Source organism: Podarcis cretensis (genome assembly GCF_951804945.1).
Source record: "Podarcis cretensis genome assembly, chromosome: 12".
NCBI classification, from domain to species: domain Eukaryota; kingdom Metazoa; phylum Chordata; class Lepidosauria; order Squamata; family Lacertidae; genus Podarcis; species Podarcis cretensis.
The window spans coordinates 42,246,284-42,822,999 of NC_137181.1; the positions used below are offsets into that span (position 1 = coordinate 42,246,284).

At 42.3% G+C, this 576,716-nt stretch overlaps 4 protein-coding genes and 2 long non-coding RNA genes across 21 annotated transcripts; 3 read left to right on the forward strand and 3 right to left on the reverse strand.

Moving 5' to 3' along the window:
- Window positions 1–41,799: 41,799 nt before the first annotated feature.
- Window positions 41,800–42,867, reverse strand: LOC307199568. The gene is made up of 2 exons (XR_013832068.1): window positions 42,777–42,867; window positions 41,800–42,227 (listed from the first exon to the last, which is right to left on the reverse strand). It is a non-coding gene; the product is annotated as an uncharacterized lncRNA (long non-coding RNA).
- Window positions 42,868–43,702: 835 nt separating this feature from the next.
- Window positions 43,703–401,101, forward strand: RARB (retinoic acid receptor beta). 9 transcript variants are annotated; one of them, XM_079947362.1, is made up of 13 exons: window positions 43,703–43,808; window positions 55,742–55,862; window positions 70,512–70,584; window positions 180,552–180,638; window positions 185,732–186,229; window positions 258,232–258,354; window positions 326,820–326,968; window positions 354,677–354,818; window positions 383,223–383,383; window positions 387,624–387,800; window positions 394,458–394,662; window positions 396,305–396,463; window positions 399,652–401,101. In XM_079947362.1, the coding sequence occupies exons 5-13, from the start codon at window positions 186,052–186,054 to the stop codon at window positions 399,846–399,848; spliced, it is 1,491 nt and encodes a 496-aa protein (XP_079803488.1). In that variant the 5' UTR covers window positions 43,703–43,808; window positions 55,742–55,862; window positions 70,512–70,584; window positions 180,552–180,638; window positions 185,732–186,051; the 3' UTR covers window positions 399,849–401,101. The 9 variants fall into 9 exon arrangements, with proteins under 9 accessions (XP_079803488.1, XP_079803492.1, XP_079803494.1 ...); XM_079947366.1 differs by having other exon boundaries at window positions 180,557–180,638; XM_079947364.1 differs by lacking the exon at window positions 43,703–43,808 and adding an exon at window positions 51,133–51,153 and having other exon boundaries at window positions 55,744–55,862.
- Window positions 401,102–401,153: 52 nt separating this feature from the next.
- Window positions 401,154–445,257, reverse strand: TOP2B (DNA topoisomerase II beta). 8 transcript variants are annotated; one of them, XM_079947152.1, is made up of 36 exons: window positions 444,957–445,257; window positions 438,421–438,591; window positions 438,097–438,187; window positions 435,493–435,556; window positions 433,616–433,761; window positions 433,228–433,325; window positions 431,166–431,378; window positions 430,912–431,085; window positions 429,929–430,030; window positions 429,671–429,808; window positions 429,145–429,283; window positions 428,501–428,658; window positions 428,244–428,369; window positions 427,635–427,745; window positions 426,780–426,885; window positions 426,250–426,359; window positions 424,339–424,431; window positions 424,139–424,253; window positions 423,825–423,946; window positions 422,594–422,742; window positions 420,179–420,410; window positions 419,426–419,560; window positions 419,135–419,335; window positions 417,652–417,847; window positions 417,445–417,536; window positions 416,443–416,598; window positions 416,058–416,141; window positions 415,174–415,371; window positions 413,953–414,121; window positions 412,993–413,154; window positions 409,889–410,096; window positions 408,780–408,859; window positions 407,838–407,948; window positions 405,556–405,678; window positions 403,713–403,810; window positions 401,154–401,647 (listed from the first exon to the last, which is right to left on the reverse strand). In XM_079947152.1, the coding sequence occupies exons 1-36, from the start codon at window positions 445,074–445,076 to the stop codon at window positions 401,486–401,488; spliced, it is 4,953 nt and encodes a 1,650-aa protein (XP_079803278.1). In that variant the 5' UTR covers window positions 445,077–445,257; the 3' UTR covers window positions 401,154–401,485. The 8 variants fall into 8 exon arrangements, 6 of the variants coding, with proteins under 6 accessions (XP_079803278.1, XP_079803277.1, XP_079803276.1 ...); XM_079947151.1 differs by having other exon boundaries at window positions 405,556–405,681; XM_079947150.1 differs by having other exon boundaries at window positions 403,713–403,813; window positions 413,953–414,117; window positions 415,170–415,371; window positions 444,957–445,256.
- Window positions 445,258–445,541: 284 nt separating this feature from the next.
- On the forward strand, window positions 445,542–450,036 carry LOC307199540. Its single transcript, XR_013832017.1, has 3 exons — window positions 445,542–446,335; window positions 448,134–449,364; window positions 449,565–450,036. It is a non-coding gene; the product is annotated as an uncharacterized lncRNA (long non-coding RNA).
- A 1,644-nt stretch (window positions 450,037–451,680) lies between these two features.
- NGLY1 (N-glycanase 1) lies at window positions 451,681–475,329 on the reverse strand. Its single transcript, XM_079947361.1, has 11 exons — window positions 475,019–475,329; window positions 469,842–470,064; window positions 468,566–468,728; window positions 466,625–466,844; window positions 464,786–464,907; window positions 463,935–464,080; window positions 462,983–463,093; window positions 459,392–459,556; window positions 456,739–456,924; window positions 455,614–455,791; window positions 451,681–452,608 (listed from the first exon to the last, which is right to left on the reverse strand). Exons 2-11 carry the CDS (start codon window positions 469,944–469,946, stop codon window positions 452,436–452,438), a joined length of 1,569 nt encoding a protein of 522 aa, XP_079803487.1. The 5' UTR covers window positions 469,947–470,064; window positions 475,019–475,329; the 3' UTR covers window positions 451,681–452,435.
- OXSM (3-oxoacyl-ACP synthase, mitochondrial) lies at window positions 474,917–482,988 on the forward strand. The gene is made up of 3 exons (XM_079947377.1): window positions 474,917–475,040; window positions 476,676–477,686; window positions 482,425–482,988. The coding sequence occupies exons 2-3, from the start codon at window positions 476,701–476,703 to the stop codon at window positions 482,825–482,827; spliced, it is 1,389 nt and encodes a 462-aa protein (XP_079803503.1). The 5' UTR covers window positions 474,917–475,040; window positions 476,676–476,700; the 3' UTR covers window positions 482,828–482,988.
- The last annotated feature ends 93,728 nt before the right edge of the window (window positions 482,989–576,716 follow it).

The following is a 576,716-nucleotide window of genomic DNA, read 5'->3' on the forward strand; positions in this document are numbered from 1 at the left end:
TACTACTGTCTGCTGGAGGACAACAGAAGACTTGGCACTGTGTAAAGACTTCTGCATAATCAAATAGCTTGAGCTATAGCAAGCTGTTTATAAAGGAATAAAACAAATGCAGACAAGTTTAGCCCACATGCCTCAGTAAGCTCAAAGACATAGGTTTAAAGAAGAGCCTTGCAACCAGACAATTGGGGTTGTGCAAACTGCTACAGCCTCTGAAAATCAACACAATCACAACCCAGTGAGAAATGTAGTGAGCATTCAGTTTCGTTGCACCAGAAGAGGTTTAGTCATGCTGGCCATAGGACCTGGAATGGTGCTGTGGACAAACCCCGGCTCCTTCGGCCTGAAAGTGAAATGAGCGCCGCAATCCCATAGTCAAGTTTGACTGGACTTAAACATCCAGGGATTTATTTTATTTTTTTACCTTTTACCACTAGTTTAGGAAATAGTGCACACAGGACATTAGCCACAATGCATATCTATCCTGTTGTTTCTTATGAAATACAGTGGTACCTCGGTTTACAAACTTAATCTGTTCTAGAAGTCTGTTCTTAAACTGAAACCGTTCTTAAACTGAGGTGCGCTTTTCCTAACGAGGCCTCCTGCCGCCGGTGCCCTTCCACCGTTCGGCTTCTGTTCTTTTTGTTGTTGTTTAGTCGTTTAGTCGTGTCCGACTCTTTGTGACCCCATGGACCTGAGCATGCCAGGCACTTCTGTCTTCCACTGCCTCCCGCAGTTTGGTCAAACTCATGCTGGTAGCTTCGAAGACACTATCCAACCATCTCATCCTCTGTCATCTCCTCCTTGTGCCCTCCATCTTTCCAAAAATCAGGGTCTTTTCCAGGGAATCTTCTCTTCTGATAAGGTGGCCAAAGTATTGGAGCCTCAGCTTCACGATCTGTCCTTCCAGTGAGCACTCAGGGTTGATTTCCTTCAGAATGGATATGTTTGATCTTCTTGCAGTCCGTGGGACTCTCAAGAGTCTCCTCCAGCACCATAATTCAAAAGCATCAATTCTTTGGCGATCAGCCTTCTTTATGGTCCAGCTTTCACTTCCATACATCACTTCTGGGAAAACCATAGCTTTTACTATACGGACCTTTGTTGGCAAGGTGATGTCTCTACTTTTTAAGATGCTGTCTAGGTTTGTCATTGCTTTCCTCCCAAGAAGACTGAGATAAAAATTGCAAACCGGGACACTACTTCTGGTTTTGTGGAGTTCGTAAATGGAATAGTTCATAAACAGGGCTGTTCTTAAACCGAAGTACCACTGTACTGTGTTTTGATGCATTTCCCCCCAAACCAGCCTGAGTGTGAATTGAAAAAAAAAAAGAACCACCTAGCTGTGTGTTAAGCCTGTAATGTGTACACAGCTACACTGAACTTCCTTCCATCACAGAGTAAGTTCATTTGCTGGGAGTAATGTTCTCTGTCCCATCTCATCTTTCCAGCCTTCACGTAAAACTGTGGAGTTGGAAGGGACCCTGAGGGTCATCTAGCCCAATCCCGTGCAGCGTAGAAATATTTAGCCCAATATGGGACTCGAACCCATAACCCTGAGATTAAGGGTCTAATGCTCAGTTCACAACGTTTCCAGCTTTTACATTGTGTTTAAGGTGGTACTGTGCTGAAGCAGTCGACCCAGACCTTTTTATTTTTATTTTTGTTGCTCTGTGGCTGGGGGAAGGAAGACTTACCTCAGAGATGAAATGTCCAAGAGTTTTTGATGTTCCAAAAGAAGAAGAAGCTTTGCTCTTACTTCAACCAGCTCGGCTTCCCTCAGTAACCTGCCAGTATTCCCTCTGCAGTTTGGAATCGAGTGCCCCATGGGAAAAACATGAAGTCACGGGGCTGTGTTTTCCTCCAATAATGCCCCTGAGAACTGTGTTATGTCCCCATGGGGCATTCTGTCCCCAAGTGCCAAGCAGCCAGTCTCTGCATGAAGTGAGGGCAAAGCTTTTTGTTTCTTAACAAAAGGCAAACCCACAACTACTTCACCTTATGGTGAATTTACATCCAACCTGAAAACTTTTCATACTTGCCTAGAAGTCACCAATACCTGGCCTTCCCCATTGCTGGGGAAACATATACAGTGGTACCTCGGGTTACATACGCTTCAGGTTACAGACTCCGCTAACCCAGAAATAGTGCTTCAGGTTAAGAACTTTGCTTCAGGATGAGAACAGAAATCGTGCTCTCCAGCGGCGTGGCGGCAGCAGGAGGCCCCATTAGCTAAAGTGGTGCTTCAGGTTAAGAACGGACCTCCAGAACGAATTAAGTACTTAACCCGAGGTACCACTGTATTTAGCTCAGCATTAGCTTTAAGAAGCTTAACCCTTCCAGTGTGGCCTGTGAAAGCTCACTTTCTTCCCTGCATTATTTTCACATTACTGGCCCCATTTTGGGGGCATCCCCCCTCTTTATGGTGATAACTACATGAGTGAACTCAACCAGCCAGGAATCACTTGGTGAACATGACAACATCATGTGATACTACAGAGCCAATAAGACAGGGCTAGATGGTAATGCTATGAAGCCAGTTAAGAACGAAGGCAATCTTTTCTGGAGCAGCACTGCCCTCATTCTGAATGTGTGAACACATTTCTCCTTCCCTTTCAGAGCAACCTTTCCTCCCCCCCCCCCCGCAAAAAAAAAAAAGAATTAGGGAGAGTAGGAACATTTTTGCTGTTGCCCCAGTAATTTATCAGACTGATTTGGTAAGCGTTTTATTTGAACATGAATGTGTTATGTATTGTTAGGGCTATGAGAAAAGGACTGTAAAATGTCTCTTAAAATAAAACACACGAATACCTGTTAAAGATTAAATGCTTTGTTTAGCCCTCAAAAGAGAGAGTGTTTTGGCAAAAAAAGGGGGGGGGGACTTTGCTGTTTGATACGTTGAGCAGAAGTATTGTGGAATTATCTGGTGCTGAAACACTTATCACCAGAAGATGGCAGCTGCAATATATGCTATAGAACTGATTAAACATCTCAACTCTACTTCCATACAAGGAATACAGGAAGCTTGAAAAAACAAAAACTTAAACCAATGAGTCTCTCCCCTTAACTTTCTTTACATAGGGTGCAGTTCTAAGGGAGTAAACCATATAGAAGACAGTGGGACTTTTTTCTGAGTAAATACGGACCTTACTGTGCTGCATAACTGCAACACATGTCAGAAACCATGCTACAAGTTTACGAGGCTCCTGCTAATCTCTGAAAAAATAAAATATTCCTGTTTAGCCCCAAAGCAGAGAGCCACATTTCCTTGTTACAATGCACATGCAATAAATGTTTATCTTCTACTCTTCTGTTGAAAAACCCCAAATAATGCTGGAAAAGTCTAATATTTCTAATATGTCTAATTCTCATTATTATTCTTAGTAAAGTCTTCCAACCAGAACTAATCATAGGCACTATGCAATACAGGTGATTGCAAAGTTTTAACTTCCCATTCCCTGCTATTAGTGAACTCCCTGTGAATCAGACAAAACTATTAATTATGTAATTTTAAAAAGGTAAGGGTACCCCTAGCCACTCTGGGTGGCTTCAAACAAATATAAAAAATTATAAACCATCAAACCTTTTTTCTTTAAAAAAGAAGAAGCAAAAAACCTCCCTATGCAGGCCCCCCTTCAGATGTCTTCTAAAGGTTGTATACAGTGGTACCTCGGGTTACAAACACTTCGGGTTACAAACTCCACTAACCCGGAAGTAGTACCTCGAGTTAAGAACTTTAGCTCAGGATGAGAACAGAAATTGTGTGCCAGTGGCATAGCAGCAGCAGGAGACCCCATTAGGTAAAGTGGTACCTCAGGTTAAGAACGGTTTCAGGTTAAGAACGGACCTCCGGAATGAATTAAGTTCGTAACCAGAGGTACCACTGTAGTTACTTATCTCCTTGGCTCAGGGGTTGCATAACTCCATACCCTCCAACATTTCTTTGATGAAAATAGGGACGTCCTAAGGAAAATCAGGACATTCCGGGATCAAATCAGAAACAGGGACGGCCTGGAAAATAGGGACACTTGGAGGGTCTGTAGCTGTGGAGCTAGCCCCAGGAAGAAATGTGGTCCCTATAGCTGGACATCATCCACACCCTTGGCATATGCTACTACAGTCATTCCTTGGTTTTCTAACAGCTTAGTTCTCAAACGTTTTGGCTCCTGAATGCTGCAAACACGGAAGTGATTGTTCCGGTTTGCGAATATTTTTGAAAACCAAATGTCCAATGGGGCGTCCGCGGCTTCCGATTGGCTGCAGGAGCTTCCTGCAGCCAATCAGAAGCCGCACTTTGGTTTCCGAATGTTTTGGAAGTCGAATGGACTTCTGGAACGGATTCTGTTTGACTTCCAAGGTATGACTGTATATACCTAGTATATACCTGCCATATACTAACCCCCCCCCCCGCAAGCCAGCAGATTCTGAGTGAATTTAGTTTCCATGGACTTCAGCAGGGCAGGTCTAGATCAGCTTAAAACTAGGTTGTAGATCAGGCTGGTAAAATAAAACTCTCATGTCCAGGTATTATTTACTTTCTATGGACATGTGACTGAAAGATTAATATGATATAATATATTTACAGCAACTTCTTTATTACTTTCCCTTCGAAAGGCATTGGCTTTCTCACATTCAGCTGTCAATCACAACACTTTATAGTGCATGGCATGGGGAATGCCTTGGGCCTTTTATCTAAGCAGACAAAGCTGTGAGCTCATGGTCAGTCACAATGCTTTTCTTTCTGAATCCATATATTGAAAACCCATTAGGCTAAAAGGTTCAAAATACTGAGCAGAGAGGGCATGACAAGCCTCTAGAAAAGAAAACCAGTGCAGATATTGCATTGATCTAAAAGGCAATTGAACATGAAGAAAAATAATAGGCATTTAAATTTAAACAATATGCTGGACATAAATCAGGTCAAACTTTCAGTTCAGTATAAATACATTAAATCTGAAGGGTTATTTATAGCCTTCTTATGAACCTTCTTTAAAAAGGCGGAGTGTATTCTATACCTACCTTCAAAAAGAATGCATGACGTTATAAGCACACAAATACAGAAATAAATGGCCTTAGTAGAACAGTCAAAATGTTACACACAACTCCAAAAATGCTCTCCAAAAACATTATTATTTAGAGACAAGGTTCCATTTAAAAGCGGACCCATGTTTACCAAAACATATCATTCCCCGTTTAGAAACCGAAATAGAGGATATGCTGAGCTCCCAGCTGTTGCTATTATGTCCTTCCTCTCTACACTTACAGATCAGCTAGTAAAAAAAAGTCCTTGAGAGAAATTAAAGAGAATGCAACAAGCTGTTTCCGTTGCTTGTCAGCAGCCACGGTGAAAACAAAGTCCACTGGGTAGTCTAGGATGGCTGGAAGCAAAGAATAACTGGCTCCTGTACCAATGGACACAATCAATTACACCTACAAAATTTCCATTTCTGCACAATTATTAAGATACGTAAGATCTTTCTTCTTTTGCATCTGTCCCCTCCGGCTAAGGACTGCAATACCTCAAGGACTGCCTCCTTCCATATGAACCTACCTGGACGCTGAGATCATCTTTTGAGGCCCTTCTTCATGTGCCGCCTCCGTGAGAGGTCCAGCGGGTGGCACCACGAGAACGGGGCCTTCTCCGCAGTGGCTCCCTGTCTGTGGAATGCTCTCCCCAGGGAAGTTCTCCTGGCACCTTCATTATACACCTTTAGGCGCCAGGCAAAAAGGTTCCTTTTTAACCAGGCCTTTGGTTGATCTTATTTACATCCTATGCCCTTTTAAAATGTGGCTATTTTTTTGGGGGGGGGGGAGTATTAAAGTGGTACCTCAGGTTAAGAACTTAATTCATTCTGGAGGTCTGTTCTTAACCTGAAACTGTTCTTAACCTGAAGCACCACTTTAGCTAATGGGACCTCCTGCTGCCGCCACACCATTGGAGCACAATTTCTGTTCTCATCCTGAAACAAAGTTCTTAACCTGAGGTACTATTTCTGGGTTAGCGGAGTCTGTAACCTGAAGCGTATGTAACCTGAAGCGTATGTAACCTGAAGCGTATGTAACCCGAGGTACCACTGTATTAGATTATTGTTTTTATTCTTATTATGTAATTTGTAGCTTTATATCTTGATTTTATTCTGTGAACCGCCCTGAAACCCCAGAGTATAGGACAATATATAACAACAAAGAAGAAGAAGAAGAAGAAGAAGAAGAAGAAGAAGAAGAAGAAGAAGAAGAAGAACAATTCTGTAGTCTACTTGGAGGAGGTCTTCTTTGGGAGTTTGCAGCCACATTCACTATTTACCAGGGCTTTTTTCAGCCGGAACTCACCGGAACTCAGTTCCAGCACCTCTCAGGTGGGCACCATTGTCATGATAAGAGAACAAGGAAGGTGTTCATGGTGAGCTCTGGCAACCTTTTTTTCTAGAAAAATAGCACTGCTATTTTTACTCAGTCGTGCTTACGTTTTTTTGAAGGGGCACTGCTGCAGAGATGGCTTTTCCTCAGCACTTGAAGGTGGAAAAGAGCAATGCGATGGTCGCTTGCACCCGAGGGGGTCTACCTGAAGAGCTCACTTCAAGAGATCCATCCTCACTTGATGGATGGAGTCGATTTGCTTAGATCAGGGATGGGGTTGGTTGCTGGCATCCATCTGTCTTGGAGACATGGGAAGAGTGTGCCTTAGGGGTTGAAGTCACACCACTGGAGAGCTCCAGTGCCTGCTGTGGTTGTAGAGACTGATACAGGAGAGAGAGGGTTTGTTACAGGTGTGGCAAATGAAGGCGTTTGGTTTTGCTGCTACAGGTACACCATGACGTTTCTTCTCTCTGAGTTCCTCCCAGCAGTCATTCTTCCTCTGGTCAGTGGTGTGGCTACACAATGGGACTCTCTGTCTGTCTCCAGGTATTGCGATCATCTGCAAGAGATTCCTATATGGCAGCGTTAATGTTGGAATTGTGGGATGTTCAGGGAGGCATGAGAGGATATATTGTTTATTAATATCCTTCCTAACTTGCACTAGTAAGTTCTGTAACTTAGCAGAGTTTTAACATCTGCCTTTAAACGCAGAGCTGGTAGCTGTTTGCAAGCTTGTTTAAGCTTCTCAATATAGATTCCTGGTACGATCCCTTATTTCCCTTTTAAAATAATCAACATGCCACAATCTTATTTAAGATATATTAAAGTAGTTTACTCACATCATCAGTTCACATCCCTGAAATTGGATCCCTGAAGGCAGACTTAGTTACAGATATATATACATGTGAGTCTATCCCATATGGAGATAGTCCCTTTGTCCTTCATTGGCTGAAAGCCAACAGACCATCTCGAGACTTCCGGGTTAGCGCGATCGGATTAATGGCGGATTCCCTCCAAGCTCCGGAGGGAATCGGCTCTGCTGAGGACGGGTCTTACCGCGCCGGCGACGCGGGGACCCTTAGAAACCGCATGCGCGGAAGCCTGCGGACTTGGTGACTCGGCGGGCACCTTTAAGCGCCTTCCCCGACCCACGAAGAGCCTTTTTAAAGGCTACGGAGAGGGTACGGGGAGTGGCGTGGTGCTGTGAGTAGACCGCTACTTCAGTGGAGCGTAGCCGCGAGCCATGGCCGGAGAGCGCTGACTTTTTTCCCAAAATTCGGACTGGAAAATAAACAACCCGTGAGTAGATTGGAATCTGGACTTTAAAATTTATACCTTTGAATTTGGTACAATCGGGGGATGTGCTAAAGGGAAGTCCGCACCCCCCCTACCTACAAACGATCTAAAGCAAGGATTGGAGAACTAAGGTGGAGAGTATTGTATTTGGTGTCAGATAAAAGATACTTCAATGAATTTGACAGAAGAAGTCTTTGTGCTGGAGAGAAAGTGAGGAATTTTGGAAGCTTTTGTGTAAACCCCCCCCCCAAACCCGGGAGTGTCCTGTGCGTAAGCCGGAAGAAAAAGAACAAGGAGTTTGACAGCTGTCAAAGGAGCTGTCAAACGGGCGGTTAAAGTTAAGAACTTTGTTACTTAAAAACTCTCTGAATTAAAAGTGTTGCATTTGAACTGAGGTGGTTGGAAACAACGTAGCTATAAACAATAAGTAACGGACTGTTGGAAAAGGACTATCAAGTAATTGGAATCCCCCTAGGGGGAACTAGAGACATTACAATGGCTGCAGAGGGAAAATTACTGGCAGAGATAGAAAAAATGTTTTTTCTCGTGGGAATTCTGCAAGAGCAGAGTACGGCTATGAACAAAGAACTTATGACCTTGAATTCTAAAACAAACAACTCTGCTGAACGCATAAAGGATTTGACTAATAAGAAATCTGCAGCTGAACCAGAAGAGACATTTTTGGAACAGGTGGAGAGGAAAGAAGGAGTGGAAAAGGAAAATACCAATCAGAAGCCTATATTGTCAGGAAATAAAGAAGAAGATCTTCGGATTACAAATCTGCGAAAGATGAGAAAGATGAAGGAGGAAGTCCCTGGAGTACCTGGAATTCTGGAATTTAAAAGAATAAAGAAATATGATTGGGACTTCCTCTTTGAGTATGGGAGATCAGCTGACCTTTTGCAGCAACTGCTTTTAAGTATTTTGGATGGAAGAAAACTTGGTGTGACTGCGACTGAACTCCTTCGAGACCTGAGGACCAACAAAAAGGGTTACCAACAAAATCGGCGGAGAGAGACTGACAGAGACTTGAAGGCCTCGGATGTGAGGAATCCGGGCTAGGAACTGTTTCTGTGGACATAAGGGATGGAAACCGGGGTAGGGAGGGAGGGGAGAACAGAATTTTAAAATTTTATGATTTTTGTATTTGGCCATTATGACATATAATTAATTAAAATATAAAGGGAGAAATTCGTGGGAGGGAAATTAGGTCGACCTTAGAAAAAAGATTTAATGTTTATAAGAGAATTGGATAAGTTAAATGTGGACAAGTAAAAAGAGTTAAGTTTTAAAAATAATAATAATATGTTAAAGATGAGAGATAAGAACTTGCTGAATTAATTATTGGAATTGGGATGTATGAAGAGGGGGTGGGGGGAAGTCAAGGAAAGAGGGTAAAGAAAGTAAGAGTATGAAATTATATATGTTTTGTTTTTGTTTTTGTTTTTGTTGTGTGTGTGTGTATAAAATGTGAAAACCTAATAAAAAATTTTATAAAAAAAATGAAAGCCAACAGACCATCTCTAGCTAAAAAGCTGCTCCGACGACGAAGTCAAAGAGAGAGAGAGAGATGGCTGCGTGCCTTGTGCTTTTGCTACCTGCACACCCACCTTTAGTCACATGCAAGAGGAAATATGTCCCAGCCCAGGAGGAAACAGGAAGTTTTCGACTGGCTGGTCCAAACATCCCCCTGCATGTCCACTCTAGGAAAACAAGGAATGTTGTACTTGACTGCTACTTATGTATCACATCCCACAGGAATGGGGAAGCTATGATCATCCAAATAATCATTCTTGACTATTAACTATCCTGATTAGGGATATTATTTATTATTATTATTATTATTATTATTATTATTATTATTATTATTATTATATTCATCCAAAAACTCAGGGTGGTTCACAAGATAAAAACACAAGATAAAAGCAGAAATAAATAGTCAAAACTTGGTTTATCCCACCTTTCAACATTTAATGAAATCTTACAAATCAAACTTCACCAAAAACCTTACATCTTTGCTGCTATATGTATTTTTAAGGTTACCAGGTTTCCCCATCCCATTTCTCTTTGGTCTGCTGGAGTCTTGCTGGGGACAGTGATACTGGAGAAAATGGAGAGGCGTCTTGTCACTCACATTTACCCTTTTTAAGGCAGATTAGGCATCCATAGATTGTGATCTGGCTGCATTTGGTGTTGTTGGCAGCAGTCTGAGTTCACATCTTCAATTGGCTTCTAGAGATCCTGATCGTCAATGATATCTAATTTTCTAGTGGATAGTTATCTTCCAGTTATATGCTAATCAAGTTACTTAAATGTTAATTGATAATTAAAAATGTGATTACATCTTTATTGTAGGTGTAGTTTGGTTTCATTCTTTACCAACCCCACTCCCAATCTGCATATTCATAAGCCTCAGTGGGTGCTCTTTGAAAAGTCAAGTGAGTTTAATAAACATGACAAAAACTGGCTTATTAAATCCAAATGAAAGCTTTAGGCACATAATTTAAACTCTTTTAAACTCTTGGGTTATACTCTAGCATAGATTATTTTTAGAACCAAGCTCCACTGAAAATCTCAAACGAAAATCACAGCATGAAACATAGAGTATTGCTAAGAGCAGTAATCCACCATTGTCAATTAATGTTAATGCTTAGTGAAACACTAATTTGCAGATGTAATAGGACAAAAATCTTCTCTCCAATACACTAGTTTTATTATGGTCATATTATAGGACCCCCAAAGTGTTTATTGGTCAAGACAGTGTTTCTATCATTCCATAAGCTTTATTTGCTTGGCTGAAGCAACACTGGAAACAGTTATGGGTAAAAAACTATGAAGACTATCAATATAAACCACTACTTTAGGGTTTGTTTTTTTGTTTTTGTTTTTTTAAAAAACAACCTGATTCTGAAATACTATACAACAGTATGTTTCCCAGCATAATTCAAAGTGTTGGTGCTGACCTTTAAAGCCCTAAACGGCCTTGGTCCAGGATACCTGAAGGAGCATCTCCACCCCCATCGTTCAGCCCGGACATTGAGGTCCAGCTCTGAGGGCCTTCTGGAGGTTCCCTCACTGCAAGAAGTGAGGTGACAGGGAACCAGGTAGAGGGCCTTCTCAGTAGTGGCACCCGCCTCTGTGAAACACCCTCCCATCAGATGTCAAGGAAATAAACTATCTGACTTTTAGAAACATCTGAAAGCAGCCCTGTTTAGGGAAGTTTTTAATGTTTGATCTTTTATTGTGTTTTTAATGTTCTGTTGGAAGCCACCCAGAGTGGCTGAGGAAACCCAGCCGGATGGGTAGGGTATGTATGTATGTATGTATACATACACACATACATACATACATCTTATTCTTCTTCTTTTTCTTCTTCTTCTTCTTCAGCCATGTCCTTATCAGTTCCAGAGTCTATCCTGCAGAATCCATGTGGATTTTTCATCCTAGCATATTCTGGGGCTAGTGAATGTTGCCACTTTGGTGCAAGGACCAGTTTTATGCTGGCTGGGAAATAAGAGGTCTGGAGGGAGAATATGTCAAGCTGAGACTGCACATTTGCCATGAAGAATCTCCATACCGCATAATCATGCCCTGTCCCCAAACCCCTTGGCCTGCCTCAGGCTGTGGTATTTTCCCAGGCTGCCCCGGAACAAAACCCTATATGACAGACCTATATCTCAGGTTCACCAGGATAAACATTTGGCAGACTTCCTGGTGTTGGGATAAAGCTCATAATGTTCCTGGCTGCCTCCATCTCAGCAAAATGTGCCAACTCTTCGTGATCTCATCGCCCCTGCTCCATACACAAATCTCACATCCAAAGTTCTTCATTTCGTTTCTCACCTCTCTTTTCTGAATTCTGATAAACTTTTCTGCCGCAGAAGAATACATCTCAGAGAACTCATGTCAGGATGAAAAATCTATGTTGATTCTACAGAGCACACCAAGGACTTGGCAGTAATGTTGTCTAGGTGTTATATTCTTGCAGAATCCATATGGTGTTTATTGCTCAGTGTACCATTGTCCACATGTATCCCCCATGGGGGGAAAGAACAATTCCTAACTTTTTGTTGCACGTTATTTTTAGTTGTCTAGGAAATGTTCCTTGACAAAGGCTGTGGGCATACTATACATTTAAAGTACATTCAAAGCACCTTTCCCCCCTCAGAGAATTCTGGGCACTGCAGTTTACCCCTCACAGAGTTATAGTTCCCAGCAACCTTTAACAAACTACAGTGCCCAGAATCCTTTGAGGGAAATAATGTGTTTTGAATGTGCTTTAAATGTATAAAAGTAAAGGTAAAGGGACCCCTGACCATTAGGTCCAGTCGTGGCCGACTCTGGGGTTGCGGCACTCATCTCGCTTTATTGGCCAACGGAGCCGGCGTACAGCTTCCGGGTCATGTGGCCAGCATGACTAAGCCACTTCTGGTGAACCAGAGCAGCGCACGGAAATGCCGTTTACCTTCCCGCCGGAGCGGTACCTATTTATCTACTTGCACTTTGATGTGCTTTTGAACTGCTAGGTTGGCAGGAGCAGGGACCGAGCAACGGGAGCTCACCCCGTTGCGGGGATTCGAACCGCCGACCTTCAGATTGGAAAGTCCTAGGCTCTGTGGTTTAACCTACAGTGCCACCTGTATCCCCTGCTTTAAATGTATAGTGTGTATATAAAGATTCTATATGCCAGGAGTGGAGAATCTCTGGTACTCCAGATTGTTTGTTTCTATCTGATTTTTATTTGAGCTTCTTCAAGAACTAATGGTGACATACACCATTCTCCCTCTCCCCATTTTATCCTCACAACAACCTTCTAAGGTAGGTTAGACTGAGAGAGAAAAACAGGCTCAAGGTCACTCATATTAGTCAAGTGGGGATCTGAAACCTGGTTTTCCAGGTCCTAGTTCAAAACTGACCATTACAGACACTGTTCACATGTTCATCTGACGGATGTGTCACTTAGCCATAATATCTGTCTCTCAAATTTCAGAAGTTTGCAGTAATATCAACCTCTCCCCTGCTCTTAGCATTCTAAAATGTGTTTCTGTTCCTTCAATAATGTGACTAGGATTTCACTGAAAGTGTTTATAGTTCTTTTAAACTGAAAACACGTCCATCATCAGACCGTTCCTGCAAGGTGGATAGCATCCCTGAAAATAACAGAAAACCGAGGCCAGCCTTAGGAAACCCAATGAATGTACCTATGAGTTGCTTGATGAACAAACCAAGATTCATATGCCAGACTCCAAATTCCCTATAGGAACATGCTGACTTTATCCTTTGGTTAGGTTTAATCAGATTTTTATAGCTCTCCAAAGGTAAATCAAATCCTATCAAATCTCATCAAATTTTTAAAAGAGTAGACAATCCCAATATCTCCATTCTTAATAGGTTTGTTTGTCTCAAGGCACTTTGAGAGTTGGTGAGCGCATGATGGGTGCTATATTCATCTACACAATCACTGAACAACCCATTACTTTTTAAATAGCTTTGGGATTCCATGAGTGTGAAAGGCGCTACATAAAACCAAGTTCTATTATAGTCAATTTACTTGTTGTCTGTAAGTCACAACCAGTGAAATGGGGAAAATTGTAAGTTAAAGGGACATAAAAACCATGAAGGTCTCTATTCATCAGGATTAGTGCAGCATTTCTCAAGTGTTTGTCAGGGGAATTCATGTCTACGCCTCAGGAGGGCTGGTTTAGCATTCCTCTTCACAGCAATTTTTGGGGGGCAGAATTGCTTTATATTCTACACAAGGAAGGTGCTAATAGAGCATTAAGATTATATGGGGAAAACAGTGAGGAAGTTCTTTAAAACACCAGAAAACCACAGTTAAAGAACAAAGTAGAGAACAGGGGCTCAGAAACTAAAACTCATAACAGCCTCCTGTTCCAAACCACTGAAAATAATTTGAGGGCATTCCATTGTATGGCATGTTGTTAATTATAGTGTTCTTCAGGGTTGAGTGTCCTATCCCAGTGCCTTGAATCCATTTGTTTCCCTGGCTGATAATAAATGTGAACGATTAGCATACTGTCTAGCATTTTGCTTCAAACACTGGCAAATACATGAGGCTGGCCACACTTAGGGACAGCAGTAGATCTGGAAGCTTTATAGCAACCTGTGGTGTGGGATTGGCTCTATGATATCACCTGATTCCCTAGTCCAGGATTATGGGATATTCCAGATTGAACTACCTAGTAGTGGTGCAAAAAGCAGGAGACCAGTGCCTGACCTGTATGATTTCCATTTCAAGTGCTAGTAACAATTCTTCTTTGGCAATTACTCGTAGCCGAGTAAGATTGTCTTCCGTAAACACAGTTTTAACAGTGGGTCCATAAGTGACTGTGGAGACCAATTCTGGATCCACACGTCCTTCCACAGTGGGGACATAGGTTTCTGGGTGGGAGTTGATCACTGTGTGGGTTTGCCAAGCGTGCCTTCCTCTTAGCACATTTCTCCCTTGCATCCTGAGTTTGAGTGTCTTCAAAGCCCATGACACCTTTGGTAAAGGCTGTTCTCCAATTGGAGCGCTCGCAGTCCAGTGTTTCTCAGTTGTCAGTGTTTATACTACATTTTTAAAGATTTGCCTAGAGAGAGTCTTTAAGCCTCTTTTGTTGACCACCAGCATTACGCTTTGCATTTTAAAGTTCAGAATAGAGTACCGTAGTTGCTTTGGGAGATGATAATCAGGCATCCAAAATGACCAGTCCAACAAAGTTGATGTTGAAGAATCATCGCTTTGGCACTGGTGATCTTTGCCTCTTCCAGTACACTGGCATTAGTTCATCTGTCTTCCCAAGTGATGTCTAAAATTTTTTCGCAGACACCATTGATGGAATCAGTAACAATTACACCCAGGCTATGTACACACTATGCCTTCCAAGCACATTCAAAGCACATTCTTCCACGCAAAGAATTCAAGGCACCGTAGTTCATTCCTCACAGAGTTACAATCCCCAGCAACCCCTAACAAACTTCAGCGCCCATAATTCTTTAAGAGAAATAATTTACTTCAAATATGCTTTAAAGGTATGATGTGTACACAGTCCCAGTATGTTACATAGCTGAGTTGAAAAGTGCACTCAGGTATTCTGTTAGATCTATCTTCAGTGGGATGAGGTATGGTTCCTAAAGAGACCATTTGGCTCCTTGAAGCCAAAAAAACCCCTGTACTTCCAGGTGTAAGCAAAAACCATCCTTGCCAAATCCACTTCAGTCTACACTGTAAACGCCTATGGTTTCCTTGGCAAACTGTTTTTGCTCCATCATCTCTGCTAGCCTGGTTCACAGGAAAGAGTTCCACATTTACCCAAAGAGGTAAACCTTATTCCTGCTGTTAGAGCCAGCAACAAGGATTGATATGGTTGGTGTCAGGAGCCTGAGTCAGAAGCAGGTCAGCAATAAAACCCCGTGGTGTTAGTGAAGTTAACTCTTTATTCAAAGAAACCAAAACAGCTCAGTCCTAGTGGTCACAGCAACCCTTCTCAGTAGGTCTTGCCCCAATGAGGCAGTTGCTAGGACTGAAGGTCCCTTTCTTCCCACTGCTCTCTAAGACTCCTCCCCCGGGTCCTTCTCCAGCAACCTGAGTCTCCTTCGTCTTGTCTCTCTTTGCTCCACCCTCTTCATTCTTCTCTGTATTCTAGGAGACTAGGGGGAAGGGGATCTGTTCAGGAGGGGAAGACTCCATGGCTTCTTCAGCAGCCTTCCCCCATTCCTCTCCAGCCTCTGCTTCTGCCACTGTTTCTGGACTGCCTTCTGCCACAGCCTCTTCCTGCTCATTAAACCCTGTTACCTCTTCAGCTTCCTACACCTCCTCCTCCCAATCTGCTCCCTCTTCCCTCTCTGACCAATCATTGGCATCCCATCGCCAATCCCCTGGCTCTGAGCCTTCTTCCCCTGGTGGTTCCCCAGCTGGTGCCACCCACCACTTCTCTGCATCCAGCCAATCCACAAAAGATGGACATTTGCTGAAGTCTCACCCCTCAACAGATGTTCACTGGCAATAGCCTCCTGCACTTGCTGCAGAGAGTAGGTAAACCTACTGCAGGAGGCTCATGGAGGATGTCTTGCCCAAAGGCCCTCCAAAATCTGGGGCCAACACTGACTGTTCTCTTGAGTGTTCTGGCAGGAAGTGAGGACTGGTTGATTGGGGCAAATGGGGTACTGCCCCACTAACCTCAATCTGCCCCCACCTGCCTGTCTTCTTACTTATAACTAATCCTGGCTCTCAGCTTCTTTCTCCATAGTATCGCCTTCAGAGGAGGATGAGCACGAAACTAGAATTAGTCAGTTCTGACAGGTCAAGTCGGTTATGATACACTGGGCAAAGGATTTGGGACATAATATTCTGATGACAGATTGAGAAAGGCTATGGAAATCAGATTTGAAATTTACAGCATGTTGTACATTGAAAGAAAATTATATGAAAACGATGTACTGGTGGTATTTGACTCCTACTAAATTAGCAAAAATGTATAAGACAAGTTCAAATATCTGCTGGAAATGTAAAGAAAAAGAAGGTACCTTTTATTATATGTGGTGGACTTGTTAGGTAATAAAAGCTTTTTGGGAGATGATATATAATGAAATGGGGAAAAAATGCTTAAAGTAACTTTTGTTAAGAAACCAGAAGCTTTTTTATAGGAATTATAGGTGCCAACATACCAAAGGAGCAGAAAATACTTTTTGTGTATGGAACAGTAGCCGCTCAGATGTTATTAGTCCAGAGTTGGAAAGAAGACAAAGTTCCTACCAGAGAAGAATGACAAACCAAGCTGATAGACTATGCTGAGTTGGCAAAGCTGACTGGAAAACTCAGAAACCAAGAGGATAAAAACTTTAACTAAAAGAATGGGGAAAATATGTAACTTACTTAGGAGACCACTGTAAGTGGATGGAAACAAGAGCAGGATTTTGATTCACTTGTAGTGTAAAAAATATTATGATTATTATGAACAATATGGTTTGATATAAAAATAGGAGTACGGATGAATATGCAGTTGCCGATGTTGATAATTAAACTCCAAGGCAGGGCGGGGGGGCGGAGTCCCAAGATTTGGAGAATCTCTCTATATAGATATGTATTATTAGTTTGTGTTTATTTGTACTTTGTATTTGTAAAACAAAACAAAACAAAATTCACAAAAATAAGTAAATAATAGAATTAGTTGGTTCTGCCTGTCGGTGGCTCTAGCGCAGCCTATCATTGGTTTTGGCCCCACCTACTGCTGAGCTTCTTGCTTTCAGTGCCCCCAGTCCCAATGGGCACTACTGGTAACAGAAGGAAATGCCTTACTTTTATGAGTCTTCTGTAAGCTACAGAACACACCACTGAAGAATACTGGTCCTCTCTGACCAACTTATGAGAAGGGTCTAAAGAAGATATATGTGATATATTAAGATTGAATTTCTCTCTCCTCCCACCCTTTTTATTCCTGGACATACTAACACAGAATGCTATTCCCAACTCTGCCACATAGAAAGCTTTCACGTCATGCAGACTTATTCAGCCAGATGGCCTGTGGGGTTCTCTTAATGCAGGAGCCCTGAGTGAGCTTGGAATGTGACACTCACAATAAGAAGGCTATAATTTTCATATTGTATCTCCTTGCCAATTGTAAATCAGTCATTTTAAAGATGCTTTCCATTCTTGTTTCCCTTCAGGCACCTATTTCTCCCTGGGAAAAAGAAAGGAAAATATGTGGTTTATGGCTAACGGCAGGGCTGAAATGACATGTGTAATAGCATCAGCAGGCAACAAATGGGTCCCTAAAGTGGCAATATGGTGCCTTTTGTTTTGTTTTAAGACATCACAATGAAGGGCCATTTGTCTTTTCAACCCTCCATTTGAATAGTTATAGCAAATTCAGGAAATAATATTAGGTGTGTTCAGTAAGCGGGACTGCACATTATATGATCCAGGGAGTATGGCGAGATAGGCAATAGAGTGGGAATGTGCAGAATACTAAAGGACAGATGAATGTTGCCTTGTTATGCAATGTTTGCTGCTGTAAATGTGAACGTCCTATAACAATAATTTAGCGCTGAGAGCTAGGAATGAGATTTGTATTTCCTGCTGGATGTTTCCTTTGAAAGCCTCGCTGGTTCTGGCTATCAGATTTCCTTAGGAGGAGATGGAATATGAAAACTGTTTGGAAATAAAACTGGAATAAGCCAAGATCATACTCTCTGTTTGTTGAAACAGGCAGGGTTTCAACAGCACAGATATGGAAGCGTACAGAACAAGGGCAGTGCTAGCTGATGAGATACGTTCTTCGTTCTTTTGCAAAAAGGTCCTAATGTACTTATCAAATTAGTTCCTCCTGCTTTAAAACCTGTCAACCTGACTTCATCCTGGAACAGGTTCTATGAACTGCCATTTTGTGGAATGCACTCATTCAGCAGAACAGTGTCATGTCTTGTCATATCCAGACCAAATTTGGTTGTTTATGTCTCATTTTCACTTTTGGTGCTGCAAGAAGGAAGAGTTTTAGGTCTTCTAACTGAAGTCCTGTTCAAATTAAAAGTCAAAATGGTAGTAGAAGACTGCCAGTGATGGGCTGGATGAGAGTCAATATACTGAATATGAATCCAATTAAGACAAAGGTGTCATGGAAAGATGGTTGCCAGGTCTAGGACTTACCTATTTTCATGTCCTATAATGGTATTGTTGCAGGAAATGTATAGCTTCTTATTAGCACAATCAGTTATCTGAGAACTATTTTATCATTTACTACAAAAACTGTTTCGGGTTCATAATTTACTTCCATTTCAGCTTGTGGTAAGTAGCTACGCGACTTCACATTTCTCTCTCTCTCTGTCTCTCTTTCCTTTGAGAAACCACAAAGAGTTTAATGAAACCCAAAAGAAGCAATCTTCCTTATCCTGTCATCCTTCAAACTGGCTACGTTTACCTTTTGCAGACAGCCTAGTCTATCTCTGTCTGAAAGTTCTGCAGTGGGAAGTGAAGAACAGAAGAGGACGGAGCTTCCTTGCTGGATAGGGGAAAGAGTCTTCTCTTCTTCCCTCTCAGCGTGGAAATGGGGTCAGCTACAGAAGATGGAAGAGAACTCTATGTTCCTCCTCTAGCAGCTCACTTGCTTTCCCTTACGAATGAGGAGAAAGGGCTCTCTCTTCGCTGAAGAAGGAGGAGGAGGAGGAGTTTGTATTTGATATTCTGCTTTATCACTACCCTAAGGAGTCTCAAAGCGGCTAACATTCTCCTTTCCCTTCCTCTCCCACAACAAACACTCTGTGAGGTGAGTGAGGCTGAGAGACTTCAGAGAAGTGTGACTAGCCCAAACAGCTGCATTTGGAGGAGCAGGGACGCGAACCTGGTTCGCCAGATTACAGGTCTACCGCACTTAACCACTACACCACACTGGCTCTCTTTCAATTTTCCCACAATGCCCTGGAAAACCTGACATGGTGTCCCCTGGAGAGAGAGCCAGTGTGGTGTACTGGTTAAGAGCGGTAGTCTTGTAATCTGGTGAACCAGGTTCGCATCCCTCTCCTCCACGTGCAGCTGCTGGGTGACCTTGGGCTAGTCTCTGATCTCTCTCAGCCTCACTCACCTCACAGAGTGTTTGCTGTGGGGGAGGAAGGGAAAGGAGAATGTTAGCCGCTTTGAAACTCCTTTGGGTAGTGATAAAGCGGGATATCAAATCCAAACTCCTCTTCTTCTTCTTCTGGAAGCATTGTACCCACCATTTTAAATTTCCCTACAATGTTTCAGGGGGGGTACCATGTCACAGGTGCCCCGGGCCTGCTGACATCACTGCGGCATGCGCATGTGTGGTTGGCATGCTCCATGGTGTGCGCATGCCAGCGTGTAGAACTTTGAAGAGCCCGGCCCCTTCATTGAAAATTTCTGGGGGCCTGGGCCCACATGCCCCCCCCCATAGATGGTGCCTATGCCATGCCAGGTTTTCCAGGGCATTGTGGGAAAATTAAAATGCAAGTCAAGTGGGCAAGGATTCTGGGTACTGCCCCTGGCCCTTATCCATTGCTTCATTCCTCCTAAAATCTAATCTGAAGAATTGTATTTCTTATTTTGTTGCCATGGTTTGGTGTCTGAAAAGGAGTAACTGGGAACTTTGTGATTTCCTGTTTTCCTTGGAATCAATATTTATTATTATTATTAATACTTCATGATGTTCACCTGATTCCACATCTTGTGTTTTTATTTTTATTTTTTAATAATTTTTATTGAATGATTTTATGTTACAAAAAACTATACAGCCATGCCACCACCAAACATAATCAAGAAATAAAAATTACATACATCAATATTTAGTTTGTTATTTGTTATTTGCCATCTTATTTCCTCCCAAACATTGCATACAAAAACACTCATATGTGCAGACACCCACATACCCACACCCGCACATTCACATCTTGTGTTTTTAAGGGGTTTCCTATGCAACCTATTCCTGGGCTATATCATTTCACCCACATTGTTCTTGTTTGTGTTGCAGACCAATGAATATTTTAATTGGCTGCTATGGCATTGTTCTGTTTTCATAGATCTAGTTAGTATCCTGGTTGGTTTTCACCAATACCCAAATACTGTCTCTTGTGTAAGAAATCACAGAAACATTCATGTAAAACTAGGTCTGAGTCTATTAGTGTGTTATCAACACATTACCAAGCTTTCAACAGCCAATCTATCCTGTGTTCCTTAGACAACCTTGACCTTTACTTCCTTGCAATGTGAATAATATTACATCACATCTAAAAAGAACAATGTAATCATCTTTTCTATTTGCGGCACTAAGACAGTCAACAGTATTTGATACAATCAGCATGTGTCTTGATACCGAAGGCACATGGTGACATGTCTAACTGAATGTAGTTATTCGGCTGTCATGAAATGCACCTTATAGTGATAAACTTCAGCCATAAAATTGGAAGACTATCACATAAACATGTTTCATGAAGAAATACACTAAGAGAATTCACTGCTAGTTTATTGTTAGAAAACTGCATTCTATTTATTATGGCGCAATTTTTACAGTAAGCCAGTACTCGAAAACTCATTACATTTTACAGTGAAGTAATTACTGGGCTCTGATTCCTTTATTTCAACCAACAATGGTATCTAATTATTGCACAATAAATTGAAATGCTGAGATTGTGGAACTGTGAAAAGGCACAGCACAGCAGGCACAGCCTCATATAGAATGCTTAGCCTATTTAACCATAATCTTACTTGGTTGTTACACATACAGATGCTCACAAAAGGTTTTCTCTCCTTCTGTTTCTAGCTTGCCTGAGGGCTAGGGTAGCAACCCTTTTGCTAATGAGATCCACCTTTCCTTTGGGGGAAAGTGGTCAGGGGCCTCATACCAGCATGGCAAAAACTCAAAGTGGGCTGGACAAAACATACATGCACAGCCCATATGTATGCACACACACCTACATAACATGTTCACACACAGGCACACCCAGAATGTGTTGCCTTTTACCATGTCTAGTTAACTTCTGTTATAGAGGTAATAGTAATAATATATGCCCCACCCATCTGGCTTGGTTTCCCCAGCCCCTCTGAGCGGGTTCTAGAACATATAAAAACATAATAAAACGTCAAACATCAAAACCTTCCCAATACATGACTGCCTTCAGATGTCTTCTAAAAGTTGTGACATTCTTTATCTCCTTGACCTCTGATGGGAGGGCGTTCCACAGGGAGGGTGCCACTGCCAAGAAGTCCCTCTGGCTGGTTCCCTGTAGCTTCACTTCTCGCAGGGAGGGAACCTCCAGAAGGTCCTCAGAGGTAGACCTCAGTGTCCAGGCTGAACAATGGGGGTGGGGGTGATGCTCCTTCAGATATGCAGTGGGACAGATGAGCAGTACATGGAAATGATGAGGGAGAATGGGGTGTGGCCTAGTGTATGACTTACAGAGGACACCAGAGTCCATTTGACCTATGGACCAGAGGTACTCCATTTCTGCCTTAGCTCCTGATTATTCTTGAGTAACTCCAACTCATTTAATTCAAGGGATGAACTAGAATTTGAACAGAATCCTTCTCCTTGGGGTTTTTGTTCTGCTTCTGGATATAATGTGATCACAGGGTTCTTATCTTAGATAGGGGGCAGTAGACGTCATGGCAGCAGGAACATCTACATTGGGGCAGAGACACTCCACAGTGACCTGCAGTAAGTCAAACAGAAAACAGTAACGCTTTTTTTGGGGGGGGGGTCTTACATATGGATGGAGCTGCTCCATGAACCCATATGGCCTCTGACAATTTGGAAGCAGGTTGCAGCCGATCTGGGTGTTGCCAGGAAGTTTAGCTGGTGGGAAGATGTGGAGGAAGCCTTGTGCTACTTCCCAGTGGCCACCCAACTTACAGTGGTTTTCCCAAGCTTTCACATTCCAGAGTGTGGGCGGCAAGAGTTCTGGACCAACACATTGGGACCGGGGTATGAGCGGTGGTGCTGGTAGCAGTCCAACTGGTGGGTTCACTGTCAGGAACAAGTCAAATGGAGGTCAGGGACCAGAGAAGCCCAGGATGCAAGATAACTGGAACTCTGGAACTGGAACTGGCTACAGCATGGCATGAAACCACGTTGCTGTGGCAAGTCAAAGCTGACATGCAGCCTTATATAGTCCTCCTGAGCTTGCCTCTAGGTGCAGCACATCACCTCATCTGACCATGCCTGCCAGCCAACACTTAATTCCCCCAAGGGAAGCCTGGCCAGGGCCTGGTCCCTGCAAATCCTCACAGCGCTCAGGGTCTGGCTCCTGCAAATACTCATGGTGCTCATTACACAAGCCAAGGCATTCTAAGACACGCGACCAGCAGGAAATTGTGGAGCCAGCCTTGGATAACTGCACTTTTTTTAAAAAAAGTGAAAAAAGCAAGAGGAAGAAAAGGAAAACCCTTGGTCACCTCGAAATGTGAATTAAAGTGAACTGTAACCTGCTCCCAAACATTTCAGAGATATCTCTGCCCCTTACCACAAATTTTCAGGAAGGTTTCATTTTGCACCCACTTGCCCAATTAATATGCAAAAGACAATGGCGGTGTGGTGAGTTGGAGGCATGGAGCCACCCATTTGACACTGGCATCATTGCAGCTCCCCTAGATGGGCCTAGGCTGGGGCAGGGGGGTAGCAAGGTAGGGGGCTGTCTGGACACTGGAGGAGCCAATCTAGCAATCCCAAGGTGCAGCCAACCTCAGCACTGTGCTGCCCTGTCCAGGTAAGCTGCAGGATGGTGGCTGTTATGTACTGAGTTGAATAGGATCCAAACTGCAGCAGTCTGATTGCTCCTAGAACAATAGGATCCAAATTGCAGCAGTCTGATTGGTCCTAGAACAATAGGATTCAGAATGCAGCAGTCTGATTGGTCCTAGAACAATGCAGCAGTATGATTGGTTGGCAGGAACCACCCAATCATGCTCCAGATATAAGTGAATCCACAACCTGATTGGCTTACAGTAGAATTCCAGAATTAGCCAATCATGTGCAGCCCATTGTGTAAATAATGTATATAAAGCAGATACTTTGAGGGGACATTCATTCATTCCTCCTCACCACTATGAGCTGAATAAAGAGCATGAAATCACTTTGCGACTCTGAGTATATTTCAGTGGCTCTACGAGTCTGATGCTGTTCCACCTTCTCCCTCCCTCCAGTTGCTCTACCAATCTGTGCACCCGTTATAGCTGCACAGAGTCTAGTTGCACAAGGATTTATTGCCCAGTAATAAGAAGCCAGGCTACTGTCCCTTCCACCGCCTCCTGCTTACAGCATTTTGTAAAAATTTAAGACGTTTCCTCTAAGGTCTTTTCAGCAAATCAGATAGCTTGAAAGGACAAAATTTGAAACAGGTCAAGGTCTTAAGGAGTTGCTTTCAGGTCGCTAATTGCCATATCTGGATTCGACATCTTAATACCATGACCAAATTCTCCAAGAAGTGAGCAAGATTTTATCCGGAAGATTCACTGAACCTTGGCACCGAAGATTAATATTACTGAAGCGGGGTTTCTCCCATCCAAGGCTTGACATTAATAAAATAATTAAACTACAAGCCCCACTGGAAGGGGGGGCGGGTAGGAATCATTTTTTAAATTTATCTGATGGCTGGCGATTTTTGCTCTTTCAGCTACCGAAATTGAAATCTGATGCTGCCGATGAACTGGAAAGTTTCATGAATCCCAATAAAGCCCATGACTAAGCTCAGTCACTCTCGGTTTCTAGAAAGGGTATCTTGCTTCATATGCCTTCATTTCTTTATTGGTGATCCATGCACCCTTATTACCGGGCCAAGGCTGGCTCCTGCATTAAGCTTCTGTGACTATCCAACCCCACTATGTTGGTTTTCTTGAATCTTAGGGACAGAAAATGGGAATGCATGTGCTAAACTGCGCATCCTAGAATTTGCACAGCCCTGAAAATATGGATGTTCCTTCTCCCCTTTCATGAAAATAAAAGGCCAAAGGGGAAAGGATACTGGTCCCTTGTCTTGACTGGATCTCACTTCAATTGGCTCACCTGCAGAGGGTCACCAATTTTCCGACCTTTCCGGCTTCTGTAGTTGTGCCTTCAACAGCAGTGTGATATGCAGAAATTAGTAGGTGACGATTTTCGTAGCATGGGGACACTTTGTTACTTCCTAACAAGCTGCATACAAAGTTCCTGTCAAATACAACACAAGCTGATCAAGCAGTTAGACTACAGCAGGGGTAGGCAACCTAAGGCCTGGGGGCTGGATGCGGCCCAATCGCCTTCTCAATCCAGCCCGCAGATGGTCTGGGAATCAGTATGTTTTTATATGAATAGAATGTGTGCTTTTATTTAAAATGCATCTCTGGGTTATTTGTGGGGCCTGTCTGGTGTTTTTACATGAGTAGAATGTGTGTTTTTATTTAAAATGCATTTCTGGATTATTTGTGGGGCATAGGAATTTGTTCCTTTTTTCCTTCAAAATATAGTCCAGCCCACCACAAGGTCTGAGGGACGGTGGACCGGCCCACGGCTGAAAAAGGTTGCTGACCCCTGGACTACAGTCTAAGATAAGGCATAGGGGGAAAATAGGGTGTCCTCTCCATATTGTTGAAACAGCACACCCAATCTGCTCACGTTTTCACGGAGCAGCTTCACAAACACATTTGACTGAGGTGGCAATAGAAAAGAACATTATAGAAACACAGGGATAGGAAACATTCCCCCCGCCCCCATGATGGCTGTAGTGGGGTGGACCAGAGCCAGCAATACGCAAAAATGTGGCTGGGGCAACCCAGCCAGATGGGAGGGGTATAAATGAAAAAATATATATTATTTAAAATGGTAGGCCAAACCCCTTATGCTACACACACACACACACACACACACACACACCGCTCCCTGACCTCCCTTCTCTCTATTGGGATCTATTGTGACCCATCTGCGAGCATAGGAAGCTGACTTGCACTAAGTCCGACCATTGGTCATAAAATCATAGAGTTGGGACCCCAACGACCGTCATCTAGTCTAGTCCAGCAATACAGGAATCTCAGCTAAAGTATCCATGAAAGATGACCACCCAACCTCTGCTTAAAAGCCTCCGAGGAAGGAGTCCACAACCTCCTGAGGGAGACCGTTCTACTGTCAAACAGCTCTTACTGTCAGAAAGTTTTTTTCCTGATGTTTAGTAGGAATCTCCTTTCTTGTTCCTTGAACTTGGTCCATCTAGTTCAGTATTGTCTACATGGAGTGGCAGCAGCTCCCGTGCTTTCAGGCCACAGTCCCTCTCGGTCCTACCTGCAGGTGCCAGGACTGAACCTGGGATCTTATGCAAATGTTTATCCATGAAACGTATTCTATCCAAGCAGGTTGCCAGGGCCAAGGCAGATCAGTCTTGCTAGAGCGCTTGCTTGCTTACAGAGGGTTTGTTCCCTCTTCTTTCTATTGCTCCATCTGTTTTGGCACACACACCACGTTCCTCCCTCCCACCCTATGAAATTAGGTTAAGGGACATATTAAATTAGGCTGAAAGCTTCTGGTTACCCACCCCTGCTGTAAGGTCCTGAATGGCCATTCGGACTTCTCTAAGAGGTATGGAAATTTACGGCTGATTGGATATCAACCTTTCGTATCTTTGGACAAATAGAAACACTTTTCAGCTGTTGTAAAACCTCTTATATTGCTGGATTCTCTTTCACATCCTTTTCATTTGTTCAGTGCTGCTTAAAAAAATAATGTCTTATTTTTAGAGAACAAAGCAAGAGGAAAATAGACCACGTGCTTGTATGACTCCTAAACAATTAAAGGCTCATAGATGAATGCATTCATTTACAAATCTAGTGAAATTAAATCAGGATCCACACAGTGATGTCTTAGTAAAAAAAGGAAAAAAGGGCCTTAGTTCATTGATAAATCACATGCTTTGAATGTAGGAGGGGAGCAGGTTAAGACTGTAGCATTTCAAATCAAAGGATGTTATGGAAATACCAGTGATAAATACAAAAGAACTTATATCGATTCACAGGAACATTGTCTTGATTAGCAGGAATATTTGCCTTTTAAGAAATAAATAGAGAGAGAGGCACTAAATGAATATTGGAGTAAACTAGGAGAAGGTTTCAGTCTTCTGAGACTGAAAGCAGCTTCGAACGTGCTGGAAACCGATAGTACATTCACCATAGGATTGTGGATTGTTTCGTTTAGACTGCCCTTCACATGCCCTCCTTGTCCCACACACATGTGGAAAACTGGCATACTAGGAATAGCACACCTGGTTTTCGCTTTCTTCCCGACATGCTAGCTTTCCATCTGTAGCAGGATTTTGACACAGGGAACTATTTAAACATGTGATCACCCAGCCCTTTCCATGTGGCACAACCCATGAAGGAAGTGCACCACTTGCATTTTCTGCAAGTCCAAATTGGACCGGAGTCCCGCCGGTGCCAGGTATTAAATTGGGACTGCAATGCCGTCAAGTGTCAGAGAAATGCACCCCAAGAATGTCAGTCGTTTCCTGTATCACCATTTACAGCACAGCGTCTGGAAAACTAAACAACAGCAAAGACCACATTCCATTTGCCAATGTTGAAAATAAATTTCCTGTGAACATCAGATAATGACAAGCGATCAGAGTTAGGATGGGGGAGAGCAATGCTTCCTCAATAGCATCCTTTGATACTTTTGACACAATCACCTCTTTAAGCTGCACCAACATGTCAGGATTCTGGAAATGTCTTTCGTTCACTACCCTATAAAAGACGTATGGCAAAAATCAAGGAATGCCTGCGTAAGTAATTTTATTTTTTATGATTCGCGTCCCAAAAGGTCCTGAACTGTCAGATTTATTGTCTATCCAGTTTTATGACTTCAAGTTGTATTTATTCTTTGATGTTTACCATCAACCCTGTCTACATGAGCTCTTGCTCAGTAGGCTTCCATATTGCTAAATCATTCTTTAAGCTTTAGCAGTGTTGCTTCTGTTCGGCATCAATCCCTCGAGACATGCCATTAACATGAATCATTTTTGAAAGTACATAGTGCAATATGAACTTCTTGTTGAGTCCATCACTCATTGTGATGGAAGGAAGTGATGACCTTCACAGAAGTACCACATTACGACTAAATATCCCAGGACACTACCATCATTGGCCTGAGCTTGTACAGACAACCACATAGTACAAATATTCTCTGGAACATGGGTAGGCAAACTAAGGCCCGGGGGGCCAGATCCGGCCCAATCGCTTTCTAAATCCGGCCTGCGGACGGTCCGTGAATCAGCGTGTTTTTACATGACTAGAATGTGTGCTTTTATTTAAAATGCGTCTGTGGGTTATTTGTGGAGCATAGGAATTCGTTCATTTCCCCCTCTTCAAAATATAGTCCAGCCCCCAACAAGGTCTGAGGGACAGTGGACCAGCCCCCTGCTGAAAAAGATGGCTGACCCCTGCTCTGGAAGATTCCCCTTTCCTCATGAGTCTCTACAGCAAGCATAGCAGAGAAAATGTAATGGTAATAGTAATAGTAATAGTAATCTGAAGCCTCAGAAAGTCCATAGTATTTCATTTTAAAAATATATTTATTGAGTTTTATTAAAAATGCAAGACAAGAATTAGAGTTAACACAAGGTGTGTGGGGATTAATGGACCAACCAATCCCCCAAATAAAAACGGACAACTCAGGTGGATAACCCAGCTTCAATAAAACTAAGTTCAGTAACATTACTTCCCCAGTCATCCAGGTCACACCCACAACATACCTTTAAAGTATGTTGCGGTGTGGATGTGACCCAAGACATGATGTGTAGCATAGCAGTAAAACATTAATTTCACTAAAACAGCAGCACCTACTACCTCTAGCTTCCTCAGCTTATGAATCTTCATCCCTCAAGAAAGTATTGTGTACTTATATTGCCTTGTGGCATTTTCTGTTTCTTCGGGGAACTTCACATGGTGGCAGGGGAAGAGGATCATAGGATGGTTGACGCTTTTTCACCCTGGCCTCCTGAATCTAACACATGAGCTTATGATAAACCATTACTTCCTACATTTAGCAATGGGGAAAGATTTGGGACTCAGCATTCACACAAACCTTTATATGATTGTGCTCAAAATGCAGATAACGAGAAGGTGGTATCTAACACCTACAAGACTACATGGAATGCAACCACGAAGCAGTCTGTCTTGCCAAATGCAAGGTGGTTCTTTTGAAATGAGATTCAAGCAATACAAAACACAAGTGAGTGAGCAGATTAAAGATTTTATTCTAAACAGCAAGCAATATATATATACATACCAAGCACTTCAATCTGCCACTTGGAAGCCCTCAAGGAGCGGCGAAGCGACTCCCCCAGGTAGCCTCAGTTTGCATGGCCCCACGACTGATCAGCCCATGCACAAGCTTCTCAAAAACCATCCAATATAGCTAGCCTGTGTGGGTTGCCCGACTGGCTACATGCAGATCATTCATTACTGGCTATGTGCAGATTATTCATTAGCCACCCCCTCCCAATGCCTCATTTTCTCAAAACAATGTCCAACATCACAGAAGGTACCTAGCAATATCACTTCCTTCCAACTGATTAGGGCATTAAAGGCTGTTCTTCATGCCATCAAAGAACTTAAGGAACAGAGGCAGGAAAGGTAACCATGTCAGATCACTAACTCCTCGAAATACAATTTATCTTCCAGATAGATTGCCCAAAGTTTTGGAGCAGTGTGGGGAGGTGGGTACGTTATTCCTGACGTAGTGGGAGTGCCCAGCACCCAAAACCTCTGAGACCCGATGTTGGCAAAATGTGTGAAAGTTTTGAAGCATACAATCAATAAAGACTGCCCCCTCCCTCAAACCTGTGCTATTGCACAGTATTGACAGTGGCTATCTGCAGTATTTGCATGGAATTCTACTGTATTTGCTTTTCATGGTGGCTAAAATAGCTTGGGCAGGTTAGAGAGGGCAGTGGCATAGCATGGGTTGCCAGTGTCTGGGGCCACATGGAGAGATGGTTGGGGGGAGGAAAACAGACGCATGTGCATTCAACTGCTGCTCCTTTTATACACATCACACATGCAACCTACCGTATTTTTCGCTCTATAAGACGCACCAGACCACAAGACGCACCTAGTTTTTGGAGGAGGAAAACAATAAAAAATTATTCTGAATCTCAGAAGCCAGAACAGCAAGAGGGCCCGATGCTGTGCAGCGAAAGCAGCAATCCCTCTTGCTGTTCTGGCTTCTGGGATAGCTGCGCAGCTTGCATTCGCTCCATAAGACGCACACACATTTCCCCTTACTTTTTAGGAGGGGAAAAGTGAGTCTTATAGAGCAAAAAATACGGTAATTAAATATGATCTTAATTTTGTAGTGAAGCTATTGCTTGTTCTACATCCCTACTCCATCCTCCTGTATGAGACATGCTTCGGTTATTTATTTTGCCTGATCCTGGAGCTAAGGGTGAAAAAAAGTAATGAAACAAGCAATTATAGAATATGGCACTTTATCAGGGATCTTTTCACTTTCAACATCATTCTTTCAATGACAGGCAGATCTGTCTTGCCATCCTATCATAATGAATAAAGGACACAATGACTATATCATATAGGATTGGACAAAGATTTGGATTTGACATGTTGAATGTATTTTACCAGGGTGGGGGGGCTGACTTGTGAACGTTTCAAAATCAACCGGGGCACGGAGGGCATTCTGCAATGTATCCCTAGATAAATTATTCAAATCTGCATCTATGAATAAGCTTGGGAGATATTCTGGCACCCCAGGACTGCCCTGGAATTAACTCTTTCGCTTCTGTTTGTAAATTTCCATGGCAAATTACTGAGTGGTTTCTGACACCACAAAACGGGTTTTTGTTTGTTTATTTGTAATGTGATTACTGTGTTATACAGAGGCTACTGCTTCCAAACAACTTCTTAGTACATTAGCTACTATGGCAACTAATCACCTTATTCTTTAGTTATGCAAAGGCACATTCTGCCAATAAAAGGGAATGTGGCAGCCTATCTCCTAAACCATTTTTGCAATCCTCTTCTAAGGACCTGGATAAGAAATCTAAATCATACTGATGGTGATGATGATAATAATAATGTAACAGATGCATTTTTAAAAAGGCATCCATGAGTCTCAACAGGCTCAGGCTCACTGTGGCTCCTTACCCATAATTACATTCCCCCCCCCCACAGTATCCATAATCATCTGTACATGTACGGTTGCATTGTTTGTAAGGGTTCATGAGTTCTCAACAGGATCATCCTCCTTATACATTATGCTGGCATTACTGCTTCAAATGACATTGACTACAATGGCAACAAAGCACCTATACTTGGTCAACTTTTTAGTTATGAAAAGGCCCATTCTCCTAACAGAATGGAATATTCCAGGCTAGCTACTTAACAGAAGAAACCCAATGCTGATTCCTTGCATAATGAAAGTGTATTTAAGATGTTTAAGTGTAAGTACAAAAACAATGTATAATTCACTCCACAAACAGGAAGGAAAATCCTACATTTGCAAGCAGGATAGGACAAAGGAAGGGAATATTGGCTAAATACAGGGTGTAAAAGTAGAAATTTGCAAATCCCTACCCACAAGCATTTTGATTTATTCAAAATGCTTACCAATATGAGAAATATTTTTTCTACCTGATCACTTGGGAATGTGGCATTTAAAGGTCACAAATAATAATAATAATAAACCTTTCATGACACCTACTGTCAACTGCAGTATTGACTGATAATGATTATATATTGTTAAAAGCATCACATCAAAAGAAAATAAAAAGTGTTTTGTCACCAATGTTTGCTGCACCTTGTATAAAGAACAAAGATAACATTTCCAGTATTTATTCTACTGTCTGCTCAGGTATGTGAACAGCCGTATCGAAGCTTCAATCTTTCCAGCAATGTTTTCTTTATAGATATTACAGCCTTGAGTTGAGATTTTAACTAGAAGGTACAGTAAATTTTAGTGCTTACTTCCGAAGATGGTATTATCCCTAAGGCAATGTGGTGAGAAAGGGAAATGAGAGAGAAATGTGCCAAACGTTATCTTAGGTATCTACTTTTTACAGTTTTGAGCCTCTGTCATCAACTATTTTTAGATTAGCCACAGGCGATGACAATAGAAGACATACATACAAATAGATATACTGAATAAACTTCCTGATAAAAAGAGCATTCTAAAATCCAACAAGACATATCTTGTTTGAACATGTTATCTTAAAATAACATATCTCATTTTTTAGGGATACAGTGTTCCATCAATAGGTTAATTGATTTGGAACCTTTTCGTCACATAACTAGGACCGTCTTAATACCTCCTCCCCTATTTCTTGCAAAGGAAGGCCTTTTTAAAGATGGTGCCTTCTTGCGAGAAAAGTATGCTTTTCTTTCTGAACTACTGCTTCCCTAAGATCCAAATTTAATACACTAATTACTTGATTAAAGCTGCAATCCTAAGGTGGAAGGAAGAACTGACGGAAGCTGCCTTATCCAATGCTCTGCTCACCACCACATGAGGGCATTCCTCTATACTGTACTATTTTTGTGTGTCTTTTAAGAAGCCAATTTTCATTTCACTGGGAACAATTGGAGGGTAATAAACTGGGGTAGTTTTCCAATTATTTTTAGGTATCTTGGGGGGTCTGGGTCTTAGGGAAGATGTTAAACTCTGCATATCAAAGCCCTCCTTCCCACCCCGTGTCTTCCATATTTCCAATTTGCTCCTGCAGGTCCCTTACTTATTTATATATTAAGTATACCTGTCAGTACGACGAAGTCTGCAGGTGTTTCCACAGCTATAGGGAGGAGAGGAGGCATCAGATATGTCTTTCTGAAGCCAGAACTCTGCTTTTAATCCTTGGGGAGGGATATCTGATGCTTCCTATGGCCCTTCAGATGCCCACCCAGGGACGGACTGTAGGATTTCAGGATGCAACTGATAAGAATGTAAGACTGAAGAAGGCAAATGGCAAATCTAGCCCAGCATCCTGTTCTCACAGTGGCTAACCAGGTGCCTGCAGAAAACCTGAAAGCAGGATTCCCCTCCTCCAAAATAAATTTATTCATTTATTCTTTTCAATTTTATACATTTCACTAGTTTTATACATTTCACTAATTTTACATTCATTTTGACATTTCAAAACTTGACTTCCATCCCCCTCTTTCTGCGGTTCCTTAAATTTGTTTTCAATATCTTCTGCCTATCCAAATTAACTTAATTTACTCATTCATAATAATAATAATAATAATAATAATAAAATTTTATTTCTATCCCGCCCTCCCCAGCCGAAGCCGGGCTCAGGGCGGCTAACAACAATAAAATAGTACAACATTCTAAAATCATTTCATTCTAAAAGTAATTCAAATCAAACTGATGGCAACCATTGGACCAAAGTTCTGTGATTGCCAAAGGAGGGAGGCTGTGCCCTGACCAAAGGCCTGGTGGAACAGCTCTGTCTTGCAGGACCTACAGAAAGATGTCAAGTCCTGCAGGGCCCTAGTCTCTTGTGACAGAGCGTTCCACCAGTTTGGAGCCACAGCCGAAAAAGCCCTGGCTCTTCTTTCAATATATAAAACTGCAGGTTGTTACAATAATCCTGACAACGTTTTTACCTGTTTATGATTAATCTGTAAATATTCAAGAAACCATTTCCATTCTTTTATTTTTTTTAAAAAAATGTTATCTTGATTTCTTATTCTTCCGGTAAGTTTCGCCATTTCTGTATATTCCCTAACTTTTTGCACCCATTCTTCCTTTACTGGGACTTCTGCTTCTTTCCATTTTGGGGCAAGTAACATTCTTGCCGCTGTAGTAGCATACATGAATAAGTTTCTATATGTTTTAGGTAGTTCTGTCCCCATAATTCCCAAAATAAAAGCTTCTGGGATTTTGTTTTTACAAAGGTTGTAATAATCTGCAAGCAGGATTTGAGCACAAAAGCAGTCTACTCCTCTTTTAAAACCATCTAGGTTGGTGGCTCCCCAGTGGGAGCGAGTTCCATAGTTTCACAACGCCCTGAGTGAAGTACATCCTTTCACGTCTCCGGAATATTTCAGTGTTCAGCTTCACTGGAAGTCAACAAGTTCCAACGTTCTGAGAAAGGGAGAGAAGTTTTTCTCTATCCATTTTATCCACGCCATGCATAATTTTTTACAAAATTCTCTCATGTCAACCTTTACTTGCTTTTTTCCACTGAACTAAAAAGGTTGATAGAATTACCGTATTTTTTACTCTATAAGACACACTTTTTTCCTCCTAAAAAGTAAAGGGAAATGTCTGTGCGTCTTATGGAGCGAATGCATGGTCCCTGGAGCTGAATTGCCCAGGGGCGAAAAGCAGATTGTGCTTTTTTTTTTTTTAGAAAGAGGGAAGGGGGTGTTGAAACGAAGCTGCTGAGCAGCTGATTGGCAAGCGATATATAAAGAGAGGGAGATAAGGGACGCTAGTGATAAAGGAGGCTGCCTGGGAGCGGGGAGGTAAAAGCACATGGATCCTCAGGATTTTTGCATTGGGTCTCCCCAAATTCACATCAGATCACATAGCATGTCCATGGCTACAGCCTGCACCAAAAAAAACCCACATCCACTGTTTCGTGGGGCCGCAATGGCGCAAAAACATGGTTACAAAGCACGGATCCACATGGATCCTTGGGATTTTTGCATTGGGCTACCCCCAACTCATGGCTATCATGTCTGTGGCCACAGCCTGAACCACAAGAATCATATATTCACTGTTTCGTTCGGAATATTTTTTTCTTGTTTTCCTCCTCTAAAAACTAGGTGTGTCTTATGGTCAGGTGCATCTTATGGAGCAAAAAATACGGTAAACAACCACATGGGCTAACAACCCTGTTTTGCAGGAAGCACCTACTGAAAACCAGTTCTGGACAGTTGCAGAACTTTCAAAGTCATGGCGGAGGGTGATATCAGGGGCAGAGGCTGCAGGAGGACAAATCAGTAAAAAAATAAGAATGCCTGCCCACTTCTTCTACTAGCCCAGGCATCCACTGGCTCGAAAGCCCTTCAGCAAGTGCTAGAGCCCCAGTTGGATTCCACCCAATTACTTTTAGCTGCTGTTTTTAAATCTTCTGGCCTTGCTATTTATATCCCTGTAAATTGCTTAATTGCTGTTTGTGGTTGCTTGAATTTTTGTGACTGTAAGCTGTGTTTGGTTTTTTTGGGGGGTGGGGGTGGGATGGCAGCAGTACAATCCAATAAATAAAATGCATTTAACTGAAACAACATATGGAAATAGGAAAGTTACACAGGTGCAAGGTTCCTTTGGGAGAGGAAACAGCATCTCTGTATATTTCTTCTCTGTGTGCCTCTATATCTTGCCTACGTTAGCCTTGCAAAGGCACAATTCCTATACCACTCACCTGTAGCAGAACTACCATGATAGCCCTCTAGAGCACTCTAAACATGGAATAAGTGCCCAATCAGGTCTCATATGTTCAGCAATATATGTCCCCTTTTCTCCCTCTCTTTATATACTGTATATGAAAGTGTGATCAGAGAAGATGCATTAAACTTAGGAATGCATTAATTTCCTCTTAATTCAGACAATGGTGGACCATTATTATTATTATTTTGTTAAAGTGTAAGAGGAGTCTTTCTTGCTCAAGATTTGTAAGGCGTAATTACATTGATACATGAACCATGTCAGCAAGAGCAGTGGAATTCAGTGTATTTTTATGTGAAATGCACTGTTTTATTGCATTAATTCACATTTAACGTGTACACAGTAATAACCGTAAAATATGATGATCACAATGTTATATATTTTCCTCAGGACCTTCATTTAGAAACCTTTCAAAAGAATCCATGTAAATTAAAATATCAGCCAATTGACCTGGATGTACCTGGAGGATGTACAGTTAAAGGAGAAAGCTGTATAATATCTTTTACAAGCAGCATACTCTTCCTCATACCATGTCCCTGTTTCTGACTGTTAAAATATTATATTTCCCCCTTTTTGAAGCACTGTACAACATACAGTTACGGAGAATTTGGGGATTTTGAGAAAAATGCACCTCTGTGGAACGCAACTGTTTTAATCATGAGCTGTCAGCAGCAGGAAGTGTCAAAATTCCAAACTGGTTTGATTATAATGTAAAAGTTGATTATAGAAATAAAATAGGGAGATGGGGAAAGGATGGATTGGGAATAAAACACACACAAAACAAAGACATTCCTCGTTCCATTCATTTCATTGGAATTTACTTCCAATAAGCCTTGCTTAGGGTTAGGACCTCAGTTACGAGCTGCTTTTGGACATTATGCCAAAAATGCAATTTTGCACAAAACTTGTTTATATTTGCCGTTTCCCCCACTTAGGAGACTCAAGAAGACGTCACCTTGGTGGTGGAGCGTCTGTTTGCATTCAGAATTCCAGGTTCAATCTCTGGTATTGCCAGGTACAGCTGGGAGCAAACCCTGTCTTTAACCCTGGAGAGCTCATGCCATTCAGTGTAGTAAATGCTGAGCTAGTTGGATCAATGGTTTGACTCAGTATAAGGCAACTTTATGTCTTCCTAGGCATCTTCCCTGCAAACATGCGCTGGATTATGGAGAAAGCTAGAGAGTTCCAGAAAGACATCTACTTCTGCTTCATTGACTATGCAAAAGCCTTTGACTGCATCGACCACAGCAAACTATGGCAAGTTCTTAAAGAAATGGAGGTGCCTGATCACCTCATTTGTCTTCTGAGAAATCTCTATGTGGGACAAGAAGTTACAGTTAGAACCGGATATGGAACAACTGATTGGTTCAAAATTGGGAAAGGAGTACAACAAAGCTGTATATTGTCTCCCTGCTTATTTAACTTATATGCAGAATTCATCATGCAAAAGGCTGGGCTGGATGAATCCCTAGCCGGAATTAAGATTGCCGGAAGAAATATCAACAACCTCAGATATGCAGATGACACAACACTGATGGCAGAAAGTGAGGAGGAATTAAAGAACCTTTTAATGAAGGTGAAAGAGGAGAGTGCAAAATATGGTTTGAAGTTCAACATAAAAAAAAAAAAACGAAGATCATGGCCACTGGTCCCATCACCTCCTGGCAAATAGAAGGGGAAGAAATGGAGGCAGTGAGAGATTTTACTTTCTTGGGCTCCATGATCACTGCAGATGGTGACAGCAGTCATGAAATTAAAAGACGCCTGCTTCTTGGGAGAAAAGCAATGACAAACCTGGATAGCATCTTAAAAAGCAGAGACATCACCTTGCCAACAAAGGTCCGTATAGTTAAAGCTATGGTTTTCCCAGTAGTGATGTATGGAAGTGAGAGCTGGACCATAAAGAAGGCTGATCGCCGAAGAATTGATGCTTTTGAATTATGGTGCTGGAGGAGACTCTTGAGAGTCCCACGGACTGCAAGAAGATCAAACCTATCCATTCTTAAGGAAATCAGCCCTGAGTGCTCACTGGAAGGACAGATCGTGAAGCTGAGGCTCCAATACTTTGGCCACCTCATGAGAAGAGAAGACTCCCTGGAAAAGACCCTGATGTTGGGAAAGATGGAGGGCACAAGGAGAAGGGGACGACAGAGGACGAGATAGTTGGACAGTGTTCTCGAAGCTACCAGCATGAGTTTGACCAAACTGCAGGAGGCAGTGGAAGACAGGAGTGCCTGGTGTGCTCTGGTCCATGGGGTCACGAAGAGTCAAACACGACTAAACGACTAAATAACAACAACAACAGGCATCTTCCCTAGAGATGCTGTGAGCTCTCACCTGATGACAGCATGGGAATTCATTTTTCTGGACCCATCCTGTTTCACAATGGCTTTTGAACACTGTTCAAAGGTAGCCAACATGCCCTTCAGATGTTGCTAGACTACAACTCCTATCACCTTTACCATTGGCCATACTGGCTAGGACTGTAGCCCAACAATATTGATTACCCCATATCCAATGAAGACAAAGAGGCGGCAGAAGCTCTCTATGGCTGGACCTAGACACATCAAAGAAGTGTTTTGGTTTAAAGTGTTGCAAATTTTAACAGGGAAAACAGGTAGGGGAAAAATGGGACTCCACATCGTCATCTGGTGGCAAAACGTTATATCGCATATACAATTCATATAAATTGCTTTTTCTTACAAGTCCTAGGTTTCAAAGAAAATGTTGTATCCTTGCATCCTTAATCATGGCATACGGCTGAATCTAAAACCATCTGAAGGAACAGTCATGGTTTGTAAATACTATTAAAGCCATGCTTTTACATGGAGCTACCTGAAGAGACAGTTCTCTTGATGCTCTTTGTTAGTTAAGGTGGCTCAACATAATAGGCTTTATCTAAAGCCTGTTGCAACGGGCTTCCCTCTTGTCCTACACATATTTTGAACTACATTTTGACTGTTGTCCATGCTGGGGGGACTGATGAAAGTTGTACAATGGTACCTTGGTTCTTGAACTTAATCCGTTCTGGAAATCCGTTCAACTCATGAAACTGTTCAAAAACCAAGGCGCGGCTTCCGATTGGCTGCAAGAGCTTCCTGCACTCAAATGGAAGCCACGTTGGATGCTCAGCTTCTGAAAAATGTTTGCAAACCGGAACACTTACTTCTGGGTTTGTAGCGTTCAGGAGCCGATTTGTTCGGCGACTAAGCTGTTCGAGAAACAAGGTACCACTGTAGTCCAAAACAGCTGAAGGGCACTGTGTTGGGGAAGATTCTCCTCTCACCCTTAAATTATACTGCCAAAATGAAGAAAGCTTGGGGAAAGCCTGAAGTCGATTTTTCTGCAGAAAGACTTGGGCTGTGCGTGTGTCAGATAAATTCTCATACAGGATACAAATGTGAAGTGTGAAGTAGGGTAGGCTCTGACTGGTGGATCTGATGGTTTTAGTAAACAACAACAACAACAACAACAACAACAACAACACATACCGGTAAGTAGATCCCACAAGCCTAAAGTCTGCCTACCCTTATGGTAGGTGATATTCTCTGGCAATAAAATAAATTCTGATTTAACTCTTCCAGCACACAGAGCAAATTTTTATGTATCTATCTGATCTAGTCACTTCTCTATGTAATGTTTCCATCATATCAAACACATACAAAAAATATTGATTTAATGGCAATGACCATGATATTCCACAGGGGCCCCCTCACTGCTTCACTCTGTAATCACTCAGTTTTTGTTATTTTGTAGAATTTGATATTCAGATTATCAGGCCTGAAACTTAGATAAAGTAATATTTGTTAATTATGCATAGCTTGAACACCCATTCTGTGCTTCAGTGCACAGCCCTCTGCTTCAATGTATTATTTGGATAGATACCTGGAACAATTGTGAAGCAAAACATTATGCACATGAATAAGACTGCAGGGCAACAACATGGCATTCTCCAAAGCAAAGCAGTATTCATTGTCTCTTCTTCTAAATTCTGTTTCATTGAAGTTTATGACTTGCTCTTGTTTTCAGCTGATTAAATATATTCTTGGAAATCTGAGAGATTATATTGACAAATAGCCCTGTATGCAGGCTAAGTGGCAAGATCGCGAAGAGAATGAGCTGACATGAGATGACAAATAAAAAAATTAAGTGCACCACTGTGTGCAACTCTTAGCCACCACTTGCCACTTGGTGTGTGTCTGTGTGCCTGAAAATAGGGCTACATTTGCTTTGGCTAAGGTGTTCTTTGTGATTTATGGCCACATTCTTCACAAGTACACAAATTAACAGGGAAGATGAAAGTCCGTTGGCAGGAGATTTGTAGAGCTGCTGATTCTCAATGTTAAGTCCATTGGGAAGTACATCATGGAAGCCATAAATTTAAAGTAACCATAAAAGAGGAAAGCAGCTGGAATAATAGACTGTTTCAAAGTGACCACATTACAGATTTGACTGTGCAGGAAATAAAATGCAGTGGCTCTTCAGATCTTTTCTGGGGATTCAACTCAGATATGCCTACTGACATTTGCGGACATTCCTTCAAAGTGATGTGGGAACCGAATCAGAATGTTAAATATTATCACTCCTTAAACAGGAAGTGTAGTTAGCAACCCAAACTCAGATTTTTCAGAGTTTCAGATTTTAATTTATTTGGTATGGTGTGTAATGTACAACGTTCAGTAGTTTAACAAGGTTTCCAGCACTGCTTCACTGAATTCTCAGCAGTCCCCATAGCCTAGCAGCCCACCACTCAATGCATAAAAAAGAACTGTGTGAATTGACTTACAAGTGAGAGCCCTGAGATAAGAACTCCAATATTTCTTGTTCTAGTTAAGGCTGCAATTCTATAGAGTTACTTGGGAGTAAGTCCCAAGTCCCATGTGGCTTACTTCTGTATAGGCTTTCTTATAAAAGAACTACATTATTGTTAATATTCTGACTGCTTCCTAGTCAGGTAAAGATAAAACCCTGGTCGGTTAGGTCCAGTCAAAGGCAGCTATGGAGTTGTGGTGCTCATCTTGCTTTCAGGTCGAGGGAGCTGGCGTTTGTCAACAGACAGCTTTCTGGGTCATGTGGCCAGCATGACCAAACCACTTCTGGTGCAACAGAACACCGTGATGGAAACCAGAGGGCACGGAAATGCCGTTTACCTTCCCGCCACAGCGGTATCTACTTATCTACTTGCACTGGTGTGCTTTCAAACTGCAAGGTTGGCAGGAGCTGGGACAGAGCAACGGGAGTTCACTCTGTCATGGGGATTCAAATTGCTGACCTTATGATCAGCAAGCCCAAGAGGCTCAGTGGTTTAGACCACAGCACCACCTGCGTCCCACTGGGATCCTACTGAACTGGGATGTTATACAGTGTCACACATGCATTACTATACTTTCATGTTGATTATTGTACTGAAGTGCACTGTACAGGGAGCTACTGTTGAAGAGTGTCTAGAGTTACAGTTAGTGCAGCCTATCTGCTGGTTGAGAGCTCACAAAGACCAGTTCATTAGAATTTGCACTGGTTTACTATGCTTTCCTGTGCGTATTTTAAGGTGTTAGTTGTATCAGCTGCAAAACTTTACAACAGGAGCAATAAAGCTGCTAGTACATTTGCAAAGCTAAGCGGAGTCCAGCATGGTTTCAAATTGGATGGGGGACCTTCATGTTGAGATTCCTGCACTGCAGGGGGTTGGAGTTTGGGGTCCCTTTCAATTCTACAAGCCTTTGATTCTGATTGTCTAGTGTTTCTCCAGGAATGCCTTCACCAATATAAGCTCCACCATTTATTAAGACTTATAGAGAGGATGGGCCTGTGAAAATGAAACAAATATTACAAAGACCCCAAAAGTCTGGTAGCATTGCCCTGGGAGCTTATCACCTTGAGTAGTTGCCTGGCAATACAATCAATAAAATTTAAAATGAACATCGCAAACAATGTATGTGGAAGTAGTAAATTTATAATTTTTGCAGTCTGTGGCACTATATGTTATTACATTTTGCTGATATTGTTTAGTTTGTTCAAAACTTAAGAATTCATTTATTGCAGTAGATGGATGTGACTTATTTTACTGTCCTTTACTGATATTATACTAGCTGATATTACACGTGAAAAGGATTCCGAAGTTTTGTTAAGTGCTTATTTTTATTTTGAATTGTTATTGCACAATGACATACTTTTGTTGCATATTTTGTCATTTATGAGGGTCATTTTTGGGGTGTGTGGGGTCTTAGGGGAGGGTAGTACTTCTGTTGGGGGACCTGTCATGCTCCTTCTGGGGTAGTTTGCTCAAAGATGCTCCCCACCCTGTACACAGCTCTCATTTGTGGCTCCTAGAAGCTGTCAGCATGTGAAAGTGGCCACACCCCAGGAATGGCTTCGACTGGCCAGCTAAACCTGGTGAGGGTAGCCAATGGGTCTCAAACTCTCTGTGAATTAGGGACTTCTCCTGCATGCGAAGACAGGCTCTGGCAGATTGGGCGGACGAGACCAACAGTAGGTCTAAAGGTCAAGAAGGCAGTTTCTGCACATGTTGTAGAGAGAAGTGAGGGGCAGGTGGGGCTTGTCAACCCGAGATGGTTGGATGGCTCCTTGTACACCTCCTTTTGGTAACTCCGGCAGCCAGTCTGATGCCAGATGTATTGCTCTGCTTTCCTTTGGACCACATCAGTGAGGCTGAGAGCAGGGTCTTGTTGTTGGGGCAACCCAGGATCTCCATGCACAATGCCCAGGCTTGTGCCCTGAGGTCACTTTGGTGCTGCTAACCAGCAGACTTCACCCCTCGAGGTACACTCCATTGACTCTTGAGACAGACAGATGCCAATAACAACAACAAAATGTGGGTTTTAGGCTACTTTGAGTACAGTAATGTAGAAAGTCAGCATACAAATTAAAATTGGAAAGAAAACAAACAATAACTGTAATGATAGTTCACTAATGTAACAGATAGCAAGTCTGCAAAGATACTATTGTCTTCACCAACCTAGCGCCCTCCAGATTTTCTGGACTACAGCTCCCATCAGCCCTAGTCCACTGTGCACCAGGTTGGCAAAGGTTGCCTTATCCCTTCTGCAACCTTCATAGCCCACAGATAGCCAAGTGAGCTTTTATAACTATTTTGTCCTAACGAAAACACCAGCACATTATTCCTCCTGTATTACTTCATGACAAAAGAATTGACCTGCATTACTCAAAGCACAGGCCATTAAAAGATTACATGCCAGCCACTAGCATCTTACCAGTCAAAAGTGATTTACCATTAATGAATGTGTGCCTTGATGAATACTTCTGTAAGACTCACAGCTGTTGTTTATTAAGTATCATTTATAAAGCATTACATGACAGTAAGCTATAAGGGATCTATATACACATGCTTGTAATACCAAAAGTAATGGTTGATCACTTAAAAACAAGCATTCGTTGTAGCTTTAATTTTCGGTAAGACACACTGTTTTTAAGCAGCACAAGTGAGTACTTCATGCTGTACCATACATTTGGATATTTATACATTTAGAGAATTTCTGCTTGCCCCTCATCACAAGCAACTTCAAGCCAAGCCACAATAAATCAGTTTTAAAATAGGCTGAAGAACGCCCCTTCTGGAACCTTGGAAAAATACAAAATCTTTAGCTGGTTAAAAGAAGGGCTGTCTACTACACGTGACTTCAATCACATATAAGATTTCAATCCGTCAAGTTTCGTTTAAGGATAAACCTTTAAGAAGGGGGAAGGAGAGACATAAAGATGCATCGATGGTTAGCACCTATATAGCAGATTGGACAACAAAACAGGTCACAGTCATGATGAGATGTATCACATTTCCTTTGAAAGTACAGTAATTACTTATAAATGTACATCCGTAAGTACTAATTACCATATGTAGATTATATGCAAATTTGTGCCATCTGCTTTCGTGACGCTTTTCCTCTTTTTAAATTATGTTCCTTAGCCAGCTGTGGGGTATCACTGTGTTACATCACCAGTGCCTTAACCCTCAATCCCATTGCCTTCATTCTTTCTACACTTATATCTGCCTTTTTATAAAGGCTGTGATTATGCAATAAGCTCTTTTGCTCAAAGCTATGCCTACAAGAATAGACACCTCCGCACCTCCGGTCTTTGTTGCTTGAGTTATATGTTGCCTTGAAGCAGGCTAGAGATTTCAGGCTTTTAGGTAGGCTGCGGTTGATAGTTCAGTTGTTGTGCAATGAGCTTTTTGTATTGGACCACTTTCAATGTGCCTTTGGTGGTAGATACACATACCTTTCACACATGAAAAGATGAAACTCTAGCTCCGCCCCTGAAAATTCTCCTCAAAAGGAAACTGAATAGGTAGGACCTCACTGAGTAAGTTCCTCTATGTAGCGGTTCACCATTTTCAATAATGTTTTCGTCTCCACCAGCAACAGATTCTGTCGAAAAAAACCAGTCAAATCCCCAAGGTTAAAATTGCATGCTGAATTGGTTTTGACGTGTGTGCATTAGAAACACATATTTCTCACGAATTGAGGCCATCTGGCAAGTGTCTCTTATTGTACGGCAATTCTGTCAGGGAGCTGGATTGTTGCAAATTTTATGTAACTGTCCAGGAAAATGTCTGGAAAGAACTTCAATTTTGGTTGTCAAATGCAGCAGCTACCCAGAAACCCACAGAAAACTATTAAGGAATTCTATGTAGGATACACAAGAGTAGCCGCCCAGAGTGGCTGGGGAAACCCAGCCAGATGGGAGGGGTATAAATAAATATTTATTTTTATTAATATTATTATTATTGATTATTGTTATCTGCAAAGGTGAAAACAAGATGGTAGATACATTTGCCCTATACAATTCCTTCAGACTATTCTGAAACCTTCATTGTTAAAAAAACCCTACACAAATGACATGCAAATGTTTTATTATGTACTTTCTCTCTTCATTGTTTTTGAAAGCTAAGATAATGACCCGGGCGAATATTTTTACCTTATCAGCCACGTGCCTAAATCTATGAAGCCAGCATGGAGCAGAGCAATATGAAAGAAACATTTAGCAGCTAGTTGCAATATAAACATTTAGCAGTTAGTCTCAAACGGTGTTACCTTAGTGCAGACAGAATAGGGGTGAACTTGGTTACAAACAACCACAAAAGCTCATTAATCAAACCCTCTCCTCCCCAGGTTTTCCCCTCCCTTTTTATCCACATCAGACTGAATGGAAGTCAGAGGCGCATCTCCTCCCTGAATGACAGGCCTCTCTTGTTTCTTTTATTGTTTAATACCAAGGTGCGAGTACAGCACTTTTTGCTCTGGGCCTGAGGTGAATGAAGCCTTTTGTTAGTATTGGAGAGCTTCATCCACATCCCTTCGTCCTCGCTTCTCTTGTTCGTTTCCCCCATGAGACTCTCTCTCTCATTTTATTTTAAGACATCCCTTCCCTCCATGTCCCCTATTCAAATACACACACACACGACAACTCAGCAAAACCTGTTCCGTTTTCAAAATTATGACCAGGCCATCACTTTTTGTGACCAGGCCATTTTGCTGGTATTCTATTTTTTTTTTTTTTTATAAATATTTATTGAGATTTTTTTTAAAATACAAAATGCAAAAAATAATAAACAATATAACATGAGTCATAACACATTTTTCAGAACTTCTTTGGACTCCCTCACGTCTCCCACTCCCACTTACATCGTTATAAATTTTTTCCCAGCAATTTATCATCTTATTTATATTCTTAAATTTTGTTCAGTTAATTTAATCTATTCTCCACAAATTTTATATTTCCCTCAATCTCACTTATCGTCAATTTCAAATCTAGTTCAGTGGTAGGCAATTATTTATGATCTAGCATCCTTCTTAGCCTTCAACCAAATTACAATACTTTTGTAGATAAATCTTGAATTTCTTCCAGTCTTCTTCAACCCTCTCTTCTCCCAGGTCTCGAATTCTGCCAGTCATCTCGGCCAGTTGCATATAGTCCATCAGCTGCATCTGCCACTCTTCCAGTGTGGGTAGATCTTGAGTTTTCCAACTCTTGGCGATGAGTATCCTTGCTGCCGTTGTTGCATACATAAAAAATGTTCGGTCCTTCTTTAACACCTTCTGGCCGACAATGCCCAGAAGGAAGGCCTCTGGTTTCTTAGTAAAGGTATACTTAAATACCTTTTTCAACTCATTATAAATCATTTCCCAGAAGGCCTTCATTCTAGGGCAAGTCCACCAGAGGTGAAAGAATGTTCCTTCATGTTCTTTACATTTCCAACATTTATTATCAGACGAATGGTATATTTTGGCAAGTTTAACTGGGGTCATGTACCATCTATATATCATTTTCATTACATTTTCCTTCAAAGCACTACATGCAGTGAAGTTCAGCCCGGTGGTCCACAACCTTTCCCAGTCCTCAAACATAATATTATGCCCAATATCCTGAGCCCACTTTATCATAACCGATTTAACCATTTCGTCTTGTGTATTCCATTTCAGCAGCAAGTTATACATTCTTGATAATACCTTAGTTTTGGGTTCTAACAATTCTGTTTCCAACTTCGATTTCTCCACCTGGAACCCTACCTTTTTGTCATTTTTAAAAACTTCTTTAATCTGAGCGTAATGTAACCAGTCTCGCACTTTATCCTTCATTTTCTCCAAACTCTGCAATTTCCAATTGTCTCCGTCTTTTTCTAATATTTCCCAATATTTTGGCCAATTGGCCTCCATATTGGGTCTTTTTCGGGCCTTAGCTTCCAGAGGTGAAAGCCACCTCGGAGTTTTATTTTCCAATAAGTCTTTGTATTTTGTCCAGACTTTAAAAACTGCTTTCCTGACAATATGGTTCTTAAAGACCTTATTAATCTTAACCTTATCGTACCATAGATATGCATGCCAACCAAAGGCATTGTTAAACCCTTCCAAATCCAGTACGTCAGTGTCTTCGAGAAGTAGCCAGTCTTTTAGCCAGCAAAAGGCTGCGGCTTCATAATACAACTTTAGGTCTGGCAGGGCAAAGCCCCCTCTTTCTTTCGCATCAGTTAGTATCTTAAACTTAATTCTGGGCTTTTTGCCCTGCCAGACAAATCTAGATATATCTCTCTGCCACTTCCGGAAGCACTCTGTCTTGTCCACAATCTGCAATGTTTGAAACAAAAACAACATCTTTGGCAATACATTCATCTTAACAGCAGCGATTCGGCCTAACAGAGAAAGCTTCAATTTTGTCCAACTATCCAAATCTCTCTTAATTTCAGACCAACATTTTTCGTAATTATCCTTAAATAGACTCAGATTTTTTGCTGTTATGTTTACCCCTAGGTACTTTACTTTTTTAACCACAGTTAGTTCCGTTTCTCTCTGAAACTGTTCCGACTCTGCATCTGTCAGATTTTTCCCCAACACCTTAGTTTTCTGTTTATTTAGTTTAAATCCTGCCACCCGACCAAAATCTTGAATCAGTTGTAATACTCTTTTTGTACTAGATTCTGGCTCCTGCAGGGTCAAAACTAGGTCATCTGCAAAAGCTTTAAGTTTATATTGTTTCGCTCCGACCTGAATCCCTTCCACCAACCGGTCCCCTCTAATCATATTCAAGAGCACCTCCAGAACTGATATAAATAACAAAGGGGAAATCGGGCAGCCTTGTCGTGTTCCTTTTTCAATTTTAAACTCTTCAGTAACCACATTGTTTACTATCAATTTAGCCTTTTGCTCTGAATATATTGCATCAATCCCATTCTCAAAACCCCGACCCACTCCCATTTCTTTTAAATTTCCCTTCATAAATTTCCAAGAGATATTATCAAAGGCCTTCTCCGCATCTATAAAGATTAACACTGCTTTTGTATTTATATCAGTTTGCAAAAGTTCCAAAATGTCAATAATGTTCCTTGTATTAGCAAACATGTGTCTACCTGGGAGAAAGCCTGCCTGGTCTTTATGAATTACTTCATTTAGAACTTTTTTAAATCTACTTGCCAAAACATCTGCAAAAATTTTGTAATCCACATTTAAAAGGGAGATGGGACGGTAGTTCTTAAGTTGCGTCTTTTCAGCTTCCAATTTTGGTATCAATGTGATGAAAGCTTCCTTCCACGATTCCGGCGCCCTCCTCCCCTCCATAATTTCATTGCTAACCTCCATCAGTGGTTGAATCAAATGGTCTTTTAATATCTTATAATATTTGGAGGTTAGCCCGTCTGGCCCTGGAGATTTGCCCGGTTTCATGTTTTGAATGGCTTGTTCAATTTCTTGACATGTTATTTTACTGTTCAGGAGAGATCTATTTTCTTGTGACAACCTTTTAAGTCCATTTTTCTCCAAAAATTGTTTTATCTCGTCCTCATTCTGCGGCCCTTGGGTATATAATTTTTTGAAGTATTTCTGAAAACACTTTCTAATCTCCGTGGGGTTCTGAATGTTTCTTCCTTCAATTTCCAAATTTGTAACTGTATTCAATTTTTGTCTCTTCTTCAACTGCCAAGCTAGCAGTTTCCCACATTTGTTTGCCGATTCAAAAGTTTTTTGTTTCATTAATTTAATCTTCCACTCTATTTCCTGATTTATCAGTTTAGAATACTGTGCTTGATAGAGTTTGATTTCTCTCAAGATCGGCAGGGACTTCGGGTTTGATCTTAACTTCTTCTCTAATTCTTTTATTTTCTCCAAAATCTTATCTTTTCTGTCATTTTGTATCCTCTTCCTTGCCGCATTCTGTTGTATCAAGAACCCCCTCATCACAGCTTTACTTGCATCCCAAATAATTCTTTTTTCCACCGCTGTGTTCATATTTATCTCAAAGTAATCCTTCAATGCTTTCTGGGCCTTCTTAGTAATCTCCTGATCTCTAAACAGATTGTCATTCATCTTCCATCTAAAGGAACCAGTTGGTAATAGTATCATATCCATTTTCAGTGCGTTATGGTTGGAGCAGGTTTTTGGGCAGATTTCCACCTTTCTGACCTTCGGTGCCAGACCTCTAGTTATCCATATTTGGTCGATTCTTGTCCAGGTCAGCTGAGCTTCAGAGAAGAATGTTCCTTCTTTTCCCAAGGGATTCTTCGTTCTCCAAATGTCAATCCAGTCCATATTGTCAGTCAGTTCAAAAAAGGTCTTTGGTAGTCTGCCATCTTTAGTGACATTCTGGCTTTGTGACTTATCCATGTTAGTTGATACGACCCCGTTCATGTCTCCCATCATGATGATGTTGTCATAATCCAGATATTCCAGCATAGTCTCATGCAACTTCTTGAAAAATTCCGACTTCCCTTCATTTGGTGCATAAATTCCTAATATCAGAATCTTTTCTCCTTGATGTTGTATTTCGATTGCCAAAATTCTTCCATATTCATCTTTAAATAAGAATTTAGGTGACAGGCTCTCTTTTGCATATATCACCACGCCTCTCTTCTTTACTTTGTCTGAAGATATAAATTCCTGACCAAGTCTTTTATTTATTAATACTTTCCGGTGGAGCCTAGTCACATGTGTTTCTTGTAAGCAAATAATGTCCAATTGTTCCTTTTTCAATATATGAAAAATTTTCCTTCTTTTTTCCGGAATGTTACAGCCGTTTATATTCCAGCTCAAAAGTTGCAGAGACATCCTGAATAAGTCTGGTTATTTTTCTAGGGGTAGTACCTTGTTCGCTGGGTCTTCAGAATCCGAGGGTGCGGGCACCTCTGGTACTGCAGGCCCCGAGGGTAGTTCCAGTCCTTTTTGAAGGTCCTCTCCGTGCGCAATCAGAAATTTATCTCTATCTTCCAGTGATCTAATTTTAATCTTCTTCCCTCTAAAAGTAAAAGATAATCCTTGAGGAAAATCCCACCTGAAGATAATCGTGTTGCTCCTTAACAATCTTGTTAGTTCCAAATAATCAGATCTAAGGTCCAACAGTTGTTTAGGAATATCCTTAAAAATTTCGATTCTTTTGTCCAGAATGTCCAGTGACTTTCCGTAATGTAAACCCAAAATCTTGTCCCTTTCCTCCTTTGATCTCAGTATTATTAAACAATCTCTGGGCTTCTCTCTCTTTATAAGTCTTCCAAGTCTAAAGGCTGATGTAATTTTAAAGTCTTTTTCCTCTAGGTTCCAAAACTTGGAAAATTCTTTAGTCAGGAACTCAGCTAAGTTGCCTTCTTCCACCTCTGGTATCGACCTTATCCTTAAATTAGTCTGTCTATTCTGTAGTTCTATCATAGAAAGATAGGTCTGATGTTCACCTACTTGTTTGCTGAGTGGTCTTACCTCTTTCTCTAAATTTCCCAATCTTTGGCTGGTATCTTCAGCCAATTTCCGATTTTCACCTGCAGTCTCCTTCAGTTCTCCAATTGCTTGCACATTTTGTGCAACTTGTCCAGTTAGTCTATTTAAACATTCAGTATTTTGTTCAATTTTAGCTGTTTGCTGATCAGCTTTTTTATCCAAAGATTCCACTTTTTTATCCAAAGATTCCAATTTTTCAAGAATTTTCTCTAAAGTAGAACTGATTTCTCCTGAGGCCATCTCTTCCAATTGGAATTCCTCAGTTTCTGCCCGTGGCAGAGAAGCAGCTTCTTTCTCAGAAGTCAGAGTAGGCAAAGTAAGCACAGTAGGCACAGATGATCTGCGTGCCTGGGAGACTGCGGTTAGAGTTGTTTGTCTGGTTCTCGGTCCCTTTTTTCTTGCGCCACTCATTCCAGAGTTATCTAAAATTCAAGGTCAAGCTGAGTTGTTCCCATGAGAAAGCAGCGGCCCAGATGGTAATAGTCAAACAGGAGGCCGGGAAAAGGAAAGTAAAACAATGTCACTGCTATTAATCCCAAATCCTCTAGGGGGGACTTAAAATGTCTTTAGGAAAGAAGACAATTTCAATAAAAATATTATAATCCCATTTAATGTCCGAGAGCCTTCAATAAGGTAATTTTTAGCAGAGTTAGTGTTTAAAAAGTCGCAGTGTTTCAGACAGTGCTTGCTGGTATTCCAAAAGATGCTTCAAAGTAACCAGTTCAAACTCCCTCAGATTGTTTCAAAGTTTAAGTTCAAAAGTATCCAGCCCTGCAAGCTGGCTACTCAGTTACTCAGGCAGTTCCAGCACCTGGGATTCTTGCTTTAATTATAATCCAAATAGAAGAGAGGTATCAAAGTCCACATAAAAGTCATATAATCAATTACTTAAAATCCTTATTCTGCTTAAAAATAATTTCCACGGATGTCCAGATCAGTTAGATTAAAAGTTCACTCTTTGCCTCCACTCCTCCGGCTCTTTGCTTAATGATTCAATGACAGCGGAAGACGGACTTCCTATTTTTCGTCACTCCGCTTTCAGCCAAATTAAGTACTTAAAGTCCCGAAACTTTTAAAGTCCGTTTACTCACGGGTTGTTGTTTTCCGAATCTGTAGTTTAGGAAGAAAGGACAGCGCTCACCGGCAGCAGCAACGCGGCTTCACTCCGCCGATTGCGGAACGATCCACAGCGCCGCAACCCCCTCCGCGATCTGGAGCCCCTTACGGGGTTCCTTCAACGTTTTGGGGGCTGCTCCTGGCGCCCGCCGGACCCCAAGACCACAGGCTTCTGCTGCCTGTGGTTTTCCAGAATGGGTCCCCGCTTCGCCGCAGCGGGAGACCCTTTTTCGGCGGAGCTTCCCTTCCCGACTAGGAAAGGGCAGCCATTGCCGTTCGCGCCGCCTCCGGAAGTCCCATTTTGCTGGTATTCTAGGAAGATATTACAACAGCCCAGCCATGGCTGGAAGGATGGTCCTCAGAGGCAATACAATACAATACAATACAATACAATACAATACAATACAATACAATACAACACAACACAAATCCCTTTATTGGCATTACAAGTTAAGACATTTCAGTATCTGGCATCTGGCCTCCTTATTTACTTCTTATCAGCTGTTTCCTTTAAGATTTTTCTAATTATAACTTAAATACAGGATAAAGGAAGTCTTTTATTTGGTTGTTTGTATTGTTGTATGTTATGCTTATTGTATGTTATGTTCACGTTTAATAAGGGTGGATTTCTTTATTGGGGGGTTTATGTTATGTTGTAAATAAAATTTCCAATAAAAAAATATTTTTTAAAAATAATACAAGATATTTCAAATCCGTGGGATAAATTTAAAAGGGACAGGAGTGAGGCTGTTGAGGGTCACAAGTCACTTGATTTCTCTGCTTCACTCTGTCGGCAATAGAATATAGATCGGCAACAGCTGGTTTTTATTGTATAACATATACATATTTGTCTATTCCGAAGTACATTTATATGTACAGAAGCCTTGTGCATAAAGCAGGCCATACATTTAAATCAACTGGCGCATCCATATCTGGTTGTTCAATATTCATAGAGTTCTGGTCACAATATCTCAGAAACAAGCAAAACCATACAATGCTAGTCATATTCAGAAAACACCCATTTATCCAGCTTACTAAAATATAATCCATTGAAACAGAAAATGATGGGTGGTGGGTGGGGGGGAAGGCAGCACAGTTTATCAAAGTAAATAGTTTGTGGTGTTAGTTCGAATGTTGGACTAAGACCTGAGAGACCAAGGTTCAATTCCATGAAGCTCACTGGATGACCTTAGGCCAGTCACATCCTCTCAGCTGAGTTTACCTCACAGGATTGTTGTGGGGAGGAGACCATGTATGCCACCTTGAGCTCTTTGGAGAAAAAAAAGGTAGGATATTAATGCAATAAATGAATGATTACATCCCCTGAATGTGTCCTGGAAAACTGGGACATCCTGTGTTTTTTAACGTGAGGGAACAGCGGCCATTTTGGTCATCGCGATCTCACACGAATTCGCAGCGTGATTCCACTCACCGCCCCCCCAAAATGCTTTTTTTGAGGCTGCGATCTTGTGCGGTGCCCTGAAATGTGTGTTTTGGGGGGCAGGGTAGGTGTGTGAAATCATGCGAGATTGTGGTAACAAAAATGGCTGCTATGCTCTCACAAGAAATGGTAAGACGGTGACTCAGATTTTGGCTTCAAAGTGTTGGAGGGTATGAGTTTTATATATCTGAAGTTTTACAGAAGAGAGGAATGCAAAGTGGACACCCCTAAAATAAAATAGTATCTGTATCAGTATTTCAGTTCTAAAATGAACTATGGGCAAATACATAGAAGAGTGTTGTTGTGGGTGCTCTCCCACAGAGTCAAGGGAGCTAAATTTATCCAGGATGTTTGGGAGACATTCAAAAACCACAATCACAGAAGCTAAGCTGAAAGGTACACTGCAGATCAGGAAAAGTACCACCAAGGCCAACAGGATACTTGCCTGGTTAGCAAGCAGAGGAAAGATATTAGAGGAAGGAAGCCTTCCTTCAGAAAACTGAAGTCTTATCCAAATGAGAAAATAAGTTTATATTTGAGTTTATTTACAAATATGTAAGCTGAACAACTGAACGCTCAAAAATAACCCTATCATGAGTTGGGGTTCTGGTGTTTAAGAACTAACAGCCCATTCTGTGACCTTATAGTGGACATCTGAAAGCTATAGCTCTGTAAGGGATGTCCTAACAACTCTGGGCACTCTTAACAAACAACAGTTCCCAGAATTATTTGAGGTGGGGGGGATTAAAGCATAAATGTGCTTAAATGTATGCTGTTGATATGATGGCTATAAAGACCACCCTAGTTATCCACACTATGCGTCAGTAATACTCTCTTCCTTGCTTATATGCTATGCTGAGGAATTTCAAGCTGAATATTCTATTCTATTCTATTCTATTCTATTCTATTCTATTCTATTCTATTCTATTCTATTCTATTCTATTCTATTCTTCTATCTGGTCACTACAATAATTCTGTAACTTAAGAAACAGTGCCTGAACTAGCTTTTCAGCTCCTCCCTCCCAGTCCATTTTCCTTTTGTGTTATGCATACACACATTCTCTCTCTCTCTCTCTCTCTCTCACACACACACACACACACACACACACACTGTAAACCTGAGGGTAAGGGATTGCATTATCACTTCCATTCACTTTTTGTGGCTGAAGAGTGGGATAAAATAATCCATCAACATCATCGTCTTGTTAGATCAAACCAATGTTTCCTCTAGTCAGTATTCTATTTTCTGACAGAAGCTAGCCAAATACCAATAAAAACAGTCTGCAAATGTCCCAGAGTTGGGCGGGGGAGAGATTAAAAGTTATTGCTTCTGTCCTGCCTGCCATTCATTCGTTTGTTTGAACCCAGGGCATTTACAGAATATGGGTTGCACCCAAGTGGTTCAGTTCAGATCCCTTTGAGGCATGGCAGCTCTCATCAAACATAAACATTTTCATTTTAATACCAGAAATTAAATGATTAGGACAGCTCAATTAACTTCTATTGTTTGAAACTAGAACGTAGGGATAATAACAATAATTTAGCTTATTTGAGGCATGGGCCAGGGCCCATTGCAGACTAACCTGGGATCACCAAATTAATTTCACTTCAGACATTTGCTCGTAGAGATGAGAAGCGCAAGTACCCGGTAAGTGATTTCACCATTATGAATCCCTGTAGTGCTCTTATCTTTGTTAAGCCCCTTTTATTCGCAGCTAGAACTTGAGTGTGACATCCAAAAGTATAGCAAAAGAAGTTAAACAAGAAATAATTGATCAAAGGAGCTTTTGCCAAGGATGTTAGAAAGTGGCGTAATCACTCGTTTCCACAGAATCAGATATTAGCATATTCATTTGCGGGCTAGTTTTTAAATCACCACAATAGGTATATATTAAAATACAGTAATGGTTAATCTTGCAGGAATACAGTGAAATTGCCCTTAAATACACACTTCGGGAGCAAATTTCCTTTGAGGGCACTACACAGCAATATTTTGACAACTTAATTGATTCGCAGATCCACACTGGCGTCAATTCCATTGGCAATTTTTACTTTAATTATTCACAAGGCACCAATTGCCTTAAGAAGTTGGTAGTTTAATTCCATGTTTCTATACAATCTTAATTACAGTTTTTAAATAATCACAGAACCCAGACTGGGAAAGAAGTGAGATAGGAATCTTCCCCATACCAAACAAATTTTTCTTTAGATCAGCAGCTGGGAGAGAGACCAGGGTTAGGAAATCTGGTTTGGCATGACTGGAAGTGTGATGGAAAATGAAGAAAGAAGAAAATATGTTACATCATATCAAATACTGGCCATTAGTCTCAGCTAGCAAAGGGGTCATAAAATTTGGCACTGTGCACATGTGTCAGGGGGGGAGAGAGCATAGAGAATTTACTTCTGTCCCGATTTATGTGTGTGTGTGTGTGTGTGTGTGTGTGTGTGTGTGTGTGTGTAGAAAGGGTTTGAGGTGGAGTGGGGGCCCTTTCTTAGCCCAGGGGCCACATTCCTTTCTGCAGAACCTTCTGAGGGCCATATATCAATGAAGGGTGAAGCCAGAGGCAAAGTGGGTGGAGAAACAAATGAAAATGGAACCTTGGCACAGTATTTTAGCCCCATCCATTCCTCTGTGTTCACCATGCAGACAAGTAGTAGGCATTGTCAGTACTTAGGTACACAGTCTATCTGGGCAAAAACACTCAGAGAGGGTGCAGAGCAGAGCCGGGGAGAGGTATGACCTGGAGAGAGAGATCCAAGGGCCAGGTGGAGAGGTTTAGAGGGCCGCTATTGGTCTTCGGGCTTGAGATTCCCCACTATGGGGGTTGAGTGTTGATCACAAAGCTCACTCACCTACCAGCTGAACTGCCCTAATTTCTCCACTCTGTCTCCACCCCCTCCTGTCAATCATTATCAAGGGGTGGGGCCAGACTGCTGATTCAAATCTGGCCTTGTCACTAAAACACCTAATCTTGAGAAGGGGGCAATTAAAACACCCCCAACCTGTGTTTGTGATGGAAGTGAGGAAGAAATAGAAAAAGGAACAGGAGTAATAATAAACTACTACTAATAATAAATATTCAATTTATTATTAATTTATTATAAATATTCAATTTATTATACATATTCATTTATATACCACCCTTTATCCAAAGATCCCAGGGTGTTGTACAACATTAAAAACATATTACAGTACATCAAACGTAATAAAAAGCAAACTGACAGACAACATAATAAAACGCTGTCGTCTACTTACATTTTCCTTTTGGAGCATTTGGCGTGGAAGGATTGAAATCTGCAAGATGCAGCACAAGAGTAGACCAGTCCCTAACTTCATCTGGAGGACTAAGTGTTAACTTGTGGAACTTCCTGCTGCTGGAGTAGCGGAAAATGGCTAGTGCAAGAGGGGAAAGTGAAGCGCCTCAAGTAGAAGGCTGTAAACTTTCTTAGGGTGCCTAGGGCAGGGGTGGGGAACCTGTGTGGCACTCCAGATATTGTTGGACTCCCAACTTACATCAGCCTCAGATAGCCTGGTCAGTGACCAGAGATGATGGAAGCTGGTGTACAACAACATCTAGAGCAGGGGTCAGCAAACTTTTTCAGCAGGGGGCCGGTCCACTGTCCCACAGACATTGTGGGGGGCCGGGCTATATTTTGGAGAGAAAAAAATGAACAAATTTCTATGCCCCACAAATAACCCACAGATGCATTTTAAACAAAATCATTTAATAAAATTTACAAAATTTAAATAAAATATATTTTCTTCAAAATATAGTCCGGCCCCCCACAGGGTCTGAGGGACTGTGGACCGGCCCCCTGCTGAAAAAAATTGCTGACCCCTGATTCCAATTCTTGGTTGTCCAGCATGCGAAAGATCGGATTCCCTGAACCTTGACATTTATCCTCCCTCTTCTTACTTGTGTAAGAATGCAAAAATACCTATTTCAGCAGAGTTAAAAATCACCATTCAGGACATAGTCCTACATTTCACGTTAAAACTCACACACCGCACCTGTTTTCCGGATGGGCGGGAGCAAACAGGGCCTCTAAAACACTGCTCTACTAGTAATTACACTGCAAAAAGCTGGTGGCCAGCCTCCCTGTCAGTCCGACAAATGCGCAGCATCTATATGAATGAAAGCGTACAGTCTCCCAGTGGCACTCTTTCAGACCTGGCCTATCTATTACAGGGTAAAGATTTCCCGTCAAGGCTGCAGCACTGCTTGAGCTGCTATTATACTATCTACATAAAGTTAGAAAGACATTATGACTAAGAAGTTCACGGTAACTCTTACTGGCACATCCACATAAGAGTGTCTAATGCTGACATGTGTTTATTGCACTTAATAATGTTTACATAATGCTACCTTGAACCCATTATGGCTGTCAAATATCTGATTCATCTGTTTTTCCTCTGTTGTGTTTATCTGTAGAGACTCTGCAGCCACCAAACCAAGATAAATTGCAGCGAGATGATGAACGAGTCCTGGATAGGGTGGAAGGCTATGAACCTGTTTTATGTACTGGGAGACATGGCAGTACGATCCTATGCATGTAAGTACCACTGAGTTCAATGGGGCTTACTCCTAGGAAAGTAGTTATAGGATTACTGCCTAAATATCAAACTACATTTGCTGGAAGTTGAAAACGTCCCTTAGACCCGTGTAGTAGTGTGAATAGCATGCTTTGGAAGGTAGGAAATACAGTCATACCTTGGTTCTCGAACGTAATCCGTTCCGGATGTCCATTCGACTTCCAAAAATGTTAGAAAAACAAGGCGCAGCTTCTGATTGGCTGCAGGAGCTTCCTGCACTCAATTAGAAGCAGCAGAAGCCGCGTCAGACGTTCAGGTTCCAAAGAACGTTCAGAAACCGGAACACTTCTGGGTTTTCGGTGTTCGGGAGCCAAAACGTACGAGTACCAAGGCGTTCGAGAACCAAGTTACAACCGTATCCAGATATAGTTGTGCACTATGGTGTTCAAATACAGTTGCAAAACTAGGAAACCTGTCAAAACTAGGGCGATGCTTGCACCTACTGTGCTTTTTTTTTTTTGCTTTGCTTTACTATTTAAAAAAAAGGGACGCAGGTGGCGCTGTGGGTTAAAGCCTCAGTGCCTAGGACTTGCCGATCGAAAGGTCGGCGGTTCGAATCCCTGCGGCGGGGTGCGCTCCCGCTGCTCGGTCCCAGCGCCTGCCAACCTAGCAGTTCGAAAGCACTTCCGGGTGCAAGTAGATAAATAGGGACCGCTTACCAGCGGGAAGGTAAACGGCGTTTCCGTGTGCGGCTCTGGCTCGCCAGAGCAGCGATGTCACGCTGGCCACGTGACCCAGAAGTGTCTCCGGACAGCGCTGGCCCCTGGCCTCTTAAGTGAGATGGGCGCACAACCCCAGAGTCTGTCAAGACTGGCCCGTACGGGCAGGGGTACCTTTACCTTTACCTTTACTATTTAAAAATACAAAATACATAGGAATAATGGTCTGGTGCAGCAACCAGCAGGGACTGGCCCAGTCAAACCTAGGGAGATGGCAAAGCCTGTAATGTAAAGGTGGTCAAAGTTGTGCTTTCTGAAATTGTTAGACTCAAACTCTCATCATCCCTGACTACTAGCAATGCTAGCTGGAGATGATGGGAGAAGTAGTCCATGATATTTTAATTGCACCATGTTGGCGACTCCTGCTTTAATGATTCCTGTAAGAGTTCCAGTCAAGAGATTTTGCTGGGCTAGAACAAATTAGTTCAATCCAACGCAAAAGAAGAAATAGCCAAAGTAACACCAATTATTTTTTTTTTAAAAAAGGATGTGGAGGTTCTAGGAAATGATAGAGCTGTTAGCTTATAATTGGTTCTGAGAAAACTGGTGGAACGCACAATTAAAAACTGAATTACCAAGCATATAGAAGAACAATTATTGCTGAAGAATAATCAGCATGGCTTCTGCAGGGATAAGTGCTGTCTACTTAACTGTTTAGCATTATTTGACAGTGTCAGTAAGCATGAGAGATCCAGTAGACATTGTGACTTTCAAGAAGTTTTCAATAGTCTCTCATAAAAGACTCCTGAGTAAGCTTAGCAGTCATGGGATAAGAGGACAGGTCAGTAACTGGTAACTAAAGGAAGCTGAGAGTTCTCCCAACGGATGGATGTGACAAGGGGGTATTGGCCTTGGTACTTTTAAAGTTGTTCATAAATAACCTAGAGTAGGAGTGAGCAGTGAAGTGGTCAAGCTGTTCAGGGTGGGAAGAAAAAAAAAATTGGGTGGAGCTCCCAAAGGACTTCTGCATTCTGCGAATTCAAATAACAAATGCTATTCACTGGTGATTGATCAGAAAAGGGATTTGAGTTTGTGACCAGGCTTCATTTGTCCGATCGGAATGAAGGTAAATGTCAACTCAGTATGCAGCGGCTGTGAAAAAGGAAATTTCCATGTTGAGGATAATTAGGAGAGTGACTGAAAACAAAACTGCAATTATCATGCCACTGTACAAATCCATAGTTTGGCCATGCTAGGAATACTGTGTACAATTCTGTTTGCTGCACCTCAGAAAGAACATTGTAGAGCTGGAAGAGATTCAGAAAAAGGCCAACCAAAATGATCATGGGTCTAGGACTCTAGGATAACATCCCTATGAGGAAAGGTTGAAACATTTTGAGTTTTTTAGTTTAGAAAAAAGGCAAGTGAAGGGGAACATGGAAAAAGGTGAAGAAAACATTCATGGTCTAGAGAGAAAGTGAACAGAAATACATGTTCCTCTCATTTTCATACTGGAACCCAGGTCATTCAATGAAACGGAATGCTGGAAGATTTGGGAAGATTTAGAGCACATTTTTTAAAACTATGGAATTCACTCTCACAAGATGTAGTGATGTAACCTGCATGGCTACAAATGAGGATTTGACAAATTCATGGACAATAAGGCTCTCTATTAGCCATGATGTCTGTGTAATATCTCCAATATCAGAGTTAGTACACAGGGGAGCACAAATGAGGAAAGTACTGTTGAGCTCAGATCATGCCTTTGATGCAATCCAGCAGACCTTTTCTTATGTGCTTAATACTCTCTGCCCGGAAATCACAGAATCAAAGTGTTGAAAGGGACCCTGAGGGTCATCTAGTCCAACCCCCTGTGAGGCAGGAATCTCAGCTAAGTCATACATCACAGGTGCTAGCAGTGTCAATGATGCAGAGCTGCAGCAGCTGGTGATAACAGCAGTGAAGAGACTGTGGTGCCCTCGGGGCAGGGCTTTGGGCATTAAGTGCAGGAGTGCAGCCCCCCAAACTCCAGAGTTGGCTTATTACATTTTGATCAGGGCTGGATTAACCGTTAAGCAAAATGAGCATGTGCTTAGGGCATCAAGGGAAAGGGGGGCACCACATAAATTTTCCTTTTCCAGATTTACCATGGGCCAAAATTGTTGTTACAAATATACAAAAATAAACATTATTTTCCATCCAACTGTAGGTTTCATATCAAAAAATAAAATTTTATTTTGCCGCTTATTCTTGTTTATATTTTGAACTAGATATACACGGGCTGCACCCAAATCTTTTAAGTGCTTAGGGGTTCTAAATGTCTTAATCCGGCCCTGATTTTGAAGCGAAATAAAATGCATCACCATGGTTGGAGTGACTGAAAAGCCATTGGCTCCAGTCTAAGAATAGCTGACCGCACCACTGTGGGGCCGTGGAAAGTGTCTTTTCTAAACCTGGGGCATTTTCGAAATTCCGGCGCAGTAATTAACCAAGCAACCTGCTCTTCGGTTTTCCAGATCTTGTTGCTAAGTGTTTTCTTTTGGAACGATGCATGACTTTTGAAAAGGGGAGTTATAGCATCTGTATTTTTGGGATCCACTGAAATGAAAGGCGGGTTCTGAATAACAAACCTGGAGCGGGCACTGCCTCCTACCTTCCCTTTTCATCGCCCCAGGCCAGCCCATGTTTCCTTCTTCAACGTGGGCAGGGCAGAAGCCGAAAGAGAGAGAGACGCCGCTCTGCGTCGCGCGGGCCAGCCTGCAAATGCGTTGCCCAAGCTTTGCAAGGCAGCAGCTCCGAAAGCACCACGGCGACGGCGGGAGAGGCAAATCGGGAGCTGAGAGAGCGCGCCGGTGGGCGTGGCGGAGCGGCACGTGGATACCGGTCGCTGCTATTCCTCCAGGTCGGGAAGAAGCGCCGAGCGCTGCTTTGACAGGAGGCGATCGCCGAGGCGCCCGGCAGCAGAAGCGCGCGCGCGCACACAGATACAAACACACACCCACCCCTCGCCAAGGTAAAGGCCGTGCTCGTGCCGTCTCCATTGTAGTCGCGTGTGCTCCTACCTCTCCATCCCTCTGCATGGCATACTAGTATGCACGGGTAAGCAAGGCGCTGGGCGAAGCAGCCGAGAAGCCGGCGGAGGGGGCTGCTCCTGCCATCAGGTGCATCATCCTTCGCGCTCAAGCCCAAAATCCCGGCTCCCCAGGACTTTTCTCCTGCAAATCGCACATCCTTCAGGGGAGACGCGCTGTACGGGCAATGCGCGCAGTCGGCGGGGTCCCCATACGGCTGCTTTTGCCGCGGCCGCTGTTTCGGCTTTAAAGCATCCCTCCCCCTTTTCTTGGTTGGTTTGTTTGTTTGTTTGCTTTCCAGTCTCTTCTGCAGTGGAGCGTGCCGCGGGGGGGGGGGCAGCGGAGGGGTGCGATCTTGCAAGCCACCCAACTCATGCGAAAAGTCACTCCGAGGAGTTGGCCGACTTTAGCCACGGGGCTGGAGTTGCGCTTGGGAGAGAGGGGGGGGGGATCTGCTGGCATTGCTTTTGTGAGGAGCTGTGGCTTGCAAAGGCGAGCGGCTTTGCTTTTGCAAGCCTGGCGTGGTAGGGCCGGTTCGTAGCGCTGCTGCTGCTGCTGCTGCTGCTTTTCCCCGGGGCAAAGGAGCCTCGCTCTTTCCCCGCCCCCTTTCTGTGCCAGCAGCGCAAGGGTCTAGCTAGAATAAAGTTTGCATCGGGTTCAGGTGGCAGTGCCCTGCCAGGCTCCGGCGACTTTTGGACAGCAGGGAGGTTGTGCATCTGGTTTCGGAATGAATCTCGATAACCTTTCAAAGTGTTTAAATGATGTTGCATGTTTCGAAAGTGGAGAGGTGCTGCAGGTGCGAGTCCATTCGCGCGTAAAAGTCTTTCCAGGCTTCTAGCCCTCGTGCTTTTTGGTAGCGGTTAGTGCGTTTAAAATTTGTGACGAGTTCAGAAGCGGTGCTGTTTAGAAGTTTGGCTGTTGGCTCAAGAGCAGGTGGCTCCTTTTCACCATGACAGCAGATTGCTGCTGCTGCTGCTGTTATTTTTATTATTATATCTCTCCCTAAATAACGATGACGATGATCCAATTTTGCATCGGTGCATCTCTTTGTGCGCGCCCCAAATGTGGGTTTGCAAATGGCCAGGGGTGCTTAATGGGCAGTGAAGCAGCCGGAATCCATCTAAATGATAAAAGAGTTAACCCGAGAGGGAAGGGTCACGGGCTGAGAAGAACTGTGGCGAGTGGCATTTTTAGCTGCCATCAGCAAAACCAGTTTTGTGTGCATGTGAGCTCACTTTTGGCAGCTTACGGGGGGAAAGTTGCAATTTCTGCTTAAGGGCGAGGGGGAGTAGAAGTAATAATGCAAACGGATGAAGCTGTTGCCCTGCCTTGTGGGCACCAGATCTCAAACTATATGTTGTGCTGGTGGAAGCGGTAGTGTGATCGATTTTTTTATTTTTATTTTTTTTGCAGCAGAGCTACATCCGAGAAAGGGCTAAAAGGAGATTTGGAGACTTTAGCCCTTTTGCTGGGTTTTAGATAATCTTGTGTGACAAATGTCTCTGTTTCCCCCAGTGCCTGTGCTATGCTTCTGAGCATCAGGACAGAAGTGGAAAGCGTGGCCCCTGCAGTTAAGAAGTATCTGAGAGGAAGTTTTTAAATGAAGCTTTAAACAGGATTAAATGGCTTGTGTAAGTGCTGAATGCTGCTAAAGTGCCTGGGAAGCCATAAAATAGCCAGCCAAAAACAAAGTAAAAATAATTGTTAACAAGAAAGCGAAAGCTTTGCAAGGACTTAGGTAATGAACACATAACAATTGATGATACGATGCAGTAATTATTTTCGTATTTACACCATTAACGATTGTAATTTAACGTTAATGCCTTGGTATTTTATTCCTTCTCATTTGCAGACAAAAGCACATCTGAGACATCATCAGGGAGTAATTTGATATTCTAAAGTCATGAATAGAAAACACTAAACTATGCTCAGAAGTCTGACAACATAAAGCGGGAAACAGAATAACCTCATTTGCTCTTTATTATCTGTCTTTTATAATTCTGTTTACTATCGTTTGCATAAATGAATAGCTAAATTGTATGCTAACCCCATTTCTGTGGATAAAAGAATCCTTGATGCACACAGATTTGTTGGAGAACTAATAGGCTCTTCCTTGGAAAGTCAAGCAAAAAGCCCCAGTTTTAGATTAGGTTGAACGTTTTATGGAATGAAATTCAGCCAGAATGCAAATTTGATCTACCCTGCAGCAGCTATGTGTCCAATTTTGATCAGCTTCTGATTGAAATTAAATCAGGAACTTCACATCCTTCTGGCCTTTATCTGTTCACTTTGCAAAAGGAAAATGGAGTTTTATTGCCAAAGCTTGTATTTAACATCATTATCTACCTTTTGGATATTGGTCTTGAATGTGTTGCTTTAGATAATGGTTTTTGTGTGTGTGAGGGTGAGAGGGATGAAATACTACTGTTTTAAACTCCTGGCTGCTATTTAATAAATTAAAAGTAAGGAAAGTGGGTACGATGTTCATTTTATGTGCTGAAGAGTTATGGGGGAAAGAATAAGGGAAACCACTCCACAATCTTTAATGTAATCGGATTGAAACATACCTTTGCGTTTATTGATTATGGTGGATGGCAAATCTACAAAAACTGTATACAAATTTTCGGGTTTATCTCCTCACATATCTTTGACCTTCCCCCATAACATTTAAAGTTGGCAGTAGCACCTTTCCTAAGAACACTATCTGCCGATGCAAAGATGTAAGCTTTTCACTTCCACAGAGCTATGTTTGAAGAAGAATGCATGTGACCATGTTTAGATAAATTCCCAGGGACCAATTTTTGTTGTTTGTGATACAGGCTGCAGTCTGTTAAACAGCTAAAGAGGTCGAACAGAAGTTGGGGAAGGACTGCACCTGTGTTCATGTGCATAACACCTGTGTTCATCTGTAGAGATAAGTGGTCCCGTTGGTGGTGTCAGGACAGGACTTTGAGGCAGAAATCCAGGGCCCCAGTCAGCAGCAGTTCGGTAAGCCCCCCCCCCCCAATGCAGTGTGTTGCCCCCTAAAGAGGAGGACGTCACCAGAAGGTCATAAGTCCAGAGCCTAAAATTGCATTATAGCAGAATTGGTGGTCCCACATTAGAAATTTGCGCTCTTTGCTGCAATTGGAAACTCTTCTGTCACATCCTGGGCTAGTTAGTTGTTTCAGGGCTCCAGCTCATTCCCCACTGTGTCCACTACTATCTCTGTCTGTCTCTCTCTCTGTCTCTCTCTGGACTCAGCTATACAGCTGCAAATAAAACATTTTAAGTGTGCTGTAAAGTGCAATATACAAATATGACACTAGATGGTGATGGTGAGCTATGGCAAATTCAATATATTTTTCAAAACGTTTTTTAAAAAATCATTTTCACAGCGTTTTTATATGTGTGTAGATTCCACCTCTCTCTTTTTCTTTCTCTCTCTCTCTCTCTGTGTGTGTGTGTGTGTGGATGTGTATGTGTACGTGGTACGGCTCAGTGGAACCTGGTTTTCAACACTGCGATATATCACCAGCTAAACATCACAATATATCAGTATATCACAATGTCTGAAATAAGGATGGAACTATGTAGAAGCGAACAGTAGAGCCGGGCTAGAAAATAACTGTATTGCCCTCAGGATCCACAACAGTAATGGGTCTATCCTAAGCAGTACAAGGACTGGCTGAAAAGTTCTCTGCCTAAAAGTTTGGTCATTTTTCTGGGACAGTTTGAGGGTCACATCCGTGATCTGTATTGGTGCCATCAGAGGAGTAGCTGGGGGGACGGGACACTGGGCACCACACTGAGGGGGGTGGCACTTACCATGCCTGAGCCACGTGTCTCTCCTGGAAGTGATGTGGTGACTTGAGCGCCTGCAGTTGCAGGTCCTGTTGTGAATGTGATTGCATTGATAATGGCGAGGAAGGCAACAGTGCTTCTTGATACCAGTTGCTGGAAGTTACAGGAGGGGAGAGTCTTGTGCTTGAATCCTGCTTATGTGTTTTTGACAGCCGTCTGGTTGGCTACTGTGAGAACAGGAGGCTCTCCTTGCATTCTTAAGGGAAGATGATGGCTTTGTTTTCACTGCAAAGGGCTGGTGGAGAAGGAAAGGCACCCCATTTCCCAAAGCAACCAGGCCCACCAACTACATTTCCCACGGTGCTCTTGATTTCAGTTTGGTTCTAATCGTGCTCTTGCCTTTGTTCTTATATCACTTATTACTTGACTCTTAGGCGCTCTGATATAAGTGACAGCATAGACCCTTGATATGTCTTTAAACGTACTAGTCCAAATTTAATAACCCCTCTTTGGCAAATGATTCCAAAAGTCTGTTGTAAGCGCCAAAGTATGGAGTGTACTTTGCTGTAACATTAAAATCCATTAGAGTATGAATGCACTTTATAAAAGAGGCATAAACAAGAATCATTGTTTTTCTTGTTTTCCAGAAAAGATCAATCGAAACTGGGCATTAGCTACAGATCATACATCTTTTATTCTTAATGGGTTAAATACGTGAAGTTGCATTTATTCTGTATTTGGACTTGATGTCCTTTTTCATAGAATCATAGAATTGTAGTTGGAAGGGACCCCAGGGGTCATCTAGTCCAACCCCCTGCAAGGCAGGAATCTCAACTGGATCATACATGACAGACAGCCATCCAGCCTCTGCTTAAAACCCTCCAAGGAAGGAGAGGCCACCACCTCTCATGGGAATCTATCCCACTGTTGAACAGCACTTACTGGCATAAAGTTCTTTCTGATGTTCTGATTAAGGCTGAGATCCTGGACACACAAGAAAATCAGCTCAGAGTAAAAATATTATCCATGCAGCATCCTAAAGAGATGTGTATAGAAAATCATTGCACTGTCTTCAGGATCCATGACAGTGATGGGTCTATGCTAAGCAGTACAAAGGCTGAACCTTATTTACATTAACAACACATCTCTGCTCTAAGCCAAAAATGGAGCAGGTCCCTATATGAGAGATGTTGTCTGCAGACTCAGCCTTGACAGCACACTCCCAGGAAGCGCTACAGAGACTCATGAACCGTTTTGCCCAAGCCTTCAGGGCGTTGAGTCTTACCATTAGCCTGGCAGGGATCAGGACATCGCCAGCATTCCACACATCAGCATTGGTGATCATACACTTGAGGTGGTAAGACAATTTTGTCTACCTGAGTTCCACCATAACCAGCAGCCTCTCCATTGATGCTGAGCTGGACAAGCATATTGGCAAGGCAGCTATGGCAATGACTCGCCTCTCCAAAAGAGTATGGGAGAAAGTGATGCTAATGTCCAATACCAAGATGAAGTTCTACCAGGCTTGAGCATGCTGCTTTATGGTAGTGGGCAACTTAGACCAGCCAGGAGCGACGCCTCAACGCCTTCTGCATGTGCTGTGTCAGAAAGACTTTGGGCATCACATGGCAGGACAGAGTCTGAAACAAAGATGTGCTCTCTCTTGCCCACATTCCCAGCATGTTCACACTCCTGCCTCAGCGACGTCTTGCTTGGTCATGTACACAGAATGGGAGAAGGTGGGATCTCCAAGGACATGCTCTATGGGGAGCTGGCTTCAGGCACCAGGCCCGTTGGCAGGCCAACTCTGTTACAAAGATGTCTGCAAACATGACATGAAGGCTGGCAACATCAACCCCACTGTGTTGAGTCAGGCTGTTCATCCATAGTAGCGACCAGAGGATGAATGACTGGTGGGAGGAGCACAGAGATAAGAAGCACCATGGTGCATCTGCAGCAGCACAACCGGACGCATTCATTTGGCCCAGCTGCAACAAAACGTGTCTCTCCTGTATCAGTCTTTACAGCCATGGAGGAGCTGTAACCTTCCAACAGTTTGACTGCTTCACCCATGAAGGCGCACTATTGTCTCCCAAGACAGACAGATGCCAACAGCAACAACATATCCATCCAACTGTAAAGGAAAGGATGGTTGTATTTGCATTAATTTCAGAAGTTTCAGTGTTACCTTTTCTTGCTGGTAAGCTACTCCTATATTATTATCTAATATAATGGCATTGGAAGCAATAATACAGGGCTGAACCATATTTGCATCAAGGATACAAGTAAGCGCTCTTAAATAATAGGAAAAAGTTTTGTGGCAGTTTTGGATCTTCTGAAGAAGTTTCCATAGAAACGGTAAGGCACGTGAGAAGCTGCCATTGATCCAGCATTGGCTACAGTGAGTGGCAGCAACTCTCCTGGGCTTCGTACACAGTCCTTTTTTTCAAGCTGTGTGGTTGGAAGAGATTGAAGATGCAGGGACTGTACCTGGCACTTGTTGCATGTGGCTCTGTAAAGGAATCACACACTGACATGGAAGTTTACATTTAATATTTTTGGAAATGAAGTGTTTCAAGGCAGTTTGCTTCTGTTCGGCCCTGCCCTCTGTAAGGATACTCCATGCCATTCCCCCCCCCCCGTGGTTTTTCCTCTCTCCCCCACCAAGCAGTCAGTTAGTAGTCTGTGTCTACTGGCATGCTAAGTGTAGATTTGGGTGATATATCAATATATCATCTCAAACCAGCTTAAAGTCCATATCTTCAAAACGGTTTCATAATTTTTGACCTGGCAATATCATGAATTGTGTGTGTGTTATCCAAAAATCATGACATCGGAAAAATTTGAAGCCAGCCAATGCCTCTACATAGCTCCATCCTTATTTCAGATATTGTGATAAATCGGTATACAGTGGTACCTCGCAAGACGAATGCCTCGTAAGACGAAAAACTCGCAAGACGAAAGAGTTTTTCGTTTTTTGAGTTGCTTCGCAAGACGAATTTCCCTATGGGCTTGCTTCGCAAGACGAAAACGTCTTGCAAGTTTGTTTCCTTGGTCTTGCAAGTTTGTTTCCTTTTTCTTAAAACCGTGCATTCAGGGGGTGCAGTTGCAACTTGACTTCGAGGAGCAACTCATAGCATGTGGTGTGGTAGCTTTTTTTGAGGTTTTTGAAGACTTTGGTGATTTTTGAAGCTTTTCCAAAATCCGTGCTTCGCAAGACGAAAAAATCGCAAGACGAAAAAACTCGAATTAATTTCGTCTTGCGAGGCACCACTGTATTGAGATGTTTAGCTGGTGATATATCATGACATTGAAAACCAGATATTGCCCAGTCCTAATGCTGAGTACTCTTTGGACTGTTTTGGAAGGGGTTTCCCTTGTGAGTCCACCTACCTCTGAATATTTCGTTGGCATTTCCACAAAATACCATTTGAGTTCCCCCAAGCCTGCCAGTATTTTCCACTTGCATGTAGATGGGGTGCTGTTTTGGATACAGAAAGACCAGCACTTGAAAACTGAGTTCACATTTGGTATATATGATGATAATGAAATTATACTCGAATATTTTGTCATAATTTTTGCTTTACCTAATGGCCATGTATCCGCAAAAAAATTGCTTCATGAAGAGAGGTAGATTTGGAGCCAGGATTAGTAGGAGTACATTATGTATGTAGTTGGCATTCCTTGCCTATACAGCTTAACGGACGTCTGCAGAGGTGCAGGATCAGTGCTAATATATGCACAAGTGTCTCAATACGTTCGGCTTTCATACTTGTATTTCCCCACAACTTTTGCAGCCCAGGATACTTTTAAATTAAAGAGCATTTTCTAAATCTGAAATTTCAAAAGGCAGTAAATAAGTTTTCACAACACAGAAAGGGCAAGAGACAAAGTGATTTATAGTACTTTGGTGATGACTGTGTAATTTTACTGCCAAGCATCAAGGTCACACAAACAAGAGAGGAACAAGAAATTCACAGTAATTCTATGGTTGCCTTCACTCAGGTTACTGTTGCTGATACTACAGTACTTCCATTTTTGAAAATAAGCACTGGCAGGGGTGGTCAGGGGTCCCAAAGCAGAGGTATTTCATACTATCTCGTACCCGATCCTTTTGACTGGAATGAACTTGGAACCTTTTCCACAGAAAGCATGCATTCCTTCTGATACTGGCTTGCATTTTTTCCCATTGTCAGGAGAATTTCACTGGACTTCTTGCTTGTGATACGTGTCCCATCGACATGATTTGTTCAGAGCTAATTACTTTGAAAACATCGTGTTGCAGTGCATCTCCTATCTCAGGCTTGTTTTGCCTTAAGTGATCTCTCTAGGGATGGTGATCCAGGATAGCGTTGCAAATCAGAGTGCAAGACACTCAGCCACAGCATAGGCTAATAAACAGCTTTCCTTGGATGCAGGGCTTAGGGAAGAAAATTGGGAATAAAAGACTATATGTGTATTCTGTATGTTTTAATCAAGCATAAAGGTAAAGGTAAAGGTACCCCTGCCCGTACGGGCCAGTCTTGACAGACTCTGGGGTTGTGCGCCCATCTCACTTAAGAGGCCAGGGGCCAGCGCTGTCCGGAGACACTTCCGGGTCACGTGGCCAGCGTGACATCGCTGCTCTGGCGAGCCAGAGCCGCACACGGAAACGCCGTTTACCTTCCCGCTGGTAAGCGGTCCCTATTTATCTACTTGCACCCGGAGGTGCTTTCGAACTGCTAGGTTGGCAGGCGCTGGGACCGAGCAGCGGGAGCGCACCCCGCCGCAGGGATTCGAACCGCCGACCTTTCGATCGGCAAGCCCTAGGCGCTGAGGCTTTAACCCACAGCGCCACCTGCGTCCCAAGCATAGTACCAATTAAAAAGAAACCATGGGCATCTTTATTTGTATCCGAAACAAATAATAATAATAATCCAACATTGAATAGTATAAATAAATCTAATACAGTATCAACAAACTGAACAAATGCAGCTCATGAAATATTGCAGAGCACATAAAAACGCTGATAAACTGAACAGTCAAAATAACAAGCTATAACAAAACCCAAACAGGTTTTGACTGTGGTCTTCCTCAGCGGTCTCATGAAAGCTGCTTGGCAAAGCAAGTTATAACTCAACAGATAATAAACCAAATGTTATCATGAGCAAATCGCAAAGTAGCATCACCAGTTAGAGCTATAAATGATAACAGTCAATGGGCCTTTGAGTGCACCATATAAGTGAATAATATAGTGTTCGATCTAATGGGTACACATGGTATAATCCGGCTAGTGAGCCTTCAAATCGTGCGGCCTTGAACTGTCATGAGAGGTAAGAACAGTCCAAGGCCTCATGATCTGAAGGCTCACTTGCCAGATTATTTTTAAAAACCTGCCTTGGTCAGAACACCAACATTTAATGTTTGTTGTTTTTCCAACAATCATAGTCATATCTACCATCAAGAAAGAATGTACATCCTATAGACTATACACATAAATACAAAATTAAAATGCAATATCAATATATCTGTATCTATTTCTCTAGCTATCTAGCTATATTAAAATACAAACATACAAATAGGTTTTTATATTTCATTTCCAGTTAAATCTTTACAGTCCATCCTATTATCCTCAATGAACATTTACAGTTTTTGGACAGAAGCTGCAAATCTTGCAACTTTGTCAAACCCACACAGCAAATATGTGATTTTCACTTGATCATCCACATCGGGTATCTTGCATACAACATTTATACCTTGTGTGCCAGTATGTACTACAGTGGTACCTCTGGTAACGAACGCTTCTAGTTACGAACATTTCAGGTTACGAACTCTGCTAACCCGGAAATAGCTGCTCCTGGTTGCGAACTTTGCCCCAGGATGCGAACAGAAATCGTGCATCGGAGGCGCGCACGCAGCAGGAGACCCCATTAGCGAAAACGCGCCTCAGGATAAGATTGGTTTCAGTTTAAGAACAGATCTCTGGAACGAAATAAGTTCGTAACCAGAGGTACCACTGTACATATGTATATGGATTTTTGTATCTTATATGTATTTCATAAACACACACATTTCATTACATCTTTTCTTTGTCGAAATTTATTTCCTTTTTACGTTACAGTACTTGGATTCAGGATGTGTCATTGGGTCACCTGTAGTGACTAGAAATAGTCAGAGCCACTGGTGGAGGAAGAGGAGCGCGGGGAGAGCGCACTGCCCCTGGCAGCGCAATCCTTGTGGGGTGCCATCACGGCTGCCCCCCGGCCTGCGCTGGGTGCCATGCCCCCTCAGGCGGCGCACCACGCCCCCAGGATGCATCTCACGCACCTGTGGGTGGGGTGGCACACCCCCAGGATAATAGTGCCTTCTACCAGTTTTCCTGTGGGACGCAGGTGGCGCTGTGGGTTAAAGCCTCAGCGCCTAGGACTTGCCGATCGAAAGGTCGGCGGTTCGAATCCCTGCGGCGGGGTGCGCTCCCGCTGCTCGGTCCCAGCGCCTGCCAACCTAGCAGTTCGAAAGCACCTCCGGGTGCAAGTAGATAAATAGGGACCGCTTACCAGCGGGAAGGTAAACGGCGTTTCCATGTGCGGCTCTGGCTCTGGCCAGAGCAGCTTCGTCACGCTGGCCACATGACCCGGAAGTGTCTCCGGACAGCGCTGGCCCCTGGCCTCTTAAGTGAGATGGGCGCACAACCCCAGAGTCTGTCAAGACTGGCCCGTACGGGCAGGGGTACCTTTACCTTTACCTTACCTGTTTTCCTAAAATAGTTTGCTGAGCTCATTGTCCTGCTTTCAATGTATGATACGTTCATAAAATAGATTTTATTATAAAATGAAACACACACTGGTTAATTAGAGTTTTCCCCCTCCCCCCCCCATATACCCAGTTGTTGAATTCATACTGTCCTCTTTATATTTCCAGGATATAATTACTGTACAAAGAAAGGGAACACGTTACAAATTAACTCATTCAAACTCAGTGCCTCCTTTAGCCATTTTCATGGGACAGGAGGTGATTACTAGGAGTTTGTTTTTACTATGATTCTATATGATGATGGAGGCTGGGAATGTCAACCACATTGTTGTTTTGTTCTTTAACTTTCTTCCTCTTTTTCTAGGTGGAAGTCATGTCAAGTGCCATCTTCCCAGCTCCTTTCCCTCTCTTTTTCAGTTGCTATGGTGCAATGAGAGGTAAGCTAAGCTTTAAAATATTTCTAAAAGAAGAATCAAGTTCTGGACCTGGTGGACATGTAACATTCTGGATTATGTTGCCATGGTTAAGCAATCAGGAGCTGGCCTTGCATGCTGACTCCTCTTCTTTTGGAGCCTAAATGGTCCCCACTCTCTCTAAAAAGGGCATTTGGCACTGTCATTAAACATAATTAAGGCCAACCAAGGTTCCTCCTTAAGAAGGTACTAGAATTTGATGCTAATTTGTATCCAGGGCTTTTTTCCAGGGGGTACTCAAGAGTATGAAATACTGGCACCTCTCTTTTTTTGTTAAAAAGTGTGACACTTACTGTAACAACTTCATGGTGAGTACTGGCACCTATTTTTCTAAACAAAAGCACTGTTTGTGTCTATGTAGAATTAACCATGGCTAAAGTTTTATGTTGGTGTAATGGTTAACACAATTAAGGAGCAGGGTGGTGGTGGAATTAATGCTATGGAAGGGAGGTTTGGAAGTATGTAATTTCATGGCTTTCTCCGACTTGCTTAACCATGGTTAGGTTATGTGAACCAGCCCGGTACTCTGCTGTATGCAACACTGCTTGAGATGTTTTAGCTATGTTAAGCAACAGTATAGAGATGTTCTTCAAGTGAGCAATTGTAAGAGTATTCTCAGCAATTGAACCGAGGCGTACAATTGTCAGTGCCACGAAATTCTGCTTTCTGTTGCACGAGGGAAGGAGGATTTGCCTAGGAACAATTCATTGGCTATGACAGTGGTGCGCATTAAGCATTTCTTAATATTGAGCTGTGCCTGGCTTAATGTCAAAGGTGAGAAGAAGCAGGCTCAAATTTCCCTCGAAGTTGCCTTGTCTAAGAATCAAGGTACACACTCAAGTAATTGTGTGAAAATAATGTACATGCTTATTTTTTAAAAAAATCAGAACTAGATTATGCTGGTGGGGGAGGACACATAAGTAGGATCGGGATGAATATCATTGCCCTAATACTACCAGCCGTGGGAGGGAAGGTCCTATATGTGTGTAGTTTGACCTTAAGAAGCCCTTTCCTAACGTGTTGGAGCTTGGTTTGAATATGCAGGAGTGGTGGAAAATATAAACTGATGTACTTGGCCACTATTGCAGGGGTGGGGAATCTGTGGCTTTTTGGCTGTTGTTGAAGTTTGCCCACAACAGTCTCAACAAGCATGGCCAGTAGTTCATGATGACCCTTTGCTACTGTTTTAAAATTCAGTCCTGGTTTTGTCCACAGTTATGCTTGAGAGTGAGTCTTTTGGAGATGGAAGGACCATATAATTTTTATTTGATTGGCTGAATTCTCAGATCCACATTGCAGTGCCCTAATTCTTTTTCTTGTGGCGTACAAAGATACGCAGACCGCCAGATGTATCCCTTTCTCTCTCACCTTGTCTCATCTTGTGTGTTTTCCTTCCACCAGCTTCTTGACAAGCTTACATGGAAAGATCTGTATTTGGTTTCTTGCAATATAGCACAGGGAACCCGAGTTTTCCCTATCGGAGATAGGATTCCTAAGTGTGAATTCATACATTACATTATTCACACGATCACTTTGATAACTCGAATGTGTGGAAATGCTGTCAACAGTGTGTCAGGTGAGAAGTCATTAGTCACAATTACCTCTTATCACTCCCAGGCCTTTATCTGTTCTGCATGTCAGGCATCATGCAACATGTGATGACAGTTGCAAACTGAACTTTTGAACTCGCTTCCAGTTTGCCATTGTGGCATGTCCAGCATCCCCAAATCACTTAGCCTTCTGCATCTGCCGTTGTGTCCTATAAATTACTGTAACAACCAGCTGAAGAAGTATATCTCATGTCTGTTAGGTCCCTCCCTTTTGGAAAACGCAAAAGAGTGCCTTTGGCCACAAACCTTTCAGCTTATTCAATAAGCCTATGATTATTTAGTCAAAACAAAACAGTAGATTTTTGAGGTGGGTAAAATGGCTGAGAAACTGCCCTTGTTGATTTTGTAGATGTAGATTTCTTAGTATAAAAAAGTTGGCTTCAGTTCTAAACTATTTAAATGTTGTGAACCCTTTATTTATTTATTTATTTATATAATCATGGTTGGCAAACCTTATGATATCTTATTTGGAAATGGCAGTCAGGCAACCTTTTGGAATTTCCAGCTCTCCCCAAACTGATAAATTGTGTGACCTGGGGAAATTTCAAGATTAGATTAGAGGTACATTTATTGTAGAAAATGTAACTGATCTCACACACGATCAATTACAATTAAGATAATTCCGCTGGATATATTTATAAATGTATATAAATGTACCATTGTGAGTATATTAGGCTGGATTATATTAACTGTCACTTAGAACCAAATTCTGAGGAATCCTGAGTGGCAGGAATTCTTTGTATAGACTGTGTCCTTTCTCTAGCCAACAGGTGTAGAAATAAGGACACTTTTAAAAAAGCTAAAATTATATACCAACTGAAATCCACAGAAACACATAATCAAGTAGCTGGGAGCATGGTTGGAGAAATGTGCCTTAGCACCGTTGTATGTGCCTTAACACCACATCAGCTACCTGACCAATTCAGAAATAGACATTTTGTCCAGTGAAAAGTTAACATTAAGTGAAGGAACACATAATTCAGTTAATATGCTCTTCAATGTTTATGTGAGGTTGACAGAGGGAGAGTGTGTATTTGTGCAACTAGTATCCCAAATAAACATATTTTAAGCACTGGTGGGAGATGGTGATTAGACTCTCCCATGGTTTTTATTTTGCTCATTAGGAGACCCCTAGGGAAGCTTTGAAGTTTGCGGATCTGATGCTCTAGGAGAGAATGTTTAATCCATTACTCCCATGCTTTCCCCTTGATATAAATCCTGCCTTCTGCAGCTACTATTATCTGGTCAGGGCGAAAAAACAAGGGCAGATTACTCTGTGAAGCTACTAACAACTGCTGGGCAGGGGGAGTGATTTGCATCTGAGAAAGGGTTAAATACTCTTCTGCATAGTAATACATCCTAAAACTACTTGTGGCTGCTAATGAACAAAAATGAAATAAAAAATGTGGGAAATCTTAAATCTGGATCTTTCATATCACATCTGGCTTGGCCTGAAGAATAAAGCAAGCAAATTTTGCTGGGGATTTGCCACTCTTTGAGAATTGGATTTCTGATATTGTCAGAGCTGCCTCCAGGTCCCAGCTCACAGAGGACCAACGCTAGGCTGTAGTTATGTACAAAAGTCTTTATTGAGGTTCAGTTTCCATTTTAAAGCCGCAGCGCGCAGCTCTACGTCTCGACCTTCGACCGGCGAAGTCCCGTCTGAGTCTCCGCCCCTTCCACACCAGTTTAAGACTCTTGCTTTGCTCCACCTCTTCCTAAGTTCCTTTCTCCTCTGGGCCCTCCTGCCTGCTAGGGTTTCATCCTTCCTGGACTCCTCTGACGCTGACCCTGATGATTCTTCCCCCTCCTTCCGGCGGGCTTTAGGACCTGGTTCCCTATCCGGGCTACCTTCTGTGCCGCTCGCCTGTACATTTGAACTTGGCGCGCGCGCCCAGCCTGCAACTTTCCTCTTGACCGTTCCCTCGCTCTCCGATGGAGGCGTGGCCAACCCTGACTCATCTTCTCTCGCTGGTGGTGCATGTGTGGGCTCTGATACCTGGGACTCCTCCCCCCCACTACGCTCTGGTGGGGAAGCTGGTCCTGATTTCCAACTGCTGCTCTGGGAGTCCCCGCTGGCCCCTTGCTTCTGGGGTGTCCCCCTTGGGTCCCCCCTTGCCCTGCCCATCGGCGCCCCCTTCTGTGAATCTTCCGATTCGCTGGAGAGGCTCATGGAATCTATCGGGCTGCTGTCATCTTCTCCTACGCTGCCCTCGGATTGCTCCCCCTCGCTCTCCATCTCCTCTCCTCCCTGCGCTCCCGCTGAGTCCCTGACAGATATATATGAAGTTGGCTGTGGGAATAAAAAAATTGTTGATTTTTATGAATTAATCACATTTTGAATCAAACATTTGATGAGCATATATGTGCTTTAGTTGATCCCTATGTCCAGTAAACACAAAAAATAAGGAAAGCCTGATTAATTTATATGTTTATTGGCAAAGTGTCTGTATCTATTTATTGGTAGAATATTTGGCCAGGAGAAATCTGAATGTCTCCTGTTCTCATCACACAGAATCAATTATAAGGAATCATTTTTTTATTTTTAATAACCTACGACTAGTAGCTCTCTAGTCTTTTTTCTTAAGACCATCAAGGCTGATGCCACTGTCTTTCAACTGGAAATGCGTAGAACTTCAGCTGTTTGAAATTAAGATGAAATTCTCTTGCCTAATTTATGAATCAAAAGAATGTATGTGTTTTATGTAGGATTTTGGGTTAGGCTGGAGAGTTAACATAATGGGAGTGGTCTTGCAGGCTTTCTTTTCTCTGGTAGCAAACTTGAATAGGCACAAAACCGTTGTTTATGTTTCCTGACATCTGGATTTTTATCATTCAGTTAAAAATATTTGGCGATCTTAAATACCGTATGCCCTTTTATAACAAAAGAAGTATATGCTTGAATGCTGAAGTAACTTTGTCTCCACATTTTGAGATGAATTGGTAGGAATCTGTAAAACCAATGAAGGCAAAGAGACATTCAGGTCCAGCTCTCTCTGGTTTTCCTGTTCTCTTCTTCACTTTTGGTTTGGGAAGGGGACCCAGAGGCTAGTTTGGGTTGTGTCGCTTCTGTAATTATAACTATGCTGGCTTCAGTGGGAGTAACATCAAACAATAGTCTTGATGATGGTTCAGTTAATTCACTTTCAGAAGTTCAATAATTCATCTTCGAAGTGTCAGCAGCTGGCTCTTGTTAATGGTAAGCCTTTCATTTCTGTTAAATCAATTGTGAATAATAGAAGCTTTCAGAGAAAAAATGATGAAGTAAGCATTGATTTCCAAATTGGGTGTCTGATCTGGAACATTAATAAAACACAGGGCAGGCAGACAACAAGTACCTAATACATTCTGATCACCTAAGCAGTAATCAAAGAAAAATCAATGATTTTTGTGTATGGTGCTAGGTCTTCTAACACTTCACCTTCTTCCATTCATCATTGTGTCTATAGCATCAATTTTATAATTGTTCTGACTTGTTTTTTATTATATATAAAAAAGTTTTATAGTTTGCATCATAGCGAGTCATTTATCACAATGGATCTGGCAAATCCTGGTCATTCCGCCTCATAACTCTACTGGAAAACTCCATTTTTTGTTTATATGCATTAGGGCTCTCCATAAAGGCCTTAATTGGTATCAAAATGCTTCCAAGTGAAATTAAATGCTCTTTAAAATATCCTTAATGGATTTTATGGCTTTTTGAATTGCCAGCCTCCGGGTACCATTTTGTATGTTCTATATATATGTTTCTATTACCCTCTTCCCCCAGGCTTTAAGGAGTTTCTGAATTGCATAAGGTATCCGTAATGTATGTATGATGCGATTATAAATATCTGTAACCTTCGAAATGCAGGTGTAGTTGAGAATTGTTTCAAAAGGCTGTAGGAAAGCATAGTTGCTATGAAATGTTGAGACTGGGCAATGCAGAAAATTAGCAGGAGTACCCCACATGCACTGGCCTGCAAAACTGATGTGGGCCAAGACTGATCTCAAAAAAGTACACCACACTTTGTTCATATTGCACAAAAGACCCACGAGCACTTTATTACAGGGGCCAGAAAACTGGGGGGGGGGGGGGGGAGAGAAGACCCCCTCTTCCAATCTCCCAGCCATTCCTTGCAGATTTCAATCTGTAGTCAAGGATTTAAAAAATAGCGTGCAAATGTTTTTCATGGGGCAAGCATGTACAAAGTGCTCAGCATAATTTCTGCAGGCCAGAAACTGCCAGTACACCTTTTAACTTTTTGATTCTGGCTAGAGCTATTGCTTTTGCCACACATCCTTTTGTGTTTCTTACACAGTCCTGTTTGCACCCCCCCCCCCATCTCATCTGCCTTCTGAGGGGTAAGATGGAAAACTCCACTTGCTTTAGCCAGCAGAGGAGTGACTTGTGACAATGTGTGAATTTTTTTTCTTTAAAGATAGACGAACATGACTTGACGCTTAAAGCATTGGTCTTTCTAATCAACATTGCATAAAACAGAAACAGAAAACCTGTGGATCTCTGTATGTTATTGGATTCTAGGTCCCCTAAACCCCAGTCAACATGGCCAGTAGTTAGAGGTGAGTCCAACAACCTGGGTATCTGAAGGAACATCTCTCCCTGCATCCAGGGGCATAGGAAGGGGAGTGTGGCCTGGCCCGGGTGTCAACCTTGAGAGGGCTAACAAAATGGCACACTGTGGGGCCTGGCCTGCAGCGTGCCCGAGCCATGCCCCTCTCCTGGGAGTGACGTGGTGGCTTGGGGCCCTGTGATACCCAAAATGGCAGCATGGGGCTTGCGTCTGCCAGGTGGACTCCATGGGCAGCTCACTGCACTGGGCGAATCGCCGTGGCGCCCCTGTGTGCGGTTCGCCGTGGCACCCCTGTGCGTGGATCGCCCCGCCCCGTGGGTGGATCGCCCCACCCCTACCACAGTCGGTACCGGAGCAACTAGCTATGCCCCTGCCTGCACCCCAAGTCCTACCCAGATTCTGAGGTCAACTGCAGAGGCTCTTCAGAGTGCTATCATTGGCAGAGTTCCAGAACTCAAAGACTTCCAGAGATTGCTCCTACTCTGTATGTTTTCTGGCACCAACAGAATGCCTTGCTCTTTCAGCAGGCATTTGGATAACAGTATATTCAGACGGAAGGATTTGAAAGTTTGTGTTTGAAATTGTATTTGTGGTATAAAAGGTGGTGTAAAATTTAAAAGTGAAATGAAATGAAAAGAAACAAAACGAAAAAACGGCTGGTCCCTGGTGGGACCCCCTGACCAGCTTAGCCATCGGAAACCCGGAGCAAGTGTACCAGGTTGCCCCCCTCCCTGCATGGACCAGTTGTGGTGGGATATAAACAGTAGTGGATAGTGGGGTGGGGCAGTGATGCTCACCTGAGCTCATGATGGCCGAGTCACTGCAACTTACAGGCAAGGAGAGGGAGAGTGGCAAGGTGGTGGGGAGGCGGGCACAGAGCAAACATGGTGACAACCCTACCAAGCCACCCACTGTTGGATGTAAATAGAATGAATGAATAAATAAAAATCTGGAAGGTTATAAGTTGTCTGCCCTCATTGCATATAGTATTCAGTTTTGAAGATTCTGAGCTTTAATTGGCAAGTGCATGGTTTCGCCAAACCAAACAATTCTGCTGTTGTTTTAATACAAATCCTCAAGCGGATAATTATAAATGCATTTTACATCCATTTCGAAAGTTAAATGTTAGCACACCGTTACTTTAGGAACTACAAAGGAGACTCTGAAGGGCATAACTGCTTGTTATATATGCAGTGCAATACTATTGGAAACGTAGCACAGTTACTATTAGACTGAAATATGGCTGAGTTTGGGGATTCTGCTGAAGTTTTCGTTTTGGAAAAGGAATAGTTTTCATAGAAATATCAAAGAATAAAGCCATATGCTGGGTAAAAAGTGGAAGCGTTTTATTTATCAGTGTGTGCAGTTTTTGCAGAAGTATTCAAAGTATATTACAGACATCTGCTAGCAACCCGCACTAACAATAAATTCAAGAGTAAGGCAACATTCGTGGAGGATAATAAAAGATGGAAATAAAGTTTTATCTTTGGAATAAGCTGATTTCACCTTCCATCCCAATCTTATCCTTCCAGAGCTTCTCCACATAACCTTAAAGAAGAAATGTGCTGAGAATAACGTGTATTTATGAGCAATCAAGCTGATTTGTTGGAATGTGGTCCTTTTTTTGGCAGGAGGGAAGGAACCTAGGATGTTGGAAGCTTTTGCTGTAGATTCTGGATGTAGTGTTTAATTTCATGCCTTGAGTCCTTTATTTACTCTTGAAGTTTTATTTTTCTGTAGCCTGACTCTTTCTCCTGGAGAAACGTCTCATCTTCATTAGAGCAGAGGGCAAACGGGCATCCTAAACTCTTCAGTTTTTTGTTTGGTATCCATCAACTTGGGTGTCCTGGTGCAGAATTCACTGACAAAGCGGGTGTCCTGTAGGTGTTGTTTTATTTTCATTTTTGCAGCGAATTTCCATGCTCCCTTTCCGCACCAAAGTCTTGACTTAAAAGTGGTTATATGGAAAAACTCTTCACTATTTAGCATAGTTGGCAACGAGTAAGGTTGTTTCTTAATAGTATATATATTTTATATTGGATGAAATTAATCAAAGCATAGGCATTTCTGGACTTGAGAGGCTCCTTGGCATTGTGTGTGCTGACCACTTCTTCCAGCGGGCTTGATTATGCCATGATAAGGGACAGGCTTTGCTGACGTTGGGTATAGGGAGCTTCCCCCCCACAGTTAATCCTAGACAATTTCTTGGGGTGGCTAACATTTTTTTTCTACATTCCATCTTGGCCAACACACCAAGGGCCACATGCAAGTATTTGGTGTAGTCACCACACACTCTTGCTTGTATAGGCATAGAGCACACCAACATTCAAAGACCACACCCCTCTTCCTCAGCTGATCCAATCAAATCAGCTGGACAAGGGTTATCACTCGCTCCATTCATTGTATGATCAATCTGATGCCTTTGGGTGATAAGTCTTGTAAGATAGTATTTCCCAAACATTTAAAAAATGCAGTTATAGTTATACTTGACTTTCCCTATGTAGACTAGATTTCTGTTCATCTTGACCAGGAGTCAGCTACCTTTATCAGCAGGGGGCTGGTCCACTGTCCCTTAAACCTTGTGGGGGGCTGGACTATTTTGAGGGGGGCGGGGGGAAATGAACGAATTCCTATGCCCCATAAATAACCCAGAGATGCATTTTAAATAAAAGCACACATTCTACTCATGTAAAAGGATTTAGTAGGTGATTGGGCCGGATCCGGTCCCCAGGCCTTAGTTTGCCTACCCTTGATCTTGACAATACCCTTTCAGCTAAAAACGGCTGATTCTTAATAAATGTACTGACATCTTTTATTGATAAGCAGATTACGCACAAGACAGATTTTAGCAAAACATTAGGTATCCCCAGCAAAAAAATAAAGAAAGAAAAGAAATTAAATCCAAGTCTTTTACATTTATATCTCATAATTGGCCCAGGTAGCTATGGAATATGAAACATGTAAAGTTGTTGTTTGTTTGGTTTATTTGATAAATTCGTGTCCTGCCTTTTAGAAAATTTCCCAGAAGGTGACAAACAACTATATGAAGTTAAACAAACTTCTAACAATGATTTATAAAACATTCCAGTGAAATGCAAAAATTACGCAAATACTCATTGGTAAAATGTGAAAAAACTGGCAACTGTCAAGATGACCAAAATATAGCCAAGTAGAAAAGAAAGTCACTAAGGTCTGCTTCCGATAACAACACCTAAAACCTCTGAGTAAAGGTATGTCTCCAGGTGTTTCCTGAAAGCTGCAGTGTTGTGACTTGATAGATCTTGGTGGGCTATGAATGCCAGAATCTTGGAGCTTCTGCAGCAAAGATCTTCATTGCTGACCTCAGAGTGTTGGCAGGTTGATAATAGGTGTGAAGAACTGACCTATGACATTTAAAATTATAGTGGTTGCAACCAAAACTGCTTGACCGTGCGGCACACAGAGTATTCGTGCAGCTGCATTCTGGCCCTGCTGGATTTCTTACAGATTTTTTAGAAGCGGTGTGTGAATTTCCCCTATTTCTTAAATACATCAATCCTTGTAGTTGCATCTCTTAATAGCTTTATTAAATCTCGGGGAAAGCAATAGCCAACCCAATATCCTCTTAGTAACAGTGCGGATTTCCTTCTTTAATTGTTTGATGAAATTAGTGTCACTATGGAGCAATAAAGTTGGATAGTCAGTTGAAGTGGAATTTGATTAGCTTGGTTTTTTGCAGCTTGCAAATGCAAGCTCCTGATAAATGTTTAACTAGCGGTCAAAAGTTCTTTCTGGAGGCTGTTCTATTAAGCCCAGATCCATATATATTCCAGCCCCCCCCCCTTCTTCACACACTTACCTGCCTAACCACAAAACCAGTATGGTAGTCTGCGCTTTATTAATTTGGCTGCAGGCAACTATTGCAAACAAGGCGCTATCATTTTCTGTTGCTTAGCATGTGCAAACAAAGCGTTATCTCCTTGTCAGTCAGCAGGGAGCAAATGACTCTGGGGTTGCGGTGCTCATCTTGTTTTACTGGCCGAGGGAACTGGCGTTTGTCAGCAGACAGCTTCCGGGTCATGTGGCCAGCATGACTAAGTTTCTTCTGGTGAAACCAGAGCAGTGCACGGAAACGCTGTTTACCTTCCTGCTGGAGCAGCACCTATTTATCTACATGCACTGGCGTGCTTTTGAACTGCTAGGTTGGCAGGAGCTGGGACTCAACAACAGGAGCTCACCCTGCCGCAGGAATTTGAACCGCCGACCTTTCGATCAGCAAACCCAAGCGGCACAGTGGCTTAACCCACAGCGTCACCCGCATCCCAGCATTAATAGTAGTAGTAGTAGTAGTAATAATAATAATAATAATAATAATAATAATAATAATGATAAATGTTCTAATATAAAACAAAGATAGCTGAAGGCAGGCTGGGAGAAATTAGTATCTCCTTTTGGAAATGAGCACTATCAAATGCACTAGATATATCAATTGCACTTGGTTAGGGATCTGTGTTTTAAAAAGCTCCCTAACAAATAATTTGCTTAGTGACATCTTCTTTTGCACCCATCACTTTAGGTAAAACTGAATTTGAAAGGGCTTTGTCTTCACAACACCTTATTATAAGTGTCTTTGTCTTACAGGGCTAGGTCAAGCCACACATAATAGATAGAGTAAAGAAATCAGCATTGCCCAGTGACTTGGAAGGTGCGAAACCTCCTGTGGGCTAGTATGCAGAGTCTTTACCAAGGAATTTCTGTAAGAAGACAGCTTGATGAGTCTGTTTTCGCCTGGCAATTGCTTAGGTTAGGACACAGGGGACTCTGATTAATGACCATCTCCCCCCCCCTTCCTTTCTTTTTTTTTAAGGAGGCACATGTGTCCTAAATGAAAGAAAGATTAAAGTAATTTATTATGAATTATTCAGATATATATCAGTCCTGCCATTCTGAAAGAGTGAAGTGTAATAAATCTGCCTTATAAGAATAAGAGCTCTCAAATATAAGAACGCTAAATAATACCATAAAAACTGCTTACCACCCTCGTTTTGTTTTGGTTTTTTGGTTTTGATTTCACCCTGACTGTAGCTTTGGCAGTCTTAATTAAATGGCAAACTGGAAATACTTTTTAATCCAAATAAGGATTTTTTCTCCTGAAACCTTGTGCCGTTGGTGCATTTGCAGTGCAGGGCATTTTTTAGCAGTGTAAGCTGTTTCCCCCCTCCCCCCCTCCTAGTCAGACAGCACCCATAATAAATTGAAATAAAATTCACTATTGATTAATGTTCCATATGTCACATACAGGGCAAGTCTCATCTATTAAGTGCAGTTTGCCAAGGCAGCAATATTAGTAGCATTTGAATGTTTTTCTTATTAAGGAGAAAAATGGTCAGCAGCATCACTACAGTGCCTGCACCAAAGGCCATGCTAAATGCAAACTGCCTGCAGCACATTTGAAATCCTCACTCTTCTCAGGAAGGGGGATACAATAAAAGAGGCAAAATTATCCATTTTCTGAATTAGAATAACCCATTGTAGCTTGCAGGATGAAAGGGAGAAACTGATTACAACATAATGGAATGTACCGTATTAATCTCTTTGAAATATGACCTCACTCGGGCCTTTTCCATTTTACAATTGATTCTCTCACTCCCTTAATGAACTTATGTGTTCATGAGTCTTTCTTGGAAGTATGCACATGAAGTATTACGATAGCAAAAAAGAAAAAGAAGAAGAAGAAGAAGAGGAGGAGGAGGAGGAAATCAGCCCAGAAGCTATGAAGAGACTGTATCGTTCATAGTTTTATACAGTAATGTTATAGAGAATGTTAATGTGGCAGCCCTGTTTTTGGGTTTGGCTACAATGCGGTGAAAACTTTTATAGCACGTGATGCAGCTTCTATTCAGATATCTGAAGGTAACAATTATAAATGAGATTTTAAAAAAATGTCATTACTAAACATACCAGGGAAGGGGGAAAATGGATGGGCAATAGCGTTTGCAGACTGGATATATGTGTAACATCTAACCTCTCAGTTTACTTAAAAGTGCTAAAAAATGGAAATTAGAAAAAAAGAATGGTTGCAAAAGATACTTTCAGTACTTAACTCTAAAAGTTGGGCTGAGCATTCCTGGTTTAAATATTTTACTGTAGCCTTTATAGGTAAGGTAAAGGACCCCTGGACGGTTCAGTCCAGTCAAAGGCGACTATGGGGTTGCGGTGCTCATCTCGCTTTCAGGCCAAGGGAGCCAGTGTTTGGCCACAGACAGCTTTCCGGGTCATGTGGCCAGCAGGACTAAACTGCTTCTGGTGCAATGGAACACCGTGACAGAAACCAGAGCGCATTGAAATGCCGTTTACCTTTCCCGCCACAGCGCCACAGTGTGCTTTTAGAACTGCTAGGTTGGCAGGAGCTGTGACATAGCAACGGAAGCTCACCCCGTTGTGCGGATTCGAACCGCCAACCTTCTGATCGGCAAGACCAAGAGGCTCAGTAGTTTAGACCACAGCGCCATTTGCATCCCCACTGTAGCCCTTTATAACCTCGTGTTAAATGGTATAGTCTAGACTAGAGCAGTGCAAGGGAACCTTTTGCTTGTGAGACTGTTTTCTCCAAACCACGCCCTCCCTGTCCCACCTGACATCATACGTGATATCAGTGAGGATGCAGGTAAAGGTGTAGACTTCACATTGAAGTGCATTTCCAAGCAGTTTCAAAATATGGTTATAATAAGTTTCAATAAGGTGGTTACCAAACTTATTAGGAAGCTTTCATCTTTGTGATTTTCATTTATCAGGTGTAAACCAAAGCTAATACTTCAGTCTCATTCCTCGATGAAGCTGTCTAGTCTTGAGCAAATAGATTGCTTTTTAAAAAAAACTAACTGTATTTATTGAGATTTTGGAAGTGATAAGTGTCAATGCAGAAGCTTAAGGGAGAATGTAAGACAAAAAGGCTATGGAACTGCAGGAAATAATGTAAGAACAAACACAAACTTGTCTCTGTAGCTTTTATATTTAAAGTTCAGTCTGCTGGCAAAAGTGCTGGGTGGGGGGTGGGAGAGAAGGAATTAATTTCCTTTCCCTTCATGAACTTTTCTATTTGTTTCTGTCTGTCCTATTCTTTTGTGATATAATTTATTTATTTGTTATGCTTTTAAGTAGTTCAGGACAGAAATGTTAATTTTTTATCCAGGACTTAGAAAAACGTTCCCATAGGAGTTTGTTCCGAAGCCCGAAGCCTGATTATTTTAGAATGGCTAAAGAAAGTAAGGGCAAACCAATGCAGAAGGGAAAAGGGAGGGAGAAGCGAGAGAATTTCTGTGGAAAAACCATCAAGAAAAGAGAATGGAATGTAAATGCAGTGTTCTAATAAAGGATATTTCTGAGCTACTGGAGCGGATTCTCAGTAAGGAATGAATTCAGTTTGGTGCACAAAAGAATGTTCCAAATGGGCGAGAATGAACTTGTGTCGAGTGCATTTGATAGCTGCAATTTGAAAGAAGTCGTGTGTTGTTTGAAGCAGCCTGTTTCTTGCCTCTTGGGTCAACTGGAGGAGATAGAACCAGAGGATCTTATTTTAAGAAGTGATCTTAAATCCAGTGATTTGCCGGGGTTCTCTGGTGCATATTGGCCTCCGCCATCTGCCTGGGCAGTTTTTAGTTAGCATATTTCGGTGTTGGGGACCAGAGAAAGGAGATCAGTCTAAATGAGTGTGGCAGGAGCAAGGACCACCAGGCGAGGGAGAGTGGAGTCCCTTCTTTCCTGGGTGCTGGTGAGTGGAGGCAAAGGCCAGGTTTAGGGTTTCAACTTTGAATGATGTACGCTGAGGAGAGGTCCTTGGTGTCACTTAGCAGTGAGAAGGATGGGTAGGATTCCTTGCTGGCTGGCTGAAGCCATATGTTACAGAGAGAGACAGGTTTGGTGCTTTAGGATGCCTCTATCCAATGCTGTGCTGCTAGGAAGGACAAGCCCTGCTTAGGATATGGGTGCTTTCCAATCCCTCCATCTAGGTTCAGGTTGTATATATGTGTAAATAAACCACATATCATGAAGACACCACATTCTCCATTGTTCCTCATTATCCCAAAAGGGAATACAGACACTAGTAAGCGTGCCCGATACCCCTAGAATCTTGCACCACGTGGCGGAGTTTGGGGTGACATGTAACAATATAATTGAAGATTTGTAGCAGATCTAGCAATGCGCTCTTTCTGTATTTTATCAATCACATTGAAAAGATGTTAAATCGTTCAAGTGTTGGCTGCCCAAACAGTATATGGAAACAGCCACCAAACATTAAAATATATTGCTTTTTTTAAAAAAAAGTAATACATTTTCAGGTTTTTACTGTTAGTGAACTTTGCAGCAATAGACAAGAATCTGTTTTATTGAACAGTATCTTTTTACAGTATTTTATTCTTGTGTACTGCTTGGCGAGCCAAAATTCTGCAGGCTCACTTTTCCCTTAAAAAGAACAGATTTTGAATGGGTGTGTATAAACCACCCTTAGGGGCAAAACACCCCTTTTCTGTGGCAGTTTGTGGCCATAGTTTCTCCCCTCTGCTCCTTTTTGTTTCTGCTTGAATGATCCCAGCCAAGCAGGGGTCATTAATTGGATGTGACGATGTTTCAGTGCTGTGAAGAACATCAGAGTCTGCTGTGTGCTGACTCCTCTAAGGGTAAAGAAACCTCATTTAGAATGAGGGCAGCATTTTTTATTAGGAACATGGGTGATTCTAGCCAATTAGGAGTCGCTAACAATCAGACACTTTCATTGTCCTTTCCAGCAGCTCCTGAAAAAATTACTGACAAAAGTGTTTTGTATCAGGGTTAACCTAATACAGGTACTTCTCTTTCGTATTAAAAGATAAAAATGCTTTGGAATGGGATTTTTATTTTATTCGAGCAAAATATATGTTATTTTGGTAGGCGGAGTATTAAGTGATACCCATTCACTTAAATGGACCAAAGTAAAGGGTTATGGAGGGCAGACAGCTTGGCTGTAGCTGATGTTTGCCGGGACTGACATCAAGCACGTGGGCAATGGCCAGCCGTGAGCAGGGGCTGCACCAGAACCAGAAGTAACAAGGCTGCCTAGGAGACAGAGGGATGGTTTGGGGCTTATTGACTGTGCAGGGTGCCCCTGGCACCATAGAAAGTAAAATCCATTGGGAGGTAAAGAAGAAAGAAGGAGTGGGGAGCCTGTAGCCTTCCAGAGGTTGCTGCGATCCAACTAGACTAGGCTAGCCTGTGTCAGGCGTGATGGGTGTTGTAGTCCAGCCATATCTGGAGTCTCCCAAACACCCTGCCCTTGACTCTGGGGCTGCTGTGGCAGAACAACAGCCAGGAAATAGGGTCCGCCATTGTACCTCCTTTCAACAACAAGAAAACAAAACACTAACTAAACTTGAGTATTTCCAAGATACTAGCATAACTGCATGGATTCTTTTGATGTGGCTCCATGCGGAACCGACATTCTGTTTTCATGTAGCATGGTTTTAGCAAGGGACGCCCATGGCATGAGCATTATAAGGTAGCCCATTTTCCTCCAGAGGTCTGTGTGCAAAACTGATCAGAGCTTCTGAGGATCTCTGTGCTAGACTATATTCTGACCACACTGCCAATTTAGCTCGCATCGTCCTTTCCTCTGTGTCTCCTTTTCCTCCCTTTTTCTGATGCCTGAGGCTGCTCTGTGCTGAAAGGTAATAATAGCGTGTAACAGTTTTCCCTGACACTAACTAACACGTTCTATTTCTTTTCACAACTGTCAGGTTTCCAGATTCATTAAACTCATACAGCAGGCACATGTTGCTCATTTGGGGGTTGCTACAAGACTCCCGTTATGTTGCTTGCTTATTCCAATGCTCACAGATTTTAAACAAGTGTGTGTCCTCTTTGTTTACAAATGGTGAAAGATGCTTAACTGAGAATGATCCAAAAGACTGATTCAAATAACTATGGGGTGACTTTTGGCTTCTTTTTAAAAAATGAATATTAGATGCAGGGACTTCTGATACCTGTACTGATTTTAGAGTTGCTGAAGTTACCAAAAGGAGTTATTCATTTGGATTTATATACCCAGTTGTTTTGTTAATGGTAATGTGATTTCTTGGCGTTATCTTGTGGCAATGGCTCTGTGGCAACTGAGACTGTCTCACTGCATCCCCAGCATGGCTGATCTTTCTGGGCAAGCGATGGCTAGGCAGGCAGCCATGCTATAAACTCAGTCACAGATCTGGCCAGAACCTCACCCTGAAGTTATTTTATAACTTCAGCATCGGGAAAGGCAGCATCGTAGTTTTGGAATTTGCTGTGAACTGAAGATATAGTAGACTGGATCCAGTCTTTTGATGGAAGGTTTTCCTTTATTGGAGGGAGTATTTGGAGCTAAGATTTGGTATGCAATCATAAAACTTTGTGGGAGAAATTAACGTAATGCTATGGCAATAATTCGGTTATCAGAAGCATTTCTTCTTGCTGAATTGAAGGATTCCCCCTCCCCCCGGGTGTGCTTATTTGAGGGTTCTGTTCACCTGACTCCTACTCAGAGTAGATCCATTGAAACCAATGGGCTTAATTTAGTCATGACTGAATCCATTGATTTCATTGCCTCTAATCTGCATATGACTTAATTGGATATAACCCCAATGTATTCATAATCCCCCTGGTGGTGGTGTTTTGCTTGTACTTTCCTGTTTCGTGTAATGACAACTTTGGGGCAAATTTTCATTACTGTGTCCCCGTTTCCTTAGTTAATTCCTTTTTTTGCGGCATTTTGAAACAATATCCCTTTAGGTCTGACATCTTGCCAAAAATTATCCTAGATTTCCCACACTGATGGTGAGCCATATGTTAGTACTAATTATATAAATGAGATATTGTGTAAAATGGAACTCGCTTAAACACTTAGCATTCATTTGTATAATTCCTTAAAGCGCTATCTCAGATAAGAGCTGGAGGTAGAAAAGGAGAAGTACAGATTTTGAGCAGATGCGAATAGCTTTTCACGGCTATCCATTGTCTTTATTTGTCTAAGTATGTGAAGTGCTGATTCTTCAAATGCTTTCTTTCAGACAACAAAACTACCAGCATAAGAATTGCTGTTTGTGCCCAGAGAAATACTGAAGACTCATTAAAGCCTTTCCAATTGATTAAAAAAAAGCATCCCTTAGCATTGTAGCTGGTGTAGATACTATGGCAATCGTGTACTGTCTTGTCTTTTACATAGTGAAAGAAGCAATTGCTTTGCCCTGTGTGTGCATTTGGAGGGGTAGGCATGTGGAATAGCCATATTATTAATAATAGCAACTACTAAATAAGAACCCCTTCATGGATCACTGCCTTGCCGTGGCGAAGGGGCTTGAAGAACTCAGAGAAGCTATGAACTATGCCGAGCAGGGCACCCAAGATGAACAGGTCATAGTGGAGAGTTTTGACCAAACGTGATCCACCTGGAGGAGGAACTGGCAAGCCACTCCAGTATCCCTGCCAAGAAAACTCCATGGACAAAGACAACAGGCATATAAAAGTTATGACGCTGGAAGATGAGCCCCTCAGGTCGGAAGGTGTCCAACATGCTACTGGGGAAGAGCGGAGGGCAAGTACAAGTAGATCCAGAGCTGATGAAGCGGCTGGGCCAAAGCCGAAAGGACGCTGTCAGAGCTGCCTCCAGGTCCCAGCTCACAGAGGACCAACGCTAGGCTGTAGTTATGTACAAAAGTCTTTATTGAGATTCAGTCTCCATTTCAAAGCCGCAGCGTGCAGCTCTACGTCCCGACCTTAGACCGGCGAAGTCCTGTCTGAGTCTCCTCCCCCTCCACACCAGTTTAAGACTCTCGCTTTGCTCCACCTCTTCCTAAATTCCTTTCTCCTCTGGGCCCTCCTGCCCGCTAGGGTCTCATCCTTCCTGGACTCCTCTGACGCTGACCCTGACGATTCTTGCCCCTCCTTCCGGCGGGCTTTAGGACCTGGTTCCCTATCCGGGCTACCTTCTGTGCCGCTCGCCTGTACCTTTGAACTTGGCGCGCGCGCCCAGCCTGCAACTTTCCTCTTAACCGTTAACTCGCTCTCCGATGGAGGCGTGGTCCACCCTGACTCATCTTCTCTCGCTGGTGGTGCATATGTGGGCTCTGACACCTGGGACTCCTCCCCCCCACTACGCTCTGGTGGGGAAGCTGGTCCTGATTTGCAACTGGTGCTCTGGGAGTCCCCGCTGGCCCCTTGCTTCTGGGGTGTCCCCCTTGGGTCGCCCCTTGCCCTGCCCATCGGCGCCCCCTTCTGTGAATCTTCCGATTCGCTGGAGAGGCTCATGGAATCTATCGGGCTGCTGTCATATTCTCCTACGCTGCCCTCGGATTGCTCCCCCTCGCTTTCCATCTCCTCTCCTCCCTGCGCTCCCGCTGAGTCCCTGACAGACGCTCAGTTGCGGATATGCCTGGAAGCGAAAGGAAAGTCCAATGCTGTAAAGAAAAATATTGCATAGGAACCTGGAATGTAAGAACCATGAACCTGGGTAAGTTGGAGGTGGTCAAAAATGAGATGGCAAGAATAAATATTGACATCCTGGGCATCAGTGAACTAAAATGGACGGGAATGGGTGAATTCAGTTCGGATGACCATCATATCTACTACTGTGGGCAAGAAACCCGTAAAAGAAATGGAGTGGCCCTCATAGTCAACAAAAGAGTGGCAAAAGCTGTACTGGGATGCAATCTCAAAAATGATAGAATGATCTCGATACGAATCCAAGGCAGACCTTTTAACATCACAGTAATCCAAGTTTATGCACCAACTACTGGTGCTGAAGAAACTGAAATTGACCAATTCTATGAAGACCAATTCTATGAAGACGCAGGTGGCCCTGTGGGTTAAAGCCTCAGCGCCTAGGGCTTGCCGATCGAAAGGTCGGCGGTTCGAATCCCTGCGGCGGGGTGCGCTCCCGCTGCTCGGTCCCAGCGCCTGCCAACCTAGCAGTTCGAAAGCACCTCCGGGTGCAAGTAGATAAATAGGGACCGCTTACCAGCGGGAAGGTAAATGGCGTTTCCGTGTGCGGCTCTGGCTTGCCAGAGCAGCGATGTCACGCTGGCCACGTGACCCGGAAGTGTCTCCGGACAGCGCTGGCCCCTGGCCTCTTAAGTGAGATGGGCGCACAACCCCAGAGTCTGTCAAGACTGGCCCGTACGGGCAGGGGTACCTTTACCTTTACCTTTATGAAGACTTACAACACCTTATAGAAGTGACACCAAAGAAGGATGTTCTTCTCATTATAGGGGATTGGAATGCTAAAGTAGGGAGTCAAGCGATAAAAGGAACAACTGGCAAGTTTGGCCTTGGAGATCAAAACGAAGCAGGGCAAAGGCTAATAGAGTTCTGTCAAGAGAACAAGCTGGTCATCACAAACACTCTTTTCCAACAACACAAGAGACGACTCTACACATGGACATCACCAGATGGGCAGCATCGAAATCAGATTGATTATATTCTCTGCAGCCAAAGATGGAGAAGCTCTATACAGTCAGCAAAAACAAGACCTGGAGCTGACTGTGGCTCAGATCATCAGCTTCTTATAGCAAAATTCAAGCTTAAACTGAAGAAAGTAGGAAAAACCACTGGGCCGGTAAGATACAATCTAAGTCAAATCCCTTATGAATACACAGTGGAAGTGAGGAACAGGTTTAAGGATTTAGATTTGGTGGACAGAGTGCCTGAAGAACTATGGATGGAGGCTCGTAACATTATACAGGAGGCAGCAACGAAAACCATCCCAATGAAAAGGAAATGCAAGAAAGCAAAGTGGCTGTCCAATGAGGCCTTACAAATAGCGGGGGAGAGAAGGCAAGCAAATTGCAAGGGAGATCGTGAAACATACAGGAAATTGAATGCAGATTTCCAAAGAATAGCAAGGAGAGACAAGAAGACCTTCTTAAACAAGCAATGCAAAGAAATAGAGGAAAGCAATAGAATGGGAAGAACCAGAGATCTGTTCAAGAAAATTGGAGATATGAAAGGAACATTTCGTACAAAGATTTCCATAATAAAGGACAAAAGTGGAAAGGACCTAACAGAAGCAGAAGACATCAAGAAGAGGTGGCAAGAATACACAGAGGAATTATACCAGAAAGAAATGGATGTCTCATATACCCCAGGTAGTGTGGTTGCTGACCTTGAGCCAGACATCCTGGAGAGTGAAGTCAAATGGGCCTTAGAAAGCACTGCAAATAACAAGGCCAGTGGAAGTGATGGTATTCCAGCTGAACTATTTAAAATTTTAAAAGATGATGCTGTTAAGGTGCTACACTCAATATGCCAGCAAGTTTGGAAAACTCAGCAGTGGCCAGAAGATTGGAGAAGATCAGTCTACATCCCAATCCCAAAGAAGGGCAGTGCCAAAGAATGCTCCAACTACCGCACAATTGCACTAATTTCTCACGCTAGCAAGGTTATGCTTAAAATTCTACAAGGAAGGCTCAAGCAGTATGTGGACCGAGAACTCCCAGAAGTGCAAGCTGGATTTAGAAGAGGCAGAGGAACCAGAGACCAAATTGCAAACATGCGCTGGATTATGGAGAAAGCTAGAGAGTTCCAGAAAGACATTTACTTCTGCTTCATTGACTATGCAAAAGCCTTTGACTGTGTCGACCATGGCAAACTATGGCAAGTTCTTAAAGAAATGGGAGTGCCTGATCACCTCATCTGTCTCCTGAGAAATCTCTATGTGGGACAAGAAGCTACAGTTAGAACTGGATATGGAACAACTGACTGGTTCAAAATTGGGAAAGGAGTACGACAAGGCTGCATTTTGTCTCCCTGCTTATTTAACTTATATGCAGAATTCATCATGCGAAAGGCTGGGCTGGATGAATCCCTAGCCGGAATTAAGATTGCCGGAAGAAATATCAACAACCTCAGATATGCAGATGACACAACCTTGATGGCAGAAAGTGAGGAGGAATTAAAGAACCTTTTATTGAGGGTGAAAGAGGAGAGTGCAAAATATGGTCTGAAGCTCAACATCAAAAAAACGAAGATCATGGCTACTGGTCCCATCACCTCCTGGCAAATAGAAGGTGAAGAAATGGAGGCAGTGAGAGATTTTACTTTCTTGGGCTCCATGATCACTGCAGATGGTGACAGCAGCCACGAAATTAAAAGACGCCTGCTTCTTGGGAGAAGGGCAATGACAGGCCTAGACAGCATCTTGAGAAGTAGAGACATCACCTTGCCAACAAAGGTCCGTATAGTTAAAGCTATGGTTTTCCCAGTAGTGATGTATGGAAGTGAGAGCTGGACCATAAAGAAGGCTGATCGCCGAAGAATTGATGCTTTTGAATTATGGTGCTGGAGGAGACTCCTGAGAGTCCCATGGACTGCAAGAAGATCAAACCTCTCCATTCTGAAGGAAATCAGCCCCGAGTGCTCACTGGAAGGACAGATTGTGAAGCTGAGGCTCCAGTACTTTGGCCATCTCATGAGAAGAGAAGACTCCCTGGAGAAGACCCTGATGCTGGGAAAGATGGAGGGCACAAGGAGAAGGGGACGACAGAGGACGAGATGGTTGGACAGTGTTTTCGAGGTTACCAGCATGAGTCTGACCAAGCTGCGGGGGGCAGTGGAGGACAGGAGTGCCTGGCGTTCTCTGGTTCATGGGGTCACGAAGAGTCGGACACGACTAAACGACTAAACAACAACAACAACAACAAATAAGAAAACTAAAATAAAGAGCTATTTTCTCTTTATATTACCTTTCTTATTTAAAACTGGAGCAGAGATGGGGAGCTCACAACCTCCAGAAGAAGTATTTTTCCTTCTATAACACGCAGATTTTTTCTCCTAATAAGGAAGGGGAAATGTCTGTGCGTGTTATTGAGCGAATGTGTGGTCCCTGGAGCCAATTGGTGCTAGGGGAGGCAAAAAAAGCAGGCAAAAATCAAACTGCGGGTCTCCTAGAAGGGAAACCTGAAAGAGGAAGCGGCTGCTTTCTGGCATTCTGCCTCAGGGTCTTACTGCCCACTCACCTCTGTTTCCTTGCTGTGTTTGCTCAAACGGAACAAAGAGCAGGGAAAGCCCCTCCCCTCCAGGCAAGTAGAGGGGAAAGCTGAAAACATGCAGGAGGGAGAGAGAGAGAGAGAGAGCGCGCGAGCTGGCTGGCTTGGGTGGGTAGGTGAGGGAAAACTTTTGCCTTCCTTTCCTCCCTACCCCTCTCCTGCATTCTTAGCCAGCTGCTTCTCTGCACACCCCTCTCCTGCTCCTTGTCCCTTCTGTGTTTTTCCTTCCCTCCCCACTTAAAATGTGGTTAAAAAGCATGGATCCACATGGATCCTAAGGATCTTTGCATTGGGTCAGCCCAAATTCACCATCAGATCACATAGCATGTCCATGGCTACAGCCTGCCTGCCAAAAATCACGCACCCACTGTTGCCTGGGGCTGCAATGGTGCAAAAACGTGGTTAAAAAGCATGGATCTACATGGATCACATAGCATGTCCATGGCTACAGCCTGCCCCCCCAAAATCACGCACCCACTGTTGCCTGGGGCTGCAATGGTGCAAAAACGTGGTTACAAAACATGGATCCACATGGATCCTCAGGATCTTAGCATTGGGTCAGCCCAAATTCACCATCAGAGCACATAGCATGTCCATGGCTACAGCCTGCCCCCCAAAAATCACACACCCGCTGTTGCCTGGGGCTGCAATGGTGCAAACATGGTTACAAAACATGGATCCACATGGATCCTCAGGATCTTTGCATTGGGTCAGCCCAAATTCACCATCAGAGCACATAGCATGTCCATGGCTACAGCCTGCCCCCCCAAAATCACGCACCCACTGTTGCCTGGGGCTGCAATGGTGCAAAAACGTGGTTACAAAGCATGGATCCACAGGGATTCTCAGGATTTTTGCATTGGGTCACCCCAAATTCACCATCGGATCACATGTCTGTGGCCACAGCATGAAGCACAAAAATGATACATCCACTGTTTCATTCAGAATGTTTTTTCCCTTGTTTTCCTCCTCTAAAAACGATGTGCGTGTTATGGTCAGGTGCGTGTTATAGAGCGAAAAATACAGTACATTTAATTTAAGCAAAAGAAAAGAAAATTATGCTCTTAATTACACTTACAGTCATACCTCAGGTTACAGACACTTCAGGTTGTGCGTTTTCGGGTTGCGCACTGTGCCGAACCTGGAAGTACTGGAATGGGTTACTTCTGGGTTTCAGCGCTCGCACATGCGCAGAACCACTAAATTGCGTTTTGCGCATGCGCAGAAGTGCCGAATCGCGACCCGCACGGATCACGTTCGCAACCCGAGCGTCCACTGTATAAGCTCTATGCAGGTAGGATGAAGTGGGGTATAAATAGATTCCCAAAGCAGAAGGACTAACTAGATGGTGGAGTATTGCTTTAGTGGAGTGTGGGTGATAACTTTTCTTAAAAGCTAGATGATTGCTTTTCTGCTAGAGTGGTAGTTGTGTGGGCAGCCCTGTGTTTAAAGATTAAGGACTCTGATTAAAAATAGTCTTTAAAAGTTTACAAAATGATAAAAGCATGTGGGCCTGAAAGTTGTGCTGCTGATTATTGGTTCACATCCCAGGTACTATCCAATACGCACTTGTGAATTATTTTTTTTAGCCATATTCTGCAGCAGCTGGAGAAAGAATTTGCTAGAGAAAGAGTATTATTTTCCAGGAGGTAATCTATTGTGGCTTGAAAATTATCGCCAGGGAAAATGATATTTGCTACTACTCTGCAGTAAAATATTACCACTGGCAACGAGAAATAATGGGGGCTACCAAACACAGCCATAATTGGTGCCCCCTCCCACTGCTGTCCAAAGATGGATTATTTGAACTAGGCGTATTATTTGAACTAGCTAAACATAGTTCACCTGTCATGTACGGTAGCCACAAGCACTCAGTAAATCTCTTTATTTTGCTATCGGCCCAGGACAGCACAGCAAAAACAAGGGCAGCCTGTCATGCTGTATTCACCTTCATGGGTTAATAGGACATGCAGGCCTGGCTAAGTGCCCACCAGTTATTCTAGGCAGTGAAATCCAGGCTTGTAACTTACGTGTTAGGGGTGGGCGTTTATCTTTCTTTATTACTGGAATGCTTATTTATTGCGTGAGTCCCACAATATGGCTCTCCTTTTCTTTTTAATGAAGAGAACTGCTGTGAAGAATCACGTTCCTGTGTGGCTTCTGGTTAAGAACCTGTCTTGTCACATGTGGATTATATTCTTTTTATTACTCTGCCTTTGGTGGGTGTTTTGTTTTTTAGCCTCCCCTCCCTGTGCACTTCAGAAGTAGTTTGTGTAGACAGTGAAATTAGCCATGCCTTCATCAAGATCAATTTATAATATCCCGTTATATAATGGGACATGTTGAGCCATTAGTGCTGTTGAAGGTTGAAGGACATGCTGTAATGAGTCATTGGTTAAAAGCAATGATGTAAATGGAATCTTCAAGGAACTTCAAGAAATTCATATTTAATTACATCTGACAGGATGCTCTATTGCTTTACATTGGTGTAAATCCCATAAATGTCAGTTGAACTTATTTCCAGGACGTGTGTTTACCATCGCAAAGGTAAGGGAGTAGGGATCTGGGGTGATATAATTTAAACTGTGGTCTCAGTATCCTTCAGCAAGCACCTTACCTCTCTGTTTAAAAATGTGCTTTTCTGAAGTCTTCAGGAATCTTCCAACCAACTAAGTACCACTGGGGGTGTAAATGACAGATTAGACAAGCTGAAATTATTTTAAAGTTTTATTAAAATACAACTATAACATACAATGAATAAGCAACATACCCATAGATACTGGTTCTTACATGGTCTAGAATCAGGTCTATGTTCTCCCTGTTGGCTTTTCTCTTTTTGCATTCCTGGATCATTCATACCATAACTTTTTATCACTTTTGATTTTCTCCATTCAGAGTAGAGTAATAATGATATGCCTGTTGTCTTTGTCCATGGAGTTTTCTTGGCAGGGATACTGGAGTGGCTTGCTGGTTCCTGCTCCAGGTGGATCACGTTTTGTCAAAACTCTCCACTATGACCTGTCCATCTTGGGTGCCCTGCTCGGCATAGTTATTCAACTGAGTTATTCAAGCCCCTTCGCCACGGCAAGGCAGTGATCCATGAAGGGGAGTGATCTATGAAGAGGATGATTGTCAATAATGATAATTTATTCTTTATACCCCCACCATCTGGGGTATAAACTTCCCTAAACAGGGCTGCCTTCAGATGTCTTCTAAAAGTCAGATAGTTGTTTATCTCTGTGACATCTGAGGGGAGGGCGTTCCACAGGGTGGGTGCCACTACCGAGAAGGTCCTCCTACTGGCTCCCTGTAACCTCACGTCTCGCAGTGAGGGAACTGCCAGAAGGCCCTCGGAGCTGGACCTCAGTGAACAATGGGGGTGGAGATGCTCCTTCAGGTATACAGGGCTGAGGCCGTTTAGGGCTTTAAAGGTCAGCACCATCACTTTGAATTGTGCTCAGAAACCTACTGGGAGCCAATGTAGGTCTTTCAGGACCAGTATTATGTGGTCTCGGTGTCCACTCCCAGTCACCAGTCTAGCTGCCGCATTCTGGATTAGTTGTAGTTTCCGGGTCACCTTCAACTGTAGCCCCACGTAGAGCGCAGAGAGTAGAGAGTCTCTTTTGTAATTGTCTCCATCTGCACTATATATTTAAAGTAGTATCATGCCACTTTAAACAGTCATGGTTTTCCCCAGAGAATCATGGGAATTGTAGTTTGTTAACTCAGTGTTGTTAGGGGGTCTCTGTTCCCCCCACAGACCTACAGTTCTCAGAGTGGTTTAACAATGAATATACAGAGGCAAGGGGAAACAGTGTAGTTGGACATGCACTCTGGAATTTAAGAAGGCTGATTTCAAAAAGTTTAAGGAACTATTAGGTAAGATCCCATGATCTCAAATACTCAAAGAGAAAGGAGTGCAAGGTGGATGGGGGTTTCTTAAAGGTGAAATATTGAAGATACAAAGGCAGACAATTCCAACAAGAAAGAAAAAATGGGAGGCAGTGACTACACTATTCTAGCTTTTGCTATTTTTATCTTTTTATTTATTTGTGATTTGTATTTTGTTTTATTAATTGTAAGTTTCCTTGATAATATTCTGTGTTGGGAGGTTATTAATTATTAAATTGTTTTTAAAAAATCTAAGCATTTGAGGAGGGAAATGTCATTTAAGGATGATAATATTTATTTGCTTCAACTGAAGTTGCCATGGAGTGATTCTTAGTTGGCTTTGTAAGCATGGCATGGAAAACCTTTGGCCCTCCAGATATTACTGAACCACAACACCCATAATCCCTGACGATTGACCATGCTTGCTGGGGCTGATGGGAGCTGTATTTCAGTCAATGGATCCTCTCACCTGCTGCAAGCAATTAACAGCAGTTTGAATTTGTCCATTATCTTTTATCTTTATTAATTCTGATTCCTTTGTCTGCTGTGGCATTAAATCTATATCAGGGGTAGGAAACTGGAAGCCTGCCAGATGGTGTTAGACTCCAGCTCCTATCAGCTCTAGCTAATGCTCAGTTGACTGAATCATGCCCCAAATATGTTGAAAGCACATACTCGGCTTTCAAATGTTAAAACAAAGAATAGCAGAAGGAGCTCAAAATTACAACATTTACCAGCTTCTCTTTTAGGCAAATCCAGTTGTCTTGCAAAATTCACACTAGGGTGCTGTCATTGGTGATCATGCCCAGCATGGCCTCTTCTGACTTTTAGTGGATATCCAAAGGCTTTTCCTGCCCTGCTTCCAGAAATCCTTTTAACAGCAGGTGCCAGAGACAGAACCCTGGGGCTCTGCACATGCAAAGTAGCATACTTTTCCGTGTATAAGACATAAGTTTTTTTATTCCAAAATCATGTTCAAAATCAGGGGTCGTCTTATACATGGGTGGTGCATTGTGGGGCAGGTTACTGCTGTGAGTTGTAGATTGTTATTGGTGGCAGCTGCAAGGGCTGTTGTTGATTGGCTGTCGTTGCAGCAATAGTGCGGTCGATTTGCTGCTTCTTTGTTTTTTTTAGTGCTGGGATAGAAGGTACGTTGCTCTGGCAACATGTGCGAGTCTTTTTGGCCTTTCCTCCTAAAAAAAAAAAGCTCAACAATTCTTGTCCCCCCCAAAGCTCAACAACTGTGGGCAATCCTCCCCTCAAAAGCTCAACAACTTTGGGGAATCTCTCCCCCCAGTTTCTTAATTTTGAGTCCCCAAAAATAGGAGCGTGTTATACGTGGGGGTGTGTTATACACAGAAAAGTACGATATATGTTTTCTGACTGAGTTTTTCCACCTGTCTCCTGACTGTGGTTGGCACGGTAAAAAGTGAGATTTGAACCCACCACCCAGTCAGTGCCACAACAGCAAAGTCTTGTGACCAAGCTACACCTGCTGAAAAAGCACAGCCTCTCATTCTCTTCTGGCAGAGGAAACACAGCTGGTGCTTGAAGCAGTGGCTGCAAAAGCAGCATACGGTGTTCAGCTGTTGACTATCAGAAAAGATTGTCCGTTGTTTCAACCAAAGCGGAACACAGATTGTAAAGGATCCAGGTAAATCAGCTTCAGCAGCTGAACTTCTAGCACGTTCTCGAGAATCTTGTCCAAGGATGGAGAACCAGAGGCTCCTGGAAAATGCTGTCTCTCTGCGTGTGTCTTACAATTTCCCCTTTTAATGGCATAGGAATTTATACCCGCCATGCAAAGTAGCATCAATCACTTCAGACCAAGTCAGTCTTTCTGAATTAGCCCTGATTGGTTAGGATGGATAACATCAAGCCAGCTTGTCGTTGGTTGAACCTTTCCTGGAAGCCTTAATTTGCCATCCTTCATTGCCTCATGCAAAATGGATTGGGCAAAGTGCAAAGCATAGACTGGTTACAAGGAAACTTGGGAGGGTTGTGAAAGTGAAATCATGGTGAGTTCTTTCTTGAGTTTCTAATCTAGCATTTGAAGGAGGTGTTGTGTGTACATGGTGTATCAACAGCTTGCACACTTCACCACTGATAAGATGCGCAGGTTTCTCCATTGCAAGTTACGTTACGTTGCAGAGAGAGAGAGAAAGGAATTATTTCCCTCTTCCTTTCCCTCTGTTTGCCTCATCCTTACAGAGAAGTCAGAGCATCTAATTCCTACAAAATAATAAATCACATCTGAGTTTGGCTTGAGTTCTTCTAAACTTGCTTTGTAAAAATCCTTGACCAGCAGAGGGCTTCTTTCCCTGGAAATGATCTTTCCTGATGGAGAGTCTGAGGAAAAGGTGTACATGCATGGTAACATTTCTCTCCCTATCTCTTTTTGGTTTTCGTGCCCTTTGATCACTGGTTAACATTTCTCAATATGAAGGGTGGGGAACCTGTGTCCCTTCAGATGTTGGATTCCCATCTCCCACCAACACCCAGTCAGCATGGCCAGTTATCAAGGATTATGAGATTTGTAGTCCTGCAACCTCATGAAGGCTACAGCCTCCCCGTCCCTGCTCAAAGATATGGGATTAGGCCTAATGGAGCACAAAAATCAGAATATTGTGATGCAATGTTCAGTGTTGCTGATGTACCTTCATTTGCCATGACCTTTCTGTATGGCCTATGAACTATGGATAATTCTGTCCCTAACAAGGTGATGTTTGATCTATCATACTTTAGAGCTTTCAAAGTTCAGCACAGAATACATGAAAACTTTTCACAGTTGGCCCTAAGCTTTGGCTAATAGGATAAAAACCCTAGAGTTGTTACCCTGCACATTCAAGTTGTAAGGAGTCAGTGTGTTCTAGCAGGTTTAAGTATGATGTTTGGGAGACTGGGATTCAAATAATGGTTGCCTTCTTTGAGTGACCTGGGAAAAGCCTTCTCTTTTGTCTGCAAAATGGGATTCTGAATTGCCAACTTCACAAGATCATTATGAGGGCAAATGTGCAGCAGTAATATAAAAGTTCTGCACGCTACATAAATGTTCCATCATCATGCAGCAGTAGAATGTGTAAGTTTTTAATTAATACTTTTAATTAGTTTTGGAGAACATTTTTCTTTGCAATTATAGTAACAATGAGCTCCTTCTTTGTGTATTCCTTTATATTGGGTGCCACTTATCCGCAGGGCGAGCTTGTAGTCATGTAAATGCATCAGGGCAGCTACGCTGCAGTGCATATTCATGTCATTTTCAAGAACAAGCAATTTGTACTTCTGCCACTCTGCCAGTGAATAACATCGGACATTCTCACAGTGTGTGACAGAGATGGAGAGCAGTTTCCTAATGGCACATCACAAGACGGCCTGGTTATAGATGTGCTGGCTTTATTGATTTGGCACATGGGTGGACTCCAGCATTGCTATGGACCCCTACTGACTTCTAGAGTACTCCAGTTGGGCACAGCAGTTTGCCAGTATGTTATTAGTTTCCAGCTCAAAGGCTGAGAGCGTACTTCCATCATGTTCATGAAGCTGCAAACATAGGGTTAAGATCGCTCATCTATTTAGTCCATTTGGTGTAGCATTCCATCTCTGGGGTCTACACTGACTCTACATCATTGGTGCTTTGGTTGTAAGAATACCTTTGTAAGGTATAGACAGAGTCCTTGCTTCTGTGCATTTGATGCATACACATGCACATTGCAGTAAGCAAACAGAGGGCAAACTTCAAACCAGAGGTTCAAAAAGCTGTTTGAAAGCCCTTTTGCAGACAGCCCTGAGGTTTATGGAGCAGTGCGAGGCTGTTTGCAAAAGAGCTTTCAAATAGCCCTGCGCTTTGAAGCCCCAACAGTTGGGGTTTCAAAGTGCAACATCGCCTGACATCGTAGCCTTTCCATGTGGCTTTCCAGGGTTGGAAATAAGGATAAGGATCTGGCCACTGGTCAGGAAACTTTCCCCACCCCTGGGTGGTAAAGCATGGCTATAGCCACCCGTTGCATTTGGCTAAACTGTTAGTTTCCTTATAAACATACAGTTTGCAGCTGGAAAAAACCACACAGAATGCTGTTTAATTTTTGCATCTGAGTTAGAGTGTCACATTTGGAAACCAGTTATCTAACCTTTATTGACCTGATCAAAACCAAACAAACTATAACCACAACCAAAGCGGAGGTTTGGGAAGGACTCTTCTGGCACTTTCACTTTTAACCTGTTTACTTGTATCTTGTCCCCCCCTCCCAATGATCTCAAGGTGAGTTTGGTGAAAAAGCCTGTTTATTGTAATTTTCCTTCCAGTTTGAAATTGATTTAATTTTAATGCAGCTCTTCTATCAACTTCCTTGATCTTAAATTCCACATGTGTTTGGTATAATTTATTCCAAAGGCCTTTGGAATATATGCAATAATTTTCAAATTAATCATGCCACTGGCTGAGTAAATAAGGAACAACAATAGCATATGTATTAACGATGGTGTCATCAAAGTTCAGCCAATAGCTAACACCCTAAGGAGTCAGTTTCAAGTTTATAAAACTAACTTACATTTTTAAAAAAGACAAATGAATGTTAGCATGCTGGTGAGCTTTCCCCACTTGAGATGAAAGTGTTAAAAACTCAAGCTACCCCCAAGGAGAGAGCGACAAACAGTAGCAGCTAACATGTCATAGCCCGAGGAAGCCAGAGGAGCAGTCAGAATGTTTTGTAATAAAAGTGTAAAGCCGTTAAAATAGCTTCAGAAAGCTTTCTGTGATGTCCAAGGATGCAAAAGGATTGCCAGTTAGACAGAGCACCATGGATCTTGTGAATTACCATCTTCTTTTAGTGGAGTATGGAGGGCAGGGTGGGGGAAAGATGGATAACAAAGTCGACAAGTAAATACATGCTACATAAATATGCATAAATCCATTACCATCTGCCATGTTGTCCAATTTGAGAAGGTTGTCTTTCAGTGTCTGCCACATAAATCAGTTTAAATCAGGTTTGTCTGGGGTGGTGGCTGAAGTGCTAGTAAATAATACGCAGAGTACTGTTGTTTACTCCCCCCCCCCATGAACATGTATTTAGTCAAGATTTACTTTGTTGTTTACTCGCGAAAATGGAATCTGTGGGTTTCGATCATGAAAGTACGTTACCATGAATTGTTGTTGGCTAGCCATTTTGCTAAACAATCTAATATAATTTATACGGCATGTAGAAAATTATGATTGTAAATAATTGGCTTTTAAAGTGCTGCTTCTATGTTTTGCATACCTGTTCTGTTCGATTCCCCCATTGCCATAATATTTTATAGCAGCCCATTAATACGTTAAGGAGCGTGTCTGGGCAGAATCCAAATAAATGAGTCACCTCCCTTGATACGTTGCTTTATATGTGTCGTAAGGAGAGCGGAAGGAGGACACATTTCTAAGTTCCAGTCCCAAACATTGCGGATACAGTCCAAAAGCCTGAATTTTCAGTTCAGTCCTTCATCAGCTTTCAGGACTGTATATGTCGTGGTTTTCTCAATTGACTTAGACCATGGGTAGGCAAACTTAAGGCCCAGGGGCCGGATCTGGCCCAACCGCCTTCTAAATCAGGCCCGTGGACGGTCCGGGAATCAGCTTTTTTTAACATGAGTAGAATGTGTCCTTTTATTTAAAATGCACCTCTGGGTTATTTGTGGGGCATAGGAATTCGTTCACCCCCCCCCCCCAAAAATATAGTCCATCCTCACCCCCCCCCCAGTTCTGAGGGACAGTGGACTGGCCCCCAGCTGAAAAAATTTGCTGGCCCCTGCCTTAGACTTAGCTGGTCACTTAATAATCACTGCTTCCCAGGCAATCTGAATTGGAAAATAAAAAGAGCCTGTTAGAGCATGTCTGTGGCCCGTCTAGTGCCACATCCTGTTTTCACAGTTGCCATCCAGATGCCTGTGGGATGCCCAAAAGGAGGAGGACCCATCACAAGACCCCTCTCCTCTCCTGAAGTTTCCAGCAACTGTATTCAGAAACATACTGCCTCTAACTGTGGAAGCAAAGCACAGCAAAGCAAAGCACATTGGCTAATAGCCAATGACTCAGCTGTGCAAGCTCTGCTGCCCCTTTGCCTTGTGTGAGCCAGAGTGACAGCGGGGCTTGGTTGACCAGGTGCTCCCCATTTCTGGGTACCCGGCACCATGCACGTGCGTGGTTGCACACAAATAGAACACACATAAGTGGGGAGTTGCCTATACAGTGGTACCTCGGGTTAAGAACTTAATTCGTTCTGGAGGTCCGTTCTTAACCTGAAACTGTTCTTAACCTGAGGTACCACTTTAGCTAATGGGGCGTCGCGCTGCTGCCGCACGATTTCTGTTCTCATCTTGAGGTAGAGTTCTTAACCCGAGGTACTATTTCTGGGTTAGGGGAGTCTGTAACCTGAAGTGTCTGTAACCCGAGGTACCACTGTACTCCAAAACTCCAGATGACACCACTCAGTAGTCATATGTAGATGTTAAACGGCATGGGAGATAGAATTAGACCCACACTGAAGGCTCCATGGGGCCAAAGAGCACTCCTCAATCATCACCCTATGGAAATGACCATCCAAGTTGGACTGGAACCACTGAAAAGCAGTGCCACCAACACCGCTAAGTCCGGACAGCCACTACATAAGGATGCCATGGTTGAAGGTATTGAAAGCTGCTGAGAGGTTGAGGAGAATTAGCAGGGACACAGACATAAGTCATCATAGGGTGACCAAAGCAGTTTATGTGTCAAAACCCTGATCGACATGGATCTACAAAATAGTGTTTCCTCTGGGGAAAGCATTTCACAAGGATCTTCTTGTTGGACCACAAAGTGCCTACTCCTTATTTTAATGAAGCATAACTAGGTAACATGATGCACATTTTAAGGGAAACAGCATGATTTATATTCACTAGGCTATATCTGACTTCTCAGTATGCCATTTCCTGTGTTGGTATGAAAGATGTTCAGTTATATTTGTACAGTTATTGAATACTTTCTGATGTATTTAAAAACCTGGATTTTATTTCTACTACTATTGAAGACTTTTCTCTGTGATTTATTGCCTTATCTAGCATGCATTTGTTCCCTTGCGTAGGATTACCATTTGGAATACAGATGATAAAGTTAAGAGCTTTAATTTTCTGCCCCTCACTTTCTACATATATAAAATAAAGGCTTCTTATATTTAGCATAGCTCATAGTGATGTTGTAGATTATCTTACGTACAGCACATTGAGAAGCCTAAGTAGATGGTGCTAGATGAGTGTGGAAATAATTGTCCATACTATGAATTTAATTTAGCAGAACTCAAGGGCATCTGAAGATGTTTCCTTGAGCTAATATGTGAAAAGAATAAAGCCCCCCTTATAAATTAGGTCATTTGTTATTATTTTATAGCTTGAATGGCAGGGAACAGGAACAAAAAAATTGCCCTTAAACCAATTTGAATGTTACTCAAGATAAATAAAAGGCTGAGGCAGTTGCTGACCGGCTCTTGACAAACAACTGAAGCCAAAAATGGCCATTGAGTTGTCGCTTAAGGACTTAATGGAGGAGATCGTTCAAATCAAAGAAACGGTAAACAAGGTAGATGGAATTTTACCCAGGTTCAAATTAAGATAGCCCAGATGAAAGCCAGTGTAAATGAAATTAAAGGGAAAGGGGAATGAAGTTGAAAGATCAGCTGTTATATGTGAAAGGATGAATTGCTTATTGAATCACGTTTCTAGAACAATCCTTGGAAGGCAAAGGGAACAGGAGTGGTGTAGAATTGAGTGAAAAATGTGGCCATCCGAATTCATTGAAAAGTGGAGTATAAACATAGGGATAAAGTAAAATATGCTACCCCTTAATAAGCTCAAAATGCTAGGGTTGGTTCTGCATGAAAATGAACAGGAAATAGCTGGTTTTGAAAAAGACAGTGCACAGAGCACATGCAGATCTTTATTACCTACGGATGGAAAGCAGCCCTGTGCCTAGTTATGCTTAAGCAGGTTCACTGAAATAAGTGGTAAGAGAATGTTTTCATCTTTATTTATATTGAAGACTGCAGACGAGAACCCCAGACTAAAGTCAGTCAAATGTATAAGGTTGCAGTCCCATAGACTGGAGAATAAATCCCACTAAACTCAATGGGACTTCCTTCCAAGTAGATGTGTGTAGGATTGCACTCTAATTTTGTTGAAATGCCAACAATTGGAATAGAGATCTTGGGTAAACTGGTTTTGCAGGGATTCCTATTCACCATATTTATATGGATCTCTTGAAATTGCCCCTGCATGGACATAGCATAGGCCAACGTGAACTGAAGTTCAGAAGTTAGGCCAGGGACTGGGAATCTTTTTCAGCCTGAGGACCAAATGCCAGTGGTGGATAGGGCCAAAGGCAAAAAGTAAGTGGAGCAACAGAGGTGACATTGTACAGTAATCTTCATTGCAGCCACATGAAAGCTAGAGGTTCAGCTATCTGCATGGATGGACATCTCTCCATCTTCCATTCAGGCAAGCAAGGACACAGTCCAACTCTGCAAAAGCATTTGAGGAATGTGTGGGACATGGCGTGGCCTTCAGAGAGTCCTGAGGGTCAGACAGAGACCGGGAGGGTTGCAGGTGAGTTTCCCCACCCCTGAGTTGCACCATAGCATTCTGTATTTCTTTCAAAATGGTTTTGGATTTATCCCAAATTCTGTTTTAAACCAGACTGATGTTGATCCGACATGATGCTCAACATGACTAGAGGCAAGTAGGGTGGCTGAAAAGGAAATAAGGATTTCTTTTTAACACCTCAGTGTGGCAAACTGTTTTCTGTATGCAAGCTCACCATGCAGATCGACCTTTAGTGCAAAAATTTGTTTCCCTGCTGCTGCCAAGATAAAATGGTTTTTCATTAAATATATATCCTATGTGAACTTTTTGTTGGCCGCGCCACGAGAGCTTCTTGAAAAAGCAGGGTATAAATCCCTCAGATAATTAACTAAATGGATAGCCATAATTAAGCTATTGCGGTTCCTGATATTGTTTCTGGTTGGCTACTTGATTTTGAGTGCATGTTGATGGAGGGTCTGTGTTTATTGAAGAGTGTCAGGCAATAGCTTCCCTTCTTCCTGATATGGTACATTGATTTGTATATGATTGTATACTTATCCGTGGTCCAAAACATACAATGATAGGCTTTTCTGTTTTTAAAGCGAACTTGGCCAGTGTTTTAATCTTAAAAAACAAAACAAAAAAAAACCCTCTCTCTCTGTGTGTTCAGTTTATGACGTGTGGCTGTTCCAGCTCTGCTTCTTTGCTTTGTGCTTTGCACAGTAGCTACAGTGGCTGCGTTAATTAAATAGATATGTCAAAGCAATGAAGCTAGTGCCTGCTGCTATTGGATATAGGCAGTGAGAGTTACAGCAAATGGATCCATACAGATCTATTAGCCATATAACACCAGTGCAATGTAAAGGGAAAGAAGAAAGGGCAGAAACTGGATGGTGGTTCTCGAAGCTAATCAGTTTTAATGCAAAGCAAAAAGAAAAGGGGTGTGGGAATGTTTGTCTGGCTGTGGTCACGTAGAAAGGTGAATGGATAGTAATAGCCTAAGATGAGGAAATGAGTAGAATATAAATGTTAGGGCTGAGCACAATGCCTCATTTGAGTGCCTTGTTCATAAGCAATAAATTCCGGGAGGCTATTTTGAATTATGGGTGGGGTCAAAATTTGAACATGAGGCTCAAAGCTGCCCTCACCTTACAGTGGCTGGTGACAGATGCTATTACCCCCTTAAAGCTTCATGGGGGGCTTTTGAGGAAAATAATTGTGGCCTCCAGCCAGCTGCTACAGGGGGGCAAAGTAAAGAGCCCAAGCTTTGGTCCTCTAACCCTTGGCATTTTCTGGGATGGGTGGTTCTTACCTTTTCATGTGCCTCCCTCCCAAATTTGAACTGATTTTGACTCGGTAGCAATTTCATGGCTCTGAAGAGGGTAATTTGCATTGGAGAATGTTCTGATGCTCTTCAGAGCGATCTAATTTAGCATGTTTATCCTGCTTATATATGATAAAAGGTAAAGGACCCCTAACAGTCAAGTCTAGTCGCGAAAGACTCTGGGGTTGCGGCACTCATCTCGCTTTACTGGCCGAGGGAGCTGACGTTTGTCCGCAGACAGTTTTTCCAGGTCATGTGGCCAACATGACTAAGCCGCTTCTGGCGAGCCAGAGCAGCGCACGGAAACACCATTTACCTTCACACTGGAGCGGTACCTATTTATCTACTTGCACTTTGACATGCTTTCAAACTACTAGGTTAGCAGGAGCTGGGACCCAGCAGTGGGAACTCACTCCGTCGCAGGGATTCGAACCGCTGACCTTCTGATTGGCAAGCCATAGGCCACAGTGCCACCTGCATCCCTTATATATGGTAAAAAACAGCTAAAAACTTTGAAATCCAGTGTACAGCAGCTGTGCAAAAACCATGCTAGGGGATTATTAGGGGTGGAAATTTAAATTGTCAATGTCATAATTCTTTCATACAAATCTCTTGTGTTGGTTGCACTTGAATACTGTGTACAGTTGTCATTGTCACACCTGAAAAATAATAACATGGAGCTAGAAATGCTGCAGAAAAGGGCCATCAAAATAGTTAGAGGGGTGGAGAAAGTGGACAGAGAGATGGTTTCCTCCTTTTCTCCTAAACCCCTCAGTGAGTTAGGGACTTCACCTGCAGGCGAAGACAAGCTCTGGCAGTTTGAGCAGACGAGACCAACGATGGGTGCAGTGGTCAAGAAGGCAGTTTCTGCATGTGCTGTAGAGGGAAGTGAGGGGCAGAAGGGGCTCATCAACTTGGGAAGGTAGCCCATCTAGGAGAAGGAAAACTCTGATCCTAAAGTTCTGCTGCCTTGTGGGATATCTTTGGGAGAAGAAAAGGCTAAGGAGTAATCCAGAGTAGAGTCCCTAAGGCGGTTGGGTGGGCCTCCTCCTGGCAACTCCTGGCAACTCCTGCAGCCCAGCTGGTGCCAAACGTATTGCTCTGCTTTGCTTTGGGCCACATCAGTGATGCTGAGAGAGGCTCTTGTCGTTTGGGCAGCTCAGGACCTCCATATACACTGCCCAGGCTTGCACACCGGGGACGTCACTTGAGTGCTGCAAACACTGTGGCTTGACTTCAGTCCGGAGGTGCATTCCATTCTCTCTCAAGACAGACAGAATTTGATCCTTGCAGAGACAGAAGCTCTCAGAATGCTCATACTTCCAACACTGATGTCCAGTTCTGCATAGATTTCTGTGCATGGTGTGTAACAACTTGAGTTTGTTTAAAGGAGGTGCTGGCCCAAGACGTGTTTCTGTTGGTTGTTTCCATTGTCTGCGACACATTCTTTAAAAATATATACTCTTATAGATACTATTTATTTGAACAGAGTTTGTGTAGGAACATTCCCCATGGGTTGTATCCACTGCTTGCATTCTTGACGCGCTAAAATAAATAATGAAAACTGCCATCGGGCCAGGATTTGTTATTGATTCTTTTTTTTTAAAAAAAAGCTAAAGATATCTGATACTTTTAGAGATCACTGTCTTTACTGTGTCATGCACACTTATGCCTGCTTTTGCAATAAATAAACAACCAAAGCTTTCTTTAAGGCCCAGAGGATGAAAATGACGCAACATTCATTGGCCATTACATTTTGAATACGGAGCTGATGTCCTCACACTTTGCAGACTGATAAAATAGTAAATGAGGAATCAAAATGAGAGAGTGTGGTATGTCAAATATTCTTTAGGAACCTCCATACCACGTGTTAATTCACTTCTGATTTTGAATGGACATTTATTTTTCTTTAATAACAGATAATGAATGAAAAATAGCTCCATTTTTAAAAAAATGATGATTTGTCTTCCTAATGATTTTGTACTGTATTTTGCGAGTTTACGTAAGAGACCCATCATGCTCCTAACCTTTCAATATTGGGACCCACTTCAAAGTCCATAATAGTTTAGCTGCCAGTGAATTCTAAAATAATGCTCCAGTTATAGGATGATTTTTTAAAAATAGCAGCAGGGTGCTATAAGGCAGAGTTTGTGACTGTTTTACTTATGGAGCTGAATCTCTCTTCCAGCCATTGGCAAGTTTACCTGCTGATTCGCAGCCTAAGCCAATTCCGCCAGATGCCGCTGTGCTGCAGTGCTGGTTCAGAGATGTGAACATAAACTGGAAGGGTTGTACCGTCCGAAACCCCGCTGATTAATTCTTATAAAAAGCTGAAGGAAATTGCAGTGTGTGCCCTGTGACCCGACCCAAGTCAGTGTGAGTCACCAAGGGAACCCTGATTAATCAGAGTGATTCGCTCAATATGAGAAGCAATACTCCAGTGCAGAATATTGTACTCGCTGCTATGCACGCTATGTCATTTGTACAGTGTGACAGTATCGCAGCAGTGAGGGGGGAAGGAGAAAGCAATTGAAAAGTGAGGCCATAGGAAGAGATCAGAGACTATGATGATGTTGATGGTGGTGGTGATGGCAATGATGGTGGTGATGCACAAAGGAGCGGGCATTTTAATGCTTCCGTGTGTAAAAAAAAGCGTGAATTTATGCATGAATAACAGCATTCACATTCTCAGTTCTTGGAAAACAAAGACAGGCTAGTCTCCATATTGTCAACTGTATAGCGGTACCTTGGTTTAAGCACAGCTTAGTTTATGAACAACTTGGATTAAGAACTCTGCAAACCCGGAAATAGTTGTTTTGGTTTGTGAACTGTGCCTTGGAAGCAGAACATGTTCTGCTTTGTGTTGAGTGACTGAGTTTTGTGCAGCTATTCAGCTGTCATTTATGCACCATGCAAACAACACTTGGTTATCTTGGGCTTCAGTTTGATTGTGCCTATTGCTTTCTTAAAAAATTATTTGTTTCTTTTAATACTGCTGCTTTTATTATTTGTTGTTGAATCGCTATTTATTGCTTGCCCTTTCTTTTTATGATCATTTGAAAGAATGCCAGTTTAGTCATTATTAATAGAAAAGTGAGGTAGAAATATTTAAAAATAAAGTAAGTACCCTTTGGATGATAAATTTCCTAATAAAACTGGCTAAGAGACTATTAGCAAGTATATAGATCTTGAATTGCCTCAGCATTTAAGTTTGAATACTGCTCTGATGCTTTCACTGTTTGCTGCTTAACCCCCATAGCCAGCAATGACACACTTTCATTTACATATGTGTATGTTTACAATCACAAGTAAAATGGATGAATAGATTCTGTAGATGGAATGAAAGAACCCTGCTAGTTTAGATTGAAATGGCTGTCACTGACATTAATTTAGATGTAGTATTGGGAAGACTCTTAAAGGTCAGGTTTCCCCTGGAGCGTTAGTTTACCCAGGACATTTTTACAGATGATGTGCTAAAGATGTAATGCATCTAATAACTATGTCTTGGGCTTCGTCTGCTTGATTCATCAAATGTTCCTCTTCAAAACTGAACAATGTACGATTGTGCCACATGTGAAATGCTGAACAAAAGCTTTCTACAGCCAACTCAGTACTTCGTTATAGACACACATTTAAATAAAAAGATTTCGAGAAATCATTAAGATAAAAAATGATTTAGTGGCGGACGTGTTCTTTAAAAATAGGGTTAACTTGTTGCTTGAGGAAGCGGAAGTTGTTGATGGCTGGTGTTTGCTCACAGTGGACATAAGTGAAGGGTTTTTTGTTGAACAAACAAGCAAAATGGCTACAGGCACAGGATGTGGCCTGCAGCCAAAGCCTGGTTTGTTTGTTTTCATGTAGAATCATAGCGCCTAAGTGCTCTGTTGTTTCAAGAAAGAAAAAGAGAAGACAGAGATTTGTTTATGACTTCATGCCAAAAAAAATGCCAAACATATTTTTAAAAATCTCAATTCATTAAGTGACTAACGAATACTGTGAAAACTCGATGGCTCTGGTCAGCAGTTAGTTTTATAGGAGGATCACCCATGGGATTAGTCCCACGCTCGAAAGCGGGAGAATAAAATGGTGGGCTAAGATGGGACTTTGGCCTGATTCAACATGACTCTTCTGATATTCTTAGTGCATTGCCAGCAAGTCATATTGCCAGAACTACCAAGCATTCTATGTGCATTACTTGATTTTAGGATGGCAGCTGAGATCAGGGTTAGGAGACAGCATTTTCCAGATAATTGACTTAGTCAAAGAGTGCCAATTCCTTATCCCTTCTATGTGTCCCTTCTATGTGTTCTTAAGAGTATTATTATTATTATTATTATTATTATTATTATTATGAAATTGTATGCACCCTTGTGCTTTCCAGTAGGAAGCTTGGTACATAGTAGGCATATCCTGAGTCCAGCCTGTTGCTCTCTTGTAGTCAATATTTCACCAGTTCTGGCCTCCCAACCAGGTCTATTGAATTCATCTCTGAATGATCTCTGATTTGATGTGCCATTCATTATTTGAATGGTTTCCATTGTATTGCAGATTGTTAGGTCAGATACATACCAAAGCGTGTCAACCCATGTCTTCCAAGCCCTGAAGGATGAAGATGGCAATAATTCTTCTTTTAATAAGACAGTGTGCTAGAAGTTGCTGTCTGGAAGTTTTGAACGGGACCATGCAGTTCACACCAAGCCATGGTTTAGTGTGAAGCAGCAACAGGACTGGGACAGAAGCGAGTGAGCGGTGCTATTTTCCTTCAAGTACCTGCATGCTCTCTCATTCCTGATCAGTCATGGTTTGGCTTAGCATGATGTGTGAACCAGGCCACTGTGCTGAAAGCCAGAGTTGGAGCTGGGCTGAGTTTGCACAGATACTGCTAGCTGCCTCCAGCTATTCATCCTATTCCCATGGAGGAGGTACAAGCTTCAATTACTACAAAAGAATTGCAACCCTTGGGATGATTTCATTCCCTGTGAAGCATTCTTTGTGCACAGCCCATTCTGAGAAATGTGAAGTAAAATACAAACTGGCCTTTGTGTTTGATCCTAGAATTACCTTCTGTGTGTGTTGGCAGTAAAACAACATCCCTTTCAGAAGACCTCAAGGCAGTTGTTCAGCCATGACCCGTGATTCAAAAACTCTTTTAAATATTGAGATTGTTTCAAAATAAAAGGCATTTGAATTTATGATTGATTTCGGAGTAGGCACATTTAAACACCAAGCAAGAGTAAAAGCCTGCCTTGTTCAAATATTGAACTGGTGTTGAAGTTAAATTACTTGAACGCAGAGCTGCCTCATGGGAAATTGTATTCTCATTTTAGCCTCTTGTGTTCTCTTACATATTGAATGATACTTTAGTTGACAAAAGAACCCTGCAGTGTTATCTCTGTATGAGAAGGAGTTTGGCCTGTAATAAAATTAAATAATAAAAGGGACAACTTTAGTGAGTTGAAATGATAAAATCAAATCCAATATTTTGAAAGCCAGAAATCGTTTTACAAGGGTGTAATTTGGGTGCAGAAAACCACAGTAAAAGTTGTCTTATGTTGAAAGAGCTGTGTTTGGGGGAAGCGATTTAAATAAAAATTGTTTTGAATTTGTTGTTTTTTTAAACTGAAATTTCTATCTTAGGTTCCCATTCTGTACGATTATAGAATGCAATACGATAGGGTGAATGAGGAGTGTGTTTCATAATGGGTGTGTTTGTGTTTGGAGGGGTAGAGGAAGTAGCTCACACAGTTTAAGAGGAAAGCTATATATTCATGAGATGGTTGACTTTATTTCAAAGATTTATCAAACTCTAATAAACCAGAAACTGATTGTGGATATTTAGAAGTCTTATCAGTGGATATAAATCATGAATATTTCCCTTTAATCTTTGTTTTATTTGTTTTTCTTTCTTTTTTTTAAAAAATACATATATTGGAGTTTGTGAGTGGTATGGGATAGCAAGAAGCATATATAAATATGGTTTCATTGGGTCTGTATAAGAATGTCTTGTGTTTGGAATCAAGCAAGCAAAATCTGGCTGAAGGCTAAAATCACAGTGTTTATGTTTTATGGACAGGCTTATTTTCCATTTTCCTGTCACTCGAGAACATATTTATTTAATTGTCTATAGTTTAATAGTGATTTCTGTATGAGATCAGCTTACATTTTTGTTATCTCATGAAGGACAGGTGACAAACTCAACACTTCCTGTTATTCGGCCTGATACTGTACCATGTGTGATGATACATTTTAGCCTGAATTTTTGTTAAATGAAAACAAAATATCCCAATAAGGGGAGCTGCTTCAACCTTCATTTTAATTGAAACTACTAATATTCAGCTAAACAAAACAAAGGGCCAGGTGGCTACTTGCTATTGGATCCCTACCTAGGGAAGTCTTGCTGTTTGTATTTTTAAGGATGATGTTCAATGTCGTGGTGCTTGTTTTTTCCTCGCTGAAGATTTGCTAAAATGTGCATGCTTTAAAGTTTATGGGTTGCTTATATACAGCTGATCCTTGGAAGCACTGCTGTTTTTAAAATAAAAGATTAATTAGTTAATAATTAGTCATAATTAGTTAATAAAGTCAATAAAACATTAATTTGCTCGTCAAAAGAGCTTTATTCATAATTATTTTCTTGAACTGGTTGGAACTCACAAATAAACTGCTTGATGGTTATACGTGCTTTCTTGAAAACACTATGACTCTTTTTGATGTGCAGAATCATTTTGAAACTTGTGATATTGTACTGAAACTTTTGTACCGAATTACTGTGAATCTAGCGTCATTTTTCCAAGTAGTAACTATCTCTGCATAGTTGACAAAACTTCTAGGATGGAGTTCCCAGACATCCTTTGTTGGGTATTGTGGGGAAGAAGACTTTCCTTTTGCTCCCTTCCCCCCTGGAAGCTTCTCAAGTAAAGGTACTAATATGGCAAGCATCTGTTGCTTCACTGTACTGATGTTAATTTTCGTCCCAGGTGTGCTATGTGTGTGTTCAGTCTAGGAAGAGGGCATGGGAATCCTGCCAAGCACTTTAGTTTTTCTTGGCCTTTTGCCTAAGTGATGCATTTTTCCAGTTCATGAAATGAATTTCAACTTGTAACCTGTGGCACTTGGGGGTTTGAAGGTGTCAGGTGTGCCTTAAGAATAGCTCAACAAACCTGGGATCTATATGTTAAGAGTATCTCTCCTTTCTTTTCTTTTAATTATTCCCCGGCTAACAAACAGCTTAGAAAGCCAACTAGCGTGAACTCTTCAACACCTCTCCAGATTCAACAAAACTGACATTTATAGCTTTATTGTAGCGGAGACATGGCATTTCGATTGAGATTGTTTGGACTGTAGAGTGTCAGTATAAATAGCTATGATTGACTTTTGTATGGAGCACATCTGGAAGCAATTTCTGGCATTCCAGCTAGATTAAAGCATGTTTAAAAGAATTTCATCAGACCATTTTTTTTTTCTTCCTGGTTGTGGTGAATAAAGTTTCAAAGAAGTTTTAGCTGCTGTTCCTATTAATGCAGACCATAGTGGAGTCAAATTCAGGGCAAATGAAAAAAGCAACTCCCCACCGTAGCAGCAAACTGCATATTAGAGGACCATGTTTAAGGAAAGTAAAATAAAACATCTGGTACAAAGAAACTGTTATTCACTATAAGTACCAATGAAATAGACCCAGATTAAGAAGCTAGAGGGACCTATTTAAAAGAGAGAGAGAGAGAGAGACATATTGATTACAACTTACAAGTGGTTAGTGGCTGAGGATGGGAGTGGAGGAAGGGATAAACATCAATTTAAAAAGGGAAATAGTTTTTTTTACGTGTCAGCGTAACATTAGAGTAAATTGAATAAACTAATCCAAAGTTAGCTGAAAATTAGAGCAGAATTTCACCATTATTGTATTCAGTCTGCTTCCCAGTGAAGTGAATGACAAAATCTGGATTGATCCCATTGTGGGCAGTTTTCCAGAGATTTTCTGTTCCTTCAATTGTACTGAATTTTTCACAAACAGATATTAATACTGTCATTGTTAGGAACCTAAAGAATTAGTTTAAGCACAATAAAGGGCTTTGGGTATGACCATTTCTGTGAACTGTGGTCTCCCATGTCATGTCACCACAATACTTTTGAAAGCTCCCTCATATTTGAAAGCAGTTTGCCATGTGGTTTGTGGGAAGATGTGTAGAGGTTGCAGATACATAAATCCATGGCTTCCTGAAGGTTTGGGAACCGGTCACCTAAGAGGTTTTTTTTAAAGTCACCAGCCAGCATGTGGTTATATGCATCCCATTTCAGATGCTAGAAATTATGCTAGAAAAAAAAGTTCAGTGTTTATAAGATTCTGTGCATATCAGAAAATAATTAGTTTGCAAATTGTACTGGAATGCTAGGATTCCTAGCAGAGCAATCTATATGCTAACCAGAACACTTCTTTCACATACTGAGGCTGCAAACCACAGCATATGTATTATGATGTAAGTTCTGTTGAGCTCAGTGGGTCTTGCAGATTAAACTAGGGATGTGTGAAACTAGAAAAGCCTGCAGAGCCCAAGTGAGTGCTCCGCTTGCACTGTCTGAATAGTTTTCTGTGCCCTTACACACCCACACCCACACCCACACCCACACCCACACCAGCCACCCCTACCACCCCCCAGTGTTAAACATACACTGCCTCTGCATGCCCACCCTCCCATTTCTTAAGAGCAAAGCAGCAACAGTGGCAATGAGAGTCTTTGTTTTCACCCCATCTGCCTCTTTCACCCCCATGACCACACTGAGCGTGGTGGATTCTGGGAGGGTAGCTTGTTTGCATCTCATTGCTGCTGCAATCACCGCCACAGGACAGGGGAACAGGAGGTAGTGTATGTTGCACAATGCAACATACAATCACAGGAATTACTTGCCTGGTGTTGAGAGGGCTCTGGGCTTCTTCTTCTGAATGTTTGGATGTTGACTACTGCGGAGAAGATGTTCAGGGGTATGAAGGCTTGCATCCCATTTAGAATCAGTTTGTCCAAACTCCCCATGGTTTTTTTTATTCTGCCTGGCAGGGGTGGCACATCCCATTTGACTACTTGAGGTGAAACAGGAAATCTTGCCACCTGCCCTCCCTGCCCTGCTGCCTCCGCTTCTGATTTTGGGTGAGATATTGCCCTCTGTCTGTGCAACGTCTCCAACACAAGTGCCGGTGCCAGAGGCAGCAGGGTAGGTGGGGCACCCATTGGGGTCTTGGGGGCTTCCACCACTTTTTTCTTCCAGCCTGCTAAAATATTTCTTGCAAATAATCAATCTATTTTAAATACTGGTAAATCAGTCACCGGTATATATCTATTTACTGTGTTGAGCTTCGGCGTTCTGAAACTGTGCTTCACACTTACCTATGGAAGCTTACTGTTTCCTTTTGTGTTAGAAAAATCATGATGGATTGGAACATGGCAAACAGCCATGATTCACAGCAGAGAACAGGTTCCAGCTAATTCTGAATTATGTTGGCTCTGCAGTGATAACGGGAATTGGAAGAAAAAACAACAACAAAGTCTTGTTTTCTTACTGTAAGCTGGCCTCAATTACTATCTCGAGTCATATTGGTGTTAAAAATGTGTAAGACTTTTGGACAATTGCACTGCAGAGGAATTCACAACTCACAATGTTTTGTATGGTGAGTGTGAATTCAGAAGCCTTGAACAGCTACTTCCTTCCACCTTCTCAGGTTTTCTGCTGCTGCAGGCTTCCCTCTCAAAGGTACAAATCTAAGCCAAAAAAGCTCCCCCACCCCAACCAGAAGCAGCTAATGGACGATCTCCAATTACAGTGGTACCTCGGGTTACATACGCTTCAGGTTACATACGCTTCAGGTTACAGACTCCACTAACCCAGAAATAGTACCTCAGGTTAAGAACTTTGCTTCAGGATAAGAACAGAAATTGGGGGGCGGCAGCGCAGCGGCCCTATTAGCTAAAGTGGTGCTTCAGGTTAAGAACAGTTTCAGGTTAAGAACAGACCTCCGCAATGAATTAAGTACTTAACCCGAGGTACCACTGTATACAAATTGGAGATAGCCCTTTGGGAAATATCCAAATAAACGCACTAAAGTATCAGTAACAACAATGCTTTGCCTGAACCAAAGATTCAAGCTTTCCCTACACAGATAGAAAACACAGCAATAATTTGGTCTTAGTAACGTCACTAACAGAAGGAAAGGATTATCGCTGTGATGAGTCATTAATATTGTCAAATCTCATTCCAGACTGTCCTGTTCTCTACTCAGCCTTCAGCCTACTTGCAGTATCTTCTTGCATAGGTGCCAACTCTATGGGGCTGAGGACGCCTCAGCACACACCCCACATCCACAGTAGCCAGTCAAAGTATCAGCCCCAATCTTGAGTGGCAGGGCCTTGCTGGGCTCCCCTGTGGCAGTGGCGGGCCTCACGGGCTCCTCCCAACATGTGTGTTGTGTGTCGAGTGTGTGTGTGACGTCACGCTCACGTGACAAGGCCCCCTCCCCCAAGTTGGGTGGAACTTTTTACCTCTGCTTTCTTGGCTTCTGATCTGCCTCACTTCTCTTGATCCCTTTGGTGGTCTGCTCTGATATCATGCAGTGATTGCACTGACAGGGATTTTGGACCCCTCACTATGGGCTTCACTGACTTTGAAGTCAGATGAGGCTGAGCAGCCTGAAACCAGGCAGCAAGAGCGTCACATTCCTTAGATCCAGTTACAGATAGGTAGCCGTGTTGGTCTGCCATAGTCAGAACAAAAAAAATAAAAATAAAATCCTTCCAGTAGCACCTTAAAGACCAACTAAGTTAGTTCTTGGTATGAGCTTTCGTGTGCATGCACACTTCTTCAGATACACTGAAACAGAAGGCTCATCACAGCTATCTGCCAATCACCCAATCCCACCACCCTTCTGAGTAATACCCCTCCCCACCTTCTCACTATATAGAAGGGTCTGGTGACTTCTGTTTCAGTGTATCTGAAGAAGTGTGCATGCACACGAAAGCTCATACCAAGAACTAACTTAGTTGGTCTTTAAGGTGCTACTGGAAGGAAGATTCCTTAGAAACGGACATGGAATTGCAGGCTCCATTTCACAGACATTTGAATGCTACCTTGTTAATTTAGGACTAGGACCAAATTGCCCCTTTGGCTAGCTTGGGCAAACGTTCCTTTGATTTTTGAAGTTGAGGGGAACTCCAAAAGTCACAAGCAGTGGCAAACAGACTGAACCCCCCCCCCCCAAGCCACCACTACTTCCTGGTATGAGAACAAAATTTGGCACACTCCCTTTTTAGGGTGGGAAGTGAATTAAGGGGCTTTGTTTGCTCCCTCCGAATTGAAATGACATGCAATTTCATGAAGCGTTCCATATTTTTCAAGAGATGTAAAACAGGGCATGAAGCAAACCCACAGGTGCAAGAAGCCAACCAATTTAACTTCAACAATTCAAATTGTGTATGTTTCCAGCTGATCTCTTCATGGGCCCTTGTATAGCTCTGTATACAAATTTATTACTTGTTTTGCAACTGCTTTGACAAATGCGGCTTTGAATTATTGTTGTCTTAATTCGTTGTTTTAATATGGTATAATGAATTTGTTTCATAAGCTGCTTTGAGTATTCATTTGAATTGAAGGGCTGGATAGATGTATTAATAATAACGATGATAAGAAGGAGTTTAGGAGAATTTCTCTGGAAATTGCTAGACTATGCTTCTAAGGTTATATGCAATACATTATTTTGGAGAGTTTATTGAATGTAGGTTTTCTATCGTTCATTAAGGGCCACTTACCCGAGGGGTTGTGGGGCTCTATATCTGCCTTCCTGTAGCTTAAGGCCTTCAGGGACCCATTTCTGGGTGTTCTTGTAATCTGAGCTAAGGTGGGGGGCAAGAGAATCTTCTCTGAGGAAGTGTTTGGTTATGGAATAGTTTCCTACAGAAGGTTCACATACTGCTCACATTGACTTCTGAGCCCCCAGCAAACCCTTATTTATTTCTGGGGCCCAAGACTGACCTGAAATATATTACTGCCTGAGACAAAAAAACAATATTTCCTTCCCCACCATCATTCCATTTGCAGAAGCCAACCAGCTGAGTTGTTCTTAAAACACTGGTGACAGGCCTGTTAGCATATTTTCTTAAATAACACAGTTGGAGTCCAGAGAGAAAAGAAACCTGATAACATTTTTCTAAGGAAAAGTTAGAAGAAATGGTGTATAATTTGAGAGGCAACTGAGAGGTTTTGTTTTGCTTACTTCAGGCCTTGTACAGAGTAGGAAGACACACAATCATACATACACTGGAAAGCACCCTCAAAATCACATAGCCAATCAGAATAGATATCAGCAAATATCATGTCATGCTGCCTGGTTGCTATAGAACACTTGCACTTGTTCCTGGCCTTGTCTAGTTGACTTTAACACTAACATAATTAACCCTTAAATTGCATATGGAATTAACTATGCTGTTGCACTTGCAACAAGGCACCTGAGGGCAGCAGACTGGTTTGATGATGAGGACAGGCTGTGAACAGCACCCATAGCTCTAGCCTCCAACATCTTGCCACCAATCCCTGCTCCCAGTGCCTGTCCCCGAGGCAGTTGCCTAATGGTAGGGCTTAGTTTTACTATACTTTATATGCTGTTTACATTTTAATTATTTTGATATTGTTGCTCTTTATTGCTCCTGTTTTACATATTCATGATTGTATAGTGGCCCCGGGAAAGAGGCAGTCTTCTCCACTGTGGAGGTCTGTCTCTGTGTTATCGCTAGATGAAGTTCCGCAAGTACAGATGAACAGGCCATTCGCTGAAGATGAGGTGTCATAAATCCCTTTTGGAAACTGCAGGTTTAGGGGCTGGCTTTAATGAATTAAATAAGTAAGTCTGGTCCTTTCACAACGCCAAGCCTGATTTGAATCCTGCCATTTCTGCATCCTCAGCTCCCACTCCCCCATTTTCAGGCAGCTCTGGGATGCTCTGACAACCTTCCAAATTTTTATGATTAAAAATGCAAAGAGTTTTCACAGCATTGGCCTGGTCTGTGGCCATTAGGAGGCTGCAAAGTCTTGAAAGTGTATCTGGCACTCTGCCTGGCATATTTATTGCTACTTATAAATTAGACGCTTGTGTAGGAATGCAATTTTTATGTAGGCTTTGTCTAAATGAGCCTAATAATAGATGACCAAATAGGGTTGTTATGGGCCTGCTAAATAATTATACTGCACCAAGGCTGCTTGTGAAACTAACAACAGGGGGGAGGAGAGCTATTACAAATCATGCTGAAAAGAGCACCTTGTCAAAACTTTCCACAAACAAAAGTGTATAAAAATAACAAATGCGAAATTGTGGAACGCTAATTGATGACACGCCATTGCAAGACTAAAAATATCTTGACTCTTTTTGTTTAGTGTTACGTTAAACAGCAAATGTTGGTGTTGTGTGCACAAGTTAAAAAACTGTTCTAGGAACAACTGTGGCAATCATTAAAGTTTTCCCTGTCTTATTCAGAAATTGCTGATTGTGCCATATATAATGAAAAATGGAGCATGCTTCTTTCATAAAGGGAAGATAGGTACATACTTTCTACTGGCTCACAATATAATCTGAGTGCCTAACTCCACTTTGCAGCTTTTAACATTACTAGTGAAATACAGTCAGATATTAGTTCTTATAGCATTGGACTCTTAAATTGCAGGGTTGTGGGTTTGAGCCCCACGCTGGGCAAAAGATTCCTGCATGGCAGGGGGTTGGACTAGATAACCCACATCCCCTTGAGCTCTAAAATTCTATGATTACCAAGTTATTGTGGCTGATTTAAAACTTCTGTTTCATAGAGTTGTAACAAGGAACTTTGTAACTGTTACACAACAATGAAAATCAATTCTGATCTAGTGAAATCTAGTATTTATCACAAATGGCATTGTATAAATATACATATGTGTCAGTGATAACAAGAGACTGAATATAGCAATGCATGTGCTAGCTCTTGCAGTGTATGTGTGGATGATACAGATCAGAAGTAATTTTCAATTAATTTAATACAAACCATACGTACAAAGTGCAGTTGAAGATTTTTGATGCTCTACAGTCTTTATAGACTTCCTAATTCCTTTTTAAATTAAAGTTTGAGTGCAATGAAATACTTTAAAGCAAATTAATATTAATCGAGAGAAGATGAAGCTTTTTTGTGGAGAGCATCAAATAGGTCAAAACTGCTTTTCATATTGTGCAAAGATTGATCTTTCGGTCAATATTAATTGATTAATTTGTAAATGTCCCAGGTAAACTATTTGTGAAATTTAAAGAATAAGTCAGATGTGAACCTTATTATTAGAGCAACAGTTATTCTATCATGGGGTTGAATCAATAGGAGCTTATGCAATCATAATAATATTTATATCCAGCTATGCTATACAAAATTATTTGCTGCAAAATATACATTTCAGTGCTGTATCTCTCATTGTATTTCTTCCATTATGATATGCAGTGCTTAGCAAACAGATGCTTGCTATGGACATGCTAAATAATTGCTTCAAGATGTACATTTCAGTGTATAGCAACACATGTAGGATCAGGAGAGACGTGAGGAACTTTCTGCAAAGAAATTACTGCAACTTGAAACCCCCCCTTCATAGAAGAAGCCAACAGCTTCATAAAAAGACATTGACCCTTTTACTGGCCAGATGTTATACGTGTGTCATACGTGTGGAGGAAAACATTAAACGTGTTGCAGAGTTAAGCAGAGTTCCCCCCAAAATCGACCAGAGGCAATAGTACTTCATCCAGCAGAGCTTTCACTTGTGCTGAAGACAGACATGGCGTAATGGTTATCAAATCCAATACAATCAGGATTGACTCAATCCATACAGAGCTGCAGCACTTACAAAACTTACAAGAAGCCTAAACCTTAACACTATACAGAAACAGAAACACCACACCAGAAGGGAGATAAATAGAGAAAAGACCCAGGCTCCTTCTGGCCTATATTTATAATCAGACTCTGCAGAATAGAGATAAGAGATCTACTTCAAGGCAGCTTCCCAGAAGGTATAACCCAAACAATCACGATCCCTTCTTTCTCTGCTTCTCTCACACAAAGAAGCCTCTAGTAGCTTCTAGAATCCTCCTGTATTAATCCAAATAGAGAAGAATCTTTACACATAAGATCAATACTTTCTGCACTAAGAAGGTGTCCACCACCAAGGGGAAGTGGTGGCTGTAGCAAGGTAGAGACCAGTAGACTCAGGATTCTGGAACAGCCATCACTTCCCCTTGGTGGTGGACATTCCAATGGTTTAGGACACAGTGCCCCCTTTTAGCAAAATGTTCCTTTTAGCAAGTATGGGCCCATGCTGGGACACTGCTGCATTTTGGGAGGTTGTGTCCTGCACTCCTGACTGTGTACTTAAAGGAGCTGCAAGGTGAATTGGCAGCTTCCCCTTTGCTCGTACTCTTCACTGCTTGAGCGTGTAGGAGAAGATAAAACCTTGGCTATTCATGTGTTTAAGTATGAGTGTAATGCTTCATCTCAACGGTTTATATCCAACTGAATTTGGAGTAGACCCATTCAAATGAATAGACCTAGGTTAGTCATGACCATTAATTTCAGTGGGTCTGCTGATATTGGATGCAATCTCAGGTGTGCAGGAGATCGAAAACGCAGTGTTTACTAATAAAAATAGGATATGATAGAAGACCAGCTAATACCAAGGAGACAAATAACATCCCCCCCCCCTTTAAAGTGGAAGAAGTAGGGCCATGTTGAGCTTGTTGTTTAGTCGTGTCCGACTCTTTATGACCCCATGGACCAGAGCACGCCAGGCACTCCTGTCTTCCACTGCCTCCTGCAGTTTGGTCAAACTCATGTTAGTACCTTCAAGAACACTGTCCAACCAACTCGTCCTCTGTCATCCCCTTCTCCTTGCCAAATAAATAATAATAACAACAATGAAATGGTTGTAATGAGGGTGGGAAGGAAAGAGGTGAAATTATTTAGGTGGGTATTTAGCCTGAAGGCCCTTCTTTAATAAAAAACACACGAAGCACTCTACACTGAAAAGTGACGGATTTTATTGGGTGTAATTGAGTTGGATGCAAACATGTCCTAAACGTTGAGCCCATACTTCAGTACTTCTGTGTGGCTGTAGTCATCTTTTCTTAAAGGAGGTAAATGGCAAGGTGGGACTGCATTCTTCTGAGTAAGCCTCAATTTCCCCTGCTTTGTCTTCAGTGCAACTGCTCCCTGGGAATGTTGTCTTTTTTCTCTGTTCCATGCACCTGGAGGGGTTACGTTCAGGTTGAAGATATTGAGCACTGTAGGGTTTCAGGTTTTGTGCTAATGGGAAATGTATAATCTGCACGTCTTTGAAAACCTGAAGGGCATTCCTAGGGCACGTGAACAAGTGAGTTAGGGCAGAAGTGCTTTTAAATGATGCAAAATTAATAAAATAATCTTGTACTTGGTTCAGGCAACCATTTACTGAGCAGAAAGAACAATTAAATAGGAAATAAAATTGAATGGCCTTTTAAGTAATCAATGTGAACTTCTGCACTAAATTACTGAAGAGTGAAAATATACTGTGTCATCAGTCTTTAAATATTCCGCCCATTAAAAGGTTATGCACTAACCTCTGCTCCATAATCCTTTGGATTATTACTATTAATTTCTTTTTCTGCTAGGATCACTGGACATACGACTCTACCAAACTGATGTGTGATTTTAATAAAATAAGGTTTCGATACCATGCATGCTTGCTTGGTGTTATGTCCCATACCACTGATTAAAAATAATTAGGCTGTAATCCTGCCCTCAATTAATGTGTGCTCAAAACCATTTAATTCACTGGGATTAAGCACATATAAGAGGATATACAATTGCTGTTTTAGGTGCCAGTCCAGAAGAACATGCAGTAAAATCTCTAAAGCTTCTCAGTTTATAATCTCAAACAAGCTCTATGCCATATTATGAGTGGTTATTTATATGCACATTTCTGTGTTTGGGTGTTATATAGGAAACTATAATAAAATTTGGCCCCTGATACATAGATTCCTTAGTAAAAAGAAAGCGCTGCATGCATGTAGTTTGTATGCAGTAGTAAAAGAGTTCTACTGGAGTTTAACCCATTGAAGTGGATTCAGATATAGCCTTTAAAAAAGGTAAAGGTACCCCTGCCCGTACGGGCCAGTCGTGTCCGACTCTAGGGTTGTGCGCCCATCTCACTTAAGAGGCCGGGGGCCAGCGCTGTCTGGAGACACTTCCGGGTCACATGGCCAGTGTGACGAAGCTGCTCTGGCGAGCCAGCACCAGCGCAGCACACGGAAACGCCATTTACCTTCCCGCTATAAAGCGGTACCTATTTATCTACTTGCACTTAAGTGTGCTTTCAAACTGCTAGGTGGGCAGGAGCTGGGACCGAAAGACGGGAGCTCACCCCGCCGCGGGGATTCGAACCGCCGACCATACGATCAGCAAGTCCTAGGCACTGAGGTTTTACCCACAGGGCCACCCGCGTCCCAATATAGCCTTTTACTTCACGATTAAATGAGAAAACCTGTTTGGAGGAACCAAAGGACTATTCACACAGTGCTGCCATTATCACCATCAGCCCAGCTGCAAAATATTGTGCAGCTAGAAGTATATTTGAAGATCTCCTCTATATAGAAAGCAGAAGAGTGGATTTTCCTGATAGGCAACAGGTTTGGGATGTGTATGTGTATGTGTATGTGTACGTAGTTCTTGAAGAATAAGTGTTATTTGAACAGAGAAAGATTCCTGGCTTGGTGCGTTAGGCTGTGATTACAGTTAGCTGAATCAGCTGTCCTTAGAATGCATTTAATTTTGTATTCTTTCATCTTGTTGGTTTCCATTATAGCGACTGGAGAAAAGGACAGGCAGCGAGCCTTTTGTGTGGGGGTTCTGTTGCTGCCCTCCGCATGCATTGGCAGAGCACTCATAAGCCCGTTTCCGCCGCTCCCTTCACCCTGTTTTGGGGCCACTTCCAGGTTGGCAGCAACAAGTGTGTGTGATCGCGTGTCAATCGGATGCGTGTAAAATGGTTGCTGCCTGTATTCACATTTCACCAAATCTTGGTACAGTACCTCAGGTTAAGTACTTAATTTGTTCCGGAGGTCCGTTCTTAACCTGAAACTGTTCTTAACCTGCAGCACCATTTTAGCTAATGGGGCCTCCTGCTGCTGCCGCGCCGCCAGAACACAATTTCTGTTCCTATCCTGAAGCAAAGTTCTTAACCCGAAATACTATTTCTGGGTTAGTGGAGTCTGTAACCTGAAGCGTATATAACCCGAGGTACCACTGTATTAGTTTATTATTTCTTTTCAGTGTTTCCAGGATACATATCAGGCCAAGATGGCTTACCAGTCACATCAAAATTCATTTTTGAAAAACGCAGGAAACAATATCAACATATCAGAAGTCCTTCCCACAGGGCAACTGTCGGTAGATGGCTTCAAGAGAGGAAAGGGAGAGTCCAGGTGGAACAGTAGGAAGTTATTTGCTTCCATTGCTCCCCTGGAATCCTTCTCACAAAGCACTTGGTGGCTGGTTCCCTGTTGTTGCGTAAGGGGTCAGTCCCACTGGAGCAGACTTTTCCTACATTTATGGGTCAGTCCTTGGAGGGAGGGTTGTGTTCCTTTCTTTGAAAACTTGTGAGACGTTCCAGGGATGGAATTTCCATTGGAAAGTGAGCTCACTCGATTATGTTTTACAGTGTTTCAGTTTTTTAAATTTTATTTCAGGTTTATTTACAAATATACAATTTTAGCATAAATGGTGGTCAGAGGTTTAAGCACTTCTGCAAACAATAAATCCACTTGTCATATGTCTGGATCCCCAGAGGGGGAACCCCTCACCCACAAAAGTGCCTTTTCCCCTCCAGCTCTTGATTCAGGCCTCACTTCTTGTCTCTTTTTCATTCTGACCCCCCTCCCCCCAAACAGTTCTGCTTTTTCCTGACATGAACACACTCTGAACTTGACCCATCCGACTTGGGAGTCACTTTGAGCATTATTTAGAGAAGCTGCATTAAAATAAACTTGGTGAAGATGAAACACATTCTTCAAAGTGGTTCTTATATTGCGAAAGAGTTGCCAACAATTTCCTAACAATTCCGGACCATTTACATGTCACCTCCTTGACAAAATATGTGACTGGTATTCTTGACCCCTAAGAATTGAAGTAGTCAGTGGGTTGGTTCACATGGCATGGCGAGTCATGACTTACCACATTCAGATTTAAACATGCAGGCTCCTAAAAAGAAGCTCCTTTCTCCTCCTCCTCCTCCTCCTCCTCCTCCTCCTCCTCTCCCTGTTACTTGATTCCTCCCCAGCCTTCCCCCCCCATTCTGTGCTAAACTAAGGTTTGACTTAGCACGATGTCTAAAACTGGACTCATCATTAACCTTACTCTCTTTACTATTGCTGAGCTGTAGGCAACCTTCCTGAATCTCTGAAGGTCCAAGTCTCAGACTCCTTCAAAAATATGTAATCACATGTTTTTGAGCCCAAGGACTTATAATAAGCCCCCTTTTCTCTGTTTGAACACCATATTTCCTACAATCGCATCATCTTATTCCATATGACTCTCTTTTTCGTACTACAGTGGTACCTCGGGTTACATATGCTTCAGGTTACAGACTCCGCTAACCCAGAAATAGTACCTCGGGTTAAGAACTTTGCTTCAGGATGAGAACAAATCGTGCTCCGGCGGCGCAGCGGCAGCAGGAGGCCCCATTAGCTAAAGTGATGCTTCAGGTTAAGTACAGTTTCAGGTTAAGAACAGACCTCCGGAACGAATTAAGTACTTAACCTGAGGTACCGCTGTACTTGGCTTTTTGCACCATTCACATATTACACTGTAATCCTATACAGTGGTGCCTCGCAAGACGAAAAGAATCCGTTCCGCGAGTCTCTTCGTCTAGCGGTTTTTTCGTCTTGCGAAGCAAGCCCATTGACGGATTAGCGGATTAGCGCTATTAGCGGTTTAGCGGCTTTTAGCGGATAAGCGGATAAGCGGCTTAGCGGCTTAGAAAAAGGGGGGGGGAAACCTGCAGGAACTCGCAAGACATTTTTGTCTTGCGAAGCAAGCCCATAGGAAATTCGTTTTGTGAAGCACCTCCAAAACGGAAAACTCTTTCGTCTAGCGAGTTTTCCGTCTTGCGAGGCATTCGTCTTGCGGGGCACCACTGTAGTACCATACCACTATTCTATTGTTGTGTATGGGCAAAGGATTGCTACTGAAAATGCATAAACATATAACATATTCTAATGAGAAGATGTGAACATCTTGTATCAAGGAGGAGGAATGTATCATATGGAAGGACAAAAGAAACTTGTATGTGGTCTTGGTGGGTGTCACAGTCTATTATAGAAGAGATAACCACTCATTCAGTTTCTTCATTTTTTCTTTGGCAGAGAAATGCACTGAAAACTATTTCTAATGACTGTTAATTATGACAAATCAGTTTTACGTCCACTTACTGTTCAGCTTGATTTAGCATTAAACCCTTCCAGACCTCTGTCGGTCTACCTCACAACGTTTCATGAAGCTCCTGTAGAAATAAGGGGTTTGTGTATTTCCCCTTCTCTCCATACACTGATGTTTTCCCATTTGTATGGCTATAAATCTTCTCTATGAGGGGCTATACAATTGATTACACCCCAGGGGTTAAATTGGGTCTCCTGTGATTGCAAAAAGGCAAGACTAACTGGCTTGTGACCATTGCATTTATCAGCAAGGCTTAAAAATCTGCTCACCCTGTTATTGATGTGTTGCAAGGCATGTCTCCTCATTCCTCTTTTGCTGCGGGCTTCTTTCTCTCCATCCTCCCCATGTTGCATGGAGACTACCTCATCAATCACTATTCTGCTTTTGGGACTTTCGCATCAATCATTGGTCTGCTACAGGGTGCTCCTCAGCTCTGTACTTCCCTGATGGGCAGGTCCTGATTACCAATACTTTTTTTGATGTGCTTCTGAAAGGCCGGGTGGCTTGTAATTTAAAATATCCTTTCTGTGGTTTAGCATAATTGCTATCGACTTCTTTCAGGGTTTTCCCCTCCTTACTTTCCCAAATCAACAAGAAAACTGTTAGGATCCTGAGAAATTGGCTTCTCTGTGTTATTATGAGAAAAAGGCCCTGCCCTGAGGCTCGTGGAAAATATTACCAGCCCTCTCAAAAGTCAAAGTTCAAGACGCTAAAATTATTTATGATGGTTAAAAAAATAAGGTTGATTTTCTATTTTTCTATACGTAACTAACGTAACAGAGAATCATAACATATTTAAAACAATGGAAATACAGAGTATGATGACGTTTGATTATGAATTCCAAAACATCAAGGACAAAGCCCATCTCATCCAATTTATTCCTCATATACTTTTACATAATAGATTAATTTGACCATTACACTAATGTCTCCTACTTTAGGAGATCAATCCATTATTGATGATAGTTTGTTTCTCCATCACCATTTCTAAGAATCATTCCAGCTGCAGTTTAAATCTGGGTTTAAATCTGGCATGCACAGACTTCAGGCTTGTGGGATCTACAAGGAAAGATTCCATTTGTCACTATTGATAACAGTTTAGAATAAAGATGCTTAAATGAGTGGGAACACGATAGGAGTTGAGAAAGTGGATAGAGAGTAGATATTATTCTGTGAACCACCTTGAGACCTCCGGGTATAGGGCGGAATGAATAAATAAATAAATAAATTTTCACTTCTACTAGAAGTCAGAGTCATTCCATGAACCTCAATGGTAGAGGATTCAGGAAAAGGAAGAGGATGTGCCCCTTAACCCAGAAAATCTTTAAACCTCTGCAAGTTGTGGTGATGGCCACTAGCTTTGATGGCTTTAAAGGGGGAATGGACCAATTCATTGAGAACAAGGCTATCAAGGGCTACTAGTCATGATAGCTGTATGTTACCTTCAGAATCAGAAGACACCTCTGAACAGCAGTCCCTGGAACAACAGTGACAGAGGGCTATTCCCCCAGGTCCTGTTTGTGCACACGCTGCCAGTTTAGTTGGCTACTGTGGGAAGCCTCATGCTGAGCTAAGTAGACATTTGGTTTGATCCAGGTGAGCTCATCTTCAGTTTTTCGCTAGGACCCTCTAGGTTCATTAACCAGAGCCAGGTGCAAAATGATGGCTCAAGAAGTGAAGCTAATTGCGTGAGGGCTCTGACAGGGTCCTAGAGTTCTCCCGCCTCCTCCCCAAAGTCCTGTAAGTGCTTACCCGGCTTTGAGGAGGAGCTGAGAGGGCTCTAGGACCCTCCGGAGCCCTCATGGCTCTTTCCCAAAGCCTGGTGCCTCGCTTACCTGGCTTTGGGAAGGCAGTGCAAAGGCTGGGGGTAGGGGAGTCAAATTTTGGCCTCACACAGGGCACTATATTACCAAGGTCCTCCCTGGCCAAGTACACCCATAAGCTTATATATTAAAGTGACATGCATATAAGTACAAATATACACATATATCCTTACAGAACAGGGATTATAATAGCCTGATTTTTTGGGGTGGGGTGGGGAGCCTTTTTATTGTGATTGTAAAATTATTGCGAGTCAGAAGCCCTTGCTGATCTACTGCAGATCATCCAGTCATATAGCTCCAGATCCTGATCTGCCTTCTTCCTGACCCTGAGCTAGATTACTTCTAAATATTTGACTTCTGCTACTTTATTTAAGTATAGCTCATGTAGGAGCTCTGCTGGAAACTTTCCCTTTGTTTTTATTGAATTTCCTTTATGGGTTTTTGCTTATTTAGAATATGGATGTCGCTGCCACTAAAATTCCAGGTGGAAAATGTGCCTCAAATATGTGTTCCATAGCAGTCGCTGGAAAGAGTTTATCGCTTCCATCTTGGGTGCTGCAAGCACTCTGGAAAATAGTTCTACAACTTGTAAAGTATCTAATATTGGGTGAAAAGTTGAAGGTCAAGTGCTACACTCAGAAAAATGGGAGGGTAACGGCAGAACACTTTACGAACCAGCTATAGTAAGCACTCATTGGCCATGAATCCAAAACCTTGTTCATCACTTCAGACAATGAGATGTTGTCAATTCATAAGGGAATCTGCTTATGTGACTAAATAATTAATTAGGATTTACTGCTATTTTTATTCAAGCAATAAGAAGGGCTTTTCGACTACTGTAGCAGCAACATCCTGTGTTGCAAACTTAGGAAATGTCCACGGTCCGCTTGTATAACCTAACGATGATCAATGGCCTCCCACTGATGGAAGCACTGTTTGCACATTTTAACAAGGTATGAGACATGGGAACTCAAGTCTCTCAACGGTATGATACAATATTTGAAAATTTTCCATGCCTGATTATCTAGACTGGAAAAGTGAGGTTTTTTTTTCATCACAGGATGACAGAGATTTATAGCCACCTCTGATATTATTTGAGTTGTCAGGAGACATCAGTTACTCAAATACCAAACATTTGCTGGTCCTTTTTTTTTTCTCCTAAGGAGGGATTGCTAGGGGCTGAGCCATCTATGCAGATCCTTTAGGTTTATTTCCAAGAATGCTTACACAGCCATGATTCATACTCCTAGATTGACTTTTTAATGAGATCAAGTGCAAATGTTATGGGGGTTTTGGGCTTCCCATGTACTTTCTCCAGAGGCAAGATACATTTTAAAGCAGCTATGAGGAACATGTGGCCTTCCAGATATTGTTTTATTCCATCAGGCTCACCCAGCATGGCCAATGGTCAGGGATGATGGCAGTAGAAGTCCTCAGAGACCTTGAGGGTGCCAAGTTCTCCGTTCCTGGTTTGAAGCTTTTTGTGTTTGTTGTCAAGTCTGAATCTGAAATCAAGGTACTGGCTTGCCACGAAGCAGGAAGAAGAATCTATTATCACCGGAACTGGTCTCCTCTTGCATGGTATTAGTCAACATGTATCTTAAGAAATGTGGACGCGTCGCCTTCCCTGTCTCCTCTGGCTATCTGGAATAAGGCCATCATTCAGTTACATGAATTCAGTAAGGAACAAAAAGGCCCATAAACTCTAGGAGGGAAAAACAAAGGCCAGAGATGACATTAAGCATATTGAAGGCACGGTTACTCCTATATCACCTCAGGGCAGGACAACCAAGCATGTTGTGGCAATTTTTTCCACAAAATCCTGACACTTCAATGATGGGTTACGGAGTAAGGCTTGTCATCCATAATGGCGCAGGGAAAATATTCTTGCCTTAGGGTGAAATAAACTTCTTTGCCTGACAGATTCAGTTTATAGCTGCAGATGCGGAGGTTAACAAATTCTGTCCTTCTCGCCCTTGGTATGCGGCTCTGGGCCTCTCTTTGGGTGTGTGATACCTTTTAAACGACGCACCCTTTAATATGAAGAACTTTCATAATACAGAAGGAAAATGTATCAACGGGATGCGAAAGGACAAAAGGTTGCTGGTTCTTTCTGGTATAAAACTTGGATTCTCTCAACAGCGCTCACGTTTCCTCTTGACCCTTTTGCTTGAGGCAAAAGGGTATAATTAATATCTTTCAACTAGAGTTTTATATGAGCTGATAATTTTAAAAACCCAGTATTTGACTTCTTCTCTCCTGTTCTAATCATACCGTTGCCTGTTAATCACATAGGGGAGACTGATCCATTAGGGCAAGTGGGGGCACTGCCCCACTAACATTGACCAACCATCTCCCCTGCATCTCTTCTTTTCAGTTCTTACTTACAAACAGGGACATAGTGTGGAGGGTGCCAGCGGGGCCGGGGCCCTGTGCGCACAATTTCTGAGGGGGTGCAAACCAGGTGCCCCCAGCCCTGCCCAGCCCAGTGCTCCTCTCTGCCCGCCAAGGGCCACTTCTGCCAGCCGGGCTCCCCCCTGGGCTCAATGCTGCTAGTAAACAGTCTAGGTTTATGGCATGGCCCATCCATCAGCTTCCTTCTCAGTGCTGCTGCCTTTGTAGAATTCAGCAGGCCCTACTACCAGTCTCAATGGGCACTAGCCATCTAATAACATTCAGTACAATGATCAAAACAAAGGTCCAGCACAGACAATGCTACACCATGTTTTAGACTCGCGAGAACAAGCTTTGGTGATCCTCAGGTTCTCACTCTGGCCCCTGTTCTGCTCCTTCACGTTAGGAAAGGACATCAAAAGTTTCACATTCAGCTAACGGGCAGCTTCTCAGTTATGTCTGATGTTGGGAAATCATGAGGTGTTGTAAGTATAATTAGTGAACAAATTAGGATCTGAAAGCATGGCTTGATGACTTTTCATTGGATTTTCCTGAGGAGCAATTTAAATGGGAGGTTCTCAGTCTTTCTAGAATCACGTTCCACTGGCAGCCATGTAGCTCCTATAACGTTAGATCACAGATTCCCAAAGTGATCAATATTGCCCCCCTTGGGGTTGATGGGACTGTGTAGGATGAAAGACTTGGAGGCCGATGGGGAATTGAAAAAGACATGGGGTGGAAAAGAAAATAATGAGGAATAGTGCACAAAAAATTAATTAGCCTCAGAAATAAAGGGCTTGAGGGGAGAGACTCCATCATCCACCTGCCTTGCCCCACCCTCTAGTCTCTGCTTCTCAATTTGTATTGTATTATTTTATGTACTGTGGCTTGCCGTTGTTTTACTGATTATAGTTTAGAAATTATTTATTGTAACTGTTGAATGGATTTCTGTTTAACTTTTATATGTTATTATTATTTAATACTATTCTAATGATTGTTGAATGTTACTTTTTGATGTAGGTTGCCTATTTTAAAGTTATGTTTTATTATCACATTTTTGTATTGCATTAGATTGTTGTAAGATGTACATTTTTTGTTTTTTTAGCTTGTGGACCGCCTTGAGTATTATAAGATAGAAAGACGGTATACAAATTAAAAATGATGATGATGATGATATATAGAGTGCACCTCTCTTGCCAGTTAGGAACCTCTGTATTTAGTAAGAAAATACCATTCCAATTAAAGTGCATCATGCCTATCCATTGCATTAGAGAATATTACAAAAGTATGGCGTCATTATTATTTTCGCTTGTTTTACTTCTATATTTTGATGTGGGGATGGTGATGAATGAATGTTGAATATATATATATACTGACTTTATTTCATTTACGTTTCTAAGAATTTGAGTTGGGCCGATGACAACTTTATAAGCTCATCTGAGGGGTCAATGAACTCAGAAGTTTGGGAACCCTGGTTCAGTGGCAGCTGAATGTTCAATCCACCCATATATCGGATTGTCATTCCTTCATGGAGAAACTCCTGTCATATTTCTGTTCCTTGCTTTATTTTACACATCACACAGATGTTATAGCATTGTTTGTAGAAAATCTGCACTAAATTGTGTTCAGTGTCACTGACAGAATCATCTAGGCATGAAAATTGGTATACAGTTTGAGGAAGCTAAACTCAATAGCTCCGTACAACCATAAATCGAAACTATCTGTTCCTTGGTTGTCAAGCAACAAGTGACATGTTTTCTTTTCCCTGAAACTGTACAGCTACATTTTCCTTCTGGAACGCCATGATTAGCTCTGGTTGTCAGTATTATACTTGCCCCTAAAAAAAGAAGAAGTAAGGAGTGGAATAAGATCACTGTCTGTGCATTTAAAATGGAAGCAGTGATTCCATTGATACAGGTTGATAGCTTTTCATCTGTTTTTGCTACCCCTTAGCTGAATATCCCGTAGGATATCTTTGAGAGCATTGTATTGTGTCTGAATATTTTCCTGTTTTATAAAACACATCTCCTTCCTTTAAAACAGCAATGATTTGTTTTTTTAAAGTATGTTTAATGCTTGTGGGATTCTCAATAACTTTTCCATGCAAAATCCCTACTTACACGGTAGTTAGTTAACATTTTGTATCCAATAACACACACACACCCCGCCCCGGTTGTAACTCTTCCGCTTATTACAGAAGCTGGAATTTTGTACCTGTTTCCGAATCATAGTTGTTTATAGTGCCACCAAAAAAGAGCTGACCTTTGACGTCATTGGGAAGTTGACATAGTCACATTCTTAAAATGTGGTCTCCTGTTTACTGCTGTTCATCAGAGAAAACTGGAGCGAAGGATACACTGAAACCGATACGAAAAAGCAGTATTTAAGGGAGATGTGGCTTTATATTTTATCACATCCCTAATAGCATTTCAATAACAGCATTTTGGGCAGTGTGCTGGTGTCAAGCTTCATGCATTTCCCTACTATACCAAAATGCCAGTTATTTTAAGTTACATGAAACATTTTCCTGCACCCTCAGATATTGTATTTATCAACCATTTCAGGCCCTCTGTTTCCTGGTTGATGCTGACCTGATACAGGGTCTACTCAGTGTTTTTCTTTTCTTTTAAAAAGTACTGTTTTTTAATATATACAATTTTTTTTACAAATTAATAATCATAAATAAATAAGAATAAAAATGTGCACCCCACTGCCGAGACCATTCCATTGTAACTATCCAACCTGCCAAAATTTCAACACTTCTTGCGATGGTTTGGCCCCTTTCTGTTTTAACAGTACTAATTCTAAAAACACCCTCAAAATCATTTCTCCTGCATATTCCCCATCTTACCTTAATGATACATGTTAATTTATCATTAATAGTTATATCCCACACCTCTTTATACCATGCTTCCATTTTATATCTTCTTGCCCCTTCTACTTCCTAGCTATAATAATTCGTGCAGCTGTCAATAAATTTGTGAGCAAGTTCTTCATAGCCTGTGAACCTTCCACCCCATCATAAATTGATAATAATGCTACCTCTGTACTTTTTTGGTCCGTTTTAACCCAGCGATTAACACCCTTTTTTTTTTACATAGTGCTGTTTTAACATTTTGATGTTTGAAGCCCTGGGCTTCTCTGGGAGGAAGGGCAAGATAAAAAAATGTTCTGAGTAAATATTACTCAACAGGATTAGCAATCATTGTATATATACATTCTGTTCAGGTGTTACTTTCCCTCACAAGATCAGGGAGAATGGGGAAGGTGTTTGCTGCTGTGTGCTGAAGGACCAGTATCTGCATCAGAGAGTTCCTATTGTGTTGAAATAGGCAGGGTTCAAATGGTATGGAGAACCTTTGTGAGTGCAGCAGAAACTTTGTTTCAAATATTTGCTCTACCACATGGAGGGTGGTAGGGTTGGACAAGGTGATGCACAGTGGCGGGACTTGGAGTCTTAAATTTCAGTGGCACCCTGTGCGACGCCAAAATCCTGCGCCCCCTGCCTCTCACCTTTTAAAATATGATGCACAGATATCCAGACAGTCGTATCTCAGCTCCTGAATGCTTTGGGAATTGAACCTTCAAGCTCCTGAATGGTCAAAAACCGGAAGTGACTGTTCTGGTTTTCAAACGTACTTTTGGAAGCTGAACGTCCGACGAGGCTTCTGCGGCTTCCAATTTCCTTCAGCCAATCAAAAGCCGCACTTTGGAAGTCGAACGGACGTCCGGAACAGATTCTGTTCGACTTATGAGGTACGGCTGTATATTACCTTTGTTTTATTGGTTTTAACTGTGCAAATACTTACAAATTGCCTCAGAGGCCCAAAGGTGCTCTGAATGTGTGTGTTTGTGTGTATACTATTTATAACCAGGGCTTTTTTCAGCCGGAACTCACCAGAATTCAGTCCTGGCACCTGTCAGGTGGCTGCCATTGCCATTATCAGAGAACAGGGGAGGCATTAATAGTGAGTCTGGCACCTCTTTTTCTAGAAAAATAGCACTGCCTAGAACTAAAATATCAAGGTGGGGTAGGTAATAAAGTTCTATGTTATATCTTGACTTCAGTGCCTCATCTTTCATGGTATCCTCATATATAAGTTTTAGAAATGCGAAGGGCTTTCGAATATGGATATACATTTGGAGTAAAGACCACGCTCAAAGATAATAATGACTGGAATATGAATTGCTGAATAGGGTTCCTCGGAGGTCAGCCCTCGGTTCAGCTCATTGTGTATTTTGATTGAAAGAGTTGACAAATACACAATGAGCTGATAGGCTGCAAAATTATCTCAATAAAGTGGAAAGGATGAGGAATCATTTTAATAACCACCGTGGCCTACAGGTCATATACCCTTAACAAAGATCGGCAGGCCCTCTTGGTCTTGCTACTTAATTGGGAAGGGTACTTTTCCCTGTAGATGTTAGTGTCAGAATGGTCTCTCTTCCTCAAAAAGGAGAACTTGACGTACCCTCATCTAATGTTGTATATAATGACAAAGACCAGATCTTTCAAAACCTTTCTAGTCTGTTTCCCCCCCTGTAATTAGATAAGTACCTAAGTTGCCAACTGCAGTTTTGTAGAAGTGGCTAAAAGTGACAATGAGGAAAAAATTAATCTCAGTGAAGCTAAAAGTGGACCCCTATGCACACTTTGTTGGGAATCATTCTCATTGAACACTGGGATTTACTTTCAAGTAAACATGCATAGAAGCAGGCAGCACATATCCCTTTATAAAGACTTGGTGAATAGAGAATATACTACTTTTATTCTCTAAAAACATGCAAAACATTCTGTCATTCTATTATGGTCAGTTCATGGCTGTATTATGGGATGAGTACTTAACAATCTGCAGAATTAAAGCATAATGTTATATTAGCAGGCAAGTGAACTGAAGTTGTACAGTAAGTATACTCAGTGCAAAAATCTGTGCTAGGAATGTTATTCGGCTTTCAGCAAATGATTTAAATGACAGCTAAAAAATGGCAGCAGTTCCAACCTATTTTATCATGCTTACTAAGAACTCGTTATTATGATTAAAGATGTGCTAGGCACAACATGCCAACTGCTTGCTGGTAGCAGAAAATACCTGCTGTTCCTGGGTTATTATCAGCCTTCTTTGGGGGTGGGGGGATTGCATCCTTCTTTTGCAGCGCAGTGAAACCTCTGGCATTTCTTTGCATCTTTAATTCAACGTCTCCCCCACCCCCGTCCGAGTGTATTCCAATTTCAGCACGCTGCAAAACAGCAGCCTGTAGGTAAACAGGCATTGCAAGCATCCTCCATGAAGGAACAAGCTTGGGGTGCTCATTGATCCAATTCTGTCGCTGGAGGTGATGGCCTGGGGTGCCTTTGCCAACAGTGGTTGGTCAGGGAGCTCTGACTGTTACTGGATAGGGATAGTTTGACCAGAGTTGTCCATGCATTGGTAAACTCACAGTTGGGTTGCTACTATGTGCCCTACGTGGGACTAGCTTTTTTATAAATCAAGTGGTATCTTACGCATTTGTAGATATAAGATTACTACTGTCAACAATGATAAAAGTTCAAAGGTGTGCTCTTTGTGAAGTAGCTCATAGTCTCTTTAAAAATTGCTCCTTTTAAAACCATATTTAAAGGAAAAGTCCGCTTTCCTTAACTGTTCCCTAACAGCTGTTTCACCAGGAATTTAAAGCACATTTTAAGAAACAATTTGGGGTTAAGGGGAACCTTATTATAAGAAATATGTTCCAATTTCTTAACCATGATCCAGGAGGGAACCACCAGAGTGTGTGTGTGTGTGTGTGTGTGTGTGTGTGTGTGTGTGTAATTAATTTTTCTGTTTTACAATTTCAAATAAACATTTTACATACTTAAAATATCAATGACTTGCCTTCTTCTTTTTCCTTGGTTCATTTTGCATATCTTTTATCCCTGCATATTTTACAAAAACAATTCCAATTGGTTTTCCATTATTACATCCATCAAAGATGATTTACACTGTTGAATTTATCTTAACTCATTTTCAGCTGTACACAGTTATTTCCCATATATTCAATAAATGCTTTCCAATCTTTTTTAAACGTATGTTCTTCTTGCTCTCTTATTCTATATGTTATGTCTGCAAGTTGTGCATATTCTGTCAACTTAAGCTGCTAGTCTTCTTTAGTTGGGACCTCGCTCACTTTCCAGGGAACCACCATTAATTGTCCTGCCCAGATCGGCTTCCCAATAACTTGATAAACCACTTGATAAACCAATTAAATTGCAATTATATATTTCTATTTCTATTTGCTTTTCCTTGTAGGTCTTTTTTGTATCTGTGTGCCATTCTTCACCTAAGGGTGGGCGGCACCTTCCATCGCCAGTTATTTCTTGGGCTTTCTGAGTACAATGTACTTTATGTGCCAGGTCCCCCCCCCACTCCGCCTACAGGAGGTTTTTCCATGAGCTAATTCAGTTGTCACTCCAAACCTGGTAAAAGGATAGCAAGATGGATCATTAGCCAGTAGCATGTCTAGGCCGGCTATGTGGCGTATTCTTATCTTGTAGGAGTTTTTGAATAATAGTCTTCCACATCTTAATAGAAGTATTTTTACAGTGAAACTGGCTGGTTCTTTTGGAGTTCTCATTTTCCGAGAGGATGAAAGTTGTCTGTGGATACCAGATCAATATAAAAACAAATAGACTATTACATTCCTTGGTAGATCCCTTTGGGAGAAGAGATGGATGCTCTCGAAATTTAATATTCTTGTACACAAAGTTCATCAACATGGTGGCTCTCTGCAGCTGAAATGAGCTGCTGTGGGTATTAACGTAGTGAAAACAGATTTTTAAAGTAAGGATGCTTTTGTTCAATGCAGTCTCCTGATGAGATGTAAAAAATACTTGCTGTTGCAAAAGGGATTATCTTAGATTTCAGATTTATTTATTTACTCGCTTTTCCTTCCTTCCTTCCTTCCTTCCTTCCTTCCTTCCTTCCTTCCTTCCTTCCTTCCTGGATTTCAAAGTGGTCTAAATGTAGGTTTCCACGCAGTCTCCCATCCAAGCACTGACCAGGCCACTAAGGTGCCTTTAGATCACATTATGAAATTTATTGGTTCAGAGAAACATGTCTCAGACAACGACAATCTGACGCAAAGAAATTAATTAGGTATTGCTTTTTTTTTTTTTAACTTCACTGGCTGCCAATTAGTTTCCGGGCCCAATTCAAAGTGCTGGTTTCAACCTATAATCCCTAAAACGACTCAAGGACCGCCTCTCCTCGTATGAACCAACTCAGATCCTGAAAACATATTCTGAGGCCCTTCTTAGTGTGCCTTCTTCACATGAGGTCCGGAGGGTAGCAACATGAGAACAGGCCTTTTCTGCAGTGGCTCCCCATTTGTGGAATGCACTCCCCAAGGAGGCTTGTCTGACGCTTTTGTTACATATATTCAGGTGCCAGGCAAAAACATTACTCTTCTCTCAGGCCTTTGGCTTATTAAACAATCCACAGGCAATCACTGTATAAGGCGCGACAGATATGTGCACAATCGTGAATATGTGCAAAGCACCAAACCCAAAATTAACCCAGAACCGTCATAAAAGACATCACTAAAATGGCGGGGTGGGGTGTTTGCAGGTCATTTCAATTGCACATGATTTCATGCAAGCACGCAATGACCCGAAACACAACCCCACACAAATCGGGGCTTGCCTTTATGGTTTTTAAACTCTGTATGTGTTTGTTATTGTTTTTCTTTGTTATCATGGTATGTGTTTTTGTGCTTTTCTATTGCAAAGTACCTTGTGATTTTCTTTTTTTTTAAAAAAAATAATTTTTATTAAGTTTTCCATATTTCACTACATTTCAGGATCAAAAATCAAAAAATTCGTAACTTAAAGCATTGCTTAAATAAAGCATCAACCTCCTTCCCTCCCTCTAACAGACTTCCATATCATTTTACCAATTTCTTCACATTCCTATATTCACTTTTTTACTTTATATCAATCTTTTAGCAATCACCTTCTTATAAGTAAATCAGCTCCTTAGTACCTTGTGATTTTCAGATGAAAGGTGGTCTGGAAATTTAATAAGAGTAATGATGATAAATGATGTAAGAGGATTTTACTCACGCTCAGAATACACTAATTGAAATCAATTAATTTAAACAACGCAAGTCCAGTGAGTTCACTGGGTTTACTCTGACTTAGCTGGCTATCACTCTAGGATTTCACCCACCCCTACTCCAATATGACATTTATAAATAAATAAATCTCATTATTTTAAGAACCATATAATGCGTACAGCAGTCCAGAAGTGCTTCATAGAATGAAGAATGGGAACATGGGTAAACAGGATATGCTGGCTGATAGGAGTATGAGCCACAATGGAGATTCAATTGTGATATGCCCGTTTACTAGAAGACAGAACTATCTATTCTCAGTATTAAAAGCATTTGGAATTAGTTTCTTGAAATATGTACTAGCACTGGAGAAAAAGAATGATTTATGGGGCCACACTGAAAATATACCTTTCTGTGGGGTTAAATGTGCTCTCAAAATGCTTCGTATTCACATTAAAAAAAAAAAAAAGCATGTAGGAAGGAAAGCTCATTTGCACAGGCAAGTCATATACCACGATCTCTTTGAAACATCTTGCCTGTAAAAGCTCATTTCATTTAATAAAAATGGTTTAAACTGCATTTAATGGTCTCTAGTGCGCTTGTGTTAATAGTGTGTCACACTTTGATTATCTGAAAGCCACTAATTATGAATCTGAGTTATGTTTTCACCCTTTTTAGTTTCAGACTGCTGTACAGAAGAATTACAAGGAGCAGTTAAACAGCGATAATTATTATATAATTTCCTGAAAGTGTCTGCAACTGCAGCACTATGGCCATGGAACCCAGTTGGACCGTGTTGTTCTGTTAGGGGGACCCTAATGTTCTGAGGTGGTTTTACTTATTATAGAGTCAGATGCAAGCCTGTAATTCTAACTACACTTAAGCCATGTTCTGCTGTGAATACACAGTACTTAAAAATGAGAATTGGGGCAGGCCTGTGCAAGCCCTTTCCGCAGTGTCTCCATACGCATTGGCTCTACCAGCTCAGTCTCCAGTCATCTCATGTTGAACTATGAAGGTCTGCAGGGGGCTTGTGCTCGCATTCACTTGAACCTCTAGTATACGTCTTTGTCCAATCAGGGACCATGATAATGCAGGTCTCCTGGTCGTGAGCAGGGTTCCACTCCCATTGAAGCAATCATGACCAAAAGCTCCCTGCAGATCTTTCCTGGTCAATATGGAAAGGTCATTGTGGGTTGGATTTGAACGCATGTCGTGTCCATGTAGCTCTTTTTAAATGAGTGTTCAGGCAAATTCAGCTTTATTCATGAGTAACATCATCATCATTCATTATCCATCCCTAAGGTCCCAGGGCAGGTTATAACATAAAAACACAATATTAAAAACAGTTTAGAACAACTTACAAATGGGTCATTTGCCTTATTTAAAAAGGATATTGTACTCCTGGAAAGGTGCATAAAAAGGGAACCAAAATTATCAGATATTCAGGGGTGGAAAGGCACCTAAAGAGCAGCGCATGGTTTATAAAATTGAGCATGGTGTGGAGAAAGTGAATGGAAAAGCTTTCCTCTTTCTCCCATAGTACTAAACCTCATGGTCATACAGTGAACTGATTAGCTGGAAATTCAGCCCACACACTTCTTCTCCCTCTCCTCCCTTTACATAATGCCTGTTTAATAAGTTACTACTTCTTTCACAGAAACCACAGAGACCACAGAAAGGGGTGGTCTCTACAATATATAAAAATACTTCTCCAAGACACTACAAACCCTCACCACAATTAAAAACCAATGGGAATATGGCACTGGATATGAATTAAACCCTACCAAGTTGTCTATAGATTATGGTCTTAACCACCATTTAAATCCAAAAGAAGAGAACTTGTTCTACAACTTAGGTATAGATGGTACCTAACACTACAGAAGCTGGCTCTGATTCACTCAGAAATCTCATGTAAATGCTGGAGAGGCTGCACGTACCTCCACATGTGGTGGGAATGCCCCAGAGTTCAATCCTTTTGGATATCGCTGCTGAAAGAAATTTCCAAAATAACAAAACAGGTAATAGAAGCAACTCCAGAACTAGCCCTATTAAATATCTTCCCGGACAACAACAACACCACACACACATTTGACAGGGAACTCTTACTTTACTTACTCTCAGCAGCTAGAAATATTGTAACTAGACACTGGAAGGACCTTTCAGGAGTGAACATAAACTACTGGCGCCAAAATGTATCGGAAACTGCCCTATTAGAGAAGTTAAACAACAAACTCAAACTAGCACGGGGACAAGCAAAGGAGGACACCTTCACCCCGATATAGTTCCTCTTTATTACATTAACAGCGCAAGCGCCTGCAATAGAACGAAATAACATACCCCCTATCTCTCTTCCCCACTCTCCCACTCCCTTTTCCCCAAAACCACAATATGTCTATGACATAAGTGTCTCTCACTAAATGTAAACAAACTGTGAAAAGGATTCTATGAATTGAAGTGGAGACGGTAGATGTACCCTTCCCTGTTTATCCGTTTGTTTTGTAACACAAAAACTCCTTAATAAAAACTCATTTTTTAAAGAAAAGAAACCATAACCCCTGTTCAGGCATTATTTCTCATTCAAGTGTTAGTGAAAGCAGGTACACTTTAAATCCATATTTAGAGAACTAAATAATTGGCCCTATTTTCAGAAGTGCTGAGCTCTTGCAGTTTCTATTGATTTGAAACGGATGTGGAGTTCTTAAAGTTTGACATTTTGTCTTTAAGTGACAGCTCGTCCCTGGAAAAGATTAAAAATAAAGACTTCCCGGCTGTTAAAGAAGCTTTGTGCTCATTTGACCTTTGCCAGGAGGGAAAAACCCCAGAATGACACTGTGCTGATTTAATAATAACACTAACGCTAATTTTAACATGAAGTACCTGAACAGCTTGCTGATATTCATGCTTTATAGATTTCTGTAAAGGACAACAACATTAGTTAGAATAACAAGTTGCTTATTTGTTTATAATAATTTTTATTAAATATTTTCCTTGTTCACAAAAGCACATGCATTGTCTCTTTAGGTTGCGTTTTCTACATAGCAGTTACATCATCATCATCATCATCATCTTCATTTATTATTTATACCCCACCTATCTTGCTGGGTTTCCCACACTTCACATTTGTTGTGAGACATTGGTGTTATATGCAGTATAGGGTTGGGAAGAAAAAAGGGGTGGGGTGGGAGAGGGGGTGGGGTGGTAAAGCTTATGTGTGGGGTTTTTGTGTACCTACTTGGGTAGGTTTTGTGAACCTACTTGGGTAGTTTCTCTTTCTATTTGCTTGTTGTGTTTCCTTGGTGGTGAGAAAGGTTGGGGTGGCCTAGGGTGTGGTTGATTGTCTTTGGTTGGTTTCAGTGGGATTTGTTTGTGTGTGTGTGTGGAGGGGGGTTGTTGGGTTAAGTTAGCCATATTGAATTGTATGAATTGTATGCTGGGGGGGGCGGGTTTTCATGTTGTTGTCTTGTTGGACTGTGTATGTAATAAAGGGGAGCCATACTGGGATGGCTTCTATTTGTGCCCATGTCAGTTTCAGTTTATTGGTTAATTTTTCTAGTAAGGCTGTTTCCCATACTATTTGGTACCATTGGTCCATGCTTACTCCTGACAGGTCTCTCCAGTGTCTGGTTATGGTGTTTCTGGCTGCTGAAAGTAGGTGGGTTATAAGTTCTTTGTGGTGTAAGTGGGCATTATTGTCTTGGAAGATGTTTGGTAAGGCCAATTCTGGGGTGATTTCTAATACTTGCTTGGTTATTTTACATATTTCTCGTATGGTTGTTGTCTAGAATAGTTGGATTTTGGGGCACTCCCACCACATGTGGAGGTATGTGCCTGTGGAGGTGACCCTCTCTAGCATTTTGATGAGGTTCCTGGGCGTATTAGCGCTAGTTTTCTTGGTGTTAGGTACCACCTGTAGGTGAGTTTCAGAGTGAGTTCTTTTCATTGATATGGATTTAAAGGGGGGTTTAGACCACATTCTGGTCCATTGAGTGGGGTTAATCTCACAGCCTATATCCTCCCATTGTTTTTTGATTGTGTCTAGGGAGTTTGTGGGATTTTGGAGTAGTATTTTGTATATTGTGGATACCGTCCCTCTACCGTGTCCCTTTGTTGTTAGGAGGAGGTTTTCGAAGGTTGTCAGGGGCCTAGTTGCTGCTGATTTTACTACTGGATTGTTTAAGAGAGCATGTAATTGGTGATGTGTTAACCAGGGCACTTGGGTGTCTTCTAGTTTGTCTTGTATTTCTTGTGTTGATAAAGGTTTGTTATTTTTGTAGAAGTCAATTAGGTGATATAAGCCTTTGGTTTGCCAGGTTTTAATCTGGAGGTTTTGGGCTGCGTGGTGGAATAATGGGTGGTACACCAGGGGAATTAGTGGGGATGGGGTTGGGGATAGTTTGCCCATTACTGTTATCCATGCTTTGAGCTTGGTCTGTGTGTAAATGTTAAGTGTTGTGGGAATTTTCCTTAGTTTAGGAGGAGAGGGTATGCTGTGGTGCAGCTATTTTCAATTGTGTCCCTCTCTAGGTGCATCCATTGTTTTGTTTCATCTTCTAGTATATATGGGATTATATGGAGTATTTGGTTGGCATATCAACAAAACAATGATCAGCATTCTATACTCTAAACAACGCATCTATGAATATGGAGGGGGAAACCATACTATTAGCAAACAGATGTAGGAAAAAAGCACTCAAAACAAGAATACACTGCGTCACCAAAAAAGATGGCAACATAACATTCTCCCCCAAAGAAATAACCTCAGAATTTGCAGAATTCTACTCCAACCTATACACCTCCCATAGCCCACCTGAGAAGGAAATCAGAAAATTCCTAGCAAGACTGACCATGCCTATCTTAACTGATGGGGAACAGGGATTCATGGACAGTCCTATCACCCCAGAGGAAATAGATATGGTCCTCAAAAACTTGAAACCACACAAAGCCCCAAGCCCAGATGGCTTCACAGCAGAATTCTATAAGAAATTCAAAGAACCCATGATGCCCTACATGACCCGCCTATTCAATGACATAATGAAAACGTGGTCTGGGATTTTGATGTTACCTATGTTCGTTGACTCAGCCAAGGGAGTCAGGCCTTGTGGGAGCAGAATGCTATCTAGTCTGGGCATTGTGGCATGGTGCCCAGAATGTGTGGCTGGTGTCTCCCGGGTTTCTCCCCGCCCCATATGTCATAAATGCCTCCGCTTATTAGTATTTTTAGCAGTTTGTAAAAGTGTCTAATTGTTTGGGGTTTCCCTCAGAGGAAGGTTGTCCATGGCGTTGTGGGGTGGATGTCTTTCAGAGAGTTGCCTCTCATGTTTAGGTTGAGGTCACCTCCCAGGTTTGCTTCCCCTTCAGAGAAGGAGAGGAATTTGTTTAGTGTTTTCTGCATGAACTCTAGTTGTTTTGAGTTTGGGGCATATATGGAGCCATTTGTCAGTTTAGTTTTGCCTTCTAATATCCCTTTGGTGAAAATGAATCTGCCTCTTTTGTCTTTTAGCACTGTAGTGGCTTTAAAATTCAGGTCTCTGTACTGAATATTATGGCTACTGTGCGAGCCTTTCCTGAGCTAGGTGCAACCCATTGTTGGTTGAAGCGGGGTTTGCTTAGGAGTTTGCTTCCTTTGGTTGGATTATGTATTTCCTGTAGGAAGACTATGCGTAGTTTCATGGTGTTTACATGCAAGGTTCTCTTTTGATAGGGTTCCCAACCCCCTCACGTTGAGTGTGATTGTTTTTAAACTAGCCATTCTGCATGCCTACTTTATAGAAAGATTCCCTGTCTACCTGTCTGGGTTGTCCTGTCTCTCACCTTTATATTGTCTATTGAACCTAGTTTGTTGCGATGACCTAAAGTGTGATGGGCAGGGGAAGAGGGAGATTGGAGTTAGAGTTGGGCTTGGGGGGGGGGTAGATTACAGAAAGTAGCCTATAAGGTGTTTGTTTGGGGTATTTTGGACCGTTTGACTTCTAACTGGTTGGTTCTATGTCTTGGCTGGTGTGGAAGGCCTTGAGATTGGGGGGTATTGTTTTCATTTTTTTCATTTTCTTTTTACCTGCGTGTGTCGTTTGTTGCATTTGTGTGCTGAAGGGGGCGCCGGAGGTGACTTCTCTTTTTATTTGTGTGCTTAATTTTTTGTGCTATGAGTGGAGTCAGTGGGGCACTGGTGTGGGTGTGGCGGGATCATAGCAAGTGGCTTATGAGTATACTTGTGAGATTATGAGTTAGAGCATGCATTCTTAGTTGTAAAGGGGTTTCTGCACTTCAAGTGTGTTTTCCCCTATTTGCTTTGCTATATAACATTTCCATTGTTGGAGACAAGAGTGTGTGTAGGTGTATGCAGCTGGGGGTGGAATGCAGGGTGGAACTGAACATTAGAATCCCCAATATCGGTCCAGCAAAGTTTGGTGGTTACATTTATTGGTAATCAGAGGGGCTAGTTGTTTCACATACATTTTTTGTTGTTGTTTCACATATATATATATTTTACTTTCCTCTCAGGCAAGGATTGTTATCTTACTGTTGTGAATGTGTTGTTTTTGTTAATAAGTGCATTTTTAGTTGCTTTTTTCACAAATTGCGCCTCAGTTGTCGAACGTTTTGGAAGTCGAACGGTCTTCTGGGATGGATTATGTTCAACAACCGAGGTTCCACTGTATCTAACTATCCAGTTAATACCATATGGAAGGTATGGAGTTGGATGGAGTTGGTGCAACTTACTTCAGTGATTTTGTTTGGACAACCCATAGCCCACTTGTGTGGACTCAGCTCCCCAAAGAGGGGGAGTTTCAAGCCACTGAGTTTCAGTATGGTTCAGATAGCTATTTCTTAGGCTGTGCTCACATAAACAGAGACTAGGGTGTGTACACATAAATGGTGACAAACTCTAACTGCGCTATAACACACTTTTACTCATTCATTGCTTTCTACAACTTGGTTTATGAATTGGAAAAGGCAGTTATCTGTGGTCCCGAACCACATGAGAATGAAAATGCTGTAATAGAGATGGGCAAGGTTTGGTACCGAACACCTCTGGCTTGTTGCTACTAATTAATCTTATTGCGTGTTAAGATCCCAAGACCTCCCCCAATAAATAGACACAATTGACACGGAATTTAGTTTAAGGTTATTGACATAATTTTGGCCACAACTTTATTGATTACAGATCTTGAGTGGTTTGCTTAGGCATTGGTTCATGACTAGCTGCACCTGAGCTCAGCAGGGCAGCACTGATGCCTGGACTCCAGGAAAACATCCTGGGGGAGCATTGGACCAGGTTCAGACTCAAGCTCACCCCAAATGCTCCCAGGGGCTCTGGCATGGCCCTAATCCCTGGAAGGGAATTGGACAAAAGCAAGGCAAGCCCCTGGATTCCTTTAACAGAATACGCTTTCGCGCATTGGGAGGGGCAGGTGCTCCAACCTCCCCTCAACCACACCTTGAACCAATGCCTAACCACCAAACCTTACAAAGTTGTGGCGATTTGCTACACGGCAGGCGAAACCGAAGTGGCACCAGCCAATCAGCCAAATGGGAAAATTCCTACCAGGCCCCTGTCCCAAGAACAGACGTACGGCGGCATAGCAAGGTCATAATGAACCCTAAATATAGGGGTGGTGGGCGAGTGATCCGGTGCACGAGGCGAAAAAGAGAAAGCTCAACACAACTTGCAGCGGTATATATGGGTCCCTCAGTTAATTCATGAAATGATCCCATTGGCCAGATTTACTCCAGCAACCGAAAGACCACCAATCGGGTTGTTGTGGCTATCCAATTGCTCCCACCCACAACAGCAGTGAGGTCAGTCTTGGTGATCTCACCGCAACGCGTGCTCTCTGGGAGGAGGACACAATTTCCCATCCAGTTACAGCAAGTATCTATTACCTACTAAGGAGATGCCTCATGATTAACATGTGTTTGTTTTTAATCCTGAGCTTGGATTCAAAGGGAGCCGGAAGAAGGGAGCATCTGTTTACTAGTATTTCCATATTTGATGTGCTTGTGCACAGATGACCAAGGAATACAAACTTCAACAGGGAGAAAAGAGTCCCCGTTGATCAAAAAGCTCCAGTTAGGAATGGACGAATGTGTCTTGTTGGTATCACTCCATCTTTCTTATTTCCTTATTCCCACCCCAATCTTAAAATCAGTTTATCTTCTCTCTACTTCCAGTTACAGATAGGTAGCCGTGTTGGTCTGCCATAGTCAAAACAAAATAAAAAAATTCCTTCCAGTAGCACCTTAAAGACCAACTAAGTTAGTTCTTGGTATGAGCTTTCGTGTGCATGCATTGCTGTGTATCTGAAGAAGTGTGCATGCACACAAAAGCTCATACCAAGAACTAACTTAGTTGGTCTTTAAGGTGCTACTGGAAGGATTTTTTTTATTTTGTTTTATCTTCTCTCTGTGTCAGTTTGCATGTACATTTGTTCCAATACACATTTTTTAGCAAATGTTTTCCCCTAAAATGCATTTCTAACATTATTTTCACTAATATATTTATTATGGTACACACTTTGCCCTGATATATGCTTTTTTATACCTGTTTTGCCATTGGAGAACTGCATGACAAAATTTTGAAGTTCACACATTTTGGTTTGCATGTTGCCTTGGGAAATGTGAATTAGATACGGTAGCTTTGCTTTAAAATGTGAACTGAAAAGTTTTTTCCCACATTAGGATCAAACTGTCCAGTCCCTTGAAAACTCTCCTAAAATCTTAAGTATTTTCAAATAGTACATGTAAGTTTTTTTATAAACTTTATAGGAAGGACTTGATCAAGATTTGGTGAACAATACTAGGCTTTTGCCCTATTCAGACTCAACTGAAGGTAGTTTTGTGCTGAGGAGCTTATCTGCCATTCCTGTCCCCTGATCTTAAGACAACTCTGTGCCCCATAGGTTGGAGGCAAGGATTGGCTTGGCTTGATCATGCCTTATTCTGACATCTTGAAACGGCCCTCTGGCCACTGCTAGTAGTGTATGGATTGGTCTTTAATTCCATATGTTCTTTCCATCACCAACATTCCCACAGGCATTAAAAGGAGTTCTGGTTTCAGGATGAAAGCAGAGTAGGGACAGTTTCTTGTGTGATTCAAGCCAGATTTATTCTTCCAGTTTTCAGGCACATTAAATCCACTTGCAGTTTTACAAAATGGGCAAGCGGAACCCCCTAAAGAATAATTGACCTGTTCTTAAAATAAGATAAAAGCTATTGCACTCATTTTCTTTATTTTGCACTTCATATCCCTGGAGCTGTCTCCACTACTGATTTTTTAAAATATATATAGTAGTAAATTCTAAACAAATCTTAAAATCGTCATATGGTCTTCAAACAAATTGGGAGTGTGAACCACTAGGCAAGTTTCATTTTTTTGGAGTCGATTGCATAAATTCTTATTGGAAAACAGAAAATGATCAGGAAAGTTGTGTGCACATATGAAAGAATTCCTTCAGAAATTTTCTTAATGCTCCTAATAAAACTTCATAGCATCTAAGAATTTAAGGAAAGATAAATCTTTTCAGTTGCTTTCTTTTAACAGTGTGGAAAGGAGGCGTGTTGGGAAAGAGAAGCGACAAGGCCCTGATTTTCTTTTTTGCTGATTTCTGTTTCAGTTAATTCTGCAGTAATTGGATGCACTGTGTCTAATTCTTCATAAATCAACAGCACATTATCACAATATTGACAGTGGCTTTCCTAGCCCCATTGTCTCTATCAAGAGTTATATTCTGCTTCAAAACAATTTGCTGTGAACACCCTTGTTTGTTTGCCACACAAGTCTTTGTTCTGGCTGAAAACTTTGATTTATCACTGTATATAATTGATGGCTGTGGGGTAGGTGGACTATAGCTATTGCTCCTCCTCTTTTAATCTAGCTTTGCCTAGAAATCCATGTCATGGAGCATTCTCAAGGGAACCAGGCTGGGAAATTTTCTGTATGTCCAATGGGAGCCCATTAATCATAGTGAAGAGTCTCTTACTGGCTGTATCCATGTTTGTGAAAGGAAAGTAGAGACCACCTCAGAAGGACTTATCAGGAGAATAGATGTTAAAGCTAATGTATTCATTGTAAAATCACAAAAAAACCTTTATGCATCCCTAATGTATCACAACATATTTTTTGAATGGATTTCACTCTTCTTAAAGGCTTTGAACTCAGTAAAAGACTATAATATCTGAGATCAGGACCCAAAGGGATGGAAAATACTATTATTGATTAAGAAGAAGAAACTAAACCGCCACTGCTTTCTGTTGTGGAGAAAATAAAATAGATAATAATGAAAACAGCACAGATACTCAGTTCTGATAAACTAGCAATATATCAGTGCAAACAAGTGAAATTCTTTAGATTATTGTGAAGTCATTTGATTACATGGTTAATTTGAAATTGATAATATGATCAGTTAGTAATCAGAATAAACTCCAGAAACTAGATTGAGATGTTGGATACCCTCTACTATGAATAAATTAATATTTCTCCTTATTATATTTCTGGTCCTTCATCCTCATTCTGTTTTCCCCTGCAATAATCCTGGCTGTGATCCAGACAGTTGCATGATTAATGTGTATTGGGCCTTTGGACTGTTTCACAGCAATCCCCTGCTCCCCACTTGGCAAGCTAGATTTGAAGCTTGAAGTACTGAGGCAGCTGTGAAACACACAAGCAAGAATCTAAAGCTTCTGCATGTGTGGCAGTGTTCGGCTGCACTTAAATAGATGTTCAGTATCTTCATTCATTCCACATCTTACAAATGGGACGCTAAGACTGCGAGAGCGTGATTTGCCCAGAACGACACCTTAAGATTTTGCCTGAGCAATGGTGTCAATGTTAGAGAGAAGTCTAACACTGCTATCTCGTACTCTTCAACATTTCTCTGATGAAAATAGGGACGTATAATAATAATAATAATAATAATAATAATAATAATAATAATACAGTGGTACCTTGGGTTGCAACCTAGCAGTTCGTAAGCACATCAAAGTGCAAGTAAATAAATAGGTACTGCTCCGGCGGGAAGGTAAACGGCGTTTCCGTGCGCTGCTCTGGTTCGCCAGAAGCGGCTTAGTCATGCTGGCCACATGACCCAGAAGCTGTACGCCGGCTCCCTCGGCCAATAAAGCGAGATGAGCGCTGCAACCCCAGAGTCAGCCACGACTGGACCTAATGGTCAGGGGTCCCTTTACCTTTACCTTACCTCGGGTTACATACGCTTCAGGTTACAGACTCCGCTAACACAGAAATAGTACCTTGGGTTAAGAACTTTGCTTCAGGATGAGAACAGAAATCACGCAGTGGCGGTGCGGCAGCAGTGGGAGGCCCCATTAGCTAAAGTGGTGCTTCAGGTTAAGTACAGACCTCCAGAACGAATTAAGTTCTTAACCCGAGGTACCACTGTAATGGTAATAAAAGTACCCCACCCATCTGATTGGGTTGCCCCATGCACTCTGGGCAGCTTCATATATATATATATTTAAAAATCCCTGCACAGTTCCACCTTCAGATGGCTTCTAAAGGTTCTATAGTAACTTATCTCCTTAGCTTAGGGGTCGCATAACTCCATACCCTTCCAACATTTCTCCAGTGAAAATAGAGACGTGCTAAGGGAAAGCAGGATGTTCCAGGATCAAATCAGAAACTGAGGCAGCTTCTGTAAATCCGGGACTGTCCCTGGAAAATAGGGACACTTGGAGGGCCTGCTCCCTAGGCCCCATTCCTATATTCATCTTATATTGTGGTAAAGTTGCCACAAGGCAGTTTTTCACCAGCAGTGGATGTTTCTTCAGAATCTGCTGCCCCTCAAAGGTGAGAGCCAATACGTTGCATGTCTCAGAAGTAATGAGCAGCAAAGTTATCCAGGATGTGGAAAAAATGTGGGAATCGAGCCTTCCTATTGCTAATTAAGCGCTAAGTCTGACAATCCATTTTAACAGCAAATAAATGATTTCTTGGCTCCGCAGAGCTTTTCAGTGGGCTTAAGACTTTACCCTAGTACTGCCAGGTTGGCTGACAACCTCGGTATAACATGCTGATTTATCTGAATTCATTACCATCAATGACCTCACCATAATGCTAAGTAATGTCATACGTTTGTGACATTGCAACAGCTGTGCTCCACCTTAAGCATTTTTACGCTTGCTCTGTAAATCTTAGAATCGGCCTCCAGTTGCCTTGCATTTAAAGTGGACTTGTGAGGAATATTTTATAAGAAAAATTTGCCCACGGGGGAGAAGTAAAAGAAGCGAATAGACTCTCATATACAGCTTGGTCACTGGCAGTCTGGTTCCTATCCCAAATAAATAACCATGAACCATGGGAAGGAAGAGCAATCATAATACAGCATAACAACGAACATTTTGTTTACTAAACAAACAGCTTTAGAAGCTAAATTTAGTGCAGAGCTAAAGAAGAACTAGGGCTTATTTTCTCATGAATCACCAATGCAGAAGTATACTAAATACGTTTGTTTTACAGTGAATTACTTTGCTTCATAAAACCTTGTTAACAAAGGCTCAGTACATGGAACACTAACAAAGAATAATTCTACTTTGCCATTTTTGCAGCTGGGTCCTCGAAAGCTTTTGCAAGGATTGCTCAGGTGAACTACCTATAATAAACCCAAGGTGGTTGTAGGGCCTCACGAGAGTGGTGTTTTATGGTGAGTGTATTCCGCAACATGTCCTTGACACAATAATAGTGCATTAGTGGTAGATTTATTCTGCTTTAACTATTCTGCAATGCTTTCCTCATGGTGCCACATTTCTGGTATTAAAAGTTACGGTGGGCGGACTGTGTGAACTACAGGATTTCTTCACACAGTTGAAACCACTCTGAAGAGACTTGCAGAGAACCCAGCTCAGAGAGTTAGATATCCCATTGTGAGTGTTACCAAACAGGAAGGTAAAGGTAAGATAAAGGACCCCTGGATTGTTAAGTTCAGTCAAAGGGGTGGTCTTGTGGACAAATGATGTGGGTGGGGGAGAATGGAGAAAGGCAAATGGAAACATTTATTGTGACTTATTACAACTTCTGGAAGCGCAGACATTAGTTACGCAAACCCATTTGCATCTGTACAGAGACGTAAGTTGAAAAAGCAGACACTGGTAGATAGTTCTGCTTACATTATGGACATTGCCATGTAGGTAAAGGTAAAGGACCCCTGGATGGTTAAGTCCAGTAAAAGGAGACTATGGGGTTGCGGCGTTTGTCCACAGACAGCTTTCCAGGTCATGTGGCCAGCATTACTAAACTGCTTCTGGTGCAACGGAACACCGTGACGGAACCCAGAGTGCACAGAAACGCCGTTTACCTTCCTGCCACAGCAGTACCTATTTATCTACTTGCACTGGCATGCATTCGATCTGCTAGGTTGGCAGGAGCTGGGACGGAGCAACGGGAGCTCACTCCGTTGCGGGGATGTGAACCGCCAACCTTCTGATTGGCAGGCCCAAGGGGCTCAGTGGTTTAGACCACAGTGCCACCCACAATCTCTGAAGGAACTTACTCCTTTAGAAAGATTTTTAGCAGCAGCAACATGGATGGAGCATGGTCTGGTTGGTGGAGAGCAGCATAGCCAATGGGCTGTGGCTCATGTAGGAGTCAGGCTAGCAAGTGTAGATGTAGCCGATTAGATTGCTACTTGGGAAAAAATTCCCTTCAAATCGGTTTCGGCCTCTCTGAAGGAAATTGTTTTTAAAATTCTGCAAATGCGGTACTTAACACTAGCCAGACTGGCTCATATCAACTTCACTCACACTCAGATTTATTGGAGGATGGCTATAGGGTCACACCAGCACATTGGGGGGCGGGAGCTAAAAAAAGGGGCCACATTTTGGGAGTCAGTATTTGGGGACGTTCCTGCCATAACAGGACAAAACATTGTTAAATCTTTGGAGCTAGCTTTTACGCAAACTATCTGTAATGGTTCTAGGGGTTGCTCGTGCATAAGCCGGTGCAAACACCTGGCTGGGTTGCCTGAGTGAACCTTTTCTGTCCGGACAGCCACTCACCCGTGGCTGTCTTAATCGCTGGCAGAATCCGTCAGTGGGCGTTTCTTAAACTTCTTCCAGCAAAGAAGCTCTTTGACGCCTAGTCTCCTCCTACTCTCTCTGCGCGAAAGCCTTCTGCGCAAGGAGGGCATAGGCAGCGGAGGACCCCTACTCTCCCCGCTGGTCCCCGGCAAGGAGTCATGGGACCGCCTCGCCGCTTCCCCCATCTGCCCCCCTTCTCCACTGGTGCTACGCTGATTCTCTTCCCCAGAAGATGGGCTGCCTCTCCCAATCCCGGGACGCTCTCTGGAATCCCTCTGGATTTTGCTCTCTCCCTCCGGCACTGATGAAAGTTCCCTGACACTATCCTTGGGCGATAAGCCAAACCTTCATTTCAAACATCTTATAGGTCATCTCTTGTAGGCAGCTAGGCTTGTAGTTGCAGTCTATTGTTGGAAACTTCTCAAATGAGTCTATAGTATAAGAAAGTGTGGCAGTTAGCTGTGGTTAAAAAAAAATAGCTAGCAAATGGAAGCTTGCGTGGGGTTTGAAATCAAAGGACACATTCACAACGGATTGGGATCCCTTTATTATGCATACAGCTAAAGAGAAGACACAGCGGAACCTCACTCAACACTACAGCATTTTCTGGCTAGTGTAATTTTAAACTAGGGTTGGTTTATTCATTTGGATAAGTGACTGGAATTGTGTTGTTCTAAGGGTTCTGGCCTCACCGTAATCTGTAATTTCATCTCCTGGGGAGGAGTGGGGTGATGGTTTTTGTTTGTTTTTACCGTTCTTTGATAATCTGTAACATTGAAAATGATATAAATATTATTTTTTAAGAATAAGAAGTTGTGGCATTTCAGTAGGAGGTTGTGGGGCATGCACTGATTGAGAGCAAACTTTTGCGGGCACAAATAGTGTTTAAAGTGGGATTGTGTGTGACTGTTGCGATGGTGTCATGAGCATAAATAATCACAAATCCACAATAAAAATGATCTGGGGTCTGGAAGGGCCCCTAGATCTTCTGCATCAGTGATACTGATGTTCTTCAAAGGAAGTCCTCTAGGAGAGCAGTAGAGTTTGAAAAAAGCAGAAAGTGTGGCCTTACGTCCTAGTTTACAGAGGGCGATCCTCTGTTTTAATGAGTTGAAGTCTGGTTTAAAGGTTTCAAGAAACCTAAGGAGAGAGCAGAGACCTTGATGTTCCCCACCAACACTTAACACTTGGACAGCAGATGTCTCATGGATAGCTCAGTTGGTGGAGCGTAGTGATGATAACGCCAAGGTTGCAGGTACAGTCCCTGTACAGGACAGCTGCATATTCCTGCACTGCAGGTGGTTGGACTAGATGATCCTCAGGGTCCCTTCTAACTCTACAATTCTATGATCACATGGATCACCTGGTTATAGTATTCTCCATTATGGTGAGATATGTTATATTCTTATTTAAATTATAGCGATCATTTCCAAATCTGCATCTATATGTATAATTCAGCATGTGCTAACTTTATGCAAAACTATGTCACATTTGCCTTTTTTTTTTTAGTGATTTATAAGTGGCAGTCCTAGAATCAAAGAAGGGCACTGGGTTATAGTGTTGCTTCAGGAGGCAGCTCCATTCTACTACATTTACTTTGCAGATCAAATGAATCCTATGCCCACCCTAGAATACTGTAGTCAGCTCAGTAGACTGTGATGGTTACTTTTTAATAAGACAGAAACAAAAAATGAACAGCATTTCCTTTGTGATAAGCTCTGGATATTATAAAGTTCTATGAAATGAGGGTAATTAATTTCTTTAGAATTGGCACATTAATACTACAGCTCCCCGAGGTAACAAAAAAATAAAACCCAATTAACTTGGGCTAACAATGCTTTTAAGCTGACATGTCACAGGGTACAGGTCCAGCCTTGTTGCTGGCATGGAGCGCTGAAAAAGCCTCTCTAAAGAGAGTTGCTGCAAAAAGTAATTAAATTCTATAAGGGCAGCCTTATCGATTGCACAAAATATGAACACATGCGTAGCAGCAGAATATGAATGCATACTTCAGCACATTAAGAATCTTTGACAGTTATTGGAGAAGAATAAAAAAATGTGAAAATAACATGGTTTGACATTTATGTGGATCATTCAAGAAGATCAAAGTAAACGATCTTATAATGGCAAAGAATATATATATATATATATATATATATATATATATATATATATGAATGAAATATGGTTGCTGTTGCATACACAATATAATAGCTGAATATCAAAAATCAATTATTATACAATTTTTGTTGATGGGCTTCCATATTATTCTCTATCAGAGTTGGTTAGGATGGGAAAAACATTTGGTAACTAGGAGCATTAGACTGTAAGGTTCGGAGAGGAGTTTGAGGAGTTCTCCTAATGTTACCCATCTTGTCCCCAGAGAAGTTTGCAGTTTTGAGAACATTGCCCGTGGAACACCCTTAAAGAACATTGGAAGATGCTTGCTTGACGCTTGAATTTACTGATCCATTTCAGCCCTCTGATATGCTTAATTCACTGTGCTTTAAAGATCTTGTAATCTCAAATGGATTTGCTTCTGCCCCCCGGCCCCCGGTCCTGAAACTGCTTGCTATAGAGTAGTCCGAATGAAGCCTACAGATAAGCAGGCAAAGAGTTATTCTGTGTTTTAGAATTAGCACAGCCATTTTGCTAGATAAGAGGCGGCAGAATGAAAAGTTGCTTAATTTTGTGTACAGGTGCTATCTTGCAAGACTCTAAAGCAGATTTGCTGGCCTCTTAACTGCCCAGCCAGAATGCCCAATTAGTCACGGATGATAATAGTTGCAGTTAAGTGACACCTAGAAAACCAAAGAATGAATCCTCGCTCTTGATCTATTCTAAAAAGCTCTACTACTGTGCTATATGGATCACAATGGAAGTGGAATCTTTCTGTGTGAATATATTTCTGTGTGAATATATTTGTTATGTACTGAGCTTGGATCCTAGAACAATAGGCAGGTAGGATCCTAGAATGGAACAACCTGATTGGCCTGCAGGAGCAGCCCAATCAGGCTCCAGGAGGGAAGCAGAATCAGCCAATCACATGGGACCTATTGTGTAAATAATATACCGTATTTTTCGCCCTATAGGATGCACTTTTTCCCCTCCAAAAATGAAGGGGAAATGTGTGTGTATCCTATGGGGCGAATGCAGGCTTCAGGAGAGCCGCAGCGCCAGCCCCACAACGTCGGGGGACAGCGGGGAGGCGGAACGCCACCATCCCGCTGTCTCCCGATGTGCTTTGGAGGCTGACGGCGGGGAGACACGTGCTTCTCCCCGCCGCCAGCCCCGCAAGCTCCGGGGACAGCGGGGAGGCGCAGCGCGTCTTCCCGCTGTCCCCAGACCTGTCTGCAGGCAGGCGGCGGGGAGAAGAGCGCTTCTCCCCGCTGCCTGCCCCGCAAGCTCCGGGGACAGCTGGGAGGCGCAGTGCGTCTTCCCGCTGTACCCGGACCTGGTCTGCAGACGGGCGGCGGGGAGAAGAGCGCTTCTCCCCGCTGCCGGCCCCACAAGCGCCTGGGGGGGAAATAATTTTTTTTCCCCTTTATTTCCCCACCAAAAAACTTGGTGCGTCCTATGGGCCGGTGCGTCCTATGGGGCGAAAAATACGGTATATAAAGCCAGAGGGTTGGGGGGAAATTCATTCACTGTCTTTATGAGCTTCAATAAAGAGCTATGCGACTCTGAGTATATTTCAATATTCTTTTCCCAACTTAGAACTGAATACTGAATCGCCTCTAGGGAGTTCCATATGCATATGGACTACCCCAATGTTTTTCCCAAATTGAGGCAAGTGGCAACAAGTTGTTGAGTTATCTTGCACATGAGCAAGTGATAGTGTATGCATCTTTGTTTATTAGATAATTCTTTTTCCAGGTTGAATTAAAAAAAAAGACTGACTTTTCTGGCAGCTATAGAGAGCTGGATTGTGGGTGATTACCCTTTGACTAACGGTGGGTATCACCCATTGAAAGAATGGGCTCAAGGAAGCTACTATGATTTCAGTGGGTCTACGGACTCAGTCTGATTTCATCCTGTCTGTAGGAAATAGTATGCGATAGATAAACATCAACAAATTGCAGTATTGTTAAATAGCATTTTGTCTCCAGATTTTCTTGCTTAAATTATAAAATGCAAGCAATGCTGATTAGCACAACTCCCCCCCCCCCGACATATTCAATATAAATTGCATTGAATTATCTTTAATGTTGTAGAATATCTAGTTTCTTGGATACATTCCAGGACAGCCAAACTGCATTAAGAGATATAATATACAGGATGGTTTTGAATGTCATTATTTAATTGGCAAATAGATTTTTCTCTTGCCATCAATGGCAAAAGAAGACATTTGATACCAGGGGCTGGATTAAATGTTTTATCAATTTCTCGTGTTTAGGGATCTTTATGGAACAACAAGTTTATCCCTTGGGCGAGCCCTTGTCAACTGCAATAAAGAGATCCACACAAGTGAGTGAGATGCATTTTTGCAGGATTTACTGTGAGGCTGAGATTCTCTGCATTGGCTAGGTGCTTTCAGCATCTGCTCTCTTTGGTGTTTTGCATCCAAAGGATTTTGTCAAAATATAATTTTCTTGCCACCGTGGATTTACAAGCATCTTTTCTTTTCATGGAAGGAGGTGAGTATCTGATGAATACAGATGCTATAGTAGTGACATAGGGTTTTTATTTTACAATAAATACTCTGCAGCCTTGAACTCATAATCAAGTACTTCCTAGTTTGATTCAAGATGCAGTCTCCGCTGTAGCGTAGAGAAAATGTAATGCTTACAGATTGCAAGACTGCTCGACTTTATTTAGCTCACTTTCTGTATTCCCTGTGCACCCAACAGGAATCAGGGCATGCAGTTAAATCCTACTGAGGTGTTTTTCTTAAGGAGTTTATCTGTTGCATCTTTAAGAAGGCCAGGTGAATTTAGTTAGGATGTGTAGTATTAGATTAAGGTGCATAGGAAGCATGGTTCTTATTGGTAGATAACTTTGATTGGTATTATTATTAGTTTTAAGTCTGTCTTTTCTTAAATAGTCTTCCTCCTCCAGTTGTATGTATGGAATTAATCACATTCAGAGGTCATTAAACTGGTGTATTTCATGAGCTGGGATTACAATTGGGTATTATACCAGAAATATATGCTTTTGAGTTTAAAGGAAATATATTAGGAACTGGGAGCATTATTGAAGCTTATAAAAAGAGGCATACTTGGCATGTGGAATTCACTGCCACAATATGTGCTTATGACCACTGATAGGCTTAAAAGGAGAAAATTCATGGAGGGTAGGTCTGTCATTTGCTGTTAGCTATTAAAACTGTTTGTATCCTCTGTTGCCAAAGGCAATGCATCTTTTTGAACATGAGGACAAATAGCTGTCAGTGTGCTGTCAGCGGCTCTCGGCTGGTTGCCCAGGAAATTATAAAGCCAAGGAAAAGTTTCTCGCTGTCCTTTTTTATTTTGATCTTTACAGAGAGAGGCTATAGACTCCAGCCTCTTGGATAATGGCGTTGTCCCGAGTGAATCTCCACCACCCCTGCCTCTCCCACTTCTTCATTCTATGGGTGCTGCTACGAGCCCTCTGTCTTCGAGCTCTTTGCTCTCCTACTTTTAAGGCTCGCCGGGTTCTGGGAGATGGTGGGTCTGGAGTGCTTTCTAGTGACAGCTCTGCTCGCTCTGCCTCTCCCATGATCTCCCAACTTTTCCCCTCATCTACCTCTGAGCTGTGACCTCCCGCAAACCACTGTTGTAAATCTTCCTTTTCCTCTTGCCCAGCCCCTGACAGTAGCGGAGGCCAGGAAAGGCTTCAAAGGAACCAATTCCTAGGTTCCTTTGGCCCTCCCAATAAAATATTTGAGGGAGCCTCTCCCCAAAAGTTGATGGGCATTGCTAGTGCATTGGCTGCCCTTTGTGGAATGCCCTCCCATCAGGTGTCAAAGACATAAGCAACTTTTTGACTTTTAGAAGACATCTGAAGACAGTCGTGTTCAGGGAAGTTTTTAATTGTTTATGTTTTATTGTGTTTTTAATATTTTGTTGGGAGCCACTCAGCCCAGGGTGGCTGGGGCTACCCAGTCAGATAGGTGGCATATAAATATATTATTATTATTATTATTATTATTATTATTATTATTATTATTATTATGGTGTGTGTGTGTGCAACACCTTGTGATCGATTATGCAGGGTGCAGCTTTTGCTAGACGTGTTTTTGTCACCATTAGCATATTTGCAATAACTTATACAGAGACCTAAGTATTTTCAGCGACCCGAGAATTGTATTTTAGGTTCAAAAAGCACCAAGTATCCTATTATTATTATTATTATTATTATTATTATTATTATTATCATTATCCTTTCACAAATTAATTTTCAGATTGTACAGCACAAAGCGTGGATGAGCAGGCATTCCTGAAATATGTATATAAAGTGTGGGGGCCCCCTCTTTTTCTGGGCCTTAGAACTCTTCCTCGGCTAGACCCCTCACTAGCTCAGCTTGGCCTCCTAAACGTTTTTGTCTGGCTGGAATGTATGCTTGAACTCTGATAATTCTTCTTGCTTGTACGGATGGGAAGATAGAGAGGGATGTGAGGAGAAGGTAAAGCTAAAGGTAAAGGACCCCTGACAGTTAAGTCCAGTCACGAACAACTCTGGGGTTGCAGCGTTCATCTCGCTTTACTGGCCGAGGGAGCCGGTGTTTGTCCGCAGTTTTTCAGGGTCATGTGGCCAGCATGGCTAAACCGCTTCTGGCAAACCAGAGCAGTGCACGGAAACACCGTTTACCTTCCTACCAGAGCGGTACCTATTTATCTACTTGCACTGGTGTGTTTTCGAACTGCTAGGTTGGCAGGAGATGGGACCGAACAACGGGAGCTCACCCCGTCGTGGGGATTCGAACCGCCGACCTACTGATCGGCAAGTCCTAGGCTCAGTGTTTTAGACCACAGTGCCACCTGCGTCCCTGAGGAGAAACTAGCCCGCTGCAAAAAGTACATTTGACATTTGTTGTTTGACCCATTTTGCCTCTGGCCCCACCTGCCCCTGGTGTGTGGCCCGTGGAAAGTTGCCAAGAAGGGGAAGGGTTGCCTTTGGCTGGAAAATGCCCACCCATAGTATAAAAACTATTCTGCAAGCTGGGCATCTCCTTATGCTCTTCTTTTAAAGCTGTGACCCTAAATTCTTGACAATAGGGCATTCAGTCATGAGCACATTTATGCCTGTGTGCCGTGTGTGTTCCTGCTATGTTCCCTTTAATGTGTGAGAACTATTTTTGAACATGTTTGTGCATAAACCTCCACAGCGTGTTCACTCAGTATTCCTTTTGTATAACAAAAAGTTTTTGACAGTGTATTGAAGCATCTGTAAAGAAGGGGGCTAATAACTAAAAGGCCCCGCTAAACTTTATCTTCTTCCTCATAATTCAGATGGTGATATCTCACTTTAAAAAACTGAGATAAGAACAAGCATGATGGCCAGTCCCAATTGTTTTGCTTCTCCCTTCACCTGAGCCGGCATACAAATCAGGAAGTTTTTCATTAACTTTGGTTTCCTGTTTCATCCAAATTGAGAAATTATGGTTATGAACTTTGGAACAAACCACTATATATAATAAACCAACTTCAAACCATGGCTTAATATCCTGCTTTCTTCCGTAGTTTCCCTGTACAGACAACATAGGCAACTATAGTTTAATAGAAGACTTCTGGTTCAATCACTTGTTTGCATGAAGGAAAGATCAAACTGGCTGTGAGGCTTATTAACTTTTGCCTTATTTAGCTGAAATATAATTGTCTGAACACTACCAGTCACACTCGAGTTCCCTAGGACTACTGTAGAGATTTTTAAAAAATGACTTTTTGTAATATTTCTTCATAAAACTGGATAGTCGGAACTATTAAAACTGGATAGTCGGAACTACTATTATTCTAGTAGGCATTCCCCGGGGAGGGGGAAGCGAAATAGCATAATAGAATCTTAATGCAGGAATCTCAGCTATAGCATCCATGACCATCCAACCTCTGCTTAAAAACTTCCACCACCTCTTGTGGGAGTCTGTTCCACTGCTGAACAGCTCTTATCGTCAGAAAGTTTTTCCTGAATGTTTAGTCAGAATCTACTTTCTTGTGACTTGAAGCCCTTGGAAAGCCAGTGTGGTGTAGTGGTTAAGAGTGGTAGACTCGTAATCTGGGGAACCAGGTTCGCGTCTCCGCTCCTCCACATGCAGCTGCTGGGTGACCTTGGGCCAGTCACATTTCTTTGAAGTCTCTCAGCCCCACTCACCTCACAGAGTGTTTGTTGTGGGGGAGGAAGGGAAAGGAGAATGTTAGCCGTTTTGAGACTCCTTCGGGTAGTGATAAAGCGGGATATCAAATCTAAACTCTCTCTTCTCTCTCTCTTGGTTCGAATCCTGCCCTACAGAGCAGGAGAAAACAAGTGTGTTCCCTCTTCCATGTGACAGCCCTTAAGATATTGTGAGACTGCAGTCAAGTGCAGAGCTACTGGAGTTTGAGGATGAAAATTATTGGGTGTTGGAGAAGTGTTCTGTAAGTTCAGGGAAGGGGTACTAGGATTTGTATGAGAACCAAGCTGGTAAGAAGTAGCGTGGGCGAAGATGGATTGATGAACGGAACAGAAGTGCAGGGCAAGGCTGTTTTATCGAAAGGTTATCACTGCCACGTTAGCGAGTGGATGGATATGGATTTCGCTTATATTGTTAACCACCCACACAGTACAGTTCAATATCCCTCTCTGTTCCTGTTAGCATTTGCTGGGGTCACCGCTGAACACACTTTTGAGCAGTTCCTCCTCTGTGCGAGCTGGAAACATATTTCTTTTCAGGGTTATTCAAGCATGCATCCTTTTATTCTTTCCCGTGAACATATTTATTGTGACTACTGAAAAGTTATCGTTCTCTAAAATGTGCTAAGCCTTCCCCGCTGCCTCTCTCAGGGACATACAGGTATAGAAACTGTTGCTTCAAAAAGACGTTGCTTGGAAATATGGTTGCTGTTGCTTTTTTCTCTCCCTGGAAACCTTGTACTGTTCTCGTTCTTTCCCAACATTTTGTCCCCCCCCCCTTTCTTTTTTGAAGATTCGACATTGCAACTTTTGTCCTTGGCAAGGCCGAAAAAACAAAACAAATGGTGGAGGGCCTTGAAATGTTTACCCTCGTTGCTTTTAAAACGTTTTTTAAAAAAAATCAAATATAAACAACAAATTATAAACTGCATTGTTTTTGTACACCTGTGGAGATTTTTGTTTTAAAAATGAGTTCCTTCCTACACAAACGATGGTGTGCCCATTTTCCACACCAGTGCTTTAATCATTTTTTGAGTATTGTAAGATGGCATGGGCAAGAAAATGCAAATAGGCTGTAGAAATGGAAAACGACAACAGCCCTGTGATCTTAAATAGCAAATTTGTGCTATTAGTAGTAATTAGTATTACAACCAATTGATTCTATATTCTTATTAATTAAGTTGAACAACACTTTATATTCATTTACAAATTATGTTCATGTAATACAGGGTGTATTGTTGTTATTATTGAGGTCAGGTCACCTGAATTTAGCGCAGTTAAAATATCACTAGCTCTTTGTATTAGTTTTATATCCAGGTGCTTTAGTACTGCCTGATTCTTTGATTCAGTAAATCACTGTGAATAAACAATCATTTGTTAATGTGAGAACATAAAAAAATTGCATTGTGTACTTCTCATCATAATGAGCCCCCAGTTCTGTTTATTATTGTAGAATTCTGTTTTGTTTCTATTCTTGTTAAAGGCGAATGGCTCTGTCCAGAATTTCCATGTTGTAGAATATCCCTATGGAGATGGTGTATAGCATGTGTCTCATTTTTTATATATATATACAGCTAATAAGATCTTAAATGTGCATTCTGGCTTCTTGGAGACATATTGTAAAAATAAACTATCCAAATGACTGCTTTGCCGAGTGCTTGTGTAGAAGTGTGGAAACAAAGTAATAAATTCCCTTTCCACACCTGAAAATTAATATTGACAGATAGCATTACAAAGGTAAATGGCAAATATCAAAACAAACAAACAATTGCATAGCAGGATTGGTATTTCTTTCCTTTTCCTGTTCAGTATACCATTTCCTTGCAAATTACACTAAAGCTGAACATTTGCAAAATCACCTTGGTACAGGATTTGTCCTTTCAACCTATTCCCATAGCTGCACCTTCCAGCCCCAATTGCTGTCTTGCTTCTTAGTTCTTGCTGTCTTTTTATACTTTCTTTGGTATATTTGGTTCATAAAATCACAGCCAGAAGTGCAAGCGTTATTATAATAAAACAAGTCATGCCTACCTTACATTTTGTGTCATCACCTAGGATATTGTGTGCTCAGTATTATCACTTGTACCATAAGAAGGAAATTAGAGCATGTATTTTCCACATGGAGAAATCAAATGTAATCTAAATGCAAACCACGAGTTTTATTGCATGGCAGCCTTTGATAGCAGCACTGCTATTACTAATTCCACTATGACAAGAGTACATTGTAGTCCAGAAGTTTCCAACACTGTTTTTTGGTTTTGTTTTTTTATTGCTTGGTTTTGGTGGTTTTTGTGTGTGTGGTTTTTTTTGCCTTTTAGCTTTGCAAAATCAACAGAATTTGGTCCTAATAAGTCAAAGAGTATTTGGCAATCATTTGCTCAAAAAGCATCAGCATTGTAGCCCAATGCTGTGAAAAGTAGGCAAGAAGACTAAATTATTTGGTACCATAGTAGCTGACCAAAAGGCATGAGAGCTTTTATGTCAATTAAGGTCTGGTGTCCTGCCAACATGAGATGATATTCTTAAATAGATTACTTACTTCATTTCCAAGTTTTCCTCCATACTGTGGCTCAATTAAACTAAATATATCAGTGTGGCGTAATGACCAATTAATGTATTGTCATGTGTTTGTGAGATACACACAGAGAAAGACAGAGAAAGAGCTTTTATGGATGTCTTCTTTTATGCAAAAACAGAAGATAATTGTTGTAATTTACTGCTGAATAATTAACATAAGAGGTCTCTGGTATTGCTTCCCCTGTCCTGTTTTAGAAGAGGTAGCTAATCAATGTTAGTGTATTTCATAAGGTTGTACAATTTTTGGTGAGCATTATCTCAAAATACAAAACACCTGTAGACTCTACCTCTTGACAAATTCATTAGTCCGACGCAATTCATTGGTATAGTTTTTTTTTCTGCAGATGTTTGATTTTATTTACTTATTCATAAAAGTCTTTATAGGCTTCCTTTTTCGGGCATGGCTGGCTCACCAAAGTGTCTTGCACATTATAAAAACACAGTGCAGATTAAAATGACCAAGTTAGCAGTATTTAACAATAATTGTTAAATAGATAAGACAATATAAATCTCAGCAGTTAAAAAAAAAATCACCAAAGAAGGAAATAAATCATGTCACAAATGAGGCTGGTTTGGGTGGGAGTATTGCTCACAGGCAGTAGCCTCTGATCCTGGGACAACAGGACGCAGAAAGAATGGATCTCCAAGAATTTCGGACCATCATTCTTTTCTCTTTGCTTCTTTCCCATCCTCCCTCTGTGACTGGCAGTTTCTTTCTTTCTTTCTTTCTTTCTTTCTTTCTTTCTTTCTTTCTTTCTTTTTTAAATAATCTTTATTACTTTTCAAACTTACGGCAGACAAGAAAAAAGAACAAAAGAAGAAACAATACAATAAACAATACAAAACACAACCTTAACACTAAATTAAACAAAACAAAACAACAATTTAAAAAACATATAGCATACCATTTCATTAGTCTATCTTTCATTCCCTTATTTCATCGACTTCCTCTCACCTCCCTTTTTGTATTCCACTTCTGTTACTTGTTTCAGCAAATCCTTTCCATCTTTCTCTATTTTTATCATTATGAATGTCTTAACATATTTTTAACCTTATTTTCCATTAATACTAAAATACTTATTTATACTTAACTCCTTATAGCATTTCTGCTAAAGCCATAAAGGTTCATTCCAACAATTTTCAAACACTCATTAATTTTACAATATTTCTATGTACAAACTTTAGACTTTCCCAATCTTCTACCACCATCTCTGCTCCTTGGTCTCGGATTCTGCCAATCATTTCCGTCCATTCCATATAGTTCATCAACCTGGAGATCTTCTGTGACTGGCAGTTTCATTCCACCTCTCTTTTTAGCTTTGTAGATTCCACTGACTCCACTGCAGCTATTTCATGCACAAAAGGGAACAAAAATGCTCCAAATAATTAGGGCCTTCCTTCAATTCAGATCCAGCATCAGCACCTATTGTCTTGTGGAAGATTCTGGAGCCTCAGGGCTCAAGAAAGGTCCATAGCTTACTACTGCTCTGGCAATTTCTGGTTGCCATCTTGGTTTTCCTTCCCTTTTTTTATGACAATTTATTAATTTTTCAAAAAATAACATAAAAATAAACAATAAAACAACAATATATAAAGAAAAATAAAAAGAGAAAAAAGATTTTAAAAAACAAAAGAAAAGAAAAAACCATCATAATCAAAGATTTTAAACCATAATTTTTGCTTGACTTCCCTCCCCTCCCCCTCTTGGTTTCATTGTTTAATTTTTTGTTCACACACGTCCTTATAACCTTAATAATCAATTTTTTTAGACCCTGTTCATCTTAATACAAGTGAGTTTTTAAAAAGTTATACTGACATAAAAGTCTATACACAAAGCTTAAAAAATAGGCATTAAACCTTTACCCCTTTTTAATTATTCAAAGTCCTCTTTCTGTCTTGGGTACTACGTTAACTAGTTTATCCTGTATATTTCAATAGTTTAGTTTGCCAGCCATCTTGGTTTTCCTTCCAGTGGTCTAGAGGTTTAGTTGTTCCAAAGCCCTATTCATACTTACTGGCATACCCTCCTTCATTGTTAGGCCCAGTTTTGCCAGAAAAACTGCTTTGGTCACCTTGTATGATGACCTCTGTCAGACCCAAAAGCCCTGAAGCTGGCCTCATTTAAACATATATATAACATTATTACCTGGGCTGCCAAGTGAAGTGTCATGTCAGGTGATTGTCACCACTATCATCCTTCTAAGTGCTTCTGAACTCTGCCCCTGTGGTACACTACATCACTGGGTGGGAGCCAGAGGCACTGGGATAATGAATATGGCGACTGAAGCTGCTAGGCCTAGTGGGTTTTTTCACCATTCAAGTGAAGGGTCATGCCACCAGCTTTGCTTGCAAAAGGTTCCAGGCTCAATCGCTAATATCTCAGGTAGGGCTGGGAGAGACTTGGTGTTTAAAACCCTACATAATAAGAACATAAGATTACCCATCAGATAAGATCAATGGCCCAATTAGTCTAGCATCCTGCTCTCACAGTAGCCACCCAGAGGCTTGTGGGAAACTCTTAGGCAGGACCCAAGCACAAGAGGACTCTCCCCCTCCTGTGGTTTCTAGCAACTGGTGTTCAGAAACATTGCAATAAACCTTGGAGAGTTGCTGCTCATCAATGTGGATAATGTTGAGACAAGTGGGTCAGTGGTTGGATTCAGTATAAGACAGCTTCCTGTGTTCCCGCTCCCCATGCCCTTTAACCCCTTGGGGCCCAGTACAGTGTGCCCCTGAGTACAGTGGTACCTCGGGTTAAGTACTTAATTCGTTCCGGAGGTCCGTACTTAACCTGAAACTGTTCTTAACCTGAAGCACCACTTTAGCTAATGGGGCCTCCTGCTGCTGCTGCGCTGCAGCTGCACGATTTCTGTTCTCACCCTGAAGCAAAGTTCTTAACCTGAAGCACTATTTCTGGGTTAGCGGAGTGTGTAACCTGAAGCGTATGTAACCTGAAGCGTATGTAACCCGAGGTACCACTGTAGTTGTAATGCAGTTGGCTTCTTCTCATGCAGAGTACACATGTTCCACGGGGCCTCTTTTAAAAGACTCACCCTGTATATTTACAGTGGTACCTCCGGTTAGGAACTTAATTCGTTCTGGAGGTCCGTTCTTAAGCTGAAACTGTTCTTAACATGAGGCGCGCTTTCGCTAATGGGGCTTCCCACTGCTGCTGCGCTGCCAGCACGCGACTTCCACTCGCATCCCGGGGCAAAGTTCTCAACAAGGGGCATCTACTTGCGGGTTAGTGGAGCTCGTTACCCGAAGCATTCGCAAGGAGGACGGTACGTAACCCGAGGTTCCACTTTATGTAGGGTTGGCTTTTATGAAATTGAAAGCACTGTTATAAATATCTCAAATCTTAATCATAAATTAGATCAGTTGCCAAGGCTATCTAAATAATAGGCCATTGAAAATATCACACTGTTTGCTTACTCTTGCATTTTACAAATTGAAGCATATGGAGCCATTTTCATGCAAACAAATGTGTGTTGCATCTTGATTGCCATAGAGATAATGAATTGACTCCCCCACCCCATGATGATCTAAGAATCAATGCAATTATATTTAACCAAATTATTGGTTTATTTGTACATGTTTATACTGCTTAATATAATAAATATATATCTAAGGAGTTAGCAAAAAAGCGTTAATATTTATCGTACAAAAAAATCCTTAAAAATGAGATAAAGCCACAACAGAACTGTGTTTCAGAAATAAAACTGAGCAGTGTGCAAAACAAAACGAAAGATTAAGGGAAGCCTGGATAAACATACAGTGGTTTTGTTTTGTTTTTTTAAATAGAAATTGAAAGGTCATTACTGTCTCCGTGAATTATCTGAGAGAGGGCATTCCAGAGGGTGGGTGCTTTTCGTTGAGAAGGCATACTTCCACATGATCACCAAGTGACAATTAATCCACACTGGTCATGTAAAATTTTAATAAGTGAATGGTCAGCAGAGTCTCCTCAGAAGACCTTGAAGATGGGCTGGGTCCATACCACAAGGGAGGCAGACTCCTAGGTTATCCTGGTCCCCACATGGTTTACAGCTTCAAATGCCAATAAAACCTTCAACTTGGCTCTTTAGTAATAGGCAGTCAGGAATGGGGAAATATGTGTAAAGCATGGGTAGCCCCACATACAGTGAATTACAGTAGTCTACTTTCTCCAACGGAAAAGTTAGAGGAACCAGCTAAACACCCAAGCAAAAGCAATTTCTGTGACTGTGATTGTACATTTTCCATTATTTTGGGGAAAGAATTCAAGCCAGACCAGTAATTGGTTGCTATTTACATAAGTGTTGATGTGGAAACATACAAATCTTTCCCACACTACCTCCTTTCATGCATTTATGTCTTGGCTCCCTGAAGTACGGGTTTCTGTCATATTCAATATTTGTTTTTGGTTCTATTTTTTTCTTAGCTATTGTTTTAAAAATGTATAGTGGGCTTCTGAAGAAAGCCAGAACTTCAAATTATATATGTATATAAAACAAATTCCCATGTACTTTTATTAGAATCAAAGATTTGGAAGGGACCTTGAGTGTAATCTAGTCCAACCTCTGCAATGCAGGACTATGCAGCTGTCCCTTATGGCAATCAAATCTGTAACCTTGGTGGTATCAGCAGCACGTTCTAGCCAACTGAGCGGTCTTAATTTCTTCAATACTTGCTGGTCCAACATGTTGGAGTTGCTCAGGCTGAAATCTAATATACTCATAAACTAGGCTGACAGCTTTCAAAGAATGTATTTCTAATAATAGGAAAGGCTAACGTGGTGCATTCCAGATGTTTTGCACTGCAACTCCATGAGCCCCATTTGGCTTTGTCAGGAACACTGGGAATTGTACTCCAAAACAACTAGAGGGCACCATGCTTGCTACCTGTGTGTGTGTGTGTGAGAGAGAGAGAGAGAGAGAGAGAGAGAGAGAGTTTTACAAGTTTAAATGAGTCCTCACCCCTTTCTAGAATTGGTTGAATTTCCTCACTTCCATTTTGTGAGTTCTGTTGATTTGTTGGAGGTTTCAACGCTTCCTGTCTTCCGATGGTTCATAGAAAATTCCCCTGTTCACGGCATTAGTGTGTTCACAGTTCGATTTGCAGGTTTTTCCACATGTTGTTTATCTTTCCCCTTTCAGATAAGCCACATGCACAAACCATTGTGCACAGTAAAGTATCCGACATTTTGTTGTTCTCGATCACATCATCGTTCTTTTAATAGCAGCTTCTGTTTCTTCCCTAGTACTCATCTAGTTCCCCGTTGTCACCATTGCCATATTTTAGCAAACATTAAAACGTGGCACATTTTTTCCACTTTGGGGCATGCAATTGCACTTCTTTTACAGGTTCTCTTTCAATTGATTAACTTGCAGGTATTCCTTTAGGTAGTTGCCTTTTCATGGACCCTTTCCTCGGTGATGCCAGGTGACGACAGCAGCCCTCCACGTAGTGCCAGGATGCTGGGCATAGCTTGCCATTCTCATTTCCTATAATGCTGATGTAGCATTTTCTTCAACTGTTTCGGCAAATAAAATGGCAGCTGGACTTAGCTTACCAGAGGCACTTGGAGCATGAGGCCATGTCTAGAGTGGTGAAGCCTTAGCAGATTCCCAGATCTGCCAGGTGCTGTTGATCCCAGCCATTATCTAGATCAGTGTTTCCCAACCTTGGGCCTCCAGCTGTTTTTGAACTGGGAGTTGTAGTCCAAAAACAGCTGGAGGCTCAAGGTTGGGAAACACTGATCTAGATGACATTTAGGCCTGCTTAATACATCATGTTGTAGAAACTTGTGCTTAGTGCATTTTTGTCTTTATAGCCAAACTGATAGGATTTTGAAATGGTTGCAGATGATTCAGAACTACTACATTTTTCTAGTGTATTATTTGCATGTTGCAATTGTTTTATTGGCTCCCTGTTAGGCAAATTATTGATTGTTAAATGGCTGTTTTACTTGACATAATTTTCCCTCCTTGCAGTTAATGGTTGTTCTCTCCTAACATTACTTCCTTATTGCTCCTTCAACGAGAAACAAGAGAGGTGTGTGTATGGAGAGAGAGAACAGGTTTTATAATAAATTCTCATACTCACTACTAACCCACTGATATCTTCAGCTCACCCTGCAGAATTATTACATTGATGGAAATGCCCAAGAGCAAATAAATGAAGGTACTGGAACTGGAACTGGAAATTGAAAAATGTATAGGTTTGCACAGTTAATTTTTAATAAATATGATAAATACATTAGAATATATTAAGGATGAAAACAACTGTCTACTCAAGTTTTTGTTACAAAATATTTTTCTATAAATAAAAACTGGAAATATTAAAATAACTGCTGGGGGAGGTGAGATGACGGCTAATGCTAAAAAGTAACCTAGGAGATGGACAAGAAGGTAGGGTAGAAAAAATGAAAACAAGAGGAAAATGGGAACATTTGGACCCTTCACTATTGGCTAAACTCTGCCCCTTGACCTTAAATTCAGGGTTCAGATCTTAGCAGATAGTCAATAACATATTTTGAATTTGGTTTCTCAGCCTTTTATTACATAGATAAGGTAATTTCTGCCTTTGAGGGGAGCTATGAACTGAGCCGAGCCACTGTGTCTAATGGGAAATATTATTTTGGTACTCTAACCACACAGTTAACTGGATTTTAGAGTTTACACATACATGGAATTCATCTGTAAATTCCACTTACGATCCACACATTTTGTGATGGTCTTTGATCCATGTTGCACAGGAGTAATGAGTAGTTGGACAATGATGCAATGCATTGGTGTGGCACAGGACAAGAAACCTGCTATGGGGCAACCTGCTTGCATGCCTGAGCAACCTTCAGAGATCTGCTTGGCATTTAGATCTATTGTGCTCCTGTGGACTCCATTAGCAGCCTGAGTATGTGGCTGGGGCTAAACCACACCCTTAGAATCCTTTATGAGCCTTCTCCCTAAGTAGGCTATGGAGCCTGCCAAATATTTTCCTTCCAAACTTAGTATAGCTGCAACCAATTCAGCCAACTAGATGTAGTCTGGCTGTAAGAGGTAGACTCCATCGGCTTGAATGCTGGTGACAGATTGCCATCACCTCCAGGAAGCATTATACAACTGTATTCACTTTCTGCCTGGCTACATCCACCTTGGCTGGGTCAATTGCCCATACCCATTCTCTCCATTCCAGGAGACTAGACCACCAGACACTCATCTCTAGAAAGGGTTTCAATAGGCGATCTAGGCTTGACAGCACTGTGCTTTGAGGTTTAGACCTTTTTTCTCTCCCAGATTGTCCTTGCCTCGTTTTTGTGTGAGTGGCACCCCCCAGCAGATAGCAGAAAAGAATGGGACCCATGCTCATTAGGGATTAAACCAAAACTTTGAGAGATACCTACAAAGAACCCTGGAGAACCGCCTAAACGTATAATATAAAGGCATAGGTAGATGGTCCATGTAGGCCTCTAGGTCTTTTAAGGGACAAGACTGCCACACTGGCTCCACCCTGGGGCATACCTCTTCCTTGCATGTCTGCCTTTGAGCACTTGATGCACAAGGATATTCCTGCCTAGATGGCTACATCTCACCCATCAATTCTGTCTGTTTTAATAGATCAAGTTTTCTGCTCAATTTTACAGATCCCACTCTCACCCCCAAGATGTAATGTGTGAGCTCTGTCAATCCTGATCCTCCTCTATAGCCTACTATTGGATATACATAACTATTGGCAGTTATATGTGCTCTTACTGGACAGCCAACCTTTCCTAGCAAACCAAAGCCAATTTGCACAACCGATCGGACACATTAAGTACATGGGATTAGCGGATATGTGCAAAGACCTGCATATGGTTTTATTTACTATGCACTTGGCTCACAACTTGGCCCTGATTTTGTGTACCAGTGCGGAGAAGAGGAAAGTGTTTTTCAGAACATTGCTTTCCTAGCATAGCTTATGCTTAGGAATGATGGGAATTATAGTTCAACAACTTCTGGGGGACTTCACGTTCTCCACTCCTGGAGCAATGTAATTCAGAAAACAGGATTGACTTGTCTGTGTGTATTACAGTTTACTTAACTGCAGCCATACAGTAAAATCACAGTCTTGTATGTTAGAAGGAGATAGCCTGGTCTCTGCTGAGGTAATTATAGTGCATTCCCTCGCAGGGTGTTTTTTGGAAGTGACTGCACAGGAAATCCACCACTTATCCGTTACGTAAACACAATCTAGCTCTGCTGTATCTGACTTCTTGGGGCTCTGCAAACAGTAAAATTGTTAACCCATCGCTTGACCTGTACATTTATCTTTTCTTTCCAGACTATGCTGGGCCATGGATGACTAATCCAAGAAATATGGAATGCAAACAGAAAGAGCTAGGGGCAGTGTAAGATGCACAGACATTTCTTAGTAGACAGTGATTGCATAGTGGAGTTTCCCTTGCAAAGCAAAGGACGAAATACTTCCCATAAAAGTCTTTTATGAAGTTCTTAATGTGGGAAAGTTTATTGTTTCCTTTAAGTAGGATGCAAAATGTCCAGGATGGCTTTGTTTTGTTTTAATCCAATTAAATGTGGTGAAGTCTCCAGTCTGGTGCATCCTGCAAACATGGCTAGGGCTTGAAGTACTCACATGACTTTCTTGCAGGCTTTGCGTACTATAGGAAAGCAATTCATCTCTCTCCTTCTGTGGCAATGCAGTAAAGGGGCAGGGCTGGCACCAGCTGTTGACATGGTGAGGTGCCTGCTGGAATGAGGAAGGAGAGTTAGGTGAACTGTAGTAAGCCTTGCAAAGAAATCCACAACAGTTACCAGCATGCACAATTATATGCTAGCCTTGTAGGAAGGTGGTCCAACATTCCTTGGATGAAAATGGGGACATTCTCACTCCCCCCAACTGACCTCCCCAGCCCCGTTTTTTGTTTCCCCTTCCCCCCTCCACAGAGCTTTTCCTATTAGAAGATGGGCGAGTGCCACCAACACTTCACCAACGAGACACAGCACACACATCCTCCATTGTCCTGAGAAAACCCCTTAATCCTGTTGCTATGCTATGCTGCGCTGCGCTATGCTATGCTATGGTAGATTTACAAAAAGAAAAACACACCAATAAATAAATTTTAGAAAGGGGCAAGATTAGATACGAACACACACACAAAGCTTTATCTTAAACAGAAAGACAGGCAGTCAGACAGACAGACCCCTTGTATTCTGCTGCCCCTTTCTTCCCACCCAAAGCAGCCCTGTTCTCTGCCTGCCCTTCAGAGCTGGTGTATTATTACATGGAGCTGGGCCATGGCGGTGGCAGCCTCTCCTCCTCCTTGCCCTCTCTCCAGCAGCTGCAATGAGCTGCCCAAGGGAGGAGGCCAGCAGCAGTGGCCGTGGAAAGGCAATGGGATGCTCCCTTTGCAGCCACAGCCATCATTGCTGCTAGCCAGGACAAGCACTGGCTCCTCCTCCTCCTTGAGCTGGCAAGGGAAATAGGGACCTCCCAGGATAAAATCAGAAACCAGGACGGCTTTTGTAATTCCTGGACTGATTCTGGAAAATGGAGATGCTTGGAGGGTATGCCACCACCAACTGGCAGGAGCAGTGCTTGGCACAACCATGACACACTTCTCGGTCAGTTGCAAAGGTCCATACCGTCCCCGCACCCCTGAATACCTGCCATATATGCCCCGTTTTGAAAGAAGGCTGTGGGGGGGGGGGAGTGAGTAAGCATCTACTGAAGCTCCTTCTGCTTGTCTGCTGCCTAAGGAAAGAGGCAGGTTAGAGGAAAAGCTGCCATCATGTGGCCTGAGGGAGACCTATTAGGGACTCTTTCCCTGGAGACTCCCCAACCCACAAGCCAGCATTGTGATGGGGAGATGTGCAAGTTCTCAACTTTCTCATCTCTCCTTTCATTGCTCACAAAATGGGGGGGGAAGGGATGCACAAGCTGCTTGTGCATCTGTTTGGTGTGTGTGCGCGCTTCCTGCAAAGTTACTTACCGAAAGACTGTTGAATGGAAAAGCATTTTGTCTTTAATACACACTTATTACAATTTAGAAGCAACGCATATACAAAAGCAAATTTGAACTAGAGAGCTTCAAGAGCCAACCCCCTTGCCTTCAGTTTTGCTTGCACGCTTCACTCTTCTGCCGCCTGTGCAATGAGAAAAAGCTTACTTTGGGGGGTAGGATGGGGTATACAGGGCTGCTCTTTAGAACGAATTCCTCTCCTTTTCCCTCAAGAATTTGTAATGTGACAAAGATGTAGCAAGACAGGCAGCTTCTTTTTCTGCGGGGTATAAAGGGGATTAAGCTTCAAATTTCTGCTGGGCTTCATGGCGGTTGTGGTTCAGTCTGGCAGGAAAAGATGCTCACAACATCAGTATGCTGGTGGTGCCTTCTTCAGTTTACAGTCATAGGGGAAGTAAAAGATGCCTGGTGGTCCTCTCCCATCTTTGAAGAAGGTTCTGTCTGCTCCTCCACCTGGCCTCTGAGGAAACTGAGTCCTTTTCATGCTTCTTGAGGGTTTATGAAAAGTGAAACAGAACACTTGATTGGTTGGGGGGCAAGCAGAGGGTTGCTCCTACCTCCCCAGTACTTCTATAAGCACATAAATACTTTGATTTTTAATTTTTAGATCTATTTCTGATTCTTGTCTATTGGCGTCTGAAAGATTGCTGAAATATAGATTCAGTAAAGGTAAAGGACACCTGGACGGTTACATCCAGTCAAAGGTGACTATGGGGTTGCGGTGCTCATCTTCCTTTCAGGCCTTGGGAACCGGCGTTTGTCCACAGTCTAGGTCATGTGGCCAGCATGACTAAACCGCTTCTGGCGCAACGAGACACCATGACGGAAACCAGAGCGTATGAAAATGCTGTTTATCTTTCCGCCATAGCGATGCCTATTTACTTGCACTGGTGTGCTTTCGAACTGCTAGGTCGGCAGGAGCTGGGGCAAAGCAACGGGAGCTCACTCCGTCACGGGGATTCGAACCGCCAACCTTCTGATCTGCAAGTCCAAGGGGCTCAGTGGTTTAGACCACAGCACCACCTGCATCCCATTTCAGCAAGTAGTTTTGCTTGAGCTAGGGAACTTCTCCTATCCTATCTTACCCTGTCTTCATGTGCCCCACCTCCCCAAAATCTCCTTTGGGGGAGTTGGGGGAACTCCAGAGCAGTTTTTGGTGTTGGGGAAGAGGCAGAGGGAAAGTTCTATTGCATAAGTGGAAGCCCTTGCATAAATGGGACAACTTCATTGGATAAAACCATCAGACTCATTGTGCTGTTTGTGGAATGGTGTATGTAGACCATTATTGATTACATTACGTCTTAGTTTTATCATGTACAGTGGTACCGTGATACTCGAATGGCTTGGCTCCCAAACAAATCGGCTCCCGAATGCCACAAACCCAGAAGTGAGTGTTCCGGTTTGCAGACCTTTTTCAGAAGCTGAATGTCCGTGACTTCCGATTGAATGCAGGAAGCTCCTGCAGGCAATTGGTGGCCGCACCTTGGTTTTCGAATGGTTTTGGGAGTCCAACGGACTCCTGGAATAGATTAAGTTCGAGAACCACTTTATGAGATTTAGCACATCTTTACATCTCGGTCTTCTGTCTTTTCAAATTATTTTAAAATACAAATTAAATCTATGTATAAAAACCATTTTGATTAGCAGTCATTTAAATCCTTGATCAGCATCTGTGTGTGCCTTCATTGCATTTTTGCAGCTTAAGTATAGCCTCATGTTTTGTGTCTGGATGTCACATGGTTAAGTATGTATTTTTCTGGCACAGCATATCTTAGGGCTAAGGAGCAAACTCAGATAAATTAGTGTCATTTTGCCTGTCATTTTTCATGTTAGGTTTGCTGATTTTTTAGTATGCCGTTTTCTGTGATGCAATCAATTTGAAGCATAAGCACTTTGGAAAGATTTTAATCTTAGGCAAGCAAATTTAAAAAAAAAACCCACCCACCTTAGCAAGTGTCAATAATTTTGACAAAAAATAAATTTCTTAGTACTTGCAAAGATGCTTCATGGTTCACAAATGCCAAACTGCTGTAACCATGTCAGAGTGCCAGAATCAGAACTGCTGGCCCAACCATTAGGTAGAGTGGGGCAGCTTCCTAGTGCAGCTGGGTTTGGTTGTCATGAATGGGAAGCAAAGGGTTGTTGATTATTGTTGTTATTGTTATTGCTACTATTATATTGTGAAGCAGTTATTAGAGTTTCTGTCCTGCCTTGAGATTGGGACAGAATTTGCTCTCGCACCTTACGCAGCAGAATGTATTGGATCAGTCCTGATTATATAAACATGCTTAAAATATTTAGCATATGCTCCTCTGCTTTGGTAATTTATCCATTTGGAGTCTATGTGAACTGCAGACTTGCCTTCTGTAAAATACTTCATGGTGTTGCCTCCCTTTTAATTCATATAATCCAGGCACATCCAACAGGTAGATCGTGATTTACCGATAGATCACTGGAAATCTGTGGTAGATCACCGGTAGATCACCGGCTCCCCTCAAAGAAGCCCAACAACTTTGGCTCCTCTAAAAAAAAGCTCAACACTTTTGCCCTGCACACCCCCAAAAGGGGGTAGATGACTGCCAGTTTTTAACTTTTCGAGTAGATCGCAGTCTCTTGAGAGTTGGCCACCCCTGTTGCATTAGGGTGGGGAAGGGAGGTTTTTAGCATATTTAAAGCCAGCTATTGCTCTGATTTGTAATAGGGCTTATTAAAAATGATTTTGACATCTTAAAAAAATGAAACCATCAGTTTTCTTATTTTAAAAAATGTTAAGTCCTTGTATAAGTACTAACTTTCAGGCTAGTTAGTACATATTTGATCCTTGTAGCCTTAGTTCAAATGCACATTCTCTCCTTTTAGCCTGAGATTTTGTTTTGGTTATTTATAGCAGCTTTTATTTGAGAATGAGAAAAATACCCACTTCTTATTTTTTCTTCAAGAAGCACATATCTCTTTCCAGATGCCTGCATCTCTTTGAGACAAAAGGGTATGTTAAGTTCCATCTATAAACAGAATCTGCTAATTAAGAGTTATTACTTAGGAGATTGGTACAGACCTTTCAGAATTAGATGTGTGTTCCTCTCAGATATCCATTAGCCGCTAATAAGATAATGCAGATGGACCATTCAGTTTCCTGTTTCCTTCTATTGTACCTTTTGAGCCATATATGGACCAATGGGATGGGCTGAACAATAACTGGATGTCCTTCTGCTCCCTTAACAGCCCTCAAAGAATGTTTGTTATTAGATTGCTCTTTCTGTTTAGTTTCATTGAGCTATGCTAATAAAGGAAACATAACACTCTGAAGGACAATATCCAACCCCCGTTCCTTTTTTTACCCTTTCCCGCCATAATTAGCTTATCCAGTTACTTCATTTTGAACAATAAAAACAGTATGCAATCTCACAGAATCAAATATGATTTGTGGAGAAACTGACAACATAATTTCTTCATCACATGGAACATTAAATACAACGTAAATATTGTTTGGTTTATTGTTTATCCACAAAAGGCACATCTGTTTCAATAAAGTTGATTGTGAACTATCATAACCATGGTTGTTGGGGATAAATTGTGGCCACTGGAGAAAAAGTGATAAGCTCTACACCCAGAATGAGGGAAGCTTTTTTTACCTTCAGGATCTGTCTTGTGGACCAAATTTGACAGGAGAGCAGGGGCACCCATTTGTCAAAATCCCTTGCACTCTATTCTCTGAAGCTTAAAAGGGAAGCAGGAGGAGACTTGCAAAATCTTTCCCAAGTCTTCTGGCACTTCCCTTTTAAGTCTTCAAGTCTGGGGACTTAAAGGTGGAGGGGGGACGGACTGTCAAGGCATTGTGAGTCTTCCCCCATTCCCTTTGAGTCTTCAATCTTGAAGACTTAAAAGTGATGTGGGAGGAGACTTGCAAAGCCTTTTCTGAGTCTCCCTACGCTTCTCTTTTAAATCTTAAAAGGGACTTAAAGGAGGAGGGGGAAGACTTGCCCCCACTCTCCTATTTGAGCAAGCAGCACTGGAGGTGCCTTAAAGCATTTCCAAAAGCCTCTTTGAAGTGATTCTCTTGCATGTGAGCTGCTTCAAATAGCACTTTTGCACAGGGATGGAGATGATGAATGGATTAAATCCTGCTGCCTTGGCTGTGTGGTCTTATTCGCTACTGGGAACAGGATCACACAGCCAATCCAAGATTAATCACTGCCCTCTTGTCCATCAGCTGAGATCACCAGCGCCATCAGCTGATGGGCCAGTTTGGGGGAAATGGCCCTCTGGTGGCCCAGGTTGGTCCATGGGTCAGAGGTTCTCTATCCCTGCTCTACATTACTGTATCTTTCTTTCATGGTATCTGAAGAAGTGTGCATGCACACGAAAGCTCATACCAGTAACAAACTTAGTTGGTCTCTAAGGTGGAAGGAATTTTTAAATATTGTCTTTCTAGTTAGGGCTTCAAATTACTCGTGTGAGAACAGTCCTGCAAGGGGTGGTTCATCGCCATTCTCCTATTTATAGCCTTTGGGTGCAAAGATCTGAAATGTAGAGACTATTTTTGAGTACCAGGTAGCAAGGTCAATGGTCCACAGGATACCAACTAGGAATGCAATGTCTTCTGCACTAACTGACTTGCACCAGTTGACATAGCACCAACCTTCTGCAGAAGCCCTGGCTGTATTCAAGCCTCATTTTCCTCACAGACTCCATGCCCTCTTTTCCTTTTACTGTCTGTACTTAACTTTCCTTTGAATCAGCCTCTTGCAGTAAGGTTAAGAACTTAATGCGTTCTGGAGGTGCGTTCTTAACCTGAAACTGTTCTTAACCTGAAGCACCACTTTAGCTAATGGGGCCTCCTGCTGCTGCCACGCCGCTGGAGCCCGATTTCTGTTCTTATTCTGAAGCAAAGTTCTTAACCTGAAGCACTATTTCTGGGTTAGCGGAGTGTGTAACCTGAAGCGTATGTAACCCGAGGTACCACTGTAGAAACATTTACCAGGTGAAATAGCGTATTGTATGCCCTTTGTCTATGTTTCCCTGGTTTTATGGAAATACTGAAGAAGAGTACTAATATTTTGCTGCTTTCTTGTTGGCAAAAAATATATACGAGTCACTAGTGTCGCCCCCCCCCCCATTTTGCTTTTGGGTTTTTATTTCGTTGTTGTTTCTCCGTTACTACACTTTTTTATAAATTATGCATAAAATCTCCTGGAAAATAACATTACATTCAGAACCATCTTTGGTGCAGTGGTGTGGAAAAGAACAGCTCATTTGCTGCTGCTCAAGGAGTTTATTAATTTAATTTATAGTCATTTGCTGCCATCTATGCTGCTCGTCTTTATTTTCAGAGATATCTGTGTAGGCATGGTATCATGTAAATTTAGCCCACATCCACCTACAATTCCCCAGAATTGGAATCTGTAACTCCCCAGGATCATAGCAATACTGGTGGAAGGGAACATTAGGCTGTTCCCCTTGCTCCAGAGAAGTGGGCTGTATACTTAACTTTATGGCAGACACTTAGCCATGCCTGTCATTTTAAACCTCCAGAGAAATAGATCTCACAGCTTCCGTGAGTAATTTATGTTCTTGAGCAATTGTTCTTACGCCGCTATTACAATCCTTGTAAAAAGCCCCATTTAATTCAATATAATGTTCTTTGGCGGAAGTGTGCTTACAACTGTAGGAAGTTTATTCAGTTACGCAATCCACTTTTTATGTCCCCAAAGAGTAATCATCGCCTCTTGACCTAAATGAGATGTCACTTGCGACGTTGTCCTTTGACAGTGCTGAGGTAAGTCTAGTCCGAAACAACCCTTGAGAAGAACAAATAGAGCATCATGCCAAACTGGACCAAAAGGCAGCAGATGTTAATAAGTAACCCAGGATCTATTAGTCTAGCAAGGTTGTAAAAGTGCTGACTTGGTGCTTGGATCTGGTTATAATAGGTTGGATGAGGGCCAGTAAGCTTAAACCAATTTCACTAAAGTGAAGGTCCAATAGGTAGGATGGATGTCTGGTTGAGGGAGATGGTGTGGAGGAGTATAGAGAGAGGAACTGTTCAGTCTTTCCTATAACTTGGGGCCAGTCAGGTCTGTGTCCCAAGGTTTCTGCATCATTATGGCATTCTGGATACTTTACTGTTCCAGCCCAAACACAATGATTCATGTCTTCAGAGATGCAAGTCGTCTTAAAACTGATCGGGTTTACCCTTTTTTTTTAATACCTTGCAGATCAGGCTGAAGAATCGACTTGTTGGGTGGAGCAAGCCTCTTTTGAAATTTGAACCACTCAGACTCTGGAGATACTGGTGTCACCAGGTGAGAGGGGAAGACATTTGCTACTTAATTACTTCTTAAAAATATATAATTGGTTTTTCAATGATATGCATACTGTACAAAGTCACAAAATTGAAACTTAATATAACAAGACATACAGAAACGAACAACCCTCTCCTTTATGCCAGAACCCTGGTAAGTAATCTTATGTATAGTCACAGTTGCCTCTTTCATTCTCACTTCCTTACTTATCACAGAATGAAATGATGTGTTAATTCTGAATTGAAGAGGTAGGCCTCTTCATTCTGCACCTAGAAAACAGAGCTACAAGTCAGTCTGCGAATGTTGCACTCCAGCATTTGTGATTAGTGTGGAAAGAGTTATAGAGAAGAGCTTGTACATTTGGTAGAAACTGGTTGCACCCAAAGTCAGCACCAGGTTTGAGGTGACCCTAAGAATGGTGACCCCTGGGACCACCCAGTCCCCTATTCCAGTAAGCTTGGGTAAAGGTAAAGGTACCCCTGACCATTAGGTCCAGTCGTGACCGACTCTGGGGTTGTGGCGCTCATCTTGCTCTATGGGCTGAGGGAGCCGGCGTTTGTCCGCAGTAAGCTTACCAGGTGCAATAAGCAGGAGTCCTTTCTTTTATATTTTTACTTGGGTGGTAGCTGACTGCCACCTTCTTTCCCCCAGAATGAATCTGGGTTCTGACATAGCAGAATCCAGAGGCATTCTGGGGTGATGAAAATGGTGGGTAGCTGCAGCCACTGCCCTAGTAAAAAGTTAAAAAGAAAGAAAAGGGAATGTTGGTGTCTGATGTCATTCTCATTGGCCTTCCTGGGACCTGTCACCTCCTCATCCATGCTAGATCCTGAATCTAAGCCTTCTTGCACTTTCCATTTTCAAGACTGTAAGGGGAGGGGGTCCGGAAACATTCTCCTTAGTGTGGTTTTCTTCCACTTTAAGACTTGATTGTGTATCCAGTACTGACAAAGGGTAAGTACAAAAGTCTACTCATAGTCTGATTTCCATTTCCCTCATTCTACATAGCGCAGAAGTTGGAAGCATTCGCATGCTGACTGCTGAACATAAGCAACTGCTGGGGCAGACTGCTGTTAATCATGCCATGTTAGCGCTTGCTTTCAAGAGGGGTCCTCCAATTAGTTGTAAATGGGGTTGAGAAGCCTTTTTTTGAATTATATCTTAACACAGGTAAGAATTTGAGATCTCTTTTGATCTCTTATTTGTGCTTTGACAGCACAAGTTTAAAACATGCTACCTTGGTGCTTTGTACTGAATGTGGAGAAAAGGAAAAAGAGACAATATTTTTAAAATTCAGATGTGCAGGAGGTGCTGCCTGCATAGATCATAACCCAGGGACATTTCTCTTCCCTCTGAAGTAGCTGAAAAAGCCACTGGCTATGCACATTTTGATAATTTGTGCTTAGCGCTGCATGTTTGTGGCTAACAGAAATGCAGTTGGAAATATGATTGTTTCACAAGCAGCAGTTTTTATTTATTTCAGGACTTCTTGATCATTCAGAATAGGTGACCTTGATGTAAATTTCATTGATTAAATGCCACAAGCCACATTTCTTACTCGGGCAACTGCACTGAATGTAGAGATGACTTTGTTTGGTATTCTGTCTTTCCACCACATACCTGCTTCGCTTTTTTGGTACCAAGGTGTGGTGAAATTATGGTTAGAGCATGGCCTTCTCCTATGCCAAGTTAGCAAGGATCATTTCATTTCTATTATCAAGTGAAATTGCTTTATATGTAGATTTTCCCCACTCTCTTCATTTGTTTTGAATGTGTGTAGGTTGTCATCTCAGTCTCATTGATTTAATGAGGCTACCAATCAACATTTTAAAATGTTAAGTCTCCTACTACTCTAGTTGCCAGGAAGATCCATCAATAGTTTTCCCATCTGCTCCTCAAAGGTAGACAACAAGCATCTTTTTAGAATTCTGTTGTTTAGCTGGACCTCTCTGGCCTTGTTTTAGTGAACAGGCTCAATTCCACGTGTTTTCACTGACCAGCTGCTAGGACTGCAGACCCTCCAATTGTCCCTATTTTCCAGGGACAATCCTGGATTTACAGAAGCTGTCCTGGTTTCTGATTTGATTCCAGAATGTCCTGCTTTTCCTTGTTGTTGTTTAGTTGTTTAGACGTGTCCGACTCTTCATGGCCCCGTGGACCAGACCATGCCAGGCACTCCTGTCTTCCACTGCCTCCCACAGCTTGGTCAAACTCCTGCTGGTAGCCTCGAGAACACCGTTCAACCATCTCGTCCTCTGTCGTCCCCTTCTCCTTGTGCTCTCCATCTTTCCCAACATCAGGGTCTTTTCCAAGGAGTCTTCTCTTCTCATGAGGTGGCCAAAGTATTGGAGCCTCAGCTTCAGGATATGTCCTTCCAGTGAGCACTCAGGGCTGATTACCTTCAGAATGGATCGGTTTGATCTTCTTGCAGTCCACGGGACTCTCAAGAGTCTCCTCCAGCACCATAATTCAAAAGCTTTTCCTTAGGACGTCTCTATTTTCATCAGAGAAATGTTGGAGGGTATTGTTATGTGACACGACCCCCACCGAGCAAAGGAGATAAGTAACTATGCAATCTTTAGTAGACATCTGAAGGCAGTCCTATGTGGGGAAGTTTTTTAAAAATTTTGTTTTAATCTTTTCATATATGTTGGAATCTGCCCAGAGTGGCTGGGGCAACCCAGTCAAATAGGCAAGGTATAAAAAATAAATTTATTCTTATTTTTGTGGAATAGGGCATCCCTATTTTCATTGGAGAAATTCTGGTGGGTATGGAACTGTTTAATATACATCCTAGGTAATCCAGGCATGCACCTGAAGTTCAAGTTCTTCAGGTAGCGGGTGCTACTGGTTTAATCCTCCAGCTAATCTTTGGTTTGCGTTTCCTTCCGATTCCTCTTCACACCTGGCCTGCTTGTCTTCCTAGAATCATGCCTGCTTACCTGGCTGATCAGCCTGGTTAACCTGCCTATCTTTGCTCTCACATTGCTTGCTGTTTGGAAGTCTGGCTTGGACGTCTGCTGGAGTCCTTGGGATCTCACCTCACATTCTGCCCCAGAGTGTGGACAATGGGGAGGCAAGGCTAGTGAAGACCCAACAGTGAGGCAAGGCCTCTCGCTCTCTCTTCCCCTCATATTAGCATTAATTGTATGAGCAAGTAACAACTGAATAGGGCTAGTGAGTTTCCTTGAGCATCTGTTGTGCCTCCATTAATCCTAAAGATACGCCTGCATCATTACATGATTACTGGGCTCTAGAATCTGTAGAAGATAATTGTATACTTCAGCTGTATCTATAAATGTGAAGAGCTCCACAGACAGCATTACTGGACTTAATGCAGCTAATAACCTTTGGTACTTTTCCCGACTGAGGAACACTCTGCATCTATGTAACTTGGCAGGCAGGGAGGCAGATTCACATTAATTTGTTATTACTGCTCATTTGAGTTCCTGTTGCTATCTAATCTATTTCTCATTTCCAGGGTGGTCCTTGCTGATGCTTTAGAGGGGGGACAAATTGACAATCTTAGGAGAAAAAATTAGGTTTCGATCCTAACAGGCCCCTCTTTTTAAGCACCATAGATTAAAAACACACACAGTACATTCATCGCACTTCAGTTTGATGAAAAGGAAAAGTTAAGCAAAATACAGAATTTTTACATTCAGATGTTTGGCCATCGTCACCTAATTTCTCATTTGGTTTTATTGTTGCAGAGCTGATTTGCTGCTGTTTTTGTTTCACTGAAACTTCTATCCCTGTGAATATTTCAGATAGACCTCATCTGCACCATACATTTAAAGTGATATCATAACTCTTTTAACCATCATGGCTTCCCCTAATATTGGGAGTTATAGTTCCTTAAAGGTGCTGAGAGTTGTTAGGAGACCCCTGCTCCCCTCATAAAGCTACAATTATCAGAGATCCCTGGGAAAAGGGATTGGCTGTCCAATGACTCTGAGAATTGGTTCACAGCTTTCATGTTTGAAATAATATCCCAAGTGGGGTGTGATCAGTGCCTTATGTTATCGTATGCTCTTTTTGCTGATATTCAGAGATGAGTGTCATTGCTTATGTAGTCAAAATGGCACCAATGGGGAGGCATCAGCAGACTCAGGGGAACCCCAAGATTTGCAAGATAGTTTTGGTTTATCATTAGTCCAGCAAACCCTACAGGGTTTGTATAATTTATTTATTGACTCAGAAGCAGACCAAGGAGGAATGACCATCCTTAGAGGCCATGGAATGCTACCTGACTGTTGTGGAGACAAGAACAAAAAAAAACAGGGAGGGGAAACAGAATGAAGTATCATTGGTAATAGTGGTTGTTGATGATACAACTAACAATAACAACAACAACAATTATTATTATTTATACCCCACCCATCTGGCTGGGTTTCCCCAGTGACTCTGGTTGGATCCCAACAGAATACCAAAAATACAATAAAACATCAGACATTAAAAGCTTCTCTAAACAGGGCTGCCTTCAGATGTCCTCTAAAAGTCAAGAAGTTGTTTATTTTCTTGACATCTGAGGGGAGGGCGTTCCACAGGGAGGGCGCCACTGCTGAGAAGGCCCTCTGCATGGTTCCCGGTAACCTCATTTCTCTCAGTGAGAGAACTGCCAGATGGCCCTCGGAGCTGGACCTCAGTGTCTGGGCAGTGTGACCTCTTTGTGGGGTAGGATCTGTCTTTTATTTGTGCATATTTTTTCTTTTATGTTTACATTGGTTCCACCATGCCAAGAGGAAAATATTACATAGTGGTGTTTTAGTGTGGTGTCTTTTTGGTAGAAATAGCAATACTTTTGAGGGTAGAATTCTAGAGGGGACTCCAACAGCCTAAGGAGAACTAGATATGCTCAGTGGTTATGAAACGCTTAGTGACTTGAGTAACATTTTACACATCTCAGTTCATAGAATCATGGAATCACCTGTGTGGATATTTTTTCCCCCTCCTTCCCTTTCACTCAAGGGTCTGCTGGATCCTGGCCTAATTCAGCAGCTCATGGAAACGGATTAATCAAGGGATTAATTTGCAAAGTTGCTAGGCTTCCTTATTTATTTCTGGTTGTTTCCTCCTTCCTCCTGCTGCAGGATACTTCAACAACCACCTGTAGAGTGAAACTTCCACTCCAGGAAGAAGAAAAAAGGGTGTGACACAGGAACTGAACAGTCTCCTATATGTGATCACATATATATATATATATTTTTTCAAAAAAAGAAGAAGCTCGAGAGAGATTTGCCATCACAGCAGGAATGTACCAGGAAGATGACTGGAAGAATTCAGCAGTGAGGAAAAAACGAGAATCATCTGATGAGTTACTTTCTCATGCTGCATCGCCGGACTTGATACCCTCCTTCCTTTCTTCTGCGGAGTAATGGTCCTGAGCGTTCTACTGTTTTGAGGCATCACCATGTCTACCAGCAGCCGTACGTGTCCTGTACCAACAGTCAATGGACATATGACTCATTACCCAGCTCCGCCGTACCCATTACTTTTCCCTCCTGTCATTGGTGGACTCTCCCTTTCGACTCTGCATGGCATTCAAGGCAACCCGCCAACCAGCGGCTGCAGCACCCCATCACCAGCAAGTAAGTTCTGATTCTTCTTTCATGTTTTCTGCATTGAAGGTCATGCAAGTTGGCTTGTTGTTAATCTTATTTTTTAAAAAAAAAACAATTTACAGAAAGCAGCCATGTGTATCTATTTGAAATTTTATGTTTCATTTCTCAAAACTCGTGCAATAGATGCTTTGGCCTAGGAATCCATCAAAAAGCAAAACAATAGGGTATGTTGTTCTGTAGGTGTGATGATGTCTGCTTATTCAGATAACCCTTGGCTTAGCCTGAAGATTTATTCTGATATATTTATTACTTTTCTGCTTGTTGGCCTTCCATGATAGCATGAAGTCCTTCTTATTTCCAAAACCACTTTGAAGCTGTTTTTTAAAAAAAATTCTTGCCAGTCATAATCATGTGGCGCCCTTCTGAATTTTTTATGTTGCATTTTTATGATGTTCGGTGCCTCCGCAGCAGCTTTGAAATTGTTATTGCCAGCTTTAGTTGTTGTTTTTCTTGTTCCTTTAATATATTGCTGTTTTTATTTGTGCTTTTTTTGTTTTTGTTATTACTATTTCTGTAAGCCACCTGGAAACCATGAGGAAAGACGGGCTACAACTATTTAAAAATAAATAAATAATATGAACCTCACAACAAACCTGTGAGGCAAAGTAAACTGAAGGATACTGACTGGTCTTAAATACACTGAATGAAGTTCATGGATGAATGGAGATTCGAACTGGGATCTCCTGGTCCTAGTCTAACATTCCCAACCACATTGGGCACAATGCATCAAGTCCAGTAGTCCTAGTAGCATTAATTCTGTAAAAGTTAGTTAATGCTGCTTTTCAAAAGAACGATCCCCCATTTCCAGTAAATATATATAATCCAGTAGACTGAGACAGCACAGTATCATGACATTTTATATTGCTTGAAAGGAGGCTCCCTATTAGCTAGTTTTGCAGGGGATGGGCTTAAAGAAGAAGCTCTTACAAGGGCACCAGTGTTGTGCCCTACAAATGTTGCTGAACTGTTAACTCCCACCATTCCTGAACATCAGCCATGCTGGCTGGGCCTAATGTGAGGTGTAGTTCAACAATAGTGGGATGGTGCCAAATTACCTACCGCATAACGATATGCAGCAGTCCATTGCTTAGGCTTTGAGCAGCTCTGCCTGAAAAGCCATATCTTTGTTTATTAGTAAAAGTGACTCCGGGGCACTAGAATCTGAGCCTATAATATCCTTTTGTTAATCCTGAAGCAGTTTTGCTGGTAGAAATGATTTAGGGGAACAGGTTCTCCCCTTCGCCTCCTTCATTGCCTTGGCAAGTGCCAGAAGGGAAAATAAAGGCAGTGTGGCTCTGTCCGAGAGCACCTGCTTTGCATACAGAAGATCCCAGGTTCCCTGGCATCTTCAGGTAGGGCTGAGTCTGAAATCCTGGAAAGCTACTGCCAGTCGGTGTTTACAATACTTAGCGGGATGATAAGGCAGCCTGCTGTGTTCCTAAATAACCAGATCAGAGGATTAGCATCAGTGAGTTTGAATGGGTTGTATGGTTGTCTGCATTACTTGTGACCTTGTTATTCCTTGCCCCATGATATATTGTCTTTAGGGAAAGGTTATCAGGGCTTTGGTCTAAAGAAGGCTGACATGGTCCCACCATGATTTCTCCATGGTTATCTTAGACCATGATTTCTACACAAGCAGATACACCAGGCATAGGCAAACTCGGCCCTCCAGATGTTGGGACTACAACTCCCACCATCCCTGCCCACTGGTCTTGTTAGCTAGGGCTGATGGGAGTTGTAGTCCCAAAACATCTGGAGGGCCGAGTTTGCCTATGCCTGAGATATACAGTCGATTGTGGGAGTACATTCATGTTACTAGTTTGTTCTCTTAATTAATTTCTATAAATTTATATGCCTGCTGTATAAGTTCAGAGTGAAGCTTCCTCTTTTTCTGATGCAATGTCTGGCTATAGAAAGGGAAGCCTGCTGATATCTCAGCCCATTGATCATTCAGACAAATAATAGAAGCCTTATCACAAGTCACCTCCAAGCGCTTTTGAGTAGATTAATTTTAGAAGCATAAGTGGCCTACAGAAACAGATCTGTGGTGGAGATTTAGTTCCACCGATTATACTAATGGGTTTGACTTCTTAACCTCAACCTTTATGACTTAACTTCTGTTTTTATCTCACGTTAACATTAGAAAAATACTTAATAATTATGAGGTTGGTCAAAATGTTATAAAGGTCGATAGGAGGAAAAATATTACCTTTTCATAAAGGTGAGCTATCAATTAATGTTAAAGTAATAAAAGAAACACTGTGGTCAGATTGAACATTAGTATTCCAGAATGATTAGTTGGCCAAGAAGAGGACTAACAAAGCAAAGGCTGGTATCTATCAACCTCCTGGTTTATCCAATAGTATGCATGATGGAACACTGTGCTTCTTTCAGAATAAAACTCTTTCTAACCAAAGCAGGTTTGAAAATAAGTACGCAGGGGGCCTGGTTGCCCTCATCCTACCCCTCACATTTTTATAATCATATAAATCCATGTTTTGTTTAAAAAATTGAAATGGTAGTTTTCTGAGTAAGATGCAAGCAAAGGGGAAGATAATGTAGGAGAGGACTTGAAAAATTAGGCCTCTTGTGATCAGTAGGACATTGGCTCAGTATGAAAATGGTGCTGCTGCTTAAAGAAAAATCATACTCTAGTCATATCTTATATCTGGGTCTGTTAGAATGGATGTGGAAAATTGAGAAACAGGCAGAGTTTATGCAAACACAGCATTTAGAAAATAAAAATAAGCCTGCATATGATAGCCAGTGATTTTGGAGGAGGTATTTGTTTGAATATGGCACCTAAAATCTTCACCTTGCCCACCGTCATTGAACTAATGTTGACTTCCTCTCCTTATCAACTGAACATCCTTTGGACTGAGTTTCAGGTAGGTTCAATATGTACATCTGAAGAAGGGTATACAACTGGCTCCTGGTGATAGTCCATCCCACTCGTCCCTCACTCACCTTGTGTGGTCCACTGACTCTCTAGGGATGCCACATTTTCTTCACAATGGGAACTTCCTTTTAGATTGGTTATTATTAAGACTGTTGAGGAAGGTCAGAGATTGTTGGATCGGTACTGTCTCATGAAATTGTGAACAATGGCTGAATAAAGCTAGGTTTTTCTTTTTCCTCTTTCCCCCGTATTGGACAGATCCATATTTATGATATGGGGATCTGTTGAGTGTTAATTTTTGTTTAAATGGTGATTTATGATGTGTTTTGAAGTTATTAATGCTTTCCTTATCGTATCTAGATTTGGTGATGTTTATTTCATGTAAGACATTAAAATTTTACCTTCTGTTTTAAAATTCTATATTCAAAAAACATATCCTTGCAATGATGGATACTTGCCCATCACTGCATCTCAGTTTTCATCTTGTAGGTATGAATGAAACCACCCATAGTCAGCAGACCATTAATGAACCCACCAATAGGCAGCCGTCTGTTGTAGCTAAAAAATAGTCTCGGTACCTTTCCACCCTTCAAATCCCCAGTCCAGTGATCTGTTTTGAGTCAGACTTTCATGGATGCTTGGTGGCCCTCATTTTAGAATGACTTTCTCATTCATTTTAATAGAAAGAGACGATTCACACAAACTTCGTAGTACATTCATTAGCTCCCTGTGTGTGTGACAGACCCATGCAAACATCTGAGCAATTACAAATCTCTCCACTGAAGTGTAAGCCATATTTCTTAATAGTTTGAACACAAAGCTCCCTTTTTGGGAGTGAAAGTGAATATTATAGGTTACACAGATCCCTTTGGGTAAAGGCTTTCGGTCATAATTAATTTTAATGATATGTTTTCCTGTTGTATGTTCAGGTGTGCTTTACAGTGATAATTCAATGCGGCACTTTAAAGCGAAGTTTTACTTAAGATATGCCACGGGGAAAGGGGATGCCTGCCACCTGCTTTGTCTATCAATTATGTGTCTTTGTTGCATATTTTGGGGCATAACGAAAACTAGTCTTGAGTTGCATCCACTTATTTTCAACTGCTTATTAAGCACCTCAGACTTTAAAGGATGAGCCAGTTACACAGTCAGTTGAGCCCCGAAGACAAAGGGAAATCATTGTCATCCTCTTTGTCCTTGAGTCACTGTTTCTACACGCAGAATAGGCTTACATCGGTAATATTCATAAATGATTTACAAAAGTAATTCCTGTGTAATAGCTTAGGATTTCAAGTTTTTATGATGCTGCCAGATGTGCTATCAAACATAATTATCTGGTTCAAAAAACTTGTGATAAATCCTGTCACTGTAAACTCCCTGAAGCAAACACATGCTTCATTCCTCCCTATAGGAAAGTAGTATTATTACTCTGTGTGTGTGTGTGTGTGTGTGTGTAATCTTCTACCATTTACTTAAAATTAAATAACATTAGACCTTTAGGGTTATGCAAGCAAGGCAGGCAAAAGCAGCCAAAAGCTAGACCTTAGTCTAACATTAAAAAAATCCCACCACCTATTCCTACATGTACTGCTTGTCAACAAAATTAACATCACTGGGATTTGAAAGTGAATATAATGCAAATGGTTTGATAAGTGTTATGAATCCTATGGCTTCTTGTACTGAAGTCTAATGCCAGCAACTGAGTGCCAAAAACTAATGGAAAAAGAAAACACACACTACTTTTGATGTCAGAGTTAATAAGACCATTATTTTCTCCTATTATATGAATGGACGTTGTGGGAATTCCATAAATATCTCACTGATTTCCATCCTACTATTAGGATGGATATATTGTGTAAGTGATTGTCACTGGGTGTTTCAGTGACTATGGTGCCTACAGACACAAATGAAAGCTGATTTTGCCCTTAAGGGGGCTCCTTTCAAAATTTTTTTAGCACGTGCAACTGATATAAATAAGAGTTGTGCATACTTTGTAGTTCAGATCAGTCTAGTGAAGGACAAATGATTTATTCAGGGTCACTTACCACGTTGTGATTTTTAGCCATGAGAATGTTTCTGCAAATCACTCCTGTGAGGAAAATGGTTTTGCAAACGCTGCATACTTACTTCCACCACCAGCAGCACTCTTTAGCCCAGGCATAGGCAAACTCGGCCCTCCAGATGTTTTGGGACTACAACTCCCATCATTCCTAACGAACAGGACCAGTGGTCAGGGATGATGGGAGTTGTAGTCCCAAAACTTCTGGAGGGCCAAGTTTGCCTATGCTTGCTTTAGCCAGTCAAAGACTGCAACTCTATTGCAGCCCAACTGGGCATAGTGGTGTGCTGGATGAGGGCCAATAAGCTGAAGCTGAATTCTGCTAAGGCAGTATAAATTGCAGGAGAGTAAGGTGAGCCACTCATGAGTCACAGTGGCCAAGCTTTTGTTGTCTAGGAAAGGGCACGGTGGACTTACCTGCTGAGGTTGGTTGTAGGTACCCTTTGCCATGGAGACCACCTGGGACTCCACAAACAATGACAGTTCCAGGAGTGCTCCTAAGCTCTTGGGAGGGGAGTGCAACCTAATCCAGAACAGGAAAAGTTTCCCAATTGTTAGCCTGCTCTGAATCAGGCTGCGTGGGTGCAGAGCCCAGGAGATCCCTGGAGGGAAGCCCCTGCTGCTTCCTCCTTATTGGTGGGAGGAGATGAGCAGTGCCTTCTATTTGTTGAGAGCCCATTGTGGAAGTGGCACTGGGGAGTGACTGTCGAAGGGGCAGCGCATCCGGCCTCCAAGGAGTGCACTGCAGCTGCCGATGTATTTCTTGGAGGCCAGATCTGCTGCCCCTGTGGATTCTGCCGCCTGAGGAGGTTACCTCACCTTGTCTCATGGGTGGGCCAGCCCTTGGGGATTATAATTATTATTATAACTGTGTGTGAAATCTATACAATGTGTGTGTGTGTGTGTGTGTATCTTCATGTGTTTTCTGATGATGAAGTGATTCCCATGAGGCCACTTCAGCAAAGATTGTGACTTCTCACAAGTTAGGCTCACACTACACATCATGTTACATACCTAGTGTGTGCACCTCTCTATAGTTTTGTTTTTAACTCAAAACTAAGTACTGGGTGATCTGAATCAGGACCCTATAGTACACAAGGAGGAAAGTTTAATTCTTCCCTCCCAAGCTGCAACTCCTCGAAAACTCCATGTGTGCTTTGGTCGTGATCTGGATCTGCTCTCCTGCGTTTAATTTTGAGTTACACACACACACACACACACACACACACACACACACACAGCTGCACACGGCATATTAAATACACACAAACAGATGTATCAAAATTCAAGGAATGTGTTTGAATCCAGAAACCTCGGGGTCAGGATTTGTTGCATGTAAAATTAAAGCATTTTGCTTCAATAGTCACTTATGTGGCATGAGTGCTATAATTGCCCGGTAAACTATGCAAAAATATCAGTTCATCAAGGAAATATAAACGGTAATGCATTGTGCATCTGTTACTCTATTCAAGACCATAAGCACGTGTGGTATCTGCAGACCAATTGACACAAACATCTGTTACAAGTACTTGAAAAGGCAACATGAGAGAGCTATATGCCTGTGCTAAACAGATTTTGTTGTGGTAGCATCATTGATTAAATTGTAGATACTTACAAAATTTAATATGAATTACTTTTCAAGGCACGGATGATTGTGTTGTTATTGGCTAAGTAGCCACAGTGCAAGAAACTGTGGAAAGAAAACATGAGGATTTCACATCCTTTGAGCCTTCATCTGTCTCTGTTGATCAAGTTCCATCTGTTCACTTCCACCAACACAGGAGCAATGGAAGCCCTATGCAAACTCAGACCAGTGGTCCATCTAGCCAGAGCTTTTTTCCTGGTGGTACGCAACGGTATGCAGTGCTGCCACCTTTTTCTGTGGGAGGTGGAAGAGCTCTTGGACCACGTCAGATCATCACGCCTCCTTCTCTAAGCTGAGCAAAGGCTTTCTGGGCTTGGGGAAGGAGGTGTGAGCCCGCGTCCTGGCAGAACATTGGGTGGTATGACCCTATAGTGAAAACAGGCATGCACATGTCAGGTACTGAGAGTACAGAAAAAGTGTATGGTGTGGCAAGCATGGTGTTATTATCATGCATCATGGAATAACTATATACCAAGATTTTAATGAAGTTCCATGTAATCGTTTTTCCTGGCCCCAATGAAATTTTGCGCCCAGAGTACTGGCACCTTTTTTTATTATCAACCAGCTCATTATTATCAACCAGCAATTGCTTCAAATGTCTTGTAAATACTTATCTTTTTGCCTAGGCTTTCACTGACCCATAGCATTGAACCCTGATTTATGTGTATGAATAGCCTGAATCTTTTAAAATTAATTTTTATATGTTTTTATGCTGTTTTATTGGTTTAAGGTTAGAATCATAGAATCTTAGAGTTGGAAGGGACCCAAGGGTCATCTAGTCCAACCCCCTGCCAAGCAGGAATCTCAGCTAAATCTCAGCTTCTCAGGAATCTCAGTTGTATTTTTGTTTTAATGAATATCTACTGTGCATAGACATAGTGTACAACACTTTTAGGATGTTGAGCATTAAGTACATTTTAAAAATAGAAACAAATATATAGTGATACCTCGGGTTAAGTACTTAATTCGTTCCGGAGGTCCGTTCTTAACCTGAAACTGTTCTAAACCGGAGGTACCACTTTAGCTAACGGGGCCTCCTGCTGCCGCCGCACCGCCGGAGCATGATTTCTGTTCTCATCCTGAAGCAAAGTTCTTAACCTGAGGTACTATTTCTGGGTTAGCGGAGTCTGTAACCGGAAGCGTCTGTAACCCAAGGTACCACTGTACCATTTCTTTCTCTCTCTCTCTCTCTCTCTCTCTCTCTCTCTCTCTCTCTCATACACACACAGACACACACACACACATACACACACTACAAAACAGTGCAGTTCTTGCTCTTGTCTTTTATATCTAGAAATAGATATCCAAAGATATTCATATCTAAGTGTGTTTGCACCATAGAGTTCTTTACTAGGAGGTACTGGAGGAGAAAAATAACCCATACCCTTTTATTTCTCCTTCTCCAGTAAAGTTCTACCATGTTTGGCAGGTCTGACTTACATTGGAGAAAGTTAAGGAAATGTATTATTATTTGGATGCGAAGTTCAGGTTTTGTTTGCGTGGACAGGCGGAGTCCCCAGATCCCGAGTGGTCCCCCCCGTCATGTGGAATAACGACTCTAGACAACGTGCTATGGGATTAAATTGGCCACAACTTTATTAAATTTCAAATGTGGGTAGACCTTGGCTCAGGCATTGGGCGTTCTCCCTCCCTAGTCCCCAGCCGGGGACCTAGGGAACATCAGGGTTATCCAGTGTGTGTGGGGGGGATGGGCCGGCTCTGGAGAACATATGTTCAAGCAGAGATAGCCGCCCCCGTTACGCCGCCGCAGGGGAGAGCAATGACGACCTTTCGGCGTACGGCCAAAGCCTCCCTTCAAAAACCCCTTTAACGGGGAACCCTGGTATCGCCGCCGCAAAGAGGAAGATGGACTAAAGGATTCCGCCCAAGGCCTGATACCGCCACCCGAGACCGCAAAGATTGCGGTCTCGCCGCCAAGACTACCTACATCTGAAAATCCCCTTTGCCATCCTCCAACCAGTCAATCAGGCCATGCCTGATGTCGCTCAGCCAACGCTCGTTACCACGGTCTGATAGGTGCATGCCATCGGGCCGAAATAGCTCCTTCATGTAGACTTTAATGTTGGGGTGTTTTGCGACCCGACCTCCCATGCGAGTGATTGCAGAGCGCACTGCCCTATTGATTTTTTCAACGGTGTAATTAAGTCTAGTGGGTTTGATGTTGCCACGCCAATGCAAGCGTGGCAGAAGTTCGGACCAGAAAATCGTGATGTTGGGGTGAGCAGCATGTACGCTTTCCAGGTCCGCGATAGCTGTTTTGATCAGAATTATGCTTTTTTGCACGACCAAGTCATTTTCGCCAAGGTGGAGCACAACCGCGTTTGGCGGATGGCGGAACGCAAGTTCGTGACGCAACCGAGGGAGCAGGGCATCCCATCGCATTCCACATTGGCCGAACCAGGAAATGGAGATCTTTGGCTGCAGACCCAGATGTTCTCCGCCTGGACCAGTAGTGGCATGGATGGCCGCCCAATGCACTATGCTGTGGCCGAAGATCCACACATGTTTGGGGGTTGAGCCTGAAAGAAAGGATTATATGGTATCTGTCAGTGTCTGCTGGTTGTTTCGAATATAGCCTTTGAAGGCAGCTGAACGCCACCGCCCCATTGTTTTTATGTGTTCTGCCGGGAGGCCGCTCGCAGCTGCCGAGGTTGCTGCACCGATACGAAAGGAATGACCGGAAAATTGTGCCGGGTCGCCTCCACAAGCCTGGATGACCTTACGCAATATTGAGACAAATTGGCAACGGGTCATGGGGCGGCCTGATGCATGAATGAGGAGGGGGCCTGGTCCCGGAGGACGTACCTTCAGGAATTTGCGTGTGTCCGTGACAGGGCATGGTCCAGTGTGTGGGGAGGAGGCTAGACTTAGCGTGGAACCCCTACCTAGTTGATCGGTTTTGGAGGCTTGGATTTTGACTTGTATCATGCGTCTGTCAAGGTTGATATCAGCCACAGACAAGCCCCTGCGATGAGATGACAATGTGCCCCCTATGCACTCCCCAATCCGGAGCACACCAAAGAAGGCCAGGGAGAAGGCTGCCCTGAAGAGCCTGACCTCATAGTTGGACCAGCAAATACTGGGGAGCGCATCCCAGATCAGCTGGAGGATTTCTATGGTTACTGGCCTCCTCTTATCTGGAATGGGTGGGTGGGAGCGACGCCACCCTGCAAGAAGCTTCCTTACGTGGAAAGTGTTACAGGGGTCTGGGAGCCAAAAACAGTTGCTTAAGTAGGAGATAGCGGCCTTGTGCAGGCTGATGGTTTTAAGGGCCATGCCCCTACGCTTTAGGTGAACCAAATATTTTAGCACATCAGACTCCTTAGCTATACGCCTGCGACGTAAGCCAAACTTATCTCTGAACCCCTCGAATTGGGACCATGCTCTGGTGTAGGACCGCAGCGTTGATGGTGCAAGGGCGCTCAGAACTCCTGCTGTCACTTCTCCCGTCCAATTTCCCAGAGGTCCTCCGGAAAGGCTTCTGGGAGTTGATCGGCCTCGGGTGCTAGGTCGCGAAAGCGCTCCATCTGAAAGCGAGACAGGGCATCTGCGATGTCGTTATTGAGGCCCGGGATGAACCGCGCAGAAAAGGAGATGTTACTTTTCAGACATTCCAGCACGAAGAGACGGAGCACGCGAATTACTCTGTTGGATTTTGCGGATTGCTTCGCAATGATTCTTACCACCGCCTGGTTGTCCGACCAGAAGCACACCCTGGTGTCCTTGAGGAGGTGCCCCCAAACACGGAGGGCCACTAGGATTGGGAAGAACTCAAGGAAAGTTAAATCACGTGTAATGCCCTCCTCGTGCCAAGATGTCGGCCAAGGCTGCGCGCACCAGTGACCCCTGAAGTAGACGCCGAAGCCAAAGCGACCAGAGGCGTCAGAGTGCACCTGTAGCTGTTCCTTAGGCAGCAGCCAATCTTGCCAGAAGGACACCCCATTGTAACTTTCCAGGAAGGTTAGCCATATTTTGAGGTCTTCCCTTATGGAGTGGGTGACCCTGATGTGGTGATGGGGGGCAACACCGCCAGCCGTGAGACGGGCTAGGCGTGCGCAAAAGGCGCGACCGGGCGAGATAACCCTGCATGCAAAGTTGAGGTGTCCTAAGAGTGTCTGGACCTGACGCAACGTGGTCTTTTTCTGGGCCATCATGTTAGTTATCAATTCCCTCAACGTGGCGAGTTTGGCCAGGGGCAGGTGAGAGGTTTGGCTGACGGAATCCAGTTCAATACCAAGATATGAGATGACAGTGGTTGGACCTTCGGTCTTGTCCGCTGCCAGTGGGATGCCCAATTCAGCTGCCAGCTGAATGTAGCACACGCGTCTGAGCCCGCTGGCTGAACGAAAAAGTAGTCATCTAGGTAATGGGAAATGCGGTGGGACCCTGACCTGCGTTTCATAGCCCATTCCACGAATGTGCTGAATGTTTCAAATGCAGCGCATGCGATGGAACAGCCCATGGGCATGGCTTTGTCAAAGTACCATTGGTCCTGGAATTTGAAACCTAGCAACCAGAAGTCCCTGGGGTGGACTGGTAACAGACGGAAGGCTGATTCGATGTCACATTTTGCCATGAGCGCGCCCTGGCCACACTCCCTAACCAGCCTGATTGCCTGATCAAGAGATGCATATTTGACTGAGCATTGTTCTTGGGGAATGGCATCATTTACTGACCCACCCCTTGGGTAAGAAAGGTTATGTATTAATCGAAATTCGCCTGGGGCTTTCTTAGGTACAATACCTAGTGGAGACACTATGAAGTTTGGAAATGGAGGTTCTGTGAAGGGACCTGCCACTCGCCCCAGCAAGCGTTCTTTGGTAATCTTCTTCTCGGCAATGTGTGGCATATCTCGGACAGACTTTTGGTTGGGGGGATTGGTGCATGAGGGGGTGCCTACCACTGGGATGCGGAAGCCTTCCTTAAAGCCCTCCTCAATGTATTTTGCTGCCTCTTTATTGGGGTACTGGTGTAACAAAGGCAGCATTGCTGATAGAGATATGGGTGAGGGGGCTAGGGAAAGGAGAGCACTATTTGCGGGCATTGTTTTTGCTTTGCTGAGCGCCAGAGGAGCCTGTAGAGGCTCCGGCCTCCCTTTTGTCATGAGATGACCAAAGGCCCCAGGCTTACCTTTTTGAGCAAGGAAGTCCAGCGACGTCCTTCCCGGAGAAGCTCTGGAGCCAAGTGAGGATTAACAATTAAGATCCACCCTCTATTGTGTGGGCAGGTAATCCCTCCCCCTACCTGGCCTGGTTTCCCTGGCAACGCTTCCCCCAGGTGGGATTGGACAACTCACTGGGGTAGGCGGGGACCTCCAGGTATCCCACCTGAGGGAAGGCAAAGCCTATGCTGATGGGGCCACTCCAGATCCAGGGCTGCACGCGTCCCCGCAAAGGGCACCCCCCGTTTTAAGTGGGGAGCGGTCATTCTTCCAACAGTCTTGTCCATTAGCTGTCTTATCGTAGAACCTACACACAGTAACTATGAAAATCTGGCTTGCTATATTTGTATTGCCTTGGGTCTCTGTCTGAAAAAGGAGGTTGGTCACTTAGTCACACCAGACCACGACTGGGTGACCTGTGGTTGTCTAGGTGTTTACATCCATCAGCTCCAGTCTGAATGGCCAAGGGTCACAAATGATGTAGTCCTGCGTCTTCAGGGTCACAGGTTCCCACTTCTACCCATGATGATCGGATGCTAGTGTGTGACGATGACATGAAATCTTAACTTCTACGTTGACTTTTTCTGGACTTGACTGCCCTTCAACAGTACTGAATCCACTAATAAATTCCTATGAGAGTATGGGCACCTTAAATTAGTCAAATGCACTTCTCCTCGAAAGAACTTGGCATCGTGTAGGATTTGGCATCGCATGAGCTATTGCTCTAATAATGTTTCACAATAGTGCACCGCTGATGTGACATGCCATTCTAATGATACATTAGAGTAATGTATCATCCAGAAGCCAAACTAGTAATGCATTTCTCCATCTAATGAAGAAAGCTTCTAGCAATTGATGTGCTACACTTGAAGGATAACATCAGGCAGAGTACAAGATAATAGAAAAGATGGATACAGTTTGTCAGTTCCTTAAATGCACTCCTGAGTGCCACTCCACCCAGTGACTTTGCTCTTGCATTCCCCGAGATGTTCTGTTCTTTCTCAAGGAAGTAAACAAAAATGCAGACAAAGATGTATGGGGAAAGACTTTCTCCACCTACCCAAATGATGGAAAAAATAGGGCAAATGCAATGTCCCCTCCCACCTTTAGTGACGCTCTTTCTCACAAATTGTGGGGGTGGGAGAAGAATTTTGAGCACTTTGTGGATGGAATGCATCTCGCCTGCTTTTATGGTATGTGAATTCTACTTACAAGTACCAGGTAGAGTGGGCTCTGTTTTCCCCACCTCGCTTTTAGACTTTTAAAAAGCCAAGGCAGAGCTTAGCTCTGCACCCGGTAGCCTGGCTTCCTCCCACCTTGTAAACCTAGTTGCGAATGCAACCGGGATTTCTGGGTCATTGTTAGGGATGGGGGAGCAATTCAGTCCAGTTTTCATTGAAAGGGGAGTCTACCTAGCACGTACTTTCTGAAGCAACGTGCAAAGTGAAACACAAGCATCCTTCAAATGTATTTTGAAGGCAGAGGGCCTTTTTGGTAGTGGCACCCTCCCATCAGATGTCAAAGAAGCAGACAACTATCTGACTTTTAGAAGACATCTGAAGGCAGCCCTGTTTAGGGAAGTTTTCAATGTTTGATGTTTTATTGTGTTTTTAATATTCTGTTGGGAACTGCCCAGAATGGCTGGGGAAACCCAGCCATATCGGCGGGGTATAATTTATATTATATTATTATATTATATTGTATTGTATTGTATTGTATTGTATTGTATTGTATTGTATTGTATTATAATTTCTCTGAATTTTGCAGTGCAGTTCGCTATCTAAACACTGTGTACAAAAATGCATACAGTATACTAGTGTAAAGTGTGCATATAAATGTATATATTACAGAAAGTAACATACAAAATGCATAAAATTAGGGAAAATAGCTTTGTAATAATGCATGTATTAGGCAAAATTGCATACAGAAATGTCTGTTAGGAGAAATTTGTACCAAAATACTGTAGAGTTTTAATTAGGACTTAAAAAAAATACAATCAAACTGATGTGGATAACTAAACACAAGAGTAGAAAAATAAGAAATTGAGAGATACCCATCCTTTGTCACTATGTCATCAGGCATTTGCAGCCATGTATGTAGCCAAGCTATTGTTTCACTTTCTAAATTTATTTTTTTAAGAAGGGGGGCAGGGAGTCACCACATCTCATAATTAAAAGTAAAACCCCCTTCCGAAAGTCACCTCCTGCTCATATGTTTGTGCTCCCCTCTTAGACTTCAAGGATATTTTCAAGCCCAAGCCCCCCCCCCCCCAAAAAAAATAGCAAACATGTGTTATGAGAATATGTTTACGAATAATCAGTTTGTGTAAACACATTCAGGTTTTTTCTGCAGGTTTTCTTATTTAAGTTTAGAAGTGGATTGATAGCCTGTCATACCAGCCTCTAAAACCTGAGGGCAATCCTAGAGAAGGCTATGTTGCCGTTGGTAACTGTGGTCACAATTTGCAGCTCATAAAATGGTCCATGACAGGTCAATTCCCTCCCACCCACCACCCACCCAATAAAAGCATCTGCAAAAGTGCTACTGTTCTGTGTTTGGGCTCCCCCGCTGTTAGTAGACCCAGCCCTTCCACTGACACAGCAGCAGCTGATTTTGCTCTCAGCACTGCAGCCAAGGAGGCAGGACTTTCCTAGTGTCAGGATTAGTCCTTTTGTAAGTCTGTAACCGCCCATTAATAGGAAAGATGGCTAGAAAACACACCAGAGTTTCGTATGGCAGTGAGCAAGAGTATATTTGGTATATCCTGTTTACAAGAAATTGTAAACGTCCGCTTTTTGCTACGCTATAACTTAGTGTGGACTAGCTGGCTTGGAGGGAACAAGATTTGCGTTTGACTTTATGAAGATGGTAAATCACCAAGTGTAGCCCAGGTTTTCCAAATGCATGTTATATAAATAATGACATTGGTTTGTGGCAGGGAGTAATTATGCAGACTCCTGAGAACTGGAAGCTTGTGACAAGAAGTCTGGCACTTTGCCAAATCCTTTGATTCATATCCGTGTTCTGAGCTCGCCAATGACTTTGCCTGTGACTTTGAATCACAGCAGTTTTGGTGTGTGCAAGGAATTGGTGCGTCTTTTGGGGTGCGTTTCCCCGGTTCATAACCTTGAGCAGCAGAATTTTGGTATTATCTGGATCACAGTATTAACCTGGATCAAACAGTACTACATGGATTTAAAGATATTATGTAAAATTTTATTCAGGCTGGAAGAAGGTCTCAAAAGAAGGTATTTCTGGATAATCAGTTTGCTTAAACATGTTCAAGTCCTTCTGTAGTTTTTCTAGCAGCAGATTGACCCAGTTCAGTTTAATTGCCTTTTACCCAAGCTGAACTAAGAACTGCTTTCTGTGTTACATTTTAGTTGCATTAGGAGTACTTATGCCTTTCACACCTCTGTATAAATTAAGTCTCATCATCTTATGTTGGCGGTTTCTATCCATGATGGCAATATTGGATTGCTGGGAATCGCAAGTGGGCAGACCACATTCAGATGCATCACAGATGCATCTAGCTGGCCACTGTGAGAACAAGAGACTGGACTACATGAGCCTTTGGCCTGAGGGGAGTTAGAAAGAGCAAGGCCTTCCATACATTGGCTCCCAGTACGTTTCTGAGCACAAATCAAAGTGTTGGTGCTGACCTTTAAAGCCCTAAACGGCCTCCGCCCAGTATACCTGAAGGAACGTCTCCACCCCCATCGTTCAGCCCAGACACTGAGATCCAGCGCTGAGGGCCTTCTGGCGGTTCCCTTACTGCAAGAAGTGAAGTTAAAGGCAGAGGGCCTTCTCGGTAGTGGTGCCCACCCTGTGGAATGTCCTCCCATTAGATGCCAAAGAGATAAACAACTATCTGACTTTTAGAAGACACCTGAAGGCAACTCTCTATCAGGAAGTTTTTAATGTCTGATGTTTCACTGTGTTTTTATATTCTGTTGAAGCCGCCCAGAGTGGCTGGGGCAACCCAGTCAGATGGGAGGGGTACATGTAATAAATTACATCATCATCATTATTATTATTATTATTATTATTATTATTATTATTAAAGGTAAAGGTAAAGGTACCCCTGCCCGTACGGGCCAGTCTTGACAGACTCTAGGGTTGTGCGCCCATCTCACTTAAGAGGCCGAGGGCCAGCGCTGTCCGGAGACACTTCCGGGTCACGTGGCCAGCGTGACAAAGCTGCATCTGGCGAGCCAGTGCAACACACGGAAACGCCGTTTACCTTCCCGCCAGTAAGCGGTCCCTATTTATCTACTTGCACCCGGGGGTGCTTTCGAACTGCTAGGTTGGCAGGCGCTGGGAGCGAGCAACGGGAGCGCACCCCGCCGCAGGGATTCGAACCACCGACCTTTCGATCGGCAAGCCCTAGGCGCTGAGGCTTTTACCCACAGCGCCACCTGCGTCCCATATTATTATTATTATTAGCTACTTAATTACACACACTACTGAATAGATATGAAGAGTGACACCTACTCCAATGCATCACCTGAATTTAATATAGAAAACAATCTTGTGATTGCTATTGATTTCTGTAGAACTGTGCCCACTTACATATATTTGGTTTGGTGAGAATCACGCACAGAATTAACAGCACTGAGTCTCACCATATTTAAGTGTTTTTTAGCCTATTTATCTCTAGTAAACAAAGCAGCCACAAAATGTTTCAGCACCAGGGAAAGCACAAACATGCAGGTAAACTACGCCATTTCAAAAGTTCAGATGCAGCTCTGCCAGCTCTGTAAATGTCTTGGGAACAAAGTGTGGGAATGTTCAGGACTGCAGGAGAGGATATATTGTAAGATTATATCCTTATCCAACTTGTGCTAACAAGTTCCCAAAATATCAGCAGGGTAGGACATTCCCCTTTTAAGTTCGCAACGGTAACGTGTGCTCAGGTTCGCTAGAACCTCTATAATAATCACTCTGGTAATTTCCCCTTTGTTCCCTCTTAAAATAGAAGACACGACACAGTCTTTTATAAAAGTATAAAAAGAGTTTACTCACGTTCTGTTCATAATAGGATCCCAGAAGGCAGACAGGCTTAAAAAGGTAAAATACATTTAGAATCTATCTTATAAGAAGATATTCCCTTTCTGCTCTCTTGGCCGGGAGCCAAGAGGGCATCTTTAGATGTTGCTTCTTCGAAGGAAGATGGCAGAGAGAGAGAGGCAAGAGAGAGATGGCTGCCCCTGCCCTGTGCTTTTATCATTACCTGCACAGGTGAGGCCACACCCACCTCTGGTCACATGCGGAGGAAGTCTGTCCCAGGAAGTTTACCTGCTGGCTGGACAGACATCCCTCCCCATGTCTTAACATGTACACTCTAGGAATATTGTAATTGACTGCTCCTGTGTTTTACATCCCACACAAAGCTTCTTTCTCAGAGGAGGAGCATACAGGCAGCTGAGCAGCTCATTGATTAAATTATATGTTCTGCATGCTATGGGATGTGATCATTTTATCTTGGCAACAACCCCTATGAGGTAGCTTAGTCTGGGAGATGCTGACTGGTTCCATGAAACCTTCATATTTGCATTGGAATTTCAACCTTCATTTTCCTGGTTGGAGTCTAATTTGAGTTCACTACATCACATTAGCTCTACCACCCAGGTAGACACATAGACACAGTTAGGGAAGGAAATAATGGCATGATAGACATGAAAAGTGCAAATGAGAAAATATCACAGTCAACCATGAACTACGTTGCGTTATGCTGTCAACAACAGAAGAGAGGCAAGCGTTTCATACTGGCTAGGGCTGTCAGAGGAAAACTTGGAGTAACCCCTTATATTTTTAGTTTACAAGTTGTGATCTTGGGATAAGGATGGGAGAGAAATTTGGATTAGCTTGCATTTTAATGCAAGTGTACCTGATTTGCACTTCCGGAAACAATGTGCAAGCCAAAATGCACCTATCCTTTGAAATTCACACTTCTCTGATTTTTGCAATGCATTTCTCCAACCCAAAAATGCATATATTAGAGGAAAGTGTGCGAAATGAGGCATATATTAGTTAAAGTAATATAAAAAAATATATGGGGAAATTGCTTGCAAAAATGTGGATATTAGGAAAAATGTGTACAAAAATGCTGATGAATTTTTGTGAGGACTTTAGAAAAAAATGCAATTGATGCGAAAATGTGGGGATGGGGAGAAACAGAGAAGCCAAATTGACAGATTTGTCCGTAGCTAACTGGCTGTATCCCATGGAAGCTTATTATGGTTACACATTTAGAAGCTCAGGAAGGACAGACAAGTTTGCCTGAAAAACAACTTGAAGACTACTACCAAACTTTTTCTGAAGTGCAGAGCGCAAGAGAACGTGAAATATGTTTTAGGGTGGGCTCTCTCAGTGCATTCAAAGGAACAAGAAGTCCCAATAGGCCTGGCCAGATGATTTTTGTTTTCTAAGAGCCATTCCTATTTGCATATTTCTGGAAAGGTACTAATTGCTTCTACATAGCGTTTTCACAACAAGGTCAACATCTTCCGACAAGAAGAGTCATCAGTGTAGAAGGGTGTGGCGATCACACAGGGTCCCCGGACGTTTGACGGTCTATTGATCCCTGTTCCACCACTGTGCTCACTTCCCCACTGCCACCAACCCGTTTCTCTCAGGTACACACTGAGTCCAGACAGTTGTTAACATTAAAATAAATAATCAAGTTTATTTTATAAGCATGAACAAGTTTATGGTTTCAGATAATATTTCTTGTAAGTTTCTTATCCTTAGTTTCTATACCGGCCTATACCTTCCTATTAACTTCTAACTGATTATCCCAACTGTTTATCTGACTCCTCCTAACAGTTTCACTCACTCTCACATCAAAACTAGACCAACCCACAGACTTATCCTCCCTCTTTCATCTCCAACTCCCAACTGACTTCCCAACAACTCCAACTCTAACTCTAACTCCTCCCCTTGGGTTCCCACTGGCCAATCACTTCACACTCATTTAACCCTTTCTTTATGACCCACCTAGGAGGGCAAATGCCACATAGGGTTTTTGTGAAAGACATCCATAGTTTTTCTGGAGGACAAAAGAATATGAAAAAGTTTTCTTGAAGCTGGGAGGGGAAGGGACGCAAACACACACACACACACAACCCACTGAACTGTGTGAACATTCAAAAAATCTACTTATTGTATTTTTATTTCAGAAGGATAAGCAATCGCTGAAATCTTAGCAGGAGTCAATCAAAGCCAGTATCATCGTTTTTATCATATCCCCAATACACTCCTATGTCTTGTGCCCTTCTGCATCATGTTCCACTCTGACTCAGTCACAGCATGACTTGCTAGAAATGTAATTTGATGTGACATGTCCAATAACAGCGCTACTAAAAGCAGATAGTTTAAGGTTCTGCGAATAGCTTCCATTCACGGATAATTCACTCTCCATTCTTCTGTGCTTCGTATACGCATACACCCCTATGTGGCATAATCTTTATGTTGTTTCTATGCATTGTCTCAATTGCCTCTAATGATGTCTTCGTTCAGTCTGGCTGGTGGTATTTGGAACTGGCAGATGATTAAAAAAGGGCAAGGTTATGTTTGTGTAGTTTTGTTTTTGCCAGTACTGTAGAAACATTGCCTCTGGGGAAGGATGATATTTGGGCAGACATATTATTATGATTTTTATGTGCATGTGAATTAACGGAGTCGTTCTTAGTAGTGGCAAGAGTTGAAGAAAACACAGAGCCGTCCTCGTTTTTAGGAGGTTCGTAAGCCAGAGCTTCGGAATGCAGGTGAAAATATACCAAGCAAATTAATTGGCATATATTGAAAATAGTTTTTTTTCCAATTTCAAAAAACAGGGGTTGAGGACAAATCAATGCCTGTTTTGAATCTTTGAATAGCATGGAATCTGTGTACATTCACAATCACTTTCTGATGTATGTTTGCTCTTGACAGAAAATAGATCTTTATCAAAATGGCTAAAAATTATAAAACTTTTTGATAATCGAACCAAGAGCAGAATGTGTGTGTGTGTGTGTGTGTGTGTACGCCTGCTGGTCTATAGAGTCATTTTAAAAGGTTAAGTGCAGTCTATCTAATTGTTATTAGCTCTTTGGTTGTGTTAGGTTAACAACAAAAAAAATCAGCTTCCGTTCATTTTTCTATTTTATGTGATGAGAGAGAGAGAGAGAGCGCGCGCGAGAGAGAGAGAGGGACACACACACACACACACACACACACACACACACACACCGTGCTTCCAGTTCTGACAACAGGAAGGAGGCCACCAGGGAGCCAAGCATGTTCAATATGCAAAGAGAGGCCCTGTTGGTAGAATTTGGACATATCAAGTTTATTCCTTTCCTGTCTCCAAATTTTCTCTTCTCTGGCTGAATTCTGGCACCTAGTCCATTTTTTCTGTGTTGGAAATATGGAAAGTAATAGAAAAAGCCAATTTCTGACTTCTTGAAAATTCTGTTGTATTTAGAAATTGGAAGGGTAATGTAATAGATGTGTGAGTTGAGAAGCTCAATTTCATATCATTTCCTCTTGCTGAAATTCTTCCCTGTGTCCAGACGTTCTGCCTTTGGGGTTGGTGGGTTGGAGAAGCCAATGGAAGTTCAAGGGCCTGGATGGAACAAGGCTTTGACTTTGGCAAGCCTGTTGCTTTTTTGAAGTCTCCAATTAAAAGCTTGGATGGAGGAAGTTTAAAACTTATATCTAGGTTGGTTTGCTACCTTTTTTTGAAATCACCATGGCTTAGGGGCCCATTGGGGAATGAAGTCTGGCCACTATACTAAACTGACAATATCAGGGCAGATTAAGAGATACATCAGATAACTTCTATTTCCCTGGTTTGTATGGCTTGTTCTCATAAAACCTAAATACAGGGGGAAACAGTGTGTTGCCCTCTAGTATGGTGTTAACCTAGAGCATGTGGTTTCCTGTTTGCAACCCCATTAACCTGGAAAATTGTGGGAGTTCTATGCTGTGATCTCCCCAACATTCTGATAGATCATACTGTGCGATGAAATTTGGGATGGTATTCCAGCATACAGTTCTTCCTCACCATTTTCATGGGGGAATTATAAGGGGAAAGAAGCACACATGTGCACAGAATGGGCTGACTTGCCAGATGAAGCCCACTGTTGTGCCACACCATGCCCACTTGTGTGGATGAAATTTAGCACATGGTGGCGCATTGATGAAAAAGCCATAGTTCTGTAATGCAACAGGTAATGTGGTGTAAAAAGAATGTAAGAAACTAGGACAGAAGCACTAGCATTATAACCAAGAAAACTAATGCAATAATCCCCATGCCTAAGTGCACCCAAAGTTGTGGAAATAAATAGTGATAATAATTTATAATAATTTTATTATTTATACCCTACCCATCTAGCTAGTTTTTTAATACACAGGCAGGTCAACCCAAATATGCATTTTTGCATTAAATACTTAATATACAAACTATATGATCATGGCAGCAGCTCTGCTTCATCCTTTTTTTTTTTACATACAATGAAGAAAAATCCCCATTCTGTAATTATCTTATGTGCATTAGTAAATATGTATTACTTTCTATTGGCAAAATATTCACAGAATATGTGAACTGTTCCTTCAACACAGAATTAACTAAAAATGAGCTGCCGTTGTCTTAGATTTATTTCCAGTTGTTTCTTTTTTATGGTGTGCAAATATAACGCCTGTTATATCCTTTGAATGGCTGGAATTCTATGTTTTTGACACACCCCCCCCCAATCTATTTGGGGAAAAATTGGGTGGAGAAAGAAGTTGGCTGCCCAAATCTCCATCATTCAAAAGCTTTCTGTTTCAACTACTGCTCCCTGCAACTGACTGTCTTCTACAGTGGGTCTTTGTTCAAACCATTAAATGGGAAGTTTAAGATTAATTCCCTAGGAGGTCAAGAGGAGAAGGATAAATAACCAGCCCTGCTCAGTGTTCTTTCTTAATGGCTTCAGCACAGTGTGAAAGAGTAAACAGTTTTGACAAAAGATGTAACTGATTGCTTAGGTGTGAATGATCAGTCAAAAATGTAGCTGATCCTCTTCACTCAGAAGATGCTCCTTAATGAAGTGAGCTATGGTTTGTTAGACAAAGAGAAAACAGCTTGCTAATAGAGAGCTAAGGCAACAGTTTTCTAGGGAAGAAGCTGAGGCTGATGGTATTTACAAATGCGAGAGATAAAGTAACAACTCCATGCAAAAATTTGAGAGGGTGTTTCTGCTCCCTCCCCCTTCAGCTTTAAAGGCTGCCCAGCATGTTAAGTAAGAGAACTTCAATGGTAAATTAAACAAAATGTTGAACTTGGGTTATGAAGCTCTGGTTTCAATCCTTGCTCCATCACAAAGCTTAACGAGTAACCTAGGGTCCAATTACTATATCTCTAATATACCGTATTTTTTGCTCTATAAGACTCACATGCAGTGAGCTTTTGACATCAGGAGAACATCTGAACATGAAGTTTCTCATCTGCATTCTCTAGTTGTATGTTATTGGGAGGAGCTAACAACAACCAAATTTCTTCCTGTGTTGATCACACGAGAGCTGTCTCACATGTGAGGAAGAAATCCAAAGTCCTGTTTTTATGTATTCCCTTTGTTTAATCATGTAAGATCATCCATCATTTTAGAAAAGATTTCCGATACACACACTGCATTTATGTATTCGGTTTGTGTCATGTTATCCATGTAGTACCACCATTGCTTTTAGCATTTTCATTGCTTTCCGTATCATTTTTCATAGACTTGCAAACATCCGCTACCAAACCAACAGGAGCTGAAGATGCAAAGAAAGATTTTGGAGGAAAATATGGCTTAATCTTTACATAATACATAAGTGCAGAAAAAAGAAAGCTAAGGGTAATGTTTTATCCCTAGCTGATTGTGTTGCGTAAGTGTGCTGAATTCTCTGTGGGATGGTGGCCATTATGTGTTAAATTGAATTTTATAATGTACTAAACTGAAGGCTAGTCTGGATTGCGAGTTGTTCTACTTGTCCCTGCTCCTGGAAGGGCAGCTTCATTTGCAGACATTAGTCATCAGTATTGCTTATTTCCTTGCTGATGTTTACAGATTACGTTCCTGTAAAAAAGCACGAGCACATCAGAGTTTCCCCCCGATGACTGTAGCCATTTCTTGTATCTCACACAAATATTAACACACAAGGGAAAGACCATAACTCAGTGGCGGAGCACATGCAGGTCCTAACAAAGCCAGGAAACTCTTGGATCGGGCTGTGACACAGAAGGTGTTGGCACTGGGTGGCCAGGTGATTTGCCACCCAGGAATATCTTACAGCAATGGGCCCCTTTTCTGTGCGGATGGCGTTCATCTTTCCAACAAGGGAAATGATGTTTGGTTGGCCGATATTATTAAAGACATAAGAGTTTGGCTGCAGGTTGTGAGGGTATTGGCAGCGAGCTTTGGGCTTGTGTGGTGGTTAGGCATTGGAATAGCGATGTGTGGGAGAGCGGAGGTGCGGCCATCACCTGCCCCTCCATGATGAAAGGTATTCCTTTAAAGGAATCTGGAGGTGTGGATCTCGTCCGAAGCCCGGGGAGGGGCTAGGGTAGGCTTCCTCAACCTCAGCCCTCCAGATGTTTTTGGCCTACAACTCCCATGATCCCTAGCTAGCAGGACCAGTGGTCAGGGGTGCTGGGAATTCTAGTCTCAAAACATCTGGAGGGCCGAGGTTGAAGAAGCCTGAGCTAGTGCCATGCCACGACCCCGGGGGGGGGGGCTCGAGTCGATCCGTATCAGTGGGGCTCCCCCTGCAGGAGGTTTACCCTTACCAGACTCCCTGTAAAGTGGGCAGGAGTCAGATATAGTCTGTTGATGCCAGTGCCTAAGCCAATACCGCTCACATTCTGTAACCAATAAAGTTGTGGCCTAAATTTCGCCCATTAACATTAACCTAAAATTCCGTGTCCTTGTGTCTTTATTCTCCTGTGCTGGCTTGGGGATCTTGGCAAGCAACCCAAGAGTCACTGCCAGGGATAGGCATCCTGCACCCCTCTAGATGTTGCAGGACTCCCATTCAGGCCAGGATAGCCAGTGGTCACAGACAGTGAGAGCTGTAGTTCAACAACGTCCGGGGGGCTCCAGATTCTCCATCTCTACTGGTCTGGCAGTTACAGGGTAATAATTTGTAATATTTGTAATAATTTGTAATCCTCGTAATAATTTGTGTAAGAACGTTATCATATCTTTATCTGGTCTAACTCTAGATGAAGACAACATAACCTTTGGACTAGTTTTTGGTCGTCTTTTTTTCATTTTTCATTTTGTCTTGCAAAGAGATATATGGCCAGTGGTCCTCATGCAGCGAAAATGCTGAGATTTAAGTTGGCTCGTGAGCATTCTTCATTTTCAGATGGGCAGCCCTCTGAATGATGCTTTAGCCGATAGATTTGTCAGAGCCACTGAATGCGCCTCTGATATTTTCCTTTGTTCAAAACTCAGCACAACATTTATCCTTCAAGAAATATCCTGGGGTTTGTTTGTTTTTGTGGAGTTGTGTAAGTCTGCTTCCAAATCTCTCCTAATCTGTTATTATTCCCTTGGCATGGTTGGCATCCTCGTACGAAGGAGAAAGCAGTGAGAGAGATCTGCAAAACCCTTGTCTGTCAGTCTCAAGAGATTACTGATCTCTTCTTCCCAGTCAATAGTTTACCTTTTCACTGCAGTTTTGATGGGAGAGCCTTTTCATTTTGTATTGACATTTTCCTTTGCATATGCTGTAGCATTTAAAGAGAAGCTGTCATAGGAATAAGATACTAAAAGCTTGTCTTTTCTCCCCTCACCCTTGCACGAATTCATAGATGTCTGGGATTTTCTGTACAACAAAGAGAAGCAGTGTCCCAAGTGAAATCCTTCCACAAGTTTTCCTTATTTCAGTAAACTTATACCCAAAATACGCATGGTTGTGATCAGGTCCTATTGGAGACAATGAGGATGACTGGGTGCTGATGATGGTCCAGTAACATCTATATTAAAACATAATACTGAACACCAGCACCGTGCACTAAATTTTTTCACAGAGGAACAGTTAGGGTCAGAGGCTCCAGCTTGTAATGGGGGGCAGGCATTTCACATGTGTGACGTCATGATGTCCTGACAGCATATGCATGATCAATCTGTCTCCCTCCCTAAGCCAGGCAGAAGCTTCCTAGGCTTTGGGAAGGAGACACCAGGGGAACATTTAGGGGACTAGCCTAGTCCCCCTAGTCTACTGACAGCACACCACTGCTGAACACCCTGAACTCAGAGCAGTAAATGACAGTGACTCGTGGTGACTCCTGTAACTAATTTGGCTCTTGCAGTGATTTGGACTGGGGGATTTTAGCATTATGTCTAAAAAACCACAAACTTGCCATGCAGCTTTCTTGCCACTTGTGTGCTTTTGGTTCAAGTTTTAAAAGGAAACCACCAATGAACTTTCTAAGCTTTGATGGGAATGGGGTAGGTATATCTGTGATGGGTTAACGTCTTCAAGGAGAACATGTTCCAAGTCCAAGGTTCATATCTCCTACTCTTAAGCTTCTGCCTGACATATTTTCAGTTGCCATTAGCTAACCTGGCTTGTCTTTTAGCTGCTCTAGTTTTGTGTTTTTTTAAAAGGCCAAGACAGTGGTGATGGGAGTTGAAATGGCTTGGGGTGGGGGGAGGAACCTGCTATGTTTGCATTTTAGATACCTTTTTATCCTCAATCTGAATCTTAAATTGGTCTGTTGTTTTCCCCCTCGCATGAAGGATCTTAGAGCTCATGTGCCAGTGAATGGCATTAAAGCTTAGAAAGGGGAAGCATGGATGCAATTGTGCATTCCAATCCCAGCTTCCTGTTTTCATGTTGGACTTCCCCCTGTTTGGGGTTGCGGCGCTCATCTCGCTTTATTGGCCAAGGGAGCCAGCGTACATCTTCCGGGTCATGTGGCCAGCATGACTAAGCCGCTTCTGGCTAACCAGAGCAGCACACGGAAACGCCGTTTACCTTCGCGCCAGAGCGGTACCTATTTATCTACTTGCACTTTGACATGCTTTTGAACTGCTAGGTTGGCAGGAGCAGGGACCGAGCAACGGGAGCTCACCCTGTCGCGGGAATTCGAACCGCCGACCTTCTGATCAGCAAGTCCTAGGCTCAGTGGTTTAACCCACAGCGCCACCTTACTGGCTAGATAGCTGTGCACATATATATATGAGATGCATGAGTTCAGAGGTGCCGAGTTCAGCCTGACATGGGCTTGTTGCATGTGTGTGACGTCACACTCACAAATATTGGGAGAAGGCCACATGGCCCGCTGCTGCAGGGAGACCTGACGACACCTTCTGCTGCAGGGAGGCCCAGTGGGGCCTGGCCTCTCAAGATTGGGAGGGCTCAGCCCCATCCACACATATTTCAGAGTGGGCTGGGGTATTTTCAGCCCCATAGAGTTGGTGCTGAAAGAATCAAGAGTCTCCCACCCTGTTTTCCTACCCCATGCACTCTTTGCCTCACTTGCACAAGTGGGAGACCCAAGTGATGCGGTCAGCATGGCAAATGAGAGAAGGCTTGGAGGTATCTGTTTTCTTCAGGAATGTTGTTGATTGACGTGACATGGGTCAGGCCAAAACTCACCTGGTAAACCAACAAGCTGGTGCTTACTTTCTGCAACTCTCCTGACATGTTGGCAAGAACCACAAACAAAAAGAAAGGTTGGCCAACTCTCCTCCCATTATGTGTAGAGAGGCAATCAGTAATAGCAAACATGGCTGGGGGTTTTCTTACTAAGCAAATAAATCTAGTAGTGACTGATATGCAGTCTGTGATATCTTGGATGTGGTCTAACAAACTGAAATTTTATCCAGACAAAGCAGAGGTGATGTTGGTCAGCAGATCTGGTTAACTAGGGTCAGCTTGCTGTGGATTAGGTTGCATCCCCTCCCTTAAATTTTCATCTTGGGGGTGTTCCTGGATCTAGCATATCTCCTGGAGGACTAAGTAGTCACTGTGGCCAAGAACTTCTTTTGTCTGGGTTAGGCTAGTGCACCAGCTGCACTCATTCCTGGAGAAGATGGGTCCAGCCATATTGACACAGGCCTTAGTCACATGCCCCGATTAAATAACTGCGGTGTGTTCTGAAAAGTATTTGGGAGGTTCTCTTGGTTCAGAAAACAGCAGCTAGAGTCTTGACAGGACCTCTTTTCTTAGATTGTACCATCATCCCTGCTTGTTTCTGAGTCTAAATCATAGTCCCAGTTTTGACCTTTAAAGCCTTAAATAATATGGTTTGAGACCAGTAGATCCAAAGAACTTTTCCCACATGAAACTACTGACAAGTCGAGATCCGTGGGTGACGTTTGGTAATACATTGCTTGGGAGGAGATCGTGCGTTAATTAAGAGTTGTGAGACACAGTTTAGCTTTGTCATAAGGGCTTTTGTTATGAACAAGATACAATATCTGCTGGTCTATGACCAGAATAAACTGACTAACTGATCTTATAATTCTAGTAATCTTTAGGTAAAGGTAAAGGTAAAGGTACCCCTGCCCGTACGGGCCAGTCTTGACAGACTCTGGGGTTGTGCACCCATCTCACTTAGGAGGCCAGGGGCCAGCGCTGTCCGGAGACACTTCCGGGTCACGTGGCCAGCGTGACATCGCTGCTCTGGCCAGAGCCAGAGCCAGAGCCAGAGCCAGAGCCGCACACAGAAACGCCGTTTACCTTCCCGCTGGTAAGCGGTCCCTATTTATCTACTTGCACCCGGAGGTGCTTTCGAACTGCTAGGTTGGCAGGCGCTGGGACCGAGCAGCGGGAGCGCACCCCACCGCAGGGATTCGAACCGCCGACCTTTCGATCGGCAAGCCCTAGGCGCTGAGGCTTTAACCCACAGCGCCACCTGTAATCTTTACAACCGGCCTTTTAAAGCAGGAGTGGGAAACCCCCTTTTCAACACTTACATAAAATTTGAATGAACTATCCATGTATCTTAGATGGATGGCTGAGACTAAGCATGAGCACACTTACTGAGGAGTGACTCCCTTCTTAAGTAAACACACTGCATGAGACACTGGATGGCCCAAGGCTAGTGAGAAAATCTGTTGCCGAACTGACATTTGAACAGGATATTCCTAGCATATAGCTTGTATTCTCTATCACTTCACTACACCGCTTCTTTCTTCGGGAGTTGTTTAGATTGCGCCGTCTCCCCATTAGATGTTAGGTTCGATATTCTGGCAGTTCTGATGTGCTAATTTCATAATGATGCTTTTATTGATGCCTGCTTTATTGAAGATAATGAAAAATCTATATAAGGTGCTGCAGAGTGCTTTGTTTGTTAGTTAAACAATAAAGAGTAATCTATGGCTCGTGAAGTTTTTATTTCAAGGTAGATGGGAGTGGTAATGCAGGTGAGTGCATTCATCTCCATAACTATTAAGAAATGAAGAATTGGACACATTAGCCTATGATGTATATTCTTCTTCAAAGATTTCTCCTACATAAGAAATGCTACTAAAATTAAAATATAGGCACTTTTAACCCTAGTTTAGAAGAGTCCGTGCCACTGCTGTCAGCAGCTAGAATATGAACAGCAAAACCCAACAAATGTACAGTGGTACCTCAGGTTAAGTACTTAATTCATTCCGGAGGTCCGTACTTAACCTGAAACTGTTCTTAACCAGAAGCACCACTTTAGCCAATGGGGCCTCCTGCTGCTGCCGCGCCGCCGGAGCACGATTTCTGTTCTCATCCTGAAACAAAGTTCTTAACCTGAAGCACTATTTCTGGGTTAGCGGAGTCTGTAACCTGAAGCGTATGTAACCTGAAGCGTATGTAACCCGAGGTACCACTGTATTGCCAATGCTGTTTCCTACTGTGTGTGTCCAGTCATTAGAATATACAGTATCTGATGTATAAAAATATAAAAAGGAGCTTACAGGGGCATCAGAGATCTAAAAGCAAACTGTGAGTTGAAGGAAAATGTAAAGATTTTCCTGATAGCTAAACAGGATGAAGGAGACACAATTCTTGTAAGTAAAAGCACCGCTGAAACTAATACAGAACAGCAATGAATAATGCTTCAAATATATTTAATTATTTTGGAGGAATTAGATTGTTTCTTTCCTGTGATTTGCCAAGGATTCCTGAGTTTGTTCTTACTATGGAAATTGCTAGGGGCATTTTATAGCCTAGCTGAGCAAAGTCGTGTGACGATTTTGTGTGCCTCACATTTTGAGCAGTATTCTGCAGACAAAGAATATTAGCCATTGACAGAATTTGGGTCACATGTCACTAACCAATCAAGCAAATAAACTGGAGCTACAAGTCAGTCGATCTCTTGATTATGCAACATATTACGGACAGGAAATGTGCTTCTTCTGAATTCCTGTCGCTCCTTTTCTGTAATCCAACCTTTGTAGGCTTGGTTTGCTGCTCTTTTGAGTGACATAGATAGGAGGTCCTCTGGCCCCTGATATACCCCAATCATATGATTAACTGCATAAAGTGTACACCATAAGGTGCTACAAATACAGTGGTGCCTCGCAAGACGAAAAGAATCCGTTCTGCGATTCTCTTCGTCTAGCGGTTTTTTCGTCTTGTGAAGCAAGCCCATTGACGGATTAGCGGATTAGCGCTATTAGCGGTTTAGCGGCTTTTAGCGATCAGCTGTTAAGCGGCTTATCAGCGGATCAGCTGATAAGCAGCTTAGCGGCTTAGGAAAAGGGGGGAAAAAGGGGGAAAAACCCCGCAGGAACTCGCAAGACATTTTCGTCTTGCGAAGCAAGCCCATAGGGAAATTCGTTTTGCGAAGCGCCTCCAAAACGGAAAACCCTTTCGTCTAGCAGGTTTTCCGTCTTGCGAGGCGTTCGTCTTGCGGGGCACCACTGTACCCTTTGTTGGTTTTGCTGTGGCAGGCTAACACAGCTACCCCTCTGGAATGTACCAAAACTGTTCTTCCATGGCACCGTCATCACATCAGAGACAGGGAGGAAATTTTTGTGGTTGTTCCTGTTGAGGACTATATTTCCTTGGGGTAATCTGTCAGAGTCAGATGCCGGGGTAAGCGGAGTCAAAGGACAGAGTGTCCTGAATTAAATAAATCTGGATTCAAGACCACCCCACTTCAATTTTTACCACGGGTTCCTCAGATTAGAATTCCAAATCCTATACAGGTTTGCTCATAAGTAAGCCTCACTGGGTTTGATGGAATTACCCTCAAATAAGTATAAAGGTAAAGGTTTTTTTTAATTTGGTACAACAGAACAATACAGCTAGTGGTCTACAAAGCAAGGGAAAGTAATTCCTTTTTTACTTTAGTGTGCCATACACGCATGATCCAAACAGTCAAGAAAGAAAGGAATGAATGAATGAATGGGGGAATTCCGATAGGATGCAAGAATGGGACAGTTTCAGAGGCATCCAGAACTACCTAAAATTAGGTTGGAATGTGCAGGTTGCCCACCTGTGTCTTACCAGTACCTGATTTTAGGTATGACCCCAGAATGATTTTTCATTTGGCATGGTTTAGGAATACAAATGAATTTGTGTTTGTTTTTAATGTGAACTACAGTATTCTTTCTTCAAAGGTCATACCAAAGTGATGTCTAATGAGAATTGTAATATGGGATGAGGGGGTTCATGACACTTAAGCATAATGTTTTATTTAATATTTTAATTGAATTCATACTGAGGATTTAGAATGTTCTTAGCTGTTGTTTTCTTTCACTAGAGAATAGAATTCTCCCCTTGAGCATCTTTGGATAGCTTATGGTTGGGTTGCAAATGGTCTCTTCTAGTTAAACGTTGCTGAGTTTACTGGCATATACGTATATATTTAAACAGAAGGCTCAAGAAGGGACAAGTCTTTCTGGCTAATGTAGCAGGATACCAAAGTAGCATTAAGTACCGTTACTGGATTATGTTTCAATAGTGAAACTCTTCACTGTGTAGCTTCACCTATGAGTCAGCTGGCAAGGATACTGGAAAAATTAACACAGCTGACATCTTGCCTATTACCTGTAACTGAATATTTTCACCTCTGCAGCACACTTTGACTGATACCAAGGGACAAATAGCAGTAGCTTCAGAGTCTCTCTAATGTCTGTGTTTATGCACAGGAAGCCCAGGCCTAATCCAATCCTTTTTGAACTCAGTAAATTATCTCCAGTGATTCTATTGGGCTGCCATTTATCCTGGACATTTCACAGAGATTTTCTTTCTTTCTTTCTTTCTTTCTTTCTTTCCTTCCTTCCTTCCTTCCTTCCTTCCTTCCTTCCTTCCTTCCTTCCTTGCTGGCAGCAACCTCCATGCATCAGAAAAACACACATTATCCTCCCTATTACCTCACTCTAATCTTCCTTTATTCACACATTTCAAACAACATGAGAATTATTAAGCCACAGAAAATGTATGCATTTATTTTTATTTATCAAATTTATATGCCAGCATTCAAAGCAAAATGTCTTCCTCATGCAACATAATTTATAATGGTTTTATTTTATTTAAGATACTGTAATGAAAGCAGTGATAAAATATTAAATATTTTAGATTCAGTTCAATCAGCCAACCCTTATCGGAAAACAGAGGCACTACTCATTATACCCTGTCACTAAATACATACATGTTTAGGGCCCACCTGAATAATACCAGGGAGAAAACCAATTATATTTCTCAAGAAAAAGAGTTCTGCAGCTTTGGATGATCCAGCACTGTTGAGGTTTCACTATATTCTATTCGCTATCAGAGATTCTCAAACTCTGTCTATTGATTACTGATAGTCTGCAAACGTTATTCAGGGTAATCTGTGGAAAGAGTGAAAATATATATGTACTTGGCCCAGCAAGGCTTTTCTGATGACAAAGATTTCTACTGTTTTGACCAGGGCTTGATTATCAAACAGCCCAAGGACCTATGGTTATCATGTTACAACACTGGTGTAGTCTGCTATTTCCCCCTTCAAAATTTATCAGTTAAAGAGGCCTTTCTACGTAGGTTGGCTTTGGGACCACGATTTTCACAACACGTTCATGCTAAGTTTCTGATTTATGGTGCTGGCACTGAAGAAAAATGTTACTGTTAAATGTTATTTTGAAAGCAAGTCTGTGGCTTTTAAAAAGCATTAGTTATATATTAGATCGGCAAAACAAATAAAAACAGTTTATTAAGTGGTTTCCTGAGCTCCCCAAAATTGTGTTTTGTGTGAGCGGGGACCAGAAAAAGGGGAGAGTTCCCGCCCACAGGCTGTTTAAATAGAGCACGCCACACTCCCTGGCCTACCGGATTGGTCAGCCTGTGGTGTGATGCGGAGGGGACTCCCTATGAGGTGGGGGCTAACCACACCCCCGTGCATGGGGCGGGCTTGTGTCCAGCCCGCAGCTCCATTTCCCTGGGGAAGGGAAATGGCTTTCCACAAAAAAGAAAGGGTTGAGAACTGCTGTGTTAGCTTACAGCAAATTCTACCTCCTTTTTGATGTTTTGAGTTTTTCCTAGGAGGGGCTAATTGACTGTTGTTGTTTAATTACTTATACCCCACCCATCTGACTGCAATGAGGCATACCGTGCTTTGGCGCACATGGTCTCAAAAATAATATTAAATCCACAATTTTAAAGCTGGACATGTATGCACATTGCAGCAGAGAGATTGAGTTCAGGCAGTGTCCACTGAAGTTAATTTTTAAGTGCTGAAGCAGCAGCAGAGCAAGGGAACAATAGCCATAAACAGGCAAAAAAGAAATCGACAAACTGTGAAAGCTAAAGCGTTTTGTGACTGTTTTTTCACCTTTCAAAACTGCAGATTTTGCATCTTGAAAATCCAGTGTAGCAATACTTTCAGCCACATTATTGAACTTAACAATCCAATTTATTTTCCCACCACCGTTAATGCATGTTAACGGATAAAGTTGGAACTCTAATCTGCATTAGTTATTATGAGTACAAAACCATTAGTTTTTTTCCTGCAAATAACAAAAGGGTGCGTGTAACTCTTAAAAATGCAGTATAAGATTTTCACTGTCTAAGCATTCATGATAGAAGATTCCTAAAGTTCTTGGAATAAATAAATCTGAGTAATTTTCCATGTGGAGGGGATAATTTTGCAGGAAAGTAGTAATATTGTTTAAATATAAATTGAAGACTGAAATAGAAAAACCAGGCATGAATTCTAACTGTTCACAGTTTGGTGAGCAGGTGTTCCTTCCGACTTCAGATCCCCTTGTATTTTCAGTTATTTTTTTCCCCCATTTCCAATTATTAACATGTTGAATATGTTTGAGTACGCGGTGTCTGACAGTTGTTACTGCCAGCCCATCTTTTGTCAACAGAGAGTTGGCAGAAAGAGCAGCTGCTGGTTAGTTTTGCAAATACTCTGTCATATGCATTTGCCTGCTAAAAATAGACATCTTTGCACAGGTGGCAGCCTTGTCTGGGATTGTGATTTGGCTCAGTTTGCAGTGTTTTCCAAAGTATGTGAACCTAAATCAGAGATATTTGGCAAGGTAGGTCACAGGGCGTCACATACTCTGGTCCTCCAAAGCATTGTTTGAAAGGTCACGAGTGAGCAATGTATTGTCACATGTTTGCTGTGATATCTGCATCGGCAAACTGGCTTGAGGAATACCACAAAACCAGGACTGCAGATCACAGTTTGATCTTGGTTTTCAATCCTAGTTTGGATGATCAGAGGACATAATACAATGATAAAATCTGAATTGAAATAAATAAGGGACAGTCCCTCTGTGACATGAGGTCAAAGCAAAGGTATTGATCGTTCTAATACTGTTCTAACTACTTCATTGCTGTGTTTCTCGACTCTGGGTGAATATACGGTAGTTAGGCCTGTATACATTCATTACTTTCATCAGCTGGAATAGCTAAGCCCAGTTCCTTATTCTTGTGGGAATGTTAAGGAACGTAGGAGAGGATATATTGTTTTGATATTATCCCTCCTCACTCACACTAGTGATTAAACAGCAGAGCACATTCCCTTTGCAACTTATTGGAAGCAAGTTGATGATTCGTTGGAATCCTTTCATTAAGCAATCCAGTCTGGCTTGTCCAGTCTGGATTGTTCTTGGTAAGTTTCCCCTTTTATTTCCCTCTTAAAATGATAATAACACAACACAGTCTTCTTTAAAGGTAAGAATAAAGTTTTACTCACATTCAGTTCACAGCAATAATCTGAAGACAGGCTTTATCTTGTGGTTACAGTGAAAAGAAGTCTGAGCTACATCTCAGACTTTCTGCTTGTGGGCTCCATCCTACATGGGCTCCATCCTCCTGGCTAAGAGCCAGAAGAATGAGAGTCCAAGAGTTAGAGTAAGGGAGTAAGAGTCCAAGGGAGAGATGGTTGCATGGCCAGCCCTTTTATCTGGTCAGCTAGGGTCATGGCCATCTACCTGGTCTCACACAGAGGGAGGAAGCTCCAGAACAGGTATGACAGGAAGTCCTCCCTGTCTGGAGCCACATTCCCCTGTGTGCCCATTTTGGGCAACAGGAAAATGTTGTACTTGACTGCTCTAGTAGTAATACATCCCACAATTCTCTGCTTTAAAAAAATGCTCTCTGATAAATTAGAATGTATCGCTAAAGGTTATTGAGAAGAATTAATAATTTAGAGTCCAATAGGTTAGAGAGGTAGCATGCCCAGCATATGTAAAAGCTGAAAGTAAACAGCTGAAATGCAATTCCCTACATAAATTTTGCCTCTCGCTTGTTTTTGTTTTTTAAAAAACTGGAAATTCAACTAACTCACTCACATTTCACCTAAAATCATATTTGTTTTCTTTCTGTGAAATGAAAAAGTAAGTACTATTATTGTAAATAATTGCTGAGATAATAAATTTGAGGAGGCACCGTACCCCAGTGGTAGATCATATTATGTGCCCCAAACCCTGCAGAACCTCTGCCAGTCAGAATTGGATGGACAAATATTCTGATGTGGCATATTGATGTTCACTATGGCTAAACGAAACTAGCACAGGATTTGTGTTCTGCACTGAAGATAGTATGTTGAATTCATTTGAATTTGATTAACCATCCAAGATGCAATACACATTTTAAAAACCCTTGTGTTGAATGTAATGGTTGATTCCAGGTGGTCCCCTCCTTCCTTATGGTTGGAATACGATTATTAAAAAATACCACCCAGCTGTTGCCATCTATTAAATATTCAGTTACTGGTTCTTTTGCTGAACAATTTGTATTTAGTTATCTTTTCCCACTAGAGATTTACTACTGAATAACTACTAATGTCATTTTCAGTTTTTTGGTGCATAGTTCATAGAAACAAAATTTCCTTTGAGGTTGCACTTGTTAAAATAACACACATCGTACTGTTTGTTTGGCACTTCATAAACCTGCTTGGAGAGTTATTTGCCATTATCGGGTTCTACATTGATTGAGTTGTTCCTATCAGGTTTAATTGACCTAACGATGAGGGCACCCATATGGCATATGCCAGTGCATTATAATTACCCAAGTCAGCTGATACCTTATTCTATTAGCACTTGTTCAGTAGTTATGTCACCAGAAATGTATTTACAGTATCATATCAACTGCACTGTGGAATGGTTTTCTCAAATGCATACCGTAGAGAGTTTAGATACAACCAAATAGATATTTGACAGCTTCCATTAAACAAGTTTCTTTTAGCTATGATAATCTGTCAGTATTGTCAGTGCTACTAGATAACTTAAACACAAACTGAACACACACTGATTGAGCCTGTGGCCGAATTCAGATACAGTGGTACCTCTGGTTACGTACTTAATTCGTTCCGGAGGTCCGTTCTTAACCTGAAACTGTTCTTAACCTGAAGACCACTTTAGCTAATGGAATGAGACCCACTTTGCAGGCAGAATACTGTGAGCATTTGTTCTCTAAGGGATTCAGGGAAATGGGAGCATCAGGGACTTTGGAAGAGCAGAAGTCAGACTAGCTATGTGCATCAGCAGCAGCAGCAGCAACATCTAAGGCTTGCAGAGTGACATTCCCCGTGATTTCTATCAATTTGCTCCCCACACCCAGGACAGTAATAGACAGATTCAGAAGAAAAGACATTGCCTTTTGTGACATAACAGGTAATTTTGCAACAGTTGAATGTAATGTCTAATTAGGAATGCAGAATTCCAGAGTACATGATAAGGTCTGTCAGTTGTTCAAAACTAGCCTTTTGTGATCACTAAAAGATAGAAACTTTTGCTCTAAAAATAGGGAAGGCCTGGGTGTGATACCACGGAAAATCTCTTCGTTTCTTCTGAGAAAGCCGAAACAATTTCCTCTGTTTCCTGCTGTCTCCCCCCTCTGTATGAGCCCACGGCCTTGTTTATTTCTTCTTTTTCCTCCTCAATGCTTCACAAATAATTTTTTTAAAAAAATATTTTTATTAACCGGCCAATCAAATCAAATTAAATCACATCACATAAATTCCGAATTACAAAGCCAAATTTTAAATTTTGTTGGGGGGACCCATATTTCAAGATCCGAAGGGGGATTCTGATCATCTTCTTGCTACTGCGTTAATGTCCAAATCAATCCAAATCAGTCCAAACAGAGTTCATAATTCTATCCAGTCTTGTCTTGCTGTTTCCACATCACATCTTGTTCATATATTTTCTCTTTTTTCTTTATGATCTCTTCTGATAGTCTCCTTAAGCCGATAAACACCAATAATAATCCTGTGTGAATTTTTCCGTTCTCCCAATCCTCAAATCGGGATGGTTTTCATATATCATCACCTTCATAGATAACATCACTCTTTCCATCATGCAAAACTGTCGCTCTTAAGTCTCTCTGAGGAGTTTCACCCACAATGTATAAACAGCTCTATTTCTCTCTTTCTCCTCCCAGACTCCAGACCTCCGACAGAACTTCTCAATATGGCGACGGCATTTTTAACTGAGTCATTCCAAAGCTCTTATACATTCCACGCTCTTCTTAAAACATGCTTTGGTTTGAAAGTTTATCTCCACACAGACTTAAATCCACAGCTTAAGTCCTTAAAACAACATTTCTGACTCGTGAGGGGAGGGGATTCTTGTTTAATCACATAAGAAAAGAAAGGAAAGTTTTTCCCCCTCCCCCATCAGTCATTTATCATACCGTATCTTGGTGTATCTTCTCATGTTTTATTCTTGTCTTGTTTTATCAGAGATCTCTTCTGTTTGCAGTCTTTACTCCCCCTCCTTCCTTGAAATATGTGCATTCCTTCATCCAAATTGTTTCTTTTGAAGTTCTTGCAGCTAGTGGCGTGGATCAGGGACGGCGTCCAGGAGCGCCGGAATCCCACAGGAGGGCTTTGTGCCTAGTGCCCCCATCCCCACAAATTCGGGGGTGGTATAGGGCACAGCAGGCAAGGGCAGTCCCCCCCCCATCCTGGGGGGGGGTAGGGAGGCTAATTACTCCATCATAGCCTCCAAATTACCTCGTGTGGGTCGGAGAGATGTTATTGTCAGCCATCTTCCGATGCGCCCCCTAGTGGCCCCCCAATGCTTCACAAATAATTGGGCCTGGCATTGTTCTTGCTGCAAAAATAAAATGAACACCTATGCAAAATGTTTGAAGCTAGCCTGATTCATATACTCACTTTGTTTTACATACATACATAGGTAATTTTATTTGTATGCCACGTTTCCACAGTTCAAACCATGATTAATATGAGAGTTATGTATTCACATAACTACAACATAACGAAAGTCATAATTAACAATAAATACGTCATTTTTAAAAATGCACAACCAAACTAAATAATTGCCACATAAATCACAAGATATAAAGTGAAGATATAAAAAATCTGACAGCAACAAACACTGCCCTGCCCCCCAAAAACCACAACACCCCAACCCCAGAGTATTTTGCAGATTGTTTGTGTTTTGGCTTTCATGGTTGCAGAATCTGAGACTATAATTATTATTACTATTTAGCACCAAATCGAAAGGGACTGGCATTAGCACATTGCTCTAGTGTGACTTAGGATATACTTTGCCTTGTTTCTTCTCTATGATTTTGTTGACTCGGGTTCCTCTTTGCCAGAGTCCTGCCAAAATGCATCTTTCTACATCATTTTGAGATGGAAGGTACCCCAGGCGACAAGCGCTCTGAATCAGCACACCTGCCTGCCACACTAGAACTGTTGCAAACTGTATGCAGATTGGTGCTAATCCAAACAGACTAGTAGGATTCGTGCAAAAGGCATGGGGGTTTGTGCTGAATATGCTAGACACTTAATTGAAAAGCTTGGTGTGCAAAACAAAAAAACTGGTCAAAGGCATATATGTCAAAGTTTGAGATACCCCATCTCCCTGCAACTACAAGGAACAATGCCTGGCCAGGACCTTGACAGTGTGATTTTAGTTCAGAAGACTACACTAAGATCAGCATATGCTTAATCACTTGATGTTACAGGACTAACCTCTCTCTGACCATGTGCTGACAGCCTGTTTCAAGATTAAAAGGTGTTTAAAAGAAGGAAGTTTGAGGAACTGATCACCTTGATAGCTGGGGGAAAGTATATAAGAGCATGGGTGGAAGACAACATATTTTGCGCAATAATTCAGTGTCTATCTCAAACAGCGTAGCACATCTGATGTTGCATCCTCATTCTGTCCTCTTGCTTCTCCTCATTGTGAACTTCTAGACTGGTCATCTAGCAGTGAGGGCACCTATTCCTGGTAACTTTGTCCCTGCAAAGGGTGTATGTGCATATGTATGGGTAATCCTCTTCAAGGACATATTTGTTTGACTGACTTTTCCTCCAAGAAGTTCAAAGTAACAAACATGATTTCCCCCTTCCCATTTTATCCTAACAACCCTGTGAAGTAGGTTAGGCTAAGGGACTGGCCCAAGGTCACCCAATGAGCTTCATGGCCGAGTGAAGATTTGAACCCCGGTCACCCACGTCCTGTTCCAACATTGTAACCACTACATTACACTGGCAGGGATCAGTGGAGCCGCAGAGTCCTTTCCCTCACCCCTGGTGTTCTGCAAAGATGCCTCTGATCTTCTTGGGAAGCAGATCAATGATGGTGTCTCAATCCTTCAGGAAGCACAAACGGGCAAGCCCCCCCCCCTTGTCTTCTCCTCCATTCAACCAAATCCAAACATTGATGCTCCTAGCCACTGAGGTCACCTGAGCTTCAAGTGACTGTGATGATTCTCCAAACTACAAACATGCTCTTTCAATGGGATTGCAACCACATCCAGAATATGGCGCTCCACCAAATTGTGGACCTGGGAATCACCTGTCCACAGTAACTCCATCTTGCCTTGATTCAATTTCAGTTTATTAGTCCACACCCACCCACTACCTCTTCTGGGTACCAATTCTGGACCTGCAGTGCTTCTCCTGATAGAACAGAAATATAAGAACCTGGGTGTCAGCAGCATATTGCTCCAAATTCCCTGGTGACTGCTCCCATAGTTTAATATACATATTAAATATTATTGGCTTCAAAAGTACTCCCAGCAGGATGCCACAAAACAACTGCCGTGGGGCCAAAATCACCCAGTGCTACTTCTGGGGACCACCCTTGGAAATATGAGTGGAATATGCCTCCCAATTCCTGAATCCCAAGGGCAGTTCAGAAGGATACAGTGATCAGTGGTATCAAAGCTGCTGAGAGGTTAAAGAGAATCCACAGGGTTGTACATCCCCTATCTCCCCCCCCCCCAACAAATCAGGGTAGCCAAGGCAGTTTTGGCCCCCAAACCATGCCTGAAGCTGGTATGAAATGGGCCACTTTCATCCAAGCACACCTGAAGCTGTTCCACCACTACTCTCTCAAGCACCTTGAGAGAGCAGCCAGGCAATAGCTGTCAAGTACTTTTGGGTCCAGGGATGTTGCCACCTCCTTCAACAGCAGCAGCAGCATGGTAACAAAGTAAGAAAGAAGTCCATGTTTGCTTATTTGGGCCAGAGGTGGATTCTGGTACTGCCCTAGATGCTGCTTTCTCTTCCTGCTGTTTTTTCCCTTTGTTTCTCGGGTCCCTTTGCACTCTTGTCATTGAAGGGAAATGACCCCTGGTCTTAATGCAGCTCACATTCTTAAATCCGCTGCCTGACTGATCAGCCAAGGACAGACACGGCCAAAACACTAGTCATGTAGCTCTTTTGGCAGCCGACTTACTCCGGAACACTTTAGGGAAAGGGGAGGGAGGGGAGAAGGACGACAAAGCTTGTTTACTGTCAACGTTTCCACTCCGTCAGCAAAAGCTGTAGTGACTCTGAACCTGAATTTGCATTTATAGTACAAATATGAAAAATGAAGCCTACCCTGAGCATGTCTTCAAAGAGATTATAAATCTGCTTGCTCGACTTGAGCTCCGCAATGGTTTTTGATTGCTCTGCCCAGATACAAGGGTGTTAACTTTGGGAAGCCAGGTATGTTACTTGGTTGGGCTGGTGCCAGTTGTGACAACCCTCCGGGGCGGGAATATCTCCGCAATAGCCAGGTCTGTAATAAGGACATGCCCGGTTGCATTGATTATCCCCTGTGTATTAAGTTTGGCACTCGGTGGGTTAATACTTAGATACTCTTTTGTGTATGGTTCAAGTGAAGGCCACTAGCAATGACTTCACTTTGGCTGGGGTTTCCCTGTAATCCATTTAGCAAATTAAAGAGATTACTTTGATTGCTGCCATTATCTCCTATTCTCTTGCGGTTGAACCACTTAACCTGTGCTTAATTGAAAGAGATAGAAAGGGTACAGTAACAAATACAATCAAATGAAAGGGGCAATAGGATCCGTAGGCCAAACAAATGATCAGCACTGGGCTAACAATAGCAGATTAGAGGTGAGATCAATTAATTAGAAGCTATTGTAGGCGTTGGGTGGCTGCCAAGCTTTCTAAAAGCCGAAGCCATCACGCTGCTCTGTTTAGGAAGGTTTTAATGACTGGGAGTTGATGTGGTTATTTCAATAATTAGTAATGTTAATAATTAGTTCATTGGAATATGAAATGCATTGTTCAGCAGGTTCTCTGAGGAGAATGTATTTCCCCCACAGCACACCTGAAGTAGGAGATTCTGGAGGCCTCTGGAAGAGACAATCTGTGATCAGGCAGTTTTTAATATTAAATAGTTCAGTATCTCCACAATAATTTATGTTTCTCCCTAAGGACCTGTATATTTAGGTAAAAATAAGCATTCTCCGTGTCTAAGGGAAGTCCTCTCTTTTTTCATATGACTAAGTAATCATTTGATGTGGCGAGTCCTTATGATCATCCCCCAACCCCAAAAAGCAAGAGGTCGAACTCTTTCTGTGTATGAAGTTTGCTTATCATGCCATATTCAATTCCCATGAAAATCCGAGCTATATATTTATAACTGCATAAAACAGTTTAGCTGTAAAGTAAATGGTTCTTGGCTCCAAGCTACTCAGTGTTGCTGGAGACAACCCAGCCAGGAATGTCTCTTGTAGTTCCCTAGGGCACATCCCAGCCATGCCAGCAGATCTCCTGCAAGAGAAGCTCCTGGTGAATTATGCCCCTCGCCTTTCATCCCTGACGGACTCCTGATACTCGACAACTTGCAGGGCTCATTGAAAGCTGGCCATTGAAAACAGCTTCGTTTTATGGAAGCAGAGGCTGCGATAAAGAGGCTTTGGCAGAAGTTACTGCAGCAAGTCGGTGTGAGCGCTGAATTTTTGCAATAACTTTACTGTTAACCTTGTAAAATTGTTCTAAGTCTTGTTAGGTGTAACGAGAAAGCACAGACTCTCTCTTTTGCCACCACATGTTTGGCATCTGTAGCTAGTAAAAAAGGTGATCATTTTAAAGTTTGCTCTTTGTGTTTTAAATATGCACCCTGTGTGCTTTCAAACGTTCTTCCACAACCATGAGGGCTAGAAACACTGGACACAATCCAGGGTGCTGCTGATTCCTGTGAAGCACTCCGCTTCTCCCTCCTGCCAACTTCCCTCTGCTCACAGTCTCTGTTTCTGCACATCAAGAATTGCACACGTTGAAGAGCAGTGCTGGCTAATGGCATTTGTAGATCATGGACTGGATCACACCCTTCATATTGTATATAGGTGAAACCTTCATTTTCTTAGGAATGAAGAAGCTGGTTTATAAATATATATATTTAATGACTCATGTTTAAAAACATAATTCCGGGCAACACAGCCTCTGGTGCTTAAATACCTTCCCCTTTACTCTTATGTTCCCTCTGGGCGCAATTTGGCAAGTACTACTACTACTATGGGGCTTCCAATTTGGGTTTGAATAGAGCTGCTGTCAAAAGGATAAAATAATAAGCTGTGCTTGGTGGATTGCGTCCTAAAAAGGGGAGGAATGTCCATATGGAATCTTTCACTGCTCCCCGTTCTGTGCCTTTGCACACAATCAGAGATGCAGGGAACAGTACCAGGATGCCATTGCGGTTCAAGAATTAGCTTTTCCTCTTACATGTGGGTCACTCAGTATTGGGTGAGACTGAGTGCACTGCTTGTTTACAGACTTCAGCTATGCTACCAAAGGAGCACAGGGTTACATCCAGGAAAACTGTGTGTATCCCAACAGCATGCAGTCTATCAAAACAGTTGGGAGCCCATGCCATCACTGTCTTCCTGCTGCAAGGAAAAACGAGGCACAGTATATTTTGAATATTTTTCAGGTGCATTGGGCTGTACCTGCTTTGTGTTTCTGTTGTTTTTTATTATTATTTATTTATTAAATTTGTCAGTCACTTTGGGACAGCCCAGAGCAACCTATAACCAAACAAACAGTGAATCCCACATAGATGCAGTACATTAAAACTAAGGGGAAAGAGAAATACCATTTAAACATTCCCCTCTTCTACAAGGACACAGATAGCTGAGGGCCAAAGGCCTGGTTATAGGAGGAAAGTTTTTGCCTGGTGCTTAAGACATATAGCAAGAGCGTCGTATGTGCCTCCCTGGGGAGCGAATTCAACAAGCTTCCCCTTGTAACCAGGAGATCTAGGAACAATCCAGTACTCTGATGATTCCTATGACACTATGCACTCCCCTTCTGCTTTCAGAATCTGGGAATAATTTTGAATAAATAATGCAGTCGGCATGCTGTGGGTTATAGATCTGGGTGGAAATTAACATCAGTTTGATATTGTTCATAGTTTGATCACCTGTGATTTAAATGAACACCAAGTGAGCAAGAAACTGTGCCTACTTTTATTGCTATTACATCTAAGTAAGGCTAGAATGTATTCCACCCCCCCACAAAAATTACTAGGCACCAGTGCAAACTTAGTTTAGTGATCAGGCAACCCTCCTTCCATCCCCTGTATCAGAGCCTACACACACACACACACACACACACACACACACACACACACACAGACACACACACACAAATGTCCCCTGCCTTTATTATGAGTTCTCTTTTCGGAGGGCAAAGCCTCATTCAGCAGAGTTTCTGTGTCTATGTTTAGGTTTTCTTTTGGAGAAGAGGCAAGAGATCTGGCAATTTCTTCGAAAGGCGTCCCCAGGTTGAACTAGCATCAAAGTTAAATATCCGCTGACTCCAAGGGATACTAGTCCCTCCAGGCCTGGATGGAGGTCATAAGCAGGTCAGCCTAGGAAAGCATGTACTGCTGCTGCCTCCATCTCTCCTGGCCTGAAGATAAACATAAGACTTCAGTTTCTATTGTTACCAGACCAGTAACCTTCACAAGCGGTAATAGCTGTTTAACGAATGTCAGAAATATTATTTTTCTTCCAAGTTGAAAAGCTTTGACTCTTCTCTCCCTTCTCCAGCCCTTCCCCGCCAGTTATATTGCATTTTTACTAATATTTTTTCATGGTTTTCTAAGTCAGGAAGAAACCAATGAAAAGATATTGACCCAGTTGAATTAGTACACATCTGATAGCTATATCACACCTATTGTGATGTGTGGTATGTTTAGACTGTTGTGTATTTGGACATATAGTATATGCTGCTGTGGGATATTAGAAAAAGGTTGTGTGTGTGTTTTAATTATAATGTGAGTATGGCACCCTACTAATGGGAAGGTAATATAACAGCACCAAATGGCTGTTAATAACGTTACTGTTCCACAGGTTGTAGCAAAAGTTATTCAGCAACATTTTGAAGTTTTAACAATACAGTGGAATAGTACACCTCTTTGCATCCATTTGCTGGGAAGCCAGGTTACCTTGAGTTTTACTGCTCTGTGGGCAGTGCGAGGAATAACATAGTTTTTGGTGGAAGATGAACTGCAGCAGAACAGAACAGGGCTGCATGTGACAGATGCAGACTGGAATGGAAGACTATGCCTTCTTATATCCTTAACAACTAAAAGTTTCAACCCTGGGAGAAATAAACGCTGACTGCCTTTGAGTCATGACCTAAAAACCTAGAATTTATGTTCAGTGTCCCATGCAAAACATGTTATTTCCATGTAACACTTCTTCTGTACACTTGAGCAAAGTCCTACTTGACTGCTATAGGCTTGTGTTAAAGGGTGGCAGTATCCTTTGTCATCACAGTGGTACCTTGGTTCTCGAGTGGCTTAGTTGTCAAACAAATCGGCTCCCGAATGCCGCAAACCCTGAAGTAAGTGTTCCGGTTTGCAACAGTTTTTGGAAGCTGAACATCTGACGTGTCTTCCACTTGAGTGGAGGAAGCTCTTGTAGCCAATCGGAAGTCGTGCCTTGGTTTTCAAATGGTTTCGGGAGTTGAATGGACTCCCAGAACAGATTAAGTTTGAGAACCAAGGTACCAGTGTATAGCAAAGTATACCAGGAAAACTGCTCTTGAGAAAACTCTTTTTGTTCATCTGAGTTATTCTCTATTAATGGGATATAAGCTAAGGCTGTTTGTGGTGTCTAATATTTTTGATTTTGGCTCCTAGCATTCATATTTTCTATTTTGTTTTTGAAATTTACATGTATGTCCTCTGCGTTGGCTTCAAGAGCCATTCTATTGAGACTTGACTGCTCAAATTACTTTTCCAGCCTTCCTGAAGTATAGTGCTGATGTGGTAGGCTCATGAACTTTGAGTTCAACACCTAGAGGGAGAAAATACCTTTTTGAGCTAGGCTGATGCAGAGGCTCTAAAGCTCCAAAATGTCATTAGGAAGCAGTGACAGTCTTTCTCATCTGTGATCTGTAGCTGTCAGGGGAGCAGGTTCATCAACAGTTCAGAAGGGAGACTTGGGGACTTGAAGTAAAGTCAGCTTTTTTAGTTAGGAAATTAGTATACAACAGAGATCACCCTGCCATGGCTGCCTCTGTGAAGATGTTGCCAAGACATTGGCTTTTGGCACCTCCTCTTCCTCCTAACCCTCCTCTTCCTGTCTTCTTCCAAGCAGACGCAAATTCCAGTGAGCCGTGGAGAATGTACCTTAGGCTTTTCTAGCTTTCTGTTCAGCTACATGTACAGCTGTGTGTGACCTTGGAGCCACAGCAGGAGGAGAGCTCAGAGAAGAGGGACCAGGGGACTTAAGAATGATGCTGTTGCTGCATCTGGCCCTTCCCTGTCCTCTCCTTCAGATCCTGAGCTCGAAGTATGTCCCTTTGCATCCATCCTGTCCTTGGAGGACTCCCTGCCTCTAGTTCTTCTTGTTCACTCAAGCCTCCTGTGTCCTCCACCTCCCAGCTTCCTCTCTCCTGGATCTGTCTTCTGTGTCCCACCACCACTCCCCTGGGTCTGAGCCTTCTTCCTCTGTGGCTTTCCTAGGAGGTTCTTCAACTGGAGCCTTCCACCACTCTTCATCATGCAGCCAGTCTCTAGCAATAGTCTGGTCTGCTTTGGCCGCCTTAGGGCTAATTCCCTGGGGTTCAAGGGTGGGCATACCTCCTCTACTAGACAATTTAATCTACTGTTTAAGTCATTCTTCTCCAAATTGGTCCTATCTTGGACTGCAGCTGCTGTCAGCCTTAGCCAACATGACCAATGGTCAGAGATGATGGGGGTATGCAGTTCAACAAATCTGGAGGGACACCAGGCTGCTTTAAGTCATGGTCTTATACACAGCTATGAGGATGTCAATTTAGCAAAGCAGACCCGCTCTCATGCTCAGCATTATATTTTTTTATACACCAAATCACCACCTGCACCCATTGAACTGAAGGCTAATGTTGACATGCTGAAGTATAATAAAGCTGTTACTGGTTGTGCATTGGTCTTCCTGTCTGTTTCATTGATATATTGAAGCTGCACAGAAGGTTAGGATCCTCAAATTAGGCCTAGAGGGATGAGCCAGAGTAATAGGCAGCGGTTATGAAAAATGATCAGGCATTCTTAATCAATCATTTAGTGCATGAAATACCATTTTTTTCTACAGGATGATCACTACCCCATTATGCTTATGTGTTTACTTACCACACATACACGCCGTGGTTTCAGCTAGAAAACATTGCTGCCGTGGTATATGCAAAGCAGGAGAAAGACAGTTGCTGTCCTTCAACTTATTAGCTGTACTTCTCCATGTGTACACATTTCTTAATGTAGTACAGAAGCACAAAGCAATCTTTCCATAGTCTGTGGAAGTAGCTCACCTTTCTGCTGATCTGGGAAGAAAACGGAAATAAATCTGCATTTTTTCTACACTTACTTTGTGATGGAAGCTTTTGTTGGCTCATGCATGGATGGATAGGGGCTGCTTGGGTACAGTAATGTTTACTGAAGTGATGGTGGCTACAACAGCACCACACCTTTACAGCACATCCCCATAAATAATCATGGGAATGGAATTTTATCCCTCATCAATCCACAATCCCCAGCACCGTGTGTGTGTGTGTGTGTGTGTGTGTGTGTGTGTTTTAAACAAATGAGCCAGCATCTCATGCTTTAGACTTGTACCACATTTACTGCAAGCATCAATTTGGACATTTGCAGCCTCATATTTGAACACTCCCAGTGAATGATAAGGAACTGCATGCAAGCAAGTGAGCATGCTGGCAGGGAAGGGATGGAGTTGCCTCCTCTGCAATCCACTATAGAAACCTGCCCAGGAACCTCACCAAAATGCTGGAGAGAATGCACCTCCACAGGCACATACCTCCACATGTGTTGGGGATGCCCCCAAATCCAACTCTACTGGACACAATCATACAAGAAATATGCAAAATAACTAAACAAGTATTAGAAGTCACCCCAGAACTAAACATCTTCCAAGATAATGATGCTTACTCACACCCTAGCCAGCTCATAACTCACCTACTCTTAAGCAGCCAGAAACATCATAGCCAGACACTGGAGAGGCCTGTCAGGAGTAAGCATGGACCAATAGTATGGGAAACAACCTTATTATTGAGGTTGAATCCTGATTGATTGAGGTTGAATCCTGACAAGACAGAAGTACTGTTTTTGGGGGACAGGAGGCGGGCAGGTGTGGAGGATTCCCTGGTCCTGAATGGGGTAACTGTGCCCCTGAAGGACCAGGTGCGCAGCCTGGGAGTCATTTTGGACTCACAGCTGTCCATGGAGGCACAGGTCAATTCTGTGTCCAGGGCAGCTGTTTACCAGCTCCATCTGGTATGTAGGCTGAGACCCTATCTGCCTGCGGACTGCTTCGCCAGAGTGGTGCATGCTCTAGTTATCTCCCACTTGGACTACTGCAATGCGCTCTACGTGGGGCTACCTTTGAAGGTGACCTGGAAACTACAACTAATCTAGAACGCGGCAGCTAGACTGGTGACTGGGAGCGGCTGCCGAGACCATATAACACTGGTCCTGAAAGACCTACATTGGCTCCCAATACGTTTCCAAGCACAATTCAAAGTGTTGGTGCTGACCTTTAAAGCCCTAAACAGCCTCGGTCCAGTATATCTGAAGGAGCGTCTCCACCCCCATTGTTCTACGCGGACACTGAGGTCCAGCACCGAGGGCCTTCTGGCGGTTCCCTCACTGCGAGAAGCCAAGTTACAGGGAACCAGGCAGAGGGCCTTCTTGGTAGTGGCGCCCTCCCTGTGGAATGCCCTCCCACCAGATGTCAAAGAGAAAAACAACTACCAGACTTTTAGAAGACATCTGAAGGCGGCCCTGTTTAGGGAGGCTTTTAATGTTTGATGTAGTACAGTATTTTAATATTTTTTTTTGGAAGCTGCCCAGAGTGCCTGGGGAAGCCCAGCCAAATGGGCGGGGTATAAATAATAAATTATTATTATTATTATTATTATTATTATTAGAAAAACTAACCAATAAACTGAAACTGACACGGGGACAAATAGAAGAAGATGCCTTCACCCTAGTATGGTTCCCCTTTATCACGTACACAGCCCAACAGGATAGCAACAGGAATCCGCCGACAGCATACAAATCAATCTGGCTAACCTGATTCAAAAATACACACTCACACCCTGCTCACACACAAAAACAAATCTCACTACAGCCAGCCAAAGACAACCAACTACACCCTAAGCCACCCCAAACCTCTCTCAGCACCAAGGAAATACAACAAGTGAATAGCAAGAAGAAGAGAAGAAGAGTTTGGATTTGATATCCCGCCTTTCACTCCCCTTCAGGAGTCTCAAAGCGGCTAACATTCTCCTTTCCCTTCCTCCCCCACAACAAACACTCTGTGAGGTGAGTGGGGCTGAGAGACTTCAAAGAAGTGTGACTGGCCCAAGGTCACCCAGCAGCTGCATGTGGAGGAGCGGAGACTCGAACCCGGTTCCCCAGATTACAAGACTACCGCTCTTAACCACTACACCACACTGACACAACCCACCTCCCTAAGTAGAATAATAGCATAATCACCCAACCCCACCCCATCTGCCATTTTCCCTCCCCTCTTTCCCCTTTTTCTTATCCTCCTTCTTCTTCCTAATTGTTTAAACCAATTCATGAAATAAGAACTTTATACATTGACCACTAATAATGAAACATATGTTGTAGATATTTTTCCACACTTAGTATGCTATTTTTGTGATATACAAATGACATGAGAAAACGCGGTATACTTATTTGTATAACATTATTCTTGTTTATAAAACTCAATAAAATAAAGAAAGAAACCCAGCAGGCTGCCAGAACAGAGGAGCTCTCTCTTTCACACTAGAAGTCAACTCCAGAAATGCTACAACAAATCAGCAGTATGCAGACTATGTTTTCATTTATTAAAGAGTGACCACATATATTAAGGTCATTTCCAAACATAGTTTTCTTTGGTTGTGTTCTAAAACACATGTGCAGAGGCAGCCAGAAACGATTGCAGGCCTGTTTCTTTGTCACATTTAAATAGGAGGCCTCTGAATGCCCTTGGACTTAACATCTATCCATTCAAGAGAAGAGCATTTGTATTCATGGATCCATTGCTGACCCGTATGAGTATTCTCATAAATGCAAACCAATTAGTTTTAAGTTACTCAGTGATTCTGCATTAATCCTTTTTATGGCTATTACTGCCCACACTACTACTGCTATGTATTATTTGTATTTTATTTTATTTTTTAAAAAGGGATATACACCACTGCTCAGAACAATAGTCTCACAAAGCCGTTTACAGTGACTTAAATATATCAGTAACAATCAATAAAATAGAACAATAAAACCCCATTGCAATCAGACAAATAAACACGAGCAAGACTTTTTCCTCTTTCACTTCTGATGGCAGTTGCCTTTTTGCTGTCTTGCTTTTGTTGCCTGTTCATTTATTTGCAGACTAACCTATACCAAAGCATTCTTCAGTGGCTAGCTTTACCTCAGCCCATCTTTATGCTGACAATCATAGGAGCCAACTCCTGGGGGCTGAGGTGCCTTCGCCCCCACCCCAACATTTTTTTCAAGTTGGCACCTGTGCTGACAATGAAGGGACAATAAATTACACCAACTGTCCCCTCCTTTGGGTTCATTATTTGTCTTTGATGTTCTGTATTCCGACCCCTCAGTACCAAATATACATATTTGCTTGCCCCACTTCCATCCACCCCAAAAAAAACCCCACTGACAATTCCTTTATAATAAATTCTTTTTCAGTGGTACCTTGGGTTACATATGCTTCAGGTTACAGACTCCGCTAACCCAGAAATGGTACCTCGGGTTAAGAACTTTGCTTCAGGATGAGAACAGAAATTGTTCAGCGGCGGCACAGTGGCAGCAGGAGGCCCCATTAGCTAAAGTGGTGCTTCAGGTTAAGAACAGTTTCAGGTTAAGAACAGACCACCGGAACGAATTAAGTTCTTAACCCGAGGTACCACCGTATAAGAAATTTCATATTCATCCCTCAGTGGAAAATGCACGTATGTGGGAAATGGTATGTATGTATTTCATTTCTATCCTCTTTGGGGAATCTTTGGCTGTGGGAAATGGTTATGCTAGCATTCCCCATTGATGTCCCTGGGGTAGAAGAGGGCATCCCATCCCATGACAGAGGCGTACAGTGTGCACTGTATGACATATCCCATGCTGGATGCCAAGGGATGTCCCTAGTTATATTACACTTGGACTACTGCAACACACTCTACATAGGGCTACCTTTGAAGGTGACCTGGAAACTACAAGTAATCCAGAATGCAGCAGGTAAACTGGTGACTGGGAGTGGCCACTGAGACCACATAACACCGGTCTTGAAAGACCTACATTGGCTCCCAGTACGTTTTCAAGCACAATTCAGTGTGTTGGTGCTGACCTAAACGGCCTCAGTCCAGTATACCTGAAGGAGCGTCTCCACCCCCATCGTTAAGCCTGGACACTGAGGGCCTTCTGGTGGTTCCCTCACTGCGAGAAGTGAGGTTACAGGGAGCCAGCAGGAGGGCCTTCTCGGTAGTGGCACCCACCCTGTGCTACTCCCATTAGATGTCAAAGAAATAAACAACTATCTGATGTTTAGAAGATAGAAGGCAGCCCTGTTTAGAGAAGTTTTTAATGGTTGATGTTTTAATGTATTTTTAATTTTTTGTTGGAAGCCGCCCAGAGGGGCTGTGGAAACCCAGCCAGATGGGCGGAGTATAAATAATTTGTTGTTGTTGTTGTTGTTGTTGTTGTTGTTGTTGTTGTTGTTGTTAACTACTCACTTGCATGCTTCAAGGGCTATGAATGCAGAGACAGTGTGATAACAACATCACTCTGTCGCAGCATGGCAAGAATGGGAAGTTGCCACAATCTGGTCAGACCTGATTCCTTTTTGGAAATGCTTCAGCCCCACCCAGCACATGAGGTTCTCTCCCAGAATCAGATGGGGATAGAAATCAATGAAATACTTAACTCTGCTCATGAAGAAAGCATTACACCTCCCCAGGGTTCTTTCATTATAGAAGCCCTCTCTCCACACCCATCCTTCTCATAAATGATCAGCATTTTGCTAGTATGAAGTAATTGAACAAATACATAATCATGCTACTTTGTCACATTAATATTTAATTGATCAAACTTCTAACAAACGGTTGCTGCTAATGATGACAATTAGAGTTAATGAGAAATTTTCGAGACATGTTTTTGTGCAAGTTGATACACAGCTTTCCTCATGCATTAGTGACCTTTTGGAAATTAGAATACAGTGAAAAATCCACCTGCCTAAATTCTTGGGTTGGCACACATAGCATGTGGTCCTTTGTGGCCTCAAACATGTGGCTTGGATCTTAAAGTCTTGGCTTCAAATGTTGGCTTTTGCAGGAAGCCTCACTGGATTGCATGGGCAAATCATTGCCTCATTTCTTTATTGCTAGCATTGGTATAATAGTAGCCTTCATTGCAGCAAAAGAAAGGTTAAACTGTAAAAGTACTATAGAAATAATAATAATAATAATAATAATAATAATAATAATAATAATGTCACTAATACAAGTCTACGATTGGTCAGCTATGCTATTTTGATAGCATTGTATTAACATTGGGCTATAGAAGGGGGCAAAATTAAAGGTCGTGTTAATATAGGATAACTTATCCCAAAATTTATCAGAGCTAACTGTTCTGGTGTTCTTTTGCTCACTTGCATTCTTCTCGAATAAGTCAGAAGGTGTGATTACATCTTTAAAGCATACATATGTTCATTTGGTAGGTTAAATATGAACATCCTAATATAATATGTAAAAAACACCTGCCATGACTATATGTGGTGACTTGTCGATTCCTGCCACTGTCTTGTTTTGGTTTTGCCAAATTTCCTTCAGAGGTGCACAGCCCACAGCACACTTTCTACTCTGGTATTCTGTCTTCTAGTCATATGCTTTCAGTCAGGCTTGCGGTGCACTGTGAGAACCTACAACTGTGGTGAGGAACCTATGGCCTTCCATGGGTAGCGGGTGATAACTGCCTTCATCCCTGTCTCTCTTGGCTATGTTGGCTGGGTGCTGATGATGGAAATGGAGTCTAACAACCTCTGGAAGGTTACAGGCCTACAACAACTCCCAAGCTGTCTCCAGCTTTTGCAACCCTCATCCTCAGGCTACATAACCTCTAGAAAATTCATAACTGAAGATACCATTTTGTGCTGTTTGTTGCCCAATAGTGAAGATTAAACAGACGTTCTTGCAGATAGGAGGAAGATAAAAAGAGTAACAGACCCCAAACTCTTTCCTGTGATTTTGTTGCTAAGTGTGGCAAAGGCTGGGAGTACAAAGACCTGAATTAATTCCACTTTATTCACAGCAAATTCTCAGGAGTGATTAAAGCTGAACTGGGATTCCTGATAGACGTGGCATGTTTGTGGAGCGAATTTTACCTACTGTAGCTGCATGTCCTCCAAACGCAGGCGGGTGAAAGCCTGTGGGACTGTTAAGTGGAAGCTTCACCTGCCTGTCTGTATTGCAAGATCGCTATAGCAACCAGAGATAAATCAAGAAAATAGCCTCTTTTGTAAGTTGGTTAATAGGCACAACATGCTTCTTTAGAAAATCCAACTATTCTTTCAATAGACTTTGATTGAAAGTCAGCCTTTTCTACAGACACATTCACATTCACATCTAGTAGCAGCTTGTATGGCTGTCCAAGGCCTAATTTATTACCCTTTAAAGATCGCGCAAAGAAAAAATGGTTCTCAGAAAATGTTTACATTCAGACGTATAAGCACAGTGCCACAATAGAACATCCTTTTGTTCTCTATGCAGAATATTAATCTTTGAGCTGCTGCTCATTTCATCCACTCCCATCCTCCCCATCTCTCCTTTTATTTGGCTAGCTATATTCCTGCCTTGTTATTGAATTCTTGGCCATTCTGAGAGTTTGTTAGTGATGACAGGCAAGCAGATTTCTCTTGTATTGGATTTTCCCCCTTCTCAGAAAGCTTGGCAAGTTGATTGAGTTCTCGAGCTTTTAAAACTTGTTTGAGGTAAGGGTCGCCTGGCATTCCATTGGTGTGGGGTTTTGCTTAGGGGCAAACCAGAGGTGTTGGCAGCAGGTCAGTGAATTTACACATTTGCGGCTGGGATTTATCTCTGGGTGCTTTCCTATAAAACAAGTGTACTCATGGCATCAGAGTTTGACTTGGGAGATAGCTGCCTTTGTGGGACAGGGGTGGGAATAGACTGTGGGTGAGGGGTCTGAATGGACCCTTTTTGCTGTTCAAAACAGCTCCCCGTCCTCATCTTTCTGAGACTGGGGTGGATTGGTGCTTAAACACCCATAACTGCTGCCATCAAACCCAGCTTATGGCACCCGCAGACCGTGAGCATTTTAGGGGAATGATTTAAGGGCATAAAGGAAATTTAGTCTTGTGCCATTAAAGTGCTGTGCTGCCCCAGCGCAACAAATCTACTTTAAAAAGGAAGCAGACTTTTTGCAGTTAGAAAAGCTGCAGGTAAATGCATTGTAAAATATGGAATGAACTAACGATTAAGGGGAAGACATAGTCATTGTCATATAATCTCCCTGCAAAAAATTCAGAATGAATGCTCCAACAAAGACCAGATATAATCCATTAGTACTTTTTTTTAATCAGAAAATTCGGGTTTTTTTAAAAAAGCACCCCACCTTACAACTTCTTTCAATTACAGTCAAGAGCAAGGATATTTGTGATTGACATGCAATTTTCAGTTCCTTTCAAACCTCCAATGGGGGAACAGGTTCCTTCATTTTATCGAATCATCAAAAAAGCCAGAATTTGAAGGGAGTGAGGGGGTGCTCGCGCGTAGGAATGTAATGAAGGAAGCCCCAGGCCCTTTGATGTAAGGATGAGAGTTAGAGATCATTGATTGAAAGAGAAGATTTCCCTCAAAGGCACTGGGAAACACTCAGCATCTCTGTTGCTTTCTCACATGGGACAAAGGTGAGGCCAAAAAAGAAAAAAAGAAAAAAATATTGAACGTTTGTTATTACAACAATTATCGACCTTTGCTGGTTGAGATCAGAAGTTAAAGTAAAGTAGAAACTGTATTACTACAGAGAAAGCCAAACATACAGCAAACTGCAAGAAAAAAATATTAAGCTCTGCCCAGATAAGAAGACCATTTGCACAGGAGGCCATAAAGAGCCCATCTACTGCATCACCCTCTTTCAAAGAGTAGTGAGTCGTATGCTTCTGGGAAACCCACAAGCAGGGCATGGGAAAGGATTGTAGCTTAGTGGCAGCTGTTGGTGACTTGTGGAAGTTGGTGGTTCATTACACCTCGACTAGTGATGTATCTGCAGAGTATGAGGAGCTGCAGTAGAGTCTTAAGAGATTTCCTGCTCCTAGCACAACAGCTTCTTCCAGAGTCCCCAGTTAAGGGAAAAACTCTTCCCCCACACGGTTCAAAGTAACAAAGTGCTTATTGTCTCCAAAGCCAAACACTACTATCTACTATATACAGTTACTTGGGTCTTAGAAGTAAAGATACATATGCAAAGAGAGATTCATTAGCACTATCACCGTGCTAGCTAAAACTGCTGTGTTAAACCCACAGCCTCTTCCCTTGGCTCTCACAGATTCAGAATCAGGCCCTGACAGCAAACAGGGCAGCATCAGGACATAGACATGAACATAATGTTACACCCATCTTGACATGTAGGCATATCTCCCAAACCAATAGAATAGGGAATGACTTAGCAGGTCGTCCACTTGATCGCCCTGGTATTGCTACGGTAACCCCAGTGCACCTGGTACCCTTATCTCAGAACATCCAGGCATGGGGGATGTGCCCCTCAAGACATGTGACCGAGCACTGTGGAATTTGACCCATTGTTCCCATTACACCAACAGTAGAGCACCTGCTTTTCACAAAAGATGTGTCAGCTTCCATCCCCTGCATCTCTAGGAAGGTCTGGGGGACAGGGACGACTCCTGTGTGAAACCCTGGAGAGCCACTGCCAGCTACATTATTGAGCCAGATGGACCAGTTGTCTGACTCAGAATATAAGGTAGCTTCCTGGGTTCCTAGTTTCTCCACTGTTCGTCCAACAGGCATTCAGAATATGGCAAGATGAATCAGTCTCTTTTTGTTCCCGGCTGGTTTCACATATCTTCCAAAATAACTCTGCTTTTCCCCATGTTGTTGAGGGTGGGCATGGAGACAGCAGAAAAACCAGTATTTAAATTGTATACATTTCCCTCTAAAGTATGCATTTTCATGATAGATAGATGCACTCTGATCTGTGCATTAGTTGGTAACGGGCAAATCTGGTTGATTCTCTTAAATGTGAGGATTGAACCCTTATATCGAAGAAACACTCTCACACAAATCTTCACGAAATACCGGTTTTATTACAAAGAAAAGCACATAGAGACTGCATGCACATTAACTAATGTGAATTTAACCGTATAGGAGATATTAGAATCATAGAGTTGTAGAGCTGGAAGGGATCATGAGGATCATCTAGTCCAACCACTTGTAGTGCAGGAATCTTTTTGCCCAGCGTGGGGCTCGAACCCATAACCCTGAGATTAAGAGTCTCGTGCTCTACCGACTGAGCTATCCCATATGCGGGGTTGCACTTAGAGCTAATGCATTCACATACACTTGACTCTTAGAGAAGGCGAAGCCCTACTCTACAAGCAGATAGAATGTGGTTTGAGCATAATCTTTTGCCACAAAAACCCAGTAAGGAGCAAAATTTTACCTGTCTTAACTCTTGATGGAGCAATGGAAGACAAATACAGGACTGGTCTTTGACAGTAATGTGGGGGGGGGCAAGAAAATTGTTGGGTGGCGGATTGTGGGAGAGTATAACTCCATTTGCGCCCCGCCCCCCCCGCACTTTTACTGCTGAACAAACCGTTGCTAGCTGGTGTCAACATCACACATGCAACGAGAAAGAGATCTTAAGGCACCTCTTTTTCATTTGTACATTTATTGCATCAAAAGAGTGATTCTCGCTACTCCCCCGCCCCCTTATCCATTCTGGTCTCACATATGGGATTAATTATACAAGACAAATGGTTCCATGAAAATTCGCTTCTTTCTGTGAGATTGTTTTCTTATTATTTCCACTTTTCAGTTGCTTGTTTGAATGACTGATGAACTTGATTGCTTCCAATGTTTGATAGGCAAATAATCCACTCGGGTCTGTGTGTGTGTGTGTGTGTGTGTGTGTGCGCGTGTGCGCGCGCCTATGTGTGTGAGAGAGGGAACATTCATTTTTAATTTACTCTGTTTACTTTGAGAGATTGCCAAGAAGTGATTCACATATTCCAGTACAGAGGGTTTTACTTTTGTGCTGTGGGACAAAAGATTGTTGCACATATACTGTTACCTAAAAGGAAGCTGAATGTTATTTATTTGTGGCGATACAAGAACACTATCCATGTTGTATAACCACTTGTGTTCTACTTTAAAGATCTGCCACATCTTTTATTCTCTAGTTACCTAAGAGCAAGCTGAATATTGCTTATTTGTGTCGATATAGAAGAACACTGTCATTGTTATGCAACCAACCTTGTTCTGTTCTACCAAATTGTTCCTGGATAGCTTGCGAAGAGGGGGGCAAACGTTTTGCTATTTAACGGCAATGAATCATCGCACAGCATCCTTATGCCACTTCCATGTATCCATTGTTCAGCATTGTATAATATAGTTTTAATCTATCTTCTGCTGGTGACATTTTTGCTTTTAGATAAATAATTTCCTCAGGGACAGATACATGAAACCTTCTTATGCGGCCCCACTCAGTCTCAGAGGCACTTGTAGCTTGATCCATAACCTAATTAAACTCAAATAATTGGAGGCAAACTTTTCTAGTGGGAACATGCCAGGGCTTATGTATACTTTGTGCTACAGAATAAGTAAATGCATAAATAAATACAAATCCTATAGCCCCATGTAATGGTTCTAGGGGGTTGCTCGTGCGTAAGTCGTCGCCACACCTGGCTGAGTCACCTGGGTGAACCCTTTCTGTCCGCACAGCCACCCATCCGTGGCTGTCTCAATTGCTGGCAGAATCCGTCAGTGGGCGTTTCTTGAACTTCTTCCAGCAAAGAAGTTCTTTGACGCCCAGTTGCCTCCTACTCTCCCTGCGTGGAAGTCTTCTGCGCAGGGAGGGTGTGGGCAGCGGAGGACCCATGCTCTCCCCGCTGGTCTCTGGTGAGGAGTCCAGGAGCCTTCTCTCCGAATCCCCCATCTGCCCCCCTTCTCCACTGGTGTTACGCTGATTTCCTTCCCCAGCAGATGGGCTGCCTCTCTCCCTACTGGGACCCTCTCCGGCATCCCTCTGGAGCCTTCCCTCCGCCTCTGGCTCCGATGGCAGTTCCCTGACACCCCATATTCTGTGCTGAGCAAGGCTGAATTCCTCAGTACGTTGTATTTATATATTGGCATATTGTGTATAATTATTATTTTGTTTTAGCTGGTTTTGGAGAAGTGCAAAGGGGCATCAAACAAAGCTTAGCCTTTTGACAGCTGGAATCCTGTTCAGCTCCAGCTTTGGTTTCTCTGATTCAGGTATAGCCCACACACTGATTGCATTTATATATAATGTTAAACTGATTGCACTTAGATGTAATGATAAACTCTGTTTTATCACTGGAGGCAGAAATGCTTCCAGTTGCTGGAAATCATTGGAGGAAACTGACCTTTGTTGCTCACATCCTGCTTGCAAGTTTCCCACAGGTATCTGGTTGGCCACAGTGAGAACATGGTTCTGTACTAAATGGACCATTGCTTTTGTTTTAACCACAGTTTAGCGTTGTGCCCAAATCCCCATTGATGCCTAATCTAAACTGTGGTTTATTGAAACAAGCCAATTTCATACAACATAGTTTAACGTTGGCTTTTTTCCAGCAAGGCACAGTTTGTCTGGGGTTAGGCATAACACTAAATTGTGGTTTGTTACAAACAGAAGCAAAAACTCATAATCTCCTCCTTGCGGCCACATCAGAGTACAGGGTGGGGTGCATGCATGAGCTTGAGGTTTCCCCATTAACAAAACATTAATAGCGCAAAAAAATTCAAGGAGCGTATTGCTGATAACAAGGGAGTCAAATATGTGGCAAAGGAGGAAAAGGTGATTGCAGGAAAGCTGATTGAATTGTTTGCATCTGTCTTATAATGCCAGAAGATGTTGGGCAGTTCCCTAAATTAGCTTTCTCAGGAAGGGGGAGTCAAGGTAAGAGATGAAGTCTTAGGCCTTATTAACAAATTAAAATGAACAAATCACTAGGTCCAGATGGCATCCCTCCAAGTGTTCTTACAGAAGGCAAATGTGAAAGTGCTTATCTTTTAACAAAAAAATTGAGATCAGCCCCAATACATGAGGACCTATTTCCAAAAATAGGTATCTAGAGGTAATCTGGGAAATGACAGGCCAGTTAGTTTAACATCTGTTGCAGGAAAACTGGCACAAACATTATTAAATGTAGACTTACCAAGCATATAGAAGAACTTACCATATCAAAGAGCAAGTCGTGGTGAAACAGAACAGGTGTGGCTTCCAGTAGCATTAGTCCTGTCCACTAGCCTTTTAGAGTTCTGTGATAGTGTCAACCAGGAAAAGGACAGATGTGGTCCAGTTAACACGTATAGGTTTGCACTGTAGATGAGCACTGGAATAACAGGCTTCAGATATCATTATATTCTGCTTTTGAGGTAAGGTTCTTGTAGGTCAGGGGTTGGGAACCTGTGGCCCTCCAGATGTTGCTGAACCCTAACTCTCACTAGCCTGGTCATGCCGCTTAGGACTAATGGGAGTTCAACAACATCTGGAAGGCCACAGTTCCCCACCCACTGCTGTTCGTTATTCCTCCAGACAAATCCATATTCTGTACTTTGTGATTTCAATATTTCAGTTGCTCCAGGACTCCCCCCCTCACGATAATGTTGTAGCTTCTTGTCAAATAATTATCGTAGTCATATATTTAGATTAGAAGAAAATGTAAGGTAAAGGTAAAGGTACCCCTGCCCGCACAGGCCAGTCGTGTCCGACTCTAGGGTTGTGCGCCCATCTCACTTAAGAGGCCGGGGGCCAGCGCTGTCCGGAGACACTTCCGGGTCATGTGGCCAGCGTGACGAAGCTGCTCTGGTGAGCCAGCACCAGTGCAGCACACGGAAACACCGTTTACCTTCCTGCTATAAAGCGGTACCTATTTATCTACTTGCACTTAAGGGTGCTTTCGAACTGCTAGGTGGGCAGGAGCTGGGACCGAACGACGGGAGCTCACCCCGCCGTGGGGATCCGAACCGCCGACCATGCGATCGGCAAGCCCTAGGCACTGAGGTTTTACCCACAGCGCCACCCGCGTCCCAAGAAGAAAATTTAAACATGTATTATTCTTACGAACTAATGTGTGAAAAAAGGGACATTGCTTATTTTAGCTGAATTACGTCAAATGCTTTGTGTTGGGTTGGATAGGTAGGTTTGTTATCCCCACTCCCCATTACCTACAAAAGACAGCTGGAGCCATTCAAAATGTTTGTACTTGGGAAGTGGACCAATTTGTGATTAATGCAATCCTGTTTATTTGACTGATATTGTGTATATTTAATGAAGTATTGTTGCCGTTTCTTGAAAATTTTGAAAACAAGTAAGTCTAGGAAATATGAGAAGTAGAAAAAATAATAATTTCTAATATATTCCTTTAAATAAAATGACTACAGTGAGGGTAGTTGAGTGTAAGACCAGGTAGTGCCCTCCAGATGTTTTGTATTAGAACTTCTATCATATCTGATAATTGACCATGATGACAATTGAAGTCTAAAATATCTGAAGAACCCTACATCAGCTACCCTTGCAATGGAAAATGGAAACTAGAGGTTGTAGCCAACGAAACCCTACTTAGAGTAGACCCATTGAAATATATGGGCCTAACTGAACCATGCCCATTAATTTCAGTGGGTCGAGAACTAGCATTAGGTAGGAATAGCTCTGTGTAAAATATTTGTTAGCAATGTATTAAGTCCATGTATTTTAATTTATTGCCATATACAATCATACCTTGGAAGTCGAATGGAATCCGTTCTGGAAACCAAAGCACGGCTTCTGATTGGCTGCAGGAAGCTCCTGCAGCCAATCAGAAGCCGTGGAAGCCCTGTTGGACGTTTGACTTCCAAAAATAGTTCGCAAACCGGAACAGTCAATTCTGGGTTTGTGGCGTTCAGAAGCCAAAATGTTCAAGAACTAAGCTGTTTGAAAACCAAGGTACAGCTGTATATCTCTATCTATATTGATATATCTATCTTTGAATTACCCCAGACATGATAGCAGAGGTGTTGAATTTTATCCATCAAGAAATTTAAGAAATCTGCATAGCTTGGGCATTAAGACCCTTTGGTAACCCTAGTCATAAAGACTTCACTTTGGATCCTTGCGCACATCTGGTGGCCAAGCTGTTTGGCTGCTTTGCATTAACACCCTGGGCAAAGCAGTTAGGAAGAGTGAATCTGTGCTCTCTGTGCCCTCATGTCACACTTAAACAGCATTTCACTTCGAAAATAAACCTCCCACCCGCCCAAGTGTTGTGCGAGTAGTTTATGTTAGAAAAAGGAATGCTAACTGGCCCAAGAGGCCAGAATAGAGGAATCTAAGCAACAACCTGACAGCTAAGCAGCCTTGCAGGACAGGATCCCTGGAGCTTGGGCTGCAGGACTCATGTTTCCACTGTTGTCGTAGTGTCTGGATTTGCCCTGGGTGAGAAACGGGCTTGTTGACTCTGCAGCATGGGAAAGCGCCTATCACAGATTGACTGCAGAGATGGCTTAGCCAGCCGTTCCCCGTCTCCAGCCTTCCCAAGTGTTATGAAAAGAGTTGTTTTAAAATGTTTGGCTTGGCCCCTCTGCCACACAATAAATTGTTATCTGAAACAATAGAGAACAAAGGAGGGGGGGAAAGTCATAAATACATATCAGGAAATGCAAAGCCCCATTTTGGTGCGTGGAGCCGCAAGGGCATTGGGTTTCATTGACTCGAGTCTCTGTGGAAAGCAGTCTGCCCCACAGGAAGGCCCTGCATTCCTGTCCTTTCCGTGAACTTGCCTGAAAGGAATACAGGAGTTATTGGGTAATCAAGGCTTGTCAGCACCTTGGTTATGCAGCATGGTTCAATCCGATAATGTGAATGGAACCAGTAATAGCGCTGATGAAAAGCACGCTGGTTTGAAAAGGGCCTTGAATGATTTTTTTGTTCATTTTCTGTTTACATGTAATGTGTTATTGATGTCATTACCTTTATAACACAGCTGCTTGTTTCATAGAAAAACTGGGAATTAGTCACTATTTTTTTTTAAAGAGAGAGAGAGAGGAAAGAGAGAGAGAGAGAGAGAGAGAGAGGGAATGAGAAGCGGGATGGGGCGGGGGTGGGAGAAAGAAAGAAAGAAAGAAAGAACGAAAGAAAGAAACCCTGTTACGTGAAGAAAATTGCATTCGAATGCCGCAACTGAAACATATTGATTTTCTGGCACAGACTTTTTAGATTAAAAATGCCAATGCTAAATCCTTTCATGACCTATGGTTCATATGAAGTTCACGTGTCATTTACTATTATTCTGGAAAAAAGCAGAATCTTTAATGAAAACATGGTTGGGAGGAAAGTCTTGACTTGCTAGCATTTGCATGCCATTGTCATAATGCAGGGCTGAGGGCTGAATGAGTTGCTGCTGCTGCATCTCAAAATACTTTGTTTTAAAATGCAGCCCATTCGTCTTTTTTTTTAATTGCTTGTGTGTCTTTCTTTTATTTCCCGCTTGATCTTTAGACCTCTTAATTTTTCTCACTTCATTCAGCTCTTGTTCATTGATTGCATTAAACAGGGAGGAACACACTGCCCCCCTTTGCTTACTCTAAGTTGGTAACTCTTGATTTCATTTTATGTATAATTTTGATCTGTGGCACAGAAGAAGATCTCACATTTGTAGAGATGCTTGGTGTCGTATCAGATGCTCTATCATTATTTTCGGCAACTTACATACCAGTTTGTTGTTTCTTTTTAAAGCCCACTAGAATGTTTGGTGCGTATGTGTGTGAGAGCAAATCCTGTTCTTGTAAAGGCCTAGGAAAGCCAATTGGATGTTTACTATCTTCAGATGGTCCATATGTGTGTGTATGTGCACATAGGTCTTCAACTCATATGAAAAGCGCCCTGTAGTCCTGGGGTATTCCAGTATGCATAAAGATCTCTGTACAAGCAAATACAGTGGTACCTTGGTTCTCAAACCCCTTGGTATTCAAACAAATTGGAACCCAAACACTGCAAACCCAGAAGTAAGTGTTCCGGTTTGCGAACTTTTTTCGGAAGCTGAATGTGCTCCGTTTTGAGTGCCACACTTCTGTTTTGAGTCTTACGCTAACAATTTGAGTGTTATGTTTCCGATTTGAGCGCCACACTTCCATTTTGAGTGTTGCACCGAGGTCTGTCTGTTTTTGCTATTTATTTTGCGTTTTTGTTTTTGCGGCTCTGGTTTTGTGGTTGTGTGGAACCCAGTTCAGCTACTGATTGATTGATTGATTGATTGATTGTGTGACTGCAGCACATGGTTTATTGCTTTCGTTTTATGGATCAATGGTCTCATTAGATAGCAAAATTCATGTTAAATTGCAGTTTTAGGGGTTGTTTTTAAAAGTCTGGAACGGATTAATCTATTTTGCATTACTTTCTATGGGAAAGCACGCCTTGGTTTTGGAATGCTTTGGTTTTGGAATGGACTTCCAGAACAGATTAAGTTTGAGAACCAAGGTACCACTGTATGCATATATTCTATCTTCTATGATTAGGGGATCCCCTGCATGTGTGCATTGGGACCCTCATCTGCACACTCATTATGGAAGTTTGTCTTCAGTTAAAGCTTTAGTGGCTAAGATCAACTGCTTGCTTCATATTATGTCTCCAGGAGTGACCTGTATCAGATTTTGCTGTGTTATCATAGTCATATGCAGTGACTCTGAAATCAGTTATCTAAAAGTTGGTTATCCAAATGTCCAGATTAGCCTAATTAACAGCGTATGTAATTACATGGCTTCAGAAGAGAGTAACACATCTGAAAACAGTAATGCTCAAGTATCTGCACTTTTGCTTATGCAAATAAAACATAAAATTGCATTCTAGCTTTGGATTACAGCTATCAGAAAATTTTGTAAGTGTTTGGACCATTTTAGCTAAAAGTTGTTGATATTCCTGATTTCCACGTTTCATATCTCTGGGTTTAAACTGGTTTTGGGTACTTTATTTTTTTTTTAAAAAAAGAAATGCCTTAAGTATAGGAGAATTTGTCTATTTCTGATATTTTTGCATATTTTTACCCAAAATTCTGTTCCATTTCTACATTAATCTGCATTAAAAAAAAATATTTAACATGAATGTACTTAAATCTGTTTTTCTCTAAAAATGGATATTTAAATGTAGGTTTTGTCCCAGAGCACGTACTTTAAAGAGACATAGTTTGATACATTTATCCAAACTGTCTAGAACTGTTATACCAAATATTTTCATGAGCAGTCAACTAGTTTGCAAGGGGTTATTATTTTGTTGTTGTTTCAACATTCTAAACATTTTTCCTCTTTTGACAGGGGTTTTATGAATGCTCTTGCCCTCCAGTCAAATATTGGTTTCTGAGCATTCTTCCAGTGCTCACATTTCTGAAGTTAAGCCTAGGAATTCTATATTGATAAGACTGCAGCCTGGAGTCGATAAAATGAATGTGATGTCAAATATGCTACATTATCTTCCCAATATAAGTGGGTAATATGCCAATAAGGAAAGATAGGATGATGAGGCAATGCCTTTTTAAACTGAGAAAGGAAAATTTCTAGCATAATCCTTTTACTTTCTTTTAAGTCGGATCAATTTTCACTTTGCTCAGATTGCTAATTGCTCTTTAAACCAAATGGATGACGTTTTGCTCAATTACCATAAAATAAATATGGAGATCTTCCAAACTGAATTTAATTTGTTATTTTACCTTCACCCTGGCCCGATGCTGAAAAGTCACTGACAATACTCCCATAGGATATAGGCCAGGGACAAGTAAAATGAGTCAGAAGGTCAAATAAATACTTGTAAATATGGATGGAGACTGTTTTCAGAAAGTCTCTGAAATATACTCAGAGTCGAGAGTGGATTTCATGCTCTTTATTCAGCTCATAGTGGTGAGGAGGAATAAAAGTCCCCTCAAAGTATCTGCTTTATATACATTATTTACACAATGGGCTGCACGTGATTGGCTGATTCCGGAATTCTCCTGTAGGCCAATCAGGTTGTGGATTCACTTCCATCTGGAGCCGGATTGGGTGGCTCCTGCAGACTAATCAGACTGCTGCATTGTTCTAGGACCAATCAGACTGCTGCATTCTGGATCCTATTGTTTTAGGACCAATCAGACTGCTGCATTTTGGATCCTATTCAACTCAGTACATAACAGTCTCTTATCCACCTCACACGCTGTTTACTTCAACATCGTACGTCCTATTGAAACGTAGACAGGAGAATTGACGTGGATGATACTCCTGAGTGATACTGACCAATGATCAGTGGCCTGTGTCAGCGGTTTTCGTTGTTGAGAGTTCTGACTCCTCCTTGCTTCCCACCCACCTGTTCTCTCGTTCCACAACAGAGAGACAGCATGGCACACTAAGCAAAAACAACCAAAGCCAGAATATGGAAGCAGAGGGCGGGATTTAATAGAGACCTCCCAAAACCTGGAACAGGCACTGGCCAATGGTTTTCAAAGTGTGAAACAGGTTTCCCTAAAGCAGTGAGCAGTTGTTAGGACAGCCCAAGTTCCTTTCCAAGCTCCATTCCATGGACAGGTTTTGATGCAGCTTGAATGTACTATTTGCATTATTTTAGATCAGGAGATAAGTGCAGACTACTGGTTTGCCGAGCCCAGCGTTGCTTACTCTGACTTGGCAGCAGCTATCCAGGATTTTTCCTTTCATCTGTTTCCAAAGGATTGAACCTGCTCCCCACTATGGAACCTTTATCCACTCCCTTAACTATAGGCTATTGTTTTGACTTGACAGCAATGAGACCAAGAATCTTATTCAGGCGTTCTTCTCCTTAGTGGTTGCATAAACAAGGTTGCAAATCACTTGGGGAACCTCAGCTAGCACACCAGGTTCCCTTCATTTGCCCTTCAGTGCATGGAGGGTGGCAGGCAGGGCGATTGGGATAATAACAATCATCATCATCATCATCATCATCATCATCATCATCATATTCATATGCCCCCTATATGACTGGGTTGCCCCAGCCACTCTGGGCTGCTTCCAACAAATTAAAAAACAGTAAGATACCAGATATCAAGAACTACCTTATACAGGGCTGACTTCAAGTATCTTCTAAAGGTTATATACGGTAGTTACTCATCTACTTGACATCTGATGGGAGGGCATTCCACAGGGCGGGTGCCACTACCGAAAAGGCCCTCTGCCTGGTTTACTATAGCTTTACTTCTCGTAGTGAGGAAACCTCCATAAGGCCCTCAGAGCTGGATCTCAGTGTCCAGGCTGAACAGTGGGAATGGAGATGCTCTTTCAGGTATGCTGGGCCAAAGTCATTTAGGGCTCTAAAGGTGAGTACAAAGACTTTGAATTATGCTCGGAAACATACTGGGAACCGGTATAGATCCTTTAGGGCCAGTGTTATATTGTCCCAGCGGCCGCTCCCAGGATGCAATGGAGTAGACCTAAATAGTGTATCCCTGCTCTCCCCATGCTTTTCTAATTGTGTGATGAAAAGAATGCCTGAATAGATATAATGGTTAGTGAAATCTCCTGCAATTTGCCTCTTTTAAACATTATTGGCAGCCTTTTCTTTTCAGTCCAGTCCATGCATATCAAAGTTTCCCATTTTTGCTTTGCCTTTCTTACCATGGGAAAGTTCAAGCAGTTTTGTTTTTTTTCGATAATTTTATGCATTTCAGAAGAGTGTGTGTGTGTGTGTGTGTGTGAGAGAGAGAGAGAGAGAGAGAGAGAGAGAGAGAGAGAGAGAGAGAGATAGCAAATCCTTCTTAGGACACTTCTGTGAAATTGATAAATTGCAGATGTGTTGGTAGTAGAAGAGAATAAGCTAACTTCATAGGGATTAAAAATGGTCTCATTGTGGAAAATAAAACATTAGCAACACATCACTTGGTTGTGTTCCAATAGAAAATTTCTTCTGAAACGTTTGGGTTTAACACTAACTAGGAGTCCCTCCCCTTCTTTCCATCTAGCTGTGTTTAAGTCTAACTGTTGAGGATATTGGACACAGGAGAGATAAATATTACAAGTTTGTTTCCCTGTAAATCTCTGCTATGATTTCAAACTTTTGTACTGTATGATTTGACAAGGCAAGAGGAAGAAACTATATTCCTTTGGGAAGGAGCGTTTCTGCATTTTCAGCTAAACTAAAGCTTGCCTTTCTCACCTGGAAATGCGATTGAATTTGAATTGAGAGCAGCTGGTTCCAGGTCATGAGTCAGAGCAAACATGATCAGGAAGGACCTAGATTTGGAGAAAGCACCAACTGCTTAGAAGTTTGGATGGTGATTTGTTTATGTAGAAGAAATAGGTTCATGGTCAGAGTGCAGGGCAAGGTGTTCCACCACACATGAGGGAATAAATTTGTCATGTGGTTCTACGGTTCACAACACAGGACAAAATACAGAAGCTCTTGTGGAGTCAAGAAGGGAGGACGGAATTTTCACCATTTTAGCTCTCGGTTGGGCATTCTACACCCTTGTGCAAATTAATTGAAACAAACAATGTAGTTTATTGTACAAAACTCACATATACATGAACAAAACTCACATAAACGTACATTAGTAATGGATACGACCTCTGCTATTTTTAAGCAGCATTTGAACACGGTTTGGCATGGAGTCTACTGGTTTCCAACAGTCACTGCTGATTTTCGGATCCCTGTACCAAACTTGAATCAGCGCCTGAATGACCTTCTCCATAGTCGTACACTCTACAGCACAGAGGCGACTTTTACATATAGTCCACAAATTCTCAGTGGGATTTACATCTGGGGAATTCCCTGGCCAATCGAATACCTGTATTTGCTGCTCTGTCATGAATTTCTTCACCACTTTAGGCAGGGGGCTAGGTCCTGCTGCAATATCCCAGTAGTGTCAGGATACCTCTTTTCCAGCTCTGGAATAAACTCTCTTTCGTAGAACCTCAGTATATTGTGGTGAGCACATCGTTCCTTCTGTCGGCTGCAGGCTTCCGACACCATAATGATCAACTGACTTTTCCTGTTTGTTTTGAGTACAGGATTACAAGTAAGATAGAAAACATGCTTTGTTTCAATTAATTTGCAGAAGGCTGTAGATTTAGCCTGTGGTTTTCTTATCAGTGTATGTGTGTCAGAATGTTTTTTAGGAAAGAAAAGGTAAAATGCGAACTAGGTACTGGTTTAAATATCCAGCAGAAATTTGGCAGGCATCCTTGCTTTTGACTTTCAGGCATCTCTTGGAAGACCTTTTTAAGCTGAGGGGCCTTTGCAGCTGTTTTAATAGCCAGCCACTTTTAGGATTATTAGCATTGTTTTTAATGGTGTTTTATAGTCATACACCATTCTGATATTTTATGATACGATGGTACAGAAATACTTTTATAAACAAACAAACTCTGAAGAAGAGTTTGATCAACACCAGGAGGCGAAGATTGCATTTGGTAAGTTTTTCTTGAAAACCTGGCAATGATGTGCAGTTTTTCTTTCAAGGATATCTCCATTATAACTAGTCAGTTTCTTGCACGGTGCTCCTCCAACTAGCACCCAGTTGTTGTTGCTTTGTAAAAACTTTTTATTATTAAATCATATTATAATGTATACAAAACAGAGCGAACAATTATAACAGATAAAAATTTAAACATTTTTTTAAAAAAACCTGTAAAACAGGCATGTAGAGTTAAAATAACAAAGTCCAAGTAAACACTCAACAATAGCAGATTATTAAGTATAGTTGCAGATTTGCCAGGGTTGTAACGAAGGTTGTCTTGAAAAGGATGGTTCCACTGCATATGTCATAAAAGGTAAAGAACCCCATGGCGGTTAAGTCCAGTCAAAGGCGACTATGGGCTCATCTTGCTTTCAGGCCGAGGGAGCCAGTGTTTGTCCACAGACAGCTTTCCGGGTCATGTGGCCAGCATGACTAAACCACTTCTGGGGTAATGGAACACTGTGACGGAAACCAGAGCATACAGAAATGCTGTTTACCTTCCTGCCACAGCAGTACCTATTTATCTACTTGCACTGGTGTGCTTTCAAATTGCTAGGTTGGCAGGAGCTGGGACAGAGCAACGGGAGCTCACCCCGTTGCGGGGATTCGAACCACCAAGCTTCTGATTGGCAAGCCCAGGAGGCTCAGTGGTTTAGACCACAGCCCCACCCTCTGTATATGTCATAAAAGAATGCCAGATCATATAAAAAGTGTCTGGATGTTCTAGTCCTTCGCGTAATCTCAAAATGTGCATAATTTTATCCCTTATAACTATATTCCAGCGTGTGGAACCAAGCGTCCAGTGTTAGATTTTGGGCTGTTTTCCATTGAGTTGCAATTACTGGTTGTGCTGCTAAGATCATTTATAAGACCAATTCTTTTGATAATATATTATCAGCATCATAAAAAATATCTGGTGACATTAATTTTGGACAAACTAGTACCCAGTTACATTCCATAGAGGTTGTTAAAATTTCCTGGTGCCTGAGCAGCAACATGAAAAATCTCTCATTGCTAGGGTGGCCATGTGTCCTATTTTGTAGAGGACAGTTCTCCAGTGAATGAGGTCATCTGTTTGAAGGGCTGTCTGTCCAATCCTGGTTTAAAAATGAAGAACCAAAAGAAGAGAGATTAAGGGCTGGGAAGTTGATAGTCAACAGTGAGCAACATGAAAGCGACTGAGAGTCTTCTTCACCACAGTGGTGAGATGTATTGTATTTCTACTCAAAGTAAAGTAATTCTTTAAAAATTTGCAGCTAGGCATGTAAATTGGCATCTACACATTTTTGTGAGTTAGTTCTGTGTTGCCCTTTTTGGGGGGGGGTGATGCATAGGCAGCAACCCTACTTGTAGCTGCAACAGAGAATATGGCAGCGAGAGGAAATGCTGTATCCTCTCTGCGAATAAGAAAACCTACCTAATTTGTATTTAAGGTCTTGAGGGAAATGATCTAATAAACTTAACCTATGAGTTGCAGTTGCTATTTGAAGACTCATCAAGAGCAAGAGGATTGATAGTAATGAAAAGTGGTACTTCCTGTGTCTCCAAAAAGGAAATGAGCAATTCTGGCAATTGCCAGTCAGCCCTAAGCCTAATATCCGTGACTTGCAAAATAATGAGACTTGTAGGGAGAGAAGAATAGGCTAATGGCCCCATAACTTATGTTCAGCGTGGCTTTGCAGCAAACAAATCACGCTAGATAAACTTGATTGTTTGGATTATCTAATTAGTGGTGAAGGACAAAATGGTGGAAATTCTGCATCTGGACTGTTAAGAAACCATTTGTGATAGCGGTTCGTAAGGAGAGGAAACATAAACGAAAGATGGTCTTTTAAGGGTAGGCAAGTAATGTTTGTGCTATTTAATTTATTTGATGCTTTAAAAGTGAAAGCCCTAGGATGTTGGGTGGAGATTTCTATCCATATTTCAGCTGGTTTGTGTCCAGGATAGGACCACAATAATGTAGATCTCTGACAAATTGACTGATCAGGGCTTACAAAAGTAAGTACTGTTTTCATCTGCATTCACTCAGCAGCTGGTTCCATTGTCCCGACATTTCCCTAACTGTTCATTTCTGCATTATATTTAACTATTCACATGACGTAAAATTCACTTCCAGGAATATAGCGCAAGTTTAGCATGCATTTCTGTGTTACTTGCAAACAGAATATTTTCCTGGAAGCAAATAACATGGAAATGAGCACTAAAGTTGCCACATATTCTGCTATTTTTCTGGGAGTGGCTTTTACATTATGTGAAAGCTCAAATACAATGTAGATATTAACAGTTAGGGATACATTGGGGGGAAACTGTTGTGTGGATTCAGCCTTAGAAGATAAAGAATTGCCAAAACCTTCCTCTTTCATTGCTAGTATTGTTCCACTAGCCAAGTAGTGATGTCCACCAATTTGGATGGCTTTAAAAGAGGATTAGAAAAAATCATGGAGGATAAAGTTGCATACCCTCCAATGTTTCTATGATGAAAATAGGGCTGTCCTATTTGATGATGATGATGATGATGATGATACCGATACCGATACCGATACCGATACCGATACCGATACCGATACCGATACCGATACCGATACCGATACCCCACCCATCTGACTGGGTTGCCGCAGCCACTCTGGATGGCTTCCAACGTATATAAAAACAAAATAAAACATTAAACATTAAAAAACTTCCCTATACAGGGCTGCCTTCAGAGGTCTTCCAAAGGTTGTACAGTTACTGATCTCCTTGGCTTGGGGCTCGCAGAACTCCATACCCCCCAACATTTCTCTGATGAAAATAGGGACATACTAAGGAAAAGCGGGACATTCCAGGATCAAATCAGAAATCAGGACGGCTTCTGTAAATCTGGGACTATTCCTGGAAAATAGGGACACTTAGAAGGTCTGAAACTGCCATTGGCTACTCTCCATCTTGGCTACATTCTGCCTCCACTGTCAGAGACAAGCTGCCTCTGATTATCAGTTGCTGGGAGCTGCAGGTAGGAAGAGTGCTGTTGTACTCAAGGGTCAGCTCACAAACTTCCTGCAGGCATCTGGTTGGCCTCTGAGACTATATGCTGTTCTAGATGGGCCTTTGGCTTGATCCTGCAGGCTCTTCTTAATAATGTCAGAACCAATATAACATTATTGCTTAGCCCTATCTCGTGTGCCACCTTGCTTCTGTTCTTAGCACAGGTGACCTAGTCTCAAAACAATTTGACGGGCAATTTTAGGTTCCCACTTAACATAAGCATTCCTGCTTGTGGCTTTCAGCGCTAAGCAAGCGTCATAGAAATGAGAATAAAACAATTCCCTTTGGCTGTTCCATGCGCATGGCAAGCAATGCTAGCTTTCAATTGATGTTCTAGGCTCTTTGCGTCTCGGATCTTTTATTTATCTCTGTCGCGTATAACTGCTTGCCTGCTGTCCCTCATATTAAATGTATCTACTCATGTGGTTGTGTTGTGTGAAGGTATTTGTTGCCTTCAAAGCTCACTGAAATGACCAACCCAGTTTCTTTAATTATACACAAGACTATGTAACTCAGTTGTACTAAGGGAGTCATCCATGAGTTTTTTGTCTTTGTGCAAGGATCCACAGTTCCAGACTTTGGTGCAGAAGAAAAAAAAAATCATTGGCTTAAGATTGTTGTGTTGCTTTGTCTGATGTGACATTTATATGGTATCGTGGTTCACCAGGACCCAGGCTATAAGATGTAATTGGAATAAGAATCAGTTGGCACTCACTGATGACTTGTTTCTGCATTGGTGGTATACCAGGCTCACACAGAGTGGCATAAAGTATGTGTTTTTTATGGGCACACTTTACAATACATTTATCGCAAAGTTTGCTGTTGACTACAAGATCTTCCTTTTACAAATATCATGTACACCGCAAACCGAATCAAGACCCTGGTGTGGTGGTTAAGGATGCTGTAATTTGTAGTCCTCGCTGTGGTCTCAGTTCTGTTCATGGCAGGGTGTGACTACTATTTGCATAAGAGGAAAGCTCTTCTGGGCTTTTCAGCAATACAAATTGAGGGGCAGACTCCCTTTCCAGATCAAAACTATTGCAAGGAGCAAAGGGTTAACTCCCCTGTCCGCCATGTATCAGGGTCCCGATTTGGGGCCACCACCAAACTGGTTACTGGTGGAAAGAGAAATCCTGTACTTAAAGGCAAACCGTGAGAGGAACTTAATGTGTTATTTTGGCCCCATGGAGCACTTTGGGAATGATATTTTGAAACACCAAGAAGTTGAGATAAGAGGAAATTATGTTCTTCCTTTCTGTCTGTTCCCTTCACTCATCAGCTTCCTGTTTTCTGAATGCAGAGGTACTGGATCATGGCCAAAAGGTGCAATCCGGCTCCATTAAAGCCAGCTGGGACTTTGCCACCAAGCACATGGATTTTAAAAAATGGTTAAAAATAAAAGGTAAGCTGCTAGGAAGAGCAAATGTGCAGCTTGAAGAAACTAGAGCTTCTGTAAGATAACCAGTGTATATACAAAGCAGAAGGAAATAGTAAATCCAGAGCAGAAGGGGTATTTGGTGGTTGTTCTTCAAAGATGTTTTTAATCGCAGTTTCCTTTTTATTTATTTCCTATTTTATTTCATTTATGTCTACATACATTAAATAGCTCTTGCAAAATCTAAGTGAATAATTTAGATATATTTTAAGCAAATTTCCTAGGAATTGCACTGCTTCTCTGCTGCTTGTTTATTGGATTCATATTATAACACATTTTGAATTTCATTTTAAAATTCACCACTGTCCATTCTGCCAGTGCAATTTTAGGTTAACTATATTTTATCCGCAGTTGCTATATTTGGTTCTCGAGTTATTGTTGCAGTTCCTTGGGGTATATTTAAATCCACCTTATTGTAATAGATTATGGAATAGAGTGTCTAATATGTCTAATGTAGAATAAATGACTATAATGATTTATGATGCAGCACTTCACTTTTATTGAACATAAGGATCATTGTACTAAAATGGATGGTGTATTGCTGCTTTAGCATAAAATACTGAATAACATATTCAAGAAAATGAATGGATTGGCCAGTTCATAATACTCTGCCCCTTCAGCTGAGAGGTCTTTAATAAGCAAGAGTGTCATTACACTTGAAAATGTATGTGTCGGTGATTCATAATCTAGAACAATGACAGTGATCGGCTGAAGCACATATTAAAGTCTGGGCTTAAAAGGAAATGCACTGTGCTTTGATCTCTGCGCAATGGCTGCTTTTGTTCCGCTTTACAATTTTGCGTCAGTAGCTGTAGCAGGAATAAGTATGTTGGAATTTGGAAATATATACGTATCTTTAGATTGTCTCTTGGTGATAAGGCTTTTGAAGATGGAGAGAATTTTTCTTTCTGCTAACACTTTGCATATGATGATACTGAAGTGCGTTCTCCTTACAGACTTTCATTACCCTGTACATGCACCTTTGATGGAAACGTATTTGCACCTCATTTTTAAATCAGTGGAAGCTCTGTCAGAGCACATTCTTGCTCCTGTTCATTTCCAGGCTTGGCTTCTGGAGATTGTTGAGAGGTGCAGAGTAAATTTTTTTGGGGGGGGTCTTTTCGTTTACAAATGGATTCTTTGTTTACTTATTTAAAAGGCTTGCATTTTGCATTATATCCCACTTGGGGGCTCTTAAAGTGGCTTGCGAAAGTTGCACTGCACCATACAGTGTCAGATTTACATACAGTGGTACCTCAGGTTAAGTACTTAATTCGTTCCGGAGGCCCGTACTTAACCTGAAACTGTTCTTAACCTGAAGCACCACTTTAGCTAATGGGACCTCCTGCTGCTGCCGCACCGCCGGAGCATGATTTCTGTTCTCATCCTGAAGCAAAGTTCTTAACCTGAAGCACTATTTCTGGGTTAGCAGAGTGTGTAACTGAAGCGTATGTAACCTGAAGTGTATGTAACCTGAGGTAGCACTGTATAAGCTAATCAAGCTACAGCTTAGGGCCCCCCTCTCTTGGGGCCCCCCAAAAAAATTAAAGGAAAAAAACTGGATGTACATTTCCAAAATATAATAATAATAATAATAATAATAATAATAATAATAATAATAATAATTATTTATTATTTGTACCCCACCCATCTGGCTGGGTTTCCCCAGCCACTCTGGGCGGCTTCCATAAAAACCAAAAATACACTATAATAACACAGATTGGAAACTTCCCTGAAATATAAGATGAAAAACAAATAAAATAAAACCTACTTACAGCAACAGTGTTTTGGGTTGTGTAGGCTCCTATGATGTAAGCAATGGGCTAGCTTACATCTAGCTAGCCTGCTAGCCTGCTCCCTAAAATATCACTGGTTTGCTCATTTCTATATATATAGGGTGTCTACCTCCTGCATATGCAAATGGATTTAGATACCTATTAGGTCCATAAATGACCATATAGCATATATTCAACACAAAAACCAGCGACAATTTGTTGTTGACAAAGGACAGCTGGACATTTAAAGGGCACTATTACCTTCAGGAGCTTAGGGCCTCATCAGACCTAAATCGAGCCCTGACCATGCAATCACATTCAAAAAGATTTGTACATATTAATCGGGAGTGATATGGTTCTAGGTTTATCCAGGGAACTTTCTTCTTCTTCTTATCCTTTGTCTACTTTGGTGCCCCCCACTGAGGAACACTGGAGCTAGTGGGGCTTAGCAGCTGAATCCCATGATGGAACTATGGCCATGCCAAACAGTTAAAGCACTCTTATACAACTTTAACAGTCATGGCTTTGTGACAAAAAGCATCCTGGGAGATGTAGTTTGTTTTGAGTGCCAGGAACTGTAGCTATGTGAGGGGTGTCCCAATAACTCTGTAGTTCTCAGGATTCTTTCAGGGAAGTTCATTCTGTTCTGCTTCCAGAATATAGTGCAAGTTTAGCACCATGATATTTGCTTCCAGGTTTGCAAGTACCACAGAAATGAATGCTAAGTTGCACAATATTCCTCTATATTCCTGGAAGTGAATTTTACATCATGTGAAAATTCCCATATCAACCTGAAATTTAAAACACACACACACACACACACACACACACACACACACACACACACACTTTCAACACATTTTATCACAAATTTTACTTACTTTTAAGTTTTACTCTAAAATACACATTTTTTAGCATGCATTTTTGTTTGAAATACACATCGTGGTGCATTTCCGTGCCAAGAATTGTACAGTGGACACTCCCACATGGATCACGTTCACAATCCGCAGCGCTGTGTCTGCGCACGCGCGGGTCAAGATTCAGTGCTTCTGCGCAAAGCGTGATTTAGTGCTTCTGCACATGCGTGAGCACCGAAACCCGTTCTGGTACTTCTGGGTTCGGCGCAGTGCACAACCCGAAAACACTCAACCTGAAGTGTCTGTAATCCAAGGTATGACTGTATTATGGAATTCAGAGAAGTGTGGAAAGTGAGGATCAGCTGTGTCTTTAGAGCCATGTCAAGCCATTTCACTTAAATGTGGACTGAATGCCTTGAGCATCACTGCCTGCCAGTCAGAGTAGACAATGCTGAGTGAGATGGACCAAGGCAGCTTTGCATGTTCCATATATGGCTATAGCAGGAAGGAAAGCTAATTGCTTTGTCCTGTAAAGTCTGATTTAGGAAAGCTGCAATTATGAGAAAAAGGAAGGTTGTGTACATACCATTTGTCTTTCCAGTCATGGATTTCATTAGGTCCAGCAGTCCAGACCTATTAATACGTTATATATATAATCTAGGCAAACTAATGCCATTACTATCCTTCAATGACAGAGATCCTCTGCTTTTTCTCAACTGGGTTGCTTTGATCACACACAAGAGGGCCTTAAAAACTTTCTGCTCCAGCCATGATACTAAGTTTCTTGGATGCCTGGGGCATAGTTTTATTCTTTTCCCAACAAATTACCTCTCTGGATGGTAGCGTAGCATTGCAGCACCTGTTGCCGGATTTCTTTTGTTTGCTTTTCGACTTCAACACCTCATCTCTTTTTCTGCCCGTCATCTGTTCGCTTACTCTTTTGATTGTCAACCAATCTCAGCAAAACAAATTAGATTATCTTAATGACTGCAGTTTGGCTGTATCTGATTAGGTTTCAATGTCAGCCGAATTTAATCCTGGTGAATTTAATTTTGATGTTTGATTAGCCTCATCCTGAAGCTCATCCTTGTTTTGAAAACATGTAATGTGCTTTAAGAGTCGAGCTGTTTCAGAGATAGTTTCCTGCATTACTTCTGATCCTCTGGCATACTGGAGATGTTTGTGTCCACCCCCCCTTTTTTTTTTTTTACTTTCCTAGTCTTATCACTTCTCCGGTCATTGTAGACATAGTGCACCAACATTGAGGCCTTTTAAATTTAGGGCACAGTGAAACACATACTTAATCTCTTGCTCTTAAATAAACAGGACTTGATTCTGCTTAATTTTGGACCATGTCTTTTTATATTCACATTTTGTTGATTGCATTTGGTAAATTTGAAAAGTTTGGTGTGCATATTTCTCTCTGAGAAATAGAGGGATATTTTTAATTATTAATTATTAAATAATTAATTAATATTAAATAAATAATATTAAATAGAGGGAACCTTTGTTTGGGACCTATCAATTTTGCAAAAGTTGTGCCTTCTTCGTGGCCTTTTTGGTGCAAAAAAAAAAGTCGTTTTTATTCAACCAGGCTTTTAAAATCCATGATCTTGAAACCGTTTCATGTTTTTAGTTACATTTGGGTTTAGATCACTCTGTTGGAAATTTTTAATGCTGCAGCTGTTTTTTTTAATGTTATTTTAAATATTGTATTTTTTTATCTGTGAGCCAACCAGGAAATTACATTATTGGGGGACAATTTATAAATGCTCTAGTCTAGATAAATAAAATATAAGGTGGCTACAGCTGAGTGTTTAACCAATGGTTGTTTCAGTGCTCATGAAACAACACAAAGAAGCTGGCCATCTGCTGTGACTGTCCACGCAATGAAAAATTTTTTACCACCCTTCTGCCTCCCTGCATTGCTGATTTGTTGCAGGGCCGTGGTATATTTTTTCCTCAATATATGGCTGGATGTCACAGAGCACTGGCTTCCCGTGTGGTTACATGCACGCTGTCTTTAACAAGCGTAGGTTACGTGGTAATCCTCAGCCATCCACCGTCTCCTTCAAATCTGTGCCAAGGCCACAAGCCAAATCTTTGGGGCATTTTGTGTGACATCCATAACATGCTCTAAAAATTGCCCCAGTCATGAAATTATCCAGACGATTTTGCATAGTAATTACTGAATTGAAAGCAAGTAATAGATATAAAAAAAACCAAAACCAGCAAATAAACAAACCGAAGTTGCAGTCATGTGTAATGCCTACACTTTACTGAGTTTCAGTTATTCCATAATCCAGCGTCTGTCATTCCCCCCAATTATCTTCATTTCACAGTTTCTGTAATGGAGCATTCTAGCAGACAATTGAGAAGACCAGCGCTTCTAAAAGCATGTTTAGCTTTGTGGGTAATGTTGTTGTGAAAATGGCTTTTCCTTTTAATTATACATTTTGCCATCTGAGTTGGCTCATTGGGACCATGTTTGTACACGGAAGAAGTTTTATTAATAATATTGTTACAGCGGTTTTCATGCTTGGTCGCAATATTTGGTTTCATTAACCTTTTTTCTTTTTCTTTTTTCTTTTTTCTTTTGTTAAATACTTTGGAGTGTTTGTAGATAACTTAATTTCTGTCCTGGCCTACTGATGCAAGGAGGCTTCCATTGCTGGAGCTTCTGGTCTCCCTGCAGTTCATTCTTTAACTGAATTCCACCTGACAATCCTTAGACTGCCTGTTTGAGATGATCTGTGGACTCAAGTCCTGAAATCTGAGCTTGTGGCTTAGTGGTTATGCACCATACCCTGGGGCTTACTCTGGAAATCTGTCTACAGGGCCCTAAGCAAGCATAGCTTTCACCTAATCCGGAGTGAGTCCACATTTATTACAGGAGCAACTCTAAAAATAGTGTCATCTGAATATCCACATAGTCCTTTGCAAAGTACCATTTTAGCTGATAGTCAATTGAACTTTTGGTTTCCTGAATTAAATTGTCAACACAACACATTTTTTATTTGGCGGCTAATTATCAGATATTGGTGTTCTCATGCTGAATATCTTCCAATTCAGCAAGTTGAGTTTGAAATTTCAATACTTGAGCCCTATTCAGGTATAATAGTATCTTGGTTCTCAAACGCCTTGTTACTCAAACAACTTGGAACCCAAACACTTCAAACCCCCGAAGTAAGTGTTCCAGTTTGCGAACTTCTTTCGGAAGCTGAATGTGCTCCGTTTTGAGTGTTACGCTTCCAATTTGAGTGCCACACTTCCATTTTGAGTGTTACACTGAGGTCTGTCTGTTTTTGCTATTTATTTTGCGTTTTTGTTTTTGTGGCTCTCTTTTTTTGTGGCTGTGTGGAACTCAGTTCAGCTACTGATTGATTGATTGATTGATTGATTGATTGTGTGTGACTGCAGTACATTGTTTATTGCTTTCATTTTACGGATCAATGGTCTCTTTAGATAGTAAAATTCACGTTAAATTGCTGTTTTAGGGGTTGTTTTTAAAAGTATGGAACAGATTAATTCATTTTGCATTACTTTCTATGGGAAAATGTGCCTTTTTTTTGGAATGCTTTGGTTTTGGAACGGACTTCCAGAACGGATTAAGTTTGAGAACCAAGGTATCACTGTATTCAAAAGAATCCCTTTTAGCTTAAACTGGCGAGAGGGTACCCATGTGCTGGGCATACCCACCAAACCACAAACTTTCCATATTAACCAGAGAGATGGGAAAGATTCCCAGTGTTGCACCACAGAAGAATCCAACACAGCAGTTGAGCCAGCAGAAACTTGTTGTGTTGTGCAACAGAATGCACAATCTATTGTGCAACCAAGTTGCCAGCAACCTGCTTCTGCATTCTTTTTCACAACAACATTTCCCGGGCATGAAACATTTTGCCAGTGGTACAAGTATACAGTGGTACCTCGGGTTAAGTACTTCATTCGTTCCAGAGGTCTGTTCTTAACCTGAAACTGTTCTTAACCTGAAGCACCACTTTAGCTAATGGGGGCCTCCCGCTGCTGCTGCGCCGCCGGAGCACAATTTCTGTTCTCATCCTGAAGCAAAGTTCTTAACCCGAGGTACTATTTCTGGGTTAGCGGAGTTTGTAACCTGAAGCGTATGTAACCCGAGGTACCACTGTACTGTTAAGTGACTTTAATTTAGCGCTTCGTTGGCTACGAGCCAAAGTGCATTATTTAAAACTTCTGATTTACTGGAGTATGGTTTTGTTGAATTTCACAATAAAGCACTTGCACGTATTCATTGCTTTTTTTAAATTAAAAATGGGGATTTAGTAGACTTGCATTCTATATTAGAACAGTTCTATACTTGTAGGATCTTGGAACACTTAGAAGGTAACAAATGTAAAATGTTTACCCTGTTTGAGTTGTGCAGTGTGCTAAATGACCTCAGGATCTGTTCAGATACAACTAGTACCATGTCCTCTGACAAAGGTCCTATCTGCACTATGTAGCAGTATCATTCCACTTTAAACAGTCATGTCTTCCCTTAAAGAATCCCGGGAACTGTAATTTGTTAAGGGAGCTGAGAATTGCTAGGAGACCCCCTGTTTCCCTTGCTGAGCTATAATTCACAGATTGTTTTAAGAATTAATCCCTCTTCCCAGAGAGCTCCAGGAATTGTAGCTGTGTGGGGGGAATAGGGCTTGCCAAACAACTCACAGCACCCCTAATCACAACTCTTTAAAGTGGTATGGTACTACTTTAAACATATAGCGCAGATGAAACCTTACATGCTTCCACCTTGCCTCCCCTCGCCTTTATTTGTAAAAGGCAACTTCTGAGCCAGGAAATTCCAAAATGGCACTGTTACTTGAATGCAGGATTCCCCTTATCCCAACTATTTAATCCACAAGAGACAGTGTGTTCAATACTCGGCATAAAGAAGGTTCCATATTCAAATAACCATGGGATCTCCTAGGTCGGATATTGCTACTGTTGTTTAGGAGAGCAAGGAGGAATTGTGCAAAAGCCCAGTTTCGTTGCCTCTACCAACATACCAGGAGAATAATACCGAGATAGGCTCCCAAATGCTGCTAATGCTTTTTTTCAGGTGCAAGAATAACTTTTTTGAAAATAAGGTTTTGCTGATTGTAAGTACCGTCTATTGAAAGTTGATAAATCAGAGCAGTTACTGTCATGGCTCTTCGTTTTAGTACCTTATTCTTTTCCCTTTTATCCACCTTGACAGTTTCCTTTGATGGTAGTTCTATTTTCCCAGTTTCCAAAGCTCATAATCTCCCAGTCTTCTTTGATTCTGAGCCTCCTTTAGAAACCTATGTTAATCAGATTATTTATGAAACAGTCTTAGTATCATCTTGGTAATCTTGCCTGGTTTTACGTGACCTATTCTATTATGTTAGGAAGCTGGGTGGTGTGTGTGTGTGTGTGTGTGTGTGTGTGTGTGTGTAGCTAGACAAATAGATAAAACACATCACATATATTCTGGTAACCATAACTTATAGCTCATATCTTATCTATAGTTTATATTTGACTTTTCTTGTCTGAATGCTCCTCATAACCAGAACCTCTAAACACCTTTGCTCCTATGCTGAGAGAATTCAGTGGTGTGAAATAAGAGATTTTCAGAACCTGTCACATTCGACTTTCATCCTTTCATTAGAATGACACTCAAGATTATAGCTTCAGTCCAAAGAACCACATATTCTGCTGAATCCCATTGTTGACTGTGGAAAGCAAAGATGCTCCCCGCCCTCCAAAAAAAAACCCAGCCTATGCCAATAAGAAAGTCTTGGGGGCTGGCTTTGTGATACCCATTCTATAGATATTGGCTTATGCAAAAAAGAAAGGAAGAAAAAGCTTCGCTTTTCATCCAGAGACGATGACAAACAGGCCCCTGCTTGATAGATGGATTCGTTATCACCTCCTAATTACAAGCAGATTTCCAGGTGTGCTCTCTACATTATAAATGAAAGCTGCCTAGTGTTATACAATACTGGCCTGAGGGTCAACCATAAGGGATCTGTTCCTTCTCTTCTGTCATTGGACCATATTATTTAGCTGAGGTTTCAACAGATAACCTTTGAAGGCCTGCCTGACTAATCGCCTGGTAAATGCTGACTGTTATGAGGTTTTTTTGTCTCCTAATAAAGAAAGGAACTTTGGGGGGGGGGGGGGAGACCCGCAGTGTGTTAGGCACTTCACTGTCGGATTTTTCAGAATACCTAGCTCCTTCCTTCAGAAGGGAAAAACCAGCTTTATGGAGGTCAGCTATACTGCTGCAGCCTGCAGACTGTTTTTGCCGAAAATCATTCATGTGCACAACCCCTGATATAAACTAAAAGAGCTCTTATGTCATACATCCTAGAAGACAACCGTGTTGTATCGCTGACCACTTTTCTGGTTTGAAACCCGGAAAACCCTGTTGGGTCATGCCAGTAGCTCATTTAGTCTAGCAACCTTTTCTCAAAGTGGCCAATCCAATGCCCATGGAAGGCTGCAAACAAGACCCGAGTGCAACAGTATATTCTCCCTTCCTGTGGTTTCCAGCATCTGCTATTTGAAGCATACTGCTTTCGATCCATGGAGGCAGAGCTTTTAAGGTTTGTTGTGAAGATGTCGGCTGCCAAAACATGTGCTTTTATGGACTGGTCCAGGCTGGGGGTATATGGAGATGTCCAGGGGTGCTATTGAAGCTTTGCCTCTCACCTCTGTAGGGCTGAGGCCGTTGCTCAAACCAGAACACCTAGACGCTGTTTTGGAAGGGATGAGGGCAAGTAAATTTTCTATTATTATTATTATTATTATTATTATTAGAATTTATATACCGCCAGGCCATAGCACCAACTATATGGGGCTGAGGACTCCTCAGCCCCAGCCTGGAAGTATGTGAGGACAGGGCTGAAACCCCCCCTCCCAATTTTGAAGGGCCAGGCCCCACTGGGCCTCCCTGCGGTGACGACAGGCCTCTTCTGGCCTCACAGCCTCTTCCGAATGCACGTGACGTCACATGTTTGTGTCGAACGTGTGATGTCAGAAACATGCGACGAGCCCTTCCCCCCCCCCCCAATGTCGGGCGAAACTTGGCATCTCTGGGCCACACTACCTAAAGAGCCATCTTCATCCACACTATCCTGCTCACATTGTGAGATCACCATTGGAGGCCCTTCTCTCCTGCTGGCCTCCTGAGAACAATCAGATTGATGGGCACCTTTTCTGCAACACGCCTCCATCCCAGGATGGCACTCAAACTTGGGATCTGTTGGCCCTTGTCTTTACAGGACTTTAGGAAACCATTAAATCCCCTGTTTGTCTCTTTAACTTTATTTTCAGCTGTTGTTCTTGTGGGTTTTTTAATGGCTTGTGACTTTTAGCTGTATTTTTGTATTGGATTTTAGTATTTATAGGCTGGATGGTTGTTTTATTGAAATCATCAGCTTTCATTCATCAGTTGGGTTGTTTTTTTGTATGTTACTCTGTTACCTGCCTCGATGCTATCCTTTAAAGGCAGCCTGAAATAATAATGCTTAAATATTTAAAATTCCCTGTCCATTTCTAGAGAGGAGTTGCTATGTGGCTAGTCGTGTGTCCTCTTGAGTATACAGCTATGGTCTTAACTTAATAAGCTGGTCTTAACTTCAGTGAACCAGATAGGATCCCACACACCCCCTCAGTAGTTTAATATTACTGAGATTCATGTTAATTATTCCTCGTTTTCTTTTATAACCTGCTATGGCAGTTATTTACTTTATGTCACAGAGGAAGTTGCAAGCAGGTGATTAATAACCTGCCTAAGTATTACTTTTCCTCTTGCTGCCTTGTCAAGAAATAATGTGACCTGCAGATGTTTAGAGAAACCCATACATTTTATTAATGACAGCTGCTGTTGCAACATGCTCAATGAAAGCCAGCTTATCAACCATTGCAGAAACAAGAACATTTTGTGGTTTTGTTTTGCTTTTGTATTTGGGTGCTTGTCTTTGTTTTGAGTCAAGTGTACTGAAAGCTCCAGAGGAGCAGCAATATTGCAGATGCTTTTTAGAGAGCTTGGAAGGCAGGTGAAGAATCAGGTTTGATGAAGTAAGAAACTAAGAACACAAAAGTTGAACTTTGATTTGGCTTTACATATACAGAATAGTTTGGCCGTGTTCACATGTCGCACTAAGCTAAACCATAGTTTAGTGCAAAAGTGCTAGTTTTGCAACAGATTTGCTCTTCCCTAGACTTGTTTTAAGGACACAGGTGGCGCTGTGGTCTAAACCACTGAGCCCCTTGGGCTTGCCGATCAGAAGGTTGGCGGTTCCAATCCCCGCGACGGGGTGAGCTCCTGTTCCTCGGTCCCTGCTCCTGCCCACCTAGCAGTTTGAAAGCACGTCAAAGTGCAAGTAGATAAATAGGTACCACTCCAGCTGGAAGGTCAACGGCATTTCCGTGCGCTGCTCTGGTTTGCCAGAAGCAGCTTAGTCATGCTGGCCACATGACCCAGAAGCTGTCTGCAGACAAACGCCAGCTCCCTCGGCCAGTAAAGCGAGATGAGTGCCGCAACCCCAGAGTCGTCCGTGACTGGACAATGGTCAGGGGTCCCCTTACCTTAGACTTGTTTTAGGTCACTGCACAAAGTCCAAGCCCACGATTATGGCTAAGGTATTTTCTCCTTAATCCCAATCTGTAGCCAAGATTTGTCTTATACTTACAGGTTTGTGGTTAAGTAGGAGAGACTTTAACCATGACCCCAGGTTTCGGTGACACCCTAAACCAAACTTTGACTTAGCTGCCATCCCACTCACTGATTTTAAAAGCCCAGGAAGGAGGCTGCAGCTTTCTCTCTGGTAGCTAGCAGGTTCACACAGTTGCTGCAAACCATACTCTGGGTTACCACGACATGCAAACCAAGCCATTGTATCAGCATGCATACCATCTCTTATTTCTGCTTTTAAAATATATACCGTAGATGCTGCCGCACATATAGTGGTTGTATACAGTGGCCTGCAGTCAGTGGACTAAGGGGAAGGAGGGCAGGAGGGGTCCAGCATCCTGTCAGAGCCCGGGCACCTCCTTCTGGCTTAGGAAGTGATGTGTCATACTCACGAGTGTGACATCAGGATGTTGTGATGTCATGCATGTGACATCACCCCAGAGGTGCAAGCTGGCCTTAACTTTTCCCTTACGAAAAATTCATGCCACACTGCCGGGTATATATGTACATTTTAGCCCTGGGGTTTTTATAAGAGTTCTTTTTTTTAGCTGAATGGTGATGTAGAAATCAATCAATCAAATAGAAATGGATATTGTTGAAGGGAAAAATATGGCTGCCCTCTTGTCTCTAACTCCACTCAATCTAAGCCTGTTTTCAAGTCTGATTGCAGTGGGAAGGGGAGATTTGAGGGTGGGGGGTTTTCACAGCTGGGGAGAGAAGGTCTGTCTCACCAGTTGTGACCCCCGCACACACATTGGTCCTCACCTGTAGTATTTTAGGCTTGGGGAAAATCTTTCTATTAACTACAAGAAAAAGCTTCTTTTAAACCTAATTGCAGTCTGGGGCATTTTGTGGAAGAGTTCAAAGGTGGGAACGCTGCAGTCGTCTCCACACCATAATTAGACTTAAATAAGTCTATTGGCTACAACAGAAAGCTTCCTCCAAACCTATTTTTTTGTGGGGGAGGCAGATCTAGGGCCGTGCATGCGACACAGCAACCTTCTGCATCTGTTCATGCACCTGTAGCTATTGCACTGGCAGCCCACAATTGAATGCATGGCACAATATGGTCTAAATGCTGCTTTACACAAATAATCCGTCTACCAGCCTACCCTTTGTGCCACGTGCTAGGGCTGTTTCGTGACTTTCAATGGAATCCAAAGATACATACAGTGGTACCTCGGGTTAAGTACTTAATTTGTTCTGGAGGTCCGTTCTTAACCTGAAACTGTTCTTAACCTAAAGCACCACTTTAGCTAATGGGGCCTCCTGCTGCCGCCGCGCCGCCAGAGCACAATTTCTGTTCTCATCCTGAAGCAAAGTTCTTAACCTGAAGCACTATTTTTGGGTTAGCGGAGTCTATAACCTGAAGCGTATGTAACCTGAAACGTATGTAACCAGAGGTACCACTGTATCTGTGTTGTGTTCCAGTGCAGCTGTAGACACAAGCTACCATGGGACAAGCAACATGGTTTGTGTGTCCCGCCAATGAAACAGCCACCAAGGGGCCAGAACTTCCATGCTGTGTCCAGCTTCCCATGCTTGTGTGTCTTGTGTGCAAAATTGCAACCCTCCACCCAGCTGCAGGCACACTGTAAAGTTTCCCACCTGTGGTGCTCAGTTTCAGAGCTGGGCAAAAGCGCTCCTTTTACTGAACCTAACCGTGCTTTCCTTGCCTCCCCCTTAGTCACTCCTGAGCTAGCCAGTATACCTGAAGGAGCGTCTCCTCCCCCATCGTTCTGCCCGGACACTGAGGTCCAGCTCCGAGGGCCTTCTGGCGGTTCCCTCACTGCGAGAGGTCAAGTTACAGGGAACCAGGCAGAGGGCCTTCTCGGTAGTGGCGCCCACCCTGTGGAATGCCCTCCCATCAGATGTCAAAGCAATAAACAACTACCTGACATTCAGAAGACATCTGAAGGCAGCCCTGTTCAGGGAAGTTTTTTAATATGTGACATTTTAGTGTATTTTTCATCCTTGTTGGAAGCCGCCCAGAGTGGCTGGGGAAACCCAGCCAGATGGGCGGGGTACAAATAATAAATTATTATTATTATTATAGCCAGCTACACTGTCCAAATACATCTTTATTTGTACTAACAAGAAATACCCGTGAACAATGGCTGGAAGCAAGAGACAAGATGTTTTGTAAAGGCCTTTTAAAAACATACTGATGAGAGGTTTCTCTCTGGTGCGCGTGTGATTGAAACGGTGACGGCGGAAACGGAACTCAAGAGCTCTTCGCTGGAAATTGCAAATGCGCGTCATGGTATTGGCTGCCCAAGGATTCGCAGCTGAAGAGCCGCTTTGGATGGTTTGCACTGGCATGGTTCATGCAGATGCTTTGGGAACAGATGGCATCGTGGATCCCCATGGCAAACGTGAATTTATACTTATACACACACATGTGCATGCACACACACTGTACTAAAGTATTTTGCTTGTAGGCACAAAGCAACAAAATTATTTGGGAACTCTACTCCATAAATCAGCCAGGCTACTGCTGCTATGCCACATGGAAATGAAATAAGATTGATTTCAGCATTCACTCTCCTATTTGCATCTTTGTGGGTTCAGGTTATCTCTTAGCGTTTGCTGGTAGAGCTACATATTCTTGTATAATTAACAGTCTGGTATGACAAGGAAGGGTCAGAAGGTTAAGAGATCAGCCAACCTTTATCCCGAAAGTCCTAACATTGACGTAAAATTGGAAGTGGCTCGTTTGAAAATTTCTATGCATATTTATATATTTCCCAGTGGCATTTGATTTATCCTGTGTATTGGGGAGTTGCAGATATCTCTGAAGAAGCTAACATATAATACCTTATATTCAGAATGGGGTTATTCTGCCTGTATTTTTATACCTTGATGGGTTGTGGTTTTTTTGCCAGTGTATTAATCAGCTTATTAAGCAATGGTGGCTACTTACTTAGCCAAAACTAAAAACTAATACGTAGCCTATGAAGGCATAATTTCTCATTATTAATAGATAGGGACACACAATACAGAAATTTAGGTGAATTAGTTTATGACAAGCTATTAAATTGAACTCTAAATATGATTATTATCATCGAGGGGTGCTCCTAATTATTTAGGTGCTTGTAAAAATTGATTTTGTGTATGTTCTAAAGCTGCCAGCCCTTTGCAGTGAACAGAGGTTGCATAAAATTTATTGACCTGTCGTTCACATGTGTTACTTTACTAGCACTTAATGGCCTGTTTAGATAGTCTTGGTGGGTATGAACTCCCAGTGCACTACTCCAGCTACCATATGTTGACAGGTAGCTGCCATGTAGATAAAACAGGGGAGGGGGACTCCAAATCATACTGGGATGCGCAATCATTACTTATTTTCTAATCTGAAGCAAGGATTTCTTGGTCAGCAGAAGGAAGATGAAGGAAATGGGTTTTTTGCATTGCTTTGTCTCTACTCTGCTTTGCTCAGTCAACAGTGCAGTAGATGTAACAGTTCTGAATTTGGGGTGCGTGGTCTTGAGCGGGAGTTATAGCAGAGCCTGAACAGTTGAGAAGTGTTTCGTAGAGATGAAAAATGCACTTTTAATAGGCCCCTTTATATTTCCATCTCGTGTGTGTATATATAATTATTAAATTCTCTGTTTTGCAATTTAAAATACTCATTTATACATCCTTAAGATATCAATGACTCCCCTTCTTCTCTTTCCATGGTTCATTTTACATATCATAAATCCCTTCATATTTTACAAAAACTAAACCATTCAGTATTCCATTATTTCACTCAGCAAAACTTGTTTACACTTTTGAGTTTATCTTCATGTTGCCAACGTTTTCAGGTGTACACAATTTTTTCCCATATATTCAATAAACGTTTCCAATCTTCCCTAAACTTCTCTATGTTCTTTTTGTTCTCTTATTCTATATGTTAAGTTTGCAAGCTGTGCATATTGTGTCAGCTTAAGTTGCCATTCTTCTTTAGTTGGGACCTCACTCGTTTTCCATTTTTGGGCTAACAGAACACGGGCCACAGTAGTGGTATACATAAATAACCTTTTTTGACACCTGGGAATTTCACTCTGAAACCCCAACAAAAAGGACTCGGGGTTTTTTGTTTTGTTTTTTGAAAAGTACTTTTAAACATTTTTTTTCAATTCATTATGGATTATTTCCCAATACTCTTTTACCCCTTTACAAGTCCACCACATGTGAAAGAAAGTTCCCTCAAAGTTCCTTTATCTTTCCATCTCACTTTGCATGATAGTGTCCCCACAACCTTAGATAATGGAAGAGTTGGTGTGGAGGAGTGGTTAGAGTGTTGGACTAGGACCTGGGAGGGCAGGGTTTGAATCCCCACTCAGCCATGAAATCCACTGGGTGAGCTTGGGCCAGTTGCTAACTCTTAGCCTAACCTACCTCACAGGGTTGTTGTCAGGATTGAATGGGGAAGAGGAGAACCATGTATACACCACTTTGAGATCCTTGGGAGATAAAGGTGGAAAATAAATGAAATAAGTAAGTGATAGATTTGCTTTCTACTACCATATTATTAGCTCTTAGAACATGGGTAGGCAAACTAAGGGCCGGATCTGGCCCAGTTGCCTTCTAAATCCAGCCCAGGATGGTCCGTAAATCAGCATGTTTTTACATGAGTAGAATGTGTCCTTTTATTTAAGATGCATCTCTGGGTTATTTGTGGGGGCCTGCCTGTTGTTTTTACATGACTAGAATGTGTATTTTTTATTGAAAATGCATCTCTGGGTTATTTGTGGGGGTCTGCCTGGTGTTTTCACATGAGTAGAATGTGTGCTTTTATTTAAAATGCATCTTTGGGTTATTTGTGGGGCACAGGAATTCGTTCATTTTTTTCTTTTCAAAATATAGTCCAGCCCTCACAAGGTCTGAGGGACAGTGGACCGGCCCCCTGGTGAAAAGGTTTGCTGACCCCTGTCTTAGAAGGTGATAACTTGGAAACCTGGGTAACAGAGTACAGGTAAATTGCAGGTGTGTGCCTAGTAAGGGAAGACAGCTTCATACATGGATGGAAGATACAGATGTGCTCTCCATCAATGACTAGTCCACCACAGTGGCTGAGGGCCCGATAGGGAGAGGGAAAATAAGATGATGCCAGCTGCTTCCTGTGCATGGATCTATCTCCATAATGAAATGTGTCATGCCCCAACAAATTTACAGTGGTACCTTGGTTCTTGAACTTAATCCGTCCCAGGAGTCCGTTCAACTCCCAAAACCATTCAAAAACCAAGGCGCAGCTTCTGATTGGCTGCAGGAGCTTCCTGCACTCAAGCGGAAGCTGTGGAAGCTGTGTCAGGTGTTTGGCTTCCAAAAAACGTTTGCAAACCGGAACACTTACTTCCGGGTTTGCGGCGTTCGGGAGCCTATTTGTTTGACAGCCACGCCATTTGAGAACCAAGGTACCATTGTATAGGCATGAGTCTTTGTAGGCGTGCACTTCAATGCAAGTTCTGAATGTTACTGACATTATTGCTCAGTCAACTCACGTAATGTACAGGTCTGCAAAATTATCTAACTATCCTATAGGGCACAGCCAGGGTGAAAGAATATGTGGACTTGCATAACAGCTGCAGCACATCATTTGCAATATATATGGGTGTGTACTTATTCAGAAATCTGACATGGTTACATGCCAGGAGAATTCTGGACATGATTAATTGTAGTTAGGTTTATCTGGTGCCCTGTGTCAGGAGGACATAGGGTCAAGTTTTCCCTTGCTACTCCAGTAGTAATCCATTGTCTTCAGTGGATTTATACCTCTGCAATTTGCATCCAAGTCTTTGGCAGGAATGGGAAAAATCTGCTTCGTAGTTCAGCTCTTCTGGCAGTAAAACTCTCACTCGCTCTACTGATAGCATAGACGGTCAAAAATACAGGATCTCAAACTTGTCTGGAAATTCTAAAGTTATTAAATCATTCAATGTTTGTCCTGCAATGCACTCAGCTTTTGCAGTGTGCCTCGGCATAACGTACAAAAACTACCCTTTTTAGTTTAACTGGGAGCAGATGTGGGGGCGACATTCCCAGGAAACTAGGATGTTAAATCACATATATAAACTAGCAGCGGTTCAGTTTGCAATTGAAGTTAGCAATAATCATCCCACCAACAACACAATATAGTGCTTCAAACAACCAGGAGCTTTTCCTTTCAGTTGTTATCCTTCATTTTCAAATGCTTTAAAATGCCAAGAGAGGTTGCCAACAATATAACATATCATCATGTATTAGAAATGGTGCAGTTTGTGGAGTAGCACTGTTTTTGCATTACAAGTACCCATGGTGCTTGCAATACAATGTGGGCTCTCTAAAGAGGTACAGGTTTATCCCTAAGGCAATTGGACCAGGATATGGAAATGATTAATTTTCATGCTTCCCAGAAAGGTTGCTGTGATTGGTGCAAAAGTGCATTCCAGTTCAGTCCATCCATTCAATAAACCATGGGTAAACCTGAAATTCAGGTGATTGATCCATTCAGTCTCCTATAGTTGTATAAATTTAGCCCTGCCATTACTTAATACCATCCAGTAGTTGCTCATTTTAAATAGTGCAGTCCTTAGTTTTCATGATCTGTTTTTGATGCGCAAACCCCTCTTTCAACAGGGCTCAATATTTATCTATACTGAATGACCAGTGTTCCTTTCTGAATAATCTAATTTTCTTGTTCCAAATTATGGGTGGCTGTTGTTGATTTTTGCTTTACATTTTACACAATATTTTGGGTTCTTCAGAAGCATCGCGGTGTCTTCTGCTTTCACAAAATTGCTTTCTAAATATATGCTTGATTTAATCTTCACAACACACCCAACCACTTCAGAAGATTGTCTTCAATCTTCACACTAGTGTTTTGGGGAAATGATGTTGCTTCAAGGTCCCAGTGGCTACTAATGTCATGTGATATTAATCAGTCAGTATGGCTTTGTATTAGAAATATGGTTGAGGATGTGTCATTGGCATGTGGAAAACAAAGGCTTTTGGGTTAGCACAGTGAACGCACATGTGGTGTGATTATGGGTTGTAGCCAATGCTGATCCTACACAGAGTAGACCCATTGGCAAAATTAAGTTAAGTTCATTAATTTCAGTGGATGTATTCTGAGTAGAACTTAATTGGGCATAACCTTTTGCCATTATGATCCCCATACTTTTATAGCTGGGTTTAATGTAACAATTGCAAACAAAAAAAACACAGATGTTTCAAGACGGAACATGTCATGATTTTTTTGCAAATACAGTGGTACCTTGGTCCTCGAACTTAATCCGTTCCAGGAGCCCGTTCAACTCCTGAAACTGTTCGAAAACCAAGGTGCGGCTTCTGATTGGCTGCAGGAGCTTTCTGCACTCAAGTGAAAGCCGGGTCGGACGTTTGGCTTCTGAAAAACATTTGAAAACCACAACACTTACTCCCGGGTTTGCGGCGTTTGGGAGTCAAGCCGTTTGAGTACCAAGGTACCACTGTAGTGGAGACAAACTCACCCCCACCCCAGCTGTAGGACACAGATGTGTAGAACACATCAGCCCAAAGGCTATACTGTATGCTCCAATGACAGGATTATGTAATATGTACTATTATGATGAAATTACCCAGTCTGTAGCAGCAGAAATGGTTATCGATATCGATATTGATATATTTGTGGCCGCCCATTACTAAACTTGCTGCAGTTTTAAGTTTTTATTAAGGAAATACATCCCACAAAGTAGGTCTCCCCCCCCCCCCCATTGCTAGGCACCACCTTATTAGTCGTATTTGTCATCAATAGCATATAACCGATAAACCCCCAATGGATAATTCCAGAGATCACTCCTTCATTTTCCAAAGGGGGAAAGTGTCAAGTAGGCAGTCAAGAGAATGATTTCTTAGATCATCCACTTTTGCCGCCGTTATTGCACTAAGGACTGAGGTAGGGATGGGGCGTTAGCAAAGAATATTATTTTCCACGCAGTTCCTTTCATAGTAAATTAAAATACATGGGATTGCATAGCTTGGAGGATTATTTGTAATTAAGACTTCCATCTCTGAGTGACCTGTTTGAAACTATCCCAGATCAGTAATGGACATTAATCCCACTTTGGGACAGTCTACTTACAGGGTGGCAAAGTCTTTCTTGATGTCATTTGTAATTATACAGCTGATTTTTTAAATAGCCTCATGATTGGGGTGGATGTCTAAATAGTCATAGTTTTGAGTAATTACCAATGCTTTTTAAACTGAAGCTTTTTCCAGAAGCTATTGCTGCTGCTTCTCCATAAATTCAGTTAACTTAACCAGGGAGTGGGGGAAGAGAAGGTCTCCGCCCCAATCTCCATGTATTAATTGAATGAGTGCATAATGCACAGGGTCTATTTGGGCATTGAATGAGCTTGTGGAGATCAGAGGCGGAGCCAGCTGGGCCCCCGTGTGTGTTCATTGAATGCCCAGAAAAGCAGTATCAGTAATGTCTGAGAGGGGTTGTTTGTTAACTCCTAAATAGAAAATATTTGTTGTATATTATGTACAGTAACAATTAGATAACTAAGTATGCTTTTTCTAACAGAATCATAATGATCAAGCTCTTGATTACAAGTTGAATATTACTATATTTAGGATAGTAAAAATTAAATGAATGTTAAATGGTTTGGGCAGCAGTTGCTGCCAGAGAAGTGAAATTGTGTATGGCAAAGTCCTCTAATTTTAAGACTGCATTTGGTGTTTGCGCAGAACAGCAGACCTTGAAGTAAAGTGACATAGCCATTTTATATGGCAGATTCCAGAGGTAGCCGTTTTCCTGCCTATGAGCTCTGTTTTTGTGATTGTTATCAGCCAGTTAGGATCAGTTTGACTTCTTCTGCTTTAGGTGCAAACATTTTTTAGATTGGCACAGGATGTCTTGCTTTTGCCCAAGTAGACTTCCTCAGGTAGTAAACCTGTGGATGCTCAGTCCTTGTTCTAGGAAACTTGCAGTGAACCTGTGCCTGGACCACACTATTTCAGAATAGAGGTGAATTTTCTTTCTGAAACATTCACTCCACATAGAAACAAAGTATACCGGGGAGAATGTCATGTTTCTAGTCTAGCCTTCTCCCTGACAGGCTTCTCTTCTTTGTGGAGGGTTTTGGTTTTGCAAGGAGAAACCCCTACCTAAAGTTTGAAGACACAAACTAGGTAAGAAGATACCATGTGCCTAAGTGTCCAAATATCAACTTCATCATACCATCTCACCATTAGTGATACATATTGCATTGCATTTCAGTTTGGAGGTGTGTGGAAATGGCCATCCAGTTGAGACATTTGGGGCTGGAAATAATTTATTTTTATTTTTATGTGGAATATCTGCATCCCACCCAACTTTCAAGATGGTGAACAACCAAATAGAATTATTTAAGCATTCCATTGCTAACAATAACTTAAAATCAGTTTCTGATAATAAAAGCTCTAGCATAATACAGCAATGATAGAAATAAGGATGGGAAAAATATAACATCTGTTAAATATGTAGGAGACTAAAATGTTCATTCCTTCCTTCATCAGCTACATCAGTCTTGAAAATTGTCCCCCTGGTGTGTCTACACAAGTTAGTAGCAAATAAACAGAATGTTCCCATTGGCACCAGTGGTAACTTCTTACTAACCTTTGTTGCCAACCCAGGAGTATGAGGGTATTTTGGAGGGGAGTCACATTTGGAGCTGGAAGTGATACACCTCTGCTCCTTATGCACTGCAGTTCCTATCACAATGGGGAGGGCTGCCTGAAATAAAGTAGAAAAAAGCAAGTGTACTGCATTGAGCACAACTTGTAGTTTGGCCATTCCATATGAGCAATTCCTCCAGATGAGCCGCCACACAGAATTTCTCTCCTTCCTTATTTACTTGAGTCAGACCTGACCACCACACAGAGCATCCTCCGGGTCGGATCCTTTAGACTTTGGTCTAGCTGCATCAGAACTGGACCTCCCGACTACAGCCTGACTCAGAACTTGGAGAAGGCACAACATCATTCTCTGTGGGAAAATAATAGTTAAAGGAAAACACACACACACACACACTTTTTGGGGGTTTTGCGATGTGAGCAATGAAAGCGAAACAAAACACTTACTGCTCAAAATGGGGGACTGAAGAAGCAAATATGATTTTAGCAAACATTACAAAACAGAGGAGGGTGGGGTAATAAAAAGGAGAATTGCACAGCCCTAGTTTGATACTCTCAATCGCAGCAAGAACTTCTTTGGGGTTCATCTTTGGTAAGGAGGTTGCACCTATATTCTACCAACACACACATGGTTCATGGAGACTACATAAGCCATCCTGCTGCAATGCTAAATAAGGCACAGGAGATTTTTAGTTGCCAGGAATAGCTCTGTAATGAGGCAGGGAGTGCATCAGCTCATACTTCAAATTTCTCCGCACCCTTGCTGTTGTGTAATAATAGAGCTGTAAGTGGTAGACATTCTTTCTGCTCTGTGAATGTGACTTGCTTTGTGAGGTTTGGCACCATAACAGTAGGTGGGTTGATATACTGTACATTCAACATTGTAGAGGCACAGTCATTGTCGTCATGTAGATGCTGCTTAGCAAGGAATAATTGTTGGAAATAATGCTGTTTCCTGCCATAAAGGCAGAGCGCACAGTATAGCGGGAAACAGTGGCATAAGTATTGCTGGAAGATACAGGGATATACTCAGACTTATGAAGGAAACAATATTCATACAGAAGTAAGAGACACTCTCTTGAATTAAACTGCACAGCAACAGCAACAATGGTGGTTGTATATTCATGCAAATTGGCCGTAAATAAGATAAATAAGATGGGACGCGGGTGGCGCTGTGGTCTAAACCACTGAGCTTAGGGCTTGCCGATCGGAAGGTCAGCAGTTCGAATCCCCGCAACAGGGTGAGCTCCCGTTGCTCGGTCCCTGCTCCTGCCAACCTAGCAGTTCGAAAGCACATCAAAGTGCAAGTAGATAAATAGGTACCACTCCAGCAGGAAGGTAAATGGGGTTTCCGTGCACTGCTCTGGTTTGCCAGAAGTGGCTTAGTCATGCTGTACGCCAGCTCCCTCGGCCAGTAAAGCGAGATGAGCGCCGCAACTCCAGAGTCGTCTGGGACTGGACTTTCAGGGGTCCCTTTACTTTTACCTTTAAGCTTTTAATCCCTGTTACTTTGTCCTTGTTCTCTATTTGTGTTTCTTTTGATTTCAAGGACTGACTCAGTACTGCGTGCGCACTTCTCCTAAAGTGCATATATCTTTCTCTTTCTCTTTTTAGTTCTGCTTTTATATGTAAGTGCAGGATTACTTTCTCCGAGATGGCAGAGCATAAGCTATTCAGGACTGTTTTATTGAGGCTTTTTGCTTCATGCTTACTGAGAGCCATTCTAGACGTAATGGCAGCAACTGCATTCATTGTTTATGCCTCTCCTGCATCCAGGTATGAATTGGGGCTCCTGGTTCTAAGTTTAACATCAAAAACGGGAAGAGAAGTTGAATACCTCCCTGCAGTCTATCGCTTGAAATGGCAGAAATATGAGACGTGACCCATGCTGGGAGAATAGGCCTGGGGCAAAAGGTTGTGGGGACCTGCTAAGCTCCCCTTATCTGCACACTTCTTTTGATCTTAACATTAGACTTCCAACTCCAGCTTTATATATGATTGGGGCAGGCATGTGAACAAAGTTGAAATTCCTCCATCAAGCCTTTTTGGAGATCGAGGTCCTGTTTCTATGCCATGGGAGCTGGGCATAAGGATGGGGAAATCTGTCAATATCAGATTCTCTCAGCTACTCACTTTTCCTGTCTTCCGTTTCCTCACATTTCCACATCAGTTTGATATTTTAAAAAGAGTCCTCGTTAAAATTCACCAGCTTTTTAGTGTGAATTTCCTTAAATATACACATTTTTGTATGTAATTTTGCCCACTGTACACATTTTTGCAAAGCTGTTTTCCTTGATGCAATGCATAATGCTATTTTGTCTGCTTTTTTCAGTAAAAGTTGCATCTCTATGCACATGTCACCTCAATACATGTACATGTACACATTACTTGGCTGGAAAACTGAATTGCAAAATTCAGAGAAGCGTGAATTTCAGAGGGTGGCTGTGTTTTGGTTTGCATATTGCTTTGGAAAGTGCAAATTCACCTTTTACATGTCAACTGAATCAAATTCATTCCCCATCCCTAGGAGTGGATGGAATGAGTGGGCAGTAAGTCAAATATCAAATACTTACAGAAAAGGCAAATTTGAAATCCAGCTAGAAACACTGGTTATCACGTGAAGAGGCTTTAAGTAACTTTACACTGCTTTTCAATGGTCTTGTTTTGGACCCCTCCCCTATACGGTGATAGGGAAATTGCTGCGTTTTACATAATGTAGTTTCAGAAATACCTCCTGCATCAGAAATAATTAATTTTGTATCATCTGAGCCAACAGTCAAAGGAACTTAAGCTCTGTTTTAAGGAAGCTCAGATCATTTTGAGCTGCCATAATTCCTTTACACCAGATTCTGCTGGGACTTTTTTTTTAGCCGGAACGTACCAGAACTCAGTTCCGGCACGTCTTGGGAGGCCTCCATTGCGCATTCATGGCACCCCCTTTTCTAGAACAGTGTTTCCCAACCGGTGTTCCGCGGCACACTAGTGTGCCGCGAGACGTTGCCTGGTGTGCCGTGGGAGGGAGGCGGGCGAGTCGGGCGGCGAGAGGCGGGGCGGCGGCGAGCACACGCGGGGCGGCGAGCGAGCTCCCTCCCACATCCCATCGCCGCTCGCTTCGGCCGGCCTACTGGGCTGTCGCAGGCGGAAGGCCTGCGCATGCGCTAGGTTTTCGCGCCTTCGGGATTCCCTTCACGCCTTCCTCCTCCCGGGTCCTTGAGAGCGCGGGAAGCGGCAGCGCGAGACCGGCGTTGAGACAAAAATGCAAAGTTCCATTCAGGGCTCCCCTTTTGCCTCGTCGTCTCACAGTTTGGAAGATAGCAGCTCTCCAAATTAATAGTCCTCTTTGAATAGGCGGGGCCTGAGCGTTCCACCAATTTAGGCCTCCTGCCGGGATGTGATATGGCTCCACCTTCCTCAAGGTGGTTCTGCTTTTAAATATTTTCCACCCTGTCACCATGAGGACCAGCGACTTCTTTTCGTAAAATATAAAATCGCTGCTCCTTGCTCTCGTGAGACTGTGTGTTTTAATTTGAAAAGGGTGTTCCGTGTACATTTGTGCGAGCTGTGCTGTAAAAAAAGGGGTCTGTATCCGTTTGTCAGTGGCAATTGGATGGCCGGATACTGCAGTGATGGAAAAGTTTTTGAAAAGAAAAGAACTGGACTCTGAACAAAATTTGGAGCCAAATGAGAGCCCAAGTATGAGTGGGCATGAAAAGAAAGCAAAGATGGTTAGCTCAAGCAAATTCTCTGGCACAAGGCAATATAGCGAAAGCTATATTTCATTTGGATTTACTTTCACTGGAGATGCAAACCAACCAACTCCACTGTGCGTGGTGTGTGGTGAAAAGCTAGCTAACAGTGCTATGGTCCCAAGCAAACTTAAACGCCATCTCCAAACGAAACACCCTTCGCTTCAAAACAAGAATGCGGACTATTTTGTTCGCCTGCGTGAAAACACGGAGAAACAGGCAGCTTTCATGAGACAAACCTCAAAGGTAAATGAAAGAGGTCTTAAAGCTAGCTATCACGTTGCTGAACTTATAGCCAAGTCAAAAAAGTCGCACACTGTGGCAGAGACATTAATACTATTGTAGAGGAGATGCTCGGACCTGAAGCAGCTAAGGAAATAGCCAAAGTCCCTCTCTCAAACAACACAATTTCCAGACGTATTAATGACATGTCTGCAGACATTGAAAGTGTGGTTTTGGAAAAGATCCATAGCAGTGAGAAATTTGCATTACAACTTGACGAGTCTACTGATATCAGTGGACATGCTCAACTCTTGGCCAATGTGCGTTTTGTTGATGGTGATGCAATTAGAGAAAACTTCTTTTTCTGCAAGGCATTGCCAGAAAAAGCAACAGGAGAAGAAATTTTTCGGGTCACATCAGAATACCTTGAACAAGGAGGACTTAAGTGGGAAAACTGCACAAGTGTCTGCACCGATGGAGCTGCAGCCATGGTCGGGCACACCAAAGGCTTTGTAAGCAGAGTGAAGGAAAGAAATCCAGATGTGATTGTTACGCATTGTTTTTTGCACCGTGAGGCCCTCGTAGCCAAGACTTTACCAGCAGACCTAGTTCATGTGTTGGATGATGTTGTGCGCATGGTAAACTTTGTAAAGTCACGACTCGTGAAAAGTCGCATATTTGCAGCTTTGTGTGAGGAGATGGGAGCGAAGCATAAAACCTTGCTGTTTCATACGGAGGTCCGGTGGTTGTCGCGTGGCAAGGTCTTGGTTCGTGTTTATGAGCTGCGGGAGGAACTTAAAGTGTTTCTGACAAATGAGAGGTCAGATTACGCAAAGCTGCTTGCAAGTGATGAGTGGTGTGCAAGGCTGGCATACCTGGCAGATATATTTCATCATCTGAATGAACTGAACACACGAATGCAAGGCCGAAATGAAAACCTGCTTACAAGTACAGATAAAATAAATGGATTCCGTTCAAAGGTGCAACTCTGGCATCAACACGTGGAAAGTGGCAATCTTGAAATGTTCACACTCACCAAGCATTGGCAAGGTGTTCACACTGCTGCACTGTGTGAGATAATAGGTAAACATTTAAAAACTCTCGAGGGGAAGTTGTCATTTTATTTCTCTTCAGTCTCCACTGAATGCCTTGACTGGGTTAGGGACCCTTATAGCTCAGCATCAGTTGGTGGAAAGGACATGACTTTACAGGAGCAGGAGGAACTAACTGAACTGAGACAAAATCGTGGTTTCAAGCTAAGTTTTGCTGATCTACCTTTGGACAGTTTTTGGTTGGAAACTGCCAAGGAGTTCCCCCTTCTGGCAAACAAAGCTATTTTGACATTGCTCCCATTTTCCACTACATATCTCTGTGAGTTGAGCTTTTCAAGCATGATTGCTATAAAAACTAAATACAGAGAGAGACTGAGAGCTGTTGACGAAGAGCTACGTGTGTGTCTTTCTTCGATTCCAGCCAGAATATCAGCTTTGTGTTCAGCCAAACAGGCCCAGGTTGCGCACTGAATAAAGTATTTTATAATTTTTCATATTTCTGTTTACTTACTATTTCATAATAAAGTAATTATAAAATACTTTATTTGTGTTTATTTGATTCCTATTAAAGAGAGTTACTTTATATATAGTCAATATAGGCACAGAGTTAATTTTTTAAACATTTTCTAATGGTGGTGTGCCTCGAGATTTTTTTCATGAAACAAGTGTGCCTTTGCCCAAAAAAGGTTGGGAAACACTGTTCTAGAAAAATAGCACTGAGTTTATCCTTAGTCTTAACATCATACATTGACCTTTTTTAAAAAATCATTTGTTGTATACCTTTATGTAGCCTGGCTGGAGCTAAAGCTGGACTGCAAAGGGGGTGTGGAAATGTTCTTTTGCAGAAGTAGCTTTCATTAAAGTCGTCCCTGCAAAGGATGGAAAAAATTGGGAGTGTAGTTTTGAGTGCACTTGATTCTTTCCTTTGAAGCTGGGTCAAAGTGTCCCACAGGTGGTGAGGGAGATTAGGATCTGACCCAAAGGAGGTGGAGGAGCCCTAGGTTTGGCCATCCGGCCAGATCCTGTTCCCCACCCAGCCTATAATGATTGTAAACTTCTTCATTATTTTCCGTCTTGAGAAACATAGCGGCATGGTTCAACCCAAGCACTTTTAAGTCCTATTGATTTTAATGGGAGGTTGAACACTGTTGAAATCAATGAGACCTGAATCAAAGTAGCTGGATAGCATCTTTAGTTGATTTTTAAAGGATAGAGATAACTACATGCAATATTATATTAAAATGCCTTTAATCAGAATGCATCAAATTAGAACTGTGGGAATGGCTGTTGGGCAGAAGATGGGTTCTAAACATTGGGATAAACTGAACGAATTACTGTCACCCACAGATTCGGAATTAAACTTCTGTTATCAGGCAAGTTAATACCACTGGCTTCAAGGCAGTTTCTGAGAGCAAATGGTGTTAAGATTCTCTATAAAGAGAAGCACTGGGATCCAATAAATTACACTCATATTGAAACTATGCTTTCATATAACTGTAGTGCGTACTTAGAAGATCCTTCCATCATGCATTATACCGCAGCTTCCAGGCATAATGCAGAAACAGCTAAAAATGTAAGTGTATTGTAACGTTCTGGAATTAAGGTAGACATACCAAAATAAATGTGTAACTGTATCATTTTGTAGGTCTTCAGTATTACTGCATCAGTACTATAACTGTAATTAGCTAGCTATAGGTCAAACTATTAATAAATCTCCTGAAATTAAATGTGCAATTTGTCAAAAACCTTTGCAAATTGATTAGTCAGAATTTAGAAGCTTTTTAATTAAGTAGAAATTTATGCAATGCTGTATGTTATAATTACGAATCAGCTCTTCTATAGTATTTTTGAGCATCAGCAAAAATTAAAATATTGGAAAACATTATTGGGTCACATTACTATGTCAGTGTCAAAATCAACACATGGGTTAAAAGATATCTTACATCTTATATAGTGTTATGATCTCAGAGCTGGAATCATTAGCCAAATACAAAATCAATGAGCAAAAAGACCTAATTAAAACATTTTTGGAGTACACATTCTCTGATTTATATCTCGGTAAAACTTTTGCCTTTTTTCTGTAGTTTCTACAGCAAGGTCAATGCTGTGGCTTGAATGTTACACTGTAACTGCTCTTTCAAAGTGGTCTGTTATATATTTATTTAAAATTCTACCTATGCTTTGCCTCAAAGTCTCAAAGGACCAAAAACAAGAAGTTAGGATATAATATGACTTTAACGAAAGCTACTTCTGCAAAAGAACATTTCCACACACACACCCTTTGCAGCCCAGCTTTAGCTCTAGCCAGGCTACAAAGGAAGATTCCTGCCAAAAGCCAAGGCATCCAGCACCATCTTCAAGCCCAACTTGTAGCATTTGGGATCAGATGCACTTGGAAAATCCAGACCCAGGTACTTCAAAGTGCATCCGATCCCATTGGGGCTTGCAAATGGTGCCAAATTTAAAAGGTGCCAGATGCGAGCCCTGTTTGCAAAGGAACAAGCAGGAGTATAGTTCATTTGCAGCTGCATCTTTACCTGCCCCAAAGCTGATGTTCCTGTGATGTCAGTTGTTGGGCAGGTAGGTATGGCTTGGTGGTGGTGGGGAATCCTTGTGAACCAAATTAGAACTGTAGCTGCACCACCTAATGTGATCCACAAGCCTAATTTGTTCCCTGTGCCTGTTTTAGCTGGTGTAATCCAGGGGTCAGCAAACTTTCCACAGGGGGCCGGTCCACTGTCCTTCAGACCTTGTGGTGGGCTGTACTATTTTTAAAAAAAATGAATTCCTATGCAGACTGTGAGGGGGGCAAGTAGTCCTCCTCCTCACCCCCAGCCCCAGCTGCCTTCTCGGTTTGCTGCCTGCCTCATTTGCCGAAGGGCTGGCGGCAGTGGTGCGAAAGGGCTTCCTCCCCATCTAGAGAAAGAAGGTGCTGTGCTTACCTTCCCAGGGGCTGCCGCTTCTGCTTCTTGTGAAGTGGGTAGGCAGAGCGAGCTCGTCCGCTCCACTCTCTGGCCCACAGGAGCACCAGGGCGGCGGGGGCGGGAGGAAGAGGCCAAGCGGCGGCAGCTCTGCCAATCAAACGCCATGCCTGGTTTACCTCAGCGGCGTTTGATTGGCAGAGACGTCCCCGTGCCGTGCTGAGGTAAACCAGGTGTTTGATTGGCAGAGCCGCCACTGCTTGACCTCGTCCTCCCTTCGCCATAGCCAGGAGTCTTGCTTCGTGGCAGGTTCCGGCTTCGTGGTGCGCGCCGGATTTAGGACCCAGGTGGGCCTGATCCAGCCTGGGGGGCTTAGTTTGCTGACCCCTGGTGTAATCCCTGTATACCCTTGGTCTGTTCTGTTGAGTGCATTCCTAATGTTGATAGGTTATACAGAACTTAAGCCGGACTGATTATTCTGAACATAGTTGTTAATGTTCCATGAGATCACAGGACTTTAGCTAATAGCTAGAGGTGCAGATGGGGTATTGGATAGAAGTTGTCTGTCCTCAGCACAATCCCTGGCTGTATTTTTGCTGACAGACTACTTTGTGTTACAGACTTCTGGAGTATATCACTGCATCATAAGATCAGTGAAGCTGTGCTGACATGTGCTTTTACATCAGGTTTCACAGGATCAACATATGCCAAAGGATTAGCTATACACTATCAGTTCACTACTGAAATTGTACAAAGCCATCACCAGCAAGAAGCCTCTGTTATGGAAGACTATTTGAAGGGCTGCTGTAGCCCAGACCAAACACAAAAGGACAACCTAAACAGCTCATTCCAAACAGGTTTTGGATTTGGAGAATCGGACAGAGGCAATGCTACTACAGGAAATAGCGTTGTATAAAAAACATGATGTCTGTCCATGCAGTGGACTCTTATGAATTAACTTTGCATTATAATTCTGTTATGCCAATTGAAACTTTTAAAATGGTATCTCAGACAACTTGGCAGGGATATGCATCGATTCCACTTAAGCAAAATAAAACGATAAATCTGTACCACATTCTGTATGGCGGGGATAGTCAACATGGGGATCTCCACGTGTTTATAAACTACCAATCTCATCATAGGTATAGGTAAAAAGGTAAAGGACCCCTGGACTGTTAAGTCCAGTCAAAGGTGACTATGGGTTCATCTTGCTTTCAGGCCGATACACTGAAACAGAAGTCACCAGACCCTTATATATAGTGGAAGGTGGGGTGGGTTTTTTTCAGGAGGGTAGTTGGAGATGAGTGGTTGACTCAATATGTATGGTAAACCTGTTGATGACTGTTAACGACTGCAATTAGTCCTACAGGAAAAAGCAAGGGATAGTATGCAGATGACCAAAAATAGCTTTAGTATGTCTAATGAGACAAGAATCCAATATCTCTATTCAGACCAGGTCTCACCATAGCTTTGAGTTTAGTAATAACTTGTAATTCAGCAACTTCTCTTTCAAGTCTATTTCTGGAATTCTTTTGTAAAGACAGCTGCTTTGAGATCCTGTATTGAATGTCCTGGGCGATTGAAGTGTTCTCCTACTGGCTTCTCTGTCTTGTGATTCCTGATGTCAGATTTATGTCCATTTATCCTTTGGCATGAGAACGCAGGTGGCGCTATGGGTTAAACCAGAGAGCCTAGGACTTGCTGATCAGAAGGTCGGCGGTTTGAATCCCCGCGACGGGGTGAGCTCCCGTTGCTCGGTCCCTGCTCCTGCCAACCTAGCAGTTCGAAAGCACGTCAAAGTGCAAGTAAATAAATAGGTACCGCTCCGGCGGGAAGGTCAACGGCGTTTCCGTGCGCTGCTCTGGTTCGCCAGAAGCGGCTTAGTCATGCTGGCCACATGACCCGGAAGCTGTACACCGGCTCCCTCGGCCAATAAAGCGAGATGAGCACCACAACCCCAGAGTCGTTCGCGACTGTACCTAATGGTCAGGGGTAGCTTTACCTATCCTTTGGCGTAGGGTTTGGCCTGTTTGTCCCATATAGAGAGCTGAAGGTCTGGAGCCAAAGAAAGGACACCTCTTTGGCTTTTTCTCAGAGCCCCAAGGTGACAAGATGCTGCCATGGCTGCTATTCCAGCAGTGAACAACTTTTTAAACAAATAGGGGATATGGTGATAGGGCTGCCACCTCAAAAGGGAGAATGGGTGCTTAGGGGCATTGGCTGTGAGTGGCGCTAGGGGGGCCTCCAAATTCTGGCTCCCACCCTGGTGGAAGCTTAGTTTTGTTTGGTTTTAAATATTCCATCACCACTTTTCAATAAAGTTCCCAGCATAGTGTACGATATGAAAGGGAAACGTTTAAACTACTACTACAACAGGAATAAAACAGCAGTAGCTAAAGCCAGAAAATACAGCAAAACAGATAAAAAACACAAAACAACTTATACACTCAAGATGAGTTTTTATAACCAAAAAAAGTATCTGCTATCAGAACAAGGGACGCGGGTGGCGTTGTGGGTTAAACCACAGAGTCTAGGACTTGCTGATCAGAAGGTCGGCGGTTCGAATCCCCGCGATGGGGTGAGCTTCCGTTGCTCGGTCCCTGCTCCTGCCAACCTAGCGGTTCGAAAGCACGCCAAAGTGCAAGTAGACAAATAGGAACCGCTCTGGCGGGAAGGTAAACGGCATTTCCATGCGCTGCTCTGGTTCGCCAAAAGCGGCTTAGTCATGCTGGCCACATGACCCGGAAGCTGTCTGTGGACAAACGCCGGCTCCCTCAGCCCATAGAGCGAGATGAGTGCCGCAACCCCAGAGTCGGTCACGACTGGACCTAATGGTCAGGGGTACCTTTACCTTTACCTATCAGAACAGCCAACTTTATATGGCAATGAGACACAGAGAAAGGCTTCAGGTGATGACCACAAAACCTGGGCATGTTTATGTGGTTGAAGGTGGTCCTTTAGGTATTCTGGAACCATTCAAGGTTTTGTAGGTGATCACTAGCGCTTTGAATTGTGCCAGGAAATGGATTGGCAGCCAGTGTAGTTGTTTTACAATAAGGGAGAGATCCATATGTTTTCATTATCCATATGTTTTCATTTAGGCAGCTTAGAAAATAATAGGAAATGTGATTTGGTGTTCTGTCTCTGGGAGGTTTGCTATAAGGTCTGCAGACTCCTGTTCTTTTGCATAAGGCGGTCAGGACAAGTATATTTTATTCGCAGCATGATTCATGGTCCTCAATAGCCATTGCTGAACAAAAACCAGAAATACCGATATAGAACGAAAACTTTGGTTGCAAATTGTTGCTTTATGAACATGGACTTCAAAAGTACTGTGTCACCCAAAGAAATACATATAGTAATACCAGAGGAAATAGAATTTTGACCATTACTTTAGCTTTTATTACATTTATGGCTAAGAATATGTTTATTGTACAGTTTTTGCCAGTGAAGATTGAAAGGAAACAGATCGCATAGGCGACACAAAATAAGAAAATTCTTTTCATATGGGCTTCATTTCATAGCATTTTCCTGCCACCCCTTTACCATCTTTCAAGAACTACGGATAAGAGTGTAAAATATTCACACCTCATTACGTTTAAATTAACTAAGGAATTAATTACTGCTTCAGTGTATATTCTTGCTAATTATAATGAATAGTAAGCTGTATCTTTTAAATGACTATTAGTTTCATTTGAAAAATTTTCCCATTTTCCCAAGAATGTAAGGTTTACACACACACACACAAACCCAAATATAATTTTAAAAGCTAATGTGAGCTAATTAATTTATTACAAAAATGGGAAGAAATAGTAAGAATAGGCATCTAGATAATCCAAAGAATTAATGTTACTTAATTACACAGGGACTCGATAATAACCAAGCATTACCATAGGCATAATTCATTATGAAACATCCAGAACTACCCAGCTAATTTAGATATATTATGAAAAAAGCTATCTTAATTCAATTCCGAGGCAATTTGGCATAAATTACTAAATTTATTTTTATAAAACATAAAAATCTGTGTGACTTTTAAAATACATCACATAAGCATGTTAATCCTTTAGGGACAAAATACGAAATAAGCATACTGATATTTGTTTTCAGCCTTATTTTATCTCCTCTATTATTACCCTCAGGAAGAAATCATCTCCCAATTTTTCATTGGTTCCATCCGGTGGATCAAAGAATATGGCCTGTAGCTAGGGATGGAGTAGAAATTCATTTGGTTTGCATTTTAAAGCCAGTTGGCTTACTTTGCCAATCCCAAAGTTACATGCAGATTCGAATTCAGTCAGCAATGTGGCTTGTATACTTTTAATTTTCAAGTGCAGTTTAAGCTTTAAAAATGCACAGAGAATGTGTATGTCCCTGGAAAATGTATACAAAAATGTGTTGCATTAGGAATTGCATTGAAAAGCATACAAAAGTTGCATTTTAGGAGAATGCATATAAAATGCCTGTCCAATGCGCGTCAAATGTGTACAATTGAAATGCAGGGGGTTTTGTTGCATTTTTATAAACTACAAAAATATTAATGTAAGGATAAAATAGGGTGGGAGCAAGGACCATGTGTACAATTGAGTTCCTTGGAGTAAAACATGGAACTATAAGTAGATGTGTGTTTCTGGACATACCGTATTTTTCGTCCCATAGGACACTCCGTCCCATAGGACGCACCTAGTTTTTTTGGGGGGAAATAAAGGGAAAAAAAATTTCCCCTTTATTTTCCCCCCAAAACCAGGTCGGGGAACAGCGGGATGGCGGCGCTGCGCCTCCCCGCTGTCCCCCGAGCTTGTGGGGCTGGCCGATGTCTGCCCGGCGCACGGGGCACTCTGCTTCAGGGTGCTCCTCGCGCAGGGCAGCAGACTGCTATCCGCAGTATGGGGAGCCCTCCGGGAACTCCCGCAGGCTCCCCAGGCTTGCTGATAGCTTCCTGAAGCCTGGAGAGCGAGAGGGGTCGGTGCGCACCGACCCCTCTTGCTCTCCAAGCTTCAGGGAAAGCCTGTATTTGCCCCATAGGACGCACACAGATTTCCCCTTCATTTTTGGAGGGGAAAAAGTGCGTCCTATAGGGCGAAAAATACGGTAATTAAAGCTGCTGGTATTTACCTGTAATGGCCAAAACAATTAGGCACCAGGATATTATGAAAGACCACTGCCTCCTGTGTCAGCCTGCCTGAAATTTGCAATATTCATCAGAGACTGTGTGGCAGAGAGGGGGCTGACATCGCGTCTGTGACATCACACGTGTGGCATTGCATCACATTTTGGGAGGAGCCAGTGGATGGAGCCAAACATGGTGGCCGGTGGCTTCTCTCTCATGTTTGGCCTCCTTCCCTATCAGGAGGAGAAGCTCTGTCCCTTGGAGTTGGCGCCCCTGCTGTGTGTGATCTTCCACCACCAAGAGAGCCTAGTTTGGTGAGTAGTAGGTATAGGCCCTTGTCTATAACTGTATCCTTATTCTCAAACCCCCTCCTTAGGGTAGTCAGGCTAGATCCATGTTTGCTTAGCTTTAAATGAACTGTAGTAAGGGTTTGTTTTGCCTGGCTTTTGGTGAGTTTTCAATTCTACTCCCTGGTTTTGTTTTCATTATGGGTTTTTGGGTTTACCTGGACAGCGGCCAGAGCAAGGGCACACATCACTTGGTCTCAGTCTCCCCCCTTAAAGGTGAGATGTTTTTTGTTTCTACTTAATTATTTCAAAACGTGCATCTCAGCTGTCTTCATGTTTCAGTTACATGTTTCAGTTACAGTGGTACCTCGGGTTAAGAACTTAATTTGTTCCGGAGGTCCATCCTTAACCTGAAACTGTTCTTAACCTGAGGTACCACTTTAGCTAATGGGGCTTCCCGCTGCCACCGCGCCGCAGCCACACAATTTCTGTTCTCACCCTGAAGCAAAGTTCTTAACCCGAGGTACTATTTCTGGGTTAGCGAAGTCTGTAACCTGAAGCGTCTGTAATCCGAGGTACCACTGTAAGTGCTATTGCGACTTCAGAATGGGGTCTCGCAGCCTCCTTTGAAACCGTTTAAATTGGCCAAGTTATGCACAGAATGGTCTTAAGATAGCAAACTATAAGAACCAAAAGTTTTATCTAGACTAGCATATCCTTTCTATGACTATACATTATAAGGTAAAAGGGTAAGAGACCCCTGGACAGTTAAGTCCAGTCAAAGACGACTATGGGGTTGCGGTGCTCATCTCGCTTTCAGGTCGAGAGAGCCGGCATTTGTCCACAGACAGCTTTCTGGGTTGTGTGGCCAGCATGACTAAACGGGACACCATGACGAAAACCAGAGCACACAGAAACACAATTTACCTTATCACTGCAGCAGTACCTATTTATCTACTTGCACTGCTAGGTTGGTAGAAGCTGGCACAGAGCAAGGGGAGCTCACCCCGTCGTGGGGATTCAAACCGCCGACCTTCTGATTGGCAAGCCCAAGAGGCTCAGTGGTTTAGACCACAGTGCCACCCACTCCTTGAATTGTTATACCATTAATGGGTCCATATGTTATACTATTGGTCAGCTTGCTCAGCAATGTCTGCAGCAGGATTCAGAAACCTGTGGTCTTCAAAATGCTGCTAGACTACAGCTCCCAAAATCCCCTTCCAAAGTTCTTTCAGCCGCCAGCTAATCCAGTTTTATACAATCCCCATGTCAACAGCGCCCTGGGATCTTGGTTGCGGATCTGTTGCAAAGAAAATCTGTGACCATGAATCCTCTTGGCCCCGATAAATATTAATTATAGGCTGAGTTACACAAGGACAGTAATGTTAATATGAGTTGAATTCTTTAGAATTTTTGTGAGTTCTCATACTGGCCTTTGAATATTAGTTTTATATTTTTGTGAGTTATCATACAGGCATTTGAATATTTGTTGTTTAGTCATGTCTGACTCTTCGTGACCCCATGGACCAGAGCATGGCAGGCACTCCTGTCTTCCACTGCCTCCCGCAGTTTGGTCAAACTCATGTTGGTAGCTTCGAGAACACTGTCCAACCATCTCGTCCTCTGTCATCCCCTTCTCCTTGTGCCCTCAACCTCTCCCAACATCAGGGTCTTTTCCAGGGAATCTTCTCTTCTCATGAGGTGGCCAAAGTATTGGAGCCTCAGCTTCAGGATCTGTCCTTCCAGTGAGCACTTAGGGCTGATTTCCTTAAGAATGGATAGGTTTGATCTTCTTGCAGTCCATAGGACTCTCAAGAGTCTCCTCCAGCACCATAATTCAAAAGCATCAATTCTCGGGCGATCAACCTTCTTTATGGTCCAGCTCTCACTTTGAATATTAGTTTATATCAAATGCTGCTTTCCTCTCTGTTAAGATGAAAGCAAAACTTTTCCTGCACAGTGGCTATTTCAGCTCAAAGAGTTGAATATTCTCACATGAACACACGGTTCCATCTCCCACCGCCTAAGAGGCCTGCTATTCATTAAAAGCTCAGTGACACTGCTTGCTGACTGGGTTAACAAAACTTGAATATGAGAAGATTCAAAGAACACATATAAAAAACGTTCTTTTGAAATTGATATATCTAAATTGAAAACAAACCGTATTCAACACACACACACAAACACAATACACACACAAACCAGATGTAATCTGAAAGGGCATAAAACAATCTAAAGAAGTCTTATTATTCTACTTGCAAGTGGTCTCAGAAAGATTGGTATCCTTAAACGTAGGGGTGTTTTTTTAAAAAAAAGAGTAGAATGAATGAATGGTTTCCTAGCCAATCAATTAAATTGAGCCTCCATATCTAAAAGCAGCATACTGCTGAGAAAACAGGTGATGGGTGCCAACAGAAACGGAACACCCATGCTATTTATGCTCTGTTTGTTAACCTTCTAGAAGAATCTGGCTAAGTAATTGCAGGAAAAGCCAGTAGCTCAGAGCCAGAGTATATGCTTTGTATACAAAAGGTTCCAGGTTCAATGACCCAACAGTTCCAGGTAGGGCTGTAGAGACCCCTGTGTGAAATCCTGGCAACCTGATGCCAGTCGCTGTAGACCAAGTGTGTAGAACCCGTGGTCCTTCCTAATGTTGTTGGACTCTCAGCTCCCATTGACCTCGGCCAACATAGCCAATGGTTCATAGAATCCTAGAATTGCAGAGTTGGAAGGGACCACAAGGGTCATTGAGTCCAACCCCCACCCCCCACCCCACTATTCCAAGAATCGTTCACCCAACAAGGGGCTCGAATAATCCATCAACCTCTGGATTGATCGCAGGTTCTCCATCCCTGTCATAGACAGGGATCTGTGTGAACAGATAAAAAGCAGGTGGAGTGTTGCTTTAGAATTATTATAAGCTGCATTTGGCTTCTGTGCTTTCATTGCCGTCAATAGCTTTGCACTATCACAGTTACGGGGGGGGGGGGCACGTCGTTTTGAAAGCAGGGACAGAGCGATTTTGCTGTGCACTGGACTTAAAAAAAATTAAATACTGGCAACTGAACCGCTGAAGGATTTGAGGGCTGTTTCACACATGATTCCCACCCACCCCCATATGTTGAGATACAATAACTTTTATGAAGGGGGGAAAGCATGCACTTATGCATGCAAAAAATTGTGCTAGTGTGTACTTTGCTATGTGCTGCAGCTTCTGAGCGCAACCTAACCATGGCAGTGAATATGGGGGAACTGGAAGCATAGACGTAGAACCCTGTCCAAGGCATGAGGGAATTCCAGTGCGCTCTCTCTCTCTCTCTCTCTCTCTCTGTGTGTGTGTGTGTGTGTGTGTGTGTGTAGGGCTCTAACGCTGGTCTGGCAAATCATTGTGAGCTGTATGTATAAGACTGTCCCCCATTAAGTCTGTTTTTATATATAATAGAGTGAATGCAATATGTCACCTTTGTCTTTCCTGAACGATGCCAGGAGAGAATTGGGACGTGTTTATGCGTAGAATCGAGCGTGTATGTTTGCTTCACTCGAAGGAAGGAAGGAAATCTTTGTAGAAAAGAAGCTTTGGAGAAGAATTAAACAGCGGAGGGAGGATAATGAGAGAGATTTTGTAAACTTTAAGGCACGTCTCTCTCTCTCTGTGTGTGTGTGTGTTTGTGTGTGTGCAGCACTGCTGCTTAGAATCCTGAGGCAACTCTTATTTCTATTTTATATCTTTTTTAAAAAGTGTTTGTCTTCCTTTCTAAAGGGACGTTATTATAGGAACGGCAGCTACTGGCTGCCTGCTTCTGTGCTTGCCTGCATTATTTTGCAAGGCTGCCGGGAGTTTTTAAGCTGTGTGAGAATCCTGGGAGTTGGTGATGTCAGACTGGTTGGGTCATTTGAAGGTTAGCAGCCTGGGAAGGGTTCATGGAAAGTTCACTCGCATATATTAAGCAATTCAATCTTTCATTCTGTGTGACACAAGTAGTAGGAAGTGAGCTGTTCGCAGGCAGAAGGATCTATTCGCCGGCAAAGGGGGATCCAGAGCTCACACCGAAGCCTGTTTTCTCTGCAAAACTTGGACGCTGCACAGGATATTTTTTAAAACACCTATTCGGTGGAAGCTTGAGAAGCAAGAAGGCTCCTTCGAGGTTTTGAGGAAGAGATGGAGGAAAACTGAAACTTGGAAAGCTCCCTGCTTCCCCCCTCCTATTCTGCCGGATTGGCTGAACAGGCTGGAAAATGGTAAATGATCATTTGGATCAATTACAGGCTTTTAGCTGTGTTGTCTGTCATAATTCATGATTCTGGTCTGGGAAAAAGACCAACAGCCTACGTGCCAAAAAGGGGGCAGAGTTTGATGGAGCTGGAGGTACTTTCCTATGCCATTTCCCTCCACACCTAACGGAAGGCACTTTTCCAGACCTACTGTGGAGGGGGAATCATGTTTGACTGCATGGATGTCCTAGCAGTAAGCCCTGGTCAAATGCTGGATTTCTACACTGCAAGTCCGTCTTCCTGCATGCTCCAGGAGAAGGCTCTCAAAGCATGCTTCAGTGGATTGGCACAAACAGAGTGGCGGCACCGGCACAGTGCGCAATGTAGGTCCCGCGGTTATTTTGATCCACTTTCCCCCCTCTGCTTTATTTATTTGCATGATGTAATAATAATAATAATAATAATAATAATAATAATAATGGCCGCTACACACACAAACAGGTGAAAGAGGCATCCTTTCCAAACCACAGCTATTCAGATATGTGGTTGTGCATACAAATTCTTCAAACATTTTGAAAGAACACCAGCCTAGGTGTGCTTTGCTTTTCCCGCTTGTAGTGTTGCTTCTCTAGTGAATTCTTTGCATCTTGTAAATAGTTCATGGAGGAAATGGATTATTATTATTATTAATTTATCATTCAGTGTAGGTTGTGTGTAAATTTTCCTGATCTGTACAGGCTCTTTGCTCTTCTAATACCCTGTTTTGAATTTAGTCTATCTCTTTCCCCCCAGGTGCCTTTTAACACCTAAGCAACCAGTTAATTTGGCAGTGTGCTGCCCTGTGACTTTAGCCTCAATAGGGTGGGCAGAATTGGGAGTTGTAAAACTCCCATAAATGTTTTCCTTTTTTTTTTCTGGGCGTGGGTGGGGAGAAGAGGCAATATTTCTTTGCATTGACCTTGCTGCCACCTTTCTCCTTTTTACTTTGTTGCTCTAAGAAGTCCCTGTTTTTGCTAGAAAACTAACTGTGAACACCCCTTGTGTTTCCCCATCAATTATCTCAGCGCTTTCCGAATCTGTTCAGAGCCTGGGACTTCAGGAAAAGGGAGCTGCTTCTTTGCCGGCGCAGGTTTTTTTAAAAAAAATTGCTGTTTGTTATCAGATCTTGACATAGTGCTGGGGAACATAGGTGGCAAACAGCGGCAATCCTTAATCTTACGTTTCGAGTCTGAGAAACAGCAAGAAATAGCAAAGTCCCAGCACCACTTTCTCTGCATTAAAAGAAGAAAAAAACACCCCTGAAGGATGCTTCATTGCTCTGACACTGATTTAGATAAATGATGGCTATCTATCATTTTTCTTAACATACTCTTTGACACCTCAATGAGGCATTGACTATAGAAGTATGTTTGATATCATTGTGATTCCTAGGTATCCCAGTTGCTTTGAAATAGGTGGAGCTTTTTTTCAAATTCAGAGTGTTTAATCCACAAGGGAAGAAAAAGAAATTGGAATTTTGTTCAGATGTGTGGTACGAGCATGAGAGCTAATGCTACAGTCAACATATTTTCATCACAATTCAGTCTCTGTTAGCATTGGACATGCAAACAAAACTTAGAAGCTAGTCCCTGAAGAATTTAACATTTTCGCCTCTTTAGGAAAGTAGAGGCAAAGTCAAAAACAAACCCAAAACAAGCAGATCAGACAATGTAGCCCAAATATTTTCTAGGCGTTTCCACGTTTGCAGGTTGAAAGACTGTGTTAATTCTGTATAGCTAACTGAGAAAGAACTTTGCTGAAGTTTGTAAGTATGTTCTGGAAAGTTTTGTTTTCTTAGCAAGTTTTCTATAACAGCATACTTTAGGTATTTAATTTTTTTGACAATATCAAACTTCTAGAAAAATAGTTTAGAGAATTTACTGCTGGCGATCTGTTTGAAGTCTTTCACAATGCCATTAATTAGAACCAGCTTTTAAAATATGTACGGTATATATGCTGCCTTTTCTCCTGAGCAAGTTAAATGGTTGTGTGTGTGTGTGTGTGTGTGTGTGTGTGTGTTTCACCATTAGCAGCAGGCAGCAAGTGTTAAATGTGTCATTTACCTAGAGCTGGAGATAAGGAAAGAGGCTGGATTAGAAGAAGGGAAGCCAATCAAAGGAACTATTAACCAGAAAAGGGGGGGGGAGGTATAGCAAAGTGCTTTCAGGAATTCACAATTTTGTAAGGACCACAGCTTAAACTGCAATGTTGTTAAACTTTTAAACTTTCAGATTAGCATTTATCAAAGCAAGCCGGGAATGCAGGTGGTTACACATCATGCATAAAGTACTTTGGAACTCTTAAATTGTAAGCAGAGTTTTAAATACCTCGTCTTTCAAGCCCCCCCTTCAAGTTTAGTGGTTAAATGTATTACTTGGAATTCTAAAAGTGTGAAGTCAACATAGTGTGTTCTGCAGCTGCAGGGAAAAATAATGTGTAGCTCCAACGACAAGTATTTCCTTCTTGTGCTAAGTCCTCTGTTGTTAGTATGAACAGTCAGTTCATATGATAAGAGTGAGTCAAGCTTATTTGGGTTTGGCTGTATAAATGAGCCTTTCTGCAATAGTTGATTTACACCTGGGTTGCCATGCATCTTCAATGGAGATGAAATTTTAGGATGCATAACAGCTGCATTAATCTCAGAAAAGAGCAGTAGTAGCATCAACATTTCTCTCCAGAAGCAATTCAGTCAATAAAATGCTTCATCCAGAATATGTAATGCCTTAACTACATCCTCTTAACTCTTATGTGTTTAAGGTTTTGGGGTAGAAATTTTGTAATCATTTAATTTTCTCTCTCCCCCCCCCTCCCATAGTGTGTGACTTAAAACTATGCGAAAGTCTTTCTCTAAAGAAAACAGTGTTCTTAAAGAAACAGAGCAGAACCGTGATTGATTGCCGTTTAAAGTATTACCAATAAGCTCTTCCCTTTAACGGTTAAGAAATCGGGGTCAGTGCACCATAATCAAAGGGATCGACTTGAATTAGTGAATTAAGTCTAAAGCTAAGATTACATAAATACTCTATTTTATCTTAAGGTAAAATACGGATTTCTGTTTCACTGGCAGCCAAGTGTGAAGGGGTTAACTTGGAACTTTGGAGAAATTTCAGATACTTGATTATTAAGATGAAGAGATGATTTTATTTCATGTTGCCTGATCAGAAATAAAATAGTATGTATGTATGCAACTAATGGACATGCTATTTCTGTCTTTTGATGGTCTTGTTAAGAAAGATGTAGTAGTTAATCTGATAATAAGAAAAGCTTTTCTGCAGATATTACACATTTTAAAAATAAAGCACTTGAAGCAGTCAGTGGATGATAGCCAATATTAGTTTTTCTCAGAGCAGAACCACAAAAAGTTACCGGTAATTGACTTATTTTGGTGGTTCTCTTCCTAGTATGACTTCAGTTACAGATAGGTAGACGTGTTGGTCTGCCATAGTCAAAACAAAAAAAATTCCTTCCAGTAGCACCTTAAAGACCAACTAAGTTAGTTCTTGGTATGAGCTTTCGTGTGCATGCACACTTCTTCAGATACACAGATCTGAAGAAGTGTGCATGCACACGAAAGCTCATACCAAGAACTAACTTAGTTGGTCTTTAAGGTGCTACTAGTATGACTTCGTTAGATGTCACCCATTGCTGAGCTTTTTAAATACTGTTGATTTCAGTGAGAAAGTGAGGCACATGCTTAACAGCACAATCCTATGCATGTCTATTCAGAAGTAGGTCCCACTGTGTTATTACCCAGTAAGCCCCATTCTGCAAGTGTGTTTAGTGTTACGGCCTGAATTGCTCCGTTGGAATGAATGGGACTTAATAGTGCTTAATTTAGAATAACAAAGCTTCCCAGTAAGATTTTATGTTAAATGAAGATGATAGACTGCAATTCTGTATAAAACCTGCTGTGAACAAAACCTGCAATCCATAAAAATTCATTGCTAAACTTCTGGCGGCTTGTATTGTTTAGGACTTTGTGAATTCTTATGCTATCCCGGTTATAAAAAAAAAAGCCCAGAAACATCTGTCCTAACATACAACTCAATGCTTTATTATCTTTCATATCTCCAGTCAGAATGTAAAAACAAACACATTGAAGTGCATGCCTGGAAATCTACATTCCTAAGTATTGAATTGCAGCAGGTGCTGTTGGCAAGTTCTGCATTTCAGCTGCAGAAGGCAAGGTTTATTTTTATGCACCTTTCCTTTATTTAAAGTTTCAATGCAAGCTCCTAATGCAGAGATTAAAAGGAAGCTTTTATTTGCTGCAAATTTTCTTAAAAGACACTTGATCCCTGGTACTTTAATTGGATCCAAACTAATTTAATGCACTTTTGAAAAGCAATGAAATCTGAGTGTCTTGAATTTCTCTCTATGTCACAGTATAACTTGTTTGTTTTCCTCCAGACTATCAAACTTTTTTCTGTTTAAAACACACACACACACACACACACACACACACACACACGTGCACATGCATGTGAAACCTTGATGCTGAAGTTAGCATTCCTTTACATTTTTAAAAAACTAACAGTTTATGTCAGCTTTTTCCTATAGTGTAACAAACAACATTTTCATCACAAACTGCTCCCCTCTCCCAACACACACAAATCTTACCCTTTCCCCGCATCTCCTTCTGTGCCCATTCGCAAAGTGGATATGTTACGGAATCACGTTACCTGCATCCATTGTACATATAAAATGTACAAAACAGGCCCATAGGATATATTAACATACCAAATCATGCAAATGAGCGAATAATACACTAATGGGGTGGGGGGTGGGAAAAGCCACATTCTTTTCTTAACCCTGCACTGAGCTTAATTCTTAAACTCTTACGTTAGCTTGGCTGTGTGCAACCAACTTAAAACGCCTGCCAAATATCTTGAAAATTACCTCCTTTATGAAGTTTGGAATAGGACCACCCCCTATCTTGTGTTTGATATGGCAGGCCCAATTCATTGTTCATTTTAAAACTGTGACCAAAGCAAAGCACCCTCTAGTTTTGTACAAGGCACTCCTGAATTTGAGCATCTTTTTAGCTGACACACATAGCGTAATGTTCACGCTAATAAAGCAAGGAAAAGTAGTGTACTCTTTACATACACCACCCAAGTGTGTGTTCCCCAAGCTGCTGCTCTACATATGACTTTGGTTGCCTGCTTACTCTAATCACAAAGTGCATCTGCGTTAGAATTCAACTGCTGTGTCTCTTACATTTGCCATGTTGCTGTTTTATATAGCAGGCAGATTGAGTTCGTGTTAATAACAGTGCATTTGAACCCGTGGCAAAATGTTTTGATGCCTATCTCTGAATTCCTAGCTAGGCAATGTGTCTTTTCCCCCAAGAAGCTGGGCTCCAAAATCAATGTGGGGTTCAACAAGCGTAGTCAGTGAACAGGATACAGATGGCAAAAAATAAAATAAAATAAAATCCAGCAAAGAGGAACTTTCCAGTGGCTTATGTAGGGATGTTGTCGTAGTGGGTGTGTCTATGGCAAACCTGTTCTGTGTGTCTTCCAGCATGGAAACTGCTTTAAAGCAGGCTGCAAGATACAGACCCGCACACAGATTGAGAAAAGCTGCTATGCAAAACATTTTTTAAATTTTATTTATTTATTGAATTTATATACCACCCTATACCCGGAGGTCTCAGGGCGGTTCACAGAAAAGATCACAATATATAGAATCAAAATAACAATAACACCCCCCCCCAAAAAAAGAGCCACATTTTAAAAGGGCATAGGATGTTCATCAGGTCAACCAACATTTCCAACAGGAGTCCATTTAAATGTTATCTAAAAAGAATACTGCCAAGAGAAGTTGAAACCCAGTCAATTAGAATAAAATTAAAGCTTTCACATGCTGCTTTTGTGCCTTTGCAGCCTCATTTTCCCAGTGCATCCTAAAGGCTACATAAAAGATGTGTCCGAGCTGAAAAGAAAGCTGTTTTCAAAGTGGACCTATTGTACACAGTTGTCTGCAAAGAAAGCCAAACCCACACAGCTGAACTCCATATGATCAGGGAGCCTGGCTGTGTGGGTGTCCTGCTTGCATATAGACTTGTGGAGTTGGAAGGGACCTCGAGAGTCATCTAGTCCAACCCTCTGCAATGCAGAAATCTCCGCTAAAGCATCCATGACACATGGCCATCCAGCCTCTGCTTAAAAACTTCCCATGAAGGAGAGTCCACAACCTCTGTTCCACTGTTAAACAGCTCTTACAATCGTAAATTTATTCCTCATATTTAGTCGGACTCTCCTTTCTTGTAACTTGAAGCCATTGGTTCGAGTCCTACCCTCCAGAGCAGGAGAAAACAAGCTTGTTGCCTCTTCAATGTGACAGCCCTTGAGATATTTGAAGATGGCTCTCATACCTGCTCTCAGTCTCCTCTTTTCCAGGCTAAACATAACCATCTTCTTTAACTGTTCCTTATAAGGCTTGGTTTCCAGACCTTTGATCATCTTGGTTACTCTGCACATGTCTCAGTTTGTCAACATCATTCTTAAATTGTGGTGCCCAGAATTGGACACCCTATTCCAGGTGTAGTCTGACCAAGGCAGAATAGAGTGGTCCTCTTCCTTCCCTTGAAGTCACTGTCGTGGAAAGAAAACACAACATCGGGGACAAGGCTAAAAGTTCTGCCTGCTCTACGCATAAGTAACATGTAAGTAGGTCTGCAGATACTTCCTTTTGCCTTCGTTTTATTGTTCTGTGTGAATTTTGATGTTCAGTGCTTGGGCTTTATCAATAAGTCAGTCTGCATCATTGTGGAATTTCCCTTCAGATTTCCCTTCAATGAAATACATCTATCTTGTTTCCTATCCTTTGTTGACAAATAAAGGGCTGTAGAGTAAAATCAAAGGACTCCAATCATATTGTTGCAACTCCAACATGCATAGCTTTAAGTGGTAGCTTGAGTGCCCACTGTTAAGTATCTAGAACATAATATTTATTCATGAATATGGGTGTTATTTTTAGATGTGAGCCTTTTTACAACCAGTGAATAGACCCCTTTCCCTCAATCCCACACATCATAATAGTCTTCGGAGCATAATTGCCTTTGAAGACAAGGATTTAACAGCCCAGACCTTTGTACATTTACTTAGAATTAAATCTCCCTAAATCTCAACTGTGCAGAGAAGACTGCAGTTGTGCAACTGAAGGCTCACAACACTGATTTTAAACAAAAAGTTGTGATCCACCTAAGATTGAAGACTTGCAAAGAGGTGGAATTCAAAGGTTTCTATGACTTGTTTGGTTGGAGTCCTGGTATGCTGACTGTTTTTATGCAACAGAAATAGCTGTCTTTATGGATGCATAAGCTGCCTTGACTTTAGTGGTACTTGAGCTTGTGTAAATAAGCCCAGGATTACATCTGAGACGTGTCATTTCCCCAGAAATTCTGGAAGTATAATAATGCAGGAAAATGTAAAGAAAGTGTGCTGTTTGTAGCAGATGGGAGTTTAGTCTCTTCAGCTAAACAATGCTGAGTTACTGGATCAAAAATTCTTATTTGCAGCGGGGGTGGGGGGCATGGTTTATTGTTACACAGAAAAATAGTTATTCCCGATGCATGGGGAACTAAGGGAACCCTGTTTGCCTGTAGACAAACATTTTTAGCTATGCTTTCAGTTTAGGGCAGCTCAAGCTCTGGGAAGTGTAAAGGACCCAACATAGCCTTCTGTTTCACAAAGTCAACTTCCTTTGGTTTCAAATGCATTCTCAGGGAGATGAGATTAGTATTTGCTTTCATCGCCATTTCAGTAGCGTGTCTCGTTTGTTTCGGTCTTATTTCCGTTGTTTTTACTCAAGCTGTCAATTTAGCCTGTTTTCAAATATTTTAACAGATGCACCTCTTTAAAGCTGTCTTGATTTGTGACGGAATGCCAGCTCAGTTTTATTTCCTTAATCTTCGTTAGAGTGAGGAAAAGAAACGTTTCAGCCCATTTCATACAATAAACTTTTGATGGCCCAGAAGGAAACAGCAGCAGTGGTGTATTTGTTGCTCAAAGTAAGGATCTTCAGTAGTTCACGTCTTCAATAATTCGCAATAATTTCAGCTTGTGTTGATAATTCTTTTTGAATTAAAAAGGAATTTAATTCTATTCCCAGAACTTAAATGATAATGGAAAGTGTGCTGTGCACACACACTGGCGACACCTGAAATGGCTGCTGCTTTAACCACTGGTATTTGGGCATATAAAAGTTTAATTTGAGGGTTGGAAATGTTTGCATAACTTCCTTTATCCCAGATTAGACCAATTGTTCATTATCCCAGTTCTGACTGGCAGCAGAACTATAGTACTCCAGAGGGTGTGGACTCCGCATTAGCTATTCCTATTAATAAAAACTGGTGTGGCAGACAAATTCTGGCAGTAACAGAGTTATCTTCTTGTTTTGATCCATTTCCAAAACATAACTGTTGCCTTAAGATGAAGAATAACATTTGGATCTGTTTGAATGGGATTTCAACTGGCTGATAGAATCCTTATCGCTTGGCTTTGACTTGTTAATTTGCTAGGCATACTCAACACTACATTAGTTACAGGTGATTCATTTCCACTCCATACTGTTGCATACACAGACTCAGGGTGCTAAATGAGTCAGCTTTTTCCCATTCTTGCAAAGCGTATCTGTGAATGGAGCATGACTCAATTGAGCTTCGTGATACAGAGCAGTAGTATTACTGGTGCAATTAATATAGAGTAGATGAGAATATGCATTATATATATATATATATATATATATATATATATATGTAAAGGTAAAGGTACCCCTGCCCGTACGGGCCAGTCTTGACAGACTCTGGGGTTGTGCGCCCATCTCACTTAAGAGGCCAGGGGCCAGCGCTGTCCGGAGACACTTCCGGGTCACGTGGCCAGCGTGACATCGCTGCTCTGGCGAGCCAGAGCCGCACACGGAAACGCCGTTTACCTTCCCGCTGGTAAGCGGTCCCTATTTATCTACTTGCACCCGGAGGTGCTTTCGAACTGCTAGGTTGGCAGGCGCTGGGACCGAGCAGCGGGAGCGCACCCCGCCGCAGGGATTCGAACCGCCGACCTTTCGATCGGCAAGTCCTAGGCGCTGAGGCTTTAACCCACAGCGCCACCTGCGTCCCTATATATATATAGCTTTACAAAATACTCCAAAATTTGCTTCTCCTCTCTACTTACTTGGGATGGGGCTTCCTCCCTGGGCATCGTACCATTTTCAGGTGGGCTGCTTGGGCCATATGTGCTGTGCATCACAACACAGAATAACAGAACTGTAGAGTTGGAAGGGAACCCTGAGGCTCATTTAGTCCGACCCCCTGCAATGCAGGAATATTTTGCCCATTGTGGGGCTCAAAACCATGACCCTGAGATTAAGAGTCTCATGCACTACTGACTGAACTATCCCATCAGTGTTTTAACACAACGTGCTTCTAGCTGGGAGGTTTAGTGCATGGATTTGGCTGGTTTGATTGCTAGCAGATTTTTAACAATCCTTCCATATTACCTGACAAATGTCCTGCACCTTTCTGCTTTTTTTCTTCTAACTAGTGGAGCGGGGCAGGAACAGGGCAGACCATGTGCATGACTTGGGCTTCAGCCTTTCCCATTCCCTCAGAAACCATTCTCCTTGCACAAAAAAACGCAAGTTATTATAAATGGGGGAGAGGGGTGACATTCTCCTCATCCCTCCCTTCCCATCCTGCAACAAGAATGCCACAATTTCCAGAGTGAACGTGCCTGAGCAGATAAGCCAAACACAGCATGTCTGGGGGGCAGCAGAGTATTCATGCGTTTATTGGATGCAGGTGGAGCTGTGGTCTAAACCACTCAGCCTCTTGGACTTGCTGATCAGAAGGTCGGCAGTTTGAATCCCTGTGACAGGGTGAGCTCTCGTTGCTCTGTCCCTGCTCCTGCCAACCTAGCCGTCAAAAGCACACCAGTGCAAGTAGATAAATAGGTACTGCTGTGGCGGGAAGGTAAACGGTGTTTCCGTGCGCTCTGGTTTCCGTCATTGTGTCCCGTTGTGCCAGAAGCAGTTTAGTCATGTTGGCCACATGACCCAGGAAACTGTCTGTGGACAAACGCCGGCTCCCTCAGCCTGAAAGCGAGATGAGCGCCACAACCCCATAGTCGCCTTTCACTGGACTTAACCGTCCTTTACCTTTACCTTTACTCATGTGTTTGTGTTTGATGTTTGAAACCTCAAACAATTTGCATCCGGAAAGTCACGCAATGGCTGCACTAACTGAGACTGAAAATGAATTTCCCTTTGTGGAAACTGAATACAATGATTGCTGAATTTGCATTAAAAATTCTAGAGCTGGAGCTGCACCTTTCAGAGTACGTAGCTAAACACTCGACCCCCCTTTCAAGGGAACTGTGGGAATTGTAGCTCTGTGAGGGGAGTGGGGGTGTTCCAGCAGCTCTCAGCACCTTAAAAAAAACCCCTGCTACAGTTTCCCAGATTCTTTGAGGGAAGCCATGACTGGTTTTAAAGTGGCATGATGCTGCTTTAAATGTATAGTGCAGACAAGGGCTTCAAACAGGTATTTGTATGCCCAGGTGCCGTGATCCCCCACCCTGCAATATGTATTGAAGAGACAACTTTCTTTGGGGTTCCAAGTAGGTCATTGAGATACAACTCTTCCCTAATGCTATAACATTAGCCCAAGGCTCTGCAGCTTGGGCTCTGCCAATCCAAAGGCAGCCTACCCAACTACACAGTCAACTTCCTGATTTTCTCGTCCGCCTGGAGTATGGCTGGTAGCCTACTATCAAACTGGGAGATATTGTAAGTTATGAAGGCCTGAACTGGTTCAAAATTGCTTCATGGTGGCTGAAATAGTTACAAAACCTTTTTTTAAAAAAAAAAATCTAACATCTTGAGCATAATTAAACTGAAGAGCTGAAAAGTATTCATGAACCCAAATTAGGTACTGAACCCATTTTTTAGTAGTTCTTCTGGGTAATTTGTTTGGGGGAATGCAGAAGTGGCAAATATAGATGGAGCCAGAATCACAACATGCACATTTAAACAACTATGCTTGAGTACTTAAATAATTCCCTGAATTTTGCCCAACTTTCTTCCTGAATATATATTTTATTTCCTTGAAATATTTAGGCATCTGAGGCTGAATCGCCTTTGTTTTTTCATCAAAGCTCTTAACTATAAAAGTCTTTTTCTTTGGGCCATTTCAACTTCAAAAGATTTTTAGGGCCTAGTTTGTTGGAAAGCTTGGGGATATAATTAGCTCAAATGGAAATAGATGCAAGTGAAATTTAGTTCCTAATGTTTTAATTTAGTGCTGCATTGCTGTACATTATTGAAGAGGAGAATACTTGAAAGCAAATGTAATTATTTCATTATGGTCCTCAAAATGCTTCCATTGGCCTTAATGACGAGAAACTGCATATGGAATCATACATTTTAATCAGCCTTTCATATTGTTGCATCAGATAAATAACAAATAATTTATGAAAAAGAAATCTTTCTGAATGGTTTGTTTCATACAGAGCTCTTGTTGCAGTTTAATAATGTAATCACATTTTAATTATCTAGAATTATTACAGTAGCGAAACAGCTAGAATACCGCTGTTTTCTTAAATTCGCATTATGTGCACCAGAACCAATGAAGAGTACTGGTTATAGATCAATATCTCACATACAGCAGCTCTGCTAGTCCCTTTAATTGGAATGGGTGTCCTTGTTAGAGGATGGATTTTTTCATTGCTGTATCAGTGGCAACATTCCCGTTCATTTTCAAAGGAGAAAAATTAACATTGCCCATACAGTGAATCCCTTGTTATTTCTGGCAAGAAAAAACGGCTTTCAGTGCGTGTCTCTAGTGGAGTGACAGTTTCATTTGCCAGAAGAGCGGAGAAAGGTACACGGCTGCCAATATTAGCTGTAAAGAACTGGAGACCAGGACAAGCAACCCCTTACCAAATGCACTGTATCATGATGAGTCTAACCAAATAAACTTTCCACTTCCAGAACTGGAGGCAAACCATTGGGCATGTTTACTTTGGGTCAGTGCTGAATCAAAATTGGTTTAACAAGCTTTCGACTGGCAGGGTTGTATTAAAACACGTGGGAATTAACGAGGTTGCATTTGCACAGATCAAGGTGTACTAATTTGAAGGTAGATAATTGTGTCTCCAAATTCTTTATTGTTGGTTATAATTGCTTTGGCAAACTGGATTGTCTTCATACTTCTATCTCCCATACTGCTGCTGTTTCTCCTCCTCCTCCTCCTCCTCCTTCTTCAAAATGATGGTGTCATTGTCACTGCTGTCATCTTGGTGCCTACATAACTCCCAAGTTAGTCACATCCTGGTAAAACTGTTTTCTTCTTAATTTGGTCTGATACGTTTTTGACTTTTCATCCATGCTGTACTAATATTCTTCTAGAAACTTGCCCTGCCCTTGTATGTTTAGGTGGTCGGTTGTGTCTGGTTTTTGCCCAAACCAAAGCATAACTTACCCTATTCCTTTCTTTTAAATGTGCAAGAACACTAATTATTATTGATTTTAAATCTCACTACAATTACAAGTAACTGTGATGAGTGGCAGATAAAAAGTAATAATCCATGGAGTTCTGGAAGTGTTTCATGTTTGTGTGTAGTGCTTTGCATGATCAATATTAACTGCCCCATTGAAACTAACTGCTGTATCAAATAACAGTAAATCAAATGAATGTGCTTACAGATTATTTATTGAAAGCTTTAATTGTTCACCGGGGTCCTGCTTATCTGAGGAAACAATAGAATGTAGTGATTGGACAAACTGGTTTGTAAATATTGAAACTGCCATAAAATACCCTGCTATCTCTAACCAGCTTAAGTGCTGGTTTACAGGCTTAGAAAGCAGAAGATCCTGGGTTCACTTGCCAGTGTCTCCAGGTAGAGCTGGAAATATACCTGTCTGAAACCCTGAACAGTTGCCATCTGTCCAGTGTAGACATTACTGAGCCACACAGGCCAATAATGCAAGGGAGCTTCAGATGGACTGTCCCAGTATAATGTAGCTTCATCTGTTTATGACCACTTAGTGAAACAAAACAACCAAATAAATCAACTTGGAAATCTAGACTTGGTAGTGGGAATGACTCATTTCCAAATGAACTCTTTTTGTCCTTGGTAAGGCTATAAATTTTCTTAAGCCACCATATGAAATCTACATGGTTGTTCTTAGCCCTGTATCCTTATTGCTAAGAGGGACACGGGTGGCGCTGTGGTCTAAACCACTGTGTCTTTTGGGCATGCTGATCAGAAAGTCAGCGGTTCGAATCCGCACAACAGGGTGAGCTCCCGTTGCTCAGTCCCAGCTCCGGCCAACCTAGCAGTCAAAAGCACGCCAGTGCAAGTAGATAAATAGGTACTGCTGTGGTGGGAAGGTAAACAGCATTTCCGTACACTCTGGTTTCCATCACGGTATTCTGTCGCACCAAAAGCGGTTTAGACATGCTGACCACATGACCCGGAAAGCTGTCTGTGGACAACCGCTGGCTCCCTTGGCCTGAAAGCGAGATGAGCGCCGCAACCGCATAGTTGTCTTTGACTGGACCTAACTGTCCTTTACCTTTACCTTTTTGCTAAGAGTAAAATCGAATAGAATCTTAGCTATAATTCTGTTCTTGTTCGCTAAGTATTTCACTCATCCGCACAATGGTATTCATTAGTTTGTCTGCTCTACCAGCTCAGAGGTTTCCCATAAGAGGAATTTTCTCTAGGGGTCAGGTTCCAGAACAGAAGAGAATAACCTGAAGGACCGGAGACACGTGATGTGGTCCCAACAGGTTCTGGTCAGGTTTTATAGGAGGCGGAAGTTGAGGTGGGTCTTCAAGGCAAGAGGAGCTGGAGACCTTGGCTAAAGTCTCTGCTGTGGTACCAACCACTGAAGATGCCTGGAATATGCCCAGTACAGAACTGAACTGGCAACATTTCGTCACGATCATATGACTTTTTGCACTCTAAATGCTGGAGGAGACAAGTAAAACTTATTCATCGCCCTCCCCTTCCTTCCTGGCATATTGTAGCGAAATATTGATTATGAAAATTCTATTAAATCAATACAAGTGTAAATAAAGCATTTGGGAAGCACTCTGTGTCTGTTGCCTTTTGGTACTGATACTAGAGGTGACTGGCAATCAGATGAACATCCCATTTTAGTAGTCCAGCACTTCAGCCATAAAAACTATGAAAAACATAAAAATCAATATAATCAATTATTGGTATTCGATACCCTGATTGGCAAACACTGGCACCCAGGTTACCATTGACAGCCATGGTGGGGGGGTCATTGCCTGATAAATTGGAGCACTAAGTTTAATTGAAACTCCCTCCCAATTGTAATTGATGAATCAAATTGACTAATCCATTAAAGTTGCGTGTCTGGTTTTGTTACCCATTGATTTTGAGAACAGCCCCCATGAGTAAGCTAGAAGGAATGGTTATTCTTTATTTATCACCCAGTTTTGTCAAGCACATCAAGACTTTATATCTGCCCATGTTCTTATATGTCTGTAGTCAATACACATGGAGAACTGTAGCCGGGCAGTGAGACATGAACAGCAAGGCAGACACAGCACACAAGACAGCAGGGATGGTGAATGCAGCACCACGGACAGTTCATAGTGAGCCACTTGCTTCCACAGGGCCTCTTCACCCAGCCCTTGCTCCGCCCTCTTGCCTGAAGAAAGTAGATCCTTAAAGGGCCAACCGCCTGGACTGGCGCTTCTCCTCTCTGGGGCATCCCACTTACTATCCTCTGGATAGGAGCAGTTGTACAGGAGTTCCAGGATCACAGAACTCCCAGCCACCAGCCTTAGGTTCTATGTTAGGAGACTGGACCAGTTCACCAGTAAGCAGCACAGCAGCTTTAGACTGGCTCATCCTCTGACTCTGAGCTCAAGGCCACTGCCTTCAGAGATCTGGTTGTGTGCCTCTTTGCTGAATTTTAGTCATGGTTTGAAGACATGTCTTTGAGATAGAGTAAGCTGTTTATTTTTAATAGACAGTTGATTGCTATGGCCACTGTTTTATTGTAGTTATTGGTGGCGAATGTGGGGTTAATGTTTTTTTTAATGATGAACTTTGTAATTATGTAATGGATTTTTATTTATTGTCATTTATCACGATATTTAGCTGGTGGTATATCACGATGTATTTATCACCCAGCATTAGTGTAAACCCCCCCCTTTACATTTTTTAAAAAAACTGAATATGAACCTCCAGAGAATTTGTGGAGGGAGCAGCAGAAATTTTGATAAGGAACTGTTAAAAATAACTTTGTCCTGCTCCATACATCACCCTGTGCACCTGTACAAATTGGCTGACCCTAAGATGAGACATGACCAATTAGTTAAGCAATAGCCTAGTGCACTGATGATTTCTGGTTTGTTTTGTTTTGTTTTGTTTTGTTTTGAGTACTGACAAAACATAAATCCTGCAGAGAACAGCTCAGCAACTTGCTCCGAAAAATGGGGCTATTACCTGCTTTGTGATGCCCTTTGCTTTGTAAACGGAAAATTATTTTTCGCTGAATACAGTCTGCTGAGTTAAAGCCCTTCACACCTTAGAGAAATGAGTAAATCAGAACTTAGAAATGGTTATAATACTACTAATAATTGTAATAGAAAGCAAAACATCTATGGGGGGAGAACACTTCTAAATGTGATATATCAATATAATTCAGCATTGTGAGTACACTGTTATGTGATTTAATCCAAGGAGAAAGATACAAACTGCCCCTTGTTTTTTTGAGCAATTGAAATATTACTCAGTTAAACATCTCTGCTGGGTTTTTAAATGACCCTTTCCAATGAACATGAAAAGGAAGGTATGTAGGAAATCAAAGTTTCACATCACTGCATCTGGCATCCCAATTAATTGGGATGATCTGTAATTTTCAAAGAATGTGGCACTAACCTTGAAATATCTCTGATCATTAAGTCAGTGCATTAATTTCGGGATTGAACTATGCTGTGGAGTTTTACATTTCTATAATTAAACAGTCACAGAAATTGAGAAGTGCAATGCCACATGAAATATCACTTGACAGGTGAGTTTTACTGCATGTGATTAGAACACTGACATTTTTGTCTGTCTGTGTGATATTGGACAACTGAAAAATGTATTAAAGGTATTAAACCTCCCATATTTTCTCTGGCTCTAAACCAGGATGCAAAGTGTGATAAATAATGTTGTAGGAAGAGTTCCTCTGAAAGAATTAAAAACACATTTATGGCAAATGTGTTAGCAATCAAAACTAATAAAAAATTATGGACAGAGCTTTAAAAGAGGAATATAATCTCTTTATATTGCTCTTTAGAGCAGCATGCTATGATTTTTTGGTTTGCCTCAAATGTGAGATATTCCCTCCTCAGGGAAAAGCCCCGAAGAGCCGCACACACGCTCCACGTGGCTCTTTAAAGGGAGCGCTGAGCAGAGCCTCCCGCCTGCATTTGCTCCATAAGACACACACATTTCCCCTTACTTTTTAGGAGGGGAAAAGTACGTCTTATAGAGCGAAAAATACGGTAGAATCTTAGCTATAATTCTGTTCTTGTTCGCTAAGTATTTCACTCATCCGCACAATGGTACATTTGTTTATCTGCTCTACCAGCTCAAAGGTTTCCCTATACCTAGGTAGGTCTTCCATCTTGATTCTGAATGGTGCTTGGCATCCAAACGCAGCCAAAGACTCCACTCTGCACCTTCGGAACCCTTGCACTGAGTTTAGTGACAATATCTCAGGAGGCGCCAAATTGGGGCAGGTTGGAAGTGTCCCACCAAATTGGGCAAAGGTTCAGAGGCCCATTATGCAAAAAGGGGGGGGGCGAACCCACATTTCAGTTCACCATCTTGATTCAAAATGGCACCAACAGAATCCGCCTCTTTCACCTTGGGAGTCCTCACTCTGAGTTTGGCGACAATATTTCAAATGGTGTCTGAACCCATAGCGAACAAACATGAATCCCATTCCAAAATACGTAGCGGATTTCTTAAGAGCGAGCATGTCTCAACTATCAATTAACTACATTCAACAGTATTCCCCGGGGCATATGCAATTGTACACACGCTCATTAATAGCAAAAATGGGTTGACTGGAACTTTTTCTAGCATTGCATTCTGGCAAACAAGCCAAAAATTCTGATCAGGTCAGTAGTGTTCTAATTAGTGCGCAATCCTAAACCTGTGCTGCTTTTATGCTTGTGCCTGTTGCCTCTTCAGGTTTCCTTTCCGAACTTAGCATCCCAGCTATTACAGACTGCAGAAGAAACTGCACCATGCAGCTTAATTGGAGCAGAAGGAGCAGGATTTGCAGGGTAGGAAGGACTCAGCGAGGTTGTGGGTAGCCCTGACTTCTGCAAATCTGGAAAGCAAAACTGCATTATGCTTTCATCTGTCATTGACATCAGATGAAAGCATAATGCAGTTTTTAAAAAGTATGGCAAGGGCAAAGAAAGAAAAAAAGAAAATTATGCTGGGAAGCAGCATCCATGAGGATGAAGGGCTACATAACGGCCCCGAAATGGCAGATATATTAACTTGGCAAGCGGAGTAACTGCTTTGGAAGCAGAGACCAAAATTGGGGCATATACCGTGTGAGTCTCACTCGCAGGCCTCCTTGGATCTTTTTTTTTTTTTTTTTTTTTTTTTGTCAACAAAGATATTTAAAATAAGCAAGTCAGCTGAAATGCATTGCTAAAGAATGCACAAGCCTTTAAATGCGGGAAGGTAAACAAATGTCAGGGTTTCGATGAGTTTGCATCCACATTTATTACAGGAAGCAGGCACACATCTCCAGCAGATCGGCATGTTGATAAGGCACTCCTCTTTATTTTCTGACTCAGAGAGGCTGATGCGGACCAGCATTACAAAAAGATATACTCCTTTCACAGGGCCAGGGTCAATATTCACATTAACTCCAGTAGCTGCTGATACATGATTCCAATGGTTAATGTTACGCTACTGCAATGGGAAAGGAGCAATTTCTAGATGAAAGGCATTAGGGAAGAGGATCTTACTCATACTCTTACAGCTTCCTAAGCTTTGCAGGAACAAATAGGGAATGGAGAGTATGGCGCTAACGTAATTTTAAAGGGGTGCCATGTCGATTGGAAAACGCAAGGGCACACATTTTGAGAAAGAAGCTCTCGTTTAAAGGTGTCATATGCTGCAATTGCACATAAGGAAGCAGCAATGTCTGCAATTTTCACCCCTTAGTGTACTGTCTAGAGACGTCTGGACCCTTTTAAACTCTCCCCCCCCCAAATGAGGAAATTATTGGACTGTTTTAGAGGTCCCTTCTTCCCCATCCAGGAAACTTGTTGCTGTTTAGTCGTGTCCGACTCTTCGTGACCCTATGGACCAGAGCACGCCAGGCACTCCTGTCTTCCACTGCCTCCCGCAGTTTGGTCAAACTCATGCTGGTAGCTTTGAGAACACTGTCCAACCATCTCGTCCTCTGTCGTTCCCTTCTCCTTGTGCCCTCAACCTCTCCCAACATCAGGGTCTTTTCCAGGGAATCTTCTCTTCTCATGAGGTGGCCAAAGTATTGGAGCCTGAGCTTCAGGATCTGTCCTTCCAGTGAGCACTCAGGGCTGATTTCCTTAAGAATGGAGAGGTTTGATCTTCTTGCAGTCCATGGGACTCTCAAGAGTCTCCTCCCGCACCATAATTCAAAAGCATCAATTCTTCGGTGATCAGCCTTCTCTATGATCCAGCTCTCACTTCCATACATCACTACTGGGAAAACCATAGCTTTAGTTAAACAGACCTTTGTCCTGCAAACTAGGTTGCAGCAGCAGAGGCGACCAAACGCAACCTCTCCACCCTGCAACAGAGGTTGCCCTGAAATCACATCTCTCCTTGCAGTTCATCTTGAAAGGAGCTAATCTATTCTAGCCAATAGGAGGCTTGTTTCAAACATAATTGTGGCACAGGTGGATGTTTTCAGCCAGGAAAGTCACATCTGGGGATGGAAGGGGGTGGCTCAGTTGTCTCCAATATAAGGCTTTTTGCAAGCCTGGTTGTTGCAGGTGCTGGAGATTGCAGCCAGAGTGAGTATTAGCCATCCCCACCTCATCTGTACTCTTCAGGAAGTGCATTCACACACAACACTTTCTTCAAGCCTACTTGCTGGTAAGAGGGTGAGGAGAGTGTGTGTTATGTGTGGTTGCCAGGGTGTGTATAGCTGTTGTGCGAGTCCTGTTGTGTGTACGGTCCTTAAAGGGTCGGTGATACCAATGTAGCAGCATTTATTGCAGAGTGTTTAAAAATGCCTGAGCATTGTGATGTAGCATGAGAGAAAAATTGGTGTGTGTGTGTGTGTGTGTGTGTGTGTGTGTGAAATGTTAAACTGAAACAAACCCAATTGTTGGAGCCTGTTGTTAAGTAGTTAATGATGTGTTTATATTTGGTAATCTTGACAAGTACAGTACTTGGAAGCATATTGCAAGAACTCAGCATGCTATATAACAAATTCCAGAGGGATCGGCCATCTTAATCTGTGGCAGCAAAAACAACAGAGAGTCTTGTGACACTTTCAAGGCTAATAGTTTTACAGCACAATCCTATTCAGAAGTAAGTCTCTGTGCTATATTACATTGGTCTCAGGGATGGTGTTAACCCCCCCTCCCACTCCCCCCCCTCCACAGATAAAATGAAGAAGAAAATTGGATGAGCTTAACCAAAGAAAAATCAATGTAGTATTTAATTTTCCAGAGCTGGTTTTACAACTACAGTGTATGCTGCCATATTAGAAGTCAGACTACACACACACAGGCACATACTTTTTGGCTTTTGGCCCATCATATAACTATAGTATATAGAGCAATTAGCTGATTCTGATCTTTTTTTATAAAACACACACACACACACACACACACACACACACACACACACACACACACTAACCTGTCTGGAGGAACCAAACTGCAGCTTAAATCGATCCTCAGAAAATTATGAGCCAAAATTAAAATGATGTGTTTCACAGAATAATAGTTTTAGCGACAAAGTTGAGTGTAATAGCTGAAAATGCATGAACCTATTACAGCTGACAAATGGGAGATAATGAAGGGGTGTGTCCTTCCAACATGCTGAGTTTTAATCGCCAGCTGTAGTCTAATTGCCATCACAGATACAGATACAGGAGCTCTCAGAACTTTAAATTGGGATGGGAGGGTAGTATAAATTAAGGAGCCGATATAAATTAAGAAGTTACGTACAAAACACTGTTTTCTCTCTGATAGTTCACCCTGGTCCAAGCTTTGTGCCTGTGCAGAAGCTACACCGGGGATGGTAGAAACTATGGCCCTACAGATACTACAACTCCCACCATCCCTGACCATTGGTTATGCTGACTGGGGCTGATGGGAGATGGAATTCAGTAGCTTCTGGCAGTTCATAGGTTCTAGTCTACACCGTTCAAGGCTTTTAGGGTGCATATCTTGGGTCATGCCGCACAGCAGAATGTCTTGTGTAAGCCTTATGCAGTCGAACCTTGGTTGTCGAATGCCTTGGTACTAGGACGTTTTGGCTCCCAAACTCCACAAACCTGGAAGTGCGTGTTCCAGTTTGTGAACGTTTTTTGGAAGTCGGACGTGGCTTCTGCGGCTTCCGATTAAGTGCAGGAAGCTCCTGCAGCCAGTCAGAAGCTGCGCCTTGGTTTTCAAACCGTTTCGGGAGTCGAACGGGCTCCCGAAATGGATTAAGCTCAACAACCAAGGTACGGCTGTATAGTTCTTGCACATTTGCAAATACTTTATGCTGAGATGCTAAGGATCAAGATAGAGGTTCCGGCTCTAGAATTCGTTCGTACAGTATTTTTTGCCGAAGAAATCTTTTCCAAAAAAAAGAGAAAAGGAATCAAAGCCTTTACCTGTCACGGCCTTTGTTTTGTTGTCACTGCTGGCTGCGATCTGCACCTGTTGTAGGTGGGTGGCAAGAATAGCAGGGAGTCACCATAAACCGGCAACAGGACTCAGCCAGAGCCCTTCTATGACCGGGTCAAACACACACTCCGTCCAGGGTCATGTCCAGGTTACCAAGTCAAGGCTGGCAATTCTCTGTGCTAGGGTTTTGTTTCTTCTCTATTCACCCCGCTTAAGTGGTTGCATTCCCAATGTCACCTTCACTCCAGAACAGCAGCATAAAATTAGCAGAAATATGCAAAACGTTTTATTTATTTTTGAAGCCACAGAAGGGGAAAATCATGTGTTGCTTTGGAACCTTCGTTTATATTAGAGTTTTGAAACGTGCATTTTTTTAAAAAGTGCAATAAAATAAGTAAGCTCTGTGTTTCCCATGCATAGACTTTTCTTCTCCTCCTGGAAGATTATTAAAACAGATTTCTTTTCTGTTTTTTTGCTCCAGACTAGACATGAAAATTAAATGATATTGGGGGTTTTTTTCTGTTTGGAGCTTATAAATAACTTCTACAATGAAGCACACATACAAGCTGCAAAGAATCTGGTTCTAATTACTTGTACTCTAGTTGAACTTTGGCGTTTCCTTTGACTTTCTGTGAACCGTGTGCTTTGCACTTCTGGAGTGAATTTGTGTGCGCGCACACCACACACCCAGATCCAGACTGACTCTTTATTTGGTGCCAGTAAAAATGAGGGTTAACAGAATGTTTTGACCAAATGCAACACTTTGCCATTCACCCTAATTAGCTGAAATTGCTCTATCCCACCAGGGACTCAGAGCTGAATGTTCCAACTTCCCTTGGGGCTATCCAGGAAATGCCATTTGCTTTACAACTTCTTATTCTTTTAAGGCTCAGCTGTCTGAAGAGACCACATTAAAACCCGGCATTTAATAATCCACGTTTGTTGTAATATATATATATATATATATATATATATATATATATATATATATATATAATGAAAGAGATTTCATAAATGCTTGCCCTGTTTTTAATCAGCCACAACATTAAAACCCTTCTATCTGTCAGCAGGGTTTCACTAACAGTAAATTAGCTCTTGTAAAGCACACTTCACTTACTTAAAGATCTTATCTACAGCTTTAGCTAAACTTTATAAAAACAATCAAATGTGAAGACTTGTGACTTAAAGCTATTGTTTAAGGAATTCTTAAGTGGGTCTCAGGTGCCTCTTGGTGAATTAAGGTTGTAGAGCACAGCAGCAACATAAACTTAATTTACTCATTTTGAGGAAATCTGTTTCTAGAATTGTATTATTTCTTTAGCTGGATGTTGTTTGGCAAACTTTCTTCATCTGTGCGCACACCTAGAACTGCCTTCTTTTTTTCTTTCTGCTTTGTTCAGACTTGTACTTTGTTTCTGTACAAAGCACTGTTCTTTTGGATTTAAGCCTCTTACCCTACAAGTAGGACCTGGTTTTATAATGTGTTAGTAAATGAATTCATTTGAACCAGTGTTGCAATGCCTTTAGATACTTATCAAATATTTTTTTACTGTGCAAAATGCTTTAATCATCTTTATTTATTTTTCCTTCGGAGAAATGTTGTGAAGTAGGTAGGTCACGGTTCCCATTTTACAGGCAGGGAATTGGAATGGCAACCTGTCAAATGAGTTAGACTCTATAGCGAAACCAGCCTTCTTTAAATAAGTTTTTATTTATACTTTTCAAGTTTATACATTTTATTAGTTTTATAATCAATTTAACATTTCAAAATTTGACTTCCTTTCCCCTCTTTCTGTGATTCCTTAATTTTTTTTTTTAATATCTTCTGCATATCCAAATTCATTTAATTATCTACTTTAAATATATACTCTTGTGAAACTGCAGGTTATTGAAATAATCCTCCTAAAGTTTTTATCTGTTTGCAATTTATCTGCAAATATTCCATAAACCATTTCCATTCTTTTATAAAAAGTTTGTTATCTTGATTTCTTATTCTTCTGGTAAGTTTCGCCATTTCTGCATATTCCACAAGTTTTTGAATCCATTTTTCCTTTGCTGGGACTTCTGCTTCTTTCCACTTTGGGGCAAATAGCATTCTTGCTGCTGTAGTAACATACATAAATAAATTTATGTACAATTTAGGTAGTTCTGTCCCTATAATTCCCCAAAGAAAAGCTTCTGTGTTTTTTTTTTTTTAATAAAAGTTATTTTGAACATCCTTTTCAATTCATTGTATAGCATTTCCCATTTTACAGGCAGGGAACAGGAATGGCAACCTGTCAAATGAGTTTGACTCTATAGGGAAACCAGCCTCCTAGTCCTCCATTACTGCACATGGGTGTACTGGGATGCTCATCATAGACATTTTGTCGCCTGAGGCGGACTAGAGGACCGCCTCCCTCCATTCCATGTATATAAATTGAATGGGCTGGCCATTGACTCTTACTAAAGCACTTGTCCTGGAAGGCAGCAGGCTAACCTAGAGGCATGCAGCAGACCATGTGCGACACACAACTCTCCGACAGAGAGCAATGGGGCTCAGGAAGAAAGCTGCCACTCATCTTGAAGTGATTGCCTCACACTGCCTAACGGTAGGGACGGTCTTTTACTCAGCACCAGCCCTTTTATTCTCCTCTTAGCAATGGCTGTTCATGCAGTAATTCACTGGCAGGCAACCAACTTCCACCACTCAGTGGGGGAAGGGAGACAGCACCCTTGTCAGAGGTCCCACATGGATAAACGAACTAAGGCCCAGGGGCTGGATCCGGCCCAATCGCCTTCTAAATCCGTCCCACGGACAGTCTGGAAATCAGCGTGTTTTTACATGCGGAGAAGAAGAGAAGAGTTTGGATTTGATATCCCGCTTTATCACTACCCTAAGGAGTCTCAAAGCAATCTTCTTTTCTCTCCCTTCCCCACAACAAGCACTCTGTGAGGTGAGTGGGGCTGAGAGACTTCAGAGCCCAAGGTCACCCAGCAGCTGCATGTGGAGGAGCAGGGACGTGAACCCGGTTCACCGGATTACGAGTCCACCGCTCTTAACCACTACACCATGTGTCCTTTTATTTAAAATGCATCTCTGGGTTATTTGTGGCGCCTGCCTGGTGTTTTTACATGAGCAGAATGTGTGCTTTTATTTAAAATGCACCTCTGGGTTACTTGTGGGGCATAGGAATTTGTTCAGTGAGCTCCTTGGAGAAAGAGGTGGGATGTAAATGCGATGAATGAATGAACTGACACTGTCCACTAAGGGTGTCGGATCCTGTTGTTGAATGCCACTGAATGGGGAAGCTGAAGATGGTAGTCCACTTGCAAACTGCTGCGTGCCTGTAAGAATTAACGTGCAAAGGATAGAGCGAGAGAGAGAGAGAGAGAACCCTAAAACGTAACAATTACTTGCCACATCCTGCGCCCATTTGCTTACTTGACTGCTCAAAGCCACATCTTGCCCACCATTACCTATTTGTTTCTGCTTGATAGGAGTTGACAAAAACTCAACATTTGCTTAGAAAGCTGGGTTACTTCACTGAGCAATACACCCAGATCGTTGCATCCCTTCCTGTGAGGTCAGGCTGCAAAACAGTATTTATAGTCCATTCATAAGAAATCCATTGCAGAGCCAGGAGTATTCCAGGCCCCTCTGGTTCAATAATTCTGGAGATAAGTGATGTGGATTTCTATTGGCAGCTGAAAATTTCTGGTTGTATAAATACTTTGCTGCGATGGATAGAACTCAGTAGCAGTTAATTATTTCCTGTGTAAAACCAATACTTGGATTACTGTTTTAGAACTTTTAGACAGACATTTCCCCAGATTTATCAGCTTCAAGACTATTTTGCCAGAGAGCTCAGTGGTAGCTTTTTCTGCGTGTAGTTGGCTCTGAATTGTGCATCTGCAAAGCTGTCTTGATATCTTGAGTAACCCAAATTCCAATAGGTTGATTAGCATCAGCCTGAATTTTGTTTACGCATAGTCAGCAGTTTGACTACTGTAGGTGATGGGTGTTGGTCTTATTGTTTGCTCTGGGACCATAAAAAACAGGGAGCACAGTTGTTTTTAATGTCCATGTATCCCAACTACCTCAAAGCCTAAACATCTTTGTAGCCTGAGAGAGCTGAATGTTTTGAGTTTTATCACAGGGCTTTTATCCTCTCCTAGACTGTTTGGGAACTGCATGCTTGGAATAAGGAGAGCAGAATGTTTGAGACCTCTCAAGGGCATTTGATGAACCTAATTTTAATTTAAAAGGACTAATAGATTATTGATTTAAGCAGCAAGACTGTGCACCAATCAATTCCCAGAGCACTGTATGCCTATTCTAAATAGCAACAAAAATTATAATTGAGAAAATTCTGCTTCTGCCTTCCTTTAGAAACTATTTGAAAAGCTGGATCTGTACATGTTTGTTTTGAACTGGCTGGTTGGCACACACTTTTCTGTGTCCCACTTGGGAAGCCTTACAGAAATTAAGCAATCTGTTCCTCTGGGCTACACTGTCAGTGTGGAAAGAGTATTGCAGTTGTCTGGTCCCGGGGATATCTCCTCTGACTACACTCTTAGATAATCTTTTGATTTCTGTCATAGTAATAATCTATCTGTGAAGAAATCAATTTGGAGGACCTGGAAATAGTTCAAATTGGGACCTCACATTTTCCTTCGAAACGCTTTCTGAAATGGGGTGCGCTGAGATTCTGAGGGGTTTCTTCAGAATCTCAGGGCACCCCATTTCAGAAAGTGTTTTGAAGGAAAATGTGAGGGCCCAATTTGAACTAGCTCCAGGTCCTCCAAATTGATTTCTTCACAAATAGATTAACTGGCAAAGTGGAAGGAAGGACTTCATGGTATTTAAAGCTCCCTGCACTCGTGCTAACCAACACTTGAAGAGGTTGCTTCTGAGCATGGGCATAGCCAGGATTTTTGTTAGGCGAGGGGCAGGCCTTTTGTTGGGGGAGCAGAACATCAGTTTGCTATGTATTTTTATCAATTTAGGGGGGCACCTTCCCCTCTGCCCCCCCAGCTACATCCATGCTTCTTGAGATTTACAGATTGCTTATTGATGTGTCCATGTGTGAGTTAAAGAACCTCAAAGATATATGGAAGGGGGGATTTAGGAATTCAGATGGATTACCATGCCTGGGAAAACCTGTGGCCTCAATCCCTATTTATAACCACCTCAGATAAGATTTAGGAAGCAGGGCTCAAAAGTCTCTTGTGTTGGCACTGGACCCCCCAAGAGATGATCTCAAATCCACAAGTCCGCCTCATCTCCATGGTGGAGGGGTGTTTGTTTGTAAAGGGATTTTCTTACATAGGTGGTGGGGGTGCCCTAAACTCTTTTGTGACTGGGCAATTAAGGAGATAATCCATTACCTGCCAAACATTCACTTTAGACTAGGGAAACCACCTCCAGTCTGCTTTTGGTGCATGAAGAATGAATCTCCTTATTATTGGCAGCAGCTAGAATCTCTAGGTGCTGGAAATCAAGAAAGAAACCTTCTAAGGTGGGGTTAGCTGAATAGTGCATGGGGTATGAGCATCTTACACAGCACCATAAAGTGGCAGAGGGTAAATCAGAGTGGGACCAATTCAAAAATACTTGGGTTTCCACTTCTTAGTTTTATGCTGGCGTATCCACCAGCATCAACCTGTGTGTGGAGACGCTTTGTACTTACGGACTGAACTTTGCAACTGTTATACAGTTGTATTGTTTATTGAAGTTTTTTTTTAAAAGAAAAAAAAGCTGTAAAAAAAGAACTCCCTGACATTCTGGAATTCTAATCAACAGTAGCCAGTGATGAAACGTGGGGTCAATGAAAAGACAGAATTTAAGAAATGTGGCAGATATAATATACTGCAAATCTGAATCGGTATTTGTTTTTCAATAGAAGAATGTCCCATGAGGCCAATACTTGAGTCTCTGTAGAGGTTTTGCTCTTGTCTTTTTGCTCAATAAAAAGCTTTGCCATTTCTCTGAATCATCAGACAAACCTAGCTATCTTGCCTAAGGTTGGGGTTTTTTTATGCTTAAGGTTTACATCTATTTATGCTTAATTCAGTTTATAGTGTGAATATAAAACACGTAGCAGCTGGAAGGCAAGTTGAGTTTTGTCTTCCACACTTAAATCATTCTCTTTTGGCAAAATAACTCCAGAGAGCCTCAGCACTACCCTTTAGTGTCAAAATGCCCCAAGAAACAGCAAAATAAGAACATATATTGCATATCCACAGGGAATTGAAATAATTATGGATTTTAGGCACCAAAATCCTAAATATGTGTATAGTTTTATGGTGCCCCTATAATATTACTGGCAGTATCATATAGTTTTCTGTGATATTTTTTATGGTTGGTGCAGATGTTGACACTTTGAATCATGAGAACGTATGCCATTCTTCAGCATGTTGTAGGAGTGGAGTCCATTGTTGTTTACATCCTGGAAAACCTTTTACGTAATTGTGAAGATAATAATTTGGTTTTCGGGAAGCAGGACCAAGACCCAGTTTACACAGACATACATGGTGGACAGGAAGAGACCATTGATATCTTCCCAGACCAAGAGATAGCCCAAATACTGCTTTCCCTATGATTGAATGGTTTCTTTAAATGTAAAGGTTCATCATTGTTCCACTCGATGTGTATGTCTTTAAGGGGCCAGAGCTAAATAACGAGACCCAGCTTTACAGCTGTGAAACATAGCAGGTGCTGCTGAGTTGTACTGATTAAGGTGTGTCAGCATTTGGGTGTAGTATATAAGGAGCAGCACCTAGCTCTCCCATTACCCTGGGGGATGGGTTGGTGGTTGGGTCATGTTTGTTTGTTGATTTATTTAGTGTAAATGGAGTTTTTGTTTTTCTTATTAAAACCTTTAAGTTATTTTTGAGTCCCTTTTTAATGCATGGTCTCCCCAGCAAGCTCTCTGCAGCGCTACCATACTGCAAAAAGTCAACATGCTCCACAACTCCCATAATCACTGATGGTTGACCATGCTGGATGGAGCTAGTGGGAGTTGTAGAAGGCACCACTTTGGCAATTTCTGCCTTAAAAGATAGTACCATGTTGTAGGTGGGTAGAGAATAAAATGAGTCAGTACCTTTCCTGCTCATAGAAAAGAAGATTAAATAATCCAGTCTAGTCTTCTCATCCTTCGTTTTCTACGTTTGGGAGGTGTTCTTTGCGTGTTCAGAGGATTGTTCAAATGTGCAACTCTTCCCACCTTCCACTGTGGTTTTAAGTGGTGCAACCCAGAAAAACATTATATAATACAGTACAGTGGTACCTTGGTTTTTGAACGTCTCCATTGACGAACATTTCTGTTTTCAAAAGCCATAAACCTTTGGTTTTCGAACATAAATGCTTTGGTTTTCGAACACGCCTCAGAAGTCGAACATGCCACGTGTGGGCTTCCTCTGAGTGCAAGATCCTGAGGCCTAGCTGTCGGCTATTGAGTTTTCAGTTTTCGAACATTTCGGAACTTGAACAGTCTTCCGGAATGGATTACGTTCAAAAACTGAGGTACCACTGTGCTTCTAAATACATGAGAACCAGAGATACACTTCTTTCATCATACCATCAGCATTGTTGCAAATTTGTTACTGTTTGTTCATTTGCCATGAAACAAGTGCATCCCTTTTATCTGTATTGGCCTGAGATGAGTGGGCAGGTTTTACACGACAGGGTTACAAAGTAGGGGGCTCTGTGAATGTTTTGCTATTACTGTATTTATTGGTTGTGCATAGTTCTCTGGTTTCTGTTGGCTCTAGCCCTCGGTAGCTTTGGCTCATTTAACTAAAGGTTTGCATGATGGGGAGCCTGTGGCCCTCCAGATGTTGTTAAACTCCAACTCATATCATCCCTAAGCACTGGTTGTGCTGGTTGGGGCTGATGGGTTTTGGAATCGAACAACATCTAGAAGGCCACAGGCTCCCTACCCCTCTTCTAGTCCGTTTGCTGCTGGAGTGGAGATAGGTGTGCGTGCATGCATGCCACCTTAAAATAAAATATATATTAAAATAACATATATAATGATATTAAGCAGAGCTTGCATGTAGTTTCCAATTTAGCCAGCCTATCAGAAAAAAATAGAAAGTATTGTATATTTTGTGTTCCTTGATGTAGACTGTTGGCAGCGATGGATTTATGGCTGTGCAGTGCGGTTTTCCTGCACAGGGCGCCAAGCCGAAGGGGTGCAAAATTGAGAAGACCCATAATTGAAAAGATTGCAGTGGTTAGCCCAAGACTTTCCAGAGTAGACTTTGTGTAGGAGAAAGATTCAAATCATATTCTTTTTGTGGATGGGGATACACACACACACACACACACACACACACACACACACACACACGGACTCTTCATGGAAGATGTCTTTAATGTCTTTTTTTTTGTTTTGGTATTCTAATTTGTCATGTTAATTTCTCAATTTAGGCTCTAGACCATAAAGTGTTTAAGTTTTTGACTAATACGTGGGTTGCATTTTATTATCCCCTTGTTTACTGATATTGTTTATGCATTCTGAATATTTAATTGAATTAATGTGTTTTCAGTATTGATTTCAAAGTTCATTTGCAGCTTGGCTGTTGCATTTTTTAATCTGATATTTTGTTCACATTGATTGCCTTTTGAAATAATTATATTAATTACAGTATGATGTTGTTAGCCACCTTGGCCTATTTCTGGGGGGACAAACAGGGTGCAAATAAATTAAATGAATGAAGCACTTGCTGGTTTTTGCAACACTCTACAAAGCAGGTGTGCAAAGCTTACCCCACAGGCAGCTCAGGGGATTTACTATGCTCTGCACATTAATGCTTCCTGGAAGGACAGAGTGGGCACATTAAAAGAGATGGTTTTGAATGTCTGAACTGGCCCAATGTAATTATCTGTCTTAAATATTGCACCTCCCAGAAAAAGTTACATTTGAAATGGGAGATCTGTTGCGTGGATCAGCTGGTGGCATATGACAAAGCCAATATCTGAATGCACTAAAAACGTCCTCCTCTTGTTTTCTTTGTAGCAATTGAAACTCAGAGCACCAGTTCTGAAGAACTTGTTCCCAGCCCGCCTTCCCCGCTTCCTCCTCCTCGTGTTTACAAACCCTGCTTCGTTTGTCAGGACAAATCTTCTGGATATCACTATGGCGTCAGTGCTTGTGAGGGATGTAAGGTGAGTCTCCAGGCCTCCCTGATAAACTTTGCTGGTAAAGTGGGTTGAACAAATTGGGGGGGAAACCTGGATCAAGTGGTCTTTTCCATCCATGGCCTCTGTTGTCCTGTCTGAGGGCTATTTCATTGTCTCCCTTCCGTTTCTTTTGTATTGTTAGCAAAACTTCAGAAGGACTTATCTTCCCCCATCATTTAGTTCACACTAGCTCTCGTCTGTTTTCAACTTTTGCATCGTCCCTGAAGGCTTGGTACTTCCATGCTGCTTATTATGGATCACTTGGCTGAAGCCGTGTTGAATTGTTGCAGACCCAGGGTTGCCGTTATGTAAACTCATAGGCTCCTTTCAGTTGCTGCTGCTGTTGTTTATATAATTTGCGCTACCCACAGACCTTGACATGGCGCATCAATAAAAGCACAACTTCAAGCGTTGTGCCAGCAGGAGAAGAAACACTTAGATGCAATAATGGCAAACTCAGTGGCTTGACGCAGCTAAAGTAAAATTCTGTTCTGAAGGCCACATATCACAGTGGAAGCTAAACATTAAACCTTCGTAGGAAACCATGTTTGCCTTTTTGGTTTTCAAACTTGATTAAGGATACCACACTTTCATCTTTGGGTGTTGTCTGTAGGAAAACTGGGTTTTGACACTGCAGTCAATCCCATTCAACTCCATGGGACTTCCTTTGGAGTAGGCATGGATAGGATTGTGCTGTAAGGATCCGGTCTTCTAGCCAATGCTGCTGATTCCATATAGCAGCTGTGAGTGTTACATGGCATCAGAAGCATTAGCTAGAATATATTGCATGAGTGTGTCTGTCTGTGTGTGAATACGCATGAACCTTTTGAAGTTTACATTGATTTGCTGTTGTCCTTGATGCCCAGTTGGGCTGGGTTAAAAAGTCAATATCTTGCTGTCTCTTTGATCAACAGGTAGTTGTAATCTCACAGAGATCACTTGGGTGTGGGTAGGTGTCTAGGTAAATATATTTGGACTGAAACAACCAATTTTTCATCAGTTTATGACACCTGATGTGTCCAACAGTACCATCCTATGCATTGTAAGCTTCATTGAGTTAAGTAGAATTCACTTCCAACTAAATAGGCATAGGATAGCAGCCTGGAACATACAATCTTATAGCATCAAAAAATAGCATGTATTTTTTATCCTTTATCTTCCTGCCCACACATCCCAAATGCCTGCACCAACTGAACCTTGCAGAGATTCCTTTTACCTCTTGCCTGATGCATGTCCATTTTGCATAATTCTTCGTGTTCTTCTACCTATGATTTGCATCCATTTCTTGTTTTGCTCCTTCTTCTCCAACACTGTATGTAGATGGATAATTCTTGGAGCCTGCAGGTTGCTCTGCGCTTAGTGTATTCCTGCCATACCTCTTTCTTCCAAATTGAATTTTATCAAATCCTATGCTTCTGTGATGCTTTTGCAGACCGTGAGCTGTAGTAATCCCATCTCCAGTCAAGTAAACTCCCTTAAAATCTGAAAATGCAGAGACTCTTCCTTGGTTTTGATTTCCGCAAGCAGTTCTATTACCTCCTTGGCAGCCTTGCTGTTTCATTGACATGCACCTGTAATCATTCTCAGGAACTAGTCCAACGCCTGGCGAAGTCAATTGAAACACTCTCATTGACTTCAGATAAGGATATGAGCAGCTTCTTCCGCTTTATCACGACCCAAATACTCCATAGCTCAGGCTCTCTGCAAAAGCACTTGTCAGCAAATTGGTCTTCTCTCATCTTGATTAACTCAACCTCTTCTGTATCATTTTCCCCCACCCCCTCGCCCTGAGATCTTGTCGTAAGTCGCTTTGTCTTGCAGTAATCCCTCCGTACTGAGAATTTCCTTCTTTTGCTCCACCAAACACTTTTCCCTTTGGCCTTCCTTAACCCCATCTTCATCGACAATAATTCTTCTTCAGCTGTTCCCTACAGCCTATTCTCATCTGATTTTGTGCAACTCTATCTTCCGAGCATGGAATATTTTAAAACCTGCAATAAAACGCCATATGGTGTTAATGAGGCTGTGTGAATAATGGCTAGGAATAAATTGTATTATTTTTCAATCCCTGACATTAATATGCCCGCAGTTTACCAGGATGTATTGAAAATGTTGGACACCAGATTGCTTAAATATCCAAATTAGATCATTGGGAAGAAGTGAATTGGTGAGTTATTAGTACATCTTCAAGGTTAAAAACTGTCTTTTAAGTTAGGATTCCCAAAAGCCCGGCAGATTTTTGAAAACTGCAACTTCGTGTTCATTCCTAGGGAATCAGCAGAACTGTGCTTTCTTGTGGGCCCTGTTTATTTGCTATTTTTCTATTATGTTTATTTCCTGCCTTTCCTCCAAAGAGCTAAAGGTGGCACACATTATTCTCACAACAACCCTCTGAGGTGGTGTAAACCGAAGAACAAGTACTTCCTCAAGGTCATTGCTCCCCAAATAGCTTAATGCCTGAGTCAGAATTTGAACCCTGGTCTCCCAGATGCTAGCCCAACACTCTATCCACTACCTCACCCATTATCAGGGTTAGTACAGAAGGTAATTTGTAGGAAGGGCTGAAGGAATGTGCCTCTGAGAAAAGTCATTCAGAAAACAGGAAGTCAGAACATTGGTCCAACCAGCTCTCTAGGGTTTCAGGCAGGAAGCAGTCACAGCCCTCACTGGAGATGCCAGAGATTGAACCTTGGGCATTCTGCATGCAAAGCAAATGCTCTACCACTGAGCTATGACTTTTGCATTTAGGTCCATTGTTTGCATATGCATGTAAGGTAAAAGGTAAAGGACCCCTGGATGGCTAAGTCCAGTCAAAGGCAACTATGGGGTTGTGGCACTCATCTTGCTGTCAGGCAGAGGGAGCCAGTGTTTGTCCACAGACAGCTTTACGGGTCATGTGGCCAGCAGGACTAAACTGTTCTGGTGCAACAGGACACCGTGGTGGAAGCCAGAGCACACAGAAACGCCGTTTACATTCCCGCCACAGTGGTACCTATTTATCTACTTGCACTGGCGTGCTTTCAAACTGCTAGCTTGTCAGGAGCTGGGACAGAGCATCGGGAGCTCACTCGGTCGTGGGGATTCGAACTGCCAACCTCTGATTAACAGCCCCAAGAGGCTCAGTGGTTTAGACCACAGCGCCACCCGCGTCCCTATATGCATGTAACATCGTTCATGAATCCCTACCATTCATGATCTGGGTGCTGATGCATGCAACCCAAGTGCTCCTGCTTTATTTATTTAATTATATGCTGCCCATCCAACTGGGTTGCCCCAGCCACTCTGGGCAGCTCCTATTCTGTAAGCATAAGCATATCCATTTAGCGTTGGAAAGAATATTACCATATTGTAATATGCTAAGGAGATTCTGAGTAAACATTAGGAAGAACTTTCAGATGGTAAGCCCTGTTCGACAGTGGAGTGGACTTGGCTGCAGGTGGTGAACTCTCCTTCCTTAGTGGTTTTTAGGCAGAGGTTGGACGGCCGTCTCATGGATGCTTCAGTTGAGATTCCTGCGTTGCAAGGGGTTGGACTAGACGCCCTTTAGGATCCCTTCCAACTCTGTGATTCTGTGTCAAGCTAATATCCTAGATAGAGACAGCGTGTTCCAGAGGCTGTTTTATTCTGGTCCGCTTTTTGACCTTCAGCTTGTAGGGGGGGGGGGGAAATTAAAACGCGGGTCTCAGCAGTTGTAAAGCTCTTCCTGAAAGCCCCACTCTTTGCTACTGACTTTACTCTTCATTGTAGCAGCCTGCAAAAGACCGGGGCGGGGGGGTGGCTTTGGGTGTAGTGGGTCTGCTTTCCCAAATAATGCCAGCATTGTGCTGGTGTATAGGAGCAACCAATGCTCTGGCAGATTCAGCTGTCTGTTAGAGCCTTGTCCCTTGTTCTAAGCAGTTAGAAGGCGACATTCCTTTGGTCGAAACACACGGCCTGGATTTCTGGCACAAGCTGTGTATGTAGCAAAGTTGCCTAGAGCAATTTAAGACAAAAAAAGGAGGGAGAAAACTGCAGGAAGCACAAAGGATGCTCACATTTTTGTAGTGGGAGCCGGCAAATTTGTTTTCACAGCAGAGGTGCCTCTCTGTCTCTTGTAGATGGTTAGGGGACAAAACGCGCATAAATTCAAAACACAGTTGTTTCCCACACCAGTGTCAATCTTAAACAAAAAAGCGGGGTCCCCAATGAAATATTTTGTTAATAAAGCTTCACCTAGGACAGATGTCAAAAGCAACCATGTTGCCGCATTCTAAGCGAAAGGGTCTATGCAAATTTACATGTCTATCTGTGTTTGATGCCTCTCTATGCAGCCAAGTAAGTACTTTTTGTGTGTGTGTAAGTGTCTACTATATGGAAGGGATGCGGGTGGCGCTGTGGGTAAAATCACAGAGCCTAGAACTTGCCGATCAGAAGGTCGGCAGTTCAAATCCGTGCCACGGGGTGAGCTCCCGTTGCTCGGTCCCTGCTCCTGCCAACCTAGCAGTTCGCAAGCACATCAAAGTGCAAGTAGATAAATAGGTACCGCTCTGGTGGGAAGGTAAACGGCATTTCCGTGCGCTGCTCTGGTTTGCCAGAAGTGGCTTAGTCATGCTGGCCACATGACTCGGAAGCTGTACGCCGGCTCCCTCGGCCAATAAAGCGAGATGAGCGCTGCAACCCCAGAGTCGGCCATGACTGGACCTAATGGTCAGGGGTCCCTTTACCTTTACTATATGGAAATGATGGGAATTAAAAGTAATCAGAAGAGGACCGATTGGTTGGGTTACCTGATCATGCTGCAACCAGACACTGTCAGGGACTGGCTGGACAATGAGGTGCGGTAGGAGGCGGCAGCTGGGGAACCCCTAAGGGAAAGTCCAGAAGAGTAAGGCTCAGAGCCTGGGGATTGGTGGTGGGACATTGAGGAGAGGTCAGAGGGAGAAGATTGGGAGGAGGTCTGAAGGGATAACGGGTTAGTGAACAGGAGGAACCTGCGACAGGGAGCAGTGCAGAGGAGGGGGATCAAGAGATTGTTGAAGAATCCAGGGGGTCTCCCTCTCCTGCTGTGAGAAGCTCCCCTCCCCCCTGGTCTCGAAGAGCATGCAAGATTTGGAGAGCAGAATAGAGGTCAGAGGTGGGCAGATTGCTGAGAAAGCATCCAAGAGAGGAGGAGTCTTAGAAAGGGCTAAGGGCAGGACCTTCAGTCCTGGGAACTGCTCTATAGGGGCAGGACCAGATGGGAAGGTCGTCCTTATCCGTGAAGATGCTTTCCTAGAAGTCTAAAGTTTTCCTAGAAGTCTCTAAACCAGATTCTGTCCCATCAGCTATCCCTCATCCATGCTAGGAAATTAAGAAAAATCAAAATTCTGAACTAGAATACCACCCAATGTCCTTGTCCTTGTCATGTCTACAGACCGGTCATTTTGCCTCTGGCCACGGTTCCCTTCCAAGCCAACAAAATTGAATTCCATATTGGACTACTAAATATTCCAAGGGCATTCTCCCTGGCTTGAAATATGACCTCAGGCTTTCCGTTTGTAGGGAAGAGCCATCAGTTTCCATAAGCAGTCCTGACAGATTAGGAAAGGGTACAGCATAGAATGAGCATAATATTCTGTTGTTTGCCTTATCATTGCACATTTCCAATTGCTAGGCTTGTACGTCCTGATATCACTGTTTAAGAATAGCTTTCACCCAACTTTGACAGCATTTGACCTGGTGTTTCAGGCTGAAGCATTCTGTTTACAAAGCAGCAAATAAATACTGCATGCTGTAATTCTTGGTGCAGTTCAAAGACAGTGGCAGGCTGTGTTGTTGTTGTTGTTGTTGTTGTTTGTTGTTGTTGTTGTTGTTGTTGTTTTATATCCTGCCCGTCTGGCTGGGTTTCCTCAGCCACTCTGGGTGGCTCCCATCAGAATATTAAAAACATGTTTTTGTTGTTGTTGTTTAGTCGTTTAGTCGTGTCCGACTCTTCGTGACCCCATGGACCAGAGAACGCCAGGCACTCCTGTCTTCCACTGCCCCCCGCAGCTTGGTCAGACTCATGCTGGTAACCTCGAAAACACTATCCAACCATCTCGTCCTCTGTCGCCCCCTTCTCCTTGTGCCCTCCATCTTTCCCAACATCAGGGTCTTCTCCAGGGAGTCTTCTCTTCTCATGAGGTGGCCAAAGTACTGGAGCCTCAGCTTCACAATCTGTCCCTCCAGTGAGCACTCAGGGCTGATTTCCTTCAGAATGGAGAGGTTTGATCTTCTTGCAGTCCATGGGACTCTCAAGAGTCTCCTCCAGCACCATAATTCAAAAGCATCAATTCTTCGGCGATCAGCCTTCTTTATGGTCCAGCTCTCACTTCCATACATCACTACTGGGAAAACCATAGCTTTAACTATACGGACCTTTGTTGGCAAGGTGATGTCTCTACTTCTCAAGATGCTGTCTAGGCCTGTCATTGCCCTTCTCCCAAGAAGCAGCATCAAACATTAAAAACTTCCCTAAACAGGGCTGCCTTCAGATGTCTTCTAAAAGTCAGATAGTTGTTTATTTCCTTGACATCTGATGGGAGGGCGCTCCACAGGGCAGGCGTCACTACCAAGAAGGCTCTCTGCCTGGTTCCCTGTAACCTCACTTCTCGCAGTAAGGGAACCACCAGAAATCATCATAGTGCTTTAAAATCATCAGACCTGACTTTGTCTTCTTTGTTTCTAGAAATAGGTCTCATGGAGAAAATTTGCCATTGCTTTGAGAAAAGTTCTTCCATGTCAGGGCTGATGATATCTTGAAAAGAAAAGGGGAAAATGAAGTTTATGACATGTGTCTCTTGATGTCAGCTATAATTTACCCAGTCCTCTAAATAATAATAATAATAATAATAATAATAATAATAATAATAATAATAATATTTTATTTATACTCCGCCCTCCCCAGCCAAGACCAATAATAAAAACATGTTGATTAAAATACAACATTAGAACATTAAAATGCAGCCTCATCATAGGAGGAGAAAAGAAAAAGAAAAAAGAAAGGGGGGGGAATCAAATTGGCTCCAAGCCAAAGGCCAGGCGGAACAACTCTGTCTTACAAGCCCTGCGGAAAGAAATCAGATCCTGCAGGGCCCTGGCCTGGTCTCATGAGACAGAGCGTTCCACCAGGCCGGAGCCAGAGTTGAAAAGGCCCTGACTGGTTGAAGCTAATCTAACTTCCTTAGGGCCCAGGACCACTAGGGTGTTGCTATTTATGGACCTTGAGGCTCTCCGTGGGGCATAGCGGGAGAGGCGGTCCCATAGGTACCTGTGTTCCCACTTGCTCAGTTCTTCTTCATGGTTACTTACTGACCAGAGGTCTGTCATTTCATTTTGCTCTTTACACATCTTTAAACAAATTCCTGCTCTCCTAAGAAAACCCTTGCTTATTTAAATCAGGGATGGAGAACATGGGTGTCTGCAAGAATTTCTCCAGAGAGGTGAGGATTTTTCCAAGGGTGGGTGGATGCAAAGTAAAAAAAATATTGACTTAATTTCTTCCCTAAATAAGAAGGATCGTATCTGTACGTTTTGTCTCATGATCAGGTTCTACAGATACTAGAAACTTTTCAGAAATCCAATGTGTTCCACGTTTCACTGTGGGCCCAGGAGCTCAAGATTTGCAAAGCAACATTCTTTGCAGCCGCATTTATTTTTTTCTTCTGACCATTAAAGATGGACTCCTTTGCCCCCTGAATCTAAATCATGTTGGGGCAGATGTACATTTACAGCTTACTTTCCCTGGCAGTGAAGAGGACCCTTAAAGTAGGAGTGGATGTCATTTGCTGTCATTTCCCACTGCCCGATTAGTTTAGAAAAAGCCATAGGCTGCAATTCTCAAGTCACTGTGATAGTGCAAGCCCCATTAGTTTTAATGGGGCTTGTGACAGAACAGCACTTTGAGGAGTGAGGCTGTTAACATAAATAGCTTCCCTCATGAACAGGCATGGCAAATTTGTTTGGGTTTGAAATCCATCTTAAATGGCCACAAATCTAAATGTGGGAAATGTATTTGGTAGCTTTCTCCTGAATAAATGAGACTGAATTTACATTAGGGAGTAAGTGACCATCATTGTGTATGCATCAGCTCACACTAAAATTTCCGCCTTAAAAAAGATATAAGTACCAGAGAAGCATAAGTGATAAAGCTGCTTTTGCTTCCATTTTCACACACTTGGATCCCATTCTACCTCCAGAGAAGCCTGAACACATGAGGCTCCTGTGTGGTCTCCCATTCTGGAACTACTGGGAAGACCCAAACCAGCAGAAGTGGAATTACCTATAAGTGCCTTTAGACCAGGGTTCCCTGAACATGGGTCTCCAGGTGTTTTTGGACTGCAATTCCCATCATCCCTGACCACTGGTCCTGCTAGCTATGGATGATGGGAGTTGTAGTCTAGAACAGGCATAGGCAAACTTGCCCTCCAGATGTTTTGGGACTACAACTCCCATGATCCCTAGCTAACAGGACTAGTGGTCAGGGATGATGGGAGTTGTAGTCCCAAAACATCTGGAGGGCAAGTTTGCCTATGCCTGGTCTAGAAACAGCTGGAGACCCAAGTTTGGGAAACCCTGCTTTAGACCATTTTCCCAGACTGCAGTCCTATGCACATTTACTTGAGTGAACTTGAGTCCGTACAATGGGACGTAAGAGTAAATATGCATCAGATAGCACTCTCACTCCTTTATTCTAAGTAGTGAGAGAAGTAGCCAACATAGTGCCATGGGCAGCCAACATAGTGTCGTCCAACTTTTGCTGGTTGGTTGTCCTGGTAGGTGGAGGCAACATATGAAGGGAACACTCCACAAGGGAGGGTGTTTGAAAAAGGGTGAGAGGATGCCTGCTCTGCAGGCAAGGGGTGCCATAACTGGGCTCCTGAGTCCCACAGGGGTGCCTCAGAAAAAAATGTAGTTGTTCAAGGGAGCTGTGGAGCCAAACAGGTTGAAAACCTCTGACATAAAGTATTCAGACTAGGCTGTCAGAAAAATATACACGTCTCTGTGGACTACATATAAACTCAAAACATGGTAGAAAGAATTATGCCATAGTCATTATTTTTGTTACATACAGTCATGGGGAAAAGAATGTGCACTCTTTGAATTCAGTGGTTTTACATATGAAGACGTAATAAGAATCATCTGTTCCTTAGCAGATCTTAAAAATAGGTAAATACAACCTCAGATGAACAACAGCACATGATATATTGCACCATGTCATAATTTATTTAACAGAAATAAAGCCAAAATGGAGAAAACATGTGGAAAACCAAGTACACGCTTACTGCTTCCATAGGAATTAAAGGGGTGAAGTAGCAGACTGGTGCTGCTAATCAAATGCGCTTGCTTAATTGATCATCAGTAAGTGTGCCGACCTCTATAAAAGCTGAAGTTTTAGCAGTTTGCTGGTCTGGAGCATTCAGGTGTGTTTTAACACAATGCCAACCAATTTTAAGTCTATCATTCCAAATGAGAAAGATTATTCAAAAGTGGAAAACATTTGAGACAGTTGCCAATCTTCCCAGGAGTGGACGTCTCAGTAAATTCATCCCAAGGACAGACCGTGCAACGTTCAGAGAAATTACAAAAAAACCAAGAGCTCCATCTCAGGCCCTACAGGCTGAAGTTAGCATGTTAAATGTTAAAGTTCATGAAAATACAATTACAGTGGTACCTCAAGTTAAGTACTTTATTCGTTCCGGAGGTCCGTACTTAACCTGAAACTGTTCTTAACCTGAAGCACCACTTTAGCTAATGGGGCCTCCTGCTGCTGCCGAGCCGCCGGAGCACGATTTCTGTTCTCATCCTGAAGCAAAGTTCTTAACCTGAAGCACTATTTCTGGGTTAGCGGAGTCTAATTTGGCGAAAACCAAACACATCATTTGACGAAAACCAAACACATCATATCAGCACAAGCACCTCATGCCAACTGTCAAGCACGGTGGTGGAAGGGTGATGATTTGGGCTTGTTTTGCAGCTACATGACTTGGGAACCTTGCAATCATGAGCTCCTCTGTATACCAAAGTATTCTGCAGTCAAATGCGAGGCCGTCTGCCCCACAGCTGAAGTTGGCTGAAATTGGGTTACGCAACAGGATAAGGATTCCAAGCTCACCAGCAAATCTACAACAGAATGGCTGAAAAAGAAAAGAATCAAGGTGTTACAATGGCCCAGTCAAAGTCCAGACCTCAGCTTAATTGAAATGCTGTGCTAGACCTTAAGAGAGCTGTGCATAAACAGATGTCGGCAAACCTCAATGAACGAAGTAACAAGGGTGGGCCAAAATTCCTCCACAACGATGTGAGAGACTGTCCTACAGAAAACGATTACTTCAAGTTATTGCTGCTTAAGGTGGTTCTGCAAGCAATTGAATCATAAGGTGTACTTAGTTTCTGACTTTTCCATTTTGGTTTTATTTTGGTTAAATAAATCATGACACGGTGTAATATGTCATGTGTTACTATTCATCTGAGGTTGTATTTACATAATTTTAATACCTGCTAAGGAACACATGGATGCGGGTGGGGCTGTGGGTTAAACCACAGAGCCTAGGACTTGCCGATTAGAAGGTCGGTGGTTCAAATCCCTGCCACAGGGTGAGCTCCCGTTGCTCGGTCCCTGCTCCTGCCATCCTAGCACTTCGAAAGCACATCAAAGTGCAAGTAGATAAATAGGTACCACTCTGGCGGGAAGGTAAACGACGTTTCTGTGTGCTGCTCTGGTTCGCCAGAAGCGGCTTAGTCATGCTAGCCACATGACCCGGAAGCTGTATGCCGGCTCCCTCGGCCAATAAAGCGAGATGAGCGCCGCAACTCCAGAGTCAGTCACGACTGGACCTAATGGTCAAGGGTCCCTTTACCTTTACCTTTAAGGAATACATGGTTGTTTATTATATCTTCATATGTAAGACCACAGAATTCAAAGAGGGTGCACTTACTTTTTCCCATGACTTTATCTGTGCCTTTAAATGCAAGGTTGTTGGGTTTTGTTTGTTTGCACAAAATGCCAGTGTGGATCAGGACTCCAGGATGGGAGTAGGACGATTTAACTCTTTACCTCCCGCTGTAGTCCTGGTCTAGTTTGGGCTACCCCACACTGCAGTGGGCATTTTGTTTTGTTTTTGAGGGGGGCTTCAGTTGAAGTTTTCCCATCCCACACAAATTGCAGGAGTGGAGAGCCTGATACAGATCAAACCCACAGCAAAGGTCACAAAGTTAGGATCCCAATTCAGGAGAGGCCCCCAGCATTGGAAATTTGTGTAAAAATTCCCTGCACTTTTTAAAGGCACAAATATGTAGGCAAAGTAACATGTACAGTGGTGCCCCGCAAGACGAACGCCTCGCAAGACGAAAAACCCGCTAGACGAAAGGGTTTTCCGTTTTGGAGGCGCTTTGCAAAACGAATTTCTCTATGGGCTTGCTTCGCAAGACAAAATGTCTTGCGGGTTTTTCCGACTTTTTTTCCCTCCCCCCCCCTTTTTCTAAGCCGCTAAGCCGCTTATAAGCTGATCCGCTAAGCTGATAAGCCGCTAAAAGCCGCTAAGCCACTAATAGCGCTAATCCGCTAAGCCGTCAATGGGCTTGCTTCGCAAGACGAAAAAACCGCTATACGAAGAGCCTCACGGAACGGATTCTTTTCGTCTTGCGAGGCACCACTGTAGTTTGGACCTGAGATCCTTAAGACACGTACAGTGAGGTGATTGTTTACACATGTAGCATACAGGAACTCTTTAATTGTTTGATTACATTATTTTGAAGAAATCTTCTAACTTGCTTCTTTGCCTATTGATCTTGCATATATATCTCATTAGTTCCTTTACAATCGATGAGTGCTGCAGGCTCTGCAGCGTGCATGACCAGAACATGAGTTTGCTTGACTGGTAGTCTGTGTGTTGTCTGTGTAAATACTGACTGGTAAAAGGCAAGCACTTTCTGTTGCACAAACGACCCATGTTGCTGATTTGACTTATAGCCTGTCTGTTGTCAGCCTGTAGGGCACAGTTTACTGAACTAATACAGAAAATCTGTTATAAGCCATAGTTCTGCAAAAGACAAGGCAGCCGTGGTTATGTTTATGTGATAATGAACAGCAGCACCTCCATGCCACAATAGCAGACCCTATTTTCCAGGGATAGTCTCAGATTTACAGAAGCTGTTCTGGTTTCTGATTTGATCCTGGAATGTCCCGCTTTTCCTCTAGACATCCCTATTTTCATTCGAGATATGTTGAGGGTAAGCTATCCACCCCACCATTTTATTACTTCTTTACTTCTTAAATAGTTCTAAAAAATGTTGTGTGGCTTACAGAGGGGTAATGAACTTAAGCATTTTTATCCTTCTTTTCTATAAGAGCCCAGTAGTGCCAGTATAGTTTGATTAGAGTACAATGATTTATTTATTTATTTTTCTGAAGAAGAAAGAATTCATCGCTGCATTTGGTACTGATGAGTATAAGGAAGTCAAAGCTTTTTTTAGATAAGTTGCTTCTTTACACTGCTTTTTGTTATAGGGTAAGATATTCTTTGGGACAATGCTCTGAAGACTGAGGTTGTTCTGAGAATATTGGGCTGTTGCTTCATCATAATTTGTATTGCCTGCCCTGAGAAATAGTGAATAAAATTATATTGAAGTGAAGATGGGAGATGTCCAAGTCTTTAACAAATATACACATTTAAATCTGTCTTTTCTCCCAGTACATTTCCGAGCACAATTCAAAGTGTTGGTGCTGACCTTTAAAGCCCTAAACGGCCTCAGTCCTGTATACCTGAAGGAGCGTTCTCCACCCCCATCGTTCTGCCCAGACGCTGAGGTCCAGTGCAGAGGGCCTTCTGGCGGTTCCCTCATTGCGAGAAGTGAGGCTACAGGGAACCAGACAGAGGGCCTTCTCGGTAATGGCGCCTGCCCTGTGGCATGCCCTCCCATCAGATGTCAAAGAGATAAACAATTACCTGACATTCAGAAGACAACTTAAGGCAGCCCTGTTCAGGGAAGTTTTTAATATGTAATGCTGTACTGTTTTTAACTCTTGATTGGGAGCCGCCCAGAGTGGCTGGGGAAACTCAGCCAGATGGGCGGGGTATAAATAATTTATTATTATTATTATTATTATTATTATTATTATTATTATTATTATTATTTTCCTTAGCAGCCTTTAGCCTAAAATGATTGAAGGGGGGACGACGACACCAAAGACAGGTTTCAAAAAAGCAACAGAAGGCGTCACGAGTTTCAAATAACTCCACAAATGCTGAGTGGCTTGAGGGCTTAAACAAGTTACATTGAGAAAAGACCCTGTATCATAATGTAATTTGTTCATCTATACTTAAACATCTGCTTACCAAATTTTGCTTTACACTCCTTTAAAAAAAAAACCAGGTGCTTTTGAAAGTATACTTAAATTCATTTTAAGTGTTCTTGAACCCAAAAGATGTAAAACTTTATAGTGTGCTGGGAAAATGTGCACCGAAGAAATGTTGCACTAGTTTGGAGATAATAATTTGGGAGTATGGAATGGGAATGCAATAATATCTGGGTGGGTGCGTGGGGGAGAGCAGCTACATAAATGGTTTGGGAAAGTGTCATTCTTTAGTAAGAAATACTGTGCTTAATTAATTCTAACTCCTGGGAGGTCAGCCTGGGGCACTCATTATTGTCTTAATTGGTGGTATAAATCCTGAGGCCCTGGAGGAAGAAAAACGAAGAGCAGTTAACAGTGGATAGTCTACAGGAAAAGTGCTAGCTGGTGGTTGGAGCACAATTGCAGATTGTGACAGTTTACGAGTTCAGTGGGTTAGAGGTCTAGCCCTACCTAAATTAGGTTAGAGTGTCTTGAATATATTTTTTTAAAAGAAAAGATGATTCATCGCTGTATTTGGCATGCAGAGGTCTAGGGATCTTCCTTCTTTCTTAGATCAGAGCTTCTTTCAGATCTCTCCTACTGATATTAAGTTAGTGAAGTTTCCCATCTGGTGTTTCCAAAGAGTTTCAAGTATTTTAGCAGATTTTGCAAAGAGAGAAGTGTTTTCTTCTTGTTGTTTTACTCCTTTTATCAATACTTATTTGAAAGTTTTTTGGAAAATTGAAGAACCAGTATGTTCATGAACTCATATTTTCTCCCCCCCCCCCCCAGATATTCTTATTATTGTAGACAAGTGTCTCAAAATTCAGATGGATTTTGATTTAACTCAGAGTAGTTCACATCTATGGGACGTGGGTGACACTGTGGGTTAAACCACAGAGCCTAGGATTTGCTGATCAGAAGGTTGGCGGTTCGAATCCCCGCGATGGGGTGAGCTCCCATTGCTCGGTCCCTGCTCCTGCCAACCTAGCAGTTCGAAAGCATGTCAAAGTGCAAGTAGATAAATAGGTACCGCTCTGGCGGGAAGGTAAACAGCGTTTCCGTGTGCTGCTCTGGTTCTCCAGAAGCGGCTTAGTCATTCTGGCCATATGACCCAGAAGCTGTACGCCGGCTCCGTTGGACAATAATGCGAGATGAGCACCGCAACCCCAGAGTCGGTCACGACTGGACCTAATGGTCAGGGGTCCCTTTACCTTTACCTAGTTCACGTCTTACTCTTGGCAATTGTTTACCACTGCATTTATGTTTGGTCCTTGTTAGACATAGCTGTGCTACAGCCGCACGATGCTCTCCTGCTGTTGTGCATCGCAGGGGAAGACTGGTAATGTGGAGAAAGTGACCTTTCTGTGGGAAGCGTCTGCCTTCTCTTTTAATCTCTGCACAGTGCTTAGAAAAGTGTAGGTGTTATAACTGATGATAAATTATTGTTACTCTGACTGTGGACTTAGAAGTGAGGTGGAAGTGGAATTGGCTTAAGGAGGGTGAAATATGCTTCGTTTGACCATAAAGTTGTGAATTTTATACTATGGAGTGAGAGAAGATTTCTAGGTTGGCAGCACACTCCCATTTCTAGTCAGATTCAGATGGGGAATTTCATTTTACATTACGTGAGAGAGTAGTTCATTCATGCCAGCATAGCAGTCTTGTGAAATGAGCAAGTTTGGATGGCCCCTAAGGTTTAACTTTACAAATGTATATACAGTCGTACCTCGGAAATCGAACGAAATCTGTTCCAGAAATCCATTTGACTTCCAAAACATTCAGAAACCAAGGCGCAGCTTCTGATTGGCTCCTGCAGCCAATCGGAAGCCGCATCGGACGTTCGTGTTCCAAAGAACGTTCGCAAACCGGAATACTCATTTCCAGGTTTGCGGCGTTCGGGAGCCAAAACGTTTGACTTGCAAGGAGTTCGGGATCCAAGGTACGACTGTACTTAGGGCTGCTGTAAATGTACCACTTTTGAAACTGGAGTAGCCCATAGCATCCTGTGCTCCTCCCTCCCCCTCTGGAGTGAAAATTCCTGCCACTTGTCTTGTGGTTGCATACTGTGTTGTGAGAAACACGTCATGTTGGCATTAAGGATCTGGTTAACCAGAATTTCAGATGAGAGGAAGAAACTCTGCTTACCTACTTTAACTATGGTTAGCATCGCTGGCTGCTTAGCCATCCATGGCAAACACCAGCAGGGAACAGGAAGGTTAAATCTGTGCTGCAGAAAGAAAGAGGTGAGGACAGGGAAGGAGAGTAGGATCCTGAGATCTGCTTCCTGTTGCTTAACTGTGGATTCTATATCTACCCAGCACCCAAGATACCACAAATACACTTCTTTTTCAAGTGCTGTTAAATGTTGGATAGACGATTCTGGATTTTAAGTGAATTGCTACCTGGTTTTGATTTTAGAGGCTCTTGTGCACTATATATTATCATCAGCTGCCTTATCAACCTATTATGGAATAGTTGACAAGGTAGAAATTTGCACTTACGAGAAATCTAGCTCCTGAGTCACTTAATTTATCCTTTTGGTGTTATATATCCTTCCCTAGCAAGGAGGAGAAGGAGGCGGCAGCAGCACACTAGATTTAATGTGGTGCAATTTCAGTGCAGACTCAATGTGGTAAAACACAGTGTATATATTCTTCCCATGTGACTGTTCCTGATCTGTACTGAACTTAACACCACTGCTTAAATTAAGCACAGTCAGAAGGAATGCTATAGGCAAAGGCAATGTGCATTTCTCCGGAGGTTGTTTGCTACAAATATAGTATTGACAGTTCACAATCGAACCTTGTTGATGTCTATGATACAATTCAGTTTTGCCCAGTACTAAAAGGGTATTACAACTGATTTATGAGTTTGGTCGAGTGGCAGGATTTAAACTTAATAAGCAAAAAACTAAGGTTTTGGGAAAAAAATTGACTTCTTCAGAATCAGAAAGGTTTCAGAAAGAGACAGAATTAAATGTGGTTAAAAAAGTGAAATACCTAGGGGTAAATATAACAGCGAAGAACAGGAACTTATTTAAAGACAATTATGAAAAATGTTGGTCTGAAATTAAAAGGGATTTAGATGTTTGGTCAAGACTGAAACTTTCTTTGACAGGACGTATTGCTGCAATTAAGATGAATGTATTGCCAAAAATGTTATTTTTGTTTCAAACTTTGCAGATTGTGGACAAAATGGAGTGTTTTGGGAGGTGGCAGAGAGATATTTCAAGATTTGTCTGGCAGGGCAAAAAGCCCAGAATTAAGTTTAAGATATTAACTGACGCTAAAGAAAGAGGGGGATTTGCCCTGCCGGACCTAAAGTTGTATTATGAATCAGCAGCTTTCTGCTGGTTGAAAGACTGGCTACTTCTCGAGAACACTGATGTTTTAGATTTGGAAGGATTCAACAATGCGTTTGGGTGGCATGCATATCTGTGGTATGACAAGGCTAAAATACATAAGAATTTCAAGAACCATGTTGTCAGAAAAGCTGTATTTAATGTCTGGTTGAAATATAAAGACTTATTGGAAAACAAGACCCCAAGGTGGTTATCACCAATGGAGGCTAAGGCCGTGAAAAAACTCAATATGGAGGCCAAATGGCCGAAATATTGGGAAATAATAGAAAAAGATGGAGATAACTGGAGGTTGCAGAGTATGGACAAAATAAAAGATAAAGTGCGAGATTGGCTACATTATGCTCAGATTAAAGAAGTTTTTAAGTTGGATAAAAAGGTAGGATTCCAGGTGGAAAAATCAAAGTTAGAAACTGAACTGTTAGAACCCAGCTCTAAGATACTTTCAAGAATGTATAACTTGCTGTTAAAATGGAATACACAGGATGAAACGGTCAAATCAGCCATGATAAAATGGGCACAGGACATAGGGTACAACATCATGTTTGCTGACTGGGAAAAGTTATGGACTACAGGTTGAGATTTACGGCATGTAATGCCTTGAAAGAAAATATTATGAAAATGATTTACAGGTGGTACATGACCCCAGTCAAGCTTGCAAAGATATACCATGTGTCTGATAATAAATGTTGGAAGTGTAAACAAGCTGAAGGAACATTCTTTCACCTCTGGTGGACTTGCCCTAGAGTGAAGGTTTTCTGGGAAATGATTTACAATGAACTGAAAAAGGTATTTAAGTATACCTTCCCTAAGAAACCAGAGGCCTTTCTCTTGGGCATTGTTGGTCAGAGTGTGCAAAAGAAGGATCGAACCTTTTTTATGTACGCTACAACAGCAGCAAGGATACTCATCGCTAAAAGCTGGAAGACTCAAGAACTACCCACACTGGAAGAATGGCAGATGCAACTGATAGACTATATGGAACTGGCGGAGATGACGGGCAGAATCCGAGACCTGGGAGAAGAACTGGTGGAGGAAGACTGGAAGAAATTCAAGGACTATCTACAAAAATATTGTAAATTATATGATTGTTAAGAAAGATGTAAGATTAGTAAAAACATGGCTTCAACAAACTAGTTATAAAGAATATAAATCTAAATTCAATTGGAAGATGAAAAGATAAATCTGGGATAAGTAATATTTTATGATTAAGCTTTAATAAGTCTATGTTAAATCCCAAAATTTGAGATATTAAATATTGGAAAATTATATTATATGAATTAAATCAAGTTAATAATTTGCTGGTAAAACTTATGTTTAGAAAGCAGGAACAAGAGATGTGAGGAAGTCCAAAGTTGAGAATGAAATGTGGATAATGGAAAATATTATGTTATTATGTATGTTTTTTATTGGTTATACAAAATTTAATAAATAATATTATAAAAAAATATATATGATACAATTCAGTTTTATTCCCTGTTGCAGAGCTGGTTAATGCACTTGTAATTGTCTTTCTGCCAGCTGGCCAAGAGAGACACGGGAGCTTGTTTCTTGTATCATTTGTAAAAAGAAATAAAAATTGACTCATATTTGTAGTACGACTGTGTTGGAGCATTTCTCCTGCATCATACCAAATTAGGGGGTGAATGTTATTCCAAATGCCTTCTGAAGAATATGTTAGCAGTGCGTGGCCTCAGGCCTGGGAAGTCACAGCAAATAGAGTCAAAAGATGGGAACCGATTTCATTGAGACTGACTTCGGAGTACGTAAGACTGCTTTGGAAAAGAGAGAGAAAAGCAGAATTTCTTGGTGCTTTAAAAAGGAGGAAGGAAAACTACCCAGTTATTTGTTCATAACAAAATGTTCTATGCCATGTTCATGACTGGACCTAATGGTCAGGGGTCCCTTTACCTTTTTAGTGACAACACAATACTATCTCAGTCTTATCAAACGCCTGGAAAGATGTCCTGGAAAGTGCTTACCTAGCACAGAAAAGATGTCATCAAAAGCTCTAAGCATTCCACGGACATGGAGCCACAACTGAAAAGACCCTGTCCCATATCACCGTCCTTTGATTCTCCCTCAGAGTGGGAACTTGGAGAAGGGCCTGAAGTGAAGAGCTAAGGCTCTGGTGTGGTTTCTCCTAAGGTTTTAACCTTAGGATTTGTTTTGAAATCGTGGTCCTATAGCAACTTTTACGTAGTAAATGCCTTCATCGCGATTCACAGCGAGCACCATCAGGTTCGTAAAAGCATGTCTGATGTGGAAACATACCACCGGAACACACCCTGCAGTCTCCAATCCTTCCGCAGGTAAGTTGCGGTTTGTCTCGGGAGCCCTTCCCTGCATTCAAGTGTACTCTGAAAGACAACTTATGGGACTTCCGCTGCTGCAATTCTCTCCCCACTCTTCCCCGAGCATAGAGTCAACTAGCCTGTTCTGGGAGCATCATTACATTAAAGGCAAAATTCAGTCAGTGAGGAGAGAGGCCACACCAAGAGGAATTCTGCTTTCTGTGCAACTCTCCAAGATACAGGGATCATTTCAAGATCCGGACCTGGCAACCCTAATCTGTCTAAAGAGATGGATGGAGAATTTCCTTGAGCAAGTATTAACCGGTCTGAATTTAGACAAAGCTTTTTCCTAATCTCCCTTTTGGCTCAGATTGCGTAACTGTCCCATTGAGCAGGCAGGCCACGTCGATCTAAATGAGTCTTACATAAGCACATAAGCACTTGGAAAATGAGCGTATGTGTAGATTTGTATGGGTATTTTATGCTAATATTCTAATACGGCATGTTACATGACATTCAGGCATGTCTGTTCTTTGTAAATGCAGAAAAGCGGTATTTGTCAGTAGTCCACGGGAGCCAAGTATGGAGGGCCATGGGGGCCAAGCCCGCCCCCCCCCATTCCAAATCATAGGGCACTCATTCCTGTGGCGTGTCCACACAACATGTCAGCATGTCCCACGTCATGTGTGTGTGACATCAGCATGCTGCGGGGTGTTCGGACATGCCGTGCTGACGTCTTGTGCCCCTGGGCCCCCTCGATCTCGGGAGCAAGGTAGCGCAAGTGCAATAGTCTTGTCTAGAAGGGTGGATAGGTAAAGGTAAAGAGACCCCTGACCATTAGGTCCAGTCGTGACCGACTCTGGGGTTGCAGCGCTCATCTCGCTTTATTGGCCGAGGGAGCCGGCGTACAGCTTCCGGGTCATGTGGCCAGCATGACTAAGCCGCTTCTGGCGAACCAGAGCAGCGCACGAAAACACCGTTTACCTTCCCTCCGGAGCAGTACCTATTTATCTACTTGCATTTTGACGTGCTTTCGAACTGCTGGGTTGGCAGAAGCAGGGACTGAGCAATGGGAGCTCACCCCATCACGGGGATTCGAACCGCCGACCTTCTGATCGGCAAGTCCTAGGCTCTGTGGTTTAACCCACAGCGCCACCCGCGTCTCTGAAGGGTGGATACTTGCCGTCAACAGAAGCTTGCTGAGTGAGCTTCTCACCTGCAGACGCTTGCTTTTTCACCAACCTACTTTTCTCCTTAAGTCACATAGCAACAGCTAACTTGCAAGTCAAAAATCTCAGCTTGAATTTGTTTATCTGCCATTGTCAATAAGATGAGGCATGCCGCATGCCAGACAGCACATTCCTGTGATTTAAAAACAAAAGAAATCAAGCCCCTATCAGGCCATATTTCCTTTTGAAACACAGCATGAGGATAACTGAGGGTTTTAAATCATAGGAGTTGCCATGTAGAAAATAGAAGCAATGGTGTGATTTGGTATAGATGCACGGAGTTGTTTTAATAGCGTTTGCTATTAAGGTAATGCATTCCATAGGATTTGAAATCCTTTAAAACGCCCTTGAATTCTGAGCAAAGGGGCATTTGGCTTAGCGTCACAGAGGAAGTGATACACACAATGACTTCCTTTGTACCCAGATGGCATTCTGAAGTCCTTTGTGACACTGGTTATTAAATCTGTTCAGATCTTCTTTAAGCAACCTATCCCTGAACTAAACTCTTTCATGTTTGACATAGCAATAGACAAGCATTACAAAAGTAAATAGCAACAAGGTTGGCCTCTTTTTTTTTTTGGCATTGTGTTAAAGTAACATTGTCTAAATGGGTTACTTTGGCTTTAAATAATAGACCTAGTAACTGGCTTTATTTGCTCTCCGGGTACATGTGGTTTCACATACCATTCTCCACTTTCAATGGGGCAGATAAGGTATCAACACAATTAAAAGTGAAAAATAATCTGTCTGCTTTGCCAGTGGTGAATGCTCAGAGAACACACACTGATACAATAGATTTTGAATAATTTATACGAGTCGTCTTTTTTTTCTTCCTCTTTCCTTCTCGCAATCTGTAAATGAGGACACCTAATGCGACATGGCCAGGATGATACTCTATCCATCTTCCGTTAAGATAAGAAGATGTTGGGGGGTGGGGGAGGCAGGGGAGAGGGAGGAGCTTTTCAGTCAAGTCTGGTTTTGTGCTGAGCAAAGGGGTGGGTGGGTTGGGGGGGAAACCGACAGTAAAAAAAAAAAGCAAGCTTCTGTTCATCAGGATTTGCATTTGCAAACTGATAAAAGAAGCAGCAAAGTGAAAATTTCAAAATGCCAAATTAATTTGGCTCCTAGCACTGCTCCTTCATTCAGTAAATTAAATACAAAGCGCCGGCACTCTCCCGATGAAATGTTTGGTGGGTGGCAAGCTAGAAGGAACCACTGCTATTTTCTTTTTCTTCTCTCCACCCCTCCCTCCCGGTAGCCCAATGAGACAGTATATCTGGCTGCTAACCAGAAGGTTGGTAGTTCGAGTCCACCCAGGGACAGCTGCAGACAGGATTCCTGCCTTGCAGGGGGTTGGACTAGATGACCCTAGGTACCCTTACAGTTCTAGGTTTCTGTCCAGGCCATAGTAAAACAACACATTTTTGCTTGCTGAGTGTATTTGATTTTGTATGGCAAGGATAATAGCCTTGCAGAGAGAGAGAGAGAGAGAGAGAGAGAGAGAGAGAGAGAGAGTGCAGCTTCAGTGCTCCTATCAAAGAGGATTTATGCGGGTGCTATAGCGCCCATTAACACTAATGAGAATTGTTCATGTAAATTCCTTATGCCTCACAGGCATAATCTATCCCTCGTAAGAGTGCTCAACACTAATAAATAGAGCAAAATGTGGGCAAAAAAACCCTAACATATGAGACTTCATACCCTGATGGCTATTAATTTAAAGGCGTTATATCATTACAATTATTGTTATTATAGATAATAAATTATGTGTTCCCTCTCGGCATGGGCAGTTTTCCTGGAAGAGAATTTCAGATATACAAACCAATATTGTCGCCCCACCATGGGTTGCAAAAGTGGGTTTGGAGAAATTTGGGACGAGATGCTGCAAGGCAGAGTGAGCTGGGACCCCACCAAGTATGTGGAGGTACAATTTCTGGGAAGAATTACCAGGCGGGAGAATAGTTCCATAACACCTCTCTTTGCTTGCAGATTCTCTTGAGCAAATGGTGTCTTTTTAGTCCATTCCCACCCACCTTGCTTTTTTAGCCTATCCGCTCCCAGCTGAAACCAGAAAAATGTCCTGGAAAATAGCTGAGGGGAGAATCAGCAGACATAGGAAGCGTTAAACACTCCCTTTTCCCACCTGTCAGTTTTTCACCTGCAAATATTTCTTCATTGCAGTACATCAGGAAATACAAGCTTGGGAACACATGTTTGCCATGATCTCTTTAATAGTCCTGCCCTAATTAATTCATTCACACTAAGGTCCCAGGGCAGGTTTAAGCTATTTAAAATACAACATTTCTTTAAAAAAACCTTAAATTACAAAAAAAATCACAAAAAATATCTTCTAATCTCAATAACATCTAATAAAAAGTAACCATTAATACAATTTGAATTTTATTATTTCAGTCACAGACCAGTTCCAGCCCACATACAATATCAAGTAAGTCATAAAACACAATAGGGATACATTTGAATTTGCAATTAAGTATAACCGGGACAATACAGATATAGCAACAGTTAATAATAATAATAATAATAATAATAATTTATTATTTGTACCCCGCCCATCTGGCTGGGTTTCCCCAGCCACTCTGGGCGGCTTCCAACAGAGATGAAAAATACACTAAAATATCACATATTAAAAACTTCCCTGAACAGGGCTGCCTTCAGATGTTTTCTGAATGTCAGCTAGTTGTCCATCGCCTTGACATCCGATGGGAGGGCATTCCACAGTTAAAAATATATATAAATTAAATCTTGGTCACTAACATATAACCTAAAATTATCATTTAAGGCCTTAATCATTATGATAGCACAGCTTGTTCCCTAAGTTTTATGGCAATCGCACAGAATTTGGCTACCCTTAATGCGATCCCATTCATACAATTGCTTATCTTGTATTCAGATTTCCAATCGTTATGCATTATAAACCTCAAAGGTCATTTTCTAAAAAGAGATTGCTTTTCCCATGTCGTGGGATGTTTTAATGAGATACCCTCTCATCTACATTGGGCTTTCAAAATAGTGGTAAGAGCCATTGACTGTCCCTCAGCCTAACCCACTTCAGAGGGTTATTGTGGGGATTAAATGAGGAGGGTGAATACCATGTATGCCTCCTTGAGCTCCTGGGGGGCAGGGGAAGTGAGATATAAATTCAAGAAATAAAATAAATAAAGGCTGTCACATTCCCTTGCTTGGAATTAAGCCAAGGGGAACTGAGCAGCAGAGGCCAAGCGAAATTCTTCTGCACATTTTTACTTCTGCTTAGTTGTATGGTGTTTCCCCACCATTCCATTCCTTTCTCCTGGCACCTTTCCCTTGTTTGTGTACTTTTCCTTCCTGCTTCATAGCATCGTAGAGTTGGAAGGGAACCCGAGGGTCATCTAGTCCAACCCCCCTGCAATTTAGGAATCTAAACTTGCAGCATTCATGAGAGGTGTTCATCCGACCTCTTCTTAAAAACCTCGAAAGAAGGAGATTCCACCACCTTCTGAGGGAGTCTGTTCTACCGTCTAATACCTCTGTCAGAAAATCCTTCCTGGTGTTAATGTTGTGATAAGCATGGCATATTCACTGCCAACAGTCAAGTGAGATACCTAGACTGTATCTCACTCAATATAGAGGAGAGGTGGGTGAGAGATCCAAAGGGTTCTATTCAATATTAATCAGACTCTCAGTAAGGTAAAGGGACCCCTGGCCATTAGGTCCAGTCTTGGCCGACTCTGGGGTTGTGGCGCTCATCTCGCTTTATTGGCCGAGGGAGCCGGCATACAGCTTCTGGGTCATGTGGCCAGCATGACTAAGCCACTTCTGGCGAACCAGAGCAGCACACAGAAACGCCGTTTACCTTCCCGCCCGAACGGTACCTATTTATCTATTTGCACTTTGACGGGCTTTTGAACTGCTAAGTGGGCTGGAGCTGGGACTGAACAACGGGAGCTCACGCCATCGCAGGGATTCGAACCGCCGACCTTCTGATCGGCAAGTCCTAGGCTCTGTGGTTTAACCCACAGCACCACCTGCGTCCCCCATACTTTCAGGAGACCCACTGAAATTAATGGACAGGACTAAGTCACTTGCCTTACTCACATCCTGTCCAGGAGGCGGTTCTGCCTCTCAGCTTCCTCCATCTCGGTGTTGCCCTTATAGGGAAGAGGATGGGAGTAAATTAGCTCTGCCTGACATTGAGTTGTGAATACTAGTCCTACTCATTGAAAGTTACTGAACCTGGCTTACATCCATTAATTTCAATGGATTTGCTCTGAGGAGGACTGGCATTAGGTTAACCTATTGGCTGTGGCTCCATCTGCTATTGGCCTCCCTGCTTTCTGCCCTCTAAGGCCCACCAAGGGCAGGGCCGGCCCAAGACATTTGGCACCTGATGGCAAGTCACAAAATGGCGGCCCCGCAGCACACCAGGAAAGAAGGGGTGAGTGAAGAACTACATCAAGAACAAGGGAGGAATAAAGATCTACTTCGGGATCTCCTGCCCCCATGGATCCTGCCTCCTGAGGCGGTTGCCTCAGCTTGCCTCATGGCATGAGCCAGCCCTCGCCATGGGATGCAACCTTTATTCTTTTGTGCTAAACTATAAGTTTGATTTTGTTTCTTACAATTTATCTTATAAAAGGCAATCTTTTTTTATTTTCAGTACATAAGATATAAATACAAACAAAAGCAAATTTTAAAATATCAGAAACGACAGAGGGGGGCCACATATCCATTTTCTTTTCAACAAAATCAGAAGCTGTGAGGAGCCGCCCATTAGTGGAAACATTTAAAAAGTCCATGTTTCAAGGCGCTAGAGGTTTGTTGTATTCATAAAAATGATAAAGTCCCACCACACAGTATAAAAATGCTTTGGATCTTCTAAGTCTTTGGAAACCTTTATATTGTGGGTCACCTTTTCTGCAGTTGCCAGTTCCGTACACTGGAATATTTGCATGGAAGTAATTTTGTTGATTTAAAGCAAAGGGACAAATGCATGTCTCCCTCTGTTGTTCATGAATTTGCAACCACGGGGAACAGGACGACATCAGTACTCGCCTATCCAACCTCTTCCTGTAAGTGAGAGGGGCCTTCTCATTTTCCTTCTTGAGCAATTGTAATTGAGCAATTGTAATTAAATTAAATTAAAAGGGTTGCCTGGGTCTCATAGCCTAAGAGGACAACTGTTGAACAGGTGACCTATAAATGCAAGTCAAATGGGTCGAGTATCCCTTCTTGTAATGATTATATAGTGGGTTTTGTTCCCCGTGTTCTGTGGATAGGGTGGCTCATTTCTTTTTTAAATGTTTTCTTGCCCGACTTCCCTATAATATCAGCAACAGCACGTACTTAGTTCCAAATATCCCCTTTGCACAAGCTGGAAGCTCTTCCATTTGTGCAAGCTGGGTGTCTCCGATTACCATTAATTATCTACCCCCACCCACAGCTGCAGCCCCCATATTTGTACTGCATACCTCTCAGCAGCATCTTTTATAGGGCTTCAGTGGGAAGGAGGAGGCGAAAACCTCAAATGGTTTGTGGAATTCAGGCCATGGTATTTGTTCAGAAGGACTAAATCCTCAGTTCAGACACAGATGAGCAAGAAAAAATTATTTTATCAGATAACTGAAATATACTCGGAGTTGAGAGTGGATTTCATGCTTTTTATTCAGCTCATATTGGTGAGGAGGAATGGAAGTACCCCCAGAATGTCTGCTTTTATATACATTATTTACACAATGGGCCCCACGTGATTGGCTAATTCTGGGATTCTCCTAAAGGCCAATCAGGTTGCGGATTCACTTCCACCTGGAGCTGGATTGGGTGGCTTCTGTGGACCAATCAGACTGCTGCATTCTGAATCCTGTTGTTCTAGGACCAATCAGACTGCTGCAAATTGGATCCTATTCAACTCAGTACATAACAATAACCTTTCAGAATTAAGAAAGACCTGAGAAGTCACATTTAATTTTATTTGATACCTTGCTATAGATTTATTGTGCACGGGTTGAATCTTGTTTAGTTGTGAAGCCCTGAAAACAATCATTTTGGGATCCTTAAATGGCCAAACTAATCCCTAAAATTAGGAAGGTGCCAGCACTGAGATGATGTTGTATTGTTTATGTCCCCCCCCAAATGTGATCTCTTCTCCCTGCCTCCACTGCTTTGCACAACAGGTATTTCACTCTGAATTTTTTGCTGTGGGTTCAGACCTGTCACATGGCTTTCATTCCTTAGTCCATAGCCATTGCATTTGGGTTAAACTAACTGTCAGCTGCCTCTTCATCTTTGCTGTGATCAAATAGTTCCCCTTTCTGGTTTTAAAAATATGTGGCGTTATGAAAGTAAAAGGCCACTGTGTAGCTCCATAATTTAAATACAGGCAGGCATCCTATTGCAGTTAACTGTCTTGCTTCGTTTGCCAGTCGAGAGAATCCATTGTTTACAAAGTTCATTGCTGAATTCAGAACTGGGTCTTTCTATTTCTTAAAACAATAAAATAAACTAACTAGGGTGTTATAACGTTAATGTTCTGCGATTGACATATAAAGCCTTGCAACCAGATTATCTCTGGGAATGTCTTTCCCTGTATACCTCTGCCTGGTCGCTTCGATCCTCAGGAGAGATGCTCTTAATAGAGTTGTACACTTCGAGGCTTCGTTTTATGTCCACTCAGACATGAGTGTATTGGCACCTTCCCTTTGGGATTTGATCCCAATGAACATAAGGCAGGCACTTAAAGTATTAGCATTTCAGCACCCGGTTAAAACTCACCAGTTCATCCAGGCTTTCTTTCAGGAGTGATTTGTTTTGGGTTTTGTACTTTGTACTTATGTATTTTGTACTTATTTATGAGTGTGAATTTATTGTTTGTTTTCTTCTGTTCACCACCATGATGTGTTTTTTTTCCTTCCTCTTTATGTTGCTGATATCCAAATGTCTGCAAGGAAACAAACAAGATTTGCCCTGGTTCATACATTCAGCCAGGTGGCATTGAAATAACCTAGGTGATGCTGCCGCCATGTGAATCAATGGCTGGTCACCTGGAGGCGTCAACAAAATGGAAATTCATACAATATACTTTTAGTTTAGCACTAATGCAGAGGTCCTGGGTTGTGCCACAAGCTATCTTCCTGATGGAGGGGGCGATTTTTGTTGTTTCTCTACTAAGCTCTTGCAGAATGCCCCCCCCCAAAAAAGACACATGATATATGAACCTCTCTTTTTTCTTCTATTTTCTGAATCCTTGCTCTGTGTACTGGGCTACATTCCCCCTACTGGTGAATAGCATTGTTTATTTTTGATTAAACGGTATTTACCATGTTGTGAAGTCATCATATTAGATGCTGAATATTTCATAAAGCCTTGAAGGTTATCAAACCTAGTCATAGTGTTGCATGCATTTCAGTCACTTCGCAGAGTAACTTTCAACATGATGAGAGGTTTCATTTCATTCCTTTCTTTCCTTCTGCTTGATTGCAGGGTTTTTTCCGCAGGAGCATTCAGAAGAACATGGTTTATACATGTCACCGAGATAAGAACTGTGTTATTAATAAAGTCACTAGGAACCGCTGCCAGTACTGCAGACTACAGAAGTGCTTTGAAGTGGGAATGTCCAAAGAATGTGAGTTGCTTGTAGAAATTGTCTCATTTTACTTATCTATATCTATATATTTGGATTACAGTGGCGGTCATGGGGATGTGGCTTCCTAATCAGACATATTGGGGTCAGAAATTAGTGTGGATGCTACTTTGAATATCTCTTCCTTAAAAAAAATGGAAAAAAGCGCCTTTTTAACATCATATAGCACATGTCTACATGGGGATTTGTCTAAACCACTGAGTCTCTTGGGCTTGCTGATCAGAAGGTTGGCGGTTTGAATCCCCGCAATGGGGTGAGCTCCCATTGCTCTGTCCCAGCTCCTTGCCAGCCTAGCAGTTTGAAAGCACGCCAGTGCAAGTAGATAAATAGGTACTGCTGTGGCGGGAAGGTAAACGGTACTTCTGTGCGCTCTGGTTTCCGTCACAGTGTTCCGTTGCGCCAGAAGCGGCCACATGACCCATAAAGCTGTCTGTGGACAAACGTTGGCTCCCTCGGCCTGAAAACGAGATGAGCGCCACAACCCCATAGTCGCCTTTAACTGTCTAGGGGTCCTTTACCTTTTTTTTTACCTGGTTGGAGCCCTTAAATGGTTGTGTCGAATCCCTGCAAAACTACACAGCAACTCTGTTCCCAATCCAAACAGCAGGATCATAGTAGGGCTCCCATGTGTTGTGCAGCCCGCATGAATGAATCATGTACAAGTCTCACACACCTCACTGTTTGCGGGGACTGCTTCCTGTACATCTAGCTTAGCACTTGCATTATGACCAAGCAGCCTGGTATATATATTTTTCTGTGGATGAGCTCGTAAGAAAAACATATTTCTTTGTGTACACACACACACACACACACACACAATCCGGAAGTTCAGTGTTACATGTTCATCTGTGAGAGAGAAATATGTTGATAATAAACATGCAGATTGAAGAGAAGGTTGAAAAGAGAGCTCTCAAATGATGAAATAACTGAGCCCATGCAAAATTAGAACAGAAGAAGGTGCCTGTTAGCAAAGACCAGTGAGCAAGCAGACATGTGAAGAGTCAGAAGTAAAAATAAATACTGACATACAAGTGTCAGGACAAAAGGTGGGATGGAGAGAGTCAGGGGTGCCAACTTAAATAAAATATGGGGGGGGGGGCAGGTAAGCCCTGCCCTGCATAATCGATCACATGATGCTGTGTGCACACACCATTTGAATGGGAATGCCAATCAATTTTGTGGGGGCCCGGCTCCTTCAAATATTTTATTATAGGGGCTGAAGGCCCCACAGCCCCTAGGCGTTGACTCCTATGGAGAGAGTCATGAAATGTTTGTCCAGATAACCTTTGACGGTGCCATGGAATAAAGTTGAGAGAATACAGTGAGATGGCCTTTTCTTGCCTAAGTTCCATGCTGCATGACATTGCAGTAGTACCTGTACACACTTAGCAGGGAATTTCTAACAGGAAATTCAGTGCCTACATGCTAACTGAATTAGAGCCAGAAAAGGGCCTCTGAGGTGGGAGGGGAGGAAAAGAGAGGAGATATCAGCATTCTTGCGTGATTTCCAAGATATGCAGAAGTGCCAAAGTCCCCCCCCCCCCCAAAAAAAAATGCTTAAAAATTGTGGTGGGCTCCTCTGCCCAATGAAGAGCGAGTATATACAATAACTTCTAAGAGCCACGACATGTTGCACGTCAGATGGAAAAGAAAGACAGTGAATTGACGGACAGTGCAGAGCGACTTAAACATCCTGGCATTGTCTGGCTGCAACCCTGAAAAGGAGCAGTCCTATTAGGGGCTGAGGACATGTTGCAGCCTTTCACAGCTTGTGAATGTCAGAAAATGCCATCAGAACATAAGAAAATCTCAGCTGGATCAAACCAAAGGCCCGTCTAGCCAGGTGTTCTGAAAGTGGTCAGGCCATCAGAAGCCCACAGGCAGGAGGACATGAGTGCAATAATCCTTAAAGCCAGGCTTTTACCTTTTATATACCTCACCAATGGCACCCTGTACAACACTAAAATTCAGCACCCCACTTCTCATGCCACATTCTACAGCTTTGCTTTGGCACCCCCTGCAGCTCGGCACCCAGTGTGACCGCACCAATCACACCCTACTAAAGCCACCTCTGACCTCATAGTGGGTCAGCTACAGAACATTTTGATCGTAAGGTGCATTGCAAGGTGTATATTGCTGAGTTTATATTTTTTCTGTGCTTGAGTCTTAAGAGGTGAGATTTCTAACTGGGCTGTAATGTACACCGCTAAACTAATCTTAAGCATCTGTGTTTCTTCAATTGCGTGAAACTCCTCAGTTAGAATACAGCGCTGCAAACTTAGATGCGAAAGCAAAGCAGGTCTTAAACTCTTGTCCTGTGTTTACAAGCGCCAGAATCAGAAGGAATCTGAAAAGCAAGATGCCCAGAGTGTGTAACAAGATATTCTGTGCACCTGCATTGAAAAACAATGCTGTAGTAGAGGGAGGAATACAGCCGTTGCCTGTATAAATTACTTTTTGAACTCTAGCTGTCTCGTAGCAGAATTTTGGATGGTGGGTGTCAACTTGGAGTCCACATAAAATATTTAGTTGATAATTTTTCAGTTACAAGAGTTGGCAGGGAAGCAGAGTAATAAAAGTGCAGCCATTGATATCTTCTGGGTGCAAATAAGGGTAATGCAACATTAGTATGAAACATAGTACGAGGTTACTGTGATGTTATTTTTGTTTATTCGTTTTTTATTTACTAAATTTAATTGGCTGCTTTTTTTACCAAGGCAACTCAAAGTGACTTGCAATATGTGATGATGATGATGATGATGATGATGATGATGATAATTTTTTTACACCTATGCAAAAGAAAAACAAATATTTAAAAGACAATCTTATTTTTAAAAGGCAGGATTAAAACATCATACCCACTGAAGGAGTCCACAGATAAGATATTAAAAACATGAAAGTAATGCCTGCATGAGAAATTAGTCATTTGCAAAGTGTTCCTAACGAGCAATTTTAAAAAACTAGCTTTCCTGAATGAATTGAGTGGTATCAAACTTAAGTTTTACTCATAATAGACCCATTATAATTAATGAACGTGACTTCAGTTCAGCCCATGAATTTCAGTAGGCCTACTCTGTGTAAAACCTAGTTAAATACCGCCCACTGTTTTTGGTTATTCCCTTAGGAAAGCGTTTCTACAAAAGCCACTTCAGCTGTGTGTGTGCGCACGCATGACATCTCCCTCCCCTTCCTGCCGTTCTGTTCACAAAGTGCTTGATTGGCTGCAAGCGCATTTCCCCGTACAACATGAGTGCCACAAACAAAGGACAAGAAGATGTTCCCAAGGCTCTGCAGGGAAACAAGCCTATGTTGCTGAACCATCCCCCAATGGGCAAGTTAATCATGGTGGACAACGTTAATAGCAACCCAAATGCCTGCTCCTAAGGGCAGGGAATGAATGAACGCCCAACCAAAGCTGTGCGAACTTGTCTGCGTATCCATTACTGTTTGGGTTCTCTGTATGTTTTACGGAGAAGATACTCGCAGCCTTGCGGCCAGAGGCTGCCCTTTTAGTCGGTTTCAGTGGAAAGCAGCTGCGTCCGTAAATACTGTACCCGCCTCCTCCTGCCAGTCCCTGCCATGGATAGGAATTTAAAGGCATCCATGAGTATAATGTGATTGTGAAGAGCAGCAAACCCTGTTTCTTTCACTAACTAGCGGTTTACTTTCAAATAGGTAAATGATGAGCTGCAATTAATTCAGAGATTTGTAGCGGAATAATTATTCTCTTTGAACGTATCCAGGGATTTTATGGCCCTTTTTACTGTAGGGGTTCCCCCCCCCCCCATGCTCTGCAGAGCTAATGAGCCAAGACTGATGGCAGATGCAGATTTGAATTTTTCTCTTTGGATTAGTGTCCAGTCCTCAAGTCCAGATTGAGGCAGGCGCTGTATTATGCTAGGAGAAAAGGCAGCCACATTGCACCAGGATTGTACTTTTGTGCCTTCAGGTGGGATGGCCATTTTCTTTCCTTTTACCTTTTCTAGATACACTCCTGATGGAAGTTACAGATCAAAGCACCAGGTTAGGGACGCTTGTCCTATATAATTCGAAGGTAATAATAATAGTAATAATAGTAATAATAATAGTAATAATAATAGTAATAATAATAATAATAATAATAATAATAATAATAATAATAATAATTTATTATTTATACCCCGCCCATCTGGCTGAGTTTCCCCAGCCACTCTGGGCGTCTCCCAATCAAGTGTTAAAAACAATACAGCATTAAATATTAAAAACTTCCCTGAACAGGGCTGCCTTCAGATGTCTTTTGAAGATAGGATAACTGCTTATTTCCTTCACATCTGAAGGGAGGGTGTTCCACAGGGTGGGCGCCACTACCGAGAAGGCCCTCTGTCTGGTTCTCCATAACCTCACTTCTCGCAATGAGGGAACCACCAGAAGGCCCTCAGCACTGGATCTCAGTGTCCAGGCTGAACTTTGGGGGTAGAGACGCTCCTTCAGGTATACAGGACCGAGGCTGTTTAGGGCTTTAAAGGTCAGCACCAACACTTTGATTTGTGCTTGGAAACGTACTGGGAGCCAATGCAGATCTCTCAGGACCGGTGTTATGTGGTCCCGGCGGCCACTCCCAGTCACCAGTCTAGCTGCCGCATTCTGGATTAGTTGTAGTTTCCAGGTCACCTTCAAAGGTAGCCCCACGTAGAGCACATTGCAGTAGTCCAAGCGGGAGATAACTAGAGCATGCATCACTCTGGTGAGACAGTCTGCGGGCAGGTAGGCTCTTAGCCTGCGTACCAGGTGGAGGTGGTAGACAGCCGCCCTGGAGACAGAATTAACCTGCGCCTCCATGGACAGCTGTGAGTCCAAAATGACTCCCAGGCTGCACACCTGGTTCTTCAGGGGCACGGTTACCCCATTCAGGACCAGGGAATCCCCCACACCCGCCTGCCCCCTGTCCCCCCAAAACAGTACAGGTTGATAGATAAAAGCATGGTTTAGGCTAGGGCTGGACGAGATCAACTTTTCAACATCTCAATGTTATGACCAGCCAAACATCGCAATGTTGAAAAGTGGAGGGAGGAACAAGCTGCATTGGCCTCGGCCCCTCAGGGTGAAACCACCACTCCTACCAGTGCCCGGCAAAGGGAGGAAGAAGGCAGCGGAGAAAGTAAGGCGCGGGCAAACCCCACCTGCGATGTACAGCTGGTTGAAGGCACCATTGCACTCTGGCCCTCAAATTGGCCCTGTATGTTGTATTGATACGTCAGCCAGGCCTAGTTTAGACCAAATTGAAATATATCTGTGCATTTCCCCCCCTGTGATTAAACATCTTTGCTCCTCTAAGGGTAGTGTTTAATAACCTTCTGTAAGCAGGTAGCTTTATTTCTCTTACCTGCAAGACACTCTCACTCTCTCTCTCTCTCTCTCTCTCTCTCTCATCCCAGTTTCGCTTTGCTTTCCATCTGCCAGTTTTAAGGTTTCAAAGCAACGACGCCAGTAAATTATTAATACCAAAATGAAACCCATGTTCTGCTGAGATGGTTATGTAATAGCAACAACGGCACCAAACTCATCTAATGATCTTTCCCTCCTGTGCCGTGTACGGCGAACTAATAGCTTGCGGGTTCATTTGCAACTCGTTTGGTTTCAGAAAAGCATTCTAGACAATTGAATAGTCCTGCCGAAAGAAACAACCAAAGGGGTTTGAGCATCTTGCTCAGTTGCAGGGGTAGCTGCACCCCATGTGGTTTATTAATTAATTTATTTTCTTGTGTTTATATTCCACCTCCCCCCCCATCATAATGGGGCTCAATGTGGCATGCACACAATTTCCCAGGGACTGAGTGTACCCGGACCTGTTGAGCTTTCAACAAAGGAAGGGTCACCACATGCCTTCACATCGTACTTCGGGAAGGAAAACTCTGCTGTCCTCTACCTGATCACCCCATGCCAAAGAAGGCCTGTAGATGTAGAAGACGACCTTCTTCCACTGTGAATGGCAGGAAGTGTTGCAGTGCACTTCAAGCCGTAGGAGGGTCTTGTCAAGGGGCAAGAGGGCATTGCATACATCAGATGGGGTACCACTCTGATACATCTCTCTGCATATATATATATATTTTAGGGGGTGGGAATGGTGGGAGGTTGAGCCCATTATGACAGCAACATAAACCCCACATTAAGGCTGCAATCCTGAACATGCTTACCAATAGTAAATTCTCTTGAACTCAATGGGGCTATGTTCAGAAGTGGGCAAGTGTAGAAAATGGTAATTTCTCCCTCCTGCTGAGCCTTGTGACTAGCATCTTTTCAGAATTGCTAAAGAATAAAGTTGGGGAAAGGTGGGGGAGGAAACCCAGAGACAAATCTTAACGCTCCTGGAAACAGGATAGCAGGATCAAGAAGGAAGGAGCGATGTTTCTGAATTACTGCTGCACAGTCCAGAGTGTGGGGAGCAGGGTGTTTGTCCTAGTGGAACATGGATCCACTCAAGTACTCTAGTGGAGCGACTACTTGAGGATTCTGAAAGAGGATGAAAAATATACGATTGCTACTGAGAGAAGGGGGTTAGGTTAGTTCTGGAATAGCTCCTTTCAGTTTTCCAGGCTTTGTGGGGCAGGGGAATGGAATTATTTCTAGTTTCTGACATTGATTTTTCATTTCCAACACACAGCCGTGAGACTCATTGTAGCAGAAACATGAGCTTTAGCGCTTTTTAGTTGAATCATCCTACTGATGCCTCCCATTTTGTGTGTGCCTTTTCGTTTTCTTTGTTGGAGTAGAGTCACATAAGGGAGATGCAACTAATAAGCTCGTACAAAGATTGATTACATGTTCTCAGCTGGAAGTTGCGCTAAGCCTTATTCTCTGAGGTATAACATCTGTGGTGAGCCTTTCACTGCTCTTCTTCTGCATCATCCGTTTTTGTCAAAATTATGCCCACTTCTTGTCTGGTTTGCTTTTCATTTGGAAATCCTTCTTTCCTTGCCAGACATCCTGTATTTTGGTTAAGCTATATATTTTTAAGGAGCTGGCTAGTGCTGTGGTGCTTTTATTGTTGTTTTAATCTGTATTTTTAGTAGATCTTTTTATATATTGTAAGTGTTTACTTACTTTTTAAGGATTATCTTTTTTGTTTTTAGCTCTCCCCCCCCAATTTTGCCTGTGTTTTTCTATTTTTATCTGTAAGCTACCTTGAGTTCTGGTCTGGGGCAAATGGGATATCATTAAATATAACCATCATCATCAGTTCCACTTCTATTACTATTAAATTCTAAGAATCGTTACACTAGCATCCCAGCTCTCATTTTCTTCCAGGTCATATGTTGCTGCTTCAGTTTGACTAAGCAATAGGAAGGTCCACATTCAATATTTTTTAGAGAAAGAGGTGCAGCTCAGTGCTTTGCAAGCAGACCTTTTCAGTGACACATGTTCTGGTTTCATTCAGAATGTGCTGGGTTACTGCAATGCGCTCTACATGAGGCTGCCTTTGGAGACTGTCTGGAAACATCAGCAAGAACACTTGTGGGTTCCTGATGACAGGACCACATTGCACAGATTCTGTACTGGTTACATGGCCTGCCAGTTTGTTTCTGGATGCAATTTAAAGGTTTGGTTATGGTGTTTATAGCCCTAACTGGTTTGGGACCAGGTTATCTGAAGGCCTACCTGTGACAATATGACCTGTTTTGAGGACCTGCTTTCTAGTTTATCAATGACAAATGCCAGGAACAATTTTCACGGTGGTGGCCTTGTGTTCATGAAATTCCTTTCCTCTTAAGAAATGTGTAAGGTAAAGGTAAAGGTACCCCTGCCCGGAGAAATGTGTATAGTTGCATAATTGTTGATTTTAGAGAACTGTTTAAGGCATTCTGGCTACACTACAGTGGTACCTCAGGTTAAGTACTTAATTCGTTCCAGAGATCCGTTCTTAACCTGAAACTGTTCTTAACCTGAAGCACCACTTTAGCTAACGGGGCCTACTGCTGCCGTGCTGCCAGAGCATGATTTCTGTTCTCATCCTGAAGCAAAGTTCTTAACCCGAGGTACTATTTCTGGGTTAGCGGAGTCTGTAATCTGAAGCGTATGTAACCTGAAGTATATGTAACCCGAGGTACCACTGTATTATTAATAGCTATGTATTGATTGCTACTGATAATTTTGAGGTATAATTTTAAATCTGATGGTTGGGGGATTTTCTACAGAATTTTGAACACCACCTTTTGAGGGCAATGTGCATTTATACATCTTACATAAATAAGTGATTGTGCTTATTTCAGTAACAGTACGGCGTACATATTTTTGTGGAGCGGATTATCGAAAGCTGCGATCTTGACAAGCCAGCTTACTGCGGTGGCTCTCTGCCATGTTTCAGCTCCTTTGGCTTCATGCCAAGATGCTAACCTTACGGCTTGGCTCTAAAAATAACATCCGATTGAAGTGTCTTCACTCTCTTGAACTGCATTTTTTTAGATCTCATTTGGCAGTTCTTTCCTCTGAAATGTTCCATATTTGATACAAAACCTGGATATGTGTTGCTTAGGTGGAAACAAACAAAACAGGAAGTACGTAGAATGCGAGCAGTGGAAAGGCAACTCTTAAAAATATCTGTTATAAGTGAATTATAATCCCTATATTTAGGATTTTAGAAGAATGGTCTATGTGTGTATATCCATGGCAATTATATATCCATGAGTTCAGTATATCCATGAGTTCTGTGGGGCTTACTCCCAGGTACGTATGTATAGGATTGCAGTTTAAGTGCTGCAGGTAACAGGAGAAAACTTACAGGGATCTCTGCAGTGAAATGTTTCGGTCCTATTAACTAGAGGATCCCAATTTTTTGGATTAAGTACAAACCCTGTGTTTGATGTATCAATTACTTGGTTTGTGGTGCACTGCAAAACGTGAGTTTTTGCTGCAAAAAAACCTGCAAAACTTTGGCACAGGTTTGGAGGAGATTCCAGATTACGGTGTTCAAACTGTTATCTTATTTCTCCTCTTATACCAGCTCTTTCCAGTGGAATCATTTGTGTGTGTTGCAGAAAAATAGCATAGGGTTGGTATTTTTTTATTTTTTTTTTAAGATTTTCGTCCTAGTTCTAGTGAAAAGTCTATTAGTGAAGATTCTGAAACTGACTTTTAAAAGCTGTACTGTTCGGTCCTACAGGCAGTGCCAAAGGCTGGAAAATTGTTTCATTATGTCTAGGATTCTAGCTGTCCCAAATCTGTAACGGGTTGCCTATTGCAGGCACATTGCAGACTTGGCTTGGATATATCCACAGTGAAGAGATTCTTTGCGTTTTCAAGACACATGCCTAAATTTGGGAGTTGGAGCTAAATGGGATTCCGCGTGTCCCCTGGCAGAAAGTGCAGCTGAATGCAAACATGCTTTTACTGTGGATTACAGGCTTGGCTAGTCATCTGACAGGCACTTTTAATGGCGTCAGGAAAACATGCAAAGAGAAGCACACTGACCTACTTTTCCCCTCTTTACTTCATTTCTTAACGACTGCTCCAAGCAAATAGAATGTTAATGGAAAAACTCGTTGGAAAACTCAATACAACTTCAAGGAGCTTCTCTGTACTGCATGCTTCTTTTAAGAATTTGAGGTTTTCTCAGGGTAGTTCTGGAGTTCAAAGATAATCTGAACGCTTATATTCTCTCTGGGGAAATTTTTGCAGAACTGTCCCCCCCCCCCAACTGCTTCAACAGCTTTAATGAGTGGAGTGATCTGCTTCAAGTTTTGCTAAATGATTTAGAGTGGCTCTTCTTCAGGGATACCCTTTAGGAACCAATGATATATTAAGTGATCTAAATGTATTTTTGTGGGGCTTTCAGTAAGTTGGGTATTACTTTTCTCTATATCTGCATTTGGTCTCCTATTTACCAAGGGGGCGGAAATGAGACTGAGGGTTTTTCTGTTAGTCCTACCCAGAGTAGACCTATTAAAGTTAATTAACCAGGATTCCCTGTTAATTCCTGACTGGATTCGGACTTTTTAGCTGAGCTTGTCTCCAAAGGAGCAGGGCAAGTAAAATAAGAAACATATGAACTCTTTAGTTTATAAAGGATCTAAAATGCTTTTTTTTAAAATAAAATTTTAGTAGTTTTCAATTTCAGTCAGATATTAACCTCATTATAACAATATCAATTTATAATACAGTTATTAATACCAGTCATCCAAGTACCAAATTATATAATTTAGTTAAAGTGGGCCCCCACTTGCTAGATTTGATGATTTTCTTTATTTCTGTGTTCCAAAATCTTATTAGTTTCAGTTACATTCTGGTCATAATCATAATTCCTCTTATAACAACTGCAGTATTCATAACTTCTATTCGTGTTGACACATTAAATGATTTATAAAATTTCAAGTGAGGAACTCAAACTATGTCCTAGTTCTTCCTGTGTGTGTCAAATATTCCGTCCATGGTGTTTCTTCCTATAAGATGTTATGTAACATCCTGTAAGATGTTCTTCCTTGTAAGATGTTATGTCTTTCCTTGGTTGTTGCTGTTAACCGTCATGCTTTGGGCGGAGCTGATATCCCATTGTTGTTCCTCAAATTTCTCCATCGCTCTGCCCCATGCTTCGTTGTTTTGCACCAAGAACTTTTAACAACAGCTGCAAAAGTCACTCCGTCCCAGTAAATATTACCTGTTGTCACCATTTTACCTCTCAACCTGGGAAGAGGAGTGGTCTGTCGAACTGCAGATGACTCAGTAAGGAACCTTATCAGTTCCTTGGCAATTCACAGACTTCTTGCATCCTTCCTTCCAACTGAAGATATATAAGGAATTATCCTTCCAATTAAATTAAAATCCATGTTCTCTTAGTGTTAGTTCGCTTAGTGTTATTCAGTTTGTAGATAATAAAGGATGGGGAAGAGTCAGCTCCAAGTTCCCATCGTAAACCTTTTGCAAAAAAGAGCTTCCCTCCCCTTTTCCATTTATTTTTTTTACACACAGTTCCATTTGATGTTATATTCCATATTTATAATCCAATTTCTTCCATCTTCACTTGTACAAATATAATTTGAACTAACATTCAGAGGAGGGTTGCCAAATCATAAATGTAGAGAAGAAAACTTTAAATAAAGAAACTGTAGGCTCCCCCCCCCCTGTCTTTTGCACCAAATGAAGTCTCATCTCAAATTCCAAACCTTAAAGTTCTGTACTTTAGTCCAATTACACTCTAATTAATTAATTACGCTTCTTAACGGCGGCGTTGGAGGGTTTTCGCCAGGCTTTTGCACTCAGCGCCTCCCTGCGCCCCCCCCCCCATCCATGCTGGAGCAAGAACCAGGTACCAAGATGAATTGCAAGTGAAGCCCATTCCCCCCCATCCCTGGAAGGAATTTGCAAGGATGATAAACCCTCAGTCATCCTTGTTTTTTCTTGGCCTACGATCTCCCGCTGTCCCATTAACGTGGAGCAGAACTGGAAGCCCCTAAAATACTTTTTTAAAGCCAGTGGACTTGACAGCTGAGCAAGCTCAATTGATAGAGCATGAGACTCTTGATCTCAGGATCATAGGTTTGAGCCCCATGTTGGGCAAAATAATCCCTCATTTCAGGGGGTTGGACTAGATGACCCCCGTGGTCCTTTCCAACTCTACAAATTCTATGATTCTAAGTACTCCTCATCCCCAGCTCAGTCCAATCTACAAAATGTTTGCTTCTTCCCCCAAATGTTACTGTGCATCTAACCTCAAAGTTTTTACAACCTCTGGATGGAAGTGAATTCCAAAGTTGGGTAATGTTCACTGGAAATTTCTCCCTGAATGTTTTCTTGATCCAGGTTTTGCATAGCAAGGGCACTGCCAAGATGCTCCTTTCTTTCATAAATTTCTGCTTCAGACTTAGATATTTATTTTCGTCCCATTTCTCTATTACAAAACTACTAAATTACAATCATTTCTTCTTAATCACACATATCCATTTAGAATTCTTATTGTAAATCTTCATTAAAAATAATGATCCTTACTTCCTGCAACCATTTAATTTGAAAAACTTTGCATCAAATTAACTCACAATAAAAACTTCAATTCTAATTAGTCATTACTTTTGTCTAATTCATTGCTCCTAGAACAGGGTCTTTACTGTAATATTTTAAGAATTTATCTGAGCTATGCTTCTTTACAGCCTTTCTCTCCCCCCCCTTATTCATCCAGTGAGTTAGCTTAACAAATGTAATTAGGGTCCAACATGCATATTCTTAATTCGTAATTTTGGGTTACTAATTTTTTTAGTAATGGGCTATCAATATTTTTTCATGAGACCTGTAAATCGAGAAAGCAGATCTGAATAATTATTAAGCCAATGAAACCAGTAATTAGTGATTTCTAAAATACATGGAATATTGATGGATACAAACTAAAATAAGAATGTCAAGAGACTTAGCTTTGCTGGCTGTAGAGATCATGCACACATCACTTGCAACCCGCAACCTGTTTACAATTGTTATTCATTCTTTTGGTAACCTTGCAGGGTAGGTTCCTACTATTTCCATTTTGCAGACGGAAAATTGAATAATAATAATAATAATAATAATAATAATAATAATAATTTATTATTTATACCCCGCCCATCTGGCTGGGCCTCCCCAGCCACTCTGGGCGGCTTCCATAGAAAACAAAAATACAATAAAATATCACACGTTAAAAACTTCCCTGAACAGGGCTGCCTTAAGATGTCTTCTGAATGTCAGGTAGTTGTTAATCGCTTTGACATCTGCTGGAAGGGCGTTCCACAGGGCGGGCGCCACTACCGAGAAGGCCCTCTGCCTGGTTCCCTGTAGCTTTACTTCTCGCAGTGAGGGAACCGCCAGAAGGCCCTCGGCGCTAGACCTCAGCGTCCGGGCAGAATGATGGGGGTGGAGACGCTCCTTCAGGTATACTGGACCGAGGCCGTTTAGGGCTTTAAAGGTCAGCACCAACACTTTGAATTGTGCTCGGAAACGTACTGGGAGCCAATGTAGGTCTTTCAAGACCGGTGTTATATGGTCTCGGTGGCCGCTCCCAGTCACCAGTCTAGCTGCCGCATTCTGGATTAGTTGTAGTTTCCGAGTCACCTTCAAAGGTAGCCCCACGTAGAGTGCATTGCAGTAGTCCAAGCGGGAGATAACCAGAGCATGCACCACTCTGGCGAGACAGTCCACAGGCAGATAGGGTCTCAGCCTACGTACCAGATGGAGCTGGTAAACAGCTGCCCTGGACACAGATTTGATCTGTGCCTCCATGGACAGCTGTGAGTCCAAAATGACTCCCAGGCTGCGCACCTGGTCCTTCAGGGGCACAGTTACCCCATTCAGGACCAGGGAATTCTCCACACCTGCCCGCCTCCTGTCCCCCAAAAACAGTACTTCTGTCTTGTCAGGATTCAACCTCAATCTGTTAGCCGCCATCCATCCATCCAAAATTGAACTTGAGAAAAGTCCACAACCACTTACAGGGCAATGCTAGCTAGGCTTATTCAAGTCCTATTGAATTAAATGGGGGCATACTGCCAAGTAAGTGGGGTTAGAACTGCAGCCTTAATTGGCCAAGCCCAGCACTTTAGCTAGTAGTTTCATTGGTGTGCAGAACTGTAGCCTAACTGTGGGGTGGGGGACCCCAAGGGTGCAAAAAATAAATAAATCATTTACTTGCGTTTTATCACTGCTCTTTTAAAGCCAAATCTGTATTTATTTGTTATACAGTAAAAGTAAATAATTTAGATACTGAACTCTGCACAGATGGGGAAGTCTTAAGGATGGAATTACAAGTGTTCCTGTCTGTATATCCAGTTCAAAGCAGAGGGAGGAATAATCATTAGGGTTGTATTAAAATGACAGCCTGGACAAATAATGCATATTGACTAGGTAAGTGCTTTATGGGATTCCAAAACATGTGGAATGGTGTGCAAAAGCAAGAGTTGCACCATTTGCCTCCGTACTGAGCATGCTTGCGTTCTGGAGAACAGAAAGATCTGCCAAATTCCACGGCCTGTTTCTGATCTCTTTAATTCTGATTAAAAGTTCCTTTTTATGGAGTATGGACAAGCTGCATCCCCAAGACTTCCCTGGTGAAACTTGTACTATCAGCTTGAGTGGTTTTGCCCTGAGAGAGCAGGATCATCAGCCATGCATTCTTCTTCTCTGAGAGTAGAGCTCAGCAGCTCTGCCAAATTATACCATACCATGTGCAGTCGTTTGTGATGTAAATTACAACCAGCTCAGGCCTCCTTGTGGGCCACCACCATCATCTAATGAGTGGCCACTTGTTGAAACCAGACAATAGGCTTGAGGGGAAAGGGTTTGCCTTCAGTGAGCTGGAACACCCTGTCCTTTGCTTTCCATTCTGTATAATACCCAAGTTTCATCTTTTGTTTTCCATGCAGGAGTCTGGAAACTGGGTCAGTTAATCCAAGTAGAAAGCATCGTTTTATTGAGTTAACTCTGTGGTGGACTGCTGCTTCTTTGCCTTATCGAAACAAGCTTCCTGGTTTGCGAGAAGTCTCCCCATTGAAATTATCCAGGATCTTCTGTAATAATGTTGAATTTAAATCAACCAAAAAAAATAATATACCACTCTCCTTTTGAAAAATGCATTGTTTCCAGAAACAACTGTCTCCCACCCTGTCTCCTTTGCCACTTGGTTTGATCAGTAAATTAGATCATCCTTTGTTACTCTTAAAACCATTTCACTTGAAACAGTATAGCAGAAAGTGAAAAGTGAGAAGATTATCAGTAGATCAAATGAGAATTTTGGAGAGTCTGGACCATATGTTGCAAACTGCAGCTTTTAAACCAGTCTGATAATTACTGGCTTGAGATATTCCTTAGGATCACAGCTGAATCAGCTGGTTGGTGGAAGCACATTTGAACAGGTTTTAAATCATAAACCATTGGTGTAGAGCAATTTTATCTGGTTGCTAAGATTTTCATCTGGAATGCATGTTTCTGCAGATATTTGCAGGCATTAATAGTATCCATTGATGTAGATGGGATGGGAGAAGAATTATTATAAAATATCATTGTAGCACAATAGATTGGAGATTGCATGTTGGATAGGACAAAGTAGGAAAATCTTTTTCTTTCTATTGAACCAAGTCAAATTGGTGTAGAAGTGTTGAAGTTATCAAGTTCTACAAACGTTGATGTCAAGAAAGGGTGTTTCTAGAGCAGCTGGTTTACAAGTGCAAGAAATAAAATGTGCTGTATTGATAAAGGTGGTCAGATCTTCATTATTCACAGCATGCTATTTGCAAAGTTAGGGTTGGGACAACTGAAAACATCTAGGCTTTGTACACACCATACATATGAGAGCTGTAGTTTGTAATTTTAGCTCTCTTAGGGGTAAACTGCAGTTCTCAAGGTGTTTTTTTTTTGGGGGGGGAACCATGTACAGTGGTACCTCGGGTTATGAACTTAATACATTCTGGAAGTCCGTTCTTAACCCGAAGCATTTTTAACCCGAGGCGCGCATTCCCTACATAGGCCTCCCACGGCCCTGGAAGCAGATTGTGTTCATATCCTGGGGCAAAGTTTGCAACCTGGGACACCTACTTCCGGATTTGTAGAGTTCGTAACCCAAAGTGTTCGTAAGCAGGACTATTCATAACCTGAGGTACCACTGTACTTTAAATCTATGGTGTGTACACAGCTTCAGATTGCTAAAAATTGGATTTCTAATAAACATTCCACCTTTGGAAAGATGGACTTCCTAGCAATTGTAGTGATCTATAATGCACAATCCCGACTGAAACTATTGTTTTACACTATGTTTAAAATTGGGACGCGGGTGGCGCTGTGGGTTAGACCACAGAGTCTAGGACTTGCCAATCAGAAGGTCGGCGGTTCGAATCCCCGCGACGGGATGAGCGCGAAAAATACGGTATGTTTAAAATTAACAATGTCATTTCATTTCCCTTGACTCTTTTGTCTGTCAACCCATTCACTTGGTTGCACTACAAGTCCCATCAGCCACATCCACCATGGTCAATCACAGGAGCCAGCTTCTAAGGGCTGAGGTCCCAAATAAAATATTTGAGAGGATGGCCTTCCCGAAAAGTTGATGGGCATTGCCATTCAAATGTGTGTGTACTGTGTGTACTGCATCTTGTGAGCAATTATTGAATACTTTATTCAGGTTGGCACCCCTGTGGATTATGATCAGGGATAATAGAAACCATAGTCCAACATTTGGAAGACCACAGGTTCCATTCATCCTCAACTATGGGTCCTTAGGGAACCAAACTATTAACATTTAGAAAAACAGATTAGCCCAAATCAAATTAGTAAGTGAATCTCTGCAAAATGTTTGGTATTCTCATGCTTACAGTGACAATTATTCTGCATTGTTGTGATCATTTTGAAATGCATACCCCCTACGTATGCCCTACAATAATTAAGTTAATTATAAACAGAAAACTGAGTGATTGTGGCTATCATCAGAGCATCCCCTGAATCGTAGTATGAAATTTGAACCAGCAACTTCCTTGTTTAAAGCTCACAGTCTAAGCCATTACATTGCATCATTTCATAAGAACAACTTGAGTGGAGATGACATGTTCTTTATTGCATGGACATCACAAACAGCACATTGCTTCAGAGCCTGTTATATGTCACTCCATCTCCTTTTCATGAAGGCAAGGTATTTCTGATATTCTCAGAAGCAACACTTCTGTAAGTTCAAGGAATGAGAGTAATTCTCCACTTTCTATTATTTGACTGTTGGCATCAGTTGTTTGAAATAAGGATGATGTGTTTGAAATAAGAACATCTGTTGTTTAATATCTTTTATTTCATTTTTTAAAAAAAGAATTGTAGGTTGCATGAGGAATGCGATTTCTGTGAATTCTGATTTGCACTTAATGAATGGGTTGGAACATAATTTTTCTTTGGATCATGCATTTCTCCAAATTTTGAAATCCTGTACTTGCTCAAACAGGGACGCGGGTGGCACTGTGGTCTAAACCACTGAGCCTAGGGCTTGCCAATCAGAAGGTCGGTGGTTTGAATCCCGGCAACGGGGTGAGCTCCCGTTGCTCGGTCCCTGCTCCTGCCAACCTAGCAGTTCAAAAACACACCAGTGCAAGTAGATAAATAGGTACTGCTCCGGCAGGAAGGTAAACGGCATTTCTGTGCACTGCTCTGGTTTCGCCAGAAGTGGCTCAGTCATGCTGGTCACATGACCCGGAAAAACTGTCTGTGGACAAACATCGGCTCCCTTGGCCAGTAAAGTGAGATGAACGCTGCAACCCCAGAGTCGTTCACAACTGGACTTAACTGTCAGGGGTCCTTTACCTTTTTACTTGCTCAAACAACATTTCTGTGGGGTGTTGTTTTTTTTTAAAAAAAATTAATGTGGAAATTAATGTGGAAATGGGACAAAACAGCCTTTTGTATGAAACTGATATAGTGCAAAAACAGACTGTTCCATCCATCCCAGTGCTAAATGTTATGAAATACTGTTGTACCTTGGAAATCAAATGGAATCCGTTCCAGAAGTCCGTTCGACTTCCAAAACGCTCAAAAACCAAAGCGTGGCTTCTGATTTGCTGCAGGAAGCTCCTGCAGCCAATCAGAAGCCATGGAAGCCCCGTCGGACGTTCTATTTCCAAAAATAGTTTGCAAAATGGAACAGTCACTTCCGGGTTTGCGATGTTAGGGAGCCAAAATGTTCGAGAACTAAGCTGTTCGACTTGCAAGGGATGACTGTACTTTATCCAAGCCTACCTAAACAAGGCTTCGCATGTAAAATTAAGTTACTTATCAACAGTGTTGATATCAGGCAGTGCACTCAGTTACTATCAATGTTTTCTCATTTCAAAAATCCAATAAACTGATCTGCTGATCTCTGGAAACCTTCATTTCTCCAAATTAGGAGGCTTTCTCCTGACTTTTAGGGAGCATTAATGTAATATTCATACATTCTTAGATGACCAACCTTTGAGTGATGTATGCTAGGAAGGTCAAATTTGGCTTTTTATTCCTGTAATCCACTGTCCATGGAAATTGCTGTTCCAGATTTCAAAACCATAGGTCCAAAGGGCATTGGCTTCAAGAAGGTAGCTCCAAAGGGCATTTGAGCAGCTGGAATCGGATGAGACAACTTACTAATGACATTCTTGTGGCCTCTGTCTCAGGGTTTAAATACTTGGGATTTTTCAGATTTCTCAATGGAAACATTAACAGCCAAAGCCTATACATGTCTACTCAGATGTAAGCGTCATGGAGTTTAAGGGGACTTAACACCCAGGTAAACTTGCAGGTGTAGGGTTGCAGCCCAAATGGTGGTGGTGGTTGTTTCAAGGCAGCTGTTGTTCTTTTTGTAGACCGGGCAGAAAAGATCATGCATATTCTAACGTGTGTGAGCACTTCCAATCAAAATTATATCAGAGCTCATCCCACATTAAGGAATTGTGCCATAACCAAGCGGCTCCAAAAGATAGCCAGAATTTTGGATCTGCAGAGGTTTCCATGTTCTCACCTGTGAGGTGGGCAAAACTGTGAATCTCTATGCATCAGGAATATTGACTTTAATAAAAGAGAGCCCAAGCCTTTGTTGGGACTGTGCCAGGCATAGGCAAACTCGCCCTCCAGATGTTTTGGGACTACAACTCCCATCATCCCTAGCTAACAGGACCAGTGGTCAGGGATGATGGGACTTGTAGTCCCAAAACATCTGGAGGGCCGAGTTTGCCTATGCCTGGACTATGCGTTGGGACTTTGCTCTTAGATGACAATTTTGAATTTGGGTACTCTTAGCAATGATAGTATTGCAGACTATTTCAGGCAGAATTTCATACAAACCTATATGCAGTTAACACTGGTGAATTTCCATGAGGACTTAAAAAAACCCCAACTAACTCATAAACTGATATGGAAATTTTTATTTGATTTGAACTTTTGGTTTGACAAATGAGAAACTGAAATGGAAAACTTAATGTATCGCTAATTATGGGTGTGTCTTCTGCCTAATAGCAGCCTAATAATGGCAATTCATTGTTCACTTTAACTTAATTATTCCACTCTTGCTTAAAAATCCACATAAGCTTTTATTTTGAATGACTGCCTCTATTTCTCTAGGAGAAAACCAACACTGTGATGCATTAATCTGTTGTCTATAAAAATACACAGAATGTTGACAGTGAAAATGACCAGGATGTATTTTAACCACTTGTATCTGATAATTCAGCATCTAACAATTAGTACTAATACCTCTTTGCTTAAGGAAAATGTAGTGCTCACTGTTATTTTTTATATTTAGGGGGTAAATGTCTGTTCCACAGAGTAGATGAAACTGCTTGTGTTCACGGGCTGTCCCTGGGGATAGAATCAATCATTGTACTAGAAAAGGGTGACATTTAAAGAAAGAAACTTGGAGGGAAATGTCATGCTTAAAAAATTAGATTTAAATGCACTAGCTCCTGATTGATTTTTATTGCACTCGGATGAATACAGTGATTGATTATGAGGCTTACAGATGTTTAGTACCTTTTTCACTTCTCTAATAATCAGAATAATCTAATTTTCAATGTCATTTAATGTACAGTACTGAAGGTTATAATAGATCAAGTTTATAGCAATATAGCAAGAATTATGTAATGAATGAAAAGTACATGGAAACCAGACAGAATTCAGTCTCTCTGTGTTGTTGGCAGGGTCTAGAAATTGTGATGTACGCATGGCTCATGTGTTGTCCGAGTCCTTTAAAGCATTTTGGTTTCCTCCAAAGCTTACTGCCTCCTTTCCTACTGTGAGAGGATGCTAAAAATTAGCAAGGACAGATCTACTAAAGAAATGTCTTTAAGTGTGAAAGCATTGAGGGCTTTGCCTCATATCTGCACCTAGAGAAAACCAACAGTGTACCAGTTTCCAGTACCTTAATTTTGATTTGCAGCTGTAGAATAACTCAATGCATAACTGGAAAAGGTGTCTGTTCACTGGTGGAACAGATTTCAAGGGCTGCAGGAGGCTTGGGGTGAGGGGAAAGAGAGAAAAAAGAAAGCTCTCTTCACATTTTTGGAAGCTGGTTCAGATAGTGCTGGGTACTACACAATATATTTTATTTTATTATATTGTATTTTTTGCAATGTGCTTTACTTTAATACATGTCTGCATGTACTGAATATTTATACAGTACTCTATAACATCTCATTTCAAACCTCGTTGAAATTGTGATGTAGGAAGCCTCCGATATATCTGAATGTATCAAACCCCTAGATATATTCAGTGTATATTAAATTCTAAATGTATCAGTGTGAAAATTCAGTTAGGATGTTTGTGTTTTAAAACTGTGCCTTATCTTTGTGGGTGCCTTGTGTATGTATCAGTTAGTGTCATCTGGTTTTCCTTAATACAATACTAATACTATATAATAATAATAATAATAATAATAATAATAATAATAATAATAATAATAATAATTAATTAATTAATAAAATAAAATAATAAAAAAAAAACCCAATAGTTTTTGTCAGGCATCTTACACCCTTCATTAAATCCGTGGTACTATTTGCATGTGATAGTGTGTGTGTGTGTGTGTGTGTGTGTGCGCGCGCGCGCCCTTGATGAATTTTAAACCTAGAAGTTATTCTTCTTCACCTCAGCCAAATACCATGCAGTCCTGCACGTGAATATTTTGTGTACCACATTCTCAAATAAACTGGATCGCAAGCAGACTAATGTCTTAACCGAAACAAGAGACGGTTTGAAGAGGTACTCTCCTTGACAAGTTCGTGCCCCCAGAAGGATAGGTTCTGAGGTTGCCACCCCCCCTTCCCTTCCAGTGCCGCCATTTTGGCACCAAGAGTGAAAGCATAAACTTGTTTCCTTCCTTCCTTCTGCCTGCTCTCGCATTCTATAAACTCCTGCTTGGGAGCTTCCTTTCCAGTAGTGAGGGTAGTCTGTAAATCATAAATGAAATGTACAGCTATTACCAGATTCTGGCACTAAGCCCAAGCTGATCATCTTAATCTTTTTTTACCCCTTAAGGCAAATTCAGCATATCTTAAGAGGAAGTGATGAAAAAGCACATAATAGGGGGGAAATGTAGGAAACAGCAAGGTGGCAGACTTCAAGAAGTTAACAACAACAATTTATTACTTATACCCCGCCCATCTGGCCAGGCCTCCCCAGCCACTCTGGGCAGCTCCCAACAGAATATTAAAAACATAATAAAACATAAACCAATAAAAACTTCCCTAAAGAGGGCTGCCTTCATATGTCTTCTGAAAGTCAGATGGTTGTTTATTTCCTTGACATCTGATGGGAGGGCATTCCTTTCATCCTCGGTTTTCGAACATTTCGGAAATCGAACATTCTTACAGAACGAATTACATTTGAAAACCGAGGTTCCACTGTAGTATGATAAATGGCTTGGACCAAGGATACTTAAAGGACCATCTCCCAAATGAGCCTGCCTGCTCAATAAGGCCCGTGGCTTATTCTTCACATCCCACCAGTGGAGAAGGTGCAACTAGTTGGGATACAAGAGTATAGAATCATAGAATTGGAAGAGCCCATAAGGGCCATCGAGTCCAACCCCCTGCCAAGCAGGAAACACCATCAGAGCACTCCTGACATATGGTTGTCAAGCCTCTGCTTAAAGACCTCCAAAGACCTCCACCACACTCCTTGGCAGCAAATTCCACTGTGGAACAGCTCTTACTGTCAGGAAGTTCTTCCTAATGTTTAGGTGGAATCTTCTTTCTTGTAGTTTGGAACCATTGCTCCGTGTCCGCTTCTCTGGAGCAGCAGAAAACAACCTTTCTCCCTCCTCTATGTGACATCCTTTTATATATTTGAACATGGCTATCATATCACCCCTTAACCTCCTCTTCTCCAGGCTAAACATGCCCAGCTCCCTTAGCCGTTTCTCATAAGGCATCGTTTCCAGGCCTTTGACCATTTTGGTTGCCCTCCTCTGGACACGTTCCAGTTTGTCAGTGTCCTTCTTGAACTGTGGTTCCCAGAACTGGACACAGTACTCCAGGTGAGGTCTGACCAGAGCAGAATACAGTGGCACTATTACTTCCCTTGATCTAGATGCTATACTCCTATTGATGCAGCCCAGAATTGCATTGGCTTTTTTAGCTGCCGCGTCACACTGTTGGCTCATGTCAAGTTTGTGGTCAACCAAGACTCCTAGATCCTTTTCACATGTACTGCTCTCAAGCCAGATGTCACCCATCTTGTATTTGTGCCTCTCAGTTTTTTTTGCCCAAGTGCAATACTTTACATTTCTCCCTGTTAAAATTCATCTTGTTTGTTTTGGCCCAGTTCTCTAATCTGTCAAGGTTGTTTTGAAGTGTGATCCTGTCCTCTGGGGTGTTAGCCACCCCTCCCAGTTTGGTGTCATCTGCAAATTTGATCAGGATGCCCTTGAGTCCATCATCCAAGTCGTTGATAAAGATGTTGAATAAGACCGGGCCCAAGACAGAACCCTGTGGCACCCCACTTGTCACTCTTCTCCAGGATGAAGAGGAACCATTGATGAGCACCCTTTGGGTTCGGTCAGTCAGCCAGTTACAAATCCACTGAGTGGTAGCATAGTCAAGACCGCATTTTACCAGCTTCTTTACAAGAATATCATGGGGCACCTTGTCAAATGCCTTGCTGAAATCAAGGTAGGCTACATCCACTGCGTAGTAGTCCTTCTCTCTGGCAGTGCCGTAAGTGGTGGAATTCCCTGCCAGATGAGGTCTTTTCAGCCACCTCTTTTGGAATTCTGCTTCCTGGTTGAGATATTTTTGTTCCAGCAGGCATTTGACCTGTGAAGCAATGGAACTTTGCTCAACTAAACCCTTGTTTTATGGCTATATTATATGCTAATCTAATCCTGTGGAAAAAAATTATTGATACATAATTTGCTTGGGTATGGAGCTGTAGGAATGTACATGTGATTGAACAACATGTTTTGGATGCTGGCTGGTGATGAAAAGGTGGCCCTGTTTGTTTATTCACTAATCATTTAATAATAAATGTTCTTAGTCACTTGTTGCTGAGTGTTAATTTTAGGGAGATGTGGGTGAATTGGGGACATTGACTGATGCTGGTTCTCTGTATTAAGAAAACTAATATGCTTTTAAAAAAATTGTTCAACTGCTTGGCTTTTTCAGTATACGGTAAACCACCCTGAGCATGGCTTTTACAATGGAAGAGTGGGATAAAAGTACGCTCAGCGAATGAATGAATGAATGAATGATTGAATGAGTGATGCTTGCTTTGAATGCAAAACCAAGTACAGTGGTACTTCTACTTACATTCACCTCTGGTTACGTATCCTTCAGGATATGTACATGGGAAACCTGGAAGTATTTTTCCAGGTTTCGCCACATGCGCAGAAGCACTCTACTGCCACGCACACATGCGCAGAAGCAGTCCCTCCAGTTGCAGAAAACTCAGGATACGACCACAGCTCTGGAATGGACCCCATCCGCAACTGGAGACACCACTGTATGTGATGACCCTACTATTCTATTTTTAGATAGATTTAGGCACTGCCTGCCATTAGGCAATGCCGACCAACCCGTGAGGCAAGGTGTGGCAACTGCCTCAGGTGTCAGGATCTACAGGGGCAGCAAAGATCCAGCCTCCAAGCAACTCATCACCCACTGCTCCTGCGGCAGTGGCAGTAACAGCTGCAGCACACTCCTTGGAGAACAGATTTGCCCCTGCAGCATTGCGTGGACAGGCGGAGTCCCCCCAATCCCAGGCAAGCCCCGAGTGGAATAATGACTTAAGACAACGTGCTACGGGATTAAAATTGGCCACAACTTTATTGAGTTTCAGATGTAGGGAGACCTTGGCTCAGGCATTGGGCGTTTATCCTTCCTAGTCCCCAGCCGGGGATCTGGGAGACATCAGAGTTATCCAGAATGTGTGGGGCTGGCTCTGGGGAACATATGTTCAAGCAGAGAGCCTGCCCCCGTTTCGCAGCCGTCACAGGGGAGAACAATGACACCTCTCGGCGTATGGCCAATGCCTCCCCTCAAGACCCCTTTAACGGGGAACCCTGGGATCACCGCCGCAAGGGCGGAGTGGGTCACCGCTTCACGCCCGCCCCCCCGTTTAGGAAGATAGACTAAAGGATTCTGCCCAAGGCCTGAAACTGCCAAAGTTGTGACATTTTGCTTCAGGAAAGGCAAAACCTGCCAATGCAGCAAAATACCTTTCCGGCCTTTCAGCAGCGACCATGATGTAGCAGCGCCCGCGTACCTGTGGAGAAGAGGTTAATCTGCAAAAGAAGGCTTAACTGAGGGAGGGCAGGGTGGGAGAAGCTCTGGAGCGAACTCACGCTTTGCAGGTAAGATTCACCTGTGGTGTGGGCAGGGCGGTCCCTCCCCCCACCTGGCCAATCCCCTGGCAATGCCTCCCCAGGCGGGATTGGATGATTGGCTGAGGTAGGTGGAGACCTCCAGGTATCCAGCCTGGGGAGGGCGAAGCCAGCCCGTACTACTGGGAGCCGCACTGGGATCCGGGGGGCTGCGCTTGACCACGCAAAAGGCACCCCCCATTTGATGTGGGGAGCCGTCATTACCCCCATGCCAACTCTACAGAAGTCTCTTGGTGAATAGGAGGCATTGCTGGAGTCCCAGGGAGAAAATGGTGTGGACTGTTGTCTTGTGTTGTCTTGTACCCTAGGGTCTATACCCATCTGGTGGGATTCAGAGCAACCCCCTTTCCCCCTGGTGGCAGCCTTTGGTTCCCACTTCAACCACTGTGTAAAGTTGATTTGTTTCTTCCCACTGTTCTTCACTCACTCCTTCACTCACGGTTTTGTGGTTTGCCTCAGGTGCCAAAATGTCTTGGGCTGGCCCTGCATGTAGTTAAACGTGTGAGTACAGCTATATACACCCGGCGTGTACATATGTGCCAGTGTTTCCCCTTTAATAGCCTGGCTCTCCAAAGCATTCTGCCTCCCATTCAACACACTCAGTGGAACGATGAAATACTGCAGCACTTGAGTCCTAAGTATTTAATGGCTATAACGAATTCTTATATCAACATTACTCCAGGCACGTTAAATACAATAGTTAGATTCATAGTTGGTGTGACTTCATTAAAGCCCATGATCTTGCACTTGGGATTTGTGCAGAGATAACTAGCTTTGGGAAGATATAACTTATATAAAATACAATATACAGCATAATCACATATTCTGTATTTGCACAGCACGGCAGTTACAGTCACTCTGGGAACACCAGCTTGGAATTTACTGATTTTTGTATGTTTATTTAATTCCCTGGCCTGTAGAAGAGTCTTGCCATTGACTTTTACGTTGAATTAGCAATATCACTGAGTATGTGTATTGCTTTGTTCGTCCAGAAGTTCTTTACACTCTTCAAAATTACACCTCACAATTTTCAATAAATTGTGCAAGGTGCTAAATTATCACTTCATCTGACTGACTTTCTTACAGTGCAGATTTTATGCATTTCTACTCAAACGTATGCCCCATTTAGATCAGCGGGGCTTACTCCCAAGTAAGTGTTTGCAGGATAGCAGCTTTAAGTGTGCCTGACATTACAGGGTGGGGCTTTTTTTGATAGCATAATTACATTAAAAGGCATGACTTAAAGGGTGTTTTAGCTCATACCCTCCAACATTTCTCTGATGACAATAAGGGCATCTATCACTATCATCATCATCATCATCATCCTGTTTTTACCCCACCCACCTGATTTTGTTGCCTCAACCGCTCTAGGCAACTTCCAACATATATAAAAACATAATAAAGGATTAAACGTTAAAAACGTTCCCTATACAGGGCTGCCTTCAGATGGCTGGAGGGTCAAATAACTCCATACCCTCCAACATTTCTCGGATGAAAATAGGGACATCCTAAGGAAAAGCGGGACATACTGGGATCACATCAGAAACTGGGATGGCTTCTGCAAATCCGGGACTGTCCCTGGAAAACAGGGACACCTGGAGGGATGTGTTAGCTGTCAGTGTAATATTTCACCTCCCTTTCCATCAACTCAGGTTCCCTGTACTGCTTCAGAACACAAATCTAACTCGCGCCACCCAAAAATGATGTTGCCCACCTGTGACTTCAGACACACAGGACATATGTTTAACCCCCCAAAACAGCAGCAGTGGCCTATGGGGTTGCCACCTTTGTTCTAACGCGGCTCCTGTGCCTTTCCAGAGTGCATGATGGACAACAGCTAGCTAGCTGCTGATGGTCAAGCGTGGCAAACGCAGCGTTGTGCCAAGGCAGTAGAATTTCCCTGCTTCCTTGTTATGTAAACTCCTCTCCCACTGCAAGGAGCAGCAGGCCTCTTGCCATAGAGCTCCATTTGCATATATTTCTGTGTGCTGATTGACACATTTGCTAAACATAAGGTCTCAGCAGCTACTTAGCTCAATAGCTTGGAACAGCTTGTAGAACACAAACACCTTATTTAGGGCAATCTTGCGAGCTGCTGCCAAGAACTCCCAGGGACCAGATGATTCAGATGGGAATTGCTTTGTGTGTGTGTGTGTTTCTGTGTTTCTTTTCTGCTATTGGGTGATGGGCTTGGCTGCAGTCCTGGCTTTATTTTGCCATACAGTTCACGTCCCTCTGAGGAAGGTCTTTTCAGATGGTGTGGGCTGGAATCTCTCTGTGGGTGAACTGGTTACCTATTCCTAGAGGGAGAAAAAGGGACAGGTGGATTTGAGCCTGTCTTCATACTACACAGCCCATAAAATGAGTTCCAAAGGATTCACAGAAAACAATTTTAAGGGCAGCAGGAGAATAGCCATTAACAAAGTGGGGCAGCTAAATACCAGTGAAGTCCTGGTCCAACATTTTCACCACCCTTGGTTCTTAATTTTCCATTTACACTCCTCTCATTGACTATACAAGCAAACCAAGTTTGTAGTTTAGCTTTGTTGTCACTGTTTAAGATGGCCTAGGTAACTTATTGCAAGGCAGTCATGATTTGACCTAGTGCAGTGCTCATTCAGTGACATCACATTTTGGGCTTCTTGTGGATTATGGGTAGCTGACTCCGTATACTAATTCCATTGGAGCCTGCATTGTATTAACGGTAGGCTTAGTCCTCCATCAGAGTGTAGATGTAGCGCTATTCCCTTTAGAGCTCACCTGGTTAATTTAGTTTATCCCCCAGAGTGCCTCAGCCCATGCATATATTACCCTAACCACAATTTCAATCCACTCCATACTTAGAATGTTTTTGTCCCTGTGGTACTACTAAGTTTGGTATCTCGTGTTAATCTAGTGATAATTGGTCACCAAGCGGCATGATCCTATATAGAAATGGAAATTGCAGCAAAACATATCGAAATGCAGTTTCCCAGAGGTGGCGACTTAAAGGTACAAACACCTTTGTTTATAGCACGAAGTGATTCCATGGGCAGTGCCAATGATGAATATTGTAATATCACGTGTTGTTGCATGCAGTTTGCCTATAAATAACTGACGAGAGATCCTTGCACTGTATTAGGAACAGCATTACCGTAAAATGTCAGTCTGGGTTAATTTACTATGAAGGGTATTATTATTATTATTATTATTATTATTATTATTATTATTAGGGGTTGTGGGGTAGGATGCTTCAGCTCAATGGTAGAACTCATACTTTGTGTGCAAACGATCCCAGATCAAATCCCCAACATCTCAAGGTAGGCCTGGGTAAAGACTCCTGCCTGCAATCCTGTTGAGCCATGGCCAGTTTGCATAGACTGAGAGTGGCTCACCTATGGTTCTCTAGACCTTAGAATCATACAATGTTAAACCCCAAGGGTCATCTAGTCAGATCCCCTACAATGCAGGAATCTTACCTAAAGCATCCATGGCAGATGGCCATCCAACCTCTGCTTAAAAACCTCCAAGGAAGGAGAGTCCACAGCCTCCCGAGCGAGACCATCCCGCTGTCGGACAGCTCTTACTGTCAGAAAGCTTTTCCTGATGTTTAGTCAGAATCTCCTTTGGCCCTTTGAAGCCATTGGTCCGAGTCCTACCCTCCAGAGCAGGAGAAAACAAGCTTGTTCCCTCTTCCACGTGACAGCCCTTGAGATATTTGAAGATGGCTATCATATCTCCTCTTTTCCAGGCTAAACATGCCCAGCTCCTTCAACTGCTCCTCATAAGGCTTGGCCTTGTGAGACCCCAGTTCCCATCAGCCCTCACCATTGGCCATGCTGCTTGGGGGCTGATGCAAGTTGTAGTCCAACAAATAGCTGGATGGGCGCAGGTTAGCCACCCTGGTTTAGGTGATCCTGAGCTAGAAGGACCAGTGATCTTACTCGGTAGAAGACGGCTTCCTATACCCCCCGTTGTATTTTATTGCTCCTTAGTGGTGTTTTGGTGCTCTCAGCATGTTTTGCTTGTTTAACATTTGCTGCTGTATCCAAGAGCTGTTGGACTTTGGTTAGTGTGCCATACTTGAACTGCCTCCCTTCTTGCCCCCTTCCCAGCTGTCAGAAATGACAGGAACAAAAAGAAGAAGGAGCCTTTAAAGCAAGAGTTTATGGAGAATTACGAAATGACGGCAGAGTTGGATGACCTCACAGAGAAAATCCGAAAATCTCACCAGGAAACCTTCCCTTCTCTCTGCCAGCTGGGCAAATACACTACGGTAAGAGATGTGTGTAATGAAGACTGGAGGGGTCTGGTGGGCTGTCAGAATCACAGAAGTTAATTGATCTGGAAGGGACCAGGAAGTATTTAATGCAGCCCCATGCAGTGAAGCAGAAGCCTTCTCATACCAAAAGCCTTTCTTTTTTTGTTGTTATGATCCAGGTTGTGTAGTGCTATGCATGAGAGCAGGAGGGAGCCACATACCAGGTGATGGGACAAAAAAAATCCATTTAATAAAACAAAAATCTAAATATTTTGAAATAATCAATAATAGCATAGAGGGAATCATTAAAACAGAGGCCTACCAAGAGTAGAAGAACCACAAGGTTCTTAGAGGACATGCAAGAGGAAAGTGAAGAGTGAGTTATAAATCTCTGCCATGTAGAAAAAAGTCTGCTTATTCCTGCTAGGACTATCAAGAGAAATGAACACATTTCCCCTGATGGGGATTGCTTTGTATTCCAAGACCAGTCTTCATATTATATTGGATAATATAGTAGCACCATACCATATTGATAACTTATTTTTGTTTTAACCCAGATTCTGCACACCACATAGATTTTAATATGAATTAGAAATAATAATAATGATGATAATAATTAATTGGACAGTTCCCTCATTTTAAATTTCTGAGGTATTTTCATGAGGAAAGATGGTATGTTTCATAAGCTTTATTTGGATTAGAAATCTGCACGGAGTGTTTTGCTCCCTGTTGAACAAAAAATAGTGTGTTGTTGCTTTTGATAAGGTAGTCACCTCTCAAATTCGTGAGCTGCCCGTTTAGTCCGGCCCATCTGCTTTGCGCTTGCAAACTGTCGTTTTGTACTCCAAAGCGGTCTAGAACAAATGAGGGTTTGTTGAGACCCCCCTGATAGGCTGATAGGAGGTCTGCATTCATTTCAGTGGCTCAGGCCTCTCCCAACCAAACCAAAATAGAAATTGTGTTCAATAGGTTAAACAGAATTGAGGAACAAAAAAGTGTGGGTCCTCACCCCTCTGCAACTATATCAGTCTCTCCACAAATGTCTTGTTCTATATTCTTAGTTGGAGATGCAGCAGATTGCTGCAAAAAAAACCCACCAAAGGGGATCAATTTGGATGAAAAATAAAAATAAATAAAATTTAAAAATGGCCATGTGTTTGGATTTTACAGCATGGCTGGGCTTTTCTGCTGATAAAAATGTCACTAGGGGGCCTTACAGTATTATTCTACCATATGTCCTCTGTTGCAGCACTATGGGAAATGTGGTCCTTAAGCTGCATGCATGAAAAAAACAACACTCGGAAATCATGCTGTTGTAAAACATTCAGCAAAACTCCACCGGTTTGATACTTCTCAGAACCCATGGAGAGCAAATCCTGGAATTTCCGCTTCTAACCTTCTTTTATATTAATTCCATATTTTATCTTTTGGCCTGCATATCAATGCTGACTCAGTTTTATATTTCCATATCGAGGGGAACGGCTACAAATGTGCTTGTTTTTCCAAGTGGTGCTTTTTAGCAGCTCTGATTACTGTATAAAATGTTGTTGCAGCGCTTTCTGGTCTCAACGTTTGCAAGATGAGGCACGGCCATTTTGGGTCCCTCTTGAACGCAGCAAAGCAGTGCAATAAAACAGCAAGTGAACTTGGCGCTTTATCGACTAACCTCTTCTCTTCAGCTTGCATAATCGCCAAATCAGATTTGCATTTTGTTAAAGCTGCCGGGCATCCGCTCAAAAGCATCTCTGTCAAAACTTCCCTGGCTCAGGAATGGTGGGCGGAGAAGCATGATAAACCGAGCTCATAAGATCCCGGTCAAGATTTTGTTCACACTAGCTGATTTCATGCAACGTCTTCTTTCCAGATGGATACCCTATTGTAAAATGATTTCCTGCTCTAGGCTCTGCTCTTCGCTGCCATTTCCCCCCCTATGGAAGTGGATAAACTGCCTATTAAATTTAATTACAACCTGAATGGCTGCACATCTTGATATTATTCCCCACCCCCCACCTACAGTATTTCACCGAGGTCCTTGAGGATGATCTAAAATAAATCTTAAGGATGCAGACTCACTGGTAAGAGGAGGAAATGTTTCCATGAGCCAAGCGGTGACTGTTAACCCCTTTATGCCGCAGAATGTCCTAGGGCAAGGCTCAGCATCAAAATTCATCTCTGCACAACATGCGTGGGAAAAGTTCCTGTTGGACCGTGCCTCCTAAAGGAAATGTTTTGCGGGGACATTTCCTTCTGCCTCCTGTTATTATCCTGCCCAAGCGAAAGCATTTCCTTCGCATGGTCACAGAGTGCCTTGTTTCTGTCAGCAAGTGAGTCTAGGCTGAGCTGCTGGGAAGATGGTTGTGTGATCCTCTTCCTGTTTGTCTAACACCTCCAGGACCTGGAATTTACCTATACCGTTCATCAGAACTTTTTGAGCTTCTCTGCCTCATTTTCAAGTTATCCCATTCATCAAGTTGGTACCAGTCTTTTGCACTCTCCTGTGCCAGTTCTTGTCGGAGAATGCCCAGATTCTAAACCCGTTTTAAATAGGCCTCAGACGTGGATCTAGTAGCAGCAAGCCTCGTGACCTTCCTAGCCTTTCAGTAGCCCCATTCAAGCCTTCAAAAGACGGCACAAAGGCTTTAAATGGGGAGAAGGAGGTACTTAACATGTCAACCCCTGCTCCAGTGTTCCTGTGTTTCCTGGGTGTGTCTGCCCCACCCCTGACTTTCCTGGAAGGTTTGAAGGAAACTTGTCAGCACACTTGTCAACATGTTACTTGGCTGGAGAAGCGCACTGCAAATTTCAGAGTAGTGTGAATTTTGAAGGAAGATAGGGCTTCCGTTGCATACTGTTTCACAAACTGCAGATTAGGCAGAATCTCCTTGAAATGCAAGCTGAACTGAACCTCTCCCCAATCCCTTCTTCTTGCAACCAGGAACCCTCAGTTGCTGGGCTCTCTTGCAGACATTCCTCTTTGTCCCACTTTCTTAGCAGCACTCTGCATGTGAAAGGTTCATTTCCTGTTCTAAAACAATGCCATTTTCTTTTATGTCCACAGTGCTTAGGACAGGCCATTGATTGATGATTGATAAAACACAAGAAGGGTTTCTTCCAGTAGCAGGGGCACACTTGGGATATGTTTGATTCTACATTTCACAGGTGCAGGCAGCTTGAAGAGTCCAGGTGCATTACAAATCTGTTCTTTATTTGAGGCTGGAAGAGCCTGAATCATTTTGGGATGCTTTTAAGCTAAACCGGGTGAAATCCGCTACATGGAATAGTGTTGCAGGCATTAAGTAAACATCACAACTTTCATTTTCTTGATAGGCAAATGTTTCACAACTGTTGAACTTTGTGCGCTGAGATAAAGAGATCACTCTCCAATACCATATGTGTTGGGTTTTTTTAACCCAGAGTTGTATAATTGTTTAAAAGATGGCTCATTAGTTTTTCAATAACAGATGGCTCATCTGTTCATAACACTGATTTTTGACAGAGCGCTGAAACTCTTCCCGTGTGTAGACAAGATAAACTATTTTGAACTAATTTGCTAAAACAATAGCATGTGAAAAGATCTCACATTGACTGCATTTTGCATGTCATAGCAAGCCATGGTTTACCAGTTTGCTCCTGATTAGCCCCTCCCTGCTAGTGAGCAGGACCAACAAGCCGTGGCTGAGTGTTATGACCAAGCTGATAGTTGTGGTTTGTTTTGCGCCAAACAAAGCACAATCTGTGTATATTCTTGGCTTACCAGTCATGGTTTGTTTGATACCCAGTTTGAACCTAACACTGAGCCAAGTTTTCTTGCTTCTGCTTGCTAGCACAGGGACAGGAAGCTGGTGTGCTCTGCGTATTCACAGCAGACTATTAACTATGACTTTTCATGATGCACGAGCACAGCCATGGTGCTGAAATTATGTGCCACCAGACATAGTCCTTTTCCTAGATATGGAAACCAGTGTTCTGGTTCCACTTATTCAAATCCCTGGTTATAAACATTGTATAATTAAAGGGAAAGAAAAATGACAATGGTATTTGGAAAGGCTGAAAATTATTTTGCCTTATTGACAGATGGCAGCTTTCATTTTTGAATGATTACACCAAGAGCATTCCCAGCAGCAAATTTCACTGCAATTCCGATTGCTAATAGAAATTGCTTGTAGCAGGATCTCTCCACTCTTCATTATTTATATGGATTCAGCTACGCTGCACAGAAATTGGCTGATCTTATGATTCCTTCTGTTCTTTCTAGAACTCTAGCGCTGACCATCGAGTTCGGCTGGACCTTGGGCTCTGGGACAAATTCAGCGAACTTGCGACCAAGTGCATTATTAAGATAGTGGAATTTGCAAAACGGCTGCCTGGTTTTACAAGTTTGACAATTGCAGACCAGATCACACTACTTAAAGCTGCATGCTTGGACATCTTGGTACGTATCGTCTCTTTTTGTATGATTCACTTACATTTTGCTGTCATTTACTGGTGGCTAAAACAACAACAACATCCAGCCAATGGCCCAACCCACTGCTAAGCAACTCTTTCAGTTGTGATTTAGATCAAAGAGACTTATATTGTGTATCCTTTGTAGGCTCCACTGAAATGACTTGAGAAGCAGCAATGTTTCCTTCCGAATTCTGTAATCTCTCACTTGACTGCAGCCCAACTATAGTGAGATACTTGAATGACTGAAACCAGATTTTTCATGTTGCTGAAAGCAAACATGGACGCAAACAGTAGCCTTAACCTATGTGGTTTCTACTAAACTAGGCTTGCAATATGTTTGTGGAGAGTTTAAGTGTTTGGGCAATAGATAATTTAACCCTCAAAGCTGGATGGGTCTCAGGAAGATTTTTGCTTTTCAGGCGATGATCCTCACCTCTTCTAAGAACTAAACTATGCCAGTATCTTCAAATTTGCTGTTTTTTTGTGCTTTATGTGGGTTACAGAACATTTCTTACCAGAATTTGCATTAAGCTATTGCAAAATTGTGATGTATTTTCTTGAAGTGTAAGAGCACACACACAGCCTTGATATTAAATCTGGCTTTGTTAGACTCAAAGAAGTGCTATGAGGAAGACTTCAGAAGAGTGGCGGTCTACAAATGTCAATTTCTTTAAGATAACATCATGCAAAGAGAATAAACAATAGTTTTCTAACTAGTCTATTTGTTTATTTATTTAGGCATGCATATACCACCCATTAAACCATTATTTTTTTAAGTAAATAAACTTAGTAGAACTATCCATATAAAACCAACACAAGTAGGATAAAATCATTCTAAAACTGTACTAAAATCCAGTTTATAATAATGTGTGCTGAGTACTAAAATACACTGAAACATAATTGTAAAAGACCTGGGAGATTAAAAAGGTAATCGCTTGGCACTAAACCTCTGTGTGCAGAGCATTCCACAAGGAATGTACCACAACAGAAAACACTCTTTTCGTACTGGGTACCTGCCTCACCTCTTTAGACAGGGAAACCTGGTGATGGGCCTCTGATGAATATCTTAAGGTCTGGGTAGGTCTTCAGGAAGAGGTTGGTAAGCTGCGCCAAAGCCATTTAGGACTAGCACATTGAACTGGGCCTGGAGATACACAGGAAGCTAGCATAGATGTCAAAGCGCTGGTGTTGTATGTTCATATCTTCCAGTCCCCATTAATGATCTTGCTGTCCTTTTCAGGGGCCACCTGGAGCTTACAAAGCATTTCCAAGGGCAGCTCCCATGTGTAACTCCTCACTGTAATCTATCCAGGAGCTTACCTGGACAACTGTGGCAAGGGTACCTCTGCCCAGATAGGGTTGTAGCCTGGATTTTGGAGGAGACACACATGCATTTTCCTTTAGGGTCCGTCCTGCTCCACAAAAGTCTGGGCTTGCAATATATGGGTGTCAGATCATCAGCTGTTTCCTCTGTCCTCTGCTGTGCATATTGTTTTTGGCTCAGCCTACAGTTTGTTCAGGAAAGTTTCCCGTCCAAGTAATGGGGCTCCCATAATCCCTTGAAGTTTCACACAAGATCCCCGGGGAGGAGAATATTAGCTGCTCTGACCATTTTTCTTCTCATTGCTTTGTCACAAGCTGTTGCAAACAGTCCTTCCTGTAGGATACTGATGTATATGGGTGAAGAGAGCACAGTGGAAAAAGAGAGGGAAAGTATTGTAGGAGCTGGCCTTGCCCCGTCTCCGAGTCCCTTCTTCTTCCCAGCGTCCATTCATACTGGCCTGCTGCCGTCGCCTCCTTCTTGTGTGTGGTCTCCCCACAAGACAAAGCCATTTATTACGAACTGCATGCCTGCCTTGGTGAGCGCTGTTATGATAAGGCATAGTTAACTTCTTCTTTACCCCCCAGGGAAGTGAACTGATAATTTATAAAATATGACACAGTTCTCGGGCGTATTCCTTTGCAGTGATATGAGAAGGGAGCTGAACGGAGGTTGAGAGTGCAATTGGTTTTTTAAAAAATGGTTAATATATTGTTGTTGCTGTTGTTTTGTTTTAAAGTTGAGCAAGAGTTTACATAGCTTAACTTCCCTCTCCAGCCCTTCGCTCTTAAGATGCCTGCCATCTATTTTCAGCCTGTCAGTTCCAGGAATGCTTGTCAGCTGCCAGACACAATCACTTGTAATTGTGGTTGCTTAAGAACACCCTCCTTATCCTTGTAAATATTTGCTTAGCATGGTGGATTGGGCCCTGGCAGCCAATTGTGGGTCATTATAAATTCCAGACTTGCAAAGATCGAGTTCCCCAAACATTTCCAGTTTTTCCTTCCTTTCATTTAGTTCTGGGTTGTAGGTAGTAGTAGTAGTAGCAACAGTAGTAGTAGTGGTAATAGTAATAATTGTACCCCAGCCATCTGGCTGGGTTTCCCCAACCACTCTGGGCAGCTTCTAACACATGTAAAAATGTAATAAAACATCAAACATTAAAACATTCCCAATACAGGGCTGCCTTCGGATGTATTCTAAAACTCAGATAGTTGTTTATTTCCTTGACATCTGATGGGAGGGTGTACCACAGGGAGGGTGCCACTGCGGAGAAGGCCCTCTGCCTGGTTCCCTGTAACCTCACTTCTCGCAGTGAGCGAACCACCAGAAGGCCCTCAGAGCTGGACCTCAGTGTCCGGGCTGAACAATGGGGTAGAGACATTCCTTCAGATATACAGGGCCAAAGCTGTTTAGGACTTTAAAGGTCAGCACCAACACCTTGAATTGTGCTCTGAAATGTACTGGGAGCCAATGTAGATCTTTTAGGACCAGTGTTATGTGGTCTCGGCGGCCGCTCCCAGTCACCAGTCTAGCTGCCACATTCTGGATTAGTTGTTGTTTCCAGGTCCCCTTCAAAGGTAGCCTCACACAGAGCTCATTGCAATAGTCCAAGCAGGAGATAACCAGAGCATGCACCACTCTGGTTGGTAGGTAGGTAGGTAGGGTCACAGCTGGCGCATCAGATGGAGCTGGTAGACAGCCGTCCTGGACACAGGTCGTAGTCTCAAATCTGTGTTTCTGTCTGAGTGTACATACAACTCTTGATTTAGAATTTTGTGGGTACTTTAGAACTTTTGCATCTGCAAGTGTCAGTGGATTGGGCAAATACATTGAAAGGCCAGTAATGAGCATGTCACTGGATTTGTGTATTTCCTAATATTAATTCTTTTTTAAAAAATAATTTTTAATACACATATATTACAAATAGGGACCGCTTACCAGCGGGAAGGTAAACGGCGTTTCCGTGTGCGGCTCTGGCTCTGGCTCTGGCTCTGGCCAGAGCAGCGATGTCACGCTGGCCACGTGACCCGGAAGTGTCTCCGGACAGCGCTGGCCCCTGGCCTCTTAAGTGAGATGGGCGCACAACCCCAGAGTCTGTCAAGACTGGCCCGTACGGGCAGGGGAACCTTTACCTTATCTTTATTACAAATACACAAGCATACAAACATACATTTCACACAATCCTTAAAAGTGTTCAGACATACCTATACTCAATCCCACGAATAATTCATTTTCCCATCACCATCCACCACCCCTCACCCCACCTTTGTGTTTGATTTCCAATTTCCTAACATTTCTATCCTGCCTTTCTACTGTCATGGAACCCAAGGCAGCATACATGTGTTTCCCATGTGGTCTCTCATCCAGCCCATGACCAGACCCATATCTGCTTAGCCCCAGCATGGCGGAGACCTCATGTGCAGGCAGACCATATCCTGGGATCATGTGTGCTTTTCTTCAGTTGTTGCCTGTTGTGTTTTGTTAATTGTGAGATGTTAACATTAATCTCATGTTATGAGAACTTTCAGTATAGAAACTAGATTGAAGCTGCGTTTGTATAAACCACTTTGTGGCCCTCCTAGGTGTGTGACATCATACTGGGTTCATAAGGAAAGGGTTAACTAATTGTAAAATGACTAGCCAATAGGAACCCAAGGGGAGGAGTTAGAGTTAGAGTTGTTAAGAAGTCAGTCTGGAGTTAGAGAAGAGAGAGAGGATAAGTCTGTGGGTTGGGTTAGTCTGGTGTGAGAGAGGGAGAGAATCTGTTAAGAGGAGTCAGTCAAACAGTTGAGATAATCAGTCAGAAGGTATTCGGAAGGTATAGGCCGGTAAAGAAACTAAAGTGAAGAAACTGACAAGAATTTTATCTGAGAAACCATAAACTTGTTAACGCTTATAAAATAAACTTGTTTATTTGGTTCAATTTTAATAACTGTCTGGACTCAGTGTGTACCCGAGAGTAACGGGTTGGTGGCAGCAGGGAAGCGGGCACCGTGGTGGCACAGGGATCAATAGACTGTCAATCGTCCGGGGATCCTGTGTGATCGCTTGCTTGCTGTGGCACCTTGAAAGGAAACACAGCTGCTTGCACCCCAAATCAGCCCTGATGGAGAACCGTTTGCAGAACAGACAATGTAGTTGCAAACTGCGGCCTGCTAATCATCATGTGGAGTTTGTGTCTGTGTGTGTTTTAACGTAAGAAACAGAGAGTGGGAAGTTTCCAAACTGTATCTCGCCCTCATCAGTGAGTATTATGGGGTGTGTTTCTCTGGCGTTGTGTTTCCCATGCTCCTGCCATTCATAAGTAATTTCTCATGAAACCCTCCTGTTTGCCCTGCTCGATAAAACCAGATTATGGTCAACGGCTACAGAGAGCGTGAAATAAGAGAAAGGGCCTTGCATCGGAATATGCCGCCGCGTTTGTCACTGGCAGTATTATATGTAACCCAAAGAGACCACATTCTTCTCCCCAAGTAGCACCGAGAGGCAGCTCAGGTTCCCTGAATGTTAGCCGCTCTCGGCGACTGTGGGAAGGGTCCCTTTCACTCACGCTGGCCATTGTTTTTCCTCCTCTCTGAAGGAAACCTGCTCAGATGTGCTGTTTTATTTCTTGGCGAGACTCTTGAGGGGGAAAGGAAGATCCTGCAACCCTGGTTCTTTCCTTTGACCATATCTCTGGAAAACCGGCGTAGGGCTGAACCGAGAATACTGCCAAAGGAGCCACAGCACAAGGTTCATACCCTACCAGTATATCTTCTTGTGGCCGGGGTAGCAGGGTGGAAGAGGAAGTTGTCATAGATTTTGTACATTAAAGAAAATAAACTAGAGAATTGGAAGAGCTCTTGCCGCTTCGAAGGCCCATCTAGTCTGCCATTCTGTTCTTTACTCAGAGACATGGAGAGAGGATGTAGTCATCAAAGCTAGGAACCACTGAAAGCCTTATGAAGCCCATAGATTTGTCTAATCCTCTTTTATAGTCATCCACATTGAGAGCCATCCCTCTATCCTTTGGTAGCTAATTCCATTGTTTTTCAGAGTGCAAAGACGTTCTTTCACTTGGATAAGGCAGGGCATCCATTTATAAAAAAAACACAATAAATACAAATTAGAGAAAGAGAGAAAGCAGAGTTGGCCTCCTCCCACCAAACTCTGAATTTGTCTGTCAGAAGTCTGGGATTTGCCACTTTATTTCTCAGATCTGTTGGCATAGCATGAGCCACTGTTTCTCCTGTTCTCCTGGGGAGAGAGAGAAGAGTGAGGGGATAGATCCAGGTGGCTTCTTCCTGCATGCGAAGCTGGAAGCAGAAGAACCCATCATCATGCGACTTCTGCGTATGTTATATGCTTTGTGGATACCTTTGCAAATCATGTGATAAGAGTGGTGTAGACATTTGAGGTGGGTTCTTGGGAAAGGAAACCCCTGTTGCTTGAATAGCTCAGCAGCCCATGCTTGCCCCAATCCTAGGAGCTGCTGTTACCACCTTCCTCTCGCCCACGGCTAAGAAGCTTTCCTTGGGCATGAGAAATGGAGGTGGTGGTGTTAGTATTCCTCATTTACTTTTCTTGATAGGGACTTAAGACTGCAAATGCTTATCCTTCCCACTGGCAATTCTCAGACCTTTATGTTCTTCTTCTTTCTAAAAGTTGCTGTTAATAAGGATCTATGGGTCAAAGGGGATCTCAGTAAACAGCAGAAACCAAGGGTGAATGCAGGACACAATCTAGCCAAGATTAAGCCCTCCTAAGTCCCCATTGGGACCTTCCCAGTGGGAGAGACTGGGCTGCAGGTTCTGTTCAAGCTTTGCTTTCTGAGCAGCTCCTGTTGAACTCACTGAGTCTCACCTAAGCATGTGTAGGATTGGCTGCACACACTGCACTTAAGCATCAGACTAAAATCAGGGATGTAGGAAGTACTGAACTTCAGCTAGATTTGGTTGGCATCCGTCTGTCTCAGGAGACAACGGAGGAGTGTGCCTTTGGGGTTGAAGTCAAACTGTTGAGAGTTACAATGCCTGCTGTATCTGTAGAGACTGATATGGGAGAGACATGTTTTGTTGCAGCTGGGGCAGACAAAGGCATCTAGTGGTGCTGATGGAGGTGTATCATGGCTTTCCTTCTTCCTGTGCTCCTCCCAGTGGTCGTTCCTTCTCTGGTCCTGTAATTGTAGAGTTCTCAGGAAGGCCATAACCTGATGTGGTCCTTTCCCAATGACTGGGACATTCATCTGCCTTTGAAGAACATACCCAGACACCTGGACTCTATAAATTCCATAATTGCGATGTCCTTAAACAAAATGACTTTTCTCTCCCCGACCCCCAGATCCTTAGAATTTGCACAAGATACACTCCCGAACAAGACACGATGACGTTTTCCGACGGCCTTACACTGAACCGAACTCAGATGCATAACGCTGGATTTGGTCCCTTGACGGAACTTGTGTTCACATTTGCCAATCAGCTCCTGCCCTTGGAAATGGACGACACGGAAACTGGCCTGCTCAGTGCCATCTGCTTAATCTGTGGCGGTATGTCTTGCTTTGTCTTTTGATAGGCTGGAATGAGCACGCGACAGAGAAGAAGTTGGGTTTGACAAGTGCTAGTATCTTCAGGGTTTACTAGAATTCATGGAAATGAAAAGTTGTTTCCAAGGAGACGTTTCTACTGAACTTGCCTAGGTCAGTGTTCTTCAACCTTGAGCCCCAGATAGATGTTGCTACACTACAGCTTCCATCATCCCTGACCATTGGATAACCTGGCTTGGATGATGGGTGTTGTAGTCCAACATCTGGGGACCCAAGGTTGAGGAAAACGGCTTTTTGAGAGGAAATAGTGGTGTAGGGAAGGGGGAATGACACTATATGGTGCCATGGTGTGTTACCAAGACAAGTGGGAACGCAGGCCTTTTGACAAAATGGGAGCCCATGTAGCCAGAAATTGCCCTGCTGTCTCAGCTATGTCATGCAGTCATGACAAAACAGGCTGAAGAAAGAGGGATGAAATCGCCCCTTCCCTATGAACTCCACGTGGATCTTTATTCCTCATATCTCTGGTTATCTGTAATGATTACATTTTTGAGGAAATGTTCTAACTTTTAAATTTTTGGATAAATGTTCTAACATGGAATTAGTTGGAAGTCATTTTTTTCTTTTTTGGTATTATTTTTCATTCTTTTTCCTTTTTTAGGAGAATATAATGTGTTTTATTTTTGATTGCAGTTTGTTATTACGTTTACATCCTTGTATTTTGTTTTTGTATTTTCTTCTGTTTTTGTATTATTTGTTCGTTTTATTCAGTGCTTGTCTGTATGATGTATGTGTGTGTGTGTGTGTGTGTGTGTGTGTGTGTGTGTATGCCCCTTCCCTGGATTTGGGGCTGCTGAGAAGGCAGAATCTTCCATTTCTGGACTACGCCTATGCCAAAGGATTTGGAAGCTGTTCCTAATGTATAGATATCATGTGCAGATATCTGTGCAGCAGTGCCTCAGTATCAAATCCTACGTACATTACAGATAAACCATCGAAGGGTTGAGTGAACCACATTTTCCCCCACAAATCCTGTATTTTTGAATCACTCGAGACTCTTAACAGATGTTTCATCTAAACAGGACAGTCCAAATTCACCTCACAGGTTCCTTTAGGCAAAATCTGGAGGCAAATGTATTAAACAGGAAGCACTAGTGACATGCCTCAGATTTGTTTATTTTTAATGCAATGGCTCTTAGTTAACTCAGTGTTATGCTGACACCTACTGGCACAAAGGGGGTAATAGCATTGTGCTCCAATTGAGAGATGAAATGGCCAGAAAGTATCCCATAGAAAAATAAAACTTTTTGAGTTGGATTTCATTTTACAAATTCAAAATGAGTAAAGTTATACCTTATTATTGGTCTGGTAAGTAAACACAAATATATAGTTAGTTATGGCAGTGCAATTGTCTTTGCTTAGAGCCTTAGAGAGGAACAGGAACTGTTTTTCCAGACTTGTTAAATACATTGCCAGTTTGCTCAGGAAAAGCCCAGAAGTGTCATCATGCTAGTTTGGAACTGGGCCATGGAAAGCAAAGAATTTTCAACAGGCAGAATTGGGTCATGTTGGTTTGAATGCCAACACTAAAGTTTTGCTGTTCGCTGTTTTTCACCGCTTGTAATATTTGTGTGGTTTTTTCCAGACCGCCAGGACCTCGAAGAACCAGCTAAGGTAGATGAACTACAGGAGCCATTGTTGGAGGCTCTCAAAATATACATCAGAAAAAGAAGACCCAACAAGCCTCATATGTTTCCAAAGATCTTAATGAAAATCACAGATCTACGCAGTATCAGTGCAAAAGGTAAGCTAGATTCCTATGGAATAATGACTCTTGCTTGGTAGGAAAACATTTATGCTCTGATCCCCGGATGGAATTTATCTAGAGTCCTGTGCCCAGCTATTGAGTCATGTGACCCAACCATGGACGAACTTGATTTGCCATTCCGTTTGAGCGGTGATGGGCTTGACCCATGACTGCTTTCAGTGCAGAAGTGTGTACACAAACCCCAGCGCTATGCACACGCATACCTATCCCCAAGAACAGCCCCTCTAAATGTAGAAGCACCTTCTTGAAGAAAACCTTCCAAGTGATTCTAGTGCACCATTATTTCTGATTATTTTTTCACTGCAGCCATGCCCTGATTTGCCAAAGTGCAGCTAAATAAACTCACGGTTCGGCGCATTGACTGACACATTTTCCTGGCAACAAAGCTCTGATGCGTGGGACCAAGGAAGCAGACCTACAAAGTTTCTAAATTCCATTCATTAAGAGTTGTCCTTTGACTTTTGTGGGCCCTGTGCTGTTGAACTGTTTATACTCATGCAATCATCCTCTATTTGATAGATTGGTTTATTATGCCAAATTATTACAGGGAGCATAAAGGATAGTAGTATATATATTTAGCACTGTATTCAGCTAAGAAAGTTTTCTAGGAATTTCTAAGTCAATTTATATTAAAAGGTAAAGGTAAAGGTACCCCTGCCCGTACGGGCCAGTCTTGACAGACTCTGGGGTTGTGCGCCCATCTCACTTAAGAGGCCGGGGGCCAGCGCTGTCCGGAGACACTTCCGGGTCACGTGGCCAGCGTGACATCGCTGCTCTGGCCAGAGCCAGAGCCAGAGCCAGAGCCGCACACGGAAACGCCGTTTACCTTCCCGCTGGTAAGCGGTCCCTATTTATCTACTTGCACCCGGAGGTGCTTTCGAACTGCTAGGTTGGCAGGCGCTGGGACCGAGCAGCGGGAGCGCACCCTGCCGCAGGGATTTGAACCGCCGACCTTTCGATCGGCAAGCCCTAGGCGCTGAGGCTTTAACCCACAGCGCCACCTGCGTCCCTTCAATTTATATTATTATACTTTATTGCAGGGGAATGAATTCCTAACACCTGGCAGCTGCCTGTGTGCGCTTGTTTTCCAGGCAAACCCTGCCTGTACCTCTCTGGTTTTACAAGAAATGGTACCCCTTTGATATGAAAGCTGCCTTGAGTGCCTAAATGTCAGATAAATAAATGCAACATAGTTTATTCACCAAGGAGATCATGGCTGTTTAATGTGTCCGCCGTGTTACGCCCTCCTTTCTTTGGGGCTTTTTCTCCTTCCGCAGCAGTTCCTTGGAGATGCCTTAAGTGTATAAACTCAAATAACCTTGTATATAAGGACAGTAACTAGACAGCATGGTTACATCCAAATTCATTATGTCCATGATGAAACATCCCTTCTGCTAAATTGCAGTATTCACCACTTCCCAAAAATCCGTATATGTACATCACCAATAATAATTATTTCACCATTACAACTTAAGCAATTTCCCCGTTTCACTTTGTGTCATGTGAGGAGCCCTCCCATTTATCAATGCATTATAGCCACAACCCAACAGTGCTTGTCAATTAGTATAGACAACTCTTAACTTTTCATAAGGTTGTGGTTAGAAATTATTTGCTCCGAACTTAGTGCCCTCACATGCTTTTCAGATTGAAAGTGGTAACGTGTTTAAAGGTCTTAGCTAGCTTGGAAATGTTTCCAGTTATGTCTCAGCTTTGGAACCTGCTGAAACATATGTGAAAACATAATCCACCAATTGTACAGAGAGGCTTTTTTCACTCTCTCTGTGACACAATAATTCCACTTTCATGTTAGACAGAAGTGATTAAAAGCAGCCTACTGATTCATTAGTTTTGTTAGTAAACCAATTTATAAGAGGAAGTTGGGGGTGGTTATTTGATTTCTAGCAAATAATTGATCTTTCAGCCTCCTCCAGTACTCTCCACTACTGTTTGTCCTGAAGCATTGAAGATACAGAAACCGGAGATAAATTGAATGGGTTTTGACCTTCCCTCCTGCCAATCTATAGCTGTTGCTCACATCTTCCATGCAGAGAAGTGCATGGAGAAAATAGGCTTTGCACTGTCCAGAGATGGGAAGGCCTGGAAAAAATGGGGGGATGGGACAGAATTTTCTGCGGGGGTTTTCCGTAAAAATTGAAAAAAAGTTTGATATCATTTGAATATTCCACAACCCCCCCCCCCAATTTTTCCAGGCTTTGGGGAAAAAATGGGGGGTGAGGGACTGGTTTTCCCCCCAGGCCTTCACATCTCTATTTGCACCCATGGCTTTTAACATATTTAGGGTGGAATACTAGGACTACTTACTGTATGCTTACCACTTGAAGCAGCCCTGTGTTCCTTTATAACCTGTCCATGCAGTCAGCCAAGTATTATTGTGCTTCTGAATCTTTGGTTAAACGTTTAAGTTTAAGCCTTAACCTAGACTATTTGCTGTTGCTGCAGTGGACTAACAAATTTATTTTGGCTCAACACTGTCATGGACTCAAACCTGATTCATCAGACGCACAAAATGAAATCTTAGTTGGCAGATATTTAAAGGTGAAAATTCTAAGGGGGTAGTTGAATGGGAATAAAATGCAAAAATTAGGCAATGGTGATGAGGGCTTAAGTATTTTAAATGTGCACCCCTTTATAGTAGCAGATTGGTTATAATTGCTGATGTATTGATATATTTAATGGGGGAGGGAACTATTCACAAGAATCAGTCATAGATAGCACAGCTATAATAACCTGGCATTGGTAAGCTGAATAACTCATGTAGCATGATAAAAAATATTTGGGCAGCCGAAGCAGCAGAGGCCTACAGTAGCCTGCTGCACTATGTGGCTAATGATTTACAAAATATGGGTTCCCCTGACATGTAACAGCTTTTTGTTTTTAAAGTGACCTGTGACTCCACTCTTAAAAGGATGTGTTCTTCAGCAGCTTTGAACATGAAGAAGGTGCTTCTACCTGGGCAAACGTTGCTTCTGAGCACTTTCTTGTGAATACACAGAACTGGCTCCTGGCACTCGCAAGCCTCTCTTCCGCCTTAAAGAGAGGCTAATCTTAGTCTCTGGGTTTCCTGTCCCCTGAAAGCTGTGCATTTTCCTTTAAAGAAACCTGACTTGATAAATGTAAATCTTGTTTTTTGTCTTTTTTAAAAGGTGCTGAGCGTGTTATTACACTGAAAATGGAAATCCCTGGCTCTATGCCACCTCTCATCCAAGAAATGTTGGAAAACTCAGAAGGACACGAACCACTGACCCCAAGCTCAACTGGGACCACAGCAGAGCACAGTCCTAGCATCTCCCCAAGTTCCGTGGACAACAGCAGCGTGAGTCAATCCCCACTGGTGCAATAAGGCATTCTCCAGCGACATTCCTAACATTTTATAGACAGGGATGAGACGCAAGAATAGTCTTTGCTGCTGCTCATTTTCTGGACTTATATATAAACACACTAAAACCCAACAAGGACCAAGAACTTTTCATGTGTACCCATATTATATGTACACACACACACATACCCAAACAGATGCCTTGCAGCTTAACTTGAAACCATAAACTTTTGAAATGCTAAATGAACTAGTTCATGAAATAATAAACTAGTTAAGCTTCAATTGTTTCTGCTGGAAATCCAAGATTGTACGGTGACAAGACAGATCTCAAACAAGAGGTTAAAATTATGGTTTTTACCCATTTCTGATGACTTTGTACATAAACAAAATATATGGGCCTGTACTTTCTCGACTGGATGTTTGGTGCTTTCCTTTTCTCTTGCGTACATGAAATGACCCAGACATCATGCTTACGAAATGGACCGCTTACATGTCCAGGTGAAAAAAAGTTCTGAGAGAGACATTCTAATTTAGTTAGGATGAAACCTTGTCTTTGCTCTTTTTTTAAATGGCCTCGGTTTGTATTTCTTTCTTTCCCAGTAAAAGGAGACAAAGAAATTCACTGCACTAGCAGAAGGAACTTCTGTATACATGTAACTGCCAGACCAGTTATTTGGATGTAATTTGTTTTACTGTTAATGTCACTTTAAAATTTACAAGGGGGTTTGTTACTTGGCTGACTTCTCTGCATTTAAAAATAAATACTAAATTTTTAACTTCAGTTATAGCCTTCAAGGCAGAAACACTTTCCAGTGTTAATGTTTTTGTTTTGTTTTTCTTGTTCACAAGCTGTTAGGGGGATATTTGTGGGCTAATAATGACCAGGCATACTCACTACCTCTGAATTGGTGACACTAGTGAAAACAAATATGGAGAAACTGCCCCCCCCAAGCCCCACAGTCCTCCTCTCTGGTAACAAGGGGCTGTCACTAGAATACCCAAAAGCAGAGATGAGAATCTGCCTCTTTGACTTTGTTAATCACCATAAAACAGAGTGGAAAATGTGGTAGCGTGGTTACAATTTTTAAGTGTCAGTTTCTTAGGTTTCATTTTAAAGCACTAGTGAATTTTTTTTATATATTCTAGCAAGTCTGTGATGTACTTTCACTGGCTCTGTTTGTACATTGAGATTGTTTAACAATGCTTTCTATGTTCATATACTGTTTACCTTTTTCCATGGAATCTCCTGGCAAAGAATAAAATATATTTATTTTAAACCTGTGGTCAAAAGCAGTGTCTTTTTAGTCCAAGCTCCCAAATGCAAGGAAATGGTTTTTATAATTTTTTTTTTAATGTTTAAACTTCATTTCAAAAAGCAGGTTTGCAGTTTGCAACCATGACAGTTAAAATGTGTGCTTTTGCACAGCTCCCTAGAACATTTCTACAAGCCGGTCAGACAAATACATGACATTTCAATGAGTAAAAAAGAGCATAAAACTGTCGGTGTAAGAACAAAATGTTAAAATGCCTACGCACAATAAGAAAAAACCATCAATTACATCATCACATAAAATAAGTCAAATGTACAAAAAGTCTGCGACAAAAAGGGACAAAAGGACAACATAAGATATTTGTTGGAAGTTTGTGTGCTCTTTGGGCACTTAATTAAACATCGCAAAATCGTCATCTTCATCAGACTCTGCAAAATATTTCACTTCTTTTCTCGCCCGTCCAGTCCGCGGCCTGGAGGCTGCTTCAGAGGCAAACTCTGAGGGGAAGATGTCTACATCTGAGTCCTGATCAAAGGAGGTTTTCTTCGGTTTCTGTTTGATAAGGATTTTTATTTATTTTTTTACAGTTAGTGAAGACCACATGTGAAGTGTTCTTTTAACATTGATTTGATACTTTAACTGTTATCTAAAATCCCTGCTTAAGCAAGCAAAATCTTCAACATACATGTGCTTGTCGTCTAGGAGTACTCCTGGTTTCTCAAAGCGGTTTCTGTGACTTTGCCAGCTACAGCAATTCCTGCACTGCGATAGTCTGGCCTAGTTGTCCATGCTCCTGCCTGGACTACTGTAATGGACTCTACCTAGACATTACCTTGAAGACCGCATGTTGCAGCTACTGCAGAATAATAATAATTTATTACATACTCTGCCCATCTGGCTGGGTTTCCCCAGCCCCTCTGGGCAGCTTCCAACAAGAGATTAAAAATATATTAAAACATCAGTCATTAAAAACTTCCCAATACAGGGCTGCCTTCAGATGTCTTCTAAAAGCCAGGTAGTTGTTTATTTCCTTGACATCTGATGGGTGGGCCCCACTACCAAGAAGGCTATGTGCCTGGTTCCCTGTAACCTCACTTCTTGCAGGGAGGGAACCGCCAGAAGGCCCTTGGAGCTGGACCTCAGTGTCTGGGCTGGACGATGGGGGTGGAGACGCTCCTTCAGGTATACTGGGCTGAGGCCGTTTGGGGCTTTAAAGGTCAGCACCAACACTTTGAATTGTGCTCGGAAACGTACTGGGAGCCAATGTAGGTCTTTCAAGAATATGTCCACTAGGCTGGTAAATGGAGCAGCATGATGAGACACATGTGTCTCCACTTCTGAGAGCGTTGCGTTGTCTGCCAGTGAGCTAGCTACCAGGCCCAATTCAAGGTGTTAGTACTAGCATATGAAGTCATAAACAGCTTGGGACACAAGCACCTAAGAGCACATCTGTCAGGGGTTCAGGAGCAGAGGCACAGGGAGGAGAGGAGATGGAGAGCGAGGGGGAGGAATCCGAGGGGAGCGTAGGAGAAGAGGACAGTGGACCGAGGGATTCCATGAGCCTCTCCAGCGAATCGGAAGATTCACAGAAGGGGGCGCCAGTGGCCAGGGGTAGGGGGTTCCCAAGGGGAACACCCCAGGAGCAAGGGGGGAGCAGGGACTCCCAGAGCAGTAGTTGGAAATCAGGACCAGCTTCCCCACCAGAGCAGAGTGGGGGGGGGAAGAGTCCCAAGGATCGGGTCCAGTGCATTCCCCACCAGGGAGAGAAGATAAGGCAGGGCTGACCACGCCTCCATCGGAGAGTCAGACAACGGAGGAGAGGTCAGATCCGGCCAGTGTCCCGGAAGAGGGAAGCAGTGACAGAAGTAGTGTAACGGTCAGGAGGAAGGTCACTGGGTTGGCGCGAGAGGCAAGTTCAAATGTACAGGAGCGCGGGACAACAGAGAGTGAGGATTGGGAACCGGGTCCTAAAGCCCGCCGGAGGGAGGGGGAGGAGCTAAGCGACTCAGCGTCAGAAGAGTCCAGAAAGGGCAATGCCCCAGCGGGCAGGAGGACCCAGAGGAGGAGAGAGCAGCGTAAAAGGTGGAGCAGGGCTAGGATCTTAAACTGGTGTCATAGGGGAGGAGACTCAGACGGTACTTCGCCGGTCTAGGCTTTAAGACGTAGAGCTGCGCGCTACGGCTTTGAAATGGAAACTAATCCTCAATAAAGACTTTTGTACATAACGACAGCCTAGCATTGGTCCTCTGTGAGCTGGGACCTAGAGGCAGCTCTGACAACATCCCATATCTCCAGCTCTACAACCGGCAAGGGAGACCCTGTTGAGCATGACACTGCCCTCCCTGCATCCATCTCTCTCTTTAGTAATGTTTAGGAAGAACTTTAAACATTCCTGTTGACTCAGGATACTGTTGCTGGAAACCATAAGGTTATTAGCTGTTAGGGTTTATAATTGTTTTTAAATGTTTTGTATTAATGTGTTGGCATTTGCCGGCAGAAATTTTAAATTATTATTATTAACCTTCAAACTGACTATTGTATTCTCCAGGAAGAGAATGTTTATGTTGTTGGAACAGAAATAATACAAGTCAGAATAACTTGTAGATGCAGAATTTACCTTGCTTGGCGTAGACTTGGGTGTTTTCTTCCCCGGGTTATATTCACCTTCATTTTCAGAACCAGATGCTTTCCTTTTCTTTGCTCCTCTGCCTTTTCCTACTAAAACATTAAATAATATATATATGCAACAGTTATGTATATGTTTCAGAATAGCAAACTGGATTATCTCAAAGTTATTTGACAGTTTTAGTAGAATAGATTGAATCAAGCAGAATTTTTTGACCTATGATTCTCTACAGGAATTTGTTTATGCGTATTAATAAAACACATTAGAACTGAAATTTCTCTACAATAATAAAGGTATTAAAAAAACCTTCCCGATACATACCCCATACCTGAGCATCAAAAGAAATGCAGCACATTCTTTTGCCTCTTCCAGAAACGTCAGACCCAAATTTCCACAACCCAAACCTTTGTACTAGTGCAAAATGAAAGCTAATGCTACCAATTTAGCAGCTCAGTATCTTCTATCATCATCAAACAAGACATTAATTATGGAACTCAAATTCTATTTCATTTCACAGGAGTCTCATTTTTGGGATTAAAGAACTGTGGAAGAAGTAATCCTTTGATTGCTAAGACAACCAATAGTTACATGAAACTTCCCTTTCTTTTTGCTGACTGATTAAAATTACAATTACTATTGTAAGAGCCAGAACATGCTACCTTTTCATCAAAAAACACATGCCATTGTTAAATGTTCATTCACTGTTTGTGGACTGATTTAATTATTGCAATTCACCCCCTAGCACAAGAGTTGGGAACCTTTCAGGTGCCAGATGTTGCTGAACTACAACACCCATCATCCCTAGCCAATATCCATGTTTGCTAGGGCTGATGGCAGTTGTAGTTCAGCAACATCTGGAAACAAAGGTTCCCCACTCTTGCTTTAGCATAACTTCATGGGCTTCCATGCTCAGTAAGGGCTACAGCCACAGCTGCATTCACAGAAAGAAAAGCATTGTGTCCACTATAAAGTTTATAGTAACAGCACAGTGTGCCTTGCAGTTCACAAACTCTTCCGTTTTAAAAAATACTTTCTCTTTAAAGTGTATTTTTGTTCTCTTGGCGACAACAGTTGAACACAAGAGTTAAGGTCTGCTAAGGGTTTGGGACACGGCGCTGTGGGTTAAACCACTGAACCTCTTGGGCTTGCCGATCGGAAGGTCGGTGGTTCGAATCCCCGCAATGGGGTGAGCTCCTGTTGTTCGGTCCCTGCTCCTGCCAACCTAGCAGTTCGAAAGCACATCAAAGTGCAAGTAGATAAATAGGTACCGCTCTGGCGGGAAGGTAAACGGCGTTTCCGTGCGCTACTCTGGTTCGCCAGAAGCGGCTTAGTCATGCTGGCCACATGACCTGGAAGCTGTATGCCGGCTCCCTCGGCCAATAAAGCGAGATGAGCGCCGCAACCCCAGAGTCGGCCACGACTGGACATAATGGTCAGGGGTCCCTTTACCTTGTGATACTACATAACAGTTTGTGTGAATGTGATTCTCCAGCTAGGCTATCATAAGCCCTGAATCTGATTCCACATCCTGAGTATATTCCGTCCCATCCTCAAAGCAGCTTCGTGCATCCTCTCTTCATATTGCCAGTGTGAAGAAGAAAGGCAAGCCTCCACAAGGGCATGATAAGTGTGACCTGCATCCACAGCCAGATAATGTGTATCTTGCTAAAAGGTCAGTTTCCCTTTCACATATTAACAGCAAAAACGGGAAAGAAGTGCAGCAGCTCATTTGCACTCCACCCCTGCTTCATTCCAATTAAACGATCTTCATTCCGAGATGAAGAAAACAAGAATTGCTACATCAAGTGAAAATAGGCAACATCCAAACTGTTACCTTTGGGAGTTGCAGCCTTCTTTGGGATGCCGAATTCAGGTTCTGAATCAGAGTTTATTATTTCCATCTTCTTGGGCTTAGGAGGTCTTTTTGGTTTAGAGGGCACATCCGCTGGCAGTTTTGCTGCTAATTATATTAAGAAATACTACATTACCATGAGTACAACAGATTCTCCCTACAAGTATGCAGAGTCCCTACAAAGAAAGGCTCTGTTTCTTCCCTACGTTTTATTTTTCACTTTTAAGGGCTCAAGAATGACTTGTGATTTTCTGCATGTGTGGGTTCAGATACCCTTTGTGTTCATTGCAGTCCCAGCCACCCACAAACGTACTTGCTTTGTTCGACAAGGAGGAAAGGATTAGAAATCTGACTTTGTTAAAGAAGATGGGATGCAAAATCATGTGGGTGGGAAAGAATTACACAGGACTACGTTATCTGGAATATTCCAAAAGTTAATAAAAATGCCCATCTTTCTATGGATCTGTCTTGCTGATTATTTGATATTCTTTCCTGATAACGTCAGTTCAGTCCCATATCTTCTGCAACCGTTCTTTCCAAATCTGAGCAATGTGTAACTCTGCCCTTATTAGCAATTGACTGTACATCAGTATTTTCTGCTTCTGATTTTAATATATACAGAAGAGTAATTGCAGTGCTTCTTGAAGTGTTATATTGTGTGTTGAAAACTAAATTCCAGATTAGATTTTTTTTTTTTTTTACACAACTCATATGTAGATGAATTTTGGAAAACAGATGTAGGTATGCTTGATTTATTATAGGAAATATTAGTGAAATTCAGAAATGGGATGCAATACCCTTCTGGTAATATAGACTATCCTTTTAGTCATATACATTATAAGTGTTAATTTGAGTGCCTGGGGTTTTGTTGTGTATTTTGTTATGATTAGCATTACCCCTCTGTGATACTATGGATTTATCTTTTTAAAAAAATATTAGGGCACTACGGAAGAATTGTGCTAATATTAACAACAACAACAAGAAAATATGTAGACAGGTTTCTCCTTGATCTTCTTTCTCTTCCCCTTAGCACAGACAAAGATTACGTAGAATAGGCAATGGGCGTCTGACTCCCATATCTTGCTTCAGTCTTTCAGTTTCCCATAATCTTAGTTTAGACTGAAGTGGGAGAAGGTAACAGTGGAGCAGGGCTTTGCGGAGGCAATATATGTGACTCTCTCCACGTGCAACTGCTGTACTTTCATAGGGTGAAGGTTCATAGTCCATAAATGTAGAAAGCAGACAGTTATCCCTTCATGCTGGAACTGCATTTCACTCATTCTCCAGAAAGGAGGTAAGAAGAAAAACTTGCTATATCCAAAGAAGTGAAATCATGGATATCTCTACTAAGCAGTTTTAAATACCTTGGTGATTATTTTTTTCCAGACTGAAAGGTATGTGTTTTCTTAGCTGTCTACTAAAAAAACATATTAACAAATTTAATTAATAATACTATGAACATTAAAGGACTTGGCAGCCAGAAAATCCTCTTCCATGGATAGGCAAACTAAGGCCTGGGGGCCGGATCTGGCCTTCTAAATTCGGCCCACGGACGGTCCGGTAATCAGCGTGTTTTTACATGAGTAGAATGCATCCTTCTATTTCAAATGTATGTCTGGGTTATTTGTGGGGCATAGGAATTGGTTCATTTTTTCCCTTCAAAATATAGTCCGGTCCCCCACAAGGTCTGAGGGACAGTGGACTGGCCCCTGCTGAAAAAGTTTGCTGACCTCTGTCTATTTAGTCTCTGCCACCTGCAGTCTGAAGGGTAGTAAAACAGGCGAAGACAGTAGATAGCCATTACCAGTCAGGGTAGACAGTTTGAAGCTAAGTGGACCAAAGGTATCCCCCCCAAAAGAACCCCCCAATATATTTAGAGGTGGATTATGGAACTAAAAGGTTTTGGCACTGATGCTTAAAGAATACAGTGGTACCTCTGGATGCGAATGGGATCGTTCCGGAGCCCCATTCACATCTAGAAGCAAACGCAACCCGCGTCCGCGTGTGTCATGATTTGCCGCTTCCATGCATGTGCGTGCTGTCATTTTTACCATCTGCACATGTGTGAGCGGCGAAACCCAGAAGTAACACAGTCCGTTACTTCTTATCCCGAAGCTACTTCAACCCAAGGTATGACTGTAGTATTCAGGTCATGGCTTGACATGATATTAATTTGGCTCTAGTTAATGCTACTACTTCTTTTGCTGCAACACAATAGAGCATATTTTGAATGAGCAAGCTAACCAGCAAATCCAAATACTTGCCTTTTTTAGCAACTACCACTTTACTTGGAGGTTTCTCTGTCTGTTTCTGAGTAAAAGAGGAGGAGAAGACTGGTGTGGAATCTTCGTCATCACTGTCAAACTTGGATGTATCTAAATAAAAGGTTTTAACATGTCATGTCATCACCCTTTTCACAGTTAGGCTAAATATAGGAACGCTTTCTACTTCCTCACATTAAAATTAAACTTTACCCCCCCACACACACACATAAGATCTTAAACAATGTTTGAAATATGCTAACTCCCATTCAAGCTTGCCAGCATTCACTTAATTCTAAGATTACACAGTTTGTGCCTTTGTATGGGTGACTCCTTCCTGACCCCCACAGTGGCAGATAATGGATGGGTACTTAATGGGGAGAAGGGGTTGGCTTGCTCAGCACTGGAGTGCACACCAAGTTGCCCACCCCTTGAGAAACCAGTGAAAGTTATTTATTATTATTATTTATTGAATTTATATACCACCAAATATCCCGGAGGTTTCAGGGCGGTTCACATAACAAGCTGAAGCATTGTGTACTTCATACACCACTGTCCTGGTCTTCTTATAATCTAGCAACCCTTTTATAGCTTGTCACATCTCAGAGATGGACCACAACAGGGCAGACCTACCATTTTCCGGGACATGGGTTCTGTGAGGGGGTTGGCATCTGGCATGAGCACAGTGGCAGAGCTTTTTCAGACAGCTTCTAAGCTTTTTGGGAACAAGACTAGCACATTGCATACTAAACATCTTTTGCTTCCTTCATGCTCGTACAATTCAAAGTTTTGAAATCTTGGCGGCTGACTGCCTGACTGGAAAATGATCGCTCCTTGAAGTATGCAATTTGAGGCAGATCTAAGGAATTCATATATTCCAAGCACATTGCTATCTTCGTAGATATATCAGAAATACTATATTAACATATATACATATATACCTACCAATATTGGCTTTCCGGGAATAAGAAGGAAAGGTGAAGAGGTTGCCGAAGTCTTGATTGGTCTTCTCTGGGGAAATCTTCCTGTTGTAAAAATGAAAACTTAAGTATCTGTTGCACCATGCACTTGAAACCATTAGTTACTTTTACAAGGGCAGAAGCTCTGCACAATTTGCAAACACATAAGCCCAATGCAGGTCACCAATCATGGACCCTGATTCACCACTTCATAAAGAGTGAATTGCACCAATTCGTAAGTGCTGTCTGATTCAGCTTGGGGCCTGAAGTTACCCAACCCCTGCCCACCCCATTCAGTAATGGGAAAACCAAACTAGATCCAAAGACTTGAGTGCTGTACACACCTGAATTTTATCTCTCTCTCTCTCTCTCTCTCTCTCTCTCTTTCTCTCTCTCTCCATTTCCCCACCATTACAACCAAAGAAAGAATCCTTTTTTATTTTTGGCCAGAATTGTATTAAATTTGCAGGCAAGGTTTCTCTCCTTCTGATGGCTTGAAACTTGCTAAAATTATCAAGATAGGATAGCTACAGTTATTTTTTTTTCTGGGGCGTGAATCACTTAATCTCTCCTACCATTTGGGGAGCAGCTGGCCTGAAAATTGCAGCCATGAGAGAGATGGCATTTGGGATTCATCCAAATCCAAGGCACACCTTTTTAAAGACATGCCTAAATGGGGACAGGAGTTGTCAAACACCTGACAAGCCACAGTAGTTGGCTGTTGGGTATTATTAGTGCAATACTGGGCTAGTCTACAGAAAACGCATATTAATAGGTACAGATGAGAATCCAAGTTTTTAAGGCAAAGTGGGCCGTCCGCATGTTGTGGACTACAACTCCCATAATCTGTGATCACTGGCCATGGTGAGTGGGGTTGATGGAGGTTGTAGCCTAAAACATCTGAACAGCACCAAGGTGGCCTGTGCCTGGTCTAAGGATTTTTATCAAAGCGTGCCTCAATGGCATGTATCTTCACATTTCAAAGGACAATAAGGCTAAGATAAACACACCAGAGAGGACTGGCCACTTCTTCAAACAGATAGATTTGTTCTCACATATTTCTCAGACACACTTTCCTGAAGTTACTGCACTTACTCTGGAGAAGGTTTCGATTTGACTGGGGAGAAGTCATATTCATCCTTTTCTAGACCATCCGAGGGCTCAAATTCATCTTCTCTGTCATTGATGATGGGAGATGTTTTTATTTTCAGTTCATCTAGATCATTATTATTGTTAGCATCTTCGTCACCCTCACCATCATCTTCCTCTTCTGAGAAATCAAAGGTGTACTTCGGCCTTTCAGCTGTGAAGACAGATAATGGCATCAATACTTATTTGTTAATTTCTCCATTGCACATTCTAGGAAATGTCACCCCTAAAGTGTCTGATGCAAGATACCGTGCATACCTTAAGAAAATGACAAACGTGGAGGGTATGGCAGCTTAGAGAAAGATGAACAAGTAACTTTTCCCATAAGGGATAAAGACTAGCAGCCCATCCATGGGGAGACAACAAAGAAATGAACTACAAAGAAATGAACTACACAGCAATCTCCTCTAAAGGAAAGCTACCAGAAAGCTCTCTGGTAAACGCACATACAAAACTAAGCAAACATTCCTTGATGGAACTGTGTCATCCATCTGGACAAAAAGGACCATCTCCCCTCATACAAACCGCCCCAGACCCTGCGCTTGTCACCTGAGGCCCTTCTCTATGCTCCCTGATTGTGGAATGGTCTCCCCAGAGGGGTTCCCCTGGCGCCATCACCACATGTCTTTAGACACCAGACAAAAACATTCCTCTTTATCAAGACCTATGGCTATTAAATAATCTATGGCCTGTGAAAGTGGGGGGACGGGACTGTTATTATTACCATTTTACTATTAGGCCATCCATCAATATGCTTTTTACTGTTTTTATCATGGATGTTTTGTAATGTGTTTCTAATGTACAACACCCTGAGATCTTTTGATAAATGGCGGTATATAAAACGAAATAGTAATATTTCATAATTGTTGCATCAGTTTGCAAAGGACTGTAAGGGGTCGAGGGCTTGAGGGTTGTGCATCTAACTCTGTCAGCACCACTTTAGTTTCTGGTGCTTCCTCTCCTAGCATTGGCTTATTTGTCTTCTTTATTCCTTTGGGTTAATTGATCTAGCTGGGTGTTGCTTCAACTGCTCTGGATAGCGCTCTAAACCAATGGTGTGCTTTAACTGCTGGCCAGTTGCCAGTGAGATGATTTTCTGACTATCCAATCAGGTTTTAGCCTAGGCCAATTTACAATAAAGGGACAGAGACCACTCCCTCAAATCACTTCCAGCTTCAATAAGCTTGATATTTGGGTTAATAAAATGTGATTTGCCTCTTTAAAACAGGTTTTGCTAGTTGCCAGGGCGAGATAGGCATTTTCTGCCCAGGGCACCAGAACGCATGTGAAGAAAAATAAAACTCAGACAAACAGTAAGTAGTTTTGTGCTGAAGGCAGCCCTGTTTGGGGAAGTTTTTAATGACTGATGTTTTAATGTATTTTTAATCTTTGTTGGAAGCCGCCCAGAGTGGCTGGGGAAAGCCAGCCAGATGGGCAGGGTACAAATAAATAATAATAATAATAATAATAATAATAATAATAATAATAATAGGTAGTAGTAGTAGCAGCAGTAGTAGTATTAACTTGCCATTCATTTTGTTGCACCTGGTGTCAAGAAAGCACCTCCATAATGGCCCCCTGAAAAACCACTTCTGTTTTTAGACACAGGCTAAAACCACTGTAATCTATAAAGGCTTTTAGTGGGGTTTTGAATCCCATGAGTATATTTTCTGTTAGTGGTTTTACATGGAATTTAATGCTGTTGATGACTATTTTGTTTTCTGCTATTGCTTTCTTTTGGGTTTTCACACTTTTTTGTGCGAGTTGCTTTTGCAATTTAATCAAATTGTAAGCCATCTTGAAAATCAAGCTTAAGAGTACACACACACACCCTGTATTGGCTGAGTCCTGGAATACCTGCTCCCTGCCTTGCAGGCATTTTTCCACCTGGCTGGGAGGGTGTGGCTGACTCCACCTATGAAAGTAAGTCGCTGCTGAACAGACTCTTAGACTGGGGTGTTGCAGAGGTGGGGGTAGTTTGTTGCTGTTATTGATATTTTTTGCATCTTTATTTTAGATCTTAGATTTATGTGGAAACTGTTCAATTTGTTTGTGTGCTTTTTTGATATTTTATTTATTGTTTATGACTACTTTTGTTATGCTTTTAATTATGTATTTTTCTCATGTTGTAAACTGCCTTAAGCATCATTTTAACTATGGCAGCATACAAATAAAATTACGGATTCTGTATATGTGTGTACACACTTATAAGAGGGAGGTAATAAGATTCACTCAAAATCATAGCCTTGCCAAGTGCCAGGATGAGGAAGTGTCAGTATCTTGCCCACTGAGCATCTATTATCAAAGATAATTGTTTCTATGGGATGAGTGATATTCGCTTTGGTCCTTGGCATCTGAAGTTTTAACCAGATTGCATTACACCTATTTTCTCTTAATCCTGCCAGTGAATCCTGCATGTTTCCCGGGGGGCGGGGGGGACTTGTTTCTGCATGTTTGGCTTGAATTCCCTGGCTAATTTTATCCAATTAATCATTCAGTGGGTCACCTACCTTTAAACATCTGTTTTAAAAAGTCCGTAGTTTGTATCCTGAGACCAAAGCTATGCAAAATATAGGGTACATTTTGATGCCGTGATAAACCACGGGTAATCATGGAAATAATACACCACAGCAAGCTTTAGGCTTGTACACTTTTCTCCTTGAGCATAAGCTGTGAAGATGAATTTGGAAGCTTTTACTTCTGTCAACCACCCAATAAACTGTGGTTAATTTTAGCTGTTTGTTTGAAACCATAGGTTACGAAGCTGGCTTTGGAGAGGGAGGAGAGTCAAACCTAAGGCTGCGGCTCATACCCCATGATTTGCATGATGCCCAAATAGTCATCTGTTGTGCAATACCGTACATTGCAAGAAAAAAATTATGGTGAGTCTTTATCAAGGTATATCCAGTGGAAACCCTGTGCATGCAAGCAGGTACAGTGGGCAAGTATCCCTTGAAAGGAGCAGTACCCCCCCCCCCTTTAGCTAAATAGCTCTAGAAGGCTCTCATTGCATTCTGCACATAAACTGAAAAACACATTTTCATTATTACCTGCGGCTCTTCTAAGTAACGAGTCTCTTGGAATAATCACAGGTTCATTTTCCTCCAAGTCACTTTCAGATTTAGATTCATCATCTGACCACGGGTTCCGTTTCTTCACTTTCTTCGCACTGGACTTTGTGGCGGAAGACGGTGTTCTTCTCACCCTAGGGCCTAGAATAAAATTTAATTCTCAGTACAGTAAAGAATCTTTTATTATACGTACTCCTTACATAGTTTTTTTAAATAATCTGCATGAAAACATTTTCATTTTCCAGGTTAATTATGATGAAACACATTACCTCATTAAGCACTCCCAATACAAAATGCAGGATGCCAGTTTTGAAAATCATGTCAAATAAAATGGTAAGATATCTACAGGAAACTTGTCCCCTTTGCTCTTCACTGAATCCAAAAGAACTATTGCATTTGGCAAAACACCTGGCCAATTCACACCTTTCACGAGTCTATTAACCAAAAGGCAGAGCAAGAAATAAGCCACACTAATCAGTATCAAGGCTTCCCTGAGAACCATGGAGACCACTTAACATGGGTCCCTTTGACTTGAGCACATAGTCCCAACCAATCTAAACCATGCGCTTGTTCAAGTTCTTTCAGAGAAGACTGCCAAAATACAGAGATGCTTCTGAAACCCAAAGTCTTTGGCAGCCGTGAAGAGAGGAAAACTCTGGGTACCCACAAAGTAGCTGCACACTGAGATGTGCAGTTCTTTTTTTAAAAAAACCATCATATATATGTCTATATCTATATCTGCAGCATATCTATGTGCTATTGCTTCAGGCATTACAGAGCAGTTCTGCACACTGAGTTGGCTGATGATGATTCTTGGAACAAGGCACTGTGAATCTAGACCCCACTCAATTTCTCCACATGAGCTTTCCTTCTGATACACATGAATTCAGCTAGCAATGCTTCTTTGTGACATCTCTCTGTCACTCTCTGTTTACTTACCGGGCTCTTTCTTCTCTCTCTTGGGCTTAGGTGTTTTGGCCACTGGGCTGGCCACTGGGCTAGCCACTGGGACAGAGGTATTAAGCGAATCTTCACCAGCACCTTCGACTGGTATGCCACCAAACTCTTCATCAAATTCCAGTTTTATTGCTAGAGTATCCAGTTCTCCCTGGAAATTTAACCAAACTAATTAGGTCAATGTAATGGCTGGGTGTAATAATGTTTGCTGAGCTGATACAATATTTCAGAGTGCTTCTAGGAACTTCAATTCCTGCAGGGCTCTCTATCTGGTCCTTAGGACTCCCCCCCCCCCCCAGGTCACAACCTTCACCAGTCTTACTCTCTCTGAACATTTCTGCCTGGCTGGAATGTCCTTCAACCTGATAATGCATCTTGGTTGCCCAGATGGAGGGGTGTGTGTGTGTGTGTGTGTAAAAACTAGCCTATTGTTGTTTCTCTCACTTTTGCCTATGCCCTCCCAAAGGTTGCCCAGATGAGAATGAGGCCCTCAATCTGGGGGGTGGGGGGAACCCTTAGTCATTCACACTCAGTCCAGATACTTCCAGGTTGGATTACTGTAGTGCACAGGGCTGCCCTTGAAGTCTGAAAACTTCAATTGGACAAGGCAGCTGCCCGTGTTTTGCCTGAGGTTACCAGACTGGTTCATTTTATGTTAATCATCTACCAGCTTCAGTGACTGAATGGAATCCAGAAACAGACTGGCAAAGTTCTGGTTTGATCTTTATACCCTGATACCAGGACATTTAGGGCTTTATCAAGAATTGCCTCTTCCCATATGAACCTGTCCAAGTCACTTAATTCAGTCTTCAAGACCTTTTCTCTGTGTCCCCTTTAGCCAATGTGTGAATGGACCAACGTGAGACATAGGGTGTTTTTGATTGTAGTGCCCAAAATTTGGAACAGCTCCCCTTGACAGGGATGTCTAGCTCCTTAGTTGCTAAGTTGTCCACTTCTAGACGGGCACTGAAGACAGGCACTATGGGCATTTTAAGTTATTTCCTCTTAATTGACTTTTGCTTTACCAATGCTTTTAAATCATATTACATTTATTGCTGTTGGTGTTTTAAATATATGTGTTTATTTAGCATTTCTGTAATTGTCTTTAAGCTGCCTTTAGTATGTTTGATATAAAAAGCAGGGTATAAATTGTACAAAAAATAAATAATATATAAGAATCAGGAACAAGACATATTGACTTGCCTTCTTCTTTTTTAGCAGTTTCTTACTGGCATCAGCTTTCATAGCAGATGTAATCTGTGGAACTATTCTCCTACCAAATGGCGATGGCATCGTCTCTTCTAAGTGAAGTTTCTTCATCTTGGGCTTACCAACTTTGCCTTTAATGGGTTTTGCTGTCATGCCAGAAAGGACATCTTCTCTTTCCTGTGCTTCTACTTTCTAAAAATAAACGCAAATGAAAGAAAAATATAAGCATCTCCAAAGAGGAACTATTACTACTACATACAGAAAATCTATGTCTGCTTAAAAAAAAAGGGAGTATAAAAAAACAGGTTAAAATAATGCTATAACTGCATTATGTCATCCAAGACAGGCAATACTAGCTACTAATCCTAAGGAATGTTTGAGTAATACATCTGAGTAATTTTGGACAAAGCCTTATGTAAAGCAGATGAAATATTATTATTAATAATTATTTGTCAGTGTTTACGGCGATCTATGTAATTTCTCCCATGTCTTCAATTTTAGAACCAGTCAAAAGCTTTTAAAAGTATTATGAATGCACTGTCTTTGTCAAGAAACATGGGTAGACCACATTACCCATGTAGGAAAATTGGGCAATAAGTAAGAAACTATAGACACTCAAAGCTAAACATGCTGAACTCAAATGCAAAACCTACAGACTGGTGAAACCCCCTGGATTCTGGGTTTTCTGCCACAATAAAACTTGCAGCAAATATGTGTCTGAGAACATAGCTCTGAAGTGTAAAATTACACAGATCCTCATTTCACCTCTTCTGCCAACAGACTTTGATATAATAAAAAACAACAGTTTTGCTTAGACTACTTGCTGAAACAAAAACTATGTTGACAAACTGAAACTGAAACCTTGATGCTGTACATACATCAAGCTCTTCTACAAAGGCTGCTAAATCTTCTTTCCAAAGGTCTGAAGGAGATTTTCTCTTGAGGTCAGCAAGATCCTTTCCCTTCAAGGTGACAAATACAGAAAGGATTTTTGAACAAACATATTCTGAACATCCAAGATAAGCAAATGTTAATGAAACAAAACTAGGACAGTGACTATACAGTAATCCTCATGCAAAGATCTGTACATATTACCTTTTATATACATATGTTTGATCAATAGCATTGTAATGGTGAAACCAATGAGCAAATTCTGAGACACAAGTTTGGGTTTGGGGGGATAAATTTTAGAATTTAGAATGCAGCTGCACATACATCAGACTAGGAAGTACTTTCAGGTCAGGAACTCTGAAAGATACCTACTTTTGTGTCCCGCTGCTTAATGATTTCTTCTACTTTCTCTTTAGTAAGACACCACAAAGACATATTTAAGATGTAGTTGAAATCTGGGCCTGAGGTAGATCCGGAAGAGTCGGAACTGTCATCATTGAGGTTCTGCATTTCCTCCTCTTCTGCTGCCTATAATAATAATAAAAAAATAGTTATGCTGCTATTCATATATCCTACGGCTACAAAGGGATACTTAAAGACTTTGTATTTTATTTAGGTTCAATTTCTACAACACTGGTGATCAACAGAGGGGAAGCTCAAGGAATCCTGGTAGCAGCAAAATAAATAAATAAAATGGGGAAAAAATCATAGCATAGTACCAGGACACAAAGTTCCAAAGCTGCTATGATATGCAGCTAGAAATACACAAATCTCTATACAATACAGCAGTTGTTTCTCAAACAATCTAACTTGAAATGTTTGAAAATTACTGTGGCCTACCTGTTACACAATGCCCCTGTTTTAGGAGCAGAGTTACTCATGAAATTGTGGCAGATGGAGGCAGAGTTTGGCATAATCAGAAGACAATTATTTACATGATTTTCTACAGACATCTCATTCATCTTTGGAAACTGCTAATTTCTTTGCCAGAACATTTTCATTGGGAGGAGTTTTGCCACTTAGCTTGAGGTACTGATAGGATAATCTCCAGCTGTAGTCATACTACATCTCTCATTCTCCCCAGCCATCATGGTCAATGGCCAGGGATGATGGGACATGTAGTCCAGGAAATAGCTGTTTGCTATTTCTGTACAGCTCCATAAACTATGTAGCAAAGACCAAGGCCAACAATATAATTTCTCTAAGATAATAAACATCCAGCCAAAGCTGTATGTATAGCTTGCATTGGTATAAATTAGTTAACTACTCATAATTTGGGACTAATTTAAGATGCAACCCTAAACATCCTCTCATACAGAAGGAAAGGCCCAAAAAATATATTAGAGGGAATTACTCGTCGCCTAAATAGTTTACCTTTTCTTGTGCTTCTTTCCAGGCTTTCACCGGGTCAGATTCATAGCCTCTCTGGACTAACATTTGAATCAAATCTCTCTTTGATTTATTCTCTATGTGAAACAAAAGAAAACAAATTACAATTTTTAAAAATGGTATGTTTCTATTTTCCTTCACTTACATCTTTATCCATTTCATAATGCACTTTAAATTTCACATGTTTCTTACCTATGGTAATTTTCCCTTGTATTTTCTCTAGAATAAAGCGAGCCTGATTGTTAAGCTTGGTGGATTCTGCCCCCAACATCCCTACAAGCCACTCCTTGCGCAAGCTGTAGTAGTTTAATCGTAAGTCAAAGAATTCCTTCAGAATATCTTGCACGGTTTCATACTTCTTCAGACACCCCATGTGATCAAATAGCACCTGCACAAATATAAAATGTTTATTTTCTTTCTTTCTTTTTTTAAAAAAGGTTTTATTAAAGCTTTTTTGTAATATAATAAAAGAAAACTAATCTAAATAAAAATAAAAACAGAGAAAAATGAAAACTCAGGGTCCTCTCTCAAAAGTAACTCTTAACCCTTGCCTAACACGAAAAGTTCTGGACTCTCCCAGGTCTCACCTGGGAGCTTTCCTTTCTTCTCCCAGTCTCTTAACCCTGGAAGGTCTTCCCTTCCCAGCCAATGTTTGATTATTTCAACACTGCATATAGCTAAGTACGTACAAGGTATGTGAATATTTTATATGACTGCACATGCAACTAACGTGAAGGTAGTACAGCAAGCCTTTAAATAATTCTCAATTCAGATTCAATTTTAATTATTTGAAATAAATTTTAACTAAGCTGGTACAGATAGTTTTTCTGGGCATTTAACAGACTTTATGCCAAGTATATTTCTTTATTTTTGTCAAATTCAAGTATTTCATATTAAAATCCTTATCCATGTATAGAAGGACTTTGGCTTGACCTGCAATTCAGCATTCTATTTGTTTGTAAATAATTCGTGCTGTTGAAAACAATGAGGTGATCAGAATTCAATTAGGTACACGTGTTGAGGATACAATTCTTTTTTCAAATTCAAATGGCAATTGAACTCCCATACCCACTTTCAAAGGGAGGTAATGAAAGAGTTAAGAGCCCCCAATTTTGCCAGGAGTTTGGAATTCTCAAATCTTGAGTAATCTCTTTAAAATTATAGACAAACCACCAGCTGAGTGAGTCAAAGTGTTTTTATTCTAAGATCACCTGAATAGGCATTATGCAGCTTGTACAATTTTTTTAATGACCAGATATCAGACCCATCTGTACTTAATGTCAGATGTCAAAGAAATTAACAACTATCTGTCGTTTAGAAGACATCTGAAGGCAGCCCTGTTTATGGAAGTTTTTAATGACTGATGTTTTAATGTATTTTTAATCTTTTGTTGGAAGCCGCCCAGAGTGGCTGTGGAAACCCAGCCAGCTGGGTGGGGTATAAACAAATTATTATTATTATTATTATTGGGGGGAAATTACACTTTTTACACCAGATTTGAAGTTAAGGTTTACCACCTCAAATTACTATTAGCCCCCTTTTGCTTTTTGTATCGAAGGAAATATGAAGGGAGGCATTTTAGTCACATGGTATACAGAATATATTGCTGCCACGGCAAACAGAAAAATGATTAAAGTGCTATTAGTGCTGGTAGTCAAACATATAGAAAAGTTACCATAGAATTACAAGTTAAACTTGTCTGAAGCTTAAAGACTTTGTGAAGTCCAGCAGCCTCGGCCTGAGCAAGCTTTTCTTCGGTCATTTTCACAACAAATTTCACAGTTGTATCAGTGTGATACTCCTTGTAATCTGAAATTAATGCTGGTGTTTTTTCCGTTCCATTCAGCATCGGCTCTAACACCTGTTCTTTGTAAACCTATACAGTTAAAAAGGAGAGGAAATAGTTATTTAAAAGGGAGGAAAATTGCAAATGTTCAAAACCGAAAATCATCTTAAAAGTCCTCACCTGAGTCCACGTTCGAACTGGAAGCTCTGTGATTTCCACTGTGTTTCTGTCAACCACAAATATTTCCCCACTCACTACATATTGGTTCTGACCAAGTTCCTGGATCATTCCTTTGAAGTTTTTGTAGTTTGGAAGCTGTAACGTTAAGGATTATTTGACATATTAGCAACATGCCCCCTAGTAAGCCTTGGTAAAGTTTTCTTTATTTCTAAGAAACTAAAATATTGAGTGATGATCTATCGGCATTTAAAACTAAAATGATGTCCACCTAGAAACTAGCAGTATAACATTATTTCTGTGGGCAAGTCCAGTCCAGCAATTCCTCCGTACAATGCTGCATGTGGGTACCACAAGGAGCAGTTAAAAGTTAGGATGAATCACGGCAGCTATCGTGGCTACACCTTTTTCTAGCAGCCACAACTGTGGAAAATGCAGAGGTGCCCCTTTGCGTATCACCCTTCCACTCCAAGTCTGAAAGTTACTCTAGAGAAAACCTAGTGAAGCTAGCTTTCCTATATGTGAGGAGATCTTTGCTAAACATGGATCATAGCCAATCATTGAATCATTTGGTGACTAAAGAACTTCCATTTTAGTTCTGCAAATTTTAAAGTTTCTTTGAGAAAACACGTTCAGCCACAATAATACCATATTTTGTCAAGACAAAATAAAATAATGGCATATGAGAGGGGTCACGAGTTTGTCTTCTTTATGAAAGCATTATAATATATTGGTCTGCCGTGAACATTGCATTACCATAGGATGTGGGTCCAACCCGTCCAGCATTCTTCTGACGTTGTTCACAATCTCTCTGGTATCGTAGTTTGGAATTTTACATGCCCATCCGGTTCCGATGCCCTCGGCACCATTTACTAAGACCATGGGAATGATGGGAATGTACCATTCAGGCTCCACACGCAAGTTATCATCATAAAGGAATTTAAGCAGATTATCATCCACTGTAGGAAAAAGCAGCCTTGCTAAAGGGCTTTAAAGAGAAAGGAAATAAAGGGTGGTTTTTTTAGTTAATAAGTTATAAACTGTTCTTTTTATTGCACCAGCTGAGAGCATCATGGTTCCTCTAACATACTGCACAGCATTCTCAGTAAACAATAATGCACGCAACAGGATGCCTGTGCATGTATAAGAAGCCTCTGAAACAGACTTTGAGGTACAGCCTTGTGCATAGTAAAGAATGTTTTTTGTCTCTTTGAAATCCGTTAGTATTAAGTGCACTTAAACTGGAATTTGCTTAACACCAAATCAGGCCACTGGCCTATCTAGTTCCGTACTGTCTACCTTCCCTGGAAGCAGCTCATGAAGACACCGAAGATTTCTGTCTGCTTATCATCTGAGTTGTCATCGTTATATTTGTTTTAGCATTCAGGATATATTTTTAGCTCAATATTTTCACAGCAGAACACTACTTTGATACCCTAGCTCTCTGTCACTGCACCTACTAAACATATACCAGAGATATTATGCAAGCAGCCTGTGACAGATAAAAAAGTAATCTTTAATTCCAAATCCTACAGTTCTGGGAAATTCTATTCAAAGTGAAATCAGTATCATTTTACTGGTGCTTGTTCCTATAACATTTCATCTTTTTCTCTCTTCATTCGTTGGTCTGGTTTGCCTGTAATACTTAACTAGGATTTCCTTAGCCTAATTATGGTTTGTAGGAAAACCCAGCAGACAAACATAATTTGTGTTCCACCAACAAACCACAACGTGAAGCCATTGTATATTTTAACTATAGTTTGATGTTAAGTCCAAACCCAACCCCAGTCTTGCTTTACCATGGTTTGAACCAGACAGAGGGCCTTTTCGGTAGTGGCGCCCACCCTGTGGAACGCCCTCCCTTCAGATGTGAAGGAAACAAGCAGCTATCCTATCTTTAAAAGGCATCTGAAGGCAGCCCTGTTCAGGGAAGTTTTTAATATTTAACGCTGTACTGTTTTTAACACTTGATTGGGAGCCGCCCAGAGTGGCTGGGGAAACTCAGCCAGATGGGCGGGGTATAAATAATAAATTATTATTATTATTCCAACACCTGGTCCCAAACCCTAGCAAGTTATAAAGGCACAGGAAAAAGCAGTTGGAAATGAAATCTCACTTTAGAGAAGTAAGCCATTTGTTGCTAGCTCATCTGTGAGCCAACCTGTGAGCACACCAGAATTAAAATAAATGGCTTAGTGTTTAGGCTCGAAGTCCCAGTGTGTCACCAGGAGCTAAAGATATTAACAAGTAAATGCCGGGGGGGGGGGGGGGACTGGGAAAACTGCTGCAGCATGTATGTATGTATGTTATGTCTAACTTCAAGGGCACAATCTGGCAAAAGAAAAGTCAGACTGCAAAATGGGATTTAGTTGCAAAAAACTTTTGGTGCCTTATGCCCAGTGGATATATACGCAGTGCTCTGCTACAATGTGCGAATGCCAAAACACGTTTCACCCACTGAAGTCAGAGTTCAAGCATTAAACAGCAGAAGGTCAAGAGTTCCAGAGTTATTAAATGCAGGTCTCTTCTTTGGGGAAACAGGAGGTCTTTGTCTCAAACGAAATGCAGTGCACAAACTATTCACTTTTCCTAACTGCTACATATTAGGAAATGGAAGGAATGGAAATGTAATTAGCTAAAAAGAAATCAAGCCACTTTTACAATTAGGCTCACATAGTTTTGTCAACAATCCATGAAAAGTTGCGAGTGCTTGAAATACTCATTTAGTTATCTGCGCTGTGGGTTAAAGCCTCAGCGCCTAGGGCTTGCCGATCGAAAGTCGGCGGTTCGAATCCCTGCGGCGGGGTGCGCTCCCGCTGCTCGGTCCCAGCGCCTGCCAACCTAGCAGTTCGAAAGCACCTCCGGGTGCAAGTAGATAAATAGGGACCGCTTACCAGCGGGAAGGTAAACGGCGTTTCCGTGTGCGGCTCTGGCTCGCCAGAGCAGCGATGTCACGCTGGCCACGTGACCCGGAAGTGTCTCCGGACAGCGCTGGCCCCTGGCCTCTTAAGTGAGATGGGCGCACAACCCCAGAGTCTGTCAAGACTGGCCCGTATGGGCAGGGGTACCTTTACCTTTACCTTAGCTATCTCCCTCAATCACAAATATACACTGACAATCTGTACCACTTAAATAAGACTAGTTCCACTTGCGCGTTGAACAAAATTTTACCTTAGCATAGTGAAAATGTAACGAGGACTTGCGGCATCCTTGCCACCGTGAAGCCTAGTACCAAACTGACCAATAGGCTGCAGTAAACTGACATTGTTACTTCCAACGAAGTTCTGAGCCAAGTTGACAACGGTCATCATCAAAGCTTGCTGGAAGAAAATGTTTAGAGCATTGTTACTACTGAAACACATTTTCCTCACCAAAAACTAACCTGCAAACGAGTGTAGAATAAATTACTGACTTAACTAGCAAATGGCCCATCAAGTTGGGGAAGGGAGCACCATATCTAAGGACCGTCACTGTTTAAGGAACTTTTTTCCCTAACACATTCACCATCCCAGTGTCAGCACAAATAAAAAATGCTAATCTGAGTCCTGAGTGCTCACTGGAAGGACAGATCGTGAAGCTGAGGCTCCAATACTTTGGCCACCTCATGAGAAGAGAAGACTCCCTGGAAAAGACCCTGATGTTGGGAAAGATGGAGGGCACAAGGAGAAGGGGACGACAGAGGACGAGATGGCTGGATAGCATTCTTGAAGCTACCAGCATGAGTTTGACCAAACTGCGGGAGGCAGTGGAAGACAGGAGTGCCTGGCGTGCTCTGGACCGTCACTGTTTAAGGAACTTTTTTCCCTAACACATTCACCATCCCAGTGTCAGCACAAATAAAAAATGCTAATCTGAGTCCTGAGTGCTCACTGGAAGGACAGATCGTGAAGCTGAGGCTCCAATACTTTGGCCACCTCATGAGAAGAGAAGACTCCCTGGAAAAGACCCTGATGTTGGGAAAGATGGAGGGCACAAGGAGAAGGGGACGACAGAGGACGAGATGGCTGGATAGCATTCTTGAAGCTACCAGCATGAGTTTGACCAAACTGCGGGAGGCAGTGGAAGACAGGAGTGCCTGGCGTGCTCTGGTCCATGGGGTCACGAAGAGTCGGACATGACTAAACGACTAAACAACAACAACAACAATTCTGATCTGCATGATCTGCAACAAATCTATAGCTTCAGTGATGAAAAGAGTGATGAGAAGTTGGGAGCTGAACTGAGAGTCTTCTATACTCACTCATCACTGAAACCATCAGAGATGAAGCAAGGAGTGAGGCTAGGCCTACTTTTGAGAACTTGCCTTGCCCTGCCACCCCAAACCAACCATTTTGCAAAACTAAATAAGCGATAGGCAAGGCACAGAGAATTTCCCTCCTCTTCTTCTTCTTTTCATACTCACCTCTCCATGATGGTACGCTGACATCTCAGCAATAGAACCAGCCAGCTGAGCAACTTTAACTTCACGCTTATCATTTCTTTTAAAACAAGTGAACAAAACCTTGCGTTGTCCTGGTTTAAAACCTGTGTTGAAAAATCAAGTTTAAAAAAACATTTTTGGAATTTGTACTCTTTACCAATAGAATAAAAATACCCCGTTCAATAATTACATGCTTGAGAAACAAAGTTTAAAGGATTTCCACTCCTCTTCTTCAAAATAATAGCATCTCCAAAATAAATAAAAGAAGATGCTATATTCCATGAGGGTTCACTTACCATCAACAAGGGATGGAATGGATCGCTCATTGTCTGAGTTGGAGAAAAGAATCAACTCCTTGTTGATGAAGTCATTGTAAGTGAGATGTTTTGTTGCTGTACCATATAGAAATTGCTAAAATAAAGAGAAGCTATTATTACTTTAACATCAACAGAAATAACATTTGCAACTCCATCTTAGTTCTGTACTGAAACATTACCTCTGGTAATCCATGTAATCGACGCTGTCGTCTATCTTCCATGAAATTTGTCAGCCACTCTTTTCGGTCATCAATTTTTTTCTTACTGAAGGCCTACAAACATTTCACATGCTATAATTAGATAAAGCACAACTAGGGGGGGGAAATGCTGCAAGCTATAAAAGAGAGACAATTGTGCACATGGCCAGAAGGTGGTGAATATGGTTTCCATGATAGCTTGGCAGACCTACATTTCTTATCCAGACCTGATATAAGTTAAACAGCCTTCCTTTAAAATAATACTTTTAGAGGGGAATCTTCTACTATCTGGCTGAGTTAAATTCAGTCCAGCAATAACCTCAGACCAGCAATATCATGAAACATAAGGAGTGCAAGAGTCTGCTTTTTAAACAATGCAACATGATTGAAACAACCTCCAAGATGTCAGAGTATCTTAAATATTGGGCTGACTGAACTTGACTGTTGCAGTCTCTCCATGAGCTATTTTATCAATTTTTAATGCCTGTGTGTACTAATTTTCTGCAGTTTTTTCCTGCATGTCTTGCATGCTCTATCAAGGTGATAAAACAGAAATAAGGAGGCAATGAAGGATAAATGATTTCAGTACTAACAAAACAGGTAAGAATCATGTAACAAACATAGTAACGTGGAAAATGTTTGTCAACTCTGTGTCTACAGTTTTTCCTCCACCCAACATTACTAGACCTGTATCCTAAACAATTATTGTTTATGTATTTGAAATTAAATACTTTACAAGTAGGAACCAACAGGAGAGGAGAATAGTAAACTAGAAGACTGCCTCCTTCTAGGGGCGTGCCGAGGCCACGCCCCTGGGATGCGTGCCAAAGCCTCCTTCCCAAATTATTCTGCATGGTGGCTCCTTACATTGGCTGAGCATGAAGTGAGCTGCATTTGCAAGCCATATAGCCAACCCAATGTCCTCCCCCCACCCCCAGCTTCACTTGTTTTCTACTCAGCAGGTACAACTTATCGGCACACTTACACGCATCTCCTACTGTGGGAACCTTGAAGTCATAGTAGATAGATCAATCAAAGAGTCAACTCAATGTGGTAGAGTCAGTGGCGTAGCGTGGGGGGTGCAGGCCGCACCGGGCGCAACATCTGGGGGTTAGGGTTAGGGGGCGCAAATCCATGGGTTAGGGGGCGCAAATTACTTGCCTTGACCATGGTGCTGACAACCTACGCTACACCACTGGGTAGAGTATTTTATTTTTAAAAACTGTATGAATTCAGCATTAATAGCAAACTAACTAAAGCAACGGGATGCAGGTGGCGCTGTGGGTTAAAGCACAGAGCCTAGGACTTGCCGATCAGAAGGTCGGCGGTTCGAATCCCTGTGACGGGGTGAGCTCCCGTTGCTCGGTCCCTGCTCCTGCCAACCTAGCAGTTTGAAAGCACCTCAAAGTGCAAGTAGATAAATAGGTACCGCTCCGGCGGGAAGGTAAACAGCGTTTCTGTGCACTGCTCTGGTTCGCCAGAAGTGGCTTAGTCATGCTGGCCACATGACCCAGAAGCTGTACGCCGGCTCCCTCAGCCAATAAAGCGAGATGAGCGCGGCAACCCCAGAGTCGGTCACGACTGGACCTAATGGTCAGGGGTCCCTTTACCTTTTCCTTAACTAAAGCAACGTGTCCTAATGATACTATATATAAATTATATGAACAATATTATATAAATTATATCCAGAGTACAGTTCTGGTTGGTTTCACAAGAGTTAGGAAAGACACAAAAACAGAAATCTAAAATGATCAAAGGGCTGGAATGCCATCCAACATGGGAAAAAATGTTTGGGGCTTTTAGTGGAAAGAAGTTCACTAGACAGAGTTCTATATAATTACAAATGGCAAGGAGATAACAGACAGCAAGAAATTAGTGCAGCAGGTTATTTACCAATGTAATGGCGGCATCATCTTCAGGACCAGCATATCGAAATAAAATTCGATGTCTCTCCATATCTGCAAAATATTCTTTTGCTTCTTTAGAAGTGCTGGTGCCCAAACCTACCCCAGAGACAAAGAAAGAAAAAATGCCAATTTAGTCCATCTTCCATCTCAACCTTTTAAGAAATTAATTTTAAAGCTACTTGAGGACACCCTAAGAGGCAAAAGATAAAACAGCTTGCCACCAGTCAATAATTACACTTGAAGAAATCCGAAGGCCAATTTAGCTGAAGTTAGTAACGACTAAGTCTCACTGAACGCACTGAGAGTAGCTATGTCTCAACTAACTATTCCATTGGTTTTGAGTTGAGGCTATGATCCTATACCTGCTTACCTGAGAGTAAGCCCCACTAAACTCAGTTGAACTTACTTATGAGAAAACATGTAAAGACCGGGCTGTTAGTTATTAATAAGTTTAACTGGACTGGATCTCAAAGGATTTGGCACTTGGCCGTTGGGCAAGGAAGTTAAAACACAAACCTTTGTAGTACTTTATTTTCCACGCTTTATGGTTCTCCATATGTTTTTTCCATTCATCAAATTCAGGAATACTATAGAAGGCAAGTTCCTGTTTATTTTTGCTTGCCTTAAAAACAAAAGATATACAAGTTAGATCCTGCAACTATTTTTTTATTCAAGTTTATGAAAATTACATTCAAAATAGATTGCTGTGGGTGCAGCAGCTCCCCCGCCATCTTTCTCACACATTACAGCTAATGATCAGTACACAGCTCCCATGCCCCCATTAATCCTTCTCTCTTCATGCACCACAAGTTATTTGAGGTCCAGATCTTAAGGAATTGGATTGGGGAAGAGAAGAGGCCTAGATGGAAATATGGGAGATGTGTTCAGCCTCTTCCCAATAATGTCCAGGCAAAAGACTTCTTCCAGTGCTTGTGATTTTATTCTCATGCAGCGAATGCCTGTGCCAATGCTAAATAAATCACAGTTCCAAACATATTACAGCATTTGTACAAAGACTCAATTTGATAAACAAATGGAACTCTCTAACCCAGAGTTCCCTTTCCAAATTCCCCAAAGTCAGAAGAAAAAATAAAAGGCAAGGTAGTTCTACCACTTCTTTCTATTTCAACTTTTCACATTTTTCTTTTGTTGGTATATTCCAAGAAAGGGTTTGTATGTATCTGAGTTTATTCTCTTTCCTTTTGTCACTTTTTGCTTTAGGATATCATTCAACTGAGGTATCTATTCCCTGAATATATATATTTTTACTACATAGAAGGATGTTGTTTTGAAAATGTTTGACATCAGAAAAGAACATGAATTTTTTGTCCCTGTATGTTTATAATTAGTGTCAGAAGAATGTGTACTTACCTTTACAATTGGAGTGATGAATTCTTCAAGAAATCCATGTTTCAGAAGGGAAGGCCAATTATGATGAATAAAATTGATCAGCAAGCCTTTAATGTGAGATCCATCCTGATCCTAAATATAAAAAATAAATGAAATGTCAAGGCTGAACAAAGGCAGAAGTATTTTTAATTTTTATTTTATTTTAAACTCATTTATACCCCACCTTTCCCCCTGACAGGACTCAAGGGGGCTAAACAAATATGAATGTCCGAATCACTAAGGAGCAAAGAGGGGGTGTTGCCAAGGTGGTGTGAAATAAAGGCTGAGAGGCAGCCAGGCAAGTGATATGAAAAGTAATACAGAGATGATAAGGAGATCAGAATTATCTTCAAAGCAACATGGCAAAGTGGGATGGGTTGTTTGAATTCTAAATCTTTCACTGACCTAGAATCATAGAATCATAGAGTTGGAAGAGACCACAAGGGCCATCGAGTCCAACCCCCTGCCAAGCAGGAAACACCATCAGAGCACTCCTGACATATGGTTGTCAAGCCTCTGCTTAAAGACCTCCAAAGAAGGAGACTCCACCACACACCTTGGCAGCAAATTCCACTGTTGAACAGCTCTTACCTGATCAGTCATGATCATTATTTTGCCATATCTTAATGTTTTCAGAGACTCTGGGTCTTCATAACTTTTCTTGTATTGTAGACCTACAATTTTTATGATGTTGTTAATTTCTGCATTTTCCATAATCTGTGTAGAAAGCAGAAATGGAGGCAAGCAACAGTTTAGCATGTATATATTACACAGAGACATACATATGTGTGTTATATGTGTATTATGTATACACTCATTAGCCACCTTCTTAAATGGCTTTTCCTTACCTGTTTGTGAGATGCTTCTCGAACATTGAGAATTTTACCCCTGAGTGGAAACACGCCATATCTATCTCTTCCAATGACACCTAAGCCAGAGACAGCTAAAGATTTGGCAGAGTCTCCCTCAGTTAAAATCAATGTACAATCCAAGGAATGTTTGCCACCTTCAAATTGGGAGTGGGGGGCGGAGAGAGAGAGAGAGAGAGAGAGAGAGAGAGAGACAAAAAAATTAAGTTGACGAAATCTTCAGCCAAGACTATATGCAAGAAAGCAACACACAGTTAACTCAATTTTTAAAAAGCAACTGATTGATTGAAAAGGCCAAGATGCATATTTGACATGACTTGCTTCTTTCAATCAACAATTATATAAGAAAGTGTTTTAAACCCTTTGTCCAGAATTAATCTTTCAGTGACAAACAATATAAAGAGGAAAAGAGAAGCTTGCTTTAACATAATTGTGCACTGCATGAAGACATTAATGCTGAAATAGGGACATTTTTACAATGCATCAGGAAAACGTATTTGCTCAAAGGGAAAATATATTTGTTCAAAATTTTGAACATATGTGTTGGTCATTTAGTCTTTTTATGAAAAAATAAAATGCATATTTTATACAGGTAACTATGCTAGAAGACAGTTTGCTCTTACCAGCGTCATTAGCATCATCGAGTTTTGGAATGCCCTTAATTTTGCTGTGTTTCACCGATGAACATTTTTTGTTCAGCTGTGTTTGTGCCTTGAATTTCACCCAATTCAGGATGCTTTCTACAATACCACAATTAGAGGCCTATAATACAAAACAAAAAAAATCACAGTCATTCTTAGGAATACAAAAAAAGGTTCACACTGACAGAAATAAAATATACTGAAGTGTCAGGATCCATTTTTCTCCAAGAATGATATACTGCATCACAAAAGCAGTGTCAAAATTTATCTTTGCAAAATAACCTTAATATTTTATTTATTAAAAAGGGTATTTTACAAGCAAAACCAGGAAGACTCTGGTAATTCATTACTTTCTATTCAGCCACATTAACAGTCATTTCTGAACAGTTAACACTGTCATACTAAAAAACCACATAAATCTGAATGTCATAGTTCCCTTCCTTAATGCAAAGAGGATTACATTTCCCATATTTCCCATAAAAATATCAAATAAATATGCAATACTTACTGCTTTGAAAAACTTCTCTGATAACTGGCATTTGGACCCAAAACTTTTAGGCTGAAGTGTCATGTTCTCTTTCGTTTGAGAATCAAAAGACGGGTTCTCAATGAGGCAATTAATAAAAACCCATATGTGGTTCTTTACCTGTTCAAAAAGCAAACACACACACAAACAAGAAAGGAATCAAAGATACTGAAATAATAAACCTTTTTATCTGAAACGAGGACAGACCAATATTTTTCTCTGAAGCGAGGATCAACTTGCCTGGAATGGTTTCACTGAAACGCCAGCTTTGTTCTTTTTCTTCACCACCTCTATCAATTTCCCAACAATTTGATCTACAACATAATCAACGTGCCTACCACCCTTAAAAGTAAAAATAAAAGAAAGTCAGTAAGGAGAGAGAATTAAACTTTAGAATTACTAACTACTAATTTATCTGTAGTTTCCACAGGAGGGACAAAGAAATAAGATACCCAGAAATGTTTGCTCTCTTGCTCTCTCATATTCTAACATCTCTAAACTAGTAATGGTGCATGTGTACATATACACCACAAGCATTCTTTATTATATTTATACACACACACACACACACACACACACACCTCAATTCCATGAACTGCATAAGAGAGCCTAAGACAGGCATCCCCAAACTCGGCCCTCCAGTGGTTTTTGGGACTACAATTCCCATCATCCCTGACCACTGGTCCTGTTAGCTAGGGATGATGGGAGTTGTAGTCCTGAAACAGCTGGAGGGCCAGGTTTGGGGGTGCCTGGCCTAAGATATGTGAGAGCACAGGATGTTACAAATTACCAAACCTGGAATACATACCATTGGCATAGTCTTCCCAAACTTGGTGCCTTTCAGATATTTTGGATTCAATATCCATCAGCCTCAGCCAATGGTATGGGATAAAAAGAATTGTCATCCAAACACCTGGAAGGCATCAGGTTAGGGAAGGCTGGCATTGTTAAAAAGTGTGAATGTTGCAGTAAACTCAAAATAACCTGGACGCATCTATTCATGCCTTATGCCAGTCTCTCACCATTTTTGTTTACTAAGGAAATTTATTGCAAAATATTTAAACTGAATGTCTTCTTTAAAAAATTGAACTGACATAGTGCTTGGGAATTAAATGTTGGACATTTTAACCACAGTAACATGACATTCATGACTAGCTTAATGCCACATTTCCCTTTATGCTGTTTACCAGTTCAACCATTGTAAATTATGTAAAACAACTCACCTTTGTGGTAGCAATACTGTTCACAAAGCTAATTTGCTGAAATCCTTTCTCACTTAAAGTGAGACATACATCCCAGCGTTCATTTGCAAGTTCATGGATAACTTTCAGAGCAACTCCAGTTTCATCCAATTTGTCTTTTACGTAAAGATCAACGTAACTACGAAAACCATTCACCTGTGATTTTACAAAATTAATTACTTACTGTTTTAAAGCACACAAATACAATTATGGAAATAATTAACTAAGCCTCTTACAGGTAGTTTCTTTCCATTAAACATAACTTTGACCCCTTTACATGCTCCTGCCAAATCATAAGCTCTTCTTGTCATAAGGGCCACAGTATCTTTGTCAAGTTTCTCCATCTTAAATTTAGCAAGATCTGGTTGGAATGTGACACATGTGTAGTCATCGCCTTCAAAATGTTTTATTTTGGCATCAGAAGTCTTCATCATATTGTTCATCCAAGTCTTTGTTTAAAAATGAGAGAAAGAGAGAGGGAGTACATGTCAGTAGCAATCTTTATATATTCTACCAAAAAAGGTGCATAGAAGAATGTTGATTCTTGCAATTTGCAGGTATGTTAAATCTGTATTCAAGGGCAGTACGAAGAGTTTAAACTTTGTCCTTCAAAAATAAAATAAATACCACCCCAACATGATTATAAGCAACAACATGGCAAGTATAAAATAACTATTTCCCCTGTTATAATTGATACTGCAACCAAATAACTTGATTGTGGGCCACTGCATCATTGATTCAGAATGATTATGGAGTGACTTGAAAATTAAATAAATCACAAAAGTACTTTTAAAAGTTTGCTAACCCTACAGGAATACTAGCAGTGGAAGTCAAACATAATTTCTGAACAATTTTTGTTTTTAAATTTTCCTGGAAAATTTCCTAGTGTGAATACATTAAAAAGGTAAAGGACCCCTGACAGTTAAGTCCAGTCATGAATGGCTCTGGGGTCGCGGCGCTCATCTCGCTTTACTGGCCGAGGGAGCCAACGTTTGTCCGCAAACAGTTTTTCCGAGTCATGTGGCCAGCATGACTGAGCCGCTTCTGGAGAAACCAGAGCAGTGCACAGAAACGTCGTTTACCTTCCCACTGGAGTGGTACCTATTTAACTACTTGCACTTTGACGTGCCTTTAAACTGCTAGGTTGTCAGGAGCTGGGACCGAACAACGGGAGCTCACCCCGTTGTGGGGATTTGAACCGCCAACCTTCTGATCGGCCAGCCCAAGGCTCAGTGGTTTACACTGCAGCGCCACCTGCAAGTGCCACCCGCAAATGTGAATACATAGAAGTTCATAAATTAAAAATAGATAGCTCACTTAAACATTTTCATCCTATGCTGCAACATATCTGTAACAGAAGCTTTTAGGTGAAAAAATAATACATGGCAGATGCCATACTCAGAAGGCTAGAAATGAGGCTCCATTTTATCTGAAAAGATAAAATGGCCATAGCTGTCAACTTTTCCCTTTTTTAAGGGAAATTCCCTTATTCCGAATAGGATTCATCACAAGAAAAGGGAAAAGTTGACAGCTATGAACAACAGCAGTGAATAATATTTTCCTAAACCAGGCCAACCACCTTCTTGTGAGAAGATAAATCAATTTACACGCACACTGACCAGAAACTGAATGCACTGAAAAAGATGACACAATAGTACTTTTTGTTAGTTCTCCACTAGGGTTAAGACAATTAAGGAGAATCACACACGTTTCTATAGTTCTATGTTAGGACTTTTTCAAACAAGACAAATATCCTTAAGATGCAAATGGACCAAACATCTTATTGAGCGAATTGGTATTTTCACAAGATTTACAAATGGATATATTTTGTGCAATATAAAGGTAAAAAGGTAAAGGTAAAGGTACCCCTGCCCATACGGGCCAGTCTTGACAGACTCTGGGGTTGTGCGCCCATCTCACTTAAGAGGCCAGGGGCCAGCGCTGTCCGGAGACACTTCCGGGTCACGTGGCCAGCGTGACATCGCTGCTCTGGCGAGCCAGAGCCGCACACGGAAACGCCGTTTACCTTCCCGCTGGTAAGCGGTCCCTATTTATCTACTTGCACCCGGAGGTGCTTTTGAACTGCTAGGTTGGCAGGCACTGGGACCGAGCAGCGGGAGCGCACCCCGCCGCAGGGATTCGAACCGCCGACCTTTCGATCGGCAAGCCCTAGGCGCTGAGGCTTTAACCCACAGCGCCACCTGCGTCCCTTTTGTGCAATATAAAGCTTTTAAAAAGGGGATTTTTTTTTTCAACCAAAGAGGGTAAGTCCAAAGAATTAAAGGGAAACTAGCATACCTGTTTAAAGCTGTGTTTGTACTCCTTGCAAGCAGTTTCAACTGTAAACTTTGTACTGAATATATTACAAAGTTTTGCACCATAGCCATTACGACCACCTGAAAAAACAAAGGAAAAACTGTTAGAAAACTATTTATCCCAAAATTTTGCTTGTCCTACTAAACATTTCCTAATGATACTAAGTGTGCACAAGGGATTCCACTAAGTATACACATTATGTATTAATGAAGGACCAGGAACTGTCAGCTAGAGGAATGTCAAATTAAATCTTGCATATACTTTATTGCCAAGTGAAGTATTTCCCTTCTATTAAAATAAACCAATCATTACAAAATGATGACAACAAATTAGTATTAGTCCTCTAATAGGTCCTGAACAAAATGTTTACCTGTAACTTTTTTCTCATCATCATCATAATTGCTGGAAGTTAACAGCTGTCCAAAGATTAAGGCAGGAACATACATCTTTTCTACCTTGTGTTCCACGACTGGAATGCCTTTTCCATTATTCCAAATACTTATAATATTTGATTCACTGGAGATGTAAATAAATATTTTGTCAAAAAATATTTTGTCACACAATGTTGAATTTGCATACACTTACACACACACTGTTGCTGTCTAATAGGAACAGGGAGAATTCCTCTGTACCAGGAAAAGTGAGTACTGATCACACTGTACTCAATCTCTTTTCAGAGAAAAGGTATCTACACATTTCCCCCCATAACCTTACTTTAAAAAAGAAAAGAAAAAAAGAAAGCTCAGGTTTCAGGGCACCTTTCAGGCAGAAGATACAAAGCCATCCTCAACCCAAGCTTACTCAGTTTTCACATTGACTACAGCCTCGAAATACTTTACAGTCATACCTTCGATCTCGAATGCCTTGGCTCCTGAACAAATCGGCTCCCGAACGATTGAAACCTGGAAGTGAGTGTTCCGGTTTTCAAACGTTCTTTTGGAAACCAAACGTCTGATGGGGCTTCTGATTGGCTGCAGGAGCTTCCTGCAGCCAATCAGAAGCTGCGCTTTGGTTTTTGGATTGCCAAGGGGTGGAAAGGAGATAACATTCCATCAAAAGAGGAGTGGCAAGTTAAACTACTTGAATATATGAAACTAGTGAATATGATAGAAAAGGTCAGGGATAGAATGTCCCAGAAGTTTAAAAAGGAATGGGAGATCTATAGGCAATATTTAAAAGAACATTGTCCCCATATTAAAACTTTAGAATGCTTTGAATAACTCTCGGAATTGCATAAGGTATAAAGAACACAAATAAGATATAATACAGGTTAAGTTTATTGAAAAATAGAGGCAGGTAACAAGGAAACAAAGAACCCACACCAAGGAGGTCGGAAGTTGATGGCTGAAATGTGTTTGTGTTTTCATATTGTACTGTTTTCTTTTCTTTCTTTTTCTTTCTTTTTTGCCAGTTATGTGGTATGTTTGTCCCGCCCCGCCCCCCCACTGTGTGTCTGTTTCGATTATAAACCAATAAAGACTGAATTTAAAGAAGCAGCAGCAGCAGCCATGCTTTGGTTTTTGAACGTTTTTGAACAGACTTCCAGAACAGATTCTGTTCAACTTCCAAGGTACAACTGTATATACATACTATAATATGGAAACAAAGAACTATGAGCAGAAAGAAACAATGTATTTGGGCTAAAGCACAAATTCTGAAAGGGCAGTGCCAAAGTAACCAGGGTTGTCTTAAGATTTACACTATATAGAAATGAATTAAGGAAAACACAGGCTGTAGGCTATAAACTGTAGCAAGCAATGAACAGACCCAAGAATAAACTTGTGCAAAGTCTTACACAAGAACTGTTCTGAACTGGGGTCACTTTTATCATGTATTGCTGTTCCACCAAGTGAAGACCCATTCCATGAAAAAATGCTTTCTGCTAGTGGAAATGCACCTTTGGTGTCACATGAATGTTTTCGGCTTAAAAAAAAACAAAACTGTTCATACAAATGAAAATCTGCATATGTTGAGTACTCAATGAAGTAATCTCTTAAAAATGTACTCAGTTTTATATCACATCCATAAAAACAGGGGCAATTGCAGGCTTAACATTCAAAATGTCTTCCTGCTATGAAATTCAAAATTCTCCCCACTATTTTAACTGCCTTTTCTATGAATATGCATTTTAACATTCCTTCACTCTAAGTACTCTAAATAATGCAAGCCAAATTTTACTTAAACATATCAACTACAAAAAAATGAATGCCCTTTTCTCAGGTAAATTAGAAAAAGAAATTTACTTACGGATCAATTGATATTTTAATACATGTCATATTCTTATCCCTCTGTTTATTGTCTGCTGCATTTACTAAAAACGAATAAACATTTCTTAGTGGCAGTAAAAAAAAACTTTACATAGTTAAATATCCAACCAACTTCAACTAGCTAAATATTTTTGTATTCACATGCAACACATGCTATGCCTCTGAGAAACTTTAACACATCATATGATCTTCCTGAAACAGCCCACTGAGTTCATTCAGACCTTTCTAGTATGTTACTTATCACTGCACTCACTTATTTCATTCTGATGTCAATGGCCCCAACTTTATTCTTTTAGTTTTTCTACTTTTTCAATATCAAACATAATACCAATGGATAGTTCACACATTATGCCAGTAACAGTTTTTCAAGATAAGCATGTCTCCCCAATGTGATGTGATCCCTGGCAACTGAAATGCTGGAGCTCACAAATCTGAAAGTGAAATCTGTGACTCCCGAATTCATGGATGATGTTCCCAGGCAGAAGAGTAAATCAGTAAAAGGCTACTCAAATGTACCAGTTAATTCACCTTAAGAAATATTAGTCACAAAATACACTACAACGCACTTCTAGTTAGTTTATCCAGTTCTTAATGGCATTATGACGTGAAGAATGCCATTGTGACACATACATTTTGTTTTAATTTTTTGCTGTTGCTGTTTCCACTATTTTTCATTGTGATTTAATGCTGCATTTCTTAATTGCTTCTCCCTTTCACTTCCCCTCCACACCAAACACATGGCTATTAGCCACCACAGTGACAAGCAACTGTGCCTTGTTTCTAGGACACCAAAGAAGGATATAAGCTGAATTATCCTGTTCAGTACTACCCCATAAACATCTATTCAGAAGTAAGCGCCATTAATTTCAATGAGGCATACTCCTAACTAAGTGGTTATAGTATTGGAATCTCAGTAGTCTGACACGTAGTTTTAGTTACATGATTACAAAGTTTTCCATGTGACAGGACATCATACACACATATATAATCCTTCCCTGCCTCTATTAGATCTGGCAATATTAAATTTTAATTTAATTCCCCGAAATCATTAAAACAGTACTCTGGCCCTCTAAAACAAAATCCCTTTACTGAACTAAATATTATGAATTTGGCCTAAATGTGGACAAATCATGTTTTAGAAACTAAACTAAAAGGGAAATTCTCAGCCAATTTGACAGAGCTCCTGTGTTGCACAACAGTCTAATTCAATTTGCGAGATTTATTCTAATAATGCATCTTTATGCTAGGAAATTCCTGTTGAAATTCCGCCTGCAAAAGAGCTATGAAATGTGTAAGAGCCAGCTAATAAAATGTGGTAACTCTGCTTGCAATTTAGTAAATTGTGTGGAATAGCATGATTAAAGGACCAGCCATACTTTGGTTACTGAATATTTCTGTGCCATTGAACAGTAAACTTCATAGACCATTTATTTTAACAGAAAAAGTTGTCAGACATCTCAGTCTTCTTTAGTTATACTACAGAGGTGGTGGTGGGGAATAATATAGGCTTTCAGATGAATAAAATGGTCTAAAATCAAGTATTATGATTCAGAGTAAGGATCAGGATGACAATTTCCCAGCTTTTTAGTATGCTTGAATATTTTAGCAAGCATGTGCCAATAGCTAATATGAAATGACAACAAAATAAATAAAATTGTACATGATATTGGTGATGGTACAGTAGTACTTTCGCTGAAGTTACTATTGAGCTAGATTCCTGATGTAAAATTATTGCAAGCTTGTAAATATCCACTCACTAGTCACCTGTGGCAAGTAATATTTATCTTCAGATGACCAGGGTAAGGAATCTTTACAAAAGTTGGCATTTTTATCTTCTTTGGTTCACAGACAATCTACCTGGACATGGGTGAATAGGAGGCTGGTAAAATACTTTATGAGCTAATAACTTGTGTTGATTTATTTGTGAGCCTCAGTTATGGTGCTCCCAATGCCGCCATAATCCTTGGTGCTCCCAATGCCGCCATAATCCTTGATCATACAAAATGTAAAACTGAAAACCTCACCAATGCATAGTTCTAGTGTTCCACATTAAAATTAAAAGAATTTTAGGTTGCTGTGATGGTACATGGCCATTATAATTATGATTAGGAGACAGGGAATAAGCTGTAGGATTCCCCTCCACCCTTATCAATGGGACGGTGTTATGCAGTGGTGAGTTTCTCGAATCAGCAAGAGGTTATACTAGATGACCCTAGAGGTCCCTTACAATGCTGAGTTCCTCAAAAATTACTATGCTACTATGGTTAACTCTGAACTGACTGCACTCCTTATGTACCATTTGGATCTTTGCAAATTCTGGACTGGAAATACACACTGAACATTAATAAGTTCAAAATTAGTATAAGCCCAAGTCATAGCTAAGAGCAGCAGGGGTTGAATGGAGGGAATTTGTAAGTGTATGACCCTGAAAGAAGGGAGCATGCAATCCCACAATCTATTTTTACTCTTTATCATGGTTGATTACTAACATGTTTTTACCAGTTCTAAACTCTCCTAAATTATTCCATTGTAAGCACTTTGAAAATGCTGAGGATGGCAGAATATCACAATTATAAACACTTACCAAGAATTTCATCGAAGATCTTGTATAAGCCAGGTACATAGGTAATCTCTCTACAATTCATTCCTATATCTTCATCAAACACCCACATCAGCTACACACACAAAAACAAGAGTTTACTTTACTGAACTTTAAAATAAATATTTACTGCTATTACTTTAAATATTCACAGAACATATTTATTTTCAATTCTCAGCACTGTTTTTTCTCCGTATCCCTCCCATACATTTGGACTGACATGGGGGGGGAACCACACAGAAACATTGCTTGATACCTTCAGCTACAATATAAATACTTGCTTTAAATAAAGAGAAAAATAAAAATTACCTGAGTTACAGGTTCCACCGAACCAATGTATGTATCAGGACGGAGAAGAATATGCTCAAGCTGAGTCTTTTTCTGATAAACTCTCTCAACAGACATCTTCTTTGAATCATTCTTATTCATGTGCTCAGGTTCTTCCTTTTTTGAAGCATTATTCTGATTATCAAAAAGCGTCTGAAATAAAAGGAGGAAAGGTAACCAAACTACACGGATTCATCCCAACTGTTCTACAACCGCAAGTAAGAACCATTTCCATGAATAAAATAACTACAGCTTTCTAATTCTTCATTGTGCAAATACTTTGGGCTAGCAGCAATGTTTGTTGCCACTAGGGGAAAAGATACAAACCAAGAGGGAACTTTCTTGATGCATAGAGGACATGCCTCCATATTGTTGGCTTTTATAGAAGAGTTTTTTTTAATAATATAGGAATTTATCTGACCTATTACCTTCTGCACTTTCTACTAGGTCTTGTTAAAGATTTCTCTCCACCCCCTCTATACAGGAAACATCAACACACCATAATGCAAAATGTTAAAAGTGCCCTCACTTTTAAAAGGGAGGGAAAGTGCCATATAGGGTTGGTTCAAAGGTTAACACCAAACCATGGTTTGGAACTAGGTGAATGAGCCTTCAGCTCACACACTCCATACTCCGCAGGTTCCCAGTTGGTAGCAAAATGTATATTTTTATATTTAACCCAAAGCAGCACCTGGTTGTCACAAACTAGGGAGAGAACAACGGAGAGGAAGGAACATGTAGGCCTGTGACACCTAAAAGGCTCAGGGCAAAATTGTGGTTTAGCTTTATCTCTGAAGCAGTGTTTGAAATTAGCCATGCTCAAAGCGCGTTTTGCAACTGGTGCAGGTCCGATTGCAGGTTGGCAACTGACATCTCCACCTGGCTTTCTTAAGCAGGTAAGCCGAAGAGCTTATTTATTGCATTTAAATCCCATCTTTTTTTTTGCAAAAAGCACATGGTTCAACACCCCCAGTTTATTTGATGTTTCAATGTATTGTAAACAGCTTTAGATTCTTTTCTTTAAAATATAAAGTGGTATATACGTGACATGAATAACAACAGCAACACCAGAAACCCTACTGAAAAAGTAGCATTGGGACCTAATTCAAAGTGCTAGCTACCTTCAGAAATGGGGGTGGGGGACTGTGGCTCTTCAGGTGCCTCGGCCAACATTACCAAACATCAGAGATCACGTGAGTTGCATTTCAGCAACATATGGTAGACCACAGGTTTCTCATGCCTGCTTTAGAGCACTCCATGGCCTAAAAATGCTTAGAAGTTGTTCTCCCCACACGATCTCTTCCCCAGCACACACATATGGCTACTATACCATCTTGGCTGTGAGTCATGGAAGGCCTTGCAGGCATTTTTCCTCCAGGCTTGGGTAAGCAGGGCCCTGAATGACTCCAACTACAAAAGCTGAGGCTGCTGAGCAGACTCTTTGGCTGAGGTATGTTTCAGGGAAGGTTTTTTTTGGGGGGGGGGTGTTGCTGTTTTATATCTTTATTTTAGATCTTATTATGACTTATGTGGAAATTTATTTAATCTGGAAGTAGTGTAAGGTGAAGGGACCCCTGACAGTTAAGTCCAGCCGCAAACGACTCTGGGGTTGTGGTGCTCATCTTGCTTTACAGGCCGAGGGAGCCGGCGTTTGTCCACTTCGCAGACAGCTCTTCTGGGTCATGTGGCCAGCATGACTAAGTCACTTTTGGCGCAACAGAACACCGACACCAGAGCAGTGCAGTACTGCTTAACTATAGTTGAAAGGTGGACCATGCAGCATGCCGGTCACTTCACTCCTTACCTATTCCTGCTGCTCCGTTCATAAGAGCTAAGCCATGGTTTGCCTTAGTGTAGTCTGAACTCAGAAGTGTGATTTGTCTCACTCCCAAAGCACAAGCTGTAACCAAGCTCATAGCTCATGGATTACGGGGAGGGTGGGGGAGAGAGAAACCACAAGCCCAGCTTCAGACAGAACTCCAATACAAACCATGGTTAGGCTCCCATAATGCTGCAGCACCACAGAAGGAGTGAAGTGGCTGTGATTTTCTCCCTGCGCACCAGCATGCTGCATTTTAAGACATAGTTAAGCTTAACCAGAATTCCAAGTGGTATGTGAATATGGCCAGTCTTATTGTTGTTCCAAGGTTGTAAAACACTTTGTAATGGCAAATTCTTATTATGTTTTAGACAGATATGAAACATATTATTTCAGCAGTCTTGTGAGATTCCAGATCAGATAAAGCTCTTATGCCTTTAAAGCATTGTGCCTTTTTCAACTATTTCTTGGAGGTGTGGTCAAAGATATATTTTAAACTGCACTGAAGTCTCTACTATGAGGTTTAATTTTTTTTTATGAACTACAGCTGCTGCCTCACTTTTCCTACTTCTCATTGTCCAAGAACACCAAAATAGCACTTAAAAAAACCACACCAAACCAATGAGTATAGTACTAATGGTAATGTTGGGTTTTAATTCACAAAGGCTAAGGCTGCAATCCTATGACTTGGGACTTACTCCTAAGTCAGCATACATAGATCCAAGATGTAAATGTGTTAAATTGGCTTGAGGACAGGAAAGGCTTCTACTCATAAGTTGAAAGAATAGTTGGTTTGTTCCCAAATGATGAGACACTTATCATTACCTTTAAAGAAACCACCTTTTATTAGTTCCTAGCAAAATGAGATTTCTTTAAGGTCATAAGTACATAGGGTATAAAATATTCTGATGTTCATGATTCAAACACTTTACAACTCCATCAGAAGAGAAGCTGTCTTGTAATATCTTAAAGTGATGTTCCTTAACGTACACACGAACCACATTATTTTACAAAACTATGGAACAGATGGTCCAGATCAGGTTCGCAGCTTTAACAGTTACACATTCTCTGTATTATCTCCTTGATCAACAACTAATCACAGATGGAAACATTTAAATATTTGCAGCCCTATACATCTCTTTGGGCACAGATGTCACCTGTTATATATGCTTGCAAGAAGAAAGTATTAGTCCATCTTCAGCTGCCAGTAGCTCTGGGAATTAAGGCTGCATTTGTTCCACCACTTCATAAATTAAATGCAGTTTTGGACTTGGTCTGCATGTCAGATGTATTGTTTGTATGTGTCACTTGAGCATAGTAATAGACACAAGCTTTTTGAATGTCAGTGTGATTTCAAGCAAGCAAATGTATGGCCAGCAAAAGATGGATAGATGGATAGTACACATGTAACACTAACCCATGGTGTAGTGCTATGTGCATGAGCTGGAAAAAGCCTGAAGACACATGCACACCCCATGAGATTTTTACAGTGTTTACTTTAAGTTTCCATGCAACCTGGCTTTTAGGTATCTGAACTAAGTATCATGGTTTAAAATAAATACTGATAGGTTTCTAAACAAAACAATTTCAAACCAGTCATGAAGCTGGCTTGATAAATCAAAATTTGTTTTAAATCGTTGCCTATTTGGCTGCTACATTAACAAGCCAGGATTTGTGGAAAGTAAAACTTGTATAGAATTCCATCAGGCCATGTGGGAGGGGAGCATACAAGTCAAGGCTCAGACATAGAACTAAGCCAAGTTTTAGTGCTACATACATACATACAAGCCAATTATTTATTTCTTTTAAACTCTGAGCAAAAATGGATGAAGTCTTAATACAGTATTTTGTTTACATTTCTTTTTTTCTTTCCCTTCTATAAGAGGCCACATGGATCAAATCTACCATGACTATATGCGTATTTGCTCTGGTTCTGTATTCAAGGAATGTGCTATTCCAAGATGTATTACTGGCATGATGTGCAGAAACATTCAACGTGAGAGTGCAGAAAATGAGGTCTTGCACAGGAAGCACAATAAAAGCTCTAGTTGTGTACCAATCTCCTTGCTTAAGGGGTTTTTGATATGACAAAAAAGTTTTGCTAGAAAAGCTAATGTTTATGTACGTAAAGTTAATGTACTTAAGGTCTGTATATTCCTTTTACAGATATAGTCTCCCCAACTTCTTTAATATGCTGTAAATTGTAACCCCCTTGGCAAAGATACAAAATAGATTAGAGCAGATACCTCCCCTTGGAGATATAGATCATTACATCCAGGACTCACAATGGGGAAAATCACTGTGAATCATTTCCAGTTTTAACTTTAATATTTATTGAAAAGAAATAGTTTACTCAACTTCCACAATTTATTCAGAAAAGTTTTGAGTGTATAACTTGGTTTTTTTTTTAAATGTAATTAAGTTATTGCACTAATATCAAAACCTATTTAACGGGTATACACAATTGGGGGTGGGGGAGTTCTATTTAAGGATCCTAACTCCACTGTTTAATGGTGTTATCCATAAGAAATTCCATGCCAAGGACACATGTACTAGTTTAACTCTGAAATGTAGTTACAATAAATAGTAATAATCTGTCAAAGACACCTTTGAACATGAATTCTTCCTTTAGCAGAGCGCTCACAATGTCTAGTGTTTGAGGCCTTGCCAATTTTTATCTATGCAGAATCACAATTTTAATACAAATATTGTAAAGCAATGATAGATCACTTTGAAAGCTGAAAGAACAAGGACTATGGAAGTAGCAGACAATTACAACTATACACACAATACACACAAATAGCAATACTTTTTAGGGAAATGATTTACTGCTCATGCATCACAAATGAAATAATCCCAGCCCTCAACTACTAAATTCAAAGTGCAAGTTCAAAGATAGTTGGGACTTTAGCTGGAACATTAATGCCATTGTTTCCATACTAAATGTTTTGCTCAATTTGCATTTCTGGACATATTTTTTTTAAAAAGCTAGGGGAGTTAATACATCATCCCAAATAGTGACCCTTATTACAGCTCCACTTTCAAAGGTAATTTATTAAAGAAGCAAGACTAGAAAGCACTTAAGAATGACATTCCCTCAACACTTTCCACTGGCTGCATACATGCACCTGCAAGTGCATCTGATAGATCTATGAGATCGACTAACTGTTTCAAATGGCAAGTAGGCATATCTGTCATCAAGTCAATCTGCTCATCAGAAGGTGGGTACCACTGCTATATGAAGCACCAAGGTGAAGACCATCCCTGCTCACAAATCCACTCATACAGTCCAGTCTACTGCTTGACAAAGCAAACTGGGACATTTACATTAATATCAGTTCTGCTCTTTGCACATGTCAACTGTTCCTCCAGCAAGTACAACACAAGAACAAGGAATAGTTTGCCCTCCTGGTTATAGAAACATAGCCTACTTGTCAGCAAGGATTGCAATATTCCACGAGTTGCCTGGTGCCTTATTTTTAAAGTGTTGCTGCCACTATGTACCTAAAAATAGGCATTCTGGGGCACACATAGAATTTGCCACTTTTCAATTTATAAAGAATAGCAACATTGTCTTTCCTTTACAGGACACCTAAAAGTGGAATGGAAATATTTTTGTTTTCAAAGCAACAGTCCTAATGAAGTTAGGGTAGTAACATTGTATTACTACATGAAGCTCTAGAGCAGCAGCAAGCCCGTCTTGAAGAAAACTGCTCCTTTACACCATTGTGCTGTGTTGCCTTTTCTTGCCAGTTACATTAAGGAAGTGACCCTGGTTTGAACTCTCTGCTGAACAAGAGAAATAGAAGTAAATGACTGATTGGGGAACTGTATCCATTCAGTTATCGCCTCCCTCCTGGGGTCTTTCCAAATGGGATTTCTTTCAACTGGGCCAGAAACAGCATATCACAACCTCTTAATCTTAAAACCCATCGTATGGCTTCATGACCACTTAACTCTCCCTTTCCCACTATATTTTCCCCACAAGAATACCCACTGTATTTTTATATCAAGATCCAAAAGCTTATCCTCTCATAATTTACCTATTTTGCGTAGGGATGGAGCTAAAGGTACTTGCCCATAAGGACCCCAGTTTTCAGAAAACTGATAAATCCCAAATCCTTATTACTAGTTCAGGTGTGAATTCTGCAGTGGCCCAGCTGGAGAGACGGTTCACTTTGAGCCTGCTAGTTCAATGCTTTGGCTAGATGCGAAACAAATCTAAGAGGCCTTAAAAACTGTTTCAACCTTTCCACTCTGCAGGAATTGCGGGGTGGCGAGACCCCTCTTCTTATCAACTGATCAACAGAAACAAAATAGCCATGTGATCTATAGCTTGTACTCAAGAAGCACACAGAGTAAGAGTCAGTAACACAAGTGGGTGCCACATACCCCCCCCTTTAACTCTGCGAACCCCTGGCAGGCCACACACCCACCCCAAAAAAGCAAGCAAATGAAGGTCCCATAGCACCAAAGCCAAGGGTTCCCATTCCCTCGCCAGAATCAGCAAACACCCAACCCTGTACTTTCCACCCCCTTCTCCCTTTCTCTCTGCATCCCCATTCTCCATCCCTGCAAGCATCTTCGCCGCTCCTCCATTATTTTCCCCGAGGCCTTCCGCCTCCTATTTCCAGCCAAGCCTGTTAAAAGAAAGCCGAGAAGGGAAGAGAAATCGAAAGAAAATGCCAAGGCAACTTACCACCCAGGTTAAACCCCCGCTGCCGCCTCCTCCTCCTCCTCCACCTCCTCCGCCGCCGCCGCCGCCGCCGCCTCCACCTCCTCCTCCTCCTCCACCACCTCCTCCTCCTGATTTTGCCATTTTTTGGCCCTCACCTCAGTATAAATAATTATAAATATATATATATCTACAAAAGCCTTTTTTCCCCCCCAAAAGGAAAGTGGGGGGAGGGGAAAGGGAAGCCACCCGCGGCCGGCACAGGGCTGCAGGCGCGCGCACGCACACACACACGCTTCTCTCGTGCACCGCAGATTTGGGAGGGGGGCGGCGGCGTGTGTGTAAGGGGTGGGGGCTGGGGGGGTGTTCCTTCCCACACAGAGAAAGATCCTTTTCCCACCCAGCGCGCGCGCCCGCGCGCCCTCACACACACACACACACGCACGCGCAGTCCGACAGGCCCCCCCAAGGTTGCCCTCACGCTAATGCGCGCGCGCGCATCCACACAACGAACAATCCCCCCCCTTTTTTTTTTTCTCTCCCCCTCTCTCTCTCACACACGCACACACTCTTTCGCTTTGTGGGCCGCGCGCCCGCGCGAACACTCACACCGCAGGCTCTCCTCCCTTGTCCCTCCTCCCTTCAAACGTCCAGCGCGCACGCGCGCGCCCACGGCCACGCGCGTAGTACCACCCCCCCCCCGCCCGCCCTTTCCTGTCTCTATAGCTGGAGCTGAGGGCCACGGACGTTTTATTTCACGTTTGAGCTTTTCACTTCAGCCTAAAACAGATAGATAAATAAAGGCCGGCCGTCTGAAGGACGGAGTGTGTGTGTAGAAGGGTGACAAAAAAAAAACCACCTCACACACACACACAAACCCGGCCCGTGAGGGACCAGAATATGTCTTCTTTTTTTTAAAAAAAAAAGAGCTTTTCCGGCGCTGTTCTCGGCGGAAATGTTGGGCGGCAGCAGCGTAGACGAGACCCGGCTTGAGGACCTCGTCCACACGGGCAGCTGAGGAACCCGCTCGGCTTCGAATTGGGAAGGAAGGACCCGCGGAGGAGGGCTCGGGGCGGAATTAAAAGGCCGCCTGGCCTAGCCGCCACAGGCTCCCTGCAAGCGCCGAGGCCCCAAAGCCTCAGACAATAACTGCGCTGCCCCTCCCCCCGCCCCACCGCCGTCCAGCATAAACCACCGCAGCCACCGAGCGCTCCCGGTTCCGCCCTTCCCATCCCTGTCAACCAATTCGTGCCGCGCAAGTCTCATTTTCGGCCAATCGTTTAAAAAGAAAAAGCCCCCGTCAAACGGGCGTGCCTACGTCACCGCGTGCGGCAAGAAGACGCCTGCAATCGCTTGTACTTCCCCAATTGCGGTGAGGCGAGCCGCCAGGCCATGGCGCTGAGGTAAAAAAAAGCACGGGAGAGCCACTGGTGGCTGGTAGCTGCTCCCTTCAGCTCCGGGGGTCCCGGTCCAGGTCAGGGACAAAGCCTAACCGCCCGCCTAGACCAACTGAACTAAGCTAAGCGCTTTAAGTACTACTGAACCCAATGGGACCCGCGTAAACACGCATAGGGAAACACGTGTATAGCGATTCCTGTTCCTACATGGGTTTGTGCACTTGGGAACAGCTCTTCAAAACATGCCCGTGAGGAAGGACTGTTCCCAAACACGATAAATCATAGAATTGTAGAGTTGGAGAGGGATCTGTTGGGGCACAACTATGTTTTGTCTAGGAGGAGCTGCATCTGTTACAGAAAGGCCTTTTGTGCACAAATACATCCCAAGCAAACCAAAGGCCTTCCCAGAACCAGCTAACAGCAGCTCCATTTTATGTGGATTAAGCTTCAGTTTATTATTTCTCATCTAGCCATTACTGATTCCAAGCTGTCATGTCTGATTCAGGTATAAAGAAAACATAGTTGGGAGTCATTAGCATATTGTTCACATCTCATTCCCATTCTCCAGACAGTTTCATCCAGAGGTTTCGTGTAAATGTTTATGTAAGATAAAAACTTGAGGTTTCAAAGCACAAGTTTCACAGCACCAAACCACAATTCCCTCAGTCTTCTGGAATGTGCACACCAGGAAGAAGCAGAACCACTGCAAAACAGTACCTCCTATCTCCATCCTAGAAAGATCATCCGCAAGGATTACATTTTTAGAAGAATTGAAACAAGCTAATGAGAGGTCTATGAGAAGCCACAAGACCACACTCCTCTGTTTTATGTATTTATTTTACTTATTAAATACATACACTTCCCTTCATCCAAAGATCACAGGGCAGTTTACAGTATAAAAACACAAAAATACAGAACATAATAACAAACAAAACAATATTGTCTGCCACCAGTTTAAAAGGCCAGATTGTTTAATTAGCCAAAGGCCTGGGAGAAAAGGGATTTGTTCGCCTAGCATCTTTCACCCATTGCAGATTATTTGTGAAGTGTCAAAGTCACACCTGAATACAGACTGAAATCAGATCAACTTCATCCAAGAGCACCCAGACATATGCAGACATAACTAATTCAAGCACATTTCTCCCAAGAAAGATTGGCAACCAGCCAGTATTTATTAAAATTCCCTGATATACACATATATAACCTTTCAAAATCCCCGTTCTCTGAAATTACTACAAATAAGGATCTGCATAAGGCACTACAAATGTTTATGTGTTGGAAACATAAACATATACACAAACATTTTATATGCTGCTCTTCTATGAAGAAGTAACTTGGCAGCCATTGCCTCTGGTTCAGGTCTGGTTGAGAAAATGTGATACCATTGTTAAAACAGCTGCACTGCCTGCCCTACCTTGTCCAAGCCAGGATCAAAGTTCTTATATTCATTTATAAAGCAAGTTAGATGTAGGGTACCTCAGGGATTACCTGAACACTTATATCCCAGCTTGATCACTGAGCTTATCTACAGGAGCATCACTGGCTGTTTAGAGCTGGCAAGCCTCCTTTGACAAGAAGAAACCGAGCCTTTGATGTCATCAGCCCAGTCCTGTGGAATACTCAACAAACAGAGATTTAGCAAGTGCCTTCTGTGCCAACTTTTACATGCCTGCTGAAAACTTTTTTATTCAGCCAGGCCTATGCAGGCAATTAAGAGTGCATTCTCCCCAAATGGGTTACTGACCTTTGTTTTTAACTTTTAACTTGCTATGCATTTCTTGTATGGTTTTACCTTATTTTCCAGATCATCACCAGAGCCTGCAGAAAATGCAGAAATAATGGTCTATCACCCTACAGGACTAGACAGCCATGCATGTCAGGTCATGGGAATAATGTGATGAGACATGCTTATGTATTCACGAGACTCTCAATTCAGGCTGTGGCAATACTGTGTTTCCCAAGGCACACAATTATGTTCCACCATTGTCAAACCAGTATTACAGCTTTCAGACATATGTTCCTGCTGTGCTCAATTCATATAATAAACCTTTATGGTTATGCACAACACCATTCATTTATTTACTGAAAGTATTTTTATGCTATACTTCAGCCAAAGAGGCTCCCAGAGCAGGCTTAAAATCTACAACACAAGACACACAAGGCAAAAGCAAACCCAGGTACCAGCTCTGAATGTTGCAAAGTTCTTAAAGCGATCAGCTGGGTCTCAACAGTTCAGGGAGAAAAGCAGCAAAAAATGAGCTAATCTCTCAGCAGAGTGGATGGAATAGCTCTGCTTCCCATCTGATGGAAAAGAAAAGCCACATTTCTTATATAAATGGAATATAGGACATTAAATGTGCTGCAGAACGAGCTGCTGGTTTTAGCCTAAGCTTTTATGAGTCTATGGAAACCAATACCATCAATGGAGGCTGGGGGCCTTCCTACAGATAAGCTAAGGAAGTGTTTTACAATGGCGGTGGCTAGTTGATGGACTACAATTCCCATCATTCTTTACCAGTGGCCATGCTGGCTGGAGCTGATGGGAGTAGGAGTCCAACAACATTTTGAGGGCACCATGTTGGCTATCCCTCAGTGGCTGAACATTCCAGTCTCCAAGAATTAACATACTTTGACAAATATTGTTCAGAGTAGTTTAGACTACTAAGTTGCTGAATAACGAGTTCACTTGATTTGCATGGCTGACACTTTTGAAAAGAAACTACACCCTATATATAGCATTAAAGCATTGATTTTATCTCATACAGTATTAGGTGCGATTTCGAAATGCTTTGGCCTGGCTGGTACTATTCACCTTGATTTTAGGACTGGGTCTGAGGACAAAACTCTCTAATTTTGGCTGCAACAGATTAACACGGCGATCCTCACAGAAACTTTAGCATATTACTGGTATTCTTTTTTTTTTTTTTTACAATCCTGCTCCTTCACTGAACCTAACTCTAGCCAAGTTTACCAGTCAGTTTATTCATCTGATAATCTATAACCTGCACAAACTCATGCCACAATAAATGTTACAGGTAGGTAGCCGTATTGGTCTGCCATAGTCAAAACAAAATAAAAGAAAAAAAATTCCTTCCAGTAGCACCTTAAAGACCAACTAAGTTAGTTCTAGGTATGCACACGAAAGCTCATACCTAGAACTAACTTAGTTGGTCTTTAAGGTGCTACTGGAAGGAATTTTTTTTCTTTTATTTTGTTTTCACAATAAATGTGTTAGTCTGCAAGGTACCAAAGCCAGAGGGTTGTTATTCTTCACTATATGACAACTTCTTATGGAATGGTCTTTTCCGTTCTGTGCTCAGTAGGTTCAAACCCATGGCGAGAATACCTGCAATTGAATTGTTAATGGACTGCGGATCCCTTCTAGGTTTCCTAATATACAGGATGTTTGGACTACCATTTTTAATTTATGAACTGTAAAGGCCCAAATAACATTCAAAACACAAATAATTATTTTCCTTCGAAAAGTGCACATTTCCCCAAGTGCCCATCTCTTTATATTTTGTTTAACTTGACCTCTTTACTAAGCTATGTTGCCTGTATGTAGACTTATGCTCACATAAAAATCTTCCGTTAAATGGAGAACGTAAGTCCAGTTGTGTATACCAAACTGAGTTCAAAATAGCTTACGCTCTGGTATGTGTATAGGATTGCAGCATAATGACCATAGTAAAATGTAGGGTTTTAAATTTGAATAGTGGATCTATTTCTAATATTTTTATTAAAAGGTTTTTAGCGATTTAAGCATGATTGCATTTGCAGAGCTTCAGTGTGCCTTTAGAAAGTCAATATAATAGGCAAAACATGTTTAAACCCTTATGATCACTTGTGCAATATGGAGGATCATTTTTAACTTTCTGTCCATCCTTTTGAATGCCAAGACACTGGGTTGTATCCAACGTTAGTAATACTCAGAGTAGACCCATCAAAACAAATGGACACGACTTAGATCTATTAATTTCAATGGGTCTACTTGGAGTAGGACTTAATTGGCTACATCCCTATATACATGTCTATAATCGACTTTAGTTTCACATTGGTTTTATAGAATCATAGTAGAGCTGAAAGGAATCACAAGCATCAACTAATCCAACTCCCTGCAATGTAGGAATCCCTCCAATGTGGGACTCGAACCCATGACTCTGAATTTTTTGTTGTTGTTTAGTTGTTTAGTCATGTCCAACTCTTCGTGACCCCATGGACCAGAGCATGCCAGGCACTCCTGTCTTCCACTGCCTCCCGCAGTTTGGCCAAACTCATGCTGGTGGCTTCGAGAACACTGTCCAACCATCTCGTCCTCTGTCGTCCCCTTCTCCTTGTGCCCTCAATCTTTCCCAACATCAGGATCTTTTCCAGGGAGTCTTCTCTTCTCATGAGGTGGCCAAAGTATTGGAGCCTCAGCTTCAGAATCTGTCTTTCCAGTGAGCACTCGGGGCTGATTTCCTTCAGAATGGATAGGTTGGATCTTCTTGCAGTCCATGGGACTCTCAAGAGTCTCCTCCAGCACCATAATTCAAAAGCATCAATTCTTTAGCGATCAGCCTTCTTTGTGGTCCAGCTCTCACTTCCATACATCACTACTGGGAAAACCATAGCTTTAACTATACGGACCTTTGTTGGCAAGGTGATGTCTCTGCCTATATAGCATCTTAAAAAGCAGAGACTCAGAATTTAGCTATGCGCTTAAGCCTCTTTGAAATCAACAGATAAATGAGTCACAAGTCCAATGAGACTTGGACCAGGGCCATTTCATCTACAGCAGCAAGTGTGCAAGAACAAAGCTTTCTGCAGCAACTTAAGGAAGCTAATAGTAAAACAGTGAATTCAGCAATCTTAGTGCACCTTGCACCAAACCCTGCTCTGATGCAGCCCCCATTCATTTCTGTTGGATTGGCATTAAAACAACAGCCAGTTAATATTGTGGCATAACACTTTTTTTAAAGCCAGTATAAGCCTGAAGTGATTTGTGGCAGGCATGGAGCCCTCCCCAAAGTTTTTGCAATAACTTCAGTGGAGAGCCAGACATATGTGAATTCCTAGATTTGCTTGGAACATCTGCATCTATTGACATGAAGTGCTTCTGCACTCAATTAATTTTATAGGCATTTTGGTACATACATACATGGGGGCGTAGATTGTCATGTCTCAAGCTGACCCAAGACAGCATTTCTTGAGTGACTACAAGCAACGTAACAGAAGTAGCAGCTTTACAAAAACTGGGTAAATCCAAATTTATACAGTACAAGGTATGCAAAAAGATGTTTTTTATTTATCAAAACTCCATTCTTTGAGGTAACCTAATGTATCTTTTAAAATCAGAGGCCAGAACAGGATTTCAGGGACACAATACCTTTATTTTTTTCCAACCAAGCTCCAAAATATTTAGTTCTAGTATAGCTATATATATAAAATTTCATCTGGGGAGATTTAAGGAGGACTTAACAGTCATCAAAATTAGCTCTTTTGTCTACACAGTTTCAATTCCGAAAGCCTAATAAATTCAAGCAAAAATTATATCAGGAGCTAGTAATCATTCTGCAGTTCCATAATCTTACTTCAATATTAGGAATGCAATAAATTGTCTATTATAAAATTATGAGCAAACAGATGACATAAAACAACATGAGGTATTTTTAACAAATTCCAAAATCCAAAGTTGAAAGAAGCTAAAATCTTCATTCAGTTGTAATTAAAAAAAACCAACCACCTTTCAGTATAGATTGAACATAAGAAAATATTAATTTTCAATTATATGCAACCTAAGAGTATGCATGTTTACTCAGAGGTAACTCCTACTTTGTTCAATGGAGTTTACTTTCAAGTAAATGTGCACAGAATTGCAGACTTAATTTCTCTTGCCTTTTAAATGCAAAGTGATGCATCTTTTCCCTTTGATATGTAACTATTTGGTGCTAGTTTTCAAGGATTTATTTTTTACATTAACAAAATTTGTTTCTTCTCAACAGTCATAAGAAAGATACAATGTATTAGACAAGACGTCTTCACGTAGTTCATATATTTCTTTTATATTTTGTGCCAGAAGTCCTTGCTTGATACAGATGTCTTCTGTAAATATCTATCTAGATACTCAAAGATCACTGAATTTTAAAATGATCTCAAAACAATCCTCAGCCTCATTTAAACTTTGCCTAAACAGCTGTGTGTGTTGCCATGCAATATCACCATCCCCTCCACTTAGTTCAGCTTCCAAGATAACATCTGTTACGTTGGAAATACCGGGATAAGAATGAAGACTTTTATCTACAAAGAAGGGAAAGACAAAACAGTTTTTGTTAAAAAAGCAATATGCATTAAATACCAATAAAAAAACATTAATTTTAGAAGGATAGTGTTAAAGAAACACTGCAAATTAGTTTTTGTTTAGTGACAATTGTATGGACCATTGTCAAAATTAATTTATTATTCATAGGGTTTTTTATGCTTTATCTGCTTCAGGAAAAATCCTAGATATACTAAAATCAAATAGGGATTTGTGATGCCTGTTCCAATGTATAGCTTATTGAATGTTAGTATTTAAACTGACTTAGGACTTCTCTTCTTTGGGTCCCTGTCCCCAGGTCACGGTGATATGTAATGTACATCTGATCTGCATGGTAAACATCTGGAAATTGGTGTCTATGTTGTTGTTTTAATCATGCCAAAAATTATTCCAGATTGGTGGAGATGGGTTAGATGGGCCTACACTGTCTCCAGGACAGAAAGCAATTCAGAAAATGCAAAACAAGCACATTTAAAGGAATACGGTCATGGGCAATCATGCAAAGGATTTAAGGGGCGGGGGGTGAAGAGAAATATGAAACCAAACAATGCCCATACATCCTTGGAGGGGAGAGAGCAGAAGCAGAGAGCAGAAGAGGGTCAAAAAGGGTTCTGAAGGGGAAATATCATTTGTTCATTCAGTTGCTGCAGTTCCAACTAGGGCTGTTTTAACATTGTGATTTATCAGCAGCTAAATATTGTGATGCACTGATACATCATGATCCCTGAAATTGCCCAGTCCCACTCATGCCCACTCCTCCCTCTACAAGGCTCAGCCACCATGAGGGGTGATCTTTGGGAAGGCGGTGCTTTAAAATCGCTGGGAAGGATCAGCCTGCCTAGCCACTGCCAGGGGCGATAATACTAGGCGAAAAATACCCACCAGCCATGGATTCAGAGCAATCAGTGCATGTCTTCTGGTCCTCACCCAGCCACATCATCATCCCTGCCACTTCCACCACCATCAGGCCCCTTCCTTGCCACTTTCTCATTGAATACCACACACACACAAACCTCAATAACACCACCCCCTGCCCCTGCAAGGACCCAGAGAAATTTTCAGGCGAGAAGAAAAATATTTCCCCCCCAACAAATGCTGGAGAAGGATGCTGCAGGAGCAAGTCAGGAATCTGAGCCTATGGGACTCCACCAGGTTTCATAGACATGCTTCATTGGAGAGTGACGAGGTGAAAGAGTGTTGGGTGTGGTGTTTGTGTCGTGCAGGCAGCTGCTAGAAGGATTGATTGCCTCTGCTGTTATTATTTCATTGTTATTTTGCAATATACCCTTCTCTCCCCACTCCCACTGAAAGGAAGTAGTTTTGGGAGGCAGCAGACCTAGCGATTTGAGCTGGGCAAGATAAGAGGAGCTGTTCCCAGACTATTGCTTAAGTCAGCTGGTCATAACACAAGAAAGTATATTTCTAAGTGGCCTGGGCACTTTGTGCCCCCCCCATTCTCTTTCTCCCTCTCGCTCCTTCCCTCCCTAGGTTGCTATCGTATCTCTTCCTGGGTTCCTCCTTCAGCCTCCTTTGTAGTTTTCACTTGCAAAGAAAACAAACCCTGAACAGATGTTTCTCTGAGCGTGGGATCCTGGCATTGCATGCTCCTTCCCAGTTGTCGCCCCTTGCAGTGGCTGGGCTGTGGAGGATGGGGATGGGCAGGAGAAGTGACCAGGAGGAAGGGAGGAAGAAGGAAGGATGCAGCCCGTTTGCGAAGGAAGCAAGGCAGGCTTCCTTGGCTATACATTACAGGCTCAAAGATGTTATTGCAATGTGCTCTTCACACCAGTTTCAAACCGTTTATTGATATATCGCACAGCATTGGTTCCAACCACAGCTTTCAATGATGCTTTGCCAATGGCAGGAGACCAAAAGTTCTCCTGCCTCAGAATAATCCAATGTTTGCAGCCAAATTGAAGATTCACGTCTAATAAAGACCCAAAACAAGCAACCCTATGGGCCAAAACCACAGGAGAGATGAACAAGGCAGTCTATAATGGGTGCCTTATCTAAGTCCCGTTTGCAGTTAACGAGATGAAATCAGCTTAATAGCTTCTATGGAACGGGTAGCAAATTATATTGTTTGTCAGGTCTGTCATCTATATAAGCAAGGAAGGGGAACCTCTGGCCAGTGGATGTCGATCTCAGGTTTTCCGTTTGGCCCATGAGGCCTTTTTCTTGGCTTCTGAGCTAGCTGCAATGAAGGGTTGTCTCTTCTTCACAACCAGAACAGGAGTACAGCAAAATGGCTGGCAGGGACCCAGTCTAGATTGGGAACCCAGGAGATGGAAAAGGGGCTTTAAATGGTTTGGCCCTTGCTGTGGGGTCCAGATCCTGATTGTGCTCCTGCACCTGTAACTTGCAAACTAAAAGCAAATACTATGCAAATGAGAGAAGTGTGTGTGGAGATGGATCTGCTGTGATACGGCCATGAGCACATTGAGGGAATGCAGCCCTTGATGGATGGGTGGAGCAAGAGAGGTTCACCGCCCCAATATGTAACAAAGAGCAGCTCAGAATTGTATACGTTCGTTTTTTCAATCCACAAAATCTAGAAAAAACAGTAGCATCCTATAGATGCTTGATTGAACTTGGCTCCCACTGCATTCAATGGTGCTCACTCCAAAGTAAGTGGCTTTAGGATTAAAGCTTTGGGATGCAATATTACCCCCACCTGCCTTAAGAGTAAGGTCCACTGAGAACAGCAGGGTTTACTTCTGAGGAAAGTTGGGCAGGATTGTACTGTAAGAAACACCTGAAGTTCAATTTCAGCCAGTTACTTTACTGGTGACCTTGGGCCAGCTATTATCATTCAGTCTCACGTCTGTAAAATGGAACCGATGGCTTACTTTGCATGGCTGTAATGAATTAGCATTATTAACAGTATAAGATAATACATAGTTAAAAGAATAGACGTAAATTAATCTTAATTGCTCTTGCTTTGCTTGCAAGTGCACTTTCAAAAAATGAGGAATTTCACACTTGCCTCCATTTACATCAACTACCGTGTTGCCAGATCGCAGCATCCACCTTACTTTTCCACTCTGAAATGTCTGGCTGCTTGTTTTGACTGAAATGCTGTCAATTTTTAGCCCAACTGAGCCACATTCAAACTTCCAGCAGATGTAACCAGATAATGATCCTTCTTTTCGAGCTAAATAAACCTATTTAGAAACAAAATGCACACATGAAACACTAAAAAAAACCTGTATTTGTTAAAGCTACAATCTTGTAAAGCAAAACCTAAGGAGTCTAAGTATGTACCTGGTGACAATTCTATCTATGTTAATTCAACGTACATCCCGCTGAACTCAATGAGAGTTACTCCATAGCTAGCAAGTGTGTTTAGGCAAAATGGGACTTATTCTGGAGCAAACATACATTATTGGACTGAATTTGTAACAGCAAGTATGAATAGCTCAATTCATTACTGAAACATACATAATAATACTTTGCAGAATTCTCATACATTATTTAGATTTTATTGTAGAATTGATTTGCTGTTTATGCCCAATGCTAAAAATGTTTTCTTCTTCATATCTGCCAGTCTCCTTTCCTTGGGTATGTGAGCTTATATGTTCCAACTGTTATTTAGATTCTTTAGAAATGAAAATGAGCTTGGCAGGACCTTCATTAATGCAAGGTGACTGACATACTTTGGTGCTTTGCAGATGGGGAAGTAACACTTTGGATTAGGAAATTCTACCTACTCATGTGCAATGAAGAAAAAAGATATAATGTAAAGACCCTTTTGTGAAGCTGAAAAATTAATTTTCTGGAAAGGCAGGATTTCTTTTTCTACAGGCAGCTCTTGTATCCGTCCACCTTTGAATGGGAAATGTCAGACTTAAGGTTTAATATCTGAACAGATATTTGTTATCTTCAGCCAACTCTACCATCCTGCTTTGAAAGACACACTGCTTTTTATTCCCAGCTACTCTGGTCATCCGGCAATCTTAACTGAAGCTGGACATTAATATTTACCAACTCAAGCTGAACACACAAAAATCCACAGAAGCAAAAAACCAAACAAAAAGCCTTGCGGCTTCAAGATGATTACACTTAGAACGAATAAGTTTTATAAGATAACTTTCCTTGGTACAATACTCACCATTTTCCAGTCTGATTCAACCTTTCTCCACATAGAGTCCATCCTCCATACTCCTTTTTCCCATCCACTAATCTTTTCATTATTATTGGATATCCGTGTGTAACAATCTTCTACTATATTGTATTTAAGGTGGAGCAGCTTAGAGGCCTTCTCTTTTCCAGTTGGAATAAAAATCCTTTCTTTGCTCTATTATGACCAAAGGTACAAATTAGATTCTCATTAGATATTTATTAGTCCCCTAATTACTTATAATAAATATCTGCCACAAGACACATGCACACACATATATATGCAAGTATATTCTAGGGGTGACTTCAGAGACACAGTGGTACCTCGTGTTACGGACGGAATCCTTTTCAGAGGCCCGTCCATAATGTGAAAAGCCCACAACTCGAAGTGCCATGTTTGTGTAGGTGTGCAGCGTGATTTGGTGTTTCTGCACATGTGCGAGTGACAAAACCCGAAAGTAACCCATTCCGGTACTTCCGGGTTGCTGTTGGACACAAGACGAAAATACGCAACCTGAAGCGGACGTAACATGAGGTATGACTGTATCTCTGAAGACTGATCACCTGAGTCGGCCCATTATCATATTTCCTGTTATTCAGTGTACTTTCCCCTTAATCTCATCCTGATCAATCTAACGGGGAGGGCCAAAATAACGAGCAAAATGATGCCAGGGTCAAAGAAACAACTACACAAGAAATGACTTGTTGCCAGGCGAATTCCTGACACAATTTGAGCTCTTGCCCAGAGAAGAATAAGAAGATTGTGGAAGCAATCTTCTTGCCTGATTTACCATCTTCAGAAACCAACAAGGCAGTTTGGCTTAGTAATGGAGCCAACCTAGTTTATCTCCTCCCGGAACTGTCACATGTTAGCAGCTGTTCTTGTGGGCCACCTCAGTGAGGGAGAAGAGGAAGCAATGACTTCTCCATTGCTTCAGCTGGGCATTGGGTTCCTTTCCAGAACTGTCCTCTCCATACATGAGATCATTATGTAACAACATGACAAAATTGATACCACCATTTTCTATTACATCCCTCTCTCCTCCCCATTCCTTTCTTTCGCTTGAATCGTATACCTTAGATGGTACACCACTGTTTTAAACTGCAAGAAGGTTTGGTCAGTAAAACTGTATACAAAGTGTATACAAAGTGTATACAAAGTGTATGTAGTGAAAATAAATTAACAGACCCAAAACCCTCTGAGTAATACAGTGGAACCTTGGTTCTAGAACTTAATCCATTCCGGGAGTCCGTTCGACTCCCGAAACAGTTTGAAAACCAAGGCACGGCTTCCGATTGGCTGCAGGAGCTTCCTGCACTCAAGCGGAAGCCGCATCGGATGTTCGGCTTCCGAAAAACGTTGAAAAAACCGGAACATTTCCTTCCGTGTTTTCAGCGTTCAGGAGCCAAAATGTACAAGTACTAAGGAGTTTGAGAACCAAAGTATGACTGTAACTGTATCACTTCTACATCCTATGCAGCAGTCAACACTAGAAGTTAAATAGGAGGGAGAACGCAACATTAGCAGGGTAAATTGTCTTGTCTATGCCTAAATTGTGAAAGGGGGGCTCTGGAGATACCAGGGGGCATATGAAGGAATCAGAGACATACATATACCTTGGTATCTAATCTTCAGAAAGTCAGTGACATTAAGGTGGAAGAGAAACATGCCAAGGGCCACTGGGAGGCTGTGCCTCTGCCTCTCAGAAATGGCATGATGGCAAGGAGGAGATGGACTTGCCCCCATCCATCAGCCAGGATGGACAGACAAGTTGCCCTGGGACTGCAGAGTTGAAGGGCAGACTGCTCAGGCCCCATCCAACAGCTGTGGGCTCTATGCGTTTGGGCTATATGAGTGCAATTACTATCTATTGTAAGTTGCCTTGGGGACAATTCAATCAAAAAGCGGGATAGAGCTCTTGTAGAAGGTCCAGCTCCAAGGGCCTTCTGGCAGTTCCCTCACTGCGAGAAGTGAGGTTACAGGGAACCAGGCAGAGGGCCTTCTCAGCAGTGGCACCTGCCCTGTGAATCGCCCTCCCATCAGATGTCAAGGAAATAAACAACTATCTGACTTTTAGAAGACATCTGAAGGCAGCCCTGTTTAGGGAAGTTTTTAATGTTTGATGTTTTATCGTGTTTCTAAGATTCTGTTGGGAGCTACCCAGAGTGGCTGGGAAACCCAGCCAGATGGATGGGGTAAAAATAATAAATTAGTAATAGTAGTAGTAGCAGGACAATACCCTGCTATACAACGATAAAATGCCATCATTAATCCTTCAGTCAACGGATTAAAACCAAAAACCTAGCACTTTTGCTTTGATGTCCACAAAACAACTCTATTTTGATTGCCTGGAGCAGATGTAATTGGGACAGCTGACAACAAATTTTTGAGTGAATCATTACTTTTACTTTACTTTTGATTGCTTCCATCTATATATAGATCAGTGGGCGTTTGGGTTCTTCTTGTTCTCAATAATGGCTAAAACAAATATTACTATCACAACGTTGAAATCAATAGGACAAGTAACTTATGACTAATTACAGCATGATTAAATTTCTCTGGACTGGGGCCCTAAAGTCAATAAGCTGCAACTGGACCATAAACTAAGAATTCTAAAATGATCACCAATTGATGAATTAAATACCTCCAAAGCAATTTCACCTCTGGCGACTCTCCAAGCCACTGATCCCGATACCCTTCCGCCAAGTTCTCCCGGCTTAGGGGTTTTAGGAGAAATGAACTCAACAAGCTCCACAACTATTCTTTCTAAGAGCTCCCTTCTCCTTCCTTCCGTCAAAGACTGCTGTCTCTGTGATTTCAGAAAGCAATGATAAAAAAATAAAATTAATTTCAACTGTATTACCACTCTCCCTGGTGTAACAATTTTTTTAAAATGCAAATCATTTATTTCAATACAGTCTCTTTGAATGTCAGAAACCACTGCAGATGGGCCAGATAACCAGGGTACACGTAAAATTGTATTAATGCACCGTTTGAACACAAAGGCAACAGGAAAGTAGGTTGAAACCTTTTTCACACTGCTTTGGACCAGTATCAAATCTTTATAATTTACTTGGAAATTAACTTTTGGGTTTATAGGGTTTGTAGATCTTATTCCAACTCACTGCGTTTTGCTGAGCTCTAACATTTTATTACATAAGAGAAAAAAATTCAAGGAAGGATAATGCCTGGATCAATTATTTTGTTCCACATAATTTACTGTCCTGGTAGCATTGGTCTTGATACGGTGATTAACCTAATGCATAAGTGGAAAGGTTATAGATTCCCAAATGAAGGACACTTTTTCCCTGCAGAGCCTCACATGTTAAACTGAAAGGCCTAATTCAGTCACAATTCATGTAAGCCTCGAACAATTTTACTCATATAGGGCAGAGATGTACAATTCTGAAAGAGTTGAAAGCAATAGTATAGAAACAACAAAATATTTGAAGGTGTGTTTGCTTTTGCTGTTGTTGCTGATAAACCTACAAAACAAAACATCCATTTCTTTTATGGGCAGAGTTAGGGTCTGCAACCTCCCTGTGGAACGCCCTATCAGAAGTCAAGGAGATAAAGAACTACCCAACATTTAGAAGACATCTGAAAGCAGCCCTGTATCCGGAAGTTTTTAATGTTTGACGTTTCATTATGTTTTATATGTGTTGGAAGCTGCCCAGAGTGGCAGCCCAACTAGATGGCTGGGGTATAAATAATAAAATTATTATTATTATTATTATTATTATTATTATTATTATAACCTAAGACAGGACGCAGGTGGCCCTAGGGGACGCAGGTGGCGCTAAAGGTTAAAGCCTCAGCGCCTAGGACTTGCCGATCGAAAGGTCGGCGGTTCGAATCCCTGCGGCGGGGTGCGCTCCCGCTGCTCGGTCCCAGCGCCTGCCAACCTAGCAGTTCGAAAGCACCTCCGGGTGCAAGTAGATAAATAGGGACCGCTTACCGGCGGGAAGGTAAACGGCGTTTCCGTGTGCGGCTCTGGCTCGCCAGAGCAGCAATGTCACGCTGGCCACGTGACCTGGAAGTGTCTCCGGACAGCGCTGGCCCCTGGCCTCTTAAGTGAGATGGGCGCACAACCCCAGAGTCTGTCAAGACTGGCCCGTACGGGCAGGGGTACCTTTACCTTTACCTTTTAAGACAGCTGCCAGGACGCAGGGCCCCAACACGTTGCACCTATGTTGACTCTTGCCTGATGTTGGTTGCTCCCATTCACCGCTGCCCCTTGGAAGGTTTCCTGAGCAGCATCAGGAAGTTTGGAAATGCCGTTTTCAAATTGTTGCATTTTCCCAGAGTGACACTACATTGTGAGGCACTGTGAGAATGTTAAAATACCAAGTGGTTCATAGGCACCTGCCACAGATTGCAGTGGTGAGGCAGGCACAGCTAGTAAGGTAAGGTAAAGGACCCCTGGACAGTTAAGTCCAGTCAAAGGCGACTATGGGGTTGCAGCACTCATCTCACTTTCAGGCCGAGGGAGCCGGCGTTTGTCCACAGACAGCTTTCTGGGTCATGTGGCCAGCATGACTAAACCACTTCTGGTGCAACGGGACACCGTGACAGAAACCAGAGCGCACGGAAATGCCGTTTACCTTCCCGCTGGAGCGGTACCTATTTATCTAATTGCACTAGCATGCTTTTGAACTGCTAGGTTGGCAGAAGCTGGGACAGAGCAACAGGAGGTCACCCCGTTGCGGGGATTCGAACCGCCAACCTTCTGCTCAGCAAGCCCAAGAGGCTCAGTGGTTTAGACCACAGCACCACCTGCGTCCCAACTGGCTAGTAAGCCACCTGAAACCACCTCACAACTGGCACGGACCTTGGAAAGAGAACTGTAAAATGAGACTCAATGTGGCAGTTTTGAACCAAGCACTTTTAGTGTAATAATAATAAAAACTGTAACTGCTTTAAAACAGCAATGGACCTTTTTTTTGGTAGAAAATGTGCCACTAGCCAAAACCAAAATTTCAGAGAGCATTATTCCAGCATGCTCAACTGTATATATGCAGTTCCTTCAAATGGATGTGCTTAGGGTGGCAGAAGCAAGCCTGGAAGATTGCAGGCCTGACTAGTTGCAGGTGCTTTTCTGCCAACAACTCTTGCTGCCTGCTTCCCTGGTGTCACAAACATTGCTGGGCAATATATGTTTTTCAACATCATTATGCATCAGCAGCTAGATACTACAATATGCTGATATATCACAACGTCCGACTCTAGAATGTATCTCGGCTGCTTCTTCCTCTCCACCTTAGGGGAAGAAGCAGCAGCCAAGACAGATCGCCCAGCCCTACCAAGCCCTGATCCCGCTCCAGCTCATGCGAGCCAGAGGGGCAGGGGACATCCTCAAAGGTGCAAGCATGCAGGTAGATGGAGCCCGAGAAGGACTGTGCTTGCAACCTTCTCAGGCTCTGCCTGCCTGCACCTTTGCTGCCTGCAGGCCATTTGAACTGGCACAATGCACTGCCAGCTGAACACCATAACAGTTTCAGACAATTTATCAATGTATCACCCAGTTCTAGTTACAAGTTGATACTCGTATGGCAAAGGTCCAATGCCATGATTTTATTGTCTTGTAACAGAGCCTGGGACTTGCCGATCAGAAGGTCGGCGGTTCAAATCCCCGTGATGGGGTGAGCTCCCGTTGCCCGGTCCCTGCTCTTGCCAACCTAGCAGTTCGAAAGCACGTCAAAGTGCAAGTAGATAAATAGGTACTGCTCCGGTGGGAAGGTAAACGGCATTTCCGTGCACTGCTCTGGTTCGCCAGAAGCGGCTTAGTCATGCTGGCCACATGACCCGGAAGCTGTACGCCGGCTCCCTCGGCCAATAGAGCGAGATGAGTGCCGCAACCCCAGGGATGGTCACGACTGGACCTAATGGTCAGGGGTCCCTTTACATTTACCGGTCATTCCAACCACATAAAAAGTCATTTCCCCCCAAAACGATAATAAAAAAAACAGAAACAAAATTTCACAACACGTTGCCCTCTATTAACAACTTTGAACTGCAACATGGTAGACATTCCGGACATTGTAGATTTGTCTTGGTCTGGTGCATGTAACATGTTTTGTTCTGTAGTTGTGCGATTTGTGCTTATATTGTATTGCGATGGCCGTTGGCTATAAACAACAAAAATCTATTGATTGACTGAGTCCCTGATTCAAGGGCAGCTTACGTTGCAATACTTGTGCAAATTTAACCAGCCTGCTAAGATAAAGCGACCTACCACTTTATTAAGGTTATTGATGGTTTCTCGTAGGACTGCTTCTTTGACCTGGGTCCTCCGTGGGAGCAGGTCTTCATGTTTACAAGAGTAGCGCCAGGTGACATCAACAACCTGAAAAGCATGTGTTGAAAAAGAAGAGGGGGGTAAATTACGAAGTATTACATTTGATTTTTTTATTATATGCATATCCCATCTCCCCTCTCCCTGCTCCAAAGATGTCAAGATGGAGGCGTACAGGACTCTCTGCATCTGCATATTATAAAAAAACCTGCGAAGTAGCTTTCTGAGAACTGGTGAGGGCTGCAAGTGAGCTTCATGGCTGAATGGAGATTTCAACCCTAGTCTTCCAGGGCGTAGTTTGACCTTCCAGGTACGGTCACGGGTGGCGCTGTGGTCTAAACTACTGAGCCTCTTGGGCTTGCTGACTGGAAGGTCGACAGTTTGAATCCCCACGATGGGGTGAGCTGCTGTTGCTCTTCCCCAGCTCCTGCCAAACTAGCAGTTCGAAAGCATGCCATTGCAAGTAGATAAATAGGTACCACTGTGGTGGGCAGGTAAACAGCGTTTTCGTGTGCTCTGGTTTCCGTCACAGTGTCCAGTTGCACCAGAAGCGGTTTAGTCCTGCTGGCCACATGACCCAGAAAGCTGCCTGTGGACAAACGCTGGCTCCCTCGGCCTGAAAGCGAGATGAGCGCCGCAACCCCATAGTCGCCTTTGACTGGACTTAACCGTCTAGGGGTCCCTTTACCTTTTAGTCTGACCTTCCAACCAGCACACCACACTGGCTATGAAGTAGCTGAAAGTTTCACACACTGCAATATCAGAACTACTCCATGAAAGAGCTCCTCTTTCCTTTGTCAAGGAATGATCAAACTGCTTTAAAAATGCTTAAAGGGAAAACTTTCCCTTGCGAGCATTGCCTTAATTTCAAACCCACACCGCCTTCCCATACCTCGTCTTTAGAAAATGCAATAATGTAGGAAAGCTTTTTCCCCCAGCCCATCTCATAGAGGAGGGGTTTGTCGCAGACGTTTTCACAAGGGTCACAGTGAAGCCATCTCTGCTGGGATGAGGAATAAACTTCGGTCCACACATGATCTGCAGGAGAGAAAGGCCAGAGGAAAGTAACCAACATTGTAAAGGCACCTCTTCCATCTCAGGAAACTATAAGAAGAGTTTGGATTTGATATCTGGCTTTATCACTACCCTAAGGAGTCTTGTGGGACGCGTTGTGGGTGGCGCTGTGGGTAAAACCTCAGCGCCTAGCACTTGCTGATCACATGGTCGGCGGTTCGAATCCCCACGGCGGGGTGCGCTCCCGTTGCTCGGTCCCAGCGCCTGCCAACCTAGCAGTTCGAAAGCACCCCCGGGTGCAAGTAGATAAATAGGGACTGCTTACTAGCGGGAAGGTAAACGGTGTTTCCGTGTGCTGCTCTGGTGCTGGTTCGCCGGAGCAGCTTCGTCACACTGGCCACGTGACCTGGAAGTGTCTGCGGACAGCGCTGGCTCCCGGCCTCTAGAGTGAGATGAGCGCACAACCCTAGAGTCTGGCAAGACTAGCCCATACGGGCAGGGGTACCTTTAAGGAGTCTCAAAGCGGCTAACATTCTCCTTTCCCTTCCTCCCATACAACAAACACTCTGTGAGGTGAGTGAGGCTGAGAGACATCAGAGAAGTGTGACTGGCCCAAGGTCACCCTGAGGAGCGGGGAAGCGAACCCGGTTCACCAGATTACGAGTCTATCGCTCTTAACCACTACACCACACTGGCTCACTACACAGAGAGAAAGAGTTGTAACGATACCTGTTGCGTCCCAAATATATCTTGCTTCAAAACCCACAGCTCTGCAGAAGAGGGTGAAGCAGTTGGACCATTCTCCGCAACGGCCACGCCTAGTTTCCAGAAGTTTCTCGGGATTGTTGTACCTGTGCACATTTTTTATATTTAAAAGGGGGGGGGTGTTGCTGTCATTGCCATGAATACCTAAAACCATTATCATAAGCTGCCAACATTTTGAAATGCCACATTATTAAAATATGCTAGTTAGATAATTCCCTCCCAAGAACTCCCTCACACAGTGGTCATGGGTCTTGAATTTGTCTTCCCTCCCTATCGTTTTTGCATCAAAAATGTAAACCAGCATTTTAATTTGTGGAACTACCTAGAGTGCAGTGACGTTGAAGCAATATACAAATGTAATAAATAAAGAGGTAATATACAGGCTTCTTCCATGATCTAGCCCCTGCTTTAAATTCCCCAATCCCTACCTGCTATCAAACTGAGTACTGTATTTTTCTGTGTATAACCCCCCCCCCCCCCCCGTGTATAAGACACCTCCTATTTTGGGGGACTCAGAATTAAGAAAATGGGGGGAGATTGCCCCCGTGTATAAGACTACCCCCGTTTTAAACATTAGGTAAAGGTAAAGGTACCCCTGCCCGTACGGGCCAGTCTTGCCAGACTCTAGGGTTGTGCGCTCATCTCATTCTAGAGGCCGGGAGCCAGCGCTGTCCGCAGGCACTTCCGGGTCACGTGGCCAGCGTGACAAGCTGCATCTGGCGAGCCAGCACAGCACACAGAACGCCGTTTACCTTCCCGCTGGTAAGCGGTCCCTATTTATCTACTTGCACCCGGGGGTGCTTTCGAACTGCTAGGTTGGCAGGCGCTGGGACCGAATGACGGGAGCGCACCCCGCCGCGGAGATTCGAACCGCCAACCATGTGATCGGCAAGTGCTAGGCGCTGAGGTTTTACCCACAGCATCACCCGCGTCCCTTTTAAACATTATATTTTAGTAAAAAAACCTAGTCTTATACATGGAAAAGTACGGTAACTGCTGAACAAGGACATCCCAACTTACAACCTCTACTGAAAGCACAGCCAACAGAATTAACTTTGGTATGTTGATATTTTGCATTTATTCAGACTACAGGGGGTTTAATCTCAACTGCCGCCTGCAAATTTCTGAAACATGGGATATCTGAATGGCGACAGTGCTTCTGAATCTATCTTGTAATGGGTGGTTGAACCTCCGGTCAGCCCTCTGTTTCTGATCTACAGCTCCCATCATTCCTGGACATTAGCCAGGCTTGCTGGGGATCATGGGAGTTGTAGTACAGCAACATCTAGAAGGGCCAAAGGTTCTACAACTACCATCACTCATGATCATTGTTTAAGCTGGCTGGGCTTGAAGAGAGTTGTGTGACAAATCCATTCTTCTATGCTACCTGTCAGCAAAACAGAAAGCAGGACTAAGAGTATCTTCATGGTACTGCTTCAAAGGTCACTATTATTCTCACGTGCTATATAAGGGAATTGTCAATAAATAAGTGAAAAAGTCGTTTCCAAAAACATACAGTGGAACCTTGGTTCTGGGAGGCCGTTCGACTCCCGAAACCGTGTGAAAAACCGAGGCGCGGCTTCCTATTGGCTGCAGGAGCTTTCTATACTCAACTGGAAGCTGCGTCAGACATTCGGCTTCTGAAAAACGTTCGAAAACTGGAACACTTACTCCCAGGTTTTCGGCGTTCGGGAGTCAAAGCGTCCCGAGTACCAAGGCGTTCCGGAACCAAGGTACGACTGTACTGAGCGTACAGTTTCAAACACAGATCAAATTTTTAACCCACCTATGTCCTATACAAACCTTGGAAACCGGTTGCTGAATTGGCAATGGTTACAGAAGTGATTTTCAACCCTACTCGCGTCCCATCTCAGATCGTCTTCGCTAGGCGACAAATTTTCTTTAGATTCTGTCTGGCCCCCACACTTGCTGCATGGAAGGTTATTTACCCACTGGAAAAAATCGCATTTAAACCAGTTCAGGAGCTCCAGCAACAGTATGTCCTGTTCGTTCAAGGCATGTCCTGTAAAAATTTAAATAAAAGCAATTACAACGGAGCATGTGAATATTGAATGCACAGAATCACAGAATTGGGAGGGACCCTGTGGATCATCTAGTCCAATCCCCTGCAATGCCTGAACATGTCGTTGTTCCATACAGGGATCAAACCTGCAGCCGTGGCATTATCAGCACCACGCACCAACCAATTGAGCTACCCAGGCTTGCTATAATAGTGTAATCCCAGGAATGTTCACCAAGAAGAAAGTCACTGGTGTTTACTCCCAGGAAAGCATGCACAGGACTGCCACCTAAGCAGACCAGAAATCGGGAGCAATTTCCCAATGAGGACAGGGAAATAATCACGGCAAATCATTTGAGAGCAAATCTGGTATAGAACTTGGAAGTACAGGTGAAACTCGAAAAATTAGAATATCGTGGAAAAGTTCATTTATTTCAGTAATTCAAGTGAAACTAATATATGTGATAGACTCATGACATCCAAAGTGAGATATGTCAAGCCTTTATTTGTTGTAATTGTGATGACCACGATATTCTAATTTTTCGAGTTTCACCTGTATTACTGGTTTTCTAAAGACACAAATTAGGTACCTGAAGTGGAGAGAGAGGGCTGTAGCTCAATAGCAGAGCCCATGTTTTGACATGCTAAGACAAACCTGACATAGCACAGCAGCAAAAAGAACTGAGGAAGAGCGAAGGGTTTATTAGAAGCTCCCTGGGAGCCCACACCGTTTGTGCTAAGCCAACATTTGGCTAGGCATAACATGTGAACCATGTTATGGTTCACATAACATGTATAACATAACATGTGAACCATGGGACGCAGGTGGCGCTGTGGGTTAAAGCCTCAGCGCCTAGGACTTGCCGATCGAAAGGTCGGCGGTTCGAATCCCTGCGGCGGGGTGCGCTCCCGCTGCTCGGTCCCAGCGCCTGCCAACCTAGCAGTTCAAAAGCACCTCTGGGTGCAAGTAGATAAATAGGGACTGCTTACCAGCGGGAAGGTAAACGGCGTTTCCGTGTGCGGCTCTGGCTTGCCAGAGCAGCGATGTCACGCTGGCCACGTGACCCGGAAGTGTCTCCGGACAGCGCTGGCCCCTGGCCTCTTAAGTGAGATGGGCGCACAACCCCAGAGTCTGTCAAGACTGGCCCGTACGGGCAGGGGTACCTTTACCTTTACCTAACATGTGAACCAGGCCAATGACAAGAAGGGAGCTGCTTAAAGAGGATCAAGTCAACGGTGATGGAATCAACATCAAATCAACTCTTTGTTTTCGGTCTACACAGATGCTAAACAGTAATTCCTAGCTGCATATGAATTTGAGTATTTATTTTAGATGTAAAATACAGTGGTACCTCGGGTTACAAACACTTCGTGTTACAGACTCCGCTAACCCGGAAGTAGTACCTCGGGTTATGAACTTTACCTCAGGATGAGAACAGAAATTGTGCGGCGGCAACAGGAGGCCCCATTAGCTAAAGTGGTACCTCAGGTTAAGAACGGTTTCAGGTTAAGAACGGACCTCTACAACGAATTACGTACGTAACCAGAGGTACCACTGTAATATTCTTAAAGAAAAACCTCATCAGTGCCCCATACTTGGCAGCTGCTAATTCTGAAATGCTTCCCCTTCTGTCTAATTTTGTACATCGATAGAAATACGCCTACTTGTACACAAATGCTCTAGTTAATATCGTCATGTTTCCAAATCATATCTAACTTATTACCTCTGTCCATTTTCCTTGCTTGGATCAGCTTTTCATGAGCATTCCTGCTCAGTTCTTGGATTGGGATGCAAGCCAAGGCTTTCTTTTGTAAACTAGGGTTCTCATATACCATTACATGCAGAAAGTTTGATTGAAGTGTCTTCAAGAAGATTGATTCAAATGTCTGAAATGGGGGGTGGAAATGTCTCGTTTCAGTTGCCTTAAACAGATTTTCTAACAAGTTCTGGTCATTTGTTCTTCTAAATGGTCTAAAGAGGAATATTCACATGGGAATGAGGAGCACAATCTACTCAGACTTTCTGAATCTGAACTTTACGACACATGGAAGAATCACAAAATGCCCCATGTTCTCCGGCCTGAGTGTGACTTTATTTCGTTACATATTAAATCAAAACTTGTTGTATTTCTCTCTCTTTTCCCTCCTGGTGAAACCTAATAGAACTCAGCGACCCTTGTCTTAGTTTTCTTCCATGTGAGATCGGAAAGCTGGAGACTCCCCATTTATCTAGAGTAGATATGGGTAACTTTTGGCCCACCAGATGCTGCTGAACGACAGTTCTCATGAGCCCCAGCAAGTATGGCCAATGGCCAGGAATGATGGGAATTGTAGTTCTGTGACATCCAGAGTGCCAAAGGTTCCTCACACCTGATCGAGAGATAAGTAGCATCTGTGTATGTACACTCAGCAACATGCACCAAGGTACAATCATGCAACAAAATGATCTGTGCATGCTGGCTTCATGCATTCTCCCACAAGGAAGTGATTTCAGTGTGTGTCTATATCAGGAATGAAGAACCTCTGGGCTACAGGCCAAATTAAGGGGTCACAATTTGGCTCATAAGGTGGTTTCCCCCCAATCTCAACGTCTGATGCAATATATAACTATCGGCATTTCACAAAGAGGCGAAAACTGTTCCCAAGAAGAAGAGGAGGAGGAGTTTGGATTTGATATCCCACTTTATCACTACCTGAAGGAGTCTCAAAGCAGCTAACATTCTCCTTTCCCTTCCTTCCCCACAACAAACACTCTGTGAGGTGAGTGGGGCTGAGAGACTTCAGAGAAGTGTGACTAGCCCAAGGTCACCCAGCAGCTGCATGTGGAGGAGCGGAGACGCGAACCTGGTTCACCAGATTACGAGTCTAGCGCTCCTAACCACTACACCACACTGCTTCCCAAGAGTTGCTACATGAATTAAAGAACTCAGCTCGAGGGTGAAACTTAAATTTACACATACTATTTCCTTGTTCGACATAACAGAGTTCGGAAGTGGTTACCATGACAGCAGGCTGAGAGGTTGGGTCCTGATTGGAATCAAGAGTTCTCGGCGGCCGGTGTGCAACAGGCTGCATGTCTGTTACTCTCCAAGAGGATCCTGACATTCCGGTTGTATTTGATCCATTCAATCGTCTATTTCTCTCCCCAGCAACTAGGTCTCAGATTTTGCGCAGTTGCTCAATCGATGTGTCGTCCTTAGGAAAAATGAGATGGGTTTTCCCCCTGAAATGATAGTTACAAAAGTCAAGTCTTCTGTGTTGAGATGCAAAAAACAAAAACAAACCAGCACTAGCACCTCCACTTGGCTTTGCACCTGGACTGAATTATTTACAGCACAATCCTAGGCATATCTACTCATACAAGTTCAACGGAATTTAGTGGGGATTACTCCTAGGGCGATGGGTTCTGACCTCCCTTTGTCTCCTCGGCCTGGTCCTCAGACCCTTGTCAGCATAAAAGAGTCCAGAAGAATATCCTTGCAGAGTTTTATTCTTAAAAGTCTTTGTGCAAAACACGACTGAATAACTATACACACCAGCACTAACCAACCAACCAACCCAAACACCAGCCTCAGTCTCAGACTAACATTTCTCACTATATATATACAACCTGCTGCAAGCCGCTGAGTCATGCTGACCCAGCTTTATTCACATTAAAGAAACAGCGGCCATTTTAGCCGTGACAGGACTTCCCGATCAGAAGGTTGGCGGTTCGAATCCCCGTGACGGGGTGAGCTCCCGTTGCTCGGTCCCTGCTGCTGCCAACCTAGCAGTTCAAAAGCATGTCAAAGTGCAGCTTAGTCATGCTGGCCACATGACCTGGAAGCTGTATGCCGGCTCCCTTGGCCAATAAACCCGAGTTGGCCATGACTGGACCTAATGGTCAGGGGTGCCTTTACCTTTAAACCAGTTACTGTGGAGCAACAGGAGAGGGCAATTTGGTGGCTGCTGTCCTGCTTGCTGACATCCCATAGGCATTGGAATGGCCACTATGAAAAAACAGGATTTGGAACTAAGCAGAGCTTTGTTCTTGCCTCATGTTCTTAATACAAGATTCTTCCTCATCTGTGTACAGCTGGAAGTCGGTATTATCATCAGAGATGTCGATTCTATCACTCACACCCCAATCCTAAGTATACTTATAATGATCTCAGTGGAATTTATTTCCAAGTAAAAGCACACTTGGAGTTGTATGTTTTCAGCTTACAAAGCTGTAGTTGCTCTCTGAAATGCACATTAAACATTGAAGCCTTAACAACATTTTCTCAGATGTTCCATAACCATGCTTAAGATTTCATCTATGGAGTCCAATCTTATGTATATAGAAAAGCAAAGAGATAAAACCTGGCTGTTCTCCACACCATGGTAACTCATTCTCCCCCCCCCCCCCCCCCCAGATTACCACAACATAGTGTTCTGGGTTTGTCTCCGAAGATTTCTCGGAAACTTCAGTCTGTTCAAAATACAGCTGCCAAGATGCTAACTAGGACCAGCTGTAGGGTATATAGCTAGTCACTATACTGGCTGGTGAGCCATTTCTGGACGCGATTCAAAGTTCTTGTGTTTAGTTAAAAGTAAAAAATGGCTTGGGACTGATTTCTCCCAGATGCTCTTGCTCAAAGGATGCTGTCATCCTTAGAGACCTTCTTCTGCATCCCTAAACTTCGCATATTAAGAAAATGCTCTCAGTTAGATATATGTGAAATGCCCACTCTAGGGATGCATCCCTAGTGTGCCAGGGTTCGAAATTAGCAGGGCGCCAGGCGCATTTTGCACCTAAAGATTCTTCATCTGTGAGCACCTCAAAAAGTATGGGCGCCATTTTTTGCGCCTGGCTGACATTCAAGGAATACTGAAATGCATGTACTTTGGAGCTTCGAAGTATATGTTAAGGATAGACAATATGTTAAGGAGTTTAACAATAAAGAGTAGAGTGTTTTGAAAACTGGAGTGTGGTACCAATATTTTTTATTGTAAACACCAAATTAAATACATATTAACCATTTCTGCTAAAAATATGATATTAACAATGTGTCAGTTATGTGAATTGCATATTAATTTATTAATTCATGCTTATCAAAATAATAAATAAAAAGTGTTGCTGACACACCCACCCACCCCGTGGCGACTAGACATTCTGTTTTGGCACCCACTACCCAAGTCCTATGGGATGCGGGTGGCGCTGTGGGATATACCACAGAGCCTAGGGCTTGCCGATCAGAAGGTCGGCGGTTCGAATCCCCGCGACGGGGTGAGCTCCCATTGCTCGGTCCCTGCTCATGCCAACCTAGCAGTTCGAAAGCACGTCAAAGTGCAAGTAGATAAATAGGTACTGCTCCGGTGGGAAGGTAAATTGGTGTTTCCGTGCACTGTCTGGTTCACCAGAAGCGGCTTAGTCATGTTGGCCACATGACCCGGAAGCTGTACGCCAGCTCCCTTGGCCAATAAAGCGAGATGAGCAACCTGAGTCGGCCACGACTGGACCTAATGGTCAGGGGTCCCTTTACCTTTACCTTACCCAAGTCCCAGAAGCCATTTGGCTCCTAGCTTTTCTCTCCCAGTTTCTAACACTGCTTAATGCCAAATGTTATGTCCTGTCAGCATCAAGCAAAGCTTCTCTCTTTATTTTTGGTGCCTAGAACAGCCTTTAACAACCTGGTGCCCTCCAGATGTTTTGGACTACAACTCCCATCTGCCCAAGCCAGTTAGCCTAGATCTCCCAGCACATAATCTAAACTGATCAATACGCATGGGTTTTATTGATCTGTATTGATTTTTCCAACTAGCAGAAAAGGATTCTTACTTCTGTGAATCCTCACTTCTAGGGACAGACTCCATGTGATCATTCTCTCTTCCTCTTTGAAGTGTCTGTCCCTGGGCTCAGAAAAAAAATGACAACCAGTTGTTGAACCAGCTGTCATTGCCACATAAAGAGGCTTGAAGAGCTATTTTCCCAGCTTAGGGAAGTTTTGGGCATCAAACTGGTAACAGCAATCTGTTGTATTAAATGCAGCAACCCCATTGCCCTTTCATTATACGTCGTTAATCTTTCTTCACAGAAATCTAACTGAAATATATGGAATTGACAGCACAATCCTGTATATGTCTATTCAGAAGCTGGTAAACGTGTGTAAGAAGAAAAAATAATTGATACAGACTGTACAAAAGGAGCATCACTAGCTATCACACATGTCTTTAATGCCAAAACCTTTCCCATTCAGACACTTAAGAACCTTATTTAGTAATGAGACCCAATACCCTTGTAAAATTAAGATTTTATTAACCCTTCCTAACCAGAACCCATTTTTACTATTAAAACAACCTGAAACACCATGTTATAAGGCATCCAAAATAATCAGATCTGCACACCAGATTGAACTAGAATTAGTCTGATGTAGCAATCCCGGAAGTCTAAAAACACTTCCTATTCCAGTGATCGCTTAGGCAAAAGTTTACAGAAGGAATCCTAATAAACAGGAACTAAATAGGAGTGGTGCAGTAAGCCACAACCTTAAAAAAGAAGCTACATTTCTTGCATTAAGTTCCAATTTCATTTTATTTTGTAGGGTGTGCCAGTCTGATTCTTTAGAATACCTCAGAACCAGATATCCTGGGATCTTTGAAAACTCATTTTAACTACGGTACTTAGAAGGTAGATTCAGTGTGTAGATCAACATGATTCCCATTTGGTCCTGTGAGGGCATTTCAATTATGCAGTTTGATATGCAGCTACTCAATTAAATTTCTGGGCAGTGTTTTCAAACAGCTGCCTATTGTAAAACAAGCACTCTTCAAGGCTGAATTTCTCTTGGTGTGAATTTAGTTACAGTATTTAGCATTTTTCAAAAGCAGTGGTTTTCCTCTCCTCCCCTCCCTTCCCCCAGTCATAAATAATAACCTGCTCCATTACAAAAGGTGGATTCTTAAGATTTCTGGAGGATTTCCACATCATTCCATTCTATACCTCATATAAACGTTCTGGTTTGGGGGTACCTTGGTAGTGTTCCAGATTGTTTCCTCGGGCTTCTTTAACACACCCCAGTATTTTGATTTATTTTATTTTTTGCTTGTTTCTAAAACTTTATTTCTAAAATGGCTGCTCTGGGCCTTTCTGTTGCATTCTGTTGCCTCTCCTGGTATGCCCTGCGGGGGACCTTAAGGTCCACAAATGACAACACTTTGGAGGTCCCAAGTCGAAAAGTGGTTAGATTGGTCTCAACTAAGGCCAGGGCCTTTTCAGTACTGGCCCCGACTTTTGGAACGCTCTGTCACAAGAGACTAGGGCCCTGTGGGACTTGACGTCTTTCCGCAGGGCCTGCAAGACAGAGCTGTTCCGCCTGGCTTTGGTTTGAACTCAGTCTGACCCTTATGTTTCCCTCCCCTTATGATTTTGATCTATGAGCTACTTTTAAAATGAGGCTGCATTTTAACCTGTATATTAAATTGGCCCCCCCATTATGTTTTTACTGTAATTTTACTGGTGTTAGCCGCCCTGAGCCTGGCTATGGCCTGGGAGGGTGGGATATAAATAAAATTTATTATTATTATTATTAATTCTGACATCTGTACCCAGAGATCTTAACTCTCTGGCCTGAAAGCACCATAACAAATTCAGTGGAGAAGGAAATGCACTCTGTGTATCCACAGAGGTTCTTGTAATTTATCACACCCAGGCTCTCTAATCTGCATGTGGTGCCTGCTACCACAAACAGGTTCTTCAAAATTAAGATCTACCAGGAATCACAGCAGGCCAGAAGCATGTGTCTCACAGTTCAATAGGAGCACTGAGATGCAGCTTCATATTATATTATATATACACCCTGGTGCAACGAATGGGGACAATGGTAAGGCCACACAGCAGAAGCAATTGCAAGACAGGGGGCTTCGCGACTGCTATTTTTAAGCAACTGGCCCCACAGGAGGGCGAGATCTGGTTGCAGCTGACCCAACGCAGCATGGGCAAACCGATACTCTGGGTAAACAGGGCAACGTCAAGGCAATCACTGCCTCGCCCGCCCGCGGCACTACACGCAGCTCTTTCATCCATGGTCCAAAAGCTTTTATTTACCAAGACGCGCCGTCGTGTCCCGGCGGCCTCCGCGAAGAGACGACACAGGCGCAAGCCGTCTCACCACCCTCGGCACTGCTGTTTGCCGGGCCCGTCCGCACCCCCTCACCTGATGCTATTTATCCGCATAGGTAAGCAGCAAACGGGAGGCCTCTAAAAACGTCTCTGTGGGATTCAGGGACGAGCGCGCCGCTGCGGAGGGTCCCAGGGCGGCCGCCATCCTCCCACAGCGGCACTTGACCACCCTGGGTGTCTTTGCCAGCGAGCAAGGAAGTTGGACTTTGCTGTGCGCCCGCCCGCACTCAATTCGGGATAAAGCTGCCTCAAGCGGCGGCGGCAGCGGCGGCGGCGACTCCAGACAGAAAGTGAGGCGAGCGGGCGGAATCCTCCCTCCCTTTTCAGAAACTTCTGTGAACGCAGCGACGTTTTCGCTCCGCCCCGCGCGTTAGTTTATTTATTTATTTTTTTAGGGTTGTCGAGCATGCGCAGTAGCGAGAATGACGCCACTGCCATCACATTCGAAACTCTAGTCTTCTAGACCTTATTAAAGCTCAAGAACCAGCTTCTTTCTGGTTGTTATTTTCACCAGAAATGCGAGTGGCCAAACTGTTAGGCACTCCTTTTGGGTTAGAAAGAAATCAGACTCCCTATAACAGTAGGGATTTCCCAGGTTCTGCATTTCCTAGGTTGATTTGTTGAATGATTCATTGACCTGGTTTATGCTGTGATCTCATGGTTATGTTTTTACAAAATAACATGTTTAGTATTTTAGCCCCGCCCCCTAAAATGTGACCCATTTATTGGGGTCAGTCGTGTCAGGTTTTGTCATTTGTGTATGCCCAAGGTAATCCAGTGAGTTTCATGACTGAGCAGAGATCTGAACCCTCGTCTCCCAGGTCCTAGTCTGACCACTACACCACACTGGGTCTTTTTCAGAGAAAAGACAGGAAAGGAAACAAATATATGAACTAATTTGTCCAAGCGTTAGAATACTCTGCAGTGCAAATTGAGTTGCTTATGATATAGCTAGTTATTGTACCAATTATTTTGATTATTTGTCTCATCTGCCAACTAAATCATAGCGATGTCTCCTAGCAAATTGTGACCTAATAAGTTATTGTAAGCAATTTCAGTTCAAACCCTGCAAAGGCTGTATATTGGGACTGAAATATGCAGCCTTTGCAGGGTTCCAACTGAAATTGCTTTACCTCTTAATTGATTCCCATCTTCACAAGAGAGCTAAGCAAGGTCGAGTTCCAATTTCAGAGAGTTTCTTGAGCAGGTAGCATAAGAGCAGATGGGCCTTTCTAAAAAATATTGACTTGGAAGCTGCCATGTACATTTTAATTCTTGTGCATTGACCCATTCATTATTTTGGCATGTAGCCCAAAGGCCAATATCAGCATTGTTCTGTGTTAGAATAATTTGGAAGTATGGTCACCAGGCCTTAAAAAGTCCCATATCCCTGGTATTCAAGGCTTTTTTAAGCTGGAACTCACTAGAACTCAGTTCCAGCATCACTCTGTTGGGTGCCATTACTATTATAAGAGAACAAAGGAGGCATTCATGGTGAGTTCCGGCACCTCTTTTTCTAGAAAAATAGCACTGCTGGTATCAAATTGCAACCAAAAAATTCTTTAAATGAAAAACAGGCATGGATTAGAAATAACATCTTTGTTTCTTTTAAATGTAGTGCACCCACAGTTTTTCTCCACAACTGATTCCATAACAGTTAAGAATAATAGAGTTGCCTTTTTGTCCTACAGGAATTCATTTCTGAAAACTGCTGCCATGCTTCTCCACTTCTCAAGAGATGTCTTAAAAACTGCATGCCTCAATCTTCAAGGTTCCCAAGTACATCAGCGTTTGAGAATCGTGAGAAAGCATTTGAGCACGAGCGCAACTCATCACAGCCGAAGGAGAGTGGTTGTCACAGGCATTGGGTTGGTGTCGCCCCTGGGCGTCGGAACGCAACTTGTGTGGAACAACCTTCTCCAGGGAAATTGTGGGGTCGTTGCTCTTGAAGGGGAGGAATATTCGGCCGTCCCATGTAAAATAGCCGCCTGTGTGCCGAAGGGGGTTAGCGAGGGCCAATTCCACAGAGAAAGCTTTGTGTCTAAATCAGAGAGCAAGGCCATGTCATCTGCCACCATCATGGCCATAGCTGCTGCTGACTTAGCAATAAAGGACTCTGGGTGGCATCCGCAATCTGAACTGGACCATTTGAATGCTGGTGTGGCAATAGGGATGGGAATGGTTCCGCTGGAAGACATTTCTGACACGGCCTCCATGTTCACAACAAAGGGTTACAACAAAGTCAGCCCGTTCTTTGTTCCAAAGATCTTGGTCAATATGGCGGCAGGTCATATTAGCATCAGATACCAGCTGAAAGGACCCAACCATGCTGTATCCACAGCCTGTACCACAGGAACACATGCTGTTGGAGACGCCTTTCGATTTGTAGCCTACGGTGATGCTGATGTGATGTTGGCTGGGGGGACAGAGGCTTGCATTAGCCCCTTGTCTCTAGCTGGGTTTGCCAGAGCTCGGGCTCTGGCCACTAGCTTTAACTCAAGCCCCCAGCTGGCTTGCCGGCCATTCCACCCGCTGAGGGAGGGATTTGTCATGGGAGAAGGTGCCGCCATTTTGGTTTTGGAAGAATATGAGCACGCTGCACGGAGAGGAGCTAAACTGTACGCAGAAATTTTGGGCTACGGACTCTCAGGTGACGCTTGCCACATAACAGCCCCTAATCCAAATGGGGATGGTGCCCTCAGGTAAAAACCACATTTAAATAATTGTAAAGTTGTTTTCTATATTGGGAATAAATCCATACATTAGAAATTCCCTAATGCTTATTTATTTTTTAATAAATATTTATTAAAATTTTTAACAAAATACAACAAAAAAGAAAAAACACAAAACAAAAATACACAAAACACAAAAAATAGATAAAAATAGAAAACAGAAAGAAAAAATCCATTATTCTTTTTCTAACTTTGAAGCTCGTATCCTTATTTTCTTGACCTCCTCACACCTCCCCTTTTTGTATTCCCATTTACATAATCAAATCAGCAAATCCTTACCCTCTTTCCATTTATCATCTTTAACTTTGTACCTTAACATATCACAACTCCAATATTTTCATCCTTAAGTTCATTTTTGCATACTCTTTCTAACTTTGTCACTAATACCACTTATTTTTAATCCAACATCATTTTAACATTCATAAATTTTACACTGTTTCTGTAAATAGTCTTTAAATTTCTTCCAGTTCTCTTCCACCCAGGTCTCGGATTCTGCCAGTCATTTCCGCCAATTCCATTACTTTCATCTGCCATTCTTCCAGGGTGGGTAGATTAGAAATTCCCTAATATTTAATACTTATTTTTGAACTTCCCAGCCCAGTCTGGAAGCTGTCATATACTGAGTCAGACTGGCTTATCGAGCTCCACATTCACTGGTATTGACTGCTATCCAGGGTTTCAGGCAGCAGTCTCTCCTAGCCCTACATTGAAATGTTGGAAATTGAACATAGGACCGTTTGTACACAAAGCTTGTGCTCTAGCACTCAGCCATGGCTCTACAGTGTACTCTGAATTCTGTGACATGTTAACAACAACAACAACAATTCATTATTTATACCCCGCCCATCTGGCTGGGTTTCCCCAACCACTCTGGGCGGCTCCCAACAGAATATTAAAAATACAATAAAAGATCAAAGATTCAAAACTTCCCTGTACAGGGCTGCCTTCAGATGTCTTCTGAAAGTCAGATAGTTGTTTATTTCCTTGACATCTGATGGAAGGGCGTTTCACAGGGCAGGCTCCACTACCGAGAAGGCCCTCTGCCTGGTTCCTTGTAACCTCAGTTCTTGCAGTGAAGGCCTCAGTGTCTGGAGTGAACGATGGGGATGGAGACGCTCCTTCAGGTATCCTGGGCTGAGGCCATTTGGGCTTTAAAGGTCAGCACCAACACTTTGAATTGTGCTTGGAAACGTACTGGGAGCCAATGTAGGTCTTTCAGGACCAGTGTTATATGGTCTTGGCAGCCACTCCCAATCACCAGTCTAGCTGCCACATTCTGGATTAGTTGTAGTTTCCGGGTCACCTTCAAAGGTAGCCCCACGTAGAGCACATTGCAGTAGTCGAAGCGGGAGATAACTAGAGCATGCACCACTCTGCCACTGTAGCACCCTGCTTGTGGTTAACGCTTAGCTGGAATGAAATATTCAACGCAGCAATAGAGAAATTAAAATAGTAATTTATTTGTCAGACAAATAAATATGAGGCACAGTGGTATATGGTTACCAAGCTCTGGCCTGGCCTCTTGCCATTCTGGCCAGCACTTATATTTCCTTAATCCAGCCCCCTTGCTCCTCCTGTGGCTGCCTCTGTCCAATCAGCCTGGTTGAAATTCCTATTGGCTGTTTGCTAGAGCCAATCACAAAAGATACACCCATTTCCTTCTTGCCCTTTTATGGAAATCAAAAAGCTATATATTCTTCTATCTATAAATGACAAATAAGTAGTAATATATCTTACATGTGTCTCAACAAGGAATCTTAATTACCAGCTCACCTCTTACCCTCCTTGCCCTATTGCCTTCCAAAACAGATAATTAATCTTGAATTTTTATCTTATGCATGTCAAGGATTGAGTTCACATCAACATTGAGAGATCTCCTTCATTTGAAGGTTTCTAAACAAAAGGCCTGACAACCATATTTCAGGAGCGCTCGATGGCGTCTTCTGTCTGACAAGGGGGGTCTGGTGCCTGATGGCCCCTGTGATCTCTTCCAACTATATGAAATAAGAATCTAGCATTTCTTAAATCCTTTGCATAATTATATTTAAACTAATATATTTAATACATAAATAACCTTTTAAAAGGAAAAGAAATCTTAAAAGGATCTTAGTTTAAGAAACAAACAGCTTTTGAAAAGTCTTCCCAGAAAATGTTCTGTTTCTGCCAGCTAGATGCTTTTTCACTGCTCTTGACCTTCTTAACCTTAGGAAGAAGATATGGCTCATTTTACTATTTATCCACCCTTAATTTGTAGGGTCAGTGTAACCTTGGCTGTCAGCCTGTAATTCCGTTTTTACGACTTTGAGAATTGTTTTCTGCTATAAATCAGGGGGGCCCCTTGTCTAGGAGTAAAAATATCTTGCCAAGGTTTTTAAGCAACTGGTCTCCTGGCATAAAATATTTGAAAATCATTAAGCTTTTTAAGATACAGGCCCTGATTAAACATATAAGCTTTAATAAAAATGCAGGCTTATGATTAGATGCCTCACCACCAGATGTCTTCTAAAAGTCAGATAGTTGTTTATTTCCTTGACACCTGGTGGGAGGGCGTTCCACAGGGTGGGCACCACTACCGAGAAGGCCCTCTGCCTCATTCCCTGTAACATCACTTCAGTTATATAACATCAAAATATAACATCAGTTATATTTTGTCTGTCATAGATATTATTACTTGTTTGGGACCCTCAATTTATTTTTGGGCGCTCCTCTGCCCCACCTGCAAAAGAGTGTACAAAATTGTATGTGGCATAAAGCGTATGCAAATTTTATGCAAATTTCTGCCTTCTCTTTTGAGTGCAGCAAAGGCCTCATTCCATATACAATATACCAGGCCCAGAAAATCTTGTTGGCACACCTGGCCAAACCATGATCTCTCATTCAATACTGCCTTGAAGCCAATTGTGAGAATTAAGTTATAAAAGAATTGTGAAGCACTTTGTATCTGTTCAGTAGTCTTCTAGAAATTATTAATAATATTGCAGAAGTAAAATTAATCCCCCTTACCCATTTTGAATGGCAAAGGACATAGGATAGGACATTGTTTACCTACATTAATTAGATATGCTTGTTCAGTTTCAAAGAGACATGGCTGCTACTAGTGTTTGTGGAAATATTATTTCCTTTTAAAGATGGCAAGTAACACAGCAGAACATTCAAGATAATTAATGCCTTCGGCTCATTAGGACTGAATTTTCCACTTCGGCATTAGCTTGGCCATAGATTCTATGGAATATTTCAATTAACGTGACCTAACATGCAAGACAAATGCATTTATCCCTGCCTTGAGGATGTATCCTAAGGAATTGATTCTTACTCATTTTCATCCGCTGAGGCTGAATGTTGAATACAGAATGGTGATCTTGTGAGGTTGCATGACGGATGAATACATGGTGCTAGTATTGTAGGTTTAGGGTTTAATCACTTTCGTGCACAGTGGCTGCATTCATATGCAACACTAAACCGTGGTTTGGCGGCACATGGATGACCCTCCATGAATCTGAGCAGAGGGATGAGGTCATGCACTCCTCCTCCTACACAGTTGGGAGGAGGGCTTGCGCCAAGTTTCGTTTACTTTCAAAGAATCTTGGCTGAGTATTGTGTGGGAACTGATTAAATCTGCGAGCCACCTTCCTTGCCCCAACCTCCAGCCCTGGGAGCCTTTCCCAGACCATGACTTTGAGAACAGCAGAAGCAGCTGGGAGGAGAGGAGTTTAGGGATAGGCTTTTGTTGTTTTTAAAAAAATAATTTTAGGTTGTGTGTCCTTGTTTCTTAATTTAATCCTTTTGCATCGTTTTGTATGATTTGTGGTGTTTTATGTACAGTGGTACCTCAGGTTGCATACGCTTCAGGTTACATACGCTTCAGGTTACAGACTCCGCTAACCCAGAAATAGTACCTCAGGTTAAGAACTTTGCTTCAGGGTGAGAACAGAAATCGTGCTCCAGCAGTGCGGCAGCAGTGGGAGGCCCCATTAGCTAAAGTGTTGCTTCAGCTTAAGAACAGTTTCAGGTTAAGAACGGACCTCCAGAACGAATTAAGTACGTAACCAGAGGTACCACTGTATTGTGATTTGCTGCTATTTTTATCGATTATGGATGAGTAATTCTTTATTGTAATTAATAAGTGTAAACTGTTTAATTATTACTTGCTGATGTTTATTTTTAGTGTGTACAATTGGATTCTAATGTATTATTGCATATTGCTTTATTTGGTATAAGTTGTTTATTTTAAAGGTATTGTGACTTTTTAAATAGGATCTGATTGTTACTATTAATGTTTGATGTTTTATTATTATTTTGGTGTGTGTTGGAAGCCGCCCAGAGTGGCTGGGACAACCCAGCCAGATGGGCGAGGTATAAATTATAATAATAATAATAATAATAATAATAATAATAATAATAATAATAATAATAATTAATAATAGTTAGACAGTGGCTTATTTAGAAACAGACCAGTTTGCTGTAAACTGGGATCCCTGGTTCATAGGTAAGGTTTTTTGAAAGCAAAGCTAAACTAGACAGAAATGCTACTTCCAGCCACACTGGAATAAGAGAGAAGGCCAAAGAATGTTTGAACTCGATGCTTGGTTAGGTTTGTGGAGACCCTTATGCGTGCTGCTAAACCATGGCTTAGTATTCCATCAGGCTATGAACTTAAGTATGAACTTAAGTAACAAAAATCTCTTTCTTTTTCATTTTCCTCCCCTAGATGCATGTCAGCAGCAATGAAAGATGCTGGAATTTGCCCTGAAGATGTAACATACATCAACGCTCATGCCACCTCCACTCCACTAGGAGACGCTGCAGAGAATCAGGCTATTAAAGGACTCTTCAAAGAACATGCATATTCTCTTGCAGTTTCCTCAACAAAGGGAGCAACGGGCCATCTTTTGGGTGCTGCAGGAGCTATTGAGGCAGCTTTCACTGCTTTGAGTTGTTACCATGGAATTTTACCACCTACACTAAACCTAGATCAGACGGAAGCACCGTTTGACCTCAATTATGTTCCACTAGTACCCCAAGAATGGAGAAGTGAAAAGTGGCGTATTGCTCTCAGTAATTCTTTTGGCTTTGGTGGAACTAATGCAACACTGTGTTTTGCTAATGTTTAGCTTTACTGTCCATGAATGTATTTTTTTTTTTTAAGATGATCTGTTAATGGCCTGAAAAATGTGTAGCAATGCAAACCTCTGTGTGTGTCTCCCCACTTGTCCCCACCCCAATTCATTCCTTTTTTCACTTTTATTCCTTTTAAAGTTTATACTCAAACAAACAGTAATGTGCATTTATAACGTTTAGGCTGAGGGCATCTTTTCATAAATATTTAAAAGTTTTGCTCCATATCTGCAAGCAGAAGGAAATCACAATTCGTAACAGCTTCCTGCCCCAGGAAATGGGGGCATCCACATTTATCAAATGGGAAGCAGTATGGGTTTGTTGCTCAGTTATAGTGCCAAACCATAATTTAGAATTATATTGACCCCAGACTCGCCTTCCCTCCCTTTCTAGGCTGATATTCCCTCCGGAGCTTTCTTTGTAGCAAACCATAGCTTGCTGTTCAAAGAGGCAAGCTACGCTTTGCACTTGCCTGCGAACTAGGATCACAAACCAGAACCAAACCCTGGTTTGGGACAAAGCCCAAGGCTTCTTGGGACTTACTCATATAAATGCCAAGCTACGTTTTGCTGTTATTATTGGTATTTTTTGTTGGTATTATTCATTTATAAAATACCCAAAGTTTCCTAGGCACTATACAAACACTCCAGAATAATAAAGCCCTTCTCTGTGGGATTACAGTTTAAGCAGAGGCAACACAAAAGGGAAAAAAAGGTGGGGGGGAGGAAGTGGAAAGAAAGCAAGAACCTTACATAATTGTCATTATGATGACGGGGGTAAATGGTGACAGCTCTGGGAGGTGGGGGTCCAAATGGCAACTGGTTTCTCAGCCAAATTAATGGAGCGGGTTGTGCTGCAGCAAGGTGGAATAGCTCCTAATAGATGGCAGCTTAGGGAGATGAGGAGCCAAATGGCAGCAAGACTCTTAGAATCTTATCAGTCTTGAGGAGCTCTTAGTGAGAAGGTATAAGCCTTCTCTTCCAAAGTGACCTAGAAAGTCCAGTCATTCCTGGACTTCACTGTATGAAGGTGAGTAAAGGTGGAACACAAGACTATTCATGAGCATCGCCGCCCCCCCGACTTGTCCTCCTTGCACTGGCGTAAAACCTTTTGGACGCAAACATTGCTTCAAGTTGAGTGGAGTGCTGCCATCAAAAGCCCTGGATGGAGGGATAGTTTCTCCAAAGAGAGAGAGCCAGTGTGGTGTAGTGGTTAAGAGCGGTGGACTCGTAATCTGGTGAACTGGGTTCGCGTCCCCGCTCCTCCACATGCAGCTGCTGGGTGACCTTGGGCTAGTCACAGAGGTCACCTCACAGAGTGTTTGTTGTGGGGGAGGAAGGGAAAGGCGAAAGTTAGCCACCTTGAGACTCCTTTGGGTAGTGATAAAGCGGGATATCAAATCCAAACTCCTCCTCTTCCTCCTCCTCCTCTTCTTCTTCTTCTTCTTCTTCTTCTTCTTCAAACAAGCAAGGGTCCTTTGAATCATTAAAATGTTTTCTTTTGCAAAGCATTGAAGCTGGGAGCTCTCCACCATATACTGTCTACATAATTCGGCAGATGATTACACAGCACAGTTCAAAATGCATTCGCCGCTCTCATTTTGACAGCGACAGTAAAAGAATAATAAAGAAATCCTCAATAAATTTCATATTGAAAAACATTACAGTGGAAGCATGTCTCAGTGAAATGGGGGGGAAATTATTTGTTTCAACTATTTGGAGTTAGTGCATCTAAAGCATAGACAATATTTACCCAAAAAGCTGTGTCTTTCATAACATCAAAGAAATGTATGTAGGTCATATGCTTTCTCCAAAAAACCTACCTTCACACTGAAAGCAGACGATTTCTTTTAGGCTGTATGCTGTTTATGTCCTACTCAAAGTTATGTAAAGAGTTCTTACATTTCTCCATCTTTGAAACCTTATTTGGAGCAGGGATGAACATGCTACCTCTGGGCCCTCACCCTGCAACCCATAGAGGGTCACTGTGTAAAACGGGGGTCATAAAATGTGCAAGGAGCATTCACAACTACAGAAGGCTTCCTTTTTCACAAGAGTGCCCTCCCTTGAGTTGGGGAGCAATGGGGACCACGAGAGGGGACAGACTTAGCATGCTGGTCCCTGGGGACACATGTCTGCAGAACACTAAAAGGTAAGGCCTGAATAGGACTTACTTGAAGCTCAAATGTAGCTCATTGGAATTTGCTTTCAAGTAATGCATTAATATTTAGAGGTGGAGATGGTGGTCAGACTTGAGGCAAATAGATCGCCGCCAGGAATCCAATTATTAAAATACTCTCTTCTGTCAAATTAGATGCATGGAAGTGTGGGAAGCAAATTCAAAGCGCACACCAAAACCGCTATTTCCTGTGCTCTAAGGTGAGTGGCCCTGTGGGTTAAACCACCGAGCCTCTTGGGCTTGCCGATCAGAAGGTTGGCGGTTCGAATCCCCGTGACTGGGTGAGCTCCCGTTGTTCGGTCCCTGCTCCTGCCAACTTAGCAGTTCGAAAGCACGTCAAAGTGCAAGTAGATAAATAGGTACTGCTCCAGTGGGAAGGTAAACGGTGTTTCCGTGCGCTGCTCTGGTTCGCCATGCAGGCCACATGACCCCGAAGCTGTACGCCAGCTCCATCGGCCAATAAAGCGAGATGAGCGCTGCAACCCCAGAGTCGGCCACGACTGGACCTAATGGTCAGGGGTCCCTTTACCTTTACTTAAGGTGAGTTGAGGAGTGCTTCTCCAGAAGGGAAAGGACAATTGCATGCAACAGCACTCAATGCATAAAGAAAAACTGTTGTTTTATGGAGTGGGAGGAAGATTTGAACATTATTATAGATTTGGGTGTGAGCTTGCCAAAGACTGCAGGTAGTTCTTCCTGGTTTGGAGACGTCAATCCCAACTACCTGGAGGTCTTCCTGGGCAATTTTGTTCTAGGTGCAAGCGTGCATCAGTGTCACCATTGAGATCTGCCAATGGCAGTAATGCTTAAGGGCTTTTTACAACTCCTGGTTCCCTCCCAACCCCACAGTGACTCCACACAATCCATCTAGATGGTCGGACCCTGGGCTACTTACAAGATGGAGCTTCTCTTCTTTCGATCTCTTGCAATGCTTTCTCAGACTTATTCCCTGAGGTCCAACGCCGAAGGCCTTCTGAGAGAAGTGATGTTACAGGGAACCAGGCAGAGGGCCTTCTCGGTAGTGGCGCCCGCCCTGTGGAATGCCCTCCCATCAGATATCAAGGAAACAAACAACTATTTGACTTTTAGAAGACATCTGAAGGCAACCCTGTACAGGGAAGTTTTTAATGTTTAATGTTTTATTGTGTTTTTAATATTCTGTTGGGAGCTACCCAGATGGGCATAGCTGTCAACTTTTCCCTTTTCTTGTGAGGAATCCTATTTGGAATAAGGGAATTTCCCTTAAAAAAAGGGGAAAGTTGACAGCTATGCAGATGGGTGGGGTATAAATAATAAATTACTACTACTACTACTACTACTACTACTGTAGTTCCATACTGGGAAATGCTTACTTTGTTTGCTATCTGCCTGCTGCATAGCTGTTACAGCCACGAGACCCCTGTTTTCTCTCAATGCCAACCTGAATCTATGCAAAAAAATTCTCAAATTCCAAGTGTTGAACATGAGTTATGGATACTGTAGGTCTCTTATCTGCTGATCTTAGGCTGGAAATATTACTTCCAGAGCAAGACCAGGTGTGGTATTCCAGGTGGACAGGATGATTTACTTGAAGGCGTGTCTCTACCCCCCCACATTATCCAGCCTGACACTGAGATCCAGCTCTGAGGGCCTTAACTACAAGAAGTGAAGTTACAGGGAACCAGGCAGAAGGCCTTCTCGGTAATGGCGCCCGCCCTGTGGAACACCCTCCCATCAGATGTCAAGGAAACAAACAACTATCTGACTTTTAGGAGATATCTGAAGGCAACCCTGTACAGGGAAGTTTTTAATGGTTGATGTTTTATTGTGTTTTTAATATTTTGCTGGGAGCCGCCCAGAGTGGCTGAGGCAACCCAGCCAGATGGGCGGGGTATAAATAATAAATTATTATTATTCCCTCCTGAATGTGACATATGGCCTTTTGGTCTAGTCAACATGATATCCTACAAATGTTGGGACTCCAGCTCCAATTGTCCAATTAGTCATGCTGGTTGGAATTGTTTGTAGTACAACATCTGGATGTTGGTTACCCCTGGAAAAGGCAAACATTGGGTGGATTCAGAAGAAGAACTAAGATGATGAAGCCAAATGATTGGTATTTTTCTGAGATGTGACAAGATGAGCAATAATCGCCTCCCAGAATTCCTTGAAATGTGGGAGATGATATTCCAGAAGTCATGGGGTGTGTGTGTGTGTGTGTGTGTTAAAGCTAAGAATTAATTTTGTTGTTACTGGAAAGGATGACTAAGGCTAACCCCACTTACCAGGGAGTAAGACCCACTGAATGCACTAGGAATTGCTTCTGAGTAGATAGTGGTTATGACTGGGCTGTAAGTTTCCAACAAATACACAAACACACACACACTCCTGAAGGAACTCAGGTATACTGGATTTCAAAAGCAGACACAGCAATAATCAAGTTTTTCTTTAATTTTTATATTAAAGACTGGAATTGATTATATATGGAATGCTACAGGGATTAACAATACCTTGATTTCTCATCTTCTTTTTTTGAGTCGCTTTAATTGCATAACTGAGCAACTCCTTCATGCTCTCTGCATACCAAAGGGAATGGATGAGAAAACCATTTCTGTTATAGAAGGATTTAATCTGTTTCAACAGCTCTGCTTGTTAAAGAAGTCTAAGGTAAAGACCCAAAAAAGGATGTATATGGATGGGTCAATTAAATCACATACTAACCCACTTGGAATGTGGTGTCGGCTAAACTTTAGGAGCAAAGAGGCAGGGACTGCAATAGGAAGGACACCAAATCTTTACGCCTTGCCAGTTCTGGTTTGCAGTTTCTATCAACAGCTTTCAAAAGAGCCACCTTTCTAGACATATGTGCTTTTGGGACCTGCCTGCAAATAAAATACTAAGAAAGAGGCGTCAAATTGACAGCTGTTTGCAAAAACGATAGGAAGACACAACAAGGAAAAAGTAGCTGAGAATATGCACATTTAATGCACAGTTTATGAGCGTTTTAGAGCTCTATAAATATAATTTGATGTTAAACAGCTGATCATTCAGAAATTCAGTGCTGTCACAGGCTTTTTTATTTTTGAAGTGGAAAATCACTGATCTCAAATTGCCATTTTAGGGGAAAGCTCTAATTGTAAGGGATATTTACCTACTATTAATAATTGTAGGCAGGGAAAGTTTTTGTTCTGTTTTGCTTTCTGCTTTTCAGCACTGCAATTCTTTTTGGAACTGTAACCCTATTTGCATTCCGGTACTGTCATGGGTTCTGTGGAGATGCACAGTGTCCAGATCAGGGGAAGTAATAGTACTACTCTATTCTTCCTTGGTCAGAACACACCTGGAATACTGTGCCCAGTTCTGGGCACCACAATTTAAGAAGGATGTTGACAAGCTGGAATGTGTGCGAAGGAGGGCAACTGAGATGATCAAGGGTCTGGAAACTAAGCCTTATGAGGAACAGTTGAAGGAACTTGGTATGTTTAGCCTGGAAAAGAGGAGACTAAGAGGAGATATGCTCTGGATACCCAGGCTGCTGGCTTTAATCTCAGTCTACCAGCCTTTCTCAACCTGTGGGTCCCCAGATGTTGTTGAACTACAACTCCCATCGCCCCTAGCCAGCAAGGCCAGAGCTCAGGGACGATGGGAGTTGTAGTCCAACAACATCTGGTGGCCCACAGGTTGAGAACCTCTTGCAGGTTTGAGATTCTTTACCTAGTCTTGGTTGCCTGTGCTCTTCCTGTGCATTAGAAGGACAGAGTCTAGTTTGGTCTCATTTGCCTAGTCTCTCTGCCTGATCACTGCAAACTTGCCTTGAATTTATTATGCTCATAGCTGCAAAAGGACATTTTTATTGGACACTGTTGGAAATCTGGATTTTTAAAAACAAACTTTTTTTTTAAGGTGGTGAGATATTCTAAACCAGTTTCTAGCACAACACTATCTCTGTAGCCCAGCGGAACCCACTCATTTTGGAACATGCATCTTGCTAATTGAGGACCAGTCTTAATCATGTTTGGCTTGCACATAATTTTTTAAAAGATAGATATAGAAAAGCCAGACCCTTATCAGACAAAATAAAAATGACCACACGAGGGCACCAAAAGCATACCAGTGTGGTGGTTTAGTATGATGGAGAAGCACTAAAAAATAATAATAATAAAAATCTTCCGAACTAAATTAAAACACGTTTCTTTTCACTAGCAGAAAAAAATAATTATGAAACTGGTTATAGAGAAAGAAGGAGGGCAGGATGGAAGGAATTTTTAATTGGCTATATGCACACATAGTTTCCAACATACCACCTTCGTAGGTTTAGGCAAGCATTAGATACCCAATTTTGGGAGAACCTTTACAAATCTACTGCTGATCTGTATCAGAATATCATATGAAACTCAAAGAGTATTGTCAGAGTATTAGAAATCTGACATCAGCATTAACAACAGTTCAGAAACTAACATGATAACATTACAAACTCCAGTTCCAGGGTACTCTGTTGCTGAACTAAAGGTGGCTGTTCTTGCAGAAAGAGAACTTCAAAGGGAAAATCCAGAGTGAAAATTCTCATTAACACTCAGAAAAACAAGGTGCAATATATATTGCTCACAGCTTATTTGTTTGAGGATGCAAAGCAAGGAACAGGAGCAGCAATAAAGCACCCCCAAAGTATTCATAAACATCCCATACATGGGATCAGTATGGGACCATGCATATATTCCTGCTGTATTCCAGCGTGCTTTGGCACGGTTAGTTAGGTGCCTGGGATGAGCAGTGATGGGACCAGGAAGTAACAGCATCACCTGCAGTTCCTGTGTGAAGATAGAACTCGTATTGTGGTACCCGACCACATGGAAATGGAGACCATGCTGCCATGGCAACAAATGAATGCAGTTTGGCCCCAAAAGTGGAGTGTTCATGGCATTCTCATGTGACTGGAATTATCACACAATAGCCTGATTGTCTGAAGTGTTCATCATACTGTTATTCACTCTTTTAATTTCCTTGCAGGAAGAGCACTTCCAGAAAATCCCTTCCTTTGATCCACATTCATGGCTAAAATGCAGAGAGAATGACAGATTTGCCTATTTTTATATTACTTTCAGGGATCAAATAGCACCATACATTTGCACAGTGCTTTTTTTCTGGGGGGGATGCAGGGGGACGCATACCCCTAAACATTTTGTGAATCTAAGTTTGGCCTCATGGAGGGGCAGTATTTCAATATGAGTAGGAAAATGAGAGTACCCCTAAACATTTTTTTAGGGGGGGGGGAAGCACTGCATTTGAGTATCTTCTTATACTGTGCATATTAGGGTGGGTGTGTTGCTGTATAGAAGCAAATATGGTTAATGTGCTACAAAATCTTGATCTTTCTTACAGTACAGTGGATATCAGGTAAATAATTCACTCTGACCGCACATGCATCCTCCCCTAAAACTGTTAACAGAATCTTCAAAACCATAAATATCTGACCATAAAATTGTTGGCAGGTTGGTGCTTCCACACCCTCCAACTGTCCCACTTTTCCAGGGACAGTCCTGAAATTATGACCGTCTTCCTGGCTTCTGATTTGATCCCAGAATGTCCCTATTTCCCCAGCCAGTGCAGCCCGAGCTGAGCTCAGGGAGGAGGATGTCCCAAGCAGCATCAACAGCTGTGGCTACGGCAGCAACGGAGCACCCTGTTGCTTCTCCATGGCCACCACCTGTGGTCTGATGAGGCTTCAGGCACATTCCCATTCTGCAGAGTATACAAACAGCAGCAGAAGGATGAGAAATGTATGAGCTACATCGCTACGTTTTATTTCTATCTATGCAGGACAGAAAAAAATATACATCTGCTCTCTGTGAAAACAGAGAATCAACTGGACAAAGAAACAGGAAACATCTGTCTCCCGTGAGACTTCCAACAGTCTGGAATGTAAACAGAGTCTTGTGACTCCAAAAACTGCACAGTGGCATAAACAAGAACCTAACATGGTCAACTGTCACTGTGCCGACACTGGAGAGACCTGTCAGGAGTAAGCATGGACCAATGGTACCAAATAGTATGGGAATCAGCCTTATTAGAAAAACTAACCAATAAAGTGAGACTGACACGGGGACAAATGGAAGAAGACGCCTTCACCCAGTTTGGTTCCCCTTTATCACATACACAGTCCAACAAGACAACGACAAGAATCCGACAACAGCATATGAATCAATCTGGCGAACCTGATTCAAAAAACACCCACCCACCCCCTGCTCACACATGAAAACAAAGTTTACCACAGCCAGTCACAAACAAACAACCACACCCTAGGCCAACCCCAACCTCTCTCATCACCAAAGGGATACAAGCGAATTGTAAAGGGAACCTGTACAAGCGGCGCTGACACAAAACCCCACATATACACTAAGTAGAATAGAAGCATTGCCACCCCACCCCACCCCACCCCACCCCACTCACCATTCCCCCTCCACCTCTTTCCCCCTTTTCTTCCTAATGTAACACCAATGTCTCAACAAATGAAACTGATCCATAGAAAATGTAACTGGAGAAAAAGAGACATTGCACATACTTTTGTAAACCAAGAAATCTTTAATAACAATATGTTTAGAAACAAAAAACTGTTGCTGTGCCCTTTGTTTTTGCGCCCTTAACGAAAGTCGCATTTTGGGAGAAGGGGGGGTCGGTTATGCTGTCCAGTGACGTGTCAGCTAGCTGCTCTGCCTCCCCTCCTCTTTCTCCTAACACCTCATAACTCTGCTGTTCGCCTCTGTCTGAGCTGTTATCTTCCTCAAAGCCTTGCTGTAATTCGAGACTGCCTTCCTCTTCTCTGGAAGCTACAGGAGAAGCAGAGGCTGATATCCACCACTCCTCCTCCTCTTCAGTCCAGTCCCTGTCACCTAGCTCCACATGATGCGCTGGCTCTGAGCAGGGCTGGATTTACGTTTGATGAGGCCCTAAGCTATTGATGGTAATGGGGCCCTTTATATGTCTAGCTATCCTTTGTCAACAACAAATTGTCACTGTTTTTTTGTGCTGAATATATGCTATATGGTGATTTATGGACCTAATAGGTATCTAAAGCCATTTGCACATGTTGCCATGTAACTAGTCCATGCAGAATATAGGCACCCTATATATAGAAATGAGCAAACCAGTGATATTTTAGGGAGCAAGCTGGGCTCATTACTTACACCATAGGAGCCTACACAACACAAATACAGTTGCTGTATGTAGGTTTTATTCTATTTGTTTTTTATCTTATATTTTGGAAATGTACATCCTGTTTCTTTCCCTTTAAATTTTTTTTGGAGCCCTCAAGAGAGTGGGGCCCTAAGCTATAGCTTGTTTAGCTTATACATAAATCTGGCACTGGCTCTGAGGGGCAGGCAGAAGGCAGAGCTGCCCTAGGCGGGAACAAAGGGAAAACAGAGTGGAGCACAAGGAGTCAAACCAATGCTTTATGTGTCCAAGTCTAATCTTGATGCGAGTTGTAGCCCCAAACACCTGGACAGCACAACATTGGCAAAGGCTGGCATATACTCTAGTCCTATCACAGATTCTAGACTTCTTATTTTATCTCTCTTCTCTGGTTCATGCACTTTTTAAAAAATGCTAATCTAAAGATCAGACTGTGGAGAAATTATGTGTTCACAGCTTTCACTTTCTCCTTCTTCACTGATTATTTTCCTCTTTGTTCTGTCCTCCTCCCTTCCTGCAGTTTGATTGTAGCCTTTCGTTATCAGCAGTGCCAGATTCTTTCTCTTAATAAGCCTCTGATTTCCCAACATCCCATGTTTCCTCTGTCTAAAGTTGTTAGAAGGCACTTTTTCTGTTTTTCTGGGTTGTTGTTTTTTTAAAAGAGCTTGACTTCTATAACAGAGAAAAAAAGCTCACAAGAACGTGAGAAGCATTGGTTCTGCTGAAATAAAATTTAAAGCCTCTGGTGTGAGATAATGGGGCGTTTCTTTAAGCCAAGGAACAATCTCTTGCTAAAAACTGAACCCAAAAATGATTTCTAATCAGGGCAATGCAGGACAAAGCACAAAATATAATTCACACTAAAAACACTCAATACCTCCCAACAACAACCCCACAAAGAAGTCAGCATAAAACACAGCAGCAAAAAATAAATAAAACAAACCACCATGAAACTAGCATTAAACAAAGCAAGGGGGAACTTAGTTTGAAAATTAAAGCACCTGACACAATGTGATTAAAACATTTGGGAGAACCGGTAACTCAGTATAACGCAATATGAGTCCCAGCTGAGCTTCTCTGAGGACAGCATTCCACAAACGGATTACTACCACCAAAAATGCTTTTCTGCCTGCCTGCCCACCACACTTCGTCAAGTGACGGACCCTGGAGAAGACTCTCCAAGGAAGATCTCCATTCTCATAGTAGGACAATGCTGATTGGTTTATTGTACATAAATGGCTGGAAGTTCAAGGCTGGGCTGTCAGTGGTCAACAGGAAGCATCCTGAATGGTCTTCCTTTTAGTATACAGTGGTACCTCGGGTTACATACGCTTCAGGTTACAGACGCTTCAGATTACAGACTCCGCTAACCCAGAAATAGTACCTTGGGTTAAGAACTTTGCTTCAGGTTGAGAACAGAAATCGTGCTCTGGCTGCACGGCGGCAGCAGGAGGACCCATTAGCTGAAGTGGTGCTTCAGGTTAAGAACAGTTTCAGGTTAGCAACGGACCTCCGGAACGAATAAGTACTTAACCTGAGGTACCACTGTACTATTAATGTAATATTCATTCTGTGCAGCTGCATATCATACATGGTATGAATTTATATGTTATGAAACACATTTCCAATTCAGTGTGTTTTGCTGAGAGATGCATTTTTTTTTTTTAAAGGCACTTGTATCTTCTTACTTGTCAGGCTAATACTAATAACTGGCCATTTAAGAAGGAAACAGAAATTGTGTGCTGGGAAATGAAAGGAGTGGGGAAAACATCAAAACTTACTTGTTTAGTCATCTTGAAGTTCATATACAGTGGTGCCCCGCAAGACGAATGCCTCGCAAGAAGGAAAACCCGCTAGACGAAAGGGTTTTCCGTTTTGGAGGTGCTTCGCAAAACGAATTTCCTATGGGCTTGCTTCGCAAGACGAAAATGTCTTGTGAGTTCCTGCGGGTTTCCCCCCCCCCTTCCCTCCCTTTTTCTAAGCCGCTAAGCCGCTTATCTGCTTAGCCGCTAAGCCGCTAAGCCGCTAAAAGCCGCTAAAAGCCGCTAATAGCGCTAATCCGCTAAGCCGTCAATGGGCTTGCTTTGCAAGACGAAAAAACCGCTAGACGAAGAGACTCACGGAACGGATTAATTTCGTCTTGCGAGGCACCACTGTATTTATATAGACTCCTTTATTACTTTTTTACTCAAGTAACCCATGTGACTTCATTGGAGGTTTTTAAGCAGAGGTTGGATGGCCATCTGTCATGGATGCTTTAGTTGAGATTCCTGCATTCCAACTCCACAATTCTATGTGCCACTTTTGTTGTAATGGTCATTACTACTACTTTCTGCATTGCTTTCCAGTGTACAAAAAGCTTTATCATCCTGATACATCCTCCCCCAAAAATATTTGAGATAAAATTGGTTGAGGAACAGAGGCTTCCCATTTTTTTATATATGCACTATTAAAAGGATTTATTATTAGATCCCATCTCAAGATGAAATTATTCATCAGTTATAAGAATCACTATTCATTAGCATTAATGGAGATTCCTCACTGCATTATCGGAAGGGAATTAGTTTGGAGCTGGAATACTTGAACAACATATTCAGAGTCTAACTCTTCATTTATGAACTCCTCTTCAGACAGAGAAGTTAATTCCTTTCCTATTATGTGTTATATACATCACCCAGCTTATACATTCTATCCTATATACCAGGAGTGGAAAGCTGTAGGACAGGGAGCAGTGTGCAGCCACCAGACCTCTCTGTCTGAACCTTGTGAGTCTGCCCAGGCTACATCCCTCACCGGCCATGCTTCATGTCCTCTTTGAGTGTTTTGGCCTAACAGGAATATGTCCTTGAACTCTCATAATGCCTTTTGTTTGCCTGGATGCTCTGCCCAGTTTTGCCTCGGGCCTTGCCCCATTGGAAGCTGTTGGATGAATAAAAATGGATTCTTGTATTGAAATAAAAATGCTCCAGTCCAAAATGCTCCAGTCCAAAAATATGGTTCAAAAGCTTTACTTGCAGAACTTAACTTCAAAACAACTTAAAACAATAAAAGTTTCATTCAGTTAGATGCATAATTTCTTATACGAGTCTCAGCATAAGGCATAATATCTTAGATTACAAATATATTGCGTCCTGAGCTAAAATCAAAGCTCCGTCTCTTTTCCATTGCAGCCTCCATTAGCCCCAGGATGTTTGTTGGAGAGAGAGATTCACACGTCCATTCTTTTCAGTAGCTTGGAACAAAGAGAGACCCCTACCCAAGACGGATGCCTCCAGATTAGCATATTCGCAGGGCTGTAATCCAGTCCTTTTCATATGACTGAGTTGAACACCTTGTGACTGAGCCACAGAGATACAGCCTCACTAAGTGATTAACCTGTTAGACTCTTCTTCAACTTCCAATGGAAATTTGCAGCCCTGCTTCACAGTACAATACAGGCACATTATTAAATTTTCCATTTCAGTGTACATTAAAGAATTATACTTAACATGCCCACCACTGACATGTGACCCTTGGAAGTTTGCCCAGAAAGGAATGTGTTCCTCAAGCAGAAAAATGTCTCCCCCCTTTTATATACAGTGGTACCTCGGGTTAAGTACTTAATTCGTTCTGGAGGTCCGTACTTAACCTGAAACTGTTCTTAACCTGAAGCACCACTTTAGCTAATGGGGCCTCCTGCTGCTCTGCCCCCGGAGCACAATTTCTGTTCTCATCCTGAAGCAAAGTTCTTAACCTGAAGCACTATTTCTGGGTTAGCGGAGTCTGTAACCTGAAGCGTATGTAACCCGAGGTACCACTGTACTATGAGTGAACTGGTTCTCCAAGTGCCATTCCGTATATTGCCATCCATGCACTTGAGGGATGTATCAGCTAGGCTCAGGAGAAATTAAGATTTACAGAAGTATCAAAAAAGTGGGGGGGGGGATATCCTGGAAGAGGGTGGAACCCTGAAAAGGAGCACCTCACATTTCAACATTTTGTTGCTTGCTGTCTGTAATTCCTCACATAGTCCTAGAGGATGAGGGACCATTTGGGGTGAAATTATGTGTATATCATGGCGTATCTTGCTTCCAAATTGCTTCGGGGGAGCAGGTAATCCCACCAGCTTGGTGGAAACATACATACATTAAACACGGTGTGGATTTATTCAAAAGCTCTGGATCAAGCCTGTTTCCTGGGAAGTGTACCAATTATGCAGATTTAAGATGCTTCAGGGTGCTTATTAAACCCGTTCCTATGCATTTCTAGAATAAAAATATATTTTAAAAATCTGTGCTTTGATGCTAGATGAGCGCTGCCACAGAAAGCCACAAATAGAAATTTGTGTTCCATATCCTGTATCTCAAAGGATTTTCGCAACTACCTCAAGGGCTATTCTGCAGCCGGATCTCCTTGTGTGGAATTGACTTCTGAAGCAGCCAGCTGTAGGCCCTGTTGGGCTTCTGCTGCCTCTCACAGACTCTAGCAGCAAATGCAGGAGGTGATGAGGAAAGCACAAATGTTAGAAGCCTCCCCCCTGCGACAGTCTTCAGATGTTCAGCTATGTAACCAGCAGGCCTCTTGGTTCCATGGAGGCTCCTGGCAATGATTCTCGCTAGATTGCTTACTGTACCTGCCAATCTCCCCTTGACAAACAGTTCTTTTTGTCCTTCTTCAAGCCAGGAGATAAGGTCAGATTTGGGCATTGCGGGGCATTACAGGGAGGCCAGCCACCATAGGTCTCCAGCACGTGCACTGCCCACTCTGCAGAAATGCACAGCCACCTTCTCAAAAGGGAAAGGAACCTGAGCTGGCTGCATAATCACTTTGTCGCAGAGAGGACCCAGAACATCTTTCCTGCTGCCTTTGAGACTTTAACTGTTATGTACTGAAGTTCTCACCCTGGGCCAGCAGGGGGATACTGTAGATAGTTTTCACTCAGGTCCACATATGCAAATACGGAATTGAAAGTGATTGGATAGTTACAGAAAGTTGTTTCTGTTGCTTTGTGGTTGAGCTCTATATGAGCAGGTTGGCTGAACCCTTCAGCCCAGTTCTGTTCTGGCCTGTGAATAAACAAGAGCTGTTTGAAGAATCGCTGTGTCGTCTGATATGTTCACCCGCAACTTAACAGTAACAGTGGCACGTCAGGTTCCTTTTCAAATATGGAGGCCTATGGCTGTATGGCCGCCCTTCCCACTCCACCTTGGGGAGATGCAATTGCTCCTGGTTTTAATAGCATAAGCATACAAGTAAATGAGACAACAGGAGACCTGTGATTGTATCCCCTGAGCAGTCGGTTTGAGAGTGATCCTGGGGCAACATGCCCACTGGTAGGGCCTCTCCTCAGGTGATGGCCTATTCTGGACTTATCTGGCGGCTGTGGGTAACAACAACAACAACAGAGGACTTCCGGGTTGGCGCCCCCGGCAATGGTGGATCTCCTCCGATCAGGAGGAACTTGCTCCGTGGAAAGTTGGGTCTGAACCGCCACGGCGAAGGCGGAGACCCATTGAAATCACAGGCAGAAGAAGCTTGTGAACCTGGGATTCGGCTGGCACCTTTTGTGCCTCCCCTACTCGCGGGGAAACCCTGTTTTGGGGATCCGGAACGACGTGGGGTGAGCGGCGTGGTGCTTTGAATCGACTGCTTCTTTCACGGAGTGAAGCTGCATTGCTGTTGCCAGAGAGCGCTGACTTTTTCTTGTGGACAATTGGATTTTAAACAACAACCGGTGAGTAAAATGGAAAATTGGATCTTTAAATATCTTAATTTGGCATCGAACGGGGAAGGTTCAAAACAGGAAGTCTGTCTTCCCCTTTTGTAAATAGACTGAAGCAAAGAGCTTACAAGTTAAGGTCTCGGAAAGCCTTATGTAAAGGATTAAACTTCCATCATTGAAATTATTAGACCCCCCCTTGGAAGCAGGAGAAGAGGAGGGAAATTTTGGACTGTGTATCCTGCAGGAGAGAGTGATTAAAATTAAATTACCACTGCTCTGAACCTGGGACGGGCTCCCAGTGATTAACGTTTCGGGAGAGTTCATTGACAGCGAAGAGAACGGATGTTGACAGTCAGTTAAATAAGAGAAATATACTGTTTCCATTGTCCGCTTCTGCGTTTAAAAGGGAGGAAAAGTATCTGAAAATTGAAACTATCTTTACTTTTTGATCTGTGTTGGAAAAGATTGATACAAGTGGAGACTGTTCCCCTCTAGAGGGAGCTTTTGAAACTGTTACAAGAGTGGAGCTGGGAAATCTCCAGCTGCTTGATAAGAACTGTGAAAACTAGAGATTGACCTTGGATATTCAAGAATGTCGACAGGAGAAGCCTTATGGACTGCATTTTCTAAGATAAGCCACTTGTTGGAACAGCTTCATAAAAAGATGGATGCTATGACTACTAAAATTGACATTTTGGAACCAAAAGTGAGCACCAATACAGAAATTATTCAGGATTTGGCACAGGAATCTATTTCAACGGGACAAATTGCTGAAAAGGAGAAGGAGAAAGTTGCTGTTGTTGAACCTAAAGTAATACAAGGGGGAGCCTTAGCCTTACAGAGGCAAATTGAGGACTACAAGTTGAGGCCCTTTATGATTGAGACTAGAAAAAGTCAGATTTTGAAGATCGGAGCCTGGCCTGGACTAGAAAAGGAAAGTTGGAAAGATCCCTCTATGCAGGGATTAACTGACTTTTGGACTATGGACTTGGGTCAGGAGGAGATTGGAGTTCTGGGGGCCTTTGGATTTGGAGGAATTTTGAAACATGCCCGGAAATACTTTATGGATCCTAGTTTTAATTATGGAAATCTGGCTGACCTGTCGAGAAGGAATAAAAGTATCGTTGGATTGGAGTTTCCCCGAGATCTGCTCTTCAGCATCAAAGAATATGAAGAAGACTGGCAGAAGGGACGTGGAAAAGAGTTAAGAGCCTCGGACATAAGATCTCCAGGTTGATGGACTGTATGGAGTTGACAGAAGTGGCTGGTAGAGTCCGAGACTGGGGAGAGGAGACGGTGGAAGAAGATTGGAAATTTAAAGTCTATATATAGAAATATTGTAAAATTAATGAGTGATAGAAAAATGTTGGAAGGAAATTTTATGGCTTTAGCTGAAATGCTATAAGGAGTTAAGTTTAAATAAGTATACTAATTTTAATGGAAATAAGATTAAAAATATGTTAAGACATTTATATGATAGAAAATAGAGAAAGATGGAAAGGAATTGCTGAAACAATTACTGGAAGTGGAATACAAAGAGGGAGGTGAGAGGAGGTCAATGATACAAGGGAATGAAAGATAGAATATGGAAAAGGTATGATGTATGTTTTTAAATTGTTTTTGTTTTGTTTGGTTTAGTTTATTGCGTTAGTTTAATGTGTTAAGGTTGTGTTTTGTATTGTTTATGTATTGTATTGTTTTTTCTCTTTTTTGTTCTTTTTTTCTTTTGTCTTCTTTCTTCCTTTTCTTTTTTGTAAGCTTTAAAAGTAATAAATATCGTTTTTTTAAAAACAACAACAACAACAACAGCAGCAGCAATAATAATAATAATAATTTATTTATATCTCACCCATCCGGCTGGGTTTCCCCACCACTCTGGGCAACTTAACAGCATATTAAAAACTGTAATACATTGTGATGGGACAATGAGCTAAGGTAAAGTAAAGGTACCCCTGCCCGTACGGGCCAGTCTTGACAGACTCTGGGGTTGTGCGCCCATCTCACTTAAGAGGCCAGGGGCCAGCGCTGTCCGGAGACACTTCCGGGTCACGTGGCCAGCGTGACATCGCCGTTTACCTTCCCGCTGGTAAGCGGTCCCTATTTATCTACTTGCACCCGGAGGTGCTTTCGAACTGCTAGGTTGGCAGGCGCTGGGACCGAGCAGCGGGAGCGCACCCCGCCGCAGGGATTCGAACCGCCGACCTTTCGATCGGCAAGCCCTAGGCGCTGAGGCTTTAACCCACAGCGCCACCTGCGTCCCCTTGAGCTACTTGTGCGTAAAAGGGTTAGTCCCTCGGAGTTTGCTTAACATAGCAAAGCTCTGCCTTGAGCGGAGCCCTTGGACATGGCTCCGTCAGTCACTGGTAGGATCTGACAGTGGGCGCTTGCGGAAACGTTTCCAGCATAAAAGCTGCTTGACGGAAACGCGTCTCCTAGATTCCCTGCGTGACAGCTTCCGGCGAGGGGTGGGGGTTGCTAAAGGGGGCCTTGATACCTCCTCACTGTTCTCACTGGAAGTGTCCCAGAGCCTCCCCTCCGACTTCCTGTCCCTTGAAGCTCCTGCTCCCCCCCCTACTGGTTCCCTCTTCTGCTGCTGAGTCTCTTCTATCCTCCTGGAGCCCTTCCACCACCTGTTCTTCCGATGGCAGTTTCCTGACATACATTATACATTAAAAACCCTAAACAGGGCTACCTTCAGATGTCTCCTAAAAGTCAGATAGTTGTTTATTTCCTTGATGTCTGATGGGAGGGTGTTCCACAGGGCGGGCGCCACTACTGAGAAAGCCCTCAGAGCGGGACCTCAGTGTGCGGGCTGAACGATGGGGGTGGAGACGCTCCTTCAGGTATACAGGGCCGAGGCTGTTTAGGGCTTTAAAGGTCAGCACCAACAGGGTAGCAGCTGTGTCTAGCCACCATTTTAGCTCCCCACAGTGTCTCAGAGATGTTACAAAGTTCTCATGAAAATTTTTGTATTAAATTTTACCTCATATGCACATTGTTGAAAACCATTTCCCTGACAGAATTCATTTTTGTATGTTATTTTTACTAGTATATGCTTTCTTATGCACACCCTACCTCAGTTTGTTTGGGGTTTTTCCATACATTTCCATACATATTATTTGGTTGGAGACCTGCACTGCAACATGTCGAGAAGGGTGGATTTCAGAGGTTGGCTGTGTTTCTGCTTTGCCTATTGTATCAGGAAATGAGAGTTGGGTAGATTAACCTTTAACTGCAAATTGACTCAAATTTCTGCCCCATTCCAAGCCCTACACCTGGGGTGGGGAGCACAACCACATCCCAACACAGGCCTCTTCCAGGCCCCACATGCCTGTTGTGGGTGGGGCCAGAAGAAAAAGTGGGAAGGACAAATGGATGCTCCCCTTAATGGCCCATCACCCAGGCAATCGCCTCATCAGGCAGCTAATCTGACTTATATTTTAACACTTGCTTCATCCGGGGTTAGAAGGGTCCCAGCATACAGCCTACTTCCCCCTGCCCAAAGACATAACAGATGCTTGAAAACATGAACCACAAGGGCTGAGTGGAAAGCTAGGGAGCAAACACCCTTGGTAGTTGAAAGCTGGTATATTATTGGCATTTTGAACACTGCACAACTCCCAAACACACAGGATTAACTATATACTATATATGCACTTTGAAGTACTGCCTGGATAATTTATTTCTGAAAGGTAAATTCCAGCCGTAGCTCTCGTCTAAGCCTGAGATAAAAACTTGGAGACTCAGAAAAGTTCACTAAATGTTGCTAATGGTGCTTGTGAAATCCTTTGTGTTTATTTACCGGCATTACGCAGAATAATATTTGTGAATATGCAAATACCATTTCCAGTTATTTTTCAAGAGTTTTTAAGAGTTTTGGGCCACAGGATGTAGAGGGGAGCTTTTTTTGACAAAAACAAAAGAAGACGAAAACATATATAGCAATGAAAAATATTTTTCTGTGCTATTTCCCCACCACCACAGGCTGAAGAAATAGCTTCAGGTCCTCGGCAATAATTTTCATTTACTTCTTCACTGCTAAGATACAGTACTTCCATTAAACTGACATGCCATTCTTTCCTTTGTTCTCACATATTATGGGTAAATTAAAAAGATTTATTTATTACCCTTTTTACAGTCTTCCAGTCTTCTTATTAGCCTTCCAGTCTTCCTTTACCTCAGGATGAGAACAGAAATCGTTCTCCGGCGGCAGCAGCAGCAGGAGGCCCCATTAGCTAAAGTGGTGCTTCAGGTTAAGAACAGTTTCAGGTTAAGAACGGACCTCAGGAACGAATTAAGTACTTAACCCGAGGTACCACTGTAACTAAGAACTAGCGTATGAGTCGTTTTTTTCTTCCTCCCTTCCAACCCCTTTTCTTTTTATGTTGTGTCTTTTATATCATAAGTCTTATTCTTGACGCTTGTCAGCTGCTCTGGGAGGCTGTTTTGGCTGAAGAGCAGAGTAAAAAAATACATCCAATAAATAAATATGATTTCAGGCCAACTTAAACATGATGTTGAATGTGTCCTTAAGTTTCACAGGCCTGCTTTGTAAAATGCAAATAGCACCTGCTTGGGGGATATTTATTGGGATTGCAAGCATGTTGGGAAGGGGAGTTAAACCCTTTCTTCCATGCTGTGGCCCTAATAAAAACTGTTCCCTTGAAGTTGCTTGTGTACATTGGGAGGAAAATGTCTATTGGCACCCATGGGAGCTTTTCTCCCAATGGAAGCAGCAGCTTCAGAGAATTTTTGTTAGGACCACAGCAGGGGAGGAGAGGGTTAACCCTCTTCCTGTTGTGATCCTGATCATTGCCAGCTACTCCCCACCCAGCTGCTATTTGATTTTTTTTTTAAAATGTACATACTCAGTGAAAATACACATTGAATGACATAGCTAGATTGGCCCTTAATTTTCAGTGTATTTCTTCAAATACTTCTGATCGTCATAATAATAATAATCAAAATGTTCCAAGGCACTCCAAACTGTAGCTAGTGAATGAGCGTCAGACTCTTTTGGATAGATATGGCAGCTCAGACATGGACCAGCTACAGACTTTCTTTTCATATTCATGTTCCCACTGAGAATCATGTTAAAAGATTTATGTACATCTGTGAACAAGGTGTGGTTTTGGACCTTCACCTTCAGATTATTCAAGGTGACTGCAATTACATCAGAAATATTTCTTGTGTGAAACCTGTCTTCTGATTGATGTATAAGTTCCCTAGAAAAGTGCAACTCTCAGCACTGCTGATACAAATTGTCTATGCAAATGTTCATAATGTGATTATCAAATGGTCTCTACGTTGTGACTCATAGTTGCTTTGGGTACTTTTCAAAGACTTGAGTATGTGCTCTTCAGACTCAGACATCTGACCACAGGAGCCAACAGAGGAAAATTTTCATATGTTGTTGTGGGAAAAGCAATGGTGGTAGAAACTGATGTGGGGTCCTGCCAGACTGGTTTGTTTTTTGAGGGTATAGTCTGCAGCATGTCATAGATGCAATAATAGTGTATCAGCAGGGACGTGGGTGACACTGTGGTCTAAAATACTGAGCTTCTTGGGCTTGCTGATTGGAAGGTCGGTGGTTCGAATCCCTGTGATGGGGTGAGCTCCGGTTGCTCTGTCCCAGCTCCTGCCAACCGGTTGCTCTGAGAATGTGGATGCTCATCTCTTCAATAGATTTATTGCTTTATTGTTTGGCGCCCAGCCACGCTTCCCTTGCAAACCTCTGCTGCTCCTGTTTACGCAGTGTAGCTTCGGAGCGTCATAAAGCAATTAGCAGAATTGCACAGCGTCTGTGTGTCGAAAGGGCAGTAAATCAGTCCAGACGGTTCTTCTGTCCTAATATCTCTTTATTGGAAACAAAATAGCGTATTTACAATCCACAACAGCCACCCGTGTAAAGCTGCATCTTCTCTCTCTCATTGCAGCGTCTGTACTGAATGCTTTCAATTTCTACTCAGTACACAACATTCCAAGCTGCTTTCGTCATGTCCTGGCTTACTTCCCTTGTAAGCCCGTCCCTTCAGGCTCGAGGCATAGAAGGTTAACCCTTCACTACACCCAACAAACAGTGTATCAGCAGGGACGTGGGTGACACTGTGGTCTAAAATACTGAGCTTCTTGGGCTTGCTGATTGGAAGGTCAGTGGTTCGAATCCCTGTGATAGGGTGAGCTCCGGTTGCTCTGTCCCAGCTCCTGCCAACCTAGCAGTTCAAAAGCACACCAGTGCAAGCAGATAAATAGGTAACCACCGTGGCAGGAAAGTAAACAGCGTTTCCATGTGCTCTGGCTTCCATCATGGTATCCTGTTGAGCCAGAAGCGGTTTAGTCATGCTGGCCACATGACCTGGAAAGCTGTCTGTGGACAAACGCTGGCTCCCTTGGCCTGAAAGTGAGATGAGCGCCTCAACCCCATAGTCGCCTTTGACTGGACTTAGCTGTCCAGGGGTCCTTTACCTTTTTTTTCTTTTTTTAATAGTGTATCAATGGTATATTTATAATGGACCATTCACACATTATTCCATTTTATTAGATGTACTGCTTCCTCAGTGTTATTGCATTGTTGCCCACACTAGCACAACCAAAGTGGGGCAGCCTGAACATTTGTGGCATGGAAATTTTCAGAAATTCATCAAGAAGCTATGACACATGCACTGATTGGAAACAAATGTCAGCTGCATGAGGTTAGTCTTAGGTGGATTTGAAGCTGGTTGGCTGACTGAACACAGAATGCTCTCTAATGGTTCCCCATCATTCTGGAGGGAAAGTGACAAGTGAGCTGCTGCTGGGTTCTGTCCTGGGCCTGTTGTTGTTGGAATTGAGGGGATGCTCATCAAATTTGCAGATGACACCAAACTGGGAAGGGTAGCTAATGCTGCAGAAGACAGAATTGGGATTCAATATGACCTTAACAGACTGGAGAACTGGGCACAAACTAACAATATGGATTCCAATAGGGACAAATGTACAGTTCTACACTTAGGCAGGAATAGCCAGTTGCACAAATATAAGATGGGGGACACTTGGCTTGCTAGTAGTATATGTGAGAATCCAGGGGTCTTAATAGGCTACAAGCTGAACATGAGTCAACAGTGTGATGCAACAGCAAAAAAGAAGAAAAGGGGAAAAAGAAGAGCTAATGCTATTCTAGGCTGCATCAACAGAAGTATAAAGTCCATATTTAGGGAGGTAATAAAGGTAAAGGTAAAGGTACCCCTGACTGTTAGGTCCAGTCATGGACGACTCTAGAGTTGCGGCACTCATCTCACTCTATAGGCCAAGGGAGCCGGTGTTTGTCCACAGACAGCTTCCGGGTCATGTGGCCAGCATGACTAAGCTGCTTCTGGTGAACCAGAGCAGCGCACGGAAACGCCATTTACCTTCCCGCTGGAGGTACCTATTTATCTACTTGAACTTTGACGTGCTTTTGAACTGCTAGGTGGGCAGGAGCTGGGACCGAGCAACGGGAGCTCACCCCATTTCGGGGATTCGAACCACTGACCTTCTGATCGGCAAGCCCTAGGCTCAGTGGTTTAGACCACAGCGCCACCCTTGTCCTAGAGAGGTAATAGTACTACTCTATTCTGCTTTGGTCAGACCACACCTTGGTCCAGTTCTGGGAACCACAATTTAAGGATACTGAAAAGCTGGAAAATGTGCAGAGGATGGTGACCAAGATGATCAAGGGTCTGGAAAGCAAGCCTTATGAGGAATGGTTGAAGGAGCTTGGTATGTTCAGTCTGGAAAGAGGAGACTGAGAGGAGATATGATGGCCATCTTCAAATATCTAAAAGGCTGTCACATGGAAGAAGAAGAAGAAGAGAAGAGTTTGGATTTGATATCCCGCCTTTCACTCCCCTTCAGGAGTCTCAAAGCGGCTAACATTTTCCTTTCCCTTCCTTCCCCACAACAAACACTCTGTGAGGTGAGTGGGGCTGAGAGACTTCAAAGAAGTGTGACTGGCCCAAGGTCACTCAGCAGCTGCATGTGGAGGAGCGGAGACGCGAACCCGGTTCCCCAGATTACGAGACTACTGCTCCTAACCACTACACCACACTGGCTCCCAGATGGAGCAAGCTTGTTTTCTGCTGCTCTGGAGGGTAGGACCTGAATCAATGGCTTCGAGTTAAAAGAAAGGAGAGTCCAAGTCAACGTCAGGAATAACTTTCTGGCAGTAAGAGCTATTCTACAGTGGAACAGACACCCTCAGCTAGTGTCAGATTCTCCTTCCTTGGAGGTTATAAAGCAGAGGTTGGATGGCCATCTGTCATGTACAATCTTGTTGAGATTCATGCATTGCCAAGGGTTGGGACCAGATGACTTTGTGTCCCTTCCAGCTCTACGATTCCATGAAAGTAGTATATCCATCCAGACACAAACAGTACTGAAAGTGGGATTGTGCCCCAATACCATCCTGAGTGCAATCAGGAATGCACAATGACACCTGCAGAGTCCCCAAAAGAAATCTAAGATTCTGACACGATAGATATTGTCTATTTAATTATTTGTTTTAAAAATTATACCCACCGGGGTCCATAACATTGAAGGCACCATTGCTTGATGACACGAGCCATGTTTCTGGTCCATGTGGGGATGCTAATAGTGCTCCCTCAGTGAGAAACCTGGGACATATAGGATTGCCCTGGGACATCCTGAGCCTAAGTGGTTCAGGGCTTCGTACCCTAGTACAAGGATGTTGAACTTGGCCTGGGGGAGGAGGAGTTTAGAGGAGTTTGGATTTGATATCCCGCTTTATCACTACCCGAAGGAGTCTCAAAGCGGCTAACAATCTCCTTTCCCTTCCTCCCCCACAACAAACACTCTATGAGGTGAGTGAGGCTGAGAAACTTCAAAGAAGTGTGACTAGCCCAAGGTCACCCAGTAGCTGCATGTGGAAGAGCGGGGACGCGAACCCAGTTCACCAGATTACGAGTCCACCGCTCTTAACCACTACACCACACTGGCTCTCCAGTGGTAGCAGATGGGAAACTAGTGAAGTTCTCTTCACACTGGTGTCATGTATGGGCAACATAGGAACTGTTCCCAGTAGTCTGTTCCAATCATTAGTCTGACTCTGCAGCATTGTGTACTAGCTGAAACTAGCTGGACCAGACCCAAGGGCAGTCCCACATACAGCTTGTTGCAGTAATTCAGTCTTGATATAGTCATTAGGCAACACTGGATTTACAGATGGAATCAGGTGGTTCCTATGTTGCCTATTGACCAGCTTCTTGTCTTTTAAATCTTCCACAGCAATCTTATGGGCTTTCAACAATAAGAAAATGACACTTCTTGATGCAAACTGGTTGAGCAGTTTCTGTCAACATGGAAAGACATCGCTAGGTGCATGGAGGACCCTTTCATTTCTAAAACTGCAGTTGGCAATGATCTGTCGTACTTCGCTTTCTTGACCTCGCTGTGCTATACCTTCCAAATTGTTTTTTTATGGAGCGTCACATAGATCAAACTGATGAAAAACTATCGTCTTCTTTGAGGTCTAACAATTGCCTTCAATAGTACTAGACTTGACGTGATGTGGAATTCTTTGCAATTGTAGTCTTGACCCTGAGGTCATTTAATAATATGATCCGATCTTTCAAGAGTATTCAAATGGCTCTCGGATAGAAGGAGGAGGAAAGGGCCTGACAAACAGCTCTTGGAATCCTAGATCGTTGTACAAGGTGTTCTGAGCAAGGAGCTTTTGCCATTTTGCCATTGAGAACTGGGACCAGATTCATATCTTAATGCAAATGAATTCTATAGCTATAGAAAAAGCAAAGAAATTATCTACTTGAACTCCTTCCAGAGTGCTTGCTTATTATCTGATTTTAAGATGTAAATAATAATATTAAGTATTTCTTACTCTCAGCCCCAGTAATACCAATAATATCACCCCCCCCATTTTTCCACCACAACAGATTCAACTGTTAACTCACCCCTAATTATATTTAGGCAATCATTTGATTGTAAAAACATATACCATACTTTTCCATGTATAACTTGCCCCTGTGTACAAGACGCTTTTTTTAGGGGGGGATTGCTGAAAATCACTCACCCACCTGGCCAACACTACAACACTAGCACTTGCGTGTGCCGCAACAGCCTCCTAATGGCTATCCCATCGCCGCCAGAAGCAGCCTATTTCCTGCCCAATTGCCACAGCAACACCCAATCAGCACCACCCCTTGCCGTAGACACTAATAAAACGCTGCAGACCATCTCCGGCTCGCGGCATCAACCAATCCCATGTCCCCCTTAGGCACTACCCATGTATAAGACGACCCCCTATTTTAAACATAATTAACTCTCCTATTATGCCAACCTCGCCTTCCACAAAATAAGGTGAACGGTTTACCTGTGATATATATCAAAAAATTTCCTCTCAAAAACCCCATGATGTTGGATTATTTTTATTCCCATTTTGGAATGGACTGGAGTCGAGGCTTCTTGAGCAAACCACTTGGAAATGGCCACTCTTGAACTTTCATAGGGGACTTTGGCTGTTTAGAAAGGGTGTGCTCCCATGTTTTAAGGACTCAGCTACACAGCTACAAAGAAAACATTTTAAGCGTGTTTTAAGTGCAATATACAATGTGACACTAGATGGCAATGGTAAGCCTTATGGAAAATTCAATTTTTTAAAAAAGACTCTTTAAAATAAAAAGCATTTTCAGAACGGTTTTTATATGTGTGTAGATTCCACCTAAGTCTCACATGGTAGAGAGGGTTTCAGCCTGTTCTTAATGAGGTTGTACACATCCTTAAGGATCATGACAGCAGTGTGGGATGCTATGAGATCCAGCCCAGCATATGGATGCCAGAATTATTGACTTCCACCAGTACTGGCTCCACCCCCTTCTGGAAAAAGATGCCACAGGGATTCATGTCCTGGTAACTTCCAGATGACTCTGCATGAGACTGACTTTGAAAGAGATTGCTGTTGTGAATTGCTTTGGGGAAACGATTCATCAAAAATACTACAAATGCTAACAATACCACTCAAATCCCCCCCCCCCAGTGCATCTTTTAGCATCCCACCAACAAGATGAGTCAATGCAGTGTTTCTCAACCTTAGGTCCCCAGCTGTTGTTGGACTTACGTCTCCCATCACTCTTGACTACTGGTCTTGCTAGCTAGGGATGATGGGAATTGTAGTCCAGCAACAGCTGGGGACCCAAGGTTGAGAAACACTGAGTTAATGGCTTTGTATTAAATTGCAAAATTCGTTCTAAACTTCCCTGGGGATTATTTTGATCAAAAAGCAGCGTATAAATTTTAAAATTATTAAACCATAATAAATACATTTATTTCTGATGGTGGTTCCAAGTCCTGGCGTTGAACTATAAATCCCGAAATGGCCTGGGATCAGGAAATCTGGAAGACTGCTTTCTGCACAGGAAACTGCTTGCTTGCTGAGGTCACCATCTGAGTGTCTCTGCTTCTAGAGCTTGAGTAGGCAGCAACCTGGAACAGGGGTTTTTCTGTAGTGACACCCGAGGTCTAGAACCCTGTCCTCCAATTTATTTGCTTGCCAGCTTCACTTGTTCCTTTTTTTTATATATACCAAATTATATCTGTTCAGATCCAACACATTTTTAATGGGAAATAGCACTGGGATTTCACCCCCAGGGGAAAAATCTGTTTACTTGTTTAACTGTGTATTTATTTTAGCTTTGCTGGATCTGTTTTATATTCTTGACTTGAATTTTAAAAAATGTTATGTTAGCTGCCTTGAAGACTATATACTGCAAAGGCAGGGAAGATTTCAAAAAACAACAACACATAAAAAGTACATCTCATTAGTCCAACATACCACTCTAAAGGCAAGCCAAATGATTTTTTTATATTTCAGTTTCAGTAATTTTCCTTTTAGATTGGAAGGATCTGAAGACAGGTAACACAAGGTGGTTTATGACACACGCTGTGGAAACCGTCAGGAGATTTCCAAGCAATGTGTGGATTCCCTGAATGGCCATATCAGCTTTTTCAAATCTAGTGAAATAGGTATTGATTACTTTCCTGAACAGACCTAATTGAATCTGATAACTCAGTACAGATATATTCAGAAGCCTTTTCTACAGACTGCCTTATTACACACAGGTAAGGTAGATGTAGCAGCTCAGATTATGAAGAATATGGTTAGACCAACAGATAAGGTGTTGTCCGGTTGTACATTTCTGTTCCTCACACAAAATAAATGCTTGAGGTTAATAAATGAGCTTGGGACAAATCTCTTCTATTGGCAGTTTGTATTACCAGTCTCCCTACCAATCTGCTTCTTAAGTAAAGAGATACTATCGCTGATCTTTGTCTAGAGAAGCATTCCCCAACCATGTGCTCTCCAGATCTTTTGAATGACATGTCCCACCAGCTTCTACCAGCACAGCCAGTAGTCAGGGCTGATGGGAGTTGTAGTCCAAAAATCTAGAGGCTACCAGGCTGAGGAAGACCGCTCTAGATCAACAACTGCAAATGGATGAATGAACAAGGGGGGAATGGTTGCGTTGGCAGTTAACCAGCTTGGTGGGGCAGGCATTTTGGCAATAACAAAGATTCTGATTGTGCAGGACATTTTGTCCTGGCAAATCAGAGTCGGATTTTGTTGTCTTGACTGTGTGGCTTGGTTCTAACACAGCCCTACTCCCAAATCTCAGTGTCCCCTGTGGAAGATCAAAGAAATGTGAAAACAGGCTCTTGTAAAGGGAGGGATAAAAAGAGCAGAAGTGTTCTACTTCCTTGTCCTCTTTGGCTTAAACCTATGTCATTTCCCTTGTATTCATTTTCTCTGCTCCTTCCAAGTGGTAGCGCCTTGGGTTGTCTTCTGATGATCATCATTACTTCCTACCTCCTCCTTTCTCCATTTCCCCTGCTGGTTTTCCACACAGTAATAGTGTTCATTCCCTTCCAATCTTAACAGGCAAATTGATCGTCTCAATTCATCCATCTCTTACTCTGCATTGCCCTTCAGGACACCTACGGGACAGACTAGGCTAGCTACCTCACAGCCCTTGAAAATGAAACCTTCCTCCTTCGTTGCCTATTCAATATTTCAAAATAAGTATTATCCTGTTGTTACAATCAATAGATCCAGATTCTGTGGGTTGCTATTAAACTTTGGAGGCTCTTTCAAATGCAGGAGCATAATTCGCTGCACAGCTCTGCTGGAAAAAATATGAGTGGTACAAGAGAAAAAAGGCTTTTAATAATTCTGGTGGGGCATGTATAGGGGAACTTCCCTGTGGTTTGTGCCCCCCTTCCCTAACTTCAGTTAGAATCCTAATTCATCCAAACATTCTGGACAAGGCTCTTCAATATTATATCCAAAATTGTTAAACAATCTCTCTTGCCAAATCCATCTTTAGTCCTTATCTCATTAAATCTAGATACAGTGGTACCTCGGTTTAAGAACGGTTTCGGTTTAAGAACGGACTTCCGGAACAGATTAAGTTTGTAAACCGAGGTACCAATGTAGTAATTTTACTATTCAACACAAAGATCTAAATTTCTTTTTACTGCTTTACTTTTTTTACTTTTACTTTTTACTAATTTACGTTTTACTGCACATTTGGTGACAGCATATTTTTGGAAATCCCAGGCTGAGCTACCCCTTAAGGTATGGTTCAACAATATCTGGGATGTAGCTAAGAGCAACAAACTGGGCTTGTAGGGTAGCAAAAGGTGCTATAAAGAGAGACAACTTTGTTGAAACCCTGGTCCCTCTTTTTTTCATATGTAAGGGAAGTAGATAGCAAATTTCTCCCACCAATTTCGCAAATATGTCTGTGTAGAGTCTATATTGACCACTGATACCCTAAGATTATGTAAAATGATGTTATAATCTTAATGCTGTGTTTATTATTCTTTCTTTGGACATTATATTAAATTAGATATAATAATAATAATAAGAATAAATAGAATCCCATGAGTAGATACCAACAGCTACAAATTTTTGTATCCTATTCTTGTTAAATCTGTTATGTTTCCATCATAATGTTTCCATTGTTTCTGATTCAAAAAGGGAAACATAGAAAAGGAAATAAATCCTATAGTGGCTTAATGTCCAGAGTTTCACTGGTGCCTGATTTGCTTAATAAAGCACTCCATTACCGTTCTGAGTAAATATTTGCTAATTATCATCTCCAAATGCCCTATAGCATTAGCACGTATGAAAGTATAAAATGAAGGCAATGCATTTGCATTATAAATAGCACTTTCCTCCAGGTTTTATTTTGTTCTTATGAAGAACCACAATGGCTAGAGGAAGGAAAAAGTTATTTAGGCTGCCAAACTATACGGCATGTAAAGCTTAAATCCTGCACCAGTCATTTCCCTGCTCCTGAAATGTACCTTTTTTACAGTGTGTGAGAAGCATCACTTTTCTGACTCTTAATTGATTTAGTGGCTCTGCTGCCATTTGAGCCATGGCTAAGACACAGAAAAGGATAAGAATAGGATTATAAATCACTATGAGGGGATTAGCATTTTATGAATTTAACAAATGGCCTCGTTGCCTCTCCAGAATCTAATTCGCTGGCCAATAAGCCACCCATGGATGGCCCAGCCTATTCATTTCAGCAAAGGAGCACCAGGGGAACATCCCTCCAAAAGCAAAGTAATTTGGCTAGTGCCACCTGAATTGTAATCAAAACAGGTCCTGAAAGACAGCGCTAGCTTCTTGGCGGGAGGCAGAGGATCAAGACGGGGGGGGGGGGCTTTATTGTGCTGCAAATGCACCAGCAGGACCTCTGACCTCCCTGTTGCCTTGCCCCTCACTATTTCAGTGAGCAACACCGACCCACCTGCTGGTGAGGTAGTGCAGCAGTTCTGTCCCATCTGGCAAACTGCTTCTGAAAGCGAGGCTGCTAAAGCAGTCAAGTCACTCTCCTTGTCAAGTTCACGGCTCCAACCAAGTCTGTTAAGTATCTCTTCTCATGACTAAAGAGTACAGGTATTCTTAATAACAATAATAAATTTTATTTATACCCCACCCTCCCCAGCCAAGACTGGGCTCAGGGCGGCTAACAACCAATAATAAAAACAAGTTGATTAAAATACAATTTAAAAAACAAGATTAAAATACAACATTAAAACATTAGGATGCAGCCTCTTCACAGGAGGAGAAAGGAAAAAGAAAGAGGGGGAGGGAATCAAACTGATTCTGTTAAGTTGTGGGTGAACATAACAGACGACACAGCGATTCTTCAAACAGCTCTTGTTTATTCACAGGCCAGAACAGAACTGAACTGAAGGGTTCAGCCAGCCTGCTTATATAGAGCTCCACTAGAACGCAACAGTAACCATTTTCTGTAACTATCCAATCACTGAACGTCACTTTCAATCCCTTATTTGCATATGTGGACCTGAGTGAAAACTATCTGTAGTATCCCCCTGCTGGCCCAGGGTGAGAACTTCAGTACATAACACCGCCCCCCTGCCCACGACTCCCCCAAGCCCAGCGAGCGGCAAAGCGGCAAGCAGCAAAGCAGCTACTATGGCTCCCCCCTTCCCCCGGCTCGCTGAAGGCTTGGGAGTTGCAGGGGGGCATGCTGAATGTCATCCTCCCTTCAGCCTGAAGTGGGGTGATATTCGGCTTCACCCCATGCCGAGATCGGCCCCTGGGGAGGATCGCGCACCTGCACCAATTGTCCCTGTGGGCAGGTCGTCCCGCCCCATGGGCGGATCATCCCCACCCCATGGGCAGATTGCCCCACCCTCGGGTGCACTGCATTTGTGCCATTCTGGGTGCCAGAGCACCCAGCTCCGCCACTGGTCCCACAAGCCCACTTGAAAGGCTGTCCAGTAGTAAGACTGTGAAGACTCTTTGGGCAGTTACTGGACAGAACCTTTGGACAGTGAAACTAGACAGGCCAATGATCTGATTCAGTATCTGGCAGCATCATGGGTCGTAATCCACTTGAAGTCTGGCTTGTGGATCTGAAGGGTTGAAGATGTGGGGCACCACTTAAATGCTCCTGCAACCAACCCATGGGTTCCAGAATGACTGTGATTGCTGTGTTATTGCTCTAAGTAGCTTTTTAAACAGAGGTTATAGTGGAAGGGATAAAGGTTTTAGAGAATAATCAGAACAATTGGCTACTGGTTTGTTTTAACATACCTAAGATCAATGGTGATAGCACAAAGGCCGCAAAGCTCATACAGATCTTCAAGACAGTGGGTATTTGTCAAAAGGGGGAAGCATTTTTCTTGCTTGAATTGTCGCAGCAATCTTCCATTATTTTAGCATGGTATTGATCTTGTTAATTGGTTCCTGCTCATCTCATTATGCACTGAAGAATAAATAGAGCATAATAATAGCCCCATTCTGGCATGAGAAGTTGTCTTTTCATTTGCAAAGCCTGTATTATCATATTTTTGGAGGGTACAGGAGGATTAAGTGCTGGCTTCAACAAAGTAGACTTCATATGAGGGAACTGTTTCGCTCAGGCTAAAAGGGGGGGAAATCTTTATTGTAATTTGCAAAAGATTAAATGCATTAACATTATTCCTTGATTAATTCCCTTTAAAAATGTATCGAGCAGAATAAACAGAAAAGGATTAGTTCGGAAAAGCAGGGAGATCTGTAAGATTTGGAATGGAACCAAACTTGCGGAGGGGAAGGAGAAGCCTGCATGTTATGGACTTCACAGATATAGAGAAATAAGGCAGGTTCTCTAGAGTGAATTAGTTGCACTTGGTTCCTATTGATATTAATGAGGCAAGTTAGTCATGACTTCAGCTCAGTCCCATTGATTTCATTGGAAACCAAGTTCAAGTAGCTTAGTCAGTATTCAATCAAATAATGGAATAGTCAGTACCCAGTCAAATAATGGAATTGCTTTTTCTCCAAGGTATCTTAGGCTTTTTACATCAGATAGATTAAAAGTAAAGCAATCTGAGAACTCGCTGTGCTTCCTGTCTTGTAATATGGCAGGATGGGCAAGCTAGTTTATTTATCCTGACTTCAGGTTGTATTCAATGCTTGTCCTATTAAGAGTAGACTTTGAAATTAATGGACTTGACTAACTTAGCTTCATTAATTTCAGTGGGTGTACTCTTGAGTAGGACTGACCTTGGATACAACTCTTCTATGTAACCATTTGAAGTCTTCTGACTTCAAGAAACCGAACCTTTTGTAATGAATGTTGCCCATCTGTGAGGTATTACTGGCTCTCCAACCTTTCAAGGAACTAGATTTGGTTGTGGGAGTAATCTTAAATATCCAACCGTCTGTAGAAATGAACAAACAATGGCAATATTTAAATTTTAATAGTAAACACTACTACAATTAGCCCACGTATCTGTTATGCCGTCCTCCCCTAAATTTATACACCAGCAAGCCGAACAAACTCGGACAGATTTAAAACAAATACTACAGTATATTGAGGTATTTATTTCAAGATCAGAAGTTATGGTATGGGGGATTTTAATACCTAGATAGACAGAGATGAGGAACAAAAGAATAAACTGGTGTTCTTTTAGATGAGGATGATGGAAATATCCCTACCCAGACATTCATAGGGCATTTCTATTCTATCACAATGTATAACTAGAGAAATCCTGGCCACAAACACCTGTGGATATAGCTTTCACTTTGGCACCAGGACAGGAACACAAGCAAATGCCAGTTTTGGGGGGTTGAGTTTCATAAACCTTAAAATATAAATGGAACTTGAAAATAAACATAGAATACTGCTTATAATCTGCATACAAATTAGATGCAAAAATAATAAAACTCAGTTAAATAGTCAAATGTATTATATTAAACTGTTTCCCTCAAAACTGGGCAATTTATTATAGCAATGAACACTGTAACAGCTCTTAGGAAGTGGATGTTATTATTTTGACGAAGATCAGTCTTCATTGATTCTAGAACGCAATGTTATGTGTACGCAGGCAAAGAATAAAGAATGTATTTTTTCCTACCACTAATGATCTCCAAATACGTTGAGTAGGCTTCTATATCAGATTCTTGATTCTAAGCAAATCAAGCACTGTCTGAAGACAACCCTTTTCAATCAGAGTGTGATGGAGGAGACTGATCAAGAATACCCTTGAAGTCACACCAGAACATTTGATGTACGGTTTGTGGTAGGCAAAATATTTTGAGAAGTGGAATGTGATGACCAACATCGCGTGAGTGCAGTGACACTCTACACGGGGGTAGGAAGCACCAAACTCTTGTCTTCAGCATAGCATCACATGAACATTATCCATTCCAGTATATATATATATATATATACTGGTATGATTCCCCACCACCCCAAGATGTAAGAAATCCCAGTTCAAGGTCAGGAACATGATACTTAATTCACCTACCTCAAATCATATATAATCTTCATTATTGATTATATTATTATCTCACTTTTCCCTAGAGGAACTGCATACACAGGTTGCCAAGCGATTGTCAGACACTGTTTGATCTGACCCCATATGATGAACCTTTGAACTGTGTATAGGTGATAGCTTCTCAGTAAAGACTCTGGATTCACCCCAGCTACTCAGGTTAGCCATTGAACTTTTCTGGACAGGAAGGAGTGTGCATGCATTTCCTGTTGCAGTTGAATCTTGCTTGAGCAAGTTTTTTCTGAGCTTTGTTGGGTTGTTGTTGTTGTTGTTTGGTGTGGTGTTGTTCCTTGACTCTGTTGCCTGGTTTGTTCTTCAGTCCTGACCTACTTTTTAGCAAGGACTTCTGTTTAGCCCTGCGGTTTTGATTTATTCTTTGAGTATTGTCTAATCTCTTGTTTCCTGGCTCACCGCAGTCTCCTGCTTGGACCAAATGCCTTCAGACCATGGTCCAAGCACAGGCGGAATAATACAGCCAGGCTTCTAAAGAAATGGTTTTTGTTTTCAAAAATATTGCTCATCTAACTTGCCCTTCACAGAAACACTATGGTCCAGCAATTTTCTTACCCATGTACTCAGAACTGCTATTCTTTATGCAACACTCTATGGGTTCTTAGAATGCATGAAAAATGTGTAGACCTGAAACTCTGTCCATCGTGACGTGGCGCTGTGGGTTAAACTACAGAGCCTAGGGCTTGCCGATCAGAAGGTCGGCGGTTCAAATCCCCGCGATGGGGTGAGCTCCCGTTGCTCGGTCCCTGCTCCTGCCAACCAAGCAGTTCAAAAGCACGCAGTGCAAGTAGATAAATAGGTCTTCTCTGGCGGGAAGTTAAACGCAGTTTCTGTGTGCTGCTCTGGTTCACCAGAAGTGACTTAGTCATGCTGGCAACATGTATGCCGGCTCCCTCGGCCAATAAAGAGAGATGAGCGCCACAACCCCCGAGTCGTCCACGACTGGACCTAATGGTCAGGAGTCCCTTTACCTTTTTACTGTTGCATATGAGTAAAAAAAGAACCCCCCGTTTTAATTGGTAGCATGGATCAGCATGTGAAAATCTTTGCAAAGCAGATAGCAAAGTTGTAACCTTTTATTGACGATTGTCATTTTAACGTAAATGAAAAAATGAATGCTCACTCCTCTGACTGTGGGCACTCTTTGCAGGACCGCGCGCGGCACCCCCGAGCCTCGTGGAACTTACCAGCTGGTTGTGCTGGCCCGCCTTTCTGATGCTGTAGCCGCCGGGGGTTCTCACCAAACCTCGGTTTAAATTGTGCAAAAATGCATCTCTGCATCCAGCTACCTTGCATGGTGGCTTTTTGCATGCCAGTAATTTTTTTTTTTTTTTTTTTTTGGTGTAATTGGTTAGTTAACTTTCTACAGTATAAGCCAATGTAGGTTTAATGTTGGAATTGCAGGCAGGAAAAATGCAAACACTGATTTAAGAATTGCCTGTTATGCCAAGGTGACTTGGTACAGTTTTCCCCCTAAGAGGAAAAATTTCTTTCTACATGAGTGTGTGATAGATGGCAAGTAACTACTTGAAAGTTTCTCACTGCTACTCCTGCACTGCTATGAAGGTTATCCTTATCTGTTGATACTGGCACAGTTAGATAATCACATTACACTGTGTGCATGGCACTCTCGACCTCTTACTGCTGGTATTGGGATTGCATGTATAGGATTTTCGATTTGCAAAAACAGGATAGTCTTTTCTGGGAAGCATCGATATGGCTAAACCGATGGGCATATTTCATGGAATGAAGAAGTTGATTCACATATAAGAAATGTCTTTTCTGAGTGACTATGGAACTGCTTCAGTTATAACGTTTTATAATTTAGCCACATCTCATAATAAAGGGAATGCTAGGAAAAGAGGCTGCAAAGAACATCTGGAGAGAGCCTGGTCCAGTCTTGTGAAAAGTAGAACAGAAGGTGGTAAATTCAGGTACTTCAGCAGACCAACAAATCACAGGGAAATATGCATTCTTCCGTGTAGTAAAGAGCCAGAATAAAAAATGACTAAGCGTAAATAGCTCTTGTTTCCTGGGCAGATTTTCAGACTGGATGAAGCCTTTTGTTGTTGTTTAAATTTGGCCTAGTAAGACTTTTTGGATGAATAACACTCACTTTATTGAGCTCACTGGGATCTCTGACAGAGGTATTTCATAACCTGCCATCTGATCATTTTCGCTAGGGATCTGAATGCACCACATTCACACTTTTCAAATTTCTCTGAACTTTGCAGTTCTCCAGCTGTCACAGTGCCTCTTCAGTTAATTTCTTTCTGGAAGCTCATCACGTGATCAGTGAGCTCAGTGGAAGTGGATGGAAGTGCCTTATTTTTTAGTTGGGTTCCCCCCACCTCACCAAGCAGGGAGAGGGTCATCCTCTTTGGCTGCTCTTTGCCCCATGTCACTTTTTAAGGGGAACCTTCCACCTGCTAGATGTTGCTGAACTGGAATTCCCATCAGCCCCAGCAAGCATGGTCAGGGATTATGGACTTGTAGTTCAGTAACCTCTGGAAAGCCCTGTTTGAAGGGCTGGTGAGAGAAATCTCTGGACAGGGTGAACAATATACAAAAACTCTCTTGTCTGCTGGCTTTCAGAAGCTACTAAAAGGGGGGGGGGGAGGACCTGCCAAAAATCCTGGTTGTACCACTTTCCTCTTTCCAATTTCTGCATGCCCCCTGTACCTGCTCTGTAGATTTTGCCCTCTGAGGGCTATGTTGTCCCGCTTAAGAACTGCTGCTCTAGCAAGATCTATTTTTAAAATACCAAATTAGAAAGAAAAAAAAACCTAGCAAACTCTAAAGGATTTTTGCTTTGCATTCTGTGGTTAAAAAATATGAAGTTGAAGAACGAGAGGTCAAGTTGCTGAGAGAGAGAGAAGATTATAGTACATTATTATTTCCTCCATTTGAACAGAAAATGTTTCCTATTAATTGCTAGGGTAGATGAATCGTAACCTATATTTCTCTGTTCATTTACTACTTTTGGCTGGGACCTGGAAGAACTGGACTTGTTTGAGGAAAAAGAGAAAACGCCAATTAAACTGTTTGGGAGCCCCAAAGGGGGCAATTTAACTTTGGAGTGAAAGTTCAGGCAATTGAATTTGGAAGCTATGTATCGAGTCTCATGTGTCTTTTAGCCTATTGAGCTGAACTTTCCAACAGTTTGGTAACTTAGATTTATAAACCGTTTAGAGTAACGGCAGTAATGAAAAGGCTGACAGACTTTTGACACTGGCAGCAGAACTGGGCAACAGAGTGGATATGGATAAAATACAGCATACCATGGTTTGTAGCTTTCCAAGGAGGATGCGAAGCAGCCATTAATTTACTTGATGTAAAATACCGGTGCTGGTGGGGGATTTCCTCCCAATGGAAAAACCACTTCAAAGGAGTGGTTTTTTCCTCAAGACTGTGGTAGGGGAACAAAGGGTTAAACTCTATGTGGCGTTTGCCTCCTAGGTGGGTCATAAAGAAAGGGTTAAATGAGTGTGATGTGATTGGCCAGAGAGAAACTGATAGGAGGAGTTAGAGTGAGAGTCGGAGCTGTGTGGAAGTCAGTTGAGAGTTGGGAGTTGAAGAAGGAAGAGGGAGGTTAAGTCTGTGGATTGGTTGAGTTGTGTGGTGAGGGAGTGAGAGGAATTGTTGGGTGGAGTCAGATAGATAGTTGGAATAATCAGTTTGAAGTTGTTAGGAATGCATAGGACAGTTAAGGAACTAAGATTAAGAAACTGCTAAGAAAAATTAACTGAAACCATAAGCTTGTTCATGCCTATAAATAAACTTGATTATTTGTTAATGTTACCAACTGTCTGGACTCCGTGTGTACCTGTGAGACACGGGTTGGTGGCAGTGAAGAAAGCAATCACAGTGGTGGCACAGGGTCAAGAGACCGTCAAACGTCCGGGGACCCTGTGTGATCGCCACGCTCTCCCTCCTCACTTGCTGCAATCTCAGTAATTATCAGTGCACTGCTACTGACATTTAAAAAAACCATTCATTACATCCAAAAATGTTTGTTAAAGGCATGCCTAGTTTGGTCCTTAGATTATGTTTGAAATATATCTCATCGTAAAGAGGCAGGTAGTGACCAGGTGATCTGAAAGCTTCAGTCTGTTGCCCAGGCACAAATGATGATGGGCATGTCAAGGAGGTGTAGCGTGGTTTGCCAGCACCCGGGACCATGCAGAGGGAGGGAAACGGATGGAGTACGCATGCACATTCGGCTGCCTAATGGCCAAGAGATAAGAAAATAAGAGTCGTTCCGTTGTCTGGAGAGGTCACTTCCTGGTTCACATGGAGAAGACGTTTTCAATGGAGTACAAGAATGGAAGCGTACAGCTGTATTGAGGCAGCAATGGGTGTTGAAATTTGGTGCCCCTAACAATTTTGTGCCTGGGGCAACCACCCCTGTGGCTCCCCCAAATTACGCCACTGCTTCAAGGCCCCTCTTGCTTTCCTGTCATATGGTTTTTTGTTTTTAAAAAATAAATCTATAAGCCAGTTGAGCTAGACAGTTCTTTAAACAGAGGGTTGTCCTCTGAGAACTGTCCTCTGTAAGGTAGGACACATGGCCATCCTATTACTGTAAGGAAAGTATTAGATTCTTTTTAAAGTATCTGGAAATGCTTTAATGGCACTGAAGTAACAGTGCAAACACAGGATCAGCTAAACAAACGAGTATAAATTCAACTCCCTGACCTTATTTGCTGTGCAGAATGTGTGGTGTCGCTGTGGGAATTCTGATATTGAAAAAGCATTCAGGCATCCACTTGTCAAGCATTCAGACCTGAGGGCCGGGAAATGCCTTGGGGCAAGTGGGCAGGCAGGCATAGAAACAATATTCTCATAGCGTACACGATAGCCTGGCGCTCTCCTGCAAAGACCAGTTACCCAGACTGAGAAAGTGCAGTAGATCTGGGAGTTATACAGTGGTACCTCGGGTTAAGAACTTAATTCGTTCTGGAGGTCTGTTCTTAACCTGAGGTACCACTTTAGCTAATGGGGCCTCCTGCTGCTGCCACACGATTTCTGTTCTCATCCTGAAGCAAAGTTCTTAACCCGAGGTACTATTTCTGGGTTAGCGGAGTCTGTAACCTGAAGCGTCTGTAACCTGAAGCGTCTGTAATCCGAGGTACCACTGTATATCAGAAAATGACATAAAATACCTTGTTCTCCAAGCCAGGAAGATTCTGCACCGTTGCTCAAGGACTGTAGCATGAAGTTCCTGCTTTTGTGTCTGAGGTACAGGAAGCGGGGAACCAGTGCTAGATCCTTTCTTCATTGATCCTTATTTGGAGGAATGGACAATGTCACTTCTGTTAGTTGGTACCTGCTCTGAGGTTTATTTCTTCAGAGGTACCATATTTTTCGCACCTAGGGGTTTTTTTTTTTGGGGGGGGGGGAAATAAAGAAAAAAAAATATTTCCCCCCCAGGCATGGGGCTGGGGCGGGAGAAGCCTGAGCTTCCCCTGACCCCAGCCCCCAGAACAGGCTGCTACCCCTAAGCCTTGGGAGCCTGGTGGGAAGTCGCGCCGGGCTCCCAAGGCTTGCGGATATCTGCCCAAAGCCCGGGGCGTGCTCCTCAGTGCGCCCCAGGCTTCGGGATGCAGGCTGCTATCCGCAAGCCTAGGGAGCCCGGCGGGAACTTCTGCGGTCTCCCCAGGCTTGCAGATATCTGCCCAAAGCCTGGATTCACCCCATAGGACGCACACACATTTCCCCTTCATTTTTGGAGGGGGAAAAGTCGTCCTATAGGGCAAAAAATACGGTATTTCCTCTCCACCAACCCTTTCCTAGGAGGCTCCTTGTGTAATCTGCTGCCTCCAAGTTATCCGATATAATGCTGCCACTCTAATAAACTATGGTTTGTTAGAACATGAACAAGTGAAGAGCTCCAGAGCTTGCTCCTCCCCTCCCTACTGTTTCTTGGCTGCCCAAATGTAGATGAGACTTACTGGTTTGCTGAATCACAATTCCTCATGCCATCTCTGTGTGGATCAATATTACAGACTGGTTTGATCCTGATTTCAAGGGAGCACTTAAACCACAGTTTCCCAGTTCAGACTGCACGGTAAACTGTGAATTAACAAACTGGCCAAGGGCATAGAATTGGAAGGAGAGGGAGGGAGCATGGAGCATATGAGATCATTGCTTGTTGTCACTCTAACTATGGTTTGTTGCACCATGTCTGAATTGGGCCATAAACCCCTGCAGGAGGTTTATTCCTACCATTGTTACTATTCCTGGGGGTCTTCTGACAGGCATAAGGGTCCTCCAAGAGCTGCCTGCGAGGCAAAAGAGCAGCTAACACAATACAAAATAAAACAAAGAAAGCAAGATAATGACATTTTTAAAGCAGCGGATAAAATAGTCGATAAAACCTGGCAACAATAAAACCATCACAGCTTAATTTTTTTTAAAAAAAGAGTTATTTGCTTAGTGTTGAAAAGGTAGCAAAGTCGGTAACAGGTTAGCCTTGTAGGTAGAGAATTTCATAAATGAAGTACCATCAGTGACAAGGTCCTCTCCTCACCTCACTTCGAATACGGGGTACCCGGAGGAGAGCTTCAGGTAAATGATGAGAAAAGTTTATCATGAAATACGCCTGCCTAATAATGAACAGTTGTTCATGTTCACCATTGTAAGGGACTCTCCAGACCTGTGGGTTTTATTGTGGGTGTATTACTGACTCCAAAATCATACATCAGTGGTGGAATTATTCTACTTCCTTTTCTTCTGCAATGCTTCCCCAATACTACCAACTTTTTGCTGCCTGGAGGGACTGCAAAGTGACGAAAGCAGGACTAAATCAAACCAGAACATTTGTGATACAAATGTAAGATGTGCCACCAATTGGACATGAAGCAGTTTCCAATTTTGCTGGGGCATGTATTGAAAGCAGGGTGGCATGTGGCTGCCCTGATAACATCATGAGCACAAATAATCAGGAATGTGCAATAAAAAGAATCTCTGTCATTATACTGGTGCAGCACCTGTTGTATGCAGAGGTATATTACAGGTTGTAATGGGACACTTTTTTCCTCTAACTCCTCCCTCCTCCTCCAGATCCCACTTCAGGTGTTGAGCCTCAGTGTGAGAGAGTAAACAATGTGCAAGGGGATGGAGTGTGCAATGGCTCCACCCCCAGCCAGTCTCCTCCATCCCTAATTGAAGGGAGATTCTAAGCACTATCAGTGGAAGCAGCTTAGAAACCTTGTGATTGGAAACACAGGATGCCTGATCGTAGGAAGCCTTCAAACTACTTCCAGCTGAAGGCCCTTTCACACCCTCCTCCTGCTCAACACAGGAAGGTTAATCTGCAGGCAGAACAGGCATTCCTGGCACATAGAGGGACATTGGAGGAGGCAAGGCCAGGAAATGTCCTTTTTGCCCCAACGTCCTCAAGCTGAACACCTGAAGACAGCTCAGTTTGTGAAGAAATATGGAAATAAATAGATTTATTTCCATGTGCAGTCATTTCAAAGCAACCTGAAACTACATGGACCACAAACCTATTTAATAGTAGTAGTAGTAGTAGTAGTAGTAGTAGTAGTAATAATAATAATAATAATAATAATAATTCTATACTGCCCTTCATCCAAGGAGCACAGGGTGGTCTACAATATAAAAATACTTACTGTAGTAACGGATGAACGAATACCACCACTACCAACCCAATACTAAAATCATGAATTCAGGAATAGCGTCTGTACTTTATTAGAATGACCTCAGATTATGGCGTTTCAGGACGGCGGCCATTTCCTCCTCCCCCTCCTCCTGCACTTATTACCATATCAAAGGATGGAAGTCCAGTGACTTCAGAACTGCCAGGGCTCCCATCAGTCAGGGATTTCAAAGGAAGTGTATCTTCTTTTATGCCATTCCCCAGAGGCAAAGAAAGAGATAAGTTAGTGTGGGCAGCTTCTAGCAACTTTGCCGCGAAATATTACATAAGGTAAAATTGATGAACTCTTACTATTTATACATTTATATCCCACCTTTCCTGCAAAAAGTGCAAGGTGACATTCCAAAGAGTTCATACGTTATGGTAAAAAAAGGTAAAGGACCCCTGGACGGTTACATCCAGTCAAAGGCGGCTATGGGGTTGCGGCACTCATCTCGCGTTCAGGTCGAAGGAGCGAGCGTTTGTCACCAGGTGAGGGTAGCCAATGGGTCTCAAACCCTGTGAGTTAGGGACACCCCCTGTATATGAAGACAGACGGATTGAACAGACAAGGCCAATGGGAGTCCAGTGGTCAAAAAGGCAGCCTCTGTGTGTACTGTAGAGGGAAGTGAGGGGCATATGGGGATCACCAACCCAGGAAGGTATCCCATCTAGGAGAAGGTAAACTCTGATCCTAAACCTCTGCTGCCATGTGGAACATCCTGAGGAGAATAAAAGGCTAGGGAATAAACCAGGGGTCAGCAAACTTTTTCAGCAGGGGGGCGGTCCACTGTCCCTCAGACCTTGTGGGGGCCCAGGCTATATTTTGAAAAAAATATATGAACGAATTCCTATGCCCCACAAATAACCCAGAGATACATTTTAAATAAAAACATACATTCTATTCATGTGAAAACACCAGGCAGGCCCCACAAATATCCCAGAGATGCATTTTAAATAAAAGGACACATTCTACTCATGTACAAACATGCTGATTCCCGGACTGTGCCCAGGCCGGATTTAGAAGGCGATTGGGCCAGATCTGGCCCCCGGGCCTTAGTTTGCCTACCCATGGAATAAATCATACACAAATCCAGAGTCAGTCCTTAAGACAGTTGGGTGGCACCTTGTACGTTTCTGGTACCAGTCATGTTGCTCTGCTTTTCTTTGGACCACATTCCCAAGGCTGGGGGGGGGGCGGTATTGTCATCTGGGCAGCCCAGGACCTCCCTACACATGACCCAGGGTGGCACCCAGGGACGTCACTTCGATGCTGCTAATGCATCTGTTTGACTCATCCCTGGAGGTACACTCCATTGTGTCTCAAGACAGATGGATGCCAAATACAACAACAACCTGATTTTTGTATCCTTCACCCTTTTACATCCCACAAACTGTCTGAGCTGGCTTGCACAAGTGACTATCTGCACAATATTAAAAAGCTATCAATAAATGCTCCCAGATGAATCTAACAGGCTTCCTGATTCACGGGCAGGATAATCTAGTTTGGCTGCTGCCTTGAGCTCCACAGAGGCACTGTGTTCTGTATCGCCAGTGGTGATCAGAGTGACCTGTGCTTTTCATTGTCTTACGAATGATCAGAGGGTGAGCTTCCTATTGCGGGTGGGGAGGAGATAAGGAAGACAACATTTGTAATAAAACTACAGTGATATACTGCCGCCGCCCTGTTTGCCGAGACAGAGCCAACTGAATTACGATATGCAGGTATTGCCAAGACAGGAGGGATGTATCAAGAGGCTTGAATTATATCACCGCTTTTTAGAAGCCATAAAACAGACAGGAATTCTCTGTCTTTGTTCCCGCGTAGCAAATGACGTCAGCAGCTGGCACTCGACGGCAAAGCAGCAGTTATATAAGCAAGAATATATTTAAAATGGCTCAGGGTAGTTGCTAGTAAATAAAATAAAATAAAATGACACAAGGTATGCTCTTTTTAAAGTTTCATTGATATGTTGACTCAGAAACCACCTGCCCCTTACAGCCTATCAGTTTAACGAGGTTTAGTTTAATTGGAGGGTGAGGGGAAGGAAGGAGGGAAGGATATTGTCAGGGAACTGCCATTAGTACTGGAGGGGGAGAGCGAAAGCCAGAGGGATTCCAGAGAGTGTCCAGGGATTGGGAGGAGCAGCCCATCTTCTGGGGAAGAGAATCAGCGTAGCACCAGTGGAGAAGGGGGGCAGCTGGGGGAAGTGGCAAGGCGGTCTCATGACTCCTTGCCTGGGACCAGCAGGGAGAGTAGGGGTCCTCCGTTGCCCACGCCCTTGCTGCGCAGAAGGCTTCCGCGCAAAGAGGGTAGGTGGAGACTAGGCGTCAAAGAGCTTCTTTGCTGAAGAAGTTTAAGAAATGCCCACTCACGGATTCTGCCAGCGATTGAGTCAGCCACGGGTGAGTGGCTGTCCAGACAGAAAAGGTTCACTTTGGTAACCCAGCCAGGTGTTTGCATCCAGCCGGGGAGATAGGCACCTGCTTACACACAAGCAACCCCTAGAACCATTACAGGTATGGATGAACGATGTCTCAGCGATGGCCTCTCCAGTCCTAAATCCCTTTTTTTTTTATTGCGATCAGATTGGAGTGTGCAAGGCCCTTGAATCAGCACTGCGTACCTGCTCCTTGCGATTCTGACAGCAGGTTTCATTCATTACCGAGTTCTGAAATTCAACCCTAAACAAGTTGCATGGGGGCGAGAGAAGACAGGCACAAAACAATCCCTGGCCAGGCCTTTCATGTAAGGCAGTGCCACCAGGCTGACATTGCAGATATGCTGAGACGGGCACCAGGAAAGGGCAGCATTTTAGATTTCACATGGGGAGGTGTCAGCAGTGGGGATGTATGTAGTCCTGCTCTTGGATATAGTCAAAGGAAAATGGAAGAAAAGCAGAGCACTGTAAAAAGATCTTGCAGCACTGTTCTTTCTCTTACATCTCATCATGACAACTACAGTCAGTGACAGTCTCAGGATAGGACTTTGGAGCAGATACCGAGGTCACTATTCATCAGAATGAGCAGTAGGGTCTCCAACTGTGGCTTACCACATTTTGAAGTAAGTATTACAAAACACCATCCAAAGTGCCTCCTGCCCCATAGAGGTGCCAGAACTCCTCCCTTCTTCTATTATAATAGCATTTCTGTCCCATGTCACTGTAGTATCCTTTGGGCTATGGAACTGTGGCTTTTTGATCAATAGACCACCATGTTGCATTAGATTTCATTCACACCAGTGTGGTACAACAAGAAGACGTCACTGGACATGTTGGCACCCCCACTCTTTCGGTGCATGTACGCTTAGGGAAGTTTTTAATGTTTGATGTTTTATTCTGTTTTTAATCTGTTGGGAGCCTCCCAGAGTGGCTGGGGAAACCTAGCTGGATGAGTGGGGTATACATAAATAATAATAGTATACATAAATTATTATTATTATTATTATTATTAATAATAATAATAATAATAATAATAATAACTTCTGATTCCTCATGATTCATCACATGGTATACAAAAATACCGTCCAAAATTTCATTACGTAAATGGTGAGGGTCTGATCCATGTAAACCGCAGGAAACTTACAAACACAAAACTCGCATATTTCCAGTGTTGCAAACTGATTTTTTTTAAAAATTGAAACAATTAGCACAGAAATGAGTACTAAAGTTGTGCTAGATTCTGCTATATTTCCAGAAGTGGACTATACATCGTGTGAAAGGTCAAGTGAAATGCAAAAATTAAGGTGTAAGTCAACATCAAGAAGATGGAACAAAGTGCCATCTGAATGCAGCCTTCGAGAGTCTTGATGGCTGAAGAGAGAAGAACCAAGCAGACAATGGGTGCAAAGGGACAATGGAGCCAGATAACATGATGAGTAGAGGGAGAAGAGGGAAGCAGAAGTGAGAGTCATGTTGTTGTTGTTGTTTAGTCATTTAGTCGTGTCCGACTCTTCGTGACCCCATGGACCAGAGCATGCCAGGCACTCCTGTCTTCCACTGCCTCCCGCAGTTTGGTCAGACTCATGCTGGTAGCTTCGAGAACACTGTCCAACCATCTCGTTCTCTGTCGTCCCCTTCTCCTTGTGCCCTCCATCTTTCCCAACATCAGGGTCTTTTCCAGGGAGTCTTCTCTTCTCATGAGGTGGCCAAAGTATTGGAGCCTCAGCTTCACGATCTGTCCTTCCAGTGAGCACTCAGGGCTGATTTCCTTAAGAATGGAGAGGTTTGATCTTCTTGCAGTCCATGGGACTCTCAAGAGTCTCCTCCAGCACCATAATTCAAAAGCATCAATTCCTTGGCGATCAGCCTTCTTTATGGTCCAGCTCTCACTTCCATACATTAGTGAGAGTCATAACAAGGAGCAAAGCAGGAGGGGGAAAAGGAACTACTTCAGAGTACAAGGGGAATTGTGCTGTTGGCAGGATGGGGGACCTGGAAAGTGGATGAGAAAGACCAAGAGATGATGGCAGAAGATGGAGATTCATTTTCCATTTTTTATTTGTCCTAACCAGCCAACCTTTTGTTATTTTGTGCTTACTAACACATTTTAAATTTATATTAGGAACCGATCTCTAAATCAGTCAGATTTATTTTGAGTTTGGCATTGTTCACATCTTGTGTTTTTGGCTCAATGTTTATGGCTTGAAACAGTGCCAAGAACCATTCTCCCCCCGCACCCCTTGCTTCTGTCTGTGCTGATGATTTTTCAATTAATCTTGATTTATAGCTCTTACAAGGTTTACTATGCTTGCCGATTCCACCCTGTTGCAATTTCCTTTTGAAATCCAGCAATCATAAAGCCAGAGACCAAGAAGAATTATAGCCTAATACTGCAAAATGAGTTTTTTCTCAAAGGCTTAAAAAGAACCTTAAAATTTTCAGAGTCTATCTGGCTATACTTAGACTCTAGACAGCATATTGCCATTATTAGGCATAACCAACCATAATTTATGCAGCAATTTGTTACCGTTATTTGTGAAACTTTCCGCAGAATGACTTGTCCATACAAAGAGAGAATCATACCAGGGCAATTATCCTAGTTCCCAGTTCTTGCTATTTTGAGGCCCTGCCTGTGTTCTCTTGAGCCTCTAATAGGCATTCTGTACAACTGAGTTAAAGTAATAGCATCACCTGCCGTCTGTTAAAGAAATAATTGCTAAGTGCACTTTGGTGCTGGTTAATTATATCTAATGCACTCCTGAGTGAAGCCAAGCAGAATGATGGATAATATGTTACAGCATGTTAATGGCTTTGGAGTTTGTGTAAATGGCAAAATTTATGGCAGGTGGGAAGTCCCTGTCTTAGAGAATGTATTATACCTGTTCCGTAGCATTTACATGGACTGGCTATTGATTTTTCAAATGTGGACCTGCCTTTGAAGACTGTTCAGAAACTGCAATTAGTGCAGGAATGCAGCAGCTAGATTCCGCAGTGGATGTGGGTGTTAGGGTCATTGTTCACCTGTTAGGGACATGGCTGAATTGAACGCCTGGGAAGAGTCTGACTTTGGAGATAAAGGATTGCCAGTACAAAGGGAGCCAGAGTCTGACTCTGGAAGTGAGGGGTTGCAGCCACAGACAGAGCAGGCGTGGGTTAGCTCATCCCCCTTTTACCAATAGTTCCCAGACTCAGAAAGCTCACAGGCAGAGGGAGGGGAGGAGATAGATTACATTGGGGGGGTTGCTATGCAACCAGTAGGTAGACAACATTTGGAGGGATCTTTGTTTGATGGCGGGGTGGGGAAGGGAAGTTCACCCACCTTCTCCTGGAACCGAAAGAGCTGAAAGGGTTAAAATGCAACGGAAGTACAAAAGAGGAAGGGCTGTGTCCTTCGTGCTGCGTAAGGGGCAGAGACTCAGAGTGACCAATCCCATAGCAAAGAGCTGCAGGCTCGGAGCCGCGCTCTGGGTTTAAATTGTAAATAAATGTACAATAAAACTGCCAAAGAGTCATTAATTCTTATGGGGCTTGCTTGCCTGCCTGAGATCATTACAGTGCTCTGCTGGGCCCAACTCTGATGGTTTTGACAATCAGAGGGCTCCTTGGCTTTGGGCCAGGGTACTTGAAGAATTTCCTGTCTCTGTATGTAGATACATGTGCTTGGTCTTAACTGCAGGGCCTCTTACAGATGCCGCTGCCACCTAAAGTGAGTAAGGTGAGGACCAGATAGAGGACTTTCCTGGGGGTAGAGCCCCCATAGCTGGACACTCTCCAGAGAGTTTGTCTGACACCTCTCCCTGATTGTATTTCTGACACCTGGCAAACACCATTTTATTTTTCCAGCATTTTCAGAGACTCTTAAATTTTAATGCTGCTTTTTATTATTTTGGTGGCTTTATTGTATTTTTGCATTTACATTTTAATCATGTTGTTGGTTTTTATAAGCCGTCCTGGGAGTATGATTGAAGGGCAGTGTAAGGACACAATAATGCAACACTTGTGTAAATCCACTACTCTGGAATAACATGTCAGGTTGAAGATGCAAGAAGGCTTAGGAGCAATCCTATCTTGTCCAGTGATAATAATCCAAGGATGAAATTGTTCTGTGAATTTAGTAATTTCCTAACAGTGGAATCTCATTCATGTCTATTTAAGGTAGGTAAAGGTAAAGGACCCCAGATGGTTAAATCCAGTCAAAGGCAACTATGGGGTTGCGGCGCCCATCTCACTTTCAGGCTGAAGGAGTGGCGTTTGTCGACAGACAGCTTTCTGGGTCCTGTGGCCAGCATGACATTACCGCTTCTGGCACAATAGAACACCATGACGGAAGCCGGAATGCACGGAAACGCCGTTTGCCTTCCCGCCGCAGCAGTACCTATTTATCTACTTGCAATGGTGTGCTTTCAAACTGCTAGCTTGGCAGGAGCTGGTACAGAGCAACGGGAGCTCACTCCATCATGGGGATTTGAACCACCAACTGTCTGATCGGCAAGCCCAAGAGGCTCAGTGGTTTATTTATTTATTTATTTATTTTAATAAATTTTTTATTAATTTTCCAATTTTTAACAAAGACAACAAAAACAACATGAAAACAAACACAAAAAATCATAATTTCTTAACCTTATTTCCATAAGCCTCTTTTCTCGGACTTCCCCATACCTTCCCCTTTTTGCATCCTTTTTTTTTTAACAATTGTTCAACAACCCTTTTAGCCAATTAAATATAAATTCATCCTCCTTTTCAATTTCACCCTAAACTAAGCAAAATTATCCGCTGTAATTCTACGTCTTCCTCTCCCTTAGCATTTTAGCACTCCTCAATTTTATAGTAACTCTTGAGATATATTTTAAACTTCTTCCAATCTTCTTCCACAGTCTCCTTCTCTTGGTCGCGGATTCTGCCGGTCATTTCTGCCAGTCCCATAAAGTCGATCACTTTCGCCTGCCATTCCTCCAGCGTGGGTAGCTCTTGTGTCTTCCAATACTTTGCTAGAAGAATCCTTGCTGCCGTAGTAGCGTACAAAAAGAAATTTTTATCCTTCCTCGGCACCAGCTGGCCGACCATACCCAAGAGAAATGCCTCTGGTTTCTTATGAAAGGTGCATTTAAGTACTTTCTTAATCTCATTATAAATCATTTCCCAGAAGGCCTTAATCTTTGGGCAGGTCCACCAAAGGTGGAAGAAGGTACCTTCAGTCTCTTTACATTTCCAACATTTGTTATTGGGCAAGTGATAAATCTTCGCAAGCTTGACTGGAGTCATGTACCACCTGTAAATCATTTTCATAATGTTTTCTCGTAAGGCATTACATGCCGTGAATTTAATACCTGTGGTCCATAACTGCTCCCAGTCAGCAAACATAATGTCATGACCTATGTCCTGTGCCCATCTAATCATAGCTGGCTTCACTGTCTCATCTATTGTATTCCACTTCAACAGCAAGTTATACATTCTTGATAAATTCTTAGTATTGGGTTCTAACAGTTCTGTTTCTAATTTCGATTTCTCCACCTGGAAACCGATTTTCCTGTCTTGTTTGTAGGCCTCCATTATTTGAAAATAATGGAGCCAATCCCGTACCTTGGACTTTATTTTCTCAAAACTTTGTAGTTTAAATTCACCACCTTCTTGTTCTAGAATTTCGGAATATTTTGGCCAATTAGTTCTCATATTAAGTTTCTTTACCTGCTTAGCCTCCATTGGTGAAAGCCACCTGGGAGTTTTATTTTCCAGTAAATCTTTATACCGAATCCAAACATTGTATAGTGCTTTCCTAACAATATGATTTTTAAAACCCTTATACACTTTAGCCTTGTCATACCAAATATATGCATGCCAACCGAAGTTATTATCAAATCCTTCCAAGTCTAGAATGTCTGCATTTTCAAGAAGTAGCCAATCTTTTAACCAGCAGAAAGCTGCCGATTCATAATAGAATCTTAAGTCCGGCAGGGCAAACCCCCCTCTTTCTTTAGAATCAGTAAATATCTTAAACTTAATTCTGGGCTTTTTGCCCTGCCAGACAAATTTAGATATATCTTTCTGCCACTTCTTGAAACAGTCCAATTTATCCACAATTTGTAATGTCTGAAACAAAAATAACATTCTAGGCAATACATTCATTTTGATTACTGCAATTCGACCTAACAAGGAAAGCTTCAGGTTCGACCATATTTCTAAATCTTTCTTTATCTCTGTCCAGCACTGGAAGAGGCTCAGTGGTTTAGACCACAGCGCCACCTGCATCCTTTTTATGTCTGTTTGGAAGTAACTCCCACTGAGTTCAGCTGTGCTTCATCTCAGGTAAGTGGGACTAGAATTGAAGCCTAATTTTTTCCAATAATGCCAGTTCAATAGATTTTCATGTTGTGGTCCATGGGATAGTTTGAATTCAATTGGTGAACAAGAGATGCAACAATTTACAGAGCACCAGGTTTCCTGCCTTGTCCAACAGCATGCCTAATATATTGTGGAGTTTGGAAAGTAGTAGTAAAATGGTATTGCAGCACAGAAGTCTATCTGCTTCACATGTTTACTGCCAGGAAATATAGGTTTTGAAGTTAATTATTCACGTGTCATAAAATGGAAGTACCTATCTTCATCTGAGAAATATTTCAGCATGTTGCTATTTCAGAGACCAATTTCCCTGCCTTAATGTTATTTAGAATGATCATATAGATGTTTTATTTGCAAATTCTCCTCCACATTTTACATGCAAAGTTTTATAGCTGAGAAACTCGGGATGAATCTACACTAGGCAGTAATTTTGATGCAAAATAAATAATGCAAAATGCTTTCAACATGCTGGATAAGAATCAAGCCATTGTACATTTAAGTTATTACCATAGTAGGGTGTTTTGAATTTTTCAACTTTCAGATTAGTTAAATTAATATAATTTAGTTTGGCTTGGTAAGTTAAATGTTTGTAAAATTGCATAGAAATCATTAAAAATGATTGTCAAGCCCTAGCAGTTACAGATTAATGATATTTATTTATTTATTATTATTTAGCATTACCTGATATTTTCAGAAGGTAAAATTACAATTCTTTCGTTTTCCAAAAGCAGATTATGCCTTTCTTCATAGACTTACCAAGCTAAATGTTGTCCAATCACAAAAATAATAGCAGATTTGAATTCCTCACACCCAAAACGATATTTGTAAGACTCCTCACTGAGAAAGTTTGCAAAAGTTTCACCCTCTGTTACTACAGAACAACTATGGTAGTAGCCTGCTACAAGGAATTTTCTGTTGCATTTACTGAGATATCTTCTCCATCTACATTTTTCAACCAGAGTGAACCTGTATTACCCAATTTGGATCGGGAAATTTTGGGTGGCTTCTCTACAGTTGTAGAACCTTTTCCCCCATGAAAATCTGTCAAGTCCTCCTTCCTTCCTGTTTTTGGAAGACCAGGCTCTTGAAGACCATTTTATCACAGAACACACACACACACACACACACACACTCACACACACACTGATTGTCTTGTTTTAAGTGGTGTTCCTGTATTTTATGTGGCTGCATTTTTAAAAAACTGTTTGATGATCTGATTTGTTGTTTTTAATTGTTTTGATATTGTTGCTTTGGGTTTTGCAAGCTTCCCGGTAAAGATTTTTAAACTTAAAACCTTTTAAGTAATAAATGTTTGAAATAAAAATGCCACAAATGATACAGAGACAGATCATCTTCGGGAACCCAGTGTCAAATTACTTACCCGAGGCTGATGGTGCTTTGGGGCTGAGATTCTCTGATCAGGAAACCTTTCTGATCAAGCCTTTCATGGATTTCCCAGTACAGAGAGCTTTGTAAATTCTCTCTCTCTTGCTCTGAACTCCCATTTAACAATTCAAAAACATGTGTTCGGGGGGCTGACTCAGTTGTTTGTACAGCGTGAGCCAAGGACACCTCTGCCGTTTCAGAATAATGCTCTCAAGACATGGTGCCATGGCAATTGCAGTGGAAGTGCAATCACATTTTGAGTCCCAGGGAGAAAAACTTGCTTCTTTTAATTCAGTTTCCTTTTATGTCTTCAAATGATGTTGAGCATTTGAGATGATCATGGTGTCGCAACGGTGCCAGGTTCAATTCATTTTGCGCTTCACGAGGCAATCTGCAGAGTGAAGGTCTGCAACTGACTCCGCTTACTCAAGCTTTTAAACCCTATATTATTTTATTCCCAGTTATAATAGTTGCAGTTTTGGGGAAGTGAGGGACTGCATTATAAAAAGGGGTAGCAAAGCGAAACGATAAATGAAAAACCAGATTATTAGATGGGGGAGGGGAAAGGGACGTACAAAAATGCAACGGGTGAGATCCAATTTGATATTGGTGCAAAACCATGGGATAAAAAGAATGTCACCAAAGTGGAAGGAACAAGTGAAAGCACACTTAAAAAACAAACAAACAATTTATTAATTTTATAATAACAAAAAACAAACAAACTAAAAAACACACACATCACAATCAAAATCATACATCTTAATTGACTTCCCTCCAACTCCGCCTCCTGGTTCCATTATTTTATACTTGTTTATACAAGTCCACAAAATCTTATACTCTTAACTATCCAATTTTAAAACCTTATGCATATTATTACAAGTGACCTTTAAAAGTTCAACTAATGTAAAGCCCAATACACAAGCTTTGTGTAAGTGGAAGCACATTTTAAACTTTTATTGTTTCATGGTTTTTACTCCCTGGGGAGAGCATTCCACAAACAGAGAACCGTAGTTCATTGAGTGCTTAGGAGTTCCTGTGTGTGCTAGGGCTCTCCTGTTCACTTCCATGGAGGAGACAGAAGTTCCATGTTTTTGTCCTTGTGAAGGAGCTCCATGTTTAGAGAATCAATGGAAATCTGAAGCCAGGGCAATACTTCTAGGGAAAAAAGAGTGTTGATGTGACTCCCCTAGAAATGGAAACTGCTATAATGTCGTTTCTAACAAACCACATATCTCACTCCCCCAAAATAGATGAAGTAGTTAATGAAACATTTTCATTAGTCACCCACACATTGTGCAGTCCCTTCTGCTGGCTCTCTGGGCGTACAAAACACAATGACTATGTGCCTACTGTTCAAATCTCATCAAATGCACATCTTCACGAAACAGATTGTGAAGCCTGGCATTAATTATTGAAAGGCATATCAAAAACACTTCAAAATGCTAAGTAAAAACATTTGTGTGACAGTCTAATCCAGAGCTGCTATACACTCTGTTACATAATACAAGAACAAAGGGCTGGTAAACTCATTTTAAATACATTTGCCCAAGAGTTTCTTTTTTAAAATATGCAGTTCATTTGCAAGTATATTAAAGCAAATGGAATTAATAATGCTAGATTGGATGAATGAATGGCATCTATATTTATCACACTGGATTCAAAAACTGTGAGAGGACACTGATAATTATGTTTCAGAGCCTGGTACATAATAAATTTTCTCTGTTGTCTGTATTGTGCTCAGGAGGTTTGAACAAACCTGTAACGAAAACCTTCACTTTTTAGGGTCTAACATGAATGCAAAACAACATGGAAAGTCAGTTCTGTGCTGCTCCAGTAGTGAAGTGTAGAAAAGTCTGATAATACAGAACAAGCAATCTGATGCCTTTCTATATGCTTAGAGTTTGGCTATTTTAGTCTCTTGTGATGCAGTGCTGGATGGACTGTGTCAGAATAGGGCATAAGAAAAGAAGGACAATAGCTCCGTGATAGAACACGTGTTTTACTTGCAGGAAACGGAATTTCCATTTGATAAGGTCTTTGTTAAAAAGGCTGGGAAAGAACCCCACCTAAAACCCAGGAAAACTGCAACCTGTCAAAGTAGACTGAACTTGATGGACCATTGGTCTGACTTGGGGTTAGGCAACGCTTTATAATTAAAAAAAGTTGCTTAGACAACTCTAATAGGGACTTAGACAATTTTATGGAAGCTAAATCTATAAATGGCTGCTTACCACCATACTCTAACACCCTCCCATCTGGACTCCTGTGATGTCCTTTATGTGGGACTACCCTTGAAAAACTACCGTACCTAGAAACTACAATTAGTGAAGAACCTCCTGCCAAAGTGTTGGCTGGGGCAGCTGCAAGGGATCATAGGACAAACTAAAATGTGTGTGCACGCATGTAAAACAAATACATGCCCTCAAATTGCCCACCCCAAATACCAGGATTGTCACGAAAACCCTTAAACTATCACAGCTTCTCCCTTTTCCACACAAAGTCCCAAATTCACAAGGAGCCTCTGTTATGTACTGAAGTTCTCACCCCGGGCCATCAGGGGAATACTGTAGATAGTTTTCACTCAGGTCCACATATGCAAATAAGGAATTGAAAGTGACGTTCAGTGATTGGATAGTTACAGAAAGTTGTTACTGTTGCTTTGTAGTTGAGCTCTATATAAGCAGGCTGGCTGAACCCTTCAGCCTAGTTCTGTTTTGGCCTGTGAATAAACAAGAGCTGTTTGAAGAATCGCTGTGTCGTCTGATATGTTCACCCACAACTTAACACTTTCCTTCAGTAAAGCACTTCAATGCGTTACTGGAAGTTCAAATCCATGTGTCCCTCCGACATATTTCTTAGACAGATGCCCCCAGGCCAGCTCCCATCTCCCCCACTCAATATGGCATCACTTCCTGTTTTTATGTAAGTGAGATCCTGGTTACTTGAATGCCCCTAAGAAAGTCTTTCACCATTTCCCAGTCTGTTGGTCTCCTGTAAAGAAAGCACTGAGTTGGGGGAGAGGCCTGCGCACAAGGCTGGTGCCCTGACTGCGAGCGGCGCCAAGCGGTTGCGGGTGCTCAAGAGCGGCCATTATGGTCACTTGGCTCTTGCTTGTTTGGTTCGGCCGCTGCATCTGCTTCCCATCTGCTCCTCTGAGGAGGAGGTGTGCGGTCTGTGGGGGACACACTGGTGTAGAATATGCCTCTGTTTTCATCTGAGGAATGATGCAGAGGGTACGCAAACATGCTGTGGTGGCTGAAGTGTGTTTGAGCAAAGGAGAGCGAGGAAACTCTTGGGAATACTTCAAGAGTTCTCAGTCATGAGGGAACATGAGGCCGTTGGATGAATGGCTTGAGTTGCCTCAGAGCTGCCCCGTCAACTATGGAGTTAAATGAGACATGAATTATACAGCATGTACACTGATATGCGGCACAGATTATTTATAATTAAATAAATGTATGCATGTCTAAGGTTCATAGCACGATAAATAAATGTACGCACGTCTAAAGTAAACAATGAAGGAGGTGAGCATGGATCTGCATATGTATCAGGCGTAGGCAGCGAAAGGCCTGTTGAATGTCCTGAACTTTTCTTCCGGAAAAAATCCCTCCTACTTCAACTGCAGCCACTGGCCCACTGCTGCCCTAAAACATCTTGGGACATGGGGGGAATTCTTTCCCATCTTCTTATGGTATATGCCTTATTTTTGTGGTATAAATTACACGGAGAACATTTCTGATGCGGGATGGCATTAAACTTTCAAAAACGAGACAGCCATGAGATCAGTCGGTTTGTCAGTGGCAGTTATGCTTATTTTATTAAATTAGATTTTATTTAAAACTTTTATTAGGGTATTATTAAGTACATCTTTTGTCTCCTTTTTCAATTCATCGTCTTTTTCGCAGTTCGTTTACATGTAGTGAGAGACTTTTGTCATGGACATCTTGCGATGGGGGAAAAGAGAGGGGAGAGAGAGGGAGCGAGACATAGCTGTCTGAAGGAGCGTCTCCACCCCCATCATTCTACCCGGACACTGAGGTCCAGCACTTAAGGCCTTCTGGCGGTTCCCTCACTGCGAGAAGCCAAGTTACAGGGAACCAGGCAGAGGGCCTTCTCGGTAGTGGTGCCCTCCCTGTGGAACACCCTCCCACCAGATGTCAAAGAGAACAACAACTACCAAACTTTTAGAAGACATCTGAAGGCAGCCCTGTTTAGGGAAGCTTTTAATGTTTGATGTATTACGGTATTTTAATATTTTTTTGGAAGCCGCCCAGAGTGACTGGGGAAGCCCAGCCAGATGGGTGGGGTATACATAAAAGGTAAAGGTACCCCTGCCCGTACGGGCCAGTCTTGACAGACTCTGGGGTTGTGCGCCCATCTCACTTAAGAGGCCAGGGGCCAGCGCTGTCCGGAGACACTTCCGGGTCACGTGGCCAGCGTGACATCGCTGCTCTGGCGAGCCAGAGCCGCACACGGAAACGCCGTTTACCTTCCCGCCGGTAAGCGGTCCCTATTTATCTACTTGCACCCGGAGGTGCTTTCGAACTGCTAGGTTGGCAGGCGCTGGGACCGAGCAGCGGGAGCGCACCCCGCCGCAGGGATTCGAACCGCCGACCTTTCGATCGGCAAGTCCTAGGCGCTGAGACTTTAACCCACAGCGCCACCTGCGTCCCATTGGGGTATACATAATAAATTATTATTATTTATTATTTATTATAGCGGGTGTTAGTTGTGTCAGCATCACATGGATAGGTCATATATATATATATATATATATATATATATATATATATATCCCCCCCAAACAGCATACAAATCAATATGGCTAACCTGACCCAGCAACCAACTGAATGCAACCAACCAAGCTCTGGACCTCCTAACATTTCGCAATGCAAGTAAAAAGACAGTTATGTTTATTCAGAGCATACTTAAGAAAAAGGTATAGAAGGATCTCTACCAGTGTGGATATGAATAGTAGATGCAGTCTGTATAAGGGGAGGAACTTGTGGTCCTCAAGATTTTGCTGGATTACTGTTGCCATCACCCCTGGCCGTTGCCCATGCTGGCTGGACATGTTGGGAGTTGTAGTCTATAAGGCTATAAAAGGCATTGGTTTTTCTTTTCAGCTGTTGAAGAAAGCAAAATGATCTGACAGGGCTGGAGCGGGCAGGCAGCTAAAATGTGGTGACCCTTGACATGTGGGGATCTGCAACCATTTTGTGCTTATTTACTTATTCCTCCATCTTTAAAGACTTCATGAGGAACAAACCTTGAATTACATCATTCAAGCATTCAAGTCACAAAGCTGGAGGGGGGAATAACCTCCACAAAACCCATAGTGAATAAATTACTAAAGTTATTGATTTACATCCACTTTACAACCCAGTGCACATAAATTAAAAACAGCTGACTAATTCTAATTTTGCAAGACTTTGTACAATATGCATTCCTCAGTTTTTGCAGCTATCAATGACAGATATATTTAGTAGCAGAAAAGGCTTTCAACTTCTGCAGTATTTAAATAGTTGCTGTTCTTTCTAAATGACATGGTAGTCGCCTGGAAATTGCCACATTTGATCAATTCAAGAAAGCTTCCTTCTATAACAATGGGGTATTTTTCTCTATCATTTTCACAGTGTCAGTGTTGATTATAGTTAATTAGTGCAACATGGAATGCAAGACCCGGCCTCTGAGAACAAAAAAGAAGGAAGTATTTTGGTTATAAAAAAACCCCAATGCCATATTTCTATCATTCTCAAAAGCCAATTACACATTATTTGGCATTGTACTTTCTTACTGCTAAAACATTTCGGAGCATAAAATTCTTGGAGCATGTTATTGTCTGATAAGAGGACATAGTAATGACAAAGATCTCTGAGTGGTTCCAAAGCATGGTGTGGATCTTACATCAAATACTTACAAACTCCAGTTGCTCTTTGGGAGTCTGTTGCGTCTCTTAAATTGCTTGGCTGCTTGCCACATGCATAAATAGATGGATAAACACTGTAAGGTTATGAATATGCATTTTGAGCTAGTCTATCAGACAAGATTTGAAACGGGGGAAATAATCAGCACAGTTTTAGCCAATAAACATGATGGCAAGCCCCCAGGACTCACATCTGGACTGCAAGGTGAAGAATGTTTTTTATGTACATGCGAGACTCAAGCTGCCCCCACCTGCATGCAAACTCCAGTGGCTTAGCACATGGGGAGCCTACCCCTGATATGTTGTGGCCCAGGAAGGGAATGTGACCAAGGGAGAGTCTTGAGTAAGGATGGATGAATGTCAATTTTGGATTTTCATTTTTCCAGTCTTTTCACATTGTGGATTTTTACATGTGGATTTTAAGATTTCCACATCAGCTTGCAATTTTTTTCCCATAGAAAAGTTCTCCTGAAAAATTGTCAGTGGCTTTTTTGTAGTTTCACTAATATATACATATATATGCACACTTTACTATAGTATATGCATTTTTGTACACATTGCTTGGCTGGGGAGCTGAATTGCAAAATTCAGATAAGTGTGAATGTGAAAGGATGGTTATATTTTGGTTTGCTTATTGTTTAAGGAAATGCAGATTTGGTGGCTTTGTCTTTAAACGTGAACAGAATCAAATTTGGCCCCTAAACCTCAGGTTCCTGACCCTTGGATTAGAATGGGGCCTGTCCCAGATAATTTCAACGATATGCTACGACTTGATCTTGCATCAGATGTGATTAATGTGCAGCTGTGTAAAAAAACAGACAAGCCCAAGGACAGAACACAAAGTGCTCCAGTGCTGACACCCCCAGAATGTTACATAGTGTTATGAGTGCCAGACTCTTGCCCTCTTGAATCCCTGGGTCCAACAAGTGCTAGCTTCCTATGTTGAGGTAATCGCCTGGGTGATGTGCCATTAAGAAGCATAAAGGAAAGGTGATGGGTCATTAAGAGAACAAAAGAGAGGGAGCTCTGTGCCAGACAGCAAATGGATGGGGCCCCTCCTTGAGCTCTTATATGTTGTTGTTTTTTAGTCGTGTCCGACTCTTCATGACCCCATGGACCAGAGCACGCCAGGCACTCCTGTCTTCCACTGCCTCCTGCAGTTTGGTCAAACTCATGCTGGTAGCTTCGAGAACACTGTCCAACCATTTCATCCTCTGTCATCCCCTTCTCCTTGTGCCCTCCATCTTTCCCAACAGCAGGGTCTTTTCCAGGGAGTCTTCTCATGAGGTGGCCAAAGTATTGGAGCCTCAGCTTCAGGATCTGTCCTTCCAGTGAGCACTCAGGGCTGATTTCCTTAAGAATGGAGAGGTTTGATCTTCTTGCAGTCCATGGGACTCTCAAGAGTCTCCTACAGCACCAGAATTCAAAAGCATCAATTCCTTGGCGATCAGCCTTCTTTATGGTCCAGCTCTCACTTCCATACATCACTACTGGGAAAACCATAGCTTTAACTATACGGGCCTTTGTTGGCAAGGTGATGTCTCTGCTTTTTAGCAGAGCTCTTATATAGTTAGAAGGAAAAAGGTGGAGTTTGAGAGCCGAGTTTGCTGTGATGTGAACAGAAGAAAAACCTGCAGGCTGGAAAGGCAGAGAGAAAGCCATGGCTAGGAGAACTACCTGAAAATGATTTACAGATTGTATCTAACTCTGAGTAGACTTGCTAAGATGTATAAGATCGAATCAGATAGGTGTTGGAGATGTAATGAGACTGAAGGTACGGTCAATCGTATGTGGTGGACCTGTAAAAGGGTAAAAGAGTTTTGGGAAATAATTCATAATGAACTGGAAAAAATGTTTTAAAGTACTTCTCCCAAAAAAACCATAGTCCTTTTTGTTGGGGATAACTCAGATGGAAATTTTCAGGTGTCAAAAAAGGTCATTTACGTATGCCGCTACTGAGGCTCATGTTTTGTTAGCCCCAATATGGAAATCTAGCGAAGTCCCAACTAAAGAAGATTGGCAACTTAAACTGAGGGAATCTGCACAGCTTGCAGACCTAACATATAGAATAAGAGAACAAGGATGGGGCCATATGTTTAAACATATGTTTAAAGAAGATTGGAAAATGTTTATTGACTATATGGAAGAAAATTGTGTTTATTTGAAAGTTTGGGCAGCATTAAGATAAATTCAACAGTGTAAATAAGTTTTGATGGATGGAATAATGGAATACGGAATGGTTTAATTTTTATAAAATCTGCAGGGATTTATGTTGTGCAAAATGAACCATGGAAAGAGAGGAAGGGAAATCATTGATATTTTAAGGTTGTTTGAACGAATATTCTAAAATGTAAAACAGAAAAAATTAAAAAGGAAAGAAAAAAGAGAGAAAGCCATGGCTGCGTCCTGCTTGAATCCAAGGCTGCAACTATGCACCTTCTTGGGGTGTTAATAGCAGGCTTAGGTTTTATATATGTATAAATAAACCATATATCATAAAAACACCACAGTCTTTCACTCTGCCTTGTTCCCAAAAGGAAAAACGAACTTTGTACCAGAGGGAAGGGCGGAAAATTAGTGCTAGACTACTGGTGCAAAACTAGCTCCCACACAGCACTGGGGAGTGACGTCCAACAGTTCATCAGCACCTACAGCAGTGATGTGGGCCAATGCGCCTTACGCACCATCTGCCAACATAATATATGAAGCTATATTTAAGGAGATTGCTGCAGCGGCTTGCAAGTGAAACTGTTCACAACAGCCATTCCTAGATGGTGACAATCTGACCATCTTGAAACAAGAAATGGTAAAGCATAAAGTGAGGGAGGCTCCACGACACAAGTGTGTCTCCTTCCGTGCTGTGTTTGCTTTGTATTGGTGTATAATGATTCTCCATCTACATATACTGTTTAGGTAGAGTTCAACAGTGCTTTTTTCTAGCGGGGGTACGCATACCCCTAAACGTTTTGTGAATCAAAGTTTGGCCTCGTTGAGGGGCAGTATTTCAGTATAAGTAGGAAAATGAGACTACTCCTAAACATTTTTTTAAGAAGAAAAAAAGCATTGGAGTACAATATAAGTCAATAAATGCCTTTGACTAGTCAAGTAATTAGTTCTATATTATACTATTAATATAAATTCATGAAGATTTGGAAGGAACCAGTATTCATCTTCATTTTCTATTTATTTTTCTATTTTCTTACCTATGGCTTTTTAAAAGAAACTACTAGGCTCCCTACTGAATCCAATATGCCCAGCTGCAAGAAAAACGTATTTCATCCTGCACTTTTTTGTTTTTGATGCTGCCCAAAAATGTGTCAAACTGCACATTAGAATAAACCTTGGTATGGTGTGTGTGTGTGTGTGTGTGCGCGCGCGCATGTGTGTACCCTAATTTCACATTTTACAATGGGAGAAGTACTTACCAGTCCGATCAGACACTGTAATAATTTTGAACTATATTATAAAGTATATATCCATTCAGAAGCTGTGGCTTCTATTAAACTTAATTATTTTTCCTGTGGTTCTAACTCAAGGGTGGCTTTTCTTTAATTTAATTATTCCCCTTGTGCTTAGCATGGTCAGATTGCTGCTGCGGAATGCAATGGAGTCAAAGGAAAGAAATACAGCGTTTAAGATATAAATGGATCTGGGGGTTCTTCAATCTTTGGAATTATGTTGACTTCCATTAGCGAGATAGAAATTATTTTTCTGTGTTGCTGGGAAGAACTAATTATATTTGTTGCTTGGGTTTTCCTTTTCTTTTTGGAGGGTGAGCGGCGTTCTTGTAACATGATTTAAAGATACACTCAAGCACCAGCCAAAAGCAGTACCGGCCAAGTCAATAGGCAGTTTTCTATCTTCTCTCTCTCTCTCTGAACTGTACAAGACATTTGCAGAAAATCAGGGAATGAAAATGAGCGAGTGACCTTTCCCATGTCTTCTGTACTGCATGGAGGGAGATTGTGGATCTCATTTATGCTTAAGGTATGGGAGTTTAGTAACTCTGGGATAACCATTAAGAGCAGGCATAGGCAAAATCCGGCCCTCCAGATGCTTGGGACTACAATTCCCATCATCCCTAGCTAGCAGGACAAGTGGTCAGGGATGATGGGAATTGTAGTCCCAAACATCTAGAGGGCCGGAGTTTGCCTATGCCTGATTAAGAGCATAGGGTTGTAGCTAATTGAATTTTACTCAGAGTAGATCCATTGAAATTAATGGAATTAATGGAATTAAAACAGTCACGTTAATTGCAGAAGGTCTACCCTGAGTAGGACTAGCATTGGTTACAACCCATCAAAAACACCACCTTCCTATGTGTTCTTGCCTTTGTGCTGTATGAATGGTAAAGAGTTGATTTGGGTTGACCTTCTAGAGAGACTCCATGGGAGTGGTGGACAGTCTGTATGTCAGGGACCGTGCTGAGGAGGGCTGCACTGAGGAGGAATGGTGGGAGCCACCCCCTCCCCTGATCCTGAATCTTCCCAGGAGCAGGAGGACAGTATAGATTTGGAACAGTGGTTTGCAGAGGGGCCTAGTTCAGAAGGCAGAAGCTGGGAAATACTGGATGGGGAGCAGCTAGAAGAAGAAACACTGGGAGAGAGAGGGTTAACAGATTCACAGTCTCTGGAAAGCATTCACCCCCATTCCACAAAGACACAGAGAGCTCAGGAAGTGTTAGAACAGAAAGTAAAGAGGGTAAAAGCTCAGATTACAAGACACAGGAGTGCTGAAGATTAATAGGGAGTGAGCAGGGAGTGAGCCTTAACTGGGAGCACCACCAATTCTAGGTAGTCGTGTTCTTTTGTCTCTCGCTGTGATTATTAAAGAATCTAACTGGTAAGACGTTCCTTTCGTTTGATCTTCTTATTTATTGCCACGGGGAAGGAAGTCAATTCCCCAAAGACTGACACTGTGGCTCCTGGACTTAACTTTATGTGGTCCTGTGGACCACCTGTCTGGCAATTGAGCCCTCTTCCCGTATTGTGTGTGGACAACAAAGAGAGAAAAGGACATGCAGCTACTACACAGTGAGTCAAGGGCGGGGGAAGCCTTTCAGTGAGCTGCGACTGAAAGGAACCTGGAGGGAGAAGAGCCAGTTGAGAGGGGTGGGAATGGAAATAGACAGAGATTAAATGAGTGGTGCATTGGAAGGAGGGGAAGGGAATTTCACTGCAGACAACTCATTCCGACCTGTGTTAAAGGAAGGGAGAAAGCATTGGCTCCCAGTACGTTTCTGAGCACAAGCCAAAGTGTTGGTGCTGACCTTTAAAGCCCTAAACGGCCTCGGCTCAGTATACCTGAAGGAGCGTCTGCACACTGAAGTCCAGCTCCGAGGGCCTTCTGGCAGTTCCCTCACTGTGAGAAGTGAAGCTACATGGGACCAGGCAGAGGGCCTTCTTGGTAGTGCCCCACCCTCTGTGAAACGCCCTCCCATCAGATGTCAAGGAAATAAACAACTATCTGAGGTTTGAAGAAATCTGAAAGCAGGTCTGTTCAGGGCATTTTTTAATATTTGACCTTTTATTGTGTTTTTAATATCCTGTTGGAAGCCACCCAGAGTGGCTGGGAAAACCCAGCCAAATGGACAGGGTATAAATAATAAAATTATTACTATTACTATTACTATTACTATTATTACTGAGTGGGGAGGAGAGCTTGAATAAGATCATTGGACCATCTAGGTTTTAAATAGAGAGAAAGAGAGAGAGAGAGAGAGAGAGAGAGAGAGAAGTGATTCTGAACAGTACAATTCAAGTAAAATTTAAAAACAAACAGACAAACCCATGTACAAAATAAAAAGGAAATGTTGAATGGCTTAAGGTGTTTTGTCCATATAAATTGGAAAAAAAATACAAAACACGCTGGGCTACAATGCATAACTCTTGAGAAGGGCTGACCAAATGTTCTCATATTTCTCTTCTTTGCACTCATATCAATGTGCTGCCAGTTCAAATAAGGACAAGGAGTGCAAATCTTGAATCCATTGTTGTATGAAAGGCAGTGGCTTCTCCTTCCAGGGTTGAAGCATCATGCATTTGGCTGACTCTAGTGTGACAATGACTCAAATAGTTCATGGCCTGGTGGTAAATTTGAAAGAGCAGGGATGTTATTTAGCAAAGACGCGTACATCCTTCAAATGCAGTAAGGTTTTCGGGACTAAAATAATGATTACCAAGACTTTACCCCAAAAGGGGTGTATAACTCTGCTGCTCCTCTCCAAAGCCAAACTTTCCTCATCCTTGTCATGTCAGATCTTTAATTAATGTTGAGGAATTCATGAGTTTGATCACTGAAGGGGATGGGTGGGTATGAGATCGTATGGGACCTACTGGAAGATCTTTGGGTGATTTGTAGTATATTGGAAAGTATTTCTGACTAGCAAAACAGAAAAAAAGCTACAGCTGGCCTAGTGCTGATCACTAATCGCCTCTGCCTCATTGTTCATCACTTGTAAAATATATTAAATTGGTTGCATTTGATAAGGTCCTCATACAGCTATGCTGACAAGTTTTAACTGCTTATCTGTAGTAGCTCAGATATAGATTTGCAGGGGTGCCTTTAGCATATGCACCGCCGGGGTGCAAAGAACTGCCCAGTGCCCCCAAATTTAGTTTAGCCGCCCCCAAATTAACTTTTATTTTATTAACTTTTGGGGGATGGGTGAGGTGAAAGTTGCTGACTTTTTTTAGGGGGGTGAACATTTCACACTACGGAGCAACAGAGGAGGGGGTACAGACAGCCCTGTAGATTTGTATGTGCAGATTATCCCAGTGTATGACTAATAGATTGTACTAGGTAACTGACCCTACTCATTGAGCCACCATTTTACCTAAGACCCTGCCTTTCACTGAGCCCTTATTTTCTTCCTGGCTTTAGCTGTTATATCTTGAGGCTCTTGCAGTATAAAAGTGAGGCATCTAATCATAAGCCTGAATTTTTATTAAAGCTTATATGTTTAATCAGGGCTTGTATTTTAAAAATGAGCTTAAAGATCCCTTAAGTCAGTCTACCCATTCTATAAAGTGAACGAATGAACAAATATTTATTTATGGGCTTTTACATCTATGTCTCAAGGCGATTTAACACTTATATCATTAAAACAGCTAGAATTATAGAGGTGGAAGACATCAAAATCTACTGTCCAACAGCCCAGGCATAGTCTAAGGGGCAGATCATCCATTCAGTAGCTGTTCAACACCATTTTTACAAATCCACAATTTAATCCAGAGTACACTGTGAGCAGAGAACAGATGTACTATATTGCATAAATAGATTCTTCTGCAAGTTAATATCACAGTCTCTCAAATCAAAGAGCTGCTGACACAACAGCTCCTTCCTTCATGTTTTGATGGTCTGTTGTTACAAAGAACTGATCCCCACCTCTTTGATTCCTAATGCCCATGTAAACTTTGACAAAAAAGGGAGGAAGGGGACATTTAGGCAGAAAGCGCTGGTGGAATCCAGGCCAGATTTCCTGACACAGATGGTGCTTGTCAGTTATAACAGCTGCATGTGAGAAATCTGATAGACGAGAAGGATAATGGATAAAAATATTTAGGCACTGCTGCCAGCCGTTAGGCCAAAACAATATTGCCTCTTTTATAGAAGAGGAAAAGGCTTTGTGTTCAGGCATTGTATTAAGCTGTTGTGTTTTTGATGCAAAAATGAGTAGCAAAAGATTCCCTCTTATCGGTCATAATACCCAAGTATTATGTGGTAACCTCCAGCTTTCTTTTTTAATACTCAGCCAAAACTTGAGTTTAAATTTGGCTCATACTAAGTGGATATCAAACACCACATGGTTTAAAGGAGGAACTTCTGAGTCAGTCACTGGTTCCTTCCTTCCTAGGCATCAGATACTGATTTCATGGACTGCTGATGCGAGGAGGGAGCTGCAAGTCTCAAGTTGAGACAACCCAGAATTCTCCTTGTCTTAGAAATCGAGTGATTCCAGCAAGTGAGTCCCATGCCTCTCCTCATTACCAAACTCCCAAATCTGCTGCCTTTTCTCAGTTTGGGCAATTCACTGAGGAAGATCTTCAGGCTATCTCTATGTGCCACCATACTGATGGAGTGCCACATGCCTAACCATCCCATGGAAATGCCAACCCTGAATATGAGCATCTATCTTTGAGGTATTGTGGGTTTTGACCAAATTAGTGAAGGGTCTTCAACAGAATGATAAAGCAAAAATTAAGTAGTCTCCTGCTTTCTCCAAACTGGGAGAAAATTTCACCTTCCTATAATGAAGAAAAAGAGATTAAGTCTCCAAGGAAGGGTTTTCAAAATGACTAATAAAAATTGCATGTCTGGTATGGCATCAAAAAGGAGGCCAGCTTTTCAGAACGTTTGTAAGGGGATCAGACATTTGTTCCATGTAGCTGTAATGTTAAGAAATGGCCCTTTGATACCGGCAACTATGGAATACGAGCTCTCTCTGTAAGCTTTGATTTCCAAGGAGGAAGCTTGGTTTTGGATAAGCGTTTCGCTGTGTGCTTTGAACTCACTGGCAGCTTTTGGCTTTTGCAATTCAGAAGATTTGAAGCTACAACGCATGGTGTTCTCTTTCTGTGTGACACTGATCGGGGTCAGCCCCAGACTATGGGGGCCTTTGGCCCTGTGCTGACATTGGGCTTCCACTTTCCCAACTAGGGAAGAGCCCAGCCTTGCTTCTGGCAGCTGACACATGCGTCCTACTGTGTTGGCCACTAGATATGCTTCAGTGGCTGACAGGTAGCAGTGCTTTCGAATTGGAGTTAATTTTGGCTCCTACCTGTGGCTGTTAAGCTACCCAAAATGCAATACTCTGCCCCATCCATGTGTGAAATCTATGATCCTAGCCCGGTTATTTGCCACTGAAAAACATTTGGCTTCTGGTGGACAGGGCAGTGAATGGTGGTATGGCCAGGTTGGAGTGGTGAGGAGCTGCTCCAAAATCCTGGGGCACTGCCTGACCTGTCTGACCATTGGTCCTGGTTCTCATACTGATGCCAGCGAATCACAGAATCATGGAGTTGGAAGGGAACATGAAGATCATCTAGTCCAACCCTCTGCGGTTCAGGAATTTTTTGCCTAATGTGGAGCAAGACCCTAAGAGTCTTATGCTCTACTGACAGAGCTATCCTAGTAGTGCAGTTTGATCCCATCCTATAAACTCCTTGGGACGCAGGTGGCACTGTGGGTTAAACCACAGAGCCTAGGATCAGAAGGTCGGCGGTTCGAATCCCCGTGGCGGGGTGAGCCACATGACCCGGAAGCTGTACGCCGGCTCCCTCGGCCAATAAAGCGAGATGAGCGCCGCAACCCCAGAGTCGGCCACGACTGGACCTGATGGTCAGGGGTCCCTTTACCTTTACCTTATAAACTCCTTAGCAACTTGGGACTAGGATATCTGCAAGAGCACCTATTTCTCCACTTCACTTTCTCCCCCCTTTTCTTTTTTGCATTTTTCATTTTACAATGAAAACAACAAAAGAGGGGAAAACCCCCCACCAAAATACAGATATCAAATCCCCTTTGACTTCCCTCTCCCCCTTTTGTGGATCCATATGTTTACATTTCCTTCTGAATCTTATCACTGACTCCAATTATTATAAATCCTTGGTCAGTCCATAGTTCAGATTTTTGCTACAAGTTTTCTGCCAAACCTACTAATGAGTGTAGTTGTTTACAAATTTTTTTCAAATACATTATATACTTCCCCCATTTTTTGTTGAAGCTTGATTCTTCCTGGCTCCTGATTCTTCCTGTAAATTTTGCCAGTTCAGCATAGTTCATTTGTTTTAGCTGTCAGTTCTCCTTGGTTGGAACTTTATTTTCTTTCCATCTCTGAGCCAGCAACATTCGGGCAGCTGCGGTTGCATACATGAATAATTTCTTCTGGTCCTTTGGAATCTCCGGACCTAAAATTCCTAAAAGAAAAGCTTCTGGTTTCTTAGAAAATGTTATTTTCAACATTTCCCCGCAACTCATTATATATCATTTCCCAGAAAGCATTTACAGTATCACTTTACATAACCACCACATATGATGAAAGGTGCCCTCTTTCTCTTTACATTTTCAGCACATATTAGAATTTGATGTATACATTTTAGCTAATTTACTGGGAGTTCAGTAGCAATGGTCCCATCATGTTCATATAGTTTTATTTCAAAGTATAACATGCTGTAAATTTAAAATCTGTAATCCACGCTGCTAACTCAATATTATAACCAAAATCCCTCACCCAGTGTATCATCACTGATTTGACCTGTTCATTTTTCATTTGCCAATCCAATAAAAGTTTATACATTTTGGAAATTAATTTGTTTTTATTTTTCAGCAACTCTTTTTTTCGAATTAGGGAGTTTCATGTGAAAAACCATTCTTTTTATGCAACTTAAACACTTCATTAAGCTGGTGATATTGCAGCAAATCGGTTATCAGTCCTCTTATTTCTTCATACCTCCTTAATTTTAAATCTTGACCTACCTCTCTTAAGTTACCCAATCGTTTCTCATATTTATTTTTACTACTGATATTGCTTCAAGTGGAGAGAGCCACCAAGGTGTCTTTGTTCTAATAGGTTTTTATATTTATCTCACACCTCATAGACCAATTTCCTTATAACACCCATTTTACCTTCTTAGTATTGGGCTCAGCTGTGACGACCCTCTTGGTTGTGTCACAGTGGTGGCTTCCATCCTCAGAGCTCCGACAAATGTCAGTGATATTTCATGGCTTATTGAAAAACACATCTGTCACTCAACTGCCTTCTGGTTTACAGTATTTGGAATCAGTTAATGCTGACCTTTGGATTATCAACTGCAGTCAGCTCAGAGCTGGCTCGTGACTCAGGGCTGGGTCTTGGCGGCAGCAGCTTTCCCTCCTTCTCAACCACTCTCCAGAAGCTGCGGTGAGCTGCACGAGGCCATGGAGAGGCCATGGGGAGGCAATGGATTGCTCCCTCACAGCCACCACTGCTGGGGGAAACAGGGACATTCTGGGATCAACTCAGAAGCCAGGATGGCTTTCATAATTCTGGGGCTGTCCTTGGAAAATAGGGACACTTGCAGGGTATGTGTGATTTTACGGTTGTTATTACAGTGGTACCTCAGGTTAAGCACTTAATTTGTTCCGGAGGTCCGTTCTTAACCCGAAACTGTTCTTAACCTGAAGCACCACTTTAGCTAATGGGGCCTCCTGCTGCCACCGCACCGCCGGAGCACAATTTCTGTTCTCATCCTGAAGCAAAGTTCTTAACCTGAAGCACTATTTCTGGGTTAGCGGAGTCTGTAACCTGAAGTGTATGTAACCTGAAGCGTATGTAACCCGAGGTACCACTGTATTTTATCATTTCTGACTTGTTCATTTGCCTGGGGATGAATTGCCATAGGTGGTACATAAATACTTTTTTAAAAAGCAAGTACAGTGGTACCTCAGGTTACAGACGCTTCAGGTTACAGACTCCGCTAACCCAGAAATAGTATCTCGGGTTAAGAACTTTGCTTCAGGATGAGAACAGAAATCGCACGGTGGCGGCGCGGCAGCAGCAGGAGGCCCCATTACCTAAGGTGGTACCTCAGGTTAAGAACAGTTTCAGGTTAAGAACGGACCTCCAGAACAAATTAAGTTCTTAACCTGAGGTACCACTGTAAATAAAATGTTTATTCAGAAGGAAGTACCACTGATTTCAGTACCTTTCCCCCAAGGAATGGAGTAGTTGTAAGCTCCTGGGATGGGGGACAGAGAAGCTGTTGGACGCCGTATACAGTGGTACCTCGGGTTAAGTACTTAATTCGTTCCAGAGGTCTGTACTTAACCTGAAACTGTTCTTAACCTGAAGCACCACTTCAGCTAATGGGGCCTCCTGCTGCCGCCACGCCGCCGGAGCACAATTTCTGTTCTCATCCTGAAGCAAAGTTCTTACCCTGAAGCACTATTTCTGGGTTAGCGGAGTCTGTAACCTGAAGCGTCTGTAACCTGAAGCGTATGTAACCCGAGGTACCACTGTACTTTCCTATCTCTGATCAGAGAGGGAAGTCTGTGGTCAGAGGGCATCCCCAGTGGGCAGAGGCGGAGCTAGCTGCTCCGGCACCCATGCGTCCCAGGGCGCCACCCACAGTGAGCATCCCGGGGGGCAGGGCGGTGCTGTCACCCCCCTCAGGGATGACACTAGGGGCGGACCGCACCCACCACACCTCCCTTCCTCCGCCAGTGCCAGTGGGTCAGGAGAAAGCAGCATCACCTTTGCTAAACTGCCCTTCAGGTTGGATGATGGGTCTGTGTGCCACGTAGGACTTGTCTTGGAAAAGCTATTTTCTTTGCTGTTACTGCACACTTTTTATCCAGCACCGAATATTTGTGGGTTGCAATTAATTGCATCGACAATCTCTGTTCCACAGATGCAGAGGTTATCTTTTTTTATTTAAGAGGGGGGAGGGAAGAGACCAGACGCAGTGTTTATTATGTTTGAGTCAGCTGTATTACATTGAATTACCCCATGTCATTATTTGCGGCATGAAATGTGTCCTGCTATCTTCTTGAGGAAGAGCTGCACAATAAATTCAGCTCCTGCCATATACTTTTGATGGATACCAAGGTTCTTGGTGTGAGATTCATCTGTAAGTTAAAGTTTTAGCTCCCCCCCCTTCTCATCTGATTGTCACATTAAATCAAAGCTAGTTGGCTAAAAGAAAATAAGCTAAAAATTCCACTATTTTGCAAACACAGCATCTATATTGAAAATCCCTTCTTAGATACTTTTGTGTCCACAAATTATATAGCAATGGTGCACCATATTTATGGGGTTCTGTGGGAATTTGCATCATTTGGCCCAAACAGTTAAGAGATTTGCCACATGTTGCTTAACATTTGATGGAACTGAGTATTTCGATAAATCAAGAAGAAGTATGGGGTATTCCTAAGAACGTAAAACGTTGGATAATATCCACAACCTCTTGCCAATATATACTTGACTAATCAGTCTTATAAACAAGTAATAAACATTTGCTATGCTATATTTTATTCTGTTGTAGTAGCTGATTGCTTCGGCATTTCACATGCCTTGCAATCCTATGCATGCCTACTCCAGAGTAAGACCTATTGAATGTAATGGGCCTTACTTCCAGGTAAATGCAGTGGGATGGAATAGGTGACCCTTAGGGTGCCTTAAAGGTAAAGGGACTCCTGACCATTAGGTCCAGTCGTGACCGACTCTGGGGTTGCGGCACTCATCTCGCTTTATTGGCCAAAGTAGCCAGCGTACAGCTTCCGGGTCATGTGGCCAGCATGACTAAGCCGCTTCTGGCAAACCAGAGCAGTGCATGGAAACGCCATTTACCTTCCCGCCAGAGCAGTACCTATTTATCTACTTGCACTTTGACGTGCTTTCGAACTGCTAGGTTGGCAGGAGCAGGGACCGAGCAACAGGAGCTCACCCCGTCGTGGGGATTTGAACCACCGACCTTCTGATCGGTAAGTCCTAGGCTCTGTGGTTTAACCCACAGTGCCACCGCGTCCCATTAGGGTGCCTTACAAATCTACATTTCTATGACAGTAGTTGCTTCAGGGAACATTTAATAATAATAAAAATAGTTCTGTATGGGGGAAAGGGTCTTACTTCTCCAATGCTACGACCCCAACTAAGATTCTCTCTCCTCCCCGCTCCCCATTCAGCTGCTTATAATACTTTAATAAACCAATGGCAATTATATTTATTTCTAAGATTTAACGTGAAGTTACAAGCACAAATACACAACTCTCTGCAAGAAGGGCAGTTGGCTACTCTAAATCCTCCTTCTGACTTCCACAGCATTTTAGGTGCCAATGGGAAGTCCCTCCCTCCCTCTGACTCCTTGCTCTCTGATAGGTTCGGACCTCCGAGTCCATGGTGAGGGGGGGAGTCCCCCACACTCTCAAATGACGTCTCAACTAGCTTCCCCCTCCCTTCTGGTTCTCTGGTCATTATCTCATAACTGGGTAACTCCTCCCTAAGCTGTTCAGCTTCTGTCTTTCTCTCTGCTTCAGAACACGCTGTGGACAGGGGGGGATTCTTCCCCCATCAGCTCTCCATTGGAAAGAAGCTGGTCTGCCACAGAATGCATTCCCCAGTCCTTGTCTTCAGACCATTCCCTGACAGACTGTTTTATTCAGGCCCTCAGTCTATAGCTGCCTTCCTGAACCAAGCCCCTCCCTCCCATGCCCTCGGAGACAGTGGGCCCCCACCTGCAATGGCTCTGGCCTTCCTGCAGTTCTCAGTCACCCCTTCTTCCCAGATAGATTCATTTTGCGTGGCATCTGTGCTGTTGGGATAGAAGCTGATGAGTGCTAAGAATCTGCAATGCTATATGATCCTAAGGAAAGCATAAGAACTACAATACAGTGGTACCTTGGTTCTCAAGCTTAATCTGTTCCAGAAGTCCATTCCAAAACCAAAGCGTTCTAAAAGCGAGGCATGCTTTCCCATAGAAAGCAATGCAAAATGGATTAATCTGTTCCAGACTTTTAAAAACAACCCCTTAAACAGCAATTTAACATGAATTTTACTATATAACAAGACCATTGATCCATAAAATGAAAGCAATAATCACAATAAAATAAATAAGACAGTATTGTAGATGATAAAAGTAAAAAAATTTTTTTTTCTTACCTTCACTGATGATAGTCGTTGTTTGGATGGGGGGGGGGGGGGCTTTTATCCATTTCCGCAGTCACATAATCAACCGACCAGTAACTGAATCAGTGTGGTGTAGTGGTTAAGAGTGGTAGACTCATAATCTGGGGAACCGGGTTTGTGTCTCCGCTCCTCCACATGCAACTGCTGGGTGACCTTGGGCCACTCACACTTCTCTGAAGTCTCTCAGCCCCACTCACCTCACAGAGTGTTTGTTGTGGGGGAGGGAGGGAAAGGAGAATGTTAGCCGTATTGAGACTCCTTCGGGTAGTGATAAAGTGGGATATCAAATCCAAACTCTTCTTCTTCTTCTTCTTCTTCTTCTTCTTCTTCTTCTTCTTCTTCTTCCACACAGTCACAAAAACAAATAAACCGAAAAAGCCTCAAAAAACAAAAACGCAAAATAAATAGCAAAAAAGAAAAAGGCGCCAAACTTAATCAGTTCCGGAAGTCCGTTTGACTTCTGAAATGTTCGAAAACCAAGGCGCAGCTTCTGATTGGTGCAGGCTCCCGGAAACAATAGCCGACAGCTGCATCGGATGTTTGGCTTCCCAAAAACATTTGAAAACTGGAACGCTTACTTCCTGGTTTTTGGCGTTTGAGTACCAAGGCGTTTGAGAACCAAGGTACCACTGTATAAATCTCCCACAGTGCAATAGCATCTGTTGCTCAGCTCCCAGCACTAGTCGGGCCATTACCCATACTTTCAGGAGGCTCAAGCAGCGGCTGGTGCTATCAGCAGCACTGGGGGAAGGACCCAACCTAGGTAGGTAGTCACTAGTGGGTATTTGGGCCCTGGCAGCTGTCCGCATATGCTGGGTGCTGACACGGGGTTTGTAAATAACAGGTTTGGGAGCTGTGAGCCCCACCCTGCACAATCAATCACAAGATGCCATGCATGTACACCACTTGAATGGCAGTGTCCATCGGTTGTGGGGGTAGCCCCCTCAAATATTTTATTGGGGTGGCCTGAACAGACCTCAGTCCCTAGGAGTTGGCTCCTATGCACTGTACAGTGGATAACTTATTCCATATTTCCTTGAGTGGTGCGGCATTATGTAATTTCTTTAACTTCTCATTCATTAGTCTTAATGACATCAGCTAAATTACAGTAAACCAATTCAAAATAATTTTCGTGCCAGAACTTGAGAATGAAACTTAATTAAGATTCTGGGACAATCAATTCTCTCCCCCCCCCCTTTGATTACATAAAGATGAAAAATATTTTTTGCATTGCGAGCCATTGAGCTTTGTCATCATATTCAAAGCTTCATTATGTAGCTTGTACATACTGAATTACCAGGTTTTTTTAAAAATAAAAAATAATTACAAGTTGATTTTTAACTTAATTAGAAAGCAACATTTAAACCATTTGATACCATTAAACTTCTTTCAAAAGTAAACACTATCAAAATCATTCTGGATATTTTTTTAATTACGATTTGTCCATATGTTGGAAGATTCATCAAATCATGCCTGGGTTGAAAAGAGGTCCATGTCATTTCCTGGTGTACCGTTGTGCCAGACTGCAAACTCTGTGACCAAGCCAAAGGATCCTCTTTATTTGTAGTCTTCATTCTGAAGAGCAACCAGCATTTAAGAGGCATTCATAGCAGCTGCCCTAAGACTTTGAGAACATGATGATCCCTAACAGATAAGAGCAATGGCCTATCTTGTTCAGCATTCTCTTCTCACAGTGACCAATCAGATGCCTATGGAAAGCCCACAAGATTCTATGATTCTAAGTAGGACATGAGCTCAATGGTGTTTGCCTGCTTATGAGTCATGACTTCCAGCAACTGGTACTGAAGTCATGATATAGTCATATAGTCATGATGACTAGTAGTCATTGATCATAGACTCGTAAAATTATAGAATTGTAGAGTTGGAAGGGATCTTGAGGGTCATTTAGTCCAAGCCCCTGCAATGCAGGGATCTCATTTAAAGCATCCATGACATATGGCCATCCAACCTCTGCTTGATTTGAGTTTCCATTGAAATGAGGCTGTATTTTAATATTTTAATGTTGTATTTTAATCTTGTTTTTAAGTTGTATTTCAATCAATTTGTTTTTATATCTGGTGTTAGCCACCATGGGCCCAGTCTTGGCTGGGGAGGGCGGGGTATAAATAAATTATTATTATTATTATTATTATTATTATTATTATTATTAAACTCCAAGGAAGAAGAGTCCACAACCTCCTGAGGGAGAGTGTTCCACTAACAGCTTTCACTGCCAGAAAGTTCTTCCTGATGTTTAGTCAGAATCTCCTTTATTGTAACTTGAATCTATAGGTTTGGGTCCTAGCCTCCAGAGCAGGAGAAAACAAGCTTGCTCTATCTTCCATCTGACAGCTCTTGAGATGTTTGAAGATGGCTGCTGTATCTCCTCTCAGTCTCATCTTTTCCATCTGAAACATACCAAATTCCCTCAACCATTCCTCATAAGGCTTGCTTTCCAGAGCCTTGGTCACCCTCCTCCATAGGATCCAACTGCTAGGGGCCAAGGTCTCTTTGGTGCCCCTAATAAAATATTTGAGGGGGCCACTCCCCAGTTGATGGGCATGGCCATTCAAATGGTGTGCTCGCCCCATGTTATTATGCAATCATTTATGCAGGGTGGGGCTTAGCTGCCCCCGCCCTATTTTATTCAAGTTGGCATAGCTGCCCTCTTCTACACATGTTCCACCTTGTCAATACAGTGGTACCTTGGGTTACATACGCTTCAGGTTCCATATGCTTCAGGTTACAGACTCCGCTAACCCAGAAATAGTGCTTCAGGTTAAGAACTTGGCTTCAGGATGAGAAGAGAAATCGTGCTCCGGTGGCACAGCAGCAGCAGGAGGCCCCATTAGCTAAAGTGATGCTTCAGGTTAAGAACAGTTTCAGGTTCAGTACGGACCTCCGGAACGAATTAAGTACTTAACCCGAGGTACCACTGTAGATGATTAAATTGCCAGTTATAATCAAAGCCTAATTCTGAGCGTCTGCTGAAATTTATTCTAAGGAATTTATATACAGTGGTACCTTGGGTTACAGATGCTTCAGGTTACATATGCTTCAGGTTACAGACTCCGCTAACCCAGAAATAGTACCTCGGGTTAAGAACTTTGCTTCAGGATGAGAACAGAATTTGTGCTCCGGCAGCGCAGCGGCAGCGGGAGGCCCCATTAGCTAAAGTGGTGCTTCAGGTTAAGAACAGTTTCAGGTTAAGAACGGACCTCCAGAACGAATTAAGTTCTTAACCTGAGGTACCACTGTATAAGCTGTCATTTCTGGTGACTGGGTCTAAGTCAGTTTTTTTAAAGCACATTTAAGCAGCAATCCTATGCAGTTGTAGCTAGGCGTAAGCACCACTGAATACATTGTGACTTATTTTGGAGAAAGCATGCATAAGATTGTGATGCTAATGATCTTACCAGTTTTAATACATCAATTTTATATTGATTCATTTAATGCGATTTTTGTCTACCCTATGACTTTGGATAAGGGCAGGGAGAAACTTAAACTTTTTTTAAAATTAAAAATAATAATAATTAAGATGGTTCCATTTTCATGATTCCAGCATCATCAGTGCAACACCTGGGACTGGTTGCGGCATAGTAAGCTTAATACTAATATGCTTATTATGAGCAGCTTATTATATGGCAGGGTTTCATCCTTTCTCTTAATATTTCTGTGATAACATGGGTGATGATTCAGTCATGAAGTGAAGATTACCAGGCAGACTGTTTAGGTAGCAAGGATTTACAAAGTTCAATTTAAGCTAAGTGATAGGATTATGCGCTACTGAAGAGATTTCTGGGATCGCAATCACCACTCTGCAGAATAGAACTTCGGTGAAATTGTGGCTCCATTTTTATGCGATTCATGTTGCTTTTTGTCTGTATTGAGCTTCTTTGAAATTCCCTACGTCCCAGAACATAATGGCTGTTATCACAAAAGCATGAGCGATGAGTGTTTCCAGGTGCAGTCAAATTTAAGGCACTGATAAATGGCCCAAAATAAGGATCAGGGTATCTTCTGACCTGTGGAAAATTTGGGACAGGACAAATATTGGAGCCCTCATCACTGCTTTTCCCACTATGAAAGTAAACAATGAGAAAGCCATAGCTGTCAGCTTACAGATTTGAAAATAAGGGACCAGCAGGCTCGAAAATAAGGGATCAGCAGCCAAAATAAGGGATTTTAGTCAACCAGCAGCCAAACGAAGCCGCAAGTGGTGGTTCCCATAGCGCAGCAACCCGGCAAAGGGGATGCAGCAAGGAAAATCACCCTCACCACTCCACTGGGAAGCGCTGAGCAAAGGGGAGTCCCCAGGCAACGCGGCATGCAAGCTCCACCCCCCCAGTCATTCTTAGACTCCTTATTGGGTGAGCAACACAGCCAAGCAACACAGTTGGAGCCTCCCTCCTCCCTGGCCGGCAGGGAGGGGGGGAGAGGAGCTGCTTCCTTTGAAACCCGGGAAATTTAAGGGGCATCATCAGTAAAGGACAGCAGCGGGACATGGCGCTGGGATAAGGGACTGTCCCGCCAAATAAGGGACGCTTGATAGCTATGGAGAAAGCCAGTGTGTATTTTTTAAACATTTGTAGTTATTTAGATCATATTGCTATATGTGAAAGTAAAATGGAAACACTTCATTCTGCTGTGCTTTAACTGCAGATTGTGCTGAACTGGAGACTGAAGCATTATTCTATTTTTTCCCCAATAAAAAAATATAATTGAGGTATCTTCTGCTTAGCAAACTGCCAGCATGGCTAATTAGGGAACCAGTTATGAGTTAATTATGATTATTTGCTAAATGGCCCATATCTAAAGTGTTGGAAAGCCTGTTTGCAGTGGGGGACTTGTGGCTGCCTAGAAGTTGCTAGACTACAACTCCCATCATTCCTGACCATTGGCTGTGCTGGCTACAGTTCCAACAACACCTGGAAGGCCATGGATTCTACATCCCTGCTTTAGATCTTAGGGAGCTATCATATGTAGTAAATTTACCTTAGACTAACTAGCAAAGCCCAAAGGAGAGCTACTCTAGTGCAGGCATAGGCAAACTCGGCCCTCCAGATGTTTTGGGACTACAACTCCCTTCAACCCTAGCTAACAGGACCAGTGGTCAGGGATGATGGGAATTGTAGTCTCAAAACATCTGGAGGGCCAAGATTCAGATAGGTAGCTGTGTTGGTCTCACGCAGTTGAAATATACAAAAAAATTAAAAAATTGTCTAGTAGCACCTTAGAGACCAACTAAGTTTGTTCTGGGTATGCATGCACACTTCTGTTTCATACACTGAAACAGAAGTCCGAGAGGGTTGAGTTTGCCTATCCCTGCTCTAATGCATACCTAGAACCTAGAACCCTCCTCTTCACAGTGCTTTCATTTGGTTTTGCCACTGGTATATCACCGGCATAGGCATGACTCTACGGTGTAAGCCACAGAGCCTAGGACTTGCCGATCAGAAGGTCGGTGGTTCAAATCCCCGTGACAGGGTGAGCTCCTGTTGCTCGGTCCCTGCTCCTGCCAACCTAGCAGTTCGAAAGCACGTCAAAGTGCAATCAGATAAATAGGTACCACTCCGACGGGAAGGTAAACGGCACTTCCATGTGCTGCTCTGGTTTGCCAGAAGCGGCTTAGTCATGCTGGCCACATGACCCGGAAGCTGTATGCTGGCTTCCTTGGCCAATAAAGTGAGATGAGCACCGCAACCCCAGAGTCGGTCATGACTGGACCTAATGGTCAGGGGTCCCTTTACCTTTAAGATCATAAGACCTGCTGGCAAAGGTGAGAATCTATTTGTTTTTGTTTGCAAGAGGCTAGGTGTAGCTGTGTATCTGATAGGCTCGCCTGGTGGAGTCGCGGCAATAGCCTGCTGGCAGGGGTTTCAACTTCCGCTTACTGGGAAAGAGAGGGTTGAGGTGGCAGTGAGGTTGGAGCTGTGTGAATGCACTGGCAGGAGTGCTGAACTGCTGGTGTGCTTAGAGTTGGAAGGGACCTGACAATCATCTAGGCCAGTGGTTCTCAACCTGTGGGTCCCCAGATGTTGTTGGACTACAATTCCCATCTTCCCTGAGCTCTGGCCTTGCTAGCTAGGGGTGATGGGAGTTGTAGTTCAACAACATCTGGGGACCCTCAGGTTGAGAAAGGCTGATCTAGGCCACCCCCCTGTAATGCATGAATATAGGTCCTTAGGGCAGTGTTCTCCAACCTTGGGCCTCCAGCTGTTTTTGGACTACAACTCCCATCATCCTTGACCACTGGTCTTGCTAGCGAGGGATGATGGGAGTTGTAGTCCAAAAACAGCTGGAGGCCCAAGGTTGGAGAACACTGCCTTAGGGAGATCAGACCTGTGACCTTGGTGATGGTGTTATCAGCACCACACTCTAACCTAGGCTTCCTCAACCTCGGCCCTCCAGATGTTTTTGGCCTACAACTCCCATGATCCTTAGCTAGCAAGACCAGTGGTCAGGGATGATGGGAACTGTAGTCTCAAAACATCTGGAGGGCCAAGGTTGAGGAAGTCTGCTCTAACCAAATCAGCTATCCCTGCTCAAACTTCACTTCCTAACCTCCCTAAATGGTACTAATGCCCCTGTCAAGAATCTATTGCCTATGACTCTTCCCCACCTGGTGAGCCTCTGCTTCCTGTATATAATTTGTCACTGGATTTCCCTGTGCCTTCTATGGGCATGTACATATTCATGATCCTTAGAGAATAAATAGCAGGTCTTCTTAGAGAGCTAGTGGAGCGTTGCAACTAAGACATTGATATATGAAGCTAGAAGTCTCCAGTTTGCATCTCATCTTCCATGAGCTCCGTAGCTGCCCATGCAGCACAATTCTGTGCAATGGAGTTTATTTCCTAGTAAGTCATCAAATGTTTATAATGGTCAACGGACCAGTAAACAAAGGACAACCTATAAATGCAGACCTATAAATATCAGCCTTAGTGGAACCAATTACAGTCATACTTTGGGTTACAGATGCTACAGGTTGCATTTTTTCGCCGAAACCCAGAAGTACTGGAATGGGTTACTTCTGGGTTTCAGCAGTCGCGCATGCGCAGAAGTGCCGAATCGCAACCCACGCGTGCGCCGACGTGCTGCTGTGGGTTGCAAACATGCATCCCACACGGATCACGTTCGCAACCCGAGTGTCCACTGTATTAATTATTAGCAGTGACAAACCAGGAACTAACCATCATGGCAGGTCTAGAAGATATAACAACATTCAGATATGTTGTCACCTCTTTGGTAATAGGTTTATTCGTCCTCTCAAGCAAGATACTCAAAAGGGTCTCTTAAGAATCGACCAGGAAAACGCATAAGAGGATAAATTATGCATTTTCTAACCTCTTGATAGAATCTTCAGCAGAAGAATACACGAGAGACTCTTTCAATCTCTGAATCGTTACAAGGACAGAACCTATCCTTTGGGAAATCTGTCTTCTAGGATCTTAGAGGGTAAAACGTTAAAATGAGCCGACAAAGCTATTGTTTTATGCCTGGGTGTAGTAAGAAAAATGAGATGTGTCGTGCATGTGTCGTTACAGGCAGACCAAAGTAGGCCATGACAATACAGCACATTGCCACAAACAGCAATCCTACACATGTTGTTGTTGTTTAGTCGTTTAGTCGTGTCCAACTCTTCGTGACCTCATGCACCAGAGCACGCCAGGCACTCCTGTCTTCCACTGCCTCCCGCACTTTGGTCAAACTCATGCTGGTAGCTTCGTGAACACTGTCCAACCATCTCGTCCTCTGTCGTCCCCTTCTCCTTGTGCCCTCCATCTTTCCCAATATCAGGGTCTTTTCCAGGGAGTCTTCTCTTCTCATGAGGTGGCCCAAGTATTGGAGCCTCAGCTTCAGGATCTGTCCTTCCAGTGAGCACTCAGGGCTGATTTCCTTAAGAATGGATAGGTTTGATATTCTTGCAGTCCATGGGACTCTCAAGAGTCTCCTTCAGCACCATAATTTAAAAGCATCAATTCTTCGGCGAAATCCTACACATACTTTCTGTGTAAGTATGTGCCCCATTGTGTTTAATAGATAAGATAAGATAATATGTGCCCCATTGTGTTTAATAGAGCTGATCCCTTTGCAGCCCTAGTCAAGTCACTGTTTGTCACCCTCAGTCTTCCTGTCGAGTGGGAGGATAAACATCCTCACATATTTTGTAGTTTTGTTGCAAAGTTTTTGTTGCAAACTACAAAATGTGTGTTAAGAGCTTTGAACACTTGAAAGTGCTGTAGAATGTCTACTGACGGCAACAACAATAACAACAGCAGCAGCAATGCTTATGTCTTCCTTCATTCCTTATTCTGCTCAGCAACTTGTACTTTTGACTTGAGAGATTCCTGGCATCAGCACATACTATGATGCTGCAAATGATCAAGGTATCTGAGCATCTATGGTACATCATATTGACCAGTTTTAGGAGGAGTGTAATAGCACGTTGTGCAAGATGCATAGCCTATTTCCTTGCTTTGTGGCTGGCTGCCCTCAGTTGACCCTGGACGCCATAAAATTACGCAAGTGGGTTGCTATGGACATTTTTTGAGCTGTAGGTTAAAGCAATTGCTGCTGAACTCGGGAGAATGCCAAGCACTATTCCAAGGCAGCTTAAGTGGATGACCCTGTTTATGCCGGGAACAACTTTTATCCAATATCAATTAGAGTACTCTGATCACAGATGCTTTTTCAATGAAACAGAGTGTCTTGTTTATTTCTTGTTGTTTAATTCCACAATCATGTAAGCAAGAGCATTTTTTTTTAAAAAAAGGATAAATTGCTTCATAGCCATGATAATTGCATAGATGGGATGATCTATTTTTTACTTAGAGTTTACAAAATATAATACATTGTTCAATGAATCCAGTAAAGGGTTGTTGTGTTTTTGGTTCATTTGTGCTGTTGCTAAAATCCTAGTACAGTGGTACCTCAGGTTACATACGCTTCAGGTTACATACGCTTCAGGTTACAGACTCCGCTAACCCAGAAATAGTGCTTCAGGTTAAGAACTTTGCTTCAGGATGAGAACAGAAATCGGGCTCCTGTGGTGCGGCAGCAGCAGGAGGCCCCATCAGCTGAAGTGGTGCTTCAGGTTAAGAACAGTTTCAGGTTAAGTACGGACCTCCGGAACGAATTAAGTACTTAACCTGAGGTACCACTGTATATTATCCTTGTTGCTCGTTTTGTATTGCTGATCTTGTTGATGTTTAATGTTCTAGTCATGTTTTATGACTGTTGGGATTGGTACAAATATATATATATGCACACACAGATAAATTATAAACAGATAAACCGATAAAAACATTGGCAGGATTATTGTAGCAGCCTGAAGTTTCATAAGGGTATATATTTGAAGATGAATGAATGAGCAAATAAAGTTAATTTGGATATGCAAAAGATATGAAAAACAAATTTAAGGAACCGCAGAAAAGGGGGGGGGAGGAAGTTAAGTTTTGAAATGTCAAAATGATTGTAAAATTAGTGTAATATAAAAAATTAGTGAAGTGTATAAACTTGCAAAGTATATACCGGTGTGTGTGTGTGTGTGTGTGTGTGTGTGTGTGTATATATGCACATATGCACATACATACATACATACATACATAATACTGCCAAAAATATTTTTCTTGATTTGCATAACTGATTTGTCTACTGAAAGGACAGTATTCTTCATTAAGTATTTTCCCCAAGAGAAAATCCAGATTTTGTGTCACTAAGGCTGCAGTCTTAGACTTCCTTCCCTCTACGTAGTACCATGATTAGACATAATTGGGCTTAATTCTAAGTAGCCATGTATAGGACAGCACTGCACTTAAAAAGAGAGACAGAGGAAATGGGGAAAGAGTCAAATTACTCTTGACTTTCTGTCTCTTATTATAGGTTCCCTTACTCACACATCGGCATTTTTAGAGAATGGAAGGCAAAAGTTGAAAAATATCACTAAAATCTTCATTAAAGCTCAGGTCTGGAAATAAATGACAAACATTATAGCACCACAGAAGATTGTTCAAGTTCTTAAGCATTTGGGATGGGGAAGAAGGAAATAGGAAAAAGTTTTTTAAAAATAAAAATAAAAAAGAGCAAATAAAAAAGGAACCTTTTTATTTTTTGAAATAATTTTCATAGGATTTTACAAGTGTGGAGTTACAACAATAGAAAATGCATATCCATATTTAGAGATTTCTCTGAATCTCTGGACTTCCCACCTTCCTCTCCATGGGTCCTATTATCAGCCTTTTCAACTGCATATTATTTCATCATCCAAATTTTATGTCTCTCCATTTTGTCCACAATATCTTCTACATTGCAAGTGTTATTGTAATCCTGCTAATGCTTTCATCTGCTTACAGTGATCTCTCAAGTAAGTTCTATTTTTTTTCTATTCTTTATTAAAGTTTTGGTCTTCTTGGTTCCTGAGCTTTCTGGTCAGTTCTGCCATTTCAGCGTAGTCTAATAGCTTAGTTTGCCATTCTTCTCTGGTAGGAAGTTTGTCTTCTTTCCAGCTCTGAGCTAGTAGCATCCGTGTGGCTGTTGTTGCATACATAAAAAGTCTTTTCTTCTTTGGGATCTTGGTACCTACAATTCCTAATAAAAAAGGATTCTGTTTTTATAACAAAAGTTATTTTAAACTTTTTTTTCCTAATTCATTATATATCATTTCCCAGAATGCTTTTGGTACCTTACACCAGTGTTTCCCAACCTTGGGTCTCCAGCTGTTTTTGGACTACAACTCCCATCATCCCTAGCTAGCAAGACCAGTGGTCAGGGATGATGGGAACTGTAGTCCAAAACAGCTGGAGACCGAAGGTTGGGAAACACTGCCTTACACCACATATGGTACAAGGTGCCTGCTTTTTCCAGCAGATATTTGTACTTGTCTTATACATTTTTGTTAATAGGATCTAAAGAGGAAAGGGGTGGATTATGAAAACATATGCAGGCAGACTTCTCCATTTCATTGTTTTGAAATATGCAGGAATATACCAGAAACAAATCCTGGTGGAAGTGATACCTTTAGGTTGAAATTGTACCATTTCCTTCTCATCCCTGCCAAACTCCCCAGGAAGCCCACCATATGCAGACAGTTTTGTACATCCTGGAAGTTTTGTTGGAGAATTAAGAAAATAATAATAATAGTAATAATAATATTAATAATTTATTTATACCCCACCCATCTGGCTGGGTTTCCCCAGCCGCTCTGGGTGGATCCCAACAGAATATTAAAAATACATTAAAACATCAGTCATGAAAAACTTCCCTAAACAAAGCTGCCTTCAGACGTCTTCTAAAAGTCAAATAGTTGTTTATTTCTTTGACATATGATGGAGGGCGTTCCACAGGGTGGCATAGCTGTCAACCTTCCCTTTTTTTGAGGGAAATTCCCTTATTCCAGTGCCGTTTCCCGCTGCTTCCTGCTCCTATCCCGGATTGTTAGATATCCCGTAGACTGTCCCCGGGACAGGTGAGGCTGCTGATCCCTTATTTTCAAGGCTGCTGATCCCTTATTTTCAAATCTGAAAGTTGACAGCTATGCAGGGTGGGTGCCACCACCAAGAAGGCCCTCTGCCTAGTTCCCTGTAACTTTGCTTTTTGCAGTAAGGGAACCACCAGACAGAGGCAGAACTAGCTGCTCTGGCACCTGGAGCGGCGGGCATGCTTTGCATCTGGAGGCGGGGCTAGCTTCACATGGGGGTGGGCTGAGCATCACAGGGGGCGGGGTGGTGATGTCACCCCCCTCAGGAATGACACCTGGGGGGCGGACTGCACCCACCGCACACACCCATTCCTCTGCCAGTGCTGCCAGAAGGCCCTCGGCCCTGGACCTCAGTGTCTGGGTTGGACGATGGGGTGGAGAAATGAACACCAAAAGGCAAAATTGCATCTCTGATTCGAATGTCCCTGAAGCTTCAGTATAATTTTAAAACAAGTTCAGGAGAAGCATCAATATTTACAGGAGGTGGGTCGCCAGAAAAGTAGCACCAAGCCCAATCCAGCTGGACCCAAAGGAAGACAATCTGGCATGCTTGCTGCCATCTCAAAAGCCGATCTTGAGAAATGTAAGGAGTCTGAACCTATTTTCTGGGCCATAAAATAGCACCGTGTCATCTCAATTCTATAGCCAATGACTTCTGGAAAGAAAATGGAAAATAATATAACATGATTGACTACACTTAGGAAATGTTGCCAGGCACGCAGAAAATGATAGAAAACTGTCCGGCAGAAGTGGTTCGCACAGTGAAAAAAGGCAGCAATAATTTCCCCCTAGCAGAATGAGTTTTGTAAATCAAAATCCCCACAAATATCTGATTAGAAAAACTCACTTTTGCTGGGGAAGGGGGTGTCTTAGGCTAAGCCGTACTTGGGAGGAGGAGACAGAACTCATGCATTCCAGATAGGGTCCTCTTGATTCTCCAGGATGAACAGGGGCAGAGTTATAATGCTATTCAATGGCTGGCGCAATGTCTCTTGTGTTCTTGTTTGATTTGTCGGCTAGACAGATTCCCTGCTGATTAAGTACGCCTGATCTCAGAGCTGCTGTTACTTTGCTAGACACTTTCTGAGGCTGACACAGTACAATGAGAAATCTCAATGTAGCTGCACCACATAGATGATGGGAAAAGGATATACCATTTAGACCGTCTCCTTGACAATCCTGTCTGTCGACTCTGGTGAGACACTGCAGTTTATCCCACCATCATATGAACTGCACTTGCCAAGAACCCAGGAGAGTCTTCTCTGCTGCTGTGCTTAAACTGTGGAACTCCTTGCTGCAGGAGATCCAATGGCGTTAGATGCTAAGTCATAGGTAGGGAAACTAAGGCCCGGGGGCCGGATCCGGCCCAATCACCTTCTAAATCCGGGCTGCAGACAGTCCAGTAATCAGCATGTTTTTACATGAGTAGAATGTGTCCTTTTATTTAAAATGCATCTCTGGGTTATTTGTGCTGCATAGGAATTCATTCATTCCCCACCAAAAAAAATATAGTCCGGCCCCCACAAGGTCTGAGGGACAGTAGACCGCCCCCCTGCTGAAAAAGTTTGCTGACCCTTGTGCTAAGTGATATTTTCTTGATCCTATGAAGCAACCTGCTTGTGAATGTTTAGTTTTCAACAACCGTACATTTTCAGCTTCTCTACTGTTTTGTCTATGTGTTTTAGCATTTGTTTAAATTATTATATAGTTATTTTAAAAATGCACATGATATTAGCTGCTTTTGGTGTCTCCCTGATGTGACAGAAACATGGGAGGTAAACATTTTACCTATGACTATCCATTCACCTATAGACATACACCCACAGAGGTGATGTAAAAGTGTGTACAGTATATTGCTCATTATAAAATATAATGCTTATTACTGTAGTCAGTCACAATCATGTGCCATTTCCCACACAGTATATTATGGTCAGGGGAGGGGACTCCAAATTTATCCCATGTAGTGTGTGAAGATATTCCATCCATGTCTGTTGGTGAGTCAGACACAGACATGCTAATTTGCTCTAGGTCATTGTAAGTAGGCATGGATATAAATTTTGTATTCTGGTTTTAATCGCAGAAGTCACTTGTCAATTACTTTCTGTGAATGAAAACCTAATGGGGGGGATAAGCATTCCTGTATCTCCTTCCAATATTAAAAGCAAGATGGAAGGCATGCAAAACGGATCTCGTCATTACCATGGTCACAGAATCACTTCAAAGTGATGTTTTATGTAAGCAAAGAAAAAAGCGGGGGAAATGCCTGAAGTAGATTTCTGATTTTTGTTTTTAAAAATAAAATAAAATAAAAGACTAAAGGGAGATGTGAAAAGCAAGGGAGTGGTTCTGCTTTGTTTGAAGTTGATGGCAAAATTGACTTCAATGAGATTCAGGTTTGGCACAAATGCTGGTGTCTGGTACTATTTCTGTTCGGAGAAAAAGAAAAATGATTAACTCACAGTTAAACGCAGTGAAGAGTCTTTAGCAATCCACTTTTTGAAGATGATCCCCAGTCCTATATTGGGTTGTAGGGTATGGCTGGCAGTTGAAGCCCCAGCTGCCATCTTCCTCAAGGGCGAATGAGCACCCTCACAACAAGCATGCTGTGTGTGGCATTGTGGGTGGGGTGGGGCAGCTAAGTGCATATAGGCACAAGATACTCCCCGCCTCATCTCCTCTTTTCAGGCTGCCTTATTTCCCCTCTGGGCCGAGCAGGAATTTTAGGTCAGCTGGCTATTTGGCCTGGCAGGCTGGAGCAGGTTGCTGGTTTATTAAATATCGTATTAGCCTGAATAGAAGCCACACCCGCAAATAAGTCATATCTTTAAAAATCAAGGGGGGTGGGGGGAGAGAGAGAGAGAGAAAGACAATGCAGTGCTACCTTGCTTTACTGAATATTTACAGATAAATTGCAAACAGATAAGAACATTGGCAAGATTATTTTAATATAAGATTTATAAGAGTACAGTGGTACCTCAGGTTACAGACGCTTCAGGTTACAGACTCCACTAACGCAGAAATAGTACCTCGGGTTAAGAACTTTGCTTCAGGATGAGAACAGAAATTGTGTGATGGTGGTGCAGGTGCGATGGTGGCGCGGTGGCAGATGGTGGCGTGGTGAATTTAATAAAATGACCCACACTTCAGCCCAACAGTTGGTGTCAGTCTTTTGATTTTAGTCCCCAGCTGCAAGGGAAATGCATTGGCTGCCATGATAAACTTTTGGGTATTGACCATAGCTGTCAAGTGTCCCTTATTTGAAGGGACAGTCCCTTATTCCAGTGCCATGTCCCGCTGCTGTCCCTTATTGATGGATGTTCCTTAAATGTCCCTTAAATGATGTCCCTTAAATTTCAAAGGAAGCAGCTCCTCTCCCTCCCTCCCTGCCGGCCAGGGAGGAGGGAGGTTCCAACTGTGTTGTTTGGCTGTGTTGCTCACCCAATAAGAAGTCTAAGAATGACTGGGGGGTGGAGCTTGCATGCCTTGTGTGTGGCTAGTTAATGCAAGCTGAGGGGGGTTTTGAATGCTGGATGCCATTTTGTTGCACGTGCTGCTGCAAACTTTGCAGTGCAAAGCCAGGCCGGGGAGCCATCTTAAGTTGAGGCTGCATAGGCCTTGTGGTGCATGTGATTCAGATTCTATTCAGTTGAACCTCTGGTTACAAAGTTGGATGGCCAGTGTTCTCGAAACTACCCAGCATGAGTTTGACCAGACTGCAGGAGGACAGGAAGACTGGAGTGCCTGGAACAGGTGAGGCTGCAGGTCCCTTATTTTGGCTGCTGGTCCTTTATTTTCAAGGCTGCTGGTCCCTTATTTTCAAATCTGTAAATTGACAGCTATGGTATTGACACAGGTCATTCAGACCCTAGCATAGGAGCCAACTCATAGGGGCCGAGGTCCCTTTGCCCTCCCCAAATAAAATATTTGAGGGGGCCCAGGCCACCCCAGAATTAATGGGCATTGCCATTCAAATAGTGTCTGCCTGCCACGTCTTGTGATCGATTTTGCAGGGTGAGGCTTGGGGCTCAGCTACACAGCTGCAAATAAAACGTTTTAAGTGTGTTTTAAAGTGCAATATGCAAATATGACACTAGATGGTGATAATGAGCTATGGAAATCCAATGTATTTTTTTCCAAACGTTTTTTTAAAAAGCATTTTCACAGCATTTTTTTATATGTGTGTAGATTCCACCTTAACTGCCCCCACCCCCAATATTATTTTCAAGTTGGCACCCTTGAAAGGAAGTTACATTCACCAGACGTTTCCACCTTGAAATTTTATATAATGCATCCCTGCTGTAATTTGTAAACAATAGGATATGCTGGCCAGAGTATAACAGCTGAACTGAAATACAGGCTCCTCTTTTTTTGGAAGTCAGGAAGCTGGAACATAACAGAGCAGGAAGAGAATCTAGGAGTTGTTTCCTCAGTGCCATGGCTCCTGGTTCAACACAACAGCACAAAAACTGTGTCCCTGGAAGAGGCAGGTACCATTTTGACCTATGATATGGGTAGCCACCTGCCACAGAGACTGAGCAAGCTAGGCTGGTTCTGTAATGAGGTCCATCAGTTCTATGGATTGGCATAACACTAGTGTGGAGATTAATTGCAGCTGCATATTGGGGTAAATCACGCATGGTTCCAAAATCAGAGCCACGCAGGTGTGCTCTTGATCTCCTTCCACATCATTAATAACATGCAGGTGCGGTGGTTATGACAAAAACAATCTGATCTTCAGATCACAGGAGGTAAGACAGAGACAGGCGACTGGCAGCCTGCGAGTTCAGTTTTGACCTCAAGAGCAAGTCATTTGGGTCTCTGCAGGAGCCCTGATTCTAAGAACTCCCTCACTTATATTATGTCTCTCATTCCCTTTCTCAGAGGCTAGACAAATGCAAAGTAGTTCTTTTAACAGTGTGAACTGCAACAGAGGCGCTGTGGGGGTTCTTTGCACAGGAATCTCTCAGTTGCTTGTTTTGCAAATGAGACAAGACACAGGTAGATGGGAAGGAACAGCACAGGGGCAGGACTCTGCCAAAGCCTCTGTTGGAAAGAGGTGGTCCAACAGCTAAGCAGTTGTGTCATACTTTGCAAGGAATAGCTTGAAACCTAGCACAAATGCCAACCTGGGCAGAAATGCATATGTCTCGCCTCCCATGCTGCTGGCTAGTATTCAAAATAACAATATTGTTTTCATAAAGGCACCTCACACTTTGAGTGGTTTTGTTTCCCTGCTGTGCCGAAATATGTCTCCCAATTTCTTTTTTCCTTTCTTTATCTTTTTCCAGACATACTTTAACAAAAGAAAGAGGGAGGAAGGGGGGGGGAACCATAACACCAATTCTGAAAATTTATGCTAAATCCAAGGTGCAATACCATCGATTTATTGATTTTATACTCTTCACCGCCATGGTATTTGTTATTTGATTTCTTTTTTACCTTTTATTTGTTGGTGGTATAGATATGTTTGTAAATAAAAAAGTAAAGTTTACTTCTAAATAGTCACACACAGAATTGCAGTGTTAGTTATTAAACTTTATGTGAACTCTCCCCAAGTCATTTTAGAACATAATTCTTCCTTGTACACTGCACAGAGAGATAGGAATAGTCAAAAGTTGCTAGTCTTTTATCAGAACAGATTTTCTTGTTGTTTAGTCGTTTAGTCATGTCTGACTCTTCGGGACCCCATGGACCAGAGCACGCCAGGCACTCCTGTCTTCCACTGCCTCCCGCAGTTTGGTCAAACTCATGCTGGTAGCTTCGAGAACACTGTCCAACCATCTCGTTCTCTGTCGTTCCCTTCTCCTTGTGCCCTCCATCTTTCCCAACATCAGGGTCTTTTCCAGGGAGTCTTCTCTTCTCATGAGGTGGCCAAAGTACTGGAGTCTCAGCTTCACTATCTGTCCTTCCAGTGAGCACTCAGGGCTGATTTCCTTAAGAATGGAGAGGTTTGATCTTTTTGCAGTCCATGGGACTCTCAAGAGCCTCCTCCAGCACCATAATTCAAAAGCATCAATTCTTCAACGATCAGCCTTCTTTAAGGTCCAGCTCTCACTTCCATACATCACTACTGGGAAAACCATAGCTTTAACTATACGGACCTTTGTCGGCAAGGTGATGTCTCAGCTTTTTAAGATGCTATCTAGGTTTGTCATTGCTTTTCTCCCAAGAAGCAGGCGTCTTTTAATTTCGTGGCTGCTGTCACCATCTGCAGTGATCATGGAGCCCAAGAAAGTAAAATCTCTCACTGCCTCCATTTCTTCCCCTTCTATCTGCCAGGAGATGATGGGACCAGTGGCCATGAGCTTCGTTTTTTTGATGTTGAGCTTCAAACCATATTTTGCACTCTCTTTTTTCACCCTCATTAAAAGGTTCTTTAATTCCTCCTCACTTTCTGCCATCAATGTTGTGTCATCTACAATGTTGTGTCAGAACAGATAGGTAAAGGTAAAGGTAAAGGTACCCCTGCCCGTACGGGCCAGTCTTGACAGACTCTGGGGTTGTGCGCCCATCTCACTTAAGAGGCCAGGGGCCAGCGCTGTCCGGAGACACTTCCGGGTCACGTGGCCAGCGTGACAAAGCTGCATCTGGCGAGCCAGAGCCGCACACGGAAACGCCGTTTACCTTCCCGCTGGTAAGCGGTCCCTATTTATCTACTTGCACCCGGAGGTGCTTTCGAACTGCTAGGTTGGTAGGCGCTGGGACCGAGCAGCGGGAGCGCACCCCGCCGCAGGGATTCGAACTGCCGACCTTTCGATCGGCAAGTCCTAGGCGCTGAGGCTTTAACCCACAGCGCCACCTGCGTCCCGTCAGAACAGATAGGGAGGCCCTAATGTCCCACCTAGGAATGAGCAATTGTGGTTTGCCTCAGTTTCTGATTTTCTGGTCTTAAGTCCAGTTTTCCACATACTTGCACCAGTTTACGATATATTCAAGTCGGCATGAAAATTCAGCAATATTTTAGTGCAAATTTCTGCTAATATACACATTTTTGCAATTTTGTCTGAAGTACATACTTTCGCATTTTATAGGTGACTTTCAGTAGCCTGTGCATCTTTATGCATTGACAGCATGCATTTTTGCACACCTGAGTTGGTTTGAGAACTTCATCACAAAATTCGGAGAATTGAAAATTCCAAAGGATGGCTGGGTTTCGGCTTGCATATCATTTCGGAAAATTCAAATTAGGTTGGTTTGTATGAGACCTCCAGGTATAGGGCAGTATATAACTTCAATAAACAACAACAACAATATGAAAACCCCAATCAAGTTGAATTTAGCCCCCATCCCTAGTCCTATCTCTCCCTCCCTCTCCCAAAGCCAGATTAAATAGCTGCTTCACTCTGTATGTATTACTTTTCTACTAGGGTGGTGAAAGGTGATTCACAAGAATGATACCAAAACAAAAGAGGGGGGTATGGAGGTGAATGCTTCAGAGTAGCCTTTGCAGCTTCCTTTTCAGTCCATCTCCTTTGCGATCTCGACCTGAAGGGTGGGATTATTCATGGAGAACAAAATATATGGAGAAACACACAGAGGATTTTTTATTTTGTTTTATTTTTTGCATAATGGAAGTGGAGGCCAACTGCAGGGATAATTTTGAGAGTTTTGTGGTTGCTTTGCCAAGGTGGTTACAGAAAGAGAATTCATTCTCCACGGTTGTCAACCTGAGACCTTTCCCCAGTATTTCAGCTTGATATAAAAAAGTAATCCCATTTGAATACAGAGTAAGTGGTTAAATCTACCATGAAATGGGAGAAGGACGAAAACTTACAATGAAATCGGATCATGATCCAGCCTGAACAAAACCTTCGTCCTTTTCTCAAAACATCGCTCAGGTGCCAAAGCTTAATATCCACTCTCTTACTGAAAATAATTTCAGAGACCAGAGGTCTGGTAAAGTAAATGTGCATTAATTGTACTTCTAGTTTTTCTTTCAATTTCTGGAACGTTGTGCGCTATAATGTCCTTATGTAGGATCTTAAGTACCTTCAAACTTCTCGTCTTTTGGTTTAGTTATGTAAATTTTTAGCTTCGCTCCTATGAGTGATAATATGCATGCTGTTTTGCATATGAGTCAGGCAGCTCCATTTTCCAGGGTGTGAGGTGAAACCTACTTGAGTCTGAGCTCCACTAATTGAATTCCTCCTCTTATTTCCAGTCCGTCCATCACTCATATATCAGGCCTTGGGAGAAGTCTTCCACACACTTTTCTGGTCACATAAGCAACAGGGTTCAACCTTAAAAGATAGAGGATTTAATTTTAACACTGTAAGAAAATCCAGCACTTTGGCTTAAGAATACACCTTTAGGCACCAGGCGAAAACGTTCCTCTTTGCCTTTGGCTGATTGGCATACAATGACCTTCGAAATATATTGGGGGAGGGGAGGGTGTTATTGGTTTGTTGTTGTTATTATTTTTATTATACGTTTTGTGTTTTTTATATTGCTGTTTTATATTGTGATCCACCCTGAGATCTATGGAAAAAGGGCAGCATACAGTGGTACCTCAGGTTACATACGCTTCAGGTTACATACGCTTCAGGTTACAGACTCCACTAACCCAGAAATAGTACCTCAGGTTAAGAACTTTGCTTCAGGATGAGAACAGAAATCGTGCTCTGGCGGCGTGGCAGCAGGAGGAGGCCCCATCAGCTAAAGTGGTGCTTCAGGTTAAGAACAGTTTCAGGTTAAGTACGGACTTCCGGAACAAATTAAGTACTTAACCTGAGGTACCACTGTACAAATTTAATAAGTAATGGGCTGTGCCACTAACCTGACTTTTGTGTGATGGAATCCCTGAAACATACAGGGATGGATAGAGAAGGGGAGGGGGGGGGGAATCGGTGAGGTGCAGGAGTGCCAGATTGGCTCTTCTGGCATGTTTGCGCCACGCCAAGTTTGCCACCACCATGCCCTTCCCTCTCTGAATCCCAGAACGTTGCAGCAACTCAACTGGAGAAATGTTGGGTGAATGGGTCTATCCACCATTAAATAATAATAATAAATATTAATAAATTTTATTTATACCTCGCCCTCCCCGGCCAGAGCCGGGCTCAGGGAGGCTAACACCAGTAAAAATTACAGTAAAAACATAATAGGAAAATCCCCACCAATTACAGGTTAAAATGCAATTTAAGATGCAGCCTCATTTTAAAAGTAGCCCATAGATCAAAACCATAAGGGGAGGGAAACATAAGGGTCAGACTGAGTCCAAACCAAAGGCCAGGTGGAACAGCTCTGTCTTGCGGGCCCTGCGGAAAGATGTCAAGTCCTGCAGGGCCCTAGTCTCTTGTGACAGAGCGTTCCACCAAGTCGGGGCCAGTACTGAAAAGGCCCTGGCCCTAGCTGAGACCAATCTAACCACCTTGTGACTTGGGACCTCCAAAATGTTGTCATTTGTGGACCTTAAGGTCCTCCGCGGGGTATACCAGGAGAGGAGGTCCCGTAGGTACGTGGGTCCTAGGCTGCACTGCTGCCCTTATTCCTTAACTATGCATTCACCAGAGGTTTTTGATACTGACCGTCAGGGGCTGGACTGAGGAGGAATGGTGGAGGCTGCCTCCCCTTCTGCTGGACCTTCCTGAGAACAGGAGGACAGTATAGCTCAGGAATCCCTAAACTCAGCCCTCCAGATGTTTTGGGACTACAACTCCCATTACCCCTAGCTAAGAGGACCAGTGGTCAGGGATGATGGGAACTGTAGTCCCAAAACATCTGGAGGGCCGAGTTTGGGGGTGCCTGGTATAGATGTAGAACAGTGGTTTGCAGAAGGTCATAGTTCAGAGGCTGCAGAGGGGAGGAACGCCATTTTCTAGGGTAGACTGCATTCCTTCGTCTCTCTCTGTGGATATTGAATAAATTATGTGGTAAGAACTTTTATTGTTTATCTACTTCTTGGCTGCTACCGTGGGAGGGATCGGATTCCCCAAAGGCTGACACTGTCTGAATGTGAATTTACATTGGTTTCCCTACAGTCTTGCATGCTACAAATGTTTTGCACTACAACTCCCATAATCTCTGAGTACAGTGGTACCTCAGGTTACAGACGCTTCGGGTTACAGAAGCTTCAGGTTACAGACTCCTCTAACCCAGAAATAGTATCTCAGGTTAAGAACTTTGCTTCAGGATGAGAACAGAAATTGCGCAGCAGCGGCGCGGCGGCAGTGGGAGGCCCCATTAGCGAAAGTGGTGCTTCAGGTTAAGAACGGACCTCCAGGACGAATTAAGTTCTTAACCCGAGGTACCACTGTATTGGTCACACTAGTGGGGACTGATGGGAGTTGTGGTCCAAAACACATGAAGGACTCTTAAGTTGGGGAAAGCTTATTTATAGAAATAAATAAATCCCTTGTGAGTTTGATTCCCTTATCTACGTTCGACTTGGGTGGAAATAGCTCCTCTCACTGTTTGGAATAATACGTTTTCTCAGGAGGTTTTGCTACAAGTTGTTCTAAGAGCCAGTGTGGTGTAGTGGTTAAGAGCGGTAGTCTCGTAATCTGGGGAACCAGGTTCACATCTCCGCTCCTCCACATGCAGCTGCTGGGTGACCTTGGGCTAGTCACACTTCTCTGAAGTCTCTC

Bases quoted from the DNA above. Each gene is read 5' to 3' on its own strand.
- NGLY1 (XM_079947361.1), bottom strand. From the start codon at position 469,946: ATGTCAGGATCCTCTTGGAGAGTAACAGACATGCAGCCTGTTGCACAC. The intron at 468,729-469,841 runs GTAACCACTTCC...CCCCCATTTCAG, and splicing joins CCTCTCAGCCTGCTGTCATG to ACATTTGAATCAATCTTCTT. The intron at 452,609-455,613 runs GCAAGTGTGAAA...CCTTCTTTGTAG, and splicing joins GGTAGTTGATGTAAATGGAG to ATAAAAGTCTTCATTCTTAT.
- OXSM (XM_079947377.1), top strand. From the start codon at position 476,701: ATGCTTCTCCACTTCTCAAGAGATGTCTTAAAAACTGCATGCCTCAAT. The intron at 477,687-482,424 runs GTAAAAACCACA...TTCCTCCCCTAG, and splicing joins AATGGGGATGGTGCCCTCAG to ATGCATGTCAGCAGCAATGA.
- RARB (XM_079947362.1), top strand. From the start codon at position 186,052: ATGTCTACCAGCAGCCGTACGTGTCCTGTACCAACAGTCAATGGACAT. The intron at 186,230-258,231 runs GTAAGTTCTGAT...TTCACTCATCAG, and splicing joins CAGCACCCCATCACCAGCAA to CTTCCTGTTTTCTGAATGCA. The intron at 396,464-399,651 runs GTAAGCTAGATT...CTTTTTTAAAAG, and splicing joins ACGCAGTATCAGTGCAAAAG to GTGCTGAGCGTGTTATTACA.
- TOP2B (XM_079947148.1), bottom strand. From the start codon at position 445,076: ATGGCAAAATCAGGAGGAGGAGGTGGTGGAGGAGGAGGAGGAGGTGGA. The intron at 424,254-424,338 runs GTAATGTTTCAG...TCTTTATTTTAG, and splicing joins GATTACATGGATTACCAGAG to CAATTTCTATATGGTACAGC. The intron at 413,155-413,952 runs GTAAGTAAACAG...ATTTTATTCTAG, and splicing joins GAGAGAGAAGAAAGAGCCCG to GCCCTAGGGTGAGAAGAACA.